Source organism: Nilaparvata lugens, chromosome 3, assembly GCF_014356525.2.
Source record: "Nilaparvata lugens isolate BPH chromosome 3, ASM1435652v1, whole genome shotgun sequence".
Classification (NCBI taxonomy): Eukaryota; Metazoa; Arthropoda; class Insecta; order Hemiptera; family Delphacidae; genus Nilaparvata; species Nilaparvata lugens.
This window is the reverse complement of record NC_052506.1, coordinates 54,914,671-55,443,907: the sequence shown is the minus strand read 5'-3', so window position 1 is coordinate 55,443,907 and position 529,237 is coordinate 54,914,671. Positions and strand designations below refer to the sequence as shown.

General features: G+C 34.9%; 11 protein-coding genes and 1 non-coding gene across 18 annotated transcripts; 3 read left to right on the top strand and 9 right to left on the bottom strand.

Moving 5' to 3' along the window:
- Positions 1-8,417: 8,417 nt before the first annotated feature.
- On the bottom strand, positions 8,418-14,120 carry LOC111056130 (secretion-regulating guanine nucleotide exchange factor). Of its 2 annotated transcripts, XM_039424083.1 has the most exons (6): positions 13,878-14,120; positions 13,117-13,467; positions 12,173-12,359; positions 11,569-11,787; positions 10,160-10,312; positions 8,418-8,599 (listed from the first exon to the last, which is right to left on the bottom strand). In XM_039424083.1, exons 1-6 carry the CDS (start codon positions 13,893-13,895, stop codon positions 8,442-8,444), a joined length of 1,086 nt encoding a protein of 361 aa, XP_039280017.1. In that variant the 5' UTR covers positions 13,896-14,120; the 3' UTR covers positions 8,418-8,441. The 2 variants fall into 2 exon arrangements, with proteins under 2 accessions (XP_039280017.1, XP_039280018.1); XM_039424084.1 differs by lacking the exon at positions 13,117-13,467 and having other exon boundaries at positions 8,423-8,599; positions 13,878-14,074.
- A 1,686-nt stretch (positions 14,121-15,806) lies between these two features.
- Positions 15,807-61,316, top strand: LOC111056137 (pre-mRNA-splicing factor syf1 homolog). Its single transcript, XM_039424081.1, is given in 18 exon segments — positions 15,807-15,948; positions 21,337-21,485; positions 23,425-23,548; positions 24,064-24,261; positions 25,226-25,410; positions 38,863-38,977; positions 40,469-40,616; positions 41,364-41,515; positions 43,083-43,303; positions 45,166-45,328; positions 46,213-46,326; positions 49,696-49,858; positions 55,232-55,545; positions 56,355-56,471; positions 57,931-58,081; positions 60,258-60,428; positions 61,157-61,215; positions 61,217-61,316. Coding segments are annotated over 18 exon segments (2,589 nt in total). The 5' UTR covers positions 15,807-15,927; the 3' UTR covers positions 61,241-61,316.
- Positions 61,317-66,217: 4,901 nt separating this feature from the next.
- LOC111056138 (inner centromere protein A) lies at positions 66,218-98,033 on the bottom strand. The gene is made up of 9 exons (XM_039424080.1): positions 97,778-98,033; positions 94,103-94,187; positions 92,536-92,569; positions 79,568-79,671; positions 75,534-75,724; positions 74,097-74,975; positions 72,258-72,324; positions 70,516-70,717; positions 66,218-67,898 (listed from the first exon to the last, which is right to left on the bottom strand). Exons 2-9 carry the CDS (start codon positions 94,178-94,180, stop codon positions 67,726-67,728), a joined length of 1,728 nt encoding a protein of 575 aa, XP_039280014.1. The 5' UTR covers positions 94,181-94,187; positions 97,778-98,033; the 3' UTR covers positions 66,218-67,725.
- A 21,593-nt stretch (positions 98,034-119,626) lies between these two features.
- LOC120350496 lies at positions 119,627-123,797 on the top strand. Of its 2 annotated transcripts, none has more exons than XM_039424079.1 (3): positions 119,627-120,404; positions 122,408-122,522; positions 123,392-123,797. In XM_039424079.1, exons 2-3 carry the CDS (start codon positions 122,418-122,420, stop codon positions 123,743-123,745), a joined length of 459 nt encoding a protein of 152 aa, XP_039280013.1. In that variant the 5' UTR covers positions 119,627-120,404; positions 122,408-122,417; the 3' UTR covers positions 123,746-123,797. The 2 variants fall into 2 exon arrangements, with proteins under 2 accessions (XP_039280013.1, XP_039280012.1); XM_039424078.1 differs by lacking the exon at positions 119,627-120,404 and adding an exon at positions 120,939-121,495.
- Positions 123,798-143,391: 19,594 nt separating this feature from the next.
- LOC111056531 (protein asteroid) lies at positions 143,392-159,429 on the bottom strand. Its single transcript, XM_039424077.1, has 3 exons — positions 159,409-159,429; positions 147,765-148,594; positions 143,392-145,565 (listed from the first exon to the last, which is right to left on the bottom strand). The coding sequence occupies exons 2-3, from the start codon at positions 148,587-148,589 to the stop codon at positions 144,312-144,314; spliced, it is 2,079 nt and encodes a 692-aa protein (XP_039280011.1). The 5' UTR covers positions 148,590-148,594; positions 159,409-159,429; the 3' UTR covers positions 143,392-144,311.
- Positions 159,430-172,197: 12,768 nt separating this feature from the next.
- On the bottom strand, positions 172,198-174,671 carry LOC111048568 (THAP domain-containing protein 2-like). Its single transcript, XM_039422837.1, has 3 exons — positions 174,303-174,671; positions 173,459-173,878; positions 172,198-172,290 (listed from the first exon to the last, which is right to left on the bottom strand). Exons 1-3 carry the CDS (start codon positions 174,453-174,455, stop codon positions 172,198-172,200), a joined length of 666 nt encoding a protein of 221 aa, XP_039278771.1. The 5' UTR covers positions 174,456-174,671.
- Positions 174,672-195,609: 20,938 nt separating this feature from the next.
- On the bottom strand, positions 195,610-239,889 carry LOC111049011 (F-box only protein 42). 3 transcript variants are annotated; one of them, XM_039424075.1, is made up of 9 exons: positions 236,441-236,849; positions 236,213-236,344; positions 235,537-235,624; positions 229,239-229,362; positions 219,791-219,954; positions 218,522-218,652; positions 217,620-217,771; positions 210,000-210,136; positions 195,610-198,253 (listed from the first exon to the last, which is right to left on the bottom strand). In XM_039424075.1, the coding sequence occupies exons 1-9, from the start codon at positions 236,589-236,591 to the stop codon at positions 197,233-197,235; spliced, it is 2,100 nt and encodes a 699-aa protein (XP_039280009.1). In that variant the 5' UTR covers positions 236,592-236,849; the 3' UTR covers positions 195,610-197,232. The 3 variants fall into 3 exon arrangements, with proteins under 3 accessions (XP_039280009.1, XP_039280010.1, XP_039280007.1); XM_039424076.1 differs by lacking the exons at positions 229,239-229,362; positions 236,441-236,849 and adding an exon at positions 239,482-239,889 and having other exon boundaries at positions 235,413-235,624; XM_039424073.1 differs by lacking the exon at positions 229,239-229,362 and having other exon boundaries at positions 235,413-235,624; positions 236,441-236,872.
- A 91-nt stretch (positions 239,890-239,980) lies between these two features.
- LOC111049748 (mitoguardin) lies at positions 239,981-484,254 on the top strand. The gene is made up of 10 exons (XM_039424068.1): positions 239,981-240,282; positions 242,133-242,271; positions 263,204-263,401; positions 455,135-455,325; positions 467,855-467,959; positions 469,907-470,019; positions 474,102-474,270; positions 477,578-477,811; positions 479,231-479,401; positions 481,923-484,254. Exons 1-10 carry the CDS (start codon positions 240,187-240,189, stop codon positions 482,109-482,111), a joined length of 1,605 nt encoding a protein of 534 aa, XP_039280002.1. The 5' UTR covers positions 239,981-240,186; the 3' UTR covers positions 482,112-484,254.
- On the bottom strand, positions 316,964-317,035 carry Trnap-agg. Its single transcript has one exon. It is a non-coding gene; the product is annotated as a tRNA-Pro (tRNA).
- Positions 333,759-407,671, bottom strand: LOC111044763 (protein unzipped). Of its 3 annotated transcripts, none has more exons than XM_039424069.1 (5): positions 407,430-407,671; positions 345,109-345,322; positions 340,156-340,574; positions 336,052-336,383; positions 333,759-335,356 (listed from the first exon to the last, which is right to left on the bottom strand). In XM_039424069.1, the coding sequence occupies exons 2-5, from the start codon at positions 345,320-345,322 to the stop codon at positions 334,864-334,866; spliced, it is 1,458 nt and encodes a 485-aa protein (XP_039280003.1). In that variant the 5' UTR covers positions 407,430-407,671; the 3' UTR covers positions 333,759-334,863. The 3 variants fall into 3 exon arrangements, with proteins under 3 accessions (XP_039280003.1, XP_022185674.2, XP_039280004.1); XM_022329982.2 differs by lacking the exon at positions 407,430-407,671 and adding an exon at positions 366,044-366,402; XM_039424070.1 differs by lacking the exon at positions 407,430-407,671 and adding an exon at positions 354,228-354,412.
- On the bottom strand, positions 459,781-464,252 carry LOC120350495. The gene is made up of 6 exons (XM_039424071.1): positions 464,054-464,252; positions 463,463-463,552; positions 462,206-462,305; positions 461,554-461,655; positions 460,850-461,005; positions 459,781-459,965 (listed from the first exon to the last, which is right to left on the bottom strand). The coding sequence occupies exons 1-6, from the start codon at positions 464,233-464,235 to the stop codon at positions 459,903-459,905; spliced, it is 693 nt and encodes a 230-aa protein (XP_039280005.1). The 5' UTR covers positions 464,236-464,252; the 3' UTR covers positions 459,781-459,902.
- A 1,434-nt stretch (positions 484,255-485,688) lies between the features above and the next one.
- On the bottom strand, positions 485,689-503,217 carry LOC111049749 (proteasome subunit beta type-6). Its single transcript, XM_039424072.1, has 6 exons — positions 502,984-503,217; positions 499,311-499,378; positions 498,045-498,176; positions 492,112-492,241; positions 488,917-489,061; positions 485,689-485,941 (listed from the first exon to the last, which is right to left on the bottom strand). The coding sequence occupies exons 1-6, from the start codon at positions 503,044-503,046 to the stop codon at positions 485,808-485,810; spliced, it is 672 nt and encodes a 223-aa protein (XP_039280006.1). The 5' UTR covers positions 503,047-503,217; the 3' UTR covers positions 485,689-485,807.
- Between the last annotated feature and the right edge of the window lie 26,020 nt (positions 503,218-529,237).

The window sequence follows — 529,237 nt, the reverse complement described above, 5'->3', positions numbered from 1 at the left end:
TGACAGGACAATAACGCTGGAGACACACGAAGTTTGCTATCTCTTCATAGTGAATGATTTAATAGAATCATAGAAACAGTTGCCAAAAGTCTGCAATTGAAATAATAACATTTTCTCGGAATTCAAGCTTATTTTAAATTTTAGGTGAAAATGTTACTAAACATTAATTGTAGAGATTTTCATGCTCAATCTTTTCCACTTGGAATTTTTTGTTTAAATTGTACCTTTAGCCTGATAATTGGGAATCTAAAATCAAACTTTGCATAGATGGGGCGAAGCTCCTGGAATTTTTACAGATATGGGACTTGTGGCAGTTGATAGAGCTTATCAATGACTATTTTAGGTATAAATTTGATCAAAATTGTTGAAGCCGTTTTCGAGAAAATCGTGAAAAACCCTGTTTTTGACAACATTTTTGCCATTTTATCCGCCATCTTGAATTGCATTAGATCGAAATTGTTCCTGTCGGATCCTTATATTGTAAGGACCTTAAGTTCCAAATTTCAAGTCATTCCGTTAATTGAGAGATGAGATATCGTGTACACAGACGCACATACACTCATACACACACACACACACACACACATACAGACCAATACCCAAAAACCACTTTTTTGTACTCAGGGGACCTTGAAACGTATAGAAATTTAGAAATTGGGGTACCTTAATTTTTCGGAAAGCAATACTTTCCCTACCTATGGTATAGGGCAAGGAAAGTAAAAAAGGAGCTTCCTTCTTACGCCAATATTAAGGTGCGTACAGATATACGCGCCGCGAACATGAGCAATTCACTTTTAATCAGCTGACTATATCATTTTTATGACTATGTATTTTTACAGAAACGGTATAAGATATAAATATAAAATGCTTGGCAACAGCTGATTAAAAGTGAATTGCTTATGTTCGCGGCGCGTATATCTGTACGCACCTTTAGAGTAAAACTCAGACTATAGAATTATTCATCATAAATCAGCTGACAAGTGATTACACAGATGTGTGGAGAAGCCAGTCTATTGCTGTATTTCCATAAGGTCTATAGTTTCAATCAAATACCTTAAAGAGGTATGCATCTTTAAGCTGGATTTACACCAAAGTTATTAACAAAATGTTAATAACTTAATCCTTATAGATTTTATTAGATTGAACGGAAGTTGACAAACACAAACACACATCTTCATCATGTGTATAAGTTATGTTCAATAATCAAATCAATATAATCTATAAGGATTGAGTTATTAACATTTTTGTTAATAACTTTGGTCTAATCGCAGCTTTAAGGTCTTTGGTTTCAATATTTTGTTCTGCAGTCATGGTATAATTATGCGTGCCCATTAGTATCAATATTCTCACATTCGGAAAAAAATAATCTTAATTGATGCTTAAAAATAAACAAATTAATGATGGGGAAATTATAATATTTTTGATTGAAAAAAATTAATTTTCATCAGATAGAAAGATTATCACGGAACTGGATAAATTATTATATCATATTATGGAATACGAATTCAAACGTGAACTGAGTTTGTTAACATTTAAAACAAGTGACATCAGGTAATCTTGTGGATGAGAATACTGCGTGAGGTCTACTGTCCACAGAACTACTAGTAATTGATCGAGCGAAGTGAGGTCTAAGATTCAAGTCGACGGTTTGGCATTTCTCTTAATGTTTGAATGTTGGCATTTACGGCGAAGCGCAGTAATAGATTTTCATAAAATTTGACAAGTATGTTCCTTTTTTAATTGCGCGTCGACGTATATACAAGGTTTTTGGAAATTTTGCATTTCAAGGATAATATAAAAGGAAAAAGGAGCCTCCTTCATATTAGAGTAAAAATCAAACTATAGAATTATTCATCATAAATCAGCTGACAAGTGATTACACAGATGTGTGGAGAAGCCAGTCTATTGATGTATTTCCATAAGGTCTATAGTTTCAATCAGGTACTTGTGGATGAGGATACTGCGTGAGGTCTACTTTTCACAGAAGTACTAGTATAATTGATTTTGCGAGATTCAAACCAGAGAGTTAAAGTGTGATGCAATATTGAATAACAAGCAGAATTCAGTTAAAAAAATATTGTTCAGTATATTTCAACATAAAGTAAAGTTACTTTGATAAAATAATATAATGTAAAAATTTAGGGGTTTTTCGATTTGATTTTTTGTTTTCTCCGATTAACTTCGAAGCAAGTAATTTTAAAGAACAATGTGACGAATAATTATTGTAGCCACATTCATTGCAAATTCATTGATGTATATTGTTATGTATTTGCGATTCGAGTTGACGCTGTGGAAGGGGAAACAGCCGACGCGGCTGACTCCCTTCACCGTAGTAAACAGAATAATACTGCTGTCTACATTGCATCTCATTTACACTATGGCGCTCAAAACAATTAATTTTGTCTATTGTTTTGACATGCACTGTATATATTTTCACTTTTCAATACTCTAAATAAATATTACAATTTTCTTGATTTAACCATGCTCATGATAAAAATCAGGATTTCGTTGTTTGCTCACAGAATTTATTATATTAATTTGAAGTGTGCCTTCTCCATATGAGTCAGATGTAACACAATTTGATAACTCTAGTTTTAGATATTGATGTTTTTCAACGAAGTTTCATGATATATTATATGTCCGACTCCTTCATCTTATATTTATTTTGTGAAAAATGAAGATTCAAAATTTCTTTTCATAGCTTTTCTTGTGTTTTATCTTGTTTCATCACTCTTCATAATTTAAACACTTGATAATGGAATGAATATCATCAGATCACGTGAACAAAAAAAAAAATAAAAGGGTGGGCCTACCTGAGATACTATAATTATGATAACACTGTACTCCTGATAAGTTGAAAATTTTCAAGCTGAAAGTAGATTAATTTGTTGCACATTCGGTTCAAATATTAACAAATGTCACCAAATATTACCAATATTATTAAGCTTTCTATTCTCCCTGAACAAGAAGAGGCACTACCAAGCCAGAATCGCAGTTCCATTCAAATCGTTATTATCAGAGCTTTCAAATTTATGCTATGTAACTATGGATGTTATCCCCATCTCATAATTTCCCTATTTATCCTTATCCTGATTCAGAATAAAGTAGTTGATCTGTATAATCACAAAAATCAATGTACAGTACCTATAATAAATGGTAAAAATAACAAAATTTCTAGTAATAATGCAACTTTTTCTATGTACGAATTTCAAGGCTCATGAAATGACTTTTTCTCAATCACAGGCAGAAATTGCAATGATCATCATAATAGTAATTTAATGAAGATTGTTTGTATTGTACATTGTTCGAGGTAAGATAAGGTACATCTTTAAGGTAATCAACGTATTTAGGATTATCTAAAATACGTATAATAAGCACAATATACTTGTGTACTAGAATTCACTTGAACTAACTCATCACTTCAACCCTTCAATGATCACAATGAACTAGAATGGTATAAAAACCATGAAATTGATAATCAGGTACATTTTTCAAATAGCTTCACCCAACTAAATCTGTGAATACTAAGTCATAAGAAATCATGTTCAATAGATTTAATTTGAATGCTTCAAATAGAAAATGATCTATTCTTTTGGTGCCCTAATCAGAATCAATTTCAATCAACATTAATCGACATAAAGAAAAGCTTCTGCCAACCTTGTGTAATGAATGACAAGATGCGAGTGGAGGTGAAAAATCGATATGTTAACAAAAATAATAGAAGATGATAATCATCTTTCAATTAATCTTATACGGTAGGGTACATTGTGGTTAAATTTGAAACACTTTCATGATTTTCCTACCTTTTATGCATGCTTACTCTTCCTTAATTTGTATGTTTGCATGGCTTTCATCTTTAGAATCTACTGAATTTTCATATTGGACTGTTTAGATATGTAGATTCAACTAGTAAGAACGGAAGATAAGCTACTTTACAGAGAGAATCATAGAAAATTTCAACTCAACAAGCCCAATATATGAATTTTTTCATGCCTCAGCCGTCATATATATTTGGCTCAACTGAAGGTATATTATCAACCTGGCTTGGAGAATATTAACTGTAGAAAACAGCAAACACTGCACGCTATGATTTTTCAGGTAATTGCCACTGTTAACACTACTGTAATCTATGATTTATCTCAGTTTTTGACATTCATAACTTATGATAAATTTTAGCATAGAATTATGATCATACACACATATTTTAAATATGTATTATATTATGTAATAGTATGAATATTTTATCGGTTGCAAACAATATCTTTGTCTGTCATAGAATGCATGACTTAGCACATATATAACAACAAAATGATTTTAGAAAATTTAGAGAATTAAAATGTGAAAAATAAGTTTAATCGCATGTCAAAACAATAGACAAAAATGACTGTTTCGAGCGCCATAGTGTGAATAAGATGCAACTTAGAAAGCAGTAGGCCAACAGTTGTAGTAGGCCTACGACTGTATTTTACTGTTTACTATGGTGAAGAGAGTCAGCCACGCCGTACCGCGTCAACTGTTTCCCCTTCCGCAGCGTCAAATCGAATCGCAAATAAATAACAATATACATCAATGGATTCGCAATGAATGTGGCTACATTAATTATTTGTTTAATTTTCTTTAGATTATTTGCTTCGAAGTTTATCGGAGAAAACAAAAATCAAATCGAAAAACCCCTACATTTTTACATTATATTATTTTATCAAGGAAACTGTTTGATTTATTGAGGAAATGAATACGACTAATATTTTAGTCCATAATGTAACGAATCGAATGACATATGATACATTTTTTCCGATTAATGGTTACAGAGATAATTGATTTCCAGTTTGCTGTTTACTATGGCTAAGAGAGTCAGCCGCGCCGTTCTGCGTCGACTGTTTCCCCTTCCAAGGCGACAAATCGAATCGCAAATACATAACAATATACATCAATGAATTTGCAATGAGAGTGGCTACATTAATTATTCGGCTCATTTTCTTTTAAAACTACTTTTTTCGAAGTTAATCAAAGAAAACAAAAAAATCAAATCGCAAACCCCCTAAATTATTACATATATAATTATTATTTTATCAAGAAAACTGTTAATTTTATTGAAAGAATGAATATAACGAATATTGTTGTCCATAATGTAACGAATCGAATGACATATAGTAGAACTTTTTCCGATCAATGGTTACAAAAATAATTGATTTCCCGTGTTTACCTGCATTTTTCATGTTTTAGGGGGCTGGGGCGGAAAGCTCCAAGGGGATTTCTTGGGACTTTTGGGAGAATGACCCTCTGGGAGGGTTCTGTCGATGGTGGGAAATTCAGCTTTTATTTAATTTTCGGATCGAAACTGCTTTTTTGGACCTTCATTGACTGGGCTAATAGTTCTTAGAAAAAGACTAGGGCCCGTCTCTTGAACTTCCATTAACTGCAATAAGATGACGTCATCACATTGTCAAATTTTTACTTTCCTTGCCCTACTACCATAGGTAAGGTAAGTATTGCTTTCCAAAAAAAATAAGGTACCCCAATTTCAAGTTTTCTATACGTTTCAAGGTCACCTGAGTCCAAAAACATGATTTTTGGGTATTGGTCTGTGTGTGTGTGTGTGTGTGTGTGTGTGTGTGTGTATGTCTGTGAACACGATAACTCCATTCCTAATTAACCGATCGACTTGAAATTTTAAACTTAAGGTCCCTATACCATGAGGACCCGACAATAAGAAATTCAATAAAATTCAATTCAAGATGGCGGAAAAAATGGCGGATAATTACTAAAAAACCATGTTTTTCACGTTTTTCTCGAAAATGGCTCTAACGATTTTCTTCAAATTTATACCATGGATAGCTATTTATAAGCCCTATCAACTGGCATAAGTCTCATTTCTGGGAAAATTTCAGGAGCTCCGTAATATTCTTGAGAAAAATGGAGGATAATGACTAAAAATCCATGTTTTTCACCGTTTTCTCGAAAACGGCTCTAACGATTTTCTTCAAATTCATACCATGGATAGATATTCATAAGCACTATCAACTGGCATGAGTCTCATTTCTGGGAAAATTCCTTGAGCTCCGTAATATTCTTGAGAAAAATGGCGGATAATGACCAAAAACCAGGTTTTTCACGGTTTTCTCGAAAACGGCTTCAACGATTTTCTTCAAATTTAAACCATGGATAGCTATTCATAAGCCCTATCAAATGACATGAGTTTTTTTCCTTGGAAAATTGCAGGAGCTCCGTAATATTCTTGAGAAAAATGGCGGATAATTACTAAAAAACCATGTTTTTCACGTTTTTCTCAAAAACGGCTCTAGCGATTTTCTTTAAATTCATACCATGGATAGCTATTTATAAGCCCTATCAACTGACATGAGTCTCATTTCTGGGAGAATTGCAGGAGCTGCGTGATATTCTTGAGAAAAATGGAGGATATATTACTAAAAAACCATGTTTTTCACGGTTTTCTCGAAAACGGCTCTAACGATTTTCTTCAAATTCATACCATGAACAGCTATTTATAAGCCCTATCAACTGACATGAGTCTCATTTCTGGGAGAATTGCAGGAGCTGCGTGATATTCTTGAGAAAAATGGCGGATAATTACTGAAAAACCATGTTTTTCACGATTTTCTCAAAAAATACTCGACTGATTTATTTGAAATTCATACTCTGTATAGTTATTCATCAGCTCCATCAACTGGCATGAGTCTCCTTTCTGGGAAACTAATGGGGGCGTTCACCCCATCCTTGAGAAATGGACTTTGTAACCTCCTTCTCGTGCAAGAGGTAGGTAGGTAGAGCAGTCTATTAAAATAACACATAGTCGAGATATTTCATCTGTAGAACAGCTGTTTTGACGACTTTTGAAAAATCATCGGATTTCACAATTTACACAAAGGAAAAAGTAGTCTGAAAACAATAATTATATACACACATATACAGTAGTCTGATCGTAGTTTCAAATAATTATGTTGCCGCCAATCGTCGTTATGTTATTTCTCTAAATTATTGTCGTTTAAGAATGAGGCTCCCAGTTCAATGAGCAAGGAAAGTTGTGTGAGTGTACCACACCAGATTTTTTCATTGGTTCTTCTGGCATTGCTTCTGTTAAGGTCCAATTCTTGAGCGACAACGGCTGTAGCATAGCCACCTCTAATAAAAGGCCCTGGCCTACGATATTGCAGAATCTAATACAATCAGCTTAATAATAAAGATCAGCTGGTATTTTTTAAAATCCTTTAGAATCTCATGTATTAGATTCTAGGCCTACACTGCGACGTTGCGATATCGTAGGCCGGGGCCTTGTATTAGAGGTGGCTATGGCTGAAGTCTATCACTTTATACTATCGTAGCCTATATCCTGTCGACTATAAATAGCAGCTAATACAGCGAGGCTACAGTTGTCGCTTAGGAATTGGAGCTTTAGATGACATAATTTTACGTCAGTTACATTTCAACCGGTAGCAGGTCAAGTTTCATCATCGAGTGAGCGTTCTAGAAGATAACAGAGGGTACCTAAACTAGCTCTAGCTTCACATCCTGAGAAAGTCTAAAATATGAGAAATTATTCCCTTATAATATGAGACAATAATTTTACTCTATAGTGAGATTAACTCAATCTGTCAGCATTGGCTGAATGGGAAGCATTTATGTTATTATTGAGGAATGCTGTCAGTTTGAATTGAATCTTAGTAAAGCAGAAGATTTTACTGTTTGGGCAGGTCTCAAGAAGCTCGGATCAGATTACTAAGATCGCAATTATTTAGTTGAACAGTTTCCATAAAAGGGTAAGATTAAAAAGACAGCATTAGTAGGTAATAGTTATTTGTATATCTAGAGTGAAAAGTACTGTTTGTTCTCCATGAGGGAAAAGTTTGAAGCCCGAGGCGATGCCGAGGGCAACAAATTTTTCTGAGGTAGAAAAAACATTTTTCACTTTCACATGCATCTTTAAGGTCTTTGACCACCGACAGCGCTATATGCTATCTGTTGGCAAAAGTTGTGACAAACAATGGCCGGCTCATAACTACAAGTTCGCGTTCCAAATTTGAATAGTTGATGGGAAATATTTGTTGGCTGATATTTTGAATAACATGGAATATTAAAAAATATTTCTAAATTTTTATAGTATACTAATATGAAGAATGTAATAGGTAATTTTAGCATACAAACATATATTTTAAATGTTAATCAAATTTATGTTTGAGGTATTTAATTTAGTTGGCTCAATGACTACTCTATTTTGCTTCCTCATCTGAGCTTAGACCTTCTAACCTATTTCCAATGTAAGTTTTTAGAGATACTTCCCATGTTATTTAAATGGAGTTACTTTTCCTCCCTAGGGAGGTTTTCCGTTTTTTCGTCCCGAGAGCAAAAAAGTGACACTTTGGTATTTATGTTCCAGGGAGTAAAGTAAGTACTTTAGAGAGTAGGTGGAGGAAAATAATATTTATTCAATCAGTCAACACTGCAAAACTATGTGCTGAACCTGATCCTATTAAGACGGCATCATTGCTAAACTGAACTTGAGTTGGGTGGTGGACGTTGTCCTGATGGTTGAGGCCGCAACTGCCGTGTTCATTCCAGCCCCAACTCAATACGCTTCCAGTTTCTGTAATCAACAGAGAATTATTATTAAAAATGAAAAATAACAAGTTTAATTGCTTGTTACATGAAAATTGCAAATTTTATTGCATTAAATAAATGTAGGTAATTCTTAGAATAATATTTTGGCAAGTACAACTTTAGCCGCCATAAAATGACATTTAACAAAACCAATGGAATGGATGATGAATTCAACGGTGATTAAATTCAATTTGATGTATTTGTAATATAATGTACATTTATATGTATGTATATAATGTTTGATGTATTCATAATATCACCCTTGGCGATGAAAAATACTGTATAAATTATAATACATGGGAGCTACAGAAAATTTTTTTTCTATCAAACACTATAAAACGAAAGAACATACTCAATTGCAACTTTGCAAGTTATTCTCTAGAAATTTAGTCCGGGATCGTAATTTTTCTTTGAAATATTATTGAGACAGTGTTAAACCCAAACCCATAAATACATATCACAGATTGCGAAGTAATAAATACTGCATTAATAGTGTATGGTCAGTGTAAACAGTCGATTGTGCTGCGACATAGTGTGAATCAAATCCACAAAATAATTATTTTTAGTATTTTTTTCCGTTAGGGCTACTAGTGAATATAAATAAAAATAGAAATCTAAGTACCCTTTTTAAAATTATTTACTTACTCACAACATGTTTCGGCTGTTTATCAAAGTGATAATGGCATTATATAGCTGAAACATGTGAGTTAATAATTTTGAAAAGAGTACTTGGATTTATATTTTTATTTATAATGAGAGTACTTGGATTTCTATTTTTATTTATAATGATTTTTAGTATGGTTGTGGCATGTCGTTTCAATAATTTTTTCGAGAAAAAGACGCTCACCAATTTTGCTGGCATTAAGAGATAGAATATGGGAGAGGGAACTTACTATATGCATGAACTTTATATTGTTTCAAAATCAGTAATGAATTCAAAATAGGTAGTTTGTTTTTTAACAGAAAATTAGTAATTTTCAACATCACTGAAATCCATATTGATTGATCGCATAATCCCATAAAGTTTAACGTTTTGAGATGATGTTCTTCAAACATTGAGAATACTTGGTTATACTACGTAGTGGTACAACCTATAGGCATAGAGAAAAAATAGCGTAAGTAGATATTCCATGGTATAGGGCGTTCATGTCGCAACTTTTACTATTAACTCAAGCCGATAATTGTCGATTTTTACTGTTTTGGCCGGGTGAGTGTATGAACGGCACACTATGAGAGACTACCAGCGTCACACAGCTTCACGGGAAAAAACTATGTGGACTATCGGCCTGAGTTAACAGTAAACGTTGCGACATAAACGCCCTATACTATGGGATATCTAGTTACGCTATTTTTTCTCTATGCTACAGGTCAAGTCATTCACAAATTTAATACAAAGAATGCAGACATGTAGACATTGGTCTACACTTCTCGAAACGAAATCACTTGAAAGATCATTTAACGCTATGTATTTCATAAACTAGCATATAAATGTTGTGAATAGAAGTTTTTTTTAAAAAAGGTACTTGGAGTTTTCATTTGTTGATACCTGAAAGAGCTATGTTGTGCTCAGAACCAACAGCCAATTGCCGAACTGGCGGCAGCATTTCAACTTTATAGTTCATCCAAGAGTCGTCCTGAGTCATTCCGTTTCCTAACTGACCATAGCAGTTTCTGCCGAAGCACATCATGGATCCGTCATCTGAAATTGATAAGACAGAAAAAAGGTAGAGGAGTAATAAAATAATACAGGCACTTGATTATTTATCTATGAGAGTCAAGTCTAAAACAAGCTAGATACCAGCTAAGGTATTTTCATTTCAATTGTCAGCTATGAATTCATTATTTATCTCTATCTATAACGTGAATTTTTTATCTATAACGTCTCAGTTTTACTAATCAACACAGTTTTACTAGTCGAGAAGGATATCATTATTTATCCTTTTCCCTTATCCTTGACATTGATATTTTTACACATCTCCGACTAAAGACAAATAAATCTTTAGTTGAATAAATGAAATAAATTAACGTTTTGGTAGAGAGTTAGTGGGAAGAATATTTTAAATATTCTTTACGAAGAATGGACATTGATATGTCCAAAGCTCCGCCAATTTATAGATGCATAATAAAATTAAAGTATCTATAGTTATTCCAAATTGCTTTTTTAATATAAAATACAGTTCAATAATTATTTTCTTAGTTTATATTATGTAAATTCATCTATAATTTTGCTGTATTGTAAGCTATTGTATATAAATGTATAAGCTAGTATATATTGTAATCTACATAAAGTACTTAATCAATCAATTAATGGGGTTGTATGGCAGAAAGGATCTAGTGTCCCAACTTTGCTCTTAATGAAGTCAAAGACAAGAATTTATGTAGATGAAAGACAATATTATGGATACAATATATAATGCAATATTTAAATTAGGGATAGAAACAGTTTTGAGCGAATGCCTGTTGGTCCATCCCTAATTATGTAATTAATCATTGTCAATAGATGAATAAATAACAAAAAATATTACAATCATAAAATTTCATTTAATCTTCACATCGTAGCAAGATTAATTATTCAGTTCAGACTTTGTAAAACTCATTAACTTGAATAGTTGGTTTTATTACATGTTATCATCTAGCCAGCATATTACATAGGTTGTAGTTTACATAATATAGGTATGTTGTCTTGTACTATCCTCTTCACATATGACTGTCTTAACAGCTCCATTGAAAAAGAATAATGTAAACCTACCCTGAGACACGCGACTCCGCAAAAATCCCTATAACCACATCTTCATTCGAACAAATATTAGAACTAATATAATCTTTTTATGTTTACATCAACTGTTTTTTAAACACGACAATAAGTAGAGCTACTGTTGAATTTGTTTTATGAAGCTGAATGGAATGCTGACTGTTTGTAGTGATTCTTACTGCAGAAAACAATAGAATACCAACCTTTTAATAGAACAGAATGTGTCCAACCGGCGTACAATTTTGTGCTAACAGGCACCTCAGAAGCAATCTTGATTGGACTGGCCGCACTACTTGATACAGAGGACATCCCCAACTGTCTATGCTTGTTGTCGCCCCAGCCATAAATGCAGCCATCTCCAGTCAAAGCGATTGTATGATTTTGCCCACAGGCTACAGACTTCACATTGCTCAAATCTGAAACTGGAGATTGACAAACCAATATCAGAATGCATTCAACTTCAAAACTTCCTCTACTATTGAAGGAAAGTAGAATACATCAAACTTCAAATTGATCTTCTATTCTTAAGGAAGAAAATTACAATGTATCAACAGGTTCAGAAATATTATCTGATTGAAATCCACAATCTTACTTGCTACTTGATGTCTTTATATTTGACCAGCAGGGCTGGATTGATTGTGTCACAGATGGGTAAATACGATACCACCTAAATTATCCTCGAAATACTCGTTCAGCGAGCAGCAAGCTCTGCCGATAAGCCAGGACTTGAGTTTGTTACTATGAGGGAAATTTAAATCTACTTGAAGGAAAGATATTTTTGAATATTTCAGGTGACATCCTACTCACCATGTAGAAGTTCATCGGACTCCAGAAGTGGGGCGCCATTTTGAATAACGCCTAATTGTCCTTTCCTTCCCTGACCACACATATACAGATCTCCACTGTCCAGTAGCACGGCAGTATGTCTCAAGCCACAGGACACCTGGGAAACTCTGGAAATCGGTAAATATGTTGGACTGATTGATTTTCTTCTCTGAAAAAGGTAACACAATCATTAACCGAATTGAAATTTTTCCTTTGGAGCCTTTTTTCGCAATATTAAATTGAGAAGGGCTGATATTAAGGTTCCTTAACATTATTTATATAATGAGATAGCAATAAGAATCATAGAATATTATTAATAATAGCTTAATTCATTAAAAGGCACATTTTACTACATAGAATGTCACTCGAAAAAATTATTTTAGTGTTCAAGTTTAATTGTGTTGCCTATTCCAGTTTCCAGTAAGCTTAGTTCTGGAACAAAAATGAATACAGTAATTATTGTAAAATTCAGTTTATTTTACATTCCTATTTATCAATTGGAATTCAATAATTTTAGAAATAATAAGAGATGTGATACTAATTATGTTAGCTCATTAAAACAATTTAACAACACCACATAAATAAATATAGCTGATGGTTTCTCGATCCATTCCGATCTGTGATGTATTAATACACGGTTTTGATGTATTTATAACGACATGTAGACAATTATTCAAGTAAATAAGCAATTTTGTTCACTTACTGACTGGAGTACTTTTAAACGGCAAGCTTCCATTTTCAACAGAATGAAATTGACGTTTGCCGTACTCTAGTAAGTGAACTAAATAGCTTATTTACTTGAACAATCGACTGCACGTCGTTTTTAATACATCAAACCCGTGTATACATAAACTCTTAATGTAACGGTAAGCATTTGAGAGATGTTACACAAAAATAGCATGCACCATACCTCTAAAATCCCATACTTTATCTTTCTTTAGTCCAAGTTGGCCATAACTATTCGAGCCCCAAACATTAAGTCCATCTTTATTCAACAATAGTGTGGACTCCCATCCACAAGTTATTGATGCTCCTGTTGGTGATGCAATGAAATCTAGTTCTTCAAATGCCGAGATGTTATTTGTGTGCCGAGGTGTGAGTTGATTGTAATTATTAAGTCCGCAACCGTAAAGCCTTCCATGTTTATCAAAAATGATTGTATGTCCACCTCCGCCGCTAATTAATGCCACATCATTTAAATCTAGATTCACATTAGTTGGACAATTACACTGCTCTGATATGAAACCAACGCCAAGCTGGCCATAATTGTTGGCTCCCTGCAAATCAAAAAGTAATATAGTAACTTGAACTACTATAGACAATACCAAGACTATGCAACAGATGCAGCAGGTTAAACGAAGAGGATACATAAAGAGATTCTAACAAATTCTGGAAAAGCAATAGGTTCTTAAAGTTGTAAAAATACATTCCAAAATTCAATTTATTTTCATTTTATCTAGCAGTTTTTATAATTGGACATTTAATAAAGTGACATCAAACACCAAAATATTGTTAAGAAACTGTTAAATTGAATTGGCAATCAATGCTATTATTGTTATATTACATTAGATAAAAGGAAAATCAACAAGTAGGTATTTTTCCTCTACGCTATAAACTGCTTTGAATTGAATATTATGGATGAGAACATTTTTATGAAGTAGGTAGTGAATATAAAAGTGTTATTTACCCAAGCTTTCAACTTCATAAATGAGCTTCTTTTAAAACTGAATTTAAAAATAAACACCAGATTACGTAATTGGAAACCTAGACAAAGATTTATAATTAAAGAAAAAATAATTTCAATTTTCTGGAGACAAACTTCAAAAATCTTCAAATCAAGCTAAAAAGATGATAACCTCTCAAGAAAAAAGAAGTACCTAACCTCACTAAATTCAATAATAACATTACAAAAAATAAACTAATTCAGTGCCTTCTAGTTTTTAGAAACTCTTCAGCTGCCATGAGTTTCAGATAATATTTAGAAAGCAATGATTGAAAAGTGTTTTGGTGTTGCTGGTTGTAACAATCGAAGCAAAACAAACCACTCTCTGTCTCAGACAGCACCGTATCGCGCATGCGTTAGCAACGGGTTTTTCCCGTTCCATTCAGTCAGTTCTTTGAATGTAACGTTCTTTGTGATGATGGTTACCGAGCACTGTAACTGGAGCCAATCGTCATTCTATTTGATGAAAATATTATTATCCAATGATGATTTATCATTTACTTCAATATAATAATCGATATATTATTATTTTATTTAATAAAAGAAAGAGTACTTTTGAAAAATATAATTAATAAAATATAACAGTTGTTATTTAACTGATGTTAAAAAACACTATAACTAAGTCAGCATATTGTCATTTCAAAACAAAAACCGAACCCTCAACCTCCCCTTTTACATTTAAAACATCAATAAACATTACTATTTGAAAAACCTCTAATCCCTTCCAGCATATTGCAATTTCAAAGCAAAATCCCAACCTATCTTTCCACTTTTGAAAATATATCAAAAAGCATAGTTCTACCTGGACCCTAGCTCTTTCTAGCATATTGCAATTCTAAAGCAAAAACCTAACCTAACCTTATGGAACATTATTAAATATAATCCAAAAAAACCTAACCACTAACCCCTAACCCCTTCACATTTAATAATTTAGATTTCAGAGCAAAATCCTAACCCCCTAACCTATCCTTTCACATTTGAAACATCAAAAAACATAACTCTACCTGGACCCTAGCCCCTTCTAGCATATTGCAATTTCAAAGCAAAAACCTAACCTATCCTAATAACACATTATTAAATATAATCTGAATAAAACCTAACCTCTAACCCATTCACATTTAATACTTTGGATTTGTTCGTCATCTTTAGAACAAAACATAAACATTTGGTTCATTTCATGAACATGTTCACAAAAATGTGGTTCATTTCATGAACATGTTCACAAACATGTGGTTCAGAGCAAAATCCTAACCCCCTAACCTATCCTTTTACCTTTGAAACATCAAAAAACATAACTCTACCTGGACCCTAGCCCCTTCTAGCATATTGCAATTTTCAAGCAAAAACCTAACCTATCCTGAAAAAACATTATTAAATATAACCTAAATAAAACCTAACCCCTAACTCTTTCACATTTGCAAATCGTACACTACCATTATAACGTGGACCTCAGTATAGATACTCAAAGAATACTTTTGAATAACTATGTTATAACTGTGACTGTTGCTGGCCGTTACTCTGTTTCTGAGACAAAGAGAAGCTCCTGAAGCAAAATCCTAACCCCCTAACCTATCCTTTTACCTTTGAAACATCAAAAAACATAACTCTACCTAGACCCTAGCCCCTAGCCCCTTCTAGCATATTGCAATTTTAAAGCAAAAACCTAACCTATCCTAATAAAACATTATTAAATATAACCTAAATAAAAACGAACCCCCAACTCTTTCACATTTGATGAACGATGGACAAGGATAGCAACACCATTGCAAATCGTACACTACCATTATAACGTGGACCTCACTATAGATACTCAAAGAATACTTTTAAATAATTATGTTATAACTGTGACTGTTGCTGGCCGTTACTCTGTTTCTGAGACAAAGAGAAGCTGCTGCTGGTTGTAGGTTATGTTTGAAAATTGTTTTCGTTCATCAACGACTAATCTTGTTCGATTAAGTAATGTTATGCTTTTTTTCTCCATTAAGATTGAATTAGATATCTTTTAAATATTCCGATGGTGATGGAATTAGTTTTTGTAAGTATAATTTTATTCAGTAGATTATTTTCTTGTTAATTCAGCTCAGCCATGCTATAATAATATTAAATCCAACTTAACACTTGTAAATACGGTACAAGATTTTAGACCATATTACAACTAAAGATAAATTGCAGCAATATTTCTATTGAGTATTCAATATAGACTTAGAAACATTACGGTACCACTTATTCAAAATACAGCCCAATTAGCAAATGCCAGTTTGGCATGCAAGACGACAGATAGGATAATGAGCTATAAAGTTTTAGGTTAGGCCTATGAAGGTTTTTTTAGTTTTGTTATATAATAGTTGGTATTTAACGTTTATTATATAAGAAATGTTGATCCCATAAAATTCAACTAATGTGAAAAGACTAATTCAAACAAAACGGATGTCGGGCAGTGACAAGGAAGCGCGACTTATGCCTTGTACACCAGACGGAAAATTATTGTACATTGAAATGAAAAAAAAAAACCTGCAGTTCCAGAAGTTGAACAAGTAGCAAGGAAGTAGCATGCACGTTCTTGTACGCTAGGAGAGACGGCAAAAAGATGTGGCACCGGCGATCGTTTCCCCGCCCGCGTCACATCTGTTGTGAATATTGTTTATGTAGAAAAGACGCGGAAGGGACAAAAATTCGCACCTCGTCTCTGTTCTAAGTCCGTTTCTGTGTGAATTGGGATTGGCCCTATGTGATGATATTGAATCATCATATGACTAGTGTTTTCTTCTTATGTTTCTGTTATCAGATGTTGAACTATTTATTCTAATTTTGAATCTGTTATGAATTCATTACTGATCAATAAAGCCTAGAATGCAGAGGTTTTTCATTACAATTTATTGATCAGTAATCTAAAATCATCAAATCAATTCTTCTTATCAAATACGAGTCAATCAATTTCTATTCTCTATTTCACAATTTCTATTCAACAACAAATGTATAATCTTCAAATCTTTTCTGGAAACGAAAACTGAAAATTCGCGTTACGATGGACAAATTTTTGAAACCAGACAAGTTTGATGGTGATCCGAATTCTCCAACAGCTCTACAAGAATGGAACTTCTGGCTAAAGACTTTTGAGAATTTCATCGCATCTTTTGACGAAGAAGACATCGATGATGAAAGTAAGTTGCGGTTGCTTACCAACTTTCTATCTCATTCTGTTTATCAAACAATTGCCGACAAAAATTCATATACTTCGGCTATTGACGCACTAAAATCTGCATATGTAAAACCAATAAATGAAATATTCGCTAGACATAAATTGGCAACTAGAAAACAGTCTTCAGATGAGACAATTGACCAATATAACCAAGCTTTACAACAACTGAGTAAGAATTGTGGGTTTGCAGATGTTGATTCTGAAACTCATAGGAAAACATACATTCGTGATTCATTTATCCGGGGCCTCAGCTCTCATCAGATAAGACTGAGACTTTTGGAGTTTGACAAGCTAACTCTTGATGAAGCTATTGAAAAAGCACGTGCCTTGGAATCTGCCAGAAATCAATCAGCTTCTTACTCTTCTGAAATAACTCTTAATGCCACTTCAAATAATTCTTCAGAAAATTCATGTAAAGAAACAAATTTGTCAGCTGTAAAAACTGGAAGCTCAAGTTTTCAAAAATGTTATTTTTGTGGTCGTCAGCGACATAAAACACGTCAGCAGTGCCCTGCACTAAATGACTCATGCGAAAAATGCCAGAAAATAGGTCATTGGAAAAATGTCTGCAAATCTACTAAAACTTCTTCATCTTCGGCGCTTATTGCAGCCTCTACTGTTCTTGAAAATGCTACAGTACAAGCTCAGGTAAACAACATTCCTACTTCTGCTTTGATAGATACAGGAAGCTCTGAGACATTTATTTCACACTGTTTTGCTAAAAAATGTGGACTTGAAATGTACCCTACAACTGGTGCAGTGTCCATGGCTTCAACATCACTAAGAAAGAACATTTCCTTTTATTGTGTAGCTCATTTAGAATTTTCAGGTCAACATTACCCCAAAACAAAATTCAGTGTATTGCCTGATTTGTGTGCTAATGTTATTGTAGGACATGACTTACTTAATCAACACTCTGAACTTAGAGTTTCATTTGGAGGAACTAAACCCCTATTGACTATCAATTATCTGGCTCCAGCAAAGATAGAACCTCCACCACTTTTTGAGTTTTTAACTAAAGACATTAAACCTATAATTACTAAATCCCGAAAGCATTCTCTTGAAGACACTAGTTTCATGGAGAAAGAAATTGAGAAACTGCTAGCTGATGGAATTATTGAAGAAAGCAGGTCTCCCTGGAGAGCTCAAGCATTTGTAGTGAAGAACGAAAATCACAAAAAGCGAATGGTAATAGACTATTCTCAAACTATTAACCGATACACACATCTTGACGCATATCCCCTCCCTAGTCTTGAAGATATTGTTCTAAGGTCTCAAAAAACTCTGTATTCACCACTATTGACTTGAAAAGCGCTTACCACCAGGTACCCCTACGAGAAAAAGATCGACCTTTCACTGCATTTGAGGCATGTGGCCGTTTGTATCAATTTCGAAGGCTTGCTTTTGGTCTGACAGATGGTGTACCCACTTTTCAGCGAGTCATTGATAATGTTATTAATAATGAAAAACTTGAAAAAACGTATGCATACCTGGATGATGTGACAATATGTGGTAAGAATCAGAAGGAACATGATTTGAATCTCAAAAAATTCTTAGATGCAGTACAAAAATATAATTTTACAATCAATACAGAAAAAAGCAAATATTCACTTACTTCAATAAGCTTGCTTGGCTATAAAATTGAAAATGGGACAATTTCTCCTGACCCTGAACGTCTGAAACCATTGCTCAATCTTCCACCCCCAGATAATAGAAAGGCTCTTGAGCGAACAATTGGAATGTTTGCACACTATTCCAAATGGATATCCAATTATTCAGATAAAGCTAAACGGCTTCTTACAGCAAAGACCTTTCCTTTGACTTCTGAAGCTATAGCTGACTTCAATCAACTCAAAACTGAGATTTCTAAGGCAGTAGTTAGTACAATTGACGACTTTGAACCTTTTGTGGTTGAAACAGATGCATCTGATTTTTCAATTTCAGCTGTCCTATCACAGTGTGGACGTCCAGTAGCATTCTTTTCTCAGAAGCTGAATGATAGTGAGCGTAAACATTCATCCATTGAAAAAGAGGCTTTTGCTATTGTGTGTGCTCTTAAAAAGTGGAGACATTTCTTACTTGGAAGATTCTTCAAAATTATCACTGACCAGCGCTCTGTATCATTCATGTTTGATATGACTCATCAAAATAAAATAAAAAATGAAAAAATACAACGATGGCGATTGGAGATGTCATGCTACAATTACGAAATAATTTACAGACCAGGAAAGGACAACCAAGTAGCAGATGCACTTTCCAGAGTGTGTAATGCAACTCAAACCGATAAATTACACTCCCTACACTGTGACTTGTGTCACCCTGGAGTGACCAGAATGATTCATTGGGTAAGAACTCATAATTTACCCTATTCAGTTGAGGATGTCAGAAAAATGACTTCTTCATGTCAAACATGTAATGCCATAAAACCTCAATTTTTCAAGAAATTGAAATCTACTCTCATAAAGGCGACACATCCATTTGAAAGATTAAGCGTGGACTTCAAGGGTCCTCTTCCATCAAAAACTAAAAACAAATATTTGTTGACAATAATTGATGAGTACTCTAGGTTTCCGTTTGCATACCCTTGTCCGAATATGAATTCATCAACTGTAATTCAGTGCCTTGTGAACTTGTTTACCACATTTGGTTTACCTTCTTATGTACATACTGACAATGGAACCTCTTTCAAATCCAGAGAGCTGCAGGAATTCCTTCATAATCGAGGAGTAGCCACTTCCATGTCATCACCTTATAACGCACCAGGAAATGGCCAAATCGAACGAGAAAATGGTACAATTTGGCGCACAGTGTCTCTTACATTGAAGCATAGAAATTTGGATGTATCTGATTGGGAATCTGTGCTCCCAGATTCTCTACATTCTATTCGATCCCTATTGTGCACGGCTACTAATGAGACGCCACATGATAGGATGTTCCGACACTATAGACAATCATCTAATGGTATAGCACTTCCAACCTGGCTTGCCCCTTCAAACAAAGTCCTAATGAAAGTACCTATACGAAGAAGTAAATTCGATCCATTGGTCGAGGAGGTGGATATTCTTCAAATCAACCCACAATATGCCAAGGTACGGCTTAGTGATGGAAGAGAGACAACTGTATCATTGAAAAACCTTGCCCCTCGAGGAGAAGAGAGCATTCAAGAAGATAACGATAAAAATCAAGATGATACAAATGCAGGATCAAGCCTTAGTGATCACGCAGAGCCTGAGAACAATCAAGAAAATTATCATGAAAATCAAGATGAAACAAATACAGGATTCCCCCTCAGTGATGAAGAAGAGCCTCCTGATGGCACCCTGCGAAGATCTTATAGAGAGCGCAAAATGCCTTCTTATTTGAAAGACTATTCATTGAATTCCTAAAGACGGGAAGAAGTGATGATATTGAATCATCATATGACTAGTGTTTTCTTCTTATGTTTCTGTTATCAGATGTTGAACTATTTATTCTAATTTTGAATCTGTAATGAATTCATTACTGATCAATAAAGCCTAGAATGCAGAGGTTTTTCATTACACCCTAAGAAGTGCAATGAAAAGTTGAATACTCTGCCTTTAGTTGCAGTTTAAACCTAAACATTAAATCTCCATAGTTTTGTGATTTTTTTCCAAGTAGAATGTAATTGAATATAACAAAGTTAGGTTTGGTAAAATTATAAGGCATTTAATTCTATTGTTCAATAACGGTTAAACTCCTGTAGTTCTTTGTTCATATTTTAACCTAGAATAACCTAATATTATGTGACATATTGTTATTAAACAATATGTGAGCTCACTTACCCAACGTATTTGCAGTTTGCACCCCCACCCAGAATCTATTACTACTACTGACACCTACTTTAGTACATGGGTTTCCCATAGTTGAGTAGGTTAATTTCCAATAGAATTAAATTCCGTATTTTTTATAGACTCATTTTATTATATTCTAGATATTTTGTACTTTTTGTGTTTTAATTGCTTGTTGTATTTTTTAAAGGAAATAAATTTATTTATTTTATTTATTATAGTACCTTATATAATAAATAATATTGTAATGGTTTTGACCTAATAATTGAATTGTATGAAATTATGTGATAGGGAATTTTTTAGCCCAGGTGGTGGAGGAAAAGTTTACTTTTCTAACTGCTTCATCATTTTTCATTTTATTTTGAATTAAACTCAATTATCAATCTCCTCATTTATGTGTTATTTCTTTTCACAGAATGAAGAAGATCTTCCTTATGAGGAAGAGATTCTGCGTAACCCTTTCTCAGTGAAACATTGGCTCAGGTACATTGACCACAAAAAGGATGCTCCAAAAAATGGAGTAAATATTATCTATGAGAGAGCTCTCAAGGAACTGCCCGGAAGGTGAGTACAGTAATGCGAAACTTTACAAATATTATTTCTTCAATCTAATACCGATCTACCATATTTGTAATTTTTTAGTTTACGACTTTAAATTACTGTCGTGGTAAAGGGCCAGTTCATCTAAATATTTTTGCATCACACAGTTTATTATTGTTTAGTCTCTTCATACTCTATGTTTTGAAAGACGCGTTGAAATAAATTCATCCAAGAAATTCCAAGGCTTTTCCGAGGAGAATGGCCTATTCTCCAACATGCAGTTTGGTTTCCGAGTTGGGAGATCATCAGTGGGTGCAGTTGACCATGTGGCTGAGCGGATTGATGCAGTTTGTCTCCCTCAGTGGTGTGGACTCCCGGACACTTCCGGTAACTTTTGGTGTTCCTCAGGGATCGGTGCTGGGGCCTACACTGTACCTTGTCATGATAAATGACCTCGACGACCACGGTTCCTCTCTGATGTTCGCGGATGATGCATCTCTACTGTCATCGGGTGCTGAGCTTGAGCGGGTTTTGGAGGCATCTGCGGAGCATCTTCGATCTGCCACTTCATGGTTCCTGGCTAATCGATTCCTGCTGAATGAGGACAAGACCCAAAGGATCATCTGCAGCTTGTCACGTGAGCCGCGTGACCCTCAGAATCCAGTGAAGCTGCTGGGTTTTGTCTTGGACAGCAAACTCAGCTGGAACAGTCATATACAGCAAGTAACCAGTCGACTCTCCCGCATTTGCTTTCTGCTGCTCAAGATGAGGGGCCTGGTGACTGAGAAGTACCTGATAATGATGTATCACGCGCTCTTCCATTGCCACATTACCTATGGCTTGCTTCTGTGGGGTCATTCAGCGGGGGCTGCTGATGTGCTGAGACTGCAAAAGAGGGCTATAAGAATTATAACAGGCAGCGATCATCTTGCCCACTGCAAGCCCATCTTTGCTCGCCTTGGTGTACTGACTGTCTTCAGCCATTACATCCTCCTGTGCTTGGTGTATGTCAAGAAGATACAGCATACTCTAGCTGCCCGTAGTGACATCCACCGCCACAACACCAGGCGCAGTGAGCTGTTGGATAACCCCAGGAGACGCCTCCACCGATCACAGGCCAGTTAAAGGATTTCAGCCCTGAAATTCTACAACAAGCTGCCTAATAGTGTGAAGCAATTGGATGAGGCCGTCTTCAGGAGAACCGTCCGAAAGCTACTGTGTGCAGAGGCATACTACAGTGTGAACGAATTTATGGGTGATAATTTGAATTTTTATTGAGAGCGTGAGCACTGGATCACTGCCATCTGAACTGTTACATTTTTTTTCATGTGTTTTTACGTGTTTTGTGTTTTTGACGCCATCGATCCCACAATTGTGGGTAATGGATGAAGCTGAAGGTATTAAAGGTATTAAATAATATAGTAGCAGTAGATCAATACTAATTAACCACTGATTTTCCTCAAATCAACTTAGGTAGTGAATAAGTTTCATCAATGGATTTATCAAATTCACATTGATGAGTAGACTTTTATCTAGGTTTTTGTATTCCCATTCAATTATACCTACATCCCATCCTGGCATTCCTACTATTTCCTTCACGTTTCATCATAACTCATTCTATACTCTCTCAAGGATGGAAAAATTTCTAGTACATGGTTAACTATACTTGGAAATCCTAAAATCCCTTCATATTTTAGCACATACCATCACGAAGTCTTTTACTTTTCATTTGTTATTTGTACATTGTTTATAATTTGATTTTTGTATGTTGTTTTTATTTTGTGTATTCTTTAATAAATTTGAATTTGAAATCTCTGAATTATACATGCTTGTTTGCGCGTTTCCAATCATGTGCGTTTTAACCTGATAACTAATTGCCAATTTCTGATATATTATTTATTTAATAATACTCATTGTGGAAACTGATATCATAATGTGTGATACATATTATATATGTTAACAGCTACAAACTATGGTACAACTATTTGAAGCTTCGTAGAAGACAAGTCAAAGGCCGGACCATTCTCGATCCTGCTTATGAAGATGTGAACAATGCATTTGAAAGATCGTTGGTCTTCATGCATAAGGTGAGAATAGAATCATATTGTCCATTCACGGTGGAGTACAATTTTGTCTAAACTATATAAATACAGAATCGCTGCAAAAAACGTATTTCTAATATCTTAGTATTTCAAATGTTCACATTCGTTTATTCGGGTAGTTCAGTAATAATCAAATAGGATAGGTTTTGATGTATTCTCTTTATTTCTTATTCGTGAAAACTCTTGAAATGATTTAAAAGAAAAACATAATTGGAATATTGAGGCATTTCTCTTCCGAATTTACTTTAATAATGTCTAAATTTATAAAATAACATTGTCTAAAATAAGGTTGAATCTTCACTTTCCAGATTCAAGGTCTAAGGTCAATACGATTTCTAGTCAAAACATAGAGAAAAATTTAGAATTTGATGAGATTAGATGTTTAAGAATGGGCTGACACATTTTATTGGAAAATATTAAAGTGCAGTTGTTTCTCAATGAGTTATCTACTGTTTCATATAGTACAAAATTAAATTAATTTTATTTTAATTTGTGTGCAGATGCCTAGGATTTGGTTTGATTACTGTCAGTTTCTGAGCGACCAGTGCCGAGTGACGAGGACACGCCACCTGTTCGACAGGGCGCTGAGGGCTCTGCCCATCACCCAGCACCACCGCATATGGCCGCTCTACCTCTCATTCATCAGGAAACACGACATACCTGAGACAGCTGTCAGGGTGTTCCGCCGATATCTCAAGGTTTGTCTTCTGCTCATACTGACTTCACTCAATTGTGAAGGATTAATTTTGAAGATTCTGACAGTATATTTTTAAAGTCGAGTCATTCAATTACAGTTAAATCTTGCTAATTTGGTGTCCGCTAATCGGTTAATTAGTCCATGCGGTCCTGATCATACCTCGGCGCAGTCTAATATCCTACTATAACTGTGCCATCAAAATTTATAGTTTTATTAACAGGTAATGTGCACCGGTAAGGTGCATAATTCATTTATAAAAAAAAAACATGTGTGGAAGCAACAGATCAGTGATCGATTTTGCTTCCATGATAGAAATAAAATTAACAGTCTAAAATATGTTTAGAATATTGAAAATAACATTAGTAAAACTTAACTAAAAATACAATACCTATAATTATTAATAAGTCATGCAATCTCTGATCATTCTGATCAGTTTGGCTCTTCTCGAATTCAAGTATGTTTTTGTTTAAATAAACTAGTAAAACCGATAATCTGGCCTTGTGCTCGGTTAGGGACGGATTAGCGAGGTTCAGTAATATTTTATACTATTCCAGTATTATTTTATCAGTTATTGTCTATAACATAATCTAGGTACCTTTTTTTGTCATGAAAATTTGTTACGATTTGTCACAGAAATATATATTTACAATTTTCACCTACTAAAAAAATTATATAAAAAATCTTAATATAATAATGTTTCAGATGAGTTTTAATGAAAGGATATCCTTTAACGAGAATAGGCATTTGTCTGTTGAAACTCTTCATTATGTAGAAACAAAACATAATAAAAATCATCATAAATCAAATTGCATTTTATCTTCAAATTTATAAATTTAATGTAAATATTCTTCAGTTCACATTTTGTGAAAATTATTGAATAGTTAACTCAATTGTCATTTTATTATGATCTAGCATATATTTTTTATAAATAAATGTATGAATGATTTTATATTATTTTGTTTCAGTTGTGTCCTGAGGATACAGAAGACTACATCGAGTATCTTACATCAGTTGACAGACTGGACGAAGCAGCTGTCAAGTTGGCCTACATTGTTAACAAGGAGGACTTTGTCTCCAAGCATGGCAAATCCAATCATCAGTTATGGAATGAACTGTGTGAACTAATATCGAAAAATCCGGACAAAGTCAGGTGAGATATATGAAGGCAGTAAATGTTATTTCACCTGAGGATATGATTTTCGATAATTCTAATCTCAACTCAATTTAAGAGATAAAAAGAACACATTTATATAGCAAATCCATTGCATTTTAAAATATTATAAATCTTTATAGGGAGCAACATTTCTGCGTTAGTAAAAATATTATCAGGAATTAGACGGGAGAGCCTCTACCATTTTGTTTGATAAACTTGGAATGCAACGGTTTTATCAAAGAGTATCATTCTCTCTTATCTCTAGTTTTTCTGCAGCTCATACCAACATTATTAACTTGATATCAATGACTGTGCGTGATGAGATGAAGATGATACAAACAAGATTATTTGTAAATAAATTTTGCCGGACCAAATAGCTGAAGTCTTAGTTTTGACTCGATCGGCTTTTGTCTGTTTGTTTGTTTGTACCGCAGTTACAGTCGCAGTTTTTGTCCGATTTGGATGAAATTTGGTATGCAAGTTCTTTGAAACAAGGCGCAAAAACGTATGTGTAACGATTTTTGATAAGACCTCCGGTTTTAATATAAATTGAATTTAAATTGTGCCGCTCTAAAATGTGCTGTATTGAATGAATGGTATCGTTGAAATGCTATCGATAGAGGACAAGATTTGTCAGCGGTGAACCTTGAAACGTCTGAGCCGCTCCAAATCATACTGTATTTATTAATTGAAGAAAACTTCTCACTTGATTGCACCAATTTCTTCTTCCCTTATCAACACGATATTTCCCTGTTTCATAGATGAATAGTTTCTAGACCTACCGAACCGGCCGGAGACATCACAGCTTAGTTAGCTTTTGTTTTCGTTTTAGTATGAGATCGGAATCCGACTTGTGAGCATAAACATTCTGCATAGGCATAACAAGCCGCCATAACATTGAATCCACTTTTCATGAAAAACATTATTAGCAACCTCCTGTCATTGTCACCAACAAACCCATGTTATTTAGAATCATTTCCGTCTCACTATCGTCTGTGAGACAATTCATAGAATAAATGAATAATATGAATAACGGCAGCTGGTAGCCGACCGAGACGATTCATAGTCTAAATTGCCTACTGCATATTCCATTCTTCTGTCAGTTGACCGATTTCTTATAATTAATTGTTAGAAAATTTGTAATATTGTAAATATTTGGACGATATGAAGGTACCTCCTTGAGAGACATTTATAAGTCCGGTGTCCCTGGAAACAATGTCTTTAGCACTTTCAATGGAGAAAATAATAGATGACATGGATAAATCTTCACAATAAACTGTACTTTCTTAATGGCCCTTCTCATTAGTTTGAAAGTTGTAGGCTATTCATGAGCGAGGTTATTCATGAACTACTAGTTGACCGAACGTAGTGAGGTCTATGTTTTAACTCGGATTTTCTTTTGTCTGTCTGTATGTAACGCAATTACGGCCAAACGCGTTGATAGAATTGTATGAGATTTTGCAGAAATATTCCTTTTTCAACTGCGCGTCGATGTATACACAAGGTTTTTTGAAATTTTGCATTTTAAGGATGATATGAAAAGAAAAGGATATCCTCCATACTCCGATATCACTATATATTATATAAAATTTCATCTACTCTGAAAAGATAGGATTAATCAGACTATAGAATTATTCATAATCAATCAGCTGACCAGTGATTACACAAATGTCTGGAGAAGCCAGTCTATTTCTGTATAAGGCCTATAGTTTCAATCAAATACCTTAAAGAGGTATGCATCTTTAAGGTCTTTGGTTTCAATATTTTGTTTTGCAGTCATTGTATTATTATGCGTGCCCATCAGTATCAATATTCTCACATTTGAAAAAAGTAATTTAATAGGTGATTAAAAATAATCAAATGAACTAAATAATGCGGAAGAAATTATAATATTTTTGATTGTAAAAAAATAATTTTTATCAGATGGAAAGATTATCACGGAACTGGATGAATTATATCATAAGGAAAACAAATTCAAACGTGAACTGAGTTTGTTAACATTTAAAACAGGTGACATCAGGTACTTGTGGATGAGAATACTGCGTGAAGTCTACTGTTCACAGAACTACTAGTCTAATTGTAGTTTTCAACAACATTGAAGATTTGAACTGGATTCCTACATATCTGTGTTTGATTCCGAGTCCGGTTCAGTGATATACAGTATTCTTCGGGAGTGTCTCGATTAGACCAGGTTTCGATTATACCAGGTCCTATTCTATAATGAAGCTGAAAACCTGGTACAATCGAACTACTGGGTTAATCAAGATGGAATGCTTCGATTAACAGAGTAGTTCGATTGTACCACAGGTGGTATAAACGAAACCTGGTCTAATCGAGACACAGGACCTGGTCTAATCGAGACATTCCTGACTTATATTCCGATTAGTCGAGGTGTGCGATTACACCAGGTTGTGGAATTTTGTAAAGTCAAATGTGTAGATTGCTCGAGGTACAGTCAGTTCCTTGTAAAATGGTCCTTTTTCATGTATACCTTTTCATTACCAATGCCATTCCACTATTTAAATGTTGATTAAAATAATTGAAATTTGGTACACTTCAGAAGTGATATCTCGTGATTGTAACAGTAAGAAAAAATGTGAATTAAGTTCACTCGTTCAGCTCTTATAAGTGGATTTAACCATCAATGTTTCAAAATTGTTGTAATATGACATTGATACAAACCCTATTTTCCAGTCAACAGAAGATTATAGAGAGAAAAGTTTGGAACACAATTTTTGAACCCGCAGCTCTTTTGAGGATAGTGAGGAGGTAAACATATCAAAAGCCCTCACTCTTACCCCTGTGCTAAGGGGGTGGGGGATTTGAAAGTACCTTATTTTAGTTTTTTGCACATATCTCAAACAATATGCGTCTTTTGGAAATTATCGTCAAATACAAAATTAAAGCTTAAAAATTAGCCTACAAGTTCTATCTGTAACATTTTCCTAAATCTCTTTTAGTTTTCTAGGTATGAGCTCTCTAAGGTGTCACATTTTGAAGAAAATCCCTTCCGGCTCCGGTTTTTCAATCTTTTTGGCCTTATAACTTTTCAACTATTGATTGAGAAAATCCGTGCTAATCATGAGCTCATAGAGCATCATATTCTCTTCAACTTCATGCATTATTTCCTTATTTTAAGCATCTCCCTACGATTGTTGCAGCCGTTATAGTGTTGAGTGTGAAATCTTCAGCTCAACAACAATAGATTGATTGACAGGGAAATTTGGAGGGAACGTTTGAAACACAATATTTGACTTTGCAGCTTTTTTTGGACTAGTTAGAAGCTAAACATATCAAAAGTCCTCATCCTTACCCCTTGTGCTTGAGGGATGAGGGTGGTTTAGAAGTTTCGTTTTTTTCTGGCTTACACGCATGTATCTTGGAAACAATGTATTTCTAGACTAACTGAACAACAATGAAGCTAGATAAATTTCCTACAAGTTTTTTTCAGAAGAGTTTTGTGATATCTCCTTTAGTTTTCGAGATATTCACTTATAAAAGTGTAAAATCTCTGAAAAGAAAGTTTTTCTTCCAACGTTTTGTACATTCAGGACTTATTACTCAACAACAATGCATCGAAAAAAAGTACTGAACGTTGGGTTTTAGAGGATTCAATTCTCTTCAATTTGATGTATTATTTCAACATTTTATAATAAAATGTGGTTCCCATTCCAATTGAAAAATAATACTTTCTGTCACTTCAAAACTTTTGTCCGCCATCTTGGATTTGTCATATGGATCCAACTTCATTTCGAATCCAGCATCATTTTGAATCAAAGTTCATTTTTCAAATGGGAACGTGGTCATGCGTTACATGATTCGATACAGAATTTCAAAAGAAAATTGATGGCGAAACTCGCACATAAATCTCAAACCGTTTCGATGATCTCAACATTTAAATATACTCATAAATGATACAAACATGAAATAAACGATTACCCTACGTACATTGGATAATCAAGTGTTATTGAAAACTAATAGTTGCTTCTACTCAAAAATTTGACACTTTAAACAAAAACATTTTTCATAGAAAATTTGTCAACCTCATAGCAACTGCTCTCACAATTAGTATTATTAATTACGCGTATGTTACAGACAGACAATAAACAGGCAGACAGATAGACGTTAACGGAAGCGAGAACTTTTAAATAATTAAATATGTTGTGTATTATTCATCTGAAATAATAGAGAGCTCTCCTGTTTTTAGGGTAGAGCGTATTAGGTTTGTTCACTCCGAGTCGAGAGAATACTATTATTAGAGCGAGTGTTTACTATAGGGAGAAGACTTAATTAGGAAGAACTACAGTAACTATATTACTGTAATATAGTTACTTGCTGTAGGAAGAACGTACTAAGTTTAGTATACTCGTTTTATTCATTTGGCCCACTGGCCCATGTTTTTTTGCTGTGATTATATTAATGAAAGAAAAGGAGAAAGATATTAAGTTACTTTCTCATGTCTTGCATCATAATCTTAATTCATTTGATTCACGTTCATTCTTGGAGAAGGGTATTCAAGGCTACCATTATAGATACTATACAGATAGATTGAAAATTGAGAGAAAGGGATTAAGAGAGAGTGAATCTATACATAACTTACAGTTTTATGAACAGTAGACCTCGCGCAGTTATAAACCACAGCCTCCTCTTATACTGTCCATCAGAGTAAACCCTGTCTGTATGTCGTGTCGGCGATTTATCGTTGTGAAAACGGCTAATGGCTATTGGGGTTGGTGTGTCAAAAATGCTAACATCAAAAGCTAATCTCCTTCAAAACATACTGGCAACAGGTCAGCCCGAGTTCAGAGCAGAGAAAGGTCGAGAGACAATACTATGTTATTTTAGTTAATTGCATGCAATCATTAGTTCATTTAATAGTCCATAAAAATTGCATTCAATAGGCATGCGATTAATCGGCCACACAGCAGCTGATTTTTTACCAAGTTACATTGAGATATTAATCGCATGCGCTATTGCATGCAATTAATAATCCACTCGACAGCTGATTTATGATGAATAATTCTATAGTATGATTTTTTACGGTAATATTGGCGTTAGAAAGGAGACTCCTTTTCCTTTTGTATTATCCTTAAAATGCAAAATAAAAAAAACCCTATATATACGTTGACGCGAAATTCAAAAAGGAACATACATGTCAAATTTCATGAAAATCTATAGCTGCGTTTCGCCGTAAATGCGGAACATGAATATAAACATTTAAACAAAAATATAAACATAAAGAGAAATGCAAAACTTGAATCTTAGACCTCACTTCGCTCGGTCAATTAATACGCTAGGAGCTATTTTGTGAGTAGTAGTAGTATTTTGTGATACTATTTACTGTATCGATCGTATCGATCGAGCAGTCGTAGCGAGCAGACGTAGTTTTTTTTTAGTGAGAGTAGTTGAAATAGTGTATGCAATAGTTAAAGTGCTGAGTTCAGTGTTTTGATTGTTGTGCGCGAGTTCAGTGCCCTGCGCTGAAAAAACAGTTCAGTGCAGAATTATCATATAATCCGGCTGAGGAATGTAAGGAATGTGAGGAATGTCGACTCCCAAAAGCCGACCTTCCTCGTGCCAGAGTTCGAAAAGGAGGAGGAAACAGATGACGTCACAACTATGACATATCGAGAAGAAAACTAGAAAATGAATATTGCAAGCCAACAAGATATTAGGATTGCTACCTGGAATGCCAATGGAATAAATAATATTAATAATAATAAAAAACAAGAAATAGAAATATTTCTAAAGACACGGAATATAGATGTTTGCCTCATCTCTGAAACCCATTCAACTGAGCAGACTCACTTCAAAATCAATGGATATAATGTTTACGAAACTATTCATCCTCAAAATCAAGCAAGAGGTGGCAGTGCTGTAATAGTGAAGGAGAGTATTAAACACCATGAAGACTTCAGTATTCAAAGTGATGAAATACAGCTAACTGATGTTGGGTTAGAGTCCATCAACCAGAAAATACTTGTTGGAGCTGCATATTTTCCACCACGTCACAATTTAAAGAAATATGATTATACAAATATTCTTCTTCAGCTTGGAGATATATTCATAGTGGGTGGAGATTTTAATGCCAAGCATAAGGATTGGGGTTCAAGACTCACAACTACCAAAGGAAAAGAACTCAGAGAAGCTATCCAGGAGCTGGGCTGCGAATTCCATTCAACAGGGACACCTACTTATTGGCCAACAGATTTGAATAAAACTCCAGATCGTCTAGATTTCTTCATAACAAAGAGAATATCCAGTAATTTTATTGACATTGAAGAGAGCTTTGATCTGGATTCGGATCATTCAGCTGTAGTTCTCACACTTAGTGAACGAATAATAAAGAAAGAAGACAGACCGATGTTAGTCAACAGGACAACAGACTGGGAAGCTTTTAAAGTGGAGTTGGAGAATGAAATCAACTTGAATATTCCACTTAGAACAGCTGAGAAGTTAGATGAAGCAGCAGAAAATTTCATGTGGCAAATCCAGAAATCAGCCTGGAAAAACACCAGACAATACACCAGGAAAACAAAAGGATGCAATTACCCCCTGGAGATTCGGCAACTTGTTTTAGAAAAACGAAGGGCAAGAAGAAGATGGCAACAAACTCGTGATCCTGCTGACAAGAATATCTTGAATAATAAAACACAACAATTGAGGAGAGAGATAAGGAAACTGACTGAGGTATCCATTAATAACTACCTTCAAACTTTAACAGCTGATGCCAGTACAGATAATTCATTATGGAAAGCAACAAAAAGAATTAAGCGACCAATATTACAATCCCCTCCAATAAGAAAACCAGATGGTACTTGGGCAAGAAACAACAGAGAAAGTGCAGATATATTTGCTAATCATCTGGAAGAAATCTTTCAGCCAAACAACATTCAATCTGAAATTGATCCTGAAGAAAATATAATAGATGATTTAGATACAGAGATTGATCTAGTTTCTATAAATGAGGTTCAAGAAGAAATAAAATATAATCTGAATACCAAAAAAGCACCTGGATTTGATCTGATTACAGGTGAAATCATGAAGAAACTTCCAAGGAAAGATATTGTCATGCTAACATATTTATTCAATGTATCACTCCGATTACAGCATTTTCCTACAATTTGGAAGGTGGCAGAAGTCATTATGTTGCAAAAGCCTGGGAAATGTCCCCAAGAAGCAAAATCGTACCGCCCAATATCTCTTCTACCTGTAATTTCAAAGCTTTTTGAGAAATTGCTAATGAAGAGATTGACTCCAATCATAAGTAGCAGGAATCTGTTACCAGCCCATCAATTTGGTTTCAGGCAGAAGCACTCAACCCTGGACCAAGTACATAGAATCACCAATGTGATAGAGAATTCATTAGAGAAAAAATCGATATGCTCAGCAATCTTCCTTGATGTTGCACAGGCATTTGACAAAGTGTGGCATGAAGGACTGATCAGTAAACTTCATAAAATTCTTCCCACTCAATTTGTAAAACTTTTAAAATCATATATCACCAACAGATTATTCAGAGTAAAACAAGGTGACGACGTCACTGAATTGAAGGAAATAAGGGCTGGAGTTCCACAAGGTAGTGTTCTTGGACCAGTTCTTTATGTGCTGTACACAAGCGACCTTCCTGAATTGGATGCAGTGACAGTTGCTACTTTTGCTGATGATACTGCAATACTTGCAGAAGGGGAAACAGTACAAGAAGCAGCCACAAAACTACAGAATGCTAGCAACAAATTCAGTGACTGAACCAAAAAATGGAGAATTCGATTGAATGAGATGAAGTGTATTCATATCAACTTCACAAACAAAAATATCAATGATCCGATTCGAATAAATCTAAATGGGAATGTAGTACCACACAGCAACACAGCAAAATACCTTGGAATGACTCTTGACACCAAGTTGAAATGGAAGGAGCATATCAAGATGAAAAGGAGCGAGCTGGGACTCAAATACAGTAAAATCTATTGGCTGTTGGACCGACAATCACATCTCTCATTGGACAACAAAATATTGATTTACAAACAAATTCTTAAATCTGTCTGGACGTATGGAATTCAGCTATGAGGCTGCTCTAGAACATCTAACATCTATCAGATTCAAACATTCCAGAACAAAGTACTGCGGAACATGGTGAATGGGCCCTGGTACATAAGGAACAGCGATTTGCACCGAGATCTGCACATCCCCTATGTGACCAGTGAAATAAGACGATTGGCAGCCCATCATGAGTCACGTCTTCATCAACACGACAACACCGAAGTCATCCAACTACTAGACAGCACTGAACTCACAAGGAGGTTGAAGAGAACAAAGCCCTTCGAGTTGGTGTAGTGCTAGTGAAGTGAAAAAAGTATAAATTGAATAAATGTGTAGCGAAAGAATTTAAAGTAGAGAAATTATAGAACTGTAGGATTCACTGGAAGACTTTAGCAATAAAAATTAATATGTTAGGATAAGAAATAAGAGAACAAAATTAATGGTTAGTCCTAGTGACTAGTTTTAATAGAAATAAAAAAAGTGTATAATATCAGTGAAAGATGTGTCTACTGATAGTCAAGGATCTTACTGAAATTATCATTTTTCGACGTGCTTATTTATAGTTTTTTGCACATTATAAAATAATTTGTTACTTCGTGGTATATCTGTGATTTTTATGGACTTTGAGTTAAAGTATCAACGAATTCTCAAACTAATCATAATCAATGAATTAGTATTATAAATGCTAATACAGACTAAAAAAATGTGTGATAAGTTCAACTCGGAGCTCCATTCAACAAGATCCATCAATATCGAAATGAAGACTGACCATTGTTTTTTCGAGAGGAAAGATAGGAATTGCTATTTCATAGTATTAAGGAGGCTGACCGTAAGTGTGTCAATATTTATGACCTACCATGTCCAAGGATTTCGATCACTACAGCTCCAAAAATCCTTTAATTGCTTGAAAGTGAAAATCTTACCGGAAGATCAAGATTAAAGCACAGTCAACATAATTTATTATTTGGGTGGTGTATTGTAATAGGCCAATGATTATTTTCTAGTTTTACTCTTTAAGTAACAATTTAATATTTTTCCGTTGTTAATTTTTCTAATTTATTTTATAAAAAATAATTATTTAAAAACGTAATTTCCACCAAACCATTTTTTACCTGTTTACAAATCTCATGCATTCCTAATGTCCGAGTATGAATTATTGTTTTGACGGAGAAAATGGTGGATCTCAGCTTCAAATTTAATAATACTAAATATTATGATGATGACTGACTTGAAGACCCCTAGTTTTTTTCTTGAATAATAGATATGGGTTGATTAAGTTTTCAGCTGTAATGTAAATAAACACCATTGCTATTTATAGAGGAGATCAGTGGAGTCGCCCTATCCTATTCAACACAGTCATATGAGACACCATAAACTATAGAAAGTTTTGAAATAAACAAAGTCTCTATGTTTTTATCATCCTGGACTAGTGACCCCCTTGGTTGGAGAACTCGATCAAAAACTGTTGTGTTGTAACAAAGTTAGAAGACAAAACTGTCTACTAACGTTGGTATTGTAATCTTTGAAACCCGCAACTTTTAATTATACAGAGTTAATGAAAATCAAGGAAACAGTTAAATATTTTTCCATCAAGGATAATTTGACAGTAGGTTTCATTGGGAATCCTATGTGAAATGAAAAGTTACTCTTCAAAAATTACTCTGTCGCTTTAACATCTTTGACCCTCATATGAATCCAAATTGATATATTGGAATGAGAAGGTGGTCATGTGATACATGATTTCTATACATATGAGTTCCAAGAGAAAATAAAATTTATTCAATGTTGACATTTAATTTCGAAAACCGCATATTGATATCTCTACCCGTATGAGTTTGTTGAAGTAAAAATTGTAAAGTTGTAAATTATGTTGCATATTAACCAGCTGAAATCATGCGTTTGTGCACAACTAACGGTCTGTGTGATAGTTCCCAGATAGCCGCCTCAGCTTATGTTATGATTGAATGAATGGAAAAACTGTAGTAATTTCATGCAATGAATTTTTCAGCTGACTAAATCACAACCATTTTTTTCTCAAGCACTTTCAATGTTATTTTTATATCCTGAAAAAGGACGAAGGAGTGGGTCAATTTTGTTGTCCAATGAACTTGACCTGTGAAGAGGTTCAAGCAATACGTGTTCGAAATTCGAAGCTGATTCTTTCTAAGATATTGAATAACATACAAACAGACGGACAACGATTTTGGACTTCAGTAAGTCAAAAGTAAGAACTCGCTAACGCTCGTTCAATCATACTTTCAACATATGGTATTAACAACACAATGCCTCTAATAAGTTTTTTTGGATCATTGGTAGAGGCAAAAGATTTCAAAATCCTTTTTTAATGCTCACCTATAGTATGAAGAATATTTGTGCAAAATTTCAAGTTTGTAGGCCTAATAGTAGTTTGGCTGTATTCCGAATAATGGTACTTAGCCTTTTATATAATAGAAGATTGATACAAGATAACAGTGAAATCAAAGAGCAAGGAAACAATTTTGTACTTTTATTTATTTGTCACTCTCCTTTCCAAGCCAGTACAAAGAAAACTATCCATCTTGGAGAAAAAAGTCTCAGATACAAAATGAAGATTAGATCTTTATCTAACTTCTTCGCTATCAAAACTTTCCTACCCTAAAAATAAAAAAAATTCTCGATTAGGTATTGGTGTCTCATCTCAGAATGTGTTTGAAGCATCGTCTGATAAAGTTCCTCATAAAAACTGAATAAAAGACTAAATACATGTTTTTTTATTGTTCGAATCACAAAATATCATTTGTTAAGTGAACCAATTTTCAAAACTTTTCATGAATATTCAGATTTAGAAAAGTCATTGACAATAAAGATATACGGTTCAGCCGGGCGTGTTCTATTTTTATGGTAGCTACCGACTATACTTTATATATATCACAGCTCGTGCTTCTGCCATTACAGTATATATGACACCTGGTACAATCGAACTACTGGTCTAATCGAAACATTCCGTCTCGTTTAGCCCACGTCTCGATTATACCAGGTCCTGTGTCTCGATTAGACAAGGTATCGTTTAGATGACCTGGTATAATCGAACTACTGGGTTAATAGAGACAGAATGCTTCGATTAAACCAGTAGTTCGATTATACCAGGTCCTGGGGCCTGTTTCATAAAACCCTTGTAATATAGGGCCTGTATTACAGGACTTATAAATTGAAATTTACAATCCTGTAAAATTATGTTTCATAAAAATAATTCTACACTTGTAAAATCACCTGTAATATTCGCCTGTATTACAGTTCCTTTATTTTGAATTAATGTTTTCATTGACCAGCGAGCCTAATATAATATTTGAACAAAAACTTTATCCACATTATCAAATTTCTGACGATGGACATGGATGACGATGGAATTTCATGCTGGAAAATAACTTCATTAATGATAAATAGTTGAGAAATTATAATAACTACTTAACTTTACTTAACTTACATAACTTATTATAACAGTTATGTGAGTAGTAATGTTTCAAAAAAGTTAATTATCAAATGTTAATAATTAAATTAACGACATTAATTAAATTTGTTTAGTAAAAAACATAAAACATTATGGACGTACATTTTCTGAATATTTTCAATAACGCTTTATTGAGCGTTAACGCTTTAACGCTTAATCAAAACCGTTCATAATATTGATATGTTTCCTGCATCATATTTGTAAGAAATTCTGTCCTGGAAAATTATTGGCCTACGAATAATAACATATTCATCTTTACCAGAACTAGAACTACTACCTTCATCCATTTCAACACGTTGCCTTTTCAACAAAATGTCGCTTTTCAAGATTCTACCTACACTTGTAAAAGTTTTAGGATAGTCTAAACAATGATAAAATATTCAACATCTTACAGGTCCAGTAATACAGGAAGTTTATTTTTATAAAACACAACTATGATAAAGTCCTGTATTATTTACTTGTAATACAGGCAAATGTCTTGTAAATTGTTTTACAGGGAAAATTGTTTATGAAACACAAACTTCTAAATTTTACCTGTAATACAGGAACTTTTCCTGTATTACAGGACTTGTAACTTTTATGAAACAGGCCCCTGGGATAATCGAACACCTGGGCTAATCGAAATACACCCTATTCTTTCTATGAGTTCCAACTTCTAATGGAACTATTCCGACTCAGCCGTAGCCGTCCAATGGGGATAGGATTGATTGATTTGATTGATTGAGTACTTTATTTATGTAGAATACAATATATACTGGCTTATACACTTATATACAATAGCTTACAATACAGCAAAATTATAGATGAATTTACATAATATAGACTAAGAAAATAATTATTGAACTGTATATGATATGAAAAGTAATTTGTAATATAATAACTATAGATAATTATATTGTTATGCATCTACATAAATTGGCGGAGCTTTGGACATATCAATGTCCATTCTTCGGAAAGAATATTAAAAATATCCTCCCCACTAACTCTCTACCAAAACGTTAATTTAATTAATTAAACTAAGGATTTATTTATTAATGGAAATTTTGTGAAAGTTTTAATTAATATAAATATTTAAGAGAAAAAAAAACAGAAAATTGATAGAGTAAAATAATTATATAGGTAGATAAGATCAAATTATTGATTAATAAGTAGTAGTAAGAAGTAGGCTGAAAGTAGATCAGGGTAATCAACTTTCAGTAATATACAGCAGTATGCAGTGGATAATTAAAAAAAACATGAGTTTATATAATATATATATATATATACAATTCATTCTAAAACAGGTTTAAAGGTTTGTATTTGTTGGATGGGTGGGGGTTGGTTGTCATGTGATCGTTCTAGGGCCGGACAGTTTCAGTCATTTGTTCCAAAAGATGTTTTTTTTTTAGGAATGGGAATGGGAAGAATATTATCACTGAACTGGACACGGACTCAGATACTAATAAGTGGGAATTCATCTTAACACAGTGAAATCAGTTGATTTTACATTATTTTTATTCCAATCTCTCTGTTTTTATTAATAACTAGCATCTAACCCGAGCTCCGCAAGCTTTTATTTAAAAACTTGACAAACCGAAAACTGACCCACTAAAATCTTGAAAAATTTTAAATAGGCCTATAGCTTAACCATCCTCAGTAAATTAAGAATCTTTATGCAAAATTTCAAGTTGATCAGTTGAGTAGTTCAGACGTGATTGCGTCATTCGTGAATTTCCTATCCCGTACGTGTATAAGCCAATTCTTTCCTTTTATAGACTATCATAAAAAAATGTTTTAATTCTTAATCACTTGTATAATTTTTAGTTTTCATTGAAATATGTATTAATATTTGATTTTGAGCTGCAAATACTCAAGTTTAAACAAACAAACACATTTCTACTCTCCCTGTTTAAATCAATGTACTTGATATTTTTGTGTAGGTCATTAAACGTGGATGCCATCATCAGAGGAGGTCTGCGGAGGTACACTGATCAACTGGGTCATCTGTGGAACTCGCTGGCCGACTACTACATAAGGAGTGGACTCTTCGAAAGAGTATGTTTCAAAGCAATTTATATTAGCTTTCAACTTCAATTACGTACTATTTTTTCAAAATAATATATTAAAGTAGCCAGTGTAAGGGTACTATTCGAATTAATACCATATGATCGAAATATGATGTTTATTGTTTTTGAAGGGACGGATTCAAGGATCCAAAGGTTCAAAGAACCCCACACGTCAACCGAAGCTTATTGTGTTCCCGAGTAGTATGTTAGTTAGGCAAACTAATACCTATGTCCTTTACAAGAACCAGGAGTTTTCCCCTATATAAATATTCTAACATTCCATTCATCACCTGTTTGCAAACCAGTGTGATACGCTTGGCAGTCTCTTCAGACTGATTAGTCCTCGTGACCTACGTGAGTTCCACTCCTGGCCTTCTTTGTAGGTCCTTCCGCTGAGGAAGGGGTGACCAAGTTGCCTCTAGGGCGCCCGGCCACCCCTGACTCAGCCTCTTGACCCACATTTGTGCCTAGAGTTTCACTCAACTCTGGTCTCTTAGGTTTTTTATTTTTGGGTCAAAGGCCTCACCTCTCCCAAGAAGTTTTGCTTAATGGCCGCCCTTCTTTGAGCAGTGGTGAGATTTTGTCTCTCCACCCACAACTCGTGACCTACGTGAGTTCCACTCCTGGCCTTTTTGTAGGTCGTTCCGCTAAGAGAGGGGACGTCAAACTGCCTCTAGGGCGCCCGGTCACCCTCGACTCAGCCTCTTGACCCAAATTTGTGCCTGGAGTTTCACCCATCTCTGGTCTTTTGGGTTTTTCTTTTTACCCCTCCGAAACTGCCCTGATGGGGCAGATCCCGTGGGTTTGAAGGCAAGGCAACTTCTGGAGTTGCCTTCAGGTCCATTTTAGTCGCCTCCTACGACAAGCATGGATACTGTGGGTGAATTCTGGTTTTCTACACATTTCTGAGTACGTTGATCGACTCAAAACTCCCCCAACCCACAGGGGGCATTCGAAATATGATACTTGTCAGTCACCCTTTGAAAGAATTTTCTTCATTGTGACTGGTAAAAAGTAATTTCAATTTGGTTAATTGGCCTAGATGGTCATTAATAACACTAATTACTCTTGATCTGTAACTAATATTGTAGAACAAAAATTTGTCCTATGTTTATTTTTTAAAATGACGGATAATGTTCATATTGTGCGTGGATAATGAAATAAGTGGGTGATTGATGAGATGATCAAAAGTCTACCGGTGGGATCCGAACCCACGACCCACTTGACCAATTTAAACGTAAAATTTAATGTACTGTGCTTATTAGTCGTTTTTGAACATCAATGCCAAAATTATTATTATAAAATTAAATTCTATTGAATCAATATTTAAGAGGAAACGAAATCCTACTCTTTTTATGGAAATATATTTGTATATTTAAAAAACAATGTTTTCCTTCTGCAACATTCGTATAATATGATCACAGTAATTTAAAAACATTTTTTTGAAAACATTTCAACTATTTTGAATTTTTGTTTTCAGGCTCGTGACATCTACGAGGAAGCAATTCAAACGGTGACTACTGTACGAGACTTCACGCAGGTCTTTGATGCGTACGCGCAATTCGAAGAACTAAGTTTGAGCAAAAGAATGGAAGAAGCAGCCAAAGCATCAAACAGTACTGAAGAAGGTTGTTATTCAAATATAATTTTCCAAAAAGTTTATTTTATTGTCTTGGAGAAAAAAAAGGACAATTTTATTTTCATACCTGTTAAAATTTGAATTATTATTCTCATCTCATCAGACTAAAATTTCTTGTTGAAAGATTTGCTCTAGTGATTACAAAACTTCGAACTGTCAATCGATCAAATGTTTTTAAGAATTGGAGAATTTCTCAACGATTAAAAAAAAAAAAAAATTGTGAGCAGTTTTGTTAGAATTGAAGGGTTGTATTATAAAAATCATTTATAAATACTAGTTGTATTTAAACATTATTTTTAGCCAACTCTGCTTGAGAATCCAATTATGTCCTTTAGAATCGTGATTGTTTTCTGTTGTTTGGTTCTAAATAAAGCGTGACTGACTAGGAACGTTCTTAAAATTGCTAAACCTTCAAAATAATTTCATTTTTTGCCATTTTCAAGTGCTTTTCTAGTTCTTTTTTATTTCTTATTCTTTCAAATTTACCTGATATGTACAAGGCCATGGAGTATTTAAATTTAGTTGTAGAATATTAATTTCACAATTATTAAAATTACTTATAGTTTTGTTGTTTGAGTGCTTAAAGAATTTCTAAAAGATATAAATTGTCTTGCATCTGGTAGCTTACACGTGGCTCAGAGTTCTTTTGTTTTTCATTATTCCCATTATTGATTGGAATCAGATCAAAATCCATAATACCTTAACTTCAATGTTGATCTGTAAATGCATTTTTCAGACGAAGTCGATTTAGAACTGCGACTGGCTAGATTTGAAAATCTAATAGAAAGAAGACTCCTACTATTGAATTCAGTGCTGTTGAGGCAGAATCCTCATAACGTCCACGAATGGCTCAAACGAGTCAAATTGTATGAGGGAAAACCTCATGAGGTGAGCAATTTCGATTATTAATTCTTTTTTTACAAATTTCACCACTCTTCTCTAGCACCCATTCGATATTTTTGAGTCGGCTGATGAACTGCCTGCCTTTAAATTAAGATGCAATTGGCTCAGTTGTTGCTTAGAAGCTATCGCTGGGTTTTCGTTTGTGCGTAAATGCCGTCATCGACCACGACAGGGTGAGGATCTCACATTGGGTAGATTTCAATTTGTCTAAATAACCTAAAAGATTATGTTTTTATGGGGTAGGTTGAGTTTATACTTTTAACTGGCAATATGTTGAAATTATTAGAAATGTTTGATTCTTGAATAATAAAAACAAATAATGAAAAGTTATAAATGTCAGCCAGGTCACTCGATATTATTATTATTATCAGCTGTTTTAGCACACTTGAAATTTGTATAATATGAATGTCAGAATGCTTGTCGTCGGTCGACTGCGGAAATTTACGCACAAACGAAAATGCACCTTCAAGATTCATGCGTCTTCTAATCCCGTTGGAGTTGTCAGCTGTTCGTTTAAACCCCATATGAAATACATTATGATAAATGCCACCATATTTACAAGTAAACGTGGTTTAGCGTTAAACGTAGTGTTATCATATTGCTCTAAGTGAGCAGCCTACTCCCTTATATGTGTGTATATCCCCATTCATGAGTTGAAAAATCGTTTGGCGGTGGTTCGAAACAATTGCTGTAGGTCCACTACGTTATCCTTGTCATTACCCTTCCCAATATCCTTCCTATTACCCACACACAAGTTTCATAGCTTATGTGGGCATCACTAACAAAACAAAAAAATTGAGTTTCACGGATCAACCTGTGCGGTATTCGGGGAAAATCAACCAATCTACTTTATCCATGTAGAACAGGAGTTGAGTGGGATAGCATTTAAACAATTTAACGTTCCACTGAAAAATTTTAGTTGCAAAATGAGGAAGCGAGAGGAAACTGTGTAAAAAATAACAATGAAATTAACTATTTTTATTATTGAGTGGAAAGACTAGATGTTGTTCAACCATAGATTTATTAAAAAGTTTATCTGAGATTGATAATTGTGTAACAACCAAAACCGTTATTTCGTTTTTTTTTTATAAATCTGTGGTTTGAAAACATCTAGTCTTTTTATTGAGTACCGTATGGATAAGAACCACAATAACATCACCTCCACAACTAATTCAATTATTAACTATTTAATTTGTTTCCATGAATAAAAAAGATGCAATGTAACATTTAAATAGAATAGTATGCAAACGCAAGTAGAATTACTCGTTTTAGGATCCCATTACAAAGTATTCTGTTGTAGGACTACCTATTAGCAAGCTCTATACTCTATAGCGACCAATTACTAACACTACATATTTAGATTGTTTTTACTCTTCAATAATGTAGATTGATCTTATGTCGGAGAAAAAACCTATTAAAAATTACTGGTTTCATTCAATCTGTGATGGAACAATCGTAATTTTTATTTTCTATTTATTTTATTAAATATTGAACATTTTTCTTCAAACTCAACTCAACCTCAATGTAACCCTTGACTGATGCATTTTCGCAGATAATCAACACGTACGTGGAGGCGGTGCAGACGGTGGAGCCGAAGCTGGCTGTGGGCAAGCTGCACACACTGTGGATCGCATTCGCCAAGTTCTACGAGGACAACGGCCAGATCGAGGATGCGCGAGTCGTCATGGAGAAGGCCACTCAAGTGCCCTACACCAAGGTCGACGACCTCGCCTCGGTCTGGTGCGAGTGGGCCGAGATGGAGATCAGACACGAGTAACTATCAACAATTGTTTCTGAATCATTTACAACCCGAGTAAAATAAGTTGAGACGAGCATCCAGCCGACAAGATATAAGCGTTGCTATATTGTGTGGAATTGTGGCATCTCAAGCTGTGTACAGACTTACGCGCTACGTTACTAACGCTCGTTCCACGAACAAGGATTCGCTAAGTATGGTGATCGCGAGCATCCATTGTTCCATTGTTATCGGCGGGAGCTTGTCCAGTTCTTTGGAAACGTGCGACCTGCGATCGTAATATGATCGCAACGCTACTGCTAACGTTCCGTTTGTGTGTCGCGCAGCGCGTACGTCTGTACGCACCTTTATAATAGCTCTTTTTACACTTACTGATTGCCTAGAATGTCCTCCAATTGGCTAGTTCTCTCTAACAGCTGATTCTCAGTCAATCGGAGGATAAATCTGTTAGCCGATAAATGTCGGCCGACAATCGGTAAGTGTGAGAATGGCAAATTTATTATTCAACCATGTATGTAAAATTCCATCCCCGATATTCTGGTGTTAATAGTAGTTCACACACACACACACCACACACACACACACACACACACACACCACACACCACACACACACCACACACACACACACACACACACACACACAACACACACACACACACACACACACCACACACACACACCCACACACCACACACACACCACACACACACACACACACACACACACACACACACCACACAACACACACACCACACACCACACACACACACAACACACACACACACACACACACACCACACACACCACACACACACACACACACAACACACACACACACACACACACACACCACACACACCACACACACACAACACACACACACACACACACACACAACACACACACACACACCACACCACACACACACACACACACACACACCACACACACACACACCATATCCATTTTTGTATTCCACAACCATTTTACATGTAAATTATAACTTGCAAGTGCAACACAAATTCTGGATAAAATTACGTTTAAAACTCTCGATGACAGAGCGATGTTGTCCTGCCAGTTGCAGCGATCCTGTCAACAACAAGATACCTGTTTGGCCGATAATCGATGTATGCCATCTTATGTGTATGTGGAAGATGTTTTATTTCATATTTTGTAATTTCGGATCCACGAAATCGGCCCTATATAGTGGCGGTGAAAAATCGGTCTGATAGAGTTTAGAATTGAAGGACTGGAACCTTTTGAAGGAAGTAACTTTAAACTTTTTTGTGTTTTTTTTTAAATATCACTTCTCTTGGAATCATGGAATGTACTAATCAATAATTTATTTATTCATAACAAATGAACATGGAAAAAAGTCCGATTTCTTCAGTTTCCTGTAATTTTAATACTTTTTCGTATTCTTAATCCAAGTAAGTTTTTTTAATTAACAAAGCATGTTGAATGGACCTATGTTGAATAAGAAATTTTCAACGTGCTAGAAACTTGTGTGAAATGTCACTCCCTTTACAAAGTTTTGATACTACAGGCAGTTCTAACTATTTTATAACTTAGTTCTATTCTGTAATTACAATGTTTCTTTTGTACTTCACTATTTATTTTTTTAATACAAGCTCACAATCAGACTTTAGTTTTGTGAGCATCACACGTTCTTTTGTAATATTACTTTCTTTGTTAATATTGTGTAATTTTATTTATGAATTTGTACAAAGAACAAATAAATTGTATTTGAAATTTTAATTTGAATTCAGGAATTGTACAAGCTTTCTACCCTATAAACTTCTATCCTTTTCCTTTTAATGCACAATTTTTGAGGTAGAAATCGAATGTTTATTAATGGCTGACTAACATTTTTACAGGAACTACGATGGCTCGCTGAAAATCCTACAGCGGGCTTCAGTGATGCCGTCGAGGAAAGTGGCCTATCATGACGAAACCGAAACAGTTCAGATGAGAGTTTACAAGTCACTCAAACTGTGGTCCATGTATGCTGATCTCGAAGAAAGCTTTGGCACCTTCAAGGTATTTATAGCTTTAATGCAATCTATACTGAAAATCACATTCGTTCATGCACATCATCTTAAATGACATAATAGATTAGAAGAATAGAATATTGACTCACAAAGGCACTACATAATCAAGCATAGCTCGGTAGTATGTGAAATGTCATATTCGTTTTATAGAGTTAAGATGAGTTATACAGTATAAGTCTTTATATGATAGCCAATCTATAGTACGGTTTTTAATAGTAAAACATTTGGAGTATTAGCTTGAAGCTTGTAGCATAAATTGTCTATTAAACAGAATAAAATATCAAGATTGTAATGTAAAGTACATCACAGATTGAATTAGCTGTTTATAGTGTGATTATTTTAAAGTCAGTGGATTTCACAGGAGAGCATTGTTTCTACTTTTCCAGATGGATGACAATGAGGGCTAGCAATGCTAAATATAGTGCAACTTTGAATCTATTCTATTTTTAAAATACTGGTGACCTACACTAATTTTAATTCAATTTTTGTAACTTAATTTTTTGATTGCAACCGAAAATTTGACACATTCATGCCCAGTTTCTCAGTCGTTCCATAAACTGTTTATCCATTCAATAACTTTATTGAATCGATAAAAATGAGAAATCCGTTTCTAGAACGCTCCATAAACTTATTGAATCCATAAATCTCTTGATAAACTATAGTGCCAAAATCTAGCTATAGAATATTCATGAAATGTATAAATGTGCCAAATTTTCGGAATGGAACGGAATGGATTAAATTTTTGGTTGCATTCGAAAAATTAAGTTGCAAAAATTAACTGTAGGTCACAAGTATTTTGTTAATAACTGTGGTGTAAACGCAGCTTTAGTAACGCTCTTGTTATCTTATTGCCTACTATTTTTCTTTTCACAGTCCTGCAAATCCGTTTATGACAGAATAATCGATTTGAAGATAGCGACGCCTCAAATTATAATAAATTATGGACTATTTCTAGAAGAACATAAATACTTTGAAGAAGCATTCAGGGTGAGTATTTTAATTCTATATTGACTATTGAAGTAGATTAAATACAATATTCTATTTTTAAAATAATCTGTATAGAACAGGGGCGGCTCTTTTGGGACTCCAGGTACAGCCGGGCGTACCAAATGTTCTTAGAAAATAGTAATAAAATTGCTTCATTAAGGTATCTGATGAATAGGAAAATATGAGCTGTTATTTTCGATTCCAAGATGGATTTTATCTGTTAATTGAGTGTGAATATAGTGTAGAACCAATATTTGATAAAAAAAATTGTTTATTAGCATCAATATAAATGCTTGCAGTGTTGAGTTATTTTGAAAGTTGACTACGCATAGTATAATATGCCAGGTACAGCTCAATTCCAAAATCGACTTGCAGGCAGCACCTACTGCTCGGTTGCCATGACAACGGCTTTCACGCTACGTAGCTTCAGTGCGACTAGAAATGATGAGTCACAGGCAAGGTACTGCCCGAGGGGATACTTGAAGAGGGGATCTTGGCTGCCCTGGGTCTAAGCATGTGTTGAGCTAGTAGAGTGGTTAAAACTAGCGAGCTCCCCAAGACCCATACGGTACTCTTTTTTTTCTCTGCTTCTACAGTCCCCACTCCATGCTTGCGTCCACGCTTCACTTCTTAGTTGAGGTTATGTTACGATTGTTTTGAAAACGCGCGTGAATCCTTTTACGGTTTGGAAGTGATACGGTAAATAATTATTGTGATTTAAAGTGAGTTAGTAGTAAATATGCTTTAATGATCAACGTAATCATGGAACCTAAACATGACTTAGTGCTATCACTGATAGAAACTCCTTTCTGCAAGTGGAAAGAAGAGGACAAGAAAGATTTGTTAGCCTCCAAAAGACCACAACCAATTCTTGTGGCACAAAAATCGGCTGATGAAAGTGGTTCTCACCGAAGAAATTTTCAATTAATTTGGTATAAGTGTAACTCGTGGTTATGTGGGAGCTCATACCTAAATAAACTTTTTTGTTGGGACTGTCTGCTTGTTGGAGTGAAGCAAGGAACATGGCATTTTCGGGCTTCGATAATTTAACAAGTGCTAAGCGATCATTCCAGAAGCATGAAGGTTCTACAGAACATATCAAGAATGCTATTGGTTTGAAAAATCTTAGAAAAAATATGAACACTATTTCGAATGCATTGAATGAAAATTATCGTCTATTCATTTCTAGATTCAATGAAAATGTTAGACTGAACAGGATAGTGATGAAGTTACCGATTGATGTTGTTCTTTTTCTATCAAAACAGGAACTAGCATTTTGAGACCACGACGAATCAAGTGAGTCCATAAATAAAGGCAATTTCAAAGAACTTTTAAATTTATCACTCCAAACAAGTCCATTTGAAACAAGACAACATTATGAGAAAATAAAAAATGTATTCAGTGGTGATTCAAAGATCATCCAAAATGAACTGTTATCCATTATTTCTGATCATCTACGAGATACTGTTGAAAATGAAATCATGAAGTGTGATTTTTTTTCTGTTCAAGTGGATGACACCACAGACATCACATAAACATCGCAGTGTTCCGTTATACTGAGATTTGTATCAAAAAAAGGTAAAGTGACTGAGAGATTTTTAGGATTTTTTATGTTAGTTCAGACAGAACAGCTAATGCTTTATTTACACTACTGGACTCTACAATAAGGAAGTTTTCATACCCACAAAAACTAATAGCACAATGCTATGATGGTGCAAGTGTTATGTCTGGACATTTACGTGGACTTCAGGCGGAAGTTAAGGAATCTGCACCTCATGCAATTTTTATACACTGCCTTGCACATAGGTTGAATCTAGTTTTAAAACAGAGTATCAGCTGCGTCAAAGAATGTAGAGTATTTTTTTCCACAATATGTTCTGTGCCATCATTTTTTCATATGTCAGCTAAAAGAACGTACATTGCTGACTCAGTCATCATGAAACGCATACCATCGGGTATTGACACAAGATGGACATCACATGGCAAAGTGTTAAAAGTTGTTGTCGAAAACTGGGATGGGTTCAAAGAAATCTTCCAAAACATTATAGATGACCCAACATGTGACATTTTAGCTATTCAGCAGGCAAGGAGGCTATTGAAAGACTCCAATTCTTTCATTTTCACATTCCTGTCACACGTTTTCAATGACATTTTTCATGTCTGTGATATTTTATTCAAAGTGTTACAGAAAAAGAACTTGGACATTAATTTTTGTGCGAAACAAGTGGATTCAACAAAGAAAATCATGAGTGAAAAAAGAAATGAAACCAGCTTTGAATGTTACTTCGAGCTAGCTGAAAAAAAATCAGAAGTGAATCTGAAGAGAGGTGTGAGCTCAAAAGAAGAGTACAAACAGAAGTTGAAATTTCTATATTTTGAAATAATGAATAATATATCAATGGAAATCAATACTCGATACCAAGACATTGACAAAATCAACTTTCTTTGTCTGGCTGATGCATCCAACTTCCAGAAGTTTGCTCAGGATTTCCCTCAGCAAGCTCTGGATAATCTGAAAAATACATATGGATCATTTTTCGATACCAACAGGCTGAAAAATGAACTTTTGTTCATCTATTCTGATGAAAACTATAGAGAAATCAGCCTAGAAAAATTGACACAGACATTTATTGAGAATGACACAAGAGAGGTTTTCAAAGAGGCATATAAACTTTTCTCACTAATTTTGACGATCCCATCAACCAGTTGTTCAGTGGAGCGATCATTCTCTTGCATGAAGAGAGTAAAAACCTATTTACGGAATTCCACACACCAAGACCGTCTAAATGATCTAGCAGTCATTTCAATAGAGAAAGAACTTCTAAAAGAGCTTATGGACACCACACCATTCCATGAGGACATTATTGATAAGTTTGCTGCCATCAAGTACAGGAAACTGAATTTGGTCTACAAGAAATAACATAGATGGTGAGTTTTGATGACATTATATTTGGGCTGTACTAAGCATTTTACCCTGGAGCCGCCACTGGTGTAGAATAATATTAAATCTTTCACCTACTATTTATAATATTACCATTATATATTATTTCATATAATTTTTTATTCTATATTTTCAAATAATTAGTTTTAAAATGCAGGAATTCAAATAAAATAGATTTCCAGCTAAAAATCTGTTTGAATTCGATTATTTAGCTCAAATGGGATGCCTTACAATGGCCTGTTCAGATAGAGATAAGAGAGAAACTTCTAAGAGTAGTATTGAGCTATTCAACTCTCAATCAATTTGATTGATTCTAGAAACCTTTCAGTAATCGAGCTTATAAATTTAGGAAGTACAGTCTAACTGTTCTGTATTATTCTATATTATCGCTTTTCTCATTTCCACTATGATTTTGATTTATTTTCTAGGCATATGAAAAAGGAATCGCTTTGTTCAAGTGGCCGAATGTCTACGATGTTTGGAATACTTACCTAACAAAGTTTTTAGATCGATATGGAGGTACCAAACTGGAGAGGTCCAGAGATTTATTTGAACAGTGTCTTGAAAATTGTCCACCGAAATTCGCTAAAGGTAAATCAACTTTTTAATTTTCCCTCTTTGTAATATACCGGCTGATTCAAAAAGGACAAATTTACAACTTACATTCATATAAATCTTATTAAACAAGGTACGCAGCTGGTTTTGGTGTTGATTTAAAGGAAAACACTTCAAGTTTTTTTACCTTAAAAGATTCTCTATGTGACTTCCGTTTGTTATCCTGCAGACATCCCATCGATAGACGATTTCTTCCCAGACTCGCACTAGCATTTCAGGTCCAAAACTTGCTCAACAGCAGCGCAAATCCTTGCTCTAAGTTCAGGTAGAGTGGCTAGCAAAGGAGGTACGTACATATTCAGTGCTTTGAAAATTGGAAATGTATGTGACTTCCTATTAACTCCCTGTATAATTCTTATTACAGACTTCTGTAGCACTACAAGACTTTTATAATGAGAAACAAAAGTGGATGACCAACAGGAAATTCCGTATACAAGCTTAGAATGGAAAAATGCATAGTACATAATCCTTAGAAAATGTTTAGGGAAAAACTGCTTCAAGTGATAAAATCGTCTTATCAAGAACATTAAATACATCTTTATTTTCTTTATGTGGGAATCCCAAGTTAATTTATAATCAAGAATCAAACCTAAGTATTTTATTGTATCAGATTGATCTATCTCATCACAGCTACATGACACACTATTACAACCAACTTTATGATATTTTAGAGAAACTGGAAAACTGAAAGGAGCTGATAAGGAGAAATTTAGTTTTAGATGCATTTAGTGCTAATTTATTATATTGGAACCAACAACACAAGTCATTAAGATCCAGCTGCATCATTTCTTGCAATTTTATCTCACTGTCAGAAGAATATGCTAACGCAGTATCATCTGCAAAAGAAGTTAAAGAGCCTTGAAAGTTATGGGAAAAGAGATCATTTAAGTAAATCAGGAAAAGGATCGGACCCAATACCGATCCCTGAGGTACACCACAAGTGATCAAAGCCAATTCACTACTAAATTCACCAATGAACACATATTGTCTACGATTATACAGGTATGACTCGATCCATCTAAAGGCCACCCCCCGGATACCAGATTCATGCAATTTGCGTAAAAGAATGCAATGATCTACCTTATCAAAGGATTTTTTTATGTCGAGGAATAGACCCGAAGTTCTACTCTTATACGGTTTGTTAATCCAATTATAGATTCCAGACATGAAATTTTGTAAAGCATGCTCAGTGTTCAGACCCTCCTGAAACCCATATTGTTGCTTATTGAAAAATTTGAACTGCTTGCAAAAACCGATTAGTTTTTTCTTGAATAGTTTTTCAAGTAATTTAGAAAAAATAGAGAGCAAAGAAATTGGTCTGTAATTAGAAATGTCGGTATGTGATCCAGATTAGAAAATAGGAATCACCTTGGCAATTTTTAGATCGGCAGGAAATCTACCCTCCAAGAAAGAAGTGTTGAAGTTATCACATAGAATTGGAACTATTGAAGTAGATATAGCCTTGAGAAGTTCAGAACAAATTGAGTCAGGACCTGGAGACTTGCCCTTTTATAATGAATTTATTTCATATAACAGTTCGTCATGAGTGACGACCGGCCTTAAAAACAAAGAATTACAGGAACGATAAGTTTTGAATTTGCGTTCATACGATTTTTTTGTAGCATCATTTAAATCAGCTATAGATGAAACAATTGTCCAGAAATTCTTATGATATAATCGTTGAATTTATCTGCCAGAACCTGTTCATCCAAAATCACAGAGTCATCAATATTCAAAGATATTGGCTTTTTCTTAGAGGATGATTGACCACAGTAACTATTAATAATCTCCCACTGTCGCTTGGGATGGTAGGCTTTCAAATTAGAAAAATATTTTACCTTCTGCTCCTTAATTAATTTGACTATTTTATTTTTAGAAGTAATAGAATCATTTTTAAGTTGCACATTATGAGGGTTTTTAGAAAGTTTTTTATAGAGTTTGTCTCGATTCTTCATTTCCGAGCACAAACTATCCATCATCCATGGCTTTAGAAATTTATAATGGTTTTTCGATAGCAATTGTTGTGAAAATTGAGTTGTAGCATCGTCTGTGTAAGAATTAAGCACATTCATGAAAGCAGAAAATTTTACATCAACATTATCATAGGCGAGAACACGCCTCCAGTCATGCTTTAATAGTAAACTATTTAGTTTCTTATAATCTACTTTTTTCCTAATTTGTGGAACCATATCATTATCATTTGTGTTTTCAATAAGGGACAATGAAGCTGATACAGCTCTGTGATCAGTGATATGTGATTCAATTTCCGCGATATGTATTTGATTAGTGTTCAATTTTGATTTGAAGAAAATATGATCTATACAGGTAGAACTTACATTAGTCACTCGAGTGTTAATGTTGACAAGAGATTCGAATCCATTAGAGCTCAGCATTTCCAAATATTCGAATGCCTTATCATTGTTTATGTCATTAATATTTATATTAATATCACCTAAAATTATAGGGTTATTGCTGCCTTTGTCATTCTCCAAGAAGCCACCAGCAAGGTCATTTAAGAAGGTATTAATACAAAAAGCTTGCCATCTATATAAACTTGAAACATTAAAACAATAGTTAGATATTTTGAATTTCAACAAAATGGAATCAGCACCCTGAATTTCCATATCTAATCTTGAACAATTAATCCCCTTATTGGTTGATACGAAAACTGCAATCATCAAGTGGCTGAAACCACGTCTCAGTCAATACTATTATGTCAGGTTTCAATTTCCAACAATTAATGTGAGCAATAAATGCATCAAATTTTTATTAAGACTGCGAATATTTTGGTGAATTATCGTTAGATTATCGGCATCAGTCACAAAACACGAGTCTATCTCGGTAATGTCAGTTGAATATTCACATTCTTCCATCATTTATAGATCCAAATGAACTTAGAACAAATAATAGAAGTAGGCTCCGAAGAAAATTGTTTACATGTACCAACAATAGGTGTATATCCATACTAGTTACATCATTCACACCAAAAGCACTCAGATGAAAACAGATGAAGGGATATTCAAGGAAACGTATATGAGTGAAGAAAGAACAGGAGATGGAATTGAAAAGATTAAAGCATTTCAATATGATTAAATGCATTGACAAGAAGTAATTAGCTTCCTAAAGTGGTTCAATGTCAATGAGACTCATACAAAAAAAAAGATAAATGAATAAAAATATAAATAATAATTATTAGCAATATTGCAATATATAAATAAATATAAATAATAGCAATGTGTTCCGACAATATTGAAAAAATACTATTGAAAATTGAAAATATAATCTAGGATCTTCGTAATGCGAAAAAAAATTGTTTTGATACTTTCAAAAAGTAGTAAAAAAATGATAATAATAATCAATAAATAAAAATAAGATATTCAAATAAGACCCTTCCACCTATAACATAAGGAGAAAAAAAACGTACGACTTTCAAGAGGTGAGAGCAGGAAGAGACAGATAACATATAGGCCTACTATAATTAATACAAAATCAAATTATTGTTCGTGATGAAGACATTTCATAATAGATAGTTCAAAATTGAAGTTCAGTTCAAATATAATTCAGTTCAATCCAATTTCATAATTTATTCATGGTTTTAGATCTTCACTTGAGCTCACAATGACAGGTTTGGAGTTGGTGTCCTTTCTAGTATAGATTCGCCCATTCTTAAACCAAACGTATTGAAACTTTCCTTTTGCATTGTTTTAGCAGTTTTAAAGAGGCTACGATTTAAAGGTGACATAGTTTCATTCACTTAGATCATCTTATTATTGTCAGCGAAGCCTAGATCAGCCAAAGTGAGTCCATTATTATTTTTGAAGCAGTTCATGAATTTATTCTTGTATGTAAAACCATCGAACTTGACTATAATAAGAGGCTGCATGATGGAAGTTACTTTATAACTGGAAGTTGATGGTAGCCTATGGCAGTTGTCAATCATAAAGTCCTTCAACTGAAACCCCACAGTTAGAGAAATTCTATTCAAAATAGAAATCAAATTCTCATTTTTATCATAAGGAACACCTATCAAATCAATGCAGTTTTTTCTGAGATATTGATTTAAATCATTATTCTCAATAAAAAGTTTTTGAAAGTTTTTATTCAACTGCACATTACAAGTTTGAATAGAATCAATATTTTTGCAGCATTCATTAATATCAGCTTCATTATTTTCAATCGCGGCAGCATTACGGTATCGTTGTTCAGTTCAAATAAATGTTCAATAGACTTTATGATGTCCTTCTGTTCGTTCTTAATAGTGCTTATATCAGTCTGAATCGTATCAACCTTTCTGATAAGAATATCTATTTTTGAACGAAAATTTTCACTGAAAACATTACCAGTTGTTTGTTGCGACAATTGATTATGATTATCACCACCTGCACCCCCACCGCCATCCGATCCACTGCATCCCTTCGCCGGCACCGAACCTCTCCCACCCCCACCATCTCCACAGCCACCTTTCAACTTAGAGCTCTTCATAACGGAAGAGCTGCTCCCTGTTAAATATTTCACACAATTTATCGCAAAAAAGAGAGTATTATGAATGTATAGGAAATTATTGAACAATAGAATACTTCCTGTGCCAATATCCTTTACACTTGTACAATTTCACAGTTAAAACACACTTTAAACTATTTCAAAAATACAGCAAAATAACAGAGTCTCGTCAACACGTCTTCTCACCTCAACATTCCGATCGCAACTTAATTATCCAATTATAATTATACTGTTATATACTGTTATACTGTTACATATCTAATTATAATTATAAGTATAATAATTATACTTATCTAATTATATTATTCTGTATGTTGTTTTGGGAATCCATACTTCGTGTACTGCAGTAAAAACAAAAACGTTAGTTGGATGTTTATTAAATATTGTATTTTAGTTGGACAAAAATACTCGGAATCCTTTGTCTGTTTTTATATATTCATATTGATGTTTGAATATGTAATAATCTCCATCAATATATTTCTTCTTATAAGTAAGTAAGAAGTTTTACTCGTATATTCTATCAATACAATCTACTTTACTATCAGTCGAGGCCCAGAAATCAATCAGGTACGAGGTACGACCATCTGAAAACACTAGTCACTCATTAGCCAGGCAGGTCATTCATATGTAGTTTTTTTCCCTGTAGTATACGAAGTATGGATTCCCAAAACAAGATGCAGTATAATATAATTAGATAACAAAACTATTATAATTATTCGAACAATTTCAATCTATATTGATATCTTTTCTCAACATATAAATGAATTATAATTATTCGAAAGATTTCAATATCATATTGATTTCTTTGCTCAACATATAAATGATGATGTTTGTTGTGTGGTTTTGCAGCCCTATACCTGCTGTATGCGAAACTGGAGGAAGAGCACGGGTTGGCGCGTCACGCAATGGCCGTGTACGAGCGAGCCACGTCGGCTGTGCTGCCCGAGGAGATGTTCGACCTGTTCAACATCTACATCAAGAAGGCGGCCGAGATCTACGGCGTGCCCAAGACGCGCCAGATCTACGAGAAGGCGATCGAAGTGCTCAATGAGGACAACACGCGCGAGATGTGTTTGCGCTTCGCCGAAATGGAAACCAAGCTCGGCGAAATCGACAGAGCACGCGCCATCTATGGCCACTGCAGCCAGATTTGCGATCCTAGAGTATGTTGGAATATGCATTAATCGAAAGAAAGCAGCCAAAGATCCATGTGCTTCAAATATGAAACTCAATTCCAAAATTGCAAATCCAAATGTACTCGGGTGATTGGATAAGATTACATTACAAATGAACGCTATATTCATAAATTCTTTCATATTATGATTTAACTGGCTTTTAATAATTATTATCATCACAAGATTTTGTCATTAATCCAGAGGAAACCCCAGAAAATCGTTACGGTATACTTTTACTGTGAATCTGATATTTGAATCAATTCTTAATTTTATACTTATAATATTTGTTTGTTAAAAATAAGAAAAATGATGAAATTTCATATTGATGCAAATTTAGAATTTCATGTGGTTGATGAGCGCAGGTGAGTCAATAATAAAGTTCATTGACCACTCCAATATCGTTCAAAATATTGTATGTGCAGTACTGGTATTGCTATTACTAACATACATTAAACTGTCGAAAATACATTGTATATAACAACATTGCCAATAAAATAAATTGCTCACCTTGAAAAAGTATCAAACTATTGAATATTACTATTCAATTGTTTTAATAATTTGTTTACGAAAGTGATGTTACCATTATGTTTTGAAAACCTGAATAATATGAATTTTTTTAATTCAGATTTGATTTCCTATGTAAATTCTTTTGCAATTATTTTAAATACTCTCTACTTCGAATAAATTTGAAGTTTTATCAAATTGAAGTTTCATAATTTTGTGAATCGATATGATCAAAATTTAATTATTGGCCTTACATTTTTCTTTATAATGAAAACAATATGTCTTTATTTTAGGTTACAAGCGAATTCTGGCAAACATGGAAAGAGTTTGAAGTTCGTCATGGAAATGAGGATACAATGAGAGAAATGCTGCGAATAAAACGAAGTGTACAGGCCACTTATAATACTCAGGTATGTTTTATCTATGTTAAATGTACTGATTTTATTTGTATTATACGCCGATTGAATTTGAATTGTAATTAAACGTATGAGATAAGCAAATGTTGAAATGATTTAAAAATGATTGAAAAATAAAATACCCTTTTTTGAACGAGCGTTAGCGAAGTTTTCACTTTTCACTTACTGAATACCAAGTCATTTTCTGTCTGTATGTTCGACAAGAACTTTAGAGAGAATTGATCAATCAGCTTCAAATTTTGAACACGAATTCTTCGAACCTTTTTACAAGTCGAGTTCGTTGGACAACAAAATTGGAATCTATTGACAAAGTAGTTAGTCCATTATTATTAAAATTAGAGTTCATCTCAGAAATAAAAAAATTAGAATCTTAAAAAATAATTTAATTATAATTTGAACATTTTTCATTTAAATTACAATTTTTTCAATATTTTTTGAAAATTTTCAATTTAAAACTAACTTTTGTGTTCAATTTTTATTTTATCACCAGTTTGAAATCATCTACAGTATATTCATCTATTCATTTTTTATACTTATATTGTTGGATGATTAATTTTGAGTAATATTATACATTATTTAATCTTGTTACAACTTAGAATCAAAACGTTAGAAATAATAGATTAGAAAATTAAATTATGCGTAGTACACTGATGAATTTAAGCATAGTAGTTGAGGTTGGCCTTCTTTTTGGCCTGCACTTCAAGAATTGCATCCATGAAGTCTTCGTGAGTCACTGCAACTGCCCCTTTTCGGAGTGCAATCATACCGGCTTCCACACAGAGTGCCTTGCACTGAGCTCCGTTGAAGTCGTCAGTGGACCGTGACACCTCCTCAAAGTTGACATCGGGACTGACGTTCATTTTGCGCGAGTGAATCTGCATGATGCGGGCCCTGGCCTCCTCGTTCGGGTGCGGAAACTCGATCTTACGGTCCAGACGCCCGAATCTCAGCAGAGCCGGGTCCAGGATGTCTACTCGGTTTGTGGCTGCTATCACCTTGATATCAGCGGTCGAACTGAACCCATCAAGCTGGTTGAGCAGTTCCAACATGGTTAATAATCATGCCTTCATGATGAGCCTCCTCCCCCTCTCATCCTCCTCCTCTTTTGCCTCTATAATTCGTATAACCGCCATAATTCGTAGTAAATGCGTGGTCCCGTAAACTACGAATTATAGAGGTTTTACTGTATTACAATAGCTTTATATCTATAGCTATTTCTATGGGTAACCGAATTCTATTTAATTTGTTATAATCTATGTTACATAATATAATGTAATTGTTGATTGTTTTGTTTGTCAGGTGAACATGATGTCGGCGCAGATGCTATCGGCGGCCAGCAATGTGTCGGGCACTGTTGCCGATTTGGCGCCCGGAGCCAAGGACGGAATCTATTTAATTTGTTATAATCTATGTTACATAATATAATGTAATTGTTGATTGTTTTGTTTGTCAGGTGAACATGATGTCGGCGCAGATGCTATCGGCGGCCAGCAATGTGTCGGGCACTGTTGCCGATTTGGCGCCCGGAGCCAAGGACGGAATGCGCATGCTCGAGGCCAAGGCCGCTGAAATGGCATTCGAGGAGAGATCCGCTACTGCTCCTGGTCAGTCTAACATCATCATCATTATACTCAATATTACTGCCCGTTTTCTTGAGTAAGAGAGTATTGCCTCTCTTCATAAGAGTTTTCCTCTTAATAGGTAAAATGCCGGTTCTACCGTAAATCATACCCCATCGTTAAGTAATTATATTTAGAATTATTACTCGTTATTGTACAATATCACACTATCCATACTTTCAATTTCTTCTTTATTCTATCATGGGACTTGTTAGGTAGGTACCACTAACGAACTTGGAATTTTGAAAGTTATGATATTTTACTTGAAGGGTGAAACCACATTTAGTGTTGTTTTCAGGCGACAAACCAGTCAGTCAATCGGAGAGCTATTTGCCCGCCCTTCCGACTCTAAAAACGTAGTCTGAAAATGCCTGAAAAACCGCTTATTATTTTCTGGCCCTGAGTGTATATGAGATTTCATCATTACTAGGAAATATTTTCCCTAACTTAACTTCACACGTGCAAGTAAGTTGTCTGTATATCTTTCTTTTATTCATTCATTCTTCAAGAATGCAGGCACGTCATGCACAGTTATATTTCTTTCTTGCCCATATACTATACATTACACAATTGAAGCTTAAATCATTTCAATTCACTGAAGTGTATACTGTAATACAATTTTAATAATAAAATATCAGAATAGTAATACTGTAATCTAATGTCCTGATCTGTATCTAATCGATTTGTTCTATTGTTATAAACTGACAGCCTCATAATAGAAATTTAACAAACAGTTTTCGCAGTTCAGTAAATGGTTTAAAGTAGATATTACCATAGATAAAGGATAAGCATAAAAAATGATTGGTGCCGGCAGAAATGAAATATGAGCGAGCAATAAAACATCAATTCATTCTCAGCGGTAGTGCTGAGAAAGCATAAAGTTTTCTCACTCTCTCCCTACTCAGACACAAAAACCCTGACCAACCTCACAACGCTTAAAAAACCAGTTGCTATTTCCCAAGTACACAACTTTTCCGCTACAAACGCCACTAACTAGCCTGAGTAATAATTCAATTTCCATACAGCTCCGACAGATCTCGCTAGCAAAATTTGCAACCAGAAATTACCATTGCATGGAAAGTCTCCTATATTTCTTGTCTCTGATATTACCCTATTAAATGTTTTATTTTAATTGCGGATTTTAAACTACCTTAAAAACTGGAAAGATGTGGTTCATATTATCATACACTCTAGAATAGGGTAATTTATACTATGCTAAGAACTTGTATAGTAGCGGACTGCAAAGGACATCCCTGGGTTGATTTACCCCTTCCACAGTATCAAGACGCTACTATGCATTCTAATAACATTTTATCATCCAACTATTTGAGTCAACTAGTCAGAATGCCGTAATTCTATTATTAGTCATGATTCCTTCTACCACCGCCCATCCCCATCCCCGCACCAAACAACTACCTTTCTATCAATCCAGTAATGTGGTGTGGGCAGCTCACTGTAGCTCATCACTGTTTTGAACATTTGATTATTTAGATACCTAATTTTAATGATAAAATTATTCATTTCGTAATAATTCTTTAATACCAAAAGCATTATATAAACTTCAAATAAAACACACATTTTCTCGTCTTCTCCACAAATATATAGTGAGGTCCACGTTATGACAGTGGAGAAAGATAGGAGATCAACGTTGCCGATCCTCTGTCTCATCAATGCCTTCTATAGACGGTAGCTGGTACAGGTGCATTGATGTAATATTAAAAAACTGTTCTTTCTCATTAAAAAAATATATTTTATTAAGCAAGAAATTATATTTCCCAATAATTATTTAATAATGAATTTCCACAATTAAGATTAAATATTTTGTTAATTAATTATTAATTCTACATTGTTAAAAGACGATCTAGCTACAGAGCAAAGCGAGAAAGAGATAGCGCTATCCGCTTTGTTGAATGATAGACAAGGATAGCAATACCATTGCTAATCAAACACTGCCATTATAACGTGGACCTCACTATAGTTTCATTTTCACAAAACTCAGATGCTCATGTTTTGGGCTAATACGATTATTCGTGTAGAAAATAATGGTGTTTCTATTTTATTTTGGAAAAGCCCCACATATCTGACAACAGTGTTGAATTTGAATATTCTTATTGTAATCTCTAATATTCTATTCTGATTATTGTGCTCTCTTATTTTGCAGCTGCAGCTCAAGTGAAGGGAGGAAACATTCTGTTTGTGAGGGGAGAAACGCAAGGACAAGACCGCGACGGAACGGACACCACCCGAGTCGTCAATCCTGATGAAATCAACATTGATGATGATGATGACGTTGATGATGATGACGCTGCCTCTGATGACGAACAAGAAGAAGGTATTGTATAATTAACCAATTTTATTGTAACTCATTTGAATGATTGTGCATAGGTACTACGGATGTTCAGTCACGAGAATAGGGTTGACTATGGAGAAGACGTGTAGCCGGCCAGTGCAAAACAGAGAGCATGCGTAGTTCTACTCCCCCTTCACGCAGATGCAATTTCAACTTTCTTCTGTACTGAACCATGTATAGTTAAATCGTTTATCCCTGAACGATTGTTAAGGGTTCTTATCATGTTTTATCCATCAAAATTTGTCATGCATTTAAACTGTTAATTTAGGGTGAAATAACTCACTTAAATTCTACTTCACTATCTCATCAAGTGACTGCCCATTTTACTGGCTCTTCAAGATGCTTGCGAAATAACACACGAATCATCATAACGCGTTCCCAATGCTATTTAAAATCAATTAAGTTATTATTTTCCATCTCAAACTATTTTGTAGTCATGATAATTTCACAAGTTTTAAATAACTTACTTCAAAGCCTCTTAGCATAGATTAATATTCATATAGCATTAACTTCGGTATTAGTTGGCTTTGAGATATTTTTAGGTTTCAGATAATTATTTTCTAAATGAATATTTTTATGTGTGTCAGTAGTTCTAGATATAAGACATTCATAATTTAGGCTCTCCTATATAGCTGACCATCAATGTTATAGTTTTCAAAGCAACTCAGCTGCTCTAACATAAATATAATTAATGATTTTAATTATTTCAGAAGAGATGCCAGTTGAGAAGCAGTCCATTCCCTCAGAAGTTTTTGGTAGTTTGAAGAGACAAAAAAGATGATGATTCCGATTGAGCTACATTCTGTCATTACAGTAGTGACGATATCCTTCTATCCTACAACAAGTGGCCAATAAATTTCATATTTTTTATGTCTTGTTTTCTTTATATTGCCTACAATATTCCAGTATTGAGTTATAATAAAATTGATGAAAGTAAAGTGGTCAGAGCATACTTGCCAAACAGAATAGAAATTTTCTACCATTGGATAAATCTTTCGGATATTGTAGTATGATCATTTTGGAGCTTCCAGATGGCTCAATTGATCCGATGTCCTCGACATTATTAGAACTACAGACGATTTCTTGAAAATCGACATATTTTTGCCGCCATTTTGTTTTTTTCATGATGACAAACATTTTTGAGATTGCCATCATGGATATTCTCTTTCTACACATCATTATAAAGAGATTGATACCATTCCCAAGTCTGTACCTTCAAGGAGTCATGAGTTACACGGTTCTCTAATTGTTGGGATTGGCATTTGGTGGAAAAAGCGTGTTTTCCGCTGCAAACAGTACTTTTCACTCTTTTTCCGATGACGCTCCAGCCGTAAAATATGGACTTAAAGCCTCCAACCACATGTCATTTTGAAGCTTTGGAAATATTCTACAACACTGTGCCAATAATACTAGTGTTTGACTACTGCGAATACATATACAGAGTGGAAAGTAAAATATTGTCCCCGAAGAATGTATGTTTCAAGTTTTTGAAGTTGAATAAATAATGGGTCGAAATGGGATAATTCTCTCGAACATCATTGTTTGGTTAATTCTAAACACTTTGGTGGTAAAACCAATCCGATATCTCTCACAATAACTGAATAACAAGCGATATAAGAATGTCTGTCAATAATGACCGCCATCTTGTATTTTTCAATGATGTCGAATATTTTCGTTGTTTCCATCATCAATATTCTTTATTCGTCTTGTTGTAACGAAGAGATTGAGACCATTTGCAAGTCTCTATCTTTAAGTAGTCATGAATTTTCGAGACCCGTTGAACATAAATATATACCCATATAACTATATATATATAAAAGTATGTCCTGTGTCTGGCAAGTCCTGTGGACTTGCTTCCACATTTACATAGTACTTAATATCCCTTCTCTCATTTCCCTCAACGTTAAACACCATGCTACAATTCCATCCTAACTTTTTTTGCAATTACTGGCTCCAACAAATTCATTTCCATTCCAAAAATCTCTCCAAATACATAAGTAATGTTGAATTCCTCTCCACCTGCAAACTTCTTCAAATACCTCCAAATGGTTTATCAATACAACTCCCACTATCTGGTCTTTCTCCCCAATTCCAGCCACCTTTGTTCAAATTCCAACATCAGATTTCACTGCAGTTTCTTGATATTGTTCATGAACAGTACACTCTATCTGTCAACTCCCATCTTGGTCAACTTATGTCTTTTGTCAAACTGATTAATCTTTACAATGATCCTTCCCTATCCAATATTTGTGTTGAAATCCTCAAAAATCAGATTGTGCTCTAGAGAAAAACAGAAACTCTCACCTTGAAAAACTTTCTTCCCTGTACAAATCTCACTTCCAAAATAACCTGCCTCTTCAAATGCATCATTCCAACATTCCCAACCCCCCCCCTCATCAGTGACAAACCCAGCCTTGCCTCACTCTTGAACCTACCACCACCCTGCCATATTCCGCCCTCCTTACCCAAACGTTTGCCCCAACAATCTACATCTCCTTCAATCCATCGAGAAAACGTTGAAAATCCCACTGTCCTCAACCTATTCTCAAGAAACCTTTCACCTACTGATCAATCAGTCCTCAACAAGGGTCTCTCTTTTGCCCCAACTCCCAAACTTAATGCCATAAACCTTCTCTCTGATACTGTTCACTTCACAAGATATCTCAGATGGCAAGTATACTTCAGTGGCAACAACACTTCTGACCCTTCTTGCCCTCCCCCCTCGACTACTTTTCTGACCAAATCATCAAAAAGTTTGCTCCAAAATCCAATCGTGAACTCAAGTCTCTCCCAGCCAACCACCCTGTTGAAATCTTCTGCAATTTACTCATGAACAAAGTCAGCTCTATAAAAATCATTGAATCCCTCACTCCAACCCCCAACCTCACACCCCAAGAGTTCAAATCCATCAAAGACCTTCGCTCTGACCCCAGTATTTTCATCACCAAAGCTGACAAAAGCTCAACTGTAGTCTTACTGAACACCACAGATTACATCAATGAAGCCAACCGGCAACTCACCAACCCTGAACAGTATCAACTCCTGCCTTCTGACCCTACTCCACAAATCCAAAAGTCTTCAAATTTCTGATGCAATACGGTCCATCTGAAGCCTCTCGGACTCAGACATCAACATCCTTTCGCCAGACTCTCCCAGCACACCACACTTCTATCTTCTTCCAAAAATTCATAAATAAGGCAATCCTGGTCGTCCCATTGTTTCAAGCATAAATAGCCTAACTGAACGAATCTCTGCCCTTGTTGATTTCCACCGCCAACCCATTGTTGCCTCCCTACCCTCTCATATCAGAGACTCCTTCCACTTCATAGATATCCTGAGAAACACAACCCTTCCAACTGACCAACAACTCCTTGTTACCATTGATGTAGCCTCCCTCTACACTTCCATCCCCCATTCTGAAGGCTTAAAATCCCTTGAGCATTTCCTTTCCTCACGACCCACACCCTCCACCCCTTCAACCACCTTCCTAGTAAACCTTGCCAAACTGGTGCTCACAAGCAATGCCTTCAGGTTTCAAGATAAATATTATCTTCAATCCAAGTGTACAGCCATGGGCACCAGGATGGCACCATCCTATGCAAACCTATTCATGGGCCTCCTTGAACAGGATTTCCTTTCCAAACAAACCCTATCCCCCCTCCTGATATGGCTCCATTTCATTGACGACATATTCCTCATATGGCCTCATGGACATGATACCCTCTCCCACTTCCTCAATCAACTCAACTCCAACTACTCTGTCTCCTTCACCTGGAATATTTCTGAATCCTCCATCAACTTCCTAGATGTCAATGTAATCCTTTCCAACTCCAATACTTTATCCACCATTACTTTCACCAAATCCACCCACACCCAACAGTTCCTACACTTTGAGAGTTGCCATCCCTACCACATCAAAAGATTCCTCCCACGTTCCCTCTCAATCCGAGGCCAAAAACTTTGCAGTGATCCCCACCATCTTGACCAGTACCTCAAAAAACTCCGCCAATCCCTCCTGAAATGTAACTATCCTGAAAGGTTGTTACAGAAACAAATCTCCTACAAAACTGGCACTAATCCAACCACAAAAAATTCCCAAATCCCACAAACTCCAAAGCTCTGTACCACCTACTTCCCTGGAATCGAAAACCTCAAACCTGTCCTTAATGATCTGTTCCATGTCGTCTCCTTCAATCCTTCTACCAAACACCTTTTCCAGCAACCACCCAACCTCATTTATAAGCAACCTCCCAACCTCAAGAAAATTTTCAGTAAAAACAAATCACTCACCTCTGATGAAATCTCAACTCCACCTGGTACCCTACCTTGCAAACGCCCCTGCTGTAAAACCTGTCCTATCACTGATTCTTCCATCTCCTTTACCAGTCCTATCACCAACTACACTCACCAAATCCATCAATCCAGTAATTGCATCTACCTCCTTTCCTGCAACTTCTGTCCTGCCTTCTACATAGGTGAAACTGCCACTGCCCTAAACCTCTGGATCAACAATCACAGGGCTTCCTTTAAAAATAATACTTTCCTACCCATGGCTCTGAGCATAAGAACTTTGGCCAATGCTTCAAAGTCAAAGTCCTTGCCACCCTCCCTCCCACAGATGTCAAGATGAAAGAATTGGCTTTTATTTGGGTGCTTGGAGCTGCTTCCAGTCCTGGTCTCAACAGACAGCAATAGTACCATAGCTATCAACTCTACACCAACTGTTCAATTAAATTGAAATAATTTCATCATATAATAAATTTCACAGCTATCAAATATATATTAAATTTTCAATAAAACAAAATTCATTCAAGTTCAATTCTACCATTCCTTTCTCCAATTTTAGTCTAATTCTTTTTCTATTTCTAATTTTAAATCTCCTCTTTTTCATCAATTCATAAGCTTTACCTTTCCTTATACATAACCCACTCAAATCTTAAATCTCCCGTTTGTAACCGCCCCCTAAATACCCCCACCCCCATAATATCCCCTGACTCTGTACCCTTTTCTTTCCATCCGTCTGCACCGCGAAATCTGTGGTTTCTACTGCTACAATTGACTCTCCGTGCTCTGTGGCTGTACCACTCTCTGCTCGGTTGAGAAAGGGAACACACTTCCCGAAAATTTCCGTTTCTAATGTAAGTTTTTAAGTGTTTTCAATCTATTTATGTCTTGTGTGTCCTGTTTTAATTCATATTACAAACTTTAAAGTGTTTTCTGTTATGTGCTATATATATATATATATATATATAAATAAATTTATATTATAAAACTATACCGAAAATAACACTTTAAAGTTTTATAATATAAATTGAAACAGGATACATACAACATGGATAGATTAAAAACTGAAGACTTCACTTCCTGTTTGATTGACAAAAGGGGCCCAGCTCCCGAAAATTTTCGTTTAAATGTAAGTTTTTAATCTATCCGTGTCGTATGTATCCTGTTTCAATTTATATATATATATATATATATATATATATATATAATTGAATTAAAATACAAATATCCTATTATATTATATATACACACAGAAATTGCTCGCTTAATATGATAGGATATTTGTATTTTAATTCAGCCAATGCATGCAATGCATGCAGACCTTAAATCATCAAAATTCCTGAATTATTGCAAAAAATGAGTAGGCATTGTTTTTCTCCTCTGCTCAGAGTATAGCATTACTGTTCATGACTACGACACTTGGTAACTATTTTCTTGAATGACCATTTCATGGGTAAATTGGAAACCTGTGAAAAAAAATTGGAAACTAGACATTATAATATTTTATTACCCTCTATAAATTATTAATGTTTACAAGATAAAAACAAACTCAACTAAAATGATAAGTAATTAAATGTACAACAAATTTATTTTCAACTCCTGACGGAGTTCTGGCACTTCAGAATGAATAACAAACTACAGGACACCATGGTTGGACCATCATCAATCATGGCAGAGCTAGGCCTACAGTTTTGCCCGCTATTTTACAAACATGCGGATTTCCATGGTTTATGGTTAATTCACCGGACCTTGATTAAAATCCAGTTGATGGGATAAAAATCTATCACGTTCTATTCATCTAATTTATTTCTAATTCCACAATAATATATTTTTACAAGTATAAATTTATAAAGTCTATCTTCCACCAAAGGGAGTTTAATTCGCTCCCGCTTTTGATTGAAGATTACTATAATTATTATTAATATTAACGTTTTTGATGTATAATAAAATAAAAAACAAGTAAGATGGCTGTTTCTGACTGAGATCAGATAATGCAATAATTCACACTGCAAGCTCAACTCAATATTGAATAACAAAAACAAGGAGCTCTGCAATCATATTCGCCTTTTAATCATCATTTCTCTTGGCTTTGTCGTTTACATCTCTCTTACATATTTTTTGTTTCTATTTTGTGTTGATCATGTTTTAAAAGACTCATAAATATAGAAGTTGTACAAGGCATTCCCAGATTATGGTTTCTTTTCTCATTTGAAGTTAATAACAAATGACGATGGAAAAAAAACAACAGTACAACTGCATGATTTTGACAATGATGAAGTTTCTTCAATGGTGAATAATATTTACTCCTCATTTTGAATATCTGAACTCGAATTAAAATACTTCAATTCTGGATTTTTTTAAAGAGAATAAAAATATTCATAATGAACATCTCAAAACAGTCTATAATCTATTCTGAATGTTCATGCCCAATTTAATATAATTTGAATCGCATTCTGAAAATGAACTAAAATTTTGAAAACAAAGAATTCACCAATAATACAACAGCAAAGAGATGAAGTAGTTATTATAATATATATATGTAGGCCTATAATCTATTATAATATAGAATTGGATAGTGAAATGAAACTGAAATAGATGAATCAATCCTAAAAACATCAGTTGAATCAAATCAGTGGTTACAACGTTGATTGGTTTAACAAAAACCAATTCAAACAATAATCATTTTTCACTTGATAACATGAAAACCGTTGTATGGAAAACATTTATTCAACATCTAAATTCTCACCTATTGAGTAAGAATTAGTAAGATTTTTACTTCAATTTATTAGTTATTTATAGATGGAAGAATACAATGAAAGAAATATGGTTTCGACAAGTGCATAAAACGTTTTTTAGAAAATATAATTGTTTGTAGTGGTTTATACAAGAAATATGGCAAATTAACAATTCAGTTCAAGCCATAAAAGTTTATACAAGTAGTCTAAATCTTTAAAACCTATCGACCAATCAAGAAAATTAAAATATTCTAATAAAACTAATAGTTTAGATTAATGGGCGTATGCCAGACTGCACTGGAGGTTCTTGGTCGCTTAATTTTGTTGACGTAGCCGAGAGTTCTGTAGGGTTCGGTGTCACAGCCCATCGCAAACTGCAGCATTTCCAGGGGCAGTTGACTTTGAATCTCCACAATTTCTTTCAACTCGGAAGCTGTAAAAAAAAGAAAAAATTAAGGAAGATTTCTCACGATATTACTTTGAACTGAAGAAATACGTTTTTATTAAGCCCATACAAGTATATTTATATGAATTATGAGTTGAGGAAAGAGGTTACCCGAATAAATTAATACAAAATGGGAATCGAAACCAAGACTGGCGCAGCGATAGCATACTCTATACCACTGGGCTTCGCCGGCTCGCCAAATACTTGACTAATTATATTTTTCCCAATATATGTTGAACAACAAATCTGTGGAATCGTATCGAAAAGAACCACTGTCAACAAAATGATGTAATATTTTTACTATAATTTAAATTATTACTGAATTACAAAATGATGAATGATAGGATTTGAAAGATGTTACATATCTATGATTACCATTGGCAGCACAACACTTTCGTTAATAGTTTTATTAATTAAGACTCACTGCCAACCCAGAAACCTAAACGTACATCAGATGATGAACAAACAACTAGCTAATCTTTTCGATCATTGGGTAAAACTATATTTTCAAAATAAATTTTCAGTTGTCGATTCACACTTTCAGCAAGCTTTCTCATTGATGAAACTTAAGGTGGATTTTCGTTTATGCATGATTCGACGACTACGGAAGAATAGTTTAGGCGTTTTTGGGAATGTTCTCCAATTTTTTTAATGAAAGCTACCTTTTATTTCCTTTGGTAAAACAATCAATGTTTGGGTATAATATTGATTCATGGGAAAAGCGCCTTACTTCTATAGAAGATATTTCTACATTTAGGAAAGCAACAATGTGTGTACACACATGTTTATCAGACATGTCCTGTCGTTAGTGGCCAGCCTTAGGAGAAAAGTCTGAGCATGCGCAGAACTCGTGTTGGGTGAGGTTAAAGGCCGAATAAAAGTTGAAAAATTGAAGGGATCGTTTAGAGCTAGATTATGATTTTAAATTACGGATATTATAGAACGGTTAGGGGGTTAAGTTCTGCTTTTAAACAGTTATCGGATGATTGAAGTAATTTAGGTTAAACATTGGGGTTTAATTAGTAATTGAGGTTTTAAACAGTAATTAAAAGGTTTAGTAAGGTTGTAGAGGATTAGGCTTTAGTAAGAAAAGAATGCTCAGTAATGGTCTGCCTCAATGTTCAGCCCTCTCACCCACCACTCCTATTTAGTCTGTAGACACCTTACTCGCCCAGTTTGAGGTCCAGGATCTTTGCATATGCTGATGACATCACAAGAGAAGACAATGAAAGACACTGAACTCAATCTCATAGAGGATTTCAAAGACATGGCAGAATATTTCAGACGATGGAGACTTAGACCCTACCTTAACAAAACTGAAGTCTGCCTTAACAAAAGTCTGCTGCTTTCCCACCTAAGCAATAGGGATGCCAATAAGAAACTTGACATTTAGGCTCAACTCACACTTACGCGACTCAAGTCGAGAAGAGACTCAACTCTAGTCGAGAGCGTGTGTTTCCAAATGGTGACACTCAGACCAGTCGATTCTAGTCTCCGCGACGTCATCATTTGAAAACTCATGCTCTCGACTTGAGTCGAGTCTCTTCTCGACCTGAGTCGCGTAAGTGTGAGTTGAGCCTAAGTTTGAGAGTGAGCCTCGAGTCACAACTTCAGCCCAAAATATTTGGGTGTCACGCTGGATAGAACTCTGTCATTCAGACATCATCTTGAAAAGACAGCTGCAAAGACAACTGAGGACCAGAAACAACATCATGGACAAAAGCTGTGTGGAACCTCAGCCAGCACTCTTAGATGGTCAAAGCTGACGATCCCTGACACTCGAATTGGTCTACTCAGCAGCAGAGTACTGTGCTCCAGTGTGGATGAAAGGCATTCATATGAAAAAAGGTTGACACTCAACTGAACAGCACAATGAGGATGATATCTGGTAAAAGATCCACTTAACTGTATTGGTTACCAGTCCTGAGAAATTTTCCCTCCACCTGGACTCCGCAGATCTAGTGCGCTGCTGAGAGAATTCAATCATATAGAGTATAGAGTAATAACTGCCTATACACCAGGATATTCCAGCTTTGAGTATGAATAGACTGGTGTCAAGACGCCCATCTTTGATGAAAGCCAAAGAATTTGAGATGGAGAAATTCTCAACTGTTGAGAGGTGGATAACTCCCCACTCAGTGTGTGTATGAGCTATCCCATTGGGGAGAGTGTAGCTGGATTTAATCTCAGTAGGCAGGACTGGCGTAGAATTAATAGAATTCGGTCGATATGCGGCAGCACTCTATGACTGTGGAGTGAGAAAAATTCAAATAGTGACTGTGGCCCGACAGACAGTAAAGCATATAGTGAGACACTGTCAAGGTAGATCATACCAAGGAAATTTCAAGGATTTTATTGTGTTGACAGAGGAAGCAGAGGATTATGTGAGAAACATGAGTATTCGCCTCTATAATGCTGACAAGGATGGACTTTTTAGTATTTCAAACCTAGAATAATGTACGTAGTTGTTTAGGTTTTAATATTTTGACAAAGGATGAATTTTATTTTTAAAAATAAGCTATAATTAGATAAGATGTCATACGCTAAATGAATAATAGAGGTTGATGGCATGCGCAGAAGAAGTAAATGATGAGTAATGACTGACATTTGGCCCATACGGGCACGATCTTCTTGGGATTGGACTCGTCATCGCTGCTGTCGCTGCTGGCCGCCTCGTCGATGCCATAGTCGTCCACCGTCTTCGGCTTCTGCGGCTCGCGTTCGTCGCGCGGCGGCGTCATGTTGTACTGGCCTGACGAGAACGTCGTGTTCTTCAGCTGATTCACCACCGGATGCACCACCGGCTTCTGCAAACAATTACATCATCAATCAAACACTGTTTTTCTGAAATAAAACTTTTTCCAATAAAAGTATCAGTACAGGGGTGCCACGAGAGGTTTAACAGCCTAAGATCATAGACTCTAAATGAAATTTTCAACAAAAAATGTCGAGTAAAATTTTCTTATATAGATCTTAGGTTTTGAGATGAATCGATTTTTTGTTAAATGTCAATAACTAGAAAACTACTAGTCAAAATCAAATTCTAAGGATATGATTGAAAAGAGGAAGAAATTTCCAAAACGATTCATATAAATTGTTCTTTTGTTTCATGTTTTTAAACTTTTTATGAGCTCCAAACTGTTTGAAATTTGGCTTTAAACTCGACAAAGGAACAAATCTTATTGGAAATTTCTTCTTCTTCCAACCATATACTTAGAATTTGATTTTGACTGATGGTTTTCTAGTTATTGACATTTTTTTTAAATATAGAAAATTCAATACCTATACGGTATCTCAAAAACTAAGGTTGATATAACAAAATTTTATTGGACATTTTTTGTTGAAAAATTCCATTTAGAATTCATGATCTTAGGCTGTTACACCATTTGTTGGACATCTGTATAATAAGTAAAGTTAATTCGAATGGCTTTTTGTTAATTTTGAGTCCCTTGCGAGAAGATCCCTCCTGGCCTGAATTATAATTTAATTTGTCAATATTACTTAGCTGTTTAACGTGCCCATCCGATTGCACTGAGTAACCGGTTAAAAACGTTTGGTCATAACTTTGAAATCGGGATCTGTCTGTAATATATTAAACAATATTAATAATCTTCTGTCTAGCTGGATTTAAAAAGGCTGTAAGTTGAATATCTGCATAGTGCTGTTCTATTTTTATTAATTCAACATAATATTCAACTCAATGCTGATAATATTCAGTTTGAAATGGCCAAATCTGATACTGTCTCTTTTATTTTTAATGTTTTTGACCACTTTAAGATAGACGGGGTGTACACAGTCACTGTTTTTGTGAAAGGTGAAATCTTTGAAGAGATATTACATACAGCAATCCTTACATAACCTCTATTTGACCAATCAATAAAAGAATGCGAGAGGTTTTAGACTCTGGTTCTACTTTGTTTCTATTGTGCTATTGCTGCTAAAACTTATTACAAATACATGTTGATCATAAACCAAGCTCAAGCAACGTTTCCTAATAGAAAGGCTGAGTAAATTAAATCCAACTGAGATGTGAACAACTCAATAGTAATCAAATTGAGCGTAATTTATTAGTATTGAATAATTTATATTGCTGAAGTGGGTGAATAATATAAGTGGTATGTAGTTGAAGTTTATTCTATAAAAAATATTTGTGATTTTAATTACAATACTGTGTGAAACAGTTCCACCGGCGATTGATTATTCAACATCATGTGCCCGATATTAGAGAAAATTGAAGTAGTGTTTTGTAAATTTTGTTAAAGGAAATATACAGAAAACTTTGCATGCAGAATATTAAAGTTAATTTATTGGATCAATTACTAGTAAAAATAGAAAATGGTCACTTACAACTGGAGGTTTAGCAGTTTGATTTGGTTTCAAATTTTCCTTAGCATCTGCTGCTTTATGTTGTGCTCTGCAAAAAAATTAAAATTTAAAGATTAATCAAATAAAATGATCAATAAGAAAAAATAATAAGAACTGTAGTTAGTTACTAAAAGCTATTCATTACCGATGCGTTTACAATTTCTTTTTTACCTAATAAATGATTCAATGATATAATATTAATTATTCATTTATCCATCGTAACTTATTGATATTGATAGTTTACAAATAATATTAAATATTGTGTTTCTTCTAGTAAATTGTTAAAACCCCCCATTTAGCTTATTGGTCAGATTTGGTAAAAGAGCTTTTGAGTAGTTGGAAAAATATTTTCATTCATGTGAATGTGGTTGAGAGCAAATGAAGTTTGGTATCTATATATATAAAAATGAAATGGCACTCACTCACTGACTGACTGACTGACTCACTCACTCACTCACTCGCAGAACTAAAAATCTACCGGACCAAAAACGTCCAAATTTGGTAGGTATGTTCAGTTGGCCCTTTAGAGGTGCACTAAGAAATCTTTTGGCAATATTTTAACTCTAAGGGTTTTTTTAAGGGTTTAAAGTTTGTCTTTTAGCATGTATATTCTTCTTCTCCCAATCTCTTAATTATAATTGAAATTTCCATATCATATGTTACTATAGAACTATAATCTAGATAGAGTACCTCTTCGAAACAGTTGTTAACTGGCAACTAAATTAATAATTTTGTCAGGTTGGCATTAAGTTGAGTTGACTTTGTTAGGTTGGCATCAAGTTGAAGATTTAAGTGCATTTATCGCGGAGAAATTGATTAGGCACTGCTACTTCAATCCTGGGAATATTATATCACTGGCCGTCAGGCTCGCTTCGCTCGCCATATCCGTTTAGCCAGACGTTTAGTCTGGACCCCGACTGGATTGTCCTAACATATGATAAAAACGCTCAAATGAAAAATGCAGGCGAGCGAAGCGAGCCTGCTGGCTAGACGGATATGGCGAGCGAAGCGAGCCTGACGGCTAGTCATGAATATTAATCAACGGAGTTTCTAAATTACTCGTGGTCTATTTAATCCTCTGTAATATAGCCGATTATTTGCCATGACTTTTCAATCATGTAATATAATTTGTAATGTAATTTTCACAATCCGAGAGAACCCATTGTTTAAAAAAATAAAAGTGTCGACGACGGTGAAAATTCCTAACAAGTAAAAGTTGGATTAGAAAAATATGTGCCTCTTGTCAGCCTATTACGAGGATGGGACTTGGAAAAGGTCTCAAATACAGCGAGATAGAGCCGGGCGCGTTCATCTGTTGTAGATAGATCCAGGTCCCGTCCTCGTAACCGACTGCCATGAGGCATACATTTTACTAGACCATATGAATTTTCACAGTCGACGAAACTTGATTTTTCTTAAACAATGTGATCTCTCGGATTGTGGAAATTCATGACATACATAATCAGCTAAATTACAAAACTGACAATTATGGCAAATATTTGGCTTCATTACAGAATATGGAATGGAACACGTGTAATTTAGAAGCTCCGTTGAAGAATATCCATGATATCAACTTACATTATATATCTTCATTTGTATTCATATGAAATGGGGGTTTTTAATTATCGGCTACATTACAACACTGTGATTATTATCATACATAGAAGCCTTTGCAACATATAAAAGTCATATGACTGTAATGGGGCCCTAAGCCTTTTTTGTTGAGAAACGCATAATTCAACAAGGAATGCACAAAGATGTTTACGAGATTTCTATATCTGAATAGTATAGATGAATAAAGGCTAATTGATGTTTACTTACTTGGAGTTGGCTTCGGCAGCGGCCTCCTTCTTCTTAGCAGCGCTGGCCTGCAGCAATTCTTCTCTCTTCTTTGCATCCATCTCGCGTTTCTTGTTGAGCTCTTCGTGCTTCTTCTTGATAGCCTCCTGCTTCGACAGCTTCTCCTGTCGTTTCTTCTCCAACGCCAACTTCTTCAATTTATCCTGTTCTTTCTTTTTGGCAGCCGCTTCTTGGATTTTCGCCAGCTTCTCTTCTTGTTCCTTTTCTTTTTTCTCCAGTTCAGCTTTCCTGGCCTCCTCAGCACGACGAGCTGCCTCCTCTTCAGCTTTCTTAGCTGCAAGTTCGGCAGCTACCTTGGCGGCTTCTTTCTCTTCAGTTGCCTTTCTCGCCTCTTCAACTTTCCTTGCTTCCTCGGCCTTTCTCTCTTGCTCAGCCTTTTCTCGCGCCAATTGTTTCTCCCTTGCTTTCTGTGCCATCGTTTCTCTGTCCACTTTTGGCTCAGGTTCGGATTCATCATCAAGGCACACTCCATTCAACTTCTTATGAAGATCCTTCCTTATTTTTGTCCGTCCGACTCTGGGCTTCACAAATACCTCCGTTTCCGCAGAGGTGCTTGCATCATCATTGGCCATCGTTTGTTTGATCATATTTCTTGTTTTTGTTCGGGTTACGCGTTTCGTAGTGGTTGTTGTCGTGCTTTCGACTACGTTGTTCTCTACCTCGACCGACACAACTGTTGTTGCACTTTCAACAAGCACATTGTTGTTGACATTGTCGAGCGACGATGTGGCCGCCACACACTCCACCGCTCCTTCGTTCCTTCTGCTTGGAGTCAATGCAACTTGTTGCTCCTTGGTCATCTTCTCGAACTGTTCTGTCCTCTTTTTCACCAAGTTCATCCTGTAATTTCCAAACATATAGAAGTTACAAAAAACAATTCAAACTATGGAAAAGCATGATGAAACTGCAATTTAACACTAACCAATGAATCATTTTTTCGATTTAGGTTCTACTGGTTTTGGTTATAACCTAAACAAAATGACCCATTCTACTCAATTACTGATTTTCAAGTAAAGGAGTTTACCAGAGATTGAAAGTAATTATTGTGTAACAACCGAAACCGGTAACTGGATTTTTGATAAATCTGTAGTTTGGCAATATCTAGTCTTTCTATGCAGTATGATATCAATTAGGCTGACCATAGTGATGTGAATTGAAAGTGAACTAATGATACTTTGCAAAAAAACGAGAATGTTGAGATAATGTGTTCAAACTTGCTTTATAAGCTAGGATACCTGGTATAATCTTGAGGATAATTGGATTTTTCAACTGAGATACGTCAACCGAGATGGATCTTTTTATTTTCTGTATCTCAGTAGAGCATAAATCTATGTTTGGTCACTCCTCATAGGTTAATTTTAATACAAATAATCAAAGATAAGTATGTAGTATGCTTACTGATCGATGGCGCCGATAGATTTCTCGACGGCACTGGCCATGGCAGTGGTCGTGCTATCCGGATTCTTTTTGATAACTTTTGTGCGGTTTGTTTTCGGCCATTTGAAAGTTCCCGACAGCGATTCGCCGGCTGACGGACGGCGCAGCTTCACAGGCATATGCAAATTCTTCTTTATTTTCAAGTCGGCGGTCTGCAAATACAAACAATAACTATAGTCTTATAACTGAATAGAAAAAAATTCCCTTCGGTATACTACTATAAATGTATTTTATAAACATTAATCGCTAATAAATTAGTGAGATTCAATTTATAAAGTCAGCACCTGATTAACATTAGTTTGCTACTTCTCTGTCATCAGACAAAGTGAATAGCTCTATCCTTTTCCAACTCCGCACGGTTGCTAAAACGCTATTGAAAAAGTTGAATAAAATGTTTTTATTTAGTTTAAGATAGTATCTAATATGAGTTTAGAATAATAGGCTATAGTTAATTTCTATCAAGGCCAGCAGTCTTCCCTATCTTCTGCAATGTTAACTCATGTACCTTTTTCTCAGAAACCATTCTAGCTACAGACACGAATTTTGGCACACTGGTTCATAGTTAATATTATGGAGACTTTCAACCAGTTCATATCACCTTATAAAAATGTTATGATTTTTTAAAGAAAATCCTTATAAAAAGTGAATAATTTTACTCAAAATTGACCATAATATGTAAATCAATTAGTATATTTCAATAATCTCTGGTTAAAATGTTCAACTAAATTATATTGATGACTCTGTGAAATTTCATCACTGTGACATGGAGGGTTTTTGAGAAAAAGGCACACAAAGTTTAAAAAATACGTTTTTGAGATAATCGCTTGCGAAAAAATATTTTTATAAAAATTTACATTAATTTAATGCCGGTGCGGAAAAATTTGACGCGTATGTTGTTTTTATTTTTTATCTCATCAAAAAACATTGATAAATACATATTGTTATACATCGTTACAAAGAGGAAAAAGTAAGCTATGGAACTGTACTAAAATCGAAAAATCGATATTTTCATCGATTTTCACTGGACTATACTGGCCTTAAACTATGAAGAGATATAAATAATGAACTACCACAATATTAATTTATTCTCAATTATGAAAATTTATTATTAAATCACGAAAAGATATATTTTCTTAATAACCTGATATATTTGAGTTTTAATTGATTATTATCAACAATAATAAACAATTAAATATTATATGAGATAAAAAGCAATTACTTGAATTACAGCTATCTACTATGAAAGCTGTGGAAATGGAAAATTGACTCCACCGTCCCAACACTTCCACTGACTTATAATGTAAATCTCATTATAAATAAGACATAGATACAAACTACGATAAATAGTTCAATACACAGACTAAATTGACTTTGAATAAAATATTTAAAATGTATTCAATAAATGAATGTTATAGTAGCATTTTTAAGCAACGACGATAAAGTTTAGGTTTGTGGTTGGGTGGCGACGAGCTCAAGAACTACCGGGGCAAATACATTAAACAACTATAATTCAGAGTAAATAGCCTGCGCTCACTTAAATTCATTATTTTAATGTTAATGCCACAATCACTGCAAAAGTAAGAGCAAGTAGTCACAAGATATTTCATTTCACATAGATTACTTCAACTAAGATGTCCTTGTTGGAATTTGACACAATTTCCTGGACAAATGACAATGATTATCCAATAGACAGCAAACATTAGATCCGCACAAAGAAGAATACGTCAACTCAAGTGATTTGTACTCTTATTTTAATAATCATTTCAGCATATAACATGCTACCTTATTTTTTATTGACCTTAGTTGTTTCGAACTCAAGAAAAAGTCTTTTACATTGAAAAAAAAATATTTTTATGACTTTTATTGACCAGAGATCCTTTTGAATGTTCTGTCTTGCCAAATTACCAAATGTCACTTACTATATTATACAATCACGTTTATAGGATAGGATAAGCAACTGATTTTCTATTTAACAATAAAGTACAAAATTAATAAAAACAATTTCTTAACAGAAAAAACAACTAAAAACACATTATTTTGTAACTGTATTCAAATAATGATAAAAAAAACAGAAAACACTACTAAATTCCTGAAGACTAATAGAATATTATTTAGATCTAAAGGTGCGTACAGACTTTCGCTCTGCTCCGCAACCGAACGTCACTCCAGCAGAGCGATTGATGATCGACCGGCGAGCAAGAGTCAGTCGTTCGACCGGGGAACGCGAGAAAATCCAACATCTTCCATAACGTTCATGATGGGTGCGTGGGCGGTGCGACTGTGGTTCGATGGTGGTACGAGGGAGGAGCGTGCTCGGTGCTGGTTGGAAGCGCGAATATGTGTACGCAGCTTAAGACTTTCACAACAATTAAATGCAAAATTTAAAATTCATGAAAGCACACAAGAAATGCAATTGTTTCAATAAAAATTTATATTTAAAATTAAAATATAAATTATAAATAATAAATAAATTAATTTATAATTATATAAATATTATAATATAAATTTATATTTAAAATTTTAATTAATCTGAATAAAAATAAATATACCCAAGATCCACAAACCTGATGTACCTATTCGACCTCTAATTAACCACACACAAGCCCCGGCCCACAACCTAGCAAAACATCTAGATAAAACAATAAGACAATATATAACATTCCATGAACACACTGCTGTAAAAAACAACATAGAACTAACAAACAAAAAAATCCTGATTCCACATAATTCAACATTGGCTTCATTTGACATCTCCAATCTGTACACCAATACAGGAGACAATAAAATACCTAGAAGATATGCTACAATCAAACAACACCCCACAGGACATTATGCAAGAAATAATAACTCTAACCAAACTTGTAACCTCACAAAACTATTTTGAATTCAATAGTAAATTTTATTTTCAACCCCATGGCCTCCCTATGGGATCACCCATATCTTGCATTCTAGCAGAGATTTTCATTCACACTATAGAACAAAAACACATACTACACAGCCATGATCCCAAATCACACATCCAATCCAATAGAATACTCACTTGGTTCCGATATGTAGATGACATATTAATACTATACAGGGGGAACAAACGACAACTTGAAACACTACACACCCACCTCAACCGCATACACCCAAATTTGACGTTCACAATGACAACCACAGATTACAACACTGAACTGCACACAATAAAATATATTGCACAACAAAATGGATACAAACCCTCAATGATTGACAAACTACTACAAAAAATTAGAAACAACAAGAACAATCCGCAAAACTCTGACAAATACAACACTGATAATCATACAGCATTCGTCACCCTCACATACCACAACAATAAAACTTACAAAATAGCAGCATCATTCAAGAAAATAAAATACAAGGTTGCACACAGAACAAAAAACTCACTGAAAAAACTCTTGTCCCCACACAACACCTCTCAAAATCAATACAAGAGACCAGGAATTTATAAGCTAAATTGTAAAGATTGCAGCAAATTCTACATAGGTAAAACAGCTAGAAATTTCAATATAAGATTCAAAGAACACACAAGAGCCATTACCCATCCGTCCTCCCATTCCACCTTTGCAGAACACATTATCTCCACTGACCACACACACCCTGAAATAGACAACAACCTCGAAATACTCCACTATTCCCACAAAACCAGAAAATTAAATGTACTAGAACAGTTTGAAATATACAAACACACCAAACAACAGCCAAACAATATTCTGAATGACCAAATCAACTTTTCCTCCCACACCCTGTTTGACAAACTCATTTAAATACTCCTCCATTAACCACCAAAACTCCCCTCCACCACCACCAAATTTCACCCTCATAACCTTAAACACTTCAGTTCCTGTTTGGCTTGGAAATGTGCGATACCAGCACGAAACGGACGTCGCCACTTCAAAGAATGTGAGTGCTTTTTCACTTTAAAGTTTTATAAAATTTAATAGTAATAAAATATACTTCAAAAATATTATTACCTTTGATGCTGTTCTCCTTGGACGACGGGTGGTGGTATCACCAAAATCACATCCTTCAACATTTTCATCGATAACAAATGTGGTTGTCTCATTTGCACTTTTAGCTGCAATAAAAGAAATATATATTACAAAAAATCGAATCCTAATCCAATGAATGATGCTAAAGTCATGAAACAACGAGCAGCTCTCCCACACCTTTCCCTGGAGGGACTTTCCCAACATATAGGCTACAGACTGAGCAAGACAAGGCAATGCAGTAAAAAAGTTGACCCATTATCCAAAAAATGTAATAAACTTCAAATTTGCTCGATGTGATTCAAGAAAAATTTCACCGAATAACAATAAATGAATAAATTTCCATCGTCATTAAGCAACTTTGGCATTAGAGAAAGTCAGAGCTAATACTGAATTTAAAAGTGAAGATGATATGAATAAAGTATTAAGTTTAAATTTTTTATACTTACTTCCCCATAAATAAACAGATCAGATTTCAATTGAGATTCAATGTTTTGCACGAGCATCCTGTCACAATATAATTTAATTTATATGATTTAATATAATTTAATCATTGATATCTTCACATTTTACAACAATTTCTCAAGAATAAAATTTGAATTATCAATTCTTAGAAGTAAACAAACTAAAAAATTTGCTCGTCAAATAAGGTTAAAAAACAGCTTCATAGTATTACTGTCTACAAGTGGTAAAGAAATTATTGTTTTTTACCGAGTAGTTTATTAAGATAGTATTTTATTTGCGTTTAGAATAATAGGCTATCTTCTATTATATTTATGAATATTTAATCCACAGTTCAACCCTGAGATCTCAGTAACCACTGAACCAATCTTTAAGTTACGTCAAATTAAAGGTGATGATGAGTAAGTTTGCAGAAATGCATTAAAATTTATGTTTTTTCTAAGATCCAATTATTATTTAATAATTTTTCCTTTCCACACACCCAAAACCTACAATTACTATCAAGTAATAGTAGGTATATACACACCCAACCTAAACTTGGCTGTAATGTCATTGTAGAATTTCGTCAATTTCAAACAGCTGATCATGCGTATCTATTTCAAACGGCTGATCATATAATATGTACAATTATTTGAAAATTTGCTCGGCTTACAATAATTTTATTATTATTATGAAGCAAGGCGAAACGATAGGAGCATTAGGCTAAAGCCACACAGAAAGCGGGTTGAAGCGTGTAGCAGTAACAAGCGTGTACAAGCATTGAGCAGCGCTGTTTAGCATGGCCAAACAGAAAGCAGTGTACCTATAGTGTGGTCCACGTTATAATGACAGTATTTGATCAACTTTGGTTTTGCTATCCTTGTCTATCATTCGAAAAAACCGGTGGTACTATCCTTTTCTAGGTCCACAACGATGCCAATTATGTTTTTGACAGTGTAGAAATATAATTAACAAATGCAGAGAATCGGCATCACTATTCTTCTATCTTTATCCACTGCCATTATAACATGGACCTCATTATAGCAGTATTCAGCCTTAATCATGGCTTCAGCATAGTGCTGTCCATTTAGGTTAGTTGAGTATTTTAGTAATGTCCATTAAATCATCAGGAATTGTTTTGTAGAGCATTATTATTGTACCGGTATGCCTAATCTTAAACAATATGCCGCCAGTGTTGTCACGGTTTACAAAATTATTATTATTTTTTGTAAATTTATTATTATTCTAAGAAATATTTATTAGATACATCCCACAACACAATCCTCTTAAATTTTCGGTATCGAACGACATAATAACCTTCTACAGGATAACACAAAACATTAAACACTTCTACAGCACGCTCTAAACTGAGCAGCAAAATCAAGCCGATTCAACTTTAAGCAGGATATGGCAGCAAGCGTGCGAGCAGGAGAGCCGGTCCTGCTATCTATGTGGCCACGCTCACTAGTAGTTCTGTGAACAGTAGACCTCACGCAGTATTCTCATTCACAAGTACCTGATGTCAACTGTTTTAAATGTTAACAAAATCAGTTCACGTTTGAATTTGTATTCCATAATTTATTAATATTTATGTTAATTTAAACAATGAATAGAATATATTTCTATTCCAGAATTTATATAATATTCATCCATTTCCATCTAATGAAAATTAATTTTTTTCAATCGAAAATATTATAATTTCTTCAGCATTATTTAGTTAATTTGATTATTTTTAATCACCTACTAAATTAGTTTTTTCGAATGTGAGAATATTGATACTGATGGACACGATAATAGTACCATGATAGCAAAACAAAATATTGAAACAAAAGACCTTAAAGCTGCGATTAGACCAAATTTATTAACAAAATGTTAATAACTCATTCCTTATAGATTATATTAGATTGAACATAACTTATAATACACATGATGAACATGTGTGTTTGTCAACTTGCGTTCAATCTAATCTCTATCTTCTTCTTCTTCTTCTTCTTCTCTATACTTATAAAAGGCTAAGCCCCGACAGACTGAAATCACACCACAGCCCAAACTACTGAGCCTAAAAACTTGAAATTTTGCACGATTGTTTATGGTAGCCTGAAAAATCCACTAAGAAAGGATTTTCAGAAATTTGCCCCCCTGAGGGAGCTGGGGCCCCCCCAAAATTCTGTACTTTTTAACCGCTCATTGCACAGCAAAGTCATGAGGAACTTTTTTGTTCAGCTACGAAAAAAAATTTGATATATGCAGAAAAATTTCGATCACGAGCACAGGGGGGTCCAGGAGAGGACATTTTTCGGAAATGTTGATCTCTATACTTATAAAAGGCTAAGCCCCGACAGACTGAAATCACACCACAGCCCAAACTACTGAGCCTAAATCTTCTTCTTCTTCTTCTTCTTCTCTATACTTATAAAAGGCTAAGCCCCGACAGACTGAAATCACACCACAGCCCAAACTACTGAGCCTAAAAACTTGAAATTTTGCACGATTGTTTATGGTAGCCTGAAAACATCCACTAAGAAAGGATTTTCAGAAATTTGCCCCCCTGAGGGAGCTGGGGCCCCCCAAAATTTTGTACTTTTTAACCGCTCATTGCACAGCAAAGTCATGAGGAACTTTTTTGTTCAGCTACGAAAAAAAATTTGATATATGCAGAAAAATTTCGATCACGAGCACAGGGGGGTCCAGGAGAGGACATTTTTCGGAAATGTTGATCTCTATACTTATAAAAGGCTAAGCCCCGACAGACTGAAATCACACCACAGCCCAAACTACTGAGCCTAAAAACTTGAAATTTTGCACGATTGTTTATGGTAGCCTGAAAACATCCACTAAGAAGGGATTTTCAGAAATTTGCCCCCCTGAGGGAGCTGGGGCCCCCCCGAAATTTTGTACTTTTTAACCGATCATTGCACAGCGAAGTCATGAGGAACTTTTTTGTTCAGCTACGAAAAAAAATTTGATATATGCAGAAAAATTTCGATCACGAGCACAGGGGGGTCCAGGAGAGGACATTTTTCGGAAATGTTGATCTCTTCTCTCTCTATACTTATAAAAGGCTTAGCCCCGACAGACTGAAATCACACCACAGCCCAAACTACTGAGCCTAAAAACTTGAAATTTTGCACGATTGTTTATGGTAGCCTGAAAACATCCACTAAGAAAGGATTTTCAGAAATTTGCCCCCCTGAGGGAGCTGGGGCCCCCCAAAATTTTGTACTTTTTAACCGCTCATTGCACAGCAAAGTCATGAGGATCGTTTTTGTTCAGCTACGAAAAAAAATTTGATCTATGCAGAAAAATTTCGATCACGAGCACAGGGGGGTCCAGGAGAGGACATTTTTCGGAAATGTTGATGTAAAATCACACTACAGCTCAAACTAATTGTCCTACAGACTTGAAACTTTGCACAAATATTCTTCAAACATGCTAGACGCGCACTAAGAACGGATTTTGAGATATTTTGCCTCTAAGGGTTTCAAAGGATGAAAAAGGATCCTATTAAGTAAGGTTATGAACATGATAAGGTGAGTGCCATATGGAAATGAGATAATTTATCTATTGACATGTGATATTCTAACATATGTTGTAATCATTGGAAATAACAAAATAATATGTTAGAAATTCAAAAAAGAACATCTGTTCTATTATTGTTTTCTACCTGATTCCACTCAACCTCAATAATATTGTTCTGATAATAATTGATAAATATGTTTAATATTATTATTATTATTGATATAATAAAAGTATTGTTTTGATAATTAATTATTATCATTAATATAATAATAGTATTGTTTTGGTAATCAATAAATATTTTTATTTTCACAAACTCTGTATAATTTATAATGGTGAATGTGAAACAGCTGCATCAAAGAAATTATCTCAAAAACATATGTTTAGGAAAACCATAGTTTTGAAATTCGTTTTCCTGATGCAATGTATAAGCCTTTTTAAACAGTTTTTTTGAGACTGCTAAATAAACGTCTACAGTTTTATCAATGCTGTATCGGCAATATGAAAACGCATGCAGTTAATATGTCTTTAAATAAAGGTGTTGATATCTACATGATAATTATTCTCTACCATTTTTATTTAATTAAAATTTCAAAATTATTCAAGCCTTGATAGAATGATTGACTCACTGTACAGTCAGTCGAAAATTTTAATATTGAAATAAGGGGTATTTTGGGAAGCTGAACAAAAAAGTAAGGTCCTATGCACCTTTTTGATATTATTTCTTCAAATGAAAAATGAGTTTTGTGGGTTGTCAAAACTCCCCCTGAAAGAGAACTATTCATTTTATCCTATCTTTTAGTAAAATAACAATGATTTCTGCATTGAATAACATCTATCTTGCCAACAAGAATCGAACTCTTTGTGAATTTAGATATGACCTACACTTTAGATTTATATAATTCTATTAATAAATTCATGGAAATTGAAGTATTTTTTTTCAGTTAGTTGATGAAATTGATTATGAAAAGAGAAAATGATTATAATTTTATCAATACAGAATTAGTTGAATGAATTGTCGATGTACTGAGTTCTTGGTCAACAATAATTCAATATTGGTATTTATCCAATCATTATTTTTTTCAGAAGTTATTTCATTTGAATTAGAAAATATTTATAAGCTCCTATCAATTTATCATTCGTAACAATGAATTCTTCAAAACATGAATTTAATCAAATAAAAAATTGTCCATACTTCTGTATTCATGTTCGCATGTTTTCCACTTGTGATGGATAGAAAAAATATTGTGGAGCGAGCTGCACGGCGAATTGTAATCGAGGGCTCTGATTGGCTGAAAAGTTCGTAGTGTGGTGAGGTGAGCAGTTAGAACAGAGGCAAGCGGCACGGCGAATGGTTCGGAGTACGGTACGGCGAATGATTAACAGCTGATTTTTAACATTATGAAACATATGCTCATGTTCGTTGAAAGGCAAGATGTTCGGAGGAATGCACGGTTTGCTGCGCGGTTCGAGGTTCGGTTCGGCATGTGTGGACGCACCTTTAGTTGTTACAGGACATTTATACAGATCACAGGCCAAAGCAACATGATAATTAATCTATCTTCTTCTTCTTCTTCTTCTTCTTCTTCTACCTATATCTAAAAGGCTAAGTCCCGACAAACTGAAATCACACCACAGCCCAAACGACTAAGCCTAAAAACTTGAAATTTCGCACAATTGTTTATTGTAGCCTCAAAACATCCACTACAAAAGGATTTACAGAAATCTGCCCCTTCCCCTTGAGGGAGCTGGGCCCCCCAAATTTTCACTTTTTAACCGTTCATTGCACAGCAAAGTCATGAGGAACTTTTTCGTTCAGGTACGAAAAAAATCAGATCTGTGCAGAAAAATTCCAATCAGGAGCACAGGGGGGTTCAGGAGAGGGCACTTTTCGAAAATTTTGATGTAAAATCACACTACAGCTCAAACTAATTGGCCTACAGACTTAAAACTTTGCACAAATATTCTTCAAACATGCTAGATGCGCACTAAGAACGGATTTTGAGATATTTTGCCTCTAAGGATTTCAAAGGATGAAAAAGGATCCTATTAAGTAAGCTTATGGTAAGGTGAACTCCATTATGGAACTGAGATAATTGACACATGATATTCTAACATATGTTGTAATCATTGGAAAGCTTAAAACAATTTCATCAATTAGCTGATCGAATTGATTTTGCGTTGATTGAGAGCGCGAGCTTACCACGTGTTTGTTCCATCATTGTATGCTTGGCCAGTTCGGTTTGCGCCTTCTATCAGCTGTATATGGAGTCTTATACACTCCGATTAGAACAGAGCACAAAGATTTTCTTTGTTTAGGAGTTTGTTGATAACTCTTTTTTCAAATTCAAATTTTATTGTCATCAAAAATCACATTGAAAACTTTCTTAATAGACAACAAGATTACAGGAACAAAATGTCAAATATATACCTACATTTATTTGTAGCACGGCCAGAAAAAGACAAAGACAATACTAGCCGTGAGTTTATTAAATATAACTTAATATAATATATTTTTTGTTAATATTTTGTGAATAAAAATTACGAGTTGATGAGAGATGCGAGTAATTCCTTATATTTGATCCGAATGGTTATTCATAATACAGTAGTCGGGGTCACTGCAATCAAACATTTTTTTATTCTGTACGGTAGCTAATAAATTTCATAAGTATTGATTGTCCATAATGTATCCAGTGTCCATAATGGAAGTAATTGAACTACTCAAAATTAATGGCTTACTGGTCCCTCATAGATTTATAGTATTCCTGGTGATTGAGCCTGTCTTTTTCAGCGTTGTCTATTAATAATAAAGCTTAATTTACAACTAGCTTACCCAGCGAACTTCGTACCGCCAATGTATCTCATGTTACACTTGACTTTATTTGGTGAATCATGAAATTAATTTATCTGACAATCAACATGTTCATTTACATCTCAATACGGACTTCCTATGTGCTTAGTCATGCAGCATTCATTATTCCGAAAACATAATTATTATTCTTCTCAATCAATTGGTAGTAATATCTATCAGTAAAGTTTTCAATTAAAAAAAAGGTTATATCAGTGTTTCAAAGGAAAATATTCAATGTTTTCATAGCTGTAGATTGTCGATATATGGTCCAGGAAATATGCGATGTACGATGAATCACACAGAATTCCATATTCTTTCCATTTTAGGATGAATATAAGCTAAGCTAAATTCAAAAAATTGTAAATTATTCTTTCATTCTTCAGTAATTAATGAATGCATATCAATATGAATACTATACTCATATATACTATACAATATAGATATACTCTCTTTCATTAAGTGAATAATTTTTTTCAACATTTTCCAGTTTCTCAATGATAGGGAAGTGATAATATTATTTGTATAGGTCTTCTAAGGAACCATTATCAACAGCTGGTACCAATAAACTACACTTCAACTCCAAACTACCGTTTTAATACCAGTACACAATAATTTATCACAGGGTGATATGTTTATGGCAGCTGGTAACTTTAGATGCTAAATCATATTATCACAATATGATCTTGAATCATGATCATCTTTTCGTTCTTCAGTAGCCGCTCGGCCGAAAATTTCGAAAACATATGTCTGTAAAATGGATTAATAAATAATTATTATAAGCCCCCCTATTAAAATTTCTGTTCAGAAACTATCCCCAATATTCACACAACATATTCCCAAAGTTTCATGCCATTATGTCAAGTAGTTTTCAAGTCTACAGGGAACAAACAAACATGCAAACAAACACACAAACAGACATTCATTTTTTTATAGATTTCCATTCGGCTCAAACAAAAGCCTCTCTAAATGAAAGTAGAATGATAAGGATTCAGTTCTGTTGTTTTAACATTTTTTCAAATCACTTTCAAAAAGTTCATGTAGTACCTATTATTGTGTTTGAGACACTTCTGGCGCTATCATAGTTTCACCACTATTCTGTTCCACAGTCCTATCTCTTGCAGTCGTTAACTATATCTATAATAATTATATAAAGTAAAGAGCTGGCTTATGCACGTACGGGATAGGAAAATTATGTTTGACGCATCATCACGTCTGAACTACTGGACTAATTAACTTGAAATTTTACTCACAGATTCTTAATTAACCAAGGATGGTTATAGGCCTATTCTCAATTCTTCAAAATTTCATTTTGTCAAGTTTTCATTTTGTCAAGTTTTAACATAGACCCTTGCGAAGCACGGGTTCTTGCTGGTAGAATCTATAAGGATTAAGTAATTAACATTTTGTTAATAACCTTGGTGTAAACCCAGCTTAAAGATGCATACCTCTTCAAGGTCTTTGATTTAAACTATAGACCTTATACAAATACAGTAATAGACTGGCTTCTCCACACATCTGTGTAATCACTTGTCAGCTGATTTATGATGAATAATTCTATAGTCTGATTTTTACTCTAGGTGCGTACAGACTGTCGCTCTGCTCCGCAACCGAACGTCACTCCAGCAGAGCGATTGATGATCGACCGGGGAACGCGAGAAGATCTAACATCTTCCGTAACGTTCATGATGGGTGCGTGGGAGGAGCGACTGTGGTTCGATGGTGGTACGAGGGCGGTACGAGGGAGGAGCGTGCTCGGTGCGGGTTGGAAGCGCGAATATGTGTACGCAGCTATATATTGGCGTATGAAGGAGGCTCCTTTTACTTTCCTTGCCCTATTACCATAGGTAAGGAAAGTATTGCTTTCCGAAAAAAATTAAGGTACCCCAATTTCTAAATTTCTATACGTTTCAAGGTCCCTGAGTCCAAAAAAAGTGGTTTTTGGGTATTGGTCTGTATGTGTGTGTGTGTGTATGTGCGTCTGTGTATCCAGCACGATATCTCATCTCTTAATTAACGGAATGACTTGAAATTTGGAACTTAAGGCCCTTCCCCTATAAGGATCCGACACGATTAATTTCAATCAAATGCAATTCAAGATGGCGGCTAAAATAGCGAAAATGTTGTCAAAAACAGGGGTTTTCGCGATTTTCTCGAAAACGGCTCCAACGATTTTGATCAAATTTATACCTAAAAAAGTCATTGATAAGTTCTATCAACTGTCACTAATCCCATATCTGTAAAAATTTCAGGAGCTTCGCCCCATCTATGCAAAGTTTGATTTCAGGTTCCCAATTATCAGGCTTCAGATACAATTTAAACAAAAAATTCCAAGTGGAAAAGATTGGGCATGAAAATCTCTACAATTAATGTCCAGTAACATTTTCACGTAAAATTGGAAATAAGCTCGAAGTTCGAGAAAATAAGATTATTCAATTTGCAAACTGTTAGCAAGTGTTGATTCTATTAAATCATTCACCATGAACAGATAGCAGACTTCATGTGTCTGCAGCGTTATTGTCCTGTCATCAGCTGGCTTAGATCTTCGAATAGTAGACTAATTTAGATGCGCGGGAACACTAGCGTCAGTTGATTAATTTTCATAACGGCAAGGAAAGTTGTGTGAGTACGCCACACAAGATTTTTTCCTTTTATATTATCCTTGAAATGCAAAAATTCCAAAAACCTTGTATATACGTCGACGCGCAATTTAAAAAGGAACATACCTGTCAAATTTCATGAAAATATATTACCGCGTTCCGCCGTATAAACATATAAACATTAAGAGAAATGCCAAACCGTCGACTTGAATCTTAGACAGTCTCACTTGGATCGGTCAACAACACTGGTTCAATAGTTACTGCTCAACTACTCTGAGCTGCTTCTTAACGCTTATCGCTTAAAACTGCTTTCTGTATGGCCGCAGCCTCAGGGTTTTAAAACTAGATCACGCGCGCTTTCCAAAAATAAGAGTAAAGAAAAAGAGAGGAAGAGAGAGAAAGGGAAAAAGAGAGAAAACAAGAAAACTAAAATGCGAATGAGAATGAGAAAGAGAAAAATAGAGGAAGAGAAAGAAATAGAGGAAGGGAAAGGAAGAGATAGATAAAGAGAAATAAAAAGAAATCGAAAAGAGAAGGAGAATGAGAGTAAAAGGAATAGAGAAAGTGAAAGAGAAGGAAATAGAAATAAGGGAAGAAAGAATTATTTGAGAAAGAGGAAGACATAAAAAGAGAGAGAGAAAAGGAATGGAGAGAAAGAAAGAAAAGGAATGGAGAGAAAGAGAGAAAAGGAATGGAGAAAAAGAAGAAAAAGAGAGAAAGAAAAGAAAAAGAGAGAAGGAAAATAAAAAGAGAGAGAATGAAAGGAAAACGAAGAAAGAAGAATAAGAAAAAGAAAAGAAAAAGAGAGAAGGAAAAGAAGAAGAGAGAGAATGAAAGGAAAACGAAGAAAGAAGAATAAGAAGAAGAGAAGAAAAAAGGGGAAAAAGAAGAAAAAGAAGAGAGGGAAAATGGGGGACGAAAAAGAAGATGAAGAAATTAAAATGATGAAGAAAAGAAAAGAAAGAAGAAGAAAAAGAAGAAGATGAATATAAAATAGATAAACATGTTTTTTTGTAATAACAACTCCTCACATTTTGAAAAAAGTCATCCTGGACATGAGGAATGAACTTACAAAGATTCAATTTTGCCATTGATTTAACATAGAGATCGATGAGCTGGAAATTTTCACATTTCAACTTATGATTTGATGATCAGCTATTTTGAAACAAAATAGTTATTTGTATATCTAGAGTGAAAAGTACGACTTTTTCTCCCTGTGGGAAAAAGTTTGAAGCCCGAGGCGAAGCCGAGGGCAACAATTTTCCTGAGGGAGAAATAGTTATTTGTGCAACTAGTGCGCAAAGTGCCACTTTGCTGCACCGAAAGAAACGTTTACGCCCGAGCCGTAGGCGAGGGCGGAATGGTTTGTTGAGTGCAGCAGAGGAACTTTGCGCACGTATTTCACATTAAGTTTTTCCTACAGATTGAATATGAGAAGTGGGTAATTATGGGTAAAATTGCCTGAAATGCATCAAATGTTTTTCTGTGTAATTTTATTATTGATAAAAACCTTAATCCTAAAATCCTAAAGTCCTCGTTGTCCTTGGTTATAATATATAATGAATAATAATTAGCGCGTTGTGCTTCGTTGCACCTCTGCTCACTATAGCAGCCACACCAGTCACTGTTACCAACTTCATTTTGATTTTGCTGCACTGTTGCTCCATATAACCTACTAAGTATTTTGCGTTGCCATGTTGCAAATCTGGAGTGCAGAAAAGATTTTTCCCGCACTAGAGCGGAAAAGTGATTCTTTGCGTTCTGTAATCAGTGCAGCAATGGCCACTTTTCAACGTAACTGTAGGAAAACGTATTTTTCGCACGTGATGTACACATTTTTCCTCCATATACATGTTTTTATAGAAACTGCAAATAATATCATTTTAATAACTTACGTATTGGTGACAATGTTTCCTAACAACATAACCTAAAATCTGAAACCTAAAAACCGGTCGTCTGATTGGCACTGCCGATTGCGCTATCTATCGGCAAAAGTTGTAACAATTATATCAGCTGGGCTTCTACCAAAAATGGCTGACTCCAGTTCATGCGGTTCAGATTTGAATTGCAGATCAAAAATATTTGTTGGCTGGTATTTTGAATAGAATCAAATATTTTTAAAATTGTATAAATTTTAATCGTCTACTAATATTAAGAATATAATATCAGACAAACATATATTTCATGAGTTGATCAAATTGCTGGTTGTGGTATTGAATTCAGTTGACTTAATGACAGACACCTCTATTATGCTTTCTCATCTGAGCTTAGACCTTCTAACCTATTACAATGTAAGTTTTAAAATAGAGATGCTTCACATGTTATTTAAATGGAGTCACTTTTACTCCCTAGGGAGTTTTTCTGTTTTTTACTACCGAGAGCGAAAAAGTGACACTTTAGTATTATGTTTCAGGGAGTAAAGTTAGTACTTTAGACAGTAGCTGGAGGAAAATTATATTTTCCTCCACCTCCTGTCTAAAGTGCTTACTTTACTCCCTGGAACATAATACTAGTGTCACTTTTTTGCTCTCGGGAGGAAAAAACAGGAAAACTCACTAGAGCGAAAAAGTAGCTCCATTTAAAAAACATGGGAAGCATCTCTATTTTGAAAACGTACATTTGAAATAGGTTAGAAGGTCTAAGCTCAGATGAGGAAGCATATAGAGTACTCATTAAACCAACTAAATTCAATACCTCAACCAGACATTTGATCGATATATGAAATTTATGTTTGTATGCTAAAATTATTACAAACTTCATATCACTATACTAAAAAAATGTATAATTTTTTTTTATTCCATGTTATTCAAAATACCAGCCAACGAATATTCCTCATTAAATAATCAAATTTGAAACGGGAACTTCATTATAGCTGTAGTTGTGGCGGCCATTGTAGTTACAACTTTTGCCGACAGATAGCGAATAGCGCTGTCGGCGGAGACCTGTGATTACAAGCTGTTTTCTGTTCACTTTTCAGATTATGTTGTAACACATTGTTTGGTCAAATACGTTTATAAAAATTATTTTATTTGCAGTTTTTATAAAAATGTAGGTGGAGGAAAAATATTGTGTATATCACGAGTGAATTTTTTTTCTCCCTCAGGAAAATTGTTGCCCTCGGCTTCGCCTCGGGCTTCAAACTTTCCCTCAGGGAGAAAAAACAGTACTTTTCACTCTAGATATACAATTAACTATTTTCATTGTTTATTTATTATTTAGAGAGAGAGAGAGAAGAGAGAGAGAGAGAGAGAGAGAGAGAGAGAGAGAGAGAGAGAGAGAGAGAGAGAGAGAGAGAGAGAGAGAGATGGGAGGATAGGATAAAGAGGAAGTGAGAGAGAGAGAGAGAGGAAAGAGAGAGAAAAGAAGAAGAAAAAGAAGTAGAAGAATAAAGAGAAGAAGAAAAGGAAGAAGAAGAAGTGGAGGAAAAAAGAGTTAAATAAAGTCGCACATTCGTGCGACCCGGGATAACCTAGTAGTTAACGCATGCATAATAATATCATTCAAATGAAATTTTGAATTAGCTCAAGTTTCAATTTAGGTCAACTTACTTTGAGCCCTCTGACGCAACGATTCAAGTTTGTTCTGTAAAAAAAAATATATAAATTAAAATCCTGCTCAAAATAAGATAAGAAAAATAATTGCTAGAGAATAAATTATTGCTACAATATAATAAATCATAATGTCTACGATTATATTCAACACATACTACATAAAAATCATGTCATTTTCCTTGGCAATCGCAAACAAGTTGAAATTATTTTTTAGCAGTGCCAAATTAGTTAAAACACATAATAATAATAGAATACAAAGCAATTAAGTGCCGGTTTCCGAGCTCGGGATTAAGCTAAGTTTTAGACTTTAAACAGCTGGAGTCAGAAAATTGGCTTTCCGAAATGGGGCGTAGTCGTAGTTTTTATAATAATCTTTATTTTCCCATTTCTATAATTGGACACGTTTTTCCTTGGCGAAACGAAACATTCCTAAATAATTCAAAATAGCTGAAACGTTATACTATTTTCACTTAATTCTATTTTGTGTTCAATTTTCTAGTTTTTTCGAAATTTAATTTAAACGTTGACTGCGACTACTCCCCGGAAAGCAAATTTTCTGACTCCAGCTGTTTAAAGTCTAAAACTTAGCTAAATCCCGAGCTCGGAAACAGGCACTGCAACAAAATAAAATTCAAGAGTGAAAGGTAGCAGTCGGCCATATTGAATTATGTCCCATAAGAAGATTAATGTAATCTTTTGGAACCTATAGCTCCATTATTCATGGACAGAAATTCGCGTTCTATATGTCATTGAAAAAAATCTCATTCCTCAGCACAACCTTTACTTTTTTATTAATTCAATAATTGAACCCAAAATTAACTACTTAAAATTTAAACATTTTAAAAATATTATGGGTGGAATATTTAAATTTGACAAAGCAATTGCCTACCTACTGCATTGAATACTTCATACAATGACATTTTTTCAAGAAGATAAGATGAAAACTGTAGACGTGATGTGTTTCGAGAAGAAGGTATCATTTGACTATTTTTACATTTATCTTATGGGACAAAAATTCAATATGGCCGACTTATATTGCGCACTCGTTAACTGTAACCACAATCAAACTTCAAAAGAACAAGGCACATTGTTAATTGCAGGGAAACTGAAGTAGGACCATAGCCAATTTTGTAAGACCAAGTTTTTGTGATGTTATCCTCTGTCTCTTACTGTGGAAGGCGGATTTGGGTCAAGGATTTATGTTCAATCCATTCATGCAATTTGTATTTTTATTGAATAACAATTTTATCATGAACTAATTTCTGTTTCCACATGCAGATATTCAGTTGCAGGAAAACCAACGAACAAGTCGGGCGATAGAGCGATGAAGTCATTCAATTCAAGTAATTAAATTTTATGATGTGTGTTCCAGCGGTCTTGCAAGGATATATATATATATATATTATATATATATATATATATATATGGTTTTCTATCCTAATCTATATCCTCCTAAGATCGCAGTAGCCGCTCCTTGTGTGCATTCACCCTAATAGAATTTCGTAGAACCGTGTCATAATCTTAGCTATATATTATCTAGATAGATGGATAAGATAATTCTTACTCTCAACAGTAGATCACAAGTTTCTGTAAAGTTGTCAACTTTCAAAACATCTAATCTGGGAAGTGCCTTGTAATCCATGGTTGTTCTGAAAAATTAAAAAAATAATTGTTAATATACTTGAATCTAAGGATAGGTTTAATTGATTAGACACATCTACTAACTTAAATGAAGACTGGTGAGTGCCCTTACTTCTATAAACAATATACAATGCATAATGAAATTACTCTACAAAATAAAACATTAGGTTTAGGAAGTACTTCCCCAAAAGAGCAAGCTCGAGCTCAGGGAAGGAGATTGGCTGGACAATTAAGATTATAGTAGGTACATTGAAAACGAATGACTCAAGGTAAATATTTTGAATATCTTGAATTGAGCTACAACTTTTACTAATGAATATTTTTCGAAAAACGGAAACAAACTTTTGGTTGACAAAATATGAAATTATGAGGCAAACATTTTCTGGCTTTGCATTGGAATGACTTCCTAATCAATAGATTTTAATGAAATGTGATAGAACATTAATTATTGTAGATCTATTTAGCCTTAGAACGATGGAATCAAAGTCAGCTCGATCCATATATTGATTTGGAGAAGAAGAGATATATTCGTTTTACAAAACCCTTGCAGTTTTGAAATTTGTAGGGGGAGGTGTCTGTGGAGAAGCAAGGGGGGGAGAGGACGATTGGAACTTCGTCGTTCCAGCAATGTTTACGAATACACCCTGCAAAAATTCAGCCTTCCCCTAATTTATTGTGCAAATCCGGGTTTTTTTTTTGCTGAGAGTAATGCCCACATGAGGCGGATGATAATGAGAGATAAATGGAGTTTTAGACTATCATTTTCATTTTGACTGGGCTATTAATGTAGTACATTTTCATTTTGTTACTATAGATCCCATGGTTGCTGTGGTGGTTATTCAATTTTAAAATGTATGCATAAATAGAAATAATTATAAGTGTATGAGTAGAGTGAGTAGGCCTAAGTCAGACAGTTAAGAAATTTAGCTTATAAGTAGGTGATTTATATAACTAACTAGCTTACCCGGCAAACTTCGTACCGCCAAAAAGTCAATGTATATCATGTCACACTTGACTTTATTTGGTGAATCATGAAATTTATCTGACAATCAATAATTTCATTTACATCTCAATACGGACTTCCTATGTGCTTAGTCATGCAGCATTTATTATTCCGACATTGCAACATATTCTCGATCAGTTGGTAGTAATAATCTATCAGTAAAGTGTTGAATTAAAAAAAATAGATACCGGTAGGTTAAATCAGTGTTTCACAGATGAATTTAATGTGTTCATAGTTGTTGATTGCCTGATTGCCAATAGATGGTCCAGGAAATATGCGATGTACGATGAATTAAACATAATTCCATACTCTTCCCATCTTCAATTTTAGGATGAATATAAGCTAAGCTAAATTAAAAAAAAATCAATTCAGTCTGTAATTCTTCAGTAATTAATGATTGCAATATGAACGACTCTCTTTCATGAGATGAATAATTATTTTCCAGTTTCTCAATGATAGGGGAGTGATAATTATTTGTATAGGTCTTCTAAGGAACGATTATCTACAGCTGGTACCAATCAACTACGGTGACACACTAACTTCAACTCCAAACCACCGTTTTAATACCAGTACACAATAATTGATCACAGGGTGACGTGTTTATTATACAGCTGGTAACTTTAGATGCTAAATTATAAGTAGCCAATCAGCCTAAAATTTCAAAAACATAGGTCTGTAAAATGGATTAATAAATAATTATTATTAGTCCCCCTACTAAAATTTCTGGTCAGAAACCATCTCCAATATTCACACAACATATTCCCAAAGTTTCATGCCGTTCTGTCAAGTAGATTTCGAGTCTATAGGAAACAAACAAACTAACAAACACACAGACATTCATTTTCATATATAGAGATCATGTTGAAACATACTTGCTGTACACAGAACAGTAAAGAGATTAATATTTTTATTCAATCACAGAGTCTGAATGCCTTGATTTTGACTTTGTTTCAATACCAATACAGTATAAGGAATTCCTATAATGGTCTAGATGTGAGTGAGTAGAGTAGGCAAAGTCAGTTAGTTAAGAAATTTATAAGTGGGTGATAGCAACGCAACTAATCTATATTGAAACGTACATGCTGTATACACAAAGGTAAATAAAAATAATATAAGTTATAGGAATCCCTACAATGGACTGCCATTCAAGTAGGTGACATGCTTACGGGGTGACCACTTGACGATAGCGATATATTTTCACTATGGGATAAGCTGTCGCCTGTTCTCAAAATGCAGAGGTTTCATGTAGACGGAGTGACACCCTGTTGCGTACCCGTAAAAGAACGTATTTTGGCCACTCAGGAATTTTAAAGTTATGAATTTAGCGGCTGAACTATCAATAGCTGAGACCAACAAAAACAAAATACAGATCGCTTGAAAAATTCAGCCATAATGATTATAAATAGTGTAATTGACAACCTCGCCTCGAATAATCAAAGCAGTGTTGCATTGCTGCCTTATTAAAGGCAATCAGCTGCCTGCAGTTCAAATAATTCAGTCAAATATCTTGTAAATTATCTTGTAGCCTTTAGCATAAAATTTAGTACACTCATTCATATCATGCAACCGCTCTTCCAACTTTAAAATTCCTTGGAGACCAAAATTTTATCTACCTAATAATTTTAACAATTCAAGGAATAATTTCAATCGTTTCTGAGAAACCTCCTTGCTTTTACCACACACTCATCTTTTGAAAAATATAGTTTCTAGCATGTTTTCTGCTCGAAATGTCTGGACTTTGACGATTTCAATCATCAATTTAAAATTAACCACTATTGGTTGGATAAAAATGATCTAGACACCAATACGAAGAAGACTTTCTCCCCGTTATTTAAATATAAAATTTTCACTCATTACAACCTCTTATAATTCTGAGGGGAGTGATAGTCAAGAGAAACATGTTTTTAATTCTGAGGTTAAATTAGAAATTTGCAATTTTACACAATATGGCAAAGCTGAAAATTAATTTCATTGGATGGAGGGCCAAGTCTCAACTTATTTTATACATACTATAACTATTATCACCTTTTAGAGCCACCTAAACAGATGTAATGTTTCTACTACTTTTCATCAAAGTCCAAGCTATTTAACATAAAAACTAGCTAGTCTACAATTGAAAGAATTGAATTGACTGGGACTAAGACTAACAGAATAATTTATAAGTTGTTAAAAATTTTGTTTTTCGGTTTATAAATGATTCAACTACTGTAGCACATATTATGCAATGTAATTACACTCTGAGGGTAGGCCTAATGTCTACTGTAAACCCAAGTATCAGTGAAAAGAACATAGATAACTAACAACAAAATATTAATATTCAGCTTAAGAATTACGTAAAGCGGAAATGCAATTGACAATTGCTAGTGTTTTATTATTATTAAGAAACTATGATGTTTTAGCTTTTCCTGCTTCAGCATGTTGCCGACCTTACCATTATTGTTTAGCTAGAATAGGACAAAGCACAAGGCTACATTGAAAAAGTTTTATGGCTTAATTTTAACAGGTTCAATGATTCAAGGTGGGATAAAAGATTTAATTAATTTTAAAAAAAGTAGAATTTCTTTAGTAGGCTACTGTGATATTTTTTGTACTTACGGTTTGCTTCTGGCCAACAACCAATCAAATATTATACGGTAACAACTTAGAATACAAACAAAAGCCTAATCTTACACAAATTATTAACTACTCAAATTCGATAAAACGCTTTTTCCAACTATATATTTCATACCACAATCCTAATAAAATAAACTTAAATTAATTTACATTTTCCCACCGAGCACCGACCGTTATAACAAAACTAAACTTTTTCTTTTTCAACTTTCAACATCTGTCCAACGCCATCTTGATTGAGTGTAGGAATGTAGGATACTGTTTTAGGCCACTTCTCCTGTCATTTTAACAAACATGAAAAGTACAATAAGAATTGCTCGAATAAAAAGTAGACGAATTCTCAGTTGCACAAATTTCAATAGGCTATAGTGAGGTCCACGTTATAATGGCAGTGGAGAAAGATAGGAGCAGCGACAACGTTGCCGAACTTCAGTAGTTATAATGGCAGTGTTTGTTTAGCAATGGTATTGCTATCCTTGTCTATCATTTAACAAAGCGGATAGCGCTATCTCTTTCTCGCTTTGCTCTGTTGCCAGATCGTCTTTTAACAATGTAGAATACAATTATTAGTAATTAATTAACAAAATATTTCATCTTAATTATGAAAATTTATTATAAAAATATAATTTTTTGCCTTATAAAATATAATTGATATCAATTAAACGAGAATGAACAGTTAATATTACATCAATAAATGTGTATCAGCTATTGTCTATGGAAGGCATTGACATTATAGAGGATCGACAACGTTCTTCTCCTATAGTGAGGTCCAGGTTATAATGGCAGTGGAGAAAAATAGGAGAAAAACGTTGCCGATCCTCTGTCTTGTCAATGCCTTTTAAAGACGGTAGCTAATACAGTTCTATTGTTGGTCAATAAGGTCAGTTTTATTTATTTTTCCTCCACCTACTATATAAAGAGCCTACTTTTCTCCCTGAAACATAATACTAAAGTGTCACTTTTGCGCTCTCGGTAGGAAAAAATAGAAAAGCTCCCTAGAGCGTAAAAGTAACTCTATTTAAATTATGATAGAACACAATATCGTATTGATCTTCTAAATCCAGTTACATGTACATCGATTTCCATAAAATTGATTTTTACCGTTCCTATGAATTCTACCAGGTTCAGCGCAACTTGTTAAATATCATTATGTTAGATTCAACAGAATTCATAAGAACGGCAAAAAATCAAACAACAAAAAAGCCGAAGTTTGTGTCGACGGATACGACTTAGAAAGCAAAAGCTCGCGCTTGGTCCATGAGTACGACTGAGGATTCAGCTCAGCGACTAAAATCGACAAGCCATGATTATGTTAATAAATACTCATATAATAATACAAAGCATAGAACTGCTTTTCACTATGATACATGCTTTTCATTCTTTAATAAAAATAAAACGAGATTCCGGTGTCAAAAGCATCAAAGTCGCCAGGCTGGTCTGGACTATTCATGACTTTCTCAGTATGCATTATCCACTCAGCAGTTCTAATACAAACACAGACATCAGTTTCGTTTAAGTTCGAATGAAATGACATTTTTTATTCTTTCAGTTCCTATTTCTCATAGATCGATTCAGATCACCACAATGTTTATACTGTATGTTCATAATAGATTTTTCTGATAGTTGCAAAGAAATATTTACTGGTATTTTGGAGTTAGGCTACATTCAACTATTTGAACCTGATAAATTAGATTGTTGAGTGACAATTCATTGAGATTCAATGAAGTTTACTTGTCCTTTCCCTCGTATTTTATTGGGTGATGAGTGGAGATGATTTATGAGTTCATAATTGGATTCATCTTTTTAAAGTTTAATTTTTTTTGAACTTTTAAAAATTGAAAATGTTCATGTTTAAACTTTTTAGGTGTTTGAAACCTTTGCCTGTCCCTTTGTGAGGCAGGAGTATTATTATCTTAGTACGTTTACAATATAATCATATGTTAATGGAAAGCTATATTAAAAACAGCTATAACTCCCTTGTTTTTGGGTATTTTTGAAAATGGGACTCATGCTTTATTAAAGAATTTGGGGTCGCTGAATCCAAATCCAAAATCAGAAATCTTCTATCTATATTTTTAAGGGAGTTAGACTTTGAGAAAAAGTGATGAGTCATACTTTGAGCAAAGGTCGGCGTAGTCAGGGCCGCCCAAAGGGTGGGGCGACCGGGGCGGTCGCCCCGGGCGCCGCGACTAGGGGGGCGCCGCGGTCGTATGATGATTAGCGCCCCGACATTTTCGGTTCAAGTACCTTCATTTCACCTTCACGTTAAAGGTCTTGAACCATTTTCTTATCAATCCATTTCTATGTATAACTCATTACTTATATGTGTGGTGTTAATTGTGGCATAAACAATAAAAACTTTGGTAAATACAGTCACTCTATGCATAGCATAGGTGTATATTTTCCAGTCATTGAGTGAGCCTGTGCGCGCCCACTGCCCCTGCAACCTGCAAGTCGTCATTGTTCGCTTCATTTTCCAATGCTGGGTGATAAAACTTCTTATTTTATACTCTTTTCTAACCTTGTATTCTGCAGGCTAAAACCCATTTATTTTTAAATTTCCATTGGTATTTCTAAATTGAATATTTTTCAATTTAAAATGAATTCAAAATTTTTCAATTTAGGAATATCAACGGAAATTTAAAATTAAATGCGTTTTAGCCTGCAGAATACAAGGTGAGAAAAGAGTATAAGATAAGACAAGCTGGACCGGATGGTTTGAATATGGAGCTGTTCAAGCATAGGGAACTCTTCTTCAAACTTCGCTTCCTCCATTTCATATGTGCTGGAGACAATAATTATTGAGGATCCCGGAAGTTTGGAAAGTGGCTACAGTCAAATCTCTTTTCAAAAAGGGAGATATAGTCCAGTCACTATATACATTGGTGCTTGCAATTTATATTGTAGTTCTGATTTTTCACTTTCCTTGCCCTATTACCATAGGAAAGGAAAGTATTGCTTTCCGAAAAAATTAAGGTACCCCAATTTCTAAATTTCTATACGTTTCAAGGTCCCCTGAGTCCGAAAAAGTGGTTTTTGGGTATTGGTCTGTGTGTGTGTGTGTGTGTGTGTGTGTGTGTGTGTGTGTGTGTGTGTGTGTGTGTGTGTGTGTGTGTGTGTGTGTGTGTGTGTGTGTGTGTGTGTGTGTGTGTGTGTGTGTGTGTGTGTGTGTGTGTGTGTGTGTGTGTGTGTGTGTGTGTGTGTATGAGTGTATGTGCGTCTGTGTACACGATATCTCATCTCCCAGAGGAATGACTTGAAATTTGGAACGTAAGGTCCTTACACTATAACAATTTCGATCAAATGCAATCCAAGATGGCGGCGAAAATGTTGCCAAAAACAGGGTTTTTCGCAATTTCCTCGAAAACGGCTCCAACGATTTTGATCAAATTCATACCTGAAATAGTCATTGATAAGCTCTATCAACTGCAACAAGGCCTATATCTGTAAAAATTTCAGGAGCTCCACCCCATCTATGCAAAGTTTGATTTAAGATTCTCAATTATCAGCCTTCATATACAATTTAAACAAAAAAATCCAAGTGGAAAAGATTGAGCATGAAAATCTCTACAATTAATGTCCAGTAACATGTTCACCTAAAATAGAAAATAAGCTTGAAATTCGAGAAAATGTGATTATTAAATTGCAAACTGTTGGTTCTATTATATCATTCACTACAAAGTAGCAGACCTCGTGTGTCTCCAGCGTTATTGTCCTATCACCAGCTGTCTCATGTATTTGAAAAGTAGACTTGGGATGCGCGAGAACACTAGTGTAAGGTGATCAATTTTCATAACGGCAAGGAAAGTTGTGTGAGTGCGCCTCACCAGATTTTTAATATAATATTATTTGGATACATGAGAAAAGTCCAGAACCAATTTTTTCATGCAAAATTTTCTTGTGCTAGATACAGAATGGCCCAAAAACCTCGTATTTTCAGTTCATTTTCCAGTTTTCTGCTATTTCTGCCAAATCCAGTAATCGGATGTGAAAATTTGCTCCAGCCTTTGTTTTAGATTATAAAATTCTGAATAAAATGAGATCATTCGCAAAACTATCTATATCCATCTCCAATAAGTACTGAGTTATGATTTTTCAAAAATGAGTAAAATTTAAAGACAAAATTAATTCTGATGAGTTTTAATTTTTTATCAAAAATATCTTCCGATTTTTACCAATTAGTTAAATGTAAAATATAATTCAGAGTCCCTCTGGGCGTATTTTTGTGCTCTTAAATCCAAGATCAGGATACAGGTTGATTTTTTCTTTAATTTCACTCATTTTTTAAAAAATCATGACTCAGTACTTATTGGAGATACATAGTTGCAAATGATCTCATTTTATAATCTAAAACAATGGCTGGAGCAAATTTGTCCTTTAGATTACTGGATTTGGCAGAAAAACTGAAAACTGGAAAATGAGCTGAAAATACGAGGTTCTGGACTATTTGTTCCAGTCTTCTCTCATGTATCCAAAAAATATATTTAAAAATCATAACTACAATATAAATTGCAAGCACACCTCCTTTTTTATGTCTGTGTTAACTGGACTAAGAAGTTCCTGTGACAACTATAGAGAAATCAGCTTGCTAAACACTGCTTACAAAATCTATAGCATGATTATCAATGAGAGGATGCAGCCCATAATGGAAGTTCTCCTCCTGGAAGAGCAATGTAGCTTTACTTTTAAATACTACCTCCCCACGCTATATTTGGGGGGGGGGCGCATATCAAAATCTCGCCCCGGGCGCCTATTAACCTCGGGGCGGCCCTGGGTGTAATTGTTAGATCTGTCGGCTTATTCGTAAGATCCCCATGTGAAAGCACAGGAGAGCTGCAAAATATGAAATATGATCTTCCAGGAGCGAGGACTCTGCCGTATGAAACTGGCCTTACAATTCAATCTCTGTCTAATTAATAATCTTTTCTTCTCTTCTTTTTCCCTATCATAAGTAGAATATCTAGTTGAAGTAAATATAGTTGACTCTACAAAATTTCATTTAGTAGTGTAGTGATTAAACTTATAATTATCTTTGTATCGCGGTATAAGGTTTTGACAATATTAACCAGGTGCCTTGGATATCCTCTCTTCCACAGAATCTCCCAAAGCCGAATCCGATCAACTCTATCGAACGCTTTCTCAAAGTCGATAAAAGCCATATGCGTTTCCAAATTATATTCACGCCTTTTCTCAATGATTCTCTTCACTGCAAAAACATTGTCTGAGCAAGATCTTCCTTTCCTGAATCCATTTTGCTCCTCATTCAGAATTGCTTCAGCTATTGTTTTTACACGGCAGTTGATTATTTTGGAATAAATTTTATATCCCACATTCAGAAGGCTAATTCCTCTATAGTTTTTACAGTCATTCCGACTTCCTTTTTTGAAAAGAGAAATAACCTCTGCTTTCCTCCACTCTTCTGGGATACAATACTTCCTCCAGCATTCATTCAACAGGTGTAGAAATCGTAATTCAAAGAACAAGCCTCCATATTTAAAGAGCTCTCCGTTTAATCCATCTAATCCAGCAGCCTTCCTGTTTTTTATGCTTCTTAAGGCATACTGCAATTCCTCAGTTGTAATTGGGTCCACTGACTTATTGATGACTGGGTCGGCCTCGGCATCATAATTTGTTTGACTATTTTCATCGTACCATAGCGCCTTGTAGTGATGTAGCCATTCCTCATCCGATATAATGTTTAAAGGAGCATTGTCTCGCTCAACCTTATTCATTGATCTCATGATCTTATACGCACATTGCTGCCTGCCATGTAATTGCAAAGATAATTATAAATACAGGTAAGAATAGACTAAGAGAAATTAATGTTAATCAAGGAGTTAGACAAGGGTGTAGTTTATCGCCTACTTTATTCAACATTTACATTGACGACATTTTCAGAGAATGGAAATACAGAGTAGATTTAGGTATTAAATTAAGTGAAGACGTTTACCTGAACGCACTATTGTTCGCGGATGACCTTTGGATAATACAAGAAAATGAAGATAGCCTCCAAAAGTCAGTCCATGTACTAAATGAAATATGCAAGGGTTATAATTTCAGGATTTCTCAAAGTAAGACAAAAATTATGGCATTCACTGGCAAGTATCCCACACGATCAAAGATAGTTATTGATAACAAAGTATTAGAGCAAGTGTCACAATAGCCTACTGCTATCTTGGTTGTGATATCAGTTTCAAAGATGATTTAGATGTTGAAAGGAAAATCGGAAAATTCCAATCGATATGTGGTAACATCAGCAGAACTTTAGGGAAGAAAGCGAGGAAAGAAACTATAATGAAGTTCTACAGAGTGATGGCTGCCCCTGTTCTCCTGTATGGAAGTGAATCATGGATCACCACGAAATCACAGGAGAGCAGGCTGCAGGCAGCAGAAATGAGATTCCTACGCAGAACGAAGGCTGTGACAGACGAGACCACATAAGAAATGAAGAAATAAGAAGAGAATTGGGTGCCTTCAACATGAATGAAAAAGTTGTATGTCATCGAAACGAGTGGAGGGAACATATTATAAGAATGCCAACGGAAAGAATTCCTTTAAAAATTTTAAATTACCATCCGATAGGAAAAAGAGACATTGGTAGACCTCGGAAAAGATGGCAATAGAGGAAATCAAATAAGAATATAGGAAAAGCTGATAAAGAAATTCAAAATTAATAACATTTATACTTGTATAAGCTATAAATTTTAGATATAATATATTTCTCAAAAACATTTAGTTTTTTTGTAGAATGCTGTTGTGAGTCGGAACAGGCAAAAGCCTAATCCATGAAGGCAAGAAGAAGAAGAAGAAGAAGAAGTGATTAAACTTTTGCGTTGTTCGGTCGGGTACCGGTATGGCATTACAGTGTGTCACGTTATTTTTTTCAGTAACGTGTTGCCCTGCTTGGCTGCAGTCGGTAGAGCAAGATTTGAAAGATATATAACACTTTTTGTGGTTCCTGGAAAAGTAATAATACCAATAATTTCTTACCGGCTCTCTCAGGAGCTCACGCAGTTCTCTGCTTTTGCTGGTTACTGACATCGGCCGCTCTAACAGTTCACAGTTTATGTGACTGATTTGTTGAATTCCACCAATACTGATGCAGTAGATGTAGACAGATATAAGTGCTCTGATTATCGTGCTAGGCGATGCAACACCGCCACCAATGCCACTCGCCACCATTCACCAAAGTGGTCAGCAATGAAAAATGATACCGAGTGGAATCAAAGGCAATATTCTATCAGAATACCTTATAAATTCTATGAATTTATGTGCTGCAACTTACTACTATGACCTTGAGATTCTTCAAATCAGATTTGCTGTTACTGGATAATTTATATAAATCTTGGGAACGTATTATCTCCAAAGATTTGATAATCAATGCTGTATATCGCTGTCTTATCCAACTTATTTGGTGAAGAATATAGTCGGATGGTGATCTTAATAATTTTTCAATACTGGTAACTAAATAGATTATAGCTAGATTGGTCATGCATGGAGATAGGATAATAAATGAAGGGTACACCATTCAAATAATAACACAAATATATTACACAAAATATCAACGAATAAATAAAAATATAGAGCAACAAGTATAAAAAAGAACAAATATATATATATATATATATATAATATATATATATATATATATATATATATATATCGAAAATATCACAGATAACTCACTTAGTATTGACTTTGCTTTTAGCATAAAATATTACCATGTGCTTCTTGAATCAGCAATCATATGTTTTTAAATTATGCAGCTCAGTTATTGACTTGCTAGTCGAATAAAATCTTATATATCTTCTTTCCAAATTAATATAAATAACTAATTATAAATTATGAAACTCAAAATATATTAATATGTATCTCTCAGGGCTAAGGTTTGGCCTCTGGTGGAAATTAGATAAATCAATTTATGCAATGAACATGAGCTTCATTTACACATCTTTATAATTTACTAATAAAAAGGATGATTGAGTGAGCATATATATTATAACATCAAAATTTAATAAATATTTTATCTGTGCATATTTAAACATGTAAATCTGATATATCATTCGTAATAGAATTTACGTTTAAAAACTTGCGCAAGTTTGATATTAATTTCAATATTTGAATAACCTTTCATTGAGCTAGCTTTATGAATCTTGATTTATTCGAAGCACTGAGGGCGCCCTTGATATTTCTTTTAAACTATAGAACTCACATGTCGAATTTCACAAAGTATGATGATGATCCGGATTCTTTCAACTTCCTAGGCTTTTCTGGTGGGCTGATGTCATCTTCTCCAATGGAATATTGATGTATTCTATATGACTCACAACTTAATACGACCTCACTGAGTCTTATTAAATTAATCATTAAATTCAAACTTGAACTTTAAAAATGTACAATTATTATTAAAAAGGGATTTGTGCTCTATAAATTGGTGGCTGTTCTCGGTGACCTCTGGCAAGCAAGTGGGCTCTCATCTACCCCTATTCTTTCTACGATCTTACTTCCATATTCCAAATTTGCATATTATTCAAATATTCAACTACTATGCAATTACATAATCAAAATAGTCCATTTCAATCTGCTAGGTTATTGCATAAATATTACACATTATATTTTCTTATTATTCAAATGGCATCTGTTACATGAACTGAGTATTGTATAACTTACAAATTCTTATCATTTATAAAAAAAATAAAGTAGACTATATTTTTGAATTGAAATGCTTTTACCGCCAGTCAGTTACTGTATTTTGATTGGCTTATTCCAAAATTACCATGTATCCATGCACCGAGTAGAATATACCACACTTCCTAATATTTTTATTTATTTTACATATTTTGTACATGCTTGTTTGATATAATAAATATTTTTGTATTCTTCGAATTGTTTTTTCTTTTACATTAACATGCCATGTGGTTACCAAATCTTTGGATCACATTTCAAGCAAATGCTTTTTGTATGCAACTAAATTTGCCACAGGTGTCTGGCTAAATTTCAATTTATACGGCTTGATCGATTATTTAGGTTGCTGACCAGTAAGTATCATAGAGCCTAACCTCAAAAATTCATTATTTTATATGATTAAATAAATAGCAATAATAGTCTTTTCTATTTGGCTGTTTGAATTGTAGCCAGGATACCCATTATTATCTAATCTCTAGCTTGTTGATTTCGCACCCGGCGATAACAAAACAGCTGTTTGCTTGAGACCTATAAAATCTTTTCATTTAGAAATTTTGCCAGTCATTCAAAAAATCCTGTTACAGGTGTTACAAAAAGTATCCTTTTTTATTATTAATATTATCAATTCAAGTGATATTAATTCACTTTACAGTATTTGAAGTGATAAAAGTGTGAACTCTATCCCATCCTGTTGTAGGGTAGAAATGCTTTTGTTCTACATGAAAAAGACTCTGATGAGTCATCTTGCTTTCCTCAGTTTACACTATCATCTAGGACAGGGGTGCCCACAAGGGGGGGGGGCATGGCGCAATTTGCGCCATCAACATTTTTGGGGGGGCATGATTTTTTTATATTTTATGTAAACGTTTTGAATCATGGCTAAAAAATCAAGGTATTAAATAGAGATATTGTTCTAATGTAGTTAATTTTAATACTTTTTCCCACCTTTACAATGTTATATTTTACTAAGTGTAACTCAATATAAAGCATAAAAAATACAATTGATAATATTTTGTATGCAGGAATTTTAGTAATTCCAAGCCTATGAGTTTGAAGGTAAATCTTTGACAAAAATAAATTATAACTTCAACATCCACTATTATTCTGATTTCCTTTGCTTAATTAATTTTCAATGGTCCTTTGTTTGAGTTTCCTTGCTGTTGCAACTTAATTTCTTAAAAGCACAATGATAAGTTAAATTGTAATGTACATTTCAATCTAATAGTTATTTTAATCTCGAAGGCGTTTCATGATGATATTAATGTCTCTGAAATGGGAATGTAATTATAAACAACATCACAAACTCCAGTGAATTTGACAGAAGAAAAAACTTCTCTTGTCAAAAATTTGTGAAAAATATCAAATGAAGCCAATTTCAATCTTTCAAATTTACACCCTATTTACCACACAGTAATCAAGTAATTAGTGTAATGCTTCATTACTTTTTTCTGTTTTGTATAATAGTCCAGTCAAATAGTCGTTTTTCAGGAAAGAGCCCGAAAGAATTTTTCGCGACAGTTCTATATGTATTTTGGGGCGCTGAATTCTAATCTGAAACTGGCTGACACGCCAGAGGGCGGCTTCACCCCCAAAACTCCCAAAAAAACCCAAAATTTTGGAGTTTTTTCAAGTTTTCCATTTAATCTTGAGAACTTTTCGAAAAAAAGCATTCTCTAAAATATAAAACATAATAAAATTTTCAATAAATTGAGTGGTCGCGCAGGACTCTACGATTTTTGATTCCGGAGCTAAGAGTTTTCAAAAAAAGGGGTATTTTTTTAAGGGGTTTCCATAATTATGCAAACCTACCACTTCTACCCTATACAACTGGGATCTTTTTCTAGTAATGATAGAAAGCCACACATCACATGAATTAACAATATTAATTCTGAACAGAATTCCTTAGGTATTTTTGAATTTAGTAGTGGTGGAAGGGGGAATACACCCAAAAATAAAAAATCATGTCCTACAGCCGTTCATATCAGCACGTCAAGGCGGTTAAAAATCATGTATCATGTCACTAAAATTTGTTAAAAAAAATAGGAAATTCCTCCTTTAGTGTATTTCAGCCCATATTTCAATGCTTAGAAAAATGACCGATTTCTATATTCAAAACTGTGTGTCTCGGTAACTCAAAATGATACTTTGTCTTGATTTGAGGAAAAGAATCTCCTCTTTTATGGGAGGTGAATGATTTTTGTAAAAATATACTTTTGTTTCAAAAATCAAGAAATTTGCGATATTTTTCTCATTTTCACAGTCTCGACAGTTTTTCGATATAAACAATAATGCAAGATCAATTTAAGGCAACTCAGCTTATAGAGCATGAAATTTTCTCTCATTTAAGATTAAGACCAATCGCAAGTTTCTATCATGTATTGTACTCATTTTAGAGACTCTTTAATAACAGTAAAATCGCAAGAAAAATTAGAAAATAAAGATAATCATTCAATTCTCTGTAACTTTTGAATGGTATTGGAAACAGAAGTATAATTTATGGGAGTGAAAAGAGGAGAAAATTCATCACAACATCGACTACTTTTTGGATTCTTTATCTGAAGTGATCCACAAGATACGCACCATTGCATATGCGAGACTGTGAAAATGGGGGAAATATCACAAATTTCTCGCACATTTAAAGTTGCGTATCTTTTGGAACACTTCAGATAAAAAATCCAAGAACTAGTCCTGCGCTACCACTCAATTCATTGAAAATTTAATTATATTCAATGTTATAATAGGGAATGATTTTTCTCGAAAAATTCAAGGTTCTCGAGATTAAATGGAAAACTTAAAAAAGTCCAAAATTTTGGGGGTGAAGTCGCCCTCTTGCGTGTCTACTGGTTGGTTCTACTGGAATTAATCAGGATTAAATTTGATAAATTCTTTCAATGTCCTTCAGGGAGTTTCCCCAGGGATGAAACCTAGTGCAATCGAATTTTTATATTATAAACCTACTATGTTCTAAATTTCGTGAGAATCGTTAGAGCCGTTTTCGAGATCTGGTGAAATACAAACAAACATTTATACATCAAAACATCTAAACAGAAATTGCTAGTTTTATAGTATAGGAATTAGAATACCTAAACTTGCCGACATTATATATTGTATGAATAAAATCGTTCCAAATTTGTATGAATGTTTAGGTACCAAAATTGCTATGCAATATTCTTTTGCAATAAAGAATGATCAATTATATTACTATTCAACTTTTTATAAGTAACCTTAACATTTAAAAAGCAAAGCCTCCCTTACTTATCTTTCAATATCCTATTAAAATATTTGTCATGTAGTTTTTCCTGATGTAATGTAGTACTTTCTAGTCCTCCCGAACAAGAACGGGTGCATTGCTAGTCTCAAAAATGATATCAAAAAGATACTTTATTTCTATTTTAAAAGAGATAAGAAACGATGGTATATATTTTTACAATCGTATGAAAACAAAAAGAACTCCTCACAAGACCAAATGTAAATAATGTCATTTAGAAGATTAGAATGTAAGATGTGAATTTTATTGTCATACACTGACTAATGTTGAAAACGGGTTGGGAATTGGAGTACTTTGGGGGGGGGCATTACACTTGGATTGGGGGGGGCTTGCGCCATTGCCCTTGGGGGGCTGGGCACCCCTGATCTAGGATACAGCAAATTTAAGGTAGGACATCATATGAAAAAGTTACTCCCAATCTTGAAAACATTTATAGAAATAGAATAATTAATTTTAATATTGTTCCAAACTATTTTTTCATTTTAATAATAACCTCTTCTTCTGAAATGAGCCCTTTTTCATCTCCACACACTGTTACTGAACATGTAATTGGGGAGGAACAATTGCAAAAATGCATGAAAATGATTTTTGCCAATCCCGGGATTAGGTATCCCGAAAGTATCGAAAGGCAAAACATCGATGTTTCGAACATCAATGTTTTTTCACCTTAAACATCGATAAGTGAGAAAAATTGAACAGTAACCATCGATGTTTTTAAACATCGTTGTATCACCCTACGTTTCTACGGATGATACTATGAAGTCTATTATATCCTTAGAGTGACACAGATAGTAAAAATTAATTTACTTTTTTATGTACATGTAAAAGAAAGGGAAAGATGACTTCAGTTGTGATTTTTGTTCAGAACAACTACATAAATCAATACAATCAATTCTTTCATTGATTAAAATGTTGTTAATGTGTTTGAAAAAAAAAGCTTTTTCCAGCTCATGATAACCATTGCTTGACATAATTGCAAATAAACGTAATTTTTTCATATTAATGATATTATTTTATTAATATAGTGATTAAAAATAAAAACTGAAAGATTGAGCAAACAGTTGTGCAGTAGCACAGCAATGCCTACTTCAGTTCATACAAACACACAATTTTTCCCAACATAGTGAATTATTCTTTTATGTAGAAGAGTTTGATTAATTTAATAGCTACCAAATAAGAGTGATGAAATTGAGCAAGTGATGACTTGAGGAAGAACTATGATGCTTTTTTAATGCAAGTCGATCTCTATTATTGAAGATTTCCATAAAATATGTGCAATTTGAATAAATAATGAATATTATTATAATGATAAAATTATTATAAACACCTTTTTAATCCAGAAAATGAAAATTTTGTACCTATGAGCTTAATAAGAGATATTTTATAAGAAGTATTAATAAAATAGGGATTTTTTTGTATTGGCTCATCAAGAAACATGAAATAGATGAAATGAACAATACGATGAAGTAAAATTGAGCTTTGTAAATTCAACATAACAATTTGACATTTAAATACAAAATACTGCAGTTTGATAGATTTTGAGAGTTTCTACTGTGCCAGAGCTGTACGACAAATTATGGAAATTCTGAAGAGAGCTGTAGCAGAAAAAGAGGTTAGCCAGCGATGCTGGATATGAGAGCTGACGTGCAGGCACCCGTCTTTTATGTTCAGAGCTGTAGTGAGAAATGCAGTATGCAGCTTCTGGATATAAGAGCGCAAAGGGTTAATCTCCTCTTCCATCCTAACTTACCTCTTCTGTGAATTGAAAATTTGTAATAATAATGTATTATTATTTTTGTGAATAATACCTTGACAAAAATGAAAATACAATTTGGAAGCTTGGAAAATATATTGAAAATTGTAATTTTCAAGTTTATTCTGAAATTTCTTAAGTAAAGTTTGATAGTTAATTATTTTTTGCAGATATTCCGCATATTTGATAATAACTGTTGGACAGCTCCTGGATATTGAAAAGTGAACACTCGTTGCTTCAAATGATTCCAAAACTGACAAGGCAAACTATGACATTGGAAAGTGTGTTACTTGAGGATTTATTTCCATGTGAATGGAATTGATTTGAGTCTACTTTTAGGCTCAACTCACACTTACGCGATTCAGGCCGAGAAGAGACTCGACTCTAGTGGAGAGCATGTGTTTCCAATGGTGACACTCAGACCAGTCGATTTTAGTCTCCGCGACGTCACCATTTGAAAACACATGCTCTCAACTAGAGTCAAGTCTCTTCTCGACCTGAGTCGCGTGTGAGACTGTGAGTTGAGCCTACTCTAGATACGGTAGTAGATTACTTTCCTCAATAGCTGAGACAATTTGTTTTCATTTTAATGATGGCGATTCTGAAATTGACATGACTGAAGGATACAAAAAACCTCTTCATCTCAAAATAATCCTCTTCAAAGAAAAAAAACCTTAAATGAATTAAAAAAAAATTGGAATTGTTTTTACTCTGTAGTTAAGAAAAACATCGGATGACCAATGTCTAGGTAAAACCATCGATAAGTGAAAAACATCGAACAGTAAACATCGATGTTAAAATCATCGATGTTTGATGTCGAAACATTGATGTTTTTAAACATCAATGTATCGATACCCATCCCTACCCGGGATTGATATTGGATGATCCCGAAATACAGGGATTGGAAATCAGTCCCTGGATTGACCTCCCTAGACTCGACTCTAGTTGAGAGCATGTATTTTCAAATGGTGAGGTCGTGGAGACCTTAGACCAGTTATTGAATAGACACGCTGGGAAGTCTAGCCTATGAAGCCAACATGTACTGCCATATCGCCAAATCGTGATGTCATCATCGGATAGAAAACTTTCAGATTTATTCAAAACTATTTCAGAAGGATTTAAATTATTATTCATTAAAATGGTAAACTCCCGCTATGCTCTGAAATAGACACAATCTGCTATGGAAAACAATGTAAACAAACTCTACAGAAAAGTTTTCTATCTGATGCTGATGTCACGATTTGGAGATATGGCAGTAGATGTTGGCTTCATTGACTTTCAGTATGAATATACATTGGGCCGTGTCTATTCTATAACTGGTCTAAGGCGGAGACTAGAATCGACTGCACACGCACAGTATACATACAGTACGGAAACTTGGCTATACCCTGACGCCAAAATCCGCCATCTTGTTAGGAAGCGCTGCTCTGTAATAGTATTGATGGTAGGTTCGGATCACTTTAATGATCCGGATCAATTGATCTCGTTCACTGCCACGAGCCAATCAGATACCAGGATTGGAACTTCCCAAGGTCACGTGACATGTTTAATATTGGGGCCATGTAAAAAACATTGGTAAGATAGGCATTTGATTACAAGTTTCCATTCTGTATATATTCTGTGTCGACTGGTCTGAGTGTCACCATTTTGAAACACATGCTCACGACTATAATAGTGGAGTCTTTTCGACCAGAGTCAGGTAAGGCTCAACTCACTTAAGTGACTCAGGTCGAGAAGAGACTCGACTCTGGAGCTGGAGTCAGAGAATTTACTTTCAGAAACGGGGTGTAGTTGCAGTTTTTATGACAATCTTTATTTTCAAATTTCCATAATGGAAATGTTTTTCCTTGACGAAATTAAACATTCATAAATAATTCAAAATAGCTGAAACTTCACACCATTTTTTCTTTATTTCATGTCAATTTACTAGTTTTTCGAAATTTAATTAAAAAGTGAACTGCAACTATGCCCAATTTTGGAAAGCCAAATTTTCTGACTCCAGCTGTTTAAAGTCTAGAACTTACCTTGAAGTGAGGTAAAAGTAAGGTAAAGTGGGGTGTAAAATCTGACAAAGCATTTTTTTGGAACGGTTCCACTTCGATACTCGTTCCGTTACTAAGTAGACGTCATTTTTGTCTGTCTGCACTGTCTGGTGACGTCACAGTCACGGTTCCACGTCACTGTCATAATCAAGTTTGTTTTCTAATATTATTCGTCGTATTATTCGTCGTTTCAATTTGAACATTCAATTTTTTGGAATTTATTTCGTCTTTTAGGCATCTTACTTTTTAGATATTTGCTATTTTTTCATCAAACATTTGCAAACGTTTTGCTTACATATCGAGCTTTTCCGGCTTGTTGTCCTTTGTCAGTCGAGCCTTAGCTTGTTTCCTTGTCTTTCGATCATCTAGTCGGTGAGTGCACATTTGCTCCCGGTCTAAACTTTTTCATCCAAATTCATCTGGTTTACTGAACGTTTTTAATGTGAATTATTCCTTCAAATTAATTCGTTAAATCTATTCATCAATTGTGATTCAATTATTAATCAATTTCTTCATGTATTTACATTGATAAACTTTGTCAAAGTTCCATAGTATTGTTAGCATCTATCACCATTTTTCTATCAACATGTTTTAGACATTTGAAATTCAAACTTTCAATTTCATCATCTCTACCATTTGGAAATCATTCTGAAAATTCCACAACTTGAAATTCGGATTATTTGTTTGGAATTCTACATGTTCCTGCTCACATTTCCATTGTTGGAATTGCCTACTGTGTTGGACGCTTCCATTCTTGTCATCACGTGGCCATCATATCGTTGCTTGCTGATGTCCTGTTCCTTGGGGTACCGTGGATTCCTTGCCTGTCTGCATCTCTTCCTCAAAATTTTATTCAGGTTACGTAAATTGTTCTATTCAACCTTCATTTACTCATGTATTGCATAACTGTTCATGAAAATACTAACAGCGTGTCGATACTGGACCATGTTGTTTTCTATTTCTAATTCAAACATTTTAATGTGCATTCATATGATTTTTGTAGCTATCATTCAACTTTTACGGCAATTAAAAACATTTAATTGTCCATACTTTTGGCAATTGAGCCTATGTACATGAATTCAATATGTTACAGTGTATGTCTCATTCAGAGCACTGTCCTACATTATTTCAAAGTTATAATACGGTATGTATTCATTGTATTTGATAGCTACCCTTGGCTTGCAAGCATAATCTCACATCGGAGTTGTTCAATTGTCTAACTTGACATTCAATTCATTGAAGGCCTATGTCGCCTATATTAATTTAATTTCATTGTATTTGATAGCTACCCTTGGCTTGCAAGCGTATTCTCATATTTGAGTTGTTCAATTGATGTCTAACTTGACATTCAATTCATTGAAGGCCTATGTCGCCTATATTCAACATTGACAATTATTACATTGTATTTAATAGCTACCCTTGGCTTGCAAGCAAAATCTCACATCTGAGTTTTTTAATTGATGTCTAACTTGACATTCAATTCATTGAAGGCCTATGTCGCCTATATTAATTTCATTGTATTTGATAGCTACCCTTGGCTTGCAAGCGTGATCTCACATCTGAGTTGTTCAATTGATGTCTAACTTGACATTCAATTCATTGAAGGCCTATGTCGCCTACATTAATTTCATTGTATTTGATAGCTACCCTTGGCTTGCATGCGTAATCTCACATCTGAGTTGTTCAATTGATGTCTACTTGACATTCAATTCATTGAAGGTCTATGTCGCCTGTATTCAACATTGACAATTATTACATTGTATTTGATAGCTACCCTTGGCTTGCAAGCGTAATCTCATATCTGAGTTGTTCAATTGATGTTTAACTTGAGATTCAATTCATTGAAGGCCTATGTCACCTATATTAATATACTCAATATTAACAATTATTTCATTGTATTTGACAGCTACCCTTAGCTCACAAGCATTATTTTAAGGACACTGACACCTATTTCAATGTGTATGACATTGACCTTGGAACTTCATTTCAATATATAGAGCATTATCTACATCTCATTGTTATTTGTTATTATTCTTTTTAAAATCATTAAGATTGAATTTTTCAGCAGTAACTTTATTATTGTATCATTTGAAATTTTCTATTCTCAATTCAGGTATTATTGACAGTACCTTATCAATTGTTGTCAGTTGTCAATGGTCATTAGTGTCATTGACCTAAATTCATTTAAAGTTGATAATCGCTTATTTTCTAACAGTTTCATTACATGTTGTAATAAAATTCATCTAAAGATTTTATTCGATTTAATCTACTTACACTTGTTTTTGTATGTGGCCATCTGCCTATTATTTTATTAATATTAAATCTCATCTTGTTGACTCATTTTGTCTTTTCTTGGCATACTCACCACACTTCAAGCTATCAGTTTTTTATGCAAAGAATTCAGATATTTATTTGTAGGTATTAATACCAACTATCATTCACAGTCCACTGCCCTGACTTTGGATTCTGTCATAAAAATGGTCCTCCGGGCCAGATATTCTTAATTCAGTAGTTACCTAGGATAATTGTTAATTTTATTACCCATTTTCTTGGTCCGTTGCCATGCTACCAATTTCTCCTAAATAGGTTGGATAGCATTTCACACCTATTGACCTACAGGAAGTTATCGGCTCCAAAATGGTAGATTCTTGATAAACTATGAATGGATCTATCGCCTATGAATGAGAAATCCAGTTTTCAGAGCAAACCAACTTATAATCTTCAGAAGAATTTTGGTAATATTCAACACAAATCCACAAAACAATACCTTACACACTTAAGCATCTAACATCATTACAAGCTAAATACTTATCCATTTATATAGTTGAAAAACAATGGCTATAGGCTTGTAAACACACAAAACAATTTTATACAAAATTAGAACACCATAAAACTGTTCAAAACTCAATTTAAAACATTAAAAATTCACTTAAACAGAAAAATATTCAGAGAACACAAAACCAGAACACATAGCCAGCCACCATTTTTTAGAGAGAGCCTAACAAGTACAGAGTAAAGCCCCACCTCAAAACCAGTGTTGACGTCATGAACACGTCACCGATATTAATTCCAAAAAATTATAAATTACAAGTTTAGAATTTACATTTTACATTTGTTATCAATAAAACTTTATTTCGAAACTGTTATTTCAAATTTATATATCCTCTATATTTATAATGATCTGTTAATTCTGTTAACTCTGTTTCGGTGATACCATGGAATGTGCAACACAATTATTTACGATAAATTCTCAGTTAAAAAGTTGTCCGCATATCAATTACTCTGATATTTACTATCAAGTTTTATAAATCTTGAATTGAAGATTCGATTCTAATTGAGAAAAAATGTAATATTACAAATACCCCCCTCTTGACATAAAAAATTTTACTGTTTGAAAATTTAAAGAAAAAATTACATTGAAACAAATGGAAATTGTTGAAATTAAATTCGAGAACAGTAACAAATTTTTTTCTAGAAAAACATTACATGTCATCCTAAAATATTGAAAATTATTATAAAAATTCATCAATAGCATTTGTTATACATTTCCAAAGAATATTTCAAAGTATAGAATATCAAATTACTTTTGATTTAGTTTTATAATTTAAAGGATAATATCTCAACGGAAAGTTTAATATATATAAAGAATAGATTTTGAAATTGCACATAAATTTAATAGATAGAAAAATTCAATTTTTTATTGCATAAAAAAAAATTAGTATGTTGAATAAGAAAAATTATTATTTTTTTTTAAAGGAATTGATGAATTGTTACATTTAATTTTCACATAAAATTTCAATTAATCAAAAAATGTTCATTTCTTTCACTATTGTAAAGACGTGCTTCCTGGGTGGTTATCTCTTATGATAGAGTCCCACGTTATGAAGCCATTGTGTAAAGTTGTGTTTTTGATAGTTACGAGAGCAGTTGTTAAAATCCCTAATTTGTGAATAAATTCACAAATAATTAAGGCCGTCTGGCTCGCGAAATTGCTGGGTTCAAACCTCAGCTCTAGCTCAGTGGTAGATACATGAATTTTCCAAACACAACCAATCACCATAAGGCTCAATGACCGGTGATTATTAATTCTTACCGCTGCTTCTATGAAGTTCTTGAAGAATACCAGTGAGAAAATCAAAAGAATAATTGATGACTGACTATCAGTAACCATGTACACAATAGAGAATAATAAAGACCAACTATAGTTTTTTCTAGTTGATCCTTAAAATGCTTGTTATGAATACAGGTATTCACCAATTTATCCTTCTGAAATTCCTTAGAACTTACAATGCCAGTTCTTGAAGCTCTCTGGATCCTTATATGATATAACTGGAACCTTATTAATATAATTATCAATATATTTTTTTTTCTGGCAGACTAATGTGACTATCATCAAAGGATGATAAGTACTGAGTGCTATTAATAAGATCGATATTAATTGATTCAATAATTTTATATGCTGCTGAATATTTTTTGGTACCAAAACAGCTCAAACTGTATATCACGAGATGAATTAGGATAAAATAAATTTCTATGATTTGTATGCAGACATAAAACACAAAATATATTCCCATAAAACAGTGTATATAAAATTTTCTATATCTATAATATTCCTCAAATGAATTCTTTTCTAAAATCTGAATAATTATTACAAAGTTTGATAGCATTCACAATAGTGAGTTTTAAAATTTATAAATTGGTATTTAATACTGATATATGGACTTCAAGTCAATTCATAATTCTACCATTTAAAACTTGTTTGGTCTATAGATTTGATATGACTTGCTTTGATCAATTAGCAAAAATAATAATTAACAAATTAATATTCAAACATGAGATCTCAGGGCTTTTAATGAGTTTGTGCCGTGCACGGAAGTAAGCTTCCTACATATATCAAATAAATTCATAAAATGTTCTTATAAACTATGTGATAGCACTCAACACGTTGCAAATTTTTATTGGATTTAAGTTAATTTGAATAGCACTTTGATTAATTCCCCCAACTATGCATAGAAAGGCCTTAAACAAGCTCGTTTGATTTATCACTCACATTAATGACATTCTTGACGGTCTCGTGGATTGAATTAATTATTTCCAATAATTAATTAGGCAGGTCCCATTAAATTAATATAATTGCATATTTCACAATTTTGTCTCAAAATATATCTAAAAAATTGATTGAAATTTAAACAAAATAATTTGATTGTATAACTAATATAAAAAATAGCTAATAAAAGTTGAAATTCATCGACAAAAAAAATGTCATTGACCGAGGTTCGAACCTAGATCATGTTTGTAATTCACTGAGCTTTGATGTATTACGCCTTTACACTCTCGGCCATTGGGTATTGTTGATCGTAGAGGCCTGTAAGTCAGGTAACGTATGTAGGCTACTATAATATAGTGTAGGCTATAGCGGCAAACTTGAAGCCGGTTTGCCGGCATTTTCACAACAAAATATTGCTCTGAAAATAGTTAAATCATAGAGAAAACATTCGAAGATTCGATCTTGAGTGGGCCTAATGTTTTCTCTATATGGTTTGATATTGAAGAAAAATTATCTAAAAGTTTTAATAATGAATTACAGAAAAATTACTAGGTATTTTTCAGTCAAGGCTGAGTTTCACCAGTAGGCTTACCTTAAACTTTAGATCTCTGCTGTATTTTCCTATTATTATTGTTGATTGTATTGCATTAAGAAGTGGAATTCGATAACAAAAAAGAAACAATTATTACTCTACCTCACTTTTAAATATTTATACAATATTATTGTACTTTGATTTCAAATTTGATTCTTCACTTTTAAATACTTGCGATACGTACCATTCTGACCATGGGCAATGCAGCCAACATTATATTGTTGAGGCTATGGAGATATCATCATATTCTATTGTTTGATATCAAAAACACAATAATAAATATTAAATTATGAAACAGTAATTTATAAAATATATTATAGACATGATACCGCAATTCACGATACATAATTATATAGATTATAACAGTCATTATGAGATTATCTCTATGATTTTTGTGTGATCGGGAACGATCAGCTGTTATTCAAGGTCATTTTACAGCCCTAGGGCCGTAAAGTTTTACCGGCCTGGTCGGAAAACAATCACTTTCGGCCTCCATATGATGCACTTAAACCAGCTCATTACATCCAAGTGTGGCGAAAACATCTTTTTCAATTCACGCTTACGCCCTCAGGCTAGAAGTAAAATTTAAACGTTAGTGCAAAATCATTGCCAACCTAACAACTCTATAGTTCTCTGACTTGCAAAATATAACATTTCTTTTCCCTCGATATAGAACAGTGGCTTGTACATTTTGATTTCTCTCTCTTAATTAATTTGGGCTATATGCTTACATAATGAATATTTTTAATAGCTAATCTTTGGTAAATTTTATTAACAAGAACCTATTAGTCTTTTAGTACATGAAACTTTGGGTTAACAATCTTTGGTGGTAACGAGGCGGTTTCATCATTTGGCAGATAATTTTATTTATTTTCTCCCTTAGATTTACATATTAATAATAATAATATAATACTTTTTACAATATGTTTACATATAACTCACATTTATATGACACTTGAGCTTTTTTCTGGGGTATCAACTTGGGCGATTTATCAGGCATTGGCTACTTTGGTTTTGGCATGGAACAAGGGATCCCTTGGCTTCTGTATTACTCAGCTGTCGCCATTTTGATGCTTCAAAGATATATGGTAAGCTGGTTTTTAAATTGGAAGTTATTTATTTTATTGGTTTATGAGTGAGGATGGTGTTACAGATGGCTTCTAAATTTTCTATTTCTTTATTTCTAGGTGTTGCTAGTCGAAGTGGATACTCGTCTGCTAAATAGGTGGGTTGTTTGGCGTTCATCTGGTGACATTCCATCAAAATATTATTATTTACTTCCTTATCTTTTATTGTCTTGATAATGTAGCTTGAGATTATGAGCATTGGGCTTTGATTCTGTAAATTGTTTGGCGGTTCTGACGACCGGTTCTCCATCAACTCTCTTATCCTTGATAACCTAGGATATTTACTTTGCATATTTTGAATCATTCTGAGTTTCAGATTAGTTTTGTAAATTTTAGAATCAACCTTCTCAATATAAGATACACCCTCATTCATCATTACTTTAATAATATTTTCTTTAATTGATATCACAGCCATAATAATAATAATCCTCACAAAATAAATCAATGTATTTACCGTGTTTCTCATAACATAACCTTTTCATAAACAACACTCATATAATCCCATTTTCGATAAACAATTCACTATTCCTTTCGATTTTATTTCACACATCATTCATTATTATATTTTCTACATATTCTTTAACTGACATCATAGTCATACCAATAATCATAGCAAAATAGATCAATATACTTGTTAAGCTCATAGCATAGCCTCTTAGTAAACAATAACCAGATGTTCTTCCCTCCAATAAACAATTCTTTCTTTCTTTCAATTTTATTGCATGCTTTTCATCTTCCAATAGCTTCCTATAATAATTCCTTTCATCATAATCCAGGCTCGTATCCATTATTAATTCTCCATTTACTTTTAGCATATTCCTTTTATTTATCCTGTAGTTGCAATCATGACGGTAAGTTGCTTGCTTGAACTGCGTGTGCTTCGGGTGCATGTTAGTCCAATTATTCATTTCATCCTGGTGCCGGTATTCCTCCCTGCATGCTGCCTTCTTTTCCTGGTTACTTGACGTCCTTTTTGCAGCGCTTGAATTTGGCATGCGGACGGTAACCTCTCTTCCGTGGTCTCTTTTGTCGCTTTCTCTGGTGGGCCTTCTGGTGTTGGACCCTAGGCTTCACTCTGGCATCGTCCTGCCGGTCACAGTTTCGGCTTGCCTTGGTGGCAGTTTGCTCCTTGAACCTAGTGTGCTGCGGGTGGATCCAACGATGCTTGGATGAGGGCTGCTCAAACCGGGTAGGTTGTGAGGGTGCTGCATGCTGGTACACAGGTTCGGTGCATGACTGTGGTTCATTATTTTTAGATTTTACTATCGGTGATTCTTTGATTATTCCAGTGTTAATGCTGCATGTAGTTTTCAGTAGTGGATTGGTTAATAGTGGTAGTTCTTTGGGAGGGAATAACAGACTTAATATGGGTTGCTTTTTACAAACTGAATTTGATACATGTTTGACTTCTTTATTTGGTGGCGGGCTGTTGCGGTGGTGGATTTGTTCTGGTTGTTGGTTGACTGTAGGTTGTTGTTGGTTTGTTTTTATTGTGCATGCCACTGTATATGATGTGTTTACCCTATTATTATTTTGATTATTTTCATCCTGTTTTGTGAAATTTATATCCGGTTTATTATTTCCATTCCAATGATGTCTGCTGTCATAATGTGCTTCTCTATAATACCGTTTACTATTGTAATATTGGGATCTATTTCTGGAATCATTTTCAAATGATTGACCTCTGATAGTATTTTGGATATTGAGTGTTTGCTCCGGCACTTGACATTTGATTCTCACCATTATAACTTCTTCTGAAGCCATTGTTATTATGCTGAAGAGGATAATTGGGATCTCCTGCGCGATAGTTTACCTGATTTGATTCGGATGTAACAGATTAGATACAGTGTAAATGTTCTATCAGTTCTTTGCAACTGGAAATCAAAGATACTGCTAGTGTCATGCGAACATTGAAAGGAAGCTTTTTTAATAATATATTTGCTAGTGATGAGTCCACTAAAGATTCGTCCAGTTGCGAATTCTTACACATCATCTTAGCCACAAATTCAGTATAAGAATGTCCGCCTCTATTATCATATGTGCATGATATAATCTCTGATAGTGCGTCCATCTGTTTACGTTTGCTCCAATACTGCTGCAGGAACTGGCAAATGAAGTCCTCCAGGCTATTGATATCTCGCATCCAACTCTGGAAGAGCATCTGTGGCTCGCCGAGTAATAGACTGGACAGTTGGAAACACCATACTAACCAAGAGGTGGGTATCAGTTCCTGAATGGCTTTTATTTGATCTATAAATGGTCTGGGTTGCATATGACAGTGGGAGTTATCGAACTTTCCTAGATTTTGGAAAAGTTGAGTGCCATTTACTACTTCAGTCGGTGTATAATGCATTCGACTGACTGGGATAATTTCCATACGTGTCTCTATTCTGGAGACTCGTTCTTCATTTGCGATCTATTTATCATTCATAATTTTCTTATTTGCATTCATTTCATCATACAATCCAGTTAGCTTCAACTGTTGTCCGCCTATGGCATTCTCTAACATGCTGTATCTCTCTCTTGATTTTGCCCCCTCCTCCGTTAAGTTTGCTATACATGTCTGCACGTTACTTTGTTCTTTGACTATTTTTGCTATTTTATTATTATTTTCTTCCACTTTTGACTCTATCTCACCCTTATTTTCTAACACTTTTCTCATGACAGTTCCCATGATAGTGGTGCCTAGCTCCTTACCCAATACGTCCACTTGTTTCCCAACTTCCCTGGGTACCTCATCCAACCGTTCATTCACTTTGCATGTAACATCATCTATACGGGTTTCTAACACTTTTATGACTGCAGATTGCATATCTATCTTGATATTCATCATATTTCTCACTTCCTCCTTGAAGCTAGAAAATTTTTCATCCATAGTTTTGATACCTTCTTGTAGGATTTTGGTATTTTCCTCCGCTTTATCCTGGATGGTTTTAGTGTTTTCATTGATATCTTCTTGTATTTTTTTAGTCACTCCCTCCAAGGCTTGGCTGAGCAAAAGTTTATATTCATTTATGGAATCATTTGCTATGAGATTTGTAGTACATCCGACTGAAGAATTTAATGTGGTGTTGTGTGTTTCTAGATTGGTGGTTGCAGATGGCGGTTGAGTGGCAATATCGGATGGCGATTGGGTGGCGGCACTCTCCATTCCCTCGGCGACGCTTGGAGCGATCTGCGGAGACGCCGGCACCGGGTTGGACGCCCTCACTCCCTCATCTCTGCCAGCTGGACTCTCATCAGGATTTATTACATCGACGACATTATCGATCCTAGTGGAAGACAAATGGGCCAGGTTCTGCGGGTCGAAATTGATGGAGCATACGCTGCCTCCCTCTCTCTCTCATGGGGTCTCCGCTGTATTGTCCTGGGGTTGTTGGTTGGCTGGTGTCATAGCCATAGGGTTTTGGGGGTGGTCGCTGAAGTAGGAAATTTGTGAGTTAGCCGGCAACTGGTTCATGGTGACGTTATTATGGAATACTTCGAATAAATTGCCAAGTGTACTGCCAAATTACAGGAATATTAAAATGGACTCACTGATAGTGCCTATTCTAAATAAAATTGTGTGGTGTTAAAAGTTTCAAGAGTCATGTACATGTATTACGAAAAGACCTTCTAGTGATACAGGTACAATTGTCAACATGGATATATTACATTAATATAGTTCTTAAAATTTTAGTTAGGGTCTTATCTTCCTTAATAACAATAATGCTGTTATGTTTCAAATAACCTATAACCCTGGTCAGCATACAATATCCAGATTCACAGATTAAGATCAAAATTTAACTATAAAATTTTATGGAAATTTCCATCCAATTTTTCTCTACTATGAGAATTATGTTATCAAACTCATGTGATACAGTTTGTCTGTATTCATGCAGCTTGAAAAATTTCAATTTGAAGAGCAACTCAATTATTTTTGCCAGAAACTTATAACAGAACATCAGGTATATCCTGTTGAATCAACTTCAGATTATACTTCTTGCAGCTTTCAGTTTTATTAATCATTTTATTAATCATTGATAGTAAGGTTGAGTAGGTAAGCTTTTCATCATGCCTCACGCTTGTGGTGCCATTATGTAAAGACGTGCTTCCTGGGGGGTTATCTCTTATGATAGAGTCCCACGTTATGAAGCCATGTGTAAAGTTGTGTTTTTGATATTTACGAGAGCAGTTGTTAAAGTCCCTAATTTGTGAATAAATTCACAAATAATTAAGGCCGTCTGGCTCGCAAAATTGCTGGGTTCAAACCTCAGCTCTAGCTCAGTGGTAGATACATGAATTTTCCAAACACAACCAATCACCATAAGGCTCAATGACCGGTGATTATTAATTCTTACCGTTGCTTCTATGAAGTTCTTGAAGAATACCAGTGAGAAAATCAAAAGAATAATTGATGACTGACTATCAGTAACCATGTACACAATAGAGAATAATAAAGACCAACTATAGTTTTTTCTAGTTGATCCTTAAAATGCTTGTTATGAATACAGGTATTCACCAATTTATCCTTCTGAAATTCCTTAGAACTTACAACGCCAGTTCTTGAAGCTCTCTGGATCCTTATATGATATAACTGGAACCTTATTAATATAATTATCAATATTTTTTTTTCTGGCAGACTAATGTGACTATCATCAAAGGATGATAAGTACTGAGTGCTATTAATAAGATCGATATTAATTGATTCAATAATTTTATATGCTGCTGAATATTTTTTGGTACCAAAACATCTCAAACTGTATATCACGAGATGAATTAGGATAAAATAAATTTCTATGATTTGTATGCTGACATAAAACACAAAATATATTCCCATAAAACAGTGTATATAAAATTTTCTATATCTATAATTTTCCTTAAGTAAATTCTTTTCTAAAATCTGAATAATTATCACAAAGTTTGATAGCATCCACAATAGTGAGTTTTAAAATTTATAAATTGGTATTTAATACTGATATATGGACTTCAAGTCAATTCATAATTCTACCATTTAAAACTTGTTTGGTCTATAGATTTGATATGACTTGCTTTGATCAATTAGCAAAAATAATAATTAACAAATTAATATTCAAACATGAGATCTCAGGGCTTTTAATGAGTTTGTGCCATGTACGGAAGTAAGCTTCCTACATATATCAAATAAATTCATAAAATGTTCTTATAAACTATGTGATAGCACTCAACACGTTGCAAATTTTTAAATTAAATAAATTCAATAAATTTTTAAATAAATTCATAAAATGTTCTTATAAACTATGTGATAGCACTCAACACGTTGCAAATTTTTATTGGATTTAAGTTAATTTGAATAGCATTTTGATTAATTCCCCCAACTATGCATAGAAAGGCCTTAAACGAGCTCGTTTGATTTATCACTCACATTAATGACATTCTTGACGGTCTCGTGGATTGAATTAATTATTTCCAATAATTAATTAGGCAGGTCCCTTTTGTCTCTGCTGGGCTAGCGCATGGTCCAGATTTCTTATAGATTTCTCTCCGAATTAAAGATATATTAATGGGAATTGATTACAAATTACGAACTCTTCAATAACACTGAGTTCACAGATAATTTAACATTAATTACAAATATTTCACATTTAAAAAGGGGTTGGCTTGATAATTTTAAAATTTAAAGGAAGAAAGAACCCTAAACTCTATGTGCATCCTCTCAGGTCAAGATCACAAGCCAGAAGAAGGTGGTTTTCAGAAAAATTTTATCTCTTCCTTGAACAATTTGTAAGCTTCTCTCTGATTGGCTTTTAATTTAACAAACTCAATACAATTGGTTGCTTCAGAATCAGGGCTTCTTCAACTTTATAATAGAAAGAATAAATAAAAAGTTTTTTATATAAATGTATGGAGTGATTATCTTAACTATATTCATAAATAAATTGTGATATACAATGTTAACATGTTACAATATGTATTTAGTTTCTTATATGAGTTTTGTATTCTCTTGATTTTCGTGCTTTTTAGATTATAATAAATATTTATACAGAAATAATAGTTGTCCGTATTTCTATACATCAACCTTCCTTCGTATATACAGGGTGTTTCAGAAGTAGTGTCGAGAATTTTAGGGTATTGTACCTGGATGCTAGGAGACTACAAATGTCATATTTGAAGTGTCCAAAACTCAGCGGTTATCCTTATAGCTGCCATTTTGTTTTTTTCACTTAAAAATTTTTATCTCAAGAACGAAATGTTGTATTGATCTGAATTTGGCATGAATATTTATGCTATAAAGACTCAACTATAAAAATAAAAAAAAATTTTTTCGTTGAAATTTTTCAAAATGGCGGCCATTTTAATTTTTGATGGCGAATATCTCGAAAACCGTCCATTTTACAGAAAATTTACAAGAGACAAAAAAGTTAGCAAATTTTTTCACGATTCCAATGATACCTAATTTATTAAGATTGGTCGAAGAATAACAGAGAAATTAATTTTTTTCGTACTGCATGCATGACCACTTTTCACCATTTAAAGATCAATATTAATTTTTTTTATAATTTCATGAAAACCGTTCTTATTACAGAAATATACAAGAATAACTTTCCTCCAAATTTTATTTTACATTGAAAAATATTAATTTCACTCAAATCGGTTCACTGATACTAATGCAGCAATTGCTCAAAATGCCGTCCTTCAACTTGATTACACAGTCTGCACCTTTCAATCATGGACCGTCGAACTGCTATAAAAGCATTTTCATCATCTTGAATGGCACCTGCTGCAGCAACCACTCTTGCCACAAGGTCTTCTTCGTTTTCTACTGGCGTGCTGTAAACAAGGTCTTTCATATGGCCCCAGAAAAAAAAATCTAAAGGGTTGAGGTCAGGTGAACGTGCGGGCCACGGTACTGGTCCACCCCGCCCAATCCACCGCTGACGATAGGTCATGTTCAGAAAGTCCGTAACAACATTTCCGAAATGAGCAGGGGCACCATCATGTTGAAACCAAATATTATATCTGTTTGCAAGAGGCACATCTTCCAAAAGTTCTGGTAGTATGTCTCTTAAAAAAGTAATGTACGTGGGAGAATTCAGACGATTAGGAAGAATGTATGGTCCAATCACGCGATTACCTAAGATACCCGTCCAAACATTCAGCGAAAATCTATGCTGATAACCACGCACTTTGACCTCATGAGGATTGTCTAAGGCCCAGACGTGACTGTTGCGAGAGTTGAAGATTCCTTCTCTTGTAAAGCTGGACTCATCGGTAAATAACACATTTTCTAGAAAATTTGGTTGGATAATGTCTTGCTGAAGAAACCAACGGGCACAGTTTACTCTTGGCTCATAGTCGCGTTCAACCAATGAGTGAACTTTTTGAAAGCGGAAGGGGTGAAGTCTTTCCTTGTTTAGTACACGCCACACAGAAGAAGCACTTGAATTGATTTGCTTTGCAACTGCTCTCGTACTCGTTCTAGGATTGAAATCGAATTTCTGCAATACTTCCTCTTCAAAAGCAACATTTCGAACTGCTCGAGGCCTACCAGCAATTACCCTGTTCCGTTCAAATGAACCAACTTCTCTCAGCCGATTGTGAGTTCTTGTGAACACCTTGTCGGAAGGGAGACGGCGGTTTGGAAATGCAGCTGCATACATTCTTCTTGCTTCGGTCGCATTGCCAAGAGCTGCTCCATACATGAAGTGAATATCGGTGTACTCCAGCGAACTAAATTCCATTACAATAATTAAATATTTGTGTAGAAGCAACGTAAGAAAATATTGAAACTGGAAATTTAAGATAGAAATAAGACCTAGGAAACGTGAGACTAAGAAATAGGAAGCACTACATCTGGTTCTTTACTTTTAATGAAACAACAATACTTTTACAAGACAAACATTATCATCTGAAAACCATTGTAAAATCATCTGTTTGCCCATATGGAGCCATACCGAGTTTCAAAGCTTCATCTTAAATACATCTGGAATTAAAAAATTAATATTGATCTTTAAATGGTGAAAAGTGGTCATGCATGCAGTACGAAAAAATTAATTTCTCTGTTATTCTTCGACCAATCTTAATAAATTAGGTATCATTGGAATCGTGAAAAAATTTGCTAACTTTTTTGTCTCTTGTAAATTTTCTGTAAAATGGACGGTTTTCGAGATATTCGCCATCAAAATTTAAAATGGCCGCCATTTTGAAAAATTTCAACGAAAAATTTTTTTTTATTTTTTATAGTTGAGTCTTTATAGCATAAATATTCATGCCAAATTTCAGATCAATACAACATTTCGTTCTTGAGATAAAAATTTTTAAGTGAAAAAAACAAAATGGCAGCTATAAGGATAACCGCTGAGTTTTGGACACTTCAAATATGACATTTGTAGTCTCCGCTTTATAATTTTTAACTCTGCCAATGGATTCTCATTAGTTGTTGAATCACAGTTATGCATGTTTTTCCTTATTATTTTAGATAATACGATTATTCTTTTTCGCTAACAATATTCGATTTTATTTGAGTGGTCATTTGACTAGGTTATTTTTATTTTCCATTTTATAATTCTATTAAAATTCACTGGTTCACTTCAAATATTCTGTGGTGCTAAAGTACCACGTGACACTATTGACATGGTTGATTTTATTGATGCAAATTTTGGAAAACAGTCCGTTAAGGCATTCAGTATGAATTTCAGTTTAGTGTGACTCCAGTGTGATGACATCAGTGTTGGGCTGATCCGAATACTCGTAGTGTTGGGCTGATCTGGATGCACATAGTGTAGGGCTGATACTTGTAGTCGACTGATGCATACCAAACTCGATACAGGTGACATCTCAGTTAGCATTGCCTAATGCTTGTAGTAGACGGCTGCATACCAAACTCAATACAGGTGACATCTCAGTTAGCATTGCCTCATGCTTGTAGTAGATGGCTGCATACCAAACTCAATACAGAGTCACGTAAATTTTGTATCATATAATTATACAATGTACATTTCAGGCTTGAAATGACAATGTAATTTGTTTTTTGGAAAAGAGATAGACACTGCATACAGGATAAACTTAGGTGAGGATTAATTTAGGTAAGGTTTGGTTTTTTGATATTTTCTGATTTCAAGGTTTAGAGTTCTGCATACAGGAATAATTTAGGAGAGGATTTTTTGAATCAATTCTTTCATGATACTGTGACTGTTATTCTGAATTCAAAGTTGTGAATGTGAACATGGATGGCAATTACCTCCAGGTAATGTGGTAGTGTTGAAATTTGAGTTACATGGTCAGCAATAGGCGTTGGCATTGTCATTGGCGTATGCATTGGTGTCGGCATTGACGTTAGCATTGTGGTAGGCATTGGCATCAACATTGGCGCAGGCATTGGCGTAGACATCAACGTAGATATTGGCGTAGTAATTGGTGTAGATATTGGCATAGTTATTGGTGTAGATATTGGCGTTGATAGTCAATTAATGAGTCACACTAGTTTGAAAATCACCCAAATGTTCTTAACACTCTTCATGGCGTTCACTTGTTGCTGATTTCGAGATTCACGTGATAATTATTTCGATGTTAATGTCCACGCTGTACCTGTTATCTTAAAATGCTTATAAACTAAAAAGAAAATTTTGATTAGGCTACCAATACAATCTAATACACATGAAAATTATTTAGAAGTATATAATCAATATAAAAATGACATTTGTTAACATCTTATTATACAGTCAGCAATACATAAATTGTGAAATTTGGAGACATCAATTAAAAAATTTTAATAAAAAAATAATTTCATTTCCATTTATTCACTGTTCAAATATTTTATGAAAAGCAAATTATTCAATATTATTAATCATCATTTGTTGGATACTATAGTTTATTTCGACTTTTCAATGTTCTAAACACAAACTACATTTCATGACAGAACTTTACTATGAATCATTAAACAAGAAATCATTCAAAACATCAATAATATTTTGCTTCAAAGGCAATCAATATTCATAAGTAATCATCTGCATCTATGGCAATCAACATTATTAATCATTATTTTGTATCTATGGCAATCAGCATAAGTAATCAACACAAAAAATATTATCTCATTACTGCCTCTCTAAGTCATAACCTCTGTTATTCCTTCTTTAGGCAATAATGGGTTTTCATCTCAAAAAACAATCACATACCAGCAAAATTCTAATCAACAAACCCCACTAAAAATTCTACATACACTCCAGCATCCATTTCAAATGATAATCAATCATATCAAAATTTATAGAACAAACAGTTTTTAAAATTTAGAAAAAGACATCGATTACAAAAACTTTAGAGAAATTTTAATCTTTAACTCATTTCAATTAATAATATGACAATACATTTTTATTTAATGAAAATATTATTCAAGTTAACTTTCATTTATATTGAACATCTCATATATATGGCGACACAATTCATTAATACTTTCAAATTTTTAAGTTTTATTATTATAACAAAAGAATTTATACATAAGATTAGATTTCAGCATGTTCTAAATTGAACCATTTATTTTTTAAATAATTTCAGAATTTGAAGACTGTATAATAAGTACAAACATTTCAATATTACAATACAAAGATGATCAAGATGGATAATGGGTAAATAAGTTCCCTGAAAAATACAAATGAGAGAAAAAGAAAATTGGGTAAATAAATTTCCTAAATAATACAAGGAAGAGAAAGATTAATTAGAGCCTATCCTACATGTCAGTTCTAAACTTTCATAAGGAAGTATATTTAATAAAAATATACTGAAAATGAGAAAATGGGACATAATTTGCTCTGAAAAACCTAGTTACCTAATATGATACCTGACAAAAAATAGACATAATTAAAATATGTAATACATGATGAAAAAATATACCGCAAGCACGCAATTATTTACACTACAATAGATAGATTTTAGAAAAATTAAGTTTTATCAACAATTTAAAGATTAGAAAATAAGCTACAATTTCAACTTCTAATATTATTTCAGAAGAATACAAATTTAAATTTACAAATTCAAATGACTATGGACAAGATTGGTTAAGATATGCATAATAGAAGAAATTTACTGAATACTACACAAAGACAGGAAATAATCGAAATTTGGAAAGATTAAGGGCCAAGAAAAATAGGCTACAGGAAAGAAAAAAGACACAATTATGGACTCTTACCATACACTGCTTAGCGATTATGCTATTCTGAATCCCAGCATAACACAGGATTCCTAATCATAACATAGTGCTGGGGAATACCCTTTCATCATGTGATTCACAGTCATCATCTTGTAAGTAAGCAACTTGAAACAACCTTTGAATACTAACACATCAATGGTGACTTTGTGCTTTGTTTTCTTCAAGAACATAATTTTATTCACAGGTTCATTTGTTTCAACAAAGCCATTTTGCTTACAAAAGTCAGTCATGTTCACTAGATAATGCTTTGCATACACCTTTTCAATTTTTAGTTGAAAGTTGAATTCATCAACTTGATTCAAAGCAAGATTCATTTTGTTTACATTGTTCCTAACTTCTACAGAAACCTGTCTCATGTAAACATGCACTTTATTTACTGTTTTCCTAACTTTCAATTTGGCAATACTACTTTCTTTACTGTTGACTTTCAATAAAGACAACTCCCTACCTACTACATTACTCAATTCTACTATCTCACTAGGATTTACTTTTTCAATAACAGTAACTAGGCCTACATTATCTGAAACTTGAAATAATTGATCTTGTATCTCAACACTACTATCATCCTGCTTCAATTTGCTTTCATCTTCATGATTATCTATCAATGTTTCATGTGTATCTTTTAATAGAAGGTTTATACTAACCTGCTCTAGTCTTATACTAGTACATTCTTGCTTTATATCATCAAACCTAGCACTTTGATCTTGTTTCAAATTATCAATCTTAGCATTTTGCTCATCAATCTTAGCATTTTGCTCATCAAACCTAGCATTTTGCTCATCAAACTTTTGTTTTAGAAATGCTATAAGATTCAGATCATTTTTAATGTTTGCCATTTTGTAATATGCACTGATATCTATTCATTAAAACTTGACCACTCCAGAACTGACCTCCCATTCAGCAGCATACCATTCATAACCTATCAAGACATCAGCTTAATAATAATTTTTTATAACCAGGGATATATTTTGTAGTTTGAGTCCCACACCAGGGCATACCATTTGCTGTGCTACCAATTTCTCCTAAATAGGTTGGATAGCATTTCACACCTATTAACCTACAGGAAGTTATCGGTTCCAAAATGGTAGATTCTTGATAAACTATGAATGGATCTATCGCCTATGAATGAGAAATCCAGTTTTCAGAGCAAACCAACTTATAATCTTCAGAAGAATTTTTGTAATATACAACACAAATCCACAAAACAATACCTTACACACTTAAGCATCTAACATCATTACAAGCTAAATACTTATCCATTTATATAGTTGAAAAACAATGGCTATAGGCTTGTAAACACACAAAACAATTTTATACAAAATTAGAACACCATAAAACTGTTCAAAACTCAATTTAAAACATTAAAAATTCACTTAAACAGAAAAATATTCAGAGAACACAAAACCAGAACACATAGCCAGCCACCATTTTTTAGAGAGAGCCTAACAAGTACAGAGTAAAGCCCCACCTCAAAACCAGTGTTGACGTCATGAACACGTCACCGATATTAATTCCAAAAAATTATAAATTACAAGTTTAGAATTTACATTTTACATTTGTTATCAATAAAACTTTATTTCGAAACTGTTATTTCAAATTTATATATCCTCTATATTTATAATGATCTGTTAATTCTGTTAACTCTGTTTCGGTGATACCATGGAATGTGCAACACAATTATTTACGATAAATTCTCAGTTAAAAAGTTGTCCGCATATCAATTACTCTGATATTTACTATCAAGTTTTATAAATCTCGAATTGAAGATTCGATTTTAATCGAGAAAAAATGTAATATTACACTGTTGAACCTTAGGGTTTCAGTGACCGTGTGCCTAATAGTCTAGCTTGATGCCAATGATTAGGTCCCACACTAGAGTATATTTTATTCCATTGTTTTTGTATGTTTGTATTGTTTAATATTAAGCATTCACACACTTGTTTCAATTTTCAGTACTGGCTGCAACTCAAAGCACGCTGCGACGTGTATGCACCAGCTATCAGCTATCTTGTACCCTGAGAGACTGAACTGCACTGAACTGGTCACAGATGGCTATTGTGCATTGAGAAAACAACACACGGCACACTACACCGCCTTGCGAGCTTGCTACTTGACTCGCCGCACAGCAAGCTTGACACAACTTGCCTCAAACACACAGGCGTGCCTCTATGCGTACTGGACCAGCGCCCAAAGTTGCTTATTGGCGCAGCAATCGTATTGCTACAGTGCAGTATCATCTCATTAACTCAGGTTTTGCTGTTAATTTTTAAGCATGTCCGATCATGAGGAAGATTCGCTTCCTGAGCCTTCTGCTCTTTTCAATGCAAGAGACAATTTACACCAGGAAATAGATTGGTTCATAACCAGCTATAACGATTATGTTGTGGACACTGAAGCCACTTATTATCAATTGTTGACTGTCAAAAACGAACTAGGTTCACTCAGAATTAAGTATGATAAAATTCACGAACAGTTATGGAATGCAGAGTTGCAAGCACAAGACACTTCAACTCATTTTGAAATAATTACTAAATTTATTTCCATTACCTCTAAGGCAAATGCTGCATTAACTGCTTTTGAAAGCAGACAACGCAACAATGAGGCCACTGCTGGTGCTTCCCAGCGGCCAACATCTCAAAACTCACATTTGGCAAATTTTCAGTTGCCTCAGATTCCGCTTCCACGTTTCAATGGGGAACTTTCAAAATGGCAAGCATTCTCAAGTGCCTTTACCAATATTATTGGTAATCAGGATAATATTAATGACTCATTCAAATTTTTCTATCTTTGTCAATCACTCAGTGGTGAAGCTCTTGCTAGAGTGGAACACATTGAAGCTGACGAAAATGGTTTTCAGCTTGCATGGAACCTCTTAAGGGAGAGGTATGACAATAAGAGATTAATTGCTGCCAGGCATGTCTCGGCAATTGAATCTCCTCCTACCATAAAACGTAACTGTCCACAATCATTATGGGCATTCATTGACTTTTGCAAGTCCCACATTACCGCGCTCAAAGCGCTTCAACTTGGAGTTCAAATCAAGGACTTATTGTACATGCACAAAATGTTGTTGCAGTTGGAAACTGCTACTGTTCGAGAATGGGAAAAGAGTGTTGGTATACACGACATTCTCACCATTGATAAATTTTGGAATTTTTTGGAATCACAATGCAAAATCATGGAAGCTGTTGCTTCAAGCTCAGCTAACCACCATCAAGGAAATGTGCAGCAAGGTACATCTAACTCGGTTGGTGCTCATAGCAAGCCGAAGTTCAATCAAAATCAATCAAATGTTCAATCTAGAATGCAGGTTACTACCTCTTCTATGCCACCTTGTAGTTTTTGTAATTCCGTTTGGTCATTTTCCAAATCATTGTAATGAATTATTGAAGTTGCAGGCAACTGATCGTTGGAATGCTGTCCGTGACAAAAGGTTATGTTATAATTGCATCAAGCCTTTCACACCCAATCATATTTGTTCAGACAAATCTTGTACACTTTGTGGCAAGAGTCACCACACTGTTCTTCATAGGTCATATCCTCAATCTCGAGACACTCAGCCTACTTCTAAGGATAAGGTAACTTCCAATGTTATTCATTCTCAATCTTTTGCTCCTTCCAAGGGTAAGAATGCTGTTTTGAATTCTGTCATGGTTCAGAATGCGGAAACGACTAAACAAGCTGTTTCTCATGCAGAACAGCCTCAGAAGAACTCTCATGTCATGATGAGCTCCACCTTGTCACTGTGTTTGCAACAGCAATCAACTGTCGCTTTGTTACCTACTGCCAAAGTTTTGGTTCAATCTTCTAGTGGGGAATTTATTAAAGCAACCTCACTTTTAGATTCTTGTTCTGATTGCAATTTGATGTCAACTGGGTTGGCTGAAAAATTGTCACTTGTTACTTTGTATTCGGACACCTTGATTCATAGTGTAGGTGAAAATAAGACCAAATCATCTATTTCTCATTCAGTTTGCTTGTCTTCATCTGATCGTTCATGGTCGGTTGAAGAAAATTGTATTGTAGTTGATAGCATATCATCTAATGTTCCTAGTGTGAACATTGATCTTTCTAAAATTTCAATTCCTGTTGAACTCAAATTAGCAGATCCATTGTTTGATCAATCTAAACCTGTAGATTTGTTACTTGGTGCTGGCATATTCGCATCTGTACTTCAGCCTGGTAAATTGTATCTAGCTCAAAACGCTCCCATTCTTCAGAAAACCAGTCTAGGTTGGGTCATATTTGGTTCTTGTAAAACTATTTGTCCTATTGCAGCACCTCGTTCATTCCTCCCTGCCTGACCGCTCCCCATAGGGTCATGTCGAATTTTCTAACTTCAAATGATGTCTCTCATCAGTTAGAGAAATTTTGGAAGTTGGAAGAAATCTCTCCTCTGCTTCCTCCCTCACCTGAGGTTTTGAAACTTGAAAAGCATTACACAACCACTACCACACGTCTTGAAGACGGACGGTTTATGGTCACTCTTCCCAAAAAGGATAGTTTCCACTCATTGGGTCATTCCCGATTTCAAGCATTGAACCGATTTCATTCATTAGAAAAACGGTTATCATCAAATGTTGAATTAAAAAATCAATACACAGCTTTCATGGAAGAATATCAACAGTTGAATCACATGTCACCAGTGCCTCCAGCACCGGATAATGAAAAATGTTACTTCATTCCCCATTACCCAGTTTTTAAGCCTGATTTGACCACTACAAAATTACGTGTAGTATTTGACGCTTCTGCTAAATCTACCACTGGAACATCGCTTAATGAAGTATTGTATGTTGGTCATACAGTTCAGCCTGAACTGTTCAATATTGTTCTGCGCTTTCACACATATCAAATAGCCTTCATTGCAGACATTACTAAAATGTACCATCAAATCTTAGTTCATCCCTCAGACCGTAACCTTCAGAGAATATTTTGGAGATCTGATGTTACTCTACCCATTCAAGAATTCACCTTGAATACTGTAAGTTACGGCACTTCGCCGGCAGCTTTCTTAGCTACTCGTACGCTTCATCATTTGGCTGATCTTGATACGGCACCCAACTCTGCTGTAGCTAATGTTATAAAAAATCACTTTTACGTTGATGACCTTATTTCTGGTTCCTCTTCGGTTACAGAAGCTAAACACTTGGTTCAACAATTGATTAGTACATTAGCTCAGGGTGGTTTCGAGCTTAGGAAATGGTTGTCTAACTCTCCTGAAGTTCTTGCTACTATTCCTTCTGATCTGCTTGAATCAAACACCGTTCCTAATTTCCTAATGTTCCAAACCGTTGTATAATTTCAATGATAGTGTGGTCAAGGCACTAGGCCTCATTTGGAATTCCACTCTAGACGTCTTAACTATTTCCTCCAATGTTGCTGATGTATTACATAAAACATCTTTTACTAAAAGAGAACTTCTCTCTTGTATTTCAAGCATATTTGATCCATTAGGTTTGATTTCTCCTGTTGTCATTTTACCCAAAACACTTTTTCAAAAACTCTGGTTATTAAAGATTGATTGGGATCAAAAAATTCTGCAAGATCTGTTGGAAACTTGGTTGAAAATTCTGCATGAATTGCCGAACATTGTTAACATATCATTTCCGCATTGTGTGTTATCAAAGGACTCTGATGCCTCACTTGAATTGCATGGCTTCGCCGATGCTAGTCTCACTGCTTATGGCGCCTGTATTTACGTCAGAAGCACCTCTCTCGGTAGCAGTCAAGCTCGGTTGCTCACTTCCAAGTCCTGCATTGCCTCTTTGAACCCAGTTCTCTCTGTTCCTAGATTAGAGCTACAGGCAGCTCTGCTACTTTCACGTCTTGTGAATAAGGTTTTAAAGGCTTCAAATCTTACTTTCTCTAATGTGTATTTGTGGACTGACTCGAAAACAGTCTGTGACTGGTTAAGAGCCCCTCCTGATCGTTCTAATATTTTTGTAGCTGTACGCATTTCTGAAATTCAGAATTCAACTTTTAACTTTCATTGGAATCATGTTTGTACTAGTAACAACCCTGCTGATTTGATATCTCGAGGTTGTACACCCAATCAGCTGGCCGCTAGTAGTCTGTGGTGGAATGGTCCTTCATGGCTATCTATGCCAAATAGTTCTTGGGATTCTTTCTCTAGCAATGTTGCTATTTCTCAATCAGTTCAGGTATTAGCTACTACTTCTTCTCATAATGATGTTATCTCAGGCATAATTAATAATTGCTCCACTTATCACAAAATCGTTTGTACAACGGCGTATGTTCTGCAGTTCATTCATAATTGTAGGAAACAAAATTCAGTCGCTCCACGCTTTGGTCAATTAGCTGTCTCTGAAATATTAGAAGCTGAAAATTGTATTTTCAAATCCATTCAAGAAGAAGCTTTCTCTGCTGAACTTAAAGCATTGCATCAAAATCAGGAGCTATTGCCTAATAGCTCTATTAAAGCCTTGTCACCATTCATTCACTCCGATTCACTGCTCAGAGTTGGTGGACGTTTGCAGAATGCAAATGCTTCCTTTGACTATAAACATCAAATATTGTTGCCTAGCAATCACAAATTCACTCGTGCATTGATTGTTGCTCATCATCGTCGTCTAAGTCATGCTGGTGTGCAGGCCACCATGGCCAGTGTAAGACAACGATTTTGGTTTCCCTCCACCCATCGCACCATCAAAAGTGTATTGCGGCATTGCATAATCTGTTTTCGCTTTTCTGCTCTTCGTTCTGAGCAAATCATGGGTAGTTTACCAGCGGCCCGCGTTCAGGCTAATTTTCCCTTTTACAATTGTGGTTGAGATTATGCCAGTCCTATTTCCATTCTTGTACTTTTTCTAAAGCATACTTGTCGCTTTTTGTGTGTATGGTAACTTGTGCCATTCATATTGAAACTGTCTCGGGACTTACTTCCAAGGCATTTATTGCTGCTCTGATTCGGTTTTCTGCTCGTCGCAGCATTCCGCATTCCATTTTTTCGGACAACACCACAACTTTCGTTGGTGCCAACAATGAGCTACATGAGCTCCACGAATTTTTGTCCTCTGATTGTCTCAAATCAGATATTCATGACACTATGTCTGTACTCAACATCCAATGGCACTTCATTCCCCCTCGGGCTCCACACTTCGGTGGACTCTGAGAGAATGCGGTAAAAAACTTCAAATGCATATTCCGTATAGTTACATTCAACAAGGTATTTAACTTTGAAGAAATCTGTACTCTTGCTGCTCAGGTCGAAGCCATCTTGAATTCGCGCCCTCTTGTCCCCTTGTTGGAGGATCCGCATGATCTTGCTTACTTGTCTCCAGGTCATTTTTTGATTGGATGTCCACTTACATCATTACCCTTCTTACCGCCTAACACCAAACACATTGATCATCGTTCACATTGGTATCAACTTGCTGTTTCTATCCAGGAGCTTTGGGATAGGTGGTCTCATGAAAAAACTCACTCTTCAGAAAAAAGGCAAATGGTTAAACAATTGTGAAAATTTAAAGGTCAGTACAGTTGTCATCTTGAAGGATCCTGGTTCCGCACAGTCCACTTGGAAACTGGCGCGCATTACTGAAGTTCATCCCGGTAAGGACGACAAGGTTCGAGTTGTCACTGTTCTCACTCCCTCCGGCACTTTTAAGAGAGCTATTTCGAGTTTAGCACCTCTTCCCATTGATGAGGATTCTAGTTGATCCCCTTGCTCTTATGGTTCATTTCGTATTTTCAGGTTTCATTGTTTTTTCCCCTGGTTCTCACATGGGGCCCAGTTTTTAATTTCCAATTGCTTTGCCAGATTTGACATATTTTTTTACCTTTTCTTATTGTGCCATACCCCCATATGACACAAGGGGCCCAGTTTATGTAAAATCTGACAAAGCATTTTTTGGAACGGTTCCACTTCGATACTCGTTCTGTTACTAAGTAGATGTCATTTCGTCATTTTTGTCCGTCTGCACTGTCCGGTGACGTCACAGTCACGGTTCCACGTCACTGTCATAATCAAGTTTGTTTTCTAATATTATTCGTCGTATTATTCTTTGTTTCAATTTTAACATTTGTATTATTAAATTTTTTGCAATTTATTTTGTCTTTTAGGCATCTTACTTTCTAGATATTTGCTATTTTTTCATCAAACATTTGCAAACGTTTTGCTTACGTATCGAGCTTTTCCGGCTTGTTGTCCTTTGTCAGTCGAGCCTTAGCTTGTTTCCTTGTCTTTCGATCATCTAGTCGGTGAGTGGACATTTGCTCCCGGTCTAAACTTGTTCCTGCTCACATTTCCATTGTTGGAATTGCCTATACTGTGTTGGACGCTTCCATTCTTGTCATCACGTGGCCATCATATCGTTGCTTGCTGATGTCCTGTTCCTTGGGGTACCGTGGATTCCTTGCCTGTCTGCCTGGCTGCATCTCTTCCTCAAAATTTTATTCAGGTTACGTAAATCATTCTATTCAACCTTCATTTACTCATGTATTGCATAACTGTTCATGAAAATACTAACAGCGTGTCGATACTGGACCACGTTGTTTTCTATTTCTAATTCAAACATTTTAATGTGCATTCATATGATTTTTGTAGCTATAATTCAACTTTTACGGCAATTAAAAACATTTAATTGTCCATACTTTCGGCAATCGAGCCTATGTACATGAATTCAATATGTTACAGTGTATGTCTCATTCAGAGCACTGTCCTACATTATTTCAAAGTTATAATATGTATTCATTGTATTTGATAGCTACCCTTGGCTTGCAAGCGTAATCTCACATCTGAGTTGTTCAATTGATGTCTAACTTGACATTCAATTCATTGAAGGCCTATGTCGCCTATATTCAACATTGACAATTATTACATTGTATTTGATAGCTACCCTTGGCTTGCAAGTGTAATCTCACATCTGAGTTGTTCAATTGATGTCTAACTTGACATTCAATTCATTGAAGGCCTATGTCGCCTATATTAATTTCATTGTATTTGATAGCTACCCTTGGCTTGCAAGCGTAATCTCATATCTGAGTTGTTCAATTGATGTCTAACTTGACATTCAATTCATTGAAGGCCTATGTCGCCTATATTAATTTCATTGTATTTGATAGCTACCCTTGGCTTGCAAGCGTAATCTCATATTTGAGTTGTTCAATTGATGTCTAACTTGACATTCAATTCATTGATGGCCTATGTCGCCTATATTCAACATTGACAATTATTACATTGTATTTGATAGCTAGGTACCCTTGGCTTGCAAGCGTAATCTCACATCTGAGTTGTTCAATTGATGTCTAACTTGACATTCAATTCATTGAAGGCCTATGTCGCCTATATTAATTTCATTGTATTTGATAGCTACCCTTGGCTTGCAAGCGTAATCTCACATCTGAGTTGTTCAATTGATGTTTAACTTGACATTCAATTCATTGAAGCCTATGTCGCCTATATTAATATACTCAATAGGCCTATTAACAATTATTTCATTGTATTTGACAGCTACCCTTAGCTCACAAGCGTTATTTTAAGGACACTGACGCCTATTTCAATGTGTATGACATTGACCTTGGAACTTCATTTCAATATATAGAGCATTATCTACATCTCATTGTTATTTGTTATTATTCTTTTTAAAATCATTAAGATTGAATTTTTCAGCAGTAACTTTATTATTGTATCATTTAAAATTTTCTATTCTCAATTCAGGTATTATTGACAGTACCTTATCAATTGTTGTCAGTCGTCAATGGTCATTAGTGTCATTGACCTAAATTCATTTAAAGTTGGTAATCGCTTATTTTCTAACGGTTTTATTACCTACATGTTGTAATAAAATTCATCTAAAGATTTTATTCGATTTAATCTACTTACACTTGTTTTTGTATGTGGCCATCTGCCTATTATTTTATTAATATTAAATCTCATCTTGTTGACTCATTTTGTCTTTTCTTGGCGTACTCACCACACTTCAAGCTATCAGTTTTTTATGCACAGAATTCAGAGATTTATTTGTAGGTATTAATACCAACTATCATTCACAGTCCACTGCCCTGACTTTGGATTCTGTCAGGGGTATATAAACCTATAAAGGGTTTATATAAAGTTAGGTACCTTGAAGGAAGAGTTTGTGAAAACAGGCCACACACACCGGATGAACTGAAGATGAACACATAACAAAAATCAGCAACATCAATGTAAACGTGCTGAAAAAATTGTCATTAAACAATTTTTTATCAATCAAATCATGTATCAGCTATAGCCTACTATACCATGATGCCATTATCAAGTAATTGAAATAAATAGAATGACATTAAATAAATACTATTGCAAGCTTCCTATTTTTGATCATATGATTGTTTGTATATTTATATAGTTTTATAAACTGTAATTTTTGGGTTCAAATTTGCATGATTCTAACAAAAATAGGGTTATCCTACTATTATATTAAGCGAGCAATTTCTGTATATCTGTTTATATTTTTATATCTGGTTATTTATGTTCAATTGATATCGAAAACGGCTAACGATTTTCATGAAATTTGGAACATAGTAGGTTTATGATATAAAAATCCCAGGTCTCATCCCCGGGAAAACTCGCTGAAGGACATGAAAAGGATAACAATTATTCATCCTTGGAAAAACAGATGATAATTTCGTCGTCTGTAGAAACAGCAGATGTGTATGGGAGAGAAACAGATTTATTTCCAGCTGAGTAATCAATCAGCGAGAAATATCATTAAGCTAGACGATTTAATTGACATGATAATCCTTCTAAACTAGAGTATATCATAATTTTCAAAGTTGATCATTATTCGACAATTTTAAGTGACTTGTGAGTGTTATTTTGTTATTCAATTTGGTTTGTAAATAATCTAAATTAGAATTTTTTTGTTTTTTAAATGTTTGAACTGAAAATTGAACCTGAATTCAAGTGTATGGAACATAGCCTACTTCATGGACTATTTATAGTGTATAAATCAAAATTCGGGGAAGAAACAGTTTTGGGCTGTGCCTGTTAGTCCTTCCCCAATCATTTTAAAGAATTGTGTTCGGTTTATCAATAGTCAATAAATAAATAACGTGCGAAGCTCGGTGCCCCGATATTTTATGGCTTATTGAATTAAATTTATTAATTTATTTCTGTTCAATTTTTCCACCGCATAAATATTAAATTCTTCTTCAACATTCAGTTTTCCACTTTTATTACCTTAATTCAGTATTTTCATATTGGAATTTATATATGTGAAATTATGTCCTGAATCTAACAAGTGTTCAGCAAATACCGACTTTTGTGTATTATTTCTAGATGTTAGTGCCTGAATGTGTTCTCAAAGCCTTATATGAAAATTTCTACTCATTTATCCGATATAAAATTTGTCACAATCACTACATTTAAGTTCATAGATTCAAGATTTCTTGAACTTGTCTTGCTGCACTCAAGACAAGTTCAAGAGAATGTCTTGCTGCACTCAAGATAAGTTCCAGAAATCTGGAATCTATAAACTTAAATGTAGTGATTGTGACAAATTTTATATTTGACAAATGGGTAGAAATTTCCATATAAGGCTTTGAGAATACATTCAGGCACTAAAATGTAACAATGGTATTCAGTCAACCAGTCAACAACCGTCAGGCATGCGCAGTTGGCTTCCTTCAACTTCTACCTGCCCCCGCGCCGAAAAACTAGTGATCAAGTTATCAGATCACATCTATACAGTGTCGAATATTTCATCATATTTATTATTATTTATTGATGAAATAGTCGATATTGATAATGTTGCCTCAAAAAGGAAAGTAGGATACCTATTGCTGAATTCTTTAAAATCATAAGAGCAATGGTATTGTTGTGTCAATTAAGTTTACAACAATTCAATTTATATTTTTCAAACTTTCCGGGAGTTAAACTTCAGGGAGATAGAGAGTTATCTAGACTATAATAGAATTCATCTTAATGATTTGATAGAAAATGGTAAATTTATTCGAAAAAAATATAGCACACATGGAAAAATATGATGATGGGATAACATCATTATCATCATCAATAGTACAAAAGATAAAAATTGTTGAAAGTTTAAAAAAAACAATATATTTTGAAGAAAACATTTTTCTATTTATATTCAAGTTTATCAAACATATTAAATGCCACACATACTAGCCAGCTCCTTACTTGTGTAAATGAATTGTAAACAAATATGAATGAGCTAAAACTGGCCTTGCATGCCGCTGCTTGGTCTTCATCTGGTTGTAATAGTATACAATGTTGTTTTTATGTAGAGTTTTCACAAACAAAACTTTATGTTAATTAGTGAATAATATTATTATTCTGCTTGCAAGAAAAATATTAAATATTTAGTTATAGATATACTGTAATTGCAAATAAGATGTTGATGCTTATCATAATCCCGGCATATGTGAATTAATATGAGTTCAACACCATTTATTACTAACTTACTGGTATTTAAAAATGAAAATTCATCAAGTTAGTATCAATAATTTTTCACTCGATTGTAACAGATAAAATCATTGAATAAAATAATAACCCAATTTCAAGAGTAAAATGACGAGGTTGATTCCTAAGTGGTTCCACTATTTTTTTGTCAAATTATGAGACTCCCCTTATCTCTCATTATTGAGAATTATTCCCACCACTCAGAGACTCATACTTGGAATACCAAGTTACTTTATACCAATACCAATACTTTTATTATAAAAGTAATTTATAAAAATGCATAATCAACATAAACTTCAGTTCATTAAAAAATAATACATCGTTATAAAAATAAAAATTGGTATAACATATTATACATTTTCTACTTGACTATAACATATAACATGAAATAGAAAAAGAATTTGATTCATTTTCACAGAATCATCATTTGTTCAATTGATTTATTTTCTTGTTTCCTTTACCTTTACGTTTTTTTCTAGATTTTTTAGAGGGAGCAGCCATTGGTGATGCAGCAGCAGACTTACACTCGAGTATCTCCGAAACTAAAGTTTTGAACACTTCAAATAGTTTTGGTGATTTACCAAGCAGCTCTTGAAAAACTTTTTCGGCATTCCCAACCAATGTTGAAAAAACATTATAAATAAATGTCCCAGAAAACAGTCTATGGATTATGCATTGCTTGAACGGAAAATTCAGAATGGCATTGATCATCATGGAGTAATGTAAGCAAATTTGAAATTGTGCAAAAGCATGGATAGTAGAACTAGAGAATAGACTCGGGTCTGATTTTAAATCTTTGTTTAGACTGTGAAATTTGAACAGTGATTCAAACCACGCAATGCAGTCTAGCTCATCAACATCAAATAATATATCCCTAAACTTGTGATAAGATTTCATCGGGCTGATGGTTTGACTATTCAACTTCACCCCATAGCTTCTGAGAAACTGGCTCCAATTACGTATAAACCCTAAATTTCCATCAATGATGTTGAGAGCTATCAGACAAAGAATCAATGCCTCAACATGAGCTTCAATAATCAAAGGAATAGTAGTATTTTTCATCCAATATAAAATTGTACACAGATAAAGTTTCCACTCTTCAGGGAAAATATCAGTATTAAAGTCAGCAGGGACATTTAATAGTCTCAATAATATGCTCCTTTTATATTCGAGTGAAAGATCAAGTAAATTTTCTAAATTGGGAATATCAATATTTAATGGTTCTAAGCAATAGTTTTCAATTGTAGTGTTCTCTTTTCTGGCCCAGTAGTTGACAGTTACTTTTCTCTCACCATGAATTATTTTAATAAGAGCTCGTATCAACGGGATACCTACTTCATGACAGGGCTTGAGCGATAAATCCTCAACCTGAGGTTTTGAGATACATGTTTCCAAAGTTAAGATGTCTATTACAGTGCTGTTGACCAACCCTTTTCTACAATTATTCAGAAGCCAATCCGGAAAGTTGATAGCGGACTTTACCTGAGACATCTTCTGTACATTCCCATGCACTTGCTTTCTTCCCATGCTAAAAATATCAGGTTTTGATAGACGATCAGTGCATATCGAAGGCAGGTATTTTTCCACTGTTAAGAATTTACAGTTGTAACTCTCTATCGTTTCTTCTATTTTCTTAGAAACGAAACTTTGATTACTCCTTGCTTTAGTTCTGAGAATCTGCAAACAAATATATACATAAAATTATGCACATCTGATAGATTACTAGATCAAATTAAACACAAAGGTGATTGAACACACATTAAGGTGATCAAATTACTACACAAGCGTGTATCTAAAGCAGCATATTGCGACGGAAAATTTAGTTTACTAGAGGTGACAATGGGTCGGCACAAAATAAACTTTTGTGAGTTGCCTAGCATGTAGTTTATTCTAGAAGGTCCCCTATACAATGTTCCAAGAGCTTCAGAGCGTCAAGAGCCTGATAGAGAAAAAACTTGGTTACTGTCGATGATTTTTGCGTTCCATTTCTAATATTATTCTAATGTTTTCTACTCTGATGAGATATGAATTCATCTGAATGGGTACGATAACAGTCAAACACCAGTTTTTGGAGTTCAGACTCTAACATTTTTCGTGACATTACATTTAGAGAAAGTCGGAGTGCAATGTGCAACTACGCGCGGAAGAATTTTAAGCCCAAATTTGCTTAAAGGAATGATAACAACTGAACGTTATCAGAACATCTTCATAACGTTGATCGAGACTCCTGGTTGCAACAAGATAGTGCAACAGCGCACACGGCGAATCGCCAATTGCACAATGATGATGTTCCAGGAGATCTTTGAGGAATCATTATTTCACGTTTACTGTGTCCTAGATCCTCACATTTGCCTTCCTCACAACGTTGTTTTGAGAAAATCTGAGAAAAATTCTTACAACCTTCAAAAAAGTAGCTTGTGAAATTAAAAGGACGTGTTGAAATTTTGAATCCAGCAAAAGAAGGATACTTCCAGCATCTATTGTGAGGAAAATGAGTGAATTACAGTTACAGTGATAATTGTTTTCAAATGTAAAACTGTTAGATTATTATCGAGATTATAATTAAGATTATTAAGATGTATCTCTTATTTAGATTTTCGTTTATTTTTGAGAATTATTATCATTGGTTTGCCTAGTAATTGGATCACCAGTATATAATAATATGTTTCAGAGTATATTGGAAAGAACCTATTTTCAAGCAATAAGTTACGTTTAGTGAGAAACCCATACTTAGTAATATTCAAGTACAGTAATTACTACATAATATTAAAATTAATAAAAACAATATAAAACATGTAGTACCCTTCTTATTAAAACATTTTAAAACTTTAAAACATTTCAAGGACTAGTTTCGACCTACTTTGGCCATTTTCAAGTTAAAATGCAAAAATAAACAAGTTGATACTGGATAAAATATGTTCATATGCTTATTTTCATAAGCATGAAAATTATTCCTTTAAATTATTCCTATTTAATTTTGCAGTTTTATAGATATAAAATTCTTCTTTTACATTCAATTTATTACTTTTTTACCAAAGCTTAATATTTTCATATTAAAATTTATATCGATATAATTATGTACAACAGCTTTAACTTTCAACTAAATTAACATTTAAAAGGCCTTTGGAATGATTTACCACACAATGAGTGTTTACATTTAAAATATTCGAGTTACATCCCCCAAGTCACCCCCTTATGAGGGGTTGAAATTCAGTTGTACGTCAAAAGGTAGAGTATTCGACCATTAACTTATCCTGGAAGTTACAGTATTATAATTATCTATAACTGTCTCAAACATATTGATCATTTGATCAAGCAGAGTAAAAGCCATTTATAAAAATTACTACTTTACTAATTAACCTTGAGTTGAGATGACATAATAGATACCATCAGATCAATCAATGATTTTCAACTTCCATATCAATAATCAGGCCTAGGCCCAATTTTCGATCCACAAATGAAATAATTACTGGAATTTAAATACAGAAGAGCAGAAAACATGTTAAAAACTAAGCACTCCCATCGTATATGGAACAGATTAGAGCAAATGCATTTTACAATTCCATTTCCATCAACTCCTCTTTCTAAATATACATTCATGACTATATTAACAAACAAATATTATGCATAAAATTGTATTGAGAATACAATTAAAATTTCCATTTCAACCAACAAGAACTATTTTCTTATGAGAATAGCAAAACATTAAAATAAATAATATTTTCACTATAAAATAATATGTTAGATTTATGCGAAGTACCAATCATACGGAATTTTTTAATTTTTTGACATTATAATTATCATAAATTGCCAATTGTGAGATCAACATAATATTAAAAAGCACTTATTAAATAATTGTAATAATTATTTTCTTACCGATTGAAGAGCAGAATCGAAACTATCGAAGCCACTAAGCCATTCAAGCACTCTAGCAATTCTTAAATCTGATGGGTAACTTTCTCCTATATTGAGTTGCGAATAGAAATTCTCGAAGAAACTATAATCCACATAGTCATTTCCAATCAGTGCTGATAGTAGAGGTAACATGGAAATTTTTAGTCCTCGATAACACTTGAGTAAATTTCCAACTTTGAAAATTTTGCAGTAGATAAAAAACTGGTTGGATGTGGTTGTTTGAGATTGATTGCGAAAAGGTACAGCCTTGTGGCCGATTGTAGGTAGTGGTATGTACTGTACACCGGAAATGAAGTAGTCAGAGTCAAAGCTAAGGATGGGGCAGTTGTACTTGATGCCCAACGCTGCTATCTCCTGGTCTGCCTCGAAATCACATTGAACTATTGGCACACCAATTTCCAATAAAACCTCTCGGAATACACGCGACATGAGGCGAGGAAACACGCGTGGAGTTCCTCTAGAAGTAGGCAATACACGTTTCAGTTGACTAGTTCTATCTTTCACTCTTCTTAAAACGGTTTTCAATTTTTTCTCCTCACATCCACCATCAAATACCACAACGGATTTCACATTGCACTTTGAAAGCATTCGAAAAAAAACTTCAATATGTTGTGCGTATCTGTCATAGTCACCACCAAAAGCCAAACATTCTTTAATACCATGCTTACAGAATAGTTGAAATGATAAACTGTTTCCATCGATAATTACAAATGTATCGTGCAGCCTATATGTTTCCATAAATCTTCGATTGTTAGAAATGAATGTTGTAAGACCATTAACTCCCATCGTATCTGGAACAAATTAGAGCAAATGCATTTTACAATTCCATTTCCTCCTCTTTCTAATTATACATTTTATGACTATATTATGTATAAAAATGTATTGTATGTGAAGCAAAGGCGAATACCTTACAGCCGAATCAAAAAATAATGCGTGTCAAAGTAGAGGTGAGAAAGAAATAATAAATCTGAAGAACAAAAAACCCTGCATTTGACATGATAACTGACTTAGTCCTCAAGCACCTACAAAGAAAAACAATAGTGAAATAAATGACATTTTTGAATGCTTTTCAGACTTAAATTCGTACCAGAAATCTGGAAAGTAGCAGAGGTTATAATGCTACTCAAGTCAGGTAAAGAGCCACGTGAAGTATCATCATATATAGGCCAATATAATTGTTACTTGTGCTTGTGCTATTCAAGTTGTTTTAAAGGATTTTACTAAGTAGGCTAAAGCCTCCTGTGGGTTGGGGGAGCTTTGAGTTGATCATCGTACTCAATAATGTGTTGAAAACCAGAATTCACCCATAGTATCCATGCTTGTCGTAGGAGGCGACTAAAATATACCTCAGAAGTTGCCTTGCCTTCAAACCCACGGGATCTGCCCCATCAGGGCAGTTTCGGAGGGGCAAAAAGAAAAACCCAAGAGACCAGAGATGGGTGAAACTCCAGGCACAAATGTAGGTGAAGAGGCTGAGTCGAGGGTGACCAGGTGCCCTAGAGGCAATTTGGCGACCCCTCCTTCAGAGCAAGGACCTACAAAGAAGCCAGAAGTGGAACTCACAAAGGTCACGAGTTTGTGGGTGGAGATCAAAACTCACCACTGCTCAGAGGAGGGCGGCCATTCAGGCAAAACTTCTTGGGAGAGGTGAGGCTTTTGACCCTGCAGTTTCGGAGGGGCAAAAAGAAAAACCCAAGAGTCCAGAGATGGGTGGAACTCCAGGCACAAATGTGGGTCAAGAGGCTGAGTCGAGGGTGGCCGGGCACCTAGATGCAGTTTGGCGTCCCCTCTCTCAGCGGAAGGACCTACAAAAAGACCAGGAGTGGAACTCAGGTAGGTCACGAGTTTTGGGCGGAGTGACCAAACCTCACCTCTGCTCAAAGAAGGACGGCCATTTAGGCAAAACTTCTTGGGAGAGGTGAGGCTTCTGACCCTGCGTAGTTTCGGAGGGGCAAAAAGAAAAACCCAAGAGACCAGAGATGGGTGAAACTCCAGGCACAAATGTGGGTCAAGGGTGACCGGGCGCCCTAGAGGCAGCTTGGCCACCACTTTCTCAGCGGTAGGACCTTCAAAGAAGGCCAAGAGTGGAACTCACGTAGGTCACGAGAACTAATCAGTCTGAAGCCACCGGGTGATGAATGGGATGTTTGTATAGGGAAAAACTTCTGGTTCTTGTAAAGAACACAGCTATTGGTTTGCCTAACTAGCATACTACTTGGGAACACAATAAGCTTCGGTTGACGTGTGAGGTTCTTTGAACCTTTGGATTCTTGAATCCGTCTCTTCAAAAAAATAAACAATAAGTAGGCTAAAAACAATAATTGACAGCACATAATTCACAAATCACCAATTTGGCTTCAGAGTGGAACATTCAACAATAGAACAAGTGCATAGGATTATAAATGTAATAGAGAAGTGCTTAGAAGAGAAAAAAGTTTGTTCAGCAGCTTTCCTTGATATAGGGTAAGCTTTTGATAAAGTTTGGCATGAAAGTCTTCTTTTAAAACTGAAAAAGTGATACCAAAGCAATTAACAGATATATTAAAATCCTATCTGATAAAGTTTGGCATGAAAGTCTTCTTTTAAAACTGAAAAAGTGATACCAAAGCAATTAACAGATATATTAAAATCCTATCTGACAGACAGATACTTTAGAGACCGGCATCTAAGATCATATTCTGATTTGAAAGGAAATAAAAGTAGGAGTTCCTCAAGAGTTTAATAACGTAGAATATGAAATAAGTAAGTGGAGACAACAAACTATAACACTGAATGAAGAAACACAAAATTAAGAGTTCAGAAAAAGTCTGCTACAACACTGTAACATTTTCCTAGTGTTGTAGATCTGTAACATTTTAATTAATAATGGGAAGCACGATCACGCGCTTCATGACCCCACTTGTGGTGTGAAGTGTTACCACTCTGGTGATATTTTCGGCGCCAGGATGGATCGTGTCGACTATTGCCAATAGCTACAGGGTTGGTGAAGTGTTCAGGTTTTTTAGGCAGTAGTGGAGAATGCTTCACATTATGCGCTGAGTTGCGTAGCCGACCGCCCACCTGGTGCGTTACATGAGTGTAGTATTGTTTGCACACAACTTTGTCCGGTGCCAATCTTTTCTCATGAGAGAAGTACCTTTTCATAGAGGAGATTCGATTATGACCTAATTTTACATTTTCTTCTTTGAACGGTAGCGCTACAACGAACTGGCCAGAAGGAAGGCGCCTTGTAGTTTCGGTAAAGAGTCTCCCGCAATATTTATGTGAAGGATCTTCTGGAGCGACGGTTCGAGTTTCTTCGGATTCCCAAAACTTGTGAAGCACTTCATTGATTGGTTCTATACAAGCGAGTAAGGCTGTAATTCTTTAGGCTGGCTGGCAGAATCAGCCTTTCCGATAACGACACAACCGAATTTTGTATTCAACACATGAGGCCCAGACTCAAACTTCAATAAGGTGTGCTCACTACATAAAATGTCGATGAAGCAATCAGCACCTATGATTAAATCAATCTTAGAAGATTCATAAAATCTCTCATCTGCTAATTTTAAATTTGCGAACTGTCCAAAGTCTGCTGAATTGAAACTTACGGTAGGTTGATTACACGTTAGATTCGATGACACTGTAGCGGTGGTACTCAATTTGAAGTGCGGTTGAAATCTAGATGAAATACTCAGGTCAACGTTTCCGTAGGTAATTGACGTTCGAGACCCAATTCCGACTAGCCTTCTGCTAGAAGGTCTTGGTTTTAAATGTAACGTGTTCATGAGTTCTCTAGTGACTTGCGATCCATAGTCAATCACCGCGCGAGCGGTATGAGCGCGATTAAATACATCAAACACAATAACTTGAGCTGTACCCAACAAGCAATTTGAGGAGTCAGATGCAGAAAGGCTGGTATCACATACATTAGAAGCGGAGTTTTCTACATTAGACTGAGAAGACAACATTTGAGGTTCAGATCTGAGCGGCATTTTCTCAAAATGGAGTAAGGTGTGATAACCAGTTGAACTACAAGTTTTGCAAGATTTATTCGAGCGGCATAATTTCCTATCATGGTTGCCAAGACAAGCAAAGCAAAGTTTCAATCTCTTAACAGCATCATATCTTTCTTGGACTGTCATTTTGACTAATTTTGGACAAGAATAGATGTTGTGATCATTTGATGAACAAACATTACATGAGGTGTTACCTTTTCTATTCACGTCTGAGTTTGCATTTGAAGTGCTGGCAACTATCAGGCTAGAATTAAATACCTACATTTTTTGGCTTATCGATATTAGAATTAGATTTAACTGAAGTGGATGTTCCGGTTGCATTGATAAGTTCATTAGTTCTTGACTTTTTGATCAAAAAATCTAGTAAAGATTTCATCATTCATCATTATGTGGCACTACAACCCGATAGTCGATTTTGGCCTGCTCTACAATCAGTCTCCACCTCTCTCTATCCAGTGCAGTCGTCTTCCATCGTCGTATTCTCAGCTCTCTCAAGTCCTTCTCCAGTTCATTCAGCCATCTGAGTTTTGGGCGTACCACTTTCCTTTTTCCTTGTACTGTGCAGAACAGTACATTCTTTGGTGCCCTTGCCGGATCCATTCTCTGGACACGTCCTACCCATCTTATTCTATTTCCTTTAATTACACCAATAATGTCAGGTTCCCTTAAAATGGTATAGAGTTCCTGATTGTATCTCCTTCTATAACCATCTTCTTCTCTAACCGGTCCCAGTATCCTACGTAGAATTTTTCTCTCAAATGTGGCTAAAACTCTGCAATCCTCTCTAGTGAGCGTCCAGGTTTCGCTACCATACGTCAATACAGGTCGAATTGTTGTCTTATATATTTGGAGTTTTGCCTTCCTGGATAAAAGTCTTGATCGTAGGACCCTGGAGACTCCAAAAAATGCTCTATTTCACAGGGAGATCCTTCTCTTAACTTCTATATTGGTGTTATTACTGGAGGAAATCAGGGAGCCTAGATAAACGAACTCGTCTACTTTTTCAAAAACATAGTCATTCAAAGATTTACACTTCGGTATTTCATTAGGCAACAATGACGATTCAAAATCATACCGAGTTTTCATGTCGATTTTCCTTAACATAATTGATATAGTAATACAAAATCAAAATTATCATCAATTTGCTGACCCTTCAATGACTCTATTGCCGCTTGATTTACATCAATGAATTGCCGAATTGAATATTATAGTCTGCCTTTGTAACACTTTTACAATCCAGAATTTGATAAATGAAATAGTTTGATAAGATACGTGGGTTCTGTAACGTCATTGTAACTGTTTATATGCTAATGAGTAGCCTTGTTCGGATAAAGGAATGCTTGAAATGCTCTCATAGGCAGAATCTCTCAAACTTGATCGTAAGTATTGGAATTTTCCAATAGCAGACAAACTGTCATTATCATGAATGAGACATTTAAAATTATTGTAGAACTGGTTCCATTTGCTGACATTCCCGTTGAATATTGTGAGTGGAATTCGCGGTAACTGAATATTTGATTTACTAACAGTGGGGGGGGGGAGTTTGCGGTTTTGACATTTGAATGAAACGTGGATACCATTCGTCGTACTTTGATTGAATTTCATCCAGGAAAGCATCTTAGATGTCATAAATAACTGATAATTCAAAAAATTTTTCACTAATATTCTCGAAAAGACTAAAATAATTTTCAATTTCTCAATGGCTTGAGAAATTTCACCTTGCTGTCGGGCTGTGGGGTGAGCAGTACAGTGCGAATTGAATGGGGTAGAAATCGGTGTCGTCTCACCTGTCTTACTCGCTCACTCTCTCTCTCATAGGATATATGTGTGAATTCGAGGACGCTCTCCTGCAGTGTATGCCGGCTTACAGTCATGTCATTGTTATGGGTGACTTTAACACAGACTTGCTTGGACATGACACTTTTGACTTGACACAACTAAAGACAATATTTTTTACTTGCAATATGATAATACTTCCGCTACAGGCTACACACCACACAGCCACTTCCCACACTTTGTTGGATCTTGTCTCTGTTTGTGATGCTGATGCTGTGAAGAGTCATGGACAGGTGCCAGTGCCGGGTCTCTCAGCTCATGATCTGGTTTATTGCATTTATGCTGTGAAAGCCCCCAAGTCACAAGCAAAAATCATAAGATACCGTGATTATAAGAATATAAACTACTCAGAGTTGTTTGCTGACCTTTTCACTGTTCCTTGGCATCATGTTGTCATGGCTGCTACTATTGATAAGAAGCTGGAAGTATTCCAACAAATTATGTGCGAGCTGTTCAATAAACATGTGCCGTTGAGGTGCAAAAAGGTAACTAGGAGACCAGCTCCCTGGGTAACACCGGACATACGTCAGCTTATGAACGAGCGTGACAAAAAATTCCGCTTGGCTAAGAGATGTGGGTGTCCAATGATGTTTGCAGAGTACAAAAGGCTTAGGAATCGTTGTAAACTAAGGATACGAAATTCAAAATCCCATTACTTTCGAGCCCTACTGACAGACAATCGTTCATCTGCAAGTGTCTGGAGAACCGTGAAAAGTATGGGGTTGGGTAAAGAAAAGAAACTGCCTAACATCACTCATAGCCTTGAAGAGCTCAACTCTTTTTTTCTGCAATGTCCCAGTCAGAGATGAGGGTGCCCGTGCATATGCAGACACTCTCCGAGTAAACGCTCTAGAAAATGAGTTCGAATTTTCTAAAGTTTCGGAACTTCAAGTTTTCCACTGCCTAAACAGTGATCAGAAGCAATGCAGTTGGTGAGGACTCTCTTCCTATAAAGTTCATACGAGATACTCTTCCTGTCACTCTTCCTTATATAACACATTTGTATAACTTTTCACTTCTATCTTCCATTTTTCCAACCTACTGGAAATACTCAGCCGTCTTACCCCTCAATAAAATACCAAATCCCGTTTCACCTTCCGACTTCAGGCCCATACATATTCTCTCACCCCTTTCTAAGGGTTTAGAGAGGGTAGTGCATCAGCAGGTTAATAATTATCTTACAATGAACAACTCTCTAAGTGATTTTCAATCTGGTTTTAAGAAAGGCTACAGTACCACCACTGCATTTCTTTGTGTGACTAAGGATATTCGTAGAGCGATGGATGGAAGACTGGCAACTCTGCTAGTGCTGATTGATTTCAGTAAAGTTTTCGATTGCGTCTACCACCCTCTCCTGTTGAAAAAACTTTTTTTCAACAGAAAATTTGGGGTTCTCCACTCATGTAGTGGATTGGTTCGGTTCCTACCTGAGTAACAGGTGCCAATCTGTTAAGTACAATGGGTTCTCATCTGGCTATCACATTTTAGAGAGGGGCGTTCCCCAGGGGTCTGTACTTGGGCCTCTTTTGTTCAGTATATATATAAATGATGTAACCAATATCTTCAGATTCTCCAAACAGCACCTATATGCCGATGACCTGCAATTGTACATCCACTTTGACTTGAACGACTTTACTGCTACAGTTGACAATATGAATAGTGAACTTGAGACTCTTACGGACTGGACTTTGAAACATGGACTTAGAATTAATGAAACTAAATCCAAGGCAATAATTATTGGCTACACTAAACTCATGACTCGCCGAGGTTTCAACTTTGATAATGGACCATACATCAAAATAAACGACAAAAATTTGAATTACAGTGACTTTGTTACAAATCTGGGACTGACAATAGACAAAACACTAGACTGGACGACACAAATCAACACCACCTGTAATAAGGTATTTGCAGGTATCCACTCGCTTAAGAAAATTGGTGACATTCCCGTTGAATATTGTGAGTGGAATTCGCGGTAACTGAATATTTGATTTACTAACAGTGGGGGGGGGGAGTTTGCGGTTTTGACATTTGAATGAAACGTTGATACCATTCGTCGTACTTTGATTGAATTTCATCCAGGAAAGCATCTTAGATGTCATAAATAACTGATAATTCAAAAAAATTTTCACTAATATTCTCGAAAAGACTAAAATAATTTTCAATTTCTCAATGGCTTGAGAAATTTCACCTTGCTGTCGGGCTGTGGGGTGAGCAGTACAGTGCGAATTGAATGGGGTAGAAATCGGTGTCGTCTCACCTGTCTTACTCGCTCACTCTCTCTCATAGGATATATGTGTGAATTCGAGGACGCTCTCCTGCAGTGTATGCCGGCTTACAGTCATGTCATTGTTATGGGTGACTTTAACACAGACTTGCTTGGACATGACACTTTTGACTTGACACAACTAAAGACAATATTTTTTACTTGCAATATGACAATACTTCCGCTACAGGCTACACACCACACAGCCACTTCCCACACTTTGTTGGATCTTGTCTCTGTTTGTGATGCTGATGCTGTGAAGAGTCATGGACAGGTGCCAGTGCCGGGTCTCTCAGCTCATGATCTGGTTTATTGCATTTATGCTGTGAAAGCCCCCAAGTCACAAGCAAAAATCATAAGATACCGTGATTATAAGAATATAAACTACTCAGAGTTGTTTGCTGACCTTTTCACTGTTCCTTGGCATCATGTTGTCATGGCTGCTACTATTGATGAGAAGCTGGAAGTATTCCAACAAATTATGTGCGAGCTGTTCAATAAACATGTGCCGTTGAGGTGCAAAAAGGTAACTAGGAGACCAGCTCCCTGGATAACACCGGACATACGTCAGCTTATGAACGAGCGTGACAAAAAATTCCGCTTGGCTAAGAGATGTGGGTGTCCAATGATGTTTGCAGAGTACAAAAGGCTTAGGAATCGTTGTAAACTAAGGATACGAAATTCAAAATCCCATTACTTTCGAGCCCTACTGACAGACAATCGTTCCTCTGCAAGTGTCTGGAGAACCGTGAAAAGTATGGGGTTGGGTAAAGAAAAGAAACTGCCTAACATCACTCATAGCCTTGAAGAGCTCAACTCTTTTTTTCTGCAATGTCCCAGTCAGTGATGAGGGTGCCCGTGCATATGCAGACACTCTCCGAGTAAACGCTCTAGAAAATGAGTTCGAATTTTCTGAAGTTTCGGAACTTCAAGTTTTCCACTGCCTAAACAGTGATCAGAAGCAATGCAGTTGGTGAGGACTCTCTTCCTATAAAGTTCATACGAGATACTCTTCCTGTCACTCTTCCTTATATAACACATTTGTATAACTTTTCACTTCTATCTTCCATTTTTCCAACCTACTGGAAATACTCAGCCGTCTTACCCCTCAATAAAATACCAAATCCCGTTTCACCTTCCGACTTCAGGCCCATACATATTCTCTCACCCCTTTCTAAGGGTTTAGAGAGGGTAGTGCATCAGCAGGTTAATAATTATCTTACAATGAACAACTCTCTAAGTGATTTTCAATCTGGTTTTAAGAAAGGCCACAGTACCACCACTGCATTGCTTTGTGTGACTAAGGATATTCGTAGAGCGATGGATGGAAGACTGGCAACTCTGCTAGTGCTGATAGATTTCAGTAAAGTTTTCGATTGCGTCTACCACCCTCTCCTGTTGAAAAAACTTTTTTTCAACAGAAAATTTGGGGTTCTCCACTCATGTAGTGGATTGGTTCGGTTCCTACCTGAGTAACAGGTGCCAATCTGTTAAGTACAATGGGTTCTCATCTGGCTATCACATTTTAGAGAGGGGCGTTCCCCAGGGGTCTGTACTTGGGCCTCTTTTGTTCAGTATATATATAAATGATGTAACCAATATCTTCAGATTCTCCAAACAGCACCTATATGCCGATGACCTGCAATTGTACATCCACTTTGACTTGAACGACTTTACTGCTACAGTTGACAATATGAATAGTGAACTTGAGACTCTTACGGACTGGACTTTGAAACATGGACTTAGAATTAATGAAACTAAATCCAAGGCAATAATTATTGGCTACACTAAACTCATGACTCGCCGAGGTTTCAACTTTGATAATGGACCATACATCAAAATAAACGACAAAAATTTGAATTACAGTGACTTTGTTACAAATCTGGGACTGACAATAGACAAAACACTCGACTGGACGACACAAATCAACACCACCTGTAATAAGGTATTTTCAGGTATCCACTCGCTTAAGAAAATTGGTGACTTCATTCCACTTCACGTGAAAGTGATGCTGGTTAAGTCATTAATTTTCCCATACTTCTCTTACGGTGACATTGTGATCAATGACATGACTGTGGCCTTGACTGAGCGACTGCAGAGGGCTCAGAACTATTGCATCCGGTTCATCTTCAATCTAAGAAGAGATGATCATATCACCCCATTTTTCCAGCAACTACATGTGCCAAAACTCAAGCAAATGAGGGAGTATCACATTCTGATGCTGCTTCATGACCTTTTGCATGTAAAAACCCCAGGTTATTTAGCTCATAAATTTGTTTTTATTGGAGATCGTAGTGTGAGAGGTACCAGGCAGGGCTCCCAACTATTGGTTATTCCAAATCATAGAACATCTATGTATAATAAATCATTCCATGTATCAGCTTGCCGGATCTGGAATCTGTTGCCTCCAACTGTGAAGAGTATTGGCGATCGAGCTCTGTTTGGCGCGGCAGTATTGAATTGGCTGGGATCTGGTGGCGGAGATTAGGCTTGGGTCGGGTTTAGCTTTATTTTTATTGTCTATTCACATTGTATCAATCAATCTACATGAATTTAACTCATTTCCACCTTTTATGCAACTACAGATACAAAAATATTTCATCTTAATATATTGTTTTATGATAATTATTATACCTTGTAAAATCTTTGTTTTTAGGGTTTTTTGTGTGCATGTGTGAGTGAATGGCAACTTGATTAGATCTTCATCTCTTCATTTCTGATAGGTTTTCCTATAGATTTATCTAGTGGAATTTGAAATATTGTTTCCAATTGTATAAATAAATAAAGTTTAAAATATATGTTATTGTATTTTGATTAATAGTTTTATTTACTTATATTAATCTTATGTAATCTATTTTTTCTGTTCTTATGTAAATTTGTCTTCTTTTGTAAAGGGTTGTGTGGCAGAGAGGACCAGGAGTCCTAATTCCGCCCTAATAAAGGCATATAATCAATCAATCAATCTCTCTCTCTAACCTGTACAGGTGAAGGCTGCATACGTCTGCGCAGGATGACGTTGCTCCTATTCGTTCTCTCTCTAGGCGCGTGCGCGTACCGAACCGAACCGATTGGAAGTTGGAAAGAACAGTCTCGGAAGCGATAAGGATAAACGATAAGCGATTCACAAACAACGATGATGCACGTTTTGGATTGAAAAATGAAACACGTTTGGAATTACATACTTTGAGAGAACTACGACAAAATAATAGAAACTCAATAGCTTTTTCACAATCACACTTGCGAATATGAACACTTGACACTCGAATAAATAAGATCAAATTAGTAACAACAAACTCAGAACTTAGATGAATAAATTTGTGGTAAGGATACGATTCACAATTACAATAAACGAGATCAATATTAAAGTTTATCAGCAAACTGAACATTAATAGGAACACTGATTACATCTGGCACGGTTTTGGATCATATGAACAGCGCGGGTAACTTTGAGGGGTGACAAAATACGGAGGACCGAGGAAAATACATAAAATGCGGATTGACTTACTTGATGCGGTTGTAACGTTGCGGTTTTAACGATGACTGAGGTCTCACCCAGCTCTGCCGGGGAAAAGCACCCTTCTCCTCCTCCTCGGAGATAGACAGAGCTGGGTAGAGAGAGAGGGGGGGGAATTAAAAGCGATAAGACGCACTGCACTGTTTGCGTTCTAACCAACATGAAAATATTCTTGGTCTCAAATTTTGTAGCTTTTTTGTTTTTGATTCTTTTCTCTCCTGTTGAAGAATTTGTGTGCTTTCAAGGTTTTTGACACGTTCATTTCAAAAAGTGTAGAATAGAATGAATTTCTTGTTTGATTACGTGGTAAAGATTGAACAGTAATATCCACTCTTTCATTCAACCACAAACTTGACGGAGTTCTCCACCTTTTCACGGTTAAAGCTAAAATATTATGAATTGTAGAAAAGAGTTGAAGAAGAACTTGAGAACTCATCTTGTCAAAGATTAATTTGTATACGATTCAAATACAAATTTATTCATGTATCAATTACCATACAGTGTTTACGAACTGCCTACCAATACTTCAGGGCATTGTTCCTGGGTAACAAACATATCTATAAATATCATATTTAAATTGTCCGCAAGTCTTCAGTTACTCACACAGCGGCCATTTTGTTTTTTTCACTTTGTAGCCTTCTTGGTACTCGTTTATTATATTCATAGCAAATGTAGGCCTATAATTTACTTCGCACTGTTAACCTAATGTAAACTGGTTTTAATGATGAAAGAAGAATGTATTTCCTAATGAAACAATTTTAAATACTCAAAAAGTATGTATTAAATTATTAATTATTATGAGTATTATACTCACAAGTAAGAATTAAATTAAGGTTATGCTTATGCTTGCTTTATTGCCTTTACAAGTTCACAAACCACTCTCGGGCTCAGACAGCATCGTATCACGCATGCGTTAGTAACGGTGTTTTCCCGTTCCATTCAGTCAGATCTTTGAATGTAACGTTCTTTGTGATGATGGTTACCGAGCACAGTAACTGGAGCCGTCATTTCATTTTGATGAGGATATTATTATCCAATGATGATTTATCATTAAATTCGATATAATAATCAATAGATTATCATTATTCCATCCAATGAAAGAAAGAGTACTTTTCAATAATATAATTAGTAAAATATAACGGTTGTTATTTAACTAATGATAAAAAACACAATAACTAAGTCAGCATATTGTCATTTCAAAGCAAAAACCTAACTCCCTAACCTCCCCTTTCATAATTAAAACATAATTAGACATAAATCTTTGTAAAAAACCATAATCCCTTTCAGCATATTGCAATTTCAAAGCAAAATCCTAACCTAGCCTTATGAAACATTATTAAATATAACTTGAAATAACCTAACCCCCAACCCTTTCACATTCAATACTTTGGATTTCAAAGCAAAATCCTAACCCCCTAACTTATCCTTTCACCTTTGAAACAACAAAAAACATACCTCTACCTGGACCTTAGCCACTTCTAGCATATTGCAGTTTCAAAGCAAAAACCTAACCTATCCTTATAATAATAATAATAATATCGTGTGACCTGGCTGGCTCAGGTCTGGTGTCAGAGTTTTCAGGTCGCAACTGATCAATTATGAAACATTATTGAATATAATCTAAATTAAACTTAACCCTCAACCCTATTTTGTCAATTAGTTGAATTTCTACATTGTTGATAAACAATGTGCGACCTTGCAATGATTCAATTAGTTGAATTTCTACATTTTTGATAAACGATGTGGCAACCTTACAATGGGTGAAAGAGATCTGATTTGTTGAATGATACACAAGGATAGCAACACCATTGCAAATCACATACTGCCATTATAACGTGGACCTCACTATATATACTCAAAGAATACTTTTGAATAACTATATGATAACTGTGACCGTTGCTGGCCGTTACTCTGTATCTGAGACAAAGAGAAGCTGCTACAAATTCAGGACATAACATAACCTATAATATCTTGTTCCCACAAACCACTCTCGGTCACAGTCAGCACCGTATCGCGCAGGCGTTAGTAACGGTTTTTCTTTAATTTAATAAAAGAAAGTTTACTTTTGAAGAATATAATTAATAAAATATAACGGTTGTTATTTAACTGATGTTAAAAACACTATAACTAAGTCAGCATATTGTCATTACAAAGCAAAAATCTAACCCCCAACCACCCCTTTTACATTTAAAATTTAGTGCCAGTATGTCATCGACTCACTTAGGGTACAAGAGCTGCTTCTCTTTGTCTCAGAAAAAAGTAACGGCCAGCAACAGTCACAGTTATCACATAGTTATTCAAAAGTATTCTTTGAGTATCTATAGTGAGGTCCACGTTATAATGGTAGTGTATGATTTGCAATGGTATTGTTTTAATGGTACAAAGTGTTTTAATTAATGGTACAAAGCAGATGACGCTATCTCTCTCACGCATTGCGATGTTGCCTCATCGTTCATCAACAATGTAGAAATTCAACTAATTAACAAAATATTTCATCTCAATCATGAAAATTTGTATCATATCTTAAAGAAATATATTTGACGAATAAAATATGATAAACTATTTTCAAAAATAATGAACAGTCAAATTCAATTTCAATTTTAAATTTATTAAAAACACACATAACAAGACAAAACAAAATTACAAAGAATATGAAACAAATAAAACACAATAAAATGTTACAAATATAAAAAACCATGGGCTTTGTGGTTGGGTGTGTTGGAGAAGAGAAAAAAGAGAGGAAGATACCTAGCCAACTATGGTTTCCCATGTAATAGGCAGGCAAAGAAGAGAAGAGAGAAGTAATGAGGGAAAAAAGTAAGGGAGAAATGGGGGGAAGGAAGAAAACAGAGGAATAGGTACTCAGAATAAAGGTAAGCGAGTCCACTGATAAATGAAAAGACAATGCTGGAGCAGAAATCTCGAGTCATATATCTAAATGGAAGAAGAAATTACTGTATGTCCAGTTTTTTATATCCATTTAATTTTTCCGCTGATCTTATTGTCCATGAGAAAGTGATTTGGAATGAGGTTTATTATTTTAGTACCTATGTAAATTAACTGCCTCCTTATACATTCAATATTAGTGTTATAGGTTACATATTTGTTAGCAGTGGCCCTTAGATTATAATAATTAAGTGTAGAGTTTATTGTGAGAGGAAAATCGGATCTATATTTTATTAAGTACTCAATTACGGTTTTTATGTATAATTGACGTATAGTCATGACCTCAAAATCACTAAAAACCATATCCGTTGGATAGAGCCTGGGTTTGCTTAATATAGTTTTAATTATCAGTTTTTGTGCTACAAATAATTCAGCAATATGACAGTTGAAACAGCCTCCCCAAACAACTATGCCATACTGCAGAATTGACTTGACTAGAGCATGATACATCATTTTCAGGTGGTTCTTATTAAGAATTCTGTTAACTTGGTAAAATTTAAAAGATAAATATCTAATTTTTCTACATATGTATTTAATATGAACATCCCATTTAAGGTTTTCATCAATTATGATTCCCAAGTACTTAGTATTATTGACTTTTTTAATGGTGGGACAATCACAATTACCCAAGTTTAAATTGCACTGAGAATGGAGTCTCAAATCTTGATTCTCGTTGGGCTGTCCTACTCTATTTGCAGAGAAAGTTATGTAATTCGTTTTTTCAATATTTAAACTCAAGGTATTCTTATCTAACCACTTCTTGATTAAAAGCATATTATTTTCAGCTATGGTATGAACTTCATTCCATGAATTACCGTGAAAAATAGCTGCAGTATCATCTGCAAAGGATATCACAGTTGAGTTTAGAAGTCTTAAATTTAAAAAGTCATTTACATAGAGTATGAAAAGGATGGGAGAAAGTACAGTACCTTGAGGAAGACCATAAGAAGTTAAGTTAGTTACACTAGATTGATCATTTATGGTTAGGGACTGGGTTCTATTACTCAGATAGCTTTTGAACAATTTAAGCGAGACTCCTCTGAAACCATAGGACTCCAGTTATTGAACAAAGTATTATGAGGTATTGTATCAAAAGCTTTGCGTATATCCAGGAAGACTGCAATAGTTTTCTTATTGGAGTTTATTTTATCAGATAAGTATTGACGAATTTTATTAGAGCGTCAGATGTACTTTTACCATTTTGGAAACCGAATTGGTTCTTGTTGATTATTTTGTTAAGATTCAAGAAAGAAACAACTCTTGACTTTATTAGTTTCTCCATTATTTTAGCAAGGTTGCTGATAAGACTAATCGGTCTATAATTACAGGGATTAGTCGGGTCACCTTGTTTGAATAGAGGTTTTATTTTGGCTGATTTGAGGTGCTCAGGAAAATATCCCTCCTCAAAGCATCTATTAAAAATGAAAGAGAGAGGTTGAGATATAAAATTGGCTATTTTCTTCAGCGTAATATTACCTAGACTATCAATACCAGGACTGCAGTTGTTCTTTAGATTTTTAATAGTTGCCTCAACCTCAACTGGGCACGTTGGTCTCATAAAAAACGTGTTATCGATCTGTATTTCAGGAAATCGATCACCAGTATTATCAGGGATATTGATAGTTTGAGCTTGTAATTTACCCACATTTGTGAAATAATTGTTGAGGGATTGAGCATCAAGTTCAGTACTCTTGTCGTTGATACTGTCCTCACCTATAACTTCGTTTATGCACTTCCACAACTTCATGCTGTTGTTATTACAATTTTCAATTTTCCCTTTATAGTAGACTTCCTTTTCATGATCTTATTCAAACCATTACGATAAACTTTATATTCATTCTTTAATATATTGTTATTAGGATCTCTTCTGAGTCTAGAATGCATTTTGTCCCGCGTGATTATTGATCTTATGATGCCTTCAGATATCCAGGGCTTCAGGGGACGAAGTCTGTTAGGTATCTCTTTTACCTTTCTGCATTGGTTGATGAGACTGGTCAAACGATCGACAAATTTATCCATAATAGTGTCAATGCTTCCATTCACGGTATAGATTTCTTCCCAATCTTCATTCCTTATGCGTTCCAATAGTGCATGATAGTTGGTTCTAGTTAATGTGTTTATCAATACTTTTCTATTATCCTTATTGATAGGAACCTTCACCAAGTTCAGTACAACCGCGTAGTGGTCAGTTATGGTTGTCCTAAATATAGCTCCTTTAATGGACATAGAATGGTTGCCTGAATTTTTATAAAAAATGTGGTCAATGCAAGAATTTGTTGTGGTTGTTACTCTGGTATCACCAGTTATGTAAGACTTATAGCCATTACTATTGAAAATATGCAGATAATCTTGAACAGGAACACTAGTTGAATGTGTATTTATATTCATGTCTCCCGCCACACATACATTTATTCCATTAGGAATATTACTGATTTCATTACTCAGACTATTAAGAAAATTATCAATATTTTGATTACTTGGTGATCTATAAACCCCAATCACCTTCACAATAAAATCATCAATTCTTAGGTCAGCACTAACTACATTAGCATCAGTAATATCGAGTGAAACTTCATTGAATCTTATACAATCTTTTATGTACATGCATAATCCATCACATTTATTCTGTTTAGTGAACTTATTTATTGCCGTATATCCAGGAATGTTGAAAATGAACGGCATATCTGCAGTCAACCAGGTCTCCGTTAATATTATAATGTGAATATCAGTTTTCAATTCATTGAGGCAGCAAATGAACTGATCGAAATTAGCATTCAAACTACGTATATTCATAGACATAATATTGAAACACTCAGCATCTTTATTTCTGTCCTCGAGAAAATGATAGTTCAAATAATCGTCGATTACATCTGTTTCATTTTCTGTTTCTAAAATATTCAGAACTTCTTCAGTGTCACTCATAACTTATATCATCAGGTCCACTTCTCTTTTCTTGTTCCATTAACAAGCCCCTCACTATCTATGAATTTAAGTTTCTTAATTAGTTTGTCCACAGCATCATCTACTAGACTGGTTGTTAAATACCTGAAAGTTTCAGTGTGTCTAGACAAAGCGACAATCGCATGGGGCATGCTGTTATAGATTTCATTCTCCTTGTACTTAATTCTGATTAGAATAACATTTTATGAGTTAGCCCTTGTGCTTCATGGATTGTGTGAAGTGCAACATCCTCTCTCCACTTTATAGTATCACCCACCATAAGTTTTTCCTCTTGGGTGAATGTCAATATCAAAGTGTCGGGTTGTATCAGATGGTATTCCCCATTTCTGTAAGTAGGCAGAATTGAGATAGCTCTTTCATTAATCGTCGTAATATTTTCATAGACAGTGGAAAGGACAAAACAAACATCGATAGGACATCTACGAGTTACCGTTTGCTTTGTAAAAGGTTCGCAGAATTCTGAAATTTTATGCCATCTTGTGGCATAATTACTTCTCTCAATATAGGGTATTTGGTTTGCGTCACCAACTACAATCATTTCTGAGGCCTTACTCAAGTTAGCAATAAACCCGATGTAACCCGCATGCATAAGTAGAGCTTCATCAATAAAAACTCTATCGTATGTTTTATTCTGATTATGATTTATTATATATGAGCCAACTGTCCTGTAATCAAGCTTAAGACGATTACAATGTTTTCGACCATACCTTTCAATGACAGTTTCACGGATTGCTTTAATACCTGCCCGTGTTTGAGTGAGTACTAGATCCTTGCCAGGCTCATGATGCGAGACTATAAAGTAAGATTTACCACAGCCGGGAACACCGTCATACCATTTTATTTTAGGAAGTTTACACTCATGAAGAGTTATTCTATTTATAGTTTTTATTAATTCGCTATTCAGCATAAGTGTAGTATTACGTGTGACTAAAACATATCGTTCTTTAGTAGAGAATTTTAAAGTATCCTCTTGAAATTCTACGTAACTTCCACCCTGCTCCAAGCAATATCCCATTCGGTATTTAGAGTTTGTTTTGAATAGGAATTTTTTCAAATTATTATCATAGATGTTCATATTGTTATTCAGGACGCTTATTAGTTCATCACCTGATATTGACATGTTTCTATGCGTGATCCTAAGAAGAATATTTTTATATATTTTAGCATTTTCGTTATCAGTGTTTTGAAGTAGGGTCCGTAATTCAATCATAGAGTTTATGAATGCTTCACGTTTATTATTACCTTCAAAGAATCCTACAGGGTACTCAACTCCCGGACTATCAGATAGCTTAGGTATATTAAGAAATTAACTTCACAATAACCTCGATAATAAAAAATAAACTTCAAATCTCTAGCTCCTATGACAGTACTCAAGAGTTCAGTGGCAGGAATATCAAAATAAGTTTCACCAAGATTGTTAAAAGAATCAATTCCTATAATCAAAGGGTAATTGAATTACTCCAATCATTTATTCTATTCAAAAGATCAATAAGTACCCCATTTTCACCATCATTTAATATGAAAATAGGAATGTTTTTATCAGAAAACAAAACTCTTATACAATTAGAATCTCGTAACACATTCAGGTGATTCCATTCTTCAAGAGAGAAATATTTTTTATTTCTAAGCAGAGAGAGTCCTTTGGATGTTTTAATACTATTTCCTATTTTTGTAAAAGATATCATAACATCAACCCTCTCACCAAAATTATAAACCAGACTTATCTTACTTTTATCAGTATTAGTTGTTACGTAGAAACTATCAATTTTGTTAAGGATGGAATTTAAAGTAATCATTTTGTGTTGGGTTGATTGCTTGATTTTACTATCACTATTATTTTTATTTATCCTCAGTATATTGAATATTTTTCTTTCAGATTCCATAATCAGTTCTATCAATTATTTGTTGTAACGCTTTTTGATAGGAAGGGCACTCTCTGTCCCCTACTTTGTGATCGAAAGTTTTTTATCATTGCAGCAATTTAAACATGAGGGCTTTTTGTCTCTATTAGGGCACTCTTTAACATCATGTCTGTAGTGGAACAGTGAGCACAGGGTTTTGTGCTTGAGTGCAATGCTTACTGATATGTCCAATTTTTGGCACTTGAAGCAACGAGAGACGGCAACATAGTCTCCAACTCGGCACACCCTCCAATCAATACCAATCCGCGATTTGTTAATAAATTCTTTTCTTAATTCACCAGTGCACTCCACTACCCAGTGCACGGTGTTTTTGTTTTTCGGTCCTATTTTAAAAATCGGCCTAAAGTTTTTCAAGAAATTTTCCCTACTCAGTGACGATGACTCGAGATTTCTCTCATACACATCGTTTGCCAATTCAGCAGCAGTTATATCTGCAGCGACGTGATACAGAATTATTCATCAGATATACCAGTATCAGCTGTTTTGGTCGCAAGGCTGAGATATGCATTGATGTTTTCTTACTGCATTTGATGTCATGTGTGCCTTTTGAATATGTAAAATCTTCATATTTTGCTCTGTTCCAGTCGGTTCTGTGGTATGGTCTGGTGTTCTGGGGTAATCAGAATAATGAGTAGAGCTGATAGAAAAGCCCACTGTAAGCCACTTTTTGTTGAGCTTGGCATTCTTACGGTAGTGAATCTCTATATATTCAGTAGCCTTGTTTACACTCATAAGTGTAGGGAAACGCTCCAATGTAGATTGAATGTTCATGGGATTAATACTCGACATAGTCATGACATCAACATTCCTTTTGTCCGTCTGGAAAGACTAAGGTCCAGCCATCTGATAATGGGTAGACGTTTATTTAATAAATTGCCCCTCAAGTTTAGAGACATGAGAACCATAGAGCTCAAAAAAACTCTACATACGTGGCTCTGCGCAAACCCCTTCTACCATGTTGATGAGTTTTTTCAGCTGCCTCAATCCAGCATAGACCTGTAATGCTATAAAAACCATTGAAACCATAAAGGCATAATAATTTGACTAGTACTCTATTATGTATGTGTTATAATATTTTGACATGATCTTATGCATCTATAGATGTTTCATGGATCGTGAAATATCTATCTATCTATCTATCTGGCAACCCTGTTCTCCTTTCTTCCTACACTGCCATTACAACGTGGACCTCACTATACCAGCTGATTGCATGTTGGCAATATTCAACTTGTGCATCATAAAATGGATATGTTCAGCTCTAGAAAATGACCCACATGTTTATGTTTTGTTCTAAAGATGACAAATTAATCTAAAGTATCAAATGTAAAAGGGTTAGGGGTTAGGTTTTATTTAGGTTATATTTATTATGTTTCATTAGGATAGGTTAGGTTTTTGCTTGAAAATTGCAATATGCTAGAAGGGGCTAGGGTCCAGGTAGAGTTATGTTTTCTGATGTTTCAAATAATGTGAAAGGATAGGTTAGGGGGTTAGGATTTTGCTTTGAAATCTAAATTATTCAATGTGAAAGGGTTAGGGGTTTGTGGTTGGGTTTTTTTGGGTTGTATTTAATAATGTTTCATAAGGTTAGGTTATGTTTTTGCTTTGAAATTGCAATATGCAGCAAGGGATTGCTCTCAAGAAGAGAGTAAGAGAGTAGACTCTATACTAAGAGAGTTAGTATAGAGTTCAGTGGTATGTCCTGAACTTGTAGCAGCTTCTCTTGTACCCAAAGACCTTAAAGAGATATTATAGACCCACAATGCCCATGCCTTCCCAATGATAGCTCTTACTTGAAATTGAAGGCCGCCATTGGGGTATTATATAAATATTATTTGTAATACTATGAATCACAAAGGCATTGGTGGCATTGGTATGTTTATTGGGTTGCCCCATCAATGGCGGATTTCAATTCCAAGTACGACACTTCGACCATTAATATAATAGACACGGCTTCCCAATACCTCCACAATACATTGGGCAGAAGTAAACATTAACAGCCATATGACGTCACATGGAGGAGCAAAATGGCTGGATATCTTATACGGTATAGGCACGCTATCATATTTTGTATTTTAATCAATTACCAGATGGTGATTCTTTAAAAATTGTGAGAAGTTGCTGTGCATATAACTGCACGGAGAGTGATGAAAAAGGAAGTGGGATTTCTTTTCACAGGTAAGTAATTATCTAAGTTACATTCTTTTCAAATTAGGCTCAAGTTATCATTCAATAAGTCAATGTTAATGAAGAATGCAAACGTGGAATTTGCTTGTTGTCTGTGTATAAAAAGGTATTTCAATGCCTGCAGCCGATTTAGAGATTCTAAATTTTATCATTTGATTTTGCATACAAAAATATTAATAAGATAGCAAAGATCACTGGGTATATAATGCACTTAATAATTCATGAAAGTTGTAGAATTAAGAGCTCCCTCTATCACTTATCATATAGATTTATATTATTAATGTTATGTGTAATTTCGGTAAGTAGTCTAGTTTTTTAAGCTCTTCATCTACTTATCTAAATCTTCATGAAGAATGTACTTTTGTAATATAAAAGGCCTATGTAGTTTTATTTTTGAAAAAAATATTCATAATAGTAGATAGCAAAGATCACTGCCTCTATTAATGCACTTAATAATAATTAACAAAAGTTCTATGGACAATGTTGTAGAATTAAGCGTTCCTTCAGCTCAATGAAGCTGAATTATTAAGATTATTAATATTACCGTATGTACCTACTATTGTGTTCGAGAAACTCCTGGGGCTATCATAGTTTCACAACTATTCTGTACCACACTCCTATCTCTTGCAGTCGTTAACCATATCTATAATAAAATAAAGAGTTGGCTTATACACGTACGGGATAGGAAAATTATGTTTGACGCATTATCACGTCTGAACTACTGGACTAATCAACTTGAAATTTTGCATATAGGCTAGATTCTTGATTAACCAAGGATGGTTATAGGTCTATTTTCAATTCTTCAAATTTCATTACGTCAAGTTTTCAGATTATCATTTTAAAATAGATCCTGCGAAGCACGGGTTCCTGCTAGTAATATAAAAAAGGAAAGAAATGCTATACCAATACCTACTACTACATCAGGCCCCACAACTAATTAATGACGTCATAGCATGTAGATTGATTCTTCCTAGAATCATAGTAGTTTATACTAGCTCATCATTGTATGCTCTCCAACTTTTGTTGCTATATCGGTTTTTATCGGGTGAAATAATATTTAAACTACAGATTAAATAGAAATTTTATTAAAATAAAAACACTTTATTCGACTAATGCTATAATTTCCTCATACTTTCAGCTTAATAGACATATTTGATTCAGTGATAGAGATATTGATGAATTCATCTCAACCAAATAACAGCCTAATAACAACCAAATAATATACCTAATAACATCCTGTATCAGAATCAAAGGAGAGATAATGCAAAGGTAAACCAAATCAGAGGTAACTCATTTTCAGAAAAGAGGCTCCCAAAGACCTGGATGACAATAAATCTGTGGTTACAGAGAAACCTATTATTAGAATGTTTTCTAGTTAGGTAAAACCTTTCCATCTTATGATGTTATGGACAGTTCTAAAACTTTCATTTACTTTTTAATTCATTAGTTTAACAGTTCTTTCGCACTTTATTTACACTGATCTTCTACACTCCAATTACACTGTTATTTTACACACTATTTACACTGTTCTTTCACACTTTATTTACACTGCTCTTTCACACTCTTATCACACTGTTATTCCACACATTATTTACACTGTTCTTTCAAACTTTAATTACATTTTCCTTTCACACTCTTACACTGTCCTTTCACACTTCATGTAAACTGTTGTCCCACACTTTATGTACAGTTCTTCCAAAGTTATTACACGATTTCTCACTCATCAAAACTTTTCAGTGTTGAACAGTTTTCAACTTTCTTTTTTTCAATTTACTTTTTGAAAAATTATCGTTCTTTATCTTCACATAGTTCTTGAGCATTATGTTCGTAGATGCCTTCAGAAGACTATTTAGCACCAATTCTCTGCTATGCACTCCACAATTTAGACTTCTTTGGAATAAACCATATTCATCCATCAATTTTTTTGTGAGTTGCATTGATAATTGCCGTTGATCTTCAACTTGAAGAAACTCTTTTTCGTTGGTTTTCTCAACCAATTTTTGAATCATAATGTTATTCAAAATAATGGCATTCACAACTTCGGGTTTAGGATATGATAATCCACCTCTGTCAATATTTTGTATCATACTATAGTTTGCAGAGTTCTGTTCTTCAACAATGAATGATTTGTCAGCTAGGACGAGAGACTGACGGCAGTGATCACACTTGTTCTTTTTTAACACCGCTCTTGCACAATAGCCAGCTAAATACGTGAGTACTGGAACATTGTCTTCAATATTTGCAAAGTCCTCTTCTTCAAAGACAAGGTCTTCAAAACTTTTTGGAATTGATCCACTCACTGATTGATCTAAAGGATCATTTGTACTATTCAATACCTCTTCACTCAATTCAACTTGAATATTGCCAAATTTGCTGGATTTCAATGTTAGTGGAAGTAGATTTTGCAGTCGAATTTTTGATTCCACCTCAAATACCTGACGTAACGAGATCAGGTATTGTGATCCTGCCATTGTTCTATACTTTCCAAAACGTGCTTCTAGTGCATCTGTTTGAATTTTTCCAGGAAGAATATAATTGAAATTAAGCTCATTGATGCAATAATTTGTCAATTCTAGAAGAGCGTGAGTGGTGTGACTTAATGCTTCATGTGTCTCTTTTGTCAATTTGTTTTTTTGAAGATTTTTTTGCTTCCAAACGTCAAGCCAATCTAGAAACTTTTCCAGAAACTTGAAGTTTTCTTGATGAGGAGCAAGAGGCATTTGTAAGTCATCTTTGAAACGTATGTCTTTGAACATAGTTTTAACATTCACAATTCTCCACCACTTCGAAATGAACTTGATGAAGTCTGCTGTTGAATCACAGTGCTCAATTGAATGTAATCTTCCAATGGCCAACAACCCTTCAACCACATGCTCATTGAAAACATTAAGAACAAATTTTACACACTGCCTTTCAAAGTTCGTGGGTGAAAGTGTCTTCATTGACAATGTGTGTGCAAATTTTATGACATTTGCTGATTTGTTCTCAATATCATAAACTTTTTTCAAACAACCAAATGAAGCACTAACTAAATTTACTGTGTCCTCATTACTTTCTATTTCTGGATATTTGATTGTTTGTTCAGTATCCTTTTGATTGATCCAGTTGTTTCTTATGCATTTCAAAATATGCACAGTGTCAAATAAATAGAAAAGTGGCTTCCTATTGTCACTAGGATGTGGATACACAATACTCAAATTAGGAGGATTACTGAATAATGACATAGCTTTGCGATTGATTGCATTGTTGTCACTTATTACACATATTACATTGAAACCTATTTCTTGTAGGCCAACAGTAACTTTTTTTATGTGATAAAATAATGTTTCTGCTTTGATAGTTCTCACTGGTAGAATAAAAATCACTTCTCTGAAAGAAGAACATAGGCTCTGAATCATAAAGACATGTGCTGAACTTGCCATGTCTTGACTATAGTAAGCATGGCCCAAAATTCCTCCTCCAGTGTAGTCAAGATACGGCTTGATATGAATTTCATCAATCATTAATGAAACAGTCAGATCATTCTTATTCAATAGATTGAATTTGCGCTTGGCAAAACTGAGAAAGTTTTTATCCGTTAGCTCTATACTTGGATTTGAATTGTGAACCAAGCATAGATTGTGAAGTGTATTCGGATGAGGTAATGTGATTATGCCCGAACTTCTCAAGTATCTGTAAGCATGAGATGAAATGCTATGGAAAATACTGCATAAAACGGTGAACTCTGTTGAGTAACGGTTGGAAAACTTATTTGTATCTAAAAGATTTAATTGTTCCTTAATAAACTTCAATTTTTCCGAGTTGGAGGCAAATTCCAATTCCTCAATTTGGCTCAGACACCCATCAATTGTGCTGAATAAATCACTTTTATTTGGCCTCCCATTAGAGCTTTGAATGAATTTGGTAAATGAATGCAATGTTTCAATCAAATCGTTGATGTCATTTACATCACGCGGATAGTTTACATTGTTCATTGCTTTTAATTCGACTTGCCCCACAAATAACGAAAACTGTAAATTTGAATTCACCATGGCTGAAAGTACAATGTTAGGCACAGGCACAGCTTCAACAATCAAGAAGAGAACACTGTCTGGTTTTTTTACGACACTCCATTCACTTGGTACTTCAACTCTCACTGAATCCACTAAATTTGATAATTCAATAAAACTTTTAAATTTGAATTCATCATCGTATTTCTTCTTTGATTGCAAACTTTTCTGAATTGCTTGATTCAACTGATAGTTTTCTTGACGCTCTCTTCTCTCTTCAGCACTTTCTCTTGAAGAATATTTAGTTGACCAATGTTTTGGGCAATTGGGAAAGAATCTGGGAATTGCACCTTCTTTCAACTTGACTCTATTGAGTTTGGCTTCCAGATTTTCTCCATGCTCGTTGTATGCTCTTACTACTTTGATGATATCCCTATCATCAAAGTGCTTTTCACATACCTGAAACAAAGGTGCAACTTTATTAAACCTGTCAAGAAAAGGTCCTCCATTTCTCTCCTCTCATCCCTGCTCTCCACTGATCAACAAATTTATGAATTAGGATGAAAAATTTCTCAACACATCTAGCCTACTTTAATATTCTTACAAAAATAGATATTTTAACTGATAAACATTTTTCAAATAATAACTGAATAAACATAATTAGTTGAGAAACTACAGAGTAATTCTGCATAAAATGCAGACATATTGAAGATTTTCGGAAAAAAAATTTCCAAAAAAATAAAAACACGCTTGTCTGTTATGATAAACTTATGATGAATTTTGATTTTTTCAAAGTAGCTATGCTATGCTTATTAATGAATGTCTGTTTTGCAGCCTTTGCAGGAAAACTTGAGGCAATTAAAATTAAAATATGATAACTTACCTTTGAAGATTTTGTAGGATTAAAGTTCTTCCTTCTTATCGCTTGTATCCATTTTCTTTTCAAAGTTTCATCTTTCGGAAAAGAAAATACAGAAACTTTTGAAGTCTTCTGATAATTCCCGCGACAGTTGGGTACACAACAACAGAATCCCATGATTTAAAACTCCATTCACCATTACTTTCCACAGACAAATATTAGATTTATGATAAACAAACTATATTTATTGAAATAATAGACCGTGAAAATAGAATTCGTAATACAAATTTCGATGGTTACCGTATCAGATGTAATAACAAGTATCAGCGCTCTTATTTCGCTTGCCTACCGCCAGTAGATCAGTGATCTACATGTAATGACGTCATAGTTCATTGGAGCTCCAGTTGAGGGGCCTGATGTAGTAGTAGGTATTGGTGTAGTTCGAAGGCTCTCTCATGTGACGTCACACACCCAATTTATGTTTGCTTGTTCCCAAAGTGAGTCGACAACATACTGGCACAGAATAGGTACGGAATGGAAACTGTCAATAATATGCCTATTTAACCAATGCTTATTACATGGAGTAAATACTAGACACGTCACGTGACCTTGGGAAGTTCCAATCCTGGGCTATTGATTGGCTCGTGGCAGTGAACGAGATCAATATTGATACAGATCATTAAAGTGATCCAAACCTACCATCATAAAATGCAGCGCTTCCTAACAAGATGGCAGATTTTTGTGACAGGGTACTATAGTGTGGTCCACGTTATAATGGCAGTGAATAAGGATAGAAGAATAGCTATGCCAATTCTCCGCATTAACTAATAATATTTCTACACTGTCAAAAACATAATTGTCATCGTTGTGGACCTAGAAAACGATAGTACCACCGTCTTTGTCGAAAGATAGACAAGGATAGCAAAACCAAAGTTGATCAAATATTGTCATTATAACGTAGACCTCACTATAGCCAAGTTTTCATACTGTATATATACTGTGATAAAGGGTCAATCCTGAAAGGACCTCCTAAATACCAGACCTGTGGCTGTGTGAAAATTTAGGTAAAATGGCGCCGATATTTTGTGGGGTCTCAACTCAGCTGACACTGATAAATATATTATCAGTTTTTAGTATTTAGTTGTAGTTAAGTAAAGTTTGATCACAAATGTCACGGGCTTTACAATATTTATGAGTTTTATAATTGATCAATTATCATTTTATAATTATTTTATATGCAATAGAGATTCAAATTAGATTTTTTTTAGTATTCAAAGTGTTTAGTGAGTGTTTAATAAATTCAAATTGTGAATAGTGAAGTTTTAAAAATTTAAAATGTATAGTGAGTGTTGAGTGTTCGAAGTGTATTCAGTGTTCAAAGTGTTCTAATCAACAATAATTTTATAATATTGAAATTCAACCTTAGCCTAGATTAGTTTTTGTTCATCATTCATAACTCAATATTTAGCTTTATAACAGCATGCTACAATGAGTAAGCCTATGAACAGTTTCAAACTTGAATTTTAAAAAAACACTTTTGAAGTGAAAATACACTTACTTTTGTAATGACGATCGTCTCCAAAAGTGTTTTTTAAAATTCAAAATTCAAGACTGTCTAGTCTGATGATGACCAACAACAGGTCGAAACGATTGTCACTACAAAAGTAAGTGTATTTTCACTCCAAAAGTGTTTTTTAAAATTCAAGTTTAATTTTAACAGTGAAAAAGTATGGATATGCAACAGAGGAACAGTTTCAATTGAACATGACTAGGAATTGTTGTGTCCCTGGGTGTAAATCAAACTTTATTATAGAAAAACCCCCTTAGTGACAATATTCACTTTTCCCAAAGATAAAGAGCTGAGGAAAAAATGGACAAGATGTAGAAAAATTCTAAAGTCACCAACAATTTGACATTATTAAAAAAGACAAGTTTTTGTGTGAAGATGGTTCTTATGTGACTGGTTCCAAAGAAAAAAGTAAAACTATGTGATGCTGCCTTCCCTACAATTTTTCCAAATCAACCTTCTTACAACACAATTAAATCGTGTGTAAAGGTATTGGGCATTATATTTCTGAACAATTACTGCAACAAAAAGAATAATAATCAGTTGTCCCAGCATGCAAAGTCGCGAAAATTGAGAACATTGAATTCTAAAGCTGCGTTTATACCAAAGTTGATAACAAAAATGTTAATAACTTAATCCTTATAGATTCTATTAGATTGAACATAACTTGTCATACATATGATAAACATATGTCTTTGTCAAGTTCCATTCAATCTAATAGAATCTATAAGGATTAAGTTATTAACATTTTGTTGAAAACTTTGGTGTAAACCCAGCTTTATGCTAGAATAAAATAACAATAATTTTCCATTTTTCCAGATAAAGTCCAGTTATCCTATCGAAAGATTACTTCTTTAATAAACCTCAATTGAATTAATCAAACTAAACATTATTTAAATTCTTAAAAATGATTTTGAACAGTTAAGCCGCGTTTACACTGGAGTTGGCAATAAAAAATTGCCGATTTCGATTGCAGATGCTAGTTGCCGATGGAAGTCTGCAACTTGTACTTGCAACCTGGGCACATAGTTTGTTTTTAGGTCTGCAACCTGCAACTGCAACTAAACTTTACAGTATGTAGAAAATCAGACAGTATGTAGAATGTCGAGTGCTGAAGAGGTTGTTCTTGCTGCGGCAGCGTGTGTTATTTTATCAAATGAAAATCAGACTTATTTTATGAAAATCAAAATTATTTTATCAAAATGTATGTAGAAAATCAGACAGTATGTAGAATGTCGAGTGCTGAAGAGGTTGTTCTTGCTGCGGCAGCGTGTGTTATTTTATCAAAATGTAGAAAACTGAGAAGATACTGGGTTCGACCTTCATTGCAGGCAAGAGCAAAGTATAGCGGCAGCGATCTTTTAAATGATTTAAATCGAGATGATACAGATCCTTTGACGGGAGAATTGAGATGCGATGGCAGTGTAAAAAACTTTTTAAGAATGTCAAGTGACGATTTTGAAAGTTAATTGTTGGTATTGGACACATAATTAGTAAACAGGATACTAACTACAGGAAAGCAATTCCAGTGCGAGAAAGATTGGCTATTACATTGCGCTTTTTGGCGAGTGGCGACTCTTATACTAGTATCAGTTATTTGTTTAAAGTTTCCAAAAGTGCGATATCTATTTTAGTGCCAGAGATTTGTGAGGCTGTTATATGTTTCCTGAAGGATAACATACAGGTGAGCAAAGAAAGAAAATTACTAAATATTGTTATTTTAGATTCCTTTTATTTGTTTACGTTGTGCACTGAGTTGAATAAATCTAGACAAAAGTTAATTGTTAATAAATCTAGACAAAAAAAGTTTCAACCTGGTAGTGACTTGTTAATAAAATATGAACACAAAGTTAAGTTATGTTCCAAAGTAACACAATTCATAAAATTAGAAATAATGTATACATCAAAAAAACTCCAAATCAAACAAAGAAACTCTATAGCTTAAGAAATTATAGCTTAGCTTGAGTAATGTATAGCTTAGCTTACATTATAGCTTACATTGCACTAGCACAAACAACAACCAAACAACAAAACACAACAAGTCACAACGACTAGCCTGCTTGAACTGAGGAACTGACGCAGCGCGACCACGTGGAGCCAACAGGCGGGAGGGGTAGCGGGGTAGTTGCAGACTCAAGTTGCAACTCAAGTTAGCGCTGCAACTCGCATTGCCAACCAGGGTTGGCAACCGCCTTTGATCTTTACCGACTCTGGTCGGAAAACCAAATTTCGATTGCCAACTCGCAAAATCGGTCTCCAACTACGGTTGGCAATGCGAGTTGCAGTTGTTTTAATGCGTGCAACTCAAAATTGCCGATAAATGTCGGCAATCATTGGTTGCCAACTCCGGTGTAAACGCGGCTTAATAAGTTATTAGAGGGAGCTGGAACCAGAGAGAAGAAGAATTCCTTCTACTTTGTGCTGGAACCTAGCTGATGGCAGTAAGTTAGTCCACCAACCATGACGGCCATCTTGTTTCTCTTGTTTGTATGCCCAGGTCCGGTATTTAGAAGGTCCTGATCCACATTTCACTCTGATGACAAACTGGGCTAACGACAAATGCGGTCAGCGACAGACTGGGTCACATTCCGGAGCAGACCCAGTTTGTCGTGTCATGAGGGGCCCCAATCTACGCTTCGAAAAATATTAGAGACGCAGTCCTGTAAATTATCTACTTCGGGATTTTTGCTTGACCTGTATGATCTTGTATGTTATTTCATCACAGGTAATAGTTTTAAGACTTCAGTATTCAGTGTTTAGCAACCGCCACACTGCCTTCAAAAAATTTTATCATTATATAATCTGTCATAAGGAGAATCAAGGGTGAGCAAGTGTTTATGCCTCCCGCGATTCAGACAATTGTATCGAATCTTGTAGTGAATCAATCAGTCTGGTATTCAGTTAGCGTCCACGCACACAGTTACAAAATTTATAACCTCAATACTGGTGACTCAGTACAAGATTCATTCTACATGTATCGACCTATCCTTGGAGGTGAGAGTGACTCCCCCAGGAAAAGCTTTACATGATTTGGCTTGCAACGTGAGGCATGAAAAAACCGCTTTACAATGTATATACAAGGTTTTTGGAAATTTTGCATTTCAAGGATAATATAAAAGGAAAAGGAGCCTCCTTCATATGCCAATATTACCATAAAAATCAGACTATAGAATTATTCATCATAAATCAGCTGTCTAGTGGACTATAATACTACCAGTTCAAAAACATTGAACATCTTGAAAATGTATCTTTCCATTAATGTTAGTAGACAGGTTAGGTCAGGTTAGGTTAGGTTAGGACTATAATACTACCCGTTCAAAAACATTGAACATTTTGAAAATTGTATCTTTCCATCAACGTTATAGACAGTTGCAGCCAGACCTGATAACAGCGCTCACACTCACATTCTGGGACGACACGTCATGGTATGATATAGGACAGAAAGCTCAATGTTTATTTAGGATTTTTTCTAGACATTTTTAATTGATAAATTATTTATTAATTTTTGAGAAAACATAGCAGGTCAATGTAACTCACTGAGCACGAGGTCTACTGTTCACAGAACTACTAGTAATTATGTTCGTCAATGTTGAGACATTTCGAGCAGAAAACATGAAATTTTCGACATGCTAGAAACTTTTTTGTTTCAAAAGATAAGTAGGTGGTGAAAAAGTTTCTCAGAAATAATTGAAATTATTGTCAAACGTATTATTGTAATAATTATAATTGTCAAACATACTCGGAAGAACGTATTTTGGCCTCTCAGGAGTTTCAAAGTCAAGGATAGCGGCTGAATGGTGTGCCGACATATGCTATCAATAGCTGGGATCAACAAATTCAAAATACAGAACGATTGAAAAATACAGCAACTGCAAGCCAGATGATCATAATAATAGTGAAAATGACAACCTCGCCTTGAATAATCCAAGGGGTGTTTCATTACAGCCTTTCTAGAGGCAATCAGCTGCTTGCATTTGAAATAATTTAGTCAAATAATCTTGTAAATTGCCAACCTTTAGCATACAATTTAGTACACAATGCATACCATGCAGCCACTCTTCTAACTTTAAAATTCCTTTGAGACCAGAATATGAACTTCCGACTACTTTAAGTTTTATTTAGTGAAGGCTTGAGGGCAAGCCAATTTGTCAGAATGGCCGAGTGTAGGATATGAGATTTTAGCAATGGTAATTCTATTTTGACGTATGATATAATATCATCATATAAACGTGGGAACTTTTTGTGATTAATTCAAAATCCATATAATAAGAGAGAGTAGGGTTGTGTTTGTTTGTGTGTTTGCATTAAAATATGTCAACTTGTGGATTGCATACCGGAAAAACGGGAATGGTTTAGATGTCCAAATTTTGCACATAGATTCTAAAAATATCAATCTCGTGCACCTGGAAGCCCAAATTTTAATTTTCCTTCTAGATTTTTCAGAATTAATGTTTAAATTTCATTAATGGTACATTCAATTTCATTAAAAAAATCACCAAATCATATGGTCGAAATTAAAAAAGGAACATCTGTTTCTATATTGCTTTCTACCTGAAAAACATAGTTTTGAAACTTCGTTTTCCTGATGTAATGTTTAGGCCTACACGTGGCATGGATTATTAATTTTTCAGCTAGAACAATTTTTTGAGACATAGTGCTAAATAAACGGGGATGTTTCACAGAGACAAGTTCTCACAGAGACAAGTAGTGGTTTTGAACGATATTAGTGTCACAGAGACAAGTTTCACAGGAGCAAGTATTTCTATAAATGGCAGTCTCACAGGAACAAGTTCCCACAGAGACAAGCAGTTTCATAGAGACAAGGTCTCCGTCCAAAGTAGTAGCGCTATAAATGGCAGTCTCACAGAAGCAAGTTCCCACTGGAACAAGGTGTTTCACAGAAGCAAGGTCAGTGTCATAGAGACAAGGTAGCGAATGTAGGAAGAGGTTAGGCGTGTTGCCTACATCTGAACTTGAAGGCACTCCATTATTTGTTCTAGTAAATTGAATGTCTGCTGTTTTTTAATCATGCAGGTATATGATTATGATTGAAGGTTTATCATATAAGATAGGGATGGGTTGGTAACCTATTAGAATTAGATAGAAGATAACTTAAATGAATAAATAAATTGAGTTCTATGCAAATGTAATATATTTCTACCAAACTCCAAGATAACTATTCCAATATATCTAATACGTATACATATAACCTTCAACCCGAAAGAATAATCAATATGAATATGAAATGGAATATATAAAAGCCAAATAGCATACCACTGACCTATTCATCACCGCTTCTTAAAAACCACATGGCCAAAATAGTTTTTCATTATAATTCCTTCTTTTGTAATAAATTGTTTATGCTTTTGTACTCCTGAGCGAAGCTCGGTCCCCGATATTATGAGCTAATCATCTCTTCTTTTTCCGAGCTGCGGTCTCGAATTGTAAATTCAAATTGATATAATATTAACTCCAGACAGTCACAGAGTAAAGCTGCGTCAACACCAATAGATTCTATAGATTCTATTAGATTGAACATAACTTATCATACACATGATGAACATATGTGTTTTTCATGTGCCGTTCAATCTATAATAATCTGTGAGGATTAAGTTATTAACATTTCGTTAATAACTTTGGTGTAAACGCAGCTTTAGATGCCAAGATTTATCATGGCGTTCCGAGTTACGGATGATAATGTCAATGAAAAACTTCATTTTCCTCATAAAATCTTTCCAATAAAAAATTTAACAGATTGTTGTTCTACAAGCGTCTCTACATGTTACAAAATGAAAATCCCAGTGAAAAACAAAAAGTGCCACTTGATAATTCCCAAATCATCTTTTTAATCGTAGCTCTGATTCAACTGAGCAATAACTTTCTGAACTTACTGAGTTAATAAAGTAACATTTAAAATTATCATAAGCGCAATGGGACTTGGGATTCCATCAATTCAGAATAAGTATTATACCGGTATTCATTTTTACAGGATTGAAGTAGTGCAACATTTAGATTAGCACACCAATAGATTTTATTTGTAGCGGAGTGAGTTCATTACTTTCATATCAAAGTTCTACTTTTTCCATTATGATATAGTACGACTACTGCAAAACAATGTCTGGTAGCCCTGGTAATGTAATGTAATGTAATGTATGGTTGATTGGAAGTCTCCAACCAGCCTGATCAGATTTCTTAGTGGGGCCATTGGCAAACATTTTATAAAAGCCCTGATATTATTACAATGACTTTATTCCTAGTAGATGGCTGAATATTCTCGTTACCACATTGCAAAGGATGTTCAGTGAGGTCTACTGTTATCTGGACTACTAGAGTATTGTAACTCCTAATGTCAGATTGAGTAAGAGCTTGAAATTTATTCCTATCTAGTGTACTCCATGTTCAATAATCTGCCTTTATCTTATATTAGAAGAAACTTGCCTCTGAATAAATTAAAAAACGCACTAAATGTAATTCTGAATGAAAATGCTTATTGTTCCGTAAATTAATTTTCAAATTGTTGAAAATATGATATTCAGTGCTGTGAGTTTATAAATAGTTTATGTCTTTTTTCAATGTATGACTTAATTTATTCAATTGTACTGGGTGATGATAATTATGACTTGATAAGACTGATTTGATGAATGATAACACTATTCATAAGATGACTACTAAGATGTTATGAATTGAATTGCTCATTTATTGTATAACAGACTATAAGTTGAATCCTTTAGACAAGGCCTATTCGCCTAATCTACATCCAAATTGTTTGTATTTATCGGTCAATATATTTCTTATTCCTAGACGCCAGCTAAGAAAGGGGTTTCAATTTTCGTAGAATAAGCACGTAATTCAAAACTGTATGTTTTTCAAAAAATGTTGTGATTTCAAATTCAAATTTCGTTTATCACACACATAGGCCTCTTTCACACGAAGGAGACGTGCAACTTGAACACTGAACAGTGTTCTCGTTTTTTTGTCGAAGTACATTGAGTCAAATAGTGTCTTTCACATGGTGACTCCTATCCAGGAACCTCGTTTTGTCACGTCTTTTCCCCTCGAGGCAAGCAGCGGCAAGATCTAACAACTACGCGCCGACGTTTGCTCAAAGGATGACTCATCACTTTTTCTCAAAGTCTAACTTCCTTAAAAATATAGATAGAAGATTTCTGATTTCGGATTGGATTCAGCGACCCCAAATTCTTTAAAGCGTAAGTCCCGTTTTCGAAAATATCCGAAAACAAGGAAGTTATGGCTGTTTTTAATAAAGCTTTCTATTATCATATAATTATACGGTAAAAACGAACAGGTACTGTACTATACAGTACGTAAGTACTGTAGCTATTATAATACAACTTACACTGTATTCGTGTAGGAAATTTGGTAGGTTATTTATCTTGATTTCTGAAAATACCCCAAAATAAGGGAGTAAGATAACTTTGAAGAACCAAAGTTTTCCTGCCGATTGAAGAAACATTAAAAATTAGTCTAAGACATATTATGTCTTAGAATAAAAACGTGTAACAAATATCAGATCACTATTCAAGCTATCAAGCTTTTCATAAATTTATTTGTCTCCTCATGGCAGAAGGTTTGCGCCCAACGTTTTCACTTAAACATTTCTATGATTAAATTGTGATAAAGAACATTATCGTATTGATCTTCTAAATCCAGTTACATGTACATCGATTTTCGTAAAATTGATTTTTTACCGTTCCTATGAATTCTAAGAATTCTATGAATTGTTTATACAGGTTCATCACAACTTCTAAATAACAATATGTTTGCTTCAACAGAATTCATAAGGACGACAAAACATCGAACAACAAAAAAACGCTTTCTGAGTAACTGGCTTTAACAAAGCATGGCTTTACGAAATACAGTACGATAATTTAGAATAGTTGGTACAATGGTTATGCTTTTCGCTTTATGGCAGCACTGGGCTTTCTCACACACTTCTCCAGTTGACACTTGTTGACTTGTCAGTTGTTGACTTGACTTTGACACCTGTCATTACGCGATGTCCGAGTTTGATGTGGAGCTGTTAATTACTGCAGTTTGCAACCGACCTGCTCTTTGGGATAAGAGTCTTGACATCTACAAGGACCGGAATGAAGTTGTCAAAAGTTGGATGGAAGTTTGCAGAGTGATCAAAGAAGATTTCGAAGCTTTAACCATTTCCCAACAGAAAAAGTTTGGTAAGTAGGATATTTCTATAATGATTTTGTTTTCCTCGGTCTAGTTCCTGGAATAGTTTGAAAATCTATTATTTATAGGTTTTTCAATTTTGCTTGCTTTCTTCAGCATGTTTTTAGTTTCTCTATTGATTCATTGCTGTATTTAGAAAAAAACTACACTAAGATTTGGTGATCCCAGCATAAAGATTTTGTTAGACATCAAAGGAAAGTACTGCCTATCCATTCTAAATTAATTCATCTAATTATCTAAGAATTACCTTTCAATCAACGATTGAAATTTTCAATAAACATTTATATGAAATTTTCAGTTGATATGTAAATGAATTGAAAATAAGAATACATTATATAGGAATGAATTATTTATTTTAAATACATTCAGTCAATATAGGATTATTGATTTGATTGAAACATTTATTTTATGAAGAAATGTTAGGTAGTCCGGTAGTCATTGAATATTGAGAAATCAATGAAATCAATGCCATGACATTTTCTATTCTTTCAATTCCTATTATTACCATAGATCGATTCAGATCAGCACAATGTTTATACTGTATGTTCATAATAGATTTTTCTGATTGTAAAAAGAAATAGTCAATAATTGCTGGGAATTTAAAGAGATATTCAACGATTTGAACCTGATAAATTGGATTGTTGAATGACAATTGAATTCAGTGAATTTTACTGTACAACATTCCTTTTCCTCATATTTTATGGGTGATGAGTGGGGATGATTTATGATTTCATAACGAGTTTGGAGCACCAGAAAAATGGGATTATATTTTATTATAATAAATATTCAAAATTACGTTTCCAACCCACAATTATTGTCTTATTGTCATGTCCTTAAAGTTACTGTAAACCATATCGGTTGGGACTAATCAAGGTTTATTTAGGGTGGTTTTAATTATTAGTTTATGTGTTACAAATAGTTCACCTAGATTTAGATGGCAATTGAAACATTATTGATCTAACTAAAGCATGATATTAGTGTCAAAGACAGAAATCTGCGTTTTAATTCATTATCATGTGAGAGAGAGAGAGTGAGAGAGAGTGAGCCCGAAGGAAAGGGTATGTGTAAGAGAGTGATGTGGTTGAGTGGGAGTGACAGAGTTCGATATATTATATGCTATATGGTGGGTGAGGAATAATAGTGTGTCCCTTACGCTACACTCACAGATATATATATATATATATATTATATATATATATATATAGTACATAAACCATATCCATAGATTTTGGAAGCGGCATGCTATCTTTTCAATCTTTTGAAACAGCATTTATTGTCTAAGGTTGGTGAAAGAAGTTTTCTGCATTCCATAACAACAATCTGCAGACTGACGTCTCGGGTATTAGAACCAAAAGGCCTTGCTTTATAGAACTATAAATACTCATTCAGTATTACAATGCCTTGCTTCCATGAAACAAAGCAAATGTTTCCCGTTAGGTACTTCTGGAAAGCCCGGTCAATTTGTCATCGGTGGTGTCCAGGTAGAACTACCCTGCTCATAGACTATGTTCACTGAAGCGTAAAACCAAAGTTAACCAAATGCTTCTATTTCTAAAAATTCTATTGCCAGGTATAAAGTACTGCACTTTGGCGGCAGGAAGAAGATGAACAATAATAAGGAGAAAAAATATAGATAGGAGAAGATTATAACCGTTGAGTACACTATTTTATCTATAACCACTCTTTTGACGAATTGAAAACTTATAAATTACTGGTGGTACTCCCATACAGTAACAGTCAGGGGTGTATTCAAATACCGTTGGATAACATCTTTCCAATATTGTTACATTCATCTAGAAGTATATAATCTGTTCTTTCTTACATTGATATGACTTATGTATAAGTTACTGCAGAATCAAAATTATTTTATATTGACTGAACAATTAAAAGTCACATTGAAATAGTTATTTTGGAGTTTGGTGGAAATAATACATTTACATGGAACTCAATTTATTCATTAAAGGCAATCTACATAATTCTAATAGGTTCTGGTAACACATAATGATAAAATAGGTGTTCAATGAATTAATGAAGCCTAACAACTTGAAATATATTTCAAATTATTTAAGATTAAATTGATTCTACCTCGGTGCAAGTCAGCTTCACATTTGTACATGTATCATTGTATCGAATTATTAAATATTTGATGATTTTGGTAAAACAACATTTTAATCCTGGACTAGTAGTTCTATGAACAGTAGACCTCGCGCAGTTATAAAACACAGCCTCGTCTCATACTGTCCATAAGAGTAAATCCTGTTTGTATGTTGTGTCGGCAAGATGTCGGTGTGAAAACGGCTAATGGCTGTTGGGGTTAGTGTATCAAAAATATGCTAACATCAAAATCTAATCTCCTTCAACTTACTGTCAACAGGTCAGACCGAGTTGAAAGCAGATAAAGGTCGAGAGAAAATACTATGTTTTCTTTCCATTATTAATTGCATGCGTCATTGCATGCAATGAATAGTCAACACGACAGCTGATTTTTTACTAAGTTACATTGATATATTAATTGCATGCAATTAAAAATCCACTCAACAGCTGAATTATTATGGATGATTCTATTCTGATTTTTACTGTAATATTGGCGTTCGAAGGAGACTTTACCTATTGTATTAACCTTAAAATGCAAAATTTTCAAAAAACCTTGTATATACGTCGAGGCACAATTTAAAAAGAAATATACCTGTCAAATTTCATGGTAATCTATTGCTGCGTTTCGCCGTAATTGCGGAACATATAAACATAAAGAGAAATGCAAAGCCGTCGACTTGAATCTTAGAACTCATTTCGCTCGGTCAATAAATCGAAATTTTAAGAAACCACAAATATCCTGGATGAAAAGGGGAATCAATTGTTATGTATAGGTTTGAATCTGAATGTCTAGGATCCACTAAACAGTCTACTAAAGTCATCATTTTTTCTCCACAGGAGAAACGTTTAAAGCTGACTTCAAATGATGTACCACATTATTAACATATGTAAATTATATATTTATATATGTATGTCACGTGGATTGAAGGAGCGTTGTTTGTTGATTGAAGGAAGATTCTATTTTACTATTTAAATAAATCATAATGTAATTTACTTATCCACTTCGAGATTTACATAGTGATAATAAGTAGGAAATGAAATGTATAGCAAACACATGTAGGCCTACTGTATGTAGGCCTACTGTATTGTATTCTGTAGTGTCTTATTTTTTACTAAAGTGATGAAGTATCAGAAAATACTATCATTCAGCATTGTTATGTATTATTTTCAATGTCATTTTTTTCTCTTTCTTTTCAATAATTTAAAATATGTTATTATTTTAAATAAGTAGATAACTTAACTATTGTTTGTTTTTAATCATATTATTTGTATTTATTTTTTTCGTATTGTTATAATACTTGATAGAGAGTTGAGTGTAAGAGAGGGTCGACTGCGCCCTAACTTCGCTTTCTAAGAAAAATAAAGGCAGTCATTCTATTCTATTCATGTCACCATAATATATATGTATATATATTAAAAAACAGATGACATCCAATTTATTAGAGCAAATGGAATGCCTTCATCTTCACACCACACCAACCTTGTTCCTGTGAGACTGACCTTGTCTCTGTGACACTACACTTGTTCGAATGGGACTCTACCCCTCTTCTTGTTCCACTGACACTACTTGTTCCAGTGAAACAGACCTTGTCTCTGTGAGACTCACCTTGTCTCTCTGTGAGACTCACCTTGTCTCTGTGAGACTCAACTTGTCTCTGTGGGAACTTGTTCCTGTGAGACTGCCATTTATAAAACTACTTGTTCCTATGAAACTTGTCTCTGTGACACTAATATCGTTCAAAAACACTACTTGTCTCTGTGAGAACTTGTCTCTGTGATACGGACCCAAATAAACGTCTACAGTTTCATTAATGCTGTATCGGCAATATGAAAACGCATGCAGTTAATATGTCTTTGAATGAAGGTGTTGTTATTTACATAAAGAAATTATATTCTTCCATTTTTATTTAATTGAAATTTCAAAATTATTCGAGCCCTGATAGAATGACTGACTCACTGTACAGTCAGCCGAAAATTTTAATATTGGAATGAGGGGTATTTTGGCAAGCTGAGCAAAAAAATAAGGTCATATGCACCTTTTCGTTATATCTTCAAATGAAAAATGAGTTTTGTGGGTTGTCAAAACTCCCTCTGAAAGGGCAACTATTCAACTTATTCTATCTTTTATTAAAATAACAATGATCATCCATCCATGTATCATCTTCTATACTATATAATAAAGGAAAGAACTGGATTATAAACATAGCCTATACAGGTGTAAAGTATAGGTAAATTATGTTTGACGCATTATCACGTCAGAACTACTGGACTGATTGAATTGAAATTTTGCATATAGATTCTTGCTTAACCGAGGGTGGTTATAGACCAATTTTAAATTCTTCAAGATTTGATTACATCAACTTTTCAGTTTGTCAAGTTTTCAATTATTTGTCATGCTTCCAGTTTGTATGGAAGCAGCAGAAGATTTCACTTAAGAGGAAATTTAAAGATAGGTATGATTGGGGATCCTTTTCGAATGATAAAAACAGGTTTTCCGTCACACCCAAATTTTTTCCGCCATTTTGAATCCAACTTCTTTTTTTAATTGAAAGGTGGTCATACTGATTTACTTGAAATGCAGCATATAAATAATTAATCAACCGAGGATTCTTATAGGCCTATTTTGAATTCTTCTAGATTTTATTAAGTCAAGTTTTAAGAAAGACCCTTGCAAAGCACGGGTTACCTGCTAGTCGTTAATAAAATAAATAAACAAGTTAGTTTTTACGAGAAAAGCTCAATGAATAGATTGAGAAAATGTAAATTGCAAATGTGTGGAATTAATAAAAGTTTTATTGATTTGTATCAGAATATTGATTTAAAGAATAATATCCTACATATGTATACAGGTCGATTCAAAACTCCCTATCAATATTCTAGGACATTGTTGCTGGGTGCTCAAAGTCCTCAGTTACTCACAAAGATTATAAAGATATCTCTTTAAGGTCTTTGGTTACTCACATAGCCGCCATTTTGTTTCTTCACTTACTTTTTATCTAAAAATAATGACAACATAGGGAAATTAAACTTTGCACAAACATTTATTACTGCTACACAGAGCTACAAAAAAATTATGACAATTCTCAAATTCATGAAAAAAATGGTGGCTGTTTAAAATGTTATTTTTCAAATAAATAAAATACCGTTGATTAAAAAAATACAAGAACGGTTGAGTTCAAAGCCACTGATTGGTGAGTGAACGATGAGACCGGTGAGTGAACGTGGCTCTGAACAAAGCACTGTTTGGTTGTTGAATGATGCATAGACTCACATGCAGCGCTAGTATACTTTGAATTGAAATCGGCCATTGAGGGGACAACCTGGAAGATTATTACATCTAGTCCTTACATCTGCTTATTACATCTTATTACATCTGCTAGTCGTTTTTTATAATAGCAAAAAATGATTATTACATACTAAAGATCTTGAAGATTTTTGTAATCTATATTACAAAAATATACAGAATGATTCTTAGTTAGGGTAAAATAATTTGATACGTGATAGTAGAGATAAAAATAAGAAAAAAAGTTCTTATAAACATATATCCATAAACACTTCATTAGCGAGCTATACAGAGTGAAAGATTTCACCCGGAATTCAGTTCCTCTGATGAAATACACTGATGCTGAACTGTTTGGGGACTAGTTTTTGAAAAACTTATGCTGGATTCATATGGAAAAATATCTGAAAAATTGAATAAAACTAGTCTGGAAGCTGTAGTGTGAGTAGTTTTTGAGAAAAAAGTTAAAATATGCAAAAAATCTAAGTAGAAAAACACAAACTTCTACATTTGATGCTCAATAACTTTCTTTAATGACCAGTAAACAAATAATTTTTCGAAATAAAAATAGTAGAGAATTCAATTCTGAAAAGAATGATGTAAGCTGTGTATACTTAATTCAAATAATAGTGAAATGAAATGTATTCTTATGTAGTTCATTACAAGACAAAAATTTGCTGTTTTATGAGGAGAGGACTAATAACTCATAGGTTGTAGCTGATTGCATATAAAACATGGAATTAAATAACAGCTGATTCATCTTGTTCTAAATAATAAATCATTTAAAAGAAATTATCAGCTGAAAATTATTTTCAGAAATATTTTAGCTCACTGTTGAACAAAACAACAAACTATAAGTTAGGCCTTCTGTAACCACGCTGTGTTTTTTGTTTAATCTATTAACCAGTTATTTGTAACCATTTCACTTTGCTTTTGTGTTGAGTGTTTACTTTTTAAGGAATGGCAGGTAATTTTAGACATTATCCATTCTCCAAATTAGCTGACATTCATTTAATGTATGGGATGGGACACTGTAATAGTACTGAACAAGACTTTTGTATCAAGAGTACTTTCCTAACCGAGTATGTCCAAGTTCAAGGTTTTTGCCACTATTCATCAACGTCTGTCTGAAACAGGTTCTTTGATGATCAAAGAGCACATTTATGCAGGTAGACCCACTAAGACTGTTGAGTTAGAAGAACAAGTTCTTAATGAAATTTATGAACATCCAGAGAAGAGCACGAGAGAATAAAATTGTCAGTGCAGTTTAATGTCAATCCATCTGTCATTTGGAGGATACTGCAAGAGCAGCAATTACATCCATACCACCTCCAGAAAGTTCATACTCTATTGCCACGAGACTGTATTCCCTATGCTGGTATTTGCTGATGGTTTTTATAAAAACTTTTGAAATTGAAAAATTGAAATTTTATTCACAACACTGACATATTTTACAAATATTTTTACAATGCAAACATTAAAAAGAAACAGTATCATGATGGAAAAAAAGAAAAGAACTTCAGTAGCTTAACAGCTGTCAACTTAAACTTTTTAACAACCGTTTTATTTACCGACGAGGCACACTTTACAAGAACAGCTATCGTTAACGTCCACAACCAACATATTTGGGCAGATGAGAATCCTCATGCTATCAATCCTAATCGTCTACAACATCAGTTTTCAGTAAACATTTGGGCAGGAATCATATAGGAGATCATCTACTTCTGTTCAAGCTTCCTCCCAGGCTTAATGGCATAATCTACTCTCTTTTTGAGAGAGGAGCTATTTATCTTACTTGAAGATGTACTTCTTCAGTTACGCCAAAACATTTGGTTTAAGCATGATGGAGCTCCAGCACACTTCAGTGTTGCTGTTCGTGAACACCTGAATCACAGCTTTCCAAATCAATGGATAGGTGGGCCAGTACCATCACCAGCTAGGTCACCACACTTAAATCCTTTGGATTTTTATCTTTGGGGACACTTGAAAATCTTAGTATACAATACTCCAATTGATACAATTGAAGAACTCCGATTAAGGATTTTGAACAGAATAGAAATGATAAAGCAGACTCCTGGAGTATTTGAATGGGTCCGACAATTGATGAGAAGACATCTGAACATATTATGCACTAGTAGGTAACCCATGTTTCGCAAGGGTCTATTTTAAAACTTTGCAAAATGAAAACTTGACGTAATAAAAAATTTGAAAATAGGCCTATAACCATCCTCAGAAGAATCTTTGGTGGATTCACGGAGGATCGGCAGCCTTGATCGTGGGTTGATTAGTTTGTGCTTTCCTCCCCTTCCCCCTCTCCCAAAGAGGCAAGATAACCTCTCTCCCTCACCCCTCCTTCATCCTCCCCGTTTATCTTTCAACCCAGCACTTCAAGAAGCGTGCTCAAGAAGTCAACATCGTTTCATTCCGTTTCTCCTGTTCTGTGGCGTTCGAGCTGAACGCAATTACCTCATTTCGTTTCATGATATATGTACAATATCATATAGGCCTATGCATAAAGACAGGATATCGTCAGCAGTAACTTCTACACACGAGATACAGTCCACTTCCTCGCCAGTTCCAAGGTTAGTGCAAATTAAAGACTTACTTTTGGGGCTGTCGATGTTTTCGTGAATTAAATCTTAACTGTACCCCAATCCATAGGTTTGGGGACAGGACGGGATTACCAATCTTTAAGCAAAATTTCAAATCAATCAGTCCAGTAGTTCAGACATGATGATGTGTCAAACATAATTTTCCTACATCACGTACGTGTATGAGCCAGCTCTTTCCATTATTATATAGTAAAGATGGTGGATAGATGCATGATTTATCAGTATCTTTGAATGAGAATAACTTTTGAACGGTTTGAGAAATCAGTGCGGTTTTGATGCGACAGAAAATCAGTTAGTTTTATTCGAATAGGATCCCTAATCATACCTATCATCCAATGTCCCTTTTGAAATAAATGTTCAGCTGCTTCTATACAACAACTGGAAACATGACAAATTGAAAACTTGACGTAATGAAATCTTGAAGAACTGAAAATAGGCATAAATAACCATCCTCGGTTAGTTAAGAATCTATATGCAAAATTTCAAATTAATCAGTTGAGTATATTATTTCAGACGTGATGATGCGTCAAACATAATTCCCTATCCCTTACTTGTATAAGCCAGTTCTTTCCTTTATTATAGTATAGAAAACTGAAGAAGACATAATACTTGAAAACCTCAAAAAATCATATCGATTTTTCCAGTACATCAATAAATTTTAGTATCGATTAGATCCTCCTCAATTTGAATCAGGCAGCCTTTTGTTTTTCCAATCCCAAACAAAATACCTACAATACTCGATTCACTGCGAATTCGTGTCTAATAGTACATTATAACTGAAGAATATAAATTATTACTTATTTTATTGTGATCTATTCATGTTTTTCTTATGAAATTCAATGATAGGCCTACTGCATGAAGACTATATCCATTTCATTTGTACTGGTGGCAAAATTTTACATTAAAAATAATTATTTGATAAAATCCAAGTTCAATTTTAATGAAAACAAATTCCTTCAAAAAATAATTGATAATACGTTTCAAGGAAAAAAATTAAGAACAAAAAAAAATTGGAAAGAATCGGGAATCGAACCGAGGGTCCATCGCTTCATAAGCTAGCGTTTTACCGTTATGCTAGACCGCCGTTCGAAGATATTAGTCTTGTAACAGCATTATAACCTAATCATAAAAAACACACACTTCTGAGCTGCAACTATGGAACTTCATGTACGGTAGCATAGATTTAAACATTAATTCTGAAAAATCTAGAAGGAAAATTGAAATTTGGGCTTCCAGGTGCACGAGATTGATATTTTTAGAGTCTAAGAGCAAAATTTGGAGATCTAAATCATTCCCATTTTTCCGGTATGCGATCCACAAGTTGACATGTTTTGATGCGAACAAACACAACCCTACTCTCTCTTATTATATAGATTAAGAACAACACGGAGGTCACTTTGAACATCATCTGTAGTCTTAGGTATAAGTATAATGTCATTTAGATATGTTACCATCATATAAAAATAGGACTTTAAAAAAAAAACCGAATATTTTATTTGCAATCAGCTACAACCTATGAGTTATTAGTTCTCTCCTCATAAAACAGCAAATTTTTGTGGTATAATGTACTACATAAGAATACATTTCATTTAACTATTATTTAAGTTTAGTTTACACAGCTTACATCATTCTTTTCAGAATAAAATTCTCTACAATTTTTATTTGGAAAAATGATTTGTTTACTTGTCATTAAAGAAAGGTATCGAGCATCAAATGTAGAAGTCTGTGTTTTTCTACTTAGATTTTTTGCATATTTCAACTTTTTTCTCAAAAACTACTCACACTACAGCTTCCAGACTAGTTTTATTCAATTTTTCAGATATTTTTCCATATGAATACAGCATAAGTTTTTCAAAAACTAGTCCCCAAACAATTCAGCATTGGTGTATTTCATCAGAGGAACTGAATTCCGGGCGAAATCTTTTACCCTGTATAGCTCGCTAATGAAGCGTTTATGGATATATGTTTATAAGAACTTTTTTCTTATTTTTACCTCTGCTATCACGTATTAAATTATCTTAATTAAGAATCACCTGTATATATTATATAATATCTCGCGCTAAAATACCTTAATGGTAGCCTTCAATTTCAAGTAAGAGCTAGCATTGGGAAGGTATAGGTATTGTCGGTTTATACCTCTTTAAGGTCTTTGGTCTAACTGATAAGAGAAAAAATACGTCATATCCGGTTCGTTTACTGATCAGCTCATTATACTTTTCTACCGATGGAAAAGAACGAAAACAGAGTAGCTGAACGTAAACAGACATGACTAAATACAAGGTTATTTACAAATAATAGACTCCATTATTATTTATTTGGGAGCAGAGAAATGCATGATTACATAAATTTAATAACATTTAAAATATCTTACAAAGCATTCAAAACAACTCCAATCACTTGTTGGTTTTCCATTTCAATTGATTATACAATGAAATAGGTTAGCTTCTAGTTTTGTTTACAAAAATATAAGCAGCAGGGGTAACATCTGTCTCATGAGCAACCGTTCAGCCACAGAATACATACAGAATGGAAGGTATCAATCTAACCAAGACTTGAGTGCACCAAGACCACGACACGTGACTGCATCATCTTGTTAGAAATAAATACTGCTATATTACAATGTTATGCTATATTACAATTACAATGCTAAATTTTCTTTCAAGATGGCGGATTTTGGCGTCAGGATACTAGCCGAGTTTCCATTCTGTGATCACTAATCTGATCAGGGTTTTTACTGAACGTAAAACAAAACACGATGGAATTGTTCAGTGGCTTTGAACGCAACCAATAACGTTTTTTAGTAAATTTAATCACAAATCGTTTGACACCTCATTTTCAAGATAGAACGAATATTATGTGATATCAGGCAGCTTTTGTGAGAGATGACCACTGGACGCAGTGCACGCCAAGGCATGCTGCCAAAGTCTGCCTGAATAATGGAACAATCTCAATCTGCTTTGCAAGTTATTCGTCAGCTATTTTAGATTATTTCAGAAAATAATAAAACGTTACTTAGTTCTCTTGGTCTTGGCATTCAGCAGTCACCTATCACTGGACCTGCCATATCTCAATTTTAATATTAGTTGAATCTTAAAAAATGAGGCGTCAATCGATTTGTAATTTAAATTTACTTAAAAAAGTTTTGCAAGAAATTTTTTTGTAAAATCAACAGTTTTTTGTTATTTGATAAGTTCATAAAACAACCGTTATTTTGTTTTAGGAATTTGAAAAATGGATATAATTTTTTATAGCTTTGCGTAGTTTTTGTAGTTTGTGCAAAGTTTCACTTCCGTATGTTCAGCCATTATTTAGAAAAAAATAAGAGAGAAAAAATAAAATGACGGCTGTTTGAGTAACTGAGGACTTTTGGACAGTTTAAATTATTATTTATTAGATAATGTTTCTTACTCAGGATAAATGTCCTAGAATATTGATAGGGAGCTCTGAACACTCTGTAGATTGACTTAATTTCTAATAGTATTGAGTATGTTGAGGAATTTTCAAGAAAACGCAATACGGTGCCACCTGTAAGACCACATCGATATATCAACGTAACCAAAAAAACAATTTTAATGGTGTGGAAAGGCGTCTTGATTTAGAATTGCTTTAATTTGGTATCAAACTTTTACAGCCACAGTTACACGAGTTTTAAATTCGAACGCGTTTCAACTCCCTGTGATTACACTTTAGTTTACAGGGAGTCTGGATTTCGTGAGTTTACGAATTGTGATACCGTTCAAAGATAGAATTGATAAGATTTGTATGACATCGCTGGATATGAAGATGGGATCGGGATCCAGTGCCTTGAAACGAATCCACAATTTACAAACATGCTACTGATGTCAAGTATAGATAGGGTATGGTGCTGCCAAGTAGGCCTACTGTCAATTATAACATTCGACCCTACGTTGCATTATCGCAATATTTATTGTAAATGAGATAAACATTTTGGAACATTATGTTTCTTACAATATTCGATTCTATTAAATAACGAAGCCAATTTTTTATATTTGCCATATAAAGAACAAAAAATGGTCCTTGGTTTTAATTTATTAGCAATAATCTGCTGAAGCTATCTATGTAATCTTGAGAAAAAAGTCAAGGATTCAACTTAACTTATTGCAATATCACAGTGGTAGGCAGTATTGCCAATTCACAGGTGAAACAAACCCGCCAAGATTTTTCAGGAGCACAAATACACTAATATAAAGATGAAATTACATTGTGAATTACAATGACACTAGTAACCAGTTTGTACTCTGATATAATAAATGATATAAATAAAACTGATATGATAAAAGTTCAAATCACAAAAATATGTATATTAAAAGTAAGAATAATCCTCAAGAATTCTCGATAATTATAAATACCAAAGCAATTGAAACGCACTATTAAATGCAGTGAGTATAGAATGTAGGTTACATTTTATACTTACTGATTACATGTAGATTTCAAATTGAAGGTAGACTAACAACACAAATGACTAAATTTTTAAAGCATACCCTTTTCAATTACATAGAAATGTCTTCGCATGCCACTCAAGAAAAATGGTACTCAAGTAATGTAAATCGATTAAGTGTTACAAATTTCCCCTTGTATGGCGGTTTCTGAAGTTTTTAGATGCGCAAGTAAATGTTAAAAAATATGTTTATCAATTGCTGTTAATTCAGTCTTAATTGAATCTTTTAGATTGGCAAAGTGAAGGGGTTATGTTCAAGTATACTTGTGATTTGAGGTAACCCAGCAAAAGAAAAAAGTTGTTGAGTATACGGATCTTGAGGTACAAAAAACTTTATTTGAAACAAGCACTTATCGTTTATATTCGAAAAAATGTAGACAACCTACTTGGCTATATTCTTAATTTCAAAAATAAATATTTAAAAAGTGCTTATAATTTAGACGTACAGTATTGAGACCCACATGTGCTTCCAAGTATATTCTCGCGAATGAGGAAATATTTTATATATTTTCTATGAGTTGATGCTTCTACATTTGAATGGCATGTGAAATAGAAATTTATATGTAATGAAAAGAGGTTTTTTGTTGGAAAACAAGTGATTTATATTTGTTTGAAAAGGTCCGGAGGCTGGTGGTATCAACAACTTTATTTATCGTCAGGAATATTGATAAGCTATGAGTTAGAATCTAACGTAGATGTAGATTTCAAAGGACGATTAGCCAAGTGCTCTCGATAAGCTAGATAACAGTGCGAGGCGCAGTGATGAAATGCAAGGCATTGGACACAGCTTCAACAAAGTTGTGAGGCTGACAAAGCGACGATTCCTCCTGCAAGCCACCAAACATGATGAGTTCCCCGTTGCCAGCCACCAGCGAGTAGAAGATCGTGTCTCCCGGACAGCCGTCGGCGACCGCCTTGATGGGCAGCCACGTGACTTGGCAGTCGGCCGACAGCGCACGTGTGATGTCGAGGACGAACATCGCCATCTTGGGCACGCTTGGCTGGGTGGTGAGGGGCGGAGTGGAAGGCTCTTCCACAGCCGCCGCCGCAATCGCAGCCGCTTTTGCGTTTAGTCGCTCCTGAACGCGGGAAAGTGCCGCTAACCTTATGGTCCGATTGTGATCCAATGGTATATCATTGACCCGGAACGCCGCCATGATGGTGCTATTTGCATTGTACAAACTGTTCAGACTACGGTGATCTGACGACGGTCTATGCCTACTGGTTCCACTACCACTATCGTGAGATATACCTGAGTTTGAAGAATTCATAGACCTTATATTAGACCTACTACTACCACTATCTTGAGATGAACTATGGTTTGAGGAGTTCGTAGGTCTAATACTGGTTCCACTAATACCACTATCTTGAGACGACCCTGAGTTTGTACTAGATGAAGGCCCCATATTTGATCTACTACCACTGCTATTCTGAGACAAACTAGGACCACTTGTGTTTGTTCTACAACTGGGAGAGCTTCTATTACTCCTATCACACAAAACACTAGGTCTGTGTTGATTTAACGACGAGCACTGTGGAGTAGTAATAGTAGTAGTAACGGGTGTGTTGGCCTGATTGGCTCTAGAGTTGGCGATGGGCAGAGGTTGCAACACGGATGCGGCCCTACGCGGCGACGCTTTACTGCTTGCGGCTGCGTCAACGTCCATCGGCTGCGGCTGCGACCGGCTCAGGCTGCCCCGTCTGCCGTTCACGTTCACGTCACGGTCCACAGCTGGCACGACCACGTTATCTGACAATCTGAGACATTATCTACATTTAGAAAAAATAGTATATTGTTTTCCATAACGAAATACTGATTGTAATTCTATTACAGATTACGATGTGTGCCAAAAGTATGTGAAATAAAAAATTGAAATGCTTATGGATACGCTATAAAAATACCTTATAATTTGAAAAAAATCAGTTTTTTCAAAAACACACACAAAATGAGAACAAAATAATGATATCATCATAGTTCCCTTTTTTGAAAAGTTTTAAATATAAAATAACAGATTAAAAACACAAATTAAAACAACTAGTTTCGATATATTACATTATCTTCAGGTTTTAAAAATAAATTTCAAATAAACGTTTTACTAACAGTTTGATGCTATTTTATAGATAAAAATAAGTAGCCCTGAATACATACATTTTACAAATATCAAATACAAAGTAACTGGCTTCGTGGTGGGGTGTGCTAAAATAGGGGGCCACCATGAAACCTTCTGTTTCAATACACAAGTCACCATGCTTGAGTCAGGCATTCGACTGATCTACATCAATATCAGGCTTTCTCAATTCAACAAATGCCTCCAATGCAACTGTTCCAGGGCCTCTCTTTCATGCTCATTACTACTTTGAGCTGCATTGATGTTTTGCTCTGATAAGTTGACGGGTGTATTTCTTATCTGCTTCTCTGACTATTTTATAAGGATTAAGGATATAAGGATTTTATTAAGGATATTTTATAAAGATGCTTTTGATTTGTAAGAGAGTAGGTTCTCATAATTATTATGCACCTGTCTGTCACACAACCACTTGAGATCCAGCAGCCCCCGCCCACCTTCATGACTGGGGAGTATCAGTCTCTCAATTTCAGCTTTGGGGTGATGTGCTCTGAATTTTGTGAGGAGGACTCTTGTTGCTCTCATGAGCTCATCAATATCAGTCTGAGTCCAACTGATCACTACATAAGTATACATCAAGAGAGGCACCGCATAAGTATTTATGGCCTTCATCACATTTTTCCCATTGAGATGACTCTGTTGAGATATGCTTTTCTCATTCTCTGCTTCATGTCTCTCTGATCTATCTGCCTAGACTGGCCAAACCCCATGAATTTGTAGGTGTCATCGTCATCTGGCCCCCCTGCTCCAAAGACCTCATAACCTTTGTCAAGCTCCTGGGGGTTTACTTTCCCTTTCAAAATACTAGGTGTTTTGCATTTTTCCAAGCCAAATTTCATTCCATTATCAGCAGAAAATGCTCTCACCATCTGCAGCATCTCCCCTAGCTGGTGTTCTGTTCCTGCATAGAGCTTTATATCATCCACATTCTGCTGAATTCAGCATTGCTGAGAGTGGATTCAATGCTAATAAAACCATAAAGGGCTTAGACTGTCCCCTTGGAAGATGCCCTGGAGAACTGGAATTTCGTCAGACTGCAAATGTTCTTGACCACTTCTAATCATCAATACTGTTCCCCATGCCATGAGATGACTAAGCAATCCAATACTATAGTGAAAAGATTTCCAAGTATTTTCCCCTGGCAGCTGAGATAAAGGATATCTGGTATCAAGTGGAAATCGTCCCAGGCATAATATCTGCAGTTAGATTGATGGGGAAAAAGTGACTGCAAACCTAAGTCAACCAGGTGCCTCAAGAAACACGATCTACTTGATACAAAAGGCAATGATGCTCAACATTGTCTCAATGGTTAGGGCATTCTTAAACATAGCAGCAGAATAATTATCAAAGTCTTGTCATATTTTGATGAAAAACTCTCAGAGCAATGTGATAAAAAATGGAAATAATAACAATTATTACCGAATAACTATCTGAGAATTTGGAATGAATTATAAATGTCTTGATTATTATTATGTATTAAATTTCATCTGATGTACTTGGACAATAAATTATTGATGATGAAAAACTTGTATTTTTATGTATTACTGTATTGAAAAATTGGAATCTCTTTTCATTTTTGTAATATAAAACTATTGAATACATGCAGCAAACGTACAGTAGACAGTTACATTTAGCAGACATGATTTGAACATTAAATTATGCTTATTGTCGGCACTTATGCGCTCGTAAGAATCTCAGATGTGAGTTTGTTCTGTAGAGCAAGAATGTAATAGTTTCCGTAACAAATAATAACAGACTCAACTGAACTCAACTCTTCACTTTTATGTTCTACACTTCAATTACTTATCTAGAAAATCATTCATCACTCGAAAACCCTTTGAGAAAAATTGCGCAACTCGCGATAATGTTTGAGTATGTTAAAGCTACAAATCCAATTTAGTATGTAATAAATTGGTTCAACTTCATTCATTTATTATTCTTATAATCGACCAAAAATGACAAACGACAAATATTCACTAGATTGAGAAAATCTGGAGATATTCTATATTGATTTATACAATAATTATAAAATCTATGAGTGCATTGAATTTTCCATGTAACTTTGAGCTTTACTTAGACACAATCAATAACTGAAATCGAACTGTGATACATCATCAAGCGGAATTATATCAATGTTCGTGGTGTTCGCTATTAGAACCTCGTCATTTGCACACCAGCCAGTTTTTTCTTGAATAATATGCAGTCTTTCCAGTAAATCTTCTACCTCTGGACAATTGAAAGTTTTCTTTTTCAAATCAATTTTCTTACCAAAAGCTTTAATTGTCTGATGATAATCGAAAGAAGGCTTGTTTCGCAGACAACGTTGTTCCAACTCGATACTATGCAGACCTCGATCAATGTAACTTCGCAAAAAGTGAGTTAACTCATCGAGAAACGGTTCGATATTTTCTTCTGGATTTCGAATTTTAAAGTTATACAACAACTGAAGTCCTTCCTGGCTTTCATCACGTGATTCAATTTTCTCTAAAATCTTTGATAGTTGATTTCTTAGTGGTTTATTAATTTTATGCCGACTGCTATCGTTTTGTATATCACTCACATCATGATCTGTCATAAATCTGGTTATCTTATTACAGTAATAGGAAATTTCAGATTCAGATGTTACACCCTTCACCAGTTTTAGACAAGATTTTGTATTGTTGGGTTTCAATTTGACTAAAATGTGAAGCAAAGTTTTAACAGTAATTAAAGGCGTATCAGAGGGCTGTTTTTGCCACCATTCGGTTGGATATTTGTTGAAAAAAGCGTGGATATCTGAAAATACACGCCTGTAATCCAGTTCCTCTGCATCACAGCTTGGGATAATAGTAATAATTTTCCATAAACACTTGAGGATTCCATCCTGAAAGGTACCTGGGGTTGGAGACCTCCGAACAGTTTCATACAAGCTTTTGAGTAGAGCACAAGTGATGTCGGTAGGATCAGAGAGTTCCAGTATGGTACACAGAAGACAATCCAAACAATTGAAAAATATTTCGATTTTCTCATGAGCGGACAAAAGAACAAACTGATCCACAGCTCTCTTGATAACACCTTCATTTATTCTACATCTCAATTCGGGATATGAATAGAGTTCACTGAAAAGATGGAAGATTTTGTAGTAGCAGTTGATCACATAGGGATGCACACTCTGTTCTAAAACGATTAGCTGATTGACTAGTTGTAAGACAAAGTAGTTAACGTGGTCTTGGAAGTCTTTCCCTTCTTCAGACATTAGTAGTGCCTCAATTTTTGACATGAAGAAGAGGGATACTTGCAGATCCGAACAAACCATTTTAGTTAGTTGTAGTTCGATTGCTGAGGGGTAAGACGCTCTCGATTGAGTAGTAGATACTGATGAGTCAGACGGTATTATTTGTAAACTCTGATTGGATTCAACCTTGTAATTGTTGATAAGTTTTGCTGCTTCAGTTGTTTGCTTTGATACTGGCTCCTGAATGGTAGTTGACAGATGTCTTTCAATTGGTGAAATTTTTATACTTGAATGGGATCTGGAACTTGAGCTTTTTTTAAAGGTTCTTCTCATACGCTCCTTAGATAAAAACATATCAAGTTGATTTTGCAAGGGAAAAATTGTTACAGTAGGCCAATAGCATGTAGGCATATAGTAGGTCTAAGATTGATAAAGCTCTATATATTAATAATGTTGTTCAAAAGCCGAAAACCCAACTATGACATGTAATTCTATGACCATTGAATGATCAAGTTTAAACAATAATTATTTACATAAACCTCAAAATACAAAAATTTTCCAATATTTACATTATTTTTTCAAAAATATTGACACCGAATTATGTGTTTACAACCTACTTCTTCTTCTTCTTCATTCATCCAAGTGTAAGGCCGGTTATAGAGCTCGACCGACCGTCAGAGCGTACGTCATTCGCGCTTGTCTTTTCCATAGATATTCCATGTATCCGTACAGAGCAGGACTGACGGCACGCATGCGCACGGTCAGGAACATGCGTTTTACACTGCGTAGGAAGACCATCGGTCGAGCTCGTGCGCATCCATTCCATCATCGGTCGACTGACGCGCTATTGAAGCTTTCAGAGCTGTACTGATCAGTAGCCCGATCGCAACATAACCAATGTGCTGACACCTCTGCCCGACAATCAGCTGATATTGAATTGAATAGCATAATGAATGAATTCAATTAATAGTGTCATATTTGAATTCAGAGTTTATCTCTACATTTTTTCAATCATTTCTAAATTTTTTATTGGGAAAATAATATATTATTATTTACATTTATTTGATCCGTAGCTCAAAGTGACTGCAAGTATTCCCAATGGTGATACAAGCTCGAAATAACTCATCAGAATTTCTGATGGACATTCTGAGGTAGTTAAAAAATGTATCTTCATCCCCAAGCAATGATGTACATGATCGTATTAAATTCCCTTTGAAATGTTCTTTGGGCGACCATCGGGTGAACTTGATATCTACGTCTTTTAATCTTTCATTTACGAAGCTGCATTTGAAAAATCTGTAAAGGCGTCCATTTTGTGAGTTAGAAAAACTGATGTATGGATGCGTATGGTCAGGATGGTACATACGCACTGACGGTCGGTCGAGCTCTGTAACCGGCCTAAGGGTGGATTTTGATTATGTTTTTTGTTTGCTTAAGATGCCTTCCTGGTGACTCTAGAAGAGTATAGGAAATCTTCAAAACAAGTGTAAAACAATAGTCTGGAAAGTATTACATATAAAATATATTTATATATAAGAACATAAAACCTAACTGGATCAACACACTGAACCATAAATGTTTGAAACGTGGTGTGCAACTTCAATAAATTAATATTCTCTCACCTGTCTTTCAAAGATTACTATGTTCTTAGTTTCTTTAATAGTCTGGGCGCAAATGTCATTCCGTGGTCATTTTTGAGTAAGAGCCGTGGTAGATGTCTCAATTTCTTCGTTAGCTCTAGCATAATAAGGATCGTGATGATGATAAATCGAAATCACAGGCAAACACCTCGGAAACAAGACTGCCGCCAAAATTTTCAGGATTTTGCTATATCGGTTGTATTTCAATAACCGTTCAAGATATTCAACCGTTTTTTCGACAAAAATATTTTGAAAATCTTCCTCTACAATTTTTGTTTTATAGAATTGTCCTCTAAAACGCATATTTTTTAGTTATAACCTTCAAAAGCCAAAAAAACTTTTTTTTCTAAATTTGTTTAAATTTCATTCCATTATAACTTTTTTGTGCAAGGGATACTGAGAAATTTCAAATCTATGAAATTTAGAGCGTTTTTCAACTTTGGAACGATATATCTTTATGCCCTGAACGTCAAAAAATGAGTTCTCTAGCGCTCTCCAAAGAAAACCCTGCATGATTTCTGGTGCGTTATTCCATACGCATGAGGTAACAAGCTAGAACTATAAAATCGATTTTTTCATGACTACTTCAAGATAGAGACTTGCAAATGGTCTCAATCTCTTCGTTACAACAAGACGAATAAGACTATTTATGATGGAAACAACGAAAATATTCGACATCATTGAAAAATACAAGATGGCGATCATTATTGACAGAAATTTTAATATCGCTTGTTATTCAGTTATTGTGAAAGATATCGGATTGGTTTTACCACCAAAGTGTTTAGAATTAACCAAACAATGATGTTCGAGAGAATCATCTCATTTCGACCACTCTTTCCATTATTTATTCAACTTTAAAAACTTGAAAAATACATTTTTCGGGGACAATATTTTACTTTCCATCCTGTATATGTATTCGCAGTAGACAAATACTAGTATCATTGGCACATTGTTTTACAATATTTCCAAAGCTTCAAAATGACATCCGGTTGGAGGCTGTAAGTCCATATTTTACGGCTGGAGCGTCATCGGAAAAAGAGTAAAAAGTACTGTTTGCTGCGGAAAACATGCTTTTTCCACCAAATGCCAATCCCAACAATTAGAAAACCGTGTAAATTATGACTCCTTGAAGGTGCAGACTTGGGAATGGTATCAATTTCTTTATCATTATGTGTAGTAAGAGATTATCCATGATGGCAATCTCAAAAATATTTGTTATCATGAAAAAAACAAGATGGCGGTAAAAGTATGTCTGTAATTCTAATAATGTCTAGAATATCGGATCAATTCATCCATCTGGAAGCTCCAAAATAATCATACTACAATATCCGAAACATTTATCCAATTCCACCAACTTTTACTGTAGTGAATATAAATTCAAACTCTCGAAATTAGAATTCTTTGGGGACAAAATTTTATTTTTCTACAACTGCGCGTAAAAAAAGAACTTACATACTTAATTCTCCTCGTAAAACAGCTCATTTCTGAGGAGAATCTACTTTTTCGCTCGCTAACCATCCGCGCATGCGTAGTAAATTTTCTTTACGCTCGCAAATCATTCGCGCATGCGCAGAAGAGTTTCTTTACGCTCGCCAATCTGCTGATGGTAAGCAGCTCGCCAAAAGGTCAGATCTTAAGCTAAAAGGTCTGTAATTGTAACTCCGCCGATATAAGTAATTTAACAGGTTTGGGCAGTTGTAGAAAAAAATTTGTATGTAATTCGCGCGTAATGCTTCTTTATCGCTCTTGCAAAATTATCACGCTCCGCTTCGCGTCGCGTGATAACTGTTTTGCGCGAGCGATCGAGTGGCGCATTACGCTCTTAATACATAAATAGCTATTTTCACCCTATTAATGTATTCAGAGTGAACAAACACCAATATTATTGGCACAGTGTTGTTGAATATTATAAAAGCTTCAAAATGACATCTAGTTGAAGGCGTTAAGTTCACCTTCTACGGCTGGAGCTTCATTGGAAAAAGAGAAAAAACTACTGTTTGCAGCGGAAAACACTCTTTTTCCACCATATGCCAAACCTGAACAATTAGAAACCCATGTAACTCATGACCCATTGAAGGTAAAGACCTGAAAATGGTATCAATTTCTTCGTAAAGATGTGTCGAAATGGATTATCCATGATGGCAATCACAAAAATGTTTGTCATCATAGAAAAATCCAAGATGGCGGCCAAAAATCTGATTTCAAGAGTTCGAAGTTATATTCACCATAATAAAAGTTGATGGAATTGAAAAATCTTTCGGATATCGTAGTATGGTTATTTTGGAGCTTCCAGATGGCTGAATTGATCCGATATCCTCGACATTATTAGAATTACAGACGATTTCTTGAAAATCGATATATTTTTACCGCCATCATGTTTTTTTAATGAATAATCTCTTTCTACACATAACTATAAAGAGATTGATACCATTCCCAAGTCTGCACCTTTAAGGAGTCATGATTTACACGGTTTTCTAATTGTTGGGATTGGCATTTGGTGGAAAAAGCATGTTTTCCGCAGCAAACAGTACTTTTTACTCTTTTTCCGATGACGCTCCAGCCGTAAAATATGGACTTACAGCCTCCAACCGGATGTCATTTTGAAGTTTTGGAAATATTGTAAAACAATGTGCCAATGATACTAGTATTTGTCTACTGCGAATACATATACAGGATGAAAAGTAAAATATTGTCCCCGAAAAATGTATTTTTCAAGTTTTTAAAGTTGAATAAATAATGGAAAGAGTGGTCGAAATGAGATGATTCTCTCGAACATCATTGTTTGGTTAATTCTAAACACTTTGGTGGTAAAACCAATCCGATATCTCTCACAATAACTGAATAACAAGCGATATTAAAATTTCTGTCAATAATGATCGCCATCTTGTATTTTTCAATGATGTCGAATATTTTCGTTGTTTCCATCATAAATAGTCTTATTCGTCTTGTTGTAACGAAGAGATTGAGACCATTTGCAAGTCTCTATCTTGAAGTAGTCATGAAAAAATCGATGTTATAGTTCTAGCTTGTTACCTCATGCGTATGGAAAAACGCACCAGAAATCATGCAGGGTTTTCTTTGGAGAGCGCTACCTGTATCCCTTCTCTGTATCTCTTGCACAAAAAAGTTATAATGGAATGAAATTTAAACAAATTTAGAAAAAAAAGTTTTTTGGCTTTTGAAGGTTATAACTAAAAAATATGCGTTTTAGAGGACAATTCTATAAAACAAAAATTGTAGAGGAAGATTTTCAAAATATTTTTGTCGAAAAAACGGTTGAATATCTTGAACGTTTATCGTCGGTCTTGGCGGCCATCTTGTTTCCGAGGTGTTTGCCTGTAATTCGACTTATCATCATCACGATCCTTATTATGCTAGACCTACCGAAGAAATTGAGACATCTTCCACTGCTGTTACTCAAAAATGACCACGGAGTGCCTTATTCATGGCATTTGCGCCCGGAATATAATATGAGATTCAGAGATTGTAATTTTCTTGTATATTAAAGTCCAATATACATGTCGTTTTTTTCTCATACTGAGCTATGGTACTGAGAGGAAACACCTATTTATGTTTATTACTGGTGTCATACATGTGAGTCGCAATTTCTTTTAAACTCTCTATTTTTTGTGAACATAATTACTCCAAAAATAAAAAATGAAGGCACATTTAGAAAGTCTCATTTCTTTAAAACATAGTCTACAAGACTCGAGAGGCTTTAATCCGCGTCCAGACTATGACGATCGACAAAGTCGATCCACACGTATCGATCGACACGTTCGATATTTGACTTGTCCACATACCTCCGTAATTGTGGACTAGTCGAGCGGCACATTGCACATTGTCGAGCGGCTAGACTTTTCATTGCCCTCACAGATCCATTCTGTAACCTAGAAACTCTCTCTAGATTATGGACTCTGAAGGAGTGATCCGTGGTCTAGTGGATAGAGTGCCTGCGTAGCAGCATAGAGATCCCGGGTTCAAACCCTCTCAATACCCAAAAGTTTTTTACCCAGATCACTCCCGTGTTATCGGATGGGCACGTTAAACTGTCGGTCCCGGCTGAAGTATGACAGTCGTAAGGCCCATTGACGGCTTAAATTATATATTCAGGCGGTGGGACCTTCCCGCAAGGGACTCCCCACCAACAAAAGCCATACGAATTTACTTTTTTTTTATGGACTCTGAAACCTCCCTACACAAGAATGGCATAACATTATGTGGACATGGTACACTCCAGTTGTCAGTTTATCATTTTCCATACTGAGCCTTGATATTTGATTATGTGTAAAGTACCCCATTCACGATCAAACAATTTGCTCAAACTAGATGTTTTGGGCGCAAACTAGCGTAAACGTTTTGAGTAAAATCGGTCTGGATCAAAATTATTTGCGCAGACTACTGATGTTTCACGGTCTGTTCGACCGTGGATTGTGGTATCCACGCTTTTAAGCAAACTTCAATTTTAATGAAATTGAATTACAACCGGTTTCATCAACGTCTGTTTAATTTATCCTAACCACGGTTAAATGATCTGGGATGTAGTATCGAAAAGAATTTCTGCCTTTCACCAACGTAGAAAAATGGCTCCGTTTATATTTAACCGGCCGTTTGCTGTTTTCAAACTTCAGAAGGCACTGCATGGAATGAAACAGCTTTGTGATTGGTCACTTGATTTTGTTCAAATTCGCGTCGTCTGCTAATCAGCTCAACAACAGTTGTAGCTTCGTGTTTAGACTTTTGCGTGAAAATGAGTGGAATAAAAAGGGAAAGGAGCAGAAGTAACTTTAAAACACGGTATTTAGATGAAAACGGTAGAGGCCACAAAATGTGTGGGCAGTGGCCAGCCACTTAGATTGCGTCATCGCCACCAACTGAGGTTTTTAACATCTATTGGCAAATTATGAAACTTATTTGTTAGTAACAGATGATTGGATATAAAATGACGTCAGCTACACCGGACATTTAGCACAAACATGCGAGTGACACCTACCGTATTCTTCCATATACCGTGCTTTAAAAGACAAGGAAAACTTATATCTTCTTGATGTAATTAAAGAACACGAAGGAACATTTAAAACTGCAAAATGAATTATTGAAATTTCAATTAATAAAAGCAAAATTTGAATGTGAAAATTTAAAGTTAACGCCACGGTGATTGTTTATTGTTTATAAAAGATATAACTTTTCAAACATTTCTTTTGAAAATTTAGACAAAATATAGGCTGGTTAGTTAAATCACTTAATAAAGCATTTTTATAATAAATACTTTGAATTAAAACTAATGAACATTAAAACTTAAGTATGAATAAAGTATGAATTACTTAAATAACTATGGTAATAATGTTCGACTATATATATATATATATATATATATATATATATATATATATTATATATATATATATATTATATATTTAAACTAAAAACCAACTTCACTATTAAAAACAACATACACACAATTCAAAAGTCTGTACAAAACACAAATACTTTAAATAAAACTGAAATCTCTTTAAAAACCTACACGACAAAATCGAATGACAACTACTGTCATTTGCCTTGGTTAAAAATTTAAGGGAGTCATCCATGTGCTGTTAAATATAACCGTGGTTAGTATGCTTATAACCGCAATTACTTTTAACCAATGATGGTGAAACGTAAAAATTTGTATAATCACGGTTATATTTCTTAACCTTGATTAAATGAGATAACCGACGTTGGTGGAACCGGCTGAATATGATATTTCAATTGAAAAAAAACAGCGGGCAAGGTTCTTTCTTTTTGTTGGTGATGCCATTAATACTTAAATAATTAAAAACGGAATGGTTTCTGGTTTTATGAGGTTATTTTAATAAATTTCTTTTCCTAGTTTCGGGTGATATTTTGACTGGTTTTAGTCGCAGATGATTGCAAAGCCACAAAACGGAAACCTACCTTCCTTCAAGTATAATTATTTCAACTCCTATAATATAATGTTTTCAGTTAATTATTGGTCAACAAGCACTTGATTCCTCAAGTACTTTTTATGGGAAATTAAAAAAAGTTTTTATTTTCATTTTAAGGATGGGTATAAAATTACCGAAGATCTTGAACATTGATTCAAAGCAATTTCTTATATTTCATTTTCTTCTGTTGAATGCTCCAATTGGTATTTTTCAGCAATAATTTCTAGAAAACTCAGTCGCCGCTCAACTAAAATTAAAATTAAATTTCCATTCACGAAATCGAAAAATTTGCAAAACGTGGAACAATTAATTTATTTTCGCTTACCAATTCTATTTAGAAAGAAATAAAATAGTACTCAAAAAATAGTATTCAACATAAAAATGATTAATATTCTAAAAATAGATTTGTAGGTTATTGCTACGCTCTCTAGCATTTTAGGATGAAATTGAAATTTCAAGTCAATTTGAAAGGAATTTTTTTTAACTTGAGATGCCGTGAATTCAAATCAAAATAATAAAATAGTCATCGAGCAGAAAAGAAAAATGAATTGGATTAAATTGTAATAAAAATAGCATCACCTCAATTCCAGATGAGATGCATTTGTTGTTTGACCTTGAGATGGCCTTAATTGTCGGTTGGGGCTCAACTTGGAATACTGCAGCATTGGTCCTGTGGAGACTGGATTGCGGCTAAATGCAACAACGTAATCACCAACCTACAAAAACAAATAAATAATAGTTATTTGTATATCTAGAGTGAAAAGTACTGCTTTTTCTCCCTGAGGGAAAAGTTTGAAGCCCGAGGCGAAGCCGAAAGCAATAATTTTCCTGAGGGAGAAATAGTTATTTGTGCAACTAGTGCGCAAAGTGACAGTTTGCTGCATCGAAAGAAACGTTTACGCCCGAGCCGTAGGCGAGGGCGGAATGGTTTCTTGAGTGCAGCAAACGAACTTTGCGCACGTATTTCACATTAAATTTTTCCTACAGTTACCATTGAATATGAAAAGTGGGTAATTATGGGTAAAATTGCCTGAATAATGTATGTGTGTTTGAATGGCGGGGGGCAGCTGTGTGGTGTGTGCTGTGGTGGCACTGTGCTGTCGTTGTCCTTGGTTATAATATATAATGAATAATAATTAGCGCGTTGTGCTTGGTTGCACCTCTGCTCACTATAGCAGCCCAGTCACTGTTACCAACTTAATTTTGATTTTGCTGCACTGGTGCTCCATATAACCTACTAACTATTTTGCGTTGTCATGCTGCAAATCTGGAGTACGCAAAGTACTCACTTTGCGCACTAGTGCGGAAAAGTGATTCTTTGCAGCCTGCAATCAGTGCACAAAATGTCACTTTTCAGGGTATCTGTAGGAAAAAGCATTTTTCACTCGTGATATACACAACATTTTTCCTCCACCTACATTTTTATAAAAACTGCAAATAAAATAATTTTTAAAAACGTACTTGACCAAACAATGTGTTACAACATAATCTAAAAAGTAAACAGAAACAGCTGGCTTGTAATCACAGTTCTCCGCCGACAGCGCTATGCGCTATTGTCGGCAAAAATTGTAACAACAATGGCCGCCACAACTACAGCTATGATAAAGTTCCCGTTTAAAATTTGATTAGTTAATGAGGAATATTTGTTGGCTGGTATTTTGAATAACATGGAATAAAAAAATTTATACATTTTTTTAGTATAGTGATATGAAGTTTGTAATAATTTTAGCCTACAAACATAAATTTCATATATTGATCAAATGTGTGGTTGAGGTATTGAATTTAGTGTTGGTTTAATGACCACTCTATATGCTACCTCATCTGAGCTTAGACCTTCTAACCTATTTCAAATGTACGTTTTGAAAATAGAGATGCTTCCCATGTTATTTAAATGGAGCTACTTTTCCTCCCTAGGGAGTTTTTCTGTTTTTTAGTACCGAGAGCGAAAAAGTGACACTTTAGTATCATGTTTCAGGGAGTAAAGTAAGTACTTTAGACAGTAGGTGGAGGAAAATGGAATTTTATTGCCATCAAATTCATTGAACACAGACAACGTCAACTTTAAAAAAAAAAAACATCACAACTGATTCAGTTAATGTCTTCACTTCAAAATTTTCAAGGTATTTCTTGATTTAATATTTTTCATCCAGTGAAAGAATTTCATCCTTTCTCAGATCCCCTGTGAAAGGGATAAGGTAGGATTTGTTAAATTGTTACTAGAATTATTTTTTTCTAATGAATCTAATTAATCGTTAGAGTTGGTGTCGATTGTCTGATGCCAACGAAGTGATCGTTGAGTTCGCAAAGGAATTTCCTTTTATCAAAGAAGTTTTCACTTTGAAATGCATCTACATATAATACCGGTATGCATGCCTGAAATGTATGTCACTATTTTGCCAGGATAAAAAATGTTTTGAAGCTCCTCTAATTCCAATTGTAGTGTTTTATATCTACTTCTAAGCAAACTGTTATCAGATTCCAATACATCAATTGTGATTCTTAATTCTGATATATTTGAGGAAAGAAACCTACTCTCATTCCCTAATTCAATCATATCTCTCGTATTATACTCAAAATATCGGGGGCCGAGCTTCGCTCTGGGGTACAAAAGCAAAGGAGAAATTATAATAACATTCATACAGAAATGTTCTATCTAATCACAGTAAATTGAGATTAATTCCCAGAGGAATGCAAAAATTTCCCTCACAAAGGCCCAGTTGCACAAATGCCGGTTAAATTTTAATCCTGATTACCCTCACGTGAACCAAATCAGAGAAGACCATTTCAAAAAGATGGATCTACTGGAATTAATCAGGATTGAAAATAACCCGGCTTTTTTGCAACCGGCACTAAGTACATGATTGAATGATTACAAAAGTATTAGATTTGTATATCGAGTATCGATACCGAACATTGTAATATCGATAAGTCGTATCATACATTTATATCGAATGTGTACTATCGATTGTTGGGGTTCCAATCAAGATGGCGACCAAGAAATTCTTATGTTGTAATGCTCCTAAAGTTTTTGCTTTTTCTAAATGTTTTTCCAAATAAATAGTGATGAAAAGTTAAATAGTGTTTATTTCAATTTCCAACAAAAAGTTCAACAGCTGAGTCATAATTATGACACAGTCCCACACACATGAACTCGCTCACTCACTTACATCACCAACAGACGACGAAATAATTATTATCAGCTGTTTTTCCAAGGATGAATAATAATTATCCTTTTAATGTCCTTCAGCGAGTTTTCCCAGGGATGAGACCTAGTGCAATCGAATCTTTATATTATAATCCTACTATGTTCTGAATTTCGTGAGAATCGTTATAGCCGTTTTCGAGATCCGGTGAAATACAAACGTATAAACATCTAAACATATAAACAGAAGTTGCTCGTTTAATAGGATTCATTGACACGCTGCTGTAGTTGATGTACATGGGATTCGCTGGCTTTCCTAAAGGAATCTAACTCAGTACGAAGGTCCATTATGTGGGCATTAGATCATCTATTTATTGGCCCCTCTATTGAAACTAAGTGAAGTCTGAAAATAAAATGTGGACGTTAATTTCTATACGATTGAAAACATATTTATCTAGATGCTTAGTATCTAGTTTTGAATTTTTAGAACAATACAAGAGTAGATTCTAATTTCAGACCTGAAGTTGAAGTACCGTATCTCATCATCATCATCATCATCATCATCAGTGTTCTGCTCTAGGGCAGGTCCATACATGATTCCTCCTTCTCCATTCGTCTCTGTTCTGTGCGATTCTCTTCAGCATGAATTATTTTTCCTCCTCCCTGACATCATCCACCATCTTTACTCTTCTCTGTCCTAGCACCCTCCCTCCCTTTCATTGCCGTCACAAGGAGGCCGCCATGCCTCAGCAAGTGTCCCAGCCAGTTCCGCTTCCCTCTCCTTATCAATGCCATAATATTCCTTTCCTCTCCTACTCTACGCAGTACCTCCTCGTTTCGCATCCTCCTCCACACTCACATTTCGAAGGCTTCCAATCCCTTCACCTTTCGCCTTCTGATCGTCCAGGTTTTTGCTCCTCAAGTAGTTGTCCGTTTGTGGGGTTTCACGTTCGACAGTGACTTTCGAATGTTTTCATCAAAAACTTCAAATTTTCAACACATTCTTTGAACTATTATACAGATCGAGTTCATTCGCTAACGAAATTGACTCATTCCTTCTTTTTTTGAGCAGGATAAAATTGAAAGTGCATATTTGCAACATCACTAGATAAAATCACAAATAAGCTTTCTGCTGGATTATGCTGCAATTTGATTATTAATTATTGCATGCGATGATGCATGCATTCAATAACTAAATGCAACTTGATTACTCAAAACTGCTTTCAAGCCCATGGGACTCACTATAATAGTCAACCGCACGTAAATAGTCCGATGGAAGTTCTGTTATTGGTATTGATTAATAATGTGATTATCTTCGAAACGGTTTGAGATATCGATGTGCGGTTTTCACCATTTATTTTTTCTTGAAATTCCGTATCGAAATCATGTGTCGCATGACCACCTTCCTATTTAAAAAGATAAAGTTACATTCAAAATTGCGGATCCAAGAAGGCAGACCATTTTTTAAAAGTCATAGTAAAGTAGTATTTTCAATTTGAGTAGGATCTCCAATCACTACTACTACTCATTGACTCTACGGCCCTTGAAGAGCCTTGACCTCCTCCACAAGCCTTTTCCATGCATCTCTGTCCTGTGCTCGCTGTCTCCACCTTCTCACGCCCAAGGATTGAAGGTCTGCCTCCACGTCGTCCAACAGTCTCTTGCGTGGTCGGCCTCGCTTTCTTTGTCCCCCTGGTTACTGATACAGAGACATACGTGCGGTACGGGTTTCCGGCATACGTTCCACATGGCCCAACCAACGAATTCTTGCTCTTCTAATTTCAGTATCAATGCTCGGTTGCCCATACAGATTATAGAGCTCATCATTTTTTCTGAGTCGCCACCTATCAGCCTCTAGCACTAGCCCATAAATTCTTCTTAGGATCTTCCTCTCCCATCGTTTCAACAGCATCTTATCACAACTTGTAAACACCCATGTTTCACAAGCATACATCACCACTGGTCGCAGCACTGTCCTATAAATGTTAATTTCACTGCTCCAGCTCAACAGCCTTGACCGAAGAATTTTCTGTAGGCTAAAGTATGCCCTATTTCCAGCTTTCAATCTCTCTTTAATTTCCATTTGATTTCCATTTTTGTTAGTGATCAGGATAAATGAAACATTCTACTGTTTTAAAACGATGTCCTTCCAATGCGAGCTCTTCAGGTATCCTTCTCTGGTCTCTTGTCATCCTCATGTACATCCATTACTTCCATTGACTGCCAAACCTGCTTTTTTTACTCTTCCTCCAATTTTCTGAAATTTTCAATCAGATCCTCCTCCCTTCGGGATCCCCAATCACAACCACCGTCAAATTATCTTTGCGTATGGGATATTAAGCCATTCTCGGACATTTCACCCAGCCTATATAGAATATAAATAGTGAATATAGAAAGAATTCATCGTTGAAATGACTTTAAAACTAGGAGTGTGGATTTGAATAACTTACACGACAAGCCGGATGACACCATAGATGAGAGGGCGCCCATTGGGGATTGCAAACAGTAACCTGCTTCCAGTGCCAGTCATTTGGGTCACAGGCCTCCATCACCAGCATCCACACATCGCTCCACACCTCGTTCGGCCCTCCGCCGCAGCCCCCTGTCACAAAACATCACAATCACTATTTTAATTTGCTTATATTAATATTACATGGTTAAACTTAATGTCATTTATTTGAATTTTCTTGATCAATTCCAATCAGAGATGGTGCTGTGGGCAAGTTGAAAGAAGAAGATCCACTTGACCCCTGATATCAAAGTTGTCTTTGAAGAAAGTGAAAAAAAAATTGTAAATGGATAACACATCACAATGTTGAAAAAGGTCCAATAATATTCAGCTAAATTGAAACAAATTAAATTTGCAAAAGAAACTTTGAAGGAAAAGAACTTTCACTGGCCGAATGACCTTATCTTTTATTATATTGTACTACATATTAGAAAAGTTAATAAATAACAATTTCGCTTGTCCTAATTTATTCAACTAGTATAGAACAGACTCAATACAATACATTCGATTAGACATTAGAGCATCAGCGAGACATGATTGATTTAGGCCTGTGCCATTAGTAATATGATAGAAAAAATAGCATTTCATGACAGCTGATATCTATGAAATGTTGGACTGTTCATAGTATTGAATATCAATCCAATACTAACCAAAGTATTGAATTGAATACAATATGAAACAGTCTACAACAAATTTGATTGACCCGTAATTTAGACATTTACTATAGCTGTATTTTCAACCCGTAACATTTTTCCTCCTCCCTGACATCATCCACCATCTTTACTCTTCTCTGTCCTAGCACCCTCCCTCCCTTTCATTGCCGTCACAAGGAGGCCGCCATGCCTCAGCAAGTGTCCCAGCCAGTTCCGCTTCCCTCTCCTTATCAATGCCATAATATTCCTTTCCTCTCCTACTCTACGCAGTACCTCCTCGTTTCGCATCCTCCTCCACACTCACATTTCGAAGGCTTCCAATCCCTTCACCTTTCGCCTTCTGATCGTCCAGGTTTTTGCTCCTCAAGTAGTTGTCCGTTTGTGGGGTTTCACGTTCGACAGTGACTTTCGAATGTTTTCATCAAAAACTTCAAATTTTCAACACATTCTTTGAACTATTATACAGATCGAGTTCATTCGCTAACGAAATTGACTCATTCCTTCTTTTTTTGAGCAGGATAACATTGAAAGTGCATATTTGCAACATCACTAGATAAAATCACAAATAAGCTTTCTGCTGGATTATGCTGCAATTTGATTATTAATTATTGCATGCGATGATGCATGCATTCAATAACTAAATGCAACTTGATTACTCAAAACTGCTTTCAAGCCCATGGGACTCACTATAATAGTCAACCGCACGTAAATAGTCCGATGGAAGTTCTGTTATTGGTATTGATTAATAATGTGATTATCTTCGAAACGGTTTGAGATATCGATGTGCGGTTTTCACCATTTATTTTTTCTTGAAATTCCGTATCGAAATCATGTGTCGCATGACCACCTTCCTATTTAAAAAGATAAAGTTACATTCAAAATTGCGGATCCAAGAAGGCAGACCATTTTTTAAAAGTCATAGTAAAGTAGTATTTTCAATTTGAGTAGGATCTCCAATCACTACTACTACTCATTGACTCTACGGCCCTTGAAGAGCCTTGACCTCCTCCACAAGCCTTTTCCATGCATCTCTGTCCTGTGCTCGCTGTCTCCACCTTCTCACGCCCAAGGATTGAAGGTCTGCCTCCACGTCGTCCAACAGTCTCTTGCGTGGTCGGCCTCGCTTTCTTTGTCCCCCTGGTTACTGATACAGAGACATACGTGCGGTACGGGTTTCCGGCATACGTTCCACATGGCCCAACCAACGAATTCTTGCTCTTCTAATTTCAGTATCAATGCTCGGTTGCCCATACAGATTATAGAGCTCATCATTTTTTCTGAGTCGCCACCTATCAGCCTCTAGCACTAGCCCATAAATTCTTCTTAGGATCTTCCTCTCCCATCGTTTCAACAGCATCTTATCACAACTTGTAAACACCCATGTTTCACAAGCATACATCACCACTGGTCGCAGCACTGTCCTATAAATGTTAATTTCACTGCTCCAGCTCAACAGCCTTGACCGAAGAATTTTCTGTAGGCTAAAGTATGCCCTATTTCCAGCTTTCAATCTCTCTTTAATTTCCATTTGATTTCCATTTTTGTTAGTGATCAGGATAAATGAAACATTCTACTGTTTTAAAACGATGTCCTTCCAATGCGAGCTCTTCAGGTATCCTTCTCTGGTCTCTTGTCATCCTCATGTACATCCATTACTTCCATTGACTGCCAAACCTGCTTTTTTTATTCTTCCTCCAATTTTCTGAAATTTTCAATCAGATCCTCCTCCCTTCGGGATCCCCAATCACAACCACCGTCAAATTATCTTTGCGTATGGGATATTAAGCCATTCTCGGACATTTCACCCAGCCTATATAGAATATAAATAGTGAATATAGAAAGAATTCATCGTTGAAATGACTTTAAAACTAGGAGTGTGGATTTGAATAACTTACACGACAAGCCGGATGACACCATAGATGAGAGGGCGCCCATTGGGGATTGCAAACAGTGACCTGCTTCCAGTGCCAGTCATTTGGGTCACAGGCCTCCATCACCAGCATCCACACATCGCTCCACACCTCGTTCGGCCCTCCGCCGCAGCCCCCTGTCACAAAACATCACAATCACTATTTTAATTTGCTTATATTAATATTACATGGTTAAATTTAATGTCATTTATTTGAATTTTCTTGATCAATTCCAATCAGAGATGGTGCTGTGGGCAAGTTGAAAGAAGAAGATCCACTTGACCCCTGATATCAAAGTTGTCTTTGAAGAAAGTGAAAAAAAAATTGTAAATGGATAACACATCACAATGTTGAAAAAGGTCCAATAATATTCAGCTAAATTGAAACAAATTAAATTTGCAAAAGAAACTTTGAAGGAAAAGAACTTTCACTGGCCGAATGACCTTATCTTTTATTATATTGTACTACATATTAGAAAAGTTAATAAATAACAATTTCGCTTGTCCTAATTTATTCAACTAGTATAGAACAGACTCAATACAATACATTCGATTAGACATTAGAGCATCAGCGAGACATGATTGATTTAGGCCTGTGCCATTAGTAATATGATAGAAAAAATAGCATTTCATGACAGCTGATATCTATGAAATGTTGGACTGTTCATAGTATTGAATATCAATCCAATACTAACCAAAGTATTGAATTGAATACAATATGAAACAGTCTACAACAAATTTGATTGACCCGTAATTTAGACATTTACTATAGCTGTATTTTCAACCCGTAACATTTTTTACATAAACAGTAAATAGTGAAGAACAGACCTTCAAAATAGAGTTCATTAATAACTTAATAATAATGAAATAGCTATAGATTAACGTTACCTATTATCAAAAAATGCTCGTCATCTAGAACCACTTGTGTCTGGCCGTATCTAGATTTTGGTTTGATGCCTTGAATGTTGAGTTCTCTCCATTGATGAGTCAATATATCAAAGCACCACACATCGTTCGATCTATGTTGAAGAGGAAGAATGTAATGTGAATTAAGAATTTGATAATCTTTATGAAAATGTACAAATGAAAGATTTTTTTACTCTAATCGCTCGTTTAGTAACGAAGCGTTAGTTTTGTCATGTTTTCGCTAATGAAATAAAATTTCTTAATCTTTGGTTAAAATCATCAGTTAATTTTAAACGAAGATTAGCGTTAGCGTGAATATGGTGAAATTCGCCCTTAGGTGGGTTCAATATCATTCATCAGGATCTTAAGGAATAGAATCAAAGATAAGACCTCACGCCTGAGCTTCAGAGTATCAACTCCAAACAATGACCTCAACCGCTGTGTAGGAAAACCCATCTCACACACGAATCTACAAACCGTTTGTAGAAGAGGAATCTTGGATTTTTCTGCATTCTCTCCAGTTTCATTACGAAGGTGACCTGATAAGCACTCCAGACCGACGCTGCATACTCAAGGACAAGGAGACTCCGAATCAAAGACTTGAACAAGTACAAAATGGGTTCCCACCTCTGAAAGCTTGGACATGTTCTAAAAACAAAGCCCATCATCTGGTTGCACCTCGATAACAGGTGTTCAATATATCTACAAAAATCCAGATCTATCACCACACCCAGATTCCTATACTCTTGCCAATGATCCAACAGCCAATATTGTAGTCATAGTGGAAAGGTTCCGTCTGTCTAGTAAACGACACCACCTCGCACTTTGCCACATTCAGTCTCAGTCTAGATTCCAAACACCACTTCTGCAATGCATCAATATCTTTATGCAGCAACGAACAATAATCTAGAGACCTAATCTGTCCGAATATTTTGATATCATCTGCAAGCATAAGGCGCTCTGAGCTATGGAGTAAACTAGGAAGGTCATTCACATATAGCAGAAATAGGGTAACCTTATTTTTACTATCCCGGTCATTTTAATGCTGTGTTATTTTAAAATGAAGAATAAATATGAAGATGGAGCTGGCATTTTCATATGGCAGTTTATGAATTTAGTAATTTTGTCCATACACTTTATGAATAATCAGACATGATTATGAAGTAGCAGTTTATGCATCTTACGTTAAATTATAACTTTTTTGAAGTTATTATAAAGTGTTTCTTCATGAAAAAAGCAACGAATTCTTACGAAACATTTTGTCCATGCATGCCGCCGAAAACGAGCATATAGTTTTTGTGAACAGAGGCCGAGTGTCCAGCCATAGGAGGCGGCTGATTGGTGGGGCTCGTGATGCTGGTCCACCTATTATCATAGATGTTATAGATATGTAGTTCGTCGAAACAACTCCAAACCTGCAATCAAAAAATACAATTATGAACAGTTCACACGAGAAAAGTGAGAATGACACTTGATCTTGACGCTTGTTTCTCAAGACAAAATACTCATTGATAATATAATCTGATTAAGAATGGATACATTTATTTCACTATGAATCTTATATTTCTCTTACTTTTATACTGTATTTTATGGAATGCATTACGCTCGTGAGACCAGATCTTCATTCGTCAGACAGAGTATAATCCATTAAATATACATAATGAATACCATAAGCATAGAAAAAAGAGTAAAGGAATGAATTTTGTTCTAGGACTATTCCTAACAAAGCTAAAGCTAAGCTCAGTTTACCTCTTTCAGATTAATCAATTATTGTAGATAATTGTAATAAATATATTGATAACGTTCTATGTATTAAAAACTTGAAATAATTATAATTTTTCAAGAACTTTCATGTTTTCATCTACAATTTTCATGAGATAAAGCAAAAATGTAAGTAAATTATTAGTCAAGATAATCTTAAACTATCCTCAGTCCAATTTAATGATGAACAATGAAATTGTCAAGAGTTTATATATCAGTATGACAGACCTGTGTAATTTAAAATGCAGAAAATATAATACTCACAGCTCAGTTTAATAACAATATAGGGCTCTGAATGAACCCATTAAAGTAATAATGTCCTCTAAAGTACTCATCCGAAGCGAATAATCTTCATACCAATGAAAAAAGAAAATTCTAAAGTTTTTCACAATAATTAATTAAATTGAGTGCCAAGATAATTCGCATTCAGCCGGGCTGCCGGTCGCCCACTCCGTTACTGTGTACTGTTGTTCAACTACAGTGAGGTCCTCGTTATAATGGCAGTGTAGGAAGATAGGAGAAAAGGGTTGCCAGATCTCAGCCTTGCCACCCAAACAGTTGATACTGGTATATCTGATGAATTTAACTGTTCATTATTGCTGAAAATAGTTAATCATATTTTATTTGCCAAGAAAATATATTTTTTAAAGATGTAATAATAAATTTTCATTAAGGAGATTAAATATTTTGTCAATTAGTTGAATTTCTACATTGTTGATAAACGATGTGGCAACATCGCAAAGCGTGAAAGAGATATCGCCATCTGCTTTGTTGAGTGATAGACAAAGATAGCAACACCATTGCAAATCACATACTGCCATTATAACGTGGACCTCACTATAGGCGGCCATTCGGGTAGCCAAATTTCGGCTGTCGATTGGCTACCAAACCCGGAGACCAGCCAAAACTTGGCTGCTCTAGTCTAAAAGAAAGCTCGGTGCCGAAGTGAGCGACTGCCAGCTCAGCTGACTGCGTGACCTGGCAGCCTTGTCTAATAGGGACCGAAGGTAATTATTGTAAAAACTCAATAAATGTTCTCTAATTGGTAAAAAGATTATTCATTTCAGATGGATTAGTCCTTGAGAAATGTGATTTTTAGTTAAAATGTGATTTTTCAGTTGGAATAATTCTGTATATAGTCAAGCGTTTACTGTATAAGCAAACCAGTATATGACAGCCCTGTGTACTTTAAAATGGAAAAATCATAAAACTCTCGCAGTGTAAGAAATCGATATCTATATGATATACAGAGTGAGTCATATGTATGGGAACCCTTCAATAAGTTGGAGACTGTTGTAGGTATAACACTGTAACTTTCAGGATAAGTTATTGGTCAAATACTCAACCTTTCGACGTACAACTGAATCTCAATCCCTCATAATGGGGTGAGACTTAGGGGTTATAATTGGAATATTTCTAATGTGAAAACCCATTGTGTGGTACATCATTTTAAAGACATTTTTGAAACAAGAAAGATGACATCGATAAAAATGTTCTTTGATACTTTTATCCAAAATGGCGGCCGATTGAAGATTTAGTTTTTAAAGAAATGAGTGGTTGTAACTCAAATATTTTAAATGTGAACACCTATTGTGTGACACATAATTTTGAAGGCCTATGCAAAACAAGAAAGTTGGCATCAATAAAAATTTTATATGATACTTTTATCCAAAATGGCGGCTGATTGAAGTTTATCAATTATTTCTTTGAAAAACAAAACTTCAATTAGCCGCCATTTTTGTTAAAGTATCATAGAACATTTTTATCGATGCCATCTTTCTTGTTTTAAAAAGGCCTTTAAAATGATGTACCACACAATGGGTGTTTTCATTCAAAATATTCGAGTTACAACCCCTAAGATACCCCCCTTATGAGGGGTTGAAATTTAGTTGTACGTCAAAAGGTAGCGTATTTGACCAATAACTAATCCTGTAAGTTACAGTGTTAAACCCACAACAGTCTCCAATTTATTGAAGGGTTCCCATACATATGACTAATTTTGTATAATACTAGCTGCCGGCAGTCATGCCGGTAATCGCTTCGCTCGCCTTCCTTCTAGTCAGGGAGCTCCTCCCCCTGGACCCCCGGCTGGATCATCCAAAAATAGGATCAGCAGGCACACTTCGCTCGCCTGCATTTTTCATTTGAGCTTGCTTCCTTCCGTCAAAAAATCGAAAGAGACTTTCAGGATCGATTCAATCACCTGTTCTATTTAAATTATGTTGGTAGTGCAGGGTTGAAAAAATCCTTATTTTTATCAGAATTAATAAATATTCAGCTATTTTTAATTATTGTTAAACGAAAATCCAAATTGAATGCTATAAATCACCCCGAAGACTTCTACTACTGCAAATATTGACAACAGGGTAAACAGATAGATGGACATTTGATGAACGCTATTATTCAATAGTTATTTGTATATCTAGAGTGAAAAGTACAACTTTTTCAACCTGAGGGGAAAAGTTTGAAGCCCGAGGCGAAGCCGAGGGCAACAATTTTCCTGAGGGAGAAAAAGCATTTTTCACTCGTGATGTACACAACATTTTTCCTCCACCTACATTTTTATAACCATAAACTGCAAATCAAATAATTTTAATAACTCACGTTATTGGTGACAATGTTTTCTTTTACAACATAACCTAAAATCTGAAACCTAAAAACCGGTCATCTGGTTGGCTGGCACTGCCGATTGCGCTATCTATAGGCAAAAGTTGTAACAACAGCTGGCCGCCTATCAACAAAGGCTGACTCCAGTTCGCGCGTTTCAGATTTGAATTGCGGATGAAAAAATCTGGTGTGGCGCACTCACACAACTTTCCTTGCCGTTATGAAAATTGATCACTGACGCTAGTGTTCCCGCGCATCTCAAGTCTACTATTCAAATATTTGAGCCAGCTGGTGACAGGGCAATAACGCTGGAGACACACATGAGGTCTGCTATCTCTTCATAGTGAATGATTTAATAGAATCAACAATAATTTACAATTGAATAATCACATTTTCTCGAATTTAAAGCTTATTTTCAATTTTAGGTGAAAATGTTACTGAACATTAATTGTAGAGATTTTCATGCTCAATCTACTCCATTTGATTTTTTTTGTTTCAATTGTATCTGAAGCCTGATAATTGGGAATCTATCTGCATTGATGGGGCGGAGCTCCTGAAATTTTTACAGATATGGGACTTGTGGCAGTTGATAGAGCTTATCGATGACTATTTTAGGTATGAATTTGATCAAAATCGTTGGAGCCGTTTCCGAAAAAATCACGAAAAACCCTGTTTTTGACAAAATTTACGCCATTTTAGCCGCCATCTTGAATTGCATTTGATCGAAATTGTTTGTGTCGGATCCTTATAGTGAAAGGACCTTAAGTTCCAAATTTCAAGTCATTCCGTTAATTGGGAGATGAGATATTGTGTACACAGACGCACATACACTCATACACACACACACACACACACACATACAGACCAATACACAAAAACCAGTTTTTTGGACTCAGGGGACCTTGAAACGTATAGAAATTTAGAAATTGGGGTACCTTAATTTTTTTCGGAAAGCAATACTTTCCTTACCTATGGTAATAGGGCAAGGAAAATAAAATATTTGTTGGCTGGTATTTTGAATAGAATAGAATATTTTAAAATATGTATAAATTTTTATCGTTTACTAATATTAAGTATGTAATATCATACAAACATATATTTCATGAGTTGATCAAATTTCTGGTCAAGGTATTGAATCCAGTTGACTCAATGTATGTCAGACACCTCTACTGTATTATGTTTTCTCATCAGAGCTTAGACTTTCTAACCTATTTCAAATGTGAGTTTTTAAAATAGAGATGCTTCCCATGTTATTTAAATGAAGTTACTTTTACGCCCTAGGGAGTTTATTTTTATTTTTAATATTTTATTTTTTCGTCCTGAGACCGAAAAAGTGACACTCTAGTATTATGTTGTCAGCCCGGGAATCGAACCCGGTCCTCCTAATTGCCAGTCAGGAATGCTTACCCTTACACCAAACTGACAATCTCTGGATAGCAGCGCTCATTTTATTCGAAGCCGTAGCGGCTAGCTATTCTAGAGATGGAAATTAATAATTGTTAATATTTAAATATTAATATTTAATCAATTATTCATTCATTAGCATTTGAATAAATGCGATTTATCAGTAATTTTCATCTCTATTCAGTTATTTCTCAATTAGAGACATGATATTAAGATATTATGAGAATAATTCTATTTCAATCTAATAGTTCTTCGAAAATTGAAACATGAATGATGTGGAGAACTCAAACAAACATCCATATCGAACATTCTTATGTATGAAACACATGAGAAAAGTAACCCTCTAATTTAGCACCGCCATTACTTAAGCTAAACCAGTGTACACTTTAGTTTTCACACTTTCAAGTTCATTTTTTCCTGAAAACCTTGGTAAAACTTACTCAACTCCCAAAAAATATAAGACGGACTCGTGTACCGAATTTAAACAATTTCTGTCTATAAGATAATGAAAAAAGCAGAAAGTTTAGGAAAATACCAATTTTGAGCGCATCTTCGGTGAAGTATTGAAGTCCTTTCAACATAAGATATTTAGACTCTAGCTGACCTCTGTACCTGATTTTGTTGATTCGTTTTTGAAAGATACTGGAAAACGCTGAAAACCACTAAATTTTACGCATCGGCGTAATTAAGAAGCCCTCTTAAGAAAACAATGTCTGCACCCTAGCAGAACTTCGGTACCAAAGTATAACATTTTTTCTCAATTAGTTGAAAAATGTGAAAATTGCAAAAAACGACAGGGAACGCTAGGAAAACGCAGTAAAACCGCCCATCTTGGTCGTATCTTTGTCGTAATTCTGATGTTCTCTCAAGACAAAATTTCTAGACTCTTGCTGAACTTCTGTAAATTTGAACATAATCTGTCAATTATTTCTTGAGAAGGCCTAGAAAACACAGAGAAAACGCTCAAAACCCGCCGATCTTGAGCAGAACTTGGGCGTTATTTCTAGACCCTTTCAATAAAACATTTTTATATCTCAGCTGAGCCTGTGTACCAAATTTGAACATAAGTTCTCTAATGGTTCATGAAAAATGTGAGAAAACGCTAGAGAACGCAGTAAACCCGCTTATCTTGAACGTATCTGGGACAAGGTTAGCGACTTCATTCCATTTCATGAGAAGTGATGCTGGTTAAGTCATTGATTTTCTCATACTTCTCTTACGGTGACATTGTGGTCAATGACATGACTGTGGCCTTGTCAGAACGACTGCAGAGGGCTCAGAACTATTGTATTCGGTTTATCTACAATATAAGGAGAATGATCATGGCCCCTTTTTTTAGCAACTATATGTGCCAAAGCTCAAGCACTTGAGCTTAAAAAACCCAGCCCTGATGGGTTCGGGCTGGTGCTGAGCCCCTTAAGGGCATGCCCCTCACGGGCTGAGCTCTTTTGAGGTTCGTTCTGGTCTCCGTCTCTGGAAGCACTGGATCCACCAGTTCTCATGGTGAAGGGAGAAACGCCAACCAGGAGGAACCGTAGCACACGAGATGACTGTGTGACTTCGTCCCTGGCAGTACGGCTAGGTGAAGGCTCCAGACTATGGGAGGTTCGTGGATGACCGAGTCGCCAGAACTCTCCGTCTCTGGGAGTAGCTGGGCACAGTGAAGCATCCGGTGGAATTTCGAGGTTAACCAGTGAGAGACTAGACTATGGGAATCAGGGTACCCCCGTCTCTGGAAGTAGCAGGCATGTGAAACCCCCAGGAGGCCAGACCTCGGGTCCCAGACTGTGGGAATCGGGTAACGCCTCCGTCTCTGGAAGTAGCATCATAGTATGTCGAAAAATCCTCTCACTGGTCCTTCTTTCCGAAACGCTCGCGTACCCCTTCCGCCTTTGTAGTGGACGTGCAAGCGCCAGCCGTGGAGACGCATACAATTGGAAACCACAAGTACGAGGGCAAATCAAATATAAACGGTAATTTTCAAATTATATTTATTGAATTATATTATACAGTAACTATACATTCAACATTTTTCAATATAGTCTCCTGCATTATCTACAAACTTCTGCCACCGATTTGGAAGCTTGAATATTCCCTGTTCATAAAAAGATTGAGGGCGAGTTGTTAACCAATCGCGCACGTGCTTTTCGACATCTTCATTGTTTTCAAATCGTTTTCCTCCAAGTGATTCTTTCAGCAGCGCAAACAAAAAATAGTCACAAGGGAACAGGTCTGGACTGTAAGGAGGGTGTTCGAGAGTTTCACAGCCCATTTTTTCCCTTGTCAACAATGCGGTGTGAGTCTCCCAGCAATCTCCAACCTGACCTGTCAGGTGCCAACAAACGGCCACAGCCACATCACGTCCAAACGAGTTTGGTACAGTCAACAGCTAAATTACCGTTTATATTTGATTTACCCTCGTATTTTTCCTGGTCTGTAGACGAGTTAACTGAACTTATGTACTGAATTTGAACATTTCTGTCTGTTCATTACCCCCCCACCCAAAAACTGATAAAATTTAAAAAATGCTGGAAAACGCACGAAAACAGCAAATTTAGGACGTATTCTTAGCATAATTAGAAACCCTCACTAATGCTAAATTTCAACACTATAGCTGAACTTTTTAACAAATTTGGAAGTTTTCTCATTTGTTCTCGAAAAAGCTGAGAAGCCTAATAATGAAAATGGTAAAAAAGCTGTAAGTTCGCCAACTAGACGTAACTTTGGTGTCATTCCAAAACCGTTTCAATTTTAAAAATTTTACACCTTATCTGAACCTGTGTGTAAATTTGAACATAATCTGTCAATTATTTCTTGAGAAGGCCTAGAAAACACAGAGAAAACGCTCAAAACCCGCCGATCTTGAGCAGAACTTGGGCGTTATTTCTAGACCCTTTCAATAAAACATTTTTATATCTCAGCTGAGCCTGTGTACCAAATTTGAACATAAGTTCTCTAATGGTTCATGAAAAATGTGAGAAAACGCTAGAGAACGCAGTAAACCCGCTTATCTTGAACGTATCTGGGACAAGGTTAGCGACTTCATTCCATTTCATGAGAAGTGATGCTGGTTAAGTCATTGATTTTCTCATACTTCTCTTACGGTGACATTGTGGTCAATGACATGACTGTGGCCTTGTCAGAACGACTGCAGAGGGCTCAGAACTATTGTATTCGGTTTATCTACAATATAAGGAGAATGATCATGGCCCCTTTTTTTAGCAACTATATGTGCCAAAGCTCAAGCACTTGAGCTTAAAAAACCCAGCCCTGATGGGTTCGGGCTGGTGCTGAGCCCCTTAAGGGCATGCCCCTCACGGGCTGAGCTCTTTTGAGGTTCGTTCTGGTCTCCGTCTCTGGAAGCACTGGATCCACCAGTTCTCATGGTGAAGGGAGAAACGCCAACCAGGAGGAACCGTAGCACACGAGATGACTGTGTGACTTCGTCCCTGGCAGTACGGCTAGGTGAAGGCTCCAGACTATGGGAGGTTCGTGGATGACCGAGTCGCCAGAACTCTCCGTCTCTGGGAGTAGCTGGGCACAGTGAAGCATCCGGTGGAATTTCGAGGTTAACCAGTGAGAGACTAGACTATGGGAATCAGGGTACCCCCGTCTCTGGAAGTAGCAGGCATGTGAAACCCCCAGGAGGCCAGACCTCGGGTCCCAGACTGTGGGAATCGGGTAACGCCTCCGTCTCTGGAAGTAGCATCATAGTATGTCGAAAAATCCTCTCACTGGTCCTTCTTTCCGAAACGCTCGCGTACCCCTTCCGCCTTTGTAGTGGACGTGCAAGCGCCAGCCGTGGAGACGCATACAATTGGAAACCACAAGTACGAGGGCAAATCAAATATAAACGGTAATTTTCAAATTATATTTATTGAATAATATTATACAGTAACTATACATTCAACATTTTTCAATATAGTCTCCTGCATTATCTACAAACTTCTGCCACCGATTTGGAAGCTTGAATATTCCCTGTTCATAAAAAGATTGAGGGCGAGTTGTTAACCAATCGCGCACGTGCTTTTCGACATCTTCATTGTTTTCAAATCGTTTTCCTCCAAGTGATTCTTTCAGCAGCGCAAACAAAAAATAGTCACAAGGGAACAGGTCTGGACTGTAAGGAGGGTGTTCGAGAGTTTCACAGCCCATTTTTTCCCTTGTCAACAATGCGGTGTGAGTCTCCCAGCAATCTCCAACCTGACCTGTCAGGTGCCAACAAACGGCCACAGCCACATCACGTCCAAACGAGTTTGGTACAGTCAACAGCTAAATTACCGTTTATATTTGATTTACCCTCGTATTTTTCCTGGTCTGTAGACGAGTTAACTGAACTTATGTACTGAATTTGAACATTTCTGTCTGTTCATTACCCCCCCACCCAAAAACTGATAAAATTTAAAAAATGCTGGAAAACGCACGAAAACAGCAAATTTAGGACGTATTCTTAGCATAATTAGAAACCCTCACTAATGCTAAATTTCAACACTATAGCTGAACTTTTTAACAAATTTGGAAGTTTTCTTATTTGTTCTCGAAAAAGCTGAGAAGCCTAATAATGAAAATGGTAAAAAAGCTGTAAGTTCGCCAACTAGACGTAACTTTGGTGTCATTCCAAAACCGTTTCAATTTTAAAAATTTTACACCTTATCTGAACCTGTGTGTAAATTTGAACATTTTTTGTGAAATAGTTATTGGAAAGCAGAAAAACCGCTAAGACCGCCGATTTTAGGCGCAACGTTTAGAAATGTTGGATCAGAAGAATGGCCTTGGAATAACACCAGAGATAAGTCCAAAATGAGCGGGTTTTAAGCGAGGGCGGAGCCCCCTAGCTTGACGGATAAGGCGAGCGAAGCAATCCTTCCGGCTAGTAAAAACATAAAAAAATTAACATAGCTTAAATATGACTGAATAGAATACTTACGTAACTGAAGTAATATGTGGACGGATGCGACTTTCCTCCAAATAGGAGGAGACAGCTATCGTGGTGGACTAGAGTGGCACATGCTTTAGGCGATGGATAAGTGCCCATTGTTAGCAGCCTGGACCATTGTCGTGTAGAGAGATCAAGCTTCCACAAGTCATTGAAAGTGGTATACTTATGAATTAACTGTTCATTATTGCTGAAAATTAAGTTAATCATATTTTATTGCCAAGAAAATATATTTTAAAGGAAAGCAATACTTTCCTTACCTATGGTAATAGGGCAAGGAAAATAAAATATTTGTTGGCTGGTATTTTGAATAGAATAGAATATTTTAAAATATGTATAAATTTTTATCGTTTACTAATATTAAGTATGTAATATCATACAAACATATATTTCATGAGTTGATCAAATTTCTGGTCAAGGTATTGAATCCAGTTGACTCAATGTATGTCAGACACCTCTACTGTATTATGTTTTCTCATCAGAGCTTAGACTTTCTAACCTATTTCAAATGTGAGTTTTTAAAATAGAGATGCTTCCCATGTTATTTAAATGAAGTTACTTTTACGCCCTAGGGAGTTTATTTTTATTTTTAATATTTTATTTTTTCGTCCTGAGACCGAAAAAGTGACACTTTAGTATTATGTTGTCAGCCCGGGAATCGAACCCGGTCCTCCTAATTGCCAGTCAGGAATGCTTACCCTTACACCAAACTGACAATCTCTGGATAGCAGCGCTCATTTTATTCGAAGCCGTAGCGGCTAGCTATTCTAGAGATGGAAATTAATAATTGTTAATATTTAAATATTAATATTTAATCAATTATTCATTCATTAGCATTTGAATAAATGCGATTTATCAGTAATTTTCATCTCTATTCAGTTATTTCTCAATTAGAGACATGATATTAAGATATTATGAGAATAATTCTATTTCAATCTAATAGTTCTTCGAAAATTGAAACATGAATGATGTGGAGAACTCAAACAAACATCCATATCGAACATTCTTATGTATGAAACACATGAGAAAAGTAACCCTCTAATTTAGCACCGCCATTACTTAAGCTAAACCAGTGTACACTTTAGTTTTCACAAGTTCATTTTTCCCTGAAAACCTTGGTAAAACTTACTCAACTCCCAAAAAATATAAGACGGACTCGTGTACCGAATTAAACAATTTGTGCCTATAAGATAATGCAAAAAGCAGAAAGTTTAGGAAAATACCAATTTTGAGCGCATCTTCGGTGAAGTATTGAAGTCCTTTCAACATAAGATATTTAGACTCTAGCTGACCTCTGTACCTGATTTTGTTGATTCGTTTTTGAAAGATACTGGAAAACGCTGAAAACCACTAAATTTTACGCATCGGCGTAATTAAGAAGCCCTCTTAAGAAAACAATGTCTGCACCCTAGCAGAACTTCGGTACCAAAGTATAACATTTTTTCTCAATTAGTTGAAAAATGTGAAAATTGCAAAAAACGACAGGGAACGCTAGGAAAACGCAGTAAAACCGCCCATCTTGGTCGTATCTTTGTCGTAATTCTGATGTTCTCTCAAGACAAAATTTCTAGACTCTTGCTGAACTTCTGTAAATTTGAACATAATCTGTCAATTATTTCTTGAGAAGGCCTAGAAAACACAGAGAAAACGCTCAAAACCCGCCGATCTTGAGCAGAACTTGGGCGTTATTTCTAGACCCTTTCAATAAAACATTTTTATATCTCAGCTGAGCCTGTGTACCAAATTTGAACATAAGTTCTCTAATGGTTCATGAAAAATGTGAGAAAACGCTAGAGAACGCAGTAAACCCGCTTATCTTGAACGTATCAGGGACAAGGTTAGCGACTTCATTCCATTTCATGAGAAGTGATGCTGGTTAAGTCATTGATTTTCTCATACTTCTCTTACGGTGACATTGTGGTCAATGACATGACTGTGGCCTTGTCAGAACGACTGCAGAGGGCTCAGAACTATTGTATTCGGTTTATCTACAATATAAGGAGAATGATCATGGCCCCTTTTTTAGCAACTATATGTGCCAAAGCTCAAGCACTTGAGCTTAAAAAACCCAGCCCTGATGGGTTCGGGCTGGTGCTGAGCCCCTTAAGGGCATGCCCCTCACGGGCTGAGCTCTTTTGAGGTTCGTTCTGGTCTCCGTCTCTGGAAGTAGCATCATAGTATGTCGAAAAATCCTCTCACTGGTCCTTCTTTCCGAAACGCTCGCGTACCCCTTCCGCCTTTGTAGTGGACGTGCAAGCGCCAGCCGTGGAGACGCATACAATTGGAAACCACAAGTACGAGGGCAAATCAAATATAAACGGTAATTTCAAAATTATATTTATTGAATAATATTATACAGTAACTATACATTCAACATTTTTCAATATAGTCTCCTGCATTATCTACAAACTTCTGCCACCGATTTGGAAGCTTGAATATTCCCTGTTCATAAAAAGATTGAGGGCGAGTTGTTAACCAATCGCGCACGTGCTTTTCGACATCTTCATTGTTTTCAAATCGTTTTCCTCCAAGTGATTCTTTCAGCAGCGCAAACAAAAAATAGTCACAAGGGAACAGGTCTGGACTGTAAGGAGGGTGTTCGAGAGTTTCACAGCCCATTTTTTCCCTTGTCAACAATGCGGTGTGAGTCTCCCAGCAATCTCCAACCTGAAGCATACTTTCCTTACCTATGGTAATAGGGCAAGGAAAATAAAATATTTGTTGGCTGGTATTTTGAATAGAATAGAATATTTTAAAATATGTATAAATTTTTATCGTTTACTAATATTAAGTATGTAATATCATACAAACATATATTTCATGAGTTGATCAAATTTCTGGTCAAGGTATTGAATCCAGTTGACTCAATGTATGTCAGACACCTCTACTGTATTATGTTTTCTCATCAGAGCTTAGACTTTCTAACCTATTTCAAATGTGAGTTTTTAAAATAGAGATGCTTCCCATGTTATTTAAATGAAGTTACTTTTACGCCCTAGGGAGTTTATTTTTATTTTTAATATTTTATTTTTTCGTCCTGAGACCGAAAAAGTGACACTTTAGTATTATGTTGTCAGCCCGGGAATCGAACCCGGTCCTCCTAATTGCCAGTCAGGAATGCTTACCCTTACACCAAACTGACTATCTCTGGATAGCAGCGCTCATTTTATTCGAAGCCGTAGCGGCTAGCTATTCTAGAGATGGAAATTAATAATTGTTAATATTTAAATATTAATATTTAATCAATTATTCATTCATTAGCATTTGAATAAATGCGATTTATCAGTAATTTTCATCTCTATTCAGTTATTTCTCAATTAGAGACATGATATTAAGATATTATGAGAATAATTCTATTTCAATCTAATAGTTCTTCGAAAATTGAAACATGAATGATGTGGAGAACTCAAACAAACATCCATATCGAACATTCTTATGTATGAAACACATGAGAAAAGTAACCCTCTAATTTAGCACCGCCATTACTTAAGCTAAACCAGTGTACACTTTAGTTTTCACAAGTTCATTTTTCCCTGAAAACCTTGGTAAAACTTACTCAACTCCCAAAAAATATAAGACGGACTCGTGTACCGAATTTAAACAATTTGTGCCTATAAGATAATGCAAAAAGCAGAAAGTTTAGGAAAATACCAATTTTGAGCGCATCTTCGGTGAAGTATTGAAGTCCTTTCAACATAAGATATTTAGACTCTAGCTGACCTCTGTACCTGATTTTGTTGATTCGTTTTTGAAAGATACTGGAAAACGCTGAAAACCACTAAATTTTACGCATCGGCGTAATTAAGAAGCCCTCTTAAGAAAACAATGTCTGCACCCTAGCAGAACTTCGGTACCAAAGTATAACATTTTTTCTCAATTAGTTGAAAAATGTGAAAATTGCAAAAAACGACAGGGAACGCTAGGAAAACGCAGTAAAACCGCCCATCTTGGTCGTATCTTTGTCGTAATTCTGATGTTCTCTCAAGACAAAATTTCTAGACTCTTGCTGAACTTCTGTAAATTTGAACATAATCTGTCAATTATTTCTTGAGAAGGCCTAGAAAACACAGAGAAAACGCTCAAAACCCGCCGATCTTGAGCAGAACTTGGGCGTTATTTCTAGACCCTTTCAATAAAACATGTTTATATCTCAGCTGAGCCTGTGTACCAAATTTGAACATAAGTTCTCTAATGGTTCATGAAAAATGTGAGAAAACGCTAGAGAACGCAGTAAACCCGCTTATCTTGAACGTATCAGGGACAAGGTTAGCGACTTCATTCCATTTCATGAGAAGTGATGCTGGTTAAGTCATTGATTTTCTCATACTTCTCTTACGGTGACATTGTGGTCAATGACATGACTGTGGCCTTGTCAGAACGACTGCAGAGGGCTCAGAACTATTGTATTCGGTTTATCTACAATATAAGGAGAATGATCATGGCCCCTTTTTTAGCAACTATATGTGCCAAAGCTCAAGCACTTGAGCTTAAAAAACCCAGCCCTGATGGGTTCGGGCTGGTGCTGAGCCCCTTAAGGGCATGCCCCTCACGGGCTGAGCTCTTTTGAGGTTCGTTCTGGTCTCCGTCTCTGGAAGCACTGGATCCACCAGTTCTCATGGTGAAGGGAGAAACGCCAACCAGGAGGAACCGTAGCACACGAGATGACTGTGTGACTTCGTCCCTGGCAGTACGGCTAGGTGAAGGCTCCAGACTATGGGAGGTTCGTGGATGACCGAGTCACCAGAACTCTCCGTCTCTGGGAGTAGCTGGGCACAGTGAAGCATCCGGTGGAATTTCGAGGTTAACCAGTGAGATACTAGACTATGGGAATCAGGGTACCCCCGTCTCTGGAAGTAGCAGGCATGTGAAACCCCCAGGAGGCCAGACCTCGGGTCCCAGACTGTGGGAATCGGGTAACGCCTCCGTCTCTGGAAGTAGCATCATAGTATGTCGAAAAATCCTCTCACTGGTCCTTCTTTCCGAAACGCTCGCGTACCCCTTCCGCCTTTGTAGTGGACGTGCAAGCGCCAGCCGTGGAGACGCATACAATTGGAAACCACAAGTACGAGGGCAAATCAAATATAAACGGTAATTTTCAAAATTATATTTATTGAATAATATTATACAGTAACTATACATTCAACATTTTTCAATATAGTCTCCTGCATTATCTACAAACTTCTGCCACCGATTTGGAAGCTTGAATATTCCCTGTTCATAAAAAGATTGAGGGCGAGTTGTTAACCAATCGCGCACGTGCTTTTCGACATCTTCATTGTTTTCAAATCGTTTTCCTCCAAGTGATTCTTTCAGCAGCGCAAACAAAAAATAGTCACAAGGGAACAGGTCTGGACTGTAAGGAGGGTGTTCGAGAGTTTCACAGCCCATTTTTTCCCTTGTCAACAATGCGGTGTGAGTCTCCCAGCAATCTCCAACCTGAACTGTCAGGTGCCAACAAACGGCCACAGCCACATCACGTCCAAACGAGTTTGGTACAGTCAACAGCTAAATTACCGTTTATATTTGATTTACCCTCGTATTTTTCCTGGTCTGTAGACGAGTTAACTGAACTTATGTACTGAATTTGAACATTTTCTGTCTGTTCATTACCCCCCCACCCAAAAACTGATAAAATTTAAAAAATGCTGGAAAACGCACGAAAAACAGCAAATTTAGGACGTATTCTTAGCATAATTAGAAACCCTCACTAATGCTAAATTTCAACACTATAGCTGAACTTTTTAACAAATTTGGAAGTTTTCTCATTTGTTCTCGAAAAAGCTGAGAAGCCTAATAATGAAAATGGTAAAAAAGCTGTAAGTTCGCCAACTAGACGTAACTTTGGTGTCATTCCAAAACCGTTTCAATTTTAAAAATTTTACACCTTATCTGAACCTGTGTGTCAAAAATTTGAACATTTTTTGTGAAATAGTTATTGAAAAGCAGAAAAACCGCTAAGACCGCCGATTTTAGGCGCAACGTTTAGAAATGTTGGATCAGAAGAATGGCCTTGGAATAACACCAGAGATAAGTCCAAAATGAGCGGGTTTTAAGCGAGGGCGGAGCCCCCTAGCTTGACGGATAAGGCGAGCGAAGCAATCCTTCCGGCTAGTAAAAACATAAAAAAATTAACATAGCTTAAATATGACTGAATAGAATACTTACGTAACTGAAGTAGTATGTGGACGGATGCGACTTTCCTCCAAATAGGAGGAGACAGCTATCGTGGTGGACTAGAGTGGCACATGCTTTAGGCGATGGATAAGTGCCCATTGTTAGCAGCCTGGACCATTGTCGTGTAGAGAGATCAAGCTTCCACAAGTCATTGAAAGTGGTCATGGTCCTGGTGCAGCCTCCAAAAACGTACATAAAGTTATCTGAAAAAATATTGTACAAAAATAGGTATCAAATTGAATGTCTTTATTGTCGTTTACAATTAGGCCTATACATGTATTGACAAAGTCATGAAAACGGAGCATAGTCTAGAACTGAGGTGAAAAACAACAAATATTTAAGTAGAATTTAAAAAACAATAGGTCTATTAAATCAATAATATGACAGAATTCAACAATATAAACAGAATTTATTGAAACAACAAATATTATACCTATACAAAACAGCACTTCTAATACTTTAACACTAAATAATTATATCTGGATGCTCAAAGAATTCCTCAATGTCATAAAAAGAATTTTCACTCAGTCCAATATTCAATCTGTTAAGAAAAGTCTTATTATCATATTTGTTAATGGAGCTAACTTTGTAAATTGCATGTACCGTACTGTATCTCTTTTTTAGTATATTGCTTAGAACGATTGTAAATTGTAGTGAAGACTGATTTGGGCTTAATGCCTGTAGTCTTCTTTGTTCTGACATAAATAAATAAATAAGAGTAGATGGCGGTTTCTCATCCGCTACAAACTTCAGAATCTCATTCATTGATCGAAATGTTAGAAAGATCTTACCATGACAGCAAGCTGAATGGGAGTATCTTTTAGTAATTGACTGGTCTTTTTCAGATGGTGTAATATTCTCCCATTGTACATCAAAATTCGCCAAAGATTTGAGAAGAAGTTGGTGACAATGATAGAAAACATCTGGAAAAAATTAAAAATATAAGAAAACCTTAAATACAGTGGTATTAATTGATAGGAGGTAGGCTTATTATTATTTTACAATATTATCCAACTTACTTTCAACTATTTTCTTCCAACGAAGATTAACATTCATGCAATTATCCAGATCAATGTATGGTGGTAGAAGACTGAGAATATACTCCAAAACTTCATCAGGCAAGTCTTCTATTGAGCAGACGGAATTAATAACACTATTATTCTCAGACATTATCTAATTTTTTAATTTAATCCCGAAAAAATAACTCAATAAAGACTTATAGGTTAGAAATCGCTTTATATTAGAAAAAAACATTTGTTTTGGCCACGGCACAGTTATCATATTTATTAATAGATTTAACTATTACAGAGTGTAAAATTTAAGCAGAAATTACTTCAATAACAAACAATATTTTGATAGAAATCTCTAAAAACTACAATTAATTATTTATGTAGCATGATGTAAACGTAAACTTTTTGATAGAAGCGCTACAACAGTTCGAATTTCGAACTGAACTGACAAATCAGCTGATACTTTAAACAGCTGGTCAAAGGGATTGAATTTGAATTTTATCTTCTGTCTTTTCTCCCTCCGGTTAAAAAAACATGTGATCGGTTTTGTTCTATTTGAAAATATTGTGCAGTTTACGATATACGTTAATTTTAATCGTTATGTTAGCAAAAGTTAACCCCTCTGTTTGTTTGAAGTTGATAAATGTGTAAAATTTTGTGAAATAACAATTTGTTGTTAGAAAAATACGTAATTACAAACCTAACCTTAACCATGTCAACTCAAATCAGCTTAGTTTCTTTAGTCAAAACATTCAGATCGTTTAATTCTAAATTGTTTAGTCGAATCGGATTCTCGAAATCTCAAAAGGTATGTTTCATCACTCATTTAACTTTAATTCGGTATTCTATAATGTCCAAGTTATCTCGAGACAATTTCTAGAAACAATGACTTGATATAATATATTATTTTAAAACATGTAAGATTATAAATGCTATTTTATTAATTATAGACATTAATTTTAGCTTGAACAATAGGCCTACTATATAAAAATAATACAAATATTATAGGCCTAGGTACTCTTTCTTAAAATTCGTCAATATTCTTTAAACAACTTTGAGCAAACGATCTGTAAGTTAAGTAGCCAACCAGTTTATTGAGTACTGGAGTTCTGAGCTGGTATAGCACAGAATAGGTATGTATACTGTGATTTATGTATGTATACTGTGGCTATAGTGTACAATAGAGAATAACATAAGTGGGATTTTTCCATGATTGAGTTTTGAGTAGCATGTAAGACACAGCAATGAATGTAAAAGACTATCAGCCTTAATCTAGACTTAGCCATCAATTATATTGTTGCACTCATTTCATCTATCCTTATTAAGTCAGAACCAAGAAGCATAAATCAGAATTTATCAATGTGAACACTGTCCATTAACTATACTACGTTTCATGTGTACAGTAGTGTAATCAGACGGTGATAGATAGCAAAAACGTTCAACTCATTAATGAAAAGAGGTAGAATAAAATGTAAAAGTAGTTACCGTATTTCTAATGCTTCAAATAGGGTGATTGTATCTTTCTTTGTTAACTTATGGCTCTACCACACCTTTATCGTTCAGTCTTATTGCAAGCAAATTTTACCAACATTTCTGCATTCGGGCACAACTCGGTGTATTTACAGATTCTTTCTCTTATTTTTCTTATTCTTCATTGCTTGTTAAGATGCTTGCAATATTTCTGTTGAAATGATATAGGGTGACTCAAGATTGTACACAATTAATTAATTCAGTTAAGTCTTTGCTTACATTACTGAATTATTGTAAATGTTTTGTTTTCATAAAATATCAATAATATTAATTTATGTGTGTATTAATGATGATAATGATGATTTTTTTCAACAGTATAAATGATATGAATGTTATGAGTGTTATGCCCACAAGGCGGTACAACAGGTAGGACATTTTGAAATGGATTTTCAGGCTTCAGGGATCACTGCAGGCTAATTTCCAGGAATCTTGGTATTTTAATGTTGCACAGACATTAAGTATTGTACTCGCTGATGTAAATGAAGAAAAATCAGGGTCAACGTGAGATATGCACTGCTACAATAAACGACACCCCAACAAACTGGAGGTTGACTACCCTGAAACAGACTAGCAGAGGCCCTATGGTTTACCATCAGCCATCACAGGCTACAAAAGTTTTCAAAAGCCTTCCTAAGGGATTACAGGACAAACTGAACTCGTGGTTTCACGCCATTTTGATAAACAAAGTCTATCTACTCATACGGAGAGTGGAAAAGCGACAGGGTGCCCTTTTTGTGAATTAAGCACCTTCACAACACAAATGACCATGCATGCTATTTTCTTATATTGTGCAATTTTTCTTAGTATATTGAAACTGGTCCTTGGCAACGTCATCAAGTAAGTAAGGTGTGCCTCAAGGAAGAAATCGATGTGTAATGAGTTGATAGATTTCCCGTTGGATTCAGATTTCAGTTGTGTGTGGTGCCGGTCCGATCTACAGATTTCGATGGATTCCGAAGCTTCGGAAATCGATTTGTGAAAATCATATTTAGCTGAACCGGTTATACTTTGAATGGAAGTAGGAGGCGCACGCCTCTTACTAATCTAAGCAATTAGATGCCAGCACGACCACAGAGAGGAGTACAAGTAAATGCTTAATCTTCTGTTATAATATTTATGAATTTGCAGATTATGTTAGTACCAATTTCGAATTGCAAACATCATGACCATTCCTAATTTTTTCAGGTTGTTCTTTTATCGGTGACAGCCAGCATAGCACTACTTGCTCTTTTCGCTAGATATGTTCGGAGACGTAAGACCACTTCAGGCACATCGTACCGAAAACTTCCGCGGAGTCCTCAGATTCTACATGACAGTGATGGAGGTAATTATAAAACGTTTTCCAAATGGTGTAATATTCTCCCATTGTACATCAAAATTCGCCAAAGATTTGAGAAGAAGTTGGTGACAATGATAGAAAACATCTGGAAAAAATTAAAAATATAAGAAAACCTTAAATACAGTGGTATTAATTGATAGGAGGTAGGCTTATTATTATTTTACAATATTATCCAACTTACTTTCAACTATTTTCTTCCAACGAAGATTAACATTCATGCAATTATCCAGATCAATGTATGGTGGTAGAAGACTGAGAATATACTCCAAAACTTCATCAGGCAAGTCTTCTATTGAGCAGACGGAATTAATAACACTATTATTCTCAGACATTATCTAATTTTTTAATTTAAATCCCGAAAAAATAACTCAATAAAGACTTATAGGTTAGAAATCGCTTTATATTAGAAAAAAACATTTGTTTTGGCCACGGCACAGTTATCATATTTATTAATAGATTTAACTATTACAGAGTGTAAAATTTAAGCAGAAATTACTTCAATAACAAACAATATTTTGATAGAAATCTCTAAAAACTACAATTAATTATTTACGTAGCATGATGTAAACGTAAACTTTTTGATAGAAGCGCTACAACAGTTCGAATTTCGAACTGAACTGACAAATCAGCTGATACTTTAAACAGCTGGTCAAAGGGATTGAATTTGAATTTTATCTTCTGTCTTTTCTCCCTCCGGTTAAAAAAACATGTGATCGGTTTTGTTCTATTTGAAAATATTGTGCAGTTTACGATATACGTTAATTTTAATCGTTATGTTAGCAAAAGTTAACCCCTCTGTTTGTTTGAAGTTGATAAATGTGTAAAATTTTGTGAAATAACAATTTGTTGTTAGAAAAATACGTAATTACAAAACCTAACCTTAACCATGTCAACTCAAATCAGCTTAGTTTCTTTAGTCAAAACATTCAGATCGTTTAATTCTAAATTGTTTAGTCGAATCGGATTCTCGAAATCTCAAAAGGTATGTTTCATCACTCATTTAACTTTAATTCGGTATTCTATAATGTCCAAGTTATCTCGAGACAATTTCTAGAAACAATGACTTGATATAATATATTATATTTAAAACATGTAAGATTATAAATGCTATTTTATTAATTACCGTATAGACATTAATTTTAGCTTGAACAATAGGCCTACTATATGAAAATATTACAATATTATAGGCCTAGGTACTCTTTCTTAAAATTCGTCAATATTCTTTAAACAACTTTGAGCAAACGATCTGTAAGTTAAGTAGCCAACCAGTTTATTGAGTACTGGAGTTCTGAGCTGGTATAGCACAGAATAGGTATGTATACTGTGATTTATGTATGTATACTGTGGCTATAGTGTACAATAGAGAATAACATAAGTGGGATTTTTCCATGATTGAGTTTTGAGTAGCATGTAAGACACAGCAATGAATGTAAAAGACTATCAGCCTTAATCTAGACTTAGCCATCAATTTATATTGTTGCACTCATTTCATCTATCCTTATTAAGTCAGAACCAAGAAGCATAAATCAGAATTTATCAATGTGAACACTGTCCATTAACTATACTACGTTTCATGTGTACAGTAGTGTAATCAGACGGTGATAGATAGCAAAAACGTTCAACTCATTAATGAAAAGAGGTAGAATAAAATGTAAAAGTAGTTACCGTATTTCTAATGCTTCAAATAGGGTGATTGTATCTTTCTTTGTTAACTTATGGCTCTACCACACCTTTATCGTTCAGTCTTATTGCAAGCAAATTTTACCAACATTTCTGCATTCGGGCACAACTCGGTGTATTTACAGATTCTTTCTCTTATTTTTCTTATTCTTCATTGCTTGTTAAGATGCTTGCAATATTTCTGTTGAAATGATATAGGGTGACTCAAGATTGTACACAATTAATTAATTCAGTTAAGTCTTTGCTTACATTACTGATGATAATGATGATTTTTTTCAACAGTATAAATGATATGAATGTTATGAGTGTTATGCCCACAAGGCGGTACAACAGGTAGGACATTTTGAAATGGATTTTCAGGCTTCAGGGATCACTGCAGGCTAATTTCCAGGAATCTTGGTATTTTAATGTTGAACAGACATTAAGTATTGTACTCGCTGATGTAAATGAAGAAAAATCAGGGTCAACGTGAGATATGCACTGCTACAATAAACGACACCCCAACAAACTGGAGGTTGACTACCCTGAAACAGACTAGCAGAGGCCCTATGGTTTACCATCAGCCATCACAGGCTACAAAAGTTTTCAAAAGCCTTCCTAAGGGATTACAGGACAAACTGAACTCGTGGTTTCACGCCATTTTGATAAACAAAGTCTCTCTACTCATACGGAGAGTGGAAAAGCGACAGGGTGCCCTTTTTGTGAATTAAGCACCTTCACAACACAAATGACCATGCATGCTATTTTCTTATATTGTGCAATTTTTCTTAGTATATTGAAACTGGTCCTTGGCAACGTCATCAAGTAAGTAAGGTGTGCCTCAAGGAAGAAATCGATGTGTAATGAGTTGATAGATTTCCCGTTGGATTCAGATTTCAGTTGTGTGTGGTGCCGGTCCGATCTACAGATTTCGATGGATTCCGAAGCTTCGGAAATCGATTTGTGAAAATCATATTTAGCTGAACCGGTTATACTTTGAATGGAAGTAGGAGGCGCACGCCTCTTACTAATCTAAGCAATTAGATGCCAGCACGACCACAGAGAGGAGTACAAGTAAATGCTTAATCTTCTGTTATAATATTTATGAATTTGCAGATTATGTTAGTACCAATTTCGAATTGCAAACATCATGACCATTCCTAATTTTTTCAGGTTGTTCTTTTATCGGTGACAGCCAGCATAGCACTACTTGCTCTTTTCGCTAGATATGTTCGGAGACGTAAGACCACTTCAGGCACATCGTACCGAAAACTTCCGCGGAGTCCTCAGATTCTACATGACAGTGATGGAGGTAATTATAAAACGTTTTCCAAATTTACAATATTCATTTACACAAAATTACTGCATTCATGTAGTTGTGAACTACTGGCTATTTTTTTTCAGAGGGAGTTTTTAAACTAGCTATTTCTTTCAGAGGGAATTTATGAGAAAAATGTTTTAAATATGCAAGCTAGAGCTATAATGTTTTCTTCTGTTAAATGTTTCCAATTTGCGATGACTTGGAACATATATTATGCATAACTTCTTAATCATTTCATATCTCTTCATCCTCCCTTTATACAATATTTAAAAATATTTCAAAACCAATGATAGTCACTGTAAACCTTTTACTGAGCCAAATCATATTTGATTTCAACCAAAACATTGGTTTGGTTTGCAAAACTAATGACTGAAAGTTTGCAAAACTATCGACTGAAGGTTTCAAAACTAATAACAGCCACTGCACACCTTTTAATGAACGAATTCACATGCAATTTGAACTATATATGACAAAGTTTAGCGGCCCTTTGCGTCTCAAAGTAATATAAAGCTACATTCCCACATATCAATGACAGTGAACGTGATGAGTTTAGTGAAAATATGATTACCATGAGTTCTAATTGGACTTTTTTCACTGAGACCGACCGAGTGTGTATGGATAGTCCCATTAGAACTCATGTGCCAATAATATTTTCACTTTGTCGGTCAAGTTCATCGTCACTGATAGGTGGGAATCCAGCTTACCGGTACTCAATCAATTTCAACTTAATATAGAGTTAGTAGATGTTAACATTTTATTATATTCAAAATCATTTTTCGTAACGACTAATTTTTTGAATTCTTCAAAGTAACTTTACTGCTCTGTTGATTGATTTGCTGGTTTACCTAGAACGTGGTATTTTTATTTCTTTACTTTTACTGTACATTATTGTTGTCTTGATTACATTCATCTGTACCAACCGTATTACATGTTTTCATTCATTAGTGAAGCTCTACAAAGTTCTATTGTGAAGTGTTAATAAAAAATACGTGTTTAGTGAGTGCACTGATATTACTATTGTGTCTGCTAAAGTTTATAATGAAAGATTTGAAATATTAGAATAGAATGAAACTCAATAAAAGCTTTTCATTAAGAATGTAAAGAAAATACTATAATAGGGGACTGAACATTTGAACAATAGCTCAAGTAATGAATTCAATTGTTGAAGAAAAGCATTATGTTCTGTCTCACTTGAAAGATTTAAATAATTTTGAATCGGACCACGCTCTTAATACTATTAAGGCTGTGCAAAGGCTAAAAGTAAACTTTCTACTGGTGATATTTTTCAAAGTTTTTCGATTTGTATATCATCAAGCTATCAAAATGAAAAAGTTTTCTCAGGAAAGCATTTCTTTACCCATTATTACTTTTTGAGATATGAGCGCCAAAAGTTTAAATTTTTGTGACAGAACATTTCAAATTCGGTAAGAGATTAATCAATGAGATTTAGAGTTTAAATTCTCCATGAAATTGTTGATTGATGAAAAACAAAAGAAAAATCGAAAATATGAAATGAAATAATACTTTATTAGGCAGATTTAGGACTTTTAAATAAAAGTTCTTATATAAAAAATATCAATTTTTGAGAAAGTTATTCAATTTACTAAGAATGACAAAAAATAACTTTTAGTTGGGTTATTTTTGGTAATTTGAATAACTTTCTCAAAAAATTATATTTTCTATTTTTGTTTTGTTTTATTCAATCAACAATATCATGATGAATTTATCCTTTAAATCTCATTGATTAATCTCTTACCGAATTTTAAATGTTCTGTCTTGAAAATTTAAACTTTATGCGCTCATATCTCAAAAAGTAATGATGGGAAAAGAAATTTTTTCCTGTGAAAACTTTTTTATTTTGATAGCTTGATGGTGTTCAAATCGAAAAACTTTGTAAAATATTACTAGAAGTAAGTTTATTTTTAGCCTTTGCACAGCCTTAAAATAAACCTTATATTAATACTACTAATATAATTAGTAAATAAATAATAATCTAATGGGCTAATGCAGTATCAATTGAATAATTGAAAACTGATGTTCATGCAATAAATTATGAAAGCTAGCAGTGAGGTCCACGTTATAATGGCAGTATTTGCCTCTGGTGTTGCTATACTTGTCTATTATTCGACAAAGCAGATAGCTCTATCCTTTTCTAGCTCTGCAACGTTGCCAGTTCGGTTTTTAATAATGTAGAAATATAATTAACAAAATATTTTATTAAATTTTATCTCAATCATGAAAATAATTCACTTTTAATTTATAAATCATTCCTTATGAAAAACATCATCGCTTCCAATCTAACAAATGCTGACGGTTCAAAGTGAATCTCACTGAATAGTTAAAACGCAGCTTTGAGCGGCGACCTCAGTTTTTGAAAATTGCCACTGCGTTGCGTTATTCAGTGTTCTATCTAGCACTTATGGAAACTTTCATTACCTGTTGTCTCTCATAACTTTTTATTTCATCCTTGGGGCCAAGCCACATAAAGCGTTTTTAGGCGTTTTCGCACTGGCAGCGGACGAGTCGGCAGGACAGAAAACTCTCCGATCGGTTAATTATCAGCTGATTCCCGAACGCCAATCCTTTCAAATGATAATCAGCCAATCGGAGAGCTTCCTGCCTTGCCGACTCGTCCGCTGTCAGTGAAAATAATGTACCGTCAAACCGGTTAACTTGGGACAGTAGTCTAACTTGGGACAGTTTAACCCCTTCCCTCCAATTCCAACTTACCAGCTGTCTGTGCAATTCATTCCGAGTTCTGGCATTGTGGATTTGTTGGGAACACATCATTGAAAATATTTAATAACGTTTTAAACATCTAATTAACAGCTAAGATACTTTTTTAACAGTCATAACAATCTACTATCACTAACCTAGAAATTGAGCCTTTAATAACTTCTATTTTGAACACTCAATTATTAAACACAATTATTTTATCTATTATTCAATTATTTTACAGTTAAAGTATTTTTATTATGAATATGAAACATATTATTCAAAATCTAATGTCACAAGTTAGCCTTCAATCACTCAATTGTCTTATTTCAGGCAAATTATATTGGTGTCCCAAGTTACCCAACCTCTGCGGGTAACTTGGGACACCATTTTTTTTTCAGAACAGGTTGGAATAATAATAAAATTCAATGTATATATTTGAAGTATTATTAAAGACCTAAGTTTTGGGCTCAGGAGAAATAAACTATTAAAATAATAATGGAACTGAATTTCAAGTAAAAGTTGAAAACTGTTGCAAGTTAGCCGGTTTGACGGTAGGCCTACACTATCCCAGCCCAGCATTTAAAATATGTCGTTAATTGTCTTTTTTCGTTAGGGCTACTCTTGAATAAAACTAAAAATACAAATCAAAGTACCCTTTTTTAAATTGTTTACTCACTTTAACAATTTTAAAAAAGGGTACTCAGATTTGTATTTTTAGTTCTATGTCGTTTATTTATTTCAAGATTGGTAGGTTTATTATTGAAGTACTGTTGTACATTGATACAGTAAACGTTACATCTTAAATTTTACAATCCAAAAATTTCACATGAATGCATATTGAGCTTTCATTAAGAAACAATAGTATATTTTTTCAAGTGCAATCGATTGTACACAGAAACGTTTGTTTGTTGGTGAGTTTGAGCATCTGGTCCACACATTGCTTATTTGAGATAATGTCACTTGAGAGGGGCCTCACCCTCCTTCACCCTTCTTCTTTCTCTTTATCCACCTCTTCTTTTCTCCTCCATGTTCCTCTTCCTCCTTGTTTTTTCTTTCTCCTCCTCATTTTCCACCCTTTTCCACCTTGTCATCTTCTTTTTCTTGTTGTTGAGCACAAGTGTGACAAGCAAAGTGATAAGGCGACCAGTCTCAGTGTAGTTGGTTGGCAATAAATCAAACGATACAATCTGCCCGCGCGGGTGAACTGCAGCCCTCAAGCCCGCACTGCACTGCAAAACACAGTCTGCCACCACTCTCAGCCAGAGTCACATTCAACTGAAATTGTCAGCATTCCTTGTAAATAACATCAACGATTCCCCTTTCCATTCATTGCTGACAGAAGTGAATCTCAGTACAGGGGCCCTCGGCTGGCCTCAAAGGGGCGCTTTATTCATAAATGGTGGAAAAGGGTGTGTTTGGATGTCTGGGGGAGGTTGAAGCATATGAGGAAAAGGAGTTGGATGAGGGAAAGGAGATGTTGGAGGAAAAAAGGCAGAAAAGAGGGAGGAAATTGAGGTGGAAGAAGATGGAGGAGGAGGAAGAAAAACTGAGGAAAAATGGTAGAAAAGAAGAAAGAAATTGAGGTAAAAGAAGATGAAAAGAAAGAGGCTCGAAGATTTGGAAGAAGAATAGATAAAATAATATTGTGGAGGAGATAGGATTAGATTTTAAAAAAAATCAATGCTAACTTGATGGAGTATGGGATTGTGATGCAGGGGTAAAGATGAATGAGGAGAAGTAAGACAAGGCGAAGGAGAGAAGCTATAGTATTAGACATTATGTTAAACGAATGATTCAGCTGATGTTGAAGTAGAAAGAACAAGATGGAGAAGTTGAAAAATTGAATGGAGGCAACAAAAAATGAAGAATGAGGCGAAAGATATGGAGGGAGCAGCAAAATAAAGATAATAAAGAACTTCTTTTTTATTTTCAGGTAAAAGAAGATGAAGTGGGGAACATGAAGATTTTAGGTGAAGTAGTAGAATTTAGTAGATTTAGGAAGGAGAATGTAGTAAAAGAAGAACTCACAAAAAGAAATAATAAAAAATAAATTATTTCATCACAAAAACACTACATAATCAAGCATAGATCAGTAGTATGTGACATATCAAAACAAGTACGGTAACAAATTAATATATAAAGTCTATATAATGTAACACAAGATCACATTCATGAACTCAACGCTGAATCATCCATTGAAACAACCGAAAACACTCCTCCATGGTTTAGGGTGCAGCTGGAGTTATCATCTTCAATCTCCACCTGAACCGTCTCAAGTCATCGATGCTCTTGAATTGTAAGAAGATTCAAATCAATGATTAATAATAGGATTAAAAACAATAAAATGAGCAGGCAACAATGGAACAAAGAAAATTCAAAATCATCATGCTAGTGTAAGTACCTTCCATAATAAGTAGAGAAATGAGGGAAAGAGATAGAGATAGAATTAGATGAAGAGCAACTAGAGAATGGCTAGCAAGTAGATAAAACAGTAAGACGAATAAGGAAAAGAAAAAGGATCAAAAGGTTTTATTCATCATGCAAATCAAAAAATAAATGAAAAGCAGACAATGCATTTAGGAAAGAGAAGAGAATGTGAGAAAATAATAATAAGAGAAACTTGAAAGGTAAGAATCAGTGGAATGTGACGGAAAGAGAAATAAGGAGATTAGAGAGGAGTACGAAAAATAAAATCAATCGAAAGAATCAGAAAAAGGAAGAGAATGAAAAAGAAGTAGAAAGAATGAAGAAAAGTTGAGCCAGTTGGGTTTAGAAATGTGGATTGGATGCGAGACATTTTTCATCACGTTCGGTTTCAAATAGCACAAAAATGACAACGGAACAGCCCTCTGGCTGTTGTTGTAAAGTAAATCTGTCAGCTAAAATAAATTTATTGCATTTTCAAAAAGTCATTGCGGGTAAGCTCCAACAACATTGTCACTCGACACATAGGACTTTTTATTCGCTCTCAAAATATGATGTGATAAAATATGTTTGTTTGGGTTTTGATTATATTGGGTATCCCAAAAAGGATGATCGGTTTCTAAATGACTATAACTTCAATGATTTGTAACATTACTGTTGTTCTTTCACATTTCGCAGTTTGTTTAATTGCCCAATTTAATAAAACTTCATAAGTAATAGAATTGTTACTGTAAAGAGCTGCAACCAAGGTCTAAAGATGAACCACACTACGTATGCAACGATGGTGTCTTTGAAGCACTGATGCTGGTACAGTTGCTAAGTTTTCTGGATTGACCACTGTATGTATAGATAATGCAAAGGGTCACTTAATAATGCAGGGTACTAAAAAGTACAGGGTTGTGCAGGGAGGTATGGATTATTTGAAATAACATTTACACACTTATTTTTAAACAAAACTCAATTTTTTTCAGTGTGTACCTTTAGATGTTGCCATTATAAAAACTAAGAGGAAAAAATATTATGTACGAAAAAAAATAATGTTATTGTTTCACTCAGGGCTTCAAGGATTCGTGGTTTGTTTATGTATACACGTGCTTTTAGGTAGCCCCATAAAAAATAGTCACAAGGTGACAGGTCCGGTGACCGAGGAGACCACTCCACATCTCCACGCAACGAAATGAGGTGTCCAGGGAAGGTCTGTCTTAGAAATTCCATAGTTGCTCTCGATGTATGGCATGTCGCCCCATCTTGTTGAAACCATACAGTATTGAAGCTGATACGTCGTCTTCTCAATTGTGGCAGAAGAAATTCACGCAGCATCGTTAGGTAACGATCCGTATTAACAGTGACGGTTCGTCCGTTTTCTTGAAAAAAAAAATAAGGGCCAATAATTAGTTTTATGGCGCTATCTAAAAGCACATGCATACATAAACAAACCACGAACCCTTGAAGCCCTGAGTGAAACAATAACACAAGAAATTCGAGCGGTACCACGTGCTATGCTTCCGAGGAGTACGGACAACTTCTCACAACGTCTAAAGGAGTGTATGGACAAGAACGGACAGCATTTAACAAATTTTATTTTTTGTACACAATCAATGTTTTAATTTTTTCCTCTAATTTTTATAATGGCAACAAGGTACACACTAAAAAAATAAATTTTGAGTTTCGTTAAAAAATAAGTGTGTAACTGTTATTTAAAATCATCCATACCTCCCTGCCCAACCCTATATAATATATCTACTAAGCGTCCTTATACGGACAATCCAGAGAACATGTCCCCAACGTTCCATTAGGTGGCGAGTTCCAGCTTTAGACATTGGTTGAATCTCTTTACAGTACCAATTCTGTTAATTATTACGTTTTATTGAATTGGGACATTCTTCATAAAGACTGGCCTTATTATAAATTTTGACTGTAAAAAACTATTCATTCACAATTTTTTTTATACGTGAATAAAACTAAACGAGTAAACGCTATAAAACATATAAATAATGCATAACTATTTCACTCATTTGATTTTTTTATTTAGTGTTTACTTTAAAATTTTCTTTGAGAAATGACAGAGATGACATTGTGAATATAACGAGACAAAGCTAGACTTTTCATCAAAATTAATTGCCGCTTTTTCATGTAATTCAACTTGAAATTTAGCACTTACCATGGATGAGACGAGTCGTTCATTCTCCATGATGCGTGAGATGGAGAGAGAGAGATAGAGTGAATGAACAAGTATGGTTGGTTAAGTGAGTGAGAAAGAGAGAGAATAGCAATGTTTTGTGAGGTTGGCTAAAACTCGTTTTTAGAATCCATTAGGAAGAATAATAGCTGAGGTCTCCTTGTGTTACTGAAGCTGGTTGTCACGTTTGTGAAAACCTTTTAAATATTGCCTTGTTTTTTCGGTGTGAACGACAATATCACAAATTTACCAAGTCATGTAAACAAAGCTAATAGGAAACTAATTGCTGTGACAGGTGTCATGCTATGAAATAGTTTAATATGAAAAGTTGACGTGTGCGTATTTTTGTGTGTTTTGTTGAAAAATTGAGAGCAAAAAATTCAATTAACTTCTTAAAATTCAAGTTTAGTGTAAATTTGCTTCGTATAATTATTATTATATTATTCAAAATATGGTGTTTATTATTATCATCTTAGAATTGGGTTCGCATATTGATAAAACTGGAAAAGAATATTTTACATCAATGTATTTTCATAGTAAATGATATTTCAATATAATACAAATGATGGATCAATTTGTATTTTAATTCCCAATAAATTTAACATAGAATCGGCAAGGTTTTGCAGCAAAACATTATACAGTACTTCACTTTGATAGAATTTACAAAATGTATGCATATTGCAAATCATAATACAATCAGTTATCATGTTTGTGTTGGATATTAACAAATATTTATTGAACAAGCGTTAGCGAGTATTCACTTTTGACTTACTGAAGGCCAAAGTCGTTTTCTGTCTGTTTCTATCTGTCGACACATGATTTCAGCTCAATAATACACAACATTAATTTATTTATATGTTATATTAACTCGCTTCCTTCAACGCCTGTCTGCCTGGTGTCTAGTATGCTATTATTAGTCTGCCTGACATTTATTTTTTTTGTTCAAAGTGTTAAGCTGGATTTACACCAAAGTTATTAACAAAATGTTAATAATAATAATAATTTAACAATAATTTTATTAATGGAGACAACAGGACAAACCCATTTTGCCTCCTTCACACAATACAATATTTTCAACACATTATACAATTTGGAATACAAGAAGATAAAAAATGAAGAAATATACAATTAATATGAAAGAATACAAATAATCATTGAAGTAATTGTAAACAATAATAATTGATTATAAGAATAATTATTAAACAAAATAGAAACAAGTAATAACAAAAAGAGAAAAAAGAAGAAGAAAGAATGAAGAGAGAAAGGATGTCTGTGTAAAACCAAGAATGAATAATCAAATTAATAATAATAGAAATTTTGTAAAATCAATCACAAAAAGACAGATCACATGCTACCCAACCAAGTTATATGAGATCTTACGGAATTTGGAGGGGGAGAACCAGAAGACGTCTAAGTGCTCTGAACAATGATTAAAGATTCTCTGAGCTCTATCAGAGAAAACTCCTATAATTCTGCTATTCTGTGGCTCTATTTAGAGGAGAGTTATAATGACGTACGGTTCTAGAGCGCGCTATATGAAATGAAAAATCAGAATGGCGAGCAATGGTATTTACATATATATTAATTTTTGACAGCAGATGGGATGAATCAATTTTATTATTTAGTAAATTATAAAGGAAAATGAGTGATTTGACATCGCGTCTTACTTTCAAAGAAGTAAAATCGAACTCATTTCTAAGTGAATTGAAGGATAATCAAAAGGACAAAAGATATTATGTTTTCTGTAATAAATGCATCTCGAAAATTTGTTCTGTAAACGTTCCAGTAGGTAAATCTGTTCATTATAATATGGATTCCAAATTTCACATGCATATTCTAACAGGCTTCTCACAATTGACTTATATAGAAGTATCAAAGGCTCTACATCACTGAAGGGCGAGCAAGTCCTCAGGATGAATCCCATCTGCTGATTAGCTCTATTAACTGTGTACTCAACATGTGAGTTGAAAGAGAGGTCATAGCTGAAAACCACCCCCAGGTCCTTGAACAATTCCACCCTTTCCAAAGGGATACCACTTATAGAATATATATTATTATGAGGAGCGGATTGCCGGGTGAGACTCATGAATTTGCATTTATCTACATTAATTTTTAACCCATTTGAATCACACCATCTGGACATATTATCAATATCTCTCTGCAAATTGTAGTAATCATTTTGATCCTTAATTTCTTTAAACAACTTTACATCATCTGCATACATGAGACAGGAAGAGCTGTTGATAACAGATGGAAGGTCATTAATGAATAAAATAAAGAGGAGTGGTCCCAGATTAGAGCCTTGAGGTACGCCTGATGGGCACTGAAAATATTTTGAATTAAAATGATGAATTTTTACATATTGAATCCTCGCCTCAAGATAACTCTGAATAAGATGAACTAAATTTTTACTGAATCCCAGTACTTCGAGTTTTCTAATCAGAAGTCTGTGTTTTATGGTATCAAATGCCTTAGATAAGTCTGTGTAGATAACATCAGTACGTCTCCCACGATCCAAAGTCTGTGACACTTCATTACTGAATATCATGAGATTGGATACAGTGGAGCGACCAGGCAAAAATCCATGCTCTTCTGATGATATAATATTCTTACTCTGTTCATAAATTATGGAATGAAGAATTTTTTCAAAAACTTTCGAAAAGCAATTTAAGATTGATATAGGTCTGTATTTTTTTATTTTATTTCTATTTCCACTTTTAAAAACAGGAGTAACCCTCGCAATTTTCCATTTCGATGGAAATTTACCCGACCTTAGAGCTAAATTGAAAATGTATTCTAATGGCTTCAGCAGCACTGCAGCACAGCCTTTTACAATATAAGTGGGGATTGCATCAGGACCCTCAGAGCAGCCCGACCTCAGCCCATTGATGGCAGATAGGATATCATCACAAGTAACCATGCCAACGCTCCCATCTAGAAATGAGCACCCAGACATCTCCGGAAACTCCATCCGTGCATCAGGCGCGTCAGCCCCATAAACAGATTGAAAATACCTGGAAAACCCATTTACAATATCAGCCCCACAGTAGGACTCACCGTCCAGTGTCATGGTCGACTCTACAAAAGAAGTTTTCCTTTTCGAATTAACATATTTCCAGAAGTTTTTTACGTCATATCGCAAGCTATTCTGAATTCTATTGAGGTACGCCTGATGAGACAATGCAATTCTATTTTTTAGAGATGTTCTTAATGATTTAAATAGATTATCGTGATAAGGTGAAGTTCTTCTCTTTCTTGAGCATTTATTTGTAATTTTCAAATCAGATATAATATCAGACGTAAACCAAGGAGGATACTTATTGTTTGGAAATTTCATTTCCCTCCTTGGGATAAATTTTTCAAAATTATGGTCGAGTACTTCATAAAACCTATTAACTGCAGAGTCAACATCATCATAACTCAAAACGGAGTCCCAACTGCAGTCACGGAGACCACAATAGAGGCCGAGAAAGTCCCCCTTGCAAAAGTCATAACTAAACTCGGGTGATCGGTTAGAGTCGAGCTCTGACGTCATCACTGAGTATGAGGCTTCCACACACAATGCAGGATGGTGACCATCTTCAGGGAGAAGTGGATCATCGCTTTTCATTACTTTAACTGGGAAATTACTCAACACAATATCCAAAGTTCTATCAAGCTCATTTTGCACAGAATTATAAGATATTAAATCATAAAATGACATGAAGCTATTAAGGATTTTTGCTTTAGTTGATCCAGAAAACAGATTATAAGTATTAGAGATAATTTCAGGCAAATTAAAATCTCCAATTATCATTAAATTACTACTAAGTAATCCATTAAGAGATTCAATATAGTCACAGTAAGTAAGAAAAGTATTTGATGTTGTAGATGGTGGCAAATAAACAGCTGTTATATGATAAAACGTTGAGTTCAATTTCAGTTTAATTCCTACTGAATCAAAACAATTTCCATTATTCTCGCAAAGCTCACTACAAAGCTCAGACTGCAATGATTTTCTCACTGCGATTAGCACTCCACCTCCCCTCTGACGACCATCACCCCCTTCCCTATCACTCCGATAGACAGTGTAGCGATCATCAAAAATTTCACAACTGAGTATGCCGCTATGCAGCCAGGTCTCAGTCAAAACTATCAAATCATAATTAGCAATCAAAAGAGATTCATAAAGATTTAAGGTCTTAGTACGAAGTCCCCTGACATTCTGGTAGTACACAAACAAGAAATTCATGACATAGGATGAATAAAAATAAATAAATAAATGGGTATTGATACCCCAGAAAAAGACTAAGATAAAAATGAAAAATAAATATATAAGTATGATATTATTACAGCCATCCTCAGCCGCAAAAATTATATTAGATAGAAAATAAAACGGACATTTGAAAAACTCTTTGATCGTTCGTGGATGTAAGTTAAATTTAACTTGATAAACATGATTCTATCTATTCACAGAAAACGAAAGATTTACTTCCAATCCAACCGGCAGCTTATCTGCCGATAAGAATATCGGAATACGGTACAGTTCTATAACAATTTTGTACGACTAACTCATAAGATAGAAGGAATATCAAACAGAAAAGTATTCGAGAGTTGATTATTCAGAAAGTGAAATATACTCATATAAGCATAGTATATAAAATCTCATTTAGCAAAAATATGTTTTCTATACATCCTTATTCGTATTGAAAAAAAGTGTAATAATCCACATAACAATGTAGATAGATTTGACTCGAGAGAGAAAAAACACAACTCATTAATCACATCCCTATAAATAAAATCTGGCACGGTACAAAATGATCAAAGCTGATTATGTAGAAAAAAAACATAATATTGATAAAACTATATAAAGTAATTTTAAAAAATAAATAATGAAATTTAATCAAATAAAAAGCGAAGGAAAAGAAACGTGAAAAGAATTAAGAATCTACACATTTCCGATAACACATCCGGTGGATTATAAAGTTCATTATGATACCTCATTCAGCAAGAATATGTTTTCTATGCATCCTTTATTGTATTGAGAAAAAAAAGAGTACTGATAGAGATAATAATATAACAATATAATGAGATTCCACTTGAGTGAGAAAACATTTAACCCAACTCATTAATCACATCCCTCTATATAAAATATGAAACAAAACAAATCATAGCTCAATACAATAAATACATAGCTCAATGTGAAAAAAACAAACCTAGATATAGCTATAAAAAGTAATTCAGAATAAAAAATGAATAATGAAATTCCGTGAGAAAAATTGAGATTCCAAAAATTTTCGACAGCACATCCAACATATCATAAAGTTCACTATAATAAACAATAAATGAGAACTTCATAAATTAATCTAAAATAAGATCACTCTAAAATGAGTAAGATTGAATAATAAAAGTAACCTCACACTGTATTTTAAGCTTTAACAGTAAATAAACAATTGAAATAAAAGTAACCGTCACTAATGAAATGGTTTGAGAAAGAGAGAGAAGAGCAAAAAATAACAAACATTTATCAGTATGAAGTAAGAAATTAAGTGAACAAAATTTTGAGAGAAACAACCACAGTAAGAGTAATCTAGCATTGAGCAGTGATAGGTACAGCTTTGAGGTCCTCTTCTAAATTAATAGAAAAAATACGTCCATCAGGTACTACTCTGATTTTTATTGAACCGGACTTATCCACCCAAACATACTTGTATTGAAATTGTCTCTGAAGATTCCTAGCTTCAGCAAAGAGCTTTCTACGTTGAGCAGTTAATGATAGATTTATATAAATTTGTTGTTGCTCACCTTGCAGTCCAATATGTCTTGTAGAAAGACCCTTTACCACTTTCCGACCCTGTAATATTGCATGCGTGTCAGTACGCCTCACAAATTTGGCAATGATGGGTGGCGTCGCTTTGTGTGGTCCCCTCACTGGCAGCCGGTGACAGGCGTTGATCGCATCAGCTGTAACATGCATGCCGACGGCCTCACATGTTTTCACCACCAGTCCGATTGTGGAGGATGACCTTGAGGTTTTGTGAATGAAAGTCATACATAATTTCACTCCTGGGTTTTGGAAGATTTTGTGTTATAAATAGTCACGGATAAGTACAAATTTTGTATTAATTTCATTATTAATTGTTTCTTGATCACGTTTTATAATTTTGTTTTAGATCTTAATTCTTAATTCTATTTTATAAGCCAAACATCGTTTAGAGGTTATTTTGAGGTTAGGTTTTCGAGATTTAAAAATAAACATAGATAGTTTACTTGACTAAAATTATAACCTAATTAAAATCCTATCATTTATAAATCAATTATTATTATTGCAAGTAATATAATTTCTTAGATAGGAAGATGAGCTCAAATAGAACACCGAAGGTTATTAATAGAAATGTAAACATTGCGGGAGTACTTACGCGTTCCCAAAACCAAAATTCAAAAACGCCAAAACCAAAAACCCCAGTTCCTCAAACTACTTTAGCCGAAAAAGTTGCTCAACTACAAAGTAGCCACACTAATTTAAAAAACCAATTAGAAGTAACTCTAAAAACGTCTGAGGAAGAAAGGTTAGGGATGGTAGAAGAAATTAAATCTTTGGAACTGATTATAAAATTACAAGATGAAGACCATAAAAAAGAAATACTAAATCTAAAAAATCAATGTAGTCTAATGTCGGAGGAAATAAAGAAACTAAAATCTAAATTTGATAATACTAAATGTATGATAGAACCTCCGTCCAAATGCAAAAAAATAGAATCTAACCTAAATGATGGGAAATGCTCTGAAAATGGTCAAAATAAAACGTACAGTGAGGTTTTGAAGACAGCAACCAAAAATATAGCTGAGGGAAATAAAGATAGGAAAGGGAGAGTTCTGCTACTGACGTCCAGTCATGGACGTGATTGCAGTGATCTCCTTGATAAAAGATTGAAAAATAAATTTGATGTCCAATGTTTTTTCAAGCCAAGTGCATCAATTAATGCAGTTGTAGAGTCAGCTAGGGAACAAACTAAAGACTTTGATGAAAATGACTATCTAATTGTACTGGGTGGCTCAAATAATATAAATGAACCTAACTTGAATCATCTTCCTCAAGTAACAGAAAAAATCAAGGAAATTGTGCCACTCAGCAAAAAAACAAACTTAATAATAAGTACTATTCCTAATAGGTTTGATAGGCCAGAGTTAAATGAAGCAATCAATTCGACAAACAAATCAATCCATAATACAATCAACAGCCTAAAAAATAAGAATTCTAAACAACTGGGGATTTGTTTTCTAAATGAAAGGCTGAAAAGACATAACTTCACTAATCATGGGTTGCATCTAAATCGATCTGGCAAAGTAATATTTTGTAATAGATTGGCAGAGCTGATTGAAAGCCGTTTGCAATCCTCTGGTTTAAAAACAGTCAAAAAAACAAATAACGATTTTTTAGTAAATTGGCTCAAAACAGGGAAAGGGAAATAGCTACAAATGCTAGAGATAGAGTAGCACAAGATGGTAAGGTTTTTAGTATTTATCATCAAAATATTCAGTATCTTCGCAACAAAATTGACAGATTAGAAGTATTTCTTAAACAGGAGGATCCTGACATTGTTATTTTCACAGAGCATGGCTTAAAAATAAAGGAAATAAATCAAGTTAGGATTCCAGGCTATTCACTGAGATCAGAATTTTGTAGAATAGCTCATAGAAGTGGTGGTGTATGTATATTCACTAGCAATGCTAAACATACCCAAACTTATGAACTGGATTTTGTTAAGAGATTTTCTGTTGAGATGGATTTAGAGGTGACGGGACTAAGGTTAAAAATTGATGATCGATTTGAGGTAGCAGTGTTAGGTATCTATAGGTCACCAAATGGAGACTGGCAAAAATTTTGTGAGCTGCTCCACACACTTTTGGAAATTACAACCGCTCGTTTCACAAATGTTATAGTAGTAGGAGATTTCAATACCGATTTTGCCAGGCAGGATAAAATGACAGAGGATATTAGAGATATTATTAATATGAATAATTTAGAAATTAAGGTCCACGAATATACAAGAGTAACTCGAACTTCACAGACAATTATTGATAATATCCTCACAAATATAGAAGGTTGTAATGTCAGGTTAGGTAGCTCAGATCTATCAGATCATAACTATCAAATTTTAGATGTTAAGTTGCAGGGCCAGAATCCAAGCAGAAAAAAAACTTTTGTGAAAGAAATTCAGCAATATGAGCTAGGAAATATAAATTGTTTGAAGCAGGAACTGCTTCAAGAAAATTGGAGTAGTGTTTATAACAGTTGTAACCTAAATTACAAATATAAGCAATTCATTGATACTCTAAGATTTCACATTAGTGTATGCTGTCCAATAAAAAAAGTCAAAGTAAAAAGTAAATTAAACAAAGTAGATGAATGGATAACTGAAGATATTCTTACTCAAAGAAATATTGTTAGGGAAGCTTATGAGGAATTTAAATTAGTGAGGGATGTTCCGAGTGAAGTCAAATACAAATGTCTAAAGAAAAACTATGCAAAAGAAGTGAGGAAAGCTAAGTGTAAGAAAACAGCTGAAATATTAACAACTAGTACCAATTTTAACTCTGCTGTTTGGGAGGTAATTAATAGAAATAGGAGAGCAGCTCAAAAAGATACAGTTACTAATGTCCCTAGGATAATCGATGAACATGGAAATTATATGGATGATAGTATAGACATTTGTAACTTTTTCAATAAGTATTATCAACAGGTTGCATATAATCTCCAAAAGTCACTGAACACTAATACTTGTAATACAACTACATTAAATGCTGAGCCAATTGAAAAGGTATTTAAATTTCATCCATTATCAAGAGATGAGTTGTCAAGAATAATAAAAAATTTGAATAACAAAAAAACAGTAGGATTGGATGGGGTCTCAAGCAAAATTTTAAAAGAATGTGAAAATGAATTACTGGACCCTTTATTGCATCTCCTTAATACTTCACTAGAGCAGGGTATTTTCCCTGATGATCTGAAACAAGGAAAAATTTTGCCAATTTTCAAGAGCGGTGATTCTGAAAGAGTTGAAAATTATAGACCCATTAGTATTCTAAATGTAATAAGTAAAATTTTTGAAAGAGTAGTTTTAAATAGGCTATTGATGCACCTGGAAGAAATTAATTTCATATGTGATGAACAGCATGGGTTCCAGAAAGGGAAATCTACTAAGACTGCAATAGTATCCCTTGTTGAAAGACTAATAGATATAATAGATTCAGGTGAGAAGGCAGCCGCAATATTTCTTGATTTATCCAAAGCTTTTGATTGTGTGAACCATAGAATATTATTGGAAATACTAAAAACTGTAGGTGTGAATGGTATAGAACTAAAATGGTTTGAATCATATCTCATAGGTAGAAACCAGTGTGTTGAGCTTACCAAGGTGGATGGGAATGAAATAGTAAAAATTAAATCTCAAAAACTGGAGGTCCAGGCTGGAGTACCTCAAGGCTCAATTCTGGGTCCCTTACTGTTTCTGTTGTATGTGAACCAATTACCAAAAGAGTTAAAAGATCACAGAGCTCTGTTGTTTGCTGATGACACATCGCTTATCTTTAACAATTATTTATTAGATAGTCTAGAAATAAATGCTTTTACTGGAGTACAGTCAATTGTCCAATTCTTGAAGCAAAGGCAATTAACAATAAATAGTAAGAAATGTCAATTCCTACAATTCAAAAGTAAATATAATTCAGTAGAGGATAGAGAAATAAATGTGTTTGTAGAGGAAAATGAATTAGACCAAGAAGAGAAAGTAGCATTCTTGGGAATTTTATTGGACAGGAAATTAACATGGCATCCTTACATTGAGAGGATATGTAATAAGATATCATCTGGGGTATTTGTCCTGCGGCAGCTTGCTAGGCTGAATGATAAAAAACTACTGTTAACTGCTTACCATGGACTTATACTATCTCATATTAGGTATGCTATTTTAGTATGGGGTAATTCATCTCAACAAAATATGGACAGGGTGTTTAAGATTCAAAAGAAGGCACTCAGATGTATAGAGAAAGTGAATAGGTTAGACTCTTGTAGGCCTTTATTTAAAAAGCTTGGTCTATTAACTGTGCCATCTTTGTATGTATATGAAGTTGTAATGCATGTGAAAACGAGTGGTGTGATCCAGAATTCAGATGTTCATGAGTATAATACGCGAAACAGAGCAGATTATCATATAATGGGTCACAATAGTAGGTTATTTGAACAAAAACCAGATTATATTGGTAGGAAATTTTATAACAAGCTACCTCAAATCTTGAAAAGTAATGATGATTTGAAGATTTTCAAAAAACAAATTAAAAAATATTTAGTTGATAGAGCTTTTTATAGTGTACAAGAATTCCTTTCAAACCTAAACTAGGTTGAACTACTTAGTGTTAGAATTTACAAAATGTATGCATATTGCAAATCATAATACAATCAGTTATCATGTTTGTGTTGGATATTAACAAAATTAATATTTATTGAATAAGCGTTAGCGAGTATTCACTTTTGACTTACTGAAGGCCAAAGTCGTTTTCTGTCTGTTTCTATCTGTCGACACATGATTTCAGCTCAATAATACACAACATTAATTTATTTATATGTTATATTAACTCGCTTCCTTCAACGCCTGTCTGCCTGGTGTCTAGTATGCTATAATTAGTCTGCCTGATATTTTTTTTTGTTCAAAGTGTTCAGCTGGATTTACACAAAAGTTATTAACAAAATGTTAATAACTTAATCCTTATAGATTCTATTAGATTGAACGGAACTTGACAAACACATATGTTCATATTGTGTATGGTAAGTTATGTTCAATCTAATAGAATCTATGAGGATTAAGTTATTAACATTTTGTTAATAACTTTGTTGTAAACGCAGCTTTAAATTTGTGAGTAGAAACTACTATTAACATTTTATTATTCATTGTATATGTACTCATTCATTTCATTTTTGTATTATTTATTTGTTTCTTCAAATTTTGAGATCATTGAAACAGTTTGAGATATCTATGTGCGGATTTCGACAGTAATTTTCCTTGTCTGATCCAAGATGGCGGAAAAAAGTTTTGAAGCGACAGAAGTTTTTTTTTCAATTGGAATAGTATCCCCATGGAATCTACTACTGTAATAGGTTATCATACTTGTAAAAATATTATATAAACATTATAATTCTCACCAACTCTGTATAGATACAAGTTGCGGATCTCAGTGAGTTCAATACAGCAGTTCATGAGCGAGTTCTTCAACCCAGGGGGTCTCTAGTATTAAATGTAACTAAAACACTAATTCTAAATGTTTAGTTTAAATCAATTTTACTAAAAGTTGGTATTAAACTCCTAGGTCAAATAAAAAATCTCTGGACTATATGGTAAACTTCAAAATAACATGGAAGGAGCAGAGTTCCATGACAAGAAATATGATTCATGGCTACGACACCCGAGGGTAAAGGCATTCCTCTAGTCAAACTAACTGAGAGCTCACATTGTTTTCGAAGTTTTGGTTCCTTAGTAAACTTCCCTAATCAATATTATTAGAGCTCTTTGCCCCAATTTCTTTACATCTATTTAACTCCTATTCATGTATTTTCTTGTGAAGACTGCCTGTTATCCTATTCAACATTTTCCTCTATCAATTTTGTGACAAGCAGTTTCTTATCTTCTCAATACCGTTCGCTATGCTAAAAGTAAAAAAGAACCTTGGTTGGGCTGCAATCTGCAATATTCATGAAAATTCAGGAGAGAGTTATAAGTTTACAATTTGTTCCATTATAATCTAGCAAATAAATCAATGCCATCATTTGTACAAATGAAAATGAGCAAATCCTATGAAAATATTGCAACTATTTTGATCGTTTGGAGAGAGATGATGGAACTAACATTTTTATAGTTATTTATCATAGTTTGTAGAGATCGCCATAAATTTGTAAAACATAGTACATCGATAGCAGACTGTATTTTTCTTGAGAGTTGAGCTCAGCCTACCCTTGCAAGGGCACTACTTAGTTACACCTAGTGGGCCTATCTCTGGTCAGTGTGCAGGATCTCTTTCTACTTTAAAGCAGGAAATGGGATTCTGGAGATTTAGCCCCTTGATGAAAAGTGTAATTGCCTCTCAGACCCTACAGATTAGTGCCCCGAAGTCATTTTCCAGTCTTTCCCCATTAGGCCTTTGTTTGGAACAGGGAAGCAAATGCTTTACTTGGGAATACGTAACCTCTCATACGTCATATATCACAGTAAGAAGCTTCGCATGTATGGTACAAATTCCATTCCACTAGTTATAAATCGTTCTTACAGTAGTAATTTGGCTTGCTTCATTACACATAACATTGAGTTTGTATTTATTTATTTTATCCTTAGCAGAATTGGTAGAGGAACTGATTTGGGTAAAAGCCTCTTGTCCATTTCCTGTAGTACTATTATTCAAGCATGTTATGATTCAACCTTTATATATTCCTTATATACCTTATATAAGGTTTTCTTATATATTCTTATATATATTCTTATACCTTATATCCCTATATATCTTTATATATTCAACCGTTATAGATTCAACCTTTGTTGGGAGTTAACCTTTTAAAATCTAAAAGAAAATCTTCCACATGAACTTCGTTAAGTTGTATGTAGTTATCGTTTCAGTAAGCCTAAAATATTTCGCAGTTGTGAAACGTTGTATTTTTAATGTATGAATTATCTGAGGAAAAATAAACCAATTTGAATTTGAATCTCTGTAAGCTTGATGTAATGATGGTACAGTTGTTGTATAACGTTATATTCCTAATGAAAGAAATATCCAACGAAAAATAAATTATTTGGATATTTTTTAGGGTGATACTCACAGTAATTTCAAGGCTTGTGCATAGGTAAAATGAGACTGATGAGGACAAACATCTTTAGGTGAGTTCCGAACTACAGGGAAGTGATTTTAAAAATAAATAAATGATATTTAGAGGAGTCGGCTCTAATTGTGGTCACCCATCCAATACGCAATCCTTCCATGAATATCAGGCGAATGAATCTCAACTTATCTAAGTGATAGCGATAGCTTATCAGCGCGACCACAGAACTAACTTATTTCCTAATTTGAATTAGAGTTATTCTGACAAAGCAAATTGAATCCCATCAAATGTGATGAAAATAGTATTAGAATAAATATTACACTTTAATGATGATGATGATGATGATTGATTGATGCTCATAACTCTCCCCTCCTGAATGTTTCGTTCATTAATTCAAAGGCATACAGAGATTTTTACAATTCTACAATAATTATCAAATACCGAGATACATAGTTTCTAAATATGAATTAATCAATGAATTTGTATGTTTGATATATTGAAGAGTATTGAGAAGATTTTATTCATTCTCTATTAATTTATTCATACAAGCACAACATACTATAAAAGTATTTTCTATACATATAAAATAAATAAATAAGTTAGGCTAATGTTCAATTCGTATTTTGCATTTTTTATAGAATGTTTTATGTGATGGGAAAAGTTTTGCTCGTGATTACAACCTATTCATCAATTAATCCATTTAAATGATTCATTATCCAGCTAATTTATAATTAATTGATGGATGTATTGTGTGTGGATAGACGGAGGCAGCAGCTACCGACGCATCGCGAGCCCAGGGCTGCGCAGCCTTCGACGGCAGGGCTCGCTGCTGTCCGGCTTCTCCGACCGGACGTCAACGGCTGGCTCCGTCACGCTGTCCGCCGCGTCACATGGCGGGGGGGACGCCGACAACGCTGCCTGCACGCAGCCCGTCACGCCGCAGCAGTTCGGAGTCATGGGTATGTGTCGCATTCTAATCAATGCACGTGTTCACACCTAATTTATAATTCTAATTTATAGTTTATTATAAATTATCAATTATTATTATTATCAATGAAATCAATTCATTGATTTGTTTTTATTATGAGTGTTGTTATTATTTTGCATGTATTCATTTGTATTTTTATTGTATCTTGTGTGTATCAATGATTAAATAAATTGAATTGAAATGTTGCTATCGTTCAGAATTAGTGTGAATGTGTCCTATACTAACTAATGGGTGTGTCTTCATACGCAAAGGTCCCTTTGAGACGTTGCTGCGCACTATCCGTTCAAGCGCGAAATTATGAAACTTCTATTATTCTCACGAAGGATTAAAATAAAAAATGAAGGTTTACTCTGCAAATATGTGTAGCAACATGGATAGAATGAGGGTTTGCAAAAACAGGATTAAACTTTCTAAGGCGTTGGCGGAATTGAACTATCATCGCTCTGGTACTCTGTGGAGTGAATTGGTGTACTTACTGCTGTTTGTCAAGTACAGAAATCTGGATATTTATTTATTCATTTATTCATTGATTTATACAATATAACTCTCAACTATGAATGATTGGGAAAGGAACAACAGGCTTAAAGCCCAAAACGGTTCCTTTCCCAAATTTAGATAGAAATTGTACAATATGTTTATACTTTATGATTTTTGTACAATTTTGAGTCCAAAATATTTATAAACTAGGAATTCCAAATTAAATAAGAATACTTCACTAAATCATCACTGATAACTGAAAAATACTGTTTTAATAATTGAAAATTTTAAAACTTGAAAAGAAACTCAAACTTACTCCAAAAAGGTGTAGAAGTCTAATCTTAATAATTCATCTATCAAATGCTATGCTGATTTGCTTAACAATCAATAGATAAACATACAACTATCACACCTGAACAATATTTATAATCATTAAAAATATGATTCTATTGACAAAATGTATAGGTAACGTGAGTGAAATTTCTCTCTAACCGGTACGACACAGTTCGAAGTGTAGCAGTAGTATAAATGAGCCAACGTATAAAGTACTTGTAATGATTCGATTAGTTTAGAAGTTAGCAGTGCCAGAATTGAATTGTAAAATAGAGATGAGTAGAGAAAAGTCAGCTCTCTTTTCCTAGTTGGTATTGAAAAAGTTGGTGCTGAAAAATTCAACTCACCAAGTGTAAAGTTGAGGTAGGAAAATAAATACGACTGTATTCAAATAAGTTCAGCAGTAAATTTCGAGTCATTCAAATTTAATTGACAGAGAGTAAAGAGTAAGGGATGCAGTCGTGCATCTCTTTTAAATTAGTAACTAGATATCAATTGGACGTTATGGTAATGTGGGTGCTTGTAGTGTGTCGCAGTGTGAATGAGTGCAAAGCACTGCACTGGATTGCGCTATTACAGGTTGGTGCGCTGTTACAGGTTCCAGCACAAGAGAGAGGGTTTCTTCTCTGTTTGAAATAGAAATGCAATAAGCATCAGTGACTGGGATTTGGTTATCTGGCCTGGCGCATTCCGTTTATTGGCTCTGAATTAATGTAATGTGACTTGCGACCTAATACCACATATGCGCTAGAAGTAACTGGTGACCTGATATGCGCTAAAGGTACAGACTGTATACAGACTATTGGCGTATTATGAGGCCGATAATAGTGGCTTGCGATCCAATGCGCTAAAGGGACAGACTGTAGACAAGACTATTGGCTTACTATGAGACCGATAAGTGAGTTGTGAGCAAATGCGCTAAAGGGACGGATTGTATACAGACTATTGGCGTACTATCGGACCGATAATGAGACCATCGGTTTGTGACCCTGTTCGGTGAAGGGACAGATTGTGTTGTGAGTGGTTTGCGAACTAATGCGGTAAAGAACAGACTGTAGCCACCCATGTGCTGAAGGGGCAGACTATTTACAGACTTTTGCATAACGGAGAGGTACGTTGAGTGGGAGTGTGGTAACATTTATGACAGAAGCACGCATGTAGAGTGAAGCTAGGGGTACGTAGCTGATGGCCAGGTGAGATTTTATTTAAATGGACAAATGGACGTGTTTTGAAAATAACACTTTTAGTTATTCAAATCAAATTATTTATTTGCCAATTATAAAGATAACAATAATAAATAAAACAAATACTTCATACTTATACAGAATAAAAATAAAATTCAAACTTCAAATTTAATTAGCGTTGCCAGCAAAACCTAAGTTTGTGTGCTAGCAACGGGTACCAAAAGATGTAATTTAATTTAACATAAACATAAAAGATGATTAAACATTTTATTTAAATGGTAGTAATAATAAATAAGTTAATCAATAATAATTGTAGTAATATAATATCTGAAAAAATGTAACTAAGTGAAAATAATATCAAAGAAAAAAGTTTTTTTTAATAAAGTAGATTCTAACTGTACATGAGGCGAAAAACATTGTTACTTCTGATCCATCTCTCTATATTCTTAATGGCTGATTTATTAAATCCATCTGAAATTAATTGGTCTGGCAAAATTTTCTGGCTAATTAATTATTTATCAATTTATTACTCATGTATATGAACTGTCTGCGGAATACTGTTAAATTTGTTCTAGGAATGCGGTAATGAGATAATGAACGGAAATTATACGACGGAATGTTATTTTCAAAGAGATTTTTATACTTATGAACGGCTAGAATTAAGTTTTTCACGTAAAGTTGTCTCACAGTTCAAACTGGGAACTCTTTCAATTCAATTCATTTATTAGGTATGAATCTGAAGTTTAGTTTTAGTGATTAAGTTTAGTTTAGTTTCAGTAGCCCTGATACCTACTGTTATCTCCACAGCTATATCTTGTTATTAATAAATGCAATAATTATTGTTATTACTCATCGATTTGAAATTATTAACACATAAAAAAACTCGCGATGAGCAGTAAAATTACTCAACCTTTTTTTGAACTGCTATTGGTAAGTCTAAAATTGGAATAGTAAATGGATCGCTTGATTTTCCGCTCCGCCCTCAATAAAGGCAATTATTCAATTATTGTTATTCAATCCTTTTAATGATAAGTGCTTGCTGTAAAATTGAATAAATAGATGAATGAACTATCGAGCCAGAGTAAATATGGTTTGATATTCCACTTTCAATTGAAAAAATTATTTCCATAAAAACTGTCATTCTTTCTAGTGTAATGTGTAGAAAGTTTCTAAAGTGGTCTCATGGGAAACAAACAACCCAATCTTTAGTTTCAATAGAAGTAGGTGTGTAGGCATTTACCCTGCCAAAGGTAGTTACTGGCATTTTATTTACTGAACGACAGGAGACTTTTTCCACAATAAAAGTTGGCTTGAAGTTAGCTTAGTGTGCTTGGTAACAATTTATCGAACTTGTAATGGAATTTTCTCTTCTGTCGCTCAATAAAAAGGAAACTTTTCTTCCAGTTAGAAGTCCTAACTGTTCAGTTGGAACCAGCAAACTGTTACCTCAGTCACAGTCACACTCGAATAGATACTGTAGCATCTCTCCACAAACAACCTACAAATGTAACAAAAATACTGTCAGTATTTATTCTCTCTTATCAATTTATGAAACTTTCATATCTAACAAGAACTTATGAAACTAAAATTGAGTCAATTTGTACTTGAACCGAGGTTAAACATGACACTGTTTGAAGGCTTTATTGAAATAATCAATGAAATTTACTTACATCACATTATTACTCACATCTCAATATTTATACGTAATGAAAAGATTGACTTATTTATACAAACCTAAAATAATCAAATCTGATAATAGTATATTTCGCACCTAGGGCCGAAAATGAGGCTTTTCCGGCTCGAAATCAGTTTTCAAGTCCGAGGCCATAGGCCGAGGACTAGAAAAGATTGAGAGCCGGAAAAACATTTTTGCCCATGGTGAGAACGTTATTTTTCGCCACACAAAAAAATAAACAATATAAATATGAGAATAATTGTTTATTAGGCACTTCCGATAGCAAAACAGGAAGGTCATAGCTCTAGCAAATCTGAGGTAATCTAAATAACCTAAAAGATTATGTTCAATTATGTAAGAGGTTGAGTTTATACTTTTTATTCTTCCAAATGACAATAAGATGATATTATTATAAATGTTTTGATTCTTGAATAATAAACACAAATAATGAAGTTTTTTGATCAGCTGTTTTAGCACACTTGAAATTTGGCCAATCTGAATGTCAACGTCAACAATGCTTGTTGTCAACTTTGGAAGTTCAGGTTAGAAGTTCTATCCTACTCTGAAAATCGAATTTGAATAGTTTATAATATATATCTTATCTGTATTTTATTCATCCAAATAAAATTATAGTATATTATTGCAGAATACTTTATTCAATATTCTAGAAGCATAAACTGATTCCGTTTCATAAACTATTTTTTGTGAAAACGTTCAGCACCATGGATATTGCCCAATTAGTTCCAAAATTATCCACCAGGTCTCGTGATAAACGCAGTACTATGAGGTTTGAGGTTAGATTCTATTATACTCTGAAAATTTAATTTGAATAGTTTATAATATCTTATTTGTATTTCATTCATCCAAATAAAATGATAGTATCTTATTGAAAAATACTTTATTCAATTCTAGAAGCATAAACTGATTCCGTTTCATAAACTATTTTGTAAACACGTTCACATCAAATCAGAATCAGCTGACTTCAAGGTTATTTTACAGCCCTAGGGCCGTAAAAATTTTACCGGCCTGGTCAGAAAACAATCACTTTCGGCCTCCATATGACGCACGTAAACCAGCTCATTACATCCAAGTGGGGCGAAATAGTTATTTGTGCATCTAGGGACTAAAGTGTAACTTTTTCTCCCTGAGGGAAACTGTTGTTGCCCGAGGCCTGCCGAGGGCAACAATTTCCCTGAGGGAGAAAAAGCACTTTAGTCACGTGATGCACATAACATTTTTCCTCCACCTACATTGCAAAACGTACTACAAAAAATACCTTTCATAATATGATCCTTCGCTTCAACAAATTGTGTTCTAACATTTTTCTTGGGCATTTAATCTTCTCCAATTTATATATGCTTGACATTAGAAAAGAATGGTCCAGTGGTGAAAGGGTGTGCAGTCTATAGATTCACAATATTATTTGAAAAAAACAATGCTAAAAAGAACGAGATTTTTCCGAAATCAAAACGCACACTTCCAAGCACATTGTTTTTAATTTCACTCTGTTTTTCACTTTTAGACACTGTTTTTCACTTTCACACTGTTTTCCACTTTTACACTGTTTTTCACTTTCACACTAAAACTTAATTCTATCCTAATTGCTACTGTAATAGTTGTTGACATTAATTGTACATTGGTGGCAATTTTGAAAAATTGTGTTTGGTGCTGATGACATTGCGGCTGAACTGGATTGTGGCTGCCTTGCCACCACTGTTGGCGAAGGAAGTTCTTCGTTGCTGGATAATACTGGCATAGGTCTATTTGCAGTATGATCCAAATTAATATTTCGGTTACTATTCTGGTTTAAAATAGCATGTGCTGTTGCTATTTTATTACCCATCGATTCCTCAATGTAGCCTTCGGCTACTGTGCTGCTCTTCCACCCACCATGTCTTTTCAGCTGAGTCATGGTCCCTCCAGCATTTATAAGAAGAGTAGCTGAAGTTCTCCTGAGTGCATGCCCTGTAAATAGATTTGGGTCGGGGAGGTTGAGAAACTTTGCTATTTCCATTGGTATTTTACCTAAGGAATTTTTTCCCATTACTTGGTTGTAGCATCTTCCATTTCTGTAACAAAGAAATAGTCGAGGAGAATTTGTTGATTTTGGCCGTAAATTAAAATACTTTCGACAAAAATGTAAGAAGTCAATATCTTCAGATGCATTTACAATTGTGAATACACGTCCCTTATTTGTTTTTGAATCACTCACATTTACAATTAGGATGGAATCTTTGTCTTCAACGTCATTTACTGTAAGATTACATAGTTCAGCCGTTCGGCAAGCACCACTAATACCGAAAATCAAGGCTACCTTCTTCGCCAAGTACTTCTCATCTGGTGCATTTAACAAGAAGTTCTTCACCTCCTCTTTCGAAAAAGTTTTAGATTTCTTAGGACGATAACCCACATTTGCCTTTTTCAAAAACGCCCGCACTTTAGTATAGCCACTGATATCTATATCTTGTTTCACCTGAATCGTTGCTTTCAACATAGAATAGATGGACCATAGATAACTTGGCTTACATTTTGTTGACTCTTGCGATAGATAAACCAACAATACATTTTCTGAAATGTTTTCAATTTTGTTCTTATCACACCAATCCATGAATAAACCATAACGCTTATTGTATAAATGCTTCGACTTTTCGGGCAGCAAATTTGAAGTCACATTTTCAGCTTCAGTTTTAATGTTTGGCGGAGTTGATGAATAATAATTATCACTATCACTATCACTCGACATTTTGTAATATTTTTGAATAGAAACTCACAGAAATTACAAAATAACTCACTGCAAATGTCTACTAAACTGTTGCAACAATTGGCAACACTTCGACAACAATGCGTATAGAGGGCTGTTCAAATTCTGAACAGGTTCCCAGATGTTAGGCTATTCTTGCTAAAACTCTAGTAAAAATAAAAAATAAGGTTAGTTTTCATTTTATGATTATGATAGTCACTTAATTCATGATAATATTATAATAATATTTTCTCTAACAGTAGTTATTAAAGCAATTATAAGCTAAAATCTAAAACCTAAAAGCCGGTCGCTTGGTTGGCACTGCTGATTGCGCTATCTATCGGCAGAAGTTGTAACAATTATCAGATGGTCAACCATCTAAAATGGCTGACTCCAGTTGGCGCGTTTCAGATTTGAATCACAGATGAAAAATATTTGTTGGCTGATATTTTGAATAGAACAAAATATGTATTAATTATTATCGTCTACGAATATTAAGTACCGTATGCAATATCATATGAACTTAATATATTTCATGAGTTGATCAAATTTCTGGTTGAAGTATTGAATTCAGTTGACTCAATGACAGACACCTCTATTATGTTTCCTCATCAAAGCTTAGACCTTCTAACCTATTACAATGTAAATTTTTAAAATAGAGATGCTTCCCATGTTATTTAAATGGAGTCACTTTTACTCCCTAGGGAGTTTTTCTACTTTTTAGTACCGAGAGCGAAAAAGTGACACTTTAGTATTATGTTTCAGGGAGTAAAGTAAGTACTTTAGACAGTAGGTGGAGGAAAAAATAATTACATTAAAGGTAATCTGATGAAATTCATTGTAATCCATGTACTTGACGGGATTAGAACTCACGGCTGTTTCTGCATCAGTCTATCCTCTATTGATAGCTCCTTATCTATCTTGGTTAGCGGCCTTATCTAGTCCATATAGGTGTGTGTGTGTGTGTGTGTGTGTGTGTGTGTGTGGTGTGTGTGTGTGTGTGTGTGTGTGTGTGTGTGTGTGTGGGTGTGTTTAAGTTGATGACTTCGTCAATTAGCATTGAAATCCTTTTCAATGCCTTCAAAGATAGAATAGGATAGAAAAAAATGCTTTACTGCGAATCACATGATGGCGATGGGAGCGGGAGAATTTTTAAGCTATGGTTAAATGGTTAGAATCGTCACCGTTATGCGATGCGATTCGAAGTAGTGTGCGAGGCTAATTTACAAGGCCGATTTTCAACTTCTGAGATGCCGCGGACAATAGTCATGAATCGAATAGAATAAAATGCAAACATGGAGTACTTTATTAATAAATGAACATAGATCAAACTTTCGGATTAAATAAGTAGGTTTTCAATTGGAATTGAGTAAAGGAGGTAAATAATTTGTCAGTTCTTTAATTGGCTGAAAATTCGTTGTTAAACTATCCAGAAAAGTAGGTTCACGTTCATTAATGGTTGAAGCTTTTTCTTCAACCGGACCATCTATCTTTCAGACGTTCTAGACAATTTGGTGAGATTTGTTGCTTTTTTATTCGGATTTTCGTTCGGTACTCCTGTTTGCAACCATCTATCAACGTGTGCACTGAGCAGTGAGCACTACCTCCTCAGTATCTCAAGCCCAAGATGGATGGTCGAATCGATTCAATGATTCTCCTTGCTGTCATGCACAAAATCATTCATGACTGATTTTCAACAAGCACTGAACTTGGTAAGCCGCTTTCAACGGTTTAATAATTTTAATTTATTGTAAAACATACTCAGATTATGCCAAAAATGCTGTCCTATCAGTTATGAAAAAGTTATACTTGAAAGAATGATGATATTAGGTATGTTACTCTAGAAAATAAAAAACAGAAAATAATTGAATTGTCCGTAAAGTTTTGAGTAGTCAAACAATTATTGTTCAATAATGAATAAAATTCAAATTATATTAGTATATTCATAATCTTCATGAAATTTTATTTCAACTCCTGTTTTCTTCTATGTTTCATTTTATTGTGAAATAAATCTCTATAAAATCCTATCTTGTTTCATTCTATTCTTGCTGGATCCAATAATCACTAAGATAACAACAGATTGGTTAATTCATTTACTCCATATCCATAATAAAACTCCTTAGAAGGTTATTTGTGTAACGATGTATAAAAAATATCCTTATGATAATGAATTCTAAAATTCATTAAATATTTGAAAGAAGTCCATAGCATAAATATGACAACACTGAACCAACATTATAATATGATACCATAAAATTAATATAGCCCTTTCGTAGTTGAGACATTAATTGATTGATGGTCGTGTACATCGTTGTAGAAAGCACTAGTTGAATTCTATGAAGATTGTAGAAATTATTTATGTTTTAATAATGAATTCTGAAAAACATGCCGCAAAAGCAATGTGGCTACTTGCAGCCATGTGATTGATGAGCTGTCGCAACTCCATTAGTGCTTTCACACAAACGACCCCACAAGAAATGTGTAAACCACTCGTAAATCTCGCAGTATCCAACCGTACAGAGGAGAACGTGGGTCTATTATACCCTAAAATTAGGAAATAAATCTGAAGATAATAATTTTCTGTTTCACTAATCTACTATATATATCCCTTCATGCTAGATACACACATATCGATTTTTGAACGTTCAATTTTTTGCCGTCCCAATATATTCCCAAAAACCCTGAAATTCTATGTGTGTGTAACAAGCCTTAGAGAGAGGTCATTGTAGATTGATGTTAGATCAAAATAAAATGCGTCTGTTTGACCTATGGAACGTGACTAGCTACTTCAGAATCTTAAAATTTCAAATTAATCTAAAAATATTGCATGCGTTTGACTCATAGAAAATTAATAACTCTTATAAGAAAATTCAAAATTATTGTGCAGTAAAATTTCCCACTGATTACAGTTCATAATGATAAAATGGCTGGCCGTCTAACAATATATCATTTTTGTCTTATCTATGGATCTCGTGAAGCGTGAAGCTCCAAGCTCCTTCCTGTGAAGAAAATATATGAATAAAATTCATATTTAAATTCGAGTGCAATATAAAAATGTTGCTAAAGAAATATAATCAATTCACAATGAATAAACTATCTGCACTAATTTTTGCTTATATCAACTACAAGTGAACGTTGTTATGAGGATGGTAATTAAGCTGCGCTGCATCTCTGGTCGTCTATTTACTATTCACTCAGTTCGTAGGCTACTAAATTGCATTATGTATCTGCAACTTACCTTGAGATAATTACATGTAAATGACCTTCAAACACATCCTTTTAGATGCGTTCGTCCTTGAATAGAATACTTATGATGAATAATGAATGATGCCACCGTTATTATACAATAATATCATAGTTATTTAGCTAGGTGGTAGATATCAAGATATGGCATCTTTATTGTATTATAACCGCAAAACGTAAAAAATCCTATAAAAAACTGATGATTCGCTGCAAAAAATGAAGGCAGAATTAGATAGAGGAAACACACAAGGCTACAGAAAAGCCTCTAGAACCAAAAAACCTCGCAGTTTCACTGGGAGCACTGGTACCCCTAAAGTTTCTTGACACATTTAAAGCAGCTGCACATAACAAAGTCATGATTAGCTTTCTTGTTGTGCTAGCTATTATATGACTACTGACTGACACTTTATGTCCGTCAATTGCTCAAATTCATACAAAAAATATGTTCAATTGTTTCTGTTACACAATTTCTATTGACTAACGTTATAACGACGAAATGGCTTCTCTTTTATTGGCTAGCTTGTGATAGGCTGAATTTTCCGTTAACTCCTATTTGCTCTCCTCATCACAACTAAATCACTGCTCTTTCATTGGTTATCTCGATTTTTTGTTATTCAAATCCTATTGGCTGCCATAATTACGAAAATCTGTGCTTTTTCATTAGTTATCTTTTGTGATAGGCTGAGTTTACTTTAACGCAACTGTTATTGGCTCTTATCATGACGTTGAAATCGCTGATCTTTCATTGCTTACCTTGTGGTCAGTGAGTGTAGAATGTATACACATACATTATTATTACATTCTTTTTTATTTAGAATATAATACATTCTATTACATTTTATACTCACTGCTTGTGATTTAAACACTGAAGATGCTTCAATTGAGAATTTCAAGCTAGTAGCGTATGTTTTCTGGTAGGTAAAAGATTCTTTGAAGCTGTCTAGAAAACTGAGATTCTTCTTCTGAAAATACGCTTTCTATTCATTCCCATTATAAACCAAAAAAAGAAAGAATAACGTACACAAAACACAAGGTATGAAGAATCAATCAATAAAATATTTATGTAAGACTATAATATCAGTAAATATCAAAATGAACAATAATATTATGTGTGTATTGACTATTGAGTCTGAATCTGTTCTTTTTTAGATAAGAATTGACTCATTTTTCTGTTAGATATACAGTATTACCCTCCTTCTTGATACCACTTCTAATAATAGAAGTATCACTTTGAAACCCCATTTTGATGTCGAACAATTGAGAAAGCTCTTTACTGAGACCGAGCTCTGTTATCAGAGTTGTTTACACGTTGTTATATTTTTATAGATGGCAATCATCTCGCTGTATTCTAGTGGAATCGCGAAAATTTTGTGAGCTCAGCTCCAACGGGTTACTTCTCCACTTTATTGTTTGAAATAGACGAATTCACTTAAAACTGTCAGCATTGATTGAATTGAAAGCATTGATGTTATTTACAAGCAATGCTGACATATTAAAAGTGAATCACCATAGCTGAACTTGGGCGGATCGATCGTTGATGCTACCCATAAACTTTTATCTGATTCTCACTCCCAGTATCCATCCTCTTTTATCTGATTCGCACTCCATTTCGCTCTTTCACTCGTTTTTTTCACGATATTTCATTGTTATGCTCGGATCGAGCCGCGATAACGGTCTGATACCGTTTGCTGCAGAGTTCTGTAGAACTGGAATTAATGTGCCCCATGGTGTACGCTCACTTTCTGCACTCGCCTCATCCAGTTCGCTTTGCTTTGAAATCGATTTCAATTCATATCTTTAAGCTTGGTAACTGTTTCCAGTTCAAAGTTCTTAAATTTAATTATTACTGTGATTCTAATTGAAGAACTAATTGAAGTTTCAATCTGTCATTACTGCAATGAAAATGAAGAGTTGCTCTTTAAATTGTTACTTTCTTGTTTTTTGCTTTTATAATTCAACTCATTGATGAAATGATAATAAATCTAGTAATAATTCACATTTATAAGCTTTGTAACCTTTTTTCATTTCAAAGTTCTTCAAGTCAATTGAATTAGTTTGGAATTATTGCAATGAGAATCAAGAGTTGCTACATTACATTATTAGTCTTTAGGTCCTTTCTTTGATACAAACTCATTGATGGAAAAAAATCGAGCTAAATTCATTTACGATTGGTAACCTTCTTGTATTTAAAGTCGATTGAATTAGTATGACATCGTAATGGAAATTTAATAATTTCAATATCAAAGTTCTGGTATAGGCCTACCGTTAAGTCAATTGAATCGATTGCAAAGAAAATTGAAAAGTTCTATTACTTCCTTGTTTCTTGCTTTGATGATAATTCAACTCACTAATGAAATGAATAGATATCTGTACTTAATGCACAGTTTTGTACATGTATATTTTTCAATTTCATGATGTATTTAATGGATAGAGTCAGTTAGATTATCCTTGAAATATGGCCAATTGAAAAATGAGTGTTGCTACATACTATTTTCTATAGAACGTCATAAGTGCGTTTGTACTATCGGGAGGAGGAATAATACCTAGTGTAGGTCCAATTAACCACAACGAATGCATACTGGACCTCTTCTAATAATAATTAATCAAAATTATTGAAAACATGTGAGGATTTCTGTTATACTCATTGTATTATCTATCCTATCATAGAATAATTATTGAGAATCACAGAAAACCCTATACCGGAGACGACCATCTATAATCAAATTACGGATAGACTTTCTCCCAGCTCAATAGTTTTCCTGGTAACACAGGAAAAAATTCTCGTTTTTATTGTCGGGATGAAGGAAAAGCCGCTGCATCTGTAACGCTCTATTGAACATGTTGGAACCTCACTGTCGGTTAACTGGTAAAGGTGGAATACAATGTTATAGCATGATATTATATTGTAATGCCTGGTTGCAGTAACCGGCGAACCGATATCAATCTAAATCTGAGATTAGTCCTATGTCAATTAAGTGTGATCAACTGATTCACGATTGATCCATCAAAGCCCAGCATTATCAGACTATAATTTAGCACTTCGTGAGATCGGACTCTCCAAAAAAGTAGAATTTCCAAATCAAACTATTTTCCCATTAATTGTATTAGTAATCTACGTACTTATAGATCATAATAACCCAAAATTAACTGTCGGTTTCAATTGTCAAAAATTTACAGTTTGTTGAAGCATCAACGGAATGCGAATATTGATTTGACCTGACCACTGAAGAGTGAGGTCGTTGACTGATTAAACAAGAAGAAAAATGAGACAAAAAATAAGAAGAATATCTCAGGCGAGCTCCAGTGCAGATTAAATTTACTATGTCAGCTGGCGAACCCCTCTTTCATCTGTCACTGAGAGAAAAACGAAAGAAACGTTAAATAGATTTCACTGTCACAGACGAGAGAAAGGATAAAGGTTAGCTCAAGTAGGTGTACAGAAAATGGGATTGTTGTACTTGGAGATAGAGATCAGAATGATCCTACAAACGCTAGCAAATGGAAAAGACGGTCATTTTGTCAATAAAGACAGGCAATGTTTTTGTTGATTCCTTCTTTTTCTACAATCTACATCTACAAGATCAACCATTTTGATGTTCTTTAATATCCTTCTTCTCTTTTCCTTAGCATCCTTATTCTCTTTTCCTTTTTTCTGAATTCTATTTTAAAATACGAGAAACAGGACTACATCTGCATAGTTCAATGATGTAATGTTATGCAGACTTCTTGGTTGAGAAAGTCTCGATAGCTGGTATTGTTGTTGAGTATTGACGAAGACAAATTCCTCCTCCTCCTCTTTTATAGTTTTCATTCTACTGACTGTGATGTTGACGTATTGATGTTCTGCAAATTTCCATTTCATCTCTCATGCAGATTGAACTGCATTTGCAATTCTAATTTGCATGTTCATATAACTTCCATCAACTATCGATAAAAACACAAATTCAGTGGAAACAACTGTATCGATTTTGTATGGGTGTTCTGAATATGAGCTTGTTTGAAGATGATAGATAGAGGAATTTATAATCAACTACAGAACTCAAGAACTGAAGGGGAAAGACTGGTGTTAATGAGAAATGTGAAGAAAAATTTACTCTTTTACAGAGATCTATTCTGTTAGTGAGCCCCCAGGCTAGAATTCACTGAAAATGCCATAGTTGATCTATTGAAAGCAGTAGAAAGTCAAGAAAAATAGTTAATGTTGCATTAATTCATCAATTTCATGAATCATTGTATTCAATCAATTTAGCTGGCAGCTGATTAGTGATTATAAAGTTTTATGTACTTTCAATGTTATCCTCAAAAAGGACGAAGGAGTGGGTCAATTTCGTTGGCAACAAACTCAATAATGGTTCAAAGAATACGATATGTGATGAAAATTTGAAATTGATTGATGAAATCAATCATCGTCGAAAATAAATGTAAACTCACAAACGAACAACGACTCGAGTAGTTGAAAGTAGCAACTTGCAAAGCTTGTTCAACAAATCATATATTTACTAATGATTCCCTGGGTTGGAGAAGTTGCCCAAGAACTGTTGTATTGTAAACTTTGAAACCCGTTGCTTTTAATTATACAGAGTTGATGAAAATCATGGAAACAGCTAAATATTTCTCTAACAAGAATAATTTGACAGTAGGTTTCATTAGGGATTCTATTTGAAATAAAAATTACTCTGTTGCTTCAACATCTTTTAGCCACATATGAATCCAAATTCATTTTTTGAAATGAGAAGGTGGTCATGTGATATATGATTTCGATGCAGAGTTCCAAGGGAAAATAAATGACGAAACCCGCACATTGATATCTCAATCCGTATCAGTTTGTAAAAGTTGTAAATTATGTTGCATAAACCAGCTGAAATAATGGCCAATATGAATAAAACCAGAGCAAATGCTCATGAGCAAGAGCATGGAGCATAAGGCTTAGCTCATGAGCAAAAGGTAGAAGCAAAAGCATTTGCTCATTTTTATATGAATAAGCTTTACCTTATACTCTTACCTTATGCTCCTGAACTCTGGAGCAAATGCTCACGTATTTTAGAGATTTTTCATCAGCTGATTCGCTTTTGTAGCCTTAGTTTGTTTTTATAGCTCACGGAAACGCTAAATATGCAAGTAGGGTGCACCGCTTGTGTTTGCGTCGTCTGTTCTGTTTTCTATTAATGAATAGAGTTTTAGGTTAGTTGAGTTTAGAATTTTGAAATAATAGCGTGAAAAAATGTCATCTCTATAATAATCTTCAGCATATTCTTATAATATCAATAGCCTTCTTATAATCGTCTACACTCTCATCTTCTTAAATGCCTATTTCCTATTTTGTGATGGCTATATTCATAACAGATCTTTTGTATTTATTCTTTTGTAGGGATAATGGTGATATATATCATGGTTTAATCTATTAAGAGTTTTATATTTCTCAACTATTGGTTGTGATCGTATCTGGTATAGTTTCTTCTTCCTCATACGGATTAGTTGAGCCATTTTACTATGAGCAAAAGGTGATAAGCTGCTCTAGACTAGACTCACCTTTTTTGAAGCTTTTACTTTTGAGCAAATGCTCAAACTATATTTTTGATGAGCATGAGCAAGAGTGGTTTTTGGTTATTGGTCTTTATGTGTGTGTGTGTATATGAGTGTATGTGCGTCTGTTTACACGATATCTCATCTCCCAATTGACGGAATGACTTGAAATTTGGAAAGTAAGGTCCTTGCAATATAAGGATCCGACCCGAACAATTTCGATCAAATGCAATTCAAGATGGCGGCTAAAATGGCGAAAATGTTGTCAAAAACAGGCTTTTTCGCGATTTCCACAAAAACGGCTCCAACGATTTTGATCAAATTCATACCTGAAATAGTTATTGATAAGCTCTATCAACTGCCACAAGTCCCATATCTGTAAAAAAAAATCAGGAGCTTCGCCCCATCTATGCAAAATTTGATTTTAGATTCTCAATTATCAGGCTTCAGATACAATTTGAACCAAAAATTCCGAGTGGAAAAGATTCAGCATAAAAATCTTTACAATTAATGTTCAGTAATATTTTCACCTGAAATTGAAAATAAGCTCGAAATTCGATAAAATGTGATTATTTCAATTGCAAAGTGTTGGCAACAGTTGATTCTATGAAATCATTCTCTATGAAGAGATAGCAGACATCGTTTGTCTCCAGCGTTATTGTCCTGACACCAGCTGGCTCAGATCTTTGAATTAGTATACTTCAGATGCACGGGAACACTAGCGTCAGGTAATCAATTTTCATAACGGCAAGGAAAGTTGTTTGAATGCGCCACACCAGATTTTTTCTTATGCACTTTCAATGTAATTTTTATATCCTGAAAAAGGACGAAGAGTAAGTCAATTTTGTTATCGAACTTGTCCTGTAAAAAGGTTCGAAGATGTTCAACATTTGAAGCTAATTGATCAATTCTTTCTAAAGAACATACAAGTTTTGTATTGAAAAACATACAAACAGGATTTACGAAGACTTACAAGTACTTAAAGGACTTACACATACAAGGAGGACTTGAAAGTCCTTACTCCGTCTAATACAGATTTTTTTTCATTTCAAACAGACGGACAACGACTTTGGCCTTTAGTAAGTCAAAAGTGAGAACTAGCTAACGCTCGTTCAATTATTTATTATTATTTATTTAATCATAGGCATTAGATACAATCCAGAAAACAACAGACATTCAGCCAAAACTGCTTTTAACCTTAATTATTTAGAATAAACAATCCAGACGCTATGTAGGTTATACAAAGAAAATTTTATTCCAGAGGTTATCCAATGTTATTACCTACATAGCTAACTAAATTTTGGAAAGCTATCCACTTTTCGAGAATATTCTGTTATCGATCCATCTTTTTCTCACTGTTGAATAAAATTGATTGAAATTTGAAGAAGACTCAAGTGAAAACTTGAAAACTTACACTCACATTAGTGGGTCAGAATTGTTTCTTGCTGGTATGTGAACATTATCGAGCAGCTACATTGGGTTTTATCAAGCTAGTTAATTTTAATCTGTTTAGCATTCAAACAATATTCTCAATACAGAAACATGGATGCAAATGAGTCTGAAATTAATTAGAGGAGGAAATGCCTCTACAGAAAAAGGGGAGACTAATTTGGGTTTGGAATTGTGCTGGTTTGCAGGTTTTTTTTGGAATATTCCTAGAGGTGTGAGATTTATACTTTCCGGCTTACTAGCAGAGGGAGTTTGCGCTTACACAGACCGATAATTTAAATGTGGAAATATTATAGAAGCTGGTTGTTGGGCGTGAAAATCGCTCTGTGTGTACGGCCACATTTAACGCAACGCTGTATATATATACAATCACAATTTCCGGACGACAATAAAACATGGAGCCACCGACGCGAAACGCGACGTTTTTTGCCGTTCCGAATTTTTCGTAGAACTAACGATCCAACACTCTCAATCTCTCTGCACTATTTTTCTCCCTCTCTGTCTTCTAATTCGAGCCTGTTACTCTGGCGGATTATAAATTTCTTCCTCCGAAGAAAAAATGCCTGAGAATAACCTTGTGACCTTTACAGTGTTCATATTATCCTTTGGCGCTGCTACCGAACTACCATCCAAAGTAATGGCATTCCGCGTTTTGTACTTTATTGCTCTAAAACGAAGATGTAGTTTTCCCGTCTTGAATGTTTTATTGGTGCCGTATTGAGTTTCCAGGATTCGCTTCTTCCAGTGAGAAATGTATCCGTCCATTTATCGACTGCTTTTATTATTTATTTGAAAAATAGGATATATTGGAATGATTTTAATGGGTACTTGACTCGATACTTAATAGTGTTGATCATAAATTCTGTCATACAACTGTAGGAATATTAGAAAGTGAATGGAACTACAGTAGCTGCTTAAAAGTTTGCACCAACTTGTACTTGGATTATTCTGGAATTTAACTATAATTAAATTATATTTGTTGCTTCACTGTACTAACTTGTTCCTTTAGTAGTTCAAAAGTCATAAATACAGATAATAATGTACCCGTTTCTCTCATCCATACTGAAGCTGTAGTCTATACTCATTTTTGAGTTTGCCCAAATAATGAATAACCAATATTATAATAATGAGGTTTGTATGATTATGTATATAATTATGCTTTTCTTATCATTATCAAAAACTACAGAGCGATTTAAGAGATTTTTATAGTACGAATCAATTCTTATAATGTACTGTAATCATTTGAAGAGCTCCATTCCAAAGCCTGCTAAGTCAATATTTTCCGATTTCTGTTTTTCAGGTTATATCTCATCAAAACATATGACTTTATCATTTGATAGTGTGTGTTTCTTGCCAAAACCTGCTTAGCCCAGTCAATGGAGGTCCAAAAAGCAGTTTCGATCCGAAAATTTAATAAAAGCTGAATTTCCAGAAATAAAATAAAACCAGAGGGTCATTCTCCCAAAAGTCCCAAGTCCCTTTCCGCCCCAGCTCCATAAAACAAGAAAAATGCAGGTAAACACGGGAAATCAATTATCTCTGTAACCATTAATCGGAGACAGTTCTATTATATACCATTCGATTCATCACATTATGGACTACAATATTAGTTCCATTCATTTTTTCAATAGAATAAACAGTTTTTTTGATAAAATAATATATATATGTAAAAATTTAGAAAGTTTGTGATTTTTGTTTTCTTCGATTAACTTCGATGCAAGTAGTTTCAAAGAGAAATGAGCCAAATAATTAATGTAGCCACTGTCATTGCAAATCCATTGATGTATATTGTTATGTATTTGCGATTCGATTTTACGCCTTGGAAGGGGAAACAGTCGACGCGGTACGGCGTGGCTGACTCTCTTCACCATAGTAAACAGTAAAATATTAGGCCTACTGCTTTTTAAGTAGTATTATTAGTAGTATTATTACTAGTAGTATAAGTCTTATTTACACTATGGCGCTCGAAACAATCAATTTTGTCTATTGTTTTGACATGCGATGAAACTAATTTTCACATTTTAATTCTCTAAATTCTCTAAAATCATTTGGTTGTTATATATGTGCTAAAGCTAAATCATGCATTCTATGACAGACAAAGACATTTTCTGCAACCGATAAAATATTCATACTATTACATAATAATTGTAATACATATTTAATATATGTGTGTATGATCATAATTCTATGCCAAAATTTATCATAAGTTATGAATGGCAATAACTGAGATAAATCATAGATTACAATAGTGTTAACAGTAGAAATTTCCTGAAAAATCATAGCGTGCAGTGTTTGCTGTTTTCTACAGTTAATATTCTCTAAGCCAGGTTTATAAATGATAATATACCTACAGTTGAGCCAAATATATATGACGGCTGAGACATCAAGAAATTATACATTGGGCTTGTTGAGTTGAAACTTTCTATGATTCTCTCTGTAAAGTAGCTTATCTTCCGTTCTTACTAGTTGAATCTACATTATCTAGACAGTCCAATATGAAAATTCAGTAGATTCTGAAGATGAAAGCCATGCAAACATACAAATTAAGGAAGAGTAAGCATGCATAAAAGGTAGGAAAATCATGAATGTGATTCACATTTAAGCACAAAGTAGCCTACCGTATAAGATGAATTGAAAGATGATTCATCATCTTCTATTATTTTTGTTAACATATCGATTTTTCACTTCCACTCGCATCTTGTCATTCATTACACAAGGGCCTTAATGAGAAATTTATAAATGGGAGTAAATCATGAGCAGAATCATACTGGAATCACAAGGTTGGCAGAAACTTTTCTTGATGTCGATCAATGTTGATTGATATTAATTTTGATTCGGGCACCAAAAGAATAGATCATTTTCTATTTGAAGCATTCAAATTAAATCTATTGAACGTGATTTTTCATGACTTGGCATTCACAGATTTAGTTGGGTGAAGCTATTTGAAAAATGTACCTGATTAAGTATCGTACAGTTAAGTATCTGGGCCTCATATTGGATAGTAGGGTCACTTGGTCAGATCATGTACAGATAAAAAATGAGTTATTTGTATTCATAAGGAAGTTCTATTACCTCAGACAGTTATGTCCAAAAGAAGTATTGTTACAATTATACCATGCAATTATTGGTTCTAGAATAAATTATGGAATAATATGCTATGGGAGTGCATACAATGTTCATATTAAACCTGTGATTACTGGTCAGAAACATATATTAAAAATAATTTGTAATAAACCTAAACAATATAGTTCAATGATGCTCTTCAGAGAACTATCAATATTATCAGTGAGACATTCTTTTCTATTCAAAGCATTGCTGGATTTAGCTGAAAATAATTTCGATATGCAACAGATGAGAGAAAGAATAAACCTCAGGAATTCACAGGACATTAACCTCCCAAAACCAAGATTAGAACATTCCAGACGACACTTCAAATACATAGCTATAAAAATATTCAATTCACTTCCAGTAACAACAAGGAAAATAATGTCACGTCAGTTATTTAGAAAAGAAATCAAGAAATTCATTTTACAACTAGACAACCCGAATGATTTTTTTACTAAATTAATATAGGTCTAAATTTAGTATAATTTACACATTACACAACATGAACACTGCAACAATCAAATATCATTGTACTCACAAATCCCGTCCGGTAGGCGTAAACAGTAAGACAGTATCAAATTTCAATCACTGTCTCTTTCTTCAAAACGCATTCATTTATGGTCTAATTACATCAGCACTTTGAAAAAAAAACGAAACGTTAACTATGAATAAAATTGAACTAAATATGAAAAAAACAGCGTGTGTGTGTGTTTGTTTGTGCGCATGTGTGGATGTGTGTGCGTATGAATGTGTGCGCATATGTGAATGTGTGTGCGTATGAATGTGTGCTAGAATGATTATAAATATTGACATATTGATTTATTTCAATATAATACCATATTCAATTATTATGTTCTTCATGATATAATATTTAAATTTGTATATAAATATTTTATTATATATATTCAAGTGTCCCCACACAGGGTAGCCTATAGGGAACACATATTAGAAATTAGGAAATAATATTGTATTTGATTTTTGGAATGCATTTGATTTTTATACCATTCTTATGGATTTTTATACCATTCTTATACCATTCTTTGATCTTTATACCATTCTTATGGATTTTTATACCATTTTTATACCAGGGTTTTTATACCATTCTAGTTCATTGTGATCATTGAAGGGTTGAAGTGATGAGTTAGTTCAAGTGAATTCTAGTACACAAGTATTTTGTGCTTATAATGGGCTCTTCTTTATTTTCTATCGATGTTTTGCTCCAGTAAAGAAAATTGAAAATGATGGTTTTACATTTTATAAGCTTTCTTAATATTATACATCAACGGTAATATAAATTTGATAAGTCCAGTATTAAATTAATCGATGTTGATTTTAATTGTATAGCTTTTTATCAATGTTACATGCACTGTTTGCAATTCATCACTATTCTCTCAAGAATTAGTTTTTTTATGTATTTCATGATCTGAAAATTGAAATTTAAATGCTATTTGGATGACGTTCACATTCCACTGATTTTTTTCACAATAATTGTTGCGTTGAAGAGTGAGGCAATTTAATCCATTTGGAAGTAAAAGTAAATCACAGTGCAATTTGAACAGTGGATAGTAACTTTGAAATTCAGTTGCTCAATTCATTTCGGCTTGATACTATCATTTGTAATTTGAGTTGATCAGAAATATGCATTGTATATAATTTTTATATTTAAGTTTGACTAATCTTTTATCACAGTCTCGCTCTCATTCATAAACATGATAATCCTAAACACATCGATTACCTTAAAGATGTAGCTTATCTTACGTCGAACAATGTACAATACAAACAATTTTCATTAAATTACTACTATGATGATCATTGGAGTTTCTGCCTGTGATTGAGAAAAAGTCATTTTATGAGCCTTCAAATTCGTACGTAGAAAAAGTTGCATTTTTATTAGAAATTTTGTTATTATTACTATTTATTAGATACTGTACATTGACTTTTGTGATTATAGAGATCAACTACTTTATTCTGAATCACGATAAGGATAAATAGGGAAATTGTGAGATGGGGATAACATTCATAGTTAAATTTACATAGCATCAATTTGAAAGCTCTGATAATAATGATTTGAACGGAACTGCAATTCTGGCTTGGTATTGCCTCTTCATGTTCAGTGAGAATAGAAAGCTTCAGAGTAATTCGTTCTCACTATATGTGATAATATTGGTAACATTTGTTAATATTTGAACCAAATGAGCAAAAAATTAATCTACTTTCAGCTTGAAATTTTTCATCTTATCAGGAGTGCAGTGTTATCATATAGTATCTCAGGTAGGCCTACCCTTTTATTTTTTTGTTCACGTGATCTGATGATGTTCATTCCATTATCAAGTGTTTAAATTATAAAGAATAATGAAACAAGAAAAAACACAAGAAGAGCTATGAAAAGAAATTTTGAATCTTCATTTTTCACAGAATAAGGATAAGATGAAGGAGTCGGTCCCATTATTATATCATGAAAAACATCAATATCAGAATCTGGAGTTATCAAATTGTGATACCACTGACTCGTATTGAGAAGGCACACTTCAAATTGATATTATAATAAATTCTGTGAGCAGACAACGAAATCCTGATTTTTATCATGAGCATGCTTAAATCAAGAAAATTAGAATATTGTTTTAGAGTATTGAAAAGTGAAAATCTAGATACAGCGCATGTCAAAACAATAGACAAAATTAATTGTTTCGAGCGACATAGTGTAAATGAGATGCAGTGTAGAAAGCAGTATTATTCTGTTTACTATGATGAAGGGAGTCAGCCGCGTCGGCTGTTTCCCCTCCCACAGAGTCAACTTGAATCGCAAATACATAACAATATATATCAATGAATTCGCAATGAAAGTGGCTACAATTATTCGTCTCATTTTCCTTTAAAATTACTTGCTTCGAAGTAAATCGGAGAAAACAAAAAAATCAAATCGAAAAACCCCTAAATTTTTACATATATATTATTTTATCAAGGAAACTGTTTGATGTATTGAGAAAATGAATATGACTTATATTGTAGTCCTTGATTTAACTAATCGAATGACATATGATAGATTTTTTTTTCGATTAATGGTTACAGAGATAATTGATTTCTTGTTTGCTGTTTACTATGGCTAAGAGAGTCAGCCGCGCCGTACCGCGTCGACTGTTTCTCCTTCCACGGCGTCAAATCCATTCGCAACTACATAACAATATACATCAATGGATTTGCAATGAGATTGGCTACATTAATTATTCGGCTCATTTTTCTTTAAAACTACTTGCTTTGAAGTTAATCGAAGAAAACAAAAAAATCAAAATCTCAAACCCCCTAAATTTTAACATATATATTATTTTATAAGAAAATCTGCAAATTTTATTGAAAAAATGAATATAACTAATATTGTAGTCCATAATATAACGAATCGAATGGCATATAATAAAACTTACTGTTTCCGATCAATGGGTACAGAGATAATTGATTTTCCTTGATAACCTGCATTTTTCAACTTTGAGGGGGCTTAGGGGGGAAAGCTTCAAGGGGATTTCTTGGGACTTTTGGGAGATTGACCCTCTGGGAGGGTACTATCGATGGTGAGAGATTCAGCTTTTATTTAATTTTCGGATCGAAAAAACCTTTATTGACTGAACAACTCCCCAATCAAAAACAAAATGACTATTCGGTGTGTAACCATCCAGCAGTGCGGTTAAAGACACATGCGCTAAAGACATTGCTTTGTTTCGAATAATTGTGATGTCTTCGGTGTTTAGAATTAATTGATTTTAAGTAAATTATTTATTTTGCAGTTGGAAATTATCTATATAATTCTAAATAAATTATCTTTATACTTCCAGCGAGAATTCATTGGCACAGAGAATACAGTGATTCAGCAACGGTTTTTCCCAATTTGCACACAAATTATGTTTTCGACTTAGCAGGTTTTGGAATGGAGCTCTTCATTTGCTCATTAGATTGTTCTCACTTTGTTTTGAGTTAGATTCACTATTGTTCCTAAAATGTTCCTAAACTCTATTCACAGCATAAGAAGCGTGCATGAAGACTGATGGGGTGAACTGCTGAAACCATTTTAACTGCTTCGCTGGTCCTTCGATTAGGTTTTAAATGAAAAGGTGGGTAATAAATGACAAATATGGTTGACCTTACACCCTCTACTTCCTCCACTTTATGTACTGCTTCCACCTCCTTCCTTCTCCATCTCCTTCCTTTTCTACTTCCTTCCCCTCCCACTGCTTGTTCTTGCTCTGGTGACTCATTACATCTTTTTTCACCCTCCTCGTCAACCACACATTTTTCCACTTCTTCCTCCTTATCGTCCACGTGATTATTTTTTGTTTCAGTTACTCCTCGAGGTACTCTCACTCCTCATACTCCTCATCGTCTCTTCCTTCATCATTGATATCTTCCCTTTCCTATTCTGCTTTCTTCTTTCCACTACCATGCTTAGGGAAGGGCTCCCAGCTCAGGTTCGGGTTCTAGCTCCCAGCTAGAAGGGAACCGTCTAGATCAGCTTTCTTGCTTCTTAGCGGGATCGCTTCAAATCTCAGCTTAGTTTAAGACTACATTGTCAGACGTGTTTATTGGCGTTCTGCCTCCAAGTCACCATATCGGCACAAGTCTCCAAATCGGCTTTGTTCTTCGTGAAACAGTAACTCAACACCCCCAACAAGCATATTGTTCAATAAGATTGCTACAACGACTCCTGGAATTCTACTGATTTACTTATCAGTTTTTAGTCGAAGAAGCTGAAATAAAAACAATTTTCAAGAGAATCCAATATCTCTATCTCTATCTAGCACGTCTATCTATAACTGTCATTCCATGTATCAAATAATTCTTAATATAAATAATATAAAAACTTGTAGTACCCTTTTATTAAAAACTTTAAGACATTTTAACGACTAATTTCGACCATTGGCCATTAAGTAGCCCATATAAGTGAAGTGATTTTATCAAATAATACTTATATGATCTATCAACATTTATATCTCTTTATTTTTGGCAATATCCCTTTCTCCCTCGAAAACCGTACCTTGATTAGGTAAGGTACCGTATCTTGTTACTATTGTAAGTACTGTAATAAAATTGAAACTATTGCTTTTGACGAATTCGCATTTCTCCTTCGAGAACAGAACAGAACTTAGAACAGACCTTGTCTGGTCTATGCAAGATCAGGAACACACAAGGAAAATAATGTCTCCCCTCAAATCATCATTTTTCCTAATTGAATTTGACGTATTATCCATAAAAGGGGATATATAAGGGGTTCTGTTCCCCCTTGAAACAGAACATTACCTACAGTCATTGTCAGTTAAAATACAATAATTAGTCATTATGTCATTTGTGACATCTAGCAGCTTAGTTACTTGACGGAATTTACCATAGTTCTGCAATTCAGTCCTGCTTTATTGAACTCTGAGGAATAGGGATTCTTCTATAAAATAGAAATAATTTAATTTATCAGACGCAATTCGTTAGTATTTTCTTTAGCTATCAGTAATTTGAAGATTAATCAAACTGATGTGAAACCCTTATTTCCACGGTTCTGATTCACGAAGTTGTAGATTATTCAACCACAGAATATACTCGTAGTTTTGAAGTTTTCCCTGATTTAACCCACCTATGATGTAATCAGAGCAATAACAAAACCCTTTTCTCTCTCTCTCTCGCTTTCTTTCTCTCTCTTACTCACTCACTCACTCTCTATTATATATTACTGTATTCACCATTGTAAAAGCTCTTCTCACTAATTTACCATCAATATTCATTTAAATTGCATAGTAATCACAACCAAACCAGTGTCTCTACATTCAAAAATAAATTAACTCCTCACATCCACCAATAAATTAGCAAATAATTTGGGTTTCGTCGATGTATTCCATTGTTGTAAAATGTCAATTTCTGATTAATCTAGCAGTGTCGATTAGCTCTCTTGATAATTAGGGATCGATTCATCCTCTAATCATAGCACATTCAGGGCACGTTATGTCATCGAATTCCAAATTAATTCCTTTGTGTCTCACAAATTTGTCAGCACCGTAACTAACAACATTCTTCCATGAACATTTCAAATTCCAATAATTCAGCAGTGCCTCACCCACCCCCCTGACCAAAAATGTTCTATTGTAGTCTCTCATAATTCTTAGAACCATGAATTTCTCGAATATTCTTCTCCACAATATGTTACCGACTGGGTTGAATTTGAATTTAAAAATACAATAATTGAATGTCCATTGATGTCCCATTTTTCAAATGGGAAATTTTATACTCCTTAGTCTCCTCACTCGTATAAAATAATTTAATTATAACTCCTATATAATTCCTGATTAAGATTCGAAATCTATATTCATTCTAAAGTCGTTTTAAAGTAATTGCTAAATATTTATTTTATCATTTTCGTGAAGAGGTTTTGTTGTTTCTCTCAACTGATCCAACTATATAAACCTTCTTTTCAGCATTTCATCTAGGAATCTTTGTAGTATTCGTGAACAGACATTTCCCCAACCCTTCATTCCATCATGAAAAGTTTTCACCTTCTTTCTACTGAAAAATCTTGTCAACTCTCTTTCATTTTATCAGAGAGTTTTTCTGAACAGAGATGTCTCCAAGCCTTCATTTTATCATGACGTTAGGAGTCGTGCACTGTGCACCCGAATTTGTATCATGACAAGAACAAAGTGAGCTGAGTATCTCGTGCCATTAAATATTAAATAAGAACAACTGGGTCGGGAAAGCATCAGCAGCACTAGCGACTGAGGACGTCTTTATGAGGTGAATACTGAATGTTTCGTGTGTCGTGTAGAATTTTTTCTCAGCTGCGCCTTGTCTCACGCTCGCCCCACTTTCCCCACGTTCTATCAAGTAAAAATAATAGTGTCTTGAAAAAGTCTAGACCAATTTGGAAGGAAGGTCTTCATAACCAGTAAAGGTCACTGTATATGCAGCCTTGTGATATTTTTTTATGATTTCGACGAATGTTGGATTACATAAGAGATATTGTCATATTTAAAAAATTGTGGTGTGGTGCAATCATGATTTAGTATGTATTTAATTAAAAACAAATAACATTATAGGTTAGTGGCCGTGAATTTTGTGTTACATTTGGTGTCACTATAGAGAAAAGATAGCATAATATGTTATGCTATATTTTCTTTATGGTGTTACACGCATTTTTCTACATGGTAAGATTCAAATTCCAATCTCGTTTTGACGTAAATCACAATTCACAAAGCCGTGTGGAAGGCAGAAAAGTGGGGAATAACAGAGTTGTTTTCGAACTTTATCAAATAACGATGGTTTTGTCAAGAAATCTATGTTGCGTTTGAAATTGATGATTTTTTTCCAAACATCACCAGTTACCTGACCAGTGAATCTGACCATCCAAAAATGGCTCATAGCTCAATCACTGCAACAAATATGCTCAAAAAATCTGACCTGCATGTGGAATAACGCATTTTCTTTTTAGCCCAATTAGTCAAATTAATAGCACAACGTTGTTCTTGCAAAGCTCGGAACCAATTTTTGTTTCGGTTTCAGTACTTTTTCTGCCGTGTCACTTTGAAGTTGAACGAGTGGGCACCGCAACTCGCTTTTATTTCCACGCTCACTTTTCCATTCTTGTTTCCGCACTTCAGAAATCGTTCAGAAAAGCTCACGTTGCCTCAACCGCTGGCACCGCGCTGAGTTTTGCCCATTGACGAATCTCATTAGAAGCCAAACTGAGTTTTCTCAACGATATGATCGTTGTGGTAACAGGCCTTCTCCTCCACCACCACATCCTCTTTCACTCTTCTCCTCCTACTCATTCCCATACCCCTCCTCCGCCTTTTTCACCTCTTCCGACTCCACCTTCCCCTCCACCTACTCCTCATCATCCTTTGCATCCTCCTGTTCCTCCTCCTCCTTCCTCCCCCTCCTACTCCTCCTATCCTCCTGTTCCCTCTCCAATTCTAGTTCCTCGTATTTTACCTCTCTTCCCGCTCTCTGCGTAATCATCTCCTCCAGCCTTTTCCTCACTCACGGCGCCTTCAACAAATGGAAAAACTTCCTGTCTACTTTTCCAGCTTTTTCCGGCTTCCATCAAATGTTCCTGTTTTTGACCGGCTTCTTCATCTAAGAGAATCCTCATCTATCAAATCGCTCATTGTTCGCTCGTTCACGTTGATTATGGTCGAAAGCCGTTGCAAAAATATCGGCAATTTGGACTTGTGAAATTGAGTCTGTGCTGAGCACTAATTTTAATTCAGGCCTTCTCCAAGTTATAATAGTAAATTTAATACGCAATAGACTAGAGCCATTATTGTGAGTTAGCGAAATAAATTATTTCCTCTCTCTCTATTATGAACGGCCATGACTTCGAGTTTCCCATGATAGATATTTAAAAATTGTGGCTCCGAGTCGTCGAGGAATGTAGATTATGGAATTATCTCTAAAACTTAGCCTTCCTGTCGTGACATAGAGTGCGATAAGTTGGAAAACAGCAAGCATTGAAATTATAACAAACTACCGATTTTGCAGTTACTATTTGGTCCGAAGGCTCTAGAAGCCACGCGACGATTGGTCAAATTGATTCCCTTCGCCCAATAGGAGACCTGTTTCTAAATACAGTAGTGGGGGGATTCCCCAGCCACGAGTCCAGATTACGTTTCGGAGGACACTTTGCTAGGAGCACTACGAGAGTAAAGATGTAGTCATTATGTTTCGCCGTTTTTGGGCAAGTTTATATCATTAATTAATGTAGGAGCTAGTTTTATTTTTATTAAAGTTTAAATTTTCTAGTAGTGCCATGTCCTGAAAGGTTTAATTGTGTTTCTTCATCATGTACGAATAATTGTTTCTTCAAATAACCGCTAAGGTACGTAAAATAAGGTTAAAATATAATTTAGGGAATTTAATTGATTGAAACTTCCATAAGAGTATTGTATTAACAAAGCCTGTTATTTTTCAAGTTAATAATATTGATTGAGAATAATCCTTTTGATTTTATTAGTGATGGAAGATAATTATAAATTTTTTTTCTAAAGAAGTATAGAAAGTTTTCAGTTACGTTACATTTGAGTTATTGTTTCTGGAGATATATTATCGTAGAGTATTGCTGAAAGTCAGGAAGATAGCCTTTAAATTGGAATGAAATTTTTAAGATTATGTTCATATTGAGTTTAAGACTCAATTTTATATTTTTCTGACTGTGTTTTCTCATGGCGTTAAGGCTTTTAACTGAACGCTAATTCATTAAATTATAACAGAACTTTTGAATTATTTGTGAAGAAAGATCCATTAATTCTGATACAAAGAATCAGTAGTTTAAAGATAAAAATCTATATAAAATGAGGATTCAAATAGAATGAGAGAATTTAATTAATTGTAATAAATAGATAACTCCTGTTTTAGCTTTTGATGAATTGTAGGAAGAGTTAGAAATTAATGCTGTAATACATTTATCTACAGCGGTTCATGTGTGTCCCCAAACCAACTTCATGTACCACCCCTTTGGTTCCGCAACTTTATGTAACACCGCTTCAAGACACCCGTTCAGACGACAGGTCTAGGGACGTAAGAGGACGTCGCCGTCAAGCCAAATTCAACCGGTAAAGTTCACCGCCAAAAACAAGGTACTGTAACCCCGACGATAAAGCAACGTACAGACCAACGAAAGTGCAGTGTAGTGAAACAAAGGTTCATTCGAGAATGTCAATCAAAAGTGGGGATTCAAAATTATTATGAAATGGGTTATATGGGTTACTATCGACGAAATTTGGGTTCAACGGGCTTTTCTTTCTTGAGTAATTTCATGTTCAAATTAATTTGTCATTTTATGACTGATATTGTTTGGTTTTGTGACGTATTGCTATCTAAACGGGGATAGTAATGCGCCCCCGAATCAGATGAAGAATGTCAACAAAGTAACATGAAATTGTTGTTTCTGTTGTTCGATTTTAGTTGCCAATGTTTATTGAAGTTGTTTGTATTTTTTTTCTCAATTATTTCAAAGTGTAGTGTTAGTTTATAGTAGAAACCTAGTAAATCAGGCATGGCAAGATTAATTGAAGTTTTCTTGACTCTAGCCCGTTCACCTGCATGAATTAGGTATAGACTCAGGTATTTTCTAGATGTGTCGGCCTATTTCTAAATTCTAAATTTTATTCAAAATTATCTTTTTTATCATCTTTTAAAAGGTCAGGCACACAACTGCGCCGACTCTGCTACAGAGCATTTTATATCTCTGAAATTCAAATTTAAAAAACAAAATCAAATTTTCTAACTCATTCTAATTAGTTAAGATTAATTTTTCTGAGTCGATACTTAATAATTCATTCTGTGAACGTGTTAACTGTCAATATTTTAGGTTTGGAGTTGAATGAATAATTTATAGTTGCTACTCCAATTTTTCTGAAGTTTAAATAATTGTAGATGAAACAGGAAAGTTATTCAGTTATGTTAAACCATTAAAATGATAATCTTTTGAAGTGCTTAAAGATAAAGTCAAGTATCATTGATGCTTAAGTTGAAAGTATTCTGAAACTTCTTATTGAAATTGATTATTGACAAATTAAAGGTTTAATGGTAGAATAAAAATTAGTAGAAGAAACTAGCATAGGTGAAAAACAACTGATTCTAAGTGCTGAATAAATTTTTTGCATTCTGTAATTCCGTGAATGATGATAGAAATTATTGTGATGTCAACGTACGTATTCTGGTCTCACGCATCGGGTACTTGAGTATCATCATAGTATAGTAGAAGTGAAAGTGAATATTGAGAGATTTTAGTTTAAAACCTGAATAATAATTTACTAGTTGGAGAAATTAGAAAACGTGAAACTGATTCCAAATTAATGCTAAATTGGTGATAAGGTTAATCTTTTGTAAGTTTGTGCGAAGGGATTGAAATCGTAACACTATGGCTTCCAGCCCGCGTTCCCCGGCCATCAGCCCGGTTAAGGTTAATTTTTGGGATGTCAAAGAGGACATAGAAAAAAATTTCGATCTTGGTCTTTTGTATTCGCGTAGTATCAACATAAACTATCTGCTAAAAGGGGAATTACTTTTCGAACTCAATTCATTCGGTTGGTCTAGTAATGTTGATTGTGATGTTGCTAATTTGAGACAACAATACCGTCAAATACGCGGTGAGGGTAGTGGTAGAATTCATCGCGCGGTGTATGATGAAGACAGGTCCCGACTCGAATTAAAGAGTATCAATGAAATTACTGCTAAAATTGATGAGTGGTTACCTCAACTGAAAACTGGTTCCGATGCTGAAAAGAAAGAATCGTTCAATCGAATAGTGAACCAATTCTTACACGCATTGAATAGAATTATTCACCTGTCTCATTATGCTCAGGAGAGGTCTGATTCCGAACTGATTAACGAAATCCAGAAACGCCTTGCAACCCTGGAGGCGGCTTACCCCGTTATGTTGCAAGTACAAAAGGAGGTCAAAAGTCGCGCCCCGTCCCCAGCTCCGGTAGTATTCACCCTGTACCCTGTCTTAAGTCCATCGCTTTTTGATTTCCCGGGGACAAGTGGTGTAGATAAAGTAGATGTAGGAAAAGTAGAGGTCCCCGCCCCACCACCAGTTTCTAATGAACACGGCGACACAGAGCACATTCCACCTGCCTTGGTTATCCCACCGAAAGAAACTCAAACTTTTGATTCATGCTTGGGACTGAACCCTAACAGTATACGCATTGAATGCCCCCGTCAATTTGTTCCGATTAGGCAATCAGTCAGTAATATCACGTCTACTAGGGCGCTACCTCAAAGTGTACCTCAATCAGGTTATACACCGGTGTTCAATACGATTTATAATCGTCTCCCTAACCCGATCGAACATTTATTGCGTGATTTGCCACACACTGATGGTTTAGTCGTGGACAAATTGTTAAAATTCATCGCTCTGGCATTAAAAATTTCAACTCAGTTCGATTTGCCTGATGTACAATTGTTCCAGATCCTTCAACCTTTCTCTCTAGGACCTCTAGCCGATCGCATAAATTTTGCTATTAATTCTAATTATACATTTGATCAGTTTCATGCTGAGGTTCTAAAATATTTTGTGCCGCAAAGATTATTGGCCGTCATTGAAAGGGAGGAATTCTACCGACTCCAGAGAACAGGCGAACCGTTGTCCGCCTACATAGTATCAATTAAAGAGGCCGCGAAATTATTACGTTTAAATTTAATCGAATGTGAAATTGTGAATACCATTTGTTCGGGACTTAATCCTGCCGAAAGATCCAGACTTATCTTCCATAGTCGTTCTCAGACATATAAAGAATTGATTGATATGAGCGTACAAGCTCAAAACTTGAGTTTCGCCGATGAAGAAAGAAACCGAGTTGAACGGCCTAGGAACGATAATTATAGGTCAAGTCCTAACCCGCCTAGTAGGAGTAATGAACAACTTGAACAAAGGTGTTTCTATTGTAAGAAAGTTGGTCATATTGCTAGATTCTGTCATTCTAATCCCAACAACTCACGTTTTCGAAATAACAGTAATGCCCAAGGTCAAACACAAGCTTCCTTTACTAAGCGTGACAATGATGTGAAATGTTATACTTGTAATAAGATCGGTCATTATTCGCGCGATTGTAGAAACCGGAAAATATGACTAGGACAAACAAAAGAAAAACGTACCGCTTCCATGATAGTTAACCAGTCTGACAAAAATTCCACCTATTCGCCTCAGTGTTATATCCAACGGGCTAGACGACATGGTGTTAAGAAAAGCACTAAGAAAAGGGTTAGTAGGTCAATAAAAAAAGACACCCTTCCCACGGAAAGATTAGAGGTTTGTGCAATAATGTAATTCCTTTTATTTCCTGTTATTTAGGGTCTCCTAAAATACGGTCTGTTGCTTTAATTGATTCTGGAGCCATGCGCTCGATTATTTCAAGAAAGGTTTATGATAGCCTAGTGTCGAAAATTCCGAATCTCATTACTCAGAAAGAAAACATTAGTTGTACAACTGCCAACAACACGCAGCTATTGCTTCATGAGTCGGTAATACTAAAAATCAAGGTAGAAAATTTCAGCTGGTATTTCAAATTCTTCATTACCAATGATGTACCTTTTCCAATGATTTTAGGTTGTGATTTCATAAGTTATTCCAAATTAATACTTGACTTGTTTAATAGAAGATATTTCTTTGGTTTCAAACCCAATTACAAATTCAAATTCGAAGAAGATTGGAAAGCAAAGTGCTCTGAACCTGTAAGCTCTATCGCCGTGACAGAAGTTGCTGATAGCTTATCGCATCTTGAACAATCCCAGTTGGAAGGAGTTCTTAATGAATTCAAAGATGTGTTATCCAAAAAATTAGGCAAAACTAATCTTACAGAATACAAGATTCGGTTAACTTCCACCGAACCCGTAAGAAGACCTCCATATCAATTAAATCCAATGAAGATGGAAATTGTTGAAGCAAAAATTAAGAAGATGTTAGCTGAGGGTGTTATTGAGCCAGGGATCTCAAATTATTCATCCCCCTGTTTCCTAGTTAGTAAATCCAGTAAAGACAATTTGAATAGTGATTCATGGCGACTTGTCGTTGATTATCGTTTCTTAAACAAAAAGGTGTCGTTAGATTCAGTCCCATTACCAAACATCGAAAATTGCTTCCACTTTTTCAATGGTTCTAAATACTTCTCAGTACTGGATTTGAATCAAGCGTATTATCAAATCCCCCTTGCTAAAAAAGTAGACACTTACTTTTTAAACTACGTTTTGTACTATGTGAAATACTTATCAATTCAAGCGTATTCCGTTCGGGCTGGCTACCGGTGCACAAGCACTTTCTTCTGTATTAGACCAACTGTTTGGAGATGTGAAATATAAGTTTGTTTTTCATTATTTGGACGATATAGTTATCTACTCTAAAGATTTTGATTCACACCTGGCACATATTGAGGCCGTACTGCTCCGCTTACGTGAAGCTGGTTTCACCGTCAATCCGGAAAAGGCTCTATTTGCAAAAAAACAGATTTCGTTTTTGGGTCACCTGATCAACCAAGATGGTATTTCTATTGATCCTTCTCGCACCAAGAATATTCGTGAATTTCCTACTCCCAAAAATCAAAAGGCTATCGCTCGTTTCATCAGGATGGTTGGCTACTTTCATAAATTTATCCCTAGATACGCTGAGATCGCCGCACCGCTCAATGATCTTCGAAAAAAAAATTGTAAATTTATTTGGGATGAAACTCATGAGCAAGCCTTTCAAGGGTTGAAAAAGGCCATATCTTGTCCTCCTATTTTGAACACGGCCGATTTCTCTAAGCAATTTGTTCTCCAAACGGATGCCTCTTCAACGGCCATATCTGCTGTACTTTCTCAGGAATTTGACGGTATTTTTCACCATATTGCTTATGCCTCAAAGAAACTGAGTCAACAGGAGTGCAAATATTCAACCTACGAGCTTGAATGTCTAGCGGCGATTTACGGGATGGAAAAGTTTAGACTGTACCTTCAACATTCCAAATTTAAATTATTGACTGATAATTCAGCTCTAACTTGGATGCTCAATAACCCCAAAAATACGGGAAGAATTGGCAGATGGATTTTGAAATTGTTAACCTACCAATTAGAAGTCACCCACATACCCGGGCGATTAAATGTATTGCCTTTCAAGAATGTATCAGGATGAAATTAGTACCGAAGAAATTCCAGAAAGTTCAAAATTTGAAATCGAACCTTTGTTTAGTATGGTGAATTCGTTGAAGTTGTCTGATTTCCCTCTAGTCTTCACCGATATTAGAGTTCATCAAGACAATGACCCCTTTTGTAAAGATATTCTCGAAAAAATTGATAAGAATGAATAACAATTCCCGTGCAGTTTACGGAAAGGTGTTCTAGTTACTGAAGTTAGGACTAGCGATCAGCTGAAGATAGTAGTTCCTAGAATTCTCATCCCCCTTGTATTCAAGTATTATCATGAGACCTCCATTGGTGGACACTTGGGCCTTGCAAAGACCACACATAAGATTCTAGAACATTTTTATTGGCCCGGACTTAGAAAGGATATTGCCCAACTTGTAAAGTCATGTGATATTTGTGGACGTAGTAAACCTTCCACTAAACAAAATTATGGTTTTCTTGCTTCTAGAGTTGACAATGAACCATTAGCTCGTTTCTATTGTGATTTAGTAGGCCCGTTAGTCAAAACTACTGAGGGATATACTCAGATTCTATCTTGCGTTGATTTGTTTACTAAGTTTTGTTGGTTAATACCACTTAGAAAAGGAAATACTGCAGCGGTAATTAGAGCACTGAAATCAATCTTTGTTAATTTTTCTGTGCCTAGAAGACTGGTGACAGATAATGTGACCATCTTCACTTCGACGTTGTTTAGAAATTTTTGTTTCCAATTAGGAATTCAACATATCACAACGCCCCCTTATTACCCCTGCCCCAATGTAGCTGAACGCGTGAACCGAAACTTGAAAAGCGCTCTGATTGCTTTTCACGCAGAATCGCAAACCAGATGGCATGACTGCCTAAGCTGGCTGCCATTGGCCTTCAACCTGGCTTCACATGATAGCACAGGGTGAACCCCTTTTTCACTTATGTTTAGGTATAGTCCCAATTACCCATTGCTTAATGCATGGAAATTGGATGAGATTTTCCCCGAACGACTAAATTCGGGAACAGTTCAGATTTGGAGGAAGGCTCGAAATAATCTACTTCAAGCATATACGAGAGTGAAGGAGAGATATGATCGGCGTCATGTCGATGTATCTTTCAAAACGGGTGATTTGGTATTATTACAAGCACATGTACAATCCAGCGCCATTAATAAGATTTCTAGCAAACTCAGTTACAGGTGGAAGGGACCGTTCGTTATTAAGGACTGGTTTTCTCCGGTTACCGTATCGTTACACGACCTTGCCACCCAAAATTTTGTACAAAAAGCTCATGTCTCTCAAATAAAAATGTTCAACAGTTGAAACCACCATAAACAGCAATTTGAAAGATGACTACTTGAGTTATGTTGAAAAAAGATCCGACCAGGATACAGATCAGTCTATTGAAGACAAGATTTTTTGTCGTGAGTTATAATTGGATAAGTTTTTGTGAGTATGGCACCACTCTATAGCCATGTCTCTATACTCTCAACGAAATGATTCCTAATGAATGAGAAGGAGAAAAGAGAAAAAGAGTTATGATAAAGATATATACCGTATTTGTTAGAAGGATTCATTATGGGTTCATGAAGGGTTTATTAGTCAAAGATTTTGTTACGTGATAATATAATGTATATAGAAGAAATTCCGGAATGTAAATAACTTGCGCAACTAGATTAGTCATTAAATTATGTTATTAACCTCTTAATCTTAAATATATTTAGGTAGGTGAATTAGGTTTAATTTTATTTCATTGATCGGCTGCATACTCGCGGTAAATGAAATGATTGTACAGTTTTCTCACGGTAGTAGATAATTGATTGTTTGGCAAATTGGGTGATTATCAATTTTTGAAGTTATCAACAGTCATAATATCCTATGTAGCAATGTATGTATGTGATGTCTCTAATAATAATAAGTTATTTAGCATAAGACGATTTATCATAATATTCTATACTATACCCATTTTCAATAGCTTAATACTCATCCATTCATAGTTAAGAATTATACATTCACATAGTTAGGAGTTAGTACATATAGATAAAATATATTCTCATTCATAAAATAATAAGAATAATGTCTAAGGCCTCATATTTTATATTCTATTCGCTTTATATTTCATATTATTTTGTTGATATCCCTATTCTTTATTAGTTTACCCTCCATGATTAATACAATTATAAACTTATCATAGGTTTATTCAGTTCAACTGATTCCGTTTTAGTTCACTTTAATACAATTCAGTGATAGAGATTTCCTGCTGGAATACAATAATGGATAGAAAATTTTCATAGCTACAGAATGTACATCAAGCGTGTGTCATTGCTCTCCGATGGCTTGCTAGCGTTGCAGTTTCAACCATTGTTATCCTTGAATCGTAGTCTATGTAGAATAGTATTGCCTATTGAATTGCTTTATATTGTTAAAAATATGTTGCACTCTCAACTCTATAGTAATGATAGTTAGATTTCAATACATTCAGCAGAGTGAAAAAGTTTCATCCTTTACTATTATAATCAACGTACTTAATATTTTACAACAGCAGAGTAACATAGAACCAATTAAAACTATGATGTCTTTTAAATGTTTTCCCTTGTTAGAGTTTGCCAAGAAAATAACCAGGGACTCAATAAAGTGATTGAAATTTTCAAGATTATTATACTCGGTCCATCTTTAGTACCTACTTTAAAAAGTGGACACGCTCATATTGTTTTGTTCTGACTCTTGCCACAGTTTTAAAGACTCTTGCCACAAATCTCAATTAGTTATACATTTTGCTGAATTTCGGAATGATTAAAGAGATTTCTTTTGAAGAGGGCCCACTTCAAATTTGATCCTACTATCAATCCAGAAATTTGACTCTCCAAATTACACAGAATGCCTCTATGGTAACATATCCTGATTAGATTTCTTTTTGCGTGTTTCACACCGTAAGGAGGGGGAGTGTGCCGAGCACTATAGTCTGTACAAATTTACTTGAGACTTGGAGGAATATGCAGCGCAGAGAAATGGAGGGAGATCACCCAATTACAGTGATTAATAGAGTCATAGGTAGAAGCACAGTTGCCAATTTGTCAGTCGTCTGACCGCTTTCAGACAGGAAACTTCGCATGTGTAACATGAGCACATGAACAGTTACTAGAAGTTGGAGAACGCTGGCCGGTTCAGGACGGTAACATCGCGCCTCTGTATCCCTCCCGCTGTATGCTTTCTCTTCTGCGCATGTCCATCCCAAGTCTGAAGTAATTCTGTATAGATTATAATTTTAATTCAGGCCTTTTCCAAGTTATAATAGTAAATTTAATACGCAATAGACTAGAGCCATTATTGTGAGTTAGCGAAATAAATTATTTCCTCTCTCTCTATTATGAACGGCCATGACTTCGAGTTTCCCATGATAGATATTTAAAAATTGTGGCTCCGAGTCATCGAGGAATGTAGATTATGGAATTATCTCTAAAACTTAGCCTTTGTGCCGCGACATAGAGTGCAATAAGTTGGAAAACAGCAAGCATTGAAATTATAACAAACTACCGATTTTGCAGTTACTATTTGGTCCAAAGGCTCTAGAAGCCACGCGACGATTGGTCAAATTGATTCCCTTCGCCCAATAGGAGACCTGTTTCTAAATACAGTAGTGATTCCCCAGCCGCGAGACCAGATTACGTTTCGGAGGACACTTTGCTAGGAGCACTACAAGAGTAAAGATGTAGTCATTATGTTTCGCCGTTTTTGGGCAAGTTTATATCATTAATTAATGTAGGAGCTAGTTTTATTTTTATTAAAGTTTAAATTTTCTAGTAGTGCCATGTCCTGAAAGGTTTAATTGTGTTTCTTCATCATGTACGAATAATTGTTTCTTCAAATAACCGCTAAGGTACGTAAAATAAGGTTAAAATATAATTTAGGGAATTTAATTGATTGAAACTTCCATAAGAGTATTGTATTAACAAAGCCTGTTATTTTTCAAGTTAATGATATTGATTGAGAATAATCCTTTTGATTTTATTAGTGATGGAAGATAATTATAAATTTTTTTTCTAAAGAAGTATAGAAAGTTTTCAGTTACGTTACATTTGAGTTATTGTTTCTGGAGATATATTATCGTAGAGTATTGCTGAAAGTCAGGAAGATAGCCTTTAAATTGGAATGGAATTTTTAAGATTATGTTCATATTGAGTTTAAGACTCAATTTTATATTTTTCTGACTGTGTTTTCTCATGGCGTTAAGGCTTTTAACTGAATGCTAATTCATTAAATTATAACAGAACTTTTGAATTATTTGTGAAGAAAGATCCATTAATTCTGATACAAAGAATCAGTAGTTTAAAGATAAAAATCTATATAAGATGAGGATTCGAATAGAATGAGAGAATTTAATTAATTGTAATAAATAGATAACTTCTGTTTTAGCTTTTGATGAATTGTAGGAAGAGTTAGAAATTAATGCTGTAATATATTTATTTACAGCGGTTCATGTGTGTCCCCAAACCAACTTCATGTACCACCCCTTTGGTTCCGCAACTTTATGTAACACCGCTTCAAGACACCCGTTCAGACGACAGGTCTAGGGACGTAAGAGGACGTCGCCGTCAAGCCAAATTCAACCGGTAAAGTTCACCGCCAAAAACAAGGTACTGTAACCCCGACGATAAAGCAACGTACAGACCAACGAAAGTGCAGTGTAGTGAAACAAAGGTTCATTCGAGAATGTCAATCAAAAGTGGGGATTCAAAATTATTATGAAATGGGTTATATGGGTTACTATCGACGAAATTTGGGTTCAACGGGCTTTTCTTTCTTGAGTAATTTCATGTTCAAATTAATTTGTCATTTTATGACTGATATTGTTTGGTTTTGTGACGTATTGCTATCTAAACGGGGATAGTAATGCGCCCCCGAATCAGATGAAGAATGTCAACAAAGTAACATGAAATTGTTGTTTCTGTTGTTCGATTTTAGTTGCCAATGTTTATTGAAGTTGTTTGTATTTTTTTCTCAATTATTTCAAAGTGTAGTGTTAGTTTATAGTAGAAACCTAGTAAATCAGGCATGGCAAGATTAATTGAAGTTTTCTTGACTCTAGCCCGTTCACCTGCATGAATTAGGTATAGACTCAGGTATTTTCTAGATGTGTCGGCCTATTTCTAAATTCTAAATTTTATTCAAAATTATCTTTTTTATCATCTTTTAAAAGGTCAGGCACAAGTCTCTCAGATGAGCTCCATTATTGCTTATTGTTTTGGTTTCTGTTGTTTCTGGTCTTCATGTTTCATCTATAACGGTAGTCTAATTTTCTGTATTGTTACCAGAGGACAACAAGACAAGCTATGAAAGTTACGTAAATGTAGGTAGAGAGTGTAGATATACCTTAATGTCAGTAATACAATACAATTATGTGTGATATGTGTTGCGTATTGTATCTATCTTGAAAGATTTGTCAGTTTAATGAGATCTATATAACTTTCCACTATTTCTCATATCTCATTTTATATTAGCTTTCATGATTAATATTGACGACATTCCTTTGTTGTTTTTACTTTCCTTGCCCTATTACCATAGGTAAGGAAAGTATTGCTTTCCGAAAAAAATTAAGGTACCCCAATTTCTAAATTTCTATACGTTTCAAGGTCCCCTGAGTCCAAAAAAGTGGTTTTTGGGTATTGGTCTGTATGTGTGTGTGTGTGTGTGTGTGTGTGTGTGTGTGTGTGTGGGTATGTGTATGAGTGTATGTGCGTCTGTGTACACGATATCTCATCTCCCAATTAACGGAATAACTTGAAATTTGTAACTTAAGGTCCTTACACTATAAGGATCCGACACGAACAATTTCGATCAAATGCAATTCAATATGGCGGCTAAAATGGCGAAAATGTTGTCAAAAACAGGGTTTTTCGCGATTTTCTCGAAAACGGCTCCAACGATTTTGATCAAATTTATACCTAAAATAGTCATCGATAAGCTCTATCAACTACCACAAGTCCCATATCTGTAGCTGCACCTCTGTAGCTCCACATTTCAGGAGCTGCACCCCATTCATGCAAAGTTTGATTTTAGATTCCCAATTATCAGATACAGTTTAAACAAAAAATTTCAAGTGGAAAGGATTGAGCATGAAAATCTCTTCAATTAATGTTCAGTAACATTTTCACCTAAAATTGAAAATAAGCTCGAAGTTCGAGAAAATAAGATTATTAAATTGCAAAATGTTGACATCTGTTGATTCTATTAAATCATTCACTATGAAGAGATAGCAGACTTCGTGTGTCTGCAGCGTTATTGTCCTGTCACCAGCTGGCTTAGATCTTTAAATAGCAGACTTGAGTTGCGCGGGAGCACTAGCGTCAGGTGATCAATTTTCATAACGGCAAGGAAAGTTGTGTGAGTGCGCCACACCAGATTTTTAAGAGACGATTTATAATCACTTTCAACTTAGCTACAAAATAACAGTCGAACACATGCAACATGAACTGTTTTCAATAGTTGAACCATGGAAAGTTAGGCATTAAATCACAGCGCACCTTATTGACACAACAGATGTAGATTTGTAACCAAGTTTGCCGATTCTAACTCATTCAATTGCCAGAATCGGACTCTTGAGTTTGACTTAGGTCTGCGGCTGTCTGCCTGCCCGACAGTTTCAAACTAATTACTCATTCCGTTTATGGAGTTGAAATGACTCGAGATGGGTATCGAGAGAGCAACAGTGAGATAATATGGATTCAGAGAGAGTAGATTGAAGGAGAGCGAGGGAGAAAGTGTGTAATAGTTTGAGATGGAGGAACTCTGAGAGGAAGAGTTGAGGTAGCTTTTGGTTTTGTGTTTGGAAGGGTGTTCGATACCCAAAATTCGAAGGCTCTGCTGTCGATACCGCACATTTTAAGGGGAATGCAAACAGTTTCCCCCTGAAGTGCTGAGGGGATACTCGAATAGATTTCTGTGTTGTTGCTATAAAGGAAGAGAAGACACATTGTAACCAAGAGAGGGCTTGCGAGAGGCAAGTGGGGGTGACAGGCCTCTTGGAGGCAGCAAACACTGCCGCGCTTTGATAATCGATAAAGTCGCACCTTCTTTGCTATACCGTACAACACACTAGGCCTACAGTATCTTCTTGCGATAAGATGGAGAGATCTCGACTTCACTGCTGTTTGCCTGTCCCTTTTCTTGACGCCCTTTCAAGTCTTGACATTCCGGATGCATTTTCACTTGCCCCGCCACCTCACCAATTAATTCCCCCCCCCCTCCGACACTCCACTGACAGCTCATCCCTCTTGTTTCATCTTCTCAACTGACGTGAAACGAACACTTTGAAACTTTTCGCCGCGCCGCTAACCTTCAAACTTCCCCTTCCTTTAAACTATTGTAATTTTTAGTACGGCATTCAATCATCAACCCCCAGCTCCCTTGAGTCAATCCATCTTAGTTTGTGAATATTTATCACAGTATCGATCTAGTTCAATGTAGATAAACTCATGTGATGATCCTACAATTTATTTGAAGTTTGAAGAAATTGGAGACGTTTTATGTAACGCCTCTCGTCAATTATAGAAAGTGAATAAACCGTCTGATAACAGATTAGATTTTGTGCAAAGACATGAAAATAAAAACCTTGATCTGAAGTTTTCTAGAAAAATAGCAATTATAGGTTTTATAGCAATATTGGCATTCTACAATGAACATTGATATCGATTTGGTGATAATGGTAACATGAACATTTACAATTAAGTGAAAGTTCTATCATAGAGAAACAATAGCGTAAGTTTAATAACTTATGCTATTTTTTCTCTATGGTTCTACCTAATAAGAGATTCAATTCGGATATCTATTCTCACTGCAGTGAAAAATATCTTCAAAATACAAGTAGAAATTTCATTGTAGAACACTCGCATTTTCAAAAATTGGCTTGTTTGGTCAGTAGAAATGGCGCTATAAATCCGCCATTTTCTCTTTTTTTGTGAAAAGCTATCTGATTGGACGTGCCATATTGACGCCATTTCATTGACTGGAACAATATCCACCAATAACATTGCTTTTTGTGTTTTAACTATTGAAGGGAAATATTGTTTTCAAATTCTAGTAAGTTGTTGCCCTCTAATTTTAAAACCTCATACTCTAAAAACTCATTGCTATATTGATACTTTCCTTAATTAATTTCAGTGTTCCTGTTATCCACGCTATGTCTTTGTTACATACTACGAGTGATTGATTTTAAAAACTGAGGCTATGTCTACAGCAATATTACTTTCTTATTGAAATAATCAGTCGTTAACATTTACTTTATTTTTAACTAAATCAGAAAAAGGCTTTTTTCAAAAGCCAGAAGGTTTGGGGGATGGTACATACCCATTCAGAGAATTTGTTCAAAAAATATTAGCATTCGAATTATTTTAGGTTTCTCAAAATATTTAATTTCATCAATTTCAGTTTCCATTATGAGCTGTAAATCAATCAATTTGTACGTGCAATATTTTAATTTGAAGATTGACTTGTAGTTATAAGTAGTTACTGTAGTTATAAGTGCTCAAATTGATCTAATTTTCATTGAAGAGCTTAATAAACGATCCATTGATAATATATTTGGTTATTTATTCAATTTTCGATCACGGAAGAAGACGCCATTTAAATGATACATTATGGTGGAGAATACACCACATCAATATTTTGATACCTTTCTTCAAATATTAATTGACCGAACGTAGTGAGGGGTCTATGTTTGCTCAATTTGCTTTTGTCTGTCTGTATGTAACGCGATTTCGGCCAAACGGATAGAATTCGATGAGATTTGGCAGGAGTATTCCTTTTTCCTACAGTTACCTTGAAAGGTGACCATTCCTGCACTGATTACAGAACGTAAAGAATCACTTTTCCGCTCTAGTGCGCAAAGTATTACTTTGCGTACTCTTAATACTTTGCGTATTATCTTGCAGCCATCCCAATCAGCTGTTGACATTGTTGGCGTGTATTTTGAATGCGAATTTGTTCTATCTATATTTTTTCTGATTTTCAAATAAACAAGAATGAGAACTCATTAAATTATACATTTTGAATATGATTAATTATTCATTAATCCAAATAATTTTTTTTTTCATTCATAAATTGATTGGTTGAAAATTATTTAGAAATTAAGATTTACTCAAAATTATTCAAATTTTCAAATTAATTGGATTAATTTAATTTTTAATGTGAATAAATTATCGATTATTAATTTTCAATTGGATTATCAAGTTTAATAGTTATTTGTATATCTAGAGTGAAAAGTGCTGTTTTTTGTCCCAGAGGGAAAAAGTTGAAGCCCGAGGCGAAGCCGAGGGCAAAAATTTTCCTGAGGGAGAAAAAACATTTTTCACTCGTGATATACACAACATTTTTCCTCCACCTACATTTTTTTAAAAAACTGCAAATAAAATAATTTTTAAAAACGTATGTGACCAAACAATGTGTTACAACATAATCTAAAAAGTAAACAGCTGGGCTGGCTTGTAATCACAGTTCTCCGCCGACTGCGCTATGCGCTACCTGTCAGCAAAAGTTGTAACAATAATGGCCGCCACAACTACAACTATGATTAAGTTCCCGTTTGAAATTTGATTAGTTAATAAGGAATATTCGTTGGCTGGTATTTTGAATAGCATGGAATATATAAAAAAAATATTTATAAATTTGTTTAGTATAGTGATATGAAGTTTGTAATAATTTTATCATACAAACATATATTTCATATGTTGATCAAATCTGGTTGAGGTATTGAATTTAGTTGGCTCAATGACTGTCTACTCTATATGCTTCCTTATCTGAGCTTAGACCTTCTAACCTATTACAATTTGTAAACTATAACAATTTGTAATAGGTTAGAGGGTCTAAGCTCAGATGAGGAAGCAATTTACAATATAAGTATTTAAAATAGAGATGCTTCCCATGTTATTCAAATGGAGTCACTTTTCCTCCCTAGGGAGTTTTTCTGTTTTTTACTACCGAGAGCGAAAAAGTGACACTTTAGTATTATGTTTCAGGGAGTAAAGTAAGTACTTTAGCAGTAGGTGTAGGAAAAATAAATTAAAGTTGTTATTAATAACAAAATTAAACAGACAAACATTTGATGGATTTCAGCCATCATTTTACCCATAATCAACCACTTCTCATATTCAATGGTAACTGTAGGAAAAATTCAATGTGAAATAAGTGCGCGAAGTTCCTCTGCTGCACTCAAGAAACCATTCCGCCCTCGCCTACGGCTCGTGCGTAAACGTTTCTTTCGGTGCAACAAACTGTCACTTTGCGCTATTTCAACTGCGCGTCGATGTATACACAAGGTTTTTTGAAATTTTGCATTTAAAGGATGATATGAAAATAAAATGAATTCCTCCATACTCAGATATCACTATATATAATCTACTTTGAAGATGGGATCAATCAGACTATAGAATTATTCATAATAAATCAGCTGACAAGTGGATTACACAGATGTCTGGCCGTGTCTATTTCTATAAGGTTCAATATTTTTTATGATGCGTGCCCATCAGCATCAATATTCTCACATTTGAAAAACAAATTCAATAGGTGAATGAAAAAAACAATAAAAATTATTGAATGAACTGAATAATGCTGAAGAAATTATAATTGACGGAGCAAAGTGAGGTCTAAGATTAAAGTCGACGGTTTGGCATTTCTCTTAATGTTTAAATGTTGCGCATTCACAGCGAAACGCGGTAATAGATTTTCATGAAATTTGACAGGTATGTTCCTTTTTTAATTGCGCGTCGACATATATTATATACAAGGTTTTTGGAAATTTTTCAAGGATAATATACAAGGAAAAATGAGCCTCTTTCATACGCCAATATTAGAGTAAAAATCAGACTATAGAATTATTCATCATAAATCAGCTGACAAGTGATTACACAGATGTGTGGAGAAGCCAGTCTATTGCTGTATTTCAATCAGGTACTTGTGGATGAGAATGCAGCGTGAGGTCTACTGTTCAGAACTACTAGTATTCTTGATTGAAAAAAAATATATTTCAAAATAATTAAAAAATATTTTTATCAGATGGAAAGATTATCACGAAACTGGATACATTTTCATATGGGATACAAATTCAAACGTGAACTGAGTTGAATAACATAAGTGAGTTTTTGATCTTGGAGAAAACAAATAACAGTTTTTAAGAGTAATTATGATTAAACTGAATCAACTAGAACAGGTGTCATTAGATACTTGTGGATGAGAAAACTGCGTGAGGTCTACTTTCACAGAACTACTAGTTATAATTAATATACATATTGCTGGTTACCCAAATCCGGTTAAATTTCAATGTACCACTTATACTACCGCTTATAATAGATTTGAAATTCGACTTCTTCATCAGTACTTCAACTGCTACCACAGAGTACTGGGTACTCTGGGTATCTGCACTGGGTAGAAGATTGATCTGATAAGAAGTTACATTTTGAGTCACACTTGATCTTGAGGCGGCTACAAGAAGAAAGCTTGTAAGACGAAAGTCCTCGCAGTTTTTCCATGTCGTGAAAAGGAATCGGTTCGCATTTCCCGATGTTGCGGAAAACGGATAACGAGTGTCAACATCAAACGTAACGCTTTTGCCGAAGGTTCACAGCCAGAGTGTATAGGGGTGTATCTACTCTATACTCTTCTATACACACTGTTCACAGCAGGCCAACAGTTGAAGCTGGTGATGGTGTATATTTGTTTTATTGTGTTGTTTGGAAAGCGCCCTGCCTTTTGACACTGTTGTTACGTTTATGGCAATGTTTGTTTCGGTTTCGAATCGCGCGCTCATTGTAGCTTACAACAAGCTTTTCGTTAGTGCCTCCATAAACTTCGGTATCCGGTCGACTGTGGTCCACATATTTTTCGGCTATAATCTGTGGTCTCTGCCCACTAACAACAAAGCTAATAATTTCTGGTTTCTACTGTTTTAAAAACAACAAGTTCCAGTTCTTTCAAGTCTCGACCAGGCCGTGCTCTCCTGTAGTCTAATCTGATTCATGTGCTGGATTTAAAAGCTGTCGTTAAACTTTTTCTACCTGACCTCAGTTTACATCTTGATTGTGGTGGAAATAATTTGTTTTAGCGAGTCTAGTTTGGTTTTTGGTACCATGAAAACAAATAGGTTGATCAAAAAATAAAAAATAAATTGCTAGCAAAATAATGATTATAGTGGGACTTTTCAAATTGGGAAGTAAGAAATCGATGTTGAGATGTTTTTCATTTACATCTGAAATGTTTTGTTCCAAAAATTGAAAAACTCATAATATGTAAATACGATTGGTAGTTACAATATTAATAATTTACTCGATGTATGATATGCTTATAGAAAGATGAATAAATACCGTATCAATGAGACAAATTTATCAAATCAAACACATATTGAAATTAAATGCATGTTAATATCTAGTCACTAAACTCATCAATCGAGAATTATTTTTATAGGTAGCCGGTTTAGTAAGTCTCATTTATGTATCTAAATATCTTCGCCATTACATAATTATATCCAGACCTTGCGAGACTTGTGTAATTTGGATGTTTGAATTCATTAGAATAGTTCTTAACACATTTTGAAACCTGACTGGAATAAGAATAATTAACGGAGTGCTATATCAACGTTTAGGGTGTGGAAAATATGCATACCGAAGATTTATTGCCCGAGACACGGATGAAAGATATAGATTATTCCTGATGAAAATGAATTCTAATTTGGCTCTATTTGGAATCTTGTCAAGTGAATTTAAATGAGATAAATTAAAATGTTGAAATCTCGAGTAGAAAATTTGATCAATCGAAATGCTTTGAATGAGAACTGATGAATATGTAAATAACGTAAAATTGGAGAAAATTTAGTAAAAGTAAAGGAGTGAATGAAGCAAATTGAAATTTCTTAATATTTATTGCATAGTAGAATAAAAGTAGAAACTTTAGTTTGAACCTGCGTCAAGTTTAATTCAGTCTTCTGCATCTACTGTATCGATCATTGAAGCGAAAAATAGATAGTATCTGCTAATCTAATTCATCAAGTACTATCAACTTGGATTTATCTACTCATTCTGACACACTGAACCTTTATGTTTGAATTGTCATCTGAAAAGTCTTGTTCTCAGACAGAGAGAACCATCGTCTTGAACCCTGCTGACTTTATTGCACATGAAATTTGTAAGAAGTAGAAATTGGGGTGAGTTTTTTTTCCAACTGTTGACAAGAAGGAAGGAAATAAGGAAAAGATAAAGAGAATTTCATTCAAGAAATTGGAAACAGAAGGCGGATTAAAGCGGAACAACGCAGCTTCTGGTTTTTTGCCCATTCTCGGAGGAAAGACAAAGTGTCCTTTCAAAATTAATGACCTGATACGGTTCAGTAGGATTTATTTAGTTGTTTGGAGGGCGAGACGATGGAAAAACTGGATTATCCGTTGTTCAATATTAGCAGATGGGATTTGGGAATCTCATTCCAGTTGTAATTCATTCCAGTTGTAATTGTAAGTTTCAAGAGCAGAACTTTATTTGGGATATAAAAATATATTGCTTTGTGACTCAAGTTGAGTGTAGTAAGGTTGTTCGTTGCAAAAAAACACCAATTATTCAAATTCTAAATTTAATTGTTCCAAATCTCTGAAACAATACATGTGCCTACTATAGATTATGCTAAACATATTATTATCCATTTTTATTTCTTGTTACAGTAATCATTACAGGGAATTCTACTTAAATAATAAATTTTGCAAGCTGAATAAATTTTCAATTTCTTGTATTGAATTATCTTTTTTCACCGTACATTATTTATTTGTTCGCAATATCAGTCGAAAATAGATCATTTTTAAATAGCCGCCATTTTACCCCTGAGTAATTTATTCTCTAATAATGAAATTTTACTACATTATTTTGCAGTAATTAAGCACTCCTGACTAATCTATAATTTTACCATTCTGTAGCCAGCGAGTATGTAATTACTGTACCTACATTGAACGTGCATTTAGTGCATGTAGTCTGTAGTGCAACTCATATTTTCTCCGCTAATCGGTTGGGAGTTTGTTAAACATGGTAGATGTTACTCTTGGTTTATTTTTCAATAATTAAATCAAAAAGGTATAAGGCATACGGTGTCTAGTTGGTTTTAAGGTTGTAAAACCCAGCCAGAAACCGTTTTTTCTTCTGAAATAGATCTAACTGACCCGAGTATCATAAAGACGTCGCAAATACAAAAAATCAGTGGGAGAACAAGTCAATTGGATGATAACAAGTCAATTTTTCACGGCATTCTTCATAACACGAGCCCATGGCTAGTTTTCTGGAACGATTCCAACTCTGAATTGGGTCAAGGTACAACGTTGAAATGGATCACCCAGGACGATAGGAGGAGGAGGAGGGGGAGGAAGAAGAGTAGAAAGTAGGGGTGGATAAGAAGGAGAAAAGGATGAAGAAGAAGAAGGTGGTTGAGGAGGTTGAGGTGGTGGAGGAGGGAGTAGATGATAGAGAGGAAGAAAAGAAGGATGTGGTGGTGATGAGCGGGTGGAGAAGGAGTAATCGAGGAAGAGAAGGATCAAGTAAAAGAGAAGGAGGAGGAGGAGTAGCAGAAATTAGAAGAGGAAGAGGAAGAAATGAATAAAGCAAAGGAGAAGAAGGAGAAAGAAAAGTAGTGGATTAGCAGAAGAAAAATAAGAACGATGTGGTGATGATAAGGAGATGGTGTCGGAGAAAGAGAAATTTCTTTGAGGAAAAACGTATGAAGAGTACGAGAGGAAAATGAAGAGTGAGAGAGAGACAGTGAATGAGTGTGAGAGAGTTAAGGACATCGAATTCACGTCGTTCAAGGCGAAGATTAATTGAATTGGGCCGACAATGGCACGCACACAGCGCAGCGCAGAAAACTTATCCAGAAGTACGGATGCTGATGCTACTCAGCTCTGCTATGGACAGCCATGAGTTTCGAATGAGAAGTTGGGAAGCCCTCAAGAAGCGTAAGAAAGTGCAAGAGAGAAAAACAACGTGATTCATCATGAAATTGGGGCGCGTTCATGAAATATGGACGCGAGTCGAATGTCTTCTGACAAGAAGCGATAAAGGACCTACGCATCATCATTTTTCTCCCAACACAGAATAAATAACTTGGATTTTATGACATCTGAGAATAACAAAAAAACAACACTGATTAATTTAGTGGTACAGATTTTCACTTTCAAGCATGTCTTAATATTTCATAAATTGAAGTGAAGGTCCTGAAATAAACTATAGGCTATTAATGTAACACTTTTATTGGAAAATCTTTAGAAACTACACCTTCTCTAACTGTTCCAAAGTGTGAATTTAATTAATTCGAGTATAACAATTGAATTCAATTATTCAAATTATTTTCCGATATATCTGTCAAAAAAGTCAAGTATTACAGTGCAGAGTCAATAATATAACACTGTACTCTTTCTATTTTATTGTTTGATTAGCAATATTAGATTCTATACCTTGAAGTGTTGAGTGCCTGTTTCCAGATTACAAATACAGGTAAAAGGTCTATTTTAATATAATTCAGGACTTATATTAATAATAACATTAATAATTAATAATTAATTAATAATTACATTGCTACTAGAATATTGCTTTACAAGGCATTCTATAGATCCATTACAATGCAAGTGATTACAATAGATTGAGTGCATAATATGATCTTATGCCTCATATGATCTCTCACATAGTCAATGTACGTAGTTGTTTGTAAATGAGTATTGGACGCTTTCAACTATCACAAAATTCATGTATCTATAATTCTATTGAAGTCTAGATAGTTTATAATTCTTTTCTTATTGAAGTTCAATAATTATATATTGCATTACTGCGATATTGTTACATTAGTATCCAACTTACAGGTAAACAAACAACAAGAAAAGTAGAAGGTATTAGATGGCAGTTGGGAGCATGAAAAGAGAAATGAGCTGGTTTCGATAATGGCAAGATAGTTGAGGAAGACATTCAGTAGATAAGGAAGAAGAAATGAAGTGACTGGAGCACTCATGATGAGGAGTTGTGGCGGGAGGAAGGGCTGCGTCTGATGAGAAAACTCCCGTGGAAAAGGTGTGCTGGAATTTATGGAGTGAGGGGAAGAAGATATCAGATGTTGGACACCTAACGATGGGAGAAAACCAACCATTTGGCAGCAGACTGAGAGGCGGCTATGTGGTTGCTTAGAGGAGGCTATGTGCTGGTTGCTTAGAGCAGGCCCTTCTCTTCACGTTCAAACCCAATGGGAGGTCTCATGAGATTGAAACTGATATCATTACTGCTAAGTATCCTCACGTCTTCTAGTTTAAGTCTGGATATTCATTAAACGACCATAATTTAATCTCCAACAATGTTTACTGAAACACATGAGGATGTGGACGTACAAGATTATTAATAATATGATTAATTCCTACCTCGGAAACTGGTAATTTGTTTGAACGAGTGATCATAATCATTCAATGCTCAGCAATGTTCAACGGAGTACTTACAAGTGAAAAGACAGGATTATTAATAATGTGATCACTTCCATGCTATATGAAACTGGTAATTTGTTCACATCCCCTGACAATACAGACAAGATCTAATGCTGTGTTGTAATGAGTTAGTAGACTGGTTTTGTATCAGATGAACAAGTGGTTTGAAAGCTTGTTTAACATGTAGTAGAGATTTTATCTCAAATTTCAATATTAATAACCCTGCATCATTTATTCTTGATAAATTGATGTCTTTATTATATTGAATATTCTAGATTTTTTGTTGAGGATTGGTAAGTGGATTAATGAAGACCATTTTTTGAAAAAACTTTTCTTCCATAAGCAAAACAACTCTAGTTGTAATATTTTGTTTCTTATCTTTATGTTCAAGTATTGAGTCTTTAACTACGATTGACTTGTTCGAGCAGAGCTATGTGTTTCCAAAACCATTGTGAAATACACAATTGTTTGTTAGCCTGTATTCTGTTCCTGTATTGTTGCTTTCATTTATTGAGAATAAATATATCTATGAAATCAGCTAGGTTATTCATATCATTCATTATGTTTATTGAGTGATATGTTATTTAATATGTTACTCAGCTACAGATTCAGTAGAAATACTTCTTTATTGAAAGTTCTGTATTGTTTTGTATCTGCTTATCCTCTGATGACTGGCTACTTTCATATTAGAGGAGCAATTTTCAGAGAAATTAATTGTATTTTTCATGAAATTGAAATGATTTTGATTTTGAATAATTCAAATAGTGTGATTTCAAGTTATTGTGGGATGTCAGCAATGGATTATTGCATTGTTTGTTGATGACTTATAGATAACAGGAGGTATCAAGTAGGAGGAGGTTGAATGAAGAAGAATCAAGTTGATGGAAAATTGAGCAAATTGAAAGAGAAAGGAGGAAACGTGGTTGATGAAGATGGAAAAGATTATAAAGTGGTGAAATAATTAATACAAGTTTTGGGCAAATGCCTGTTGTTTTTTACATGGATTGTATTTGCTTATGAATAAATAAATGAAGATTGATGAAGGAGTGGCTCTGTTATTGGAAATTGAATGAAAATACAAGGAAAACGCGAGGTGGAGGAAATTAGAAGGTAGAAAAGATTATGGAATGGTTAACATAATTCTCACATTTGCATTATTCAGAAACTCTGGAGTCCTTATCTTGGAGATGTTATGTATTTTTATCAATAGAATTGAGCTATTGAGGTGAAATACCTTGTTTCTCATCCTTTAGAAACCTTGACCAGGTCTTTGCTTATCATAATTCTCAAATAAATACTCGTTGAAAATTCCTATGTGACAGACTTTGGCGATTTGCTTCACTCAAAACCTGTTCTTTGACAAGTGCTGGATGCTGAATAAACATATTTTCATGTTCTGTTTTGAGGTTGCTCTGTCGAATTTGAATGATGCAATCTTATGGCATTCGTTTGAAGCTTTTATGACTTGGCTGTGTTCCATTGGTTTGAAAGATTTGCTCTACCGAAATATATTATTTTCATTATAACATATATTTCTTTGTGAGTTGGTGTGTTCTTGTTGGGCACCTAGCCCCATCAATGTACGTTACAGTCATGCTATATGAACCATAAACTGCTAACAAAAACCTTTGAGACACCAAACTGCGAACCACTTTTTGACTTCAATTATTGTGTTTAGTCTCACACCGTTTGGCAGTTGAAGGAGTAAAGCCACAATTTATGAAACTAGAAACCGGTGCGATGACATAAACCTTCAAATTGCTTTGATTTAAATAACAAGTTTGTAAAATTATGGTTTCTGTGCCTTCAGTAATGTTTTGCTTTCATCTAATCGATTTGTTTCAGCATGTGGAGGTGTAAAGGTTATAATTATCTGTTTAGAAGAGGTCATTTGCAAGTCAAATACTTTAGTCTAGTTGTCAATATATGTAAATTATGGGGGTTCAATATCTGATAATATGGTCTATAATGAATGTCTGTGGTTTTTTAATTGATGAAAATAAGTAGAAATATGTTGTATCATATGTAGTTTATTAATCGTTGAGTAGCCTATTACTGCTTTGTTACATAATACGTTACAGAATAGGTTCAATTTATCTAAAGATCTCAAATTTGTATTGAATAGGTAATTGAACAATAATGATTGAATAAAATAAATTTTCAAACAATACAATTTTGTAAAGTAAAATTCATTATGAAAAAGAGATAAAATAAAATTTATATCTACATATTTTCATATCTACAAAATTTCAACTATATATAAATATGATGAAATTTTATAATTAAATATTGAACTATTTATTAATTGGAATACCCAATGGAAAATTAAAAAAAAATCGAAGAAACCTTTTATTTAATTCACATATTTTTCAGTGAAGGCTGAGTATTGCTTGTTGGATATCTCTCTCCCAAATGCATAACTACTGTATGCCTACCTATAGTTGACAGTTGATATTTGCACATACGTCTATAAAATTCAACCATGGTTGAATTAGGTTATTTAACTGAGCAAATTCCAGAATTACCTAATCGACAATACGATTATTGTTATATGGCATAAAATATACCGCTGATAAATTTAAAGGTAGTACTTTCGACTATTCTACTATAATATATTATAGTAACACTTGAATTTTGATTGAAATAAGTTCAATTCTTGTGATTATTTTTCTTTGATTATATAAATAATATATTCGATTGATTTCACTTGACAAAAAAAGTGGGCTCGTCCGGGATTTGAACCCGGGACCTCTCGCACCCTAAGCGAGAATCATACCCCTAGACCAACGAGCCATGTTAGTCCGAGTTCTCAGATGAACTACATGAAAGTAGTGAAAGTTGTTCACTGCGACCATTACCATTTTATTCCTACATTTTCATCTAAACATGACAGGATGAGTAGTATCATTGATAGGATACAGTAGTTTTCTCTGGTAGTATCATAGAGAGAAGATACTACTGTACTAAGGTATCTAAGGTACTGAGGTATCAGTTGTCTCTGGTATGCTTTCGCTCTAGCTGTAGAATCCATTGACCTTCTCACGTACATGCAATTTGTATACGATTCCTTTCTTTATCTGGGAAGGTTACGACGATGGTGGGATATGGTCGCATATGGGGTGGGATGTACTCCCCCCCCCGAAATGGAACCTGAATTTTTTGTGGCTGGGGCAGCCACAAAAATTTGCACCTAATACCATATTTTCGTTATATTGTACTATTATGTAAGTCGATAAATATAAAGGGATAAGATAATAGCATTGTAATAGCAATGAAAATAACAATGAGCTATTTTCTTATATAAACAGAGACGAGTGGTCTGGTAGGGACTGGATAGCAGGGGATAGAGAAACTATAGATAGCACTTCAAAGTTAGATCCCTTTTTACCATCTATTATTATAAAGAAATAGAGCAATATAAGATATATTGATTATAGATTATTCAGTTTCATGCATATCTTTAAACAAAGCTCGAGCAGCTTCTTCTAAAGAGTACCCACGAAAATTTCACAGTTATGATGAACGGGCGTAGTTTCTACCGTTGTCAGGAGGGACACATCATCCCTCAAATATTTGAAAAGAAAGTTTTATCCCCCCCCCCCTGAAAAACAATGCAAGTTTCAATACTCAAGTAAATTTGAAAAAAATTGTGTATCAAGTTAAAACTAAGCCTATAAAGTTGCTTGGAATAGTGCTTTATTGGAGCCAAAATTTGAGCATTCTAGCTTGTTATCAGAATAATAATGAGTAGGCCTTCTTCAAAATCACTACTTTTTATAAACAATTGAATGACAAGTAAAATTCGACTCCATTCCATTCTATTCTTAATATTTCATCAAAAACCAATAGGTCTATTGCATACCCTCCACAACCCCCGGTCAGCGGCGTAACTAGTCTGACTGCGCCTCAATCTAGTATTCCTTTGCGCCCCTATTCGTAGACTCATACCATAGCCTCCTCTGATACATTATTAGAGGAGGCTATGCTCATACACTCCCCACCCAAAAAAAACCTCTCATACGAAACTAATGACATTTATTTGCACTTCCACACTCCTTGGATACTGTTTCGCAACACACGGCATTTAGTCCAGTCAACGAAGGGTTATAGAGGGAAAAGTTTGGAAGACAATTTTTGACCTCGACTGTTGCAGCAGCTTTAGTGTTGGAGTGTGAAATCTGTTTTGCAACAATAGACCAATTGACAAAGGAATTTGGAGAGGGAATGTTTTGAAAACAATTATTATGGACTTGCAGATTTGTTGGGACCAGTAGGGGGTGACCATATCAAAAGTTTCCATCACTACCCCTTGTGAAGGGATGAGGGTGGTTCAAAAGTTGAATTTTTCAATGTTTTTCCTACACGCTCATATCTTGAAAAAAATGCGTTCAACTGACATGACTAACTATTCAAAAAATAAGCTTGTTACATTTTCTACAATTTTTGTTCAGTATGGAGTTTTGTGATTTTCCCAACAATTTTTGAGATATAGGCTCTTGAGAATGTGAAATTGTTAAATAACAGCTTTTCATCCAATTTTTTGCTCTTTCAGGGCATATCACTCACCAACAATCATCATCAATCATCTATCATCTGTGCCTAGTAGAAAGTTGTGTATTTTTTGGCTTCAAAATTTTCTGAAATAACTTAATTTATTCAAAGTGCGGTAATATTGAGTGCAATATTTGACTACAATTTGGTATTTTAATCATTCTAAATTCAAAATGTCTAGCTCATATATGTTTTTGGACAGAAATTGAACTTTAAATTTTTTCAGTAAGAGCATAACCTATTTTTTTGACATTATTTTTATTATTCATCAAAATTTGGGAACAGAATAGTTTTGGGCTATGCCTGTTGTTCTGTCCCGATCATATTCATATGATTTGTAATTCTATCAACAAATGAATAAATAAATACACAATGCATCGTGAAAATGAATGCTTATCGTATATTTGTAGAGCATCGATTTCTCTTCAATTTGATGTTTTCATTCACTATTTCATATCTTCCTTTCATTGTTATAGCAGATTCAATGTAGTGGGTGAAATTTTCAAATCTGTAACAATTGATCATTTGACAATGAAATTTGAGGGAAATGTCTGGTACAAAATTTTTGAATTTGAATGTCAATGAGAACTAGTTGGGAGGTAAACAAAGCAAAAATGCACATCTCTAGCCCGTCTGTTAAAGCTGTGGAACTGCTAAATTGAGACTTGTTGCAGAGTTGAAAATTTAACCTCCACACAATGAATTTGCTATAACAATGAAAGGGGAACATGAAATAGTGAAATAATACATCAAATTGAAGAGAATTCAATGTTCCATAAATCTACGATAAGCATTCATTTTTACGATGCATTGATGGAGATTCCGCCCTGAAAGAGCAAAAAATTGAATGAAAAGCTGTTATTTTAACAATTTCACACTTTCAAGAGCGTATATCTCGAAAACTGTTGGGAAAATCACAAAAGTCTACTAAACAAAAATTGTAGAGATTTATCAAGCTTCATTTTTGAATATTAGTTATGTCATTTCAACGTATTTTTCTCAAGATATAAACGTGTGAGCAAAAATTGAAAAATCCAACTATTTAAAACCACCATCACCCCCTTAGCACAGGGGGTAGGGATGGGGAGTTTTGATATGTTTACCTCCTCACTACCTTAAACAGAACTGCGGGGTCAAACATTTTCTCCCAATCTTTTCCCTCTATTACCTTTTTTGAGCATTCATTGCAGATCCTTATTCCTTAAACCAAAATACGGTACTATAATGAATAAAATATTATCTATTCATTAATGATGATTACTATAATGAGCACTATCTAATCATTAGTCTACGATAGCCTATAAAAGATATTTATTTTTCAAACTAATCAAACTTGTGAGATTTTAATTCCAATATTTTATGAAGAAAAAATATTGAGGAGAATGAAAAATCTAATCCTAGTCTGATTATTATACAGAGTGGGTGAAAAGTCAGAGAACGGCATAATATGTCATACACAAAGGTTATTTGACGGTGGTTGTGATTGGGGATCCCTTTCAAATTGAAAATACTACTTCACCATGACTTCAAAAATCTGGTCCGCCATTTTGGATCCGCCATATTAAATGCAACTTTATTTTTTTAAATAGGAAGGTTGTAATGCAATACATGATTTCGATACGAAATTTCAAGAAAAAATGAATGGTGAAAACCGCACATCGATATCTCAAACCGTTCAGAAGATATTTACATTATTAATCAATACCACTTATGTCTATCTCATTTCTGATATGCATGATATTGATTAATAATGTGAATATCTTCTGAACGGTTTGAGATATCGATATGCGGTTTTTGCCATTCATTTTTTCTTGAAATTTCTTATCGAAATCATGTATCGCATGACAACCTTCCTATTTAGAAAATAAAGTTTCATTCAATATGGCAGATCCAAGATGGTGGACCATATTTTTAAAGTCATAGTAAAGTAGTATTTTCAATTTGAGTAGGATCCCTGATCACACCCACCATCAAATTACCTTTGTGTATGAGATATGAAGTCTTTCTCGGACTTTTTTCTCTCCTTTCTGCTTTGAATAGTATTGATTAATAATGTTAATATCTTCTGAACGGTTTGAGATATCGATATGCGGTTTTCGCCATTCTTTTTTTCTTGAAATTTTGTATCGAAATCATGTATCGCATGACTACCTTACTATTTAAAAAAAATAAAGTTGCATTCAATATGGCGGATCCAAGATGGCGGACCAGATTTTTGAAGTCATAGTGAAGTAGTATTTTCAATTTGAGTAGGATCCCCAATCACACCCACCGTCAAATAACCTTTGTGTATGAGATATTAAGCCGTTCTCGAACTTTTCACCCAATCTGTATAGGCTAAGGAGGATGGAGGAACATTGATAGGTAAACCTAGTACCTTTTTCTTCCTACAAATTGATGCCACTCCTGCATTTTGTATCAGTATATCTTGTTACAGGGTTTTTGCAATTCTTGAAATATATTTCCAAAGATTGATACAAACTAATAAGTGTTCAAATTATAAAAAATAAAAAACGCTATTCTGTAGTAATGTACGTGAAATTTACACACATACTCTTATTACCGGTACTGTAATCACTGAAAGAAAGAAGTCTAACATGTTTCTTCAATATTATTATATATCACAGAATACTTTGTGTGCTCTGCCAAAATATATCTTAAGCCAGATTGCTAGATAAAACAAATAACTTTGGACTCTTGACCAGAAACCAGAGGCTGCTGGAGTTCAGCCCTGAGCTTTTTGGCACATTGCATTGCGTCACTTGCGCGTGGGCGTGTGTGTGCGTACGTGCATAAAGCAGTCTGGCGTGGCAGTCATGGCCACCTCGTGTGGTTTGTCACGCTTTGCTGTCATTATTGCTGACTCACAATTGTGATTATGACCATAACGACCGTAGTAGCCCAACATAACATGGACTTAGCTCAGAGCATGGCTTTGACATAATGCGCATTTCACGACCGGATTTCGTGATTCTTTATTATTTATTTGGGGTTTACACTGGGTTTGGCTGTTATTGTTAGTCGAAACTACGGGATGGAGAGTAACAGTTTTATGATGTGTGTAATGCATGATTTCTTAAATTCTGTCACCGAAATTTCGTCTTCTCGGAATTCATGTTATTCAGTATTTCCAGTAGATTTACTAGTTTAGTAGAGTAATTTTATTATACTGTAAACATCTCTTCACCTGGGATGTACTAATATAAAATACATAAGGATATTATTAATCCACCGAAGTCTTTTATCCCCTATTTTAGTCGAATGTGCAGTCAACTTACAATCCTGAATCAAGATTACATTTGTTTAAACATGATAAATAGTATTTTCAAATGGAATACACTAATTATCTATCTAGTATTGATAACATTTCTATTAAAGTATTTTCAAAAGTTCACAAATCAGGGCACTAAGAAACTAGGAAGCCTTTATTTGACTATACAGTCTGACACTACACTATAGTCGACTATACACTCTGTACTACATACAGAGTGGGTGAAAAGTCCGAGAACGGCTTAATATCTCATATATAAAGGTGATTTGACGGTGGGTGTGATTGGGGATCCTACTAAAAATGAAAATACCACTTTACTATGACTTCAAAAATCTGGTCTGCCATCTTGAATCCGCCACATTGAATGCAACTTTGTTTTTTTTTAAATAGGAAGGTGGTCATGCGATACATGATTTCGGTACGGAATTTCAAGGCAAAACGAATGGCGAAACCGCACATCCTTATCTCCAACAGTATGGAAGATATTCACATTATAAATCAGTACCATCAAATCAGAAATTAAATAGGTAAGTGGTATTGATTAATAATGTGAATATCTTCGAAACGGTTTGAGATATCGACATGCGGTTTTCGTTGTTCATATTGTCTTGCAATTCCGTATTGAAATCATGTATCGCATGACCACCTTCCTATTTAAAAAAAAGTTGCTTTCAAAATGGCGGACCAGATTTTTGTAGTCATAGTAAAGTAGTACTTTTAATTTGAGTAGGATCCTCAACCACACCAACTTTCAAATAACATTTTTTTATGAGATACAAAGCCGTTCTAATACTTTTATCTTCCTTTTCTGTTTTGAATAGTATTGATTAATGATGTGAATATCTTCGAAACGGTTTCGTGATTCCGTATCGAAATCATGTATCGCATGACCACCTTCCAATTCAAAAAAACAGTTGTATTTAATATGGATGATCCATGATGGCGGACAGATTTTCGAAGTCATAGTAAAGTAGTATTTTCAATTGTAGTAGGATCCCCAATCACACCCACCGTGAACATTTCACCCACCCTGTACATTTCCAGTACTCTGAAACTCTGAAAAGTAGCATGTGAGTAGAATTTGAATGAAAGTCAAGTAGTCAACTTTAGTGTTGACTGACTTGAGATTCTTGCAGAATATCGATTTCTACTCCGAGTTTGCAACCTTGCAATGTCGTCAATATTACCCACCCATATAGACAGTAAGACTTAGCATTTTAAAATACTAATTTCACATTCAGTCACTTGACTCACCGATATTATTTCCAACTTGGTTTATGTCCAATGAACCAAGTCCTGCTAAGCCCCCCGCGGATCCTAGCCAGTCACAGGTCTAGTCCTCTCGGCGCCTGCTCATTGATTTTGGCATTCTATTGCTTCCAGTCTTTCTCTTCTCTCCTTTCTGACCTATTTTCCTTCCTCTTTTACACATCATTTCTCCGTTTCCAATCTCCAATTGAAGTTTCTTGTAACGTTTCTGTGATGTCGTCTCTTTCCTTGCAGAAAACTATTGCTAGCAGGGGAAGGGTCGTTTTTGCAATTGGAGTAACACTATCAATCTCATTGATTGGTGTGATGTGTTAATAGTTCTCATTTAATAGTTTCTTCCTTAATAAACTAGGCTTTGTCGAAGTTATCCTTTCTTAGGGACTAAGAGTCTATTTGACACATACCTATACTTTTCTTACCTTTTACTTCTCGGTTTCACTTATTTTGTTATTATTATAATTTATGATAATTTTGTGAAGTGAACAACTATTACTTTTCGTTTTCACTTATTTTGTTACTATTATAATTTATGATAATTCTGTTTATGATAATCCTATTTCGGACTATGTTTAATCTTATCTAAATTTGGGAGAGGAATAGCACAAGGTTACCTTTTTTCTCTCCCTATCAGTTTCGATGATCTACTTATTGTATGAATCAATGAAGAATTCGAGGTTTTGGCTTATATTTCGTCTCATTAATGTCATAAATTACTTCCCGTCTTCGAACTTCGCTATAAATTTCAATCACACTTTCTATAGAATTGTATTTTTTGGTTGTGTCAAAAGGGCTATCAAGGGAAGTATTTCTTCCTGGTGCCCTCATATTGTAATGTAAATAAATGAATATTCAATGTGTGTCTTCTAGGCTATCATTGATTTCTCATATTCTTGAAAAAGAACTTCAGTAGTTGATGAAAATACTTAGTAGTATCAAAATAACACTACAACTTATTCATTGAAATAACATTTCTATTGAGACTAGCAGGCCTCTGTGTTCCACCTTACGGAAATAAATGAGTTCCGTTCAGAAGGTATAGCTACTGATTCAACTGAAATGATGATTATGATGATGGTGATGATGATGATGAACACATGAACTTGTATGAGGAAGGCCTCTGTAATGTTTTCGGAATTGATCCTGCTCTTCATGTTTTAGCACGATCTCAAAAGCACAATTTTTTTCATTTAGAATTTCCATTCCCAATTTGCTTTCTCCTCTGATTTTCCTACTAGTTCTACAGCACGACACAAATGTCAAAAACAAAAAGCAAAACTGGTTGATGCTTCTGAACATGTAAAACGCATAGGCTACGTCATATTTACTCTGAAATGAATGATCAACCTTTGAAGAAACAAGCAACAAGTCTAGTGATGATGAGTTGTGTGTGTCCACTGGAAAATATTCATTATTCTTCTGTGATATGCAGTCCGACTCCAGATGCTTCCCTCTTAATTATTCAGAGAGAGAGGAATTTCGCTGGAACATGGATGCTGGACACACAGTAGGCGCATGCCTGGTAATTCTATGCCTTTCTCTCCGGTTCCCCTGTATATTTCTCCTCTCCTCTTCCTCCTTTCCCTGCCCCTCTCCATCCTCCTCTCATCTCCCTTCTCTATACTTGCCCCGTTTCACCCATTATTTTGTCCCTGCTCAGCATCCCTTGTCCGCCTTTACTCATTATCTTCCGGTGGTCAAACGTGGGGTGGAGACTCGGGAATCAAATGGAACATACTAAAGGGGATTACGCACTCTCCCTGTCCCTTCCCCCTCACAATGGCCAACTTTGGACATGCAAGAAAGAAATAAGGCCCCTAAAATAACAATTCGCTCACATCAGATGTCAAAAGTGGTTAATGGTGTTTTTCCGGCTCTCATGGTCGAGGAGGAAGCAACTTTTCACACAGTTTTCCAATTAGTTGTAACAATTGGGGAATACTTTTCGTGGTGTGCTGCCTGTTTATTTTATGTTGTTAGTATTTTCATTGGTCGTATGTACTATTGTTATTGCCTTCTGTTGGGATGCACTTACCACCTTACGCAACATAATAGAGATTCGAGCTATCCTAGAGATAGGAAGAGTATGTGAGACTAATAATTGGTTTGAATTTGTGTTTTATAACCTTCAATCCTTTTATGAATGGATTCATCATAATGTATTAAAAATTATGAGCTCATGAATAATGTTTCAATTATTTATCTGTTCGGTAAATTTCCTTATTTTTCCCTTCCCTATGATCTCAATATTTTTTTGTATAATTTTTCATGAATATTTCACAATAATAGTCTCGTTAGTTCTAGTGTTTACCTTATCAAAACTATTAAAAATCATATAGCAATGACTGGGAGAGAGCAACAGGTTTAGCCCAAAATTGCTCTTCTTCCAAATTTTATTAGCAGTAACATTACCAAAAGATATAGGCTACATTTCACTTCGAAGAGTTTTCAAGTCCAATTTTCTGTCCAAAAACTAGGAAATAGAAAATACTCTTGTTGATTATTATTATTGTTATTAATGTTATTTGGTGTAATAGTTCCCAGCATTTGAACTTTTAGAATACCCTTCTTCCCTTCTTGTTTATTATGGAATAATCAAGCTTTTGTTTCAATAGCTCCGATATCGAGTCGCCAAACCTATTAAATTTTCTATTATGCCTTCATCATTCTCAAATTAATATTACCCTACATCACTTCCATTCATTATGGTGTCATCAAGATATTTTCGTTTCAAGTTTATTATCAGATTGTGTTGTTTTTTTTTTTTGTAGGATAAAGAGCATTTGAGTCTAAAATAATCCTTTCATGTAGAAATGCGTTCTCGATATTCTTCTTCAAAGGAAGCGATTGAATGTAACTAGTTCAGCTGCTTTCACAAAGTTCAAAGATTGGAAAAGCTTGATCGGGTTGGTTAGTCCTCATTCAGCGATTGGTATTAATACTCAATTAGAATGAAGGCACTGAACCCTTGTGAATTTTAACAGATACGCTTTTTCACCTCTAATGGAAAATCGAAAATGTTGAAAGCTTTTTCTAAAATCATCGCAACTCGACTAATGGGATTAATGCGCTGTCATCCATGTAAAAAGTGTTCAATTTTTCAAATTTTCAAGGGAACAAGGCAAATCCACTACTGAATCTTGTTAGCCAGGTTTAAGGTAAAAATAGCCACGCCCATATCTTCTAATTGAAAGTAACATTGTTTCCAGTGAAGCAAGAACAGGTATTCTGTGTCATGAATCAGCAGATTTTCATCCCATAACTTGGGATTATCCGCTTCTTCACTGCTGAGTTATAAGTGAGAGGAAGAAATGCCTTTTATTTCTTTACGTGCTTAGTGCTTAGAGCTCTCACTGGAAAGTAATTTGCTCCATGGAAGTTTCTCATGGTTTGTATAGAATTTTGGAAACTACTTCCGCTTCTCTAGAGTAGGTGGTCATTCTTCTTCATTCATAATTTGTTATATGGAACTACTTTTACTATTCATAATAATCGTAATATCATACAACCCTAATAGGTTTAGTAAAAGGTTTACTATTTTATGATCATACTTCAAGTTTACTATTCTGTTTTGAAAGCTTTCAAAAACTCAATCTTGTTTTATATTGTGCACAGAATGCGGACATTTATTTTTAATACTATATTAGTTACTAGCAGGTAACCCGTGCTTCGCAAGGGTCTTTCTTAAAACTTGACGTAATGAAATCTAGAAGAATTCAAAATAGGCCTATAAGAATCCTCGGTTGATTAAGAATTTATATGCTGCATTTCAAGTAAATCAGAAAAAATTTGGGTGTGACGGAAACCTGTTTTTATCATTCGAAAAGGATCCCCAATCATACCTATCTTCTAATTTCCCTTTTAAGAGAAATCTTCTGCTGCTTCCATACAAACTGGAAGCATGACAAATAATTGAAAACTTGACAAACAGAAAACTTGATGTAATCAAATCTTGAAGAATTTAAAATTGGTTTATAACCACCCTCGGTTAAGCAAGAATCTATGTGCAAAATTTCAATTTAATCAGTCCAGTAGTTCTGACCTGATAATGCGTCAAACATAATTTCCCTATACTTTACACCTGTATAGGCTATGTTTATAATCCAGATCTTTCCTTCATTATAGTATAGAAGATGATACATGGATGGATGATCATTGTTATTTTACTAAAAGATAGAATAAGTTGAATAGTTTCCCTTTCAGAGGGAGTTTTGACAACCCACAAAACTCATTTTTTATTTGAAGATATAACGAAAAGGTGCATGTATTACCTTATTTTTTTGCTCAGCTTGCCAAAATACACCTCATTCCAATATTAAAATTTTCGACTGACTGTACAGTGAGTCAGTCATTCTATCAGGGCTCGAATAATTTTGAAATTTTAATTAAATAAAAATGGAAGAATATAATTTCTTTATGTAAATAACAACACCTTCATTCAATGACATATTAACTGCATGCGTTTTCATATTGCCGATACAGCATTGATGAAACTGTAGACGTTTATTTAGCACTTTGTCTCAAAAATTGTTCTAGCTGAAAAATTAATAATCCATGCCACGTGTAGGCCTAAACATTGCATCAGGAAAACAAAGTTTCATAACTATGTTTTTTCAGGTAGAAAGCAATATAGAAACAGATGTTCCTTTTTTAATTTTGACCATATGATTTGGTGATTTTTTAATGAAATCGAATGTACCATTAATGTAATTTAAACATTAATTCTGAAAAATCTAGAAGGAAAATTAAAATTTGGGCTTCCAGGTGCACGAGATTGATATTTGTAGAATCTATGTGCAAAATTTGGAGATCTAAATCATTCCCGTTTTTCCGGTATGCAATCCACAAGTTGACATGTTTTGATGCGAACAAACGAACACACGAACAAACACAACCCTACTCTCTCATATTATATAGAGAAGAAGAAGAAGATGTACCACTCTCCTCTGATACCATGACATTCAATTCAATAGAAGTTAATAGGTCATTAGCAGTTATTAATGAGACCTTATATTTATATTCTACGAAGTTTGAGCTATCTCTCAATTTAATATTTCTAATCATTCTTAAATGAAAAATGGTTAGTTCTCGTATTTTCGATGACTGTCAAACTATGAAATTTGTGTTAGCATTCATCGATCTTTGAATCAGCAACTTAGAAAAATAACATTAAATTTAATCTATTTTAATATCATCCACAATCCTTAAAACTCCCTTTCTCTTTTTAAATGAAAATCCACAGTGATATCACAGTCTCACTATTTCATCGGTCCGAAGTATCATTTGACTTTCAACTGGAAAGGTTCAGTTCAGTTTATTTTATGTGTATTCACACTAAAGCTGTCGCGTGTTTCGTTTTCCAAGCAAATAAGAAATTATGTACGTGCATTTGTGTGTTTTATTTAAATGATTACGGTGTGAACAGCACTGCAGGCTTGTTATAAAATTTATGTAACTTTACCAACTTCCAGCAAAGCTTTAAATTTCATGCTCAGAGAACGTGGGAGAAAAATAGGGGTTGTATTCTGGCAGCGTACAAAAGAAAGTCCATAAAAATCTTTTGGATTTTCGCCAGAGCTCCCTGTAAAATTTGCCGTGATGTACAAATGCTAATGCTTTGACAAACTGAGATGCAAGAGAAGAATATTCTGCTCAATGGTCAAAGTACCCGAAATAAATTAGTTGCTGCACCATTCACTTTTATGAAGGCTGACTCAAACTTTGTTTGAAAAGTACGAAGTACGGTAGGAGTTGGTACGAATTTTATTATTGTATCCGAGTTCAAGAATCCTAGATATCAATTTCCGACTATTCATTCTATAATAGAAATGTTGTTTAGATAATAATATTGTATAATGTTCATATCTATGTATTCATTTATTTTTATTTCATAATACACAAATCAAATACTTGATCAGAAAAGGACCAACAGGTTTAGCGCAAAACTGTTCTCTTTCCTAATTTTGATAGAAGTATGTCCAAAAAGTAGGTTATGTTGCTTCACTTTGAATCAAATTTCGAGTCCAGTAATATACAAACCAAAATTTAGAATTCAATTAGATTGAAATCCGAAAAGAATGAAAATATTACACCAAACTGTAATTCAAAACTGAAAAACATAATCTATTAACTTTCTGTAAAAACTCGAATATAACACTGTAATCACGAATAATTTTGAACTATCTTAAATTCATCATCATCATGATTCCACCATGGACTCACCATATTGATTCGTAATTATGGTAATTATGTAGCCTAATATTTTTTATGTTGTTTATATACGTTGTGTACTGTATCCCTAGAAAATATGTATAGGAAAAGGGAATACTCTATGAATACTTATTTAAAATCTTGAAGCTCTAGTCCTAATATCTCCAGAGGGGAATTAACTAATATTAGCACAGTATCATTGACCAGGGGCAAAGTCACGGTGTCGGGAATATACCGTCCTTCAATATTGATAACGATGGCTGGGATTTGGAACCCAAGCCTCGAGAATCCTATCGACTATGATAAATTAATTTACTGTTTTCAGCTTTATCATTGGTTACTATTGACTGCTATTGGATTACTTATGAACAACAGTATCACTGCTCTCTCAGTGGTTGCCTTGTAATTGATTGAATTTTCTGAATCTGGTTATGATTCGCTTACTTCTGAAAGTTAGTATAAATCGTATAATAATTTCAAATTTTTGTAGTCGGAATAAAAACCAACCAGCTATCATTACGTTGAGTTTTTGATTTATTATATTGTCCAACTTTGAAACAAGTAACTATGTAGTCAATGATTTACAGTATTGTTAGCAAGTATCCTCATTGTTATGTCTGAATTAGCAATGCAAATCTTCACAGACTAGACACCATCGATAGCATAATGTAGCATACGCGTATTTATACAATATAGAATAGTCGTGTCCCACATACTTTATTTAGCATACTTGTGAGCTGTATACATTTAAACTTGTGAATATATCCATGTATTAATATTTTTCGTTGAAATTATGCATGTGTCGAAGTAATGTGTTACACTATTCATTTTTGTCATCCAACCGTGTATAATTTTCAATTATGGTTGACTATATCTGAAATTTCAGATTCTTATTGTGGAACAGATTATTGTGATTCACTTGTGAATTCTTACTGTGATTGGTTATAAAATTGACAAATGTTTAAAAGTTACATCAATAGTTTTATAAAAAGTTCATCGAAATTTTCGTGGAATAAACCCTCCATTAACTAACATTGAATTATCTACTAATTAATTAATGATATTGTTTATTGAACTTGATGTCTAACATACTGTATGTTATTGAATTTGGAATTGATTGATGCCCGGTTTCTAGGACACTTATTAAATCTATTGGACTATTAAACCTAAAAATTCAATGATTCATTAGAACAAGAACTCTGTCTAAAAGTATTTTTACTAATCTAAATTTATTTTGAATGAAAAAGACTAAGAAATTGTCAAAAAACCACTGATTTTATTCTAAATTTATTCTTCTAGGTGAGTCAAAGGATACTTTGGATTTGATATTGAATGCTGCTTGTTGGTAAGTGAATCACGAAATCATTATCTCAAGAAATAATTTTTTTTCTTGATTTAGTTAGTACCTTGATTTCAGTCTAATGGATAGTTTTTCAAAAATAAATTTTTCAGTTTTTGGGATGACAGCCATAATTGAAATTCGTTTTTAGGTGAGCATTGGTTGCTCAAGGGAGAAATCCCTTCCATGAAAGATTCTTAGGGTCGGTTTCCGAGCTCGGGATTTAGCCAAGTTCTAGAAAATTTATTAGCTGGAGTCAGAAAATTGGCTTCCCGAAACTGGGTGTAGTCGTAGTCCACGTTTAAATTAAATCTCAAAAACTATAAAATTGAACACAAAATGAAATACTGTAAAGAGAAAATAGTGTAAAGTTATAGCAATTCTGAATTATTTAGGAATTTTTCATTTCGTCAAGGAAAAACGTTTCCAATAATTATAGAAATGAGAAAATAAAGATTATCATAAAAAATACGACCATGTCTCATTTGGAAAGCCAATTTTCTGACTCCAGTTGTTTGAAGCCTAGAACTTAGCTAAATCCCGAGCTCGGAAACCGGCCCTTCTCTTTGAAATATTCTCAGATTGAACCTTAGCAGAGCACAACTTTTTTGCATAGTAATCAAGCACTAGAATCGTATTGTTTGGTTGCCAAGCTAGATAATGAAGTTGTAACAGCTAAGTTTCTATCTGAGAATCGATTCAGTTCATGAATATGAATAATAAATACAACACGATAGGATAATAGGATTATCGACGTTAAATTTCATAGAGTAGATAACCTCTGTTAACCGAATTATCAAAAGCCGAATATCATTTATCATAGGGACTCAACACAGGTACATAATACTATAGTATATTCAAATTAGTTCAAAAGGAATTCTATTCAATAATTTATTGAATAGACCAAAAAATATGCATTATACTTCTAAAATGTATATTTCATTGATGAACGTACAAGAGAAATTTGGGTATAGTAGGATGACTTCCCTTTTCAAAAACATAGAATAAAACTATGAAAGTTTCGTGTTCATTTTCAAACTCAAAACATTGCACTGAATTTGAAACAATTTGCATGCTGAGTGTTGACATTCAGCAGTTTTGCATGCAGAAATCTTAATCTAGTATTTGCTACTGCGGATCATTATCCAATTTCTTCGCAGTGATCTGAAGTTTGAAGGAAAAGGAACCAGAAAATTATGCATAACAATTCAATTTTTCTAAATCATTTTAATTATGCACAGAAATTATTGGTACAACAATATTTTTTTTAATTATTGCATTATTTTGCATTATAATAATTACTGGAATGAAAGTTTAAAATAATTCATCTATTTGAATATGATGTGTTGAAACGTAATTTAAAAAATATTTTTATTTTTGACTTCTTGAAATAATTATTGAGAATATTTCGAGTACATTATTTCTTATTATATAATTATGCTATTGTACACATATAGTAGATGTTCTTGAAAATTGAAATTTTATTTACGTTTCTATATTTTAACTCCATGCAATTGATGTCTCATTTCAATTCCAATCATGAGCTGTATTAAAAATTGATTGTTAACTGTTTTATTTAGGATATTTCAGAAGAAATAATTATTTTTCAATCAACTTTTTCCATCTTTAATATAAACATATTCATTGACTTTGTGTATTTACAGTTTCGAAATATGTGACTTACCTAGGTTTCCTTCAGTTGAGATCGTTTTGGATCAAGCTAATAAAATAATATTTAATCAGTGCTCTGAAATGTTTTATCAAGGACTCTAAACTGTAGAATGAGATAAAGTATTGATGCACCTCATGTAGAAGATTCAAAGAAAATATTGTAGAGATTGAATATGTATAAGTCTTCTATTTGGATGGATCATGTAGAAAGTCTATGAATAATACATAAAAGTGTTGCATTCATATTCAGTAAAATATTTCATCTCCATTGTAATAAGTATGAATTGATGAGCTGCTCATTATTTTATAAATTATCAATGAGTGATACATTTTAAGCTTTTAGATAATTCATTACTTGCACAGGTTAATTTCAAATTTCAAAAGAATAATTTGATTCAAAATACCAATTATGTTTGTAAACGATCATAAGAAATCAAAGATGTCAATACACCTTAGCAACTTGCTTTCTCTTGTCATTACCTAGCCTAACTTTCCGTTCTTTCTCAAGATCTAGGATAATAATAGTATAAAAATAAATTATTACTCTCTATCAGTAAACTGTTTACAAACTCGTCAAACCTATCAGCTGTACAACTAATTCGGGACATAGAACTTACATTTACATATTTTTAGATTATCTTTGTTACCAATAATTATAGAGAAAAGAATAGAACATTCTATTTTCGCACAATGAGCTGAACAAAGCAAAGCATTTCTAAAAAAATATCGCGATTTAGTCTATTTTCCTATAAAAAGCATAGAGAAAAATATTTATAGACTTAGTTTTCTGATGACGAGTTGAATTTTTTAGTTTGTTAGTCACTGTTTTTATTGTTGGATCTTAGCTGCAATGATGCCATTTAAGATCCAATGAATTTAATGCTCGAATATTATTAACCTTTGAAAAAATTAGAATTGCATACAGAAAATAATATTTTTACCTTCACTTACTTCACGGTCACTATTGTCCATATCAATTCGTCAAAAGCTGAAAATACCGAAAGCAGCTACATTTATTAATACAAAAGAGTAAGTTAAATATTATAAAAATAAAAATATATATCACCCAATATCACATCACCTAATCTCCTCATTGCCTTTCTAATACAGGACTTGACTGTGTTGTGAAATATTTCCTCCAAAATAATTTTTCTTCGATTTTCAAAGTTTTAATTCATTTTCTGACATCCCTCCCGCCACTTGTGTTAACTGAATCCATTATTTACAATCTTTTCAAATTGTATTAACCTCTATTCATACATACTACATAGTTATATACATACATTGAAGATAATTATGATATAGGTTCATCTTGAAATAATACACTTCAAGAATAGTTTTTATTATTTCAAGTTTGATAACAGTATAGGACTATGCATTTTAAATTGTACAGAGATCTAATCCTATTAGATTGAGTATATTCAGTTGCATGTTGATAATGCAGTTTGGAATGGTAGATTGATTGTAGACTTTAACATTTTCAAATAACTAAAAGGGTTTAAATCTGTACATAAAACACTATTTATAATGATAGGTAACATTTTATACACATAATAAACAAAAATAAAACAACAGCCACTCACTTTCTCAGTCATACACGTGTGCAATACTGTAAAAAATATTTATATTTTAATCAAAACATTATTAAGAAGAAAGATGTAAGAGATGTAAACAGATTAAAATGTATTGGTATTCAATTTTCCAGCATAAAATTTCAAGGAACGTTTTTTTCATTCTCGAAGTAGTTCTTTAATAATTTAAAAAAAACTTTTGGATATTGATGTTTAACTTGTTCAGTGACTTGTATATGAGAAGAGACAATACTTGTTAAAATTGAAAGTGATATATTTCTGGTATCAATCATGTATTCATAATAAATAAGGATCATATATTGATCCAATAAATCTATGGATAATTATTCGTTCATAAATAATATGGTCCTCAGTAACCTACATGCTTTGAAATTAGAATTCTTTATTGTAGTAATAATATCAATATTAATAGCCTGGCTTGCTGAAGCGTGGTATCATAGTTTTCAGGTTACACCTTATCAATATCAAGGCCTCTGACAAGACTCAACGATGTTCTAGGCAGTTTTTTATCAACAAAATAACATCTATTTCAATAGAACAAATAAATAAGTTTATACTATTAAAATAAGTATCACACACACTCAACAAAACACAACATGCATACACTTAATAGTCAACAACGACAACACTCCTTATAGGTGTGCAGCTATTGCTTGTAACTAGACATAATAAACAGCATCTACTAGGTTGTGACAAAGATGGGTGGTAGGCGGTAGGAGATCTACGTTATCCTGATGAGGAGAGCCGTGAGTGCTGCAAACGTGAATGAGTAGTGGAGCATGGATGCCGACGCCGAGGAGGCACTGGCTTCAACGTGAGCACTGCGTGCGCCGTTCAGTGACTGAGCCTGGTCGTTGATCATGTTCTCCTCTTTGCGGTGTTGGTCCTCCTTATTGGTTGGCGGCGGGGTTGTGGGTGCAGGGGTCGTGGTTGGTGCAGGTGTGGTGGTGGTGGTGGTGGTCGATGTGGTGGTTGTGGTGGTGGTGGTGGTGGTGGGCACCAAAGTGTGGTTGCCGAGGAAGTAGGCAGGGCTGTAGGTGGCCTGGAGGTCCTTCATGGCGATCTCTCGCCGGGTGCCGTGGATGGTTCGCTTGCCGTTGGCTCCGTCGTCGAAAATGGACACCAGGTCGCCGATGTAGGGCACCTCGGTGATCGTGTGGTTACCGCTAAGAGACACGTTCACGGCTGTGCCTGGCTCCAGGTACGCCTCCACTCTGTAACAACACAAGTCTGATCTCTAAACATCTCTTGGCAATTTTTTGTATAATCCACCTCGTACTGATGTGATAATTGATCAACTGGATCTCTCAGCATTCATGTAAAAATATCTGTAAAATATTAATATTAATATCAAAAGTAATTTGAGTAGCCTAATTCAAAAGAATTCTGGTGGAGATGATCAATTGATTATTAAACAATTAATTATGTGGAGCTCTTTATAAAAACTATTGATTTTCAAATAAATTCACAATCAATTGAATACTGAACAATAATTATTGTCAAATAATCTCAAAGGAAAACTACCGCTTCAGTATAAACATGAATTATATCGCAATATTTTTTTTTATATTCAACGATACATTGCTATCTAGTCTTGGGACTAATGAGAAACTTTTTTCTGTCCTATAATACTAATGAATACTTCATACAAGAGAATCCTCCATAGGGTCTCCTATTCAAATTCTAATATTGTTAGTACACTGCTTATGACTGTACTACACAGGTGGGTTTCACTCATTTCCACTGCTCTGCTTTTCACTGGACACAAGACACTTGAATCAGCACTAGACCAGTTCAAATGGCTTCTTCATTTTCAGCCTCCTCACCAATCCTCCATTTTCCAGTAGCTGGATTGCTTAAATATCGCAATATAAAACTATTGATTTTTAATAAATTAAGTTGAACCAACCTAAAGAGATTCTTCCTTTCCTCGGCGTCAGGAATACCCCACTGTATCTGCTCCAATATAACACCGTCGGGAAGTCGTATGATGGTGGGCAGACCCTTGAGAATGGCTTTTGCCTGGCCCCAATACATAGAGTAGTTCTCGTCGTAGCCAATCACAGCGTCCACTTTCATCGGCGACGACCCCGAGTTCTTTAGCGTTGTCTCTCCCAGATGCTTCTTCATCCGTCCGAACTTTTGGCGCCGCAGCGTAAAGTTCTGAATGGCCAGCTCGTAGCGGGATGGCTCCGTCTCCACCAGAATCTCGCCGTCCTCCACTTCTTCTTCTTGGCCAGTCTACAACATAATCAATCAATTCATGTATTACGACGAGCTCACCATATCAAATTTTTATTAAAGTTTCATAGTAAATGCAAAATTTCAAGGTCAGATCCACTATATCAGACCAACCACTAACGTTAATTCACACGTTTGACGTTTATTACGTTTCGCAGGACATTTTCGACTGAACAGTCTACTAGAACACACAAACTGGACGGCAAAAAGTATTTGCCTGCACACCTGCGTCGGAAGCGACAGGCTCTAACATTCATTTTCTCGACTGTGTAGAGCAGATAAGGTACAGCACAGAGAAGGAAGAGTCCTTCTACGGATTCTAAGGAAGAATCCTTTCTACTTTGTGCGTACTGTCAAAAATGTCTGCCAAAATGTGACAGATTTAACTTACAATGATATTATGAGCTTCAAAATCAATTCTCAGTGTTTAGGAGACGACTATGATAGAACCTGTTCCATTCATTGCTTATAATATAACTGTATTACGAGAATTGAAAATTCATTAAGATAATCTTGTAATGTGGATGGTACAAAATTTGAACTCAAATCACAATATCGAATAATTGTAAACTTCTAACTGCAGTTGAAAAGAAGAATGAGAAATTTGAATAATGAAGAGAAAAAGAGAATAACGTGATAATTCTATTAATATTAATTCTATTTAAGTAATTCTTAATTCTATTTCAAGTAATGAGAAAAATACTTCATAAAAGAAATCGAATTCATTAAATAATTAAAATCAATAAATTAGAAAATGGATAAGAAATAATTCAATTCTAAATGTGTGTTTAACTGTTTAGCCTACTTGACTGTAATAATAAATCTTTCCAATCTTAGTGGTGAATAGTGTGGATATTAGCTAAAAAATTAATAAATCTATTGAAAGGTGCTTTTGGATCCTTTAAAATGAGAAAAAATGTAAAATTTTGAAAATTGTAATTTATTCTAGCAAGAAACTAGGTTTTTGTTGATATTACTCTTACAGTTTTTCAGAAAAGACATTTCATGGGAATTTCTATATAATTATAATTATCTTATGGTTATCTACACTCTATTAAATAATGGTTTGATTCGAAACTCAATTCAATTACTTGAAAAATGAAAAATATTGAACATGCCCTATATTCTCATAACAGTCATCTACTCAATTTAATGTGGCTGCTACTTGATCACCCTAACATTTTTATTCAACCTTTTCCTCAGAGCTTCGACATATTTTTGTGTAGAATAAAACAAATCTTGGAAAGTTGTTTATGAAGAAGCAGGTTGTTTCCACCACATGCTGGGGGCCTTGCGGGTGCTAGGGTGATTCCCCCGTTTGTGGCCTGAGCAGCAGCCAGCATCAACCGTCCTCCTTGGCAATCAATACCCAGTCAATGCACCCTGACCCCTTGCTTGGACTTCCACCCTTCATTCTTCATTAAACGCATCAGTCAACGCCAGTCAAGAGTCGAGTTGTGAGGAACCAGAGGCCACTATATTGAACACATACCTTATTGACTCGAGTCATGACTCGGTTAACTTGATTCCTTGGAGTCTTTTTAACCTCACTTGGCGCCTTGGCTATAAAAATCTCGCCTCAGAAAAGGCAGGCATCACGGCTCAATCCAAACACCAGCATCTTTCCACTTATATTAATTTTTCGTCTACCTCTCTATCTAATGTTCATCGTTTTTCTTTCTCTCTCTTTCTGTCTTAGTTTTCTTCTCTTTTTTCTTGTCACTCTCCGTTCCTAATTCCTCCTTCACCACTTCTTTTATTCTTCCCAACATTTTTATTTTCCTCTTCCTGTCTATCTAGTTCTTCATATTCCTTCGACTCTTTTTATCTCTTAATATCCAACTATTCTTTGTTCTTCCTTCTAATCCATCTTGTTCTTAATTCACTTCAATTCTTCTCCACTCTTCTTAGTCTACTCTTCATCCTTCCTGCTTCTCCATTTTGTTCTTAATTGATTTTTCCTTCTTCTCTACTTGTTCTCATATTTCCTCTCCTATTTCTCCTATCATTACTTCTACTAATATGTTCTTCACCCACTTCCACTCTTTTGTTAACCTATTCACCAATATTATTTATTCTTTCATCCCTACTGTCGTCTATATTCAGTCCTTTCTATCCTTCGATATTTCTCTTCCTTTTCCATCGTTTTCTCCAGGTTAATGAGACGAACATCACCGCATCTCCTCTTTCAAGAGGACATTCTATTTCGGCAGTATATAGACAACACAATATTATATAATCATCATGAAATTGGTTCCCATCATATTATTTAATAATAATTGTCTTGTATATATAGTCAGTAAAATTCTTATTATACTGATATTATATGTTTTCATTACCTTCTCTTCTTTCTTCATACTCTCCTTAGGTTGCTATTCTTATCTTGTTCTTCATATCTCCATCTTCTTCCGCCTTGTTCTATTCCCTTCTCCTTATTCTCTTCCATTTTGTCCTTTTGTATATTGATCTTCTCCATACAGTACTTCATTATCTTTTTTTCTTACGTGCTTCTTCAAACGATATCTTGTTATTTTTATTTCCATCAACCCAGTACTTTATCCTCTATTCTTCTTGCAAGCTATTCCAGACAATACGGGCTCAAACAACAACCAAACTTATTGACGTATAAGATGAGAGAGAGATGATTAAGAGGCGATGAAGTTGGCGATGCCTGCTATTGAAATGTAACTAGCTTTCATCAATTGACTTATCATTATTGATGAATGAATAATGATGGAGAGTGTCTAGTCTTCTGCTGTGCATTGAACACTCATTGACAACGTGGAGAATGAAGTTCAAGGTGATGCCTATTGTCACAGAGTGAATGAACTTGCTTCTGAACTAACTACTACTACTACTTTAAACGATTCATATTTAAATCAAAGCTAACCTTGATATTGTACTTGATAAAGTTTACCTTTCATATTACCAGATCGATTTCACCCATAGTATCAATGGAAACTTCATTATGAAGTCCTTAGATTAACTTAGAATATAGGCGTAATTCATACCTCATAACCTCTTTATTGATTAATGAGATAACTAGGGATTTCAGTGATATAAACTTAGGAAATTCGGAAAATTGTGAAAAGAACGGATTTGCGTGAAAACCTGTTGTGACTTTGCCATTACATTACTTCTCTGTATAAGACTTAATAAATCATCACTGTTGTACTTATTGAAATAATAAAAAAACTGAATAAAAGTAGAATTAATTATTTGTTTCCAATGCTTTTTAATGATGTTTTTTAGTTTATGTAAGTTATGAGTTGATGTAGAATCGTTCTACGAGTATCGTGCTCGTAATACTGTAGTAAGTTGCAGTTAGATTTCAATTATTAGTTTGTTCCCCATAAACAGAGTTGTAGTAAATTTATCCACTGTGAGTAGCCTCAGCCTTAACCACTATCAGTGTACGTGTCCGGTATAGTGAAAATTTTATTCCTTTACTATTTATAATGGTACTATTTCCGCCAAGTTCAAAAGAGCGAGTTTGAATTGAAAATTATGAATATAATAATTAAATTCACTGTCCGGACACGTAGACTACAATGATAAGTGGGAATCCAGCTTTACACTAACTTATTCTCTACCGAAATTGAGTCTTTAATAGTTTATAATAGAGTCTAATAGATTCTAATAGAGATAGAGTCTATAAGATTATGTTCACAGATGTTCCACATCAACAATTAGCATTTCCAAAAAGATGAACTGTAATTGAATTTGAGATTTTCATTTTAAATAGAAAAAACAGATGTAGCTACGTGCTTACCGCATTGATGATGGTCATATGTTTGCCGAACTCAGGAGCGAACAGCTTTCCGACAAAGTGTCGCCGGCCGAGCAGACTGTTGGCCGATGCGTCGTTGGGTCGTGCGGTGGAGCGGCGAGCGACGTACATGTCCGGACCGGCGGTGACGGCTCCGACGGGCAGAGACGGCGACCAGTGGTCCCAGCGGATCCAGTTGAGCCGCGCCGCACTGTCCACATTCTCCAGCACCTCGTACTTGGGGAAGGTGGCAACAGCGCCGTGCAGGGACACCTGACAGCCCCCCTGCCCCGGCACCAGATGTCCCGGGACGAGCACTCCGCTCTGCCTCGCCCGGCACACCACCACTTGTCGACGCAGCACTTTGTCCAGTTTGTCCTCGTCTATGGCTCCAGTCGCCGCGTTTCGTTCCGCGTTCTCGCCTGCAACCAACATCTATTGTGATCTACTGTATAGGAAATATAACTGATGTTATCAACTGTACTGTTTAATCTAGATGTATACAAGTGATGTATGATCTTCTACGGCCCGGTTTCTAGGACACGTATTAAATCTAATGGACATGAACCTACAGATCTAATTAAAAACCTAGAAACCGGGCCCACATGTTACATAATACTGATAATCAACATTCAATTGAATAACATCACAATGTTTTGTATGTACAAAACAAATTATGAAGTTGATGACTTCAGATACTCTTATCATTCCGAAATTACTTTATTTATTATTATAAATCTTGAGTATGCTACTGTATACGTGTTTCGAGAAACATACAAAAATCCATATTATGTACCGGTAATAACACTACAATTCGGTTTCGTAGCATTTCAACCATGTTAGTTACCGCTTAACCTACTTCTAACATTGCAAATACTAGTCGATTTCAAAGTGAATTACATACTCAGGCGATTCTTTGCCGGTCTAGTGGGTAAGTGAATTTTAATTTGATCTTCAGATGTTACAATAATAGTATATGATTGAGCGGAGATGTAAGGAGTTTGCTGAGGAGTATTGAATCGGGCAAATAGTGGCAGGAAGTAACACGAGCGACATTTTGTGAAGAAGAGGGAGAGAAGACGAAAAAAAGAAGAGGAATAACACGAAGATTAAGAACAAGAAAGAGAACTAGAGGTGATGGATGACTGTACAAGAACGTAGTGGAACGAAGTGACATTAGGAAAGGTATCAGGAAATTCACTCTTGACAAGCTGTTCCCACAGTCTTGGCTCAAAGCTGTGACTTGCTGGCACAAATTGTAACTATGTTTGGTTCACTTTTTAATGGCTATTAGGTGTTGATTATTGCACAAGTATTATTCTGAGAGATTCTGATTAAGCGATAGCCAGTGCATCATCATTTTTCCAGTGTAGTGATAAGAATATTGTAGTAATTATATTGTAGGCTACTAAATTTGTTGACAAAAAATTGTGTTATAGGAAAAACTATGTTTAACAAACATTTTTAATTAAATTATTATTAGCGTATGGTTTTGAATGTTGTGTGGGGAGACACACCATGAGTGGGGAGACCCAAGGGTAGTTCCACCTCGCCGTATATAGTCCAAAGTTCCCTAATGGGAAACCGGACACTAAGGTTATAGTGAGCACAATACTTTAAATTTACACTTTTCACTTTGGAATAAAGTTCATTTTGATGTTAAAAAGTCCAATCATATACAAAACCGAAACAAAACACAGAACCACTAAGCCAAATTTAGAAAATATTGAACTTAGACAATAAATTTAGAGCCGAAAATTTATAGCACGTTACAATTTTGCCATGGCAACCATAAAATATAAAGAAGCATTGGAAGTAAAATAACCCTAACTCTTACTCTTCCATTAGTAGCACTATTTTCCTGGTAGATTTTTTCAAGAAAGTAAAGCTTTCCCCCAAACCAGACAAGTGAGAAAATAAAAACATGACATTGTATTCATCATGTTTGAAGATGAATGTCAGCAAATTTATACTTTTTATTGTAACGAAGTTAAGTAATCAAGAGCCGGGTAAATTATCGCATCTGGGTGACCCTTCTGGTTGTATCCGTCTAAAACATCCAGTCTAAAAAAACTCAGTGGACGATTGGTGTTCATTGTGGCATTCAGCTTTAATCAAGTACAGCGCCTCCATCCAATGCAAGCACGCCATGAAATTTATTGTCTGCTGCAGTGGTATGGCTCGCAGGTTTATTAGTGCGGCCATTAGTAGCGGGCATCTCTATAGTATGTGACCACTGGGCCTTGTTACTAACCGACTATCTCTCTATTTTTGCCTGTGTTGCTCTCTTGTTCAACAAGCTGGAGTGTGTCATTAATTTAGCCTCTGACTGCTGCAAAATGCCAGTCGAATATGCTACAAAATTTGCTGGAAATTCACTGGGAATGTGGTAATATTCTGTGCTCTATTTACTTCTCTCAAATCATATTTTTCCCAAGTACCGACTACATTAAGGTAAAATCTGAGAAATGAGTTGATGTTTTATCCACTTGTATTCATTCAGATCTGTTCATGAATACAAATTATAAGAATACGCTATTTTGTTTTTTTAAATTACCAAAAATATTGTCAAGTTTTTAAGCCTTGGTTAAGCAATTCTGTATCCACGATTGAAAACACGAATAATTCTTGTTCAATATTATTATGATTATCTTCATCTTATAAAATGCATAGAGGAAAAGACTTTTGTCTTTTCTTCAAAAATGCTTTTGAAGTGTGGTGTTGGAGGCAAATGCTCAAAATAAAATTGACTGACAGAATCACAAATGAGGAGGTATTCCAGAGGGCGGTGGAAAAGAGATCTCTCCTGAATTTTCTCAGGGACAGACGATATTCTTGGATTGGACACATAATAAGACAAGACGCATTCACGTCAAGTATTCTAGAAGGTACAGTTGATGGACGAAGGGGTCGTGGGAGACCCCCGCTACAGTATTTAAAACAAATGACGAAGGATTTGGGTACTATTAGCTATATACAATGGAAGAGAGTAGCAATGGAAAGATTTAGATGGAAGGCTGCCAACCAATCAAACGATTGAGCTGAAAGAAAAAGATAAAATGCATAAATTACAATGGAAAAATTTGGACATGATTCAAGCTATGGTGTATTTCTCATAAGAAAAGCTCATCCAACTTGATTAATAACTTCATTAGCTTTTACCTTTCCTCCTTTGACCAACCACAAATAAAATTGAACATGAACCGTGTTAAATTGTATATGCTGTTTAAGGAATTATTGCTAATGAAATACTGCAACTTGAACTATAATAAACGAATGTGATAAATTACCAATAGTGACCAAAACAGTAATAATATTATCAGCTCCACCTTGAATTCGAAGGTACCTATCATGAATACCTCATAAAAGTATCATATACGTCATGAAAATGTTTAATGACTGTGTTTTATCACCCTACAAATGTCATTCAAAGGTCAAGAACATTACAACATTACTCTAATTACTTGTATGGCAAGCAATTTTACAACTCAAGAAATTTTAAGGAATGTTTTCCTGTTTTTCTAACGGGTTTGATTGTAAAGTACTAATAACACTGTTATGATGAGTGGCAAATTTGGTGAATAATCTAGTAACTCCCTAGGCGATGTTTTTTTTATGGTAAAACCAGCATGTAAAGTCCTTTTTTCAGTAGAAACATTACCAGCCCACCTTTCAAATTAGTGCACTGTTGCATATTTCAAAGACAGTTATGCAAATGACGCCTGGGATGTGGGATCCTTCATTGTTGCTAATGCCAGTTTGCGTGTTTAGGTAGGCACAGTCATTAACTAAAGTACCACAGGCAGCCAGAGAAGTGCTCGCCTTATAGTTCTCTACTCGTTACATGGTTGACAATAGACTTCATTAGGCTCATCTTTCTCAGGCTCCATTAACTAAGTTCGGAAGGCTCTGATGGAATCGTTCGCCATTTCTCTCATGGTTGAAATAAATTGTTCTTGGAAAGGTCATATTCTATCTTCTCTCATACAGTGTTTACCTTTAATGATGAGGTGTTCTTAAATTTTTTACCTAAGTAAATGACTAGTGAACATAACAGTGAGGCTTCATGGATATGAGTAGATTTGCATCAGGTTTTTTGTTTTGTTTACAATAATACAATACAATATAATATAATACTTGTTTTTTGTCTTCAATAAAGAATTTAGATTGTTGAGTACAATTTCTAATCAATAATAGTTTATAAGGTACAATTTTTTTGTAGGATCTTAGTCGTTTGTCAACTTTTGGAAATTTTTGACCGCCATGAATTTAAATTAAGTGATAGGCCTTCTACTATTTTGCTTCTAACTTGAGGGAATCTTCTGAGGAAATTGTTTCATAGCATAACATTAGGAATTCAAAAATTTATTCAACCACTCTTTAATTTGAAATGACTTCATCATAAATTGAAACTTGTGAAATCACCTAAACCTTATCCCCTCATTTCTAACTCTCAAGTAATCTTGATTACTAATCAATCACAAACTTCTCTCAATTATCTATTTCATGTCTTTGTACAAACATTTCATCAATTATCTGATCTCTTAATCTCTATTAATGGTTCAAATGTTGATTTTTATATTAGATATCGTCAGTTTGCTCACTTCTTGCCCATTTACTAGACATGCATTGGATAAATTCCCATGTGGGCAAATATAAGCAAAATCAAATCCTGGATAGAATTAACTTAATCAAATAATATTTGGTGCTTTAATAGTTCCTTTATCTAATAGGCTATTCAATTCATGTATAGACTTTATGCATTCAATTTCGTATTCGATTTATTCTTCAAGTAAAAATATAAATATATAAATATATTGAGTAAGATTATGTTTGTTCTGGTGCACTCTCGGCACTTGATCTCCCCCCAGAGAAAATATATTGTTCTGAATCTTGAATGTCGAAAGAAAGCATCGGTTTGATTCATAATTTGTCAAAGAAATATCAAGTAATTACCTGGAATAATGTCATCGGTGGCTACGACAGAGGCTTCCGGCCGCTTGCCATTGGTATCAGTGACCCAACGCAGGGTGGATGACGTCACCAGCTGATTGAACTTTGAGGACAAAATGTGCACACTGTTCTCACTCAGGCCACTTACAACACCCCCACCCCCAACCAAAACTGCCACCAACACCAGCACAGTCACTGCTCTACACGGTTTCCTCATCTGAAAACAATGCACACATCAATCAGTAAACCATCAAGTCTATTAAAGTATCTTATCTTTCCACAAATGTCTAATAATTCATATAGAGTAGTCATAAATGTCGTAGTTTAATAATATCGTATAAGCATGCACTGGAAACCCGTTCAAAAGGGGATAGTGTTACAATAGGTGTTGATGCTTTCCAATCACTTGAATTGTTAATAAATTTGATTGTTTTCCTTTCAATCACTCCGTGAGTTTCCTCATTTTCTGTGTCAACTGTTATCTGCCCTCTTGGTCCTACTTTCCATCCTCTATTTATTCATCTACGTATCCATAGAAGGGGAAGGAGAGTCTATCAAACAACTATAACATTGCAATAGTTTCATCATTCAGTGTGTTTGATGTTCAAGTCCATATTGAAGATCGACGTTTTTAAAACGCTTTATATATTGAAATGCTGAGGAATTTGAACTAGTTATGGATCGAGGCCATGTCGTCATCTTCATCGTCTTGCATCACTCGAGTAGTAAGAGAACAAGGAAGAAAGCCATTCTCTGAATTGGATGTTGGCCAAAACATTAGGCTATCAGCGATCATCTGTTTGTGTTTCGCTCAACCAGTCAATTAACTGTCGACAGTTCAGTAATTTGGCCCTTCCTGCAGTACTCATCTATAATGTATGCATATTTAACTAGTTTATTACTGTATTTGCGCATTGATTCAAGTGTCGCAATTCATGCCAGTAAATTTGTATCCTGTGATTTCCAGTAGGCCTACATTGGTTTGCAGTGGTTTCGCATATGATTTCGCGTTGAAACTTTCTTTTATGTGGATTTTCATTCGTTCGATATAGATGGAAACCTACCTATCTTAATTTAATAATTGAGAATATCTTCTCAATTATTATTTTGTTCCCCATTGGGTAATAGGCTCATTTGAACTTTCCGATTTGATTTTGGACAGTTTAAGTCAATTTTTGAACACCACATTATTTAGACTGTGATTTATACTTATGTGGATACTTTTCTCATTGCATTAAATCGGAATTCCCACGTCAATCCTTTTCCCACAAAGTCACTTGATGAACGGTACTGAAACTTTTATATCATGTTCCAATTGTTTTCAGACGGTAGAATCGATTTTCACGTCTTAGTAGGTTAATAAAATTCAGCTAAAGTTCTTTGAACTCACATTTGAACTAAAACACGCTATTTTGCCAGAATAATTCACAAAGTCATTATACGGACTTGAGCAATTGAATTAGCACAAATCTCACGTTTCAATAAAGAGCTGGCTTTCTTTTCTACTGGCTCACAGTTTGTGGGAAATTTTCATGTAAGTCAATGAGATGTAGTTTGCAGAGACATAAAGACAAACAATCCTTTATCCGGTCTGTCTCGTCTTCGGCACCGGAATAGTAGGCTATTCAATGTGTAAACAGGAGACTCTTCTGCTGTGGACTGGTTTTAACCGTTATTTTATCCTGTGACGTTTTAAACTGTATGCCACTCTCATAAAAACGGAAGAGATGTGTGGAAAAATTCAAAGGAAGATGAGAGAGGAGAAAAAAGGAGGCCTAGAGGGAGATAAAGAGTAATTCGGAGAAGAAAAGGAGGAGAAAAATGAAGAAATGATAAGAAAGTAGAGCTGAAAGAGGCAAGAAAAGAAAAGAAAATTCAAAAGAAGAAGGAATTGAGATGAAAATACAGCAAAGGCAAATAAACGGAAGAAGTTCAAAAGAAAAGGCAGCAGCAGAGAAGGAAAAACAGGGGAATAAGATTGTAGGTGGATAAGGAGGAACGTGAAGGAGAAAATGGGGAGAAAAATGTTGAGAGGATGCATCTGCAGATGGAAAAAAGCTGGTGTTTGTGGGAGAGGAGGTAGTGGACGAGATGAAGAATAAAGTTGATCAGAAGATGAAAGGAGTAAGAAAGTTCAGAAAACATAAAAAAGCGGCAGCAGAAACGAATGATGAAGAAGAAGACGATGATCAAGAAGAACAACATGAATATCATGAACAGAAGAAAAGTGTTATCTGAATAGATGAGTTTTTTCAAACTTTATAAACAATTTTTGGAAAATTGATTGACAAAGACTCTGAAATTAATCATTAGAATATCACAGACTTGAGATTTTTAAATGAATGTTTTATTCTACCCTTAAACCTCTACTCACTACTCTATATAAAAAACAATGAATAATTATTTGATGTTCCTCTACACACGATACAGAAGTTGTAGATAGTTATCTTCCAAACTCGCTTGATTCCGTTGGTAAGGTAAAATGTGACTTTTCCATGCAATTCACATGTTTTCCTACACTCTTATCAATTTCCGTCGTAAATATTCATTACAGTCCCTGGCCTTGAACATGAAATGTGCATTATGATATTATCTTTTGTTGCAACACTGTTGAATTTATTTAGAAGGTGTGTGATTTGACTGAAATTATTTTTCATAAGCATGCCACTGACTTCCGCCTACCGTGTGAGACTGCCATCACAGACCTACTAACCTACTGTAAAAGCCATTCCATAAACATTGTTGATTGTTGGAAATTTTAAACCATATACGATTTTCTTACAGTAATATCCGTGATACTAGGTTTAACTCAGTATTCAACTGCTTTTGTTTTACTAAATTATACAATAAAATGTACTGCAAATAAGCTATATGATAGTACTGTACTACAATATAGACTGCAGTATACAAGAGTAGTACATGTTGTGGGTTATTACTGCTGTTTTTATTTAAATAGTTTACTGAAAAGTTATTCTACTGTTTTTATTTTTTTGACGGTAACAGTATCAATAAAAATTTTCTAATAGGTCTATAACTGTAATGCTCAATCCTGAATATTTCATCCTTTCGAAGAAGTTTAATGAAGCAATCCATTTTTTTTTCTTGAAAAACAAAGAAACTATTTATCTGCCTCGGTAGGCTACAGGTGACGAAATCTAGTACTACGGCCTACCTCAATGTTTCTTCAATTACCGTACGCGCGAGAAGATTACACTAGGTCAAGTCAGAGACAATACTGATTCTTAGGCTTATCTTTTCTCTATGGTCAAGTTCACAGTCGTTCTTTTCACGGTCAACACCAGTTATTACGTAAAATAGTTTTGTATATATTTTTCCTTGAATGATGAAAAACTTCAATTTTGAAATCCGTCAAAAACCTATAAATGGATGGATGTCCCTATTTGTTCTTCTAGCATTTTGTAATCTTGTTTCAAACTATTTTCTTTTTAAATAAAAGACTCAATTTAAACGCCAGGTTTCTTAGTAATCTTGTATATGAAAATTACAAATTTCATCCACTCTTTATAAGAAAGTTTTCATGCAGAAATTCATTTTATAGATGGATCTGTGTCTTATTATTTGAAGGAACTCTTTTCTTTATTTTCTCCGAGTGTTTACTGAAATTATAAAATTCAAATTAGTGTAAATTAAAATCAGAGAACCTGTGAGCTTTGATTTATTTTTTTAATTTATTGTTTTTTAGTGTAGCATGCTACTGCTCCAATCCCTACTGCTATTAGTCATTTATTCAAATCTTAATTTAATCCAAATCCCGTTTGAAATACTAACGAAACACATTCTAGAGTCGCATTAATCCAACTGTGATTCAATTAATTCAATTGGGTGTACAGCATCTCTACTTCCTACCTTTTACACAAAACGAAACGAAGCTAACATCTATTAGACAGTTATTAATTACAAATGTAGTGTACTGGTGTAAGTAATTAACGAAATTCATTACATTTGAAATAACCACAACTTCTCTCGTTTCTCTTATTTAAAGTGACATGGAATTTATGTACTCCAGTACACACGTTTCTGGTTTCTCCTCCTGCAACTGAAACACTCGCGAGACCATGAAGTTTTGCTCCAGCTCTTGATTACTTTGCTGATCCTTTAATTAGTTTCTACTCCTCGACCGCAATTCTCCTAACATTTATATACTTAGGGCAGTGTATTGTGAATTTTAATACTTCTGATTGAAGTCAATTTTTTTCAATGTCCCAGTAGGAATTCCGATTTGCCTTCAATCAGATCTCAATGTCGTCATTATTGTCAGAACACAACAGGAAAAGTTGACTGTTGAGATGATTTTGGTGTCCAACCTCATCTTTATCAACCTTGCTAGGGAAACTTGTACCCGGTTTCAATTTTCTGAGCAGTATTCATTCATCCATTAAAATCACATGTAAAACATGTATCTCAACTCTAGAACTGTAGCAAGTTTCCAATTTAACTCGGCCACACTTCTCCATCATCCAGAATTGACGACCAAAATCAACAACTTCCATTCGCAGTGTGGGAATAAGTGGAGTTGAGCAATTGCTGTGCATTAATCGATCGGTACCCCTGAGCACATAACCTCGCGGTCTGTTTGTTTGCAAGATTACTAGCCACTAGCCAGCTAAACAGTGTGGTTGCTATCAACCAACACGGTAGCTACAATATTATACACACTAGACCCCGAAGCATGAGTGAGAACACTGAGCTGCATTCAAGCGCAGTGCCGCCTACTTGCTGGTTGCAAAAATACAAGACGAGTATGTTATCCCATACACTGCTATCTGGCTGTAAAACTCTTTTCACTTGAGAATAATATTTGCTCTATATGTATATTTCCTTTGAGTTCGATACGGAAATGTGGCTGATTCTTTTTTACTGCAGTACGATGTAATGGTAGTAATATAGCTGTATATTCTTTGAGTGGATATATCGATTGCACCGTAGACCGTACGGATCAACGGAGCGAGTAAACAGATTAAACCGTCTTGACCGTCCCAGACACTCACCAGACGTTTATAAAGTCACGAGAACCAACAGACCGAATCAGAGTCCAGAATCCAGTCCTGTATATAGACATATTTCTATGTGTAATGTCTCTTATCCTATACATTTCTCATAAATGTTGGTGCAGTCCCATATCAATATACTGACCTATACACCAGTCATATACAAATATACTACGCATATTTACCCTTATTTACTACGTCTATGTAATATTAACCTTTCCTCCACTTTCAGGTATAAATTCAATCCCTAATAAAACCATACCTTGAGTGCAGTCCCATATTTTAATACGATATTGTAGTCCATTTCAGATCTATGCAAGATCACAACGCGTATTTATGAAGTCCTAAGAAATAGTCTACCAAATATTATGATTTCTACCTATTCATTTTTCAATTTTCTCATATCAAACATTGATGGAAATGATTTTATCGTATATCCTTTTCGAAGAAAAATTGATACGACCAAATTTGATGTTCTCGTACAATTCAGTGTCATAAATCATCAGATTGCAAGTAATAATAATAAAAATAAAATGGAGTGACCTGGCTGGCTCAGGTCTGGTGTCAGAGTTTTCAGGTCGCAACTGATCAATTTCAGGGCCTCTGACATGACCTAACGACTGCCTTTTAGGCAGCCGGACCGACGACTTAACGTGTCCATCCGAAACACAGGTTAGATTGCAATTAATCTTCATATAGTTGTATAATAGGCCTACTTCGGTGAAATTTCTTAGATTGATGAATTATAATGAAGTGTGATGCGATGCATTTATTGTATTGTACATGAATAAATCGTGAGTAATCTCGTTATTATGCAGAGTTTAGAGTTTAGACCCACCTATGTCAATAAAATCTTCGCCAGACCCATATACATCTACTATGCATATATTTGTGTTGTCCGTCTATATAGTATACCATAGATAGGCACATGGATTTCAACATTGTACATAATTATGTGTATATCTAATGCGCCAGTCCCTGTGAAGCTCGAGCTAGCTGCTAGAGCTAGAGGATCAACAGATGTGTTTGTTTACAATAACACTAATATTCTGCGATATCTTAATGGTGATGCTTCGATAACTTGCCTGTGCTAGATCTGGGTTTTAGTTAGATCTGGTTATGGGGATCGATGAGTTATTTTGTTTATATTGATGCCAGTTTCGAAGGTCAGGCAGACATTTTTCTTTGTCCACTAAATCTATGGTGGAGAATGAGATAAACGAAGTTCATGTGTGAGGTTATGTCATAGGTTAGCTGGAAAATCGTGGAAGAGATAAAGAAGTTGTATAGAACAAATTTAAACATAGCAGAGAATGGATAAAATAACAGGAAAAGTAGATAAAATGATTGTATGAACGGGAATCGGAAAGAGAAGACTATAGAAAGATAGAATTTTAAGCTCCAAACAACTAAATAAAATTAAACTTATAACCAAAGGATTTCAAGTATTTTTCTAGAAATGGGCATCTTGTTACCAAGCTAAAATATTTTGAATGAGATGATTTGAGATGTTATCAACCAACGGATTTAAATGAACGTCTATTTTGGCACTATGTTGAGTGTCTATGTTGAGTCTTACTCGAATGAGCAAATATATCCCGCAATTGAATTGGACTCATATCAAATTGAATCAGGTAGAATCTTCGCCCCCTCATTGATACGTCATTTTTCTACGTTTCACTGTACGTTCAATGGAGCAGAATACAAGTTACCGCGTTCGCATCATGAATGATTGATTTCCATTGAATTTCCATTGATTTCTATTTGAATTCCATACGCTGTATATTGGAAGTTGGCGGTGCGAGTCACTGGAACATTCCAGCTATTTCATTATTTTGTTCATATCTACTCCGCTATAATAGAGCCCTGTATATAGCCATATATATTATATATTAACAGAAAGATAGGTATAAATCACCTGCAGTTTGCATCGAAATGAAATATCAGCTGGACTACGGGACTCGCATCGCTTATTCAGCACAGCCAATTAAACTGTCTGATGACGGAAATTAATTACTGGAAAATGCGCCCTTGGCAAAGCTTCGAAGGGTCGGCAGGTTGCGCTGCTTCTTCTTCATCTTTTCTTTTTCTTCTTCATCGTCTTGTTCTTTTTCTTCTTCATCTTCTTGTTCTTTTTGTTCTTCTTCTTCTTCTTCTTCTTCTTCTTTTCTTCTTCCTCATCTTCTTCCTCCAGAACTCCTCCTACACCTCTTCTTGTTTCTTGTTTTTGGCGTCGATGGTACAAACTTCCGTGCTGAGATCATCCTCTTCACACCATTCGCAATGAATGCTAAATTACCAAAAACACCTGACCCGACCCGACCTGACTAGACGTGATGAACTAACCAACCACCTAACTAACGGACGCAAATATCGAGCTCGCTTATTAAGCAGTCATTAGCCGAAGTTGAGATCGATTTCGAAAGTTGGCTCTTCTGCAAATTGTTTATTCAAATTAATCGTGAGCGGATCGAATCGTTTAAATTAGCTCGCTTTCTGCATGTATGAATTGTTGAACAGGTTGGATGACCGATGTCCCTTAAAGGTTGCGCAAAATTGATATTAATTGGTGTACATACGAAGTTAGTTTCACGGTAGGTTAGAGAGGATGACCGGGATCAAACCCGGAACTTTGATGGTTTTTGATTGGTCGGATTCATTCCCCAGTTCTAGTATATAGTTCAGACTCAATTTATACGAGTACTCAATCAATTAGAATATAGTCTACGTCTATACAGTGATAAAAAGGCCGTCAAGGACTCTCCACAAATAAAATATATTGTCGAATTGTGGAATATTTTTATAACCTGATTTTCAACTCTAAAAAATACTGAAAATAGGATATGAATGTTAAGATAGGGAAGAATATTGACTGCCGCGTACTTCCAGAATATTTTTAAAGACCTGATTTTCAACGTTTGAAGAAAAATGTTGAAAGGAGGAATTAGTTGTGATAATAGGAAAGAATAAATTTAATACCGCGTATTTATTATCGATACTTCAATTTATTATCGGGTAATGTATTAAAATGTAAATAATACCGTTTTTTATGAAGCTATTTACTTAGCTCTTGCACATATTTATACAGTATTTGCATATACGGTACTGTACTTCAATTAAAGCATGATTAACTAGGAAAGCTATCACTTTCATTAGAACTACGTCAATACGACCTTGACTCAATTCGTGTTAATGAATGCCATGTGGTGATGGTAATTTACGAGCAGCGGCTTATTTTGCCGCCCAATTGTTTCCATAAATAACATATTTATGGCGTATATTTTTAGGACCAATTTCGTGGGAAAAGAGAGAGAGGGTGGAGTTAAGTGAGAAGCATCTCGGAATTGATGCGACTTGTGTATTACACCAATTCAGAAATGTTGTGTTTTTCTACAATCCACAATACAGGCCTGTGGCTAATGGATTGAATGTAGGTCAATGGATCAGTTCCAGCCATTTATCCCAATTCTTGAGAGCGGCTGAATTCCACTCGCTCTGGTCGATAGCGGGATGCTTTGTGTGTTATTGATAATGGTCGTACGTATATTTCAAAATACCTCCAGTTCTCGAGGAATTCTTATTGAGAAATAACTGACATGAGTGGAAAGAGAGTGCTCACCACATGTGTGTATGCTGTGTTATACGTGTGTACAATGAGTATCTGAGGAATTCTATAACTTCTTACAAATATTCTAATTTGCAGTTAATTGAAAAACAACGCTTAATGCATGACTTAGAAGAGTAATTACTGATAAGCCTGATTGATGTTTAAAATTTTTCAAGAATTGATACTTAGCTTGAGTTAGGTGCAGAAAATTTGAGAAAAGTTAGTTGTATGATTTGGAGAAAAATAATTTATCTAGCCAGTTCAATACATGAAGAAATGATAAATTTTGGTCATAAATCTGAACTTCAAAATATTATAAATCAGTATTCCCTTGTAATCTAGTGACCCTTTCCACCTATAATTTCGAAACAACCAAAGTTAGTCAACCCCCAATTGTTAAAAATAGTACATTGCCCGCCATGCTACGTATTCGACTTCTTAAAATAATTGTCATTAGGTAAAATTATTATCATGCAGAAATAGGAATCAAAACTGAATCACAATACCGTATTAACGTGAATATAATCCACAAAAACATAAAACTATCATCATAAAATTTTTGTATGAACTACTGCTTTTTACTAACTGAACGTTGTCAATTACTTTGAATGTCCACTCACAACACAAGTATTCACTGTTATTCGCTACACATGAGCAGGGACGATGTGCAACCTTTCTGAAATTTCAGCAACGACTGATCTTTTATTGCCGTGAAAAGGTGGTTGCCGAGATGCGACGGGGTGGTTTGGGAGGCAGATGCTGGAGACATGGGCCATGTATCACCTGGAGGCGAGAGAGAGTGAAGATTACAAGAGAGAGTAGGACGGAGAAAACTTAAGCTAGGGGATGAGGGAAGGTGGCGTAGTGCTCTATATTTTTGATTGAGTCTCTCCTACGGAGCGGAACTTCCGTTTTGTGCCAGCTTTGATCTCTGCTTTGCTTTTGTTGGCCTTTAACGGACCTGAAGTGGCCTTTGCAGCTTCCTTCTGTCCTCTCCTTTCCTTCCCTTTCTGATTCGCCGCAATCGCGAGAATCTTGCAGTTTGCTCGACCCATTTCGCTCCCAATTTCCGTTTCCTTCACGTTGTAATAAGTTGTGCGCTCGGCGCTAGAGAACTCCAGGCTCGGCTGTTGTAAGGCGAAAATGTGTTGATGAAGTGAAGAATGTTTTGTACGTGATTGGAGATGGAGATATGAAAGTAGTGTGAGATATCAAAGCGGGTTCCTGGAATAACTTTGCAGATAACATTATATTACTTCTTACTGTAGCAGTATCAGGAATAACGTTGAAAGGGAATAAGACTGCTTATTAAAACAGGAATTTTCTTATTACATTCAATGATCTTATTTCTTTCACCATATTATCTTTTTCTGTGTAAAATATAGTTTGAGAGATACGAGTTTTACATTTTGAAAGTCTGCTAGATTCCTGTTGAGATAAATAGTACTTTGCTGCAGTATTGTTGATATCAGCGGTTGATAAATTTGAGATAGTAATGTAATGATTTCAGTTAAGGTCATTCACATTTAATTTGATTGACATTTTTCAACAATTTTATATTATATGAATAATAATCGGTTTGTCGTCAGTTCAATTTATTCTTACATCATCATAAGGTCAACTTCTTCCTATAAATCAACATCTATAAATATGAGTTTTTCAAGAAATGAGTACATTATTGGCATGGAATGAGAATGCGTATTTTTAATGAATGGTTGATACATTTAATCGCCTTCATTTTTATGTCCTGTGATAATTGAACTTTTTTGAAGTACAGTGAATCACTAATGATGTCCAAAAATATAATTTGTGTGTGAAAGATTTTAGAAAAGTTGGATGATAAGCCTTTATTGCTTGTGATTCTGGTGGTACGTCAAGCTCTACTGACAATTTCAATTTTCAATAAATTTTCTGCAAAAATTGATAATAATTATGAGCAAATTCAATTCCGTATTTTTTCATCTCTTCAATTCCGTATTTTTTCATCATTCAATTACAGCTGTGAACTATATTGAGGAATTTGAGTCACCATTTTTCGATGAATCATGAATTCTGTACTTAGTCTTTCAATGGATAATTATGCTGATAACATCATAATTATTTATATTAATTTAAAGCTGACTCCTGGCGATGAAAATAAAACAGTGCTATATAGCATATAGAGTATAGAGTAAATAAGAATATTTTTGAATCGGCTCAAAAAATTATGAATACGGTAGTTTGTATTCCAATACTTGATCCACAAATACATTTATTGAGCATTCAAGATCATCTCAGGATTATTGAAATAACATAATAGAGAATAAATAGATACATTGTTGTATCAATTCTTCATCTATAATAACATTGGAATATTGGAAAGGTTATAATGTAGTCTTGTGGAAATGAAAGATCCTCCTGTAATTTATCAGTATCTCCCTACTAATGCAATTTTATCCTACACCATCTACAAATTTACTAATTCGCTATAGTCTCATAATTGATGTTTATGCCCATAAGAAGGTTAACGAGTGTTCATAAAAATGATCAAGATCAGCAGCATGAAGTCAACATGAAATCAAGATGTAATCAAATACGTAATAGGAACTGAAAAAGGCACCAGAGCTTAATAGAGTTTTTAATTGCAGATATACCAGTACAACCTTTCGTATTTTAAACTACCAAGTGTCAGTAGCTCATTCATATTGTTCAAATGCTCATACACCCATGCTCAAATATTGGAGAATATCTTCCCTGTTTGAATATTAATTAGATGGCGGAGTTTGGTATGATACCTCATCAACGAAAACGAGTGAATAAAATTGAAGAGGATTTTTCTCAATTTTGTCATTATCAGTTTCCAGTAGACTGATAACAATTAAGCTCAAAAACAGTTCATGTGGAAATTAATGTAACATCACTAGAATATTAAACACAGTAGGCTTACATCAAATCACAATTTGAACATCATCTGATAGCATACAATCACAGCCTTGAGAGAAAAAAATGTAGTTCACAATTACTAGCGTTGGAATGTTCATTGATGTAAGTGAAGAACCCACTTTTTAAGCCTTTCAACGTAAATCATGATCCAACTATAGTGAGATTCACTCTAAACTGTCAGCATTTGTTGAATGGGAATCATTGATGTTATTTATACGGAGAGCTGACATTTCAAAGTGAATCTCACTAGAGGAATGCATGATTCATGAAGATTGTGCACGTTATTCATGATTGAGAGAGAACAAGTTCCACTAAACGTTCCCTGGCAAGGATATCAAACAGTGCTATCTTTCCCCATTGAGTGAACCTTGCTTTACTCTGTTGAATTGTACAATTGACAACTACATGCATTAGTGACTCATTGCTTGGGCAGGTGATACGTTGTGGAAAAATACCTTATAGGGATCTGCGTACTCCACGTATGTTTTACTAATCCTCATCAGGTTTCCAACAACAATTGTCTATTGGATTCAATTGTGGCTATCACTAGAGATCAGTTCGAAAGTAGTGCCTAAATTGGTTCAACAGCTCCACCTTGGTAAAGTTATTGGGTCATCGCGATATTACATGGAATTATTTATTGAATTTCACTCTCTTTGTATTGTTGCCGATGCGGGCTACAATGATTGTCGATTATTTGCTACATGTTTTGAATTGACGACCTCGATTCGGAAAGGGCTCTGCATGCTTATGAAACTGCACGCACAACACCCCCCCCCCCATCGATGTTTGATATTCAATAAAAAATCGCGAAGGAGACGGATCGTGTGTGGCCTTTGAGTGTGTTCCTCTTTATTTCAGTTGGATTAAATTGCGAATGTATTCAGTGCAGGTAGACAATACACATCACGCAAGGCTCTGGCTTGTTGTTTACGTCAATGTCTTCGGCATTTGAAGTATGCATTTTGCATATCGTTGAGACTTTGATCGTCTCCCGATTCATGATTCAATCAAGTCTTGTTTCCTCGTCTAGCACTCTTCCCTCTGCTCTTCCATTTTTTGAATATCTATTTTGAATTTTTACATTGTTAGCTGTGTTGTAGGCCTAGTGAAGTCCTAGCACAGGCTACAGATTTAGTTGTTTATTCAGTCTATAGTTTCAGCTTTGAAATAATGAAATATTCAAACATGATCCCTGCACTTTTACAACAGTAGCTTTGGTAAGTGATCATGACAGAGTATTGAATTATCCAATCCCACCAGTTTTTAAAAGTTCAAAACATAGCAAATTCATTGAATATTTACATCCTACTCCTCATATTCATATTGCACAATTTTCTCACATCTGAAGATAAAATATAAAATTCAGTTTATAGATTCTATTGTACTGGATATTTCCTGTATACACACTGACCTTGTTAATCAATTCAATTTCAAATCCTACAATATGTTTCACGTTTAAAACATTTCACAAAACACATTCTACAACTCCTTACCTTTAGCACTATTCTCCTAAACACGAATTGCAAATGTTGTGGGCGATTCAAGCATTCTGGAAACTACATGGTCAGTACATACACGTGACTTTGTGTCTATTCAAACGATTCCCCATTTAAATCCTTTACATCCTACAACTACTACTCCTCACTAGCACGATCCTCCTTACACCCAAACACTCCATTAAAAATGCATTGATTCAATAAAATTGCAGTGGTGATTGCAAACTAGAATTTGTGTCTATTCAAATTATACAAGAACGACGATGTTGTTGATTGATCATTGGATGCAGCAAATCACCAATTTCACGAGTGGGTAGTCGCCCGCCGTTTGTTGTGGGGGTGCTGCACTGGGATTCTGCGCCTCTTGTTGACTGTAATTAGCACTATGAAATGCGACTTGGTGTGGGATGAACATGAGCAAGCAATTGGCCAGCGTTGTTGAAGGAGTAAGGCAGTCAGCAACAAATGATGTCACCAGCAAATTGGAAGTGATTGTGTGAAAGTGGGCGAAAAAAGGAATTAAGGCTTCATCAACGTTGCAGGGTTGGGTGTCGTGATTGACGAGTAGTTCTATTATTGGAATTTCTTGTCGTAAATCTTCAGTCTGATTGGCTATTTACACGAGTAATGAAACTGAACCTTCAAGATTGGGAGGGATTTGTCTAGATTACGAGTTTCAAAAGTATAGATCAAGAGTAGAATCAAGAAAATTAGAAATGTGAATCACAAAATTACAAAGAAAGTTGAAAGAAGAAGGAGGAGGTTGATAAAAAAGGTAAAGTAATGTTGACCATACGTCCAGACACAGTTATATCAATTCAAAATCATATCGTGATGAAAAATTCTAATCACATATACAAAATTTGTTCGTGTGACCAAATCTCTATTCTCGGTAGTGAACTTGTCATGATTTTTTTATTTTAACCTTGAATAAATAAGTTTAAAAATTATATTGATTAACTTGACGTTGATCGAACCGTGATGCTCTGTCAGAAATCTTGTCGTATATACTTTGATATTCATATTTTAATGAACCTGATTACTTGATACATACGTAGGCTAAAATACGACAAAATACGATAGTAGGCTGAAGAACGTAGGTGAAACTATTACAACCTCGACATTGATCTTGATACTCCACACCAATGTCATTGACCGTTATGGCCTTACCCAGATCAATCAGTAATAATCTAGACACTGACATTGATATCTATAGCCGCCAAGAACCTTCCCTAAAATATAATCAAAATCTAGATTTTCTTCTTGTTAATAACGTATTCACATAATTTCCATTGACTTCAGCGAGGATCAGCAAGACAATTACGTGATATTTTATTCTTCAAAATGAATATTATCGATTGATGATAGACTGTGATCTAGGACTCGCCCGTGCCCTGACCTATCAGAATTAATTGAACGTTGACTTGATCTGATCCAACCGTGTTCCATTGTATGAATCTTTCCAGTTTAAAAATACGTTGTAGAGTGTTACATCCGTTAATTAGCGCCCTCTGTCTCTTCCCTCTTATTAGTGGAACCAGGCATGCAGACATGCCCCCCCCCTCAAAGGCTGGAAGAGAGGAAATCACACCCACTGTCGACTGATGGATTAATAGTTGAATTTTTAATTAATGATAGGCGGGCAAGTTTGTGTGCCTGTCAAGGTGTGATGTGGCTGCGGGTGGCCGCAGGGGCTCTGCCCTCCCCCCCCCCTCCTAAGGCACCCTCAAGGGCCACTCCCTTTTGTTTTGGTTCGTTTAGTAGCACGAAATCCGCATTGCCAGGCACGCTATCTATTCGGCACTAGTAGCTAACTGGATTGGAGGAGCCCCCATTTCCTAGCTGGCTCTGTATCTTTTAGCCGGCAGACGAGAACTTTTATCAATGTTGTTCTTGTAATAGTTTTAATATAGATACTCTCTTATCATTTCAATCATTTTCTCCCCACCCAATTATGATTGAGGGTTGGTGCTGCGTTGGTTTCTCTGGAGAACTCATCTCCATCTCACCTGGTTTATAAAAGAGTTGATATTGATCATTTGATGTACTAATTGGAAAATTATCATGTTTGAATGGTGAAGCCTACTCCTTTGCTTGTGAGCTGAAATATTTGTAATAAGGTTGGCTAAGTTGTTGAATAGGCTCCCACTGTACAGTTGTCGTCTTGAATCTTGAGTGTAGGAATGGGTGTGTTAAATTGGTGTCAAGAATAATATCTTCTTATTTTTCTCAGTATAGCTAAAAATCTCAGGGGAGAATTCTTCAACGTGTACGTAAATATTAATAAGAGAACCGAGTAAACATTTGTGAACAGAAGCTTTCTAGATGTCAAATGGCAAATAAAGGTATTTAGAGGTACATGCAATGGAACCGGTAAATATTGTTGACATGCTTCCCTCGCATGTTAATCCCACGCATGAATTGTGTTGTTTAGCGTTGGTTTTTCCATTTACATTATTCGAATGAAAGACAGACGATTGTGTACGTTTTGTGTGTGGAAAGGTGAACAGATCTTTATTTAAATTTATGCGAGTGCCGCGAAATCGGTCCTGCTTCGTCACGTTCAACGGGCTCTTCTCTCTCCCTCATTCACTCTTCCTCTCTTTCTTTCTCCTTCATTTCTCTCTTTTTCACCCCCTCTTCCTCTCTTGTTGTTCCGCTGCTTGAGAAATTCGTTCTAAAGTAGTATTTTTAAATCCTTCCCACGCTTTCCATAGCATTCAATCTAGTTAGTTATTCCTCCTAAACTTGGTTGAACCTTCTAAACCCAAAACGTTCGTTGAGTCTTAAAGTATAGATTATAGGTAAATTGTATAGAATATCCTGAGATAATAGATAGGTGTCGGTCTACGAGTTTTGAGCCTACAAATCAGGATAAATCTTTCCTGTTGAACATCCATTTTTAAGCTAACCTACAGCTCATCTAAGAGATTCACTAACTTGATAATGGATATACTTATGTAATCTTTTGATTGAGCACTGATCCTATTCCAATCAACTAGGAATCACAATTAGGATATCACACTAAACATTCTTTGTTGTATTTATTTTTAAAGTTGCTGGTATGGTAAGAGATTTTAAACTGAAATGATAAATGAATCAATTGCGATCATTTTATTGATCTCATATATATTTGTTAAAACAAAAGTTTTCTCGTTAGAAATCAAATTATGACCATCTTATAGGCTTGATGTGTGTTCTATTACCACTTACAATAAAATTATATTTTCTCTCATTTGATGTATTGTCTATTTAGTAAGTTTCGAGTTATTACGTCACAGTTAAACTTTAGAAATGACTTTGTAATCCAATCTAATATAATGCTAATTTTATTTTTCTGATGGGAACCATGTTCATAGCCTTTAACATTCCAAAAGAGTTTCAGCTCGAAGTTATTACATTCCCCAATTTATTAAAAATTCATATTTCTTTTCATTTCATTGCAGTACCCTATATCCTCTACTGATAAACAGATACTTTTTCCTGTACTCCTCTTCTCCATCAGCCTAATATAAAGGAAAGAATGGCATATCTTCATTTGAAAAGTTTCATCTCATGAATTATTCAGGCATGCCGAACCATATCGGAATGGATATAGTTTTCCTCTTTGACGATATGCTAATGCAGCTCCGTCATCTGGGAGATCGTGTCTTTCTGTGTAGAATTCGTTCTACACGCAATGTTCGAGTAATTCATAAAACATCGATGATGATGTACCGAAAACGCATTTTCCAAACCCCTAGGGAAATTATTTGAAATGTTAGTCGATGGTCTTTTTTGTAGGAAAGTGTACTTTTTGAACAGAAACGTTTATTGATTGGGATTTGGATTCAAATTGCAGTCTACATATGCTTCATTTTTGTCTGTTGGAGTGTGTGAAAATATAAAGGATATGATTCAGGTGTAACGATTTCATTCGTAATATTAGTTTAAATCGAAACTAAAGAAAAATATAGCATCAATAAAAGTTAGAGAAGATGATGAAGAATTGAGAGATAGATGTGGAAATAGAAACTCGAGAATGTGGGACATGAAAATTGGAATAGCTTGAAAGATTCCTGAACCATTCTCCAGAACATGGAAAATATGTTTTAATATTCCTCCGATCGAAAGAAAGAATTCCTTCAAGGAAAAGGGAATTATGAAGAGTGGGGTAGGGGAAAAAAGTTAAAAATCTCGAACAAAAGAATGTATGTACTTAGAAAAATGGATTAAAGGAAAAATTCATCCAGAAGAGTCAAATCATCTTAAAGTCGTCACAGTTTGTGTGTAAATGAACAAATTTCCATCTCCTGTTGTTGGGAAGTTCGTTTCTGACTTGCTCCAGCTCTGGCCATGTGAAAATTATCCGGTATTCTCTTGTTTAGAAGCAGCCAAGACAAGGCTGTTTAGACTTTCAGGACACGTTTCAATTACGATGCCACTCGACCCAGGCCGAACTACCCAGAAGCCCAGATAAGAAAATGATAATAAGCCGAAATTCGGTTCAAAACGATGACGTTATTTATTCAAATTTTCTGCACATATATAACTGATAGAGAGAGATTATTAAATTTATAAAAGAAAGATATTAAAATTCTCTTCACGTAAAGGCTGGAGTCATTAGAGAGGGTTATTTGTAAAGGAAAATTGATTGAGTTTCAGTAGGTTAAACGCTAAACCTACATACTGAAGGAGTTGAAACCCTTCGATCTTGTTTTTTTCATAACCTCATAGTTCCTCTATAATACATTCTGAATATTAATTAATCAACGTGGATTTTTATGGGACACAGTTTACCAACTCAATATTTATTTACAAGCTCGGTTAGTATTGAATTTCCATATTGAAATCCTTGTAAAACATAATTGTTCCAATTTCAGAAAAATATTATCATTTTTCAAAACGATCAACACTCTTTTAAAACGTCTACTTCTTACAATATTATTTTGTTTCAGAACAATGAGTGTGGATGGTACTTAACCTTTTAATTTATTTCCATTCTCTCTGATAATGAGTTGAACTTTATTCAAATTTGGATTGTGTATCCATTGGTTCAGTCCATTATAAAACAAAACTTTTGCTGTAAAAATATAAATGTTGACCAATTAATATTTTCCAAATTATGGAAAGAAGCTTGGCTCCATTTACTGCTTCTCTTTCTTTACTCCTTCCAACAAAATGAAAAACATCTAAACATTAACGATCACCAAATACTTTGTAAAAATACAGAAGCAGTACTAAAATCAACTAGTTAATTGAAAGATAGAGGTTGATAAACTTTCCAATTACTGTTATCAAGTGTTTTAACAACTTATCATTATCAACAATCTTATAAAAAGAAGCATTTTTAGTTAAGTGAAAGCTATATTCCAAACATTACAGTATTGTTCTTGCTGAACGGATATTGTTGTTTGTGAATTTTACAAATTGAGCCACATAAATAATAGAATTTGTTGTTATAAAAGAGCTCGGAAACAATCAGCTTCACTGATGAAATCATAAAGTTTGTTCAGCTCTATTGCGAAACTGTGAAAGTGGAAATCCTTTCCGCAGTACTCCTCCATTCATGCTGTACGTCACTGAAAACTCTTCATGTCATTATTTGGCACTAATAGAGCCCAAATGACATGGAAAAGTAAAATTGATCCCTATTATTTTCTTATACAAAGTATTCAATTAGCCGCGCTTATTATCTCATCAGGAGCACTGACAACTTAATAGGAGGTCCGCGGTTAGTTGATTTGCAACTTTCAGAAGTTGAAGTATCGAGGGAACAGTTTAATTAAATGATCACTTTGTTGGTTAATAATATTAGTTCGATTCCATTTGAATTACTGTCGATGAACTTTTTTCTCAATTATTTTTAGATAGAATTTTTTACAATAATAGAGCATTGTAACGAATCCTATCTAGAAATAATTCTTGCAATTTTTTCGTTATCTCTCTATTCTCTACTTCTACAAAGTCAATGGGATCTTCTTGAACTTGGATTTGGAAGGGAAATATCTGTAGATATAAAACAATGAATGAATGAGCTAATTTGGGATGGTAATTGTTTTCAGTACACTGAGTATTCAATAAGATTTTGTAGGATTTTAGGTGAACTTTTAGGTGAACTCGATAGCAAGAAAAAAAAGTAACAATATGATAATATTAATAATAATGTATTATAGTGCCACTTTGATGTCGGTTTGAAGCAATGTTCTTTAAATTTGAAATAAAAACGTAAAATGAAGTGAATTCGCTTGTAACTTGAAGCAAATTCATCTTGTCCAAAATCAATTTAATGTCCTCAAACTAAGATTTCAAATAGAATAACTATTATGAAATTTCTCCAGGCCGTTTGACCAATGTAGACTTGGAAGTCTCAACGATGACTTGCAAATTTCTACAGCAAATTTCATCTTGTCCAAAATCAATTTAATGTCCTCAAACTAAGATTTGAAATAGAAATCTAGATGATAATTAACTATTTATGAAATTTCTCCAGGCCGTTTAACCAATGTAGACTTGGAACTCACAACGATTTCAATGTTGTAGGTAGTGCACGATATGATGATGATTAAATGAAGTATAGTGCCATGGCAACCGAATGCAGGTTGAAACAATTCTTGAAATTTGACGTCAAAACGAAAACGAAATAGCATTGAAGTGATTTCAAGGACGCTGGCCCTAGTCAAGGTTACCTGGAACAGCCTGCACTGCGCTATTGATTTTCCCTACTGCGTACTCGTACAAGTTCTCAGTACTCATTGCTCAATACTCATTACTCAGTACTCGCCACAAATAACAATGATAAGACCGTCTAGTTCTGTATGATTTTCATATTAGGCGACATTCTTTCCCATTCATGCCAGATAAAAAAACCGTGTCTAAATTCAAATTTGAGTAATTGTAATGGAATTTTAATGTAAGGAAATTGAGGCTGATGAACCGCTTTTTTCACCAGTAATTTGTGGGTCATTGTTGTGCGATCCCAGGAATCATCAGGTTACCTTGATAAAATCGAATTGAATATATAATTTAGTTTTCAATAGTATAATTCAGGAAAAGAACAATACCAAACATGAATTTATTTTATTTGTGTAACTCATTCAAAAGAAGAAGATATCAAATACTATTAATAGAGAATAGAATATTAATACGTTATATTTTGATAGTATAACGTTCAAATTAGTGTTTCCACAGCCTCTGCCGTTTGTTTGCATAAATTATGTTACAATTCGATTAAGAAGTATTCAAAATAGGTGTGTTCAGCTTGAATTTCGGGAATTGGATGAATAAGCTTTTGCTCCATTCTCATAAAAGGGTAACGATGATAAATGAGTGTTAAAAGGGGATATTTAGGAGATTGAACGTTAGCAAGAAATCAGTTTGATAAGAAATCATTCGTAGGTTGTTCAGACTAATAGTTATTATGTTCATTAATATCCCTATTATATTTTTAACCCTTCATCGGCCTTTTTCAAATTGTACGTTTCACGTAGGCTATTTCGTGATAATGGAACAGGAGATATAAATGCCATGGGGAAATTTGAGGTTAATTATCACATTACAATAAAGCTCATGAACCTCATTATTTGAATATTTATTTGACTGTTTTAAAAAAACTGTATACCAAGAATCAGATAATTTTCTATGAACATACATTTTCAAACTTGATCATGATTCACTTTTTCAATAGCTCTCCAAAACCCCCAAGTCTCTAATCTTCTAAATCCCCTTTTTTGGAATGAGTTTTCCATTTCTTGTATTCATTCAATAACTCGCCAATCTTGGTCATAATTCAAGCTGGCATTATTTCACGATACACTCTTACATACTAACAACTCCCAGGGTTTCCTGGGTTTATATAACCGACAAAAAATACCAAATCAACCCTCCATCCAACACTTTATTCTCATCAACAGAATACTTACTATTTATGTATTTTGATTATCCAAATTCGAGAATAAATCCGTGATACACTGTGGGTGTGATGATGAGAACACTATAAACAACACACTTCACTCATCTACAATCAAACCGACGATATTTATTTCAAGAATATTAATTAATGGAATCATAAATCTATGGATCAACTTCAACCTCTTAATATAGTGTATTAAAATCTATCCTAAACAGAATTTATAAGTAAAACCGTGTAACCACACAGAAACTGAGAGTAAAAACTCGAGTGATAGCAGACGGCAGTTCGCGCCGACCTCTGAGAAATTTCGAATTCAATGCTTACTCAAGGAGTCTCGCTGACTACTGACTGCTGTCGGCTGATAGGTGGTGTGCAGAGCAGAGCAGGCAGGCGCTGACCCACTTGGTCCCCCCTTTCAGTCTACCCCCCAGATAAGTCTGGGGTGGTTGGGGGGTGGGTGAGGAAGAAGGATGCCATCGAATATGGTGCACTTGTTGCCATTCATTCATTCGTCTGTTTGTTCCGACGATGACGTGTAAATTGAATTTTCAAATTGCCAATCTATAAAATCGCTTTGCCCGGGATGTTATGAGTAGGTTGAAGCGGGTTAATAGGCAGTAACGTTGCTGATGAACTTTCGGAGATGTTTCAATCAAGCTGATCAAACTTAAGTTACAAACCAATATTTATTCTATCATTTGTAACAAAATTATACCAAATTGAAATTAAGTTACAGACATCTCTTTCGAACTCCAATAACAAAATCACCAGTCTGATCGCAGTTTTCATATTTTATCATTACAGTATAAAGGTTTTTCATGGTACGATATTAAACCCACTGTACAAATTTACGGTATACCCACCATATCAGAATCATGCTGTGTTAGTGAACGATTCACCAATAATCACTACAAGCATAGATGAATGTAGAAGAATCTTCCTAATTTCTTGAGTTATTGATCGAAAATTAGAATTAACAAGATATTATGGTTTCAACGATAATATTAGTTTACATGTTTTTTAAATATTTGCAGATCAACAGAAAATTTTTCCAAACTAGCTTATAGCATATAGAACCAAAAGACTTTGAGGAATAAAACCGTGAAAGCAGGAATAAATTATGACTAACCAATCATTATTTAGTTAATTTTATCTGTTGGGGTTATCTGCTTAAGAATAACTTATAACTTATAGCCATTTATTTATTTATAAGGTTAGCAAAAAAATACAAGAATCGGAAAAGAAAAAACAGGCTATTGCCTAAAACTTCTTCAATTTCCTATTTTAGTTTTAAATTGTCCAAATATTATATGTTATGTCCATTCAAATTTCTACACCAAATCACAAGCCATGAGTATATGGCTTCATCAAGATGAATAAAGTGACTAGAGATTTATTCGAAGTTAATGAACCTAGAAAAGCTTCTTTCTACCTTGTGAGCCATGTTCGACGCTGAGAAGTACATTATGATGTAGAAGTGAAAACATGCACTTTACGGCTCAGAGACCTCGAGCAGTAGCCAAGCATTGAATAGAGTAGAATCCACTGCCTTTTTTGTGTGTTATTCATCCAATAAACCCAGAGCTGAATGGAAGAGGCTGTAGATTTCGGAAGAAGGCAAGCTTCGTTTCATTCAGGCTGGCTGTGGGCGAACTAGATGTATACGTGTATGTATATCCGATTTACATAGATATAATTCAATGATCAGGATCTGTTAGGTAGCCAACGGTACGTTACGCGCTCGTGCAGGTGGTTGCGCGTGGGTGGAACAGCTGGTCCAAGTTCAAGGGTGTAGGAGAAAGAAGGAAAGTTGGGCGCAGTGTAGGTGAAAGGGAGAAAAGGAATTTGTGATGTGTGGGTCTGAAAGCATCCCAGCAACACTGAATAACTTGAAGAAGCGTCGCTTGTAGCCTTTCCACGCGTTATCTTGTATCCTTCCTTCTTCGGGAAACCCTTTTCCAAACATTCTTTGTCTCTAGTTTATTTGTTATCCTTATTCCTTTCTTCTATTGTATTTTCTACTGTTTTTACGATTTTTTCCATGTCTTAATCCTGTTTCACTCATCTCAATTTCTACAGTTTTCTTTTCCCTCCTAATGCTTCTCACCATCTTTCAATTCTTTTATATCTTGATCCTTGTCCTCCTCCTCCTCCTTCTCCACGTTCCCCACCTACTATCCTTATTCTTATTTCTTACCTTCTATTCTTCGTGTTCCACTTCTTACCCACTTTTTTCTTTATCTGCCACGTGAATTTCCTTTATCACCTTACTTGTTTTCATATTTATCGTCTTAATATTCTTTCCTTCACTCTTCCTCACTGTTCATATTCTACTCTTCCTGCCGCATTTTTTCTTCTTCGTTTTTCCACACATTTTTTCTCCCCTTCGTTTTTGTCTATTCTCTTCTCTCTTAATTATTTTCCTCTCGTCCTTCTCTCCAGCAACTCGCCTTCCTTTCCTAACCACTATTTCTATTCCCTTCCTTTTTCTTCATGTCTCTCTTCTCTTCTCATTCATCACATTCTCTGCTCTATCTTCTTTTCATCCTCCCATTTCCCCTACCATAGTGTCTCTTATCTTCTCTCCTTTCTCACTCTCTGCATAATCTTTTTATTCTTCCTCTTTCCCTTTCATCGTCTCTCTTCTTCTCTATCTTCCTTATACTTTTTACGAACTCTCACTACACCTTCCCAATGAGTTTCTACTCATCTTCTTCTCATTCTCCTTCCTCTTCATATTCCACTCGATTCTTCCTGTTTTCCTTCCGCTTCAACAATGTTCTTCGATCGAAAATGTGAGAGGAGAAGGAGAAAGGTAACACAATGAGCATGTGTCACGTGGTAGTGACACGCCAAGCATTACATGAGTGTTCTCCAGCACAGATACTTTCTTTGCTTTATCTTCTCAGTGCACACTTCCCACTTGCCACTTCTAGACGTGTTTGTTTACAGCGGAGTGGAGAAGCAAGCGATTCACAGACCTGTCTGCCGTGTGAGTTGAATCGAGAGGGCTCTTTCACACCTGAATGGGTTACTTACGTTCGGTTTTACGGTCTCCGATACCGAAACTGGAATGGAAACAGAATTTTGGTCCCAAGTGTTAGAGTTTAATTGAAAAGTCTGTAATAGCAGAAGAGAAGCTCTATCCTTGCTAATTGAAAAAAAAAATTTTTTGTAGGTTATGTAGAATAGAAGAAACAACAATTTGTTTATTGAATATTTTTAAATTTGCAATTCTCAGGGCATCAGGATTCCACTAAGATACCTCATTCTAGTAAAAAAATATGAAAATATTTTTTTTGTATAAAAATTGTAAATTATAAATCATAACAGAAGTCAGATAATTTATGAAGGATTAGCTTTTCCAGTTTTCAAAAGATTCTTCTAGAAAGACACACCAACCTTCACAATTCAATACTCAATTGCCTTTGGTTCGACTCTATAAGCCTAAGGATGATGTAAACGTATTAAGATTTAAGCGTATTAAGACTGCAGTATTGCGCTGTAATTTATAGCTTTTGCAGCGTACAGAGGTGATTATTAAAGTTGGTGCGTAAATCACATGAATGAAATGTTAATGTTTGACAAGTTATGGAAGGGAAAGGAAAGGTAACAATGTCTGGCTGGTAGTTCAAGGTGTAGTATTGTCCCATATGCACTTGGGTATTGATCATTCGCCTGAAAAGGCATTACGGTCTTTAACAAGCATGTATGTCTGGAGCAAGCATAAATCCTAGTTGATTTTAGTATGCAAGTGTATTGGAACCGCCTATTTCATAGGGTTAATGGTCTGCCAGCCTTACACATAGAATTGAAAATATGTAATTCTTTGGCCTTACTTGATCTTTAAAGTTGAATAGTTCATGAATACACTAGAGGTCCAAATTTAGTGGAACTAATTTCAAGTTCTTATTCAATTATCACAAATACAAAACAATGAAATGTAACTGTCTTCCTTTGTCTTCGCGTTTACTAAACAGTGATCAGCATCCGGATATATTAATATCTATATTTAATACTAAATTTTCATTTATATAATATACAATTATATATTTAATACTAAATTCCCAATTTAATTCATTTAAAGACTATTTTTTATGTCTAATATATTATTCATGAAAAGGCCTAATCCATGACTTTCACCCATCAACCACTACACAGCTCAATTATCAAATTAACCCGTTACGATTGTTGCCAACTAACACGGACACAACGATCAATAATACTCCCAATAAATTACTTCCAATGTCACTCCTTTCCATAGCAGCTAAATTTCCACAAACACTCGATTACATTGTTATAAAACCCTCTGTTGTTACTGGCCACTGACACATTACCGTACACGAAACAACGACAACATCAATTCAATCGTACATTTATAATTGGATGATGCAGTGTACGAACGAAATGTAACAAAGTTTGTTGAGATTTACTTTGAACATTCAGCATTGGTTCTAGGGGAAGGATTCATGTTGATCATAGAGGACGCTGGCAGTTGAAAGTGAATCTTACTATCTGTTTTCTGGTAGTTCACACAAGTTCAATTAGCGAGGGAGTAATTTCAGGTTGGAGTGCAGACTGCATGAGTACTTTGCAATGAATTCACTTCAACAGTCAGTATTTCTTGTAAATAACATTGACGCTTGTCTTTTCAACCGATACTGACACTGTGAAGTGAATCCGACTATACTGTGTACTGCACTGCATCACAGTCTGGCACATTCACATGATGGGGGAAGAACTGGTGAATAGTAGCGCTCACAGGTAGTGAAACAGTCTCGTGAATCCCTCCAGTTTCCACTCTTTCCCACTCACTCCTCCTCTGGTCTCCATGGCAACAGAAGCGCCCAGGGGATTTGGACCAAGAGTCCACGTGCCACGCAATAACGTAGGCCCACGTTGCGGTGTTCAATGTAAACAGAAAGCAGATGGGCAGTGTGTGCGTTGGACTCTTCAAATTTCAATTAAATATTTATAACCGTCTTTGCCAGAGGCTGTAGATCTGTCACCAGATCGCCACTAGTGTATTAGTTTATTCATTTTCATTGATTATTTGTTGTTGTTTCTTATCTACAGAAGTTGTTGAAGTGGCTGCAGCTGCGGTATTCAGTTTTTTGTTGAACCTGCTTGGAGGTCCAACTATGAGGATATGAGGATATGAGGGAGGAGATCATGAATATAAAATGCTGCTCCTGAACGTATTGAATTCTTCTTTCTTCATCGAATTTGTCATTATTTTTAAGTTTGCAGGGATATTGAATGTGGTATCAAATTTTCGCAGTTACATCTGTAAAAAAGGAATTTTTCAAAAATACTAATGGGGAAATTTGCTTAAAAGGGAAGGGCTAAGTGTATCAAAATTGTTCAATTTTATTCTACTTTGCATTTTTGGTAATGATATTATTTCAAGTATATTCAATTGATGTTTTCTCAATCTACGTTTCTTGTTCGAAATTAGTCTTGTTTTCTTTATTGATTCGCCATTAGTTCAAAGTTCAGTCTTGAGTTGTAAGAAAAAAATAACCTCTTTGTATGACAATGTAATGAATTAGAAGCAAATGAAACATATAACATAATGATTTCTGTATTCTGAAATGTTATGCAAAATATTGAAGTATTATGATGTATTTTTGTTTCAGGTGAGTCATCAAAATATATATTTTTGAGCTCTCTATTGTGGTAAGTCAGCTTAAAATTCAAATTTATAGTGATATAAAAAATCATCTAATATATCAGCTTATATTTTTTATATTTGCATGATAAATTTGATAAAATCTTGTAGATGGCAACTGTATATTCATAGCTGTTGGAATCAACCACTGTTGTATAGAATAAGTCAAGAAATCTTCGAACATTCATCAAATGACGAGAATTGGGCTCGAAACAGCAATATAAAAACGTATCGTTTCATTCTTGCGCTCTGCTGCCTAATTTTTTCGAGTATCATTCGATTTCAGTAATCCTTTCAGAACATCATGAAAGAAGTCACTTGTACTCTATTGAACGTTGGTAAGTAAAATGCACCAAGATTTTATTAATGGAGCCTTTTGGTCGCAAATTTCTAGATGAGTGGTATCACTTCATCTACCACTCAATTTCTCGCGGTTTATTGAAATTTCCTCTTCCCGCGACGGTCATAAAACTGCACGATAGCTTTCTCGAGGAAGGAAATTTTATTATGTGTTCAAGTTTTTCTTCGTCGACGAAAGAATTTAAGTTTCCCGCTTCTTACGCTCCTCGCTTTTCCCGAGGCTGAAAAATCTTGCGAAAAAAGAAATGGAAAAAGGGTCACATTTATCACGTGAAAGAAAAACGATCAATGTGTTTTTGGTATGTGCTTTTAGGATTGTCGGGTGCTATGAGTCTTCAGGGATGCCCCCTCCCCTACACCCTACCACAACAGGGTTGATTCTGTTGTGGCCCTTGGCTGCTGCAACCCATACGCTCAATGTTTTATGGCCACCAGTTTATCCAGAGAGGTTATCTATCTTCAGCGTTGCGCCTCTTGTACGCGGATAGTCATTGTTGAACACTAAAAAGAGTGTGAGATCTTGAATTCTTTCGTGAAATTACCAAAAGTGACAATAGTTTGTTTCAAAACGCAGCTCAAAACTCTTATAATCTTGATTCATAATAATTAGTAAAAATTATCATATTAATTTTCGAATTGTCCAACTTTAAAACTGTTGGTCAATAATCGACTTTCACTTTTACAAAAGTACTTACTTATTTAATTGACTGACCGGACTTAATCAAAGACGTGAGTTCTGTTTTTCAAGTAGATTCTATACTTATTAGAAAATATCTTGTATTGAACGGATTCAGGATTTGATAGTCTTCCCTACCTATCAACCTTCCAATCTTAATTGGAATTTGATGTGAATCATTCAACATTTTCATAAATATCAATCCAGTATCATACTTTCCAACTACTATATTACGTTTCTCATTTCGGCATTCTAGATTATTTCTTATCACCTACATTGTATCATCTAAAAAATGCATTGTCACCAATTTCTAGAACTGTGACTTTTCGTAGTGCTAGTGACTTTTCTAGAATAGTGGATTTTCATCAATCAATCAAGTTTTATTAAACAGAATATTTACATTGAAGGTCCCACTGGACTCGAAGGTTTTTCATTTACAACTGAATAATAATAATGATGTCACAGACCTAAAAACTTTAAGCTGTGAAGAAATAAGATTATTCAACTTAATGACCAGAGTATAAAAAATGGAGCAAACATGACAGTGCGTCGGCCCAGCCTTGACATTATTAATGATGCAGCGGAACCAGTCATTAGAGGAGATGCTTTTTGTAGGAGGCTGGCTGACTGCTCCAAGTATCTACATAGTTTTTCGACGCTACTACACAATATCTAATTACTATCATCAGTTCTCAAGTGATCAGTACCGTTTTAATAGTCTGAAACTTACCAGTTTTGGTCAGATGATACTTTGACAGGAGGTACTTGACATGTGAAGCCAAGCCAATTGGTCCCCTCTTTTTCTCACTTCCACTCATCACTCTGTCTCACTCTGAATATCTTCCTTACTCTCTCTCTCTGTCTTTTCTGTGTTATCAGTGCTACCCGATCTGTACACTTAGAATCCGTACTACTGCCGAATCGAAAGGCTCAATTACCCATTAGCCCATAACTCAGACAGGAGGAGACCTACTGCAAGCCAATTATTTGGACAGTTTAACGGAGTACATCGTTGTACTTCACGCTCTATTTTCACTGGGATTGTTTGAATTGGCGTTCATTGACAGCTGTCCGGTTTGCAAGGTGTATTCTCATTGATGCCACAATCTATCGTTTTGTCAGTTATCATCTCTCAGAAATAAAGTAACGGAGTTTGCTACAATTTTTACGTGTTTCGGAAATCTTTGAAAACTTCAGACTAGTGATAATAATAATAATAATAATTAATAAGTGTTTTTGAGCTATTGTAATAAGTTATTTATAAAAGAGTTCCAATTAATCATAATAAATATCCCCATTATGTATTCAGCTCAAGAAGTAACGTTGACACACGTTTGAAAAAGAATTATTAAATGTCGTAATTATTAAATTACGTTTAAATGCTTCTCTGAAATAAAGTAAATCCTTTTTTACAACCATCACTAAAACTCTGGAAAAATCTACTGAATTCTGCATTTGCAATACACAGCAGATTTTCAACAAAAAACCATAATTTCTTGTGAAAATCAACCAAAGTTTGTTTCCAGGATCAAACTTACTTTCGTATTTATAACAGTTTCGAAATCTCCAGTCAAACTATCGCAACCTTCATACAGCATATTAAATTCAACTGTGATGATGTACGTGTATTGAAGTGCAAATAATATTCAGCTTTTCTTACAGATATCTTTTCCACGCCTTCTCAAATCTTGTTCGGCTACCGTGAACAACAAACTCCACTAATAAAGTTGCATCTCCCATAATATACTGTAGCAAGTTACTTGTCTGATAAAACAAGTTTATTCCAACAACTGTAAGCATACTGTAGCTAATAGGTGATTCTGTACTTGGAAACTGGTATTGTCAACAACATCAAGAAGCCTCTGCAACTTTAGTGGGATTCACTTGAAACAGTCAGCACTCCTCATTTGATGCTTCCCATTCAACAAATGCTGAATCTTGTCAACCAAAGTGAATATTTCTATAGAAATGTTTGTGGAAAACATTGTCGTGTCCTGAGCGCAAGAACAACTCAGGTTGTTTCCCTCTGGTTGCAGTTGCTCTGTATTGTTATGGAATAACCATTATGTTACCTGGTTACTCTGTATTGTTATGAGATTTGATTTACTGGTTTCTGTTGTTTTGATAAGTGCTTTCACTTAGCAACGTGCAAGGGACCGCCTGAGTCTAAACAGTGGTCTTTGACATTGAAATTAAGGTCTTGATTGTCAGCTGTCTAGTCCCGTCCAACTAAACATTGAACACGGTCATGCATTGTCTTCTGTGTTGAACTACAATTTGAACTGCAGCTACCACTAGTACTAGCTGAGTAAATAATTGCTTGTCAAGATGCGGTTGTGCCCTGCCCTCTAATTGAACAGGATTAAGGATCTGGTGGACATCAGAGCTGAGCTGACTGGTGAAGAGCCGGTGGCCAATTTCCCCTCTCTGACCTGACCACTGACTTATGGGTCAAATGAGGAAGACGTTGAATCGTTGTAGAAGACAGTGAGCAGACAAACAGGATGAGAATAAGAAGGACAAAGAATAGCAGGTTATGAAAAGAAGAAGGGACTGATGAAGAAATGGTGGGAGAATAAACATGGAGTGAAGAAAATCTTAAGAAGTGAGTGGAAGGAAAGAGAAAGATATGCGAGAAGCTGGCCAAGAAGACAAGAAGAAAGATATTTGATGACAAAAGGAAAATGAAACAAGAAGGGAAAGAAGTTAGTCGGAGAAGATTGAAAAATAATTTTTAAAAGTAGGCTAAGGATGAGTAAATTAATACACTTATTATGCTTACTTGAATGATTTGTTGAACGATATGTTGAAGAATTGATTGTGAAGAGAGTATGTCAAAGTAAGGTAGCAAAGGAGCAAATTTATGGGGATTAGTACTGTAAAATTCATGGAGAAATTTCAGTTATATAAAAATTAAAATTTTGAAAAATGATACGAAAAATATTGATTAGAAGAAGTGAACAGAAGAGGATGGTGGTAGGGAGGAATAGAGTAGATAGCAGCAGATGAAAATTGGCGAATGACGAGATTGAATATGATGAAGAAGTAGAAAAAGAAGAACATGTCAATAGTCAATGAAGAGGAAGAATTGACGAAGGAAATAAATGAAAGAAGTGGACGATGATTGCCAGGAAAGGTGAAGAAAAAGAGAAAGGAGATACTAGAAAAGGAACATAGAAGAATGATGAAGAGGAAGATAGCGAAAGAAGGAGGATGAGAATAATGCCGACAGTATCCTAGAAGCAATTACTGTATAACAGATTCCAGTTCTTATTTATACGTCCCCGCCTCTTGATATCACTACAGCAGTTGACATACGGTCCAGAATAAATTCAAGTAGGTCTTTTTCTAGCTTGCGCTTCCAGTCTTTGGAGACTTGCGTTGTTATAGCTTGCTATGCAACTGTGAGAAATAGATCTGAATTATTTGTGTTGAATGTAATAAGAAGTGCAATATTTTCTGGAAATTCATCAAATAATTGCAAGTCAACTCATTGTCTAAATTCAAATTGGATTGTTTTCTAAGAACGTTCTTAGAACGTTTTCTAAGATTGACAGTTCCAACAACGTTCATCCATAACTCTTCACTTGCTTTCCATAGATTTTTCATCATTTTCATACAGAAAAACTGGTTTGTTGATTATGATTATCAACAGTTGAAGGGTTCAGAGCAAGAGTGGACCAAGTCCATCTGACACTATTTTAAGAAAATTTAGTTTAAAAGTTATTTGGCTAAAGTTGAAAATTCTAAAAATTCGCATTTTTTGGAATGTGAGCATATTCTCAAGTCAAGTTACTCAAGTTGAACTTCAATTATTTTTTCATTTTTATTTGATTATTTATTCACTCAACAATTCAGTACAAAAGGAAACAGTAATATTTCTCTGTATTACTTTATTCTGTTCATTCCGCAATTGGCTAACTCTCTCATTTTACCGGATGTTCCAGTATTGATATTTTAATTTTCAAATTCCAATGTTTCATGCATAATACAATTTACAATATTTATTTTCTTATATTCTCTAATACCTTTTTTCGCGATATTTTGTTACAATACTAAATGAATTCAGTCCTTATGCTTGATCCAAATATCCTCACTTCATTTAAAAAGCTTCTCTCAATTTTTATCTCAAATTATGCAATAGTTACCATCACGTATTCATATGCATATTGCAAAATTGAAACGTTTCTGTTCGCTACTAGAACTAAGTTGGCACTTTCTACATTTGGTACGAAGTGATATGGCTATTTCATCAGAGTTCACCAAGTTGATACGCTAATTAGGTTGTAGTAGGCTTTGTGTAAACTTTGCTCTTTAGAACGCTATCTTGAATGGTGAGGGGGGGGGTAGGCAGACTACATGGAAACCTTATCACGTTCTTACTGCTGAACAGCCTTCAGCTTCCTATTTGTTATTCGAAGACCTCACACAAGTGGTAATGCAGATTTAGAAATTGCTTGCTCCTGATAACTTTGCTCAATTTAGATTCAGTTCTTGATTGGTTTTGTTGGATAGTGGTAAGGCTTATTCAATCAGCAGATACAAAAAACAAGATGGGAGTTGGTAAAAATAGTGAGAAAATCCAAAAGAAATGGACATTGGAGAATAACGTTTTATTACCATGAATTTACGGATAAAAACTTTTACGTAATCAATCATTTATTGCTTTGTTGACAATTTTACTTTTCTATGGTCAACGTTGCTAAGAAGTGATATAATTTAAAAAAATTCAATTTATGAAGGCTATATTATCCATTACATTCAATAATGATTGATTTTATGAGTCAATTAAACTTCGATTTATTAAGAAATAAACACACTTATGAGAAGAAATAGGGTTAAACAAATTTTTATGTGAAATTATTTATCAAATAAGTAAATAGGAAAAAGTGTGTACATTTGAACTTCTTTTTGTTTTATTTCTTTATAAATTGATGCTCAATAAATAATTCAAAGTCCAAAATAGTAATAAAGTAGTAATAGTAACCAAATTTAGCTCGCAAAATTAACAGTTTTATTACATCATAATTTATACATTTCGCGACATTCGTATTACACTTTTATTGACAGTTCTTGTTAGATTATGTTGTTTTTCAATTTTATTCAAATTTTATGAGTAAAAACATTTTATCCGTAAAAACAGAATTTATGAGTAATTTATCAGGCAGAATTTATGTTTGAAACAAGGTGTAAGCATAAAGCCGCGTCCACACTATGTCGATCGACACCGATCGACAAAGTCGATCGACAATGTCGAACAAGTCTGGACGTGTCGCTCGACATTGTTGAGCGCTGTCGAGTCAAGTCGAACGCAACCCGATTCAGGTCGGTCCGGATCAAAGAAAGTCGAGTCGAACGCACCAGTGTGGACGTGTCGATCTTGTCACTGCCGTTTTAGAAAATAGAATAGTGATATACTGTTGTGAAGTAGTGAATATACTGTTGTGAATATACTGTTAGTGAATATACTAGTTAGTGAATAGTGAATATACTGTTGTTCAAGTGCTTACATTTTTATTGAAAATGAATTGGAGTGATACCCAAACGTCGAATTTTATTGAAATGTACCATGATCGTTCTTACTTATGGGATTCAAGTGATGTTGACTATAAAAACAGAAACAAGCGGCATGATGGTTTGGTGGAAATTGCGGTGTCATTTGGCATTGAAAAAGTGGAGGTGGAAAAGAAAATTAGAAATTTGCAAAGTCAAACACTAAACACTAAAACACTTAAAACACTAAAACACTTAAAACACTCGATTATGTATGAACATTTATGATGGTTGTCGATCGACTCGTCCACATGTACTGAGGCAATTTTGTCGAGTGACACAGTCGAAGGTGTCGAGCGACTTTATCGATCGACCGGGTCGACAGAGTCGATCGACATAGTGTGGACACGGCTTAATGTTACTCAATGAAGATGCGCGCTGCGATCAAATTTTATCGAATCTTTAACGATCTTTAACGAAACAGCAGACGTGAGTTTTATGAGGTTATTAAGCTGGCGTTTATCATTCATTGAGTAATCCGAAGTCTATTCAACATGATGGGAATTTAACACTTTAACCGTATCATGATTCTTCCAACCACCAACCGTATTACCCGGTCTCTCAGACCGGAGGTTTAATTTCATGGTAAAACATTAGTTTTTGTAATTTCATAGATTCTTATACTTTTGATGTAAACTCTGAAAATCTAAGTAATTTGCCTTGATTCGTTCACTGAAATCTGCATCAATGAAACGGAGGTCTCTATGATGAGCCGTTAAAAAAGTTGCTTAAAGCGTATTCTCCGGTATCACAGACCGGGAATACCAGGATTGATGAAACACTTACCGTATCGTCCGGTACGATGGACCGTAGCGTAAGTAATAAACTGAGGCTGTGTTTGGAATGACTCTTCTAATCAGCCTGAAACGACTAGTAAATTGTTCTCTGATATTCATTGAACAGCTACTGAGTGGGAGGAGCCAAACAGAAAGTCAGGTGTATTAATAATTCAATGCAATATTTTTGTACCGGTCTCAGAGACCGGTGATACGGTTAAAGTGTTAATTGCTGGCTTGAATGGAAGAAAGGAGCATGATAATGAATTGAAATTTGTGAGCTCCTTGAAACATGAAATACCCGACTGTACCAACAGTTAGGAACATGACAGTCTTTGATACTCTTGCATTATCTAGGAATGCTATTTTTGATAAAATATATTCATTAAATTTATCAATAAAGTCCAGTCCCTTCTCTCTAAAAATTTCACCTTAGATTTTGATTTACTGTGAGTTAAAGTGAGATACATGTAAGACTAATTACAAATCTTGTATCCTTTCTATCAGAAAAGCAAACATCTTTCATTGATTTTCAGTATCAGCATACCAATGTTAATTAAATTTGACATGGAATCATTTGAAAAAAAACACTAGAATACAGAGAATGGAAGAATACATAATGAATTGCTGGAATCTTCAGAGTAACAGATACAGAATAAAACTGAAGGTATAATCCCTTGATAAGCTAAGTCTTCTCAGCTTCTGAAGTTCAAACTTGATAATAATATTATTGAACCGTGAGGTATTAGGTTTGTGGCTTAGAGAAGCAATAATTAATTTCTCAATCTGAAGTGAGGCTTTCGGGGTGCTCTGTTGCCGTTTTTTTTCTCTCATTGGGTAACGTTTAATTTGCTTTGAGGGGAGTTTTGCGCTTTAAAGTGAGTGAGTGAGGTGCTCTGAGACTCGAACTCCCTTATCTCAGTGCTTCAACGAGCTCCCTAATTAAACTGTGGTTTCAAAGCGGGGCGAGGTCGAGGCTCTGACTTCTAAAGATATTGTTTGAGGCTTCGCTTGCTTTTCATTATTTGATAGTCTCAGCTTCGGCCAAAGAACAATGCAATCATAAATCCTGAATAAAGGAGTTAACGTTAAAGGAGCAACAGAAACGTTCACCTTGAGGAGTTTATGCAATGTTCGTGAGGTTCTAACCCATTAGTGAATCCTAAATGATAAACTGGACACTTATTGAAGCCCAATAATAATAATTATTATTATCAATAACTCAGTTGACAATTAGACCTACAAGCGGTAGATCACATCCAGAAATCGTGTTTCAACTATAATGTGGGAACTTGAAATTCAATAACGAATTAGTGGTAAAAAATGTAAGACAGTATAGAGAACGTATTCCAAGTATGCGTTGCGGTATACTGTTTGTAGATACTGCATGAATTATAACAATATTGGATTAGCTCAGCTAACATGTTTCATTTTTTATTGTTCCATTAGAACTTGATGTATTAATTTCGAGTCTGATTTTCATTTTATGTTAATCTTTAGAGTAAATCATGAGAACGAAACATATTTTGTAAATCATTTTAAACTGATATCACTCCACAAATCAATAATATTTTTAATATCCATTAACAAATTATTAGACTCTTTGAAAGTGAAACAACAGGCTCAACCAAAAAAGGTTTCTAATAATGTAGTGGCCTACTAATCTATCACTTCAGGACACTTTAGTATTGAGATGTGGTATCGTAGATTATTAGCAAACCACACAGTAGTTAGTTTAAATGGAATTGTATCTAATCAAAATCATTCAATTGAAATTGATCAATAAATTGGTGGATTTCGGAGCTGCAAATAGAATGTGGGCAGGCGTCTGCCAATCCTACATTTGTGTCATACATGAAGGATTGCTTCGAATTGAGAATTCTGAGCTATAAAACACTTTGCCATTGAATAAGTTTAAATAAATTAAAAGTACCCAAAACAGAATAGCAACAATTTTTCTTCTAATAGGTCGATTACGACTTCACGAGTACTAACTAAACTTTGTATTCCTTAATGATGAGCTCATTCAATATGTTTGAAGTAAGAGCTTACTCAATACCCTCACATTACTTAATAGGCTATTTTTAATTCTCTGTTAATCAAAATAATTTCATAATTTTCTAAGTTCCTAAGATAATGCAGTCATTCAACTGTTGGAGCATTAACAGCTCATTCATCAGCATATTATATTCCAAGTATATTTGGGAAGGGATAGATGAGAACAATTATTTTAACTCAGTTTATTTTGAAATTATAAGACCATAGATTATCGCCCCTAATCTCTTTTGAGTTTCTATAGTTAAAATTTGATTATTTATGTCTCAAGAATTTCTATCTGAACTAGAATCTTAATAACACCTACAAATGGAACTCATGTAGTGATATCTTATTTGATCACTGTTATTACATTCGCATCCCTGGTGAGCTATTGTTTGCTGAACAGTAGCTACTACCATGAGACCGTAATAAATTATTCATTCCTTGCTTTGAATGGATTCCGCTAGTCAGAGGATAGTAATGAATTTTGTACGTGAGACAGATTCATCTATGACTACTAACAATCAAGCCTTCCAGATGAATGATGGTGCAAGATTTTAGTCGGCGCTCTGAAGCCGAGATCAGATGGAACAAAGAGTGTAAACCCTACCTGTGCCCTTTTGGGAATGCAGTACACCTGCTCAGCGCAGACAAATCTGAAGGGATTAAGGATCGGTGGGGCTCAATGTGGCTGCTGGTGAGGTTTTCCCTTCTGGTCGGTCCTTGCATATTTTTGGAAGGGCAAGCCGACTGAAAAATGTCGGTCAACCACAGGCCCTTATTTTTCTTCTGTTGGATTAAACAGAATCTCAGTTCCATTCAACTTTAATGATTATTTCTTCTCTTGTCACACTATTAGAGGAAGAATTATATCCTCTAAACCTTGAAATCGTTAATTAGAAAAAAATGAAGAAATACCATTATTATTAATGATGTCCTCTTTCAATAGCAATAGTTACCAATAATCCTGTTCATTATTCTCCATTATAGGCTACATTTCAGTCAACTATTCAACCACCCTCAATTATTCTACTCTCAGAAGAAGAATTCCCCAACTACAGTACTAATTTGAAGACTTCTTATCATGTTTTATTCAATCATATTATATCACAACTTCTATTGTAGGATTTGAATTGCAGATTCGACTTGATTGTACTATTACCTCCCATGTCTCATGTTGTTGTCACCTTAACAAGAAACCCGTAATCAGATTGAGAAGTGGTTTGGAAGGACAGAGACCACCTTATTAGTTTCGAATAACTGTTCTCTTTTATTCTTACAAGCTTATCAAATATTCATGGCCTAATCTGGATCAGGTTGTTAGAAATAAGTCAACAGCTTCTTATAAGTTGTCCAAGTTTTTGTAGTGTTCTTACTACTTAAATTCCATGTAATTCCATAACTTGTTCATGTTTTGTTGTTCATAACTGTGATTCAGATCGATTGTGAACTTGATCATGTAATAGAGATGTGAATTTATTTATTGAATTTATCTGTTATATTTGATCATGAAGTTTTGTTGACCAACACTACTGAATAATATAAATCTTACAGTTACGTAATTTACTACTACAATATTAGAGTATGACGTTTGAATTAATATAAGATAATAACATTCACAATCTGGAGATTTTCGTCGTATCTGACGCATGTGAGAATTCTTGTTTCAAAATTTTATTATAGTAGGAACGAACTTATCTGATAATTATATCTTCATCGTATTATTCTTTATCAAATACTTATTCATTGATTTCTTGCATAATTTATTTGTCTTCTCTACTCTTCTAATGAACAGTCCAATTATTTTGTCAGGACCATGTATTTACTCCATAGAATAAATTAATATTTCTTATCTGGAAATTTCAAATTTTATTATTCAGATAAGTATTTTATCAATTTAAATTGAAATGGCTGTTATCAGTATACATAAAGTAGCTTAGTTTAATAATATTATTATAAAATATTCATCAAACAATGTACCCTATCATTCAGTTCACAATCAAAGCTTAAACTAATTTCAATTCAGTTTACACTGTTTCAATAAAATCTGTCAATAAAATGGTTTCTATTATTAAATTACTAGAAAAATGAAAATTTGGTTAGATTCACGTGTTATGTAGAGAAGTATCTTAATCTTGTACATTAAATTATTGTACATTACTAATGCAAGTGTTCTGTTCAGTCATGGCTAATCTATAGTATTTATACACTATTAAACACTATAGATTGGCCATGGTTTACTAAGAATATTGATATTTTTATCAATTTTTAAATCAATGGGCAAATGTGAAATGCAACACTGCTCAATCAAGACTTGGGACTGATTTGACTGATTATAAAGAAAACACTGTTATATCTAATTTTAAGATTATTGCATAGTGTATTATAGTCCACATTTATCCAAAAAGTAGCAAAGCAAATATGAATCGAAATCAATGAAAAATATTTATGGTTTACTCAAGGTTAGAAGTTAAGAGCGTGCTGATGAAACGTTTAACCAACTTTAATCCAGGCATCCAATTTAATTGGCAATTAAAGTTCCACATCCCTGTTCTGCAGCGTGATAGATTGGTTTTGAGGTTCCCATTCCAATTTGTACATGACTAACAAAAACTTGGCTCACATCTCAGATTTCAATCTTGTGAAATGGAGGTGACCACATGTAATTTAATAGGCTCGCCACAAAATCGATAACCACAAGACTCAAGCTTCGACTAATCGAGTCCAAAGTTTTTAGTGAATATTGATTTCACTTGTTAGCAGTCAAAACTTATAAATTTTTCAAGTGAAAAATTCAATTAGTAGATAGCAGAGCGTTTCTAACCATGTAAAACTGCCTCAAAGCTCTTTTTATGAAACTCATGAAGATATAAAATATGAAAAAAATTCAAATGGAATGGATTGTTGTAAAAATAAATTGATTAATTGAGAAACTTTGATGAATATTCAATATTTTTGAAGAATATTTAATATTCCAGGATTGTTGATATTCAATATAAATGTTCATTATTAGATGAATATTTGAACAATACTAGCAATTATTATTAAGTCATTCAAATTAAAACCACCTACCGTATAGTAATTCTGGAATCATAAAATCAAATAAGATATTTGACTCATATCGTTTATCTTAGCCTACAGCTACAATTCCAACATAATCAAACATGACAATTTGTTACTTTGAATAGTGATGTATAGAGTTTACAATAAAACATACATCGCGAAATAAATTCTCTATAAAATTGATCCCAGAATAATATTTAACAAAAAATATGAGTAAGTCTTATTGGAATTTGCACGGAACCAATATTTTCTGAGCCTGTCACTTCTCGAAACTTAATCCATCTATCAAGCTTCAAGTCGCCCAAGCAAACAGTAGCAAGTGGGCGGACTGGGCTCTTGACGTGTGGTTTGTCTGCTTGCGTGACTTGGTCCCAAAATGCAACAACTCCACTGTCGCGTGTCCCTATTACGAAACAATGAATTATTTATTGTTCTTGTATGGAGTTGAGGGAATTGAGTGCTGCTATTTTTGTAACAGAGAATAATTTTTGGCCAGTGCAATGTGATTTTAATCGTATTTTAATGCGAAACAGAAAATATCTTGAGAGAAAGTCTCAGGTGGGAAATGGAGGAAGGCAATGGGAAACACTTAGTAGAAGAAGAAAAGTGAACTTCCTTAGTTTGAGTTTCCTCCACAATATTGAATCTTGCAGGTTTCTGGTTCCATTACTTATAAAAGTTTATCATTTATCAACTATTATATACAGGGTGATTCATAATTATGGTAAAATAAGGAGAGAACTAATAACTCATAAGTTGTACCTGATTGCAAATGAAATATTCGGTTTTTTATGAAAGTTTTTTTTATATGAAAGTAGCATATCTAGATGATATTAAACTCATACCAAAAGACTAGTAGATTATGCCATTAAGCCTAGAAGGAAGCTCGAACAGAAGTAGATGATCTCCTATGATTCCTGCCCAAATGTTTACTGAAAACTGATGTTGTGGAAGATTGGGATTGATGGCATGAGGATTCTCAGCTGCCCAAATATGTTAGTTGTGGACGTTAACGATAGCTGTTCTTGTAAAGTGTGCCTCGTCGGTAAATAAAACGGTTGTCAAAAAGTTTGGGTAAACAAGTTTTACTAAAAACCATCGGCAAATACCAGCACGGGGAATACAGTCTCGTGGCAATAGAGTATGAACTTTCTGGAGGTGGTATGGATGTAATTGTTGCTCTTTTAGTATCCTCCAAATGATAGATTGATTGACATTAAACTGCACTGACAATTCTCTTGTGTTCTTCTCGGGATGTTCATAAATTTCATTAAGAACTTGTTCTTCTAACTCAACAGTCTTAGTAGATCGGGTTCTGCCTGCATAAATGTGCTCTTTGGATATCAAAGAATCTGTCTCAGACAGACTTGATGAATAGTGGCAAAAAACCTTGAACTTGGACATACTCGGTTAGGAAAGTTCTCTTGATACAAACGTCTTGCTTCAGTACTATTACAGTAGTGTCCCATTCCATACATTAAATGCATGTCAGCTAATTCGGAGTATGAATAATGTCTAAAATTACCTGCCATTTTTTAAAAAGTTAACACTTAACACAAAAGCAAAGTGAAATGGTTACAAATAACTGGTTAATAGGTTAAACAAAAAACACAACGCGGCTACAGTAGGCCTAACTTACAGTTTGTTTTTTTGTTCAACAGTGAGCTAAAATATTTCTGAAAATAATTTTCAGCTGATAATTTCTTTTAAATATTTTTTTATTTAAGACAAAATATATCAGCTGTTTTGTTCCAAAGGCCTACTGTAGCCGCGTTGTGTTTTTTGTTTAGCCTATTATTAACCAGTTATTTGTAACCATTTCACTTTGCTTTTGTGTTAAGTGTTGACTTTTTAAAAAATGGCAGGTAATTTTAGACATTATTCATACTCCGAATTAGCTGAGAATACATTTTATCCAACTTTTATTCAAATTTAGTTTACACGGCTTACATCATTCTTCTCAGAATTAAATTCTCTACAATTTTTATTGTGAAAAATTATTTGTTTACTGGTCATTAAAGAAAGTTATTGGGCATCAAACGTAGAATTCTGTGTTTTTCTACTTGAATTTTTTGCATATTTCAACTTTTTTCTCAAAAACTACTCACACTACAGCTTCCAGACTAGTTTTATTCAATTTTTCAGATATTTCTCCATATGAATCCAGCTTAAGTTTTTTAAAAACTAGTCCCCAAACAATTCAGCATTGGTGTATTTCACCAGAGGAACTGAATTCCGGGCGAAATCTTTCACTCTGTATAGCTCGCTAATGAAGCGTTTATGGATATATGTTTATAAGAACTTTTTTTTCTTATTTTTACCTCTACTATCACGTATTAAATTATTTTACCATAATTATGAATCACCCTGTATATTTCAATTGTCTGTGCCTCAATTTATTTGACTTATTCTCAAATTGTAGGATTGGTGTCACCAAATAGTTTTATTCATACCTTTTCTCTCTCTTACTTTCAATTAGTCAAATCTCTTCTAATCACTCTCTTTTGCCCGGTTGCAGAGTCGCTACATAAAATCACCCATAGTTAACAGAGCCATTAGTTAACAACTCGCCCATAAATAGATGTTCGTTGCAGAGTCCTTTGCCAGACCCCTTTTAACTATGGCTCTGATAAGGCACACACATAAGTCACACTGCTGCTCATACCACTTTTTGCGTTGTATGCTTCTATCCAACTAATGTATTGGCAACGGGAAGAGAATCACTGTGAACAGTTCTTCCAAACCTCCAGTCGGATGACGTCACAACATGGCGCTTGTTTATTACTATCACAAAACTGCTGTCTGCTTATTGTGTTATGTTTGGAGGTTATGAATCAAGATCGTAAACTGCAAACTAATTTGTAATTATTTTCAGTTAGTTTGATTTTTTGATAGCAATGAATGAATTAAGTAAAATAAAATTAGAGGTAGAAGTAAAATAAGTGACCGGTGTATTTATTATTGTATAATATTAATAAAAAAAATGACCAGAATTATTTCATTGTCTTCTGGCATTTTGATATATCTTGGAAACAAAGCAGCCAGTTTACAAGATATATTTCTACTGACTCTGCATAATTTAAAATGCTTATGTGCTTATTATTAAAATTAATAATAATAATAATAATTGATTATTCAAATTTATTAAATTATACAATTTATTAAAAACTGTATTACATCTTCGTTCAAGCTACTTGATTAGTCAATGATAGTTTATTCAGTTTATTTACACTTTATCTACAGTTTCAAATAGTAATAATGTAATGTTTTCGGGCCATTTTCGTCTGTCTTTTAAAACATGCAAACAGTCAACATAAACTTAAAATACACTTGGAGCGTATGTATAGTGAATTTATAAGGACGACTTTTGGCATTCAAATAAAGAGCACTTTTAGTTATTGGTAGCCTTAGATGACGTCATCTGTCTGTAGGTTTTTTGTCTCTGCAACGGAAAAACGTGTTTGTTGGCGCGCTGTTACCTATCGGCAGAGCAATAGCTAACAGAACGTCTCTGCAACGAAATTGGCCTGTTAAATAGTTGGGTACGCGCTGTTAACTATGGGCGACTCTATTTGTCGACTCTGCAACCGGGCATATATCGACTACTTCCTCAAAATTATTTCTCGGTCTGAAATATTCACCCATTTCAAGAAATATGTTGAAATACAAGTTCAAATTCAGTCAGTATGTTCGCTATCTTCTTTTAGAATTATCACATTCTTCACGGTTCTCACAGCTCTGATTTCATTTTATATTCTCGTAAGTAGAATTCTCTAATATTAAATTTGGAGAATGTATATTAGTACATAATATCAAGTATAGTATGAATTTCATGTAGAGTACAATTCGAAAATTAGAGTCGGTGAATCAATTATTAACGCCTGTCATGATTGTGTTGTTTACATCCGACATATATTTTTGCTGAAAAAAATCACAAACGGTGTCGCTATAAATAACCACAATTCCTCTCTAATTGTTAGTTAGGGTTTCCGCTGATTTATCTAAATCGTAGAGGATATCCTGCCCTACATTCCTGAAAGTTTGCATAGTCATAACTGGCTAAAAGTTGGTTGGTTCGTCAAATTATCTCAAATAACCTTGATATGTACTGACTAATTGAATTGTTCATTTGAATTTTCCGCTGGTCAAATCTACACAATGCGTATTTGGTGTGTTACACAACAGATAATAATGTATTGAAGACAGTAGTTATTACCGTGAGTTCCCCATCTTCTCTTTAATCTTTCTTTTTCTTCTCCTCCTCTTTTTCTTCTTCTTCTTCTCCTCCTCTTTTTCTTCTTCTTCTCCTCCTCCTCATCCACCTCCTCCTCATCCACCTCCTCCTCCTCCTCCTCCTCCTCCTCCTCCTCTTCTTCTTCTTCTTCTTCTTCTTCTTCTTCTTCTTCTTCTTCTTCTTCTTCTTCTTCTTCTTCTTCTTCTTCTTCTTATTCTTCGTCTTCTTAAAATTAGCTTTCAAAAGCTGTAATTCACTCTTATGTTTGATAAGTTTTGTATCTTTCGCTTTCATAAAGATTTTCCCCTTCTCCACTTAATACATTTCTGCTTGGCTTTGTGCTTCTTTGCTTCAACATTCCCTCTCCATACAATTCGCAGTAGCAGATACATTGTGACAGCCTCGACACGTAAACTGTGATCACATAATTCGCTTGAATAACACGTACGAATTCAAATCATTGTAATCACAGTTCAGAATGCACTTAAAAGTTTTGAAAGCGAGAGTCGAAAGTTATCCGATAATCCAAATGGGTTTTAATATTACCTCATGCCGACACCAAGTTAGCTGCTAGAGATGGTGTGCTGCTGCGATCATTCCATTATAAAGTTTTGAATGTTCTATTAGGATAGGGATACAGATACTGGGATCTGTATATAGAGAGGCTGGAATGAGAATAATCAAGACGAATGGTAGAGTGCAACCTGTGTGTTTTGGGCATGACGCAACCTGACAGCGTGTATCCGGGAATGGATCAATAAAGGGTGTGGAAGGGGTGGCCGTGTGGGGGTGGTGATGAGGGGTTGCCCAATGCCACCGGGGTAAGGGATGATGGCATCCGTCTCTGATTTCCCTCATTGGGGGTTCCTTGCATTCCTCTATTCCGTTTTGTCAACTTGATTTTGACGATTTCATCACGTTTCCGAATTCAATTTGGGGGATGATACACCGGCATCATTCACTTCATCGTTGTCGGTATCACTAAGCAATTGCCTTGGGTACCTATTATATCTTCATATCCTAATTTTATCATCGTCATTTTCATTATATTGCGGGGATCAGCATCCAGATTTCCAGCATTCTGGCAACTATTCTTGTCCTTCCTAAGCCTTGTTTTTCATCAGGTTTGTACTCTTATCCTTGACTTTGAGGTATTTCTTATACAATGAGGATCTTGATATTTATTTATTTGGCAATGATAAAACACATAATCATAAAATGATTGGAAATGGGAAAATAGGCTTATAGCCCTTACTATTCCATTCCCGAATTTTGATTGTAAATTAGTCCAAAAGAGGTTATCAGCACATTTAAACACATAAATTTTGATCCAAAAATAACCACAAATATTTTGAATTTAAAATGGATGATAATTATTGGACCTTCACTTTATATCCATTAAATTTATCAACTTGGCCTTGCTTCCGCTACTAATTTTTCTAATTTTATGTATTCCTCTATTACTCATTTAGTCACCATTTTTAAATTGAACTGAAAATAATTTTCCTCATTGAATTCGGTTGGTGATGGACTAAGCTAATAAGGTAATAATTACGCATTACTTGTTTCATTTCTGTCCATGATGTAGCCACATCTATTTATCAGCCTTACCTTCTCCCTAATAGTACAGAATCCATCCCTGAATTGAAAAACATGTTAGATATTCTGCTAATCCCTGAATGCAAGGCTGGCTCAGTATCCAGATGTATTGAGTCACGCCTGAAAGGATTGAGGCTAAGGCAGTGCGTCATATGCCTCATATGGTGCAATCTGGTAGTCATGAGCTGAGGACGGATTTGAGGGTGAGTGAGAGGGTTTCTGCGGTTCACCCCCTTCCCCCCCCAAAGTCTAACCACTCCAACCTCGAACCAACTTTGTGGGGAAGCGATTGGCACACGGTGGCTCTCATTGCATATCAGCAAGCTATTATTTACAAATAAAATATCATCAAATAATAATAAAATACAAAATGTTGGAATTTGAATAAAAAGCAGACTGTCTAAAAAATCTGTGTTTTAGAAACTCTCAAGTGGATTTAAAGCTCTAATGCAGCCTTCAAAACATATAAGGTTGATATATTCAAAATAGAAAAATAAATTAATCCAAGAGAAAAGCAGAATTTAATAGAATTCGTGGGAGAATTAAGCAAAATACACCATGGAGTAACAAAATTTTTAATATATTTTAAAATTAAATGAAAATTTTCAAAGTAAGAATATTTTATCAAAATTTGGAAATTAAAGTTGCAATGTAAAATTCTAGATCCCAGAAAATCTTTGAAACTCCGAGTACCCATTGGGAATTAAGAAATGTAATGAAAACTGGTACTAAACTATCAAATTATGAAAGTGTGAAAATGTGATCTATCAACTTCAGCTATTTAAACCGCTTCAAAGTAATAAATAATAGATATGTAAATGCAAGAGTATAAAAGACGCAAAAGCTTAAGAGCTTAAAGCTTAAGAGTGTAGGAAGCTCGCGCAACAAAAAATTTGTCTCATGATTCGACTACTTGTCTCATAATAGAATAAACAAAATTATTAGCATTCAGTTTGGGAAAATATCCTCAACTAATTAAAATGAAGCAGAAAGCAAAATGGAAAGATGAAGTAATGTAATACTTGGTTGGGGAGAATACTGGACAACTTAAGAGTCTTAAAAAGAGGAATAAAGTTAGTCCTGTCCAAAATTACTTCAAATTCAAAAAACTTCTTGAGTCGTAAAATTAACAAATTCGAAAATCTCCTTCAATCTTTTTGGTTTGAGAAAATAAGTAAAAGTGGAGAAGTTCCAGTTCAGTGCAGATAAGAGAAGTTTAGCACTGAAAGGTTGGTTCTATACTTTCTTTATCACTGTAAACGCCAGAAGGTTTGGCAGCCTTCACCGTGAAACTGGTCACTACTATCGCCAATCGACATTAGTTCAAGCCAGGCCAGGCCAGGCCAGGGTGGGCTATAAGTCAAGGTCACAAAACTAGTTCCAGGACCTAGGTGAATACTTTTATTTGCTAAACTGCTTCTTTTTATTAAAAATACATCACCAAAGGATTCCAAGAAGACATACCGAGTTTGCGCGCCAAGACTTCGTATCCACCTTCAACTTTTTCAAACAATGATTTCTACCAGTTTATGTTATCGATCAGATTGAAAATGTGAGTGACTTTTTCATTTATGTTGGCCTTGAAAATGTATCGGGAGTAGCATTCTGATCCTTAACAAGGAATCAATAATGTCAGTCATTATTTTTTAAGTATCATTGATGCACGCGTATTAAATCGTGAGGTTTACACACATGATTTCAAACTAGTATTCTCGTTCAGAGAACAGGTTCAATAACAAACGTTTTCCTCCTTAATGGTTGTCATTCCACAGGAGAAAAAATCGAAATTTCAATCGTTGGGCGGCAGTTAAGATTCCACATCGATTCCAAATGAAAGAGAGTAGCTAATCAGGTCAGAGGCAGTGAAAAAGTGGAAATATGTAGCCGGGGAGGAAAATGAAAAAGTGGATCGCCGTTTTTAGATGTGGACTCATGTAACAGATCGCACGCGGTACATTACTTCATGCACTAAAGCTGCAAATTGGATACACTTTTGTGGCAAAATATGATGACAAGCAAAAATTGGACAAATGCTATAACAATATTCACACTGAGGAAACATCTTTGTCAAATTTTCCGTACATAGATGATACTTACGGTAAATCAGTACACATTTTTTTGCTTAAACGGACGTAAGATAATGAAATGTTAAATTTCACAATCAAAATTTACTGTATTTACTTCTTTTAAGGCTGTGTAAAGGCTAAAAACTTACTACTGGTAATATTTTTCAAAGTTTTTCGATTTATCAAGCTATCAAAATCAAAATCTATCAAAGTTTTTTCGGGAAATTTTTTTCTGATCTTTACTTTTTGTGATATAATGGCATAAAATTTAAAATTTTGGGACAGATCATTTCAAATTCTGTTAGAGATAAATTCATTACATTCACTTCCTCAAACTTCAAAATTTCAGTTATTATTATTGAATTTGAAAATTTGAAAGTAATTAAGAATCACTTGCACAAAAAATGATGATAATAATAATCAATAAATATTATAATCCTATGAAACTCTGTTAATTGGTTTTATAATATAAATAATGAGGAACATTAACTATTAATAATTAACAGCACTTAGAATTAAATTAAATAAACAGCTAGCAAATCACCTATTCAACATAGCTTGACGGTTATCGATAAACCAAATCTTTCATGTTATTGATTTAAACGCATCCCATGTTGTGATACACACTCAATGCTATCTGTAAGTTACATGTAATTTGATGAATATATTGTTATAATTTCACCAAAATTTTATATGTTATTCGATGGAGATGTGGCAATAGCTAAAATAATAGCTAACATATAGATATAAAATATGTGCTACTAGTTGGTTTGGTTTGTGTACGATGTATATGCTTAAATCTAGATAGCTGCTCTTCACCAACCCCAAACTACCCTACAATAACACGAAATTACATTCCGAGATTGAACCCTGCTGTAGGTGTAGATATTGGTGAACTAGGACTGAATGAGAGCATTGTTTGCCTGCGGAGACCCACCTCAGAGATTCTCCAGTGAGATTCACTTCAAACTGTCCGCATTGATTGAATGGTTGAGTGTTGATGATGTTTGCAAGGAATGCTGTCAGTTTGTGAGAAGTGATTTCACCATATCAGCATGCATACCGGGACATTTTGGTTGTGGCGAGGGGCTTTCCGGTGGGGGGGGCAGGGGAGACCTTCTAGTTGATTGCAATCTATTATGCACCCCTACACGGGCTTTTTCTCTCCCCCCCATCACAGGACACCCCTACCCTCATTTATCTGCGTCTTTTGAAGCGCGCGTGAGCCCACCGGCCTCCAATTCAATCGAACGTTTCCCAGATTGAGGATATCGTTTTGTCGATAAAGTTCGATGAATCGCTTTTTTTTTGTCCGAGGTTAAGCACCCCTGAAACTGTTTCTTGGTAGGGAACTGTTCAACCATCCATGCCATAATCTATATCTGACCTTATTGATGTCAAGATATTTTGTTGAATGTCTAAAACCACCTTTACAAAGTAGGGAAGGATATTCCGATTATAAAATCTTCCATTCCTTATCTTATATTATTGATGAATTGATATTTTGTCGAATGATGACCACCCCTGAAACTGCCGATCCAGAGTGGGGTACGATTCGTACGTATAAATGTATCTTTCAAGAAGGTACGGTACGTTTTCCGATTGTATACATGATCCTTTCATGTCTTTAGTTCATAACTCCCATTATTGATCGATAATGGATATGATGGATCGACATTTTCTTGAATGTTGAGCACCCCTATAACAGATTCAGAGTATGGTACAATACTTATCGGCTTGTACTAATATATTTCTCATGTCCATAGTCCATATCTCCTATTATTGACGAATCGATATTTTGTTCGAGCTCAAGCCCCCCTGATCTGTTCCAGGGTAGCAAACAATACCCCATTTGCAACATTTTCCCTTATCTTCCATTATTGCTTTGTTCCAGTGATAAGAGGAAGCATACAGTTATAAATGGATTTCATACATTATTTAATTTGTCGGAGGGTTGTTATCATGCATTATGATTCGTCAATTACCAATTGGATGTACTTCATTTGCAATGTACGTATTATGAATTGAACTGAAATTTCAAAAAAACCTTTTCTCTCAAATGAAACATACATTTGTATTTATGTGGTAGAGTATTTTTATTCAATTCTTGATGCAAATTTTTGGTAATTTCTGACTCATGACAATTAATATTACTCTCAAAATTTAAACTACTTCAAATCTTCATCCACGTAGGTACCAAATTGTTGATACAGAGGCAATTTTCAAAATATTCGCAACTAAGTTTGGGTATTTATACATGATTTCTAGACAAGCACGTTTTGATGAATAATAATAATAAGCACGCTTTGGTTGCGAAGAAAATAGCTACTGTATTAGAATAGTCATGATAGGTTCTTGTTATATGGTGCTAAGCATCCAATTTGTCTTGCTTGGAACGTTCTTAAATCATTTATAGCTTTCCTTGGTGTTAATTAGTAGTACATAGCCTAACTAATCCCTCACTTATTCTCTCAAGAATTTATTTCCTATTCAATTTTTGTATTTATATGGGTAATAAGAATGTATTCATTCATATCAAATCAGTTAATCTCTTCATTAGTGTTGGTAAAATAACTAAATTGCTGTTGGAATTTTCGAGTGAGCTTTACTGACTGAAAGCGCTATGATTAGACTCATTATCAATACATGAGAGCTAATGCATTTTGTATCACGCACATCTCACCATTCAAAAAACATACAGCCGTCATGAGCTCTCATTGGTGTGTCGCATTTCCGTGCTTCGTTTCGAGGGTTGCGTGAACTAAACAACTTTGGTGAGTGCTCTTAACGACTGGCACGAACAAATAATATTGTAAACGTCACTGAGATACGTCTATTTTCATAAAGCAGTATCGTGATGAAATAAATTAAATAATGGGTAAACTGAATGAGACAGCCTTCTGCCTTTCTAGCCACTTTTATTGGTTTATTTCACGATTGTTCGTTTTTTTATACTTTACATTAGCTATCTTCTGTTATAGTGCTGTCACAACTATAAACATTTAACATTTTACATGTCATGTCAACATTTTTATTAAGATTTCTACCTTCTTATGAATTCTTTTGATGTGTTTCGCATCACTTTGTAGTAGTCGGGTTAAACTAAAAAAATGAGTTTTGTATTATATGAGGCATGTATTATACCGAGTTAAATTCTGATTTCCAGTCAAAATCTATTCCCGTTTGAACTGAGTTGGTGCTCAAGAAGGTACTTAGAAAGGTTAAGGTACAGTTCAAAACAATATTGAATCTGTATTCAAAATGTGAAGCTCACATGAATTAGCGATTTATTGAATTATTATTGAATTATAGTCGTAACCACAAGCTGATGAATGGAAGTGACTACAGGCTGTTTGTTGTTGTTGAGGCCTGACTCTTGCTGACTGCTTTCTTCGTAGCAATAGGCTGCTGACTTTCATCGAACAATGAACCCGCAGATAGAGCGAGAAGCGAGATGGAGAGGTCTACTACCATGGAACAATTGGATCAGATCAAGGACAGTGAAAGGAGTTGATGTGTAGGTGCAGTTGGTGAGACGAAATGGAGTGGAGAAGGTGAAAAGGATCGGGAATAAAATAGAAGAAGGGAAATTGGAATAGGAATAGGGAAGTAGTAGAAGAAGAAGAAGAGGAAGAAAAGTAGGAGAAGTGGAAGTAGAGAAAAAGAAGAAACTGAGAAAAAAGAACAAAAAGAATGATGAGTCGGGAAGGGGAGGAGGGATATAAACAGCCATGGAGAATGTAACAAAATGAAAAACGATTGTGAGGAAGAGGTAGTAGAATAGAGAATATAGATGAGGCAGAAAAGAGAATATAGATGAAGCAGAAAAGGATATCAGCAAGACGAAAAGAAGGAATTAATAGAGTTGAAGATAAAGATTTCGTAGAAGAGTAGAAGGAAAATGGAAGGGAGAAGTGAATGAAAAGTCAAAGAGAAGAAGTAGGATGCGTATGAAGAAAAGCTGCAGGGTTATGAAGACAAGAAGAAAAAAAGGAAATTAGAAGGAGAATAAATCTTGAAAGGAAGATTAGCCTACAGGAAAATTTAGGAATAGGGAACAGGATAAATAAATAGATGAATCAGAAAAGCAAATGAAAACAAGGAGTCTGAGAGGGGCAAGGAAGTAGATAACTAATTAACTAATAAGAAAGTTGAGAAGCTAGAAAAAGGATAGAAAACCAATCAGAAGAAGAGGTGTAGAAGAAGAATGAGGAGGAAGTTTAGGAAGAAAAAGAAGTTGAGGAAGAGAAGTAAGAGGAGGAGCAGGAGGAAGAGGAGGTGGAGTATGAGCAGGAGAAACAGATATTTGAAGAATCGTGAAGAAAACGAAACAGTAAGAATAAGATGAGCGCTGAGCAGAGATATTGGAAATAGTATCAGGGGGGGGGGAATGAGAAAGAGGTGTTGAAGAGAAAGGACGACGATGAGATGAGTTGATGAGCTGCCGGGTCCAGGGTCAAGCCTAATGGAGGAAGAGCCCATTCAAGTCAGGTTAATCAAATTGAAGTCTATGGCCTGTCTGCTCTGCTCTGCTCTGCCACAACCCACAATACAACACATAGCACATAGCAGCACAGAACTCGATGCTCGTAATCTTCATTGCCACGATCTGAACCGTACGGTATTACACTCAGATTCACTTCTAATTGTCAGCATTGGTTGAATGGGAAGCTCTGGAATTATTCATAAGGAATGCTGATTATCAAAGTGAATCTCACTGTCAGTAGTCTATACCAGAAAACAGTTCCCACTTGCTTCATCTACTCACAGTTTTCTTCTAACCTAACGTTCTGCTATTTGAAAACATCCTGCTACACTTTTGTTGGTCAGCTGCTTCCTCGTATAGTGTGATTCACTTGGTTGAATGGGAAGCATTGATGCTATTTGTAAGGAATGCTAAGAGTTTGAAGTTAATCTAGCTATAGTGTAATTATAGCATCCTTGGGAATTAGTTGGCACACCAATTTTCAATGAAATATTACTGGCCTCGTCTTCTACTTTACTGTTTTTTTATTACGTGGTAAGCGTAATGAAGAAAAAGGTGAGGTTATGGTGGATTGGGAATCAAATAATACATTTTCAACTTGCTTCAGCTGAGTTTACTCAAAGTACTAGAGTTACATAATACTCTTTATGTTACTACTTAACATTATTTCAACGTGTTATAAAAGTTTGGAATCTCTTGCAAGTAGATGTTTATGCAGTTCTGAACATCTTAATTATTATTCATTTCTCGTTCATAGTACTCTTCTCGTTTATATTACAATTCCACCTGCAAAATATTTTGTCGCAAACTTGTCCCATAGATTAGTTATAATGGAATTGGGTATTTGAAATCCTTGTAGATTTTCATCTTCAACATTGTTGATACTATAGAAGTCTTATATAAACTGTATGACTTATTGTAGTCTTGCATAAAAGTGTTGATTGTTTGCTGCAATGAAGAAGGGCTTGAAACCGAGCTCATCACATCATAATATGATACATGACAATATCAGCACGTCAACTTGCAAACATTTTTACACGTGAATCGTAGATTTGTTAAAACTACATTCATAACATTTTCGTATTATTCAGCAATCCTTATCAAATTTCAAAGTGACAAATTGATTGAAATACCTTAATAGATTTGCCAAATTTTTAACAAAGACATTCATAAATTCCTCTTCTATTCAGCAGATCAAATTTCCAAGTGAAAAACCGTTGAAATTCCATAAAACAAACATTCCCACAATGTTGTCAAATGAAATTAATAGGTAAGCTTATTGTAGTAGAGGTGTGAAAAACCTCGCAGTAATAACAGAAATCAGTAATCAGCAGTTGATCGCACCTATTAAGAGGTGGTTGACATAGGCGCCATCAAAACAACGGGCTGAGCAAATTACACTGATCAGAATATAAGTAAAAAACAACTAATTTCATCCTTGTGCGGCCTTGGACGTTCCTCACGCAGATAATTTGATCAGGTTTGTTTCGGCTCTGCTGCGGTGCTGGAGTTATCGAACCGGTGATTAGATGAAATAACCTGTCAGCTATTCTGAGCTCTACTCCAAGGAAAGGCTAATCACTAATCACAGTTCGTTGTACTAAGTGCAGTATAGGTTATGAGAAAAACTTCAACAACAACGATTATGAGGGGAAATTGGTAAATTTAAATCGTCTAAGAAGTTATTAAAATAGGATGTATGACGGGGATATCACAGTCAAATAGCCCTCACATTCTACGTTAAAAGAGTAATTTCTTAAACACGTAGGTACGGTACGTATTATAACTGTTCATCTAAAATATCTATAAACGCATCTAAAATAGTTTACAATGTTACAATGTTTGTACACATACTCAATTGTTTTCTAGAAGCTGCATTTTGAAGGGGTGCTAGTCTACATTTTAAGCGCTTCGTCAGGTACTTAGAAACTATTACAAGAACGAGTCGAATTGAATATTATAAAAAGAGCTAGAAATAAATGGATCATTTTTATATTATCCATTCATTGGACAATATAATTCATTATAATATTTATTGATTGATTCAATGATACAATAAGTTCTTCCTATAATACGATAATGTATAATGTCATATTTATATTTATTTGTGATATTGCATATAATGGGATTACTCATCCTGTTGGTAGGCTTTTTGAGGGAGCAAATGGAGATAAAATAACTTATTTTGTTGTCTTCTTGATCTTTTTCACTCTCCTTCCAGATCTGAATTCTGCATTCCCCATTTTATATTCAGAACCGACGCCTGTTGAATAATTTATGAATTCCCATTAAATGACGGTGAGGTTGAGCGAACTTTACAACAAAATAGAGAAAATTATCGGGAAGAAAACCTGAAAACCTGACTCGTCTCATAAGTTTATGCCGAACTGTGGGTGGGAGGAGGAGGTGGGCAGACGTCAATTATGAAGAACCACCGGCGAGAGAAATTCGGAGAAAGGAAACAGGTGGCAGAGAGAAAGAGATAGAGTGAGTTAGATAGTGCGTGTGAGAAAGATAGGGAATGAGAACTGAGGAAGTTGGTAGCGGGAAGTGCGAAGGTAGCAGGAAACTCCCGCTGATTGTTTGCTTTAGAAGTTTTCGCCGTGGAAACAAAGTGAAGACGAATAATTTGAGCCGCACTAATGTGATCAAAAATGCTCCAACTTGGCTCAGCTTGTGTGCTTGATGTTTTCGGCGGCAAAAAACTTTAGATTGAAGTTCGATGATGCTATCAGCGACGCGTAAACGCTGAGACGAGATATTGAGACGCGAGCAATGTTCACAAGAGCTGTGTGCGATGCGATGCTTCGTTGGAGTCGCACAAAGCTTTGAAATGCAAACGCCTTGGTCTATCTGCAGGCATCCCGCAACGCTTGACAACCGCTTGTATTCGCGACCAACCACCGAAACGCTCTCTGAGTAAAACAGGCTGATGTTCTTTCTTCCACCAACATCAACCTTATCTCAGCTTGTGATTATAGTTTGACTGCACAATACTGTGAGATCTCCCGCAAAAACAGCTTGTTCTATTGTGAATGTGAGTTGTAGAAAGATTGTGGAACATACATCATTGTGAATAAAATATGGATATATTGCAATGAGCAACTCAAGTTTCTTTGTTGCATTCTTCAAATTTCGATTATAGCTTCTGCTGATCTATTGTCTAAATGTCTATTACACATTCATTCACTGATTCTGAACAAATGAATAAATCAATAAATTATGACGAATATCAAACCAGACAGTACTGGGTTACATGTTACATCTATCTGGATTGTAAAACAGTATTTAGAGGCTCGTATATGACTAAGATTTAAAGATAGCTTCTCCTGTGTAATTACAATGGCCATTTGAAAACGGCTAGGCTTTTTAAAAACTAGTCTTTCCCATGATTCTTCATTCGCGTGCATTTTTTCGAATGTTGATTAAGTATAATATTGTGTATTGCTAATACTATGATGGGATGTTGGAAAATCGCCACAACCACTGCGGTACGAATAAAAATAAGTTGTGAATGAACGAGATCAAACTCTAGAACAAGAAATATAATAATGTGCTTGCTGGAGGAAGAAGGATGAATTCAGCGATATCAGGATGAAGGAAGTAGATAATGCTTTGTAGAGTATACTCGATAAAAAAAATGCTTCCAATCTCTTTCTGTGGTTATCTTGTGCAAAAACACTGCGAGGTCGATGGGGCCAATGACCCCTCCTTAATGTACAAAGTCCATTGCACACGTTATTACTGAATTTAATTCTAAAAAGAATCATTGGACCGCATCTTATTCATGGCAGTGGAAGTGGTTTTAGGCCATTCGTCCGCCTTTAATGATGTTCTCAGTTATATTGTGAGTCTCGTTCCTAATGGAAAAATCTACTGACTTTATTGGTGAGCTCCTTTATTTTTTGGGTTCACTTAAGAGCCTACCAGCCAACCATCCATAAACGCGTCGGTCAAAAAGCATGAAATTGCTTTTATAAAAGATTGAGTGCAATGCTCACTATACTCACTATACTGTCATTAGATGATTTATTGTCTGTTTAAAGTTTCCAATATAATTGTAGCGGTAATAGCTTTCATCTCAGACTGGTAAACTGGATCCTTGTTCAAGTCGCACTACTTTCTTATGTCATTCTTGATCATTCTATCTATATCACGCTTGTACATTTATTTACAGATACTTTCTTACAGGCTTATCATTGATTACCTGCGGAAAATAATGTATTTAGTCCAGCCCTGGCAACTATAGTAGATTGTTAACCCTAGATTTCCTGCAGTAGAAGAGTAAATTATAATTTTCATTAAATTCCTTGGAATGTTTGTAGTCGCTATCCGTTTGCAAGACTTTTACAATATTACTATGAGGGTTTCTAAGCTCCAGAAAGACTTTGAATTGAAACGGCGTAAGATAATTATTATTATTAAGAGTTTCCCCTAATTCCAAATTTTAGATCCTGTTTTCTTTCTACTTTTGCTTATAGCTTGTCTACATATAAACCAAGGTTTGGGAGCCCATCCTTGTCTAAATCTAAACCAAGATTTAGGTACCCATCCTTGTTTAAATCTAAATCAAGAATTGGGTGCCCATCCTATTTTAACGCAGTCGCTATCCGTTTGCAAGACTTTTACAATTACTATGAGGGTTTCTAAGCTCCAGAAAGATTATTCTCAAATCTATTGCTTATTTAGAAGGAATCGTATCTTATGAATGTACGAATTGTAATTTGAATTACCCGCCAAAACTACTAAATAGTATGCAAATTGTTGCTGTTGTGGTTTCAAATGCTGTTGCATTCATTCTTGGAATGCAACGGGCTGGCGGGCCAGTGGCATACTACTCTTAGGGGAGGAGGGTACAATGGAGGATGCGATATTGACACAAAAGAAAATGGGAACAACGGCTTACTCGATCCTAATTGGCTAATTTTCTCTAATCTATTGCTTATTTAGAAGGAATCGTATCTTATGAGTGTACGAATTGTAATTTGAATTACCCACCAAAACTACCAAATAGTATGCAAATCGTTGCTGTTGTGGTTTCAAATGCTGGAATGCTGTATGGTATTTGTTTGTGGGCGTGCGTGCGTATATGCTTTACGCGGGAGACACGATTTTTCAACCGGTATCAACAAATAAAAACAGAAATAAGAAAATATGAGAGTGAGAAAGAGTGAGGTTTTGTAAGTATTGGCAGCAAACCCAAGAGACTGCTAGAGAGCTTCACCCAATAGCTAAGCCCGTCGCTTACTGCAGCTTTTATTTTGTACCTGATGTTGGGCTTAGCCGCTTAGGAATGACCGTGTGCTTATCAAGCCGGCAAATAAATAAAGAGTACAAGAAACGATAACTAAATATTTCCTCTCAGTCACACAAATACACACACTTCTCCCTCGCTCTCGGGGCAACCTTGGCCTTCCTCGTTATCTGCGATCAATATCCCGCCTCCACTTTCCATGATTCTAAACTTTCTTCTCTCTCTCACCCACACGTCCTCATTTTGAGACTCCCCATCCACTTTCCTTCTTATTCGTATTCCTTCTTGCATCCTTCCTCACCCATCGCGCTCACATTCTACCACTTTCTGGCCGAAATTGCAATTTGTTGTCTCTCTCTCACTTACCCTCACATGCTCCTGTTGCCGAACACAGCGTGGTGTCAGCCAACTCTGAAGGTCCTTCCCAAATTCAGTTTCAGGCCGAAGCGTTGAAGAAGTTTCGTCGTTGATTGAGTTATTACCGTTATTAGGGAACTTGAACTTTCTTCAGACAAGGATTTCATTCTGGTTGTCTATGGGTAATAATATGAGTATAATTCAGCAAAAGAGGATCTGATTACAATAAACGTTCTTATTTTTGTGCTAGTTAACGTTTCTTTTGGTTTTTTTTAAATATTTCATAAGGTTTTGATATTTTCCGAAGTTTGAAAAATGTATTTCATAATATTCATGTAGAAAACTCCTCCAGTTTCAATCCTGTTGCTTCTCTTGAGTAGATGTATCGTGATGTTGAAATAAAATATGTTTTTGAACGCAATATTGTAAGATTGAATAAAATATTAGCGTGAGAGGATAAAGCTCTTGTTTTTGAGTGGCTCTTCTTTACTCTTCAAATTATATTTTGTCGGATTTTACTTTAATCAATGAGAAAAATAAAAACAAACGAATATCATTGTGAACTTCAATTCTGTAATAGATTAGTAGTTAACTGCATATCGATATCTTGAAAATCTACTGAATCATCTAATTCTGTTATATCACTCGTCGAAAAATTTCGTGGCTATGATTATATTGATCAATCAAATTATGAAATGATACAACAATATAAATTATTATTTTGTAGAAAGTAGAGGATGAACGTTTCACATCATCATATGTAATTTATTCATTCATTTATATTTATTCACCCCTTCATGCACCTAATTAGAATGATTTGTCGAGAAAACAGGCAATAATAATGATGCTGTACTTATGAACAGACTCTGATCATTTAAATGAATCAGAATCTAAAAGAAACAAATTCGAATGAGAATCTCATCCTCTAAAATTGTAGGAAATTCAGAAAAAAATTATTCTCTTTCTCTTATCCTAGGAAATGGATGAGGATACACGATATAGTAATGACTTTCACCAGAATATAAAATATTAAATATTATAATATTAAAATTAATATCAATATATATTATTAATATATTAATATTATAATATTTTAAATATTATTGTGATATACTGAAATCAGTTCACTCCAACATCTCTTGTACAATTCTACTGAATATGGCTTTTTTGTCTGTGATATCTCATTGATATTATATCGTTGTAACCTTGTTTCTTGTCAACAAACCTAACCTTGATAAAACCTTGAGTGACTGGTGCTAAGCATAGAGTATAACTTCATCCTTGGAATCTAGCTAATCGTATCGCTCCAAAAGTATCAATGAATGACTGTGAAGGCCACAATGACTCATCTCAACACAACGACCCGCTAAAAAATGGAACTGAAACTATGAGCCGCATTCTTGGTAAACGTGAATGAATCACTCTACGATTTAAATTCTTTTCCTTCTACTCCCATGTCTTATATTATTATTTTGATACTTCCTTTACACTCACTAATTTTGATTTCCGGTTTACATGGAAGTTTACTCAACTACTATACTATTAAACGATTCTAGGACTACTAAATTGATGACTCACCTCCTCAATAATTTTCTTTCAGTAAAGGCTACAATGATTTATGTACCAATGATATGTTAATACTGTATTGTAAGTTTTTGGAAATGAAATCATCGCAGTAATATTTGCATGTTTACTGTTATGGGGCATTTTCAAAGCATTGTTTTTCGTTGACAATGACTGATTAGTGCTAACCATAACTTTTTATCACCGTGCAGTAAAATGCTAATAATTGGGATGTACGGCTAGATTTACAGCATAGTACTTTGTGGCTTGAATCTGGTACTAGAATACAAATTTTAATAATATTATTTCATTGTTTGAACTTGAAGCTTTAACACGCAGTGGTCATTTCATTACTATTTCGTAGTTTGGGGTTTCTCCTCACAATTTCTGCATAGCTTATTAAAACTCAAAACACAATGATTAGTACCAGTGCAAAATATTTAAATATGTATACATCAGTACGTACAATATATGATTTATTCCTATATCAATTGTTGATTACATAATTTTATTATTTTCAAGAAAAATATTGTGATATTTAATAAAATCGTACTATCTTCTGATTCTCCATACTTCAGGTAGAAAAATCAGAAGTTTGGAATGAATTGTTACATAATTTATGAGTAAGCTGTTGTAATAAGTGTGTTAGAAAACACTGATAGCGTGATATTAATAGCATCACATCATTCATTTGGCTAGACTATTTAAATGCCAAAATCCATTTTTAACAGACTTCTTATCAGCCAGATTAAAATAAAGCAATATACTAAACAAAATTCATTTTTCATATGAAGCTGGATTGTTATCAAGCTTGTTATGTGTGTGGGTTCTTTTTCAACTGTACTATAAATTATATATTGCTATTTCCATATATTTCATTGTATTTTGGAACTATCGATGACGAAAATTCAGTTCTCGAATCTTGAATCATATTCGCTTCCTATCCTTTTTTTAATATTGAGCTATAAAAGCTTTTGTGATTTTGACAGTTCTTGTTTGTAAATGTTGTTTCAAGCTCTCTAGATTAGAATATAAGTTTATGGTTTTATCTGAACTATTCATAATCCCTTTGCTGTTATGAACTAGAATATTCATAATTTGAATCACGTTGGATTTCTCAATTTATCAATAGAACGGCGAAGCTTGCAAACTGAGAACGAGCCTTCGGGGTTTGGGTTGCAATCAATATGATGATATCCTGTTGCGCCCTGCATAGAGATATCTTCGTTAAAAATGATTTATGGCTGACAAATGAAGCAGCAGAGATAGGGCTCAATTCACCCTCCCTACCACAAAACTTTTTCTTATCAGTAAATCGGATTATAAATACGGAATTGCTAGAAATCGATGATTTATGGATAAACATATTTTTGTTGGAGGGTAATGCTGGTTTCCCGCTTTTTTGTACCGTCGGAATTTAGGCCATGAATAATATTATTGTCGCTTGCGAAATTGGGCAGCATACATATGTCATGTTATGAATTATTGCCCACGATTTGGAATTAGGTTATTCAGGATTTAATTTTTATAATTGCATCTGGAAACAAATTATACTAATGCAGTCACATACACTATTTCAAAAGTATGTTACGTTATTCAGGGCTCTACTACTAAATAACTTCAGTTATAACTGAAGAATATAAAAAATTATATACTTCTGTAATGAAAAATGACTAACTCATTAAAAAATGCACTCTTCCTTCCTTTGAATCTATTTTTTCATGACCAACTCTACGTTATTTTTACACTGACCTACATCCTTGTATACACTATCCCTACGAATCGATCGTTGTCGTGAAAATAATATATATTTGGAACTGGATATTGTTATCAGTTATTCAACTTGTTTTGAGGGTCATTGCTCTTTGAGCTAGTTTTCTAGCCAACACGAGGCAATAGTTTTGTCGAGGTCGCCAAATTTAATCAATAGGTACAAGATTTTCTATTACTAGTTTTTCAGCGGTCTAGTTATTCCAGTGCATATTAGTTTACAGTTGTTTGTTCATCAAAATTTTAGTTGGGAGGATTTATTTCATTAAATTGGTTCTTCTTTATTTTTAGCTTTTGTCAAATTTCAATCATTATTCCATAAAATCTAGTTTACTTGATTCATTGTGGAATGGGATCTCAATCTTGCTCTCTTTTCATAAGTAGCCTAATATATCTAAAAATGGTGAAAGTCTCTCCCTTAAAAAAGGGTGTTTTGCATCTCGTATTCTATCGGTTTACCCGATTAATTGATTATTATGAGTATAGTTTTCCAATTAAACGTTTATAGAATTTTGAGAAATATTAATAGAATGCTTGTTTTTTATGTTAGTTGTTGATAAAATGACCAATGACCATATAGATTTCCGCAATGCTACGGAAATGTATCTTCCAAACCAGAAATGTCCCACAAAATGCATAACTCCTTAACCCTTGCACAATTTTGGTCTTGAGGTAATCATCAGTTAAATGAATTGTATTTCATTCCTGTTATGTAGAAATAATCATTAGAATTTTAGCATGCTGTTATTTTCATCCGTTTAGAATCCCATAATCCATTTCATTTTTGCCATCATATGAATGATTCTATTAATATGGATAGATAACATTGATTTCTGCACATTTTTCCAATAAAAAGTTTTCAACAAGAGATATCACTGGCAGATGGCATTTTAAAACAGGTTATGTGAGCAATAAAGCCTATAGGAATTCCAACCCCAGCCACCTCAGAATGATGCCACCCTTCAGATTATGGTTGTTTTCCTGTAGGGGTATGGTATGATAGGTAAGAGGGGCGGTGGGGTGCAGAGCGCTGTCTATTGTAATGAAGCCGAGCGCGAATTGCAAATATCACGATACGGTTCTGTTTTTATGGCACGTTGTTATCATTAATAAGGCCAGTAAAAGCATATGAAATGCCGCAAGCTAGGATTTTCACAACGAAAAATAGCGTCCCAGATACAGTATGCTAACTCAGCTACTAAAAACTCTCAAATTCGTTGTATTCTCCCAGTTCTAGGGGTTTTCGCTGGAATATTTGAAATCATGATGTTTTCTGAAAATTGTATTTATGCACAGTAATATACAACATGTCCTGTGATACGATATTATAAAAAATACTGTTTTCTGTTTTGAATTGACAAATTTTTTATAAATGAGTTCTAGCATTATATGGTAGACCATTACAGTGAAATTTAAAGGTAGTGTGAATATATTCTCTTTTAGCAGAAACTGCTTCACCTCTAAAATTCACATTATTAACAAAATTTCAAGATAATGTACCTAATTGAAAATCTCATAATGGTTTCAATAGAATGCAGACCACTGAAAAACACATCAGCAGTAATTCATATAATATGCCATTTCTTTTTGATTTCTGATAAATCTTTTCCTTTTCTCTTTTATTCATCCCTCTCTTCAAATGCATAATTGAATCAGAAGACGATGAAAAATAATCCCGGTACATCAATGTTCATTGGTTTCCCATAATGTTTCCACTGTTATCTTCTATATTTGTTTTTTTTAAGTAAACCTTCTAATTCTAGAGCTTGAATTCCAAACTAAAAAATAATTTAATTTGCAGGTACAGTTCCAATTTTAAAACAAATCAAAAACAGAAATGAAATTTTGAAAGAAAAACATCATATGAATCAAGTTAGGAGGTTAGGGAAGATATTTTCATCTTTATTTCAGATTCCACCACGTTGACTCACCTTGAAATAATGTTAGCCAAAAAAATGATGATTGGTTTTTTCAAGAAAATAACCAGGTGGACACCTGCAGTAGAACTAAACCTGAAATGCAATTGACTGGTTGAATCTCAGTAACTTCGATGTGAACTGTTATTATGATTGCATAAGCATGGACGCACAACGTACACTTTGGTAGAACACAGAACACTGAATTCAGTCACGAACTTCACCGGTCGGAGGTTTGAAGCGAACTGGTCGTGGAACTCGTGGTTGCCGCGAAGCCTCCCGGTTGTTTATGCTAGGTGCGCTCTGATTGGCTGAGCTATCGATGACGTCACCTCCTTGGCCGCCGATGACTCGTGTGTCTTCTGGAGGGTAAACAGGAACAGTCATCTACCTCGGTCTTGCATGTATTGCGTATTAGTCTGTAACACCGTTCACTTCCTCTTCTTGTTCCTTATACTCTATGTGGGTGTAATTTCGGTTCCAGGTGAACCTGCTTTTAGCAGGTACTCTTTTTATCGTTATTTAATTCCAAATTACCTTGGTACCCATGGTCTAAATGAATTGAGTTGAAAGTTTTATAACTCTCAAGTCTCAAGTCTATGAAGAAACTTATGATTATTCAAATAAACCTCTCAACCAGAGTTAATAACTTCTTGTTTTCACTTCAGTAAAAGATCAACATAGTCCAGCTATTTGGTATTGATGACCTCTATCACTGTGTGAAGAACTTTACCCTAAACGAATCGATCTCCATTTCTAAATTCATGGATAAAATGTTTTTACGTTCTTATCCACTCAGTATTCATGGAATGTAGTTGAATGTTATTCACTTATTTGCCAGTAGAACTGTATGTGTCACTGAAATTGGGAATAATTTATAATTTGTCAACTTGAATTCAAATTTGATAAGGACTTTATATTTTAATGAAAATGATTCGTGACATAATTGAAAAACAGTTACTACTTAGGTAACATTACTGTTTCATAAATTTCTGTTCCTATTGCATAGAGTCATTGGAAAAGAAGATCATTGAGTTTCATAAATAGATCATAGATAGTTCATTATAATTTGTCTATAAATATTTGGAACTCGAAATTCTCAGATTAGATGTGAATTTCAGATGAAATTCATTGAGATGTGTTTTTCAGATAAATTATTTACAAGGAATTCATCTCATACAACAATTGAATCAAATACTTATCTATTATCGTTTTTCCTGTGAATTCAATAATATAAGTGGCACATAAATAATTCATACAGTATTTATTTGAGCTCATAACAGGTTGAATACACCCCCAGAGCATTAGTGTCCCTGGTGGCAAGGTCTATTGCAACATCAATGATTATTCAATTTATCGTTGTGGAAATCTCTGGGGTGACCGCTCATCGCGCTCACTGTACTATGTGGTGGGGATGGTGGTGGTGGTGATGGCACATAGCTCGTTTGCCGGTTGTTGCTTGCTCCATTGCAGCTGTGCATGGTTGCAGATGCAGATCACAATTCAACAACAGCTACGGGGGAGGATAGATTTATAGTGAGATTCACTTCTAACTGTCCAAATTGTTTGAATTGGAAGCATTGCTGTTATATATGAGTAATGCTGACAGTTTGTAGGAGGCAGATAAAATAAAACGGATGATGTAGCAGCAAGCTGCTCATCTAGAATCGGCTAGCGACATTGTGTCTAACATGGGCATAGGAGATTGGTCACATTAGTTACTGTATCAGACAGGAAGGGAGGAACATTCGTCTAGTTGACCAAATAGATTTAGGTTAATTTTTTTCCAAGAATAATTCTCTAATCAGCCATAGAGAAAATATAACATAATGCTATATATTTCATCTAACTGACTTAGGTCACGGGAAGGATTATGATAGATCAATTTAGTGTGGGTGTATAATATACCAGTGCACCAAAATTATTGTTTAGGAGGATTGTAAACCAACGGGAAGTGTTTCTGAAGCTCTTTCAGTTGGTGGAGCTGGTTTTGAGCGGTCACTTTTCCAAATGAGAACCAAGAACAAATTACTTTTATAATCTGAAGTATTAAATGAATAATTATTGCAACTGCCTCGTCATTAACTTAACCATATACTTTTGGTGTATTAGAAAAATGAATTATAAACCATATAGAAATCAATTGCCTATTGCATCCTAATCTAGTTAGGCTATTGGACAATGGAATATACTATAATTACTGTAGATTTGTTCTTCTGGTAGATTTTCTACATAACAAGAGTTTCCTTTATACAACTCAATCACGGAAAATTCATATAAAAATAAAATTTTCTCAACAATCCACAATAGATTCTTCCAGCTTATGTGATCCTTCATTATGATTATGATCTCATAATCACACTTTTGTATTCTAAATGACAGAGAAAGTAAATTATGTAAATTTACGTTTCTCTTTCCTTTCTTTCGAAGTTATCATCTAGGAAATGAAACATCAAGCGATTCGTTTGCAAAATTAGCGTTGACATGCTGAAAATGCAAGTGTCACGTTTTCATAATAACATGGTTTTGCTCGTGGTGGACCAAGGCCGACAAACGGTCACGTATAAGCCAACAGTTGCCATTATTTTTTCTTTGTTGTCATAACAAGTGTTGCTTGCAGCTGGTTGCTGCTCAAGTGGTGCCTGGATATCATTTCAAACAGGCGCTGAATAAAGAGTCTCATTTGTAAGGTCCGATCTCCAAATAAAAGTCGTATTACTCATGCATGCGGGTCTCAATCGAGTCTAGGGTCATTTGGGCTCGGGACAAATATCAGTGCACTAATTGTTGTCACTCGGGAATTGGCATAACTGGGAGATTCGTTATTCATTCAAAATTGATTGTCAGTCACCTCTTCTCTCAAATGATAGGAATATCAGATACTTTTGAACGTCTGTAAAGAATCTCCATGGGGTCTGGCAAAAATAATCGTATTAATATATTAAGGAGCTTTTCTTATTAAATTTTTACCACTACTATGCGTTTTAGAGAGCTTGTTCTTGACTGTTATAGAATGTTATTTCGTCGTCAACATCTAAAATTTAAGACGAACCTACAATTGATGTTAAACTGTTGGTACTGCACAACTATATGGCTTATCGAAAAAGGTTATTATTGTTGTTCTGTACACAACCTTGTAACCTACATTCTCTGCATTATGCATTCTGCTTTTTAAAGTGGTTATTCCCCTTTACCCTACGTAATCAATCCTTCCTCTACAGGTCACTTAATGTCTGCTCTTTGTCTTTCGTCATTTACAATATATTGGTCTTTTGTCGTTGAGAAAATTTCTCTCCTTAGAGAAAGGATTTATTTGCTGTATCCCCATCCCTTTTTTCTTGATTTCTTGTTATGAGAAAGAAACTCGAAAAAGCATTTGATGTAAGAAGCAGGGGTGGCTTCTAGCTTTTGTAGCATCTTTGGAATGATGGATGAGCAAGTTGTACAAATAAATTAGGGAGTGATGTATCACTGTCCCCTTACTTTGAATAGATAATTTGTCTTGTGGGGTTCGAGATGACATTCCACAATTTGTTTTGTTTGTTGTGAGCCGAGTGTCGAAAAGTCACTGTTTTGTATTCATCAATGTTCTTTACTTGTAATATGAGTAAATTTCTTGAAAACCTTTCATTTTAGAGACATGGTTGATGTGCATGAATTTTACCTCAAAACGTTGAAAGTTGATATCAACGTTGTTATTTTATTTCATTTTAGCGTTAAAAGTGATATCATCGCTGACATTACTGGTTAGACACCTTGTTGTATGTTACCTTGTGACACATCTTTGGAAAATTTTAAGGCAATAAACATCCGCATTCTTGAGTAATAATAAACAGTTTATTGTACTCGATCTCTCGTTTTGATTCTAAACCTTCTCAACTTCGATATGTTCTCAGAGAATTCAACGGTATTGATTGATGTGTGTGATTGTGTAGAGACAGACTTCAACTCATCAGAGATAATCAGTGTCGCTCTGCCCAATATTCCCGTACGGGTAATGACTACATTGGCTACATAATAACCCAGGGTGGCCTGTTTAGAAGAGCTGTAAATTTTTAATATCAAGACGAAAAAGTATCCAACTCATTTTGTGCCAGTATTTGAAGATTTTAAATCGATTTGTATAGAATCTATTGCGAAGGAAGGTAGTATTCCGTGTTTCCATAAGTTAACAGTATTTTACCCTTAAAAGGTAGAAACGTCCCAATAAAATTTCAACTTTAGTAAAAACCATATAATAATACTACTGTACATCTCAAAATATAGAGGTCTGTTCTGTCTCATGAGGGTCGGGACCTCCTACCAATAGCAACATATACGCAATGCGCGTACACCCAATTTGCAATCTCATATTTTTCATATATTTCACAATACACATTAGGCACTTCAGTTGGCCTCTATCCACCACAGATAGCTTCAATTTCAACAACAACCCTGTTTGGCGAATCGTATCCCGCCATTCTCTCAACTATTGTGACTTGAAAGCCATTTCATCCAATTGAAACAATCGGCAGTGATAATAAATAAAATTGTCGCAGCAACAAATAATAGTATCTCGCAGCTAACAGTTCAAAATGGTACAAATTGAATGATGAATATATGTCACTCCATTGGCTTTCTTCCATTGTGTGTGTGAGTGAGAAAGGCAGAGAGATAAGAAGAGCGAGCTTATGCTTTCTTGTCTACAATGATAAGGAAAGGACACTATCCTCCACATCAATTGATCAAAATAGTGACGGCTCTGTGGCCTCAATATGGGTCAAAAAAGTATCAACAATATTAATCTCTAGAAAAATTCTTCCAAAGTTCTCTAAAAGTATTCAAATTCAATATTTTGTGAATAATTGAACTGATTGGGTTTTATTGTATGCTGTATAAGAGAAACTATGAGAGATAAGTGAACAATACATGTACCGTAACTTACAATTATTAGAGATATCAAGTATACTTCAGGTTGAAACAAACATTCTACAGGACTCATTTTTACAACCGGATGAACTGAATATACAGTTAAGATAGATACTGAATATACTGTAGATATACTATAGATGATACTGAATTTACTGTATAGCAGTTGACTTTATTGATCAGTTCAAATTTATAGGCAGTTTGCAATTGGATGAATACTTAATGTGGCACCATGTGTCTCATATTATGTTGTGAAAATGAAGTGCAGTTTTCCAATTGATATAAATTATAAAGTGCAACAGGAGCTGCATATAAGAATGAAATAAATGCGCTCCAGAACAGGTTATAGTTGTAATAGATTGCTGCAAGCAACTTGGAACATGTGCAAGCAGGATGAAGTATCATCAATAACAATTTAATACATTGCAGTACATTCATTGAGAGTGACCTTGGAATCTCAACTGATACAATCTCAGCTTAAGACAGTGTAAGAATGGGATTGAATAATTTGAGCTTTATTTATTATCAATTTAGTTAATATCATGTTAGATTGGATAATTTGAGCTCCATAAATAATTAATAACCCAATAAAGATGGAGGATCAATTTTAATTAATCACATTTTTTTCTATCTTGTTGCACAAATGTATTGTGACGTTATATTTGGCGTCGCATGTGCCCTGCTTGGCCGCAGTCGGTAGAGCAAAGATTTTTGAATAAATTTATTATTTTTATGACTCCTGAAAGAGAAATACCACAAGTTTCTTACCGGCTCGTCAAGGAGCTCAAATAATTCTCTGCATTCAACGGCTGGAAACGGTGGCTACTTTATCAGTTTATAGTTCTTATGTCTGATCTGGTTGACTCCACAAATATAGATGCAGAAGATGTAGATAGATATAAGGGTTCTGATTTTTGTGTTAGACAATATGGTATCGACACCAATGCCACTTGCCACCATCTGACAAAGGGGTCAGCAGTGTGAGATGATACCGAGCGGTATCAAAGGCGATACTCTATCAGAATACCTTATAAATTCTATTAATTTGTAGTACTGCTGCAACTTGTCACGTGGTATTTTAGCATCACAAAATATTTTTTAAATGAACTATTGAGCTTTAATAGAATTATAAAATAGAAAGGAAAGATAGCCTAGTCAAAGTACCACTCAAGTAAAATCGAATGTTATTGGTGATAAGGAGTAATCATATTATCTAAAGCGATAAGAAAATCATGCAAAATTGTAATTCAACAATAATGAGAATCCATTGGCAGAATTAAAAATTATAAAGCGGCTTATTTATTATTGGCAGATCATAAAAATAAAAGTTTGCATGTACGTTTGAGGTTAGAATTCTTTGTTTTTGTTTTAAATGAATCAATCGATCTAGGATAAATCGACAGTTCTTTGAATCGATACCTAACGAATCAGCTGATTGCTCGATCAACCAGTATAAATTGAATTATAAAGTTTACTCACAAAATATATATTACTAGCTGTACCCTGCCACGCTTCGCAGTGGCACATTGTGATTGAATGTTTATTTTTTTTTTCTGTGGCTCCCACTATATATAAAATATGTGTTGGGAAACCACAAATATTATGCTTGTTAAATAAATTATGAACATCTGTGTTATGTGTAATATATTATTGTAAATATATATGTAAAAATATTATTGTATAACACAATTATTTGCACTGAAACACGAATTTATTATCGAAAAAAAAGCATTTGTATGCTTTCTTTGTTCTGAATTGCGAAAGTAATTGAAATCCAATAATTGTACCGGAAAACATACGGTAATCAAGAGTGTAGTTTACCGGTACTCTATATCTCACGAACCTGTTGAAGCTGCGTTTTGAAACATGCGCGCTATCTAGCGGTCAGATTTTGCACTTTGATTGCAGCAGCGCTCAGCTCAAATCTGGCCAAAAATGGCCAAAGTTTCACCCCTCCCCCGGGCCACCCTGCGAGCCCGGTCAATTTTTTTTTTTAATCGACTTATTTTCGCGAGCTGACCCCGAATGTGAAGTCAAAAATCGGAAAAATCCATAAACAAAAAAGTTAAAATTTTCGGGCGAGCGTAGCGCCCCTGAAAATTGTAAAAAGTAGATAAAAACCATCCTTGATGCGGATTTTATATCATGTTAAAATTTCAACTCAATCGGTCCAGTACTTTTGGAGTTTTTGCATTACACACAAACCAACATAACATTTTTATATATATAAAGATATACACTAGGGAAGGTTTATGTAAATAGGTAAGGACAACTATTATTGCTGCATGAGTATTTATTGCAATCTAAAAAAGTATGAAAACCAAGAGTACACAAAGCTCATATAAAAAATTAAATGTACACTGCTTTATAGTATCATATATCGAGATTTATTTATTGGAATAATCTAAGACAATCACTCCATTTATTTATATAAAAACTTTTTATATATCTTTCTATAACAAAGATGGAGAAACCCTGAATCTGAAGTAACCAATTGCATTGAGTCTTACTAAAATCAGAAAGCCAATCAGAAGGAAGCTTACAAATCGTTCAAGGAAGAGATGAAATTTTTCTGAAAATCATTTCTCTTTGGCTTGTGATCCCGATCTGTGAGGACGCACATGGAGATTAGGGTCCCTACTTTCTATTAAATTTTAAAATCATCAAGCCAATCCCTTTTTTAAATGTAAAATATTTGTAATTAATGTTTGATTATCTGTGAACTCAGTGTTGCTAAAGAGTTCTTAATTGTAATCTGTTCCCATAAACATATTTTTAATACTGAGAGAAATTTATAAGAAATCTGGACCACACGCGAGCCCAGCAGAGATGAAAAGGACCTGCATAATTAATTATTGGAAATAATTAATTCAATCTACAAGACCTTCAAGAACATCATTACCGTGAGTGTTAGTTCTAATGAGCTCATTAGCCAGCTTTTAATAGTGAATTGGGGAATTGTTCAAAGTGCTATATAAATTAATTCAAGTTTAAAAATTTCGCAATGTGTTGAGTGCTATCATATAGTCTATAAGAATGTTCTATGAATTTATTTGATTTATGTAGGAAGCTTACTTCCATGCATGGCATGAACTCATAAAATCCTGAGATCATTGAATTGTTAATTTTATAAATTATTATTTGCTCATTGATTAAAGTATGTCATGTTAAATCTACAGACCAAACAGGTTTTAAATTGTAGAATTCTGAATTGACTTGAAGTCCATGTATCAGTATTAAATACAAATTTATAATTTTTAAAGCTCACAACGGTGAATGCTATTAAGCCTTGTGATAATTATTCAAATTATAGAAAAGAATTCATTTAAAGAAAATTATAGATATAAGAATATTTTATATATATTATTCTATGGAATATATTTCATGTTTTATGTCAGCATACAAAATCATAGAAGTTTTTATTATATCCTAATTCATCTCGTGATATACAGTTTGAGCTGTCTTGGTACCAAGAAAAAATATTCTGCAGCACATAAAATTAGTGAATCAATTAATATTGATCTTTTTAAGAGCATTCAGTACTTATCATCCTTTGATGATAGTCATACTAGTCTGCCAGAAAAATCATATTGATAATTATATTAATAAGGTTCCAGTTATATCATATAAGGATCCAGAGAACTTCAAGAACTGGCGTTGTAAGTTCTAAGGAATTTCAGAAGGATAAATTGGTGAATACCTGTATTCATGACAAGCGTTTTAAAAATCAACTAGAAAAAACCATAGTTGGTCTTCATTATTCTCGATTGGATACATGGTTACTGATAATCAGTCATCAACTATCTTTTTGATTTCCTTATTAGTATTCTTCCAGAACTTCACGGAAGCAGCGGTAAGAATTATTAATCACCAATCATTGAACCTTGTGGTGATTAATTATATTTGGAAAATTCATGCATCTACCACTGAGCTAGAGCTGCGGTTTGAACCCAGCAATTTTGTGAGCCGGACGGCCTTAACTTTTTGCGAATTCATTTGCAAAATAGGGATTTTAGCAACTGCTCTTATAAATATCAGGAACACCACATCACCTGTAAAGGATTGGCAATTCACCACTCTACACAAATGGCTTCACAATGTGGGACTCTATCATAGGAGGTAACCCCCCAGGAAGCACGTCCTTACACAAATGTCACCCAACAAGTGGGGCAAAAATCTGCATCTTTACATAATGGCACCACAAGCATGAGGCATGATGAAAAGCTTATCTACTCAACCTTACTATCAATGCTAAATAAAATTATTAATAAAACCGAAAGCTGCAAGAAGTATAATCTGAAGTTGATTCAACAAGATATATCTGATGATCTATTGTAAGTTTCTGGCTAAAATAATTGAGTTGCTCTTCAAGTTGAAATTTTTCAAGCTGCATAAATACAGACAAACTGTATCACACGAGTTCGATAACATAATTCTCAATAATAGAGAAAAATTGGATGGAAATTTCCATAAAATTTATAGCAAAATTTTGATCTTAATCTTTGAATCTAAATATTGTATGCTGACCAGGGTTATAGGTTATTTGAAATATAAGAATATTATTGATATTAAGGAAGATAAGACCCTACCTAAAATTTTAAGAGCTATATTAGTAGTAATTTTCTCCATGTTTATTGTTGTACCTGGATCACTTGGACGATCTTTGCGTAATATATGTACATGACACTTGAAACTTCTAACACCACACAATCTTATCCAAAATAGGCACTATCAGTACGTCCATTTTAATATTCCTGCAATTTGGTAGTACACTTGGCAACTTATTCGAAGTATTCCATAATATCGTCACCATGAACCAGTCTCTGGCTAACTCACAAATTTCCTACTTTAGCGACCATCCCCAAAATCCTATGACCATGACACCGGCCGATCACCAACCCCAGGACAATGTAGCGGAGACTCCATGGGAGAGAGAAGGAGGCAGCGTATGCTCCATCAATTTCGACCCACAAAACCTGGCCCAATTGTCTTCTACTGGGATTGATAATGCCGTTGATGTGATAAATTCTGATGAGAGTCCAGCTGGTGGAGATGAAGGAGTGAGGGCGTTCAACCCAGTACCGGCGTCTCCGCAGACCGCTCCAAACACTGCCAAAGAAACAGGAAATCCGGTCGCTATCCAGTCTGCTATCCAGTTGCTGCCACCATCCGCCACCACCAACCTAGAAAAGCGCAACACCACATTAGACTCCTCAGTCGGTTATGCTACCAATCCCTTGGCAAATGATTCTATAAACGAATTTAAACTCATGCTCAGTCAAATCTTAGCAGGACAAGCTGAAGAAGCGAATACAACCCGAGAAGCTATACAGGAAAACAGCAAAACTGTCAAAGCTATACAGGAAGATATCAAAACGGTCAGACGGGATGTCAAAGCTATGGATGAAAAATTTTCTAGCTTCAAAGAGTAAGTGAGAAGTATGATAGACATTAAAATAAATACGCAATCTACAGTCATCAAAGAGTTAGAAACCCATATGGATGAAGTCACTTGTCAGGTAAATGAGTGGTTGGATGAGGTACCCTGGGAAGTAAGAAAACAGGTGGACATATTAGGTAAAGAGCTAGGCACCAATATCATAGGAACTGTAATTGAAAAAATATTAGAAATTAAATGTGAGATAGAGTCAAAGGTGGAAGAAAATAATAAGAAAATAGTAAAGATAGTCAAAGAACAGAGTAACATGCAGACATGTATAGCAAGCTTAAGGGAGGAGGGGACTAAATCAAGGGAGAGATATGGCATGTTGGAGAATACCATAGGTGGACAACAGTTGAAGCTAACCGAATTGTATGATGAAGTGAATGCGAATAGGAAAATTATGAATGATAAAAGGACCGCAAATGAAGAACGAGTCTCCAGAATAGAGACACGTATGGAAAGTATCCCAGTCAGTCGAATGCATTATACACTGACTGAAGTAGTAAATGGCACTCAACTTTTCCAAAATCTTGGAAAATTTGATAACTCCTACCGTCACATGCAACCCAGACCATTTGTAGATCAAATAAGAGCCATTCAGGAACTGATACCCACCTCTTGGTTAGTATGGCATTTCCAATTGTCCAGTTTATTACTCGGTGAGCTGCTGATGTTCTTCCAGAGCCGGGTGCGAGATATTAATAGCCTGGAGGATTTCCTCTCCCAGTTCCTGCAGCAATATTGGAGCAAATGTAAACAGATGGATGCGCTATCAGAGATTATATCATGCACATATTATAATAGAGGTGGACATTCTTATACTGAATTTGTGGCTAACATAATGTATAGGAACTCTCAACTAGACGAATCTTTAGCTGACTCATCACTAGCTAATATACTATTCAAAAAGCTTCCTTTCCGTGTTCGCATGACACTGGCAGTATCTTCTATTTCCAGTTGTATAGAACTGATAGAACATTCACATTGTATCCAATCCGTTACTTCTGAATCAAGTCAGGTAAACGATCACACAGGAAATCCCAATCATTCTCTTCAGCATAATAGCAATAGCTTTAGAAGAAATTATAATGGTGAGAATCAAATGTCAAATGCCAGAGCAAACGCTCGATATACAAAATACACTGAAAATAATAACAGAGGTCAATCATTTGAAAATAATTCCAGAAATAGATCCCAATATTACAATGGTAAACAACAGGATAAAGGAGCATATTATGATGGCAGAGATCGTTTGAATGGGAATAATTATAAGCGAGATGGAGGTCACAAGAGTCAGGGTGAAACACATCAAAATCATAACAGAACAAATACATCATATACAATGGCATGCACAACAAAAACAACCCAAAATCAACATGCAAATAACCCACCACCAAATAAAGAAATCAAATATGCATCAAATTCAGTCTGTAAAAAGCAACCTATACTAAGTCTGCTATTCCCTCCCGAAGATCTACCACTAGTAACCAGCCCACCACCAAAAATAATTTACAGCATTAAAACCGAAATAATTAAGGAATCACCGATAGTAAAATCTAAAAATGATGAACCAGAGTCATGCACTGAACCTGAGTACCAGCATGCAGCACCCCCACAGCATACCCGGTTTGAGCAGTCACCACCCAAGCATCATTGGATCCACCCACGGCACACTAAATTCAAGGAGCCAACCGCCACCAAGACAAGCAGAAAGTGTGACCGGCAGGACGACGTCAGAGTGGAATATGGAACCCAACACTGGAAGGCTCACTGGAGGAAGCAACAAGGAAGGCCCCAGAAGAGAGGTTATCGTCCTCATGCTAAATTCAAGCAGAAACCAGGCAACCAGGAAAGGAAGGCAGCATGAAGAGAGGACAACTGGCACCGAAATGTATGGGATAATGAGACCAACATGCACCCGAAGCACACACGGTTCAAGCAAGCAGCTTACCGTAGTGATGGCAGTTACAGAATAAAGAAAAGGAATATGCTTAAAATTAATGAAAATTTAATAACAGATTCAAGACTAGGTTGTGAAGATAAAGGAAGGAATTATTATATGAAATTATTGAAAGATGAATTGTGTGCAATAAAATTGAAAGAAAGAATGAATTGCTTATTGGAAAAGAAAATACATGATTATTGTTTACTAAGAGGTTATGTAATGGGCTTAACAAGTATGTTGATCTACTTTGTTGTAATTTTTTGTATGACTATGATGTTAATTAAAGAATATGTTATTAAAGTAATGATGAATGAGGGTGTATCTTATGTTGAGAAAGCTGATTCTAAAATTTACAAAAACATTTTGAAACCCAGAAAAGTTCAGGATAGACAAAGTAAATATTCTAGGCTATCCCAAATCTTGGAGTTGATGGAGAATCGGTCATCTGAACCACCAGACTATTTACAGAATCAAAGACCAATGCCTATAATCTCAAGCTATATTATCAAGACACTGAAAGATAAGGAGGTAAATAATAATATTGTGTTGAACTGTCACTTGCCTTATCATTCACTGAATATGTACCTAACGAACAACAAACAACGCAATTATCCAGCATACAAGTACCCACGTCGACCAGCAAAACCAGTGCCTAAAAACAAAGAAATAGAAAATTTAGAAGCCATCTATACCATCATCATCACTCATAAACCAATAGAATAATAATTAGCCCAATTAAAAGCCAGCTTACCATGTAGGAGGAAGATAGCAAAATGGTGACAGTTGAGTAAACAAAAATCCAACAAAATAGACTGCTCCCTGCAGGAACCCAAGCAGCCAATGCCTAATGAATAACAACCTAACAAAACAGCTACCCCAGGAGTTCAAGTGTCATAAAATGTGAATTATATGTAAAAACATTGTAAAAAGTACTTTATTATTATTATTATTATTAATGCATTACCCAAAGGGAGAAAACCAGTAAAATTATCTGCCAAGTGATAAAACCAAAGAATGTTAAGCCAAATTTTCATGTGTTCCAATGACTAAGAATTTCTTATTGATAAATTACCAAAGATAAGCTATTAAAATTACTCATTGTGTGAACACAAAGCCCATATTAATTAAGAAAGAAAAAACCAAATATACATATTATAAGCCACAATTCAATATCGAGAAAAAAGAGAAATGTTAGATTCACAAGCCTGAGAATTATAGTGTTGTTCGGTTGGCAATGATTTTGCACCAACGTTCAAATTATTTTGATGGTGTGTTGCCGCAAAGAATTGCTTCCAGCTAAGGGCAGATGTAGTGGCCGAAAAAGATGTTTATGTTTTTGTGTAGATGAGGAAATGATTTATATTTATGTATTGTATGTAGTAGGAGGTTAGCCGATGTAAGGCATATATATTTGAATTGAATTCATTTGTTATTATATTTATTATTGAACTTTCAGGAGAGACATGTAACTTGTATATTTCTGATCCAAAACCAACAGGATCATGAAAAACTTTATTATACTCTCAAATTATCGTTTTGTATCAGAAACCAGAGGGCGCATTATGTCACGTGGTATTTTAGCATCACAAAATATTTTTGAATTAACTATTGAGCTTTAATAGAATTATAAAATAGAAAGGAAAGATAGCCTAGTCAAAGTACCACTCAAGTAAAATCGAATGTTATTGGTGATAAGGAGTAATCATATTATCTAAAGCGATAAGAAAATCATGCAAAATTGTAATTCAACAATAATGAGAATCCATTGGCAGAATTAAAAATTATAAAGCGGCTTATTTATTATTGGCAGATCATAAAAAATAAAAGTTTGCATGTACATTTGAGGTTAGAATTCTTTGTAGATGGATAAAGAATTAAAGATTGAGGTTTGAATTTGTTTGGCAGAACTTGTTCGTGTTTCCCCGAACACTGAACGCCTCATTTCGTTGCGGGGAGATGTGGAGTGGCCTCCTCGTTCACCGGACCTGTCACCTGGTGATTATTTTCTATGGGGCTATCCCAAAGCTAGTGTGAACACCAACAAACCACATACACTTACAGCCGTGAGTGAGAAAATGATAAATTCGAGCCATAGCAAGTGCAACGAACGCATCAGAGGTGACAGAATTCAAGGTCAGGGCAGTGGACTGTGAATGATAGTTGGTATTAATACCTACAAATAAATCTTTGAATTCTGTGCATAAAAATACTGATAGCTTGAAGTGTGGTAAGTACACCAATAAAAGACTAAATGAATCAACAAGATAAGATTTAATAACAATAAAATAATAATAGGCAGATGGCCACATACAAAAACAATTGTAAGTAGGTTAAGTCAAATATCTTGGGATAATTACAACATGATAAAACGTTAGAGAAATACAAAATTTAAATGAAATTAGGTCAATGACATTAATGACCATTGAAGTCTGACAATAATCGAAAAGGTAGTATTAATGATACCTGAAATGAATATAAATTGAGTGCTATAATGAAAGTTATTGCTGTAAGGTTCAATCTTAATGATTTATAAGAGGAATAATAATAATATTATTATTAATAAAAATATGACAATGATCTGCAGATAGTGTTCAACAAATAGAGTACATAAAAATATGCGGCATAGGCCTTCAGTGATTTGAATGTCAAGATAGACATTGACAAAACAATTAATATGCGTCACTGGCCTTAAAATATCACTTGAGAGCTAAGGGTAGCTAATAAATACAATGTAAAGATTGTCCAGGTTAAATACAGGCGACATGGGCCTTCAATGAATTGAATGTCAAGACAGACATCAATTAGAACGATTAATAGGCGACAGTGGCCTCAGAAAATCACTTGTAAAGCCAAGGGTAGCTGTTAAATACAATGAATTAATAGGCGTCGGTGGCCTTAGTGAATCACTTGTAAAGCCAAGGGTAGCTGTCAAATCCAATGAATTAATAGGCGTCGGTGGCCTCAGTGAATTGAATGTCAAGATAGACATTAATAAAACAAATTAATAGGCATCGGTGGCCTCAGTGAATTGAATGTCAAGATAGACATTAATAAAACAATAAATAGGCGTCAATGGCCTTAGTGAATTGAATGTCAAGATAGACATTAATAGATCAATTAATAGGCGTCGGTGGCCTCAGTGAATTGAATGTCAAGATAGACATTAATAAGTCAATTATGATACATACGTAAATGAAAATTGAATAGAATGATTTACGTAACCTGAATAAAATTTTGAAGAGGAGATGCAGCCAGGCAGACAGGCAATGACTCCGCAATACCCACAGGAACAGGACATCAGCAAGTGATGATGTGATCTGGCCATGCGATGACAAGCATGGAAGCGCCCATCACAGCAGGCAAATCCCCCAGTGGAAATGAGAACAGGAGCAAGTAGAATTCCAAACGAAAAATCCGACCTTCAAGTTGTGGAATTTTTAGATTGATGTCCAAATGGTAGAGATGATGAACTTGAAAGTTTGAGTTTCACGAGGTGAAGCCAATTGTAGAAGAATGGCAATTGAAGCCCAAATGAGGTTGTAATTTTTGAAGTTTATCAGAGTAAATGAGTGAAGAAATTGATGAATAATTGAATCACAATTGAAGAATAGAATAAATGAATTAATTTGCAGAAGTAATTCACACTTTAAAAACGTTCTGTAGATCAAATAAATAGCGATGAACGCCGACATGAGGTTGCAATTTTTGACAAAGTTATCAGAGTAATATGCGAAGCAATCGATGAATAATTTAATCACAATTGAAGAATAGAATAAATGAATTAATTTGCAGAAGTAATTCACACTTTAAAAACGTTCTGTAGATCAAATAAATAGCGATGAACGCCGACACGAGGTTGCAATTTTTGACAAAGTTTATCAAAAGTTTATCAGAGTAAATATACGAAGCAATCGATGAATAATTGAATCACAATTGAAGAATAGAACAAACAAATTAATTCGAAGAATAATTCACCTTTAAAAAACGTTTCGTAGGTCCGATGAAAATGGATAAAAGGTTTAGACCAAAAGCGTAAATGCGCTCTTGACTAAGAACCATTGCAAAAGACACGGAAACCGCTAATGCTGTTCAGAAAAAGGAAGATGCCGGATGTGTTTGAAACGTAGGTAAAACGTTTACAGACGTTTGGTGAAAAAGTAACAAATATCTAGAAAGTAAGATGCCTAAAGACCAAATAAAATTCCAAAAAATCGAATAGTACAAATATTAAAATTGCAACGGCAAATAATCCGACGAAAAAATACGAATAAAAGGATAGAAAACCAACTTGACTAGAGCAGTGTCGTAGAACCGACTGTGACGTCACTGGTCAGCGCAGACGCACAAAATGACGACATGATGTCTATGTAGTAGCGGAATGAGTAACAAGTGGAACCGTTCCAATAAATGCTTTGTCAGATTTTACAGAGGAGTGTGGATAACTTCTTACAACGTCTTACAACGTTATGAGTCATGAGTGTATGGACAGAAACCGATGCCATCCAACAGTTGTTATTTTCTGTACTTATGTTTTAATTTGAAAAATGTTTCTTACTATTAAAAGATATTTTGATTTTCTCAACTCTTGATAATATTATTATAAAATTGGCAACACTGGCCTACTTGAAAAAATGAGTAACAGCTATTCCAAATTCCCCTAAACTCCAACGCCCAACTCTGTGTAATACGGTACATGTACAGGTTTCTGAATTCTGGACTATCCTTAGGCTAGACTTATTAGAATTTAATTCCTCGTTAATGTTTCCCAAGTACAATGCTGACCTTTCTGCAGCCGTCGATGAGGATCAAGGGATCACTAACATTTCAATAAAGGTCGCTAATATGTGATATTTAGGAATTTCGCTAGAATTTTGTTGTTGAAGGTGTCAGTAACCTGAACGAGTCTATGCGTTGATGTATCTTGTAATTTATAGTAAAATTCCCTTTATGTACAGATTGTTGTTTTATAACTGTTTTCAATTGAAGCTCAAAAAGGTGAAATAGTAAAAAAAATCATAATTATAAAATCTAGAATTCCTCTCATCTATCATGTATGGGAATTGAATAGGATGATATATATATATATATATATATATATATATTATATATATATATATATATATTATATGTAAAAGAATTAACCGGGTACATCCGTTTGTTTTGACTTACTTGAGTCTGACGTTTCGTCGCCATCGCAGACGACATCTTCTGAGGGTGGCGTCGAAATCCACACTGAGTCCTAGGTATTCTTTCGGGGTCGAAGAGCATACCTTCTACCCCCTCCCTCCACTTGCTTGTGCTGGCGCTGTTGGGTGAGTGAAATTCCAGGAATGTTGTCTTGTTTTGGTGACAATGGTGCTGTAGCGGGTTTCATTGTACCAGGTACTGGGCGTTGGTATTCAAATTAACTTCCATAAGGGAGACACGTTGAGGCTGTCGTCTCTTTTATTTAGAGAGCCTTGCTTTTCGATTTCCAACGCCTCTCTCACAATCCTGACTTGAAAATTTCGAATGCTGGCTATTTGTTTGGAATTCACGAAATTTATTGAATGACCAGTATTTTTCACATGGTTATATAGGGCTGAGGTTGATTGTTGATTTTTTATGCTTAATTATGTTCATCTATTCTAGCAGAGATTCTCCTATTGTTTGGCCTCTGCTAGAATAGATGAACATAAATTAAGCATAAAAAATCAACAATCAACCTCAGCCTATATAACCATGTGAAAAATACTGGTCATTCAATAAATTTCGTGAATTCCAAACAAATAGCCAGCATTCGAAATTTTCAAGTCAGGATTGTGAGAGAGGCGTTGGAAATCGAAAAGCAAGGCTCTCTAAATAAAGAGACGACAGCCTCAACGTGTCTCCCTTATGGAAGTTAATTTTGAATACCAAACGCCCAGTACCTGGTACAATGAAACCCGCTACAGCACCATTGTCACCAAAACAAGACAACATTCCTGGAATTTCACTCACCCAACAGCGCCAGCACAAGCAAGTGGAGGGAGGGGGTAGAAGGTATGCTCTTCGACCCCGAAAGATACCTAGGACTCAGTGTGGATTTCGACGCCACCCTCAGAAGATGTCGTCTGCGATGGCGACGAAACGTCAGACTCAAGTAAGTCAAAACAAACGGATGTACCCGGTTAATTCTTTTACATATAATATATCCATCCGCGAAACACTCAAATGTAATTGGTATATATACAGTATATAATATACAGTATATATATATATATATATACTATATATATTATATAAATATATCAAGCTCATTCAACTTGTATGAATAAAATGAAGTTGAAAGTTTTTCTAGAATCTAAACACGTGACACGAAAAAGTTAATAAGCTGGAAAAGCGTTAGTAGACAACGTTATACTATTATAATTTCAGATTAACCCATAAACATCTTGATAAACCAATGCATTGCAATAAAACAATAAACCGATCCCGATAAATCCAATGAATCTCATTCATATAAATGCACTGAACACATGCTGGTATCGAGCATGTCCTACGAGAATCAAAATATCTCATCCCCGAAATTCACAAGCTGATGTATAGGCAAACTACAAAATATAAGCACGACCTAGAAGATAAAGAAACCTTAAGGTTTGAAAGGGAAGGTTAGGAGGTTGGTTTTTTGCTTTTATATTGCAAAATGCTTGTATTATTCAAATGTTTTGATAATATTATTGTAAAGCAGAAACAGAAAGCTTGCATGTCAGAAAATGTTTGTGTTATATAATTTGACTATAGGTCACCGTAAGATTTTCAAGAATGCGATATTCTGCCTACTCTGTACTACAGCCTACGTCACGGCTGCAGTTCCCCCACTCCAATTGCATTTCAACTAAAATACTATACCAACCTTCTGTCTACTAACTTTGCTACCTACCTACCTACATTAATAATATTGCCCAATATAGTGTTACTGTAATACTATCTATGATACTATCTATTATAACGTTAAACATCCTATTACCACCAACACCCTATTTATTTCCCTCCTTCTTGGTTGGGCTTTCATCCATTTTCCGATATCAAATAATTATGATAACAAACGTAAAAAATCATGTTATGGAAATGGAAAGTCTCTTATTAAAAATAATTTTCAAGAAGTTGTGTGTTTATGACAAAATAAATTATTATGAAGATAATTTCAATTAGTATTTTAATAGTTTTGTGTTCTCAATTATTTTTTTATAATTTTTTATATTTAAGTTATGGTCAGTTTTTTTTAAATAATTTTTTATATTTAAGCTACGATCAGATTTTTGTTCGAAATTAGATTTTCATTAGTTTTGCAACTAATTTACATATAAGTAGAAATCTTAAAAAAATTGTCAGAATAGTGATGGAAGAGTAATTTCTGCAAAAATCATATATAAATCTTGTTTAGTTATAATATACTCGTATATCAGGTAATTAGGAACTTTCTCAGTATTTCAAAATGTATAATCCTAATTATGTATAATCTAACTGATGCTCATTGTTGCCTTTATTATCGAAATGAATTGACTCCTGCGTTTTCAGTATCAGGCACAAATATAGGTCAGTGACAATATTAATTGAAATGGGTGACCCTCTCCTGTAATGATGACCCACAAAGGGTCAATTGAATTCGTCAAAATACAAATTAGCTGCATGATTGATATGACATAAATCTCGACCAGCCAAGCCGTATTGAATTGAATTGAAGGTGCTATTCATAAAGCATCAATCTTTTCATATCACAGTTTCATATCCTGTCACTGTCATTCAAGCTATTATCAATGTTTTGACATAGTATTGTCACTCTTATTTCATCAGAAATATATGTCATAACCGAAATTCCTGAGAATTCTTTTACTAACATAATGATTGTTCTAGTAAATTTCCGATTTCCCCATACCGTACTCAAATGTAACTTTTGAACGATTATTGAAAGTTATCTTATACACAATTTTGCAATCCAATTGCATATAATACAACTTTATCCTATCGTTTGAGCTGAAAGTAGAATTTATCATCAATTATTCCAAAAATAAATACTTTCTCATTTGTTCATCAAGGTAGTTACAAATAATAATAATTAATTAATTTAGCTCTTTCTCTCCACTTGAGTACTCTTCACAAATGGTGACAAAAACAGTGGTTGGTAAGTGCAATAGTTTGCAGATTGCACTCTATCTTACTAGCATATACTGTGAATTTTTTAATATATTGTGAGGAAATTGATATCTTTTTCGAGTTTTGAATAGTACGTGTTGAGTAATAAATCAATAAATCAATGTATGGTCGGCAAGAGACTATTCAATGTGAGATTTGTGCATTGAAACAACATGTTTCATGTTTGGAGATCAGTGATGATGAGCTGAATTTCTTTAGAGACTCAGGCTTTGAATGTCAAGCCTGTATGAGTAAAAAGTTGTCAATAGTGAACGACAATACACCAGTTCGGCCACTTCCAGCTGGGCAAGCTGTGACAAATCGGAGTTTCAACTCTGACACCAATCTCAATGACAATGACCTAGTAGTCACTAAGGCTGATAATTCAATTGTGAGTATGCTTAGGGAATTAGAGAATACTTTCACCAATAAATTTCTGAGAATGGAGAAAGAAAATGCTTCACTCTTTGCTAATGTCTCATCGGAAATTCGGAAGTAGCTGCATTGAAAGAGGAGCTCATTACATTGAATGAGGAGAATTCTAGGTTGAGAAGTATACTTCTTAAAAAGCTGGAGATATCGAATGTGACCTCTTGTCCTGAAAGTGTTGAGAGAACAGAGTGTTATAGTGTTATTTCTGCTAATAAGGTTACAGCGGCCACTCTCAAGACTGTTGATTAGGAAATTAAGGGAGCATTTCAACAGGCCAATGAGATTGCTGTGGCTTGAAGTCGAAAGAAACTTGGGCTGAGGTTGCTGGGAAGCCAAACAGAATAAACCGTGGAGTACACACTACTGATAACAACAGAACTGCCAGCAATATTACATCTGTATTCAAGAAAAAACTAAACTCAGTTGAACAAAAGAAAAATAGAAGGACTGTTCAAGTCGGGTTAAGGAAGAATACAAACATTGCAATAACGCCTAGGAATAAGGTGCTGTTTGCTAGCCGTTTCTCTCCTGACACTTCAACAAAAGACAAAGAACACCTGGATAGGAGCACCATCTCAACTGGGTTTGTTTCCTGCACAAAACTTCGTTCAAAATTTCCTTAATCATACAGTTCCTTCCATGTATTGGTGTCGGAAAACATATTCAAGGAAGTATGCAAACCTGAGGCCTGGCCTGAAGGAGTCATTATATCCCCTTTTTATGGTAAACTATCCAGTTCACAACTCACGCAGCTAAAACTATGAGTAAAGCGGTCCCTATTGCCAACTTGAATCCCGTGGAGGGCTGTAGTAGAGATACTCGTGAATGAAAGATTCGCATCTGTTCTACCAAAATGTCCGAGGACTACAGACAAAATCAGTTTAATTCTTTACTTCTGTTGTAAGTAATGACTTTTATATTATTGCTCTAACTGAAACATGGTTGGGTGATCAACACTGTAGCTCAAACTTCTTTCCTCAAAATTATAATGTTTTTAGAGCAATTAGGCAATATGATACACTTGGGCAGACTAGAGGAGGAGGATCATTGCTTGCTGTGAAGAAGTCTCTACCTGCATTTAGAAGATTCGACCTAGAACTATTACCTGAGGTTGTATGGATTGAGATTAAACTACCAGGACACCATCTTTTAGTTTCCTGTCATTTTATTTCTCCTTCTTCAGATTTACAATCCTTCAGCAGATACCTTGAGAAGCTGAGTGAGAAGCTGATCAATAGCTCCTTGGATCTAGTAATTTTAGGTGATTTCAACGCTGATGCAGTTCATTGGATTGATTATTCCCTTGTACCTAATGCTCATTATCAGGCACTGCGAAGAGCAGAAGTCATACTGCAATTTATTGATGAGAACTGTCTTGATCAATATAATAGAGGTTGTAATGATCATAGAGTCCTTGACCTTGTGTTGAGCAACCTGAAGAATGTTGATATTTTTCATTCAGCTACGCCATTTGTAACACCTGACGTCTATCATCCCCCTTTTTCAGTGGAGATAAAGGGTGTCCCTCCAAGTGTACCTACTGCTCCAACCAATGCAGTTTACAACTTCAAGAATGGTGATTACTATAGACTGTATCATGAAATCCAAGATACCAGTTGGTGTACTGTTATGAATTATAGTAACCCATATGAGACTGCTAAAACACTGTCTGGTGTGATCAAAAGAGCAATGGATAATTGCATCCCGAAAATAACTCCTAAGGAGTCACCATATCCCAAGTGGTTCTCTTTCAGATTGATACGACTGATTAGGGCAAAAAAGAAAGCACATAAGTTATATAAGAGAAATCTCCTCAACAGGGATTATGTCAAATTCGCCACCCTGCATTCTCAAGTGAAGAGTCAACTGAAATGGGACAGACAAGTTATGATAGGAAACACAGAAACTCACTTGCAAGCTGAACCAAGAAGCTTTTGGAGATATGTGAGGCAGAACCTAACAGAAGCCAACAATTGTCCATCCTCCATTATCGTTGATGATGTCTAGATCCAACAATATACAAGATTTCAGACCTATTTCCATTCCAAACCCATTTGCAAAGATAATTGAAAGAGTCGTTCACAGACAGATCTTCAGTAATGTAAAAACCACCATCACAGAATGTCAACATGGATTCATGTCGGGTAAATCCACTACAACCAATCTGTCAAACTTTCTTTCTTTAGTTGGACCTTGTGTAGAGAATCAGGAACAGATTGATGTAATCTACTTGGATTTTGAAAAAGCTTTTGATAAGATGCCTAACCCCATTCTACTCAAGGAGCTGTCCAACATCGGCTTCAATCAACTGTTAGTCAACTGGATAACATAATATCTCTCCGAAGAACATTCCAAGTCTGATTCAGAGGAGCTACTTCTAAGAGCTTTCTAGCAACATCTGGCGTTCCTCAGGGCTCTAATATTGGACCGTTACTATTCAGTATATTCATGAATGACATTGTAGAGAATCTTGATTGTCATGTGCTGATGTATGCTGATGATCTGAAGATATTCAGGAAAATTAGCTCTAAAGAAGACTCAATGTCATTGCACTCAACAATATATCATATCTTAATCAAGCTTTGAATTGGTCTGTGAAAAATGGCATGCCCATCAACGTAAGCAAAACATTTGTAATGAGCTTTTCAAGAAAAACGAATACCTTGAGATTTCAGTATAACATTGCTGACAGACAAATTCAACATGTGGCCTGTGTGAAGGGTCTGGGTGTCATATTTGATAGTAAACTACTTTTTAACGCTCATATTGATGATATAGTAGCTAAAGCAAGAAGACAGCTTGGTGTAATAAGGTGGATTGGCATAAACTTCAAAAATCCTCAAACATTGAAGACACTCTTTTCTCCCATCGTTCAATGTCACTTGGAGTACGTGTCGGAATAGAGACAGAATATGCACAAAAAAGAAAATAGAATCTGTGCAAAGAAGGTTTGTATGTCTGGTGTTGAAGAGGCTCATGCCGGATTTGGAGCAACTTTCTTATAAACAGTTTTGCAACGAGGTTAAAATTGAATCTTTGAAATGGCAAAGAATGAAGTTTGATGCAATTTTTTTGCATGTCTGTCTACATGGACATATAGAAGTTGGCGACCAAGGAGTTAGTGTCATTGTACCGGCGCGGAACTTGAGACAGTACCATCAATTTCAAGCCATTCTTAGAAGCTGCACTGCTTCATTAGAAAGATGTGTTGCAATATTGGTAATAAATTGTCAAATCAAATTGATTTTTTTGAAGTGTCAAACATTTTTAAAAGGAGAATAAGATCCTTCCGGGAACCTATCCAACAGTCATGAATTCCAAAACACATTTTTTATGACAGTTGCAATAAATAAAGACCACTTGTGCTGTTCTTTTGCACGCGAATTGCCTAAGCATATACTCACTAGTCACTTGGCGCCATGTGGTGGAACGGGTTGGCTGTAAGGGGTGATGTGGAGGCCAACTATTATTATTATTATTATTAATATTATTATTATTATAATAATACAGAGTGGGTGAAAAGTCCAAGAACAGCTCAATATATCATACACTAAGGTAATTTGATGGTGGGTGTGATTGGGAATCCAACTAAAATTGAAAAAACCACTTCACAATGACTTTAAAAATCTGGTCTGCCATCTTGGATCCACCATATTGAATGCAACTTCATTTTTTTAAATAGGAGGGTGATCATGCGATACATGATTTCGATAGGTAATGTCAAGAAAAAATGAATGGCAAAAACCGCACATCGATATCTCAAACTGTTCAGAGGATATTCACATTATCAATCAGTAACATGCAAATCAGAAATGAAATACATGAGTGGTATTGATTAATAATGTGAATATCTTCGAAATGGTTTGAAATATTGATATGCGGTTTCTGCCATTCATTTTTTTCTTGAAATTCCCTATTGAAATATTATGTATCACACGACCACCTTTCTATTTAAAAAAATGAAGTTGCCTCCAAAATGGCGGATCCAAGATGGATCCAAGATTGTCTTCAAGATGGCGGACTAGTTTTTTAAAGTCATTGTAAAGTGGTTTTTTCAATTTGACTAGGATCCCCAATCACACCCACTATCAAATTCCTTTGTGTATGAGATATTAAGCCGTTCTCGGACTTTTCACCCACCCTGTATCCTATACTATTAAACAAGCAATTTCTGTTTATATGTTTAGATGCTTGGATGTTTAGATGTTTATATGTTTGTATTTCACCAGATCTCGAAAATTGCTCAACAATTCTCACGAAATTCAGAACATAGTAGATTTATAATATAAAGATTCGATTGCACTAGGTCTCATCCCTCGAAAAAAAACTCTGAAGGACATCAAAAGGATTATTTATCCTTGGAAGAACAGATTTTGTTGTCTGTCGATAACAGAAGATGCATATGCCTGTGTGGGAGATCAGCTGTGTAATCATTCAAACAGCTCATTGTATCTCGCGAGAAATACAAGGTGGGGCAGTCAAACCGCACGATTTAACAAAGCCAGTGTAGTAGAGGAGGTGTATGGTGGGGGAAGTAGCAGTGACTGGAATGTTCTAGACGTTTGGAAGTTAGTAACCATGGAGAAGTGGACAGGTGAACAGCGCGGCTTCATTGTTACAGCATATTCAGAAAATGGCCGAAGTTTCATTCTTGCACAATGCGAGTTCTGCCTACATTTTCATCTTGAGCCTCGTGTGCCTGTTCCAAGCAGGAAAGCCATTTCTGTTTGGACTAACAATTTAAAAACAGCGGGTAAAACAACAGTAACAAGGGGTGGTAGTGTAAGAACTGTTAGAACGCCTGAGAACGTGGAAGCTGTACGTGAATCATTTACAAGTCCACGAAGATCTGCCAGGCGCCATAGCATTGCTCTTAGACTTTCAACTTGCACCATAGGACAAATTTTACATGATGACTTACATTTACATCCGTATAAAATTTAAATTGTGCATGCTTTGAATCCTACAGACTATCCTATTCGTGTTGGCTTTTGTGAGCACATGTTACAGTTATTTGAAGACAACCCACTGCTCGTCCATAACTTTTGGATGAGCGATGAGGCTCATTTCCATCTAAGTGGAAACATAAACAAACAAAATTTTCGGTATTGGGCTGTTCTTAATCCTAAAGAGCTTCATGAAAGGCCACTCCATTCGCCCAAAGTGACTGTTTGTTGTGTGATGTCTACAAATGGAATAATTGGCCCATATTTTTTTGAGGATGACAACGGCCACGCCGTTACAGTAACATCAGATCGCTATGTTCAAATGCTGAACAACTTCCTCATTCCTGAACTTCAACAATTTCATGTGAATGAGGCCACTTATTTTCAACAAGATGGAGCAGCTAGCCATACGGCAAGAGTATCAATGGATCTTATGAGAAATCTTTTTCCGAACTGCTTGATCAGTAGGAATGGGGATATTCAGTGGCCTCCTCGATCACCCGATCTAAGCTCGTGTGATTTCATTTTATGGGGATACCTCAAGTCAAAGGTTTTTGAGACTCATCCAGCAACAATACAGGACTTAAAAATGCGGATTACATAAGAAATTTGTGCAATAACACCAGAGGTGCTAGGACGTGTTAAGGCTTCCACAGACAGACACAACACAGGCTCGGGACAAACTGAGCGATATTGAGCTCGGGAAAATATCGCTAGTTTACGGAACTGAACATTCACACACGCGCTGCACGCAGACGCTCGGAATTCGGTAAAACCATCCTGTCCTGTTAGGTTAGTTGTGTGTGTAGTGTACCGTAGCCTACTGCTTCTCATTGAAATCCTGTAATTTTTTATTTACTACTTTGCTGTTCAATAACTACTAAACGGAATTGGTTTTCTTTTGGCATGCATATTCCTTGATGCTTCTTTAAACCGATGTAAAGGTTATTTTTTTCAAAAAAAATTCTGATAATGTGTAATTTCTTGGTTCAAGTTCGTGAATTTAAATTATAAAACATTAGTTTTTGTATACACATACAAACAAAAGTTACTTACAATGGCTCATCATGTTCATCCTCGTCCATAGCGAGCGACAAAAGCAATGCTTCTTCTCTTAAACACTGATCCATATTTAAAAAAATTGAACTAAATTATTAGCTACTAACTACACTGCATTCATGTGCAATAAGAAAGGTGTGCACTACTGATTCCCGCCTTGATTTCCGAGCGAGGTCTACCGAACAGATTCGGTAGACCGAATTACCGACGCGATCTACCGGCGATAATATCGCTTTCCTCGGTATATCGCTGCTGTGTGCATGTTCTCATTTACCGCTATGTAATAACATATCGTACCGAATCGTCCTGAGCGTCTGTCTGTGAATGCCTTTAGTGAGTATTTCAGTTCAAGACTTGGACAATATGTGCAAAATGATGGTCGCCACCTTACTGCAGTAATATTCAAAAAGTAACAATTTTTCTGTTTATAACAGAAATTTCCATTCGTGTTCTTACTATTTGTTGAAATATATTACTTAAAAATATTTCCTGTGTAAGTTATTTTAAATACCTAAAATTGTGCCGTTTGACTGCCCCACCTTGTATTATGTAGAAATTTTAATAGACTCTATCAAAATAATCTAATTTGTTGACATGACATAGTTCATCACTCTAAATTATAGTATATCATAATATTCAAAGTTAATCATTATTTTCAATTTAAGTGATTAGTGAGTGTTATTTTGTTATTCAATTTGGTTTGTAAACAATCTAAATTAAAACTATCCTGTTTTTAAATATTTTGACTGAAAATTGGACCTGAATTCAAGTGTATAGAACATAACCTACTTTTTGGACCATTTATAGTGTATAAATCAAAATTCGGGGAAGAAACAGTTTCGGGCTGTGCCTGTTTGTCCTTCCCATTCATTTTGAAGAATTGTGCTCTGTTAATCAATCTATATATATATAAAAGCGAAAATGGCACTCACTGACTGACTGACTGACTGACTGACTCACTCACTCACTCATCCACTCATAGACTTTGAACATTTTTCAACTTGTATCTCAATAACAATTGCAGATACGAACTTCTAACCAGTTTCATTGAATTTCTCAGTCAAATTTCCTATAGAAAAAGTATTTTTATGCCCTCAATAACTCGACACAAAGCTATCAAATTGTAGACAATTATTCACACTCAAACAAGATAAGTCTCGTTTTTAATTAAAAAATCGAATTTAAACTGAAATTCTGATTCGAGGATTTGAGCTAGACACCTGTATTTGGTCTCATTCGAAAGATAATCAAAAAAGGAAGTTTTTGCGCTATAAAAATTATTTCGTACCCTGGAAAAAAATCGAGAAAAATGTGTCTGAAGTTTTCAAAAAACCTTCAAAAATCACTCTTTTTCAACTTTGACCGTTAAAATTACTACTCAATAATCGACTTTGGCATGTTTTATACCTCAAATCAATGTGAAATTTTGTCCTCTTTTCTACGATGTCCTTAAAATTCACTTAAGACCAATGGTTCTTGAGATATTGACTGGTTCTTGATTTAATGACTGGAAGTACGCCTACTTGAAAAATATCGAAAAAACAATATCTCGAAAACGAAGGTCAATAGGAGAAAATTTTACTGAACATTTTTTGTTGCAAATTGCATGTAGAATCTATGGTAGCCGGGGTTTACACCTCATCTGGGACATCCTGTATATATATACGTGGCACTTAACAGAAAACACTTTTAAGTTTTGTAATAAAAATATAAACAGGATACATATGACACAGATAGATTAAAAACACTTAAAAACTTGCATTTAAATGAGAATTTTCGGGGGCTGGGCCCCCTTTGTCAATCAACCAGGAAGTGAAGTGCAGATTTGAACATTCCAACGGTCATGACCACAGAGACGCAGTAGAGATGTTGTGTAGACCATAGAGCACAGATGAATGGAGGATCACTGATTGAAGGAACATTATGGGATTAGTTGGTGGGCCACGATGGGTTATTCCAAGCGGGAGATTTCAAATTTGAGTGGGTTATGGATAAGGAAAGGTGTAGATTATGAATTGATAGAAAAGAAGAGATTTAAAATTAGAAATCCAAAATGAAGTAGAATAAAATTAGAAAATGGAATTATAGAATTGAATTGGAATTAAATTTATTTTTATTTTTATTGTTATTGAAAATTTATTATATATTTGATAGCTGTGAAATTTCTCATATATGATGGAATTTATTTCAATTCAATTGGACAGTTGGTGTAGAGTTGATAGTTATGGTACTATTGCTGTCTGTTAAGACCACGACTGGAAGCAGCTCCAAGCACCCAAATAAAAGCCAACTCTTTCGTCTTGACATCTATGGAGGGGGCTGTGGGAGGGAGAGTAGCAAGGACTTTGACTTTGAAGCATTGGTCACAGTTCTTGTTGTGCTCAGAGCCATGGGTGGGGATGGGTAGGGAAGTATTATTTTTAAAGGAAGCCCTGTGATTGTTGATCCTGAGGTTTAGGGCAGTGGTGGTTTCACCTATGTAGAAGGCAGGACAGAAGTTGCAGGAAAGGAGGTAGATGCAATTTTTGGAGATGCAATTACTGGATTGATGGATTTGATGGGTGTAGTTGGTGATAGGACTAGTAAAGGGAATAGAAGGATCAGTGATAGGGCAGGTTTTACAGTTGGGGCGTTTGCGGGGTAGGGTACCAGGTGGAGTTGGAATTTCATCAGAGGTGAGTGATTAGTTTTTATTGAAAATTCTTTTGAGGTTGGGAGGCTGCTTGTTAATGAGAGTGGGTGGTTGCTGGAAAAGGTGTTTGGTAGAAGGATTGGTGGAGACAACATGGAACAGATTTTTAAGGACAGGCTTGAGGTTTTCGATTCCAGGGAAGTAGGTTTACGTGACTCCTCCTATTGTCACCGTCCTCCTCTGCACTGGCTCCTCCATCATTGCCGTCTTGGCCATCGCGGCTGACTCCTACATCATTGCCGTCTCCTCCATCCTCGACCTCTTCGTCCTCGGGAAGGGGCGGCAAGATCTTGATATCTTTCACATGAACAGTCAGCCTCTTACTGGCAGCTCCCTTTAACAGCACTACTGAAGCGCTCAGCATTTTCTCTACCTCATAGGGCCCAGAAAATCTCGGAGCTAACTTAGCTGCAAACTTGTTCACTCCAAATGAGAGATGATAATCTTATACACCAACTGGCCTGTCCTTAGTCCCAGCGGTCTTCGCCTTAGATTATAATACTTCGTGGTATTATTATAGGCCTCATTCAGATTATCTAGAACGAGTTTCGGTGCACGCTTCAGTACTTGCAGCCTTCTCAACTGGGCTGCTCGACTCGTGTCTCCAACTCCTGTCTGGGATCACCTTCCTCCTCACAGCTAGCATCTCCTGGTGCTCTCAATTCTCTTCCAAAATTCAGGAAAGCAGGAGTATACTTAGTACCGACATGTACTGCTGTATTCATGGCAAAACAAAACTCCTCCATGTAACGATCCCAATCAGCATGGTGTTCGCCCATGTAGAGCTGTATCATAGTCTTCAAGACTCTATTAACCCTCTCTGTAGGGTTACAGCTTGGTGTATATGGTGGAATATAGAATAATGTGATGCCATTATCCTTACAGTATGACTTAAAAAGCCTACTGGTATACTGTGTTCCATTATCACAGATCAACAGCTTTGGCACCCCGAACTTGGTGACCACCAGCTCCCTCAAAGCTCGTGCAATGGCATTACTGTCTGCCTGAGCCAGCGGCCGAGCCTCCGTCCACTTCGTGAACTGGTCTTGAAATACCACCAGGTATTTATTTCCTCTATTCGAGCGAGGTAATGGGCCCACAATGTCGGTGCCAACGGTCTCCCAGGGTCGCACCACCTTCCTCTGGCTATTCAGCTGTCCATATGGAGGCCGCTGCTCCACTTTGTGCTTCATGCAGGTCTCGCACCGCCTCACATACTTCGCGACATCTGCATACAAGCCTGGCCAGTAATAGCAACAGGCTATCCGGTGATAGATCCGGAACACCCCTTCATGGCCAGCTGTTGGTGCATCATGGCTTTGCTGAAGTATCTCAGCCTGTGCACCGCTCGGGATACACAGCTTCCAGCCGTCACTCTCCGGTGCATCAGGAGGCTGCTGTCAGGCCCATATATGTCGATATAAGGCCTCACCCCTCACCATATAATTGGAATACTTCCCAGGATGATGGAGTAGATTGCTCTTCATCCTCCTTATCCATCTATCATCTTCCATGACAATGGCGGCCACCTCTCCTGTAGCCTCCTTTTGGCCTTCATGTGTGTTGGCCGGTATATCACCTCCTGGCAACGCTCGAGAGAGCGCATCAGGGACCACATTCAGCTTCCCTCGTCGGTATTTGACAAGTTGTACTGCTGCATTTCCAAGGCCCATCTCGCGAGCCTTCCTGTCGGGTTCGGGATGGCTCTGAGCCACTTTAGAGCCTGGTGATCTGTGATCACTGTAGTCTCGTATCCCTCTATATACAGCTTGAATTTTCTCAATGCAAAAATCACAGCCAGGCATTCCTTTTTGGTGGTGGAATACATCAGTTCGGCCTCCTTGAGCCCTCTGCTTGCATAGGGACCTTCTCCTCCCCATCGACCTCCTGGGTAAGTACAGATCCTAATCCATACCTAATCCATATTCTGAGGCATCTGTCTGGAGTGTGAACGGAAGTTCAAAGTGAGGATACATGAGCACTGGTGATCTAGTGAGGGCCCCTTTTATCTCCTGGAAGGCCCTCTCCTCTTCCAGTCCCCAGTTCCACTCCACTCCTACCTTCAACAACCGGTGCAAGGGGGTTGCAAGGTCCGAAAAATTTAGAACAAACCTCCTATACCAGGATGCCAATCCTAGAAAACTTTGGAGCATCCTCAGCCGCTGTGGAGTTGGAAACACATTCACAGCTCTTACTGTCTCAGGATTTGTCCAGAGTCCCTGCTCAGTCACTATGTGATTCAAGTAGCGTAGCTCTTGCTTCAGGAACTGGCACTTCTCCTGGTTAATTACCATGCCAGCCTCTCATAGCCTTCTGAACACTCTAGCTAAATTTAGCATATGAGCTTCCAATGTTTCTCCCAGGACAATGATGTCGTCCAGGTAAGCAAAGGCACAGGGCTCCTACTCCGGCCCAATTACCCAGTCTAGAAGATGTTGGAATGTAGCACCAGCTGAGTGTGGTTCAAACGGCATCATCCGGAATTGGAATAGCCCCCTTCCAGGAACTGTAAATGCTGTTAGCTGCTTACTCTGCTCCTCCAATGGTACTTGCCAGTACCCACTCTTCAAGTCGATTGAAGAAATGTATTTAGCATTCCTCAATCGATCTAAAATTCCTGTCATTTTTGACAAAGGATACACATCTCGTTCCATGAGTGCATTAATTTGATGGAAATTGATGCAAAATCGCATCTTTCCATTAGCCTTCTTCACCAAGACAATTGGTGAGCTCCAAGGACTACTGCTCTGCTCAATAACCCGCTCATTGAGCATACTGTCCACTTCCTCGTTTATCACCGCTTCCATAAGTGGATTGCTCAGCTCCCTCCTTCAGCCTGATCTTATGCACCAGGAGGTGGGTCGCAGTCGCACCTGGCACAGGGGTTGTGGACACCTCCAGGACAATCTCCTGGGGTTGTGGACACTTTCCTTGCATGTCTTTCACAGCTGCACCGGACTTCATCTCTCTCCCTCGGACCTTCACAGTTTTCTGGGTAGTTGAAGCGCTCTTCTCCCTGGGTTGAGGCTCCCACTCCATGATACGGGTGCGAGTGTCAATTTTCACCCTGTGCTCCTGCAGAAACTGCATACCGAATAAAAATTTGGGTAATAATCCCTCCATGATTGTCATCACTGTGGGTAGCACCTCTTGGCCGACTCTCAGGTTGATTTCCACCTTCCCATACAGCCGCGCCGCTGTTCCATTTGCCAAGACCGCACCCCCCTCTGTAGGTGTTCTCCTTGCACACCCAGCTGCCTCTAAGCTTGCAAACATTGCTAAGCTTAAATAGTTGGATTCAGCTCCTGTATCGAGTAAAGCTCGTTATTGGTGGCCAGCTACCTCGACTGTGGTATACAGCCTGTTGTCGAACTGCAACTCTGGTTCCAGTTGAAGCTGGTTCCTGGTTCTCACCACAGCGGCTTTGTCTGTCATCCTCTTCTGGTCTCTCTCACAGGTGCAACCGGGACGAGGCTTCCCACAGGTCGCACAGAGAGAAACCTCAGGGCACTCTGACCTCCAGTGACCCGCCTTCTTGCACTGCCAGCACACAGGTCCCACTGAAGTCGACTCTGCACGCCGTTGGGTTGTTGTAGGCTCAGGCTCAGGGCGAGATTTCATGGGTTTACGAACCTCCTCCTGTTTCGCAGCCCCCTGCCTCTGTTGAGCACTTTTCTCCTCCAACTTTATCTGCTCATACTGCCTGGCCAGCTTGAGTAGGTCATCCACCGAATAGACTTCGGCTTCCCCAATGTACAGCTTGTACCGAGGTTGAAGATTCTTGTAGAGCCTCTGTAGCTGGTGGCTGACTGAGAAATCTCCTCTCCGCCTCATGAGGGTCTGAAGTTCCTCTATGTAGTCATTGATGGCCTCGCCTTCCCGCTGCCGTCGACCCAGGATTTGAGTATCCAGGTCCTCCTCGTAGGTCGCTTGATAGTAATGAGACCAAAAGTCTCTTACAAAATCGTTCCAATGATGCCAGAAACTCCTCCGGTTTCGCATCCACAAGGAACACCTTCCCTTTCCCTCCCGCTCAGGGTCGAGAAAGGCCTTCCCAAGCCTTACTCGAGGTCCTCCTGCTTTTCCTATTGGAAATAGCAAGGTAGGAGAGTCCCTTACACTCGCCGTCAATGCTGGTCACATGGTCCCTAACCTCGGGCACTGGCTATTTCCTGGGGCCAGGTTCGTGTGTTGGGGTCGAGAAAAGCCTTCCCAAGCCTTACTCGAGGTCCTCCTGCTTTTCCTATTGGAAATGGCAAGGTAGGAGAGTCCCTTACACTCGCCGTCGATGCTGGTCACTGGGTCCTTAACCTCGTGCACTGGCTGTTTCCTGGGGCCAGGTTCGTGTGTGGGGGTCGAGAAAGGTTTCCCTGAGCCTTATTCGAGGTCCTCTTACCTTTCCTGGTCCTCGCGATGATGTACCAGGGTCCAGACAGGTTTTAGCCAAAACCTGATTTGTAGCCACTGGTTGAAACAGGCAGGTTGCTGCCAAAAGTCGTCGAAATGGTCGAACAAAACTCGCCCAAGTGAGTGCTGAATCTCAGAGCTTCCAGTGTCTTTGATTAACCCCCGTTAACCTCAGACACTACTCCCAGTAGTTGAAGGAGTCACTCAGGATATGAGCTGTACTAAGTTGCTAGCTGGACACCTGCACTAGACTGAGCTCCTACTAGCCCTTCACGAGCCTCCCTCAGTGGCCGAGAGGGAGGGGGTAAGGATGCGCCGCACTGCTGAGCGGTAACCCAGCGGCCGGGCTGTTCATTGGACTCCGAGGTCTCATCAAGAGATAACCAAGTGTCTTTAGAACAAGCCCTAAACTCAATTCCCCTCACTAGTTATGATATACATCATGACAAGAGAAACAAGGTTGCCTTAACAAAAGGGATGACAGTACAAATATCTCTTTTCTTTGGAAAATCATTCTGAACACAACAAACACATCACAAAAGCCAGACACTTCTCTGGGAATTCCATTCACCCAGCAGCGCCAGGCCGAGCACGTGGATGACTGAGAGGGGAGGAGGTACTCCCTTCGACCACAAGGAAGAATTTCGAAGCAAAGGCAGGAGTCAGTGTAGCTTTGACTACGCTCCAAAGATGTCATTTATATATTATTTATATATATAAATGTCATTTATATATTTCATATATATATGAATCACAATTTATTCAGGAAAATTCAAAATAAAAATACTCTAGCTAAAAAATTTTTCAAGGATCCCAGAAATGAAAATTTAAAATTAGAATACAATACTTTGTGTAACATCTTAAAGAAAGAGATAATTGAAACAGAAGAGAAATTTTATCTTGATACCTATCACAAACTGAAAAACAATACGAAGGAGAGCTGGCGTATCGTCAACTCTCTTATCGGTATGAGGAAGAAGACCACCGATATTAAGCAAATAACAAATGCTAGGGGTGAAACTATTACAGATAAAGGAGAGATAGCTAATGAATTCAATAAATTTTTCTCAAATTTAGTCTCAGATCATAATTCTACTACATCCGAAGCTGATTACATCATATATAACAATACATTCACTGAAAATCGACCCAGATCTTCCCTATTCTTTACGCCGACATCTCCATCTGAGATACAGAAAATAATTAATGGATTTAAAAGTAGAAAATCGCTGGGTAAAGATGGGATCACAACATCAATAATATTAAAGCTGCAAAAGAACCTCTCTCAAAAATTCTATCTTATATATACAATTTGAGTTTTTTAACAGGTACATATCCGCATCAACTCAAAGAGAGTGTTATAATAGCCATATTTAAAGGAGGAGACACAAAATTGATGAATAATTACAGACCCATAGCTTTATTATTTGTCTTTTCAAAAATTTTATAAAAAATAGTCAAGAACAGATTACAAAATTATCTTAAATCTATTAAATTTTATAGCAACAACCAATTTGGGTTCAGGGCTGGGTTTAAAACGGAAGATGCCATGAAAAAAATGATTTCTAAATTTTATATTGGTGTGAACGAGAGTAAAAAAGTCACAGTTTATTCCTTGACATCAGGAAAGCTTTCGACTGTGTCAATCATAGAAAGTTACTGAGAAAACTGTATGATGCAGGTGTAAGGGGTGTATGTAATAGCTGGTTTGAGAGCTTTCTATCAGGACGTTCTCAGCGAGTTAATGTGAGGGGTTCCTTGAGTAATTCAGCTATCATAAAAAATGGCGTGCCTCAAGGGTCAGCTCTGTCATGTGAACTTTTTCTTGTTTATATCAATGACCTTTGCAATGGTAACTTCAAAGGCAAAGGATACTGCTCTATGCTACACCACAGATTCAGAACCACAACTACAAACATATATACTTGAAGACCTAAAACTAATCAATATTTGGCTCCGTTACAACTATTTACAACTAAATATCGATAAATCAAAAATACTCAGGATTGATCTGCGGCCGCAACCAATTCCTCTCTGTCTACCATTCCATAGCCCAGATTGTGATAATAGGGATAACTGTGACTGCGGACTAATCACTGAAGCAAAATCCCTTAAATACTTAGGATTAACATTGGACTCGCAATTGAACTGGAACGAACATATACAGAATCTAAAAAAACAATTAGTCATAGCATGCAGGAAATTTTACTTTTTGAGAAATCTTTGTCCTGACCATGTTTTAACCATGTTATATCATGCACTTGTAGAGAGCAGGCTACAGTATGGCGTTACAATGTGGGGAGGGGCTTACATAACAACACTCAATCCCTTAGTAGTAGGCCAGAAATTCATAATGAGAGTGATAAGTAGGAAACCAGCTCGACATCATTCCCTCATTCTATTCAGAGATAGAAATATCTTACCATTAAGGTATTTATATTTTCACAAAGTGCTAGAACTATTTTACAAAGAAAGCGGCCAAGATCTCAATGAATTCATCTATGAAGTACGTCACCCAATGCTACGTACAGGAGGGTACTTTATTCCGCCTCGTCCAAGAAAGGAAAAATTCAGGAGATTCTTTCTATATGTCGCTCCTCGTATTTTCAACCTTTTGCCTAGTGAAGTAAAGGATGCATTACGCTTGAATAGATTCAGACACTTGACCAAGAGTTGGCTATTGGAGAGGAATGAAGTGGAAACATTGTTTCAATAAATTTTATCTCAGTAGATTAATTTAGTAATTTTATTATGTATGTATGGCATGTCAACACACTCAAATTACCAGATTGCATTATTTAAGCTCAAGAGTTCAATTCAGCTAAATGTATTTCTTATATTTCATAGCTTTATCTAATTACAGTTTTATTTGGCATTCTCTCTCATTATTGTTCAGATTTTAACTTGATAGTTTCTAGTACTGGATCTGATCATATTTACTATTCATATTGAAGGCATTACATTTATAATTTATATTTACGTTTCTATTCATGCAGAGCTCTGCTGTTTTACTTTTGTTTAATTCTTATATTTGTTTAACACTGTAACCATACTATTCAAGAGAATAAAAAATGCATATGGAACATGAAATGGTGAAAAGTGGTCATGCATGCAGTACGAAAAAAATTAATTTCTCTGTTATTCTTCGACCAATCTCAATAAATTAGGTATCATTTTGCTAACTTAAAATTTGCTAACTTTTTTGTCTCTTGTAAATTTTCTGTAAAATGGACGGTTTTCGAGATATTCGCCATCAAAAATTTAAAATGGCCGCCATTTTGAAAAATTTCAACGAAAAATTTTTTTTTTATTTTTTATAGTTGAGTCTTTATAGCATAAATATTCATGCCAAATTTCAGATCAATACAACATTTCGTTCTTGAGATAAAAATGTTTAAGTGAAAAAAACAAAATGGCAGCTATAAGGATAACCGCTGAGTTTTGGACACTTCAAATATGACATTTGTAGTCTCCTAGCATCCAGGTACAATACCCTAAAATTCTCGACACTACTTCTGAAACACCCTGTATAAATCTTGTTTAGTTATAATATACTCGTATATCAGGTAATTTAGGAACTTTCTCAGTATTTCAAAATGTATAATCCTACTTATGAATAATCTAACTGATGCTCATTGTTGCCTTTGTTAACGAAATGAATTGACTCCTGCGTTTTCAGTATCAGGCACAAAATAAAGGTCAGTGGCAATATTAATTGAAATGGGTGACCCTCTCCTGTAATGATGACCCACAAAGGGTCAATTGAATTCGTCAAAATACAAATTAGCTGCATGATTGATATGACATAAATCTCGACCAGCCAAGCCGAACTGAATTGAATTGAAGGTGCTATTCATAAAGCATCAATCTTTTCATATCACAGTTTCATATCCTGTCACTGTCATTCAAGCTATTATCAATGTTTTGACATAGTATTGTCACTCTTATTTCATCAGAAATATATGTCATAACCGAAATTCCTGAGAATTCTTTTACTGACATAATGATTGTTCTAGTAAATTTCCGATTTCCCCATACCGTACTCAAATGTAACTTTTGAAAGATTATTGCAAGTCATCTTATACACAATTTTGCATATAATACAACGTTATCTCATCGTTTGAGCTGAAAGTAGAATTTATCATCAATTATTCCAAAAATAAATACTTTCTTATTTGTTCATCCAGGTAGCTACAAATAATAATAATTAATTAATTAAGCTCTTTCTTTCCATGGTAATGAAATAATTTATAAATATTTTATCGTATCCAATGTAGGATATTTTTATCCAAACAAATACATAAATTCACTATTTATTTTGGCCATTTCCACACTGTTTTAGTTTTTGAAATCCAACTGGCATGAAAGCTGCATGGATTTGATTTATAACTTGGACAAGGAGACAGCTTATGAAGGAAATTCTCCTAAATTTAACTGTCATAGAACATGCATTTATTTGCATAATGTGAGCATTACAACCTTGACACTGAACTGAGAGGGATAAATTGTTGCTGATAAAAATAGTTGTTACACTCTCTGTTTCAATTGGCAACAATTGGGTCAGTTGGGCCTCACGTGGGCAGGATGGTAGATGGTATATCATTATTATCATCCTGTCATCACTCGCGTAGTTGAAGGTCAATCATCATTTTCCGCCAGCGGTGTATTGCTGAATTATTGCTAAGTGCAATCGCTCTAGATTATCATATCGTACACTCAAAAATAAGTGCAGTAGTATGTAGTCCAATCTGCTATTCAGATACATAGGCGTCAAATCTGCTTAGCTCACAGAAACCTATATGATAAAAATACTTCTGGATGTATGAGAGAAGTTGAAATTTGGGAAATTTGACATAGATGTGTACTGAATTTCATTCATTTTTTTATGAATTATAACAAATCTAAGAATATAAGCTACTACAGTAACTTACAGTATTAGAAGATGGACTGATAAATGATCGAATATAAGTGTGAATTAAGTTGATTAAGTTCACGTATTGATAAAACTTGTTCATTGTAATAGCGCTGCCGTATAAAAAACTAAACAGCTTACATTTAACTTAAATTAATATTTAATGCCTTATAATGTGATTCTAATAATGTAGCCAAGTAATATTTTTTTATTCTTGAATATCCCATACGGAAAACTCTTCCTCAATCCATCATTATTCTACGAATCATTGTGTTAACAGTTCGAGATCTTTCATTAGAATTGTCATGTGAATTCGATAATTTATTTACAGGACTCTTTTAAAAATTTCATGCAATTGAGTTCATTGAAGATTGAGAAATGTTTCTTTTTAAGAATTAAGACTTGAATAAAATGGTAAAACCCACTCCTTGATAGAGTTTCAATTTCATCATAAAATATCTTTATCGTCAATTACAAACATTTTTCACCGCATAACCTTTGAGTTAATTATTTGAATTTACAAGCAAGATAACCTAGGTACTTTATGAACTATCAAGATAACATTTTTGAAATGTAGAGGACATGATAATGGATAGTTGTAGATTTGACATTTCAGATTTCTATATGATATGATGATAATCATATCTATTCATAATTCATCATTATGTATTAAATTCATCCTTCAGTATATGTTTGAATACAAACATTGTATGGGCCTCATTTATGATCGATGCTTAATCCAAAACTGTGCTTAGCACAACTTTGTTTGTCCAGCAACCAGCAATGGAACTGATTTGTTGCTAGGCATAGGCAACAAAGTCTTGTTATAAGCATCTCAACCAGCAACTCATAAGTTTTGATCTAAGCATCATTCATAAATACATACGACCCTGAACCCTAAATGTAATTTTCCAGAGATTTTACTGGTTGTATTCTTCCACTGCATCTTCACAACTCAAATCTACAGATTGTGCATGAGCAGTGCCGGATCTACCCATTTTTTTTTGGTGGGGGGAGGGGGTTCAAGCGTTATTTTTCAGCGCCCTCCTCACAATCGACAATCACCGACCGATTTAGCGAGTGATTATTACCTTATTAGTCGTATACGAGGTTGAAATGAAACTTAGGTTGAATTAGAAGGCATTTTCAATGATAATATAAATTGTGTCATTGTTCATTTTCATTAACATACATAATTGAAAACAATGCTGAAAATATTAAAGCCCCAAAATTTAAAATTAACTTGTTGATTGTAAGAATATTTGAATTATATGAATATTGCTATTAATGAGGATTAAATACGAATTTTTAACAATAGTATAAATTAATAAGTAGGTCAAATTATCATGAGAATAATAAAATCTAATCAAAGAATATTCACAAAATGCATAATTTGCCATAAACAGAATATACAACGAATGACAGATATGGAGTTCTTTATCATTACAGTAGCGAAAATCACTCATCACAAAAATCTCTGTAATCAATTACTTGAAAGAAAATCTGGTGTGGTACACTCACACAACTTTCCTTGCTCATTGAACTATAAGCCTCATTCTTAAACGAGAATGATTTAGGGGAATAACATAATGACGATTGGCGGCAACATAATTATTTGAAACTACGATAAGACTTCTGTATATGTGTATAATTGTTTTCAGAGTACTTTTTCCTTTGTGTAAATTGTGAAATTTGATATTTTTTAAAAGTCGTCAAAACAACTGTTCTACAGATGAAATATCTCGACTATGTGTTCTTTTTACTTTCCTTGCCCTACTACCATAGGTAAGGAAAGTATTGCTTTCCAAAAAAAATAAGGTACCCCAATTTCATGTTTTCTATACGTTTCAAGGTCCCCTGAGTCCAAAAACATGATTTTTGGGTATTGGTCTGTGTGTGTGTATGTGTGTGTGTGTGTATGTGTGTGTGTGTGTGTTGTGTGTGTGTGTGTATGTGTGTGTGTGTGGTGTGTGTGTGTGTGTGTGTGTGTGTGTTGTGTGTGTGTGTGTGTGTGTTGTGTGTGTGTGTGTTGTGTGTGTGTGTGTGTGTATGTGTGTATGTCTGTGAACACGATAACTCCATTCCTAATTAACCGATTGACTTGAAATTTTGAACGTAAGGTCCTTATACCATGAGGACCCGACAATAAGAAATTCAATAAAATTCAATTCAAGATGGCGGAAAAAATGGGGGATAATTACTAAAAAACCATGTTTTTCACGTTTTTCTCGAAAATGGCTCTAACGATTTTCTTCAAATTTATACCATGGATAGCTATTTATAAGCCCTATCAACTGACATGAGTCTCATTTCTGGGAAAATTTCAGGAGCTCCGTAATATTATTGAGAAAAATGGCGGATAATCACTAAAAAACCATGTTTTTCACGGTTTTCTCGAAAACGGCTCCAACGATTTTTATTATATTTATACCATGAATAGCTATTTATAAGCCCTATCAACTGACATGAGTCTCATTTCTTGAAAAATTCCAGGAACTCCGTAATATTATTGAGAAAAATGGCGGATAATCACTAAAAAACCATGTTTTTCACGGTTTTCTCTAAAACGGCTTCAACGATTTTTATCAAATCTATACCATGGATAGCTATTTATAAGCTCTATCAACTGACATGAGTCTCATTTCTTGAAAAATTCCAGGAACTCCGTAATATTATTGAGAAAAATGGCGGATAATCACTAAAAAACCATGTTTTTCACGGTTTTCTCGAAAACGGCTCCAACGATTTTTATCAAATCTATACCATGGATAGCTATTTATTAGCCCTATCAACTGACATGAGTCTCATTTCTGGGAAAATTTCAGGAGCTCCGTAATATTATTGAGAAAAATAGCGGATAATCACTAAAAAAACATGTTTTTCACGATTTTCTCAAAAATGACTTGACCGATTTTTTTCAAATTCATACCCTGTATAGTTATTTATCGGCTCTATTAACTGGAATGAGTCTCCTTTCTGAGAAACTAATGGGGGGTCCACCCCATCCTTGAGAAATGGACTTTGTAGCCTCCTTCTCGTGCATGAGGTAGGTAGGTAGAGCAGTTCATAAAAAGAACACATAGTCGAGATATTTCATCTGTAGAACAGCTGTTTTGACGACTTTTAAAAAATATCGAATTTCACAATTTACACAAAGGAAAAAGTACTCTGAAAACAACTAACTATACACATATACAGAAGTCTGATCGTAGTTTCAAATATGTTGCCGCCAATCGTCATTATGTTATTCCCCTAAATCATTCTCGTTTAAGAATGAGGCATAAAGTTCAATGAGCAAGGAAAGTTGTGTGAGTGTACCACACCAGATTTTTATGAACTGCTCTACCTACCTACCTCATGCACGAGAAGGAGGCTACAAAGTCCATTTCTCAAGGATGAGGTGGACCCCCCATTAGTTTCCCAGAAAGGAGACTCATTGCAGTTAATAGAGCCGATAAATAACTATACAGGTTATGAATTTGAAAAAAATCGGTCGTCATTTTTGAGAAAATCGTGAAAACCATGGTTTTAGTAATTATCCGCCATTTTTCTCAATAATATTACGGAGCTCCTGAAATTTTCCCAGAAATGAGACTCATGTCAGTTGATAGGACTTATAAATAGCTATCCATGGTATGAATTTGAAAAAAATCGGTCGTCATTTTTGAGAAAATCATGAAAACCATGGTTTTTCACGGTTTTCTCTAAAACGGCTTCAACGATTTTTATCAAATCTATACCATGGATAGCTATTTATAAGCTCTATCAACTGACATGAGTCTCATTTCTTGAAAAATTCCAGGAACTCCGTAATATTATTGAGAAAAATGGCGGATAATCACTAAAAAAACATGTTTTTCACGGTTTTCTCGAAAACGGCTCCAACGATTTTTATCAAATTTATACCATGGATAGCTATTTATAAGCCCTATCAACGGACATGAGTCTCATTTCTTGAAAAATTCCAGGAACTCCGTAATATTATTGAGAAAAATGGCGGATAATCACTAAAAAACCATGTTTTTCACAGTTTTCTCGAAAACGGCTCGAACGATTTTCTCAAAATTCATACCATGGATAGCTATCCATAAGCTCTATCAACTGATATGAGTCTCATTTCTTGAAAAATTCTAGGAACTCCGTATTATTATTGAGAAAAATGGCTGATAATCACTAAAAAACCATGTTTTTCACGGTTTTCTCGAAAACGGCTCCAACGATTTTTATCAAATCTATACCATGGATAGCTATTTATAAGCCCTATCAACTGACATAAGTCTCATTTCTTGAAAAATTCCAGGAACTCCGTAATATTATTGAGAGAAATGGCGGATAATCACTAAAAAACCATGTTTTTCACGGTTTTCTCGGAAACGGCTCTAATGATTTTCTTCAAATCTATACCATGGATAGCTATTTATTAGCCCTATCAACTGACATGAGTCTCATTTCTGGGAAAATTTCAGGAGCTCCGTAATATTATTGAGAAAAATAGCGGATAATCACTAAAAAAACATGTTTTTCACGATTTTCTCAAAAATGACTTGACCGATTTTTTTCAAATTCATACCCTGTATAGTTATTTATCGGCTCTATTAACTGGAATGAGTCTCCTTTCTGAGAAACTAATGGGGGGTCCACCCCATCCTTGAGAAATGGACTTTGTAGCCTCCTTCTCGTGCATGAGGTAGGTAGGTAGAGCAGTTCATAAAAAGAACACATAGTCGAGATATTTCATCTGTAGAACAGCTGTTTTGACGACTTTTAAAAAATATCGAATTTCACATTTACACAAAGGAAAAAGTACTCTGAAAACAACTAACTATACACATATACAGAAGTCTGATCGTAGTTTCAAATATGTTGCCGCCAATCGTCATTATGTTATTCCCCTAAATCATTCTCGTTTAAGAATGAGGCATAAAGTTCAATGAGCAAGGAAAGTTGTGTGAGTGTACCACACCAGATTTTTATGAACTGCTCTACCTACCTACCTCATGCACGAGAAGGAGGCTACAAAGTCCATTTCTCAAGGATGAGGTGGACCCCCCATTAGTTTCCCAGAAAGGAGACTCATTGCAGTTAATAGAGCCGATAAATAACTATACAGGTTATGAATTTGAAAAAAATCGGTCGTCATTTTTGAGAAAATCGTGAAAACCATGGTTTTAGTGATTATCCGCCATTTTTCTCAATAATATTACGGAGCTCCTGAAATTTTCCCAGAAATGAGACTCATGTCAGTTGATAGGACTTATAAATAGCTATCCATGGTATGAATTTGAAGAAAATCGTTAGAGCCGTTTTCGAGAAAACCGTGAAAAACATGGTTTTTTAGTAATTATCCGCCATCTTGAATTGAATTTTATTGAATTTCTTATTGTCGGATCTTCATGGTATAAGGACCTTAAGTTTAAAATTTCAAGTCAATCGGTTAATTAGGAAAGGAGTTATCGTGTTCACAGACATACACACATACACACACACACACACACACACACACACACACACACACACACACACACATTCACACACACAGACCAACACCCAAAAATCATGTTTTTGGACTCAGGGGACCTTGAAACGTATAGAAAACTTGAGATTAGGGTACCTTAATTTTTTTGGAAAGCAACACTTTCCTTACCTATGGTAATAGGGCAAGGAAAGTAAAAAGTACGGAAGTAAAATATTGTCAAAAAACTCAAGTGTTATGTGAACTCAAAATTATACTTATAACTTCTTTGTGTCATAAATTGAAATTTGTGTCATAGATATGGAGTAACAGTTTGGGGCAATTCTGAAAGAAATGTAAGAAAAATATTTACTTTGCCAAAAAAGCCATTAGATGTATGTGTATACTGACGAGATATCAGTCCTGCCAAGACTATTTTAACATTAAAAGTATTTTCACATTTCCATCTTTGTTCATATACAAGACTATCCTTAGCACCGTTGATAATAATTTTCTACCCACTAATAGCAATATCCACAGTCATAGAACAAGAACTGCTAATAACTATCATTTACCTAATGTTAATTTAGCGATAGCAAAGAAAAATCCATTTTATCAAGGAATAATTTTTTACAATAGGCTCCCAAAAGAAATAAAATCTATTAAAACAAATAAAAATGTATTTAAAGCCCAATTAAAGAAATATTTATTGAATGGTGGCTTCTATTCCATAAATGAATACATGGATACATGTCAATAATATTGTGTACTTATCAATTAATAGCTGTGGTTGATAACTTATAGTACTTTTGTGTTTTGTACTTTGTGACATTGATCATTTTCATGTATTTTATATGTTTTTATAATTATTGACGTTTGCCATATCTGTAATTGTACAGCTTTTTATGCAATACAAATATTTATTTATTTATAATTTCTCTTGTGATGATAAAATGATAATATTCTTCAAAGTACATTATTATTTCTGGGATCTGCTTCCTAAAACACCTTCATGTGATGCATGATCCAGGTAATGTGATAGCATGGAAATATTCTTCAATTTTCAATTGAAACTATGAAATTAATAAAAATTTAAGATTAATTATTGAATGAAGTAAATCGTAAGATATTCTTCTTCATTGATTCATTCAATAAGTACATCATCTAGATGATAGGGAGAGAAAAAATAGGGTAACCTTTTGCTATTCCTCTCCCAAATTTAGATATGGTCACAGACTAAGTAAAACAAAAGCGTTATGCAGTGAAATTATAATTTAGTTAATAGAGCAAGAAATATTGTAGTTACAAGAAAAAATAGATCCACAAGATCATTATTTGATTAAGTTCTTGAATATTTCTAATTTTTCGGGCTTTCTATGCTTTGCCTTGCTCATAAAGCGGAAGTATACTGCGGCTATAAAAATACTTGTTATTTTGTTCTATTGGGTTTGCCAAAATGTTTGAGTGAAATAAATTTAGAATGTGCACGGAAACCATATCACGCTAAAGAAACTTCAAATTAACAATCACGTCATATATATAAACGCATTTTGCAGTTTTTAGCTACATGAGAAAATGGTGACTATAATTTGACGCCCCCTCCAACTCGGCGCCCGGGGCACATACCCCGCTGCTCTCCCCTGGATCCGGCCCAGTGCATGAGATACAAGTATTTTATTATTTTGTTTCCAGTGTGGAGTTCTGTTCCATTGTAGAAAAATGACACTTGGTCGATAATTGGTAGAACACCTCCAGCCATTTAGTGCTTGATGTCGGCTTTTTATTTTATGACATCATAAAACGAGCGCTCTGGTGCTTCAATTCTTTGTCTGGTTTCCTGTCTGATTTTATCTGCACACCGTCGTAATGGAGATGAAGCTTAGTGACTTAGTTGTTATTTTTGTCACACAGTTTCAGGTTACATATAGCATCAGGTTGGGTTCATAAAGGTGCTAGGATTGCAATTATTCATTTGTAATCCATATTTTCAAACTTGATTTAGGTTTTTAAAATTTCATCTTAAAACAATGAATTCAATAATACAGTAAAGTTAATTACAACGGGAAGTTGCAAAAAGAATTGCATTCAGGAAGTAGGCTAATAAGTAAATTCATTAAATTTTGTTCCTCCCTTTCAGTCATTAAGTTCCTTGTTAGATTTGAAAATTTATCGACTGAAAGTATTTTTGTCAGTTTATATAGCTTATAAATTCAAAGAGTTTTTTTCTCATGAGTTATCTTCTCTCGACTCAACTATTCTTAACAGTGTATGTTGTTGTTGTAGCAACTCAGGACCCCGCCGTATCACTCTTCCTCCGTCTCAAGGCCCAGGAAGCGGGCCACCCCACAAGGGTCGGTCCAAAGGCTGGCGGTTGTTAATTTGTCGGCTTCTTGGGGCAGCTAAAAAGATGGTCTGTGGTGTGGGGTCCATTACCACAGTCGGGACAGACATCGGTCACATCCTCCGCGATTCTGGACATGAACTGTTCAGAATCACGGAGTAGCCTGATCTCAGTTGCGCGAGGATGGTGCGGGCTCTTCTGGGTAGGCTCATCTCCTCGGCATTTATCTGGGGTGGATAGCCCTCAAAAACTGGGTTCGGCCTTAGTCCGCCGATGCTACCCTCGACCGTCCTCCTATGAATAGACCTGATCCCCTCCTTGTATTTTGTGCTGTCGATGAATGGTTTTGGTTCCAGCCACCCAATTTTGCCAATCAAGTCATTTACTGACCTTCTTATATGCCTTGGGGCGGTTCCTTCAGGGTAATGTGGTGGCAATGATGATCCTGTCGGTGGCAGGCTAACAGGTACTGCTCGGAAATCATGCGGTTGTCTTCATCGGACATGAGGACACAGCCAGTGTGTATGTAGGGCTGCATTTTGTCATGATTGCAGATTGCGCCAATGTGTATCTGAGAGCTGCGGTGACCATACAGGTGCTGCATAGTTCAGGATAGGCCTATTTATGGCTTTGTATGACCTCAGCAGTGTTTCTTTGTCCTTGCCCCATGTACTGCCTGATATGCACTTCAGCACATTGTTCCTTGTCTTCAGCTTTCTGCAGACTTGCTGTGCCTGTGCGTTGAATGTGAGAAGTGGGTCAAATGTAATTCCAAGAATTTTTGGGTTAGGCACGGTTGGTACACTACGGTCATTGATCTTAATTGGTAGCAAGGTGCTTACTTCTCTAGTTCAAGTTGTGAACAGTGTTGCTGATGATTTTTCTGGTGCAAGAGACAGACTGTGTGATTTGAACCATTCTTCCAGGACTAGCTAATTTTCGACCGTTGAAAGATTGGTCTGTTACCTGATTTGAGAGGCTTTTATTTATTTGTAAAGTCAAGATTGATTAATTGGTGGGTGGTTACAGGCATGGAGGCGCTGGAGTTGAGCATCAAGTACTGGGAGGATGCCCTGGACACGTACCGCAACACGGCTGGCAACTCGGGGGCGCTGGCGTTGACTGGCGAGGAGGAAGCTGAGTTCTACAGAGACCTGGAGCGGGTTCTCGATGCTGCCTATCAGCTGCAGGGACAATGCGAACTCCTATTTCTTGACCAAGTAAGTGTTTTTCACAACCACTATGTGATTTCATTCAATGTACCTCTAGTAGTATTCACAACTACTCATATACACTGTGTCCCACGAAGAGGTTTACACATTTAATTTTTTACTAGGTACTTTCATGTACCGAACTTTTTCAAGTTTTACACAGTTTACAAAGTAGGTTCTGAAAATATTCTGAGAAAATTTTAGCTCCCTAACCTTGTAGAAACAAAATGGCGGCATATATTGAAAATTTTATCAGTTCGCTTCCTATAAAAACTGCTTTTATGAGTTATCATCTGATTTGTTTACTTTGTTGCGGTAGTCTTGATTCATTTCATGGTAGGCCTACCAGAAATGGATCAAGCAATCTTTCAACAAGATGGTGCTCCACCTCATTTCGCAAATCATGCCAAGCAATCACTGAATGACAAACTTCATGGCCGTGGAAGTGATTTTTTTCAGATTGGACACCCTGATCAACAGATTTAACTGTTTGTGACGTCTTTTTATGGAGTTACTTAAAGGAAAACGTTATACCCATAGCTTCAATAATGATTAAAACGATCAATAGAAGAGGAACTTCTTCAGATACCGCGGAGTTTCTTTGTAAGAGCTTAGGAATAATTTCTCAAGCGCGGTTATCAGTGTGTTGCTGTGGATGGATTTAATTTTGAACTTAAAGGTTTTTCATTAGGCTATGTTCTATTTTTTATTTAAAAGTCATATTGCCTTAAAGTGCAACAATGAAGATATTTTATAAAACCAAAACACCTTTTTAATGTTCTTAGAGTATCGTTTTTCAATATGCCGCCATTTTGTTTCTACGAAGGTTAGGGATTTGAAATTTTCACAGAACTTTTTTAGAATCTACTTTGCAAACTGTGTAAAATTTTAAAAAGTTTGGTGCATGAATGGGCACGTAATATAAAATGAAACGTGTGAACCTGTTCGTGGAACACGGTGTATGTAACTCTATGTGAATTCAGCCAATGTAGACACTGCTCTAGAGCATACAAGAGTATGGATCATTGAAGCTGGATTCCCACATATCAGTGCCGATAGAGCGTGTCCGATACATTGATACTGATATGTTTCCCATGATGTCCAATAGGACTATTACCTCTCAGCCCGGCTGAGCCAGTATGAATAGTCCCATTAGAACTCATGTAGATAATATTTTCACAGTAAAATGTATTCTTATGTAGTACATTACACCACAAAAATTTGCTGTTTTATGAGGAGAAAACTAATAACTCATAGGTTGTAGCTGATTGCAAATAAAATATTAGGTTCTTAATGAAAAGGTTTATTTTTATATGAAAGTGACATATCTAAATGTCATTGAACTTATACCAAAAGACTAAAGACGGTGTTCAAAGTGACCTCCGTTGTTCTTAATGCATATGTTTAGACGTCTTCTCATCGATTGTCGGACCGCTTAAAATATTTCATGAGTCTGCTTTATCATTTCTATTCCGTTCAAAATCCTTAATCGGAGTTCATTAATGGTATCAATCGGAGTATTGTATACTAAGGTTTTCAAGTGTCCCCTAAGATAAAAATCTGGTGTGGCGCACTCACACAACTTTCCTTGCCGTTATGAAAATTGATCAACTGACGCTAGCGTTCCCGCGCATATCAAATCTATAGGTGCGTACAGACTTTCGCTCTGCTCCGCAACCGAACGTCACTCCAGCAGAGCGATTGATGATCGACCGGGGAGCAACAGTGGTTCGACCGGGGAACGCGAGAAGATCTAACATCTTCCATAACGTTCGTGATGGGTGCGTGGGCGGTACGACTGTGGTTCGATGGTGGTACGAGGGCGGTACGAGGGAGGAGCGTGCTCGGTGCTGGCTGGAAGCGCGAATATGTGTACGCAGCTTAAGATCCGAGACAGCTGGTGTCAGGACAATAGCGCTGCAGACACACGAAGTCTGCTATCTCTTCATAGTGAATGATTTAATAGAATCAACAGTTGCCAACAGTTTGCAATTGAATAATCTTATTTTCTCGCATTTCGAGCTTATTTTCAATTTTAGGTGGAAATGTTACTGAACATAAATTGTAGAGATTTTCATGCTGAATCTTTTCCACTTAGAGTTTATGGGACTTGTGGCAGTCGATAGAGCTTATCAATGTGTGTGTGTGTGTGTGTGTGTGTGTGTGTGTGTGTGTGTGTGTGTGTGTGAGTGTGAGTGTGAGTGTGTGTGTGTGTATGAGTGTATGAGTGTATGTGCGTCTGTGTACACGATATCTCATCTCCCAATCAACGGAATGATTTGAAATTTGGAACTTAAGGTTCTTTTACTATAAGGATCCGACACGAACAATTTCGATCAAATGCAATTCAAGATGGCGGCTAAAATGGCGAAAATGTTGTCAAAAACAGGGTTTTTCGCGATTGTCTCGAAAACGGCTCCAACGATTTTGATCAAATTCATACCTAAAAAATCCATTAATAAGCTCTATCGACTGCCACAAGTCCCATAAACTCTAATTGGAAAAGATTCAGCATGAAAATCTCTACAATTTATGTTCAGTAACATTTCCACCTAAAATTGAAAATAAGCTCGAAATGCGAGAAAATAAGATTATTCAATTGCAAACTGTTGGCAACTGTTGATTCTATTAAATCATTCACTATGAAGAGATAGCAGACTTCGTGTGTCTGCAGCGCTATTGTCCTGTCACCAGCTGTCTCGGATCTTAAGCTGCGTACACGTATTCGCGCTTCCAATCAGCACCGAGCACGCTCCTCCCTCGTACCGCCCTCGTACCACCATCGAACCACAGTCGTACCGCCCACGCACCCATCACGAACTTTATGGAAGATGTTAGATCTTCTCGCGTTCCCCGGTCGAACCACTGTTGCTCCCCGGTCGATCATCAATCGCTCTGCTGGATTGACGTTCGGTTGCGGAGCAGAGCGAAAGTCTGTACGCACCTATAGATTTGATATGCGCGGGAACGCTAGCGTCAGTTGATCAATTTTCATAACGGCAAGGAAAGTTGTGTGAGTGCGCCACACCAGATTCTTATCTTAGGGGACACTTGAAAACCTTAGTATACAATACTCCGATTGATACCATTAATGAACTCCGATTAAGGATTTTGAACGGAATAGAAATGATAAAGCAGACTCATGAAATATTTTAAGCGGTCCGACAATCGATGAGAAGACGTCTAAACATATGCATTAAGAACAACGGAGGTCACTTTGGACACCGTCTTTAGTCTTTTGGTATAAGTTTAATGACATTTAGATATGTCACTTTCATATAAAAATAAACCTTTTCATTAAGAACCTAATATTTTATTTGCAATCAGCTACAACCTATGAGTTATTAGTTTTCTCCTCATAAAACAGCAAATTTTTGTGGTGTAATGTACTACATAAGAATACATTTTATTCAAATTTTATTTAAATTTAGTCTACACAGCTTACATGATTCTTTTCAGAATTAAATTTTCTACAATTTTTATTGCGAAAAATTATTTGTTTATTGGTAATTAAAGAAAGTTATTGGGCATCAAACGTAGAAGTCTGTGTTTTTCTACTTGGATTTTTTGCATATTTCAACTTTTTTCTCGAAAACTACTCACACTACAGCTTCCAGACTAGTTTTATTCAATTTTTCAGATATTTTTCCATATGAATCCACCATAAGTTTTTCAAAAACTAGTCCCCAAACAATTCAGCATCGGGGTATTTCTCCAGAGGAACTGAATTCCGGGCGAAATCTTCCACTCTGTATAGCTCGCTAATGAAGCGTTTATGGATATATGTTTATGAGAACTTTTTTTCTTATTTTCACCTCTACTATCGCTTATTAAATTATTTTATCATAATTAAGAATCACCCTGAATAATAAATATTGTGCAGCTTGTCGTTTTTTGTAAATTCTCGGCTCAACATTTTCTTTTTAATCCAATATTATTGATACTATTAAGCTCTCAAGTAATTTTTGGCTACTAAAATATTGTTATGGCAATAGCATGTATCATACTAACAGCATTACTAAATTCAAAATTGTTATCATTTGTTAATAAATTATTCTCAAGTTGTATTCTCAGACCAGAAATGTGAAGTGCGTGACATACACATAACCTTTTGGACTTCATTACCATAAACATTTGAAAGTGGAACAGTACAAGCTCAGTTTTCCTCTTTCAGATTATGATTTCTATTATTGTAGATCATTGTAATTGTATTGATTGATTACTTTGAATCGAATTATACTTACCTGTAAAATGTTTAATTTAATACTTTTTAAAATAGAAAACTGTTACTGATACTAATAGTAACTTAAAGTATCTATGATTTTATTTTACGATAATATTGACTGGATTCCCTATTGCTATTCCCTCATTTTGTTAATTCCTTTTTAAATAAAATTAGAAAGGCTCCTATTGAAAGAATAACCATAAGAAATTCAAGCTTTTTATTTTTAATAGCAGTTATCACGACAATATTACAGCAATATTTGTGTTATTAGATCAAAGATGCATGGGGCTAATCGAAGAAATTGTATTTATTGAATGATGGATTTTTAAGCCTCAATTCAATTTCGAATCAAATCATCCCATTAGTTCACTATCTGCTTCCTTCTGTATAGCACATTCCCAAATGAAAAAGCAGCCTTCATCAACTGTAAACAAATAATTACATTATTCTAATTTTAAATAAAATAGCTTATTTATAAGTATTTTTCAAACATTATTATAAATAGCTGCAAGAAATACAATTTGCTCCTACAATTGATTCGATTTATTTATTGGAATGTTCAAAACAATATTACATATACTGGCTGATATAGTGTGATTGCGAGTTGTCATGATCTCTCTTCACTCAAAACTAACCCCTCATCCCAAAAAACAACTAATAATTTAAAAATGAATGACTTCTAATAATATAACAACTCAAATGAACTAACATCTCATTTTCTTCATAAGACCTGTTTTCATAACAATATTATTTTTATCACAACATGAACCCCTTTATGAAATTGAAAAAAAACTACATGCAAATATTTAACATTTTGTGAGAAATGAGGAGAAATCTTCATTTCGATATTTGAGAGTAATATTACAAATCAACAAAGAATATAATTATTTTTAATGGTAATTACTAGTATTCAATTAATAAACAGCGTAATTTTTCAGTCTTTCAGTAAATAATCAATGCTATTTTTGACATGATGTATATTAATATAACAACTCAAATCCACTAATGATAATTTATTATATTCAATTTGTTATATTATAATAAAACATCAAGCTTTAAGTTACATCCAGTCAAAAGAGTAGGAAACACACAATAAGAAATATCTGGAATCCCTCAACAAGACTATGAGATAGGGATAGTAATTTGTAGGATATTTGGTTGAGAGAAGAAACTCCATATATTTTATATAATCCTTTCCTTTTGTAATTTCTCACTGTATTTAGGAGTTCTTTCTTATTGTCACACCAAATTAACGTAAAGTTGAGTAAGCTAATGGTACCTATATATGAGCAAAAAACTCTGACTTACATCTTTGTAGGATGTGAGATTGAGAACAAAAACGCCGTATGGTTTAAACTGAGTGTCAACATTTGCCCGAGTCATCATGATGAGCAAACTTTGCTTGAACCATTGAGGTTTGTCTATCCAAGGTACCTCAGTCAGGCATTGGCGGAATATTTCATTCTGTAAACAAATCAAATCCATACCGTATCTGTTTCATTAAATAGGCCCTATTTAAAAATAGAATTGAATTTGGTACGATTCTCACTATCAAATTATAAAAATATTTTTATGCTGAAATTTGTAAAGTAATGAAAATAGCAAACAATAAATTGCAAAAATTGGAAGGCATGAATGACAAGAATTGAAAACTGTTTAACAATAGTTCAACCGTTTTGGCCTTTTACTCGCCCTTAATCACAATCTCAATTCAACTTTCAAAGTTCTATACAGTATAAATGAATAAATCTTCTGAAAAGTGATGATTAACTCTAAACATCATTATACATTGTTATGAAAGTAAATTTGAAGTCAACAAAACTAACGCATGGATGAAAACAAGAAAAAATGGATTACTCACAAAACAACTATTTTTAATTTTCCACAACACTCTTTAAGGAGAATATGATTTCATTTGAATTTGACCATCAATTAAGTAATTTCAAAGTGCAATATTGAAATGAACTGAATTTAGTGGTATTTGGAGTGAGATGGAACATGAGTGAATGCACCTGATTTGAAATTTGTTGACCAATATAATAGTTGAGTAGCAGAGGAATATTGGTACAAATGCAGACGGCAGCATAGTTCATAAACATCTTAGGGTTATTCGCCTGTACAAATAAAAAGATACGGTATTTTATAATTCATATAAAATATCATAATTTCATTGCACTAGATGTTAATAGAAACTTTTTTCATTATTTCTATGAGTAAAACTACACCTACATCTACCAAATTCATACTTCAGTACATTCTTAGAGAATATGCTGATGAAAAAATTTATTTGTTGACTGTACCTTCTATTCTATCCACCGTACTGTAGGGTACTGTAATTCAAGCTTTAAAAAAATTACAATTTCATAGCCGTTCAAATCATCATAAGCATCAAATCATCAAAATCATATATATTTGAAGAAGCTCCGAATATAGTTTTAAAATCTATATTATACGTATTTCTGTTACTTTATATTATATTCATTCATATTTCTGAATGTTCTGCTAGATAATTGATGAAAATTAAAAAATTGAAGTCCTCTAGGGTAATGGAAAAATCAGAAATTATATTCATCTTATATCATGAATTCAAACTTACGGTACTCATTGTACCGTAATTCATTCAACCATATTGCCTTCCAATATGGGTATAAATATTGTAATTACCTCTAACATCAAGAATATATTGAAGCAAGTATCTAGAGCAACAAGGAAACTGATCACCAATATGCTGTATCCTGAAACCCTTGCACATTCATCCTGATTCCTGGAAATGGAAAATAATTATAAACAAGTTTTCTAGATAGAAATCTGTTTATTTATCAAAAGTGTAAAATACTAATTTTTCAATTCCCATTTTTCTTATCTCATTAATAATTATATTACTAATAGCTGACAGATTTCAGCTTCAAAACAATATTATTATGGGTTATTATTTGAGTAAATATTATTGGAAGTAGTATATGACAATTCCTGAGTTTCTTCTCTGTTTTAGAATAGGAATTATAAGAGTTTTATTTTTCAATTGCTAGCAAAATATCTTACAATATATTCAACAGTGTATAGTGTGATATTTTGTAAAAAATACATAAATATAACAATAAAAGACCAATTTTACAATACAAGAGTATATGCTATTGCATGTTTCTATATTATCAGGTTTCATCTCATAAACTTAAATAAAACTTCCTATTTTTTTTTCAGTTTCTTTATTTAATGCAAATATGTCTATTCTCAGTTCATAAGGTTTTGAACTTTTTCAGCTTCTTGTAGCTTAAAACTAAATTCTACTCTCCATTACTAAGTTTTCTAGGAATTTGTATTCAGGATTAAGCATTAATAAATTTCAACACTGAAAAATATCCAACAACTTATTAATCATTCCGCCCAATATGAGACCTATCTCAGTAGAGGATGTAGTTTATAAATATTGTATAACACAACTTGGTGATACAAGAAGAGTGATTTCTTTTGATAGTCTTTTTCTGTAGACTATTCTAAAATTTTCTTTGCTTTGAAATATTATCATAATATTATGATTATCATTATCATATATATAATGTACATGGTCATAATGTGTAATTAGTAGTATGAAGGGTATGGTGTAGGTCTCAAGTAGGTAGTACCATAGAGAAAATAGCGTAAGTAGATATCCCATGGTATAGAGCGTTTATGTCGCAACTTTTACTGTTATCTCAAGCCGATTACTGTTGATTATTGTCGAATTTTACTGTTTTGTTGGGGTGAGAGTGTATGAACGGCACAGTATGAGAAACTACCAGCATCACATATCTTCACGGGAAAGAATTACATGAACTATCGGCTTGAGATAACAATAAAAGTTGCAACATAAACGCCCTATACCATGGGATATCTACTTACGCTATTGTTTCTCTATGGTAGTACACTATAGATAAGTCTTACCTATTGAGATTCTGATGAAATTTTACAATGAGTTTCACATCGTCTCGAAGTTTCTTTTCTCCATCAACATCATGATCATCATTACCACCCCTGCAAATATTCATCTACTTTAAATACAATGAATGCGCAAATATACTGTAAGCTTTTATAATCTTTGAATTGTTCGAGTTGAACTTGGGCTCTTATTTGTGTTATAAAATATAGAACAACGATACTAAAAGAAAAGTATTACATGAAAGTAAAAAGATTCACATAAAAGTTACAAAATAATGTAGGATATATAGATGCTAGATGAGATGTACTTCCTATATCGAAGGTTTGAAAATTGTGTTAGGCTGTATGTGTACAATGCTATATTGTGTTAGGCTGTATGTGTACAATGCTATATTGTGTTAGGCTGTATTGTGTACAATGCTATATTGTATGTATACAATATTGAAAAGGTAGGCTACTGAATAAAATTAAAACACTGTACAAGGTCACAGTACAATCACTTAATAATCGAATTCTGAACTTATTATGTCATATTATTGGAATAATATTCATATTAACATCATTCATCACATAAAATTGGCATTTGATAAAACTCACCAATAGAGTTTCTTAGTATTCTGCGTGTTGATCCTCTGGTCTTTCACAATCTTATCTCCATATCCATTCAAAAAGTCATGCTGACTTATCCCAATTTCCTCAAAATAATCTTCAATAGCAAAACCTGGATAATCGTTTTCAATTTCGTTCAGAAGTATGTAGATAGTCTCAAAGTCGGTCATAATTTTTTTCACGCACAGCCAGAGTGAAGCATAACAACTGGATGCTTCCAGGGCAAAGAATAGCATGAGGAAACTATGCAGTGCAAATATGTAAATAAAGAATGAGACTTGGTCGAAATCAGAGGGGCTGTAGGTGGCTAGGGGTGTTGGAAACCCTCTAGATTTATCCTCCAAGGTTGTGCCTAGTATTTCTGAAAATACATACCTCACAACAAACCCCAGGTATGCAAAATGTAGGAATACAGTTATGGTCTCACTTGCCGACTCCAGATCCTTCCTTTTTTCCTCGTACAACATGTTTATTGTCTTCCATTTAGCTCCCCAAATCGTGTAGCGGTCTAGGAAAAACTCCTCCTCAATTATTTTGGTCAATCGAATGCTCTCTTCTGGATTTGCGAATCGTTTTAAGGCGCTGGAATACAAGGCTAGAACGGTGAGGATGTCCTTCATGGCCAGGAAACATTTTTCCAAGTTGTCGGTTTCGTTGAGGAAAATTGTGAATAGATTGGTTAGCACCAGGCAAACAGTGATTAGGACCAAAATGAAGGGAAGCGGACTGCCTCTGTCGTAACGTAGCAACTCTATGTACTTGCGCATCAGTTCTGTTATCTTCAGCCATATCTATAACAATGGCACCAGGTAGTGTAAAAAAATAATATCACAAAAACGGTTCAGGATAGAGTATGTTTATTGGGCATCAAAAAGATGGTTCATAATTGGCTTTGTCATGTGAGTCAAAATTGTTGTCAAAAACTAAACTCATTGAATTTAATCACATTCTCTACAATATTTTACGACCATAATTGTGTTACATAGACAAACAAAATTCTCTTCTAGAGGTGAAGTCTTGTGAGGATAAAATAAACGATTTGAAAAATCGTTTCCATATTAAGATACACAAACACAAAATAATTTCACATATTTATACCATATATTATATATATATATATATATATATATATATATATATATATAATATATATATATATATATGAGCAACTCCATTTTACTTATTATTACTACTACAGTATACAACCGTCAAATTAAAAAGTGAATCACTTGTTCTTTTGCTGTGAGCATAGTTACGATTGATACTCTTCAATTGAGAGAAAAGCTCTTCTCCAACAACAAATTGAAGTGGGAAAAAAGATTTTAATGAGAAATGAAGGAGATATTGTCAGTTCCACATAACTCCCAATCATAGCAATTAATTATGTGGAACTGACAACATCTCTTACATTCCACCTTAATATATGAGGAAATTCCACATCATCTCTGTTTCTAGTGTAAACTTCAATAGACATTATTGATAAAAGCTATAATATTAATAAAGAATAGATAATATTGGCATTTGACTAATAATCTTGAATTTTCCAGTTTTTGGAAGGAGTCCGACTAGAAAACATGCTGAAATGAATAAACAAATGAAATAAAACAATATTATGAAAGAGAGTAGAATCTATGGTTAACTGATTATGGTTCTCTGGTAATTTTTTTATCCACGATTTAAAACGATTCACGAATTTATAAATAAAAATAAAGCATAAAAACAGTAATTTTTAAAATGTCAGTACCAATTATGTTTTTTAATATTGGACTATTTTACCACTCTACAGCACAACCTGAATTTCAAATATTTTATAACTCATGACTTGTATTTCTTGGGAAATAATACAATTTCCTTTATTTTATGGCGTTTCAAGTGAGATGTATTTTCCCCCTGATACGCTGATAGGCTGACACGAAGCACATTCTCTTTTCATTTTATTTTTCTTGTATTTAAGCTCCTTCTCAGAAACTAACTGCATCCTTCTTTGAAATGACTAGTAGACTATATTATAAGTAGAGTTATTAAATGCTTCGCCATTAAAAACAACATCGATGTGAAATTTATTTATGAAGGTCTAATGAACTCACCATCGTTTTTAGATTCCAACAAAAGTTCTGATGACAATGAATGGTTTAATGCTTCTATTATTGTCTATTCGGATTGTCTTGGATTGAAAAGCTGATTTGAAAAAACAAAACAAAAAACACGAAAATTAAATGAATATTGTATTTAATTGAAGGCTTATAAAATATATACATAGAATTACAACGGAATAGGATATGAGATTACATAGCTTCCATTATGCATCTTGAATTTAAAGACTATTTTTACTAATATCTACTATAGTTGATCATAATTTCTAAAGGGTTTGAATGTGATACTCAGATAATGAACCTTCTCCTATTTGAAAATCCTAATGAAGTTTGATAAAATAATATTTAACTCACTTTGCAATTTTATGGGAAAAAATTAATTCTCATTCATCTTTATCTTACTAGGCACCTAACAATGCATTGCCAGACCTGGTCTACATTAATTTTTGTTAAAATTATTTTTATTTTTATGCTTGAACTAATAATTTTAATAAGCCCTAGAAGTAATATCTTATTTTACATTATGATCGAGTTACCTAGAGGCTTTACTTTGGTAACAGATGAATGAGTTTTTACACCATTTTTCTGTAAGTCATGTGCATTATACTAACCAAAAGAAACTTTCCCCTTTTAAAATGCGATAACTTTCTTTAATAAAGCTTGTTATGAGTTATGTCTGCCCAGCTTGAACTTCAAGCCTGGAGTGGCTGATGTCAACTAGAAGTCCCATTTTCACAGTCTGCAAATAAAAATCTCTTTCTTCTTCAGTTTATTTCTATACTTTGGGAAAATGGAGCAACCTCTCGTAATAAGCCATCAAGGAATAATAACCTGGTACTATCTGGTGATTGTAGTCTCATCATTGCAAATTATTATCACCAAAACAGTCACAGTAAAAAATCTTATGATGATATTAGCTATAATTACAGAAAAATGATTACACCTTTCAGATGGAAATAGTAGTTGTAGAGGATTATCTTGGAATTGGCGTGGTCAGCTATTATAGAGATAATTATTAAGGGAAACTACCCTTTTTCCAGCAATAATTGGGGAGGTTTAGTAAAAGAGTTCTCTTCTAGTTGCATGTTCTGTACATTTTGAACGTGACTGAACTGAATGAGAACCGAATAAAACCTCTTGTAGATTATCCATACAATAGCTATACTAAAAGTTGCTAAGTGAGAACATAGCAAGCTTCTTATTTCTTTATTATATGCACTGGAAACAAGAGACTTGCTAAAACGTACATTCAGTTTTCCCTCAATCAACCACTATCTTCAACTATGAACAATTGGTTCATTATTATATTGAACTTGAATATGAAAGTTTAAAGAAAGGGGAAATTTATCAGGTAATAATAACGAGTTCCTGAACAAGATTGTATACGCTAAGAATAGTAGGCTACCTACTAGTTCACGATGTAGTTTGTCATTACTTGTCCTATTTTAAATTTTAATCATTTTTGTAAATGTAGACTGCTACTGCCTACTGATTCTCAACATTTTTAAGGTTGTTATTTTTTGAAATGCTACTGCCATACCGGTACGATTCTCAGCATTCCTAAGGTTGTTTGTTATTTTCTGAAAATATAGCAAACATAATGTTTTACAAATAAATAGGTCACAGTGGTGTGTGTACTTTTTTAATGATATCTCAGTATCCATGTAATTGTAAATGAAAATTTTTCTTTTTTCAGAGATCTGTACTCTTCCGGGCAGAGAGTGTCTCGACTAGACTTGGAGGATCTGATCTCCACACTGATTATTCATCACCCGAGTCATTTGTTTCCGCTCAGGATGAGGTAAGTGCCATATTTCATTATAATTATATTTCAATTATTCATAACATGTATGATTGCAGGGCTACTTTTTTTATTTATGAAATAGAAGCATAGTACCCTTTCAAAATAAATTAATAGAATAAGAATACAAATTATAACTACAGTTTCGGTTCAGGTTTGGTCTGAACACCGAAACTAGTAGTTATAATTTTTATTCTTATTCTATTATTTTATTAATTTCAAAGGGTACTATAATTCTATTTTATAAATAAAATTATTCAATTAAAAATAATCTATCACCTTTTCAATAAGTTAATAATATCTCTAAATTATGCAGGGTTAGGCATGTATAGATATTTCAAACAGTATCTCATGCTCATATTTTTCAACCAGTCTGAAATGTTATCCTCTTGAGATTAACTCAGCTTATATTTTGCTATCACACATAATAAAAACCACAGAAAAATTAAACTCTTGACTATGATCAAGAAAATAAAATCTGATAAGTGATGGCTATTTTCATCTACATACACTCCTGTATGTAAAAATTTTGAGAGATTGTCCTATACTTCATACACCTCTGAAGCATTCTAACTAGAACTACTCGAAATGACTAGTTACTTAGGCTATGCCATTGTTTTACTCGGGGCTCGGGTGATTGCTTCTGATGCCTAATGCTTTATGTGTCCCTGCATAAAAACAGTTTCTCTCATAAAACTCATATCATGCATTATCAGTTAAATAGTCTGCAAAAATCCTTTTTGATCATTGACGTCTATTTAAAGGGACACATATAAAAATAGAATACTATAGACCAGAATATACAGTATATAATAATGGAATGCCATTAACTATAAATCATGAATTACGCATTGATTCAAAAGTAAATTCTATAGATAACAATAACTAAAACTATGTTGAGATAATAATGCAGTCTTCTAGTGTCTTTGTTTGTCTATCTAGTTCAAAGGACAGCATTGGCTCACTATTATCATTGTCTGAAACGTGTTCGTTTCAATCTAGTAGCCTACTGTTTAAAGTTGTAATTCGTGGATTAGGGTTGTAATTCTGTGGTGATGGATTTTTTCTATTATTGTAATCAATCATGGCTTGATTTTTATCGGGGATATGTGTCCTGAAGAAAAGGAGGATAATGTCGGATCATCTTGTCCAAGTGGCTGGAAGGGTTGTGGCGATGAATTTCGATGTAAACATGTATTTATGTTCTTTCTTATGTAAATTGATAATTGTATTTCTACTATTGATTCAGTGAACCTAATATTAATCCAGTATCATTGAAATTGAAAGCTTTCTAATATAAGTATATCATCGAATTGTTTAATAATGGAGATGTTTTAAAACTATTTACCAGGTTTGAGAGTGTGAAAACTGAAAGAGGCCTAAAACATTTAATTTATATGAAATACACCCAAATACTGATTGAGATTATAGTTGTGACATGTAACACATCACTAGGTATAATAGAACTATTACCTTACACTGTGCAGAATTTACTGTTTTTTGTAATTTTTACACTGACGTTTCTGTATTGCTTATTTTTTTATCTCTGAAAGTAAATAAGCTTGAAAGTGAGCAGTACGTTATAAATTAAATAACAGGTCAAATTTTCCTAAAGTGAAATCTTTCTGAATAAAGATAAAATACAAAACGATTCGATCATACCGTCTATTCACATATTTTATAGATACAATATTTGTATTTTTCACATATTTCCATAAAGAATAGTATTGAAGTTGCCTAATACTCTGAAAATAATATCATTCTATGGTTCCCTTGTGCAATGTTATTTAATTGTTTTATAATGAGAGACTTGTTGGATGTGGTTAGATGAATTTATTCCATCACTTTAAAATGCATTACTGTACTACATAACATACGATATTATCCTACCATACAATGCAATTAGTAAATGTGTATTTGCAGTAATGCTAATAATTCTGTACTTAGGTTGCCGATCTTAGAGAATTTGAAGAATTCACTGACCTTCTGACTGACGTGGAGAAGTTACCATTGTACCAGTCAGCATTAAAACAATTTGATGAAAATGGAATACCCTACAGGTTCGTATAATTATGAAGATAGCTTATATTGGATTTTTTATTAAATATGCCTGCTAATAATCATTTTTGACAAGTGTTCGACTCCCGGTTGATGGGGGGGGGGAGACCACTAGAAGAACCAAAGGCCCATCTTGACTAAGCGATTGCTAATCACGTGGCCACGAAGCCAACCGAATTCCAGATACTATAGTCATTTAGAGAATATTATAATCATCAAATAATTCCATAGATTATCATTTACTCTAGTTTAAGAAATCAGTGAATTTAAACAGACTTGATTCTGAGGTTTTGGACTCGCAATTCATATTCATTTTCTTACCATTATATTATCACATACAGGTTACATGTATCTTATTAGGTTCTCACCAGAGGCGTATCCAGAAAAAAATTCGGGGGGGGGGAGGGAATCATAACATTGGAATAGAAAGCACCTAAACTTTGAGGGTGACACCGAGGGGTGTGCCGTGTGGGGGTATGGAATACCCCCCACCAAAGGGGGGTCCAGGGACAAAATTTCAAAAATTTTGAAAATATACCTTCAATTTGGTGTGAGTTTACGCAATTTACACTTGAAAACAAACATTCCATTCAAGTTTTTTTATGATCAGTAGACCACTTATTATTTCGATTTTCCCTTGAAAATGTCATAGACCTATGGGTTTTTGATTAAATAACAAATAGAATGGAATGGAGTAGAATTTTATTAGTCATTTAATTGTTAACAAAAAGTGATTTTGTAGAAGGCCTACTCATTATTAGATAACAAGCTAGAATGCTTAAAGTTTGGCTTTTTCAACCAACTTTATAAGGTTTTGTTTCAACTTGGTTAACCATTTTTCAAATTCACATGATTTTTACTTGAGTGTTCAAACTTACATTGTTTTGGGGGGGGATAAAACATTTATTTCCAACTATTAGGGGGATGTGTTCCTCCTGTCCACGGTAGAAATTGCCCGTTCATCATAACTGTGAAATTTTCGGGGGTACTCTCTAAAAGAAGCTGCTGGAGCTTTGTTCAAGTATATGCATGGAACTGAATAAACTATAACCAACTAGAGCTATATAAGCTATATTGAATTTCTTCATAATAATAGATGGTAAATAGTGAACTAACTTTGAATTGCTATTTGTAGTTTCTCTATCCCCTGCTATCTAGTCCCTACGCACTAGACCACTCGTTACTGTCTATAAGAAAATAGCTCATTATTATTATCATCATTGCTATTGCAGTGCTATTCTCTGATCCCTTATATTATATTTCTCGACTTACATAGTCCAATATAACGAAAATATGGCATTAGATGCTAATTTTTATGGCTTATCCAGCCACATAAAAATCCAGGTTCCATTTCGGAGGGAATACATCCCCATATCCCCCCTGGATACGCCACTGGTTCTCACATGTTGTATTTCGCAGTCCAAGAAATCAGGGAACTATTATTGAATTACATAGGTTTTTGGATCCTTAATTCATCATCATTATTACTGATCTATAACACAGATTGAATGATTTATCATCCCCACAAATTTCAGTGACATTTAACTTTTTTTGTTTGATTCTGCAGCTCACTGCCAGCACACAAAATCCTCTACGTGGAAAGGATAAGGGTGACTTTCAATTAGTCCTGTTTTTTGAAATTTTCGTTATCTGTGTAATTATCTAAAATTATCGAAACATTTCGAATAATATCAACATATTACCATTTAAAAGAGAAAACCTAACCTCCCTAACCTTTCCTTTTACCCTTAAAACAGAACCTTAACCTCTCAGGTTATGTTCATCTAATTTTATAGAAAAGATTAATATTATTAAAATCCAGCCGATCTGAGGAACTCCCAAGGATAAGAAGTTTGCAGATTTATTTATTTTTTCATACAGGAAATTCAATTATTGTTGAATATTAATCTTTATTCATTTATGCTATTCATTGGGTCGATTGAATAAAAACTAGAATCTAGTGACTAGCAACTATAGTAAACGCAAATTGGAGAGGCGGGTGATGATAGCACCATCTCTGAGTAAAATTGGTAAATTTCAAGCAGTAAAAAAGTTCGTCTTCTTTGTGTTTCTTCAAATTTGAAATATCATCATAACCTGACTTCTCATTAAAAATAGGCCCATTATGTTTATTCAAGGTTTTTTTTTTCAAATTCAGTCATACATTATTTTATGTAAATTTTACATTTGAGAAAAATATACCTAAAATAAGAAACGATTGGCATAAATTCAAGCCTTCACTGAACCGTTGTAATTGGACAAGTGACGAGCATTTGTTTGTTTTTCTCCAAATAAACAAATAGCCCCGCCGCAAAGTAGACCCACAAAAATCTGGTGTGGTGCACTCACACAACTTTCCTTGCCGTTATGAAAATTGTTCAACTGACGCTAGTGTTACCGCGCATCTCAAGTCTACTTTTCTAAGATCTGAGCCAGCTGGTGACATTACAATAGCGCTGCAGACACACGAAGTCTGCTATCTCTTCATAGTGAATGATTTAATAGAATCTTTGACTATAGAAAGAATTCTTTCTATAGTCAAAGATAGAATCAACAGTTGCCAAACAGTTTGCAATTGAATAATCTTATTTTCTCGAATTTCGAGCTTATTTTCAATTCTAGGTGAAAATGTTACTGAACATTAATTGTAGAGATTTTTACGCTCAATTTTCTCCACTTGAAAAGTTTTGTTTAAATTGTATCCGAAGCCTGATAATTGGGAATCTAAAATCAAACTTTGCATAGATGGTGCAGTGCCCCTGAAATTTTTACATATATGAGGCTTGTGGCAGTTGATAGAGCTTAACAATGACTTTTCTAGGTATGAATTTGATCAAAATCGTTGGAGCCGTTTTCGATAAAATCGCGAAAAACCCTGTTTTTGACAATATTTTTGCCATTTTAGCCGCCATCTTGAATTGCATTTCATCGAAATTGTTCGTGTCGGATCCTTATAGTGTAAGGACCTTAAGTTCCAAATTTCAAGTCATTCCGTTAATTGGGAGATGAGATATCGTGTACACAGACGCACTTACACTCATACACACACACACACACACATACATACATACAGACCAATACCCAAAAAAAACACTTTTTTGGACTCAGGGGACCTTGAAACGTATAGAAATTTAGAAATTTGGGTACATTAATTTTTTCGGAAAGCAATACTTTCCTTACCTATGGTAATAGGGCAAGGAAAGTAAAAAAGCAACCTACACCGTGGGATGTTTAGTAAACCATTGCTATAGAATTATTCATAATCAATCAGCTGACAAGTGGATTATTCTTTACATGCTTTATTATCATTACACAGATGTCTGGAAAAGCATAGTAATGATTTACAAAACATCACACAGCGTGGTTTGCTTTTTGTGGATTAGCGTGTGGGTCTACTTTGTGGCGGGCCTAAAACCTGATTTTATAAAATTATTGTCATATGATTGAAACATCTCCAATATTTAGAATAACACATGTAATTTAAATCTTGAAATTTACCAATTTCTCTCAGAGATGGTGCCACCATCACCCACCTCTCCAATTTGCGTTTACCAAAGACCTTAAAGAGATAATCTGAGATGCATCTTTAAGGTCTTTGGCGTTTACTATTAATAGCATAGCCACCTCTAATACAAGGCCGCGGCCTACGATATTGCAACGTCGCAGTGTAGGCCTAGAATCTAATACATGATTGATGAAAAAGATCAGCTGGTATTTTTTAAAATCTTTTTCACCAATCATGTATTAGATTCTAGGCCTACACTGCGACGTTGCAATATCGTAGGCCGCGGCCTTGTATTAGAGGTTGCTATGTTAATAGTCATGGTTCTAGCTATATACATATAAGATTACACAGCTGACTCGAATCCTAGTATTTGCTTGAAAATTACAAAGAACTAGCAATTGCTAGCTTTTATTCAATTCACCAATATTATTGAATGTTTTAGTTTTATTGTTTGCAAGATTGATTTTTCACTGATTATTAATTATTTATTTTTGCAATAAATTGGTTTCAAAGTTTTTTAATGTTTATACAGATAGCCTATTGTGAATGATTTCCATTGCAATGTGTAATTTGTTGTAGAGTGCTTCGCACGGAAATGGTGCACTGCAGTTCAGACGTGGAGTACCTGGGCAAGCTGCACTGCATCCGACTGGCGTTCCAATGGCTCTTCAGGGACCAAGCATCCTGGAACTGGTTTGCTGACAGCGGCCGTCAAGTTCTCACCGATCTCATGATATTTGCTGACAAGGTCTTTTCTCCTTCAAAATCTATATTTTTAAATAAAATTAAGTTCATCTCTGCCTCTTTCATTGATGCTCGATTTCACCAAGCTCGGCCAGACATTTGAACATGGACAAATCGCCTACACTTTAAAACGAATTTACTTTAATTCGTACGAATGTTCTATGTTTATAGATCATACAAATTATGGTAACAGCTTCTATCAATAATTCCAGTACATTCTTATAAAACGTGCCCGGTTTGATCTGTCAAATGTCTTGACCGAGCTTGGTAAAACCGAGCATTAGTGTTGATAAAACGAAACAGCTAAAATTATACTTTCTTGCTACCTACATGGAGGTAGATAGTCTCACCCTAGACTATACGTGTAATAGTAATATGAGACGATTAAATGGTGTGAAATGACAAAGGACTTGTCAGTTAGAAATAAATTTCTAAGCTATACGACTAATACCGGTTTCACCAAGATCTGTCAAGACATTTGAACATGGTCAAATTGGGTACTGTTTACAACGAGTTCACTGTACATATTATTTCTAGTATCGGGGAACCGAGCTTTGCTCTGAAGAGTAAAAGCATAGAAAATTTGTAACGAAAGATTGAATTTATAGTTCATACTTATCTATTAATTTTCTCAGTCGTACAATTATTTTTACAGTTATATGAGGAGGCACAACAGGCTTATGCCCAAAACTGTCCCTTTTCAAATTTATACTATCCAAATTTATACAGTCCAAATCAAAATCTAGACCACCTGTAAATCACCTGTAAAGCGAACTCGGCTTCAACATGTTCACATGTATTGACCGAGCTTGGTAAAACCGGGCATACGCATGTAAGTCATACGTGTAGTACCTGGGCAAGCTGCACTGCATCCGACTGGCGTTCCAATGGCTCTTCAGGGACCAAGCATCCTGGAACTGGTTTGCTGACAGCGGCCGTCAAGTTCTCACCGATCTCATGATATTTGCTGACAAGGTCTTTTCTCCTTCAAAATCTATATTTTTATATAAAATTAAGTTCATCTCTGCCTCTTTCATTGATGCTCGATTTCACCAAGCTCGGCCAGACATTTGAACATGGACAAATCGCCTACACTTTAAAACGAATTTACTTTAATTCGTACGAATGTTCTATGTTTATAGATCATACAAATTATGGCAACAGCTTCTATCAATAATTCCAGTACATTCTTATAAAACGTGCCCGGTTTGATCTGTCAAATGTCTTGACCGAGCTTGGTGAAACCGAGCATTAGTGTTGATAAAACGAAACAGCTAAAATTATACTTTCTTGCTACCTACATGGAGGTAGATAGTCTCACCCTAGACTATACGTGTAATAGTAATATGAGACGATTAAATGGTGTAAAATGACAAAGGACTTGTCAGTTAGAAATAAATTTCTAAGCTATACGACTAATACCGGTTTCACCAAGATCTGTCAAGACATTTGAACATGGTCAAATTGGGTACTGTTTACAACGAGTTCACTGTACATATTATTTCTAGTATCGGGGAACCGAGCTTTGCTCTGAAGAGTAAAAGCATAGAAAATTTGTAACGAAAGATTGAATTTATAGTTCATACTTATCTATTAATTTTCTCAGTCGTACAATTATTTTTACAGTTATATGAGGAGGCACAACAGGCTTATGCCCAAAACTGTCCCTTTTCAAATTTATACTACAGTCCAAATCAAAATCTAGGCCACCTGTAAATCACCTGTAAAGCGAACTCGGCTTCAACATGTTCACATGTATTGACCGAGCTTGGTAAAACCGGGCATACGCATGTAAGTCATACGTGTAGTAAATATTACCTATATAGTGATCCTTCTGTATTAAATTATGATACTTGAAAATTTCATGACACTGTTCACTGTTTTCAGTGAACAAAGGAATCAATGATATTATAATGTTAACGTTTTTAAATTTTATAGGTATTTTTTTTATTCTAGACTACCGGTATTGGTTCGTTGAACTGAATCTAAATAAATAAGTACCATTTGAAATAGATAAAACTTTGAATTATTCTGTCTTCTGCAATATAAAAATATTTATTTTTTCAATTATTTGATGATTCCATTCCATTTGACTCTTCAATTGATAGAAATAAGTATTATTTTGAATAGGGAAAATAAATTCACTTACTTCAATAGGATATTTGTTTTGCAAAAGCATATAATCAGGGCAGCCCTTGGAAGACCTAGATTGTATCCTAGCAGGAATTTGTTTATTGAGTTTGGAGTACCAACAATACGGCAAGTGTTTGTCAAGAGCATAATTTTCTATATCAATAAAATTAGAGAAAGCCTTACGTTTAATGCGAACCCACACAATTTACGCCCAACAGTGAACAACTTATATAATAGATCATTTTTTAGATTGACAGTCAATAAACATCAGCTTCAGTATTTCATGGAATTCTTTGCAAATAAAATTCCAATTCATTTTATTACCAGTCCTTTCTCAAAAAAACTGAAAAATGAAATTGATAAATGGGTGAGAGCAAACATCTATTTCAATATTACTAGATTGCTTTTTTTGTTGTCAATGTTCTTTCTATTCTTTATATTATCTAATTCTCTATTATATTGTCTTCATTCTATTTCTGTTAATTTTGTTTTTGCAACTTAACTTTTTCAACTTGTACTCTTTTGTTCTTGTACATGTACATTATATTATATAATTACTTTAATTGAACTCACTACTGGCGCTCAAGTGTTACTTTTGCCAGTAGAGCCAAAATTTTATTATTATTATTATTATTAATAGTTCCCTAATTTTTATGTATGTATTATAGTTAAGTGCAGTAGCATATATTTATTTTTTGTAAAGCTTTTTTGTATTTTGTTTTTGGCAAATAAATTCATTCATTTATTCAAAAAATTGATCCTTTTAGGCAAAGATAAAAATAAGTTGATTTTAAGTGAGGAAGATACATCTTCTGATGACCTCAGAAGTGGCTACAATAAAATTATCCTATTCTATTATTTCTTGATAAAATATCAAGCTCTGATCCTTTGATTATCCTACAGAAGAAGCATAATTATTCAGGCATTGTTGAAATCAGTTTGTAAGGTTCTGAAACGTTACAAAAATTATTATTTTTGATTATGAAACATTCTTCTATAAATCGTGTCATTTTCTCGAAAAATTAATGGTTCATTCATTTGTTGTGTGCAGGATCCAAAGGACTTTCTAATAGCCTCTGAAACGTTACAAAAAATTTTATTTTTGATTATGAAACATTCTTCTGTAAATCGTGTCATTTTCTCAAAAAATTAATGGTTCATTCATTTGTTGTGTGCAGGATCCAAAGGACTTTCTAATAGCCTACGAGGAAATGTTGAAATTTCTGAAAGACGAGGTGAGCTGGAGTGACATTGAGTTGGAGCTGAGTGCGAAGGGAGTGAAGGCGCTCACCTTCTTCGACATAGTCATGGACTACATCCTCATGGACGCTTTTGAGGACTTGGAGAGTCCTCCGCCGACGGTCACTGCTGTAGTACAGAATAGGTGGCTTTCCAATGGCTTCAAAGAGTCTGTAAGTACTTTCAAACTATAATCAAATAAAGTTATCTATAATATAATAAAGAAGACAATTTGTTTATACACCACGTACGGGATAGGAAATACATGAATGACGCATAATCACAACTGAACTACTAAATGAGCAACTTGAATTTGCTTATAGATTCTTAATTTACCGAGGTTGGTTATAAGCCTATTTTCAGTTTAAGATTTCAGTAGGCCTACGTCATGTTTTCAGTTTGTCTAAATCCAATCTATTTGTGCTTCAAACACAATTTTTTGTGGAGCACGTGTTACCTGCTAGTATTCAATGAAATAAGCACATTCACAATAGTATAAATGCATTGCTTTGATGCTGTACTCATTGCAATACTTGCCTTCAAGCATTACCTCAGAAGTTTGAGGAAAAACATTTTCTTGGAGCTTCTTGTCCATGGTTATAGTTTCCTGGAATGCTCAAGATGAATCCGACACATTCGTGTGAACAAGAAAACTGCAAGTTTGTCCCTCCAGTCATGGATTTGATTGTTCGATTCAAACTAGGCTCGACACGTAAGGCAGACCTTAACCCATAAATCGACAATTAACGTATTAAATCTTCATGAAATATCGAATCTAATCGGTCTGACAAATTCTTTTTCTACTTTTCCATTGATGTCATGTCAATTCCTTTAAGATCCAAATCACATTATTTATGATGCGAGGTAGTGAAGAAGCAAGAGTGGAAGTAAGCAAGCTGACCGACTAAATTTAACCACGAAATGACCATTATGCCTTGAAGGGTCGTACCATAGCCACCTCTCTATGGCAAGGCTGCGGCCTACGATATTGCAACGTCGCAGTGTAGGCCTAGAATCTAATACATGATTGGTGGAAAAGTTCAGCTGGTATTTTTTAAAATCTTTTTCACCAATCATGTATTAGATTCTTGGCCTACACTGCGACGTTGCAATATCGTAGGCCGCGGCCTTGTATTAGAGGAAGCTATGGTCGTACTTATAAACGATTTTATTAGTTTTAACAAATCGTTATTCCAGCATACAATAACAAGAACCAGGTTCGTTTATCTAGTTATTAGAATCGTTCTTATTGGTTTACCAAAGATTGTTTTGCTAAGAACGCTCTAGAATCGTTTATAAGCACATGCCTTCAACTGAAATAACTGAAAAAACCCCTCATTACTAGTATTATACTCTTCCTCTTGAAAAAACACTCCCACACACTGCAGGTCCTTGTATAGTAGTAGCTGACAAGAAAGGTATACTATCCAAGAATCCACTCTATTTGTATTGTTATCATCTCTAGATCTAGGTAATAACAATGCATTTTTAATTTATTTCTACAAGGCTTTAAAAAATGAATAACTAATAGGCTACTAGTGATTCTAAAAAATAAAAGATCAATGTAATTCTCATTGTTTATATATTTGTAGGCATTGACGACGGCTGTGTGGTCGGTGCTGAAAACGAAAAAGTCAATGCTGAAATACCCGAAGGGCTTCATGGCGCACTTCTATGCAATCAGCGCACAAATGTCGCCATTGATGGCTTGGGGCTTCCTAGGGCCTGACGAGAAACTCAAGGACATGTGCTTGTATTTCAAGGTAGCGTACAGCTTTTCAGTACTGTAGAAAATTTGAATGTTCAAAAAAACTTTTTTGTGGAGCACGTGTTACCTGCTAGTATTCAATGAAATAAGCACATTCACAATAGTATAAATGCATTGCTTTGATGCTGTACTCATTGCAATACTTGCCTTCAAGCATTACCTCAGAAGTTTGAGGAAAAACATTTTCTTGGAGCTTCTTGTCCATGGTTATAGTTTCCTGGGATGCTCAAGATAAATCCGACACATTCGTGTGAACAAGAAAACTGCAACTTTTGTCCCTCCAGTCATGGATTTGATTGTTCGATTCAAACTAGGCTCGACACGTAAGGCAGACCTTAACCCATAAATCGACAATTAACGTATTATATCTTCATGAAATATCGAATCTAATCGGTCTGACAAATTCTTTTTCTACTTTTCCATTGATGTCATGTCAATTCCTTCAAGATCCAAATCACATTATTTATGATGCGAGGTAGTGAAGAAGCAAGAGTGGAAGTAAGCAAGCTGACCGACTAAATTTAACCACGAAATGACCATTATGCCTTGAAGGGTCGTACCATAGCCACCTCTATGGCAAGGCTGCGGCCTACGATATTGCAACGTCGCAGTGTAGGCCTAGAATCTAATACATGATTGGTGGAAAAGTTCAGCTGGTATTTTTTAAAATCTTTTTCACCAATCATGTATTAGATTCTTGGCCTACACTGCGACGTTGCAATATCGTAGGCCGCGGCCTTGTATTAGAGGAAGCTATGGTCGTACTTATAAACGATTTTATTAGTTTTAACAAATCGTTATTCCAGCATACAATAACAAGAACCAGGTTCGTTTATCTAGTTATTAGAATCGTTCTTATTGGTTTACCAAAGATTGTTTTGCTAAGAACGCTCTAGAATCGTTTATAAGCACATGCCTTCAACTGAAATAACTGAAAAAACCCTCATTACTAGTATTATACTCTTCCTCTTGAAAAAACACTCCCACACACTGCAGGTCCTTGTATAGTAGTAGCTGACAAGAAAGGTATACTATCCAAGAATCCACTCTATGTGTATTGTTATCATCTCTAGATCTAGGTAATAACAATGCATTTTTAATTTATTTCTACAAGGCTTTAAAAAATGAATAACTAATAGGCTACTAGTGATTCTAAAAAATAAAAGATCAATGTAATTCTCATTGTTTATATATTTGTAGGCATTGACGACGGCTGTGTGGTCGGTGCTGAAAACGAAAAAGTCAATGCTGAAATACCCGAAGGGCTTCATGGCGCACTTCTATGCAATCAGCGCACAAATGTCGCCATTGATGGCTTGGGGCTTCCTAGGGCCTGACGAGAAACTCAAGGACATGTGCTTGTATTTCAAGGTAGCGTACAGCTTTTCAGTACTGTAGAAAATTTGAATGTTCAAAAAAATTTTCAAACATAATTAATAGCCTAGAGATCTATGACCAATGATTAGAAGTATGTTCAGTTTGAGAAAATATAACCTTCAGTCCAGTCAAGGAAAGGTTATAGAGGGAAAGGTTTGGAAGACAATTTTTGACCCCGCACTTAGGGTAGTAAGGAGGTAAACATCAAAAGTCCTCACCCCTGCCCGCTGTGCTAAGGGGGTAGTTCAAGGGGTGGGGGTGGTTCAAAGGTACAATTTTTTGGTTTCTCGCATATTACTCGAAAATTATATATATCTTACGGTCATAACAAAATTAAAGCTTTCATAATTTCCTACAATCTTCATCTCACAACTCTTTTAAATCTTCTCTAGTTTTTGAGATATCCGCTATTGAAGGTGTGACAAAAACGTTGCCAATTTTTTTCTATTTTTGTTCTTATAACTTTTTAAAAATCGATGGGGAAAATCTATGCTGATTATAAGCTTATAGAACATTGAATTCTCTTCAATTTGATATATAATTTCACACTTTTACGCATTTCCCTACAACTGTTGCAGCAGCTTTAGTGTTGAGTGTGAAATCTCCAGTTTTGCAACAATAGACCAATTGATAAAGGAATTTGGAGAAAATGTTTTGAACACAATTTTTGACTTTGCAAATGTCTCCATTCCTAACTCTTGTGCTAAGGGGATGAGGGTGGTTTACAAGTTGCATTTTCAGCTTATTGCTGAAAAATGCGTTCAACCGACATAACTAACTATTCAAAAATGTTTGTTAAATTCTCTAGACTTTTTGTTTAGTGGAGTTTTGTTATATCCCCAACAGTTCCCGATATATTCGCTCTTGTAGGTGTGTAATTGTTAAAATAACAGGTTTTTTAATATAATGATATTATATTGAATAAGTAACGTATACTAATTAATAGTACAATAAATGTAAAACTGAATATTTTACCTCTCAAAACTACTCTTTTTTACAATAATTGAACATAATCCTTATCATCGATCTTAGATGAACAATATAAATTGTGTTCATCGAATATTACTCCAGGATGGATGGATCTTTTAAATTTTATAAACCAAGTGTGAATTCAATCATTGTTCATTTTGTCTTTCCAGGATCAAGTACTGGGTTACCTGAAAGAAATTTTCAGTTTTCAGCAGACAAGGTATGCTTCCGTAGAAGAACTATCCACCGATATTCTCAGTCATGCGAAAACAAGATTCGCAAACATAACCTACAAACTATCATCTGAATCGCAACAAATGTATAAAGCCAACAAAGCGCAAGGAGCAACGAACAACTAATAAATTATAGGTACAAACGTCTTCAGAATATAGGTATTAAACGCTGATTCCAGTAATAATAGATCAATGTAGTGTTCAATGTATCATGTTCATGATCAATGTATTGTGGCAACCAACGACGATATTCTACGTTATTACGGCGTATTATACTGAAACCTCCTTTCACAAACTGCAACTTTACTGAAATTTTTGTCATAGAAGTTTTATAATAGTACGAATTTATATTGTTTTGTCACATGATTTAACATTAACAAAGCAATAATTGTAATCAATGTAAGACACACATTATTTAAGTTTAAAGGCATACTTTACCAAAGAAAGTAAAACTAAAGCTACGTTTACACGTTTACAAGTTGTCAGCAAAATGTTCTTCACAATTAATTTTTCTACAAAAAGTTATTTTTTGTAGAGTAAAAGTTACTGTTTACCAATTAAGAACAACGAAAGATGTGAATGTTTTGCCCAGAGAGCGTAGTCGGCGAAGATTTGCAGAGGGGTAATATTTGTTCGCAAATTTATCTGCGTTTTCCCACACTGAGTGGGGGACAAAAAAATGTTGAAAACAAGGTCGGATATCTACAAGTTTCAGACAAAATGTTTCTGTGATTATTAAGAAATTGGCAACAAATTGCTGTAATTGTTGAAAACTCAGTTAACAACTCTGCTGAAAACGCGGCTTTCTGATACATTTTAATCAGTTGAAGAGATAAGTTTATGATTGGAAACCAATAATCTTCTATTAGTACAGAAAAAACCTTTATATGTTTTGTGGAACAATTTTGTCGACAATTCATTTATTCAACTTATTTATGGATTCATAATCTCTGAGAAACGTATAAAAGTTGCAGTGCAGTTGAAAATTTAGAAATAAGACTATATGCACTTGATTTTTGATCGAAATTAGTTGACTTGATTTTATTGGCAAGTGGCAACTATGGAGATACTTCTTAGTTATACACTGTGATTTGCAGTGATAATACATGAATACTTGCAATAACTTATCAACATAGTGTAATAATGAACAACATTCCAATTTTTTTACTTGCACACCAATGAAAATGAGAAAAAAATGTGATTGAAATTTCCTGTGCATTGTCTTAGGAAGTATTGATTTATGTATATTTATGACAAAAGTGTAAATAATACAATATTTATTGTAAAAAGGTGACTTTGCCTCGATTAACATGGGTGGTTTCATCCATAAAATATATTAATAGATAGATGATGGGATTATCATTTCAATATAAAATTTCTGAAGATCCTTTCCAGTATCACTGATATTATATTTCTATACTTCTTAGATCTGAAACTTCACTTAAATAAGTTTGTAATTTTTGTTAGTAAGTTACATAGACAAGCTAGTATTTACTTCTACAAGTAAAAATTATCAGTCATGAAAAAAACATCCATAAACGATATAAAACGAGATAATCATGGATTTGAACATCATTATGCAGAGGAATATGTCTAGTTTACGTGTACAGAAAGATAATCGCAGTTTTCTTTGGTTCCATCTTATTCTATCCTTACGCTATTCGTTTTGAGGACTTGAAAAATTTGGAATCGTTACTTGAAATATACAATTATATATTTTTTATATTATAATAGATAAACATTGAACTCAAAATTAGAGATTCAGACGAAAAAGAAAATATCAATTATGATTTCCAATGCTGTATTCAAATAATAATTCCCAAAATCTCATCGAAATTAGATTCTTTATAACAATTCCTGATAAAAACATTCTCTAGAGATCCAAACTCTGAATTTAACCTCTTACATTACAACCAAACCGATACGATACTGGCCAAAGAACAGATTTTTAAGATTTGAGGGAAATGGCATTCACTTAAATCTGAGATAAAAGTTGAAGTTTTTATCGTGTATGGCAGAGAATTAAGAACGAAATCAGTTCTAGTCCTTTTGCAAGATCGCAGAAAAATGTAGTTCTTTCAATTTTTATTGAAAAATATTATAGCAAAATATTATAGTCTCAATAGGCCTTAGAAGGACTGCAGAATGAACGACAAAGAAATTCAGTTTTTCTGCGCTTCAGTGCTTTCCAAGCTAGTCAGCTGGGTGAGCTCTCCCATGAGAATTAATAAGTTTTTCAAGGTTTTTACTCTACCCAGCAGAACAAAAATACATTGAAAAAAGGGTTTTCTCTGCTTACCCGTATTTGAATGTAAAATATCATTGAGTATCAAAGTACACAACAAAGCAACCTTGTCCTACCCTTACCCTCGTTATCTAAAATAGCACTTATTGAACTTGCTAATCAAAATAAATTGTCTTAATTTAATTAATTAATAATTGAATAATTGTCCTAAATAATTAAATAAATTGTCATTGTAAAATGAAATAAAGAGTCATTGTCAAGACGGTACTCTCAAAATAATCCACGCATATTTTGCTAGTAGTATAATATCATGATCGTATTTCAATACATTATCTAGAAAATAATATGTACAAAATAGCTGTTCCCACATTAGATTTATGACAATGTATTATACAACTCTTTTCTCTAATAATAATAATATTGTGTCGTTTAAGTTATGTCAATTTATGATAATATTATGCTTTAAGCCTTTGTATATTAGTATCGTCTTAGACGTTTTAAGTAGTTTTTTTTCGAGGACTTCGTTACAATTTGTATTTTCTGTACATTCGTTGTGAACGTTTTGTTATTTTTGTAGCATAATTTCAATTTAGATAAATAAATGAAAGATATTGTTTTACATTAATTCTTATCATTTTAATCACCTACGAAGATCATTGCCAATGAAACATACAACTGCAAGGAAACATACATCTGTTTTCTGGTTTGAAAATGTTCACAAATTGTGAACTTCTGCCATATCCAAGGAAGTCGAAGACGCCAAATTAGTTCGTTGACAATGATCAATAAATGCGCTAAAGCAACACGTTTTTGTATTTCAACTACTGAAAATACCTGGTGATTGGTACAATTTTTAAGAGACCCCTTAATGACAGCTCTACAAACCTGTACAGGACAACAGAGTTGTCAGTTTTTATTTAATGCAATGCTTCTTTTGTTCGAAATTGTCACATCTCTTTGACAACGTCGAACCACTTAATCACAGTACTTTGACATTCTATAAATTTAAATGTATGTATTACTTCTCACCAAAAACAAATATTATGATTTTGGGTATAAATTCCATATGCCAATTTTTCGGGGTATTTTGAATAGTTGTGCATTCTATAGAATAGAGTACCCCAAAAACCTCGTACGATAATTTCCGCGTATTCTTTAGTTTTATGCTATTTTCACCAAATCGAGTCGTCAGAAGAAAAATATATTCTCGTATTTTTTTAGTCAATAAAATTTAGATGAGTATTATCTAAAATTTCTATCTCCAATGAATAATGACCTTCAATTTTTCAAAACTAATAACATTTTTGGAAAACATAAATCTTGACTGCTTCCACTAATGTAACTTCTGACCAGTTACCGATTAGATATGTGAATCACAATCCCTCTGAGGGTAATTTTGTTATGCACAATCCGAGACTAATTAGGCCTTGGGATTATTAGAATAATAATAGAAACAGGTTTTCGAATTTAGCTATTTTTAATGTATAATTGAAAACCATCAGCGCCATAACAAAGCTGAAGAACGATTAGTAAAAAAAATATTGATTGAAATTATGTTGATACAAAAAATAGGCTACTTATTCTCCACTATAGAATCTGACGAGTTTGTTGCCAGGGATGGTAGTTCTGACGATTGGTTTGCCAGCCTCTATGACTCCCAGCCGAACAATGCCTCCACTGGATCCATCGCGGCTCATAGCCAGCGTTAGAGCTGCAACAAAAGTAGCCAATAAGAGGCGTGCAGTGTAGCTAACTCATGAGAGCACATCACGTTAACAAGTTTATATGAAATTGATTCACTAGAAAAAAATGACGCACATAAATTTTGTTTTGGATTATCAAGTATATAGTCATAAAACACTATTTAAAATATTTTATATACAATTCTGTACCAAGACTTTATATTATCAGCTACAATTAGATTAACTTCAAACTGTCACTATTTGTTGAATGGGCAAGCATTTATTCATGAGAGATGAATAACAGTATCGCGTCTGAAAAGATACTGAAGTGATACTGTGTATGAAGTGAGTAGAAGCCATGATTGTTGAGCTGGAATATGGATTGGATAACGCTCCTTTCAAATCATACAAAAATAATTGACATCAACATAGAATACCATCAATGAAAACTCACATACCGTAACAGACAAAATTAGAGAAAAGTGGAATTCTAAAAATATTTGCTGGGGCACGGATATAGTGGAATTTACTTTACACTGCCAGCATTGGTTGAATTGGAAGCATCGGTGATAGTTATAGGGAATTCTGACAGTTCAAAGTGACTTCCACTACAGCATAAGATCCCTCAATTGCTACTGCAAACAATTCAACAATAACTGTTCATGCATACATACAAATATCTAAAATCATGCTATAGTAGAGTTATTTAAGGTGTACATAATATTATCATTAGCAGTAACAGATTCTAGTGAGAGTTTCACTGTATTTTATTTTTATTTAGTAAATTAGGTTCGATGGAATTTGCTCAAATTAGTCTCATGACTAGATAGCAATAAAAAATGCATAGATACAAATGGCATCGGATACTTGAGATTGTACCTACATATTTTTCATCTTTCATCTATATTATAATAGAGGAAAAAACTTGCTTATACACGTACGGGATAGGAAAATTATGTATGATGCATCATCACGTCTGAATTAATCAAAGACCTTAAAGAGATATAGACCCACAATGCCTATGCCTTCCCAATGATAGCTCTTACTTGAAATTGAAGGCCGCCATTGGGGTATTTTAGCACGAGATATTATATATTATTTATTTGTAATACTATAGTTCACAAAGGCATTGGTGGCATTGGCATGTAATAATCTTATGGGTTGCCCCCTCAATGGCGGATTTCAATTCCAAGTATGACACTAGCGCTGCATGTGAGTCTATGCATCTTCAAGGTCTTTGGAATTAATGAACTTGAAATTTTGCATATAGATTCTTATTCAGCCGAGGATTGTTCTGGGCCTATTTCAAACTCTTCAAGATTTCACTCGGTCAAGTTTTTAGTTTTTCAAGTTCTAAAATAGACCCTTGCAGAGCAAGGATAACCTGCTAGTCGTAATAAATAAATTATGTTACAGAATTTTCAAGTGATATTTACATTCGCTACTGAAGTGAACAATACATAATCTGAGAATACACAATATACTATAATCTGAGATGTTAAACTATTTTTCCATAATGAAATAGGAAAACACCATACTGTATATAATATAGTCTATTCTACTTGGATATATTTACGCAAAATTCAAGTTTCAATGCTAATGGTATCTTCATAAACAGTAGTAGTTGTAAGTTGTATCTTGAGTAGAAAAGAACATTTATGCCCGGTTTCACCAACCTTGATCAAATATAGCCTAGCCATGGTCACCATAGTCAAAATTTGATCACTCATTCAAACATACAACTGTTCCACCAACCTCGGAATTGATCAAAACTCCGTCGGTCAAATCTGAACATGGTCGACTCTTGTAGCTGTACTTTTCTGAAGTTGGCCAACATGTTTGCTGGCTTGCTATTCGCTACATCTGATTTTGATGGATGGATTTTGATGAGATATTGCAATTATTCAAATGCTAATGAATTAATAATTATTATTAAACGAAAATCCAAATTAAATGCTGTAATAAAGTAAATATAGTAACACCCCATGATACCTAATATCAGTTTTGCTGCTCATATTCAGAGGGCGCTGAATGCCCTTTTTACTTTACCGTCAGGCCGTCAAAAATTCAGATTACTGTACTTTTTTCTGTAATTACTGTACTGATTTTTCTTCATATTCATTATTTCGAGGCGGGCCTCCTGGGCCCCCTTCTTATACACGCCCCTGGCACAGACGTTTTGTATAGTCACACATCTATAATAATATTTCAAATATGAATTGAATACTCTCGTACAAAGAGATTGAAGCAGCAAGGTTGATCTAAGGATTGAATAATATAGGTCTACTGTGTAATGAAAGAGTAAAGCAAATATTTTTTCAAAATCTTCCTTTTTTCCTATAGGCCTACTATAATAATTTACTAATTAAAAGATTGGAACATAATAAATAACTTACTACAACTAAATTCAATCGCACTAAAAACTTTGAAATTTTTCATTGCGTCAAAAACATAACCCACAAACAAGCAAGGAAATTGATCGAACCAGTCTTTTGACCGTGTTCAAATAATTTGATCACCCATTCAGCGGCAGTCAAATTTAACCATTGGTTTGACCGTGGTTGAACGTAACTGGTGTTGGTGGAACGAATTATTGCTGATTTGATCATTGGATAGATTTTAACCATGTTCAAATGCCTTGACCAAGGTTGGTGAAACCGGGCATTAGAGCCATATGCTAACCCTACGTTTAACGCTAAACAACCACGTCCACTTGTAGATATGGTTGCATTTATCATAATGTGTTTCATACGAGGTGTAAACGAACAGCTAACATTTCTCCGTTTAAACAGAGTATCTGCATACGGGGCCCAAGTGTTTTCAGAATGTAATGTATTTTAACATTACACTATTATACTATACACATTCTAATCTATTTTATACCACAGCTCTATTTGAATCAGTTGTACCATATTGGTCGCCAGGGCCAGTAAGCATAGTATATAGTCTAGCGTGACATAATCTGGAGATCTATTACTAGAAGAATAAGATAGAGTAGACTCACTATTGCTGACAAGCTTGATGCAGTCTTCCTTGGCCATGTTGGGTTTGTAGTTGGCGTCAATATATCCCAGCACATAGGAGCTGCCAGACCCACCCATGCTGACTCGTTCACGAATTATCATACCTCCCAGCGGTATGTCGTACACCTGATCAACAACAAAACACAACATTACTGGTGCAAAAATAATTACTTAATTTAGAAAAATGGATTAAACAGCATACATTCTCAATGAAATGGGCAAATAGGGGTTCAATTTGAAAGCCTCTAAGGAAAAACTAAAATTGTGGCATTTATTGGGTCGATTGAATAAATAAAATCTGGTGTGGCGCACTCACACAACTTTCCTTGCCGTTATGAAAATCGATCACCTGACGCTAGTGTAAACGCGCATCTCAAATCAAAGATCTGAGCCAGCTGGTGACAGGTCAATAACGCTGGATACACACGAGATCTGCTATCTCTTCATAGTGAATGATTTAATAGAATCAACTGTTGCCAACAGTTTGCAATTGAATATAATTACATTTTCTCAAATTTCAAGCTTATTTTCAATTTTAGGTGAAAATGTTATTGAACATCAGTTGAATTTGTAGTCCATGCTCAATCGTTTCCACTATAATTTTTTTGTTTAAATTATATCTGAGACCTGATAATTGGAAATCTAAAAGCAAACTTTGCATAGATGGGGCGGAGCTCCTGATATTTTTACAGATGTGGGACTTGTGGCAGTTGATATAGCTTATCAATGACGATTTTAGGTATAAATTTGATCAAAATCGTTGGAGCCATTTTCGAGAAAATCGCGAAAAACCCTGTTTTTGACAACATTTTCGCCATTTTAGCCGCCATCTTGAATCGCATTTGATCGAAATTGTTCGTGTCGGATCCTTATAATGTAAGGACCTTAAGTTCAAAATTTCAAGTCATTCCGTTAATTGGGAGATGAGATATCTCATACACACACACACACATACAGACCAATACCCAAAAACCACTTTTTTGGACTCAGGGGACCTTAAAACGTATAGAAATTCAGAAATTGGGGTACCTTAATTTTTTCGGAAAGCAATACTTTCCTTACCTATGGTAATAGGGCAAGGAAAGTAAAAATAGTACCTTGTGACTGGCAACTAGTTATCGGTTCAAGCTATACAAACAAGATTATACAGCAGACTCGAATCCTAGCATTTACTTGAAAATCAAATGAAACTAACAATATTGCTAGCTTTTATTCAATCGACCAATTGTTAAATATGTAATTAGATCTATCTATATAGTGATTGATAACAAAGTTCCGGAATTCCAACCATCCAATTCAACACAAACATGCTGTCTTCAAATCATAGCTCCACACACTTAACAATGTCCTCTTGTCAAACACAGACTATGTTACTGAATTGAAACTCAGCTCAAGTCAATGGATATGAATCAAACCTCATTGACAAACTCCAGAAAAAATGAAAAACAAAACAAGAAAAAACGACAAACCAGTGATAAATACATCACCCTAACCTACTTCAATGCCAAAACAGCATGTCAAGAAGAGGAGATGGATAGCAGCGCATTCCAGACCAGAAATGGAATAAAAAACATCATCAAAAAAATAATAAATTTGAAAATACAGGAATATACAAATTGACATGTACAAACTGCCCTAAATATTACCTAGGACAAACGGGTATATCATTCAATATAATACATAAAGAACATACCTAATAGAAAACAACCTCAGCAGCAGTAATAAACAAACATCAGCAGCAATTTAAAAATATTACACATAAAAACTAAAGGAACTCAACTCAACTAGAGCAATATGAAATATACAAAAACATCCTAAACGAGCAACTATACTCAAATTCCACAAACTTTTCAATTCAATAACAAATTCAAATAAAACCGCCAACACTACCGATACCAATCGACTACATCTCACCAGCCAATGACAACAAGATGAAGAAAGCAGTGTTGAGAATGGATATAAGAATCCGAAAGCGCTCCACACGTGAATATTTTATCAACTGTTTTATTAACTAGCTATTATAAAAAAAACATTGGACTGTACTGTCGTCAAAATAGTTCGAAAAATTATCAAATAGCCTAGCAGTTCATCATGGGAAGTGAAATACCTACATGAAGATAAAGTATTGTAACAAGTATCGCATTACACTTATAGGCGAGTTAGGTGAGATTTTGGTCTCCATTAGATAGTCATATTATATTATTATACATCTGACCAACATTTGTGGTGATAGTAGTACCCTCACAAAAAAAACCAGAAGAGGAACGATCATGAAGTTTTCTGGAGTACAGTAATTGCATTCACAGTACTCTATGGAAGTGAGTGATTGGTAACAGCAAAGCCATTTCAGAGTAGAGCAGTGATTTGCGACCGAATGGCACATCATTAGAAATTGATACATAAGAACCTAACACAATTAATATAGCTTCAATAAAAAAAGTGGTTGAGTATCGGAATCAACGGAGAGACATGATTAAAAGAGAGATTTCCCACTTGAAATGCTCAACTATCAGCCTATAGGAAAAAGAGATATCGGTCGACAACGTAGATAGATAAGATGGATAATTGCCTCTATTTTTCACACTATAAAATAGTACAAGTGTTGTGGGCGATGTATGTGGTGAACTTAAGTGGTGGTCATGATACCACCCCTATTATTCTATGATCAATAGTACTATATTAATTCATACTCAGTTATATTCGTAAAGATATTAAGGTGATTGTGAGTTGGAACAGACCAAAGCCTAATCCTTGTTTGAAAGAAGAAAAAATAGCTCAATTCATGTAGGTGGGTGAATAAAGTTGTGTACATTACATTACAGACTTTTTATCCCACAAGGATGGCTATGCCATCGGGCGACAAACGCTCCATGGAGAAAAAATACACTATAACAATTAAATCTATAGAATTGAATAGACTTAGAACGTTGTCAAAAATCCACTTTAATTAAATAAAAATAAAATATTAATATTTTACAGGAGCATGCTTTCGTGTGTGCTCACACATCATCGGCTGGAAAAGTTCCACAACATCAACATTAACTCTACAAACTTAATTAAATCTATAGAACGTTATAACGTTATTTAAGAACGTTATAAAATGTTTGGTGTTTACAACTTTATCAAGAACGTTTTAACAATGTTTGATGTTTGTAAATGAAGGGACTTTAATGTACCTGTCCTCCCTTGACGCTGTCCCAGCCGGCCACGATGATCCCAGCCATCAGCTGACCTCTGTAAGTGTAGCACATCTCTCGGAAGATGGCCGCCGCCGTCTCCACCAGAGGCTCTTCGCCAATTTCAGTTCTGTAGCAAAATCATCCAATAATAATCGGTTCATTATTTCATTATTATTATTAGTCACTGTTCTTAATTAGTCATTCACTGTTGTCTGATAATGAAAATTATATACTAGCAATTTATGAAACATAACCAACTTCTAATTGTATAGGTCTATCACAATAGAGAAAAGATAGCATAGGAAGAAATACCATGGTATAGGGCGTTGTGATGACACTAATATATTGTGTTGATACTGTATCATATATGGTGATACCCTGGAGAAAATATAGCATAAGATGATATCCCATGGAATAGTTCGTCCAAGATCCAAATTTCAAGCCGATTACTGTCGACTACTGTCTATTATTACTGTTTTGATGGGGTGAGAGTGTAAGAACGGCACACTATTGAGAGACTACCAGCGTCACATAGCTTTACGAAGAACAACTACTAGGACTTTCGGCTTGAGTTAACAGTGAAATTTTCAACATAAAAGCCCTATACCATGGGATATCTTCTTATGATATATTTTCTCTATGCTATCATCACTGCATTTTTGAAAATTTTTGCTCGTGTTATAGAAAAGAATAGGTAATATTGTGTATATTTCGGATCTTGAGAATGTTATTCCAACGGGTAATTAATGGGGAGAAGGCACCAAATGAATGGAAAATTGCACATATGTTTTCAATATTTAAGAAGGGCAATAGAAGATTATGTGAAAATTACAGGGGTATAGCAGTTTTGCCAACAATAGCTAGAATATATGGAAAAGTTTTGAAGAATAAGCTTGAAAAGGAGATAGAAGGGAAGATTGGAGATGAACAGGCAGGGTTTTCAGCGGGAAAATCATGCGTAGACCACATTTATACCCTCCAACAGATAATACAAAAAAAGAGTGCCAAAGACCGGTCAGTACATCTAGCGTTTGTAGACCTGAGAAAAGCATATGATACAGTACCCAGGAATAGACTATGGAAAGCTATGGAAAACCTACATATACCAAGAAACCTCATAAATGCCACAATGGAACTTTATAATGAAAATCAAATCGGAATTAAGATAGGTAAGACTGTAACTGCTCCTTTCCGAACATCAAAAGGCTTATTGCAAGGATGCAGCTCGTCCCCAACTCTCTTCAAAATATACCTGGAAGATACCTTAAGGACTTGGAAGAGAAAGTGTCAAGGTATGGGTGTACCTATCAGGGGAGAACACCTTTTTACCCTCTGTTTCGCAGACGATCAGGTGGTTATTGCACAGGATGAGGAAGATTTAAGTTACATGATGAGAAAGTTGAAAGAAGAGTATGATAAAGCCGGGATGGAAATCAATGTGGACAAGACGGAGTATTTACAAACGAATAGTGATGACACACCGGATTTGACCATTGACTGTAACACCGTGATAAAAGGGAGAGATAAATTTAAATACCTGGGATTTACCATCATGAAAAATGGTGATACAGACGAGGAGATAAAGATTAGGTTGGCCCAAACCAGGAGTTGTATTCGACAGTTGCACCCAATCATATGGAGTAAGGATATTCATAGGAAAAATAAACATAGAATATTCAATGCAATCGTCAGAAGTATAATGACGTATGGGGCAGAGGTTTGGGTGACAAACAAGAGAGCAAGAGATAAGATAAGAGCTGTTGAGATGGTTTACTGGAGGAGATGCTGCGGGCTTACCAGAATGGACAGAGTGAGAAATGAGGAGATAAGAAGGAGAATGAAAGTGGAATGGGATATTGTAAAGTTGATTGAGGATAAAAGGTTGATATGGTATGGCCATGCTAGAAGGGCGAGTGCTAGCAAATGGATAGGGATGGTGACTGATTGGAGTCCAATTGGGCGAAAGAAAAGAGGAAGACCTAAAAGATCATGGAGAAATGAGGTGGATGAGGCTATGGAGGCCAGGAATTTAAGGGATGGTGAATGGGAGGATAGGCAAAGATGGAGGTCTCGACTAAAAGAAGGAAGACGGTGAATCACTGTAAAATCCTATTATATACAGGGTATTTCAGAAGTAGTGTCGAGAATTTTAGGGTATTGTACCTGGATGCTAGGAGACTACAAATGTCATATTTGAAGTGTCCAAAACTCAGCGGTTATCCTTATAGCTGCCATTTTGTTTTTTTCACTTAAAAATTTTTATCTCAAGAACGAAATGTTGTATTGATCTGAAATTTGGCATGAATATTTATGCTATAAAGACTCAACTATAAAAAATAAAAAAAAATTTTTTTCGTTGAAATTTTTCAAAATGGCGGCCATTTTAAATTTTTGATGGCGAATATCTCGAAAACCGTCCATTTTACAGAAAATTTACAAGAGACAAAAGAGTTAGCAAATTTTTTCACGATTCCAATGATACCTAATTTATTAAAGATTGGTCGAAGAATAACAGAGAAATTAATTTTTTTCGTACTGCATGCATGACCACTTTTCACCATTTAAAGATCAATATTAATTTTTTAATTCCAGATGTATTTAAGATGAAGCTTTAAAACTCGGTATGGCTCCATATGGGCAAACAGATGATTTTACAATGGTTTTCAGATGATAATGTTTGTCTTGTAAAAGTATTGTTGTTTCATTAAAAGTAAAGAACCAGATGTAGTGCTTCCTATTTCTTAGTCTCACGTTTCCTAGGTCTTATTTCTATCTTAAATTTCCAGTTTCAATATTTTCTTACGTTGCTTCTACACAAATATTTAATTATTGTAATGGAATTTAGTTCGCTGGAGTACACCGATATTCACTTCATGTATGGAGCAGCTCTTGGCAATGCGACCGAAGCAAGAAGAATGTATGCAGCTGCATTTCCAAACCGCCGTCTCCCTTCCGACAAGGTGTTCACAAGAACTCACAATCGGCTGAGAGAAGTTGGTTCATTTGAACGGAACAGGGTAATTGCTGGTAGGCCTCGAGCAGTTCGAAATGTTGCTTTTGAAGAGGAAGTATTGCAGAAATTCGATTTCAATCCTAGAACGAGTACGAGAGCAGTTGCAAAGCAAATCAATTCAAGTGCTTCTTCTGTGTGGCATGTACTAAACAAGGAAAGACTTCACCCCTTCCGCTTTCAAAAAGTTCACTCATTGGTTGAACGCGACTATGAGCCAAGAGTAAACTGTGCCCGTTGGTTTCTTCAGCAAGACATTATCCAACCAAATTTTCTAGAAAATGTGTTATTTACCGATGAGTCCAGCTTTACAAGAGAAGGAATCTTCAACTCTCGCAACAGTCACGTCTGGGCCTTAGACAATCCTCATGAGGTCAAAGTGCGTGGTTATCAGCATAGATTTTCGCTGAATGTTTGGACGGGTATCTTAGGTAATCGCGTGATTGGACCATACATTCTTCCTAATCGTCTGAATTCTCCCACGTACATTACTTTTTTAAGAGACATACTACCAGAACTTTTGGAAGATGTGCCTCTTGCAAACAGATATAATATTTGGTTTTAACATGATGGTGCCCCTGCTCATTTCGGAAATGTTGTTACGGACTTTCTGAACATGACCTATCGTCAGCGGTGGATTGGGCGGGGTGGACCAGTACCGTGGCCCGCACGTTCACCTGACCTCAACCCTTTAGATTTTTTTTTCTGGGGCCATATGAAAGACCTTGTTTACAGCACGCCAGTAGAAAACGAAGAAGACCTTGTGGCAAGAGTGGTTGCTGCAGCAGGTGCCATTCAAGATGATGAAAATGCTTTTATAGCAGTTCGACGGTCCATGATTGAAAGGTGCAGACTGTGTAATCAAGTTGAAGGACGGCATTTTGAGCAATTGCTGCATTAGTATCAGTGAACCGATTTGAGTGAAATTAATATTTTTCAATGTAAAATAAAATTTGGAGGAAAGTTATTCTTGTATATTTCTGTAATAAGAACGGTTTTCATGAAATTATAAAAAAAAATTAATATTGATCTTTAAATGGTGAAAAGTGGTCATGCATGCAGTACGAAAAAAATTAATTTCTCTGTTATTCTTCGACCAATCTTGAAAAATTAGGTATCATTGGAATCGTGAACAAATTTGCTAACTTTTTTGTCTCTTGTAAATTTCCTGTAAAATGGACGGTTTTCGAGATATTCGCCATCAAAAATTTAAAATGGCCGCCATTTTGAAAAATTTCAACGAAAAATTTTTTTTTTATTTTTTATAGTTGAGTCTTTATAGCATAAATATTCATGCCAAATTTCAGATCAATACAACATTTCGTTCTTGAGATAAAAATTTTTAAGTGAAAAAAACAAAATGGCAGCTATAAGGATAACCGCTGAGTTTTGGACACTTCAAATATGACATTTGTAGTCTCCTAGCATCCAGGTACAATACCCTAAAATTCTCGACACTACTTCTGAAACACCCTGTATATATATATATATATATATATATATATATATATATATATATATATATAGAAAAGAATATTATGATCATCCCAACACATATGTGGAGTATTATCAAAATTAGTACTAAGTTTATTGTTAGCAACCTCTTTTGAATGTGAACCGGGTGCGGCAGCAAAACTTCCTTTTTTTAAGTGAACGCCATTCAGTCAGCTTAGTAGAGCTCACGTAGTAGAACTCACGTAGTAGAGCAAAATTATTGGTCTTGCTAGAGAGGTCAGACTATAAAGTTTTCTTCCCGACATGTTCAGTTACCATCATGCATTGGAACAATGAGAAGCGCGCATTTGCCGTTGAGACTTATTTTTCGAGCTGATATTCTGTGATCACAACCCAGCGCGCATTTCGAAATCGCTTTAATTTAGCCCCTTTGGCTTCTGTCCCAGACCGGGAATCAATTGTTATGTGGGTCACTACGTTCAGACTGTAAGTGCGACAAGACGAAGAACCGAAATCCCTCGGCCCATTAGGTCACCTGAGAACATGGAGGCAGTGAGAGTTTCAATGTTGCGAACACCACAGCGTTCTGCGCGCAAACATACGTCTGCTCTTGGACTTTCCGATCGTTCTGTGAGACGAACTTTTCATGATGATCTTCATTTTCATCCATACAAGATGGCAATTGTGCAGGAAATTTCTGAACGTAACTTCAATTGAGGGAACACTCGTCTCAATAGGAGCGATTTGGAGTGACCAGCCCGATTTGAAACCTCGTGATTTCTTTCTATGGAGGTTTTTGAAATCCCTTGTTTATGAAAATCGTCCAAGACCCTACATGATTTGAAGACCAATATCAGGGAAGAAGGTGCTAACATAAAGCCTGCAATGGTGGCAGGAGTCATGACAAACGCCAGAAATCGGTTTACTCTAGAGTATGAAGAATGGGAAATGTCACCTACCTGATTTGGTATTCAAAACTAATTAAAACAAAACTTTATATAAACGCCTGAATTACAAAAAATAAATACAAACTTTCTGATCCATACAAAGAGTTTTATTTACTTTTAAAAAAGGAAGTTTTGCTGCCGCACTCTTGATTATAATTATTATGTATTATATACTATGTATATGTATTTGTAAATAAACTCTTCTAGTTGCAATTCATTGGTAATCAGAAAAATTATTATTACTATCCGGTATAAACATTTTAAGATAAAATCCTACTTCAACTAGAGTATCTCTGTCTCTTCTACTATCTTCAAGGAAGAATGAAAAACTATCCTACGTCCAACCAAGCTAATTATCTGTATTATTTAATCAATAGGAACGGCAACTTCTCGAATAAGAGTTCAAGATAAAGATAAATCAGGCCCTTGAACGCATCTCAGTTGCACATCTTCATCATTTCAATATATTTATCCTATTGAAGTTCATAGTGATATAGATTGAATTATTATCAACGTACGTGTAGAATTCGAGATGATAGGCGACAATCTCGGCGATGGCCTGGGTGTCAGCAGCCGAGCCGGACCGACAGCAGTAGATATTGTCGGTGATCTTTGTCAGTTTGTCAGTCACACGATTGGCGATGTAAGATCTGGAATATTAAAACATTAATTTAAGTGTACTGCACTCATTTTGTAAATGGTTGTGAATGTAATGGTAACTTGGATACAATGGGATGTTATCTATCCTACTAGTTTGATTGGTAATCTTTCAATTCATTGAACCAGTGAACTAGTGAGATTTACGTTATAGATAGGACGGCATAGTAGCCAATTTTTAATCGCTTTCTATAATAGATAGAAGGTCATCTGTGATTAAAGTTATTCCGGTAAATCTGGAATAATATTATTAGTTGATCATGGTTCATAATTTATTTATTGAGACAAATGTTGCCAGGTTGAATAAAATATTGCATAATATTCACTTCATCTTGCAAATATTTGAATATATTGAGCATTGGTTGTATGAGATTTCACACCAAGAATGATCAAACGTCACATCATTTCTGCATCAAGCCTCTCTCATACGCAGATGTATGTATAGACGGGTTTTAAGGGATGTTAAAGAAGTAGAAATAATGTTGGGTAGTTGAGCATTCCACAGCTGAGAGGCAACAACTGCTAACTATGAGTTTTGTCTTTTGAGTAATTGTCGAAAGCCAATAATGATCAATTTATATCTCAAATATATCAATATGATATAATGTGAGTAGGATCAATTATATCATATTCACCAAAAAATGGTATATCTTTTCATTATTTAATAATACATTTTTACAATGGAGATTGAATAACCTGGTAAGTAATTATATTTTTTGCAAAGCCTATAAACGATTTAGCAACCCAATGTTAATCAGATGCTGACTTAATAAAGTGAATCTCACTATGGACCAATTCAATTTTACAGTCATTTTTTCAAAATGTGTTTTTTTATCTTGTTTGTTATTTTAACATCAACTAGAAAATCTAAATGAAGATGTTTTAGAACTTGGCATGATTTTGGGAATATAGGACCTTGAATTTGTTGCAGCCTTTCATTACGAAATTGAAAATATTTTCTCCAATATGAAACCGTGGGGCAATTGGAATGAAGAAATGATAAGTTGGTAAAAATTCTAAATCAACTTATTTTATGTGCAGGAGAACAATTAATCTGAAACAAAATACAGCACTTTATAAATGGAAATTGTTATTAAAAAATAGAAAGATTCTTTTTCTCAACTCACCCGGTTGTAGTTCTCGAATCAGCTCCAATGACAACCCCACCATCAAATTCTACAGCCATAATGGAAGTCTGCAAATAAAGCACAAACTTATAATTTAAAACCAAAGCACAAACTTAAATTCTTTATTTATTCTTTTTTACAATGAAGCACAGAAAAAAGTAAAAGAGTATCTATTGACAGAAAAAAATGGCGGAAAGTTGATTTTTTTAAATTTTCATCTTTAAGTTACATGTGGTTTTTGGGATCACATTATGGACCTGAGATACTAAATATCTTCTCTATTGATATAATAGTTTCAATGCTGGATTCCGCGGCCGGTAGTGCCCCCGAATTATTTCCCTCTTTTTACCTTCAATATTCCTACCTACCTACCTTTATACCTAAATCTGCATCCTTTACCCATAATATGAGATCGATGGCGTCAAAAACATATAATACACGAAACAAATATACATAAGGCTTGTTTAGCAAGACAGCATTTCCGACAAATCATCAATCATATATTCACCGACACTGTAGTATGCCTTGCTTTTCAAGTGCTTGGATACAACTCTCTCGAACGCTCTTAAAATCCAACTGTTCCACTCCTGTAGGCAGCCTATTGAATTATCGCAATGCCGAACTCCTGAAGCATACCTGTGATCTCTGAAGGCGTACTCTGGGAATATCAATCAGCTCTCGATGTCTGGTGTCATGTTCATTCAAATCAGTCCGAGTCAACATGTACGGCTGGTTCTTTTCGACATACATCAGACAGAGAAGTAGGAAGTGGCAGATCACTGTTAGAATACCAAGTCTAACAAAAAGGGGCTTGCAATGTGCACGATATTCACTTGCGGTGTTGATTCTGGCAGCCCAGTTTTGCAACTTCATTATGTCCACAGCCTTTGCTGAATGACCCCAAATGAGTAGGCCATAGGAAACGTCACAGTTGAAGAGCGCGTGATACACCATGACTAAATAGGCCTCAGTCACATGACCCCTCAGCTTCAGCAGCAGAAAACAAATTCTGGACAGTCTTGTGGTCACATGCTGAATATGGCTGGCCCAGTTGAGTTTACTGTCCAGAACAAAACCCAGTAGCTTGACAGGGTCTTGATCACCAGGAAGGTTTCTTGACAAGCTGCAGAATATATACTGGGTCTTGTTTGCATTCAACTGGAATCGATTTGCCGGGAACCATGAGGTTGAAGTGGTTTTGAAACTCAAAAACTATGTATCCCAAGGACTTGACTGCCATATAACAAATTGAAGCTTGCATAATTTCCTACAATATTCATTCAACAACTTTTTATATTTCCTCTAGTTTTAGAAATATCCGCTCTTGAAGGTGTAACATTTTTGAAAAACCCAAGTTTGCCACCAATTTTTTTCTATTTTTGCTCTTATAGCTTTTTAAAAATCGACGGGAAAAATCCATGCTGAATATGAGCTTATAAGGTATTAAATTCTCTTCAATTTGATGTATAATTTCACGCTTTTATGAATTTTCCTACACCTGTTGTAACAGCTTTAGTGTTGAGTGTGAAATTTCCATTTTTGCAACAATATACTAATTGACAAAGGAATTTGGAGGTAAAGTTTTTAAACAACATTTTTGACTTTGCAAATTTGAGACAATGCGTTCAACCGACATAAATATTCAAAAATGAAGCTTGATAAATTCTCTACACTTTTTGTTCAGTGGAATTTTGTGATATTCCCAACAGTTCCCGAGATATTCGCTCTTGAAGGTGTGTAATTGTTGAAATAACAAGTTTTTATCCAATGTTTTGCTCTTTCAGAGCTTATACCTCTCCAACAATGCATCATAAAAACTGATGCTTATCGTAGGTTTGTTGAGCATTGAATTCTCTTTGAAATGATGTATTATTTCCTGGACCATCTATTGACAATCAACAACTAAGAAAACATTGAAATCATCTTTGAATTTAACCTATTTCTTTTTTTTAATTCACACTTTACTAATAGATAAGGTATTACTACCAATTATACCTTTATATCTTCTTCTTCATCCATTACCCACACTTGTGGGATCGATGGCGTCATTTTACAATAAAAGTCAAAAACAAGAAAACACTAATTTATCAAGATGGCAGCGATCAAGATAAAGCACACATAGTTAACATCTAAGGCCTTGCTCTTCAACTTACTGGCAAGTTAGCCAGAAAGTATTTGAGTCAGGTCATCGTTTAAAAATTCCTGTACATCATAATAAGCCCTGGCTCTCAAAAAACCGGTCACAGCCCTCTCGAACTTGCTGGTATCCAACTGCTTCACTCCTGCAGGTAGCCTGTTGAAGTAGCGGAGAGCTGCACTCCTGTAGCATACCCGCGATCTCTGGAGGCGCACCCTGGGTATGTCAAACAGCACTCGATGCCTGGTGTTATGGTGATGTACATCAGTCCGAGTCAACAGATTTTGTTGATTCTTCTTGATATACATGAGGCAGAGGAGAAGGAAGTGGCTGACTACTGTTAGGATACCCAGCCTAACAAAAATGGGCTTGCAATGTGCATGATGTTCGCTTGCAGTTATAATCCTAGCAGCCCGTTTTTGCAGCTTAAGTATGTCCACAACCTTGGCTGAATGACCCCACATGACTGAGTAGACTATAGGAGATATGGCAATTGATTGAAGAGAATATGTTTTCGGAATAATAAATGCTGTATTACTAAGCAGGTAGTTTGTATTGAGATGTAAATGAAAATATTGATTGTCAGATACATTTCATGATTCACCAAATAGGCATGTGTGACATGAGATACATTATCTTTTTGGCGGTACAAAGTTTGCCGGGTAAGGTTAAATTAAGTAACCTAGTCTTATGAAATTTGTATCTTAATAATGTGATTGTGAAAGAATAACTTGTACAGAGAATAGCAATTTTAAATTGTATTTTGCTTTTCCTAAAAAATTTGTATTGTGTTCAATTCAATTTTCTTTCCATCCATGACCAGTCTTTACACTGGATAGATTTCGTCAAAAGAAATTAAAAACACAAACGTTCATAAAATTTACACAAACTATCGAGATGGCATGTCAAAGAGACAAATAAAACAACTGATCTCCTCTTCACTCAAGGAATAGAGTGGAAGTTCGAAGAGTTTATCTCGAAGCACATTTGTAAATTGTTTATCTTCCAATTCACGGAGACAAAATGGGGGAGCCTGTTGAATATTTTCAGGGTGCGAATTGGAAAACTGTTGTGTGATCTGGCCAATCGCAATTGTGGCAGGTCTATATCATCACGTCTTCTAGTAAAATAATCATGAGCCTGGCCTCTCACTTGAAATGTATGTAGCTGTTTTAAAAGCAATAACGAGGTAAGCAGGTGAGACAGTGAGGATCCGTAGTTCTTTGAACAGTTGCCGGCAATGTTATGTAGGCTAGCTAATTCTGGTTTTGCAAAATTTACGACTCAAAAATAGTATTCAGAATTGCCTATCAGTATGCAAAAAATTAACTGGTCTTAGCTAATTAATCTGCATTATAATGAATAATATAAATAATTGTTTAAACATTTTTAGCTCTAGTGCGTTTTTTGGTCAAAACTTATCAAGAAAAAAGAAGTTGTATAAAACGAGTAATTTTTTAAGAAATAAACGCTAAATTAATAGATTTTTAATGATTCAGCGGCTTTAGTTTGTATTTAACCTAAAAACATACTTACTCCCGTACTTAGCTCCTCATTCATCCAATCATTTGGGTTCAAATTTGAAGTATCAACATTCATGATGAATTAGTTAATAAATTAAATTTAATAGAATAAATAGAAACAACACTGCTTAATAGATATTTCTATAATAAAAATACTGTTCAGTCACTCCACGCAATTCATAACCAAAACTCAAAAAGTGACTCGACCAAAAATGAATTGATTAGGCTGAGACCTTAGACCAGTAATAGAATAGACACGCCCCATACTGAAAGTCGATGAAGCCAACATCTACTGCCAAATCGCCCCATCATGACGTCACATCGTATAGAAAACTTTTCTGTAGAGTTTGTTTACATTGTTTTCCATAGCAGATTGTGTCTATTTCAGATCGAAGTAGGTTATTAAAAAAATAAAATTTTATAATTGGGAACTTATAATTATACAGAGTGTCCCACCAAGGTTGTAACAACCGTTAACCATAGATTGTACTCGACATTTCTGACACAAAATGTTCAGTAAACTTTTTCCCTATCGACCTTAGTTTTCGAGATATATCGATTTTTCAATATTTTCAGAATATGCCTACTACCGGTCATTAAATACTCAATAACTAGAAAACTAGCCTACTGGTCAAATTCAAATTTCAAGGTTATTGTTGGAGAGAGAAAAAAATTTCAAACAAGATTGATATAATTAGGAACTTATAATTATACAGAGTGTCCCACCAAGGTTGTAACAACTGTTAACCATAAGCTGCGTACACATATACACTCTTCCAACCCGCACCGAGCAGGCTCCTCCCTCGTACCGCCCTCGTACCGCCCTCGTTCCTCCATCGAACTACAGTCGCGCCGCCCACGCACCCATCATGAACGTTATGGAAGATGTTAAGCTGCGTACACATACTCCTGCTTCCAACCCGTACCGAGCACGCTCCTCCCTCGTACCGCCCACGTACCACCATCGCACAGCAATCGCTCCACCTCCGCTCTCTACTCGCACCGATCATGAACGTTACGGAAGATGGTGGATCTTCTCGCATTCCCCGGTCGAACCATTGTTGCTCGCCGGTCGATCATCAATCGCTCTGCTGGAGTGACGTTCGGTCTTGGAGCGGAATGAAAGTCTGTACGCACCTATAGATTCTACTCAACATTTCTGACACAAAATTATGTTCAGTAAACTTTTTTCCTATCGACCTTAGTTTTCGAGATATATCGATTTTTCAATATTTACAGAATATGCCTAAAAAAAATTGCATGGTTGCCTGTAAAGTCGGTATACAGGCGAAAGTTTTATGTGACAACGACTTTGAGTGGTAAAATGATTTTAATGTGAATATTCATTCGTATAGTAGGAAGAAGGATGAAATAATAACTCACAATGAGAGTGAGTGAGAGGCACGCGTCCCTTCCACTCGGGCATGGTTAGCCCGCGCCCACCTAAGAGCGAGAGAGACAACCATTGACTTGACATTTTTAATTAGTGGCGCAGTCGCAGGAGATTGCTTGCGGCGCCTGCGCAGGTTGACTGCTCCGTTTCACTCTCTCTCCAGGTGAATGCCTTCGGGTTGGTGCTGGTGCGGCATTGCTCGCCACTGCTCCTATTCGTGCTCTTTCCAGACGACCGTGAACCGAAACGAACGCTCTCACTCGCTCTCATTGTGAGCGCATAACGTGGGAACGTAACACAGTTTCTTGAAGTGTCTCCCGGCAAACCAATTTATAAGACGTTGTCACATCAATATAGTCGCATATATAGTTTATAGCCGCACATCATAACATACCTCATCATAACAAATTTGATTATAATTTGTTACAGGTAATTATTATCAATTTTTTTAATGTTAATAAATGATACCAATAAAGATCTTGGAAATAATAAAAAACCAATTTCCAGTATTGCAATCAAGAAAATAAGTTAATTGACCGAGCAAAGTGAGGTCTAAGATTCAAGTTGATGGTTTGGCATTTCTCTTAATGTTTAAATGTTGCACATTTACGGCAAAACCCGGTAATAGATTTTCATGAAATTTGAGAGGTATGTTCCTTTTTTAATTGCGCGTCGACGTATATACAAGGTTTTTGGAAATTTTGCATTTCAAGGATAATATGAAAGGAAAAAGGAGCCTCGTTCATACGCCAATATTACAGTAAAAATCATACTATAGAATTATTCATCATAAATCAGCTGACAAGTGATTACACAGATGTGTTGATAAGCCAGTCTATTGCTGTATTTCCATAAGGTCTATGGTTTCAATCAGGTACTTGTGGATGAGAATACTGCGTGAGGTCTACTGTTCACAGAACTACTAGTTATGGATTACAATGAGAAGACTTCGTTTTTACCAACTTTTCATATGGTATCCTATTATATTAAGTGAGCAATTTCTTGAACTAAATTTTAGTTTTATTCAATTCATTTCGAAGTTCATGATATCAACTCAACTTGTAATATAAGCAGAAGTAGAGGATAAATCAATTCTGTAAATAAATTAAATTAATAAAATTAATTAGTCTTATAAATTCAGTAGCTCAAAAGTCTTCTTTCTTCCATGCATCACAAGCACAACGTGACATAACAATCCACAGTCAACGGAAACAACCGTTTGTTAACGAAGTTAGCCGATTGTAAGGAACTATAAAGACTGGGTACACGCAGTCGCCATTTTGAGTCATAGCATAGCATTCGTTTCAACTGCTTGTATTGCTTTGTCAGAAAATTGCTTTGTCTGTGTGAAGATCTACCTCAAAGATATTGATATTTTTTGTCAAACTTTGGGTTTCAATTTAGGAGAAGTGAGTGAAATAGATATAGTTAATGCTTTCACATTTCAAATATTTGAAGAATGATAGAAGTAGTGGATGGTACACCCATTATTTCTTCAAAAAATTGAAGAAATAACTAATTCTGCCATTATTGTAAATATTTCATGTCAATTAGAAGCAATGAATTTCCTCTCATCTGGAAAGAAGCTAAAATCACTCCTACTTATAAATCAAGCAAAGAAAATTAGATTAGTAATTTTAGGTCTGTAGCCATTAGTGAAGCTAAAGTCATCAGTTTCAAGCAACATTCAGTTTCAAGATTATTGGTTTTTTGAAAAGGTTCTTGAAAGTGTTTGAGGAATTAAAGTCTTGTATAACAATTTAATTATTCTTTAAATTGAATATCACTGTTACTAGTACTAGGACTAACGATCAGTTTATTTCTATCCTAAATAATTACTTCAATTCATTTCACGAGAAGAGTTTTGTAATAGCTCCTCCTTGTTGTAAATTAGCTCATTCATAATAACTGCACTAAATAGATATGTTAATTTTTTCCACTTTCACTAAGCACTCCTGGTGGTTTACACCAGATCTGTTGGCTTCTTCCTTTTCAATCTCCTCATTAATGTTGAGTTGTCCAAAAGCTGGATTGCCTCAACATTTTGGTGGTTATGTAGAGCCTCTTCATAGGTCCTTGCTGTTTTTACAATCATCTCCTTAACTGTCTCCACCTGAAGGTCTCTATGAATGTCGGCGTTCCTGATGGTCAATACCAATTATTATGATTGATAGAAACATTTTTCTGAAGACTGCACCTTTCCAAAACTAATAATGTTGAGGCACAGAGTTGAAGGACTACAGCTGGACTAGTTTTGTATGGTACCGGGTTTTGTTTAATTTTATACAAATCATTTCATTTTGTTCTGAACAATACATTCATTTTTTGAATGTATCCTTGTTAGAAAAATATTCTCATCAATTTTATAAGCCACTTCAATGTCAATATAAATTTTGTCCAAAACCATACAACATAGCGTACGGATGTAATTTGAATTTGGCTCCTTCTTCTGTGACTCAAAATGGCGACTGCGCGTACCTGGTATTTATCAAAGACCTTAAAGAGATATTGCATCTTCAAGGTCTTTGGTATTTATAGTTCCCTTGCCGATGTTAGAGTAGTAGCCACGCCTACCGGTCCGTTTCTGCTGCAATCTCTATTCTGGACATCAGTTCCATGGTTTTCTTACTTCCATGATCACTGCCTTCTATCATAGAATATCGCCTCAATACTGCGAGATTTAAATTTGTCTATAAACATGAGCTTGATTTTGCAAGCATTGACGTATCTAAATACTGTATAGAAAAAATCAATAATTTGTATGTGTGTCTCTCTCTATGCATGTCAGACTGTATGTCATGCTTGTTGTGTATCATGCTCCATCCAGTTGCTTTGGAAGCTTCCTGATCTCACTGGTGGAACTTTCGCTTGAATCGACTAATTTAAGCCCTGGATTTGGCATTATTATCGGTGGTGATATTAATATTGATATACTGATGGATGATATTCGGGCAAGGGAGTTCAACCACATTAGATCTTAGATCTTCGACCTTTATGTGGCCAACTACCAGCCCACCAGTTTTGAAACTATCTTGTCTTGACAACGTTATTACCAAACTGAACATTGATGATCATGTTGTGAGGTGCTCTACCATGAATCCCCTACTCAGTGATTACTTGACTATCTGTTGTGAGGTTGAATTAACAGATGCTGCTGGCCTATCCCAGAGACCTGAGGCGCGTTGTCAGTCCATTTGGGTTAGTCCCACTACTCAGCACGGACGTGAGCATTCCTGTGACTATCTCAACCTTGTTATTGACTGGGACCAGCTTCTGGTTCACCATGATGCTGAATCAATTTTTTCTACATTTTTGGGAGACTTACTGGCTTTGCAATCTGTTTCCCTCAAAAAGATTGTGCCTGGATGGTTAAGTAAGTGTAGTTCGCCTTGAATTACAGATGAGTTGCATGACCTGGTGCGAAATTCTAGCCTGTGAGAAATTCCGTGATGATGGTCTTCAGCCCTTGAGGCAGATATTATGAAAAGGTCTGAAGAAAACACATGAACGTGCTGTGAGTGCTGCTAAATTGTAGTTCAACTGTGAGCAGATCAACAGGGCCCCCAACAAGTGTAAGGTGACCTGGGGCATCATCAGAGCAAGTACAGGATCTTCAATGCCCACTACAGTTCCTGTATGAGGCTTGGTAGGACTCCATCCAGAGGATGCGTTATGGGATCCCATGTTCCCCTGCTGTGGCTGAGGAGCTGCTGGGGGCCTCTGCTCAGCCTCCTGATCTTCAGCTACAGACCTGGTGCTTCATCATCTGTGATGACATTATAAGAGTTGTGTCCATCTTAAACATTTCTAGTAGTAAGGACATTTATGGAATGACCTGTGGGGTCTTATCAGGGACATCTTGTTATCCATTATAGTGCCTCTTACTGCATGCATCAACCTTTGTCTATCTCAATCTGTTTTTCTAGCTCAGCTCAAAGTGTCTAAGATGGTTCCCGTCTTCAAGAAGGGTGACAAGAATGACCCTGGTAAAATTACAGGCTCACATTTATATTGCCTGGAATTTCAAAAGTATTCGAAACTGTCTCCTAACGTTAATGAAAATATACATTTTCCAAGTTCTCGATGTTTTTGAACGGTAGGTAGTTTATATCCACTAGCCAGCTGATTTATGATGAATAATTCTTTAGTCTGATTTGGTATATTGAGACGTATGCAAGAGGCCCCCTTTTCCCTTTTATATTATCCTTGAAATGCAAAATTTCCAAAACCTTGTATATACGTCGACGCGCAATTTAAAAAGGAACATACCTGTCAAATTTCATGAAACTCTTTACCGGTTTTCGCGTGAATGCCACATAGAACATATAAACTAGATTATTTTTTCAGAGAAATGTCAAACCAGTAGTGGGGTTTTGAGAGAGCTGCCTATCCAATAGAAATCGAGGGGTGTGGCCTCCCCCCTCCACCCCCCCAGCCCCAGTCGGCCATTTTGGCCCCGCCCCCAGCCAATAGGAATCAAGGGGCGTGGCCACGCCCCCCTCCACCCCCCCAGCCCCAGTCGGCCATTTTGGCCCCGCCCCCAGCCAATAGGAATCAAGGGGCGTGGCCACGCCCCCCTCCACCCCCCCAGCCCCAGTCGGCCATTTTGGCCCCGCCCCCAGCCAATAGGAAGCAAGGGGCGTGTTCAAAATGGCGTCGTGCCCCCACCACCCCAACCAATAGGAAGAGGCCATTGTAGCAGGTGTCCATCTCCCCTACCCAGCATGGGTGTGTTCAAAATGGCGTCCCCCTTCCCTAGTGCCCCCACCACCCCAACCAATAGGAAGTGTAGCAGGTGTCCCCAACGGTTCCCCAGCGGCGGCGGCGGCCATCTTTGTTGTAGCAGGTGTTAACTGACATCTGCTGCCCCAGTTAACACCTGCTTAATTTGCATATTAAAAATATCCCCACATTTAAAATCTTTAAAATCTTTAAAATCTTTAAAATCTTTAAAATCTTTAAAATCTTTAAAATCTTTAAAATCTTTAAAATCTTTAAAATCTTTAAAATCTTTAAAATCTTTAAAATCTTTAAAATCTTTAAAATCTTTAAAATCTTTAAAATCTTTAAAATCTTTAAAATCTTTAAAATCTTTAAAATCTTTAAAATCTTTAAAATCTTTAAAATCTTTAAAATCTTTAAAATCTTTAAAATCTTTAAAATCTTTAAAATCTTTAAAATCTTTAAAATCTTTAAAATCTTTAAAATCTTTAAAATCTTTAAAATCTTTAAAATCTTTAAAATCTTTAAAATCTTTAAAATCTTTAAAATCTTTAAAATCTTTAAAATCTTTAAAATCTTTAAAATCTTTAAAATCTTTAAAATCTTTAAAATCTTTAAAATCTTTAAAATCTTTAAAATCTTTAAAATCTTTAAAATCTTTAAAATCTTTAAAATCTTTAAAATCTTTAAAATCTTTAAAATCTTTAAAATCTTTAAAATCTTTAAAATCTTTAAAATCTTTAAAATCTTTAAAATCTTTAAAATCTTTAAAATCTTTAAAATCTTTAAAATCTTTAAAATCTTTAAAATCTTTAAAATCTTTAAAATCTTTAAAATCTTTAAAATCTTTAAAATCTTTAAAATCTTTAAAATCTTTAAAATCTTTAAAATCTTTAAAATCTTTAAAATCTTTAAAATCTTTAAAATCTTTAAAATCTTTAAAATCTTTAAAATCTTTAAAATCTTTAAAATCTTTAAAATCTTTAAAATCTTTAAAATCTTTAAAATCTTTAAAATCTTTAAAATCTTTAAAATCTTTAAAATCTTTAAAATCTTTAAAATCTTTAAAATCTTTAAAATCTTTAAAATCTTTAAAATCTTTAAAATCTTTAAAATCTTTAAAATCTTTAAAATCTTTAAAATCTTTAAAATCTTTAAAATCTTTAAAATCTTTAAAATCTTTAAAATCTTTAAAATCTTTTCCTCCACCACAGGAAGAATGAAAAAAATTACATTTCATATTTGTTCACGTATGAGATGTCATTTTCCCCACACTATGCTGTAAAAGGAATGGTGGCGCTTTTTTTAATGTGCTTTCCCCATATTGAGAAAACTCTAATTGAATGTTGCTATAATAGGATGTAGAATAGATCGGGCTAATCTACATACTACTATAGTTATTCATTACAAAGTGTTAATCAACATTAGGCCTATTGCACAACAATATGTTCCTTTTTTCCTCCACCACAGGAAGAATGAAAAAAATTACATTTCATATTTGTTCACGTATGAGATGTCATTTTCCCCACACTATGCTGTAAAAGGAATGGTGGCGCTTTTTTTAATGTGCTTTCCCCATATTGAGAAAACTCTAATTGAATGTTGCTATAATAGGTTGTAGAATAGATCGGGCTATTCTACATACTACTATAGTTATTCATTACAAAGTGTTAATCAACATTAGGCCTATTGCACAACAATATGTTCCTTTTTTCCACCACCACAGGAAGAATGAAAAAAATTACATTTCATGAGAATTGTTATTTTTCCCACACTATGCTGTAAAAGGAATGGTGGCGCTTTTTTTAATGTGCTATCCCCATATTGAGAAAACTCTAATTGAATGTCACTCAGTTATTCAATACAAAGTATTAATCAACATTAGGCCTATTGCACAACAATATGTTCCTTTTTTCCTCCACCACAGGAAGAATGAAAAAAATTACATTTCATATTTGTTCGTATGAGATGTCATTTTCCCCACACTATGCTGTAAAAGGAATGGTGGCGCTTTTTTTAATGTGCTTTCCCCATATTGAGAAAACTCTAATTGAATGTTGCTATAATAGGTTGTAGAATAGATCGGGCTATTCTACATACTACTATAGTTATTCATTACAAAGTGTTAATCAACATTAGGCCTATTGCACAACAATATGTTCCTTTTTTCCACCACCACAGGAAGAATGAAAAAAATTACATTTCATGAGAATTGTTATTTTTCCCACACTATGCTGTAAAAGGAATGGTGGCGCTTTTTTTAATGTGCTATCCCCATATTGAGAAAACTCTAATTGAATGTCACTCAGTTATTCAATACAAAGTATTAATCAACATTAGGCCTATTGCACAATCAATGATGGGAATGGGTTTTTTTTTTTTTTTTTTTTTTTTTTTTATTTTTTTATATATTCCTTTCTTCTTCTAGAAGAACAAGAGGCGATTTACCTTCTCGTTGTACACACTTCAGATAGAGTTTTTGTTTGTTGAAATCCTCAAGTGTTTGAAGATTCAATACACTCAGAAATTTCTCAGGTAAGTAAACTTCGCAATAATAGTCACCATTGCTGTCATGATCGTATAACCTCATTATGATTCGCTGACCCTGTTGTGTTCTCACTAATCTAGCGTGTACAACACGGTACCACGAATCATGGTCAAGATCTTTGAGTGAGACCGTTGGATATTCAGTTTTCGAAATATAATTGAATGACTTCATACTAAAAAGTCTATCATTTCCAGTGTTGCTTCTATGGTGTTCCATAATAATAATAATAATAATAAAAAGCTTACCGCGATCGTGTGCAAGAATAACAAAGCAGCTATATGCTTGCGTTGGTTGTCGGTTAAAGACTGAGCAAACCTGTTAAGCCGTCAGCCCCCCACAACCGTTTCCTGTCGACTCCTTCCACATTCCTTCTGTTGACTCGTTCTCCCCTCCGCCTCCTCACACCTTTCCTTCTGTTGACTTCCCGCCATTCACCTTTACACCTTTCTACCTTCTTCTTCTTCTTTACATGTAGCCGCATTCCTTTCTTCTCACCTCTTCTTTACAGCAGCTAGTCGCTTCTTCTTCTTCTTCTTCTTTACATGTAGGCGCATTCCTACCCACCTCTTCTTTACAGCTAGTCGCCGCATCTTCTTCTCCTCTGTTCACCTCTAGCGATCTTAAAATTTCTTCTTCAATTCTTATTAGCTTGTTTACATTCAAACTAAAGGGTCTGTAATAAGCTAAGTAATCACTGATATCGTTAATATTAACTGTATTTAGAAATATTGCTTTCAATTGTCTAGCAATAGTACTGTTTTTTGTCTCTATTGCTTTTTGACACAAATCATACCATTCAATGTAGTTTTGTAATTTAATTTCTAAACATTCTGGCGCATAAGACCAATTTTGCGGATTCATTATAGCTCTTCAATCTGCTGCTGCTGCTAGCGAAGGTACACTAAATGAGTGGTACTAGAACAGTGAAATTTATTGCTTTTCGCTTCTCCCTTCCACCGCTACAGGTCAGACTGCATACTCTCGCTTTATGCGAAATCAAATCAAATCCACAATAAACACATAGTATGCTTTCCCCATCAAAATAAAAACCTTGTCGGGCATAGTTGCGTTTTCGTTGTTTAGTTAACAGCTTACAATGTTTCATACTTTCCATTCTATTATTTTCGCATGTATAATCGATATCAGCAGCATTACGATTCAATGAACTCATATTTTTTGTAGGCATTGAAGCAGCAGCACTATTCTCCTTTGTTTGCTTGTTACACATCAAGATTGTCAAATAATGATACGCACTGAACAACGCACAGCGGCCATTGGACGATTTGTTATGAATTTTGCATACACTAAAACACCAAGAATTTTCAAACATTGTATAGTCTGGTTTTTGAATATCCTCCGGCATAGTAAGCACATTGTCGTGTAACCTTTTCAAAAACTGTGTTTTTTCTCTTCCCTTTGTATAGATTGTGGTATAATTTTGCAAATATGAAGCAAGCAGCGCATCAGTGTAAATTAAGTCGCCTTGGTCCCATCTAATTTTATGATAGTTATGTTCAAGCCAGCTGACATCACGGTACATTTTTCTACTCAGTAATGTTTTCGGAAATGGTGATTTAAAGTGTAGCACAACATGACGTAGTTTGTAATCGATTATGGCTACCTCTTTAATAATGATAAAATTATCATCACTTTTGAAAAAATGAAACTCGACTACAGCAAAATCAATGTCATCATTTTTCCTGTCGCATTCTTCTTTACTCTTCTCCTCCTCCTCCTTAATTCTTGCTGCCTCCTTCTCCAATTCTTCTTCTTCTTTATCCAAGTCGCATTGTATGCCAAAGTCTCGAAATTTTGTTGATACTTGCTCATCATCGTCCATTTTCTGTTGTCCGTCGGTGCATGCACACATTCTATGTACAAATGCATCAAATTTTGCTTTTGTCAATGATGACAATGATGATGATAATGATGACAACGACGACGATGACGACGACTGAGGAATGTTATTATTCAAGCTATTAGAACACATTACAACTGAACACTGTATTGTTCATACACGCACTTTTATATAGCCCCCTCCTAGCGTCATGCATAGCTCGCTCTTGCGTCAAATTACTGTACTTCACGAACTAATGCGCTCAATGGTTTGTATTCTACTAATGTGTCACTTATCAAAATACAATATGCAGTCGTTAAATTTGGCACATTTTCTGTAAACTCCATTTCCAATCGAATGTCTGTTGACGATGTTAAATGATCAGCTTGATGTGAACAATCTAGTACAATTATTGGACAGTTATCAGTAAAAGTTTTATAATCTACAACTGTACCATAATCAGTATGAAGTCCTAAATTATAATAGCTGGGCGCAAATTCAATAAACATTTTGTACAAAATTTGTTTGTTTCCATTTATACGATCATACGGCAGATATTCACTATTCAGGAAAAGTTTAACATCGTGCAATTTGCACATATCAAATTTCGACATTGACTTTCCCATTACATTTTTCCTGTTTGTCTGAAATGCTAATATTACAAATCGCGGTGTATCAGCTTTTGAAGCCGTCTTTATAGTCCAAATCGTGCTAACACTGTTCGGCAGCTGAGGATATTCGTGGATATCCCATTTTCTGAATGCAATTTTCAATGGCCTATCCTGATCGACAATTTTCAGAAATTTCAATCTTAAATGATCATCTACATGAATATAGGGCACTTTCCAAAGCAATTTTGTTATTTCCAATGACATTGATGTTGCTTGCGGCGACTGAATACAATTAATATCTGTTGCGGATCTCAAAAGCACAAGCTCTTGTCTCATATTCAAAATTACATGTTGAAAATCTTCGAAAAATGGCAGAAGTAATTTTAACGGTACGCAATAAGCAAAAGTATTATTAGTTAGTGTTGATGCACTATCAGTGAAACCTGCTAAATCATATGTATTTTTATCGTTTAGTTGTTTCACTAAATATGATTTAATAGTAGAAGTAATACCTACTAGTCGACTCTTTGCAACGACTGTACCTGCCAACTCAAATCGTATCTCATCAAACATATGTGCTACTGCATTTGAACTGAGCGTATATGCAGCCTCCGCCGGCGGATCATCAGGTTTGTCTTTTGCCGGCGGTTTTGTACATGTAATTTTTCCCTCAACAATAAGAAAAGATTTTGCAACTAATGAAATAAGGTCATGAGACGATTTCGACAAACGTATTTCATCATTGTTATTAAATTTCAAATTACCATACGGCGCATGCGTATGATAATCAAATTTTGTTATATCTGAATAATAGTGTATGTCTTGTTCAACATTTAGTATGTCACTAATTGCTGCTGCCGTCGCGTGTTTTGACGACATATTTCCAATTCACTTTAAAACCAAGCTTTTCTAAAAACCTTGCTCGATTATGTGTTATCAGTTTCACGGACTGATAAGTACTAACCGGTTGCTGCATGCTAAAAGCAGACCTACCGCCACCGCCACCACTCCGCACCCTCCTTGCGCCTAGGTTGTTATACACAACAAAACCCATTCTGTAGCGCTTCTCTCGCTTGTGTTGTTTGCGTGACTAATGCTCACATCATTCTAACACGATCCATCACCGCCTCTCTCTCTCTCTCTATTCCTTCTTTCTAATGTGTACTCTTATTGTTATACTATCGCCGCGGAAATCAACTAGTTTACCATTCTGATCAACTACTTGAATTACAATAGATTGAATTCTGTGCGTGTTTAATGGAAAGTAAATAATTGGCGATGGTGATTCATTTATTAGAAAACCAGGTGCAACCTTTGGTAGGAATTCGAAAATTGTATGAACCTCTTGCCCATTTCGATAACTGCCGCATGCAATATTACAAGTAACCTGGAACGATGTTATATTTGTAATGGATACTAAACGTTTAGAATAATGCCATTTATTTGCTGCAAGAATTTCTCTATCAAAACCGAGTATATCGGCTAGTGATGTGTTCATTGTTAAATCAACATCTTTATCCGCTTTCAATTCACATAGCATTGTCGTATTATTTCCTTGTATAATTAGATTTGAACTATCAACGTTCAATTTTCTCTTTATTTCATTTATTATACGATCAATTTCGTAGGAGCCTGTATCCAAATCAATCAAGCTATCACCATACTTAAAAGATGAGTTGACATTTTTAATTATATTCGGTACACTATTGTATGTCCATAAATTAATCAAACCAATTTCATATTGATAGCGTGCGTCTAGCTCTAGTACAGTGGGAAGTACTTCAATTAAACAACTGCTGCTGTCTTTGTCTTTAGATGATAATGTTATTACAACCATTGCTAAAGTTTTACCACCCACCACCTTCTTTCATACACATCTACAAGTGAACTGTCTGCTATAACGCATCTGCAAGAAATAAAAGACAAAAATGACCGCATACATTACTATTTAGTGTTTGTAATTGATCATAATTGAAATAAATTTCAACATTTGGTTGTTGTTTGAAATAGTTTATCAATTGTATGGGCGGCTGTAAATTACCAATTGGATCGAAATAATATACTTTTTGTGCATGTTTTTTGTATGCCACCCAGTGTGTACCACTGTTCATGATCGAGTCTAAATTTATGATCGATTTTTCATTTAAATTAATTCTTTTTGGCAATGTATCAATCATATAAATACCACGCAATTTAATATCTAAAATATCAGCCCAATCTTGTAGATCATAATTTGACAGTGGTCCTTGTATATTAATCTTCATTTTTTCTTTGGCGCTCTCCTCCTCTTCTTCTTTGTTGTCCTTCTTCTTCTTCTTCTTCTTCTTCTTCTTCTTTGTGAAGGTGTTTCAATGATTCTACCGCCTTTATACAAGGGTGCATACGGTCTTAAATAAAAACCTTGACCAGCTATGTGCTTACTTAAATGTTTAATTGCTTTTTGTCGTAAATGTGCACTTCTTTGTTCTTGTAGTGATGAATTATTTTTCCAACCTTCTCTCCGCCGCCGCCGCCGCCCCCGTTGTACTCTACCCCCGCCAAAGGCAGCTTTAGCTTTGATCAAATTTGTAACTAAGTATGCGGCTGCTTTTTCAGTTAAACCTGTGTTTGGATTTTTAAAAACAGACCATGCTTTATCAGCCAAACGACGATCGGCCACATTTCGCGACGAATTATCACTATTCTGCGCATACGCTATATCATGCTCTTTACATGCTTCATCCAGACTATTTATTCCTTTATCCCCCCTCCTTAATCTTTTATCTAATTTGGTGCCGGGCCCGCAAAAGCGGTAGGAGGGGATATGCAACTCTAGGGGTAATGTATCGACAATTTTATTAAGGGCGGTTGATGCAAATCCGCTAAGTTTCGATAAAATACCAGTACCAATTTTACGTCGCACTCGTCGACGACGACAAGTCTTTTTTGCTACCATCCTTTCAATAGCAATGTTGAAACCTGACTAAATAGAAATTAGTTAATCCCCTTAAGACCTGCTGTCGGCTCCGGCTCACTATCAAAAATATTACAAAGTTGTAATGTTGTTATTAGTAGAAAATTTGAAATACTATCACCAGACGATGGGTTTATGTTTATACAACTGTTCAATGCTGTATAATTGTTAAAAAAATTACAAATAACCTTACGTTGATCATTCATATAAGCATACCATTTGTCTAGTCCATCATCAAATAATTTCGATGTTTTATAATTCATTTGAGATTGAACACATAGTTTTATATAAGATAATATATGTGCTTTATTATAAGCTTTTACGCTTAAATTGGCAGTACTGCTGCTGCTGCTGTCTTTTACAGTTTGGTTTAATGATGAAAAATTTAACACATTTTCAACTCTAATATTGTGCAATGTACAAGTACTCAGTGTATAGTATAAGAGTAATATCATACTAATTGTGTATATTATGAATGTAACAAATAGTATGATTATTTTCATTTCTTGTCCTATTGACTTGACTCCCATCGTGTCTGCCGGCAAACTAAGTTTGCAGTGACATGCAACTGAACGCATGACGCATGTGTGCAGCTATGCATGACCAGACATGTCTGAACATGTCCATGAGTCATCAACCTTTGACTATAAATAGTCATGCAGAACAATGTTTGTACATCAGTTGTGCACAGTTGTTGATCACACACAAGGTAAGTTAAATGAAGTGCAATAATCAACATATATATATATAATTTATTATATTTGAACAAGAAGAAACCTAATCCTTTAATTCAAATTGCCACAATTTAAAAAAAAAAAAAAAAAAAAAAAAAAATTTAAAATTTTAAATATTATTAATTTAAAAATGTTCCTCTGATCAGCTGAATCTACGGCCGCTGTCGCGACCGTCGATTCAGCCTTATATCAGAGGAACGACCTTCGCTGTGTACAACCTGCATTATTAAATTGTGGCAACCTGAATTAAATGACTGTACATTCGCACGCGTAATCTTAGCAGTAAATCTATGCGGCATGAATGTTTCAATTTCGGCATCTTCGTTGCCCCGACGTCCTACATTTGCTACCCTAATGATAACAGCATCCTTGTTGAAGGAGCGCACAATACGCGCACCTAAAACAGGATACTGAAATGCATCGGATAAATGTTTTAACGCAATTGTACGACGTCGGGATGGGTCTGAAAATCTTATCAGCCCATCGAAATCGAATTCATGACGTATAGAGTTAGATGCTAAGATTGCGCGTGGACGACTATAAGGATGAGCTTGCTGGTGTGATGTGAAGGCGGGTGAGATTCTTGTTGTGGGGGGTATCCGTTGGTGTGATGCGAAGGCGGGGGGCATCGCAGCAGCTCGGGTGACGGGTGGTGGCGGTGGCGTGTATACCACAAGCTGCTGGCAATGCGGCGATGAAGGGGGAGGCTGATCGGCGCTGGAAACCTGTTGCTGACCCGTTTGATGAAGTGGATACTGATGACAACGACGACGATGACGACGACTGAGGAATGTTATTATTCAAGCTATTAGAACACATTACAACTGAACACTGTATTGTTCATACACGCACTTTTATATAGCCCCCTCCTAGCGTCATGCATAGCTCGCTCTTGCGTCAAATTACTGTACTTCACGAACTAATGCGCTCAATGGTTTGTATTCTACTAATGTGTCACTTATCAAAATACAATATGCAGTCGTTAAATTTGGCACATTTTCTGTAAACTCCATTTCCAATCGAATGTCTGTTGACGATGTTAAATGATCAGCTTGATGTGAACAATCTAGTACAATTATTGGACAGTTATCAGTAAAAGTTTTATAATCTACAACTGTACCATAATCAGTATGAAGTCCTAAATTATAATAGCTGGGCGCAAATTCAATAAACATTTTGTACAAAATTTGTTTGTTTCCATTTATACGATCATACGGCAGATATTCACTATTCAGGAAAAGTTTAACATCGTGCAATTTGCACATATCAAATTTCGACATTGACTTTCCCATTACATTTTTCCTGTTTGTCTGAAATGCTAATATTACAAATCGCGGTGTATCAGCTTTTGAAGCCGTCTTTATAGTCCAAATCGTGCTAACACTGTTCGGCAGCTGAGGATATTCGTGGATATCCCATTTTCTGAATGCAATTTTCAATGGCCTATCCTGATCGACAATTTTCAGAAATTTCAATCTTAAATGATCATCTACATGAATATAGGGCACTTTCCAAAGCAATTTTGTTATTTCCAATGACATTGATGTTGCTTGCGGCGACTGAATACAATTAATATCTGTTGCGGATCTCAAAAGCACAAGCTCTTGTCTCATATTCAAAATTACATGTTGAAAATCTTCGAAAAATGGCAGAAGTAATTTTAACGGTACGCAATAAGCAAAAGTATTATTAGTTAGTGTTGATGCACTATCAGTGAAACCTGCTAAATCATATGTATTTTTATCGTTTAGTTGTTTCACTAAATATGATTTAATAGTAGAAGTAATACCTACTAGTCGACTCTTTGCAACGACTGTACCTGCCAACTCAAATCGTATCTCATCAAACATATGTGCTACTGCATTTGAACTGAGCGTATATGCAGCCTCCGCCGGCGGATCATCAGGTTTGTCTTTTGCCGGCGGTTTTGTACATGTAATTTTTCCCTCAACAATAAGAAAAGATTTTGCAACTAATGAAATAAGGTCATGAGACGATTTCGACAAACGTATTTCATCATTGTTATTAAATTTCAAATTACCATACGGCGCATGCGTATGATAATCAAATTTTGTTATATCTGAATAATAGTGTATGTCTTGTTCAACATTTAGTATGTCACTAATTGCTGCTGCCGCGTGTTTTGACGACATATTTCCAATTCACTTTAAAACCAAGCTTTTCTAAAAACCTTGCTCGATTATGTGTTATCAGTTTCACGGACTGATAAGTACTAACCGGTTGCTGCATGCTAAAAGCAGACCTACCGCCACCGCCACCACTCCGCACCCTCCTTGCGCCTAGGTTGTTATACACAACAAAACCCATTCTGTAGCGCTTCTCTCGCTTGTGTTGTTTGCGTGACTAATGCTCACATCATTCTAACACGATCCATCACCGCCTCTCTCTCTCTCTCTATTCCTTCTTTCTAATGTGTACTCTTATTGTTATACTATCGCCGCGGAAATCAACTAGTTTACCATTCTGATCAACTACTTGAATTACAATAGATTGAATTCTGTGCGTGTTTAATGGAAAGTAAATAATTGGCGATGGTGATTCATTTATTAGAAAACCAGGTGCAACCTTTGGTAGGAATTCGAAAATTGTATGAACCTCTTGCCCATTTCGATAACTGCCGCATGCAATATTACAAGTAACCTGGAACGATGTTATATTTGTAATGGATACTAAACGTTTAGAATAATGCCATTTATTTGCTGCAAGAATTTCTCTATCAAAACCGAGTATATCGGCTAGTGATGTGTTCATTGTTAAATCAACATCTTTATCCGCTTTCAATTCACATAGCATTGTTGTATTATTTCCTTGTATAATTAGATTTGAACTATCAACGTTCAATTTTCTCTTTATTTCATTTATTATACGATCAATTTCGTAGGAGCCTGTATCCAAATCAATCAAGCTATCACCATACTTAAAAGATGAGTTGACATTTTTAATTATATTCGGTACACTATTGTATGTCCATAAATTAATCAAACCAATTTCATATTGATAGCGTGCGTCTAGCTCTAGTACAGTGGGAAGTACTTCAATTAAACAACTGCTGCTGTCTTTGTCTTTAGATGATAATGTTATTACAACCATTGCTAAAGTTTTACCGCCACCACCTTCTTTCATACACATCTACAAGTGAACTGTCTGCTATAACGCATCTGCAAGAAATAAAAGACAAAAATGACCGCATACATTACTATTTAGTGTTTGTAATTGATCATAATTGAAATAAATTTCAACATTTGGTTGTTGTTTGAAATAGTTTATCAATTGTATGGGCGGCTGTAAATTACCAATTGGATCGAAATAATATACTTTTTGTGCATGTTTTTTGTATGCCACCCAGTGTGTACCACTGTTCATGATCGAGTCTAAATTTATGATCGATTTTTCATTTAAATTAATTCTTTTTGGCAATGTATCAATCATATAAATACCACGCAATTTAATATCTAAAATATCAGCCCAATCTTGTAGATCATAATTTGACAGTGGTCCTTGTATATTAATCTTCATTTTTTCTTTGGCGCTCTCCTCCTCTTCTTCTTTGTTGTCCTTCTTCTTCTTCTTCTTTGTGAAGGTGTTTCAATGATTCTACCGCCTTTATACAAGGGTGCATACGGTCTTAAATAAAAACCTTGACCAGCTATGTGCTTACTTAAATGTTTAATTGCTTTTTGTCGTAAATGTGCACTTCTTTGTTCTTGTAGTGATGAATTATTTTTCCAACCTTCTCTCCGCCGCCGCCGCCCCCGTTGTACTCTACCCCCGCCAAAGGCAGCTTTAGCTTTGATCAAATTTGTAACTAAGTATGCGGCTGCTTTTTCAGTTAAACCTGTGTTTGGATTTTTAAAAACAGACCATGCTTTATCAGCCAAACGACGATCGGCCACATTTCGCGACGAATTATCACTATTCTGCGCATACGCTATATCATGCTCTTTACATGCTTCATCCAGACTATTTATTCCTTTATCCCCCCTCCTTAATCTTTTATCTAATTTGGTGCCGGGCCCGCAAAAGCGGTAGGAGGGGATATGCAACTCTAGGGGTAATGTATCGACAATTTTATTAAGGGCGGTTGATGCAAATCCGCTAAGTTTCGATAAAATACCAGTACCAATTTTACGTCGCACTCGTCGACGACGACAAGTCTTTTTTGCTACCATCCTTTCAATAGCAATGTTGAAACCTGACTAAATAGAAATTAGTTAATCCCCTTAAGACCTGCTGTCGGCTCCGGCTCACTATCAAAAATATTACAAAGTTGTAATGTTGTTATTAGTAGAAAATTCGAAATACTATCACCAGACGATGGGTTTATGTTTATACAACTGTTCAATGCTGTATAATTGTTAAAAAAATTACAAATAACCTTACGTTGATCATTCATATAAGCATACCATTTGTCTAGTCCATCATCAAATAATTTCGATGTTTTATAATTCATTTGAGATTGAACACATAGTTTTATATAAGATAATATATGTGCTTTATTATAAGCTTTTACGCTTAAATTGGCAGTACTGCTGCTGCTGCTGCTGCTGTCTTTTACAGTTTGGTTTAATGATGAAAAATTTAACACATTTTCAACTCTAATATTGTGCAATGTACAAGTACTCAGTGTATAGTATAAGAGTAATATCATACTAATTGTGTATATTATGAATGTAACAAATAGTATGATTATTTTCATTTCTTGTCCTATTGACTTGACTCCCATCGTGTCTGCCGGCAAACTAAGTTTGCAGTGACATGCAACTGAACGCATGACGCATGTGTGCAGCTATGCATGACCAGACATGTCTGAACATGTCCATGAGTCATCAACCTTTGACTATAAATAGTCATGCAGAACAATGTTTGTACATCAGTTGTGCACAGTTGTTGATCACACACAAGGTAAGTTAAATGAAGTGCAATAATCAACATATATATATATATATATATATATATATATATATATATATATATATATATATATATATATATATATATATATATATATATATATATATATATATATATATATATATATATATATATATATATATATATATATATATATATATATATATATATATATATATATATATATATATATATATATATATATATATATATATATATATATATATATATATATATATATATATATATATATATATATATATATATATATATATATATATATATATATATATATATATATATATATATATATATATATATATATATATATATATATATATATATATATATATATATATATATATATATATATATATATATATATATATATATATATATATATATATATATATATATATATATATATATATATATATATATATATATATATATATATATATATATATATATATATATATATATATATATATATATATATATATATATATATATATATATATATATATATATATATATATATATATATATATATATATATATATATATATATATATATATATATATATATATATATATATATATATATATATATATATATATATATATATATATATATATATATATATATATATATATATATATATATATATATATATATATATATATATATATATATATATATATATATATATATATATATATATATATATATATATATATATATATATATATATATATATATATATATATAATTTATTATATTTGAACAAGAAGAAACCTAATCCTTTAATTCAAATTGCCACAATTTAAAAAAAAAAAAAAAAAAAAAAAAATCAGCCCAATCTTGTAGATCATAATTTGACAGTGGTCCTTGTATATTAATCTTCATTTTTTCTTTGGCGCTCTCCTCCTCTTCTTCTTTGTTGTCCTTCTTCTTCTTCTTTGTGAAGGTGTTTCAATGATTCTACCGCCTTTATACAAGGGTGCATACGGTCTTAAATAAAAACCTTGACCAGCTATGTGCTTACTTAAATGTTTAATTGCTTTTTGTCGTAAATGTGCACTTCTTTGTTCTTGTAGTGATGAATTATTTTTCCAACCTTCTCTCCGCCGCCGCCGCCGCCCCCGTTGTACTCTACCCCCGCCAAAGGCAGCTTTAGCTTTGATCAAATTTGTAACTAAGTATGCGGCTGCTTTTTCAGTTAAACCTGTGTTTGGATTTTTAAAAACAGACCATGCTTTATCAGCCAAACGACGATCGGCCACATTTCGCGACGAATTATCACTATTCTGCGCATACGCTATATCATGCTCTTTACATGCTTCATCCAGACTATTTATTCCTTTATCCCCCCTCCTTAATCTTTTATCTAATTTGGTGCCGGGCCCGCAAAAGCGGTAGGAGGGGATATGCAACTCTAGGGGTAATGTATCGACAATTTTATTAAGGGCGGTTGATGCAAATCCGCTAAGTTTCGATAAAATACCAGTACCAATTTTACGTCGCACTCGTCGACGACGACAAGTCTTTTTTGCTACCATCCTTTCAATAGCAATGTTGAAACCTGACTAAATAGAAATTAGTTAATCCCCTTAAGACCTGCTGTCGGCTCCGGCTCACTATCAAAAATATTACAAAGTTGTAATGTTGTTATTAGTAGAAAATAAATAATTGGCGATGGTGATTCATTTATTAGAAAACCAGGTGCAACCTTTGGTAGGAATTCGAAAATTGTATGAACCTCTTGCCCATTTCGATAACTGCCGCATGCAATATTACAAGTAACCTGGAACGATGTTATATTTGTAATGGATACTAAACGTTTAGAATAATGCCATTTATTTGCTGCAAGAATTTCTCTATCAAAACCGAGTATATCGGCTAGTGATGTGTTCATTGTTAAATCAACATCTTTATCCGCTTTCAATTCACATAGCATTGTTGTATTATTTCCTTGTATAATTAGATTTGAACTATCAACGTTCAATTTTCTCTTTATTTCATTTATTATACGATCAATTTCGTAGGAGCCTGTATCCAAATCAATCAAGCTATCACCATACTTAAAAGATGAGTTGACATTTTTAATTATATTCGGTACACTATTGTATGTCCATAAATTAATCAAACCAATTTCATATTGATAGCGTGCGTCTAGCTCTAGTACAGTGGGAAGTACTTCAATTAAACAACTGCTGCTGTCTTTGTCTTTAGATGATAATGTTATTACAACCATTGCTAAAGTTTTACCGCCACCACCTTCTTTCATACACATCTACAAGTGAACTGACTGCTATAACGCATCTGCAAGAAATAAAAGACAAAAATGACCGCATACATTACTATTTAGTGTTTGTAATTGATCATAATTGAAATAAATTTCAACATTTGGTTGTTGTTTGAAATAGTTTATCAATTGTATGGGCGGCTGTAAATTACCAATTGGATCGAAATAATATACTTTTTGTGCATGTTTTTTGTATGCCACCCAGTGTGTACCACTGTTCATGATCGAGTCTAAATTTATGATCGATTTTTCATTTAAATTAATTCTTTTTGGCAATGTATCAATCATATAAATACCACGCAATTTAATATCTAAAATATCAGCCCAATCTTGTAGATCATAATTTGACAGTGGTCCTTGTATATTAATCTTCATTTTTTCTTTGGCGCTCTCCTCCTCTTCTTCTTTGTTGTCCTTCTTCTTCTTCTTTGTGAAGGTGTTTCAATGATTCTACCGCCTTTATACAAGGGTGCATACGGTCTTAAATAAAAACCTTGACCAGCTATGTGCTTACTTAAATGTTTAATTGCTTTTTGTCGTAAATGTGCACTTCTTTGTTCTTGTAGTGATGAATTATTTTTCCAACCTTCTCTCCGCCGCCGCCGCCGCCCCCGTTGTACTCTACCCCCGCCAAAGGCAGCTTTAGCTTTGATCAAATTTGTAACTAAGTATGCGGCTGCTTTTTCAGTTAAACCTGTGTTTGGATTTTTAAAAACAGACCATGCTTTATCAGCCAAACGACGATCGGCCACATTTCGCGACGAATTATCACTATTCTGCGCATACGCTATATCATGCTCTTTACATGCTTCATCCAGACTATTTATTCCTTTATCCCCCCTCCTTAATCTTTTATCTAATTTGGTGCCGGGCCCGCAAAAGCGGTAGGAGGGGATATGCAACTCTAGGGGTAATGTATCGACAATTTTATTAAGGGCGGTTGATGCAAATCCGCTAAGTTTCGATAAAATACCAGTACCAATTTTACGTCGCACTCGTCGACGACGACGACAAGTCTTTTTTGCTACCATCCTTTCAATAGCAATGTTGAAACCTGACTAAATAGAAATTAGTTAATCCCCTTAAGACCTGCTGTCGGCTCCGGCTCACTATCAAAAATATTACAAAGTTGTAATGTTGTTATTAGTAGAAAATTTGAAATACTATCACCAGACGATGGGTTTATGTTTATACAACTGTTCAATGCTGTATAATTGTTAAAAAAATTACAAATAACCTTACGTTGATCATTCATATAAGCATACCATTTGTCTAGTCCATCATCAAATAATTTCGATGTTTTATAATTCATTTGAGATTGAACACATAGTTTTATATAAGATAATATATGTGCTTTATTATAAGCTTTTACGCTTAAATTGGCAGTACTGCTGCTGCTGCTGTCTTTTACAGTTTGGTTTAATGATGAAAAATTTAACTCCGGGCCTTATGATGTATGCCTCTTTTCTCCTGCATGTTATCCTCCTCGTCCTGATACCGGTCGGGTGTCCTCGGGCGCCTCCGCCTCCAGGCCTTGCGGTGGTCGCTCCTCTTGTCCGGTAGTCCGTCCTCCCGGTACTCCCTGGTGTCATCCTTCCCGTCATTGGTGCGCTTCGGTGGTGTCCATTGGTGCAGGTGCATGGATTCTGTGGGCGGATGCTTGATGGCGGTCTCCTCCTGGTAACTGTTTATTTTTATTAGTGACTCTTCGGTGGCGGTCTCAGGATATGCGGGCTGCTCTTCCTGCGGTGATGGATCGTCGGCGGGGAATATAAGGCTCAGTAGGGATTGATGTTTGCAGGATTTTTTAATTGCATGTTTGGCGGCGGTTTTTAGTGGTAGGCTGTCTTGTATTGGCTTCTGTGTGTCTGGTGGTGGGTTATCTTGTGTTTCTTGTAACAAAGTCTCCGGTAAATCATTTATGAATGTGGTGTATGACGTTGAAATATCCTGCTTTTCTTGGTTTGTTTCATTTGAGCTTGTGCTTGTTATATTGGGGGTATCATATAGTCCTGGTTTATTAGCTGTAGTTTTCTGTATATCTGGTGGCGGGTCGTTGGGTGCTGGGTTCCGGGTTTTTTGTTGGTTCAATCCTATGGCATGCTCTAATGTGTAGTTTGTATTTATTTGATGAGGTGGCGGTTTGTAATTTCTATTATAATTATTCTGAGTGTGATTGTTATTTGAGTTTAATCGATCACGGCCATCATAGTGATTCTTACGATTGCTCTGCTGGGCATAGTGGTTAGTTGTGCGATTTTGAAATTTTTCATTATTCCAGTTACCATTTTGCCTGTGCTCATAGCGGCGTTCAAATTGAGGAGCAGATCGGTAGCGATCATATGATACCGGTTCATAATTTTGGCTGTTATACTGATTAAATTTTGAGTTATGTTGATTTGGTGCGTATCTCTGGTCTGAACGGTGGTTTGATATGGCCATCACAGACTGTATGCCATATAAATGATTTATCAGCTGCTTACAATCAGTAATGGGTTGTGTGGCGAGTGCCATTCTAACTTGATACGGTAGCTTCTTTAAAATAATACTTGCTAATGCCGATTCGTTAATGGGCTCGCTCAATTGAGAATTTTTAAACTGTAGGGCAGTGACGAAAGTGGTACATGCACCGTCTAAGTTAGGGTTGAAATCGCATGATATAATGTCCGCTAGCACGTCCAACTGTTTACTTCTGCTCCAATACTGTTCCAGGAAGACAGCTACAAACTCATCCAATGATGTAAATTCATGGGCTCTACTCCGAAAGAACATCAGGGGTTCGCCAATCAATAAACTAGTCAAACGAAGACGCCAAAATTCCAAGAGGTGGGTGTTAATGATTGAATTAGTTTTATCTGATCTATAAATTCTTTAGGTTGGAGATAGCGGTCTGTATTGTCAAAACGGCCTAATTCATTGAAACTGTGTAGTGAATCAAACGTTGCTATGGGAATAGGCTCTATATTCTCGTGCGGAAATTGATGTATTTGACTTTCAAGTTGTACTATGTTTTGATTTGTAACAGAATTTGGGTGAGCTATTTCATGAATTTGTGAAGTGTTTTGTGCTGGTAGGTTATCTATTCTTTCGTTTAACTCACAAGTGACAGTATCTATTTTTGCTGTTAAATCGGTTGTAATTAATTCTTGATTTTCAGCGGTAGATGTTGGTATTGTGTCCGCAGTTTCCTTACCCGTTCTTACCGATGTATCCTCCAATGATTCCCGCATTTCCTTCATTTCCGCCTTCAAGTCCTTCATTACCATGGTCATTGTTTTTTCTAAACTATTAGAAAATGACTTGATCATCCCCTCTACTATAACCCTTCTTATTGCTTCTTGGGAGACATTTAACGGTTTATTACTGTTCACAGGATTCTTGGCGGTGGTTGAAGAGATCTGGGCGTTGGACTCCATCGCGCCCCCCTCAGCGTCGATCTCCGCTACTATCGCCGTCTGCAGTGTGTCTGCTACCTTACTTTGCGTGGACGAAAAGAGACTCATATTTTAAAAATGGATTAAGTGTCAAGTGTTTGTTAAAAAAGTGAAAGTTTTGGCCAACAAGGCATTAATAAGGACACAAATGAGGATAGGCCTATGGACATTACAAGCCAGGTAACCTATTTATTACTTAAGCTCTTATAATATAATAATACTATTCATTGATTTCTGACTAGCAGTTTAGGCCTATAAAATATAATAGCTCTCTCTATAAAATATATTTTCTTTTTTACAATAACAATAATAAAAAATTTTCTTTAAAACATATAATTTCTCTTTATTTAAAGCTATTGATTCCCCAAAAAGTAATACAAATTTCCCTTCGCCAGTTTTCCTCAAAACTCGTATAAGTTATCTATAATTTTCAATATGGTTATTGACTTAATTACAAATAATTATTCAATGAGCTTGGCTCTCATCATCAGTCCCACGTTGGTACGACATGTCTTTGTACCGTATCCGTGGCCTATCACGTTGGGCGACATGTCTTTGTGTCACGTTATTCTTTATATTTAAATAACGGTTAGCCTCCTGCTTGGCATCAGTCGGTAAAGCATGAGATTTAATATAATTAGGTCGTGGTTTTCTAATAGTGTTCAGTCTTAAAAAATCTTGATAGGCCTAGATATGGGCTTCTCCAATAACTCTTGTAATTCAATAAATAATAAATATATATATAAATGATACTTATACTATAGTGTTGAGGAATAAAAAATAAATTGCACACC

Bases quoted from the DNA above. Each gene is read 5' to 3' on its own strand.
- LOC111056130 (XM_039424083.1), bottom strand. The intron at 12,360-13,116 runs GTATGGGATTTT...TACCTTTTTCAG, and splicing joins TTGGACTAAAGAAAGATAAA to AGAAGAAAATCAATCAGTCC. The intron at 10,313-11,568 runs GTTGGTATTCTA...TATCAATTTCAG, and splicing joins ACATTCTGTTCTATTAAAAG to ATGACGGATCCATGATGTGC.
- LOC111056138 (XM_039424080.1), bottom strand. From the start codon at position 94,180: ATGGATTACAAGGCACTTCCCAGATTAGATGTTTTGAAAGTTGACAAC. The intron at 92,570-94,102 runs GTAAGAATTATC...TTTTTTTTACAG, and splicing joins CTTGTGATCTACTGTTGAGA to AACAAACTTGAATCGTTGCG. The intron at 74,976-75,533 runs GTAAGCATACTA...TGGAAATTACAG, and splicing joins TCTATCGGCGCCATCGATCA to GATGAACTTGGTGAAAAAGA.
- LOC120350496 (XM_039424078.1), top strand. From the start codon at position 121,476: ATGAGGGCTGCTCAAACCGG. The intron at 121,496-122,407 runs GTAGGTTGTGAG...ATACTGCTGCAG, and splicing joins ATGAGGGCTGCTCAAACCGG to GAACTGGCAAATGAAGTCCT. The intron at 122,523-123,391 runs GTGGGTATCAGT...GTGTGTTTCTAG, and splicing joins AACACCATACTAACCAAGAG to ATTGGTGGTTGCAGATGGCG.
- LOC111056531 (XM_039424077.1), bottom strand. From the start codon at position 148,589: ATGGGAGTTAATGGTCTTACAACATTCATTTCTAACAATCGAAGATTT. The intron at 145,566-147,764 runs GTAAGAAAATAA...ATTTGTTTGCAG, and splicing joins TCGATTCTGCTCTTCAATCG to ATTCTCAGAACTAAAGCAAG.
- LOC111048568 (XM_039422837.1), bottom strand. From the start codon at position 174,455: ATGGGATTCTGTTGTTGTGTACCCAACTGTCGCGGGAATTATCAGAAG. The intron at 173,879-174,302 runs GTAAGTTATCAT...CCTTTGTTTCAG, and splicing joins ATCCTACAAAATCTTCAAAG to GTATGTGAAAAGCACTTTGA. The intron at 172,291-173,458 runs GTGAATTCAAAT...ATGTGGTTGAAG, and splicing joins ACATTGTACTTTCAGCCATG to GGTTGTTGGCCATTGGAAGA.
- LOC111049011 (XM_039424076.1), bottom strand. From the start codon at position 239,632: ATGTCTGAGAATAATAGTGTTATTAATTCCGTCTGCTCAATAGAAGAC. The intron at 218,653-219,790 runs GTAAGAATTCGT...TCTTCAACATAG, and splicing joins ATGCATGGACAAAATGTTTC to ATCGAACGATGTGTGGTGCT. The intron at 198,254-209,999 runs GTGATGCTATTT...ATAATGTCTCAG, and splicing joins GCATCTCATCTGGAATTGAG to ATTGTCAGATAACGTGGTCG.
- LOC111049748 (XM_039424068.1), top strand. From the start codon at position 240,187: ATGTCAACTCAAATCAGCTTAGTTTCTTTAGTCAAAACATTCAGATCG. The intron at 242,272-263,203 runs GTAATTATAAAA...GTGTGTGGATAG, and splicing joins TCTACATGACAGTGATGGAG to ACGGAGGCAGCAGCTACCGA. The intron at 474,271-477,577 runs GTCTTTTCTCCT...TGTTGTGTGCAG, and splicing joins TCATGATATTTGCTGACAAG to GATCCAAAGGACTTTCTAAT.
- LOC111044763 (XM_039424069.1), bottom strand. From the start codon at position 345,322: ATGAGGAAACCGTGTAGAGCAGTGACTGTGCTGGTGTTGGTGGCAGTT. The intron at 340,575-345,108 runs GTAATTACTTGA...TGTTGGTTGCAG, and splicing joins CACCGATGACATTATTCCAG to GCGAGAACGCGGAACGAAAC. The intron at 336,384-340,155 runs GTAAGCACGTAG...ATTATGTTGTAG, and splicing joins ATATGACCATCATCAATGCG to ACTGGCCAAGAAGAAGAAGT.
- LOC120350495 (XM_039424071.1), bottom strand. From the start codon at position 464,235: ATGACCGACTTTGAGACTATCTACATACTTCTGAACGAAATTGAAAAC. The intron at 462,306-463,462 runs GTAAGACTTATC...TTCCATTTCCAG, and splicing joins TTTCATCAGAATCTCAATAG to GAATCAGGATGAATGTGCAA. The intron at 461,006-461,553 runs GTGCATTCACTC...ATTTGTTTACAG, and splicing joins GTCAACAAATTTCAAATCAG to AATGAAATATTCCGCCAATG.
- LOC111049749 (XM_039424072.1), bottom strand. From the start codon at position 503,046: ATGAATGTTGATACTTCAAATTTGAACCCAAATGATTGGATGAATGAG. The intron at 499,379-502,983 runs GTAAGTATGTTT...CTTTATTTGCAG, and splicing joins ATGAGGAGCTAAGTACGGGA to ACTTCCATTATGGCTGTAGA. The intron at 492,242-498,044 runs GTACGTTGATAA...ATTTTGCTACAG, and splicing joins TATCATCTCGAATTCTACAC to AACTGAAATTGGCGAAGAGC.